The sequence below is a fragment of the Planococcus citri genome, chromosome 4, assembly GCF_950023065.1.
Source record: "Planococcus citri chromosome 4, ihPlaCitr1.1, whole genome shotgun sequence".
Classification (NCBI taxonomy): Eukaryota; Metazoa; Arthropoda; class Insecta; order Hemiptera; family Pseudococcidae; genus Planococcus; species Planococcus citri.
In genome coordinates, this window is record NC_088680.1 from 61055401 (window position 1) to 61632116 (window position 576716).

Sequence of the window (576716 nt, forward strand, 5' to 3'; positions counted from 1 at the left end):
AGTTGATTTTTATTTGAAAATTAGGAATTTGATCAAGATATGAAAGCAAAATACATAATGGAAAAATTACACTTGATACGCCGACGTAATTTTGCTCCTTCAACTTTCCAGATCAACAAGCCAATTCTCATTCATGTATTTTAGGTTGCTGTATCACAGGAGAAACCGTTTCATGTCTTTAAAACTACCTGCCTACGAGATCATTCGTGGAAATGTGGAATTATTGCTCTTATACAGTTTCGCCTGCTCAAACCATCAAGATAATCTTACGAGATCATCTTCCTCGTTTTGAGACGATAAAGATACCAATCTAATCTACTTGGGCATTTGTTTGTTAATAAAAATACCTAATAGAATTTTGATCTTGGAGACCGATCGAGGGAAAGGATGTCGATGAGGAAGGCTTTGAAAGTCCTCTCAAAAAGATAACCAAATCTTATTGTAGGTACTTTGTATACTTTGGTTCAATTTCAAGACTCACAATCAGTAAGAATTTTCATTTTCAATAATTTTTCATTTTTTTGAGCTCAAAGTTTACTGAAAACAACAAGTACCAAGTCCTATTCGTATTACCTTTCAAGTCCTCAGATGATTCTATCTATCGTTAGATTTATTAATATTATTATTTGTTTCGTCAAAACGATTTTTTTTCGCAAATTCCGCAACTTTCACCAAACCCATGAATACCTACGAGTACCACTACCAATCGTGTCAACTTATTCGACTATGATTCACAAATCACAATTAACCTTTTGCAGTAAAAATTGCTCGCAGAGAAAGTCCACGAGTCGTAAACGTAATAAAGACTTGAAAACGACATTTTAATAACTTGTAACCCTCGAATCATTCGTATAAGTACTAACAGTCCTTTTTAACACATACACATACTTACACAATTAGCGATGATTTATTTTACAAACGCGGTTTGTCGAAGAAATCGTGTACGTATTACCCTTTTGTACACCTGACTACCTACTTGCTATTGTTTTGTATCGCATTTACGCGCGTATTGTAATTTATTCCACATCGAAGAAATATATCTCTTTCCAGGAATACATAAAAACAGTAGCTAAATCATTAATACTCTATTATGTCGTGTAAACAAAAGAATCTCATGTTTTACACTCGAAAACAATCCAAAATGCGTCGAATTTTTTTTTATTTTTAAATCATCCTGCCTATACAGATACACGTATCAGCACCAGACCTGAGGTGGATATTTTAGAGAGAAAAGAAAACAAATTGATTTTACTTACAGTGTACCTACTTACCTTGCAAGTTGTAAAGAATGCATGGGCCACGTGCTACCATAAAAATGTTTAAATATTTTACATTTTTATCCGAAGAAGTAATTATACAAAGATGTTGTATAATGTGTGTTGGTTTGTATGACCTTAGTATACCTAAAAATGTACGAATAACTTCGGAAATTCTTTTACAAAAAGAAAGAAAACATGAAAATGGCTGCAAGATAGGTTCCTAATTGTCTAACGACCTGAGCAATGTGAATCATTGAATATTATCTACGACGATACTGAATTAAATTTTATACCTATAAGGTAAGTCCAATTAGATACTTATTATTTCGAATACATTTCCAAACAATTTCACATAGTCATTTTCCGAATTTTAAAATATTTTCAGACGGTCTTGGACGATTTTGTGGGAAAATGTGGATTTTAGATGGATTTTCATGTAGAAAAAATGTTCAAACATTTCGAAAATGATTTTTTAAGATTTTGAAGAGATAAATAAATGTGGGATTGGAAGTACATAACTCAAATAAATTTTTAACCACTGAAAGTTAGGTACCAAAAAGTGATTAAATTTAAATTTCGATAAAAATTAAGAAAAATGCATGACAAAGATTAGAAAATCTTTCAAAAAAAAGTAAGAACTGCTAATTTGAATGTAGTGTTTTTCTCCTTTTTCGCACATTTTATAATCAATTAATTTCACCTTTTACAACACGTAAAAGGTGAAATTAATTGAAGAACTGCTAACATTCTGATGAAAGTTGCCCAATGCCCAAAATGTATAAAAAAGTGTTTAAAATATTTTTATGTGAAGTAAAACCCAGCCAAAAATGCATCAGGATCACTGAAAATTATCCAAAAGTGATGAAATTACAGTGAAATTTCCCAAAAGAAAGGCATTATTTAAAGAAAGAACCTCATAAAGGATGAATTTACAGTGAAAAATGAGTGAAACCCTCCTTTCAAAATCAAAATTCTGTAAAAACACCTGAAATTAAAGTCGCTATAAAAAAATCCCGTAAAACTTAAAAGGGATGATATCTGATCAAAATTTTCAAAAAATGCACGAAAACAAAATATCAAAAACGCATTAAAATGATGACAAAAATACTCAAAAAGAAGCATTAAAATCACCGAAAATTACCACAAACTGCCAAAATTTCAATCACAGTTGACCAAAATGCACCAAAGTGTCAAAAACGCATTAAAAAATTCGAAACATGTCAAAAATTTATTAAAATTATTGAAAATGATACCCATCCATTTCATTGGTGATTTAGGTCCACTATTACAACAGCCGATTAAATTTGAATGGTCCGTCAACGCTCGGTTGCGCATAAATTTTGAATCAAAATTTATGCGCAACCGAGCGTTGACGGACTGTTCAACTTTAATCGACTGTTGTAATAGTGGAGCTTAGCCTTAGGTACAATTACAATTACCTATGAATTAACTTTAACATGTGTTTGCAATGTTCTTAATTGTGCGCTGGAGGGGCTTCAAAGATTGTTTTTTTTTAAAGTTTTACTGAATTTTTTCAAATTTTTGTCACTTATTGGTGATTTTCAGTGATTTTAATTATTTTTTCTGTAAGTAATTTTACATCATTTTCACCAGTTTTCAACATTTTTCCATGTTTTATGACAGTTGTAATAAAATTTCATCAAGTTTTACCAATCTTTGAATAGGTAAGTACATATCTACTGCAATGCTTTTTAAAAGAGTTTTTATGTAATTTTAATTTAACACCCTAGTTTACCCTTTTGAAAATTTCAACGGTTTTTGGAAAATGAAAATGTATAGTAGGAAAGGGTCCAACTTTGAAAAAGAATTTGAGAAGGAACAACAAGTTTCATAAGTAGGTTTTTTCTACGTTTCACGTTTAAATTAGGACGTTCTACTTAATTCAGGTTTCAGAGTTCAGACGATTTCTGATTTCGGAAATTTGCCATTCGGAATTTTGCAAACACAATATTTTCCTCGCCCTTCAAAGTTTTCTAAACGAGTCATGAGCATCATTACATGGATGTGAAATGAAATGATAATGAATGACAAGTAAATTGCTCCTGAGTTTATTTTGTTTATTCATCATTCATTAAGTCACTTATCATAAACAATCATTGTAGATAAGGATAAGGATAAGTCATTTCATTTGCAACTTTTTTACTTTCTTTTTCAATTTATTTTCGATCGCCATCTCATCGTCAATTCGTCATTGTCAAATCTGATTTTCAAATCGAACTTGAATAAAAAAATCGCTAATCAGCAATTTCATTTCTACATTTAAAAATTTTCAAAAAATGATAATTATTTTTTTAATATTTTTTAAAATTATTTAAAAAAAATAAAAAAATATAAAAAAAATTGCTTATCCTTTTCTTATCACTCTTATCAGAAATCAGATTGTTGTATTGATAAGAACACCAATGCTGCCTAAAATTTTGTCAAACTGCGAAAAGCTAACAAAATTTTTTGTTTGGGGAAAGTGAAAGTGTGGTTTTTTTTTATGAAAGTAACTAAAATTTTTGAAAATGAAATGAAAATTTCAATTTATAATTGTAAAATGAAAGTGTTAATCATCTTGAAACGGAATCTGTCCAGCTGCACTTCTCAGTGTCCAGTACCTACAAAACATCACCATGCTGAACGACATCATATGGCGCAAATTCTGATCAGGTAATCACTTTCCATTTTGAATTTCCATTTTTAGCTTGCACAATTCTGCTCAATTACCATAATCACCTATGTAAGATCTCCTGTGCTCTGATTCAACGTAAATAAGTGATGAAAAGTGTTCTTCTTGCAGGTTATTCGGTGGCAGAATTGAGAATACATCGAGTAGATAACGATACTCTTCGTCATTCCATATCAATTCAATGAATATACACGAGTTAAACCATTATGCTACACGTGGATCCGAACTTACATCCAACCTACAAATCTATGGCCTATTGGAATAGGAAAAACAAAGGACACCGAAACCGATGAACGAGTACTACACGAGACATCTCAGTTAGGTAAATATTCGATAAGATTCATGTACAACTTAGTCTTCGTCTACCTCTGCCGGTCGAACCGAATCCAAATAAATTATAAAAAATGATTAAAATAACACCGATAAAAGAGAGAAAAAAATGTAAAACACAAAACGATTCAGAAATCCGAACACCACCACAACAAGATGAGGGTGTTTCTATCTTTTTCCCCCTTACTTAACCATCGCTATCAATAAATCTCATCAAGGAAAAAAATGAAAGAGGTACCTAAGAGACGAACGAACTACCTACCCGATGTCAAAAATTTAAACAATTCTACCTTTTACATGACTTACACCGGTAAACACTGTTGCTTTACTTTTTCTTAAACTGTGGTACTTTTTTTTTTCTTCATGGGTTTAGAAGAGAGAGGAAAAAAAAGAAAGAAATCCCCGCTGATTTTTGTCTTATACGAAGTGGACCGAATGGAGTGCAGAGGGTGACGTAGGATAATAAAAATAAATCAATGTAGAGCAGCTCTCTCGTGGTTCGGAATCTTCGCGTCGCTCTGCGTTGCCCTGTCTTTAGAATGCTCGCTCAAGATGGACGCCTTTTACTCTGAAAAGAACATATATTTTATGTGAGCATATAAATATGACACTCCTTTGCGCCTTTCCATAATATCTCGTCGCTGGAATGACAAATATTCTTCTTAATCGTACGTTCTTAGATAGGATACACATTGAAATTTACGTGGGTTGCAGAATGTAGTAAACTGTGTAAGATGTACGCGAATACCACGTAGGTTGAATTAGAGATTTACCTACGTCGTTCATGATACGAGGATCATATAGCCGAATTTTTCAGGAAATTGTCAATTTAAGACGTGTTGAACTTAATTGATTAACGGTCCAAATTACTCATATTGTTTAATTTCAACGACGATGTAGCAAAGATCGACCATCATCGTAGAATTATCATCTTCGAGCTATCTACCTTTTTTTTTGTCAGTGCAGTTAGTTTCATTATAAAGGTAAGTATTCGACTTGAAACCATCGTGTTACAGCAGCTTAAATAATAAAAATACATTTTCTAATTTTACAGGTGGATGACGTTACATTCGATGTGGATAAAACCGGTGCGAGACGAATGTCTGAAATAGTACACGGTGATCCTGTGACTTTATTGTCACGGGTCCAAGTGTCAAATGAACATCATCCTGTCCTTTATACCTGTTCGTTTTCACGCCAACATTCAAAAGGAACTTTTCATTGCTCGTATCTTTGTTGTAATTCGGCGTAAAACCGTACACATGGACCTAATGCAATTCCCAAGGTTCCAGCTCGAAAGCATCCAAATCAATGCATATCTTTTATTTAGTACCTTGTATATTTGATGCAAATGTCCAACTTCACAGTTTGTCGGCATCCGAGTATGGCCAACAACGTTGACAAAAGATGTGTTTTAAAAACCCAACCTTTCACCGAAGAGCTGGTTCAACTGTACAGAATTTCGACCCAGTTAAGTATACGGTTTTTTTTATCTATCGCGTTTCCATGCAAGATAATTCATCGATGCTGTAGCGTAGCTATAGAAAGAAGAAGAAAAAAAGGTAAAAACAGAACTACTATTACGTTGAATTGTCGTACCTGTTTTGCCAAATGACATGTTAATTTAAACAAAAATGTATGCTAATATTTAATGCGAAATATTTGTCAGATCATTATCTAAATGGTAAGATTAACTCGTTAGAAGTTTTTTTACCTCTTTTTTCAGCAGAGTTACTCGCATGATGCGTTGGTAATTAATATAAATCAAATTTACAGCATTTTTTCCCTCCAGAATATACTTACTCTGGGGTCAAATTTAACTCATTTGATAAGTTTTTCAACCTGAACATGGAAACGTAGTCGAAGAAATTAGATGTGATTTGGAGATGAATTACTACGTCATTATTTTTACCTCGAGTTACTTCGATGCTGGCGCTTACTGGACGAATAATCGGTCTTAATTAATTACCTGAAACAGATAACGTTCGTGATAACAAAGATCAACAATATGGTTGAAAGGAATCATCGTCACGCTTGTTGATGATTCAGACAGTGTGTAAATATATCAGCTTAGGTGAATATACTTACTTATACGTGTTTAAAACTATGTCTTGTTTCAATGCACCGGTGCAGGTAAACTCTATCATTATGTAATTTATGAGTAAATCTGATAAATTATGTGTAAATAATACGCTAGTTTGTTATTCTGTCACTTCTCTGGACCTGTGTTTTTAGGAAATCTTCCTCTCGATGATCAACGCGAATCGGAAAAACTGGTGTTATTGCACTCGCAGTTCAATCGTTGCAACCAAGAAGAAGTCATCTTGGAACGTGAAGAATTTTTTGCCATTTTCTACCTGCTCCTGCGTCCGGTCTGCCTTCGTGTTTCATCTCGCGAGTATAATTTTGATAATTAAAATGAAATTGGTTGAGGAAAAAAATAACCCTGTTGACGGGTATTTGATAAGCATTATTTACTATCGGTCGATGCATTTATGTAAAATCGATAATAAAATCAAGGTGAGCTGGTATTTTTCGAGTCGGTTGCACTTATGGATGTGCATCCTGCTATTGTAGATTATGAGCAGTAAAAAGTATGTTTTATGTTACGTTTTTACTGCGAAGACAGCAATAATGATGGTTTGACATGAGTAAAATTGCATAAACAGCGATGCAAATATTTATATCGCATAACCAGAGCAAATGGTGTTTTGAAAAGCTCTCTCTCTCATCGTGTACCTACTTAGGTAGGTACTTGGAATACGTTTCTTCAATTCGCATTATTATTAGGTAGGTATTTGTGTATTAGTTTTTTAAGATACTTTTGCGCTTTATACGGTACCTCTACTCTGTTCTGAATAATATTATGATGTTTTTCTTTCAACAGTTTTCAACAATGAGACCGAATCGAATTTAGAATGGCAAGTTCGAACACCTGAGACATTTTGTATTCGGCGGTGACTTTGGTTCTATGATGAATAGTTAATGTACGAACGCGAGTAAATCCTTAGGTGGTAAGACGATAAAAAGGAACCAGTTACCGGACTTGATGATTAAACTGATCGCCACTATTGGCGTTTCGCCTGGTTATGATTGGTTAAGTAGGTACTCGAGTGAAGGTAGGTACGTACTATAACTTTGTTGATTGAAATTTCCACCGTGTTTGTAATTTCGTATAATGCGGCGATATTTTCACAATAATGAGTTTTTGCTCGTTAATTTACCATGTTGTGACATGGGTTGGCTTGAATAGTTCCGCGTTGATCTGTTTTTTTTTTCCTGAAACAGGTGATCGTTTTCGAGAGGTACTTTTGGTCGTTGATGATTGACTAGAATCAGCGAATTTTTGGTACCTGGAAGCTTGTGCTGTGAATTTGACAAAACAATAACTTTTATTCGAGTTTCGGATGGTGCACTTCTTATGTAAAAATTGGTAGGTGAATATGCTTTTTTATGTTGTGCTGATTTTTTTTAAATTTTTAATTCAAGATCTGAATGCCCTTTGAAGGCTATTCGAGCTTGATTAAAATTGGTAAGTAATTTAAAGATTCCGAGGTCGAATATCGGCTCAATTTTCGTGTCAATTGTTAGTTTTTCTCAAGAACAGAAATCTAAGTTCGAATCATTTTTCGATCCAGTCTATCTGACACAGTTTTTAATAATATTGATCAAATTATCAAATAATTGGAAATATTTTGTGACGGGTCGTTTAGTAGTGTTTCGGGTTTAGACAGGCCGAATATTGACTTATTTTTTCGATTCTGCCCTCTGACCCCTCCTCCCATTAGTGCTTTTATACCAAAAAATTGGAAATATCGCGTGACGTGTCGTTTGTTTACGTCTCGAGGATGCTGAAATCAAATCTTGAGTTATTTTTTCGATCCAATCCTTCTGAGCCTCCCCATCTCCTTCCTCAAGATTTTGAAACATTGCTCAAAATGATGAAGAATTGAAATTACTTTGTGACGTATCGTTTGTTGGTGTTTCGGGGGTGCTGAGGTCGAATATCGACTTATTTTTTCGATCCAGTCACTCAGTCCCCCCTCCCCCCCCCCCCAATTGGTGCTTTTATACCAAAAAATTGGAAATATCGCGTGACGTGTCGTTTGTTTACGTCTCGAGGATGCTGAAATCAAATCTTGAGTTATTTTTTCGATCCAATCCTTCTGAGCCTCCCCATCTCCTTCCTCAAGATTTTGAAACATTGCTCAAAATGATGAAGAATTGAAATTACTTTGTGACGTATCGTTTGTTGGTGTTTCGGGGGCGCTGAGGTCGAATATCGACTTATTTTTTCGATTCAGCCACTCAGTCCCCTCCTCTCCCCCCCCATCAGTGCTTTTATACCAAAAAATTGGAAATATCGCGTGACGTGTCGTTTGTTCACGTCTCGAGGATGCTGAAATCAAATCTTGAGTTATTTTTTCGATCCAATCCTTCTGAGCCTCCCCATCTCCTTCCTCAAGATATTGAAACATTGCTCAAAATGATGAAGAATTGAAATTACTTTGTGACGTATCGTTTGTTGGTGTTTCGGATGCGCTGAGGTCGAATATTGACTTATTTTTTCGATCCAACCACTCAGTCCCCTCCCCCCCAATCAGTGCGTTTATACCAAAAATTGGAAATATCGCGTGACATGACGTGTCGTTTGTTTACTTCTCAAGGGTGTTGAAATCAAATCTTGAGTTATTTTTTCGATTCAATCCTTCTGAGTCTTCCTATCTCTTTTTTCAAGACTTTGAAACCTCAGTCAAAATGATGATTGATGAAAAATTGAAATTACTTTGTGACGTATTGTTTGTTGGTGTTTCGGGGGTGCTGAAGTCGAATATCGACTTATTTTTTTCGACACAACCACTCAGACCCCTCTCCCTCCCTCCATCGATGCTTCTGTACCAAAAAATTAGGAAATATCGTGTAATACGTCGTTTGTTAGTTGGGGGAGGGGGGAGGAGGTGCAAAAATAAAATTTTGAGTAATTTTTTCAATCATGTCCTTCTGAGTCCTCCTCCCTCCTTTCATCAGTGCTGTCATGCCAAAAATTGGAAACGTCGTGTGACTGCAAGATTGATTGTACATAATTTGAATCATGCTTCGATTTGGATCAAAAATTTCACAATTTAATTCATTATTCGAATCATTTTTTTACAGCTGTGATTTGTGATTCATTCATAACAAATAATTATGAGCAATGAATCACGTTCTCGTTCTCGTTATTTCATATAAGATGATTCGCTTCTAATTTTTACAAAATTTTGCTGTAATTTTGAGGTATGTACTTTAAGTAAATTTAATTTAAATGATGTTTCAAGATTCAAGCAATGTTTCCAAGTTTAGCACAGTTTTTTTTTTTTTAATTTCATCAATTTTTGGTAATTTTTAGGTGTTTTTAGGCTCCTTTCATTTAGCTGTTTTTATTATGCTTGATATTATTTTTAACCAGTTTTATTTCCACTTCGATGATGCTTTGATTTATTTTATGAATAATGTTCTAAATTCTTAGCAACTTTCACAAAATTTCGTTCAAGTTTTGAAATATTTTATCGATTTTTGATCCAGGTTGATTGTTTTTACCTATGTGAATTTTGAAAATTTTCTATCTTGTTTTTTGTGCGATGTTTTGATAATATTTGATCAATTTTTCGTAATTTTCTAGAATTTATTTGATATATTTTGGTCATTTTAGCGATATTTTACTCAACTTTCAAGAGAGTTCATCAAATTTCAATCAATTTTATGCCATTAAACGAGTTTAAAACAAGTTTGCTCAATTTTGCTGATTTAAAAAAAATAATTGATCGTATTTTCAATTACTGTAAATCACTTTTAACAATTTTTTATGCAATTTTATGAATATTGAGTAATTTTCGATATCGTGGGCGACTTTTACATGGTTTTATTCAAATTTTGAGCCATCTCATCAATTTTTATGTCGTTTTTAGATAATTTTTTGTATCATCCAAATAAATTGTAGCGATATTTTGAGCAATTGTTGCAAATTTTTGCACGATTTTTCTGGAATTCCATTAAATTCTGATAACTTTGAAATGATTTCTGTGCCAATTTTACGGTTTTATTGCTTTACAATTTCATTCCATTTCAATTACATTTTATTGTTTTTTCGTAATTTTCAACTATGTTTTCGGATATTTAATCAATTTTTCGTAATTTGTAGCAATTTTTTCCATGTACTTATTTGTGCATTTTTGCAATATTTCATCAATTTTTGACATTTTAAAAAAAAATGTTGATCAATTTTCTTAGAATTTTGCTGAATTTGGCTGATTTTTCATCAGTTTATGGTAATTTTAAATAGCTGTAAAAGGTCGATAAAACAATTTTTATCATTCTTTTTCAATTTTCAGAATATTGAATTCATATTTTGGCCATTTTTATTTTTCAATATTTCGTATAAGTTCGCGATTTATACAAAATTTCGCCCAAACTTGGAGACGTTTTGAATATGAATTTCTTAGTGCTGCAGTGATCAGATATTAGCTTATCATTTTCCATCCAATCTCTCTGGATCCACTCTTCCGATCCCATCAGTGATTTAATGCCAAAAAATGTAAAGTTCTATATTATAAAGTGTCATTTGTTAAAATTTTGGTGCCACAAAGGTCAAATATTGGCTCATTTTTTCCATCCAATCACTCTGGCTCCCTCTCCTCCCTTCATCAGTGATTTTTTGCCAAAAAATTGTAACGTGACATGTCGCTTGTTCGGATTTTGAGGCTGCGGATGTCAGATATTGGTTCATTTTTTCGATTAAATCACTCGGATCCTCTCCTCCCCTCTCCCATTAGTACTTTTGTGTTGAAAATTGGGAATGTTACGTGACTAGTCGTTTGTAGAATTTTTGGTAATGCAGAAGCATTGGTTCATTTTTTCCATTTAACACATCAGACCCTTCTCCCCCCCCCCCCCCACCTCATCAGCGTTTTTATGCCAAAAAATTGAAAATGCTGCATGATTTGTGATTTGTTAGAATTTCAAGGTGCACGGTAAAGTATAGTTTTTTTAAAATCCAACCCCCCAAATCCCCCCCACCTCCTCACGTCTATACTTTTGAACTAAAAAAATAGATGAATTTGCTCTGTTACTTGCTGACATCATTCTGTACCTGCTTTCAGTTTTATCAATTCTGTTCATTTCTTTTTTCAGGAAAGTTGGATCAGAATCAGAACAGGCTATAAACCTGAACCTTTCATTTAATCGTAACTTGATGAGTTCCCAATCACAAGATTCCATCATCAACAACCTTGCTCATACTGGAATGGAAGCAATTCAACAAAGTGAGAAAAAAAAACAAAATGTACCTAAGTAAATCACAATTTACTAACTAGAATCGTACCCCTATAGGTACCTTCTGTCCTGATCAATGTCAGTTCATTCACGATTCATGTACCACCAGAACCACGTGGACGAGTATAAATTAGCGTAAAACGAAGAAGACGACTCAATTTTTGCGTGAAAAAACCAACTCGTCACAGTGTCTGCAACATTATTGCTTATTATCAATGAAAGAAGCACGCGTTTCTCGTTACAGATGATGAGAGGTACATACACAACAAGTACATACAGTATATTTTGGCACAGAGTGTGACTAAGGCTTATCAAAATGATCGAAACGAAACGCGCGGCAGCTCGCGGTAAACACAGAGAGTAAAATTGATCGGCGGCGACAGGCACGTTTCGTGTGGTAAATCGCGACAAAATGTCAATAAAAGAGTGGACGGGATCGGTCGCCTCGGCCGCGTCCGGACGGTTAAACTGCCAATTAAACGGTTAGCGCGCCGCTGAGTAATTAAGTATATAGTATAACGTGGTATACGACGAGGGAGGATGCGCGTTTTATATTGCTCAACGTTGACCTTTACCTGCAGACCTACAGGTCAGAGAAGGATTGAAATTGACACAACATTCTTTTATTACGGTGACGGATAGTTATCCAAGGCGCTGAGGAGGTAAAAGAGACGAAGAAGGAACAACATATAACAGTATATATGGGAAAAAGCGAAACATAGCCTATACCGAGAGCAAAGAAGATGTAAGCTATCATATGTTGCAGAGAGGTAGAAAAAGGTAAAAAAAAATAAGGTAACCCGGCACTGACGACAGGGGGTTCGATGCGGGGAAACTACGACTACGACGACGACTATGATGTCTCGTATAGAGGTATACGTACGTATAAATTCGAGTATTCAATGTAGCCTAGGGTGAGTGTGTGCGTGTGTGTGCGTACGTACGTGTAGTAGTATGTTGGCGAAGTGCATCTGGAAAACGATGAACGGCGGCAGAGATCCAGCAGGTGGGAGTGCGGGGTGAAGAGCGAGGGGCTGGCTTCGAACAATGCGAGGAGACTGTAATGCAAGAAATGGGAGTATTTCTCGCTGCTATGGCTATCGTCGATGTTCTTCCTTCATATGCTCTCTTTTTATCGACGTAAAAATTAAGTTGTGATAGGAATGTCCAAAATCTCGATCAATAATTTTATTTTTTAACAATTTTACCATGTTTCTATAGATAAAAATTTTAATTTTTTTTATTTTTTAACAGCATAGTTGGGTAATGACAGACGATTTAGCGTTGCTCTCGGATTTTGAAACTAACCTGCAGAAGTTATTCTTTGGTCCAAAACTCCAGCGATAGGATTTTAGATCCCTTAATCAACTCTAACCACTTCAAAACGAGTGAAATTGCAATTTCAGTTGAAAATTTCCAACTTTGGCAGTTTCCAATTGATTTTTTCAGACACTTGCAAGTTGCAATCATTGTTGGACACTACCGAGATTTATTTATGATTTTTTTTTTCAATCACCTAGAATCAATTTCACGTATAGAGATCAAGAATGTAGGTAGTTCTACTTCCCAAATTATCAATTTTTCAAGGTTTTTGTCCTCGCTTCAATCGAGCTGATCTAAATCATATTTTGCCGAATTTTTAAAATTTTCCAAGCCCCCCCCCCCCCCCTCAAAAAAAGCATTGGAAAATTCATTGAAAAATTCAACAATAGTTGGCTAAGTCGCAGTTCCCTATACTTTATTTTTCTCTTGTTTGAAAAAAGTCACGAAAGCACCCCCCCCCCCCGGTTAAAAAAAATAATAATTTACTCGAAATTTTTAATTTTTACGTCAAAATTCATTTAAACTATTTTCTTTTCGAGAAAGATCCTCTAACCTATGATGTTAGTCCTGTAGTATGACCCTCCTCCTCCCTCCTTTCCCCACCAAAGTCAAATACATAAATCAAAATCAGGAATTTTTTGGAGATTTCCCATTTTTTTGGTCAGAATGGTACTGAATTATCCCATTTTTTCTCGATCTTTCAAACATATTGGCCCTCTTAATTAGAAAATCCTCAAGTTGAAAAAAAAAATAAAACAAAGATTGAAAATTCAATTTTGTAATTTTTTTAAAACATTTTCATTTATGGTCAAACCCCTCACAAAAGTGCTCCACCCTCCCCCCCTCCCTAGTTAATAAAACAATTCACTCAAAATTTTCAATTTTTAGTTTTTCCGTCGAAATTCATTGAAACTATTCTCTGTTCAAGAAAAATCATCCAACCTATAACGTTAATAGTCCTGTAGTATGACCCCTCCCCCCCTCCTCTCCCCACCAACGTCAAATAAATCAAAATTTGGAATTTTTTGGAGATTTTCCATTTTTTTTATGTCAGAATTGTACTGAATTATCCCATTTTTTTCTCTATCTTTCAAATATATTGATCCTCTTAATTATGTAGAAAGCTCTCAAGTTGAGAAAAAAAAAATAAAACAGAAATTAAAAATTCAATTTTGTAATTTTTAAAAAACATTTTCATTTATGGTCAAAACCCTTGAAAATCACTCCTTTTTCAAAAATACTCTCCGTCGATCTCCTCCCCCAACAATATTGGTTCTTTTCATACAGAGGCTCTTGAAATTGAAATAAATCAAAATGCAGGTATTTTTTAAAAATTAATAAAAATTCAATCTCTGTATCAATCAACTTCAGGACGAGGTAGTGTATAAAAAGCCACCCTAGCCCACAAATTGGTTATATGTGAGAAGGGGGGGGGGTTAAAAGTGGTGTATAACTTGATTTCACTCAAGTAGGGACCAAACTGGGATGTTGGAACTGGAAATTTTTCAATTTTTTCCAATAGGTTCTTCTGCTTATTTTTTTTACATTCTGTAGTCGTGATTTTCTCATCCTAGGTAACAATTTAGAGGTATAGCAAAAAAAAAAAATGTTTCACTAACAAGGAAGGTATCCCAACTCTCACAAATTTTTTTGGACCAATCCGGACAAAGCTAGATTTTAAAAACATGTAAAAATATATCACTGACCAGAATTTCTGGAGTAAAAATAAAATACATTTTTTTGATTTTTGGTGAATTTTTGAAATTTTTTTAATTTGGACCACAAATGAGAAAATATTATCAGAATTTTACCAAGTCAGCTGGTAACAGGTGGTGAAAAAAGTGAAAAAGTAGTAAATTCGGTCAAAAAGACAGTGAAAAAATGAAAAAGTTCATTTTTGATGAAATTGAAATAACTTATACTTACTTTGTAAACAAATTTTCTTCCAATTTCAATTTTTTTTTTTTGAAAACTTCCCTGTGAAAAATTCGATTTTGTTAATTTTTTTGTGTGTGTGAGGGCGAGGGGGTCCAGTGGCGAGCTTTCTGAAGCTAGATCGAGAAAGCATGTAAAAATATATCACTGACCAGAATTTTCGGAGCAAAAATAAAAAATATTTTTTTGATTTTTGGTGAATTTTTGATAATTAAATTTGAACCATAAATGAGAAAATATCAGAATTTTAACAAGTCAGCTGGTAACAGGTAGTGAAAGTAGTGAAAACGTTGTGAATTCAGTCAAAAAGACCGTGAAAAAATGAAAAAGTTCATTTTTGATGAAATTAAGAAATACGTACTTACTTTGTAGACAAATTTTCTTCCAATTTCAATTTTTTTTTTGAAAATTTTCCTTTGAAAAATTCGATTTTGTTAATTTTTTTGTGTGTGTGAGGGCGAGGGGGGAGTCCAGTGGCGAGCTTTCTGAAAATTTGGTTGAAAAAAAAAGAGTGAAAAAAGTATTGAAAAAGTAATGATTTTTTCAACAAAAAAATTCGTTTGATACCGTGCAATTTAACCTGGAAACTTGAAAGCTGACCCTACTTTCGATCCACCAAATCGATTGAAAACCGTTTCGAACCGTTTTGAGCAGTTCTAGAGTCTCCAGCAGATCTTTGAAATTTGTTTTTTTCCACAAAATTTTACCCAGTGAAGTTGGAAAGCTGAAATTCGCTCTGCACCCAATTTCAACATGCTGAGTTGACATGGAGATGGTTTCAAGCCATTTTGGAGCCTCGAGCGATCAATAGACTTATATGAACTCAAAAATCAACTGTCATGTTCAGAAAAATTGAAGATTTTTGATTTTTTTCACCTCTAATGAGCACATTTTTCAGAATTGAAAAAACCCGAGACGAACAAAAATGAGTTCAAATTGAATTGGAAGTTGAGAATTTTTCTGAAATTAAAATATGATATTATGTTTCGAGTTGGCAATACAGACAAAGCTAGATCGAAAAAGCGTACAAAAATATATCACCTGCCTAAATTCCTGGCGTAAAAATACATTTTTTCGATTTTTTGTGAATTTTTGAAAGTCAAATTTGGACCAAAAATGAGAAAATATTTTCAGATTTTTACCAAATTAACCTAGAAACCTGAAATCCGAAATTCTGGAAGTATTTATACCCTATTTTTGATCCACTAAATCGATTGAAAATAGTTTCGAACCGTTTTGAGCAGTTCTAGAGTCTCTATCTGATTCTTGAAATTTCTGAAATTCACTCTGAACAGCTGAGTTGACTGGAGATGGTTTCGGAGACGTCTCACGGAGCTTCCAACCATCTTTAGACTTATTAAGTATATGTACTCGAAAATCAGATGTCATGTTCAGAAAAATTGAAGATCTTCGATTTTTTAAATCTCAAACGAGTGCATTTTTCAAAATTGAAAAAATCTGACTTCGACAAAAATGATTTTGAAATAAATTGGAAGTTTTGAATTTTTTTAAAGTTGAAATATGATGTATTTCGAGTTGGATATTAGTCTATGCATGAATTTTGGCCGTTTGGGTAATCCGAAAAGCGATTCAGAGGTTCCCAAAATGACAGGAATCATTTTTTTTTTTTTTTGCAAAAATCATAAAACATAGAAAAAAATTAGATACTAATTTAGTCCATATTCGGGTTGATGATGTAGTTAAACGTATTTTACAATACAATAGCGAGAAAAAAATTTTCGACTAAAATTTATCAATTTTGGGCGTGAAAAAGCATGAAAAAATTATTTTTTTTACATTTTTGAAGGTCTTTCACCTGTTTAAAAAATTCTGAAAAAATTTGTGTTGTACATCTAGGTGAAATACCTACATGATATATATTTTTTTCAAAATTGCATCCCTGAAAAAAGTGATCAAAAGTGCCATTTAAAAGCTAAAAGTGCGCGTTTTGTCCAGAAAATAATGCTTGAAAAAATTTCTAAAAATTTCCACGAATATCCCTTGGGAGTATCTAACATCCCTGCAAGTTTGGTAAAAATCGGTTGGAAACTGGCAAAGTTGGAAATTTTCAACTGAAATTGCAATTTCACCTCATTTTGAAGAGGTTGGAGGTGATCTGTCGATCTAAAAATTTTGTCACAGGGGGTGTGGGATTTGGGCTGCAGTGGGCGACTTTCACCGGTTAGTTTCAAAATCCGCGAGGATGAGACCAAATCATCCATTTTACCCTGCTATGATCTTTTAGATATTTAATTTTAATCAAAATGATTTTATTTCATTTCGGGTGTTCGAAAACAGGTCGACATCTGAGTAAATATCCGAAAACTGCGTCAAGATTGATCATATGAGTACCTAATGTAGGTACCTACATTGTACAATAATTAATAACTGTTAGAGAAGAGAGGACTAGGAGACCTTCCACAGTTGAAACATTTTATTCGTTATAACATACGAGTATAATAGGTATGTATTTTAATGGCAAACTAACTCAGCTATGCTCTTTTTACATAGATAAAAAAAACAAAAAAAGGAAGGAAGAACATCGCTGATTCCGTACTACCTCGAAATAATATTTTTCTGACGAAAATTACTATACGTAATCCTATTTCTTGCATTACAGTCTCCAGCGTTCTAATACTTTGGAGAAGAAAAAAAAGGATAGAGAATGCGTTGTCCGCCATCTTGAATAGTTGTTCAACTTAGGCCCATCTATTTGCGGGCTGTAAAATCTGCCGCCGGCCGAGCATCAACCGATGGAGTGGTCGCGCATAAGTGAAGTGATTGTACTATGGGTGAAAGGGCGAAAGGGAACTCTGGAAGAATGTTTAGTTAACGTTTTGTGTTAAAACTGGTCTTGGGTAGGTATTCTTCTTGTACACTGGCGTGTCGAGTGGTAGAAAAAGAGTACGGAACCAGTCTCTCTTCTCTATGTACTGCAGCTAAACATATTAGTGCACGTGTGTTGTTCGATGAGTCGCGAACGCGAAGGTTTCTTTCTGTGTGTAAAATCTATACGTATATACGACGGCGACAAACGTGATTTTTTTTCTCTACCTATTATCGTGATGAAATTCGCCGAAATGTTTTACTTTAGTTGCTAAATCGATAATGCGATGATTTTATTTAATTACGATAGCGTAATTTGTTTCGGTTATTCGGCGTTTTACGAGTTTCAATCTAGTTCGGTTGTTCGGTTAACGAATACGAGCATCGAATGTTGTTCTCAGTGCAGTGTCGATCGATGAAGAGTTAATCGTTTGATGTATTTGTTTTAGTTTTTTTTTTTTTTTAGATCATGTCGTATTGAAGATCGTTCGTATTCGCGATGGTGTTCGTGAACAGGTGCGCGTTAATGTGTTTAACGGCCCAGTGCCTGATTTTAATCGCTGCCCAAGGCCCGGGCCCTGGTGCTAAGAAGAGATCCCCGAATTCGGACGGATTCTCCACTCAGATGCAAAGCAGAGCTGTCGACACGCGAGTACAGTTGGAAATATTGGAAGGACAACCTAGAGGTAGTGTCGTCGGCTCGATACCAATCAAATCCGGATTCACGTACAGATTCAACGAATCTCCCAAAGAATTCACGCTGAATGAGACCAGCGGCGAGATTCGAACTACCGTCATACTGGATCGCGAGAGCTTAAAAAACGATAGATTCGATTTGGTCGTTTTATCTAGTCAGCCAACGTATCCGATCGAAGTACGGGTGCTGGTCATAGACGTGAATGATAACGCTCCCGAGTTCCCCGAACCTTCGATTTCGGTACTGTTTTCAGAAAACGCAGCCTCCGGTACGAAGCTTTTACTCGATACAGCTACCGATCGAGATATAGGTATTAATCGAGTTACAGATGATTACCAGATCGTCTCCGGTAACACGAACGATAAGTTTAGGCTCGAAGTGACCCATAATCCGTCCGGTGACACTTCCTATCTGTACTTGAAAACAACCGATAAACTCGATCGAGAAGTAGTCGCGTTCTATCAATTGAATATTTCGGCTCGAGATGGCGGCGTACCTACTCACTTCGGGTATCTACAAGTCAACGTTACCATACTGGATGTGAACGATAATCCGCCGATATTCGCCATCAGCGATTATAGCGCCCCGTTAAACGAAAGCTCACCGGTTGGTACCAAAGTCCTCAGGGTGCTGGCTACCGACGACGATGACGGCGATAACGCCAAGATTAGTTACTATTTGGCCGAATCGGAACGTAGATTTTCAGTAGATGCCGATACAGGAGATATCTACACAGCCGAGGTGCTCGATTGTCCGCATCAAAATTGCCCCCAAATGCAGCACGCTAAACGTGACAAAAGCTGTCCGAAAAGCTGCGTTTTCACCGTCTACGCCAGAGATCACGGATCACCTCAGCAAGACGGACGAGCTTACGTTACGGTCAACTTGCTGGACGCGAATGATCACGATCCTGTGATCAAATTCAGCTATTTTCCATCCACAGCTCCTTACGCAACGGTTGACGAAAACGCTGCAAATGGTTCGGTCGTAGCTGCTGTCTCTGTAGTCGATCCGGACGATGGTCTGAATGGAGAAACCGTGGTGGCGATCAAAGCTGGGAACGAATTGCATCATTTTCGAATGGAATCCGGTCAGAGTTTCGATCTGATTCGAGTCAATGGTGTGCTAGATCGAGAACACATCAATAAATACAATTTAACTGTCGTAGCTTCGGATAAAGGTACGCCGGCCAGGACGGTAACGTCATTTCTGATCATCTACGTAAACGACGTCAACGATCACGAACCGGTGTTCGAAAAAAGCGAATATTCGGCCGTACTCAACGAACTGGCTCCGGTCGGTAGCTACGTAGCTAGTATCGCAGCCACCGACGAAGATAGCGGAGTAAACGCGTTGATTTATTACAGCATCGTCTCCGGTAACGAATTCCGTTGGTTTAACATGGATCCGGAGACCGGACTGATTACCACTAGAGCTGAACTCGATCGAGAGAAATCCGGCACAGTCGAATTGAAGATCTCAGCTCGAGACAGAGGTCCGAATCCAAAATGGGCTTATACCCAACTGAAAGTAAGCATTTTAGACGAAAACGACGAAAAACCTACCTTCGCTCAAGATACAGTTAACATCACAGTCAGCGAAGATATCGCCGAAAGCTCACCCTTAACAACTATCTCAGCTGTAGATCACGATCAAGGTACGAACGGCAGCGTTATCTATTCACTGCACCCGGACACAGCGGCTAAATACCCTTCAACGTTCAGCATGCAATCGCTTAGCGGCCAGCTAATGGTGACTAAAAAGCTAGACAGAGAAACCATAGCCGCGTATCAGATCAAAGTAGTGGCTAAAGATCAAGGCTCTCCGGCGCAATCTTCGACCGCTACTGTTTTTCTAACATTGTCGGATGCCAACGATAACGCACCGGTTTTCTATCCGATCTGGTATTTCGCTCGCGTTAACGATACAACCGCTCCTGGTACGGCCATCTTGACCGTATACGCCATCGACGCCGATCTCAACGATAAAATTTCGTACAAAATTGAAAACGTGGATGAAGCCCCGTTCTACATAAACGAACTAACAGGCACCGTTTACCTGAAATCTCCGCTCAATGGAGGCAAACGAGGCGAAAATTCGTTCAAATTGACCATCAGCGCTGCCGACAAAGAGGGTAAAAAATCCACTGCGAACGCGATAGTCGAAATATTCCGAAATAATAACAATAACGACGACGAGTTGGCTTTCGAGAACGATAATTACGTTTTTCAAACCCGCGAAGATGACGGATTACGAGAAGAGTACGTCGAACGAGAGTTAGGAAAGGTGAAAATCAAATCGAGGAATTTCAATTACGACGATATTCAGTTTTTCATCGTCTCCGGCGATCCCAAGCACATGTTTGAAATCGGCGAACGCAGCGGAGTGATCAGAACGAGCGGTAAAATCGATCGAGAACACCAATCCACCTATAGTTTGACAGTGGTTGCTAAAATGTCGACAGCTTTGACCAAAACTCGAATCAATATCACCGTACTGGACTTGAACGATAATAAACCTCAGTTCGCTAACGAAAAAGATCAAGTTAACGTGGCCGAAAATACAGCTGTAGGACAGGAGGTTTTTCTAGTCCGAGCTAAAGATAAAGATTCTGGATTGAATAGTCGTATTACCTACAGTATGGCTTCGGATTCGGACCAGTTTCGTATCGCTTCCGATTCGGGAGTTATTTATCTAAACAAACCGCTGAAAGTTGTCCCCGGTACGGTTCTCAATGCTGATATCAAAGCCACCGATTCCGGTACGCCGGCGTTATGGGCCAAACACACGGTTTCGGTGACGGTAACCGATGTCAACGATCATACTCCTATATTCGAAAAACAATCCTACGAGATCTCTTTACCGGAATCTGTCACTGTGAACGAACGGTTCATTCCTGTGGTTGCCTACGATGAAGATTCCGGTCTGAATGGAGCCCTGCAGTATAATCTGGTCACCGGTAATAAAGATGGAAAATTCGGTATATTTCCTGACGGATACGTGTACGTGAAAAAGAAGTTGGATCGAGAAGAAAAAGATTACTATTGCTTGACGATCGAAGTGAAAGATTCAGGCACACCGGAGCGTAGCTCGAACGTGCCATTAATCGTACACGTTATCGACGAGAACGACAACAAACCCGAATTTGTCAACACCAGTTTCAACTTCCAAGTGAAAGAAAACGAACCCGTAGATACGTTCGTAGGTAAAATAAACGCTCTAGATAAAGACGTAGGCAGGAATGCCGAATTGACGTTCGCCTTGCTCGGTAAACAGACCGATTTCATCGTGGATCCGAAAAATGGGTTTATTCGTACGGCTCGTACGTTCGATCGCGAACTCCTCGTGCAGTCGACTGGGCAGAATTTCGTCACACTGGAAGCAACTGTCAGCGATAACGGTATCCCTAGACTTCACGATAAAGTCAAGATCAATATTTTCATCACCGATGTGAACGATAACGCTCCTCAGTTCCTCAGATTACCGTATAAAGTCTCTATCTCCGAAAGCTCGCCTCTAGGTACCCAAATCCTCAGGGTATTCACCTCAGACGCCGACGAAGGACTGAATCGAGACGTTTACTACTCCCTGGTAGCAGGCAACGAAGAACGAAAATTCGTCATCGATAAAGCTACCGGCCAAATAACCGTCTCTAAACTTCTAGATCGTGAGAAAACCTCGCATTACGAGCTCACAGTAACCGCTTACGATGCCGGAGCTCGAAGCTTAAGCTCGAATACAACTATCAGCGTTGAAATCACAGACGAAAACGATAACCCTCCCGTATTCCAGAACGTTATAGCTCCAGTATCGATCCTCGAAAACGCACCGATCAACAGTAAATTATACGAATTCTCAGCCACCGATCTCGACTCAGGAGTAAATAGCGAAATATTCTTCTCGATCGGATCCGGCAACAGGAGAGAATCTTTTCAAATCGATCCCCTCACCGGAGTGTTGTATTTACGAAAGAAATTAGATTACGAAGACGTCACCTCGTACGTGTTAAACATTACAGCCTACGATGGAGGTAATCCTCGTCTATCTACAACCCTTCTATTCACCGTCACCGTCGAGGATTGTAACGATAACCCGCCCGCGTTTCCCAGCACCGCTATCGTTAGACAGATCAGAGAAAATATACCCATCAATACTCCTATCGTCACGGTCACCGCAGAAGATCCAGATTCCGGATTAAATGGTAAAATTATATACTCGATCGTGAAACAAGAACCGGCCGAAAACTCGACCACGTTTCATTTTCAAATCAACCCCAAAACCGGAGTCATCCATACGCAGCTGCCAATCGATCGCGAAACAGTCGATACGTTTCGATTAACTGTTCGCGCCACCGATCAAGCTCCTCGCGAGCTCGATCGCCTATTCGCTGAGAAAATGGTCACCGTGATTGTCGAAGATGTTAACGATAACGCTCCCAGCTTCGTATCGATGAACGCCGCTATCCTAAGAGCAAACGCTCCTGATACGTTGATCATGAACGTTCTAGCCAAAGATCCAGATTCCGGTACCAACGGTATGGTTACGTACGATATATCCGGACTGAATACAGACCTATTCCAAATTCAACGCAATACCGGAGCGTTAATACTTAGAAAACACTTACCCGAAATTAAACCTAAATACCAAATATCGATTAAAGCTACCGACGAAGCTGTACAATCCGATAGAAGATCCAGCGATCAGTACGTAACGATTATTACACCGAGTTCGAAAAACGACGAACTCCGTCTAACCCAACACCTCAAAGGCGATGTTTACGAAAACGAGCCCATCGGTACCAATATTCTAACTGTTAATGTCGAACCACCTTCCAACGATATCGAATACTATATCACAAATATCACCGGAACAGGCACAACAACAACAACAGCAACATCAACAAGTACGACGATCGAAAATCGAATTTTCGATATAGATCCCAAGCTCGGAATTTTATCAACAGCTGTGATCTTAGATAGAGAATCTGGATCGAATTCGTACGAAGTTGAAGTCTTCGCCATAGTCACCAATACCCACATACCTATTACTGGAGTAACTAAGGTGAGTTGTTCGTTTTTATTACGCTTGTGGTTTGGTTCTCGTAGACTTATATCTGTATAAGAGTTTCTACTATACCTATACGACGATGTTAATTTAACCAGAAATAAGTTCCCAACTCGAAGATGGGAAAAACTAGGTACCTTGATGTGGAGTTGAGTCGAGTTTAATGTAATCAATCCTTCCACGCCCTCGAATCCGTCAACTTACTTACCCCAAATCTGGAACGAAATTATCAAACCATCTCGACGATTAAAAAATACACCTCTCGGGAATACGCGGTGTATACCTAGATGTACGAATATCGTCGTGGTTCAGTTTTATGTATACGATGAGTAATATACAGCCTAGTCGAGAATTTTTCGTCTTCTATTTTAAATCAGGAATGAAATAAGTATGTATTCGTACGTGAAGAATGATTGGAGGAAGAAGAGAGTGTAAAAAATTTATACGCTCTATTTACGTGTTTTTTAGTCTTGTTGTATTCAGTCATCCCCCCCTCCCCCATCAATTAGGGACCGAAAAACTTGACTTGGTGAAAATTTAATCGTACGTAGGTAATCGAAAACTTCCATTATTTTTGGCTTGGTTTTGCTGTCACAGAGTATTTCTGAATTTTTGAAGTCGTATCGGTTTTTTGAAATTATTTTGACTCCCTTTTCCCGTCCCCTAGCTCTTGTAAAAATCGCGATTTTTTTAAGCTTCTATGCAGGTAGTTACTGTAAATCTGGAAAATATTCAGAAAAAAGTTTTGGCGCTGCCAAGTCACTATTTATCATTTTGGGAACATTTTATCTGAAATTGATGGTTCTTTTTTTCGCTTCAACCTGTTTTTATTTTTTATTTTTTTTTAATATCTCAAGAACAAAAATCATTCCAGAAAATTTTTTTTCATTGTTTTTTTTGAAGAATATTTATTTTCTTGAATGAAGGAATTTGAATTACATTTTAAGGACGAGAAACTTTCAATTCAGCAGTTTTGTTTCTCTTCAATTTTTTTCTGATAAGGAATAGGATTTTTTAGATACCTTTACTTTTTACTTATCGCAAAAAAATATATTTTTTGGAGAAAATTTAGGGTTTAAAAAAAAAATTATGAAAACCAAAATTTTATACAGTAAAATCGAGTTTCCTTTATTTTGTAGAAAATGTCTCAAATTGAACCATCCTAAAAAAAAAATGTATCTTGCCTTCTTAATGATAAGTATAAGTCATATAGTTTTCTTTTTTTGGTATCTTAGATTATGGACCACCCTGTCTCGTTTTTCGGAAATTTCTCAAAATCTTTGAAAAAATGAAGTAAAAAACTCGATGAATTGAGGACGGAATTTTTGTTTTTTTTCTCAATTTTGAAAGTTGAACGAGGCAGTCGAGCTGAGGCTGGAACAATAAATTGAGAAGTTGGTCTTTTTATCACATTCCTGTGGCATTTAACGTAACTAAATTGTACCAAATTTTTAAATAGAAATGCGACTGATTATTGAAAATGAAAAAGTTTATGAAAATGGAATGTGTGTATTGAAAAAAGTTCAAAATTTGAATTTTTCGGTGCTAATAATTATATTTGAAACTTATAATACTTACTTGACAGTAGATTAGAGGTATTTCAAGTATTGCAATTTTCCTCGAATCATTGTACAAATTTAGTGATGTATTAAAATGCATAAAAACTCTAATTTAGAAGATTTTTTGACAAATTTTTTGAAGAAATTGTAGGAGGACGTTTTTAAAATTCAAGGCAATGATTACCTTCAAGTTTTAGGTACCATTGAAATTTTCACCAGTCGATTTGGAAAATTTTTTTCAGCCAATGTTTTCATCCAAAAAAATTGGTGCTGTTCTGAACTGTTTGGCTTTTTTTTCAGTTAATTTTTTCATTCAAAAAAATATCTATTCGTTCTTTTTTTTCGAAAAAAGCTAAATGATATATTTTTCTAAATTGTTGTTTTTCGCTCATTTTTTTAAAATTCGGAATTATATTTGTAATTTTTTTCCAACAGATTTCTCTATCCAAAAAGGGATCGCCTGTAACATTTTTTTTTTTTTTGAAAAATGCAAAATTATTTTTTTTCAAAATTGTCGTTTCTCGTGCTTTTTCAAAAAGAAAAATCGGAATTAAATTCATGAGGAGTTGAAAAGTTCGTTTATGGTTGGAAAAAATCTAGGCAGTTGAATTAGAAAATTTTTCTCCAACAGATTTCTCTATCCAAAAAAAGATCTATTTTGTTTTCGTTTTTTTTTTTTTTTTTTTTTTTTTGCAAAAAAAGCAAAATAGTATTTTTTATTAAATACGTCTTTTTTTAATTTTTTAAAAACATTTGGAATTTTATTCATGTGAATTTATTCATTGTTTTTAATAGTCCTAAAAAAATGTTATTCATCATCAAATTCGTTCAAAATTTTCAAAAAAAAAAAAAAAAAATGAATGAATGAATGAATGAAATTTTGTTTAATCTTACATTATTGAAAAATACATTCTCAATGTCCACATTCAATATTGTTAATTTTTTTTTTTTTTTGAAAGACGAATACCTTGAGAATTGTGTGTTTTTTCAAATCATTTCATGCGAATGTCAGGAAATTTCGAAATATCAACCTCCAAATCAGAGAATTCCGGAAATAAAATCCTCGTAAACTGATTATTTTGCTTAATTTGAAAAAAAAATATCTTGGAAAAAAATTGAGAAGTATCAAATAAATTGAAAATTTTGTTCGAAAAGCTAGCATCGAAAGTTCAAACATTTTTTCAACCTTGGAAATAGTGTGTTTTTTCAAATCATTTTTTGCGAATGTCAGGGAATCATTTCAAAATATCAACGTCCAAATCAGAGAATTCCGGAAATGAAATCCTCATAAACTGATCATTTTGCTTAATTTGAAAAAAAAATGTCTTGGAAAAAAATCGAGAAATATTAAACAAATTGAAAATTTTGTTCAAGAAGCATCAAAAGTTGAAACATTTTTTCAAATTATAACAGTTATCACGTTCGAAAACTTTTTTTAAAAACACCAAGTAAGAAATCTGAAAAATATTCCAAAAAATTTGGTTTTGCTTCACTTGAACTACCGCCCCTTTATTTTTTCGAACTAACTTATCGAAAAATACGAGAAAATATTCTTCACCCTCCCTCCCCCCCACTCAAAAAATCTGCGAAATGTTTTTCGAGAGTGGAAGGTATAGTTTTCACATTTTTTATTGCAAACAAGTTGCTTTTGTGAATTACCGATGATATTATTTGTCGCTCACGAAGTTTGAAAAATCCTCCTTTTCTCCCTTCGTGATAAGTTGATATTTTAAAGACCTGAAAATCTGAAGAAAATCCGTCTAAGAGACCGAGAAAAGTCGCAGAGAATCATTTTTTTTGAAAAAAAGGGCTCTCTGATTTACTCAAATCGAGGAATGATGATGAATTGAATCAAGGTTTTGGAGGGGGAGGTAAATCTGACAGAATCATACTCTCGAGGTATTGTAAAATTGAAAATTCAGTCATCCTCTCCTTCTCCATTGGAAGGCCCCACATGGTTGAAAGAAATGGAAGTCCCTTGGCCAAAGGCAATGAATTTACAATTTGAATCCGAACCTGAACCTGAACCAGAACCAGTACTTATCTCGAATAATAAGGTACAGCTGTAATTCAGCCTCTGTTTAAAATTGATTGTACTCAATTTAAAACCCTCAACTATCTACTTGATGCAACGTTAAGCTATATGAAAAATGTCAATTCGAATAATATTGTTCAGAAAACCGAAGAAGCTTTCAACCAGTGGATTATATATATCCAAAACAAAAATTATCCTGATATTTCTCAACCTAATGCACTTGGTTTAAAACGTGATTCTCAAAATATTATACGTTGTTGTGGACCCTTAGTTGAATCATGTCTCGATGATAATGCAAAGTTTCCAATACTTCTACCTGAGAAAGAATTCTTCATTTGTTTACTAATTGAAAAAATTCATATTGATAACTATCATGTCGGCGTTTTGCATACTCTCTCTGAATTGAAAAAAAATTTCTGGATTCCGAAAGGCAGATCGACTGTGTACTACGTTCTAAAAAAATGTGCTAACTGCAAATACTACGATGGTGGTCCTTATAAATATCCGGCAATTCCTCCGTTACCTGAATTTTATGTAAATCAAAGCAGTCCATTTTCCTGTTGTGGCATTGACACATTTGGTCCTTTATACGTCAGTTTAACTCAGTCCAGAAAAAAGTATTTATTAGTATTTTTGTTTGTATGATAACACGTGCGATTCATTTACAACTTTTAGAGAATATGACAACTCAAGAATTCCTACTCGCTTTTTGTAATTTTATAGCGTTACACACAATTCCAAAATTTGTGATAAGTGATAACTCAACGCAATTTAAAATAACTAAATCAGCTTTTGAAAATCTTTGGAAACAAATAATTTCTGATGATGATGTATTAGATTTTTGTAAAAATAATTCGATAGAATGGAAACTATTGCCTGAATATGCCCTGTGGCATGTCGGTTTTTATGAAAGGTTAATAGGTATAGTGAAAATGTCGCTAAAGAAAACAATTTTTAATTGTATAATAACAGAAAATCAATTAAGAACCGTGTTGTACAAAGTAATTTCTGTAATTAATTTGCGTCCTATCGTTTACGTCTGTGAAAATGATAGTAATGTATTAACACCTAATGATTTGATGAATACTAAATTCGATTTTATTCCGAATAGGTATTGATAATGTTAAAAATATTAAACGCGATGTAATCACAAATTTATGGGAAAGATCTAATGATATTATTAATCAATTTTGGAACGTTTGGAAATTTCAATATTTAACTAGTCTTTGTGAATGTAATATTAGTATAAAACAAAAGAAAAATGTAGTAGATTTAGTTCCTAAAGTAGGAGATATCATATTAATTGAAGGTGATGAAAAATTTTGTCCTAGAGGAGAGTGGAAAGTTGGTAAAGTAATTTAATGTTAATGTTAGCTCGGAAGGTAATATCAGGTTGGCAATTGTTGAAACTAAAAATTCTAAACTTACCCGTCCCATTAACAAATTGTATCCCTTAGAAACATCATAATTTTTCTCGTTTACTTATTATTTTAAATTTAAAATTTCGTTTTTCGTCGGGAGTGTCGCGGATTCGCGATTATAATTATTTGGCTATGTTTTCGTTGTATTTAAAATTTGTTAATTTAGTTATATTTGGCTATGAGGTCCGTTATCTGAAGTAATCCAAAGAATTTGTTATTGTTGTTATTGCAAAATAAATAGAGTTACGAAAAGGTTCGTTTTTGAAGCGATTAGAAATTAATCGCCCTATTTGTTATATCCTTTTTCGTTACCCCTCCCCGGGATCTAATCCATTTATTAATTTATTTAATTTCTACATTAGAAAACTTTTCTTTCGTATACCATCTCTTCGGTAATATTCGCTATACTCTCAAACCTTCGATACGGTTTTCATTCGTAGCAGAAAAAAATAAACAAACTCACTCGTGAAATGTCCGTAAACGAGAACGAAGCTAAAAAGAAACCACCTTCTTCAGCAGCATGAACGATCGAACCACTGATAGACGAAAAAATTACGCACATCTAATTGAAAAAGTGTTGTAAAAATTAGTGCTCGTGTTTGAAGTACCTTATAGACACGTTATCTCGCGAGTAGATTTTTCGCATGTTCTTCAAGTTGCATGTTTTGCAAACACGTCCATAATCCAAAGTATAGAACAGTGGTGCGTGTTTGCAAGAAATACACGCGTATTTTTATATGTATTATACTTCTCTTTTATACATATAATATGCGCGCCACAACAATTCGCTCTTTTTATTCATTCGCTATAGGAAAATTCTTCTCTCAAAGGAATGCGAACTCGAGATGAGACAGAAAGACTGCATGAGTCGACTCTTGAAAAAAAAAAAAAAATGGGGGGCAAGCTGAATAAAAAAAAAGCTAGTAAATCTTCATTCATAATACGAGAGCAGGTGCTGTCGCGTAATTAGCAGCATAATTCGCAATATATTTTGGTACTCATTGGGTATACAGAGCATTGAAAGGGTTAGCTGTACAATTGATGAAGGCGACGTCGTCGGAGGAGTACCTAGGTTTTTTTCATCATCTTTCCTATTCAGATGAAGCAAAGGAAGGATACGTGTGTAATTGGTTGGCTCGTAGTACATGTAGACATTATATAGCAGCGGGAACCGGTGTATAAGGATAGGTTCACTGAAAAAGACAGGCTCCCTAATAATCATTAGATCTACGTATACGCGCGGTGTTAAATTCTTTTTAAAAGATGGGTTTTAATTTGGTTCGGATAGAACGAGATTCTTTTCGTATGATGTGGTCAAATAGTTTTCAGTCGAGATGAAGGCTTCGTATTGCGTAATTTTTATATTCCTAGGTATACGAGTATAAGAAGATGAGAGAAAAAAAAAAGGTATATAAAATAGGGGAAAAGTGTACCTGAGCGAAAGATAATCGCGGAGGTTCGACTGTGGCATTTTTTTAGCGCGAAATTTATATTCTCGGTGTTAGATTTTGGTCTGTGGTACCGTTATCGTAGTAAATATTCCAGCAAATTTCTCATCTTTTGGCTCGCAATATCGTGCTAATTGATACGTAATGTTATTTTTATAAGGGAGAAAGAGAATGCTCGAGTAGGGTAATTAAGCGACTGGAGTCTGGAATTCATCTCACATCACGTGAGTATAGACAGAGATGAAAATCTACAAAATATTAACTCCGATATTGACATAACTGTAGCACGACGACTATGTTATCAGACTGCGAATAAACGGCGGTTATTACGGATCAAAGTTGAAAATTTTATGACTTTGGGTTTAAACCGAGTGGTCGCCGTCGTTTACTTATACCTATATTTTATTACGTTGTAAAACACGGTTTGAAAATTTTACTCTGAGTGATTTGGATTCGGCTACAAGTATAAGGCGGTGTGGCCTGTGGCCTGTGGGAGATACGCGGATACGGTCGGTGGCCGGGACCGGAACGAAGATCGAGTGATAGAAAAAAACCTAAACGGTTCCGGTTTAACTGCAGCTGCGGACTGTGGATAACGGTGTTAGCGATAATCTTTGATCGGTGATTTGCCGACTTTGGCGTTCAAAATACCTACTAATAGTATAGATGCGAATATGGCAATATAGATGGCTTTGGCTATGGCTATGGCTGGGTATTAGAGAGTGATACGTGCGGCATGCTGCGGCAGGACGAGAACGTGTATTGGACGCGGCACGCCGTATTTGACATAGGTCATGTGCGATATGATGCTATTGCTATAAGTTGGTATGCGAGTATGTCAAATTTGCTACACGTAACCCACGCCCAGGAAGCTTTAATGAAAGGTTATTACCAGATGATCGTATGAGTTAACGCGTGGAAAAAATTACTCGATAAATGATTCGTGACCGAGTGACGTAGGAGGGGATTTTGGCGCTGGGCTGGATTCATTGGACTGTGCTAGTAAGCAGAGGATTCTAATGTGCTAATTTTTTGGGTAATTTTTCTTACGAGTATGTAGAATTTTGAAATGAATTGCTGTTATGAAGTTCTACGGTTTGTTAGTGCTGGATTTCGGACGATTGAAGGGTTAGAAGCGATCGATTCCGAATTTATGGATGTGAAGTGGAAAATGATCTGGGGTTGGATTTTTTTCAAGGCTCTTGTTTTTAGCCAAATTTTTGTAAAAAAAGGGCTATTTGCGGTAGGCCAGTCATTTTATATTTTATATAGAAGTTTCACCGAAACTTGAATTTTTACATTTTATGACCTGGAACCGGTTCTAATCGATCAAATAAAGTCAAACTTGGGGAATGGGGTTCTTTCGGGGGCTAAAATTGACCCCTGCAGTTTGGAGGGTCAAAGTTGAAAATTACAGAAAGGTCATTTTTTTGGACAAGCATAACTTGCCCCCAAATTGATGAAAATAGTCCAAATTCATACCATTGGTGAGTAATGCAATTGTGAACAACATATCCAAATTTCAGATTCCTAGGTCATCCCCACCCAATGTAAGGTGGAAAAACGCGATTTTGATTCTATTTTGACCCCTAATCACTATTAAAATTGACCTAGGGAGCCCCAATGTCCAGAATACAATGAAATGGTGCCACTTGAGTGCCTTTTGCAGGGTTCAACCTTCCAACCTCATGTGACCCCTCTCCAGGGTCAAAACAGTGGATTTTTGCGTGTTTTTTGACATTTAGCCAAACCTACAGCCCCTCCAAATTGACCTAGAGGGTCCAAATTTTTACAGTACATTGGGAGGATATACCCGAAGTGCCTTTTGCAGGTTTCAACCTTCCAACCCCATTTTACCCCTCTCCAGGGCCAAAAAAGTAGATTTTTTCGTCCATTTTACATGTTTTTTGAAAATGTCGACTTTTAGCCAAGCCTACAGCCCCTCCAAATTGACCCCGCGCCCCGCGATTTGTCCTCGGAGTCAGTCGTCCTGTGCACATGCTAAAAGAACACTTCAGGTTTTAGGAAGAAAAACCCATACACGAAAGTGGCGTTGCAGCGAAGCTTTAAATACATAGGTAATGTTTAATAACAGTCATTGTGTCACCATTTAATTTGAATAATGTTTTCAATTGAAAAGCATATCCACTCTCTAAATTTGAAACAGTCAATTTCACTGCTTAGCAGTCACGACATTTTGCCTTTTTAAAGCAGTAGTTTTTTTTACTGCCAGTGAAGAAAAACTACTGCTTTAAAAAGGCAAAATGTCGTGACTGCTAAGCAGTGAAATTGACTGTTTCAAATTTAGGGAGCATCGGCTTTGAAAAGCCTACAATGTTTCTGGTACAAAAATTTGGCTCTTACGTAGCGGCAGACTGCTACGACTTTTTCTTTTTGAATCCATTCTTCTCTCTATTGAGAAAATCTTCTACTCTGCATCGGAGAAATGCTGAAAAATATTCGTATTCGCACCTTTTTGGTAAATTTTGTACCATCTTTCTCGTCCCTGAAATTCGCAAATCCTTTGTTGAGATCTTGACGTCGTATTTACCTTATTCATAAATTTTAATGGATATTTTCAAAACAAAGCCTCCTAGAAAAAAATAATTTTAATTCATTTAGTGGGAAATTTTGTTTTCTACAATTTTGTTTCTCCAGTTTTGATGGAATTTTTAACTTCGAATTTTCACGATTTTAGTTTTGCTTTAAATTACGGTTATTTTTTTGCCTTAATTTTGACTGTTTTTTTTAGCAGTTTTTTATCACTGATCTGGTGCTTTAAAAAAACTAGTCGTTTTTTTGTTCATATTTTCGTGGAATTGTGAACTTTTTTCTTTCAAAAGTTATGATTTCCTTTGAATTTTGATTATTTTTCTAGGGAGGGAGGGAAGTTTCTAATGAGTTTGTTTTTTTACTTTCATCTTTTGTGATGGATTTTTTTTTCTTCAGAATCTTGATATCTTTCATTCGTTGATCCCTCTCTGCTTTCTCTTTACCTCTCAGTTATGAGGAAGGTCCTGGGAATTTCCTCTCTCTTTGAACAATTTTTTTTCAAGTTCAAATTATCTTTTTCTTTTGAATCGTCTTGAGTTTTGCTCGAAATTTTTTGATGATTTTTCTCAAAATGTTTTTGCTTTTTTTCTGAATTCATTACTTTTAGTTTTAATTATCGCGAGTTCATCCCTACCATAATTTTATTTTGAGTTTTATCGATTCGTTTTTGTGACTACATTTTTTCCCTAATTTCGGCGAAACCTTTTTTCTTGAATTTTCATGATTTTTATGAAATTTCCTCCTGATTTTGTGCTTGGGGGTCTTTCTTAATTTTTTTCACGTTTCATTTTTCTCTCAATTTCAATAAGTTTGTTGCAATTTTTTTTCAACTTGTGTCAATTTTTGCCAAGTTTTGATGTCTTTTTCTCGCGAAATTTAGGATTTTTTTTCCCTTTCTGAAACACGGTACATTTTTTCACATTCGAATTTTTAAAATGATTTTCACAAATCACTATTTTCCCAAATTTGGACTATAAGCTCCCCTCCCTCGTTCCTTACCTTTGATTTTAATAAGTTTTCTGGTCTAAAATGATTCTTCTTATTTTACGAAATTTTTTACAATTATTGTTCATTCTTTCTCAACACTCGAATAATTTTTTTCATCGATTGCTCTCTCGTGTCAAAATTTTTGCAATTATTTTACAATTGATATTTTTGTGTTTAATTTTCTGAAATAATTTCGGATAAGATTCCTCCCTCTTCTTTCAATTTTGCAATTTTTTTTATTAGTTCGGCACGTTTTTTCGATTATGCTTCCAGAATCCAATATTTTTTCAAGCTTCTTTTTTGCTTTTTTGCGTATCTAGTTTACTTTCGAAATGTTGATAATGATCTGTTTTGAGCTTTTGCTAGTTATTTAATAATGGTTTTTGTTTGGATTTTGATGTTTTTTTTTCTGGTTATTTTTTCTAGATTTTTTGATTACTAAAGTTACTTTTTTTGAGAGAAATTTTACAATTCCTGTTTTTACTATTTTTGCTCCTTGCTTTTGTCCTGTTTTTTGCAAAAATTTCCAAAAAATCCTAAATTTTTGGAAAAATTCAAAAAAAATCTTGATTTTATGTCAAAATTGCAATAATATTCTACTTTTTATCAATATTGCAAAAAATTGTATTTTTTTGACGAAAAATTGTTAGACAAAAGAAAACTTTTTTTTTGACAAAACTGCAAAAAAGTTCTATTTTTAGGCTGAATTGTAAAAAAACCTCGAGTTTTGGTTTTAAAAAAAAACTTTCGTCCAATTTGCAAAAAATCTCGTCAACATTTTGATATTTTCGAAGAAAACTAGACAAAATTTTTCAAAAAATTCAAAATTCCGAAAAACAAAAAAAGTGAAAAAATGTTAAAATTCGACTGAAAAAATCGGATATCTGATTATTTATCAATTATCGTAATTCCAAAAACCGCTGAATAAATCTTAAATTCTTAAAAACTTCTGTTTTTTTATTTTTTGGAAAGATTTTTCTAGTTTTTTTTTTTTTTTTTGAAATGTAAAAATGTAGAATAAATAAATTTTGCCTCCTCTCCCCTTTTCTCCGCTTTCTCAGCCCCATCGAAACATTGATAAAAAATCAAATTTTCGAAGCTTTTGCCCTCTTTTCGTTCGGGCCTATTGGGTTTTCTTTTTCGAAGTTGAAATTAAATTTTAAAACCAAAAAAATCAAACTTCTCGCTTAAAAAAATTACATCAGCCTATAAATTTTCGTTTGCTTTCTCCTCCCCTCCCCCTCAAAACAAAACCTTCAATTTCGTCCATGGGCAACGCGAATGTAAAATTTACGTTGAATGGAAGAATGAGAATATAATCGAGATTAAAATTTAACATGACAGATCCAAATTACCTATGCAAAAACTCCGAATTTTATAAAAATTGAATAAAAAAATGCTTCAAGTCCAACATCAGTATTAATACGCGTTCTGCCCACTCGAACAATTTTTTCAAAGAAGAGCCGAACAACGAGGTGGAAATTTGACGAGAAATCTAATCACCTATAGGTCTTAGGTATTCAAATTGAATAATTTGTTGCATTTGCATCGTTCTATAATACTCTTGCATATTTTTCTAATTGAAAAAGGAAAAAAAAAAATCCGAGCTATAAAACGTATTCACCGTGTAGGAAAAATGACAAACGAGCAATTTTTCATCTCGAAAAATTGGTATCTAGTCGAAGCAAATGATCTTATAAGCTGCACCATACCACCAATATAAGCAAAGCCCTCGGTGTAAAAGCCATTAAAATGATTATACCGCATATGTAAACATTGGTTGGCATTGTCCGCCTCTTTTGACGCCATATATTACATTATATAGATTGACTTATACAATGTAATATATGCTGCAGCCTGCATATCGGTTAGCTTATAACCCACCGAATTCACCGATGTAGGTAGAAAACTGATAGCCGATTCGTCATCCGCTTTGAGGTGATAAATTGCAGACAAATTGTAGCTCTGTGTTTGCCATCCTTCGTATAATAAGACGATAAAATTCGAGATGTGATTAATTTGTAAAAAATGTACATATTTTGTATAATTTTTTCCACTTGGGACCGATCAGATCACAGGGTAATGGGTAAAGGTGCTCGAATGTACCACCTTGGGTGCAGTGAGAGATTCTTGTTCGAGAGGATGACCACTGCTGAGGTTGTGGTAGTACACTCTGCATGGTGTCATGTGCTCGGGACATGATTTTACTGATAAATCATTCGTATATAAAATTTTAGGTAGTTGAACGTATGGTACAGATAGGGTTAGAGAGAGGTATGCAGAGGTACTTATACGAGTAAGAACAACGTGTAGAATTTTAGATACGATAATGGAGTGTAAATATTAATGGCATTTAAAATATTGTAGGTAGTTATGATGGTGGTATGAGTAGTACAAGTGCTGGACAAATAGACTTATTGGTTAATGCGACGACGACCATGTACAATACAATGTACGAGTTACCTACTCGTGGTCCTGGTGGTGGATAATTTCGTGGTCTTCTTCTCGGTAGGTAGGTACAAGATGAAATTAGTAAACAGTTGAAAGCGATCGCGACTCGTGTGAAATTCGAGCTGCCTTAAAAATATTCTACGACGACGAGTCCATCGAGTACTTCTTATATATTTATGGCATCGCATCGGTTCCTATATACTCGTTTTGAGAATAAATACGAGTACGTATGTGTAGGTACCTGGTACTCTAGGAAACGATTTGTTTAATGGTGCAATTAGAAAAACCCCTCACACAGTTGCACAAACTGGTTGAGTAAAATAAAAACGTAGGTACCAGTCGTCATAATAATATTAAACCAAACCAATCAACTCATCGTCGTCGCCGGAACAATCGCAGCTAAAAAGCTCTTCACGATAGGACTAATAATGAACCTGAATAGGGAGCTGATTCAAAAAGACATCGAAGAATTTCATTCTGCTGGCAATTGTGCACTCTTTTCCTTTCTATGTACACCTAGACCTCTTCGATGAGTAATGTTGATTGGCTAGCCCGGGCCCCTGTGTAATTTCTGTATGTGTAGTCTCGTATTTCGCAGCTTTTTGTTCGCGATTCGCCGCTATTGTCTGGCATTCCGGTTAATTATTTCGCGAGTAGGTACGAAATGTTGCGGAAACTCACACACACACACATAGCCATAACTCTTACCCTCCCCCCTAAGGTATTGTGGAATCTAATGCAGACTATACTCCCATTTAGGTATACGTATTTTAATATGGTAATGTTTTGGCGTTTTCTTGAAAAAAAAAAAAAAAAAAAAAAAAAAGGTTTTTGATCTGTTGCTGTGCGCAAAACTCTGTTTTCAATGACAACATCCTATATTAAAAGATATACGTACACCTATTATTATATTGTCAAGAATGAAGTTTTATTGCCAACTAATTAATGATAATTGGGTGTAATTATACTGGCATATACGGGCTATAAGGAACTGCGAACCGAATCGTAAACTTGGGCAGTGTTTTTGTGCGATAATTTATCGATAGATCATGATTTACCTATAATTTTCAAATACGCGGTTAATGTTATTTCTCTGATTCGAATTGTATAGCTCGAAGCTAATTGACATTGTAGAAAAAGGATAGAAAATTGTTGATTTATTTGAAACGTGTCATGTCGCTTTCTATATGTTTTGTAATATTCATGCATCTTAAACGAATACGAAATTTTCAGATCCAATGCATGATAATTTCGGGTGCCCTCTCGTTATACGGAATTTTTTTTTTTTCAGTTGTGAAAATCTTTTCATTCGATTTGAATACCGAATTTTTATGCGAAAACCGAATAAATGAAGCATGCACTTCGGAGGGGGGGGAGTCAATTTGAATGAGAGCTTGAAAGATGACAAATATTTCGATGATTCAAAATATGTATTTCTACCAAATCTAAAAAATGAAAAAAGATGACCTTTTGCTTTTGATGACTTTTGGATTGCCACATTTTCACTTTTGGATGACCCTTTTTTAAAATTACGAATCTTTAAAATTCAACCCTGATGGACAATTTTTACTTGCTGGAAAATTGATGAAAAAATTCCATCGCGTTATAGTCCGGCATATGACAATAGGAGTATATGCACCCCCCCCCCCCCGCCGATCCTCCGGGACAACTTTTTTCTTAAAGGGGACATCCTAAGGAACATTTTAAGGCAAACTTGCCAAAAAAAAAGTTGGCCTTACTTACTACAAAATGGCGACCATTTTGATTGACAGGTCAGCCAAAAAGCAGATTTTGCGTTTTAACATAATAGGACTTGCACGAACTTTTTCAAACTTTACAAAGGTAGAACGAAAGATCATGCAAAAATTTATCACCTGTCAAAATTTCAAGTGCTAAAGTGCGTTTTTCGATTTTTGGTGAATTTTTGAAAATCGAGTTTAGGCCAAAAATGAGGGAAAAAATCAAAATTTTACCAAATTAACCAAGAAAGCTGAAATTTGGGATATACCCTATTTTTGACATGCCAAATCGATTGGAAACGGGTTTAACCCGTTTTGGGCAGTTCTGGAGCCTCCAGCAGATTTTTGAAAATCGAAATTGCCACAAAATTCCATCAAATTGGAATTATAAAGCTAAAATTTATTCTAAAACTAATTTCAATACGCTGCGAAATACTGCAGGTGAATTTCGAGTCATTTTGGATCCTCCAGCGACTTTTTGAAAATTCCTGAAGCCTCCAGCAGATTTTTGAAACTTTAAATTTTCACAAAGTTTCATCAAATAGAGATGGAAAGCTGAAATTTACTCTACAATCCAATTTTAACACCCTCTGAAAACGACTTCTGGTGGATTTCAAGTCATTTTAGAGCCTCCAACGACTTTTTTGAACATTACTGGAGCCGCCAGTAGATTTTTGAAACTTGAAATTTCCCCAAAATTTTATCAAACCAAGATGGAGAGTCGAAATTCATTCTGCAAACTAATTTCAATACCCTACGAAGTTGACTGCTGGTGAATTTCAAGTCGTTTTGGAGCCTCCAGCAACTTTTTGAAAGGTTATATGACGTTTTTTTGGAAAATTGAAAATTTCCTAGAAGTAGCTGGAAGCTTCAAAACCATTTGAAACCACCATGTAGTCTGTGAAGTAAATTTCAGCTTGCCAACTCCATTTGATAAATTAATGTTGGAGAAATTTCAAGTTTCAAAAATGTACTGGAGGCTCCAGTAATTTTCAAAAAAGTCGCTGGAGGCCCTAAAATGACTTGAACCCACCTGAAGTAGTCTTCAGAGAGTGTTAAAATTGAAGTGTAGAGTAAATTTCAGCTTTCCATCTCCATTTGATAAAATTTTGTGAAAATTTAAAGTTTCAAAAATCTGCTGGAGGCTCCAGAACTGCTCAAAACGGGTTGAAACCGTTTCCAATCGATTTGGCATGCCGAAAATGGAGTATATCCCAAATTTCAGCTTTCTTGGTCAATTTGGTAAAATTTTGATTTTTTCCCTCATTTTTGGCCTAAATTCGATTTTCAAAAATTCACCAAAAATCGAAAAACGCACTTAAGCACTTGAAATTTTGACAGGTGATAAATTTTTGCATGATCTTTCGATTTACTTTTGTAAAGTTTGAAAAAGTTCGTGCAAGTCCTATATTAAAACGCAAAATCTGCGATTTCGGCTGACCTGTCAATCAAAATGGCCGCCAATTTGTAAGTAGGGCCAACTTTTTTTTGGCAAGTTTGCTTTAAAATGTTCCTTAGGATGTCCCCTTTAAGAAAAAAGTTGTCCCGGAGGATCGGCGGGGGGGTGCAATTACTCCTATTGTCATATGCCGGACTAATAGGATTTTTCTCAATTTCAGAGTTGATGACACGATTCCGTATCTCTGAAATTTTGTAAATTTTTGGTGACTTTCAAGTGGCGTCTATAATAATTTTACAGTTTTTATTATGCTCCATATGACTTTTTTCACGATTTTATTTCATTTCAGTTCAATATCTGATACATTTTTTTGTAATTTTTTACAATTTTTTTCCAACTGAGCATATTTGCGACATTTTTCTCAATTTTTTTTTGTCAATTTTTAGCCAATACAAATTTTTATACAATTTTCGCAAAATGTTGTCAATTTTTAGTAATTGGGAGATCAATTTAACGATAATTCTTGCCACAGTTCCTGCATTTTTGACAAATTAAAGTAGTAATTTTTTTGATTGCATTTTTCTAATCTAATAAAGAGGAGAAGATTTTTATTTGTAATTTTGGATTTGTGAGTATAGCCTTCCACCCTTGATTGTCCTGTTTTATTCATTTTTGATCTACTTTTTGCTGATGTATCCTGCTTTTGCCCAATTTTTTATAGGTAAAATTGTCATAAACATCCTAAAATTTTAGAAAAATACAATTATTATGTCAAGATTCCAAAAATATTCTGCTTTATGTCAAAACTGCCGAAAATTGTGTTCATTGACAAAACTACAAAAAAGTTCTATTTTGTGGCTGAATTGTAAAAAATTGCTAACCTACTCGTAATTTGTTTGCTAAAATTGCAAATCCAATGGAAACTCCCAACTTTAGGTAAATTTTTTTAAAAAATTGATTTTTTTGTGAAATTTGCAAAAACAAAGTTCAAATTTTTATAAAGCTTCATTTAGAAATCTCTCGTTTTGAAAAAAATTGCAAAAACATTCCAAAAACTGAGCTGATTAAATCTTAAATTCTTTGTTGAAATTGCAGAAAATTCTAATTTATTGACAATGTTGCAAAAATATTCCATTTCGTTAACAATGTTGCCGATAAATTCCTCAAGTTTTCATTGATTTTTTATAAGCTGTGAGGAAGGGACGGAAGGGGGAAAGGTCTTGAAAATTTGTAATTTTAGATTTGTGAACAGCCTTGCTTGGCCTGTTTTATCTATTTTTGTTCCACTTTTTGCTTATGTATCCTGGCTTTGTCAAGTTTTTTTTTGCCAAAATTGCCGAAAGGTCGTAAATTTTTGTGTCAAAATTGCTAAAATATTCTAATTTTTGTAAAAATTGCAAAACATTTTTTTTTTTTGACAACAGTAAAATTGTTGAACAAAAAAAACGTTCATTTGGCAAAACTGCAAAAAAAATTATTTTTTTGACTGAATTGAAAAATATTGCTGACATGATTTTTTTGCTTATATTGCAAGTAAATCCTTCATTTAAAAATCCCTGATTTTGAAAAAATTGCAAAAACTTGGTTTTTTGGTCAAAATGATACATTTTTTTCTTTTTTGGCAAAATTTTGGAGACGTTGCATTTTATGGGGATCTCTTCGTTGAAAAAAATTGCTTTCTCATAAAGCAAACAATTTTCTGAATTTATCCTCATGAATTGGAAGTATTCCATGAAAACGAGACAGTATCGCAATATTCATCTAAATTATCACCTCGATGTCCACTGCAGAGAACTGTTCGAGGCTAAACTCCCAGACGAAAATATAATACCAACTAAAAAACCCACTCACGTTCACGTACTCGCGAAATTGTATCATAGACGCTGGAAGAGCATTCCTGTCGAACAATCACACCATCACAATTCAATCACAACTGCTCGCTAATTACCACACCGCAGACTATAGACTAATTAACATTTTCTTCCACATACAATACAGACGCAAAGTTCACAATCAACGTGGCGCCACATATTAAATAAAATTCGAAAAAAAGGAAGAAAAATGTTCAATCATTCACCCAATATCGTCTCGCTATTAAAACTTGATTAGTGTAAACAATCGTAATATTATGCAGATCAATGTGATCAAAATCAAATCAAACTGAACTCTCATTTGAAGGGGTAACTTTCCACATTAGCAGAACTGATTCCAAATGTATACAGTGAAGGATCGATTGCCTCATCATCTCCAAAGTCGTCTAGAATATCGGAATCCGAGAAAGCTTCAGTTTCCAGCAGTCTCGGGTCTCCACGTACTACAAAATATAGGCTGCGGATCGCGGATGGGATGGGAGACGACCAAGGTACCTATAAACCCGAGCACCGCGAACACCGCGTAGAGAGAAGAGAGCAGACCGAACGTTAACCTAGGTTTAAAAACATTCCTTCTGGTATACATGGACGACATATACGTAACAAACACACACACATAGGCCAGTTTTAAAAACATGTTTTTAGTTAGATTTTACACCCGATTTCTTTTACTTTAGCTTGCCGTTCGCCACGGCGCACCATTAAACAACAGTACACTTTGTTATCTGCTGCATAAAATCGTATCTGTATGGCGTTTGTTTTGCCTGTACCTTTTTTTTCCAATTCAAGGTTCGAATAGGTAAGTAATTTCATACCTGGCAATGTGTGAACTGCAGTAAGAGCTGAATTTACCCGAACACATTGGGCGCAGTTTGGGTCTTAATTTGCATCGGAGAGGTTTTTTTTTTCATAGCTCGATTTTTAGCCAGCGATCATCTTTCTTTTAACGGTCCGACTCTCCGGTCTGCGCGGTACAGGTGGGCTCGGCCATCGAGTACATACTATTAAAATTAATTACGCTCGTTTGAAGAAAATTGAATCGTGAAATTAATTTACATTACAAATCGTGTGGTACGATGCGATACGACGATGGATTTTTGGGGTATTCGATTCGCGTTTTATTCGTCGTGATGAGAGTCGCGAGTCGCACAGATGGTCGATGCGAGATGGTCTTTCACTGTATGGCTAATATGGTCACAAAGAGAAATTCATATTGTGGGAGTATTGGTTTAGGAACAAATTTTGGTATCGAGTTCAGAAGAAAGTTGGATACCTTAACTTAGGGTATGCTTTTTGCAGGGATGTTTTTCTCTTGATGAACTTTTATTTATGTAGAACTGTAAAAATGAAAATATTTTCAGAACTAATATTAAATTCATGGAAAATTAGCTTTGCCATAAAGGAAAGAGCAAGACTCAGAGCTTATTTGGGCACCCCCATCTCCGTTGCAGATGCACTTTGAGAATTGCGGTTGACGCCACTTTTCATATCTCATTGAGAAGTGTCATTCCACGTCAATTCAACCAAGAAATGGTGGGGGGGGGGGTCGGCGATTTTTTTAAAATTTTTCCTGTGGAAAGACATTCTGAAGGGATGACCAATGGCGTAAATCGAAGCTCTCTAGCCCTTTTTTAAAGGCTGCTAGGGGGTGTCAAAGTTTTCAGTGAACTTGAAATATTTGTATCATCCATTTCAGCAAAGGATTAATCGATAACCGCGATACCTACTAAAATGGAACTTTTTCCCATAGTTGGGGGTTTTGAAAGACTTTTCGGTGATATCATAAAAATCAGTGTTGCCACTTTTTTCGTACGAAAAATTAGCTCGAAATGTTTCAAAACGTTGTTTTTATATCGTCCCAACTCTCAAAAATTCTGAAAAAAATATATTATGAACGACTTTTCATGCTTAACAACATATTAAAAAATTGGGATGGCATTATGTTGTAAAGTTGATTTAAAAAAATTTAAAGTTTGCGAAAAAAATGCTATTTTTTGATTTAAAACATGAAAAAAAGTTTTTACTGGTGAAGTTGACTCATTTGACTCCTATTCTTACGTAACCGTTGAAAAAGTTGAAAAAACCCCTTCACTCGATGAAATGAGCTCATCACAAAAAAATCAATATTCAAATAATGAAGGAATTTCAATTTTTTGCTATGAGTGTGATTTTTATCCACCTTTTCATGAAATACGTCAGAAAGAGGTCAAAATAAGACAACTGAATAAATTCAAACTTTTTTTAATGTTTGGAATTGAAGATCGAATTTTTTAGAATTTTGATTTTTTTTGTGATGAGTTCATTTCATTGAGTGAAGAAGTTTTTTCAACTTTTTCAACAGATACGTAAAAATATGGGTCAAATGAGTCAATTTCACCTGTCAAAACTTTATTTCATGTTTTAGATCAAAAAATCACATTTTTTCGCAAACTTTCAATTTTTTTTAATCGACTTTACGACATAATGCCATCCCAATTTTTTAATATGTTGTTCAGCATGAAAAGTTGTCCATATTGTATTTTTTTCAAAATTTTTGGGAGTTAGAACGATATTAAAACTACGTTTTGAAACATTTCGAGCTAATTTTTCGTACGAAAAAAAGTGGCAACACTGATTTTTATGATATCACAAAAAAACTTTTCAAAACCCTCAACTATGGGAAAAAGTTCCATTTTGGTAGGTATTGCGTTTATGGATTAATCCTCTGCTGAAATGGATGATATTTCAAGTTCACTGAAAACTTTGACACCCCCTAGCAGTCTTTAAAAAAGGGCTAGAGAGCTTCGATTTGCGCCATTGGTCATCCCGTTCGGGAGGTCTTTCCAAAGGAAAAATTTCAAAAAAATCGCCGACCCCCTTACCACTTCTTGATTGAATTGACGTGGAATGACTCAGGTTTAACCGTATATAAAAAATATTCAAAAAAATCGGCTGTCTACCACTTTTTAAATTTATTTTAAAATTTTTGAAACGACTGAAAATGTACGATTTTCATCTGCTCTGATTAAAACTACCTTCTGAGCACACTCCAGGTTAAAAAACCAACCCATAATCTCGAATTTAAAAAAACGATTAATTCGTCCATCGTCGTTACAATTCTCAACGTTTAAGCCTTTCAAAAACACACGCTATCTTGGGCAAACACGACCCGAAGATCTTCATACAAAACGCAGAACACGTTGATAGCAGTCTTATTCATCAATATGCCAAAACATACCTCCACCCAGATATACACGAGTTAAAAAGAGTATCGAGAAAAAAAAAATCAACTCGGACCTGGTACAACATACAACCAGAATAGGAGGGAAAAAAATAAAGATAGAATAATTTAGCGGTACATTCGAACGAACGGTATTTAAGAGATAAAATATCATTCATATCTATTGTAAAAATTGCATCTCTCATAATTGCAGGTACGGGCAATTAATTAGAGACATGCACTTATACGGCCATTTTTCTAATCCCCCAATTATAGGTTAAGTTATGAAGACTAGTACCACATCCACAGCATCTCTTTGACTGGTACATTCAGCCATATCCGCAAACTGGTTGTACATAGTACAATATATATACGTACGAACGTACGTACACGCGAACAAATACATATAAAAAGCAGATCATAATCCCCGCAGGATCAAATATTAAGCTTCTATCTGATAATTTCTATAACATTATGCAACGATGGGGCCGCCGCTGCGCCACGCCAAGCCTGTCTTTGTTTTCAGGTCGTTATGTCTCCCACCCTGTATATGCTTTTGTAGGCACTAGGCACTATGCACATATTATCAAAATGAGCCGCGAGGAAATTCCTACATCTAAGAGACTCTCGAGTTGCGCTCTTATACATATAGCGCATGTAGTATGTGTATAAGGGTGCATTGCATTCGTGTGTACACATAAATTTACATGTCCGAAGAAAAATTATATTCGATAGAGCTATCTTATATAAAATATACAGATGGCTATTATTTTATGAACTAGTATCGTTTATATTGAATGAATAAAAAAAAATTATCGAATTTAAAATCGCCTTCGATGTGTATGGTAGGTAGAGCTAGGTATACCTTATCTGTACATAATTAATGAACCAAATGTACCAGCGAGTATGATTTTTTTTCCCTGGTGATTTTTCAACCTATGTGGTATTTCAGGGTTCAGCCTATGAACTGTTCTTTTTTTTTCATTCAGTTGAATTTACATTAGTCATTTTGTGTATCAACTACCTGCACAGTTGTACACGTATACAGTGTGATCCAAAAATCCTCGATGAATGGCTCATGCATTTGGAAGGGAGATAGAGGTGCCCGAATTTTTTGAGGGAAAATTATCCAATTGGTAGGAATATAGTTTCCTGAGAATCGAACGCTGCAGATTTTTTACTATTATGTAGTTGCTTTGTAAGAGAATAGGAGTAAATAATTTTTTGATTGATTTTTTTTTTAAATAACAAAAGGAGGGAAAACGTCATGTGTTTATCTGATTTGGTCAAAAAATCGCCAGAAAATCCTAAATTTTTGGAAAAATTCAAAAAATGTCCTTTTTGCGTCAATTGTAAAAAAAAAATTGCTTTTTGGTAAAAATTTCAAAAAAATCATGTTTTTTGCTAAAATCGCATATCACATAAAAAATCTCAAGTTTTGGGGATTTTTTTTTGAAATTCCGACTTTTTTTGTCTAATTTGCAAAATATTTAAACTTTTTGTAAAACTTTGTTTGAATATCCCTCGTCGTTTCAAAAAAAAAATTGCTAAAACTCAGTTTTTTAGTCAAAATTGAAAATTTTTCCAAAAAAATACAGATTTTTTCGTGAAAATGATAAATTTTTTCATTTTTGATGAAAATTGCAATCTGTATTATTCTTTGTCAAAATTACAAAAAATATGATTTTTGTTAAAATTGCAATAAAATCATACTTCTGTGGTGACTAGGACGTTCCTTGGTACTCAGAGGGAAAGCCCAGGGAACCTAAACTTGCTCGATATCCATACGAAAGATATCAATGTGCACAAGGTGACGAGACACCGCAAAATAGATCATAGACCGCAAATGATGTGACAAGTTTTATTGTAAACATCTCTGATATAAAACCAAATACAATAATTACAAATAAAACGCACAAACATTATTAAAAAAGGCACTTGCAATATTGATTGCAAGTGGAAGCTCTGAAATGCATCCGAATAGGAACACCAGTGAAAATATACTCAACGTTTTGTAACGTCTCTAATGGCGGAGTGGCTCAGCTCGAACTAATCCGACAGAGTGCACTACTTAGTCAGTGCAGCCACTCCGGAGGAACACATCTTCCCTCTAGGTGGAAGCTGTGGGCGCATCCCCTACCGTCACACTTCTTTCTCAAAATTGCAACAAATTAAATCTTTTGTCAATTTTTTTTGCATGTTTGTGGCTTATTTGCAAACTAAAAAAATTGTCAAATTACACCATCTTTTTTTTGTTAACCTTCCTGAAAAACCTTAATTTTATAGTGCAAATTGCAAAAATTATGAAAATTCTTACTCTTCTCGGAAAATTTGCAAAGCTTCTAAAGATCCGTCGTCGTCGTGGTTCCTTGTCCTTTACAGGACATTGGAAAATCACATTTTTGTGGTACCCTAACAGGGTGAGGCGAATGCCTATTGCCACTGCGATTATTCTAGGGAATTGACGTTGTTTTGAGCTTTCACATAGCAGTTTCCCATTGCTTTCTACGCTATCTACAAAGTAGCTCATTCATCACTAACCGGGTTTTTACAACCCTGAGTTCCGTAATCACCACTACTTATAGTCGCTCAACCAGTTACAGCTTTTTGATTCTGGCAACAGATTCCGTGCATTTCTGTTGCCTCTGCTATTCTGGTGCTCGGAGCTTAATGTCATTTGTAAAAACTGTGAGTTTTGTGACTAATTTTCAAAAAAAATAAAAATTTTTTGACCTGTCTCGATGTGAGATAGTTATCAAGGTGTAATCTCAGATATTTGACGAAGTTTGTTCAAAGTATTTCATCATTATTAAACATTAGTGAGCGGGTTGTTTCGACTTTTCTTCTAGTAAAAAGGACATAACTTGATTTTTCACTATTGATTTTGATTCTCCAAGTTTGGCATCATTTGTTTATTGCGTTTAAGTTGTTTTGTAATTCGTCTATTGCAACATTGAGATTTAAATCTTGTGCAGTAATTGCAGTGTCATCAGCAAATGTCGCTATTGCGATGTTGCTTGTCAAAGGGATGTCACCTGTGTAGAGAAGATATAGTATTGGGCTCAGGGCTTCAAACTCATACCCATACCCAAATACCCGAACAAAAATCCATAAATTTCTGTACCTGAACCCATACCCATACCCATACCCAAAAAAATGAAATAAGGAATATCTGTACCTATTGGGAATTGAAGGGGATCTTTGTGTGCTGTAAAATGTACGTATGTGTGTGTAAGTAAACAATCTCATTTGATCCCAACCTGCGGCAGCGTTCCATAAGATTGCATGTAAATTTGCTACTTTTCAGTTTCAATTTTCTCTGAAATGTTGTGTTGAAAAAAGCTGGTTGAATAATATGATGTGTTAGAAAGTCTGAATTTTTGTTTTAATGAAGTTTTTTATCAACAAGTGTCTTATTCATTTGAACAACAAGCATACCATTTTTACATGGTTTCTTATGGGACTACAGTTTTGTTTGGGACCAAATGAGAACGTGAAATCCAGTAAAAATGAGCTGTGATGTAATTGTGATGTCACAATTTGATTCCCAATACCCGTACCCGATAAAACTATTTTGAACCCAAATACCTGGTAGATTGGGTATTTTTCTGCGTATTTCATCAAAAAATGAAGAAAATCTCATACCCATACCCAATACCCGTACCCAATCCTCTGAAAGAATAATTGTACCTATACCCAATACCTGTACCTGAAAACGTTGGGGTATGAAGCCCTGATAGGGCTCAATACACTTCCTTGTGGTACTCCTGCTCAGACTATTCTGAAGTCAGAGAAAGCATCGTCGTATTTGACTCTGAATTTTCTATCACTTCGATAGTGAGCCAGAAGATTGTATAGTATGTCTGGAAGATGGTTTTCAAGTTTCATTAAGAGACCAGCATGCCATACATGATGGAAAGCTTGGCCTACATCAAGGAAAGCTGCAGTGCAAATTTTTTTATCTTCAAGAGAATTGTTAATTTTTTCAACGAGACAATGTACTTGCTGAATAGTATTGTGTTGCAAACTAAATCAGAATTGGTGGTTTGCAATCAGCCTTCTATTTTCCAGAATTGGCCATAGCCTTTGTAAAATTAGTTTTTTGAAGATTTTAGATAGGATTGGCAATAAGCTGATAGGTCTGTACAATGAGGTTTCATGTTCTGGTTTTCCTGGTTTATGTATGAGAATAATTTTGGCTTACTTCCAGTTGTTGGGATAGAATCCAGTCGTAAGCATTATGTTAAAAATTTGTGTGATATACCAAATCAGCCGAAATGGAAATTCCTATTGACAATATTGTAATATCATAAGATTGGCAAATGTAAGCATTGGAGAATGAACAACCAAAAGACTCTCGCATGTGATACATCTTGAGTAAAAAAAAATTATGTGTCACAGTTCTATTTTTTTTTTTTTTTTTTTTTTTTTTTTTACAAATTTGTCCAAGTCAAAAAGTGTCAATGTTTGAAAAAAAATTGTCCAAAAACACCAATTTTTGGTGAAATAGTCAAGAAATGTCCATTTTTGGCACAATAGTCTAAAACTGTGCATTTTTGTCAAAAGTGTCAGAAATTGTCAAAAAGGGCAGATTTTTGCCCCAATTGTCAAATACCCCTGTTTTTGCCAAGATTTCCCAAAAGTGTCCAGAAATTCCGGTTTTTCGTCAAAGTTGTCAAAAAAGGTCAATTTTTAGTTGTACTTAATGCTTTTCTCAAAAAGTAATGTGTTTATGAAATAGTCTTAATGGTTGCAATTTTTGCCAATATTGCTAAGAAATTTGTGCTTTTTTTGCCAAAATGTCCAAAAAACTTTGATTTTTGGTTTGCCTGCCTGAAAATTCTTCTTCTCAGTTTCAAAGTTTGCCGAACAAAAACCTTGTTTTTCACAAAATTGCTTATGAGGTTTTTTTAAATTAAATTTCATGTTTTCCCCAAATTTTTTCATTTTTTCCCCAGTTTTTATGACAATTTTTCGATATTTTTGAAATTTTCTTCGGCTGTAGTTTTTCAATAAAGTTTTCATTTTCTGCAAAAAATGAATGTTTAAATGATCAGGTGTTTGCTGGCAACTAGATTGATGAATCAAAAGGCTATGAATTTATTCTGAAAGTTGTACTCTGTATGCAAATGTATAGATCGCCATCTGAATTAGATTTTGAAAAAGATCGTGTACATTGTAGGCTGGATTATCTTTCTTATTATTCAAATCCATCCAAACCTACGAGCACGTCTCATCCATCTGTACACCTTACCATGGCAGAAAACAGCAAAAACTTATGGAATATGTCACGAAACGACGATATACCTGAACACCATCGACATAAAACTATAGTCTATGATGCCTGTTCAAGACGACGAAGCCGACAACAACGACTCGACGACAGACTGGACGAAAGAAACACTCATTAATTACTAGACTCGGGTTAATTTCCAGCTCGTCTGTCGCGATCATCGATCTGCAGCTCGCATATAGACTGACACAGACACAGTACAATGGTATACTGTAGATTGAAAATTATGAAGATGTTTTATTCATTGTCACTCCAAAGTATATGGTATACTCTTGTAGAGGTAAGGTACATTATCGACCTACCTTTTTAAAAAACGGAAACTGCAGATAAACGAAAAGCTTAAGAAAAGAGAAGACTACATTGAACGCTGCTTATGGCTTATCCTGTCGTTGGTCGAGCTGCTCGCTGGAGGGGTGCGGTATACGACGCTGCTGCATCGTGTACTTACATGACCAATATGGTACTGTGCAACATTAGCCGTATATAATCAGTCTGGAAAACAAAGAACACGCACATTTTGTCACTTAACAATTCCTGAACACGTTGAGCAGATTACTTTGAAATTGTAATTGTTCTGTTGGTCTTGGTCTTGGTACTGGAGGAGCTGGCTACATAGACTTGGAGTATGGTTGTGTGTGTGTTGTGTATGTTTATGACACTTGGATACGCGCGACTTGGACTGTACCAGAGTATACGACTGGTGGAACGTTGTTAATTTATACAGTGCGACGGACATTAACTCTGGCTGGTTGATGGCTTTAAGCTAAAACAGAGAGAAAAATGCCATATAGACGACAAGTTTCAAGTGCAGTCGTCTCATGTGCAATGTACTCGTAGCAGGGTGATTTGGTTTTATAATGACGAATTTCCATTAGGCAGGTCCACCAATATTGGAGAATATGGTGGCCATTTTAGGTTCAGAACTACTAAAACATCTCAAAAACGTAATTTCGGGGTGATGATGTGCATGGAGGAAGGAAAGGAGAGACAGGATTTGCCTTGACATGACGTTAAATCGACACCCCTCCCCCCTGAAAAATCGAACCCTTTTTCACTATAAATAGATCGTTGTTTTCTCACACAAATTGTCATTTTTGAAACCAAAATTATCAATTATCACTGTTTCTACTGAAATGGCCACATTTTGTTCCCCAATAATTGACATGTTTTCACTAAAAATTGATGGTAATTTTTTTGCTGAAAATGTCACACTGTTCTCACTAAAAGTAGTCATTTTCCAAATTTTGAGCTCTATAATTTTTGTGGTAGGTGTGTATTTTTTCCCTAATAAAACGCTTACTTAGTTTTACTACGATTAGCTTTCTGTCAAAAATAGCAAAAGATATCGCATTTTGTCAAAATTGCAACATAATCTCATTTCTTGCTAAAAATTGTAAATTCCCGAAAAAATCTTGCCCTTTTACTTAAAAATTGAAAAAAATTGTTTTTTTGATAAAAATGGTGAAAAATATAATTTTTTGCCAATAATTGTCAAAATGTCTCGCTTTTTACATAAATTTTCGAAGAAATCTCGCTTTTTAGTAAAACTGCTAAAAAATCTCACTCTTGTTTGGAAAGATTTCTCAAAAATCTTTTTTTTTATTGCTAAAATTTTCCAATAATCACTGAAAAAGGATCGTCTTTTTTTACCAAAAAGTTACAAAAAGTCTCGATACTTCGATAAAAATTGCAAAAAGATGTAAAAAAAAGTGTTTTTTTTTTCTCCAACAAATTCCCAACAGTACATCGTTTTTTTTGCCCTAAAGTCCGAAAAAGTGTCTTGCTTTTTGCAAAAAATTCTCACTTTTTCAAAAATTTTGTGGTTTTTTGCGGAAAAAAATCCGAAAAGTCTTTATGTTTTTCCAAAAATTATTTCAAGTGTTGCATTGTTGCCAAAAAATGCCAAAAGTCTCACTTTTTTTCAGCAATTTTTAATACAATCATATGTTTGCGTTCTCGACAAAAATTGTGAAAAAAGTGTCATTCTTCTGCCTATATGGAAAAGGGGCCTTAATAGTCAATTTTTTTCACTGATTTTTACATGTTCAAAGATATAAAATATTTTTTTCAAGCAAACATCTTCCAATTTGTTTTTTTTTTCATGGGAGAACACATCAATATCACTGAATATGATGAAATTAATATGTACAAAATTTTTTTTTAATGCATTTAAGATTGTAAAAAAAAATGACCAAGGCCACTCTTTTCATGGAACCCCTCAAGTCATTCTGCAAAAAAGTACTTTTTTTTTGGCCAATAATTCCAAAAATTGCTACTTTTTGCAAAAATTGTCACACTTGTTTTTTTTTTAAACAAAAATTCTCACTTTTTAGCAAAATTTCTGGAGATTTTTTTACTCTTTCCAAAAATTAAAAGTTCTGTTTTTTACCAACGTTTCCAGCAAAATCTTGCTTTTTTCCAAAAATTGGCAAAAACTTGTTTTTTTTCAAAAAATTACCAAATTTTTGGTTCTTAACAAAATTGAAAAGTTTTGTTTTTCAAAAAACTGCAAAAAAATTGCATGTTTCATTTTTTTAACCATATAAAATTGCAAGAAAACACCTCATTTTTTTAAAGAAAAAATTGCGAAAAAAATGTAATTTTTTTAGCCAATTCTTACAAAAATTGCTTCTTATTGATAAAATGTCAAACTCTTGTTTTGAAAAAATTTTTTGTTTTTCAATATCATTGCTAAAAATTTTTACTTTTTCTTCCAAAAATAATAAGATTTTCGATTTTTTCCAGAAATTGCCAAAAAGTTGGTATCACTTTTTGGCCAATCATTTTCCAAAAAAAAGTCCTGATTTTTTGGTAATATTGTCAAAGTCCTAATTTCTACCAAAAATTGACAAAAGTTCTCAATTTCTTCAAAAATTTGCAAAAATTTTTGTTTTTTAGAAAATTGCTAAAAATTGTCATTTTTACAAAAAATTTCAACAAGTTCTTTTTTCCAAAAATTGTCCAGAAGTCTGGCTCGCTTTTCTGCAAGAAATTTCCAAATAGCTGTTTCTTTCAATAAAGTTTTCAAAGCCTCGTTTTTTGTCATGAATTCAATTTTTTGGCAAAAACTAAAAAAATTCTCACTTGTTTGTCGAAAATGGCCAAAAAATTTCGTTTTTTGATTAGAAAGTTGCAAAATAGTTTAACGTTTTCTATGTAATGATCTGGTTCTTTTTTGTGATTCTTCATGCATCATTATGTTTTGTTCTCTCTTTATCACTTTTGGTTACTTTTTCAAGTTTTTTCGGTCATTATAGGTTTGGTACTTTTTTTTTGAAAAAAATTTTGTTTGAGTCCTTCAAAAATATTATTTAATTGAAAATTATCAACACATTTATCTTAGAAATGGCACAAAATTCAGCCTCATTTGTCCAAAATCAAAAACATGTTACATACTTAATTGAAGAAATTTTTGATGTTTTTTTTTGGGGGGGGGGGGGGTGTTATGTTAATTATTTGAAAACAAAAATCAATTTTGCAAGTCAATTTTCAATTTTTTTTTTTTTTTTTGAAAATCGATCATCAAAAAACGTGCCTTCAAAAAATAAATTCCACCTGCCATTTCTACATTATTTTCTTGAATACAAATAATTTATCGCTCATGTGTATCAAATTTGCTGGTTTTTTGAAATAGTCAATTTTTTGGCATCAATTTCATTAATTTTTTAATTTTCGAGAAGTTTTTGTCAGTTTTTTTTTCATAATTTTATGTCATTTTGATGCTTTACTCCCGATTTTTTAAATATTTTTCGCAAAAAAAAAATCAAAATAATCGATTATGAAAAAAACTATCAATAAAAATCAAAAACTTGGGAAAAACATTTCTTATGATGATTTTTTGATTTTTGATCGTGAAGCACTCAGAATACAAAAAAAATCAAAAATCAAAAATACGAGTAATAAAATGATCAAAACAGACTGGTTCTTCAATTTAGTGAATTAAATGATGATCTGATCGCAGAATTTGCCATTTATTTGTACGTAGGATCACCCAAATCAGGCAGAGCTGCCCCAGGTGATGGCATTTTGGACTCAGAAGTTGTATCACCCTATTCTGATACTTGAGTGATCCATTTAATCCTGTCAAATAAGAACATCTGAAGTTTGGTTACCAAACCATACCGTCCCATTGACACTCCACCTCATCGTACCCTTTGACGAGTCATCCAGATGTCGAAGAACCTCGGAATTTGCCAACTTTGTCGGCATCTCGGTCCGAGGACACTTGGCAACAAACTTACCTACGGATGCGGTCACGATATTACAAGTAGATATTTTTTTCATCTCCGAAGCAGCACACGCTGCACATATAAGTATACGGATGATTAACCAAAAATCCCTCTCGATATTGTCGGAATGACCTTGATAAATTTGAAACTTGTCTTATATGTATACTGAGTATGGTACCTCGTCCCTTGTTGAGCAGCATCGTGGTGCGCGCTGCTCGTCCGTCCACAGTTCTCGTATATTTACTCTCACGCTGGGTTCAAACTACTTGGTTCATTTCCTTAGCCATAAAAATACCATTTCTTAATTTACATTTGGTTGGCTTAAAGTTTCGTGTTGTGTATCCTTGATATGATGTATGTTTAAGCGGGGTCAGATAGCACCGCGGGACGCTGGCCACGCAGCAGGAGATCTACCAACACACATCCCCTTGTCTCCGCGCTGCTAAATGTCGTGCTGTTTGGTTGTTCTTTCTTTGAAAATAGGGTTCATTTATATAACGATGATTTAAACTTTAAGTAATATTCGTAATTAGCGAGCTACTCTTGTCCAACGTGTTCGCGTAAAGAAGTTGCGCTTGCGCGAGAACATGCAGGATGTTCAGCGAGGAATTTCCACAGAGAGAGATTCCGAGTCTCCAGAGTCCGCAGAACGGGGGCCACTAATTTCAGCAGCGCGTACAACTCGCCATATCAAAGCTGGCAAAGAACACAGAGAGATAGAGAAAAAAAATCTCCTGTATATGTATTAAATTATTGTGAATCTATCGTCGTAATGGTTATTGTGTATGTGTGTGCTGAGCATAGAGATATAGTTAGATACCTACCTAGAGAGTTTTAAACGAGTTTAAAACACGTTTCCCAACGTTCAATGGTCGGTTTAGTTAGGTTTTGATAAACGTTACTACTCAACTTTTCCATTACCGTTTTGCTTTTCCAACCGTATTTACAATGTATCGCGCTAAACTGTCGGAAATTTATGGCATCTATGGTACAATTCACGAAAAAAAAAAAAAGAAAAAAAAATACCTAGCAAATACATTTATGTATAAAGAGTCAAGGAAAATCATTTCGATAAACTGTGTGTGTTTGTGATCATTATAATACTCGTATGCGAGAATTAAAAAATGAAATGCGAGAAAAAAACCAAAAGCAAAGGGAAAGGCAACGCTTTAAGTACTAAATTGACGCTGATACTGGCCGCTCAATTATCTCCGTTCTCCTACTGTGAATCGATCCTCAGACCGTCGGAATTGTTGTATTTCTCCTCCATACAACTGCAATACGATAAAACATTAAAGAATACCAGCAGCAGCGATGAATATAATGAAATATTTGTGGACACAATTCAAAACAAATATCGTAAACGATTATATAAAGATTGCCAAGAAATTATTGTTAGTCAGTTGAAAACCATACAGATGCAATATAATAAGTTTTTGTATCGCGACTCCGACTCGTATATTTGCTAATGGATCTTCTTCTTGGTATGTATAAGATGGTCATATTTTTCGAAATCCTCATCCTAATAATGTAGATAATAACGCGCTTGGATTATATTTTTTCGAATAAATTTTTCATTATTCGATATAGGTATGTTGTTGTAGGTAAAGGTATGATTGTACGTATGTATACGGAGGATGGATATTTTATGGGTGGTTTTGTTCTTGTACGAGTACGTTCATTGCCTAGTAGCACGCTTCTCTTTCTTATTATGTTTTTATGAGGTCTTGCCAGTGTGCTTGAGGACGTTGCACTTTTAGTATTTACACTGTGTAGATGAATGGAATGAAGAATCTGCGACTGTAGGCATAGCTATACGATTGGGTTGCGAGGATCGCGAAGGTTCTTTTTTAGAGGAATATTAATTTCATTTACTTCATTTGAGAAAGTGGAGAAAGATGCAGTTTGAAGCTCTATCTCACATGTTGAGCCTAGATTACAATTTTTTCCCATTTGGAATTTGATTCCTCAAAAAGAAAGTCTTCCAGAAAAGAATTAATCAATCTGTACACTCTACTGGTGGTAAATCTTACGTTCGATGATTTTCTCTCTTCTCATGTTCATCATAGGACCCTCATTGTAGTTTTTTCGTCAGAAGTTGATCTTAGAACTGATGAAAATACGAATTTCTATCACCAATAATCAACTTCCAGGGATGAAAAGCTAGCCGGAAGCTAGATAGGCAAATATTTGCACCTAGTCAAAATCTAAACGTAAGTTTAATTTTTTCCAAGCTAAATGCTAGCCAGAAGTTTCAATTTTTAGGGCTTTTTCAAAAGCTTTTTTGCAAATTTGAATTCTCATTTCTCTGAATTCAGAAGAAACAAAAAAAAAGGAAAAAAATTCATTCAATGTAATCTTAATGTGATCTAGAATGTTATCTAATCAAGCAATCAAGTTCTCTGGCAGTAATCCCAAAAAATGAGGCTTTTTTCAGAAGTTGATGGTCGTCGTCGTCGTCGTTTCCTTATAAGCGGTAGGCCTATTGGCCTGTCTGCTGTGGTGTGGAACCTGCCGAGGATGAGCCTGAGGTATCAGTGAGTTTCCTCCTTGGTCTCCCTCTGCTTCTTTTCCCCGTTGGTGTATATTGGAGGACCTGTTTTGGTGATCTTGTTTCCTCCATCCTTTTTACATGATTTCTCCAATCTTTCCTATACTTTTTTATCTTCCAGTTTCCGAGTTTGTATTTTCTTTCGTTTGCGGGTGTTTTTATTTTAACCAGGGGTTCACCTCCGCCTGGGATCCCATAGTTCCATCCGTTTCTTGTTGTTTGTGTATTTTGAGTAAGGTTAATTTTCGTCTGACTTGGTTACCAGCCATGCCAGATATATCACGGTGATAGGGCTGCTATCTAGGCCTCCGTGCTTGCCTGGTCCTCTTTTAGTCGCCTTTTACGACAGGCAGAGGGTACCATAAGGATATTCTTAACCCGTCCCTACACGGGGGAGTTGATGGTGAATCAGGTAAAAGTTTAAAACTCAAAGCTCAATGAAATATAGCTGAAAGCTGTTAAATAGAAAATATAAGAGTGAGCCATTGGAAGCCAAAAGTTTTAATTTTGAAATTTCCAGCTGAAAGCCAAAGTTTCATTTCAAGGCTTTTCATCCCTGGGAATTTCTACCTACTTACTCTCTAAAAAAAAACTTGCTAAAACTGCCAAAAAAAACTCCTGCTTCTTGCTAAATTTGTTATAATCTTGCTTTTTGTCACAAATTGTCGAAAATAACTGCCATAAAAAAAACTTACAATTTTGTTTCTCATTTTAGTTTTACTACACAAAAAGTCTATTTTTTAAATGAAAAAAATTGGGGAAAAAAATTCCTCCGAAGTTGAAATCAAGGTTACCAACTTTTGCTCAAAATATCTTGAAAATGAAATCTATCGTGGAAAGAATTCAATCTCGCTCTAATGATTGTAATTTTTATTCTCTTTGAGTTGATTCTTGAAAAAAGTGCTGGGTTGGTGAGGGGAGGGAAGAGGTCGAAAAATCACTCAAATTTTTTAAAATTTTTCACCGCCCCAAAGGCTTTTTTTTACTGATTCAAAATCGAGAGAGAGGACTGCAGAACTGTAGAAGTGAGCTTTATTGATGGAAAAAGGGCAAGAAAATTGAATTTATGTTTTTTTTTTTTTACAAAAATTTACTTCTAGAAGTTTAACAGTAGGTAGGTATTCAATACAATGATTTTACAATATTTTAATGCATAGATTTTTTGTGAAATAAAATTTGAAATTTTTCCAATTTTTTCATTAAAAAAAACAGCAAATTAAAATTGAGGCAAACGTGAAGGATTCAAAAAAAAACAAAAAAAAATTCAGAGGAGCGAAATTGTAGACCATAAAATTGTTCATTATGTTCTTCATGTTTTTTTGTGGGGAAGGAGGGTGGATATTTTGTGCGCAGATCTGAAAATTCAATTCATATCAATCAATCGTTTGTGATGAAGAATTTCAATTCTTTTCAATTTCTTCGTCTCTTGAGGTCGTATTTTGAAAGAAATTTTCAGGAAGTTCAATTCAAATTAATTTATTGTAATGAAACTAATTTAAATTTTTTCAAATTTTCTGTTGTATTTTGGAAGAATACTTGAAAAATGTCACTTCAAATTGATGGTTTGTTGAGATAAAAAAAAAATCGTCACAAAAATAAATTTTTAGAAGTATGTAACTTGAGATGTTGTAAAAAAAAATTAAGAGAGGCATAATTTTATGGTATAAAATTTCTCAGGAGTAAAATTTCACTAATTTTTTCTAGAAGGGCTGTGTTTTTGAGATAATTTGAGCAAAAATCTGGAAGTTTGATTCCAAGAAAAATTGTAATTTTCTTATTCAATTTTTTCCAATAAAACATCACTTTTTAAAAAAAAAAGACAGATCTTACAAAAAAAAAGGTGGAAGAGAACCAAAATTTTATAGCATAGAATAAAATTTTTCATTTGTAGAAAGTGACTTATGTTTTTGAGATATGCGAGGTATGAATCTGAAAGTTTAATACAAATTTAATAGTTTACGATGCAAAATTTGAAATATTTGATTTTCTTTATGGGAAAAAAATTGTATTGTCGAAGAAAAGTCCGAAACTTCAATTCAAATTGATTATATGATTAACATTTGAAAAAAATCGTCACGAAAACTCATTTTGTTGAAAAAAAGAAAACAAGGATTTTACCAAAAGAGAAAAGATGAGAGAAGCAAACTCGTATATAGAACATTAGACTTCCCATCAGTAGGAGAGTTAGGTATTCACTTTTTGTAGGAGTAGAAGGCTTTGTTCTTGAGATATTATTTGAGCAAAATTTATGTTGATAAATTGAAAATTTTCCAAGTTCATCACAAAAAATCATAAGTATTTTTAAAAAAATAAAATTTCTATTTAAAAAAATTGGAGAGAAGCAAAATTGCAGAACATAATAAAACTTCCCATGGATCTCAGAGAGTGATTTATTTTTTTCTAGGAGGCTTTGTTTTTGAGATATTTCAGCAGAAGCCTGGAAATTCAGTAATTTTTGAAAAACTCTTAAGGGTTCTACCAAAAAAGGTGAAGAAAAACGAAAGTTGTTCAACATAAAATTTTCCATTTGCAGATCTTGATTCTAAAAGTTTAAGTTTTTGTAATACTTTTTGAGCAAGAGTCAGGAGGTCATTTGTGGTAAAAAATTTAATTTTCTAAAAATTTTTCATCAAAAACTTTAGGGCTGGATTAACCATTAGGCGAGACTAGGCGATGGCAAAATCAAAGGGTTGTAACATTGGAGGAAAAAAATAATAAAGAATTTTTTTCTCGATTTTTTTTTGTCCAATTGTCAAAATTTTAAATTGTTCCTTGATTATATAAGTCAAACAGTACCTGACGGAGGGGAGGGGGAAAATTTGTCGACTTCTGTGCTAAAAAATATTGTTTTTTTGTTTTTATAAGAGAGAACAGCACTTCATTAGAAATGGCGTAAGTAAAAATTTGTTTGTAATGACGAGTATTCCTCTCTACCATAATATTTCTCATTTTTTGAGATGAAACTGCCAAAAATGTAAATTCTCTATTACATCGATGGCTATAAAATTAGAAATAAAACATCAAAATTTTCACATTTTCACTCGTTCAACAATACCCAAAAAAAATTCAAAATGGCGAAAAATTCGCTACCTTTATTTAGCACATTAACTGTTACAAATTGTTTATTTTCCCACACTGCAGGTATACCTATTTTCTAGTGGGTGCCAAGCAGTCTCCCAGCACTTATTTGTACAGTTTGATCTCGGCTTTAATTTTTTTCTATATAATACGCTCAAATAATATTTTAAAAGTTCCCATCGTAGAAATAATATAATGCAGTAGTGCGGTGATCGGGGTAATATGTGATGTTGAAAAACTTTCAGACGTCATCCGCCATTTTGTGGTTGTTGCGCCCGAAGGTGAAATAACTAGCAGTGTTCGTTTTACTTGAGAGAACTTCACATAGAAAAGAGATGGTGGGTTGTAACATATTGTTATCCTTCTCCTTCTTCCTCCAAGTTTTTTTTTCTTTTCACCTTATCTTCATCATCGTCGGTTTGCTTCTTATGTTATATTTCACTTGTTGTAATTATATATGCATTCTTATCATAAACCAATGAAAAAGCTTGTACTGGTCACTTTTCTCCACCTCACATTATATGTACAGTATTTTTTCTCGACTTCGATGCACATGGTGATGTGGTCAAGAGTTCTATACGGACACATGTCTTAAAATCAATATTCGCAATTTTTCATTTTAATTCTTCGAATTGGGTTTGGAAAAGGTGTACTATTATGTGATCAATGACAATTTGATTTATCGATATGGGTATTATTTTAATTCGACTGTAGGTAGGATACCATAATCACGATATGGTTTATAATTTTTTTGACCATTCGAGTCGACCCATCAATTGGTTGGTAATTTATTAACGATTCTTCGAGTTTTCTTCGCTTGAAGGATGAACTCCAAAAACTAGTTATATTTAATGGATATATGTATTATTTTTGGTACACATTGTATGGGCATTGTGAGAGCACCTTTCATTAATCTTCTCTTACGTGGTATTTTTAATATTATTATACCGAGAATTTGCGCAAAACACAAAGCCGAAAGTGTGTTACTGATATTCCACACTTTGATTAATTCGGTTGATCTTTTTTTTCTTTTCTCCGGAGATATGATCTTTAGAAGACAGTTTCTATAAGATTCCGTAAATATTTAAGAGCATGTGGGGGTACTGGTTTTTTTTACACGTTTGAGACGAAATAGAGAGAAAAAAAATAACCGAACAAGTTTGATAATTTATTATACTTAATATGGGAGCAGTTAATCGATTAGCATAGTTTCAAATTAGGCCTACTTAACGTTGAGACCGCAGCCAACCACTCGAATCGGTTATATTTTCTATACCTATGTGATTTGAACATATGCGAACTCGAGCTACGAGTAGATATAAGAAGCTGTTTTAAATTCATCAAATGCGTTTTTCGATGTTTGACTGGTTTTTTTGGAAATTGCCATGGATGGAATTGATACGGAAGGAAGCGATTTAGAAGCTGATTAGTGGAAATTATTAACGTTGAACTTTGTTTTTTCAATTTATTCTTAGATTTGGTTGCTCAAATGCAATTTATTTCAATTTAGGTATACAGTTCTGAAATTAGTCCAGTTGATTTTCTTGTAAGAAAATATCAGGTTGTTTCAAATTTTTCTGATCGAATCTTATGAATTGGTAATTTAACAAATTTTAATGCAGTTGAGAGTAGCTATTTCAACTCCAGAGCATTTTTTGCAGAAGCCAAAAGATATTTTTTCTAGGAGGCTTTGTTTTTGAGGTATTTTGAGCCAAAGTCTTGAAAGTTTCATAAAAGCGACTGTTGTGGTAAAGAATTTGAATCATTCAAGTTTTTCCCCAGAAAAATATTTAATTTTGTGAAATGAAAAGACTCTATACCAAATCAAGGCCGTCGAGGGGGGGGGGCAAAGGGAGCAGTTTGCCTCGTCAATGGACCTCTGCAGAAGACAGCTCGAAGGGAAAGCTCAAACCTGATCCCTTAAATTGAATTAAAACCAAATAACCCTTCCTTTCCTGAAATCAATAATATCAATGTCTCTGAACAGACATTGACATTTATTTTTAAAAGTGCTTACAACACAATAATATTTTGGTTTTAAAAGCACTTAATACTGTTTTTTGAAAAATTGAACTAGATGGAGTAATTTATCATTTTTGCTTTTTTCGGACAATTCTGGTGCTTCCAGGGTGATTTTCGATTTCTGCAGAGTATTGAAATTTCTCCAAAAGGCGTAAAAATTAATCGGGGCACGTAAAAATCCAGTTGCAGGTTATTCTCGATCTATTTAACTAGTTTATTCACATTTGGATCGATTTCCAAGCATACCTCTAGTGTGTTTTTTTGACCAGAATATTCTGTACTATGAGAGGGAAAAAATTTAAAAAAATTAAACAATTTTTTTCTCAGGTAAATTTTTGAAAATTTGCACGAATGGCTCTATATTTTCTCTCCCACCCTTCGCTAGTTCGAATTTCTCTATTTCGAGCCATTCAGAAACCACCAGCTCTATTTTCGATTTCTCCGCAATTTCAAGATTTGTCCAGAATAAGGAGCGGAAATTGATTTTGGACACCTAAAAATCGAGTTGTGAATATTTCGTCTTATTTAACTGGTTTATTCACGTTTGGCCAGATTTCCAGACTATCTAAATTAATTTCCATGCCTTCTGGAAACATTTTTAAATTTCTGGCGAAATTGAAAATCGCACTGGAGGCTACATAAAGACCCAAAAAAGTGAAATTCGGTTTACGGAGTTACTTATTTCCATCACTTTTACTGAATAAATACTTTTTTTTTTTTTTTTTTAGACATAAATCACTAAAAATGGTCAAAAAATTTGCCAAAAAATCGAAAAATTAGTTTGAGCTTCTGAAATTTTAGACCATGCTATTTCCAGGCATAAAATTCGGTCACTTAAAAAGTGACTTAGTCATTATTTCACTTGCAAGTCACTTAAGTATGTCACTATTTCGGCGAAATTGGTCAAAAAAAAGTGACTGTGGTCACCTTTTTAAAGATTTGTCGTGTAAAAAAGAAAATGTGCAAAATTTTAGGAAATGATCAATATTTTTCATGAAAATCTTTCAGAATCATCATTAAAAAAAAAATTACAAATCAACTGTTCAACATTAAAAGACGATGTGATTAGATAGAGCCGATATTTTCTAAACCATACAAAGGTAAATCGAAAAATCAGGCAACAATTTATCATCTGTCAGAATTTCAAGTGCTTAAGTGTCTTTTTCGATTTTTGGTGAATTTTTGAAAATCAAATTTATCAGGCCAAAAATGAGGAAAAAAATCAAAATTTTACCAAATTGACCAAGAAAGCTGAAATTTGAGATATACCCTATTTTCGACTCGCCAAATCGATTGGAAACTGTTTCAACCCGTTTTGAGCAGTTCTGGAGCCTCCAGCAGATTTTTGAAACTCGAAATTTCCCAAAATTTCATCAAATGAAGATGAAACACCGAAATTCATTCTGCGAACTAATTTTAATGCGCTACGAAGTCGACTGCAGGTGGATTTCAAGTCGTTTTGGAGCCTCCAGCGACTTCTTAAAAATTACTGGAGTCACCAGATTTTTGAAACTTGAAATTCCCACAACATTTTATCAAATGGAGTTGGCAAGATGAAATAATTTACTTCTCAAATTAATTTCAATACGATATGAAGTCGACTGCATGGTGGTTTCAAATGGTTTTGCAGCTTCCAGCTACTGTTTGGAGATATCAATTTTCCAAAAAACGCCATACAACCTTTCAAAGAGTCGCTGCAGGCTCCAAAACGACTTTAAACCCACCAGCAGTCAACTTCGTAGCGTATTGAAATTAGTTCGCAGAATGAATTTCGGCTTTCTATCTCCATTTGATGAAATTTTGGGAAATTTCAAGTTTCAAAAATTCACTGGAGGCTCCAGTAATTTTCAAAAAGTAGCTGGAGGCTCCAAAACGACTTGAAATCCATCTGCAGTCGACTTCGTGGCGTATCAAAATTAGTTTGCGGAATGAATTTCGGCTTTACAACTCCATTTGATGCAATTCTGTGGGAATTTCGAGTTTCAAAAATCTGCTGGAGGCTCCAGAACTGCTCAAAACGGGTTGAAACAGTTTCCAATCGATTTGGCGTGTCGAAAATAGAGTATATCCTTAATTTAAGCTATCTTGGTCAATTTGGTAAAATTTTGACTTTTCCCCTCATTTTTGGCCTGAATTTGATTCTCAAAAATTCACCAAAAATCGAAAAAGGCACTTGAGCACTTGAAATTTTGACTGGTGAAATTTTTGCCTGATCTTTCGATCTACCTTTGTACGGTTTAAAAAATTTCGTGCAAGTCTTGTGTTGGAACGAAAAATCTGCGATTTTGGCTGACTTGTCGATCAAAATGGCCGCCATTTGTGAGTATAAGGCCATGTTCTTTTTTGAGGACAAGGGCTAAAAATGTTCTTTAGGAGTCCCCCTTTAAGAAAAAAAGTTGTCCCGGAGGATCAACGGGGTGGGGTGCAATAGATCCTTATGCGGACTCCCCGGCTAACATAATATACTTTGCTCTTATTTCTCAAAATTTTGGTCACTTTTTCTCAAATTTTTGGTCACTTTTTTGCTATTTTTCAGTCATTAAAGTTACCAAAAAAAAAATTAAATAGTCGATTTCATGCCTGTATTTCCAAAAATCGTAGTCCAAATCGGAGACGGACACCTCAGCATGATTCCCTCGTAAGATTAAGAGTTCAAATAAAATTCTCCAATTAACACGACGTAGCCAATTTTTCTTCAACACACCCCTCCCACCTCTTCATCCCCTCAAACATACAATTCCAGCACATAAGTCGGTTCATAGCTGCTATATAATATGGTAGAAATGCATACAGCATGCGCCTCTCGCAAACTGGCATAAATTCACGTCACGTGTCCCGGTGTACATGTCGATGCACGTAGTAGTACACAGTACAATGTACACATGGTAATGACATTGTTCTCTTTAAATACATACGGCATTATTTGAAGTACATACGTAAACGCGGTGTTAATTGCCATCGACGTGAGAGATTCGACTCTTGTCGTACGTGGCTCTCGGAGTCTCGGGCTCGACAATAGCGGCTATTTACCTTTCGACTTTGGCCCAACAACTAAGATGAAAACAGTGGCCATGGAAATTTTCATAAATCAACTTATTATTTTTTTCTTCATCGCGTATATTTGGCCACTGGTCGTTGTAAAATTTCATATAGGTATTCGTATATTATTATGAAATATGCACCTACGACGACGACTTGAAAGAAAAACCAACCCAGCGATATGAAAAGCTACAAATTTGAGGAATTTGATTTTTTTTTTTTTTTTGGTTGCCTTTCTTAAATATAAATATAAAGCAACGTGGGTTTTTATAATGATGAATATTTATGTAAAAAAATTCTTTAAAAAAACTACTGGTAACCGGTTTCTCATTAGATACTCGCGACTTTTTTCGATGATTTAATGGACACATGTGTCGTCTTATGGTATATTTTTTTGCTGCGTTCGGATGGTTGTATTTTTTGGACAAAAGAGAATAAGGATATTTGACCGAACGCGAATGCGAAAATCTCCGGGGCGATGAGGAGCTCTGCCAGGCAGGCCATGGTTGAGTTCAAGGGTCGTTAATCACGTTAAAGGTTAATACGATTAAAAAGATAAAGACATTAATAACGCTATTAAAAAATTGGCAAATTGTGCACCTCGTCGTATCTATCTCTACGCAGCATATATTGTATGTATTAATATGGTACATAGATGTGGCGGTATCAATGACTGACCCGAGTTATTCAGATGGACTCCCCCCTCCCTCCTCCTCCTCTGTCTCTCATTCCGGCTTAATCGTTCTTCGATCCGCATATATGCATCTGTATGGATGGAATCGTGTACACGCGCCCTAATCACCCCGAGAAATTCAGAAAAAAAAAATACTTCATTGATGCAGTTTGGGTTGGTTTTAGATGAAAATTAGTATTCACAAGAGTATGACCTGCGGTATAAAAACGATAAAAACCGCATTCTTATTCATTGTTTAAAAGAAGAATATGTCTTGCAATAGCGATCTTTTTTAAACCCGCTTATTAAGGGCTATTAAAATACTTAGAATTTCTTGTTCAATGTACACCTCTCCTATGTTATTGCTATATACCTATAGGTTCACTATAGCTTTACGTACCTGTACCTACAATCGCGTATGTAGAGCTGCGGTTCTTGTCTAAAGAGAGGAAAAAACAGAGAAATAACGCGAGGGAGGAGGAAGTGTACGAGTATATGCCATAGAGAAAAAGGGAGTTGAAGCGAAGCAAAGCAAAGCGAAGCGAAGCAAAAAAAAATACACGAAAATTGCTAGCAGCGTTTTGGAAATATTATCGCGGTACATTGGCAAAACTTCACTAAGACACAAAGTTCTGATAAGAAAACCAGATTGAACTCGATGGTATTTTTTAATCGCCGCGTGGTCTCGATTATTATTTATTTTATTTTTCTTAATTATTGCCCGCGGACCAACATTCGAGTATTGACAAATGAAACGATAAATTTTACTACTTTTTAAAATAATTATACCGTGTTCGTAATGTACCTGCGTGTGTTTCTGTTTCGCGGACTTGGACTCCTCGTCGTGGTCTAACCCATACATGGTTGTGGTATCGCTCGTCGATATGCGACTCAATTTAGTCCTTTGAAGTTTGAGAAAGAAAAAAAATTTAACCAAAAATATATGTATTAGGTATATAAAGGTGTGTATCGGTATAGCTCGGATGAGTTGTATATTAATTATTTAAACGTAGGTAGGATGAAACTAGCCAACGTATATGCTGACCAAAGGAGTACATGGGATAAATCTCTCTTTTCTTTTTTGTTGCCTATATATGTGTGAATACGTATACATGAAACGAGTAAGAGTACTGTAGGTGATCTTATCACATCGTATGGTGTACTGAAATAAAGGCACTGTACATATAGACACAGCACCGCCATACTATTGCCATGTTAATCAGATACAAATGTCTTCATTAAATGCAACGCAGAACATAGCCAAGTATTTACTACTGTTCCTCGATATTATTAATACATTAAAATTTGTTTTATTGTGGTATTTCGTTTTGTATGGTACAGATGATATTTAAGTTGAAGATACGAGTAGGTAGAGGGTTTGATGATGATGAGGCGATAGATTGAAAAAAAAAGATCCAATAAAAATCGACCAAAACTTCGCTTAGAATTTCTCAAATGCAAAGTTTCGTGTCAACAAAAATATCACTGTCAACGTGTAGGTATATTGGAAAATTTTGTACTTCATAATTTTGTTTCTCTTCATTTTTTGGGTTAGGTTAGACTCTCAGTTTTCCCATGAATCAAATTCCACCCGAAGACAGAATTTCGAAATTCAAATTATTTCCACAAAGAATTGATCTGAATTGAACTTTATAATTTTTTTTTTTACTTATCTCATCAAAATAAAACCCACCTTGAAAAAATCTGAGCTGACAAAGAAATTTAGAAATGGAACTATGAACCTGTTTTTTGAGAGGGGGGAGGGAGGAGGTTCGACTGATGAAATTTCCGACTGATGTGGGGGAAAAATACCAATTTTTATGACTTGGAGATTTTTTTTAGGATGTTGATCTCGGAAAAGAAAAGATAACAGACCCAATTGTGAGGGCAAAATGGGCTTGAAAATTTGTATTTCAAATGGCATAAAAATTATGCTTTTAGGGTGAAGTTCATTTTTCACTTAAAAAATTTAATAGTTGAATGATTTTCATTTTAGAAATTTCAATCTTGATAAAAACACCCTAAAAAAAAAATTAAAAAAAAAAGGAGACAATAAAACAAGCCTGATTGAAGCAAGGGCAAAAGCTTTCGAAAATTTGTGTTTTGAAAAGTGAAAAAACAGTTTTTTTTCCATCACAGACTCAGACTCTTACATTGCCAATCCCTCCAGAAAGCGCAGGCTCGGAACAAACTATCCCCTTCCCCCTCACCTCTCGACAGTGCTATTTTTGGATATGTTGGGTGGCCCTTGAGTGACGTCCAAAGATGAAAAATCGTCCAACAAAATCCAGTTTTCCTATTTTCAACTGGAATTACTCAAAAATAGAGCTTCCAACAGTAAGTTAATCTTACTTTATGGAAGAGAAATTTTATGTTCTAAAATGTACCTCTTCATTTTTTAAAAAATAAAACAAGTACCAGTAGGTACCTATTTTGGTTTTTCTCAATTTTTTTTTCAATGAAAAAATTTTAATTTTTTCTTTATATTTTTGTTCTGGGTTTTGCTTTTGTGCCCTGTTATCCTGCTCAGGCCCTGTATTTTTTTTGCAAATATTGCAATTTTTTCAAAATTACAAAAAAGTCTCATTTTCTAAAATCAAACTTCAAAAATATTTTAAATATTCGTTTTTTCTTTCAGAATTTCAATTTTTTTTCATTTTTTTTGTTCTTATTGAAAGTAAGAAATTCTTATTTGATTTACCCCCCCCCCCTCTTTATTTAAACGTTTGAAAAAATATCCTATTTCGAAGATCTTCATTTTTTGAACCTACTCTTCCATAAAATTATGTGCAACTTCCAATATAAAATAACCTAAATACAAATGTTATATTTGTGTTTACTTATATTGTACTTAGTTATTATATACTTTTTGTATTTTGTAACTTTATCATCAATCGATTAATAAATGAATTTTGTTTCTCTGTTTTAGGTGAGTAATGAATTTCACACAAGATATTTAAGGATAAGAAAAGCTAAAAAAGTATGTACCTTTCGTGTATTTATTATTCGTGAGAATTAATTATGTACTTGTCCCCTGTTGATCCTCGAAAAAGAGATGAAAATCATTTTTCGAACTATAAGACTGGTCACAAACCTTTCTACATTTTCAGGGGTTTCCAAAATATTTGAAATACCTAGTTTGAAAATTGAATTTCACTCTCGTGAAAATTCATTTTACGATTTTTTGGTCTCCACTCCTCCCCATGGTTGTTGATTTTTATGAAAAAAAAAAATCCCTGAAAATTTGAGCTCTTCAATTTGACAATGCAGAAAGCCCCCCCCCTCTTTAAAAAAATGCACATAAAAATTAAAAAAACACCAATTTACAATTAATATTTAAATATTTTTTATGTTTAAAAGATCAGAATTCTTTTAAGTAATGTCTATTTTTAAAAAAATCTACCTCAATCCTCCAAGATAGCCCTCTTCTATGAAGCCCTCAAAAAATGGAAAAAACCAATGAGATGAAATGAGTGAATTTCGGCAATTTTTTTGTGAAAATTTCTCATATCTATCAGAATATTCTTCTAAATAACTCATTTTTCAAGAGGAAATCGTTCACGGCACCCAAAACATTGTTAATTTGTGTGTGGGAGTCCAAAAATTGAAAAAAAAATCATAAATTGAAGTATGTGAATTTTTTAAAAGTTTTTTCAGTTTTGGTTCAAATTTTTCTAAATATTCCATTTTTAAAAAAAAAAATCTCCTTCGGCCCCACACAATGATTTTTTTTTCATTGATTTTTTTAACTTTGGAAAACTCTAAACGAGGAAATGAAAAATTGTTGGGAGACCGAGAAGTTTTTTTATTTGCAGAAGGGTTCTGACCGGAAATGAAAAAACTTACATTTTTGTAATTTTATTTTTGGGGGGTCTTAATGTTTTTTTCGTTTTTTTTTTGAAAATTTCGAATTTTGAAATACTTGTATTTATTTGGGTAATTTTTTAAGAATAATGAGTTTTTTAAAAGAAATGAGGGAGCATTGGCCCATTTGTTATTGTGAGAATGTCCTTCTAAAGGTCCTTGTGAAGTCCTTTCCGATTTTGAGATTTTCGACATCCTATATTACAATTTTTTTTAGCACTAGTTCAATGAATTGAATTTCAGCTTGATTGGTGTTAACAGGCGGAGAAGGTTCTCTTGTGTGAGCTAAAAAGGTGTCAAAGGAAACTGAATTTCAGCTTGATTGGTGTTAACAGGCGGAGAAGGTTCTCTTGTGTGAGCTAAAAAGGTGTCAAAGGAGGAGAGGCAGAAAACTACCTAATTATCGTGAGAATTTTATCTTTGGTCTATGAGAAACTTTGAGCTATAAAAACCTGAAAATTCGCACATTATTTCGTATTCTTAGAACTCAAGTATACTTACGACTTAAGGAGATGAATTTTTTTGCTTTCATTTGAGTTTTATTCAAAGATGAGATGAAACAACTATTTATTAATCTTCATTACATTTCGCCATTCTACCACACCACAATAATATAACACACGTGTATGAAAAGCTAAAAGAATTTCGAGCTGGCGATTTACTCATACATACCTTTCTGTAGAGTGTAGATAGTATACCTGCAGAGCTAAAGTGGACGTGAAGAAGACCACGGTCGAGAGCCTATGCATACAATCGTCAGCAAAAAGAAATATTAATCTAAGGTCCGTACTTGGTACGCGATGTTATTGTATTCGTGACATTTCAATACGGAAGTGATGGATGTACACCAGGACCAAAACTATAGATGTATTCGAGCAAGGCGCTGGCGGTTTCACTGATGTACGCGCAACGCTCTGACTCAAAATTCGTGAATGGAATTAACAACAAAGAAACTAAAGGAGACAAGATTTACAGGCTGTAGAATGTAGCAAGAACCGCTTTTATACCTAGTAAAATTTTTCTCCATTTAGAAGCCAACTGTCTCACAATATTTTGTAGAAAAAAAAAGGAAAAGGAAAAGGAAAGGGAAGATTTTTTAGTGCACACGTTGTCGTTGATGGTGAAAAAAGACAGTAACGATGAGCATTAGCAGAATGGATGATTAAAACACGTCCAAACAATAGTATATTGACGAGTCTATACTGCATGTAGCGTGTAGAGGGATGCGTTATATATTGAGAGTTAGTCTCTTGTAGAGTATTTTTTTCTCCTTTTTGTCTTCTGTATGATTAATGCTTCTTGACGTTTACATCTAAAGCACGAAATGTTCGCTTGAGAAATAACCATCTCTACCTAGATGTGTACGAGTAGGTTTCAGGGTGCTTATATAAAAGTATCTGAGATGGTTTCTCTCTTCTTGACCACGGTGAAAAAAAAAGTCCATGGCGAGCAGAGGCCATATTTCGTGACCCATCAAACATGAGATACTAATAACTTTCTTTTTCAATCGGCTCGACTCTAATTACGTGTGGAATACTTTGCTGATTTACATTTTCATTTCGGCCTGTGTGTATGGTCGAGTCGCCAGTGTATGTACGTAGGTTGTAGGCAGGGTGACTGTGTTGTATCACGAAGTTCGCAAGATCTGTTGTAGTGGAAGATGTTGTAGAATTATGGGATGTGTTCGAGTTCAGATTACAAGAGAAGTTGAGTGTTTGTGCCTCTTGGATTGTTGGATGATTTTGATCAGTTTGAAAGGGTATCGATTTTGTGTTCTAGTTCAAATTTTCTGAAATTAATGTTCTCAATTTTTGCGAAAGTCATTCTAATCTGAACTTCGATAGCTTGTGAATGATTTTTGTGACAAAAATAATGAAGACCAAAGTTGTGAAAAATTTCCATCATCCATCATTTTGTTGAAGATATTTTTTTAATTTTCAATTTTCAAAAATTTGTCAAAAATCGAAAAATCAATTTGGGCAACTGAAATGTTGATTTTAAGGGTTTCAGACTGTGCTTTTTCCAGAGGTCATGACCCAGTTAAAATTGAAGATGGATACCGGGCTCCTATACAGATCCATTAGGGCTGTATTTTGGATTGTTTTTAGGATGTTAGAAGTTCTATTGGAGATATTTGAAAAAACATGGGCTTCTGTACTTAATTTGATTGTGAATTAGAGATTTGTGCAAGTGAAGCAACAGTTGGCGAGTTGAATTGAATCAGTAAGCGCTAAAAGATGTTGAGAGCCAAAATTCAATTTTTCAGGAGAAGCAAAAAACTAATTTATTTGAAAACTGAAAAATTGTCAGAAACGTCACTTAGGCCACTGGTGAGGTTCATTTTAGACAATTTAAATATTCACATGTTCAGGATATATGGCTCATCTAAGTTGGTGGACTTGACAGGTTTTACCTCTAAATGTTTAAAAATAAACGTGATCATAGCTGATGATAGAAAATGACTTGGTGCCTCGTAAAAGTGGGTCATTTGAGCCTCATATCCACTTGTAACCTTTTGGAAATACTGGGATGTACAGTATCCATAAGCAGATGAAAAAAAAAGAGTTTTTTTTTAGAAAAAATTCACATTTTGGAAATGAAAAATTGTTTTAAGGATAAAAAAACAACATTTTTAAATTTTTCGTTCATTTTTAAAGAAAATTAGATACAAAATTTCAAAAAAAAATTCAGTCATAATTTTAAAAAAATTGAAAACATTTTTGTCAAAAATACCACTCTAATTGAAAAATGGATGCCAAATTTGGAATCTGTGACATTAAAAATCCAACAATTGACATGTCACATGTAAAAATTGGCATGTTTGGACTTAACACCTTTCAGCTCTTACCAGAGAAAACGTTGCAAAATACCTGTGTTCCCAGTACTGGACTTAAATTCTGATCATGTCAGTAGATCCGCAATATTTCAATGCATCAATTTCACATAGAAAACTGAAAGTCGACAAAATGGCACTTAGCACCTTTCAGCTCTTACCTGTTCACTTATACAGGAAAAGTCGCTTAGTGTTATAACGTTTGTCCCAGCCCAATTTAATAACATTAAGCAACTTATAACGCGAACCCATTGAAAAAAAGTGATTTTTTTTGTCAGAAATTTTTACATGATCAATTTTATACTAAATATCGCACCTCGGGAGTTATAAGGTCACATCTCAAAAAAAATCAATTTTGATGTTTTTGCATTTTTGGGGTTTGCATGACCCCCTGCAAACAAAAATAACACTTTGAGTCGGGTATGCTGCTTAGATCATGTAAAAAATGCAAAGGGCCTAACTCAAAATTTCTACAACATTGCAAGTTGTTTGGAGTTATAAGGTCACATCTCAAAAAACTCCTCTTTCTTTGAGTAAAATTCGCACATACAAAGTGTCAGAAACCAGTTTCGATAGTGTTGAACGTTTTTAAGATGTAAAATAATCACAAGGAGTGTATTTTTTGTAGGTTTGTTGCAAAACAAAAAATTTTTAAAATAGAACATTTTTCAGAAAAATTAATTTGCATATATATTGAAATTTTAGTTTTTTGAGAAAAACTCAAAAACTAAGCACTCTAGAAAAAAACTAACGACATTATGTCGATTGGAAATTTAATTCTCTACAATTTTGTTATCATGAAAATTTTTTTGGACGCTTTTTTTCGCCTCCAGATCACTTTTTATGAAAGGTTATATGTAACTCAAAATGTTTTCCAAACATTGAAATATTTCCTCTTTAAGATTTTATTTTTCAAAATATTCTTATGCTAAATGAAGGTAGGATACCCAATCTTCAAAATGACATGCTATTCATTCCTCACAATTGATTATAAGTTGATGAAAATAATGAATCAAGTTTTAAAAAAAAAGAAAATCACTCTCCTGTAAAATTTCACTTTTTTGAGATGTGACCTTATAACTCCCGAGGTGCGATATGTAGTCATTGAACTAAAATTTTGCAAAAATTGCAAGAAAAAGTTATGAAAAAAGTATTAAAAAACTATGTCAAATCACAAAAAACGTCTGAAATTTTAGAAAAATTAGGCAAAAACTGGGTGAGAAAGTGTTAAAAACATATAAAAACTCTATCAAAATGTGAAAAAACGCATTAAAATCAGTTACAAGTTATAACATTATCTGATGCTTCAATTATAATAACCGATGGAATTTCAATGTAATGAGATATAAAAGATCGGGACCGAACGATTTTAATAACATAAAGCGATTTATAACATTACCCATTATAATAATAATCGACTTTTACTGTATTTAGACTATTAATCATTTCCAACAGATTTAGGGGTTTCATGAGATCAAATTTTACTTCTAGGAAATGAGAAATCCAATTTAGTTTTCTATAAAAAGTTGAGACAAGAAATTTAGTAGTGGCAGAGTGTCTTCTGGGCCAAAAAACTACAAATTTATGAAAAAATTACAAAATTGGAAAATGATCTAAAAAAGTATAAAAAACTGTTGAAAATGTACAAAATTTTTACACAATTTTTAAAATGAAACAAAAATATACCTATCGTGCGAAAAAAATATTAAAGAAGCATAGAAAAGGTTATGCTAGAAACCGGTTAATATAGATGGAAGTATATGCTATCTCCTGTAAAGGGGTGCGACTACAATGATGACAACAACGATGGAAAAGGTACAAAATTTTTTTTTTTGGATTTTGTAGACACCCACCCTGAGTGGTCTTGAATTCTAAAGAGTGCCCTTTAGAGTTGAGAATAAGGTGTGGGGGAATCGTTTTTTTTGTGAGAATGTTACAGTGGGTTTTTGACTGTGAGAAAGTTAAATCATGAGAATCTTCCTATGGTTTAGTTTGATTGAGGGTTTCTTGGGTTATTTGAAGAGCAAGTTGAATATTACTTGAACGGAAGGAAATCTTTCATGTAATCTGTAAAGATTCTTAGGGAAATGGGTTTTGAAACAACATTGCAAATGTCATCAATCTAAAGTACCTATAAATAAAACTATGCTATGAACTGAACTTTGAGGAACTCTATTTTCAATTTCAAAATAAATTCTGAGTAAGTATTATTAACTCTCTCGGTCTCTCCCTAAAAGTACTGTTTGTTGAGAAATTCTGAATAAAGTAGACCAGATGTCATTTTAAATGGAATGCAATTTTTGGAGAATTTTATAACGCCAAGCTTTATCAAATGCCTTTTCAAGGTCAAAAAAGCTTGAAAGAACATTTTCTCTATTCTGAAAGACTAAATTGTTTTCTTGTTGGAGACTAAAGAGATGGTCTAAGGCGAATCTTTTCTTTCTGAAACCACTTTGATGGAGGTTAAGTGAGTTTGTGGAATTAATATACTAATTTAGACGTTTAATAACCATTTTTCAAGTACATACATATTTTACTAGTAACTAAAGTTCTATGAAGTCGAAATTTTGTTTATATCTGAAGTTGTAAGTCTGCTTTTGGAGTGTCTGAAAGTAACCTTAACATGCGAGGGTGAATTTCATCTGGTGGAGGGGATGAATCTTTAATGTTGTGGCGTAGACAGTGATTTAGCTCTTTATGTGAAAAAAAAGTTCTTATCGTTCCAGATTTTCAGATGAAAAATCCAATGGGATGGATTCTATTGATTCTATTTCTATTTGTGTTTTTAGTGTTAGAAAAGTGGAACTGTGGGAGCTACAGGGGTGCCCAGAAATATCGAGCACTTCAAAGAAAGTTTTTCATTAAAAATATAGGTTGGCAACGTGAAATAGATGCATATGATTAGTGGAATGTTATCTCTCCAGACCAACAACCAATCATGTGCTATCATTATTATCATTCACTGTGACCAACCAAAGTATTTTAGTAGAAAACTTTTTTAGGGGTGCTCGATATTTTTGGGCACCCTGTAGTTGAAGAAACTTTGGCAAAATACCTAGCTAAGGTGTTTATTATATCATCTAAATCTGTGATTTCTACCTCGTGAAACTTTCTGAAGCAACCTTCAACTCGCAATGGAAAATTTTCAAAAGAACCCACACCTCAATAACTGCACTTCGCTTGCATTTCACCATCTCAAAATCATAAACAACCAACCTCCTATCAGTACCTTCAGACTCCAGCAGATCCTACAACAAGTAAATTACATTCAACAACGATGTAATATTTACGAGTGAATTTTGACAAATTTTCAGTTACATTGACGTATTATCCGAACATATCGAGAAGGTGTAGACGGACCATAACATAAATTTTCCTTCATCCCGAATCACCTGTTCACACGAACCTCGAACCGTTTAAAATAAGTGCTCGTAAAAAAAACTAAAAAAAAAAACACACTCACACATCTACTTATAAGAAGCTCTTCTGGCTATGGTAAATTGTATGTAGACGGTTCGAAGATGGTGAACGCGATAGATGAACTGCTTCTTACGGTATTAGTATCGAGGTGGCCTATACAATGTATATGCTCAAGCCCAATTCGTGTTATGAACTATTAGCGGAGCATTGCGCGTCCATGGATGGGGAATCGTGCTTCGGTATACTCGTATATGTACCTACTGACACTAGTCGATGAATTATGTACCACTGAATATAGTGAATATGCGGCACGTATGAGAGAATACCTATATACATACGATGAAAAAAAACCTAGATAAATTTTAAATTGGAAAAGTAACAGAGGATGAAGCACGATTAAAATTAATTGCGATCTGCGTACGCGAATTGCTCGTTTGTAGAAGAAGAATTGATCGAAAGAAAAATGAGTAAAGGGGTACTCGAGGATCATGTCCTATATTGTAGTCCTGCAAAATCACTCTGTTTTCAAACTTGAAGTAGCAGACAGTGAGAGGATTATATCTAGGTGTTAAATGATCGAAGTCGAACCACACACAACATATGCAGAAGATTTGTCAGCGCATACGAGGTGTATATTTTTATGTTTTTGGACGTTTTAATTGGCTAGTCTACGAATGTTGTGCTAAGGTTTAGGCTGTGCAGACAAGCCGATATAAAATTTTATACCAGAACCTCGGCGGGTTCTCGCTCAAGGTGAATACACGTTTGTAGGTTTGTCTGGTGATGTGATTGTATTTAACGGGTACTTTACGTATTATGCGAGAATCTCACCTCAGCACATCGAGTCTGGGTGTGTATTCATGTAAATTAAGATTTCATTTAATACTCGTAACAAATTATTATTTTTTTTTTCAACGTTGCAAATTTTTGTACTCGTTCATTGAAGATTATAGACGAGCGGCGGCGATAAGTTCGTTGACCATATAAATTGCCTAACGCGATCGTCTCGCGTATAGATTTTTATATTTATAAGCATCGTACATCTTTTCACTCGGACACGTTATAAACTCTGTACACATATTTCAACGGCAGAATCCGTCACCACAGAGTATTTCACTCTTAATGGGTCAACCCAACAATAAGCGCAACATATAACCAAGAATATGCACAACACTCAACCCATAGAAAATATATGTGTATCTATCTCTACCTATACTCGCTAGAAAAAGCCAACTCTCGATGAAGCTGCAGTGTGTAGAATGAAAGACAGAGAGAAGGGAAGGCAGGCAATAAGGCAAACAAAAGCAAAAATACACCAACAGCTTTTTCATATTATATACATACTGACTACATGACGTATAGTTACTACATACACTATACAATATGCCGATGTTGTGCATAAGTCGCCCGCGGTCACCTCACTGATTCAAATCGTGCAAATTATAGGTCTGAGATTTTCACATCATCCTCGCCTCGCTTCGTAATATTTACACCTTATCTTAAGGGAAGTACACTATGCAGAGTACTGGTACTTTTTAACCAATTTTAAATATACAGCTCAACGCGAACGTTGTCATAAATTTACTTTTTAAATAAGAACTGGAAAAATTTCCATAATAAAGTATAATTTTAGGACGCTTCGTTCGTTGTTCGTTGTACGAATATTGCATCTTTATACAATGTCTTCGCGATAAATTTAAAAACCGGCGAAAAATTTTCAATATCGAAGCCTCCTCGATGGTTACTTTACATCATCGTCGACCGGTTTACGACCACACGTTTGATTTTAAACTTCGCAACTTTCTCACCTGTAGACTATAGTGCAACGCAGCCCATCTGCGACGTTATATACGCTCATTTTTCACAATTTAGCAACGATACGTCATTTTGGATATTTGAAAATTCATTTCCGCTACTATAGGTATACCTATGCGATGACACACCTCTCGAAATTGGTAGATGTGTTTTTTGAAATGTTTTTCGTCGTGATTGATACTTCCTGGTTGGTGCAGAACGCGATTGGGAGTTTAGCACATGGAAGAGAACGTCGTGTGGGTGGAAATCGCGTGAAAGCGGGTGATCGAGTATTTTGTTTTGTTTGTTTTACTAATAGATGTCAAAAACTTGCCATCTGCAGGGTGTCTACTGAAAAGCCATTTATTACTAATGGGTAATTAGTGTAATCGATGATCGATATTCGGACTGAAATTTGCAACTCGAGCATACGAGTATAGTACAGGCTTGTTGAGTTAGAAAAGGGCAAAATCCAAAAAAGAAATCACAGGATGTACAAAATCGGCTCTAACACCTTTTAGGAGTGATTCTTTCGCACATTACTTCTAACTGATGTGTAAAATGAAAAAAATTGACTCCTACCACATCACAGAGTGGTGGGAGGGGGTTGAGACCGGTTTCGTTGTAAATCATCAAAAGAGGAACATTTTTTACCCTGGAATTTTCCCCCCGAGTGGTCATTAAAGTGGGAGGAGGGATCGCGTATTGAAAAAAAAATGTCATCAGAGAAAATTGCTCATAGTCTTGACGAGTTGAGTAAAATGAACGGTATTCTATGTTTGTGCCAAACCTAATTTGCATTAAATCGAGGAACAGTGCAGAAGTGGAATAATTGGCCCCCAATTTCAAAAAGGGGTGGGGAGGGAATTTGGAGTAGAGCTCAAAATGACAAGTATGCCGTGTGACATATCGTTGGTAGGGTACTCGGGGGAGCTGAGTTCGAATTTCAACTTAGTTTTGTGATCGGATCCTCCCAACCCTTGCCACAGACACCTCCAATGTGACCCAAAGTGTGACATATCGTTTGTTATAGGGTTTCAGGGGTGTCAGGTCCGAATATCAACGTAGTTTCTTCATCTGATCCTTCTAACCCCCTCCCCCTTCCTCCAACCACCCCATACTGGGTCTAAGGAAGGTGAATCGTGAATCGAAGATAACGAGTTGAAAGATATGAGTATTTTTTTGCAAGTTGAGAAATCTCAAATTCAAAAATAAAATCCAAAAAATTGTGAATTTTTTCCATTTTTGAGCCTATCAAATCGAAAGTAACGGGTTAAAGGTGTACATTTTTTTGAAAATTAAAAATCTGAAATTTTGAAAAAATTCTTATTAATGGTCAATTTTTGGAACAAATTACGTTTTTAGTAGTTCTGGAGTCTCCAACAGATTTTCTGAGAGATAAAAGTCACATGAAATTGTACCAATGAAGTTGGAAAGATAAAAGTATTCACTTTCAAGCATAACAATTTCAACATGTTGAATCGATTGAAGGTGATTTTAAAGTCATAGTTTGTAAATTTCACTTTTTCAGATCGATTTCTGGAGGTTCAAAGACCTACAGTATGTCATAAAAGTAGTGCCCATGCAGTGGCTTTTATTTTTAAGTGGAAAGAGCTAGCGAGATGAATGAAGCAGCGTTGAGTAGGAAAAAATAAGGGCTTTCAAAAGTGACCTTGAAAATTTCAGGCCCATGCACAGGGTGTCCATAAATTGAAAAAACCAGTTTGGTCAAAAAATTCAAACTGGTTTTTATTGGAGCAATGCATTTTACACACTAAGGTGACAAAAATGTGATATGAATTTTCTGAAACCGGTTCATTAATTTGCAACCAGTGAACAAAAAATACCCAAAAATTGTAGATAGAGAAAAAAGCTTGAAACAAAAGTTGTAGAGCGTGCAAAATTACACAATTCTGTCTACGTAATCACATTTTGAAACCGGTTCATTGGTTCGCATTTAGAAACCAGTTTTTGGCAATCACCTAAAAATTGGAAATAGAGAAAAAAGCTTAAAACAAAGGTTGTAGAGCGTGAAAAATTACACAATTCTGTTCAATCACATTTTTGAAACCGGTTCATTGATTCGCGTTTAGCAACCAGTTTTTGGCAATCACCTAAAAATTGGAAATAGAGAAAAAAGCTTAAAACAAAAGTTGTGGAGCGTGAAAAATTGAATCATTTTTGCTGATCGGATTTTGAAACCGGTTCATTAATTTGCCACCAGTTATCAAAAATTACCTAAAAATTGGAGATTGAGAAAAACGCTGAAAACAGAACTTGTAGGGCGTGAAAAATTATACATACAATTCTGTTTAATCACGTTTTGAAACCTGTTCATTGGGTGGTTCGCATGTAACAACCAGTTTTTGACAATCACCTAAAAATTGAAGATAGAGAAAAAAGCTTGAAACAAAAGTTGTGGAGCGTGAAAAATTGAACCATTTTCGCTGATCGGATTTTGAAACCGGTTCATTAATTTGCAACCAGTTATCAAAAATTACCTAAAAATTGAAGATCGAGAAAAAAGCCTAAAACAAAAGTTGTAGGGTGTGTGAAATTACAAAATTCTGTCTAATCACATTTTGAAACCGTTTCATTGGGTGGTTCGCATGTAACAACCAGTTTTTGACAATCACCTAAAAGTTGAAGATAGAGAAAAAAGCTTGAAACAAAAGTGGTATTGCGTGAAAAATTGAACCATTTTTGCTGATCGGATTTTGAAACCGGTTCATTAATTTGCAACCGGTTATCAAAAATTACCTAAAAATTGAAGATCGAGAAAAAAGCCTGAAACAAAAGTTGTAGGGTGTGTGAAATTACAAAATTCTGTCTAATCACATTTTGAAACCGGTTCATTGGGTGGTTCGCATGTAGCAACCAGTTTTTGACAATCACCTAAAAATTGAAGATAGAGAAAAAAGCTAGAAACAAAAGTTGTGGAGCGTGAAAAATTGAACCATTTTCGCTGATCGGATTTTGAAACCGGTTCATTAATTTGCAACCGGTTATCAAAAATTACCTAAAAATTGGAGATCGAGGGAAAAGCTTGAAACAAAAGTTGTAGATCGTGAAAAATTACACTATTCTGTCTAATCACATTTTGAAACCGGTTCATTGGGTGGTTCGCATGTAGCAACCAGTTTTTGACAATCACCTAAAAATTGAAGACAGAGAAAAAAGCTAGAAACAGAAGTTGTGGAGCGTGAAAAATTGAACCAATTTCGCTGATCGGATTTTGAAACCGGTTCATTAATTTGCAACCGGTTATCAAAAATTACCTAAAAATTGAAGATCGAGAAAAAAGCCTAAAACAAAAGTTGTAGGGTGTGTGTAATTACAAAATTCTGTCTAAACACATTTTGAAACCGGTTCATTGGGTGGTTCGCATGTAGCAACCAGTTTTTGACAATCACCTAAAAATTGAAGACAGAGAAAAAAGCTTGAAACAAAAGTTGTGGAGCGTGAAAAATTGAACCATTTTCGCTGATTGTATTTTGAAACCGGTTAATTAATTTGCAACCGGTTATCAAAAATTACCTAAAAATTGGAGATCCAGAAAACTGCTTGAAACAAAAGTTGTAGAGCGTAAAACATTACACAATTCTGTTCAATCACATTTTGAAACTGGTTCATTGGTTCGCGTTTAGCAACCAGTTTTTGACAATGAAACCGGTTCATTGGTTCGCGTTTAGCAACAAGTTTTTGACAATCACCTAAAATTTGAAGATAGAGAAAAAAGCTTGAAACAACAGTTCTAGAGCGTGAAAAATAGAACCATTTTCGCTGATCGGATTTTGAAACCGGTTCATTAATTTGCAACCAGTTATCAAAAGTTACCTAAAAACGGTTCATTGGGTGGTTTGCATGTAACAACCAATTTTTGACCATCACCTAAAAATTGAAAATAGAGGGAAAAGCTTTTAAAAAAGTTGTAGAGTGTGAAAAACTGAACCATTTTTGCTAATCGGATTTCGAAACCGGTTCAACCATCTTCCAATCGACTCAACATGTTGAAATTAAGGTATAAAGTAAATTTTAGTTTTCAAAAATTTACTGGCGAGGTTCCAAAAGTGCTCAAAACAGTTCGAAAACTATTTTCAATAGATTCGGAATAGAATAGGGTAGGTACATGTAAAGTTCCAGCTTTCGAAGTCAATTTTGTAAAAATTTTATTTTTTTTTATTTTTGGGCAAAATTTTGGTTTTGAAAAATTCATAGCACTTTGACTCCTAAAATTTGAGCTGGTGATGTAGGTAGGTATTTTTTTCATGATCTTTCGATTTACAATTGTGCGTTTGGAAATTTTTCTGCAAATTGGGATACCTTTCTTGTAAGTGTACTTCCAAAAATAGTTAGATTTGAAATTTGACAGATTTGTCCAAAAAATAAACAAATAAATAAATAACATTTTTGTGGACTAAATTTGAAGCTATCACCCTCCCCTTCCTCCACCTCCATTTATCAATATTCTCGATGCATACCATTTCATAATTTTTTTCACTATTTACAAAAGTCACTCGCTTCAAATTTTCATATTATTTACCTCATGCCACAAACCTAACATTTAATAGACGTGTAAGTAGTACGATGATGGTATCTCATCTTTCAGCGTAGAATTTCCATAGATTAATTCGATTTAATACATAAAATTCCTTCGAGGATTATCGTATTGGCGAGTATTACCTACATACATAAAAAGATACGTTTATTTTCGGTGGAAAAAAAATTCTAGCCCACCCGGGTTATAAACCAGCAAAAGATAACGATACGTGGTCCTCGCACTATCATCTCGATGCATTGTTTAAATTGGATTAAATTTTTATAATCTTTATCGACGCGACGTCCGAATACACTTCTTCTAACGTATGTATCTCTCAATTTGGAAAATATTTATTATTGTTGATTTTTTTATTCCGTTGAACCGCAGCAACCTCTCACTCTTCCCGTACACGTGATTTTTTTTTTCGCATTCGCCAAAAGTATGTAGGTATTACACGCGATATAATCCTCGTCTCGAAGATATTGTTTCCAGTTGACGTATGATAATGAACTAAAACATCCTTCCGAGTTCAATATATCGCCTCATGGCCAATCTGGGTGTATTTGAAAATGGCATAGCATGTTGTTTAGCCAAACCATCGTACATATAGATGCCAAAGTACATACACCTCATCATCGCACTGCACAAGATACCTTATAACTTTATTCGGCTATGTGCCCCCTTCCCCCCCTTCCCTCTGAACCTTGTGTATGCAATTTGGATACGACTGGTACGTAAAAGAAGCAAAGTACAACATCGATATCGATGGTACTAATAATGGGCCGATCAGATTTCTCGTTTTAAATCTTTTATAGCAGATCTAGTACATAGATCGATGCTTCCTTTATTCCTTGTATGGTCGATGTAGAGCGCGGGTTGAAAATGTTAGGCGATCAAGGTATGTGTATGTACTACAAGGAGAGAAGAAAACCGATGGTATATAAAGATTGGAAAACGTATAATTAAAAATAATAACAGATAAATGATATCTATCAACCCTAGGTCTCCGCTCTAGCTGTCGGTATTTACGTTTTTTTTCCTCCCTTCCTGCCTCGATAGGTAAGTATGTATTTTCAATGCTACACAACGATCGATAATTAAATGTTACTAATTCGTTTATCGCCGCGATACCTAAATCGTATATTTGGATTCGATCTTCGCTGGTGGTGTTTTTTTTTTAAACCTAGCTCCGAATAAAATACTTGTGTAATTGTTGTATAAATAGGCTCGTATTTTGCGTATACTCTCGTTAAATTACCTATACGTTTAATTAGTCGCGATAAATGGGCATTTATTTGATGAAAAATAATTTGCTCGATGATTAGCTTACCACTTGTACGAATGTGTGGCTCGACTTTGGAAAGATTTTTTTTCTCTCGGTTTAATTACAATACTATATAAGCGAGCTTGTGGTAATTATCGAGAGAAATATTTTTACTTAGTCTCTCAACTCTCTGCGAGAAGATACCGGTTTATTTTTTTTCTTCCATCTTTTGGTTTTTGTTTGTTAACATTCGTTTCTCTAGTTTATACGTATTTAATTATTATAGCGTTGAAAAGAAGCCGACGTACGAGGTACAAAAATGCGTACGTATATAAAATAAACATATTTCAAATACAACTTATACACATGAAGGTAAAAAGTTTTCGAATATACGAGATCCACATGATCCATGATCGACGATGATGAGACGTGGTTATTAAACCTTTTGGTATTGTTACCATATTGCTCGTCGTTGCTCGATGAGCCCGAGAGATGTTTTAAAATGTGGTAATTTTATGTGAAATTTCATCTTTTGATCGGTAATGTCAATCAAACCAGGCTACAGCACGTAACAATCCTGCATTTGTTTCGTGTTTTACCTTTTTATACATCGATGGTGCGGTGTGTTTTTCACGGGGTAAGCCAACCAACCAACCTACGTACGTATACAGCACAATAGTGCTCATTCGCCTACGGGGGTATTCATTTTTATTTTTTTATTTTTTATTATTATAAAACGTTTTATTAAAGCGGTCAGGTGTCGCTGTGAGCCATACACTAGACGAACTGACGGCTGAATTTTATATTTCCCATAATTCCACGACAAATTAGCCCGTCTAACATATTTGTTAAAGGTTATAAGTTCCAATATGCACTTATTTTCTTTATTCTTTCTTCCTTTCTTTCTGGTTGTTGCTTTTTTTTCTATTTTCAATCTTTTATATACGGTAATTATATGGTATGCAATCTTTATAATATTTTTATGCGAGTACTCCAACTGTCATCCTCTGGCGTGAATTAATGGTACGATATTTGATTAATATAATCGTGAAGCTGGTTTTTATGAAGAAGAAAAAAAAAAGAAGGGAAGTATATTTTGGCGTTAGCGCCAATTAGCGCAGTGATAGCGCGAAATTTAGTACTGTTTATCTTGGGTGATTATTCTGTTGAGGTCGTGGTGTTGGTGTCGTTGAAAGTGAAAACATCTGGTTGGATAAGGTTGGGCTCTTGCAGGATGAGAAGGTGACGATGGGGTGATGGTAAAGCTGGAAAAGATTGCACTATTTCCTACCTGGAATCCTGTCTGTACTGTAATTGAACTCTGATTGAACCGAATCTAAAAGTAAGGTTATTGAAAGAGCATGTCATCTACACCTCTGATCCAAATTTTGAGCTGTCTGGGTAGATTTTTCAATTTTTGACGAATTTTTGAAAATTATGGAAATGGTAATTCTAATTTAAAGGTGAATTTTTGGATTAAAGTCTCCTCAAGATCAATTCCTGTACGAAAACTGAACCACTCTCCTCCCCCTCGAAACGATTGTGGTCAATTTGAGAAGATTTTAGAACCTCTGGACTAGCTAAAGTTTACTCATCTCATGCAAGAGCATGCTCTAATCAATTTTGATGAATTAAGTTCAACTATATCGAAAAGTTGACATGTCAAGTCGATTTGGGAAATGAATCACGAATCAGAGTGTCTAACGGTCCTGTAAGTCCTGCAAGTCCTGCTTTTTTTCAATCAGACTTCAAGTTTTCAAATTCATTTCTCGTTTTTCTGGAATTTAAAAAAAAAATCGTAGATGAGAAAGCGGCTCATTTGTTGACTTTTTTAGAACTATTTGCTCTTCTTTTTCCACATCGAAAATTTATTGTTCCAATTCAAGAAATGTTCAAAGTTTGAATCAGAAAAATAAACTCCTCTCTGCACGAAGAAACTTTCTCAAAACATGCATTTTTTAATGCTTTTGGCCTCGTTTGCTTTTCTTTTTCAAATTTGATTTTTTTTCAAATCATCATTCAAATTTAAAAACCCTAAGTAACTGATCATACAAAAAACATCGTTTTTTATACCTCTCGAAATACTGATTTTCGAAAACTTTTGTCCTCATCGCTTCGCTAGGGCCATAACTTGTTTCTCTTTTCTTGATTGAAAAATTCCATATTTGAAGGAGAAATGAAAATTTTTATACGTTGCATGAATACGCATTTGGCAAAAAAAATTATACCTATCAAAGAATGACCAAATTTTTATTTTATCTCTTACTTAAATCATTATTTCACTTTTTACTCTGAAACTCGTGGTTTTATTTCAAAAAATTTGAGAATAGAATTTAAGACGACTCCTATCTACGAATAACTTTTGTCAACGATTACGATATTCGTCCCAAATAGGTACCTAACTAGACGCTTGGCTCGCAAATGGTCAACTTGATACCTATTTACCCGATGATTCGATCTCAGACACGAAGTAACGGAAATAATGAAAACTCATAACAGACAAACTGTGTATTATTAACAAGATTTACACAAATACAACGCACAACAATTTAACACTACAAATTAACGTGAACTCACAAAGAAAGTTATCGTTGATACAATTCCTACCTATTAACATATATTATAAATTTGACTACCTATTAACGTTCCCAATCTATCTACAACCCTACCTCACTATAAAGCGTACATTGACAGACTAGACAGATTGCATGTTAGACCAGTCCATTGTTGAAAACATCATGTTAACCTGAGATCCCCTCCTAGTAGTAATTTCCCTTCCTCCTTCCTAGGGATGCAGGCCACATTTACAGTTACAAATTGGTATATTTTTTTCTCCAAATGTCGTTCAAATTTTCCATAGAATTTTTTCACATTTTTAAAAAATTAGTTTTGTTGAAAAAAGTTTTTTATTTGCTCAATTTCATTATAATAATTACTTATTGGCAAGAACCTTGAAGACAAAACTAAAATCAAAAATCATTGGCGCCCCACGTTGGGCGCCAATGATGTAATATTATTTAGCCGTAGATATGATACGTTTACGATGAAACAATTTGGCACAATGATAGCTACTTACCCCAGCCTATATCACTTACACACATGACACCAATTCTACCCACAATGAATAATAGATTAACAAAGTTGAACACAATTACGTGTAGTGTACGACAAATGTATTAACACAATAGCACACAGATATAAAAGACACTCGAGAAGTACAATTACTCGATAATTCTATGCCACGTACTCATGCTCAAAGGGGACACATAATACAATGGGGGACAACTTAAACACAACAATTACTAATGAAAAATACTTCTAACTTGGAATCGGAATCCCTCAGATAAAAGGCACATTAACTTGACAATTTGCAGAAACGACCGTTGATGAACTGCGAATTGGTCCAGTTGAGAAAAAGGCTGCTAAACCTATTTTGCGACTGTACCATTTAGTGTTACCCACCTCAAAAGGGTTAAATACTCTTACATAACGAGTTCCCAGATTAGGTATAAGTCACAGTCTAACACAACTCCTTCCACCTCTTAAAAAATCCCAAGTGTTTAAAAAATGTCTTGTCAAAGTCCTGCTTTTTTATTTTGAAATTTCGTTAGACAACCTGATCTTGAAAAATGTATTTTTTTACAAACTAAAAATGTTGTGTATTATAAATATTTGGAAACTTCACAATTCTCTAGAAAATCGCTGGAAGCTTCTTCCACTTCTTGAAGTCAACCTCCTCCCCTAATCCCAGAATCAAATGAGCTGAGTTCTACTTGGATCTCGAACCGGCCAACAAGATGTTTAATTATAATCATGATTGAAAATTTGATAAATGTATAGTTTTGAACATGCAGAAATAGATTTAAAAAAAAATAGCATGTGCTAATTTAAAAATCAAGAATTTCCGAAAGTCTTCAAAACGGCTGGAAACCGCCTTCAATCCACTCAGCACGTTGAAATTAAGAGTTTGAGGTAAACTTCAGTTCTTCAACTTCACAGGGTGAACTTTTTTTTGAAAATTTCAATTTCCAAAAATGAGCTGGAGGCTTCAAAAGTTCTCAAAACGGTTTGAAGGGTCAGAAGTAGGATACCAAACCAAACTTAGTTTTCTAGATCAATTTGATGAAATTTTGATTTTTTTTCATATTTTGAACGAAATTTAATTTTTAGAAATTCACTAAAAATTAAAAAGTGCTCTTCGAAGTCTAAAATTGTCGCTGATAATGTACTTTTGCATGCTCTTTTGATTTAGTTTTGTTCAGTTCTAAAAGTGTTTTGGTTTGGATACCTTACTTGTTAGATACATACTAGAATTCCATTCTTCCTGATCCTAGTTTTAAAATTTGGATTTGAATGCAGTCGTACCCCTGCAACAGACTGGACCAATTTTCAATTTGTATTTGAAAAGTGCTTGAATAGCTGAAAAAGTGAAAATATCATGTCAAAAGAAGGAGCTGCTCGTATCAGGGTTGTGCAAAGAATTTTTTTTTCAACACCAGCTCTGAGTTGAGACTCTTTGATTGATCAACTTCATAACCAGTCGAATCGTAACGTTCAAAGAATGAATTTTAAAAATTTTCAAGCAAGAATTTATGCTAAAAAATTGGATTGTGACATTTGAAAAAAAATTGAATTCAAGTCATTACTGACTTTGGAAATTAAGAATTCCCTCAATTTGCTCAAAACGATTACCTAAGTTGATTTCCATAGCCAAATTTGAAAATGCAGACGAAACCAAAAGACAAAGAAATTTGCTATGAAATTTTATCACCTAAAATTTTTTTCGATCTTTTCCTTCCTACTAATTTTTTTTTTGGGCCTCACTGAGGAAAACTTAAAACGCATTCACTCCTTTGTTCGAGGTCAATGATCTTGGAAATTTATTGCAAAAATATTTATAAAAATAAATATTTCAGCGTCGAAATGTTCGGCAATTTTTTTTCTCTACTTGAAATTTTCTGCAGTAAAATAAATGGCTGTAAAATTTACTCGTAGTTGTACGCTGCAGTGATTTGTTTAAAACGGAGTACCGAGAATTTTTGATACGCGATTCGTAATAATTTGTGATGAATTGGCTTCCCATGGAGTTGTAATAAATACATTTTAACATTAGTGTTGGGCAAGTGGATGGTGTGAAGCGTAATCGTTATCCAGTGTTCCTAAAGTGGTATATTGAAGCTTTGAAAACCTTATAATGGAATTTTCAATACGTCTTGTTGCTGTTGAAATATGACAAAATTTTTGAAAAATCTTCGAAAAAGTAACAATTGGTCAAAATAATGAAAAAACATAAAAATAATAATATCCTGATGACGAAAAATTTTTCATAGTAAAATTTTGCCAAATTTGCCTCAAAATACGTATAATAAAAATTATTTTGAACTCGAGGAAAAATTATTAAAGTTGAGTAAAATATTATAAAAAAATTTCAAATTTTATTGCAAATGGCCACATTTAAAAAAAATTTTGTTTTGCATTTCAACAGTGTCTTAAAACAATTTTCAATTTTTTTTCAGGGTTTGAAAAATTCCTGTCGTTTTGACTTTTGAGAAATTTTTCTTTAATTTCATCAGATTTTTTTTTGCATTTTCAGTTATTTTTAAAACATTGAAAATTTTTTATTAGATGGTTCAAACTTGTATTTCTTCAACTGTTGCAACATTTTAAATGATTTTTTTGCACCTACTTTGAAATATTACCCTTTGCATTGAACTAGTTTATTTAGCAGTTATATTTCATCAATTTCCTGTATTATAAATTTACGTTTCATTTTGTTACAGGTAAGAAGAATGTATACCCATAGCTACGGTAGAATATATGAAATATTTATAGAAATGCGTAGCGTACGCGATAAAATCTTTCTACGTGCATAATATCAACGTCTGGTAAAGTAGAAAATTTTTTTCCTTAACAAAGTATGGGTATTATACTAGAAATCTCGAGCGTTCGTAGTCGTCGTACCTTTGCTACAATACAAGATTTACACGAGGTGTGGAATTAGCGTCTCGAGAACGATATCTCTAAAATAGATTTTGGATTACTCGAAAGCTCTGCAGCAGTCTCTGAGTCTGTGGAATGGCATCAGTAGAACGCATAATTGAAATTCCACGCGAGGCAAAAAGGGGTGAAAGTCATTCAACCTTTGTTCGAGTGTCAGTAAATTCTAGTGCGATAAATTATAGAATGATTTTTTTTCGCTCGAGCGAGCATCGAGTACGTATAACGTCGTTGTATCAGTTTAGAAACAATTTTTACATGGAGCGTTGGCGTTGCTATAAATTTCTTCCCTTTAAATAACAATTATCGTTTTTATTGATAAGTATTTATTCTTTTTCTCATCTGATATGCCAGAGACGCGCTGCGCTCTTCTACTATAGTACGATATGCGCCCGGTATAAACTATTAATAATAAGGTGTACAGTATACACTTATGTAGGTACGTATGTCTATGTATGTAGTATGTTTGTTCACGAATGTGGAGATGTGGTATGTGTGTATACTTCTGCCTTCTGCCAAGCAGCCTGCTGCATTCTTACAGCAAGATAGTATTGGTTTTGTTTGAGAGAAAACTCATCGTTCTGGAAGCATTGATAAAAAAAAAATTTGCCTCGGTGCTGCTGCTGCGAAAAAAAGGTCTTGTTTTGCGGCTTTATCAAGACCGGCGAGAGCTAATTTTTTTCTTCATTCGTGTGAAAAATGCAGTTTTTCGTGTAGATACGAGATGTGTATTTGTAGTGTGAGTAGATGCAACGCTGGCTGGAGGAATGGATACGTACGTATTTCACTTTCGAAGCTGCGAGCAATTTATTAGGCGCTGGTGCTAGATAAAAGTGAGTGGAAAGGTTGTCAATATTTGTTTGCGGAATTGGCGTTCGAATAGTGTGCGAGTACTACGAGTCGATCGTATAAATATTTAAAGTTTGTAAAACTATGCTGATGATTTATTATAACGCTCTGTGTTGGCGAAATGCAGATAGTGGTGGAATTTTTGTACTTGTGTTTGGATACATTGTATGTGAGGTTAAGAAGTGAAGGAGGAGGAGGAAGGGTGTTTTTGAAGGTTGTTGTTAGAATATTTTGGATTTTGGAGAGGGGGGAATGTGATTTTGGCAATTTTTCTAGTTGAAAGGAAAGACGAAGTTGAAAAGACCGAAAATCAAGAATTCTAAATTTGAGAAGGGAAGGAAAGCTCAATTTTATTAATTTTGACCAAATTGAAATACCTAAAAATGAAATAAAATAATACAAAACAGAATAATGATCGATAAAATAAAGGGGAAATATTTTTTGCACGACGAAAAAGGGCGTCATCACGACACGCATTTTTTCGTTCATAAAAGATGAATGAACGACGAAAAATTATGAAGTTCCACGCCAGATGACGCCCGACAATAAAGTATTTATGAACGACTACGATTTAATAACGAGATAAGCAGTATTCACGACAAAATAATTTCATACACGACAGAACATTATCAGTTCAATTACGTTTATATTTTGTACAAATTTTAACAAATAATCAACTGAGGGTTTCTTTCAAAAAAATTTGAGTGAAATTGTGACTCAGTAGAAGAGAACCAAATTGACCTAAGCGAAGCGAGGGCAAAATCTTGGGGGAAAATGAGAATTTTGAGGATAGATCGGCGATTTTGTCGGCAAATAAACGATAATTAAATTCATGATTGTAAAAAATTTGAATTTTTGAAAACTGAAATTAAAATATTGTTGGAATTTTTATATTTTCCTAACTTTTTTGAATTTCTCACAATTTCCCAAGTTTTTCCTACTTTCGCGGAACCGGAGGGGGGCAAACTGTCTCTCCTTAGCCCCCTTTCGCTTCGTACCTGAGGTCAAAAAACAAAGGGGGTCATCCATCAAAGTCCACAAAACATTACTTCTATAAAGAACAATTTTTTACATACCTACTTCGTTTTTTTGGTATCATTTTAATATTTTGAAACGTTTATTTCTGTCGGTGAAATGCCTGTTTTTGATAGAAAAATTTTGTCGTGCATTGCCTTATATAGCAGTGGAAAGTAATTAAATGTCGTGAATTTTTTAATTCGTCGTTTGATACATTATTTTGTCGTTGGAGTACCTTTTACATCGGGGTAAGCTCTTTATTGTCGTGAATTTCCAATTTAGTCGTGGAAATGATTTTTCTGACGTGAAAGTGCCTATGCTTGTCGTGCGGACGCCCTTTTTTGTCGTGGTATTAAATCACACCCTAAAATAAATTGATTTTTGGCCTTCGATCGAACGATTTCTGATCTGAGGTCAGTTTTTGAGGTTAAAATTGATTTTTTGTTTCGAGCATGTTCGATCATATAGGATGAAAATTCGCAAATGAATCAATTCGTTGAGATTCGATTAATCGATTTTCGATCATGATCGATTTTTGATCGAGAGGGAAATTTTTGAGGCTAAAATTGATTGTTCGATTCGAAAAAGATTGATCATACGAGATCAAAAAAATCGATTTTTTGGATTCGATTGATCGATATTTTTGAATGATGATTTTTCTACAGCATGATCTGTTTTTAAAACTAAAATTGATTTTTCATTTTGAAAGTTTTCAACCATATGAGATCGAAAATCGCAAATGAATCGATTTTTTGGAATCGATTGATCGATATTTTTTCGAGTTTGATCATAAGGTCTGTTTTTAAGGCTACAATTCATTTTTCATTTAGAACAAGTTCGACCATATGAGATGAAAAATCGCAAGTAGATCGATTTTTTGAGTTCGATTAATCGATTTTCGATCATGATCGATTTTTGGTCGAAAGGGAAATTTTCGAGGCTGAAATCGGTTATTCGATTCGTAGATGATTGATCATACGAGATCAAAAATCGCAAATAAATCGATTTTTTAGATTCGATTAATCGATTTTCGATCACGATCGATTTTTGGTCGAATGGAAAATTTTTGGGGCTGAAATCGATTATTCGATTCGAAGATGATTGATCATACGAGATCAAAAATCGCAAATAAATCGATATTTTGGATTCGATTGATCGATATTTTCGATGATGATGATTTTTTTTTATTGACAGGTCTGTTTTTAAAACTAAAACTGATTTTTCATTTTGAAAGTTTTCGACCATATGAGATCGGAAATAGCAAATTAATCGATTTTTGGGATCGATTGATCGATATTTTTTCGGTTTTTATCGTGAGGTTTATTTTAAATGCTAAAATCTTATTTTTCATTTCGAACATGTTCGTCCATATAAGATCCAAAATCGCTGAATCGATGTTTTGGGATCGATTGGTCGATATTTTTCAGATTTTGATCTTGAGAGATCTGTTTTCGAGGCGAAAATTTATTTTTTATTTTGAGTATATAAACGACCATATGAGATCAAAAATCACAGTTGAATCGATTTTTTGAGTTCTATTGATCGAATTTGGATCATGCTCGATTTCAGATCGACAGTTCTTGAAAACATACATATTTTTTCAAGTGGAAAAAAGTCGAGGAAACTTTTTTACAATCGAGAAAAAATATATTGAATATCCAGATTTTTTTCCTTTTGAATTGTTCATCAGTCTTGACAATGTCCTTTCCTTCATTCTCTCAATTTCAACTTTTTAGATTTTTTTAGAATCGAAAAAATTACTTCACGACAAAAGTAGGTAATAAAAAGTACTTTTTTTTGAAATCGAGGAATAAAACATTTTTTTCAATAATGCATTGGGTCAGTTGGAACAATTGAAAAATTGAAGAATCTCATTTTCAGCCACTAAACAATTTTTATGATAATATGGGATGGAAAATCGCAAATAAAACGATTAATCGATTTTGTGGTTTTTATTTCAAGGCTAACACTGATTTTATTATTCAATTGTGTTTAATCATACGATCATGAGAACAAAAATTGCAAATAAATCGATTTTTGGGGTTCGAGTGATCGTTTTTTTTTCGATCACGATCGTTTTGAACATGTTCGATTATATGAAATCAAAAATTTCAAATAATTGCCAAGAACTTGGCCATTCTAGAAATTATTGCCGAAGACCTCCTAAATGTGTGAAATGCGCAGAAAACCACCTAACTTCCAACTGTCCTCATGGAAGACTGCCTCAACCAAAATGTGCAAACTGCAATGGTCCACACACAGCAAACTTTCGCGGATGCCCGATGTTTATTAAAAAACAACCATCAAGTTCTGCTCCTCAAGCTCCTGAAAATGTTAACATATCCAGATCCGTGCGCAAAACTCCAACTATCGCAACACCGGCAGTAAGCTATGCAAAGATTACAAAACCTCCTGATGTGAATTCTGATCAGTTATTACATATGGATATATCTGGGATTATGCAGCTCCTCAACTCCCATATTGAAATGGTTAACAACTTGACTGAAGCTCTTCGATTAACACTACCACTCTTACAAGCTGTGGTAAGTAAATTAACCAAATTCATTCAAAATGATAAATAATTCTAACCATTATTCTCTTAAAATCCTCAACTGGAATGCAAATGGTGTTAAAAACCATGATCTTGAATTAAGGAGCTTCCTATCCATACATGATATAGATATAGCATGTATATCAGAAACACACTTAACAACTAATGATAATTTCAAGATTCAAGGCTTCAAAACTTATCTAAAAAATCGTAATAGCATAAAAGCATCTGGAGGGGTTGCTATCTTGATTAAAAATGAAATTAAACACAACGCCATATTAATACCCACTCTACAAAATCTAGAAACTGTAGGTATTCAACTTGAAAATTCCCACTTAAATCTTATAGCAGCTTATAAAGAACCTCGCAAAAAATTACTATTCTCAGATCTTCAAAAAATTAGTGAAGTTGATAAGAAACCTCTAATCATCTGCGGAGACCTAAATTGCAAAAACATCATTTGGGGTTGTAACAAAACAAATGGGAATGGTAAAAAGCTGCTAGATATTTGTAGTAATTTAGCCTTACAAATAGAAAGCCCTAATAACCCTACTTTCTTACCAACTTCAGATATCTTGGACATTGTCCTTTATAAAAATACTAAACCAACTTCTCAAACTGTCTTGAATGAATTAAGTTCTGATCATCTTCCTGTTTTGATAAAACTAGATAATCAACCTATATTAAACCCCCCCTCAAAAATCTTGCAAACAAACTGGTCTTTATTCAAGGAAGAATCTGAAAAAATCTCTTTTAACCATATTAACCTTCAAACCACAAATCTTATTGATGATGCTATTTCTGAAATAACAAATAAAATAAAAACAGTTTATAACTTTAGCACTACAGAAAAAATTCTTCCAAAGTTTAAATGGCAAGTCCCTTTACGTATTTTAAATCTTATAAAAATAAAAAATAAAGTAAGAAAAGAATGGCAGCAATTGAGAAACCTAGAAACTAAAACTAAATTGAATCGCTGCATTCGTGAAATTAAATTTGAACTATTTAAATTTCGTAATGAAAAATTCCAAAGTTTCCTTTCTAATATACCAATCAACAACTCTGATATCTGGAAAGCTACAAAACAAATAATAAAATTGCCTCAAGATATCCCAATCTTGGGAGATATTCCAGCTACTTCAGACCAAGAGAAAGGTATTCTTTTTGCTAACCATTTTCAAAAAATATTTGGTAGGAAAATTTCTACCACACAACAAGAAGAAAATCTAATGCAACAAACTATATCATTCATCACTAAGACTCCCACAAGAAGAATTAAAGAAACCAATGCTGCTGAAGTTAAAACTATTCTTAAAAAACTTAAAAACAAGAAATCTCCAGGCATAGATAGTATCACCAATTTAACTCTAAAAAACCTTTCTGAAAATTTTATAAACCAACTTGTAAATATTTTTAATGCCTGTCTTAAACTATCCTATTTCCCCAAAAATTGGAAAACTGCTGTCTTAATTGTGATACCTAAACCTAATAAACCAAAAAATGATCCATCTAACTACAGGCCTATCAGCCTCCTCTGTTCCCTCTCCAAAATTTTTGAACGTATTCTTCTTAAACGAATCCTTAGTAAAATTTCAAAAAAAGAATCTATTCCTTTTCATCAATTTGGTTTTCGTAAAAAATACTCTTGTGTTTACCAAGCCCAAAGAATTACTAAAATCATTAATGATGGGTTTGAAAACAAATTATATTCAACTGCATGTTTTCTTGATGTCAAACAAGCCTTTGATTCTGTTTGGCACAATGGTTTACTTTATAAATTATGTCAACAAAATCTTCCCTTATACTTGATTAAAATAATAAAATCATTTTTAGAAAACAGGTCGTTTACTGTCCGGATAGGTTCTAGTTTTTCTCCTATTAAAAATATAACAATTGGTGTTCCGCAAGGTGCTGTTTTAAGTCCAATACTTTATAACCTATTCTGCTGTGACTTCACAGCAGGACAAGATTCTGTCATTGCATCCTTTGCTGATGATATCTGCCTTCTCCACCAAAACGCTAACCTCGATATAGCTATTAATTCCCTTCAAAATTCTATAAATACTTGTTCTAACTGGTTTAAATGCTGGAAGCTCGAACTTAACCCAAACAAATGTGAATCTAAAATCTTTTCTCTTCGTAAAATTGATACCAATATGAACATTCAAATTGATAATACCTATTTACCTTGGAAAAGCGAGTCAATCAGATATTTAGGTATTCATCTAGACACAAAATTAAATTTTACTGATCATATTGATATCAAATTAAAAACTGCCTATAATCGTTTAAATCTACTATATCCACTTCTAAACAAGAGATCTAATCTCAGTATATCAAATGGTAAACTACTTTACACATCCTTGATTCGTCCTATCTTGACTTTTGGTTCTATAGTATGGATAGGTAGCTCTAAAACAAATTTTAAAAAGCTCAACACATTTCAAAACAAAATTCTTCGCATCGTAACCCACAGCCCATGGTTTGTCCGCAATTCACAAATACATAGAGAATTAAATGTAACAGATCTGTACACTCATGCTCTAATTTTAAGTATGAATACATATTGTAATATGTCAAAATTGTCAAATTTACGTGATATTCTTTTACCAACAGTAAACAGAAGATTAAAACCTAAACTAATTCAAGACCTATTATAAAATATGACGTAAGTTTGTAGTTTGTGATAGTACTTTGTGTACTGATACAGTAAATAAATATGATGATGATGAAAAATTTCAAATACGTCGATTTTTGGGATCGATTAATCGATTTTCGATTCATGGTCGATTTTTGATGGGGAGTTCTTGTGAAAATAGGTACATTTTTTTCAAGAAGCAAAAAGTCGAAGAAAATGTTTTTACAATCGAAAAAATGTAGTGAACCTTCGGATTTTTTACCTTTTAATTTATTCATCAGACTTAACAATTATTCCCCCCTCCCCAAATCTTTCATCTCTTTAATTCTCACTTTTTAGATTTTTTGAAAATTGAAAAGATTGCTTCAGGACAAAAGGGAGGTATAGGTACTTTTTTTTTGGAAAAATTTCAATTTTAGTCATAAAACATTTCTTTCCCTCAATTTTCCAAAAATTCCTGATAAATTGAAATACGAACTGGAAATTGAAAGATCTAACGATAAATTTTCTATCCGAAGATCTTAAGGAAACCCCCGAAAAAAGTCACATTTTCATCTCATCTTTAAAAAAAAAAAAAAATGCAACATATGAAGAGTGATATTCCAAAACTCGCTTTGTCCATTTTCACAACTTTTCAGGAGAGAGGAAAAACAGTTTCCCTTTAAACGGGTAAATTGGCTTTTTAGACGAGTTTAGCACTTTATTTGGGTGGATTTATGATGTAGGAGTGTAGGTATACATTTCATCCACTAAATACTGCTGAAAAAAATTCAATAAAAATGGACAAAGCGCGTTTTGGAACACTATTTTTTTTTTTAATTTTTAGTGAATTGGCTATTTAGGTGAGTTTAACACCTCATTTTGGTAGGTTGATGATGTAGGAATGTGAGTTAATACTTCATCTACCACTACCAGGTACCACTGAAAACCCAACTTTGATAAAAATGGACAAAGCGAGTTTTGGAATATCACTCTTCATATCTAATTTTATTTTGGGGAAATTTTTTAATGAACGAGTAAAATTCCAAGTTTTCCGCCTGAAATAGAATTTATGCAGGGTTGCCAAAATTTTCAAGTCTCATTCTATCTGAAAAATTCACTTCCCAACAGTGACCTGACTTTTTGAATGAATCAATGCTTGATTTATGTTGATAATTCTGTCGATCCTGCAAATGTTCAGTTGCAGTTGACTGGTTTGACCTTTTTTTCTCGAGAAATTCTATTCTTCAGAAAGAATGTTTTTTTAAATTAGCTGATTTTTTAAAATATTTTCTTATATTTTTTCGAGGTAAAAAATTGAGTCCATCAAATGCAATTTTTTTCGTTTAGAAATCTACTCAAAAAATGACCTTTGCTTTTTCACGAATTTTTTTTTCAGGGAAATTTGAAAGTCACCTATCTTCCCAAACCCCTCTTAATAGAAAAAAATTCCCAGAAATAAATCCTCTTTTTTGAAACACTCGTCTCGAAACACTTTCTAACGTTCCCACCTAGTTTTACGTCAAACTCGCTCTAGAAAAATGATTAAATCCGCAGCTTCCAGGATAGCCTATATTTTTGTACGTACTCTGCTGAGCTATGGCGATGCTGATGGTGGCGCACGTACCAGAATAAATACTTGGCGATATTCTAATTGTTATTTATTCATGACTGGAGCAATATTGATGAAGTGTAACTTCTGGGTGTATATATCGGGAATCGTTGGTAATGTATAAGTTGTTACGTATTATCAATTCCTTTGATCGTATAATAAAAACCCTCTCATATATCACCTGCGTGCCACAGTTTAGCTATTTCTTCTTGAAACTGGTTTACGTATTGTTGGTTTGTAGGCTTCGTGTCTTCATCCTGCATTTTTAAGCGCACAGCGCACAGACCTCGCGGGATAGCGAATATTTTTCGAATTCCTATATTATAATGCGCGGTTTTTTTTTACTCCTCTTTTTCCTCCTGGACTCTTCAACTCTGGCTCTTCGTTGCTCTGGGTTTCATTTTGTATCCACCAGCATTATACAACTCGATACTCTGAATCTGCGTGACTATTGCTGTCGTTGCGCGCTTGTCGCCATAGATGCGAAATGTTGATTGTCGTTTTGGTAACATTTTTTTTTTCAGTACCATCGGCTTTGGCATGGGTTGCTGGTGTTTATGTACGTATTTTTTTTTCAAAATTCATTAGATCGGCGTGGGAACTGGCGATATCGGTTTTTAAAATCGGGTCAATTCATTGATGGCGATTAGCTGCGAGCCGGCTTCGGCTCAGGCTCGGGGTATTGTATGTAAAATGCCTCGCAGACGACGTTTTAGTGTCTCTGTTATCACGCGCTCTTCTCTCGACTCGACTGTGTCGCGCTGCAACAAGTGCCCAACGGTAAAGGGGTACAGGGTACACCTAGACCTACGTACTCTCTTCATTTGTACACAGTTGTGTATGTAATGTACCTTCTTGTGTAAATGATGTTGCCCATTCATTAGCTTTTATAATTCTATTTAATTCTTCGCCGCGCAGATGCATGAAATACGAATATATTGTTGCCCTATTGGCTCCCCTGGATCTTGTGTATCTTCTTTACTTTTTTTTCTTTCTGTATCGTTGTGTGGACTTGGAGGTATAGGTGAGAGGGGTGGAGGTGGTGTTTGTTTAATATGGCATCATCCTACAGGTGATTTTTTTTCATATTGTAATTTCTCTGGCTGATGACTTATTTATGACACGAGTTTTTAAAGTTTTAGGGTGTTTGGATGAGGTGTAGTGTGGGTCTAATCAGAGTTATGCTTTCTACGATGGAACGAATCGACGATGAAATTGTAACGACTGCTGTTCGACTGCGAGTGTTTTGTGTCATTGAGTTGTCTGTTGCTCTGGCATTTTTCCCCTATACTTACAATATGTGTATTGAGATTTCTGAACTTTGATGTCCTTTTTGGATTCATTTTTTTGACCTAAAGAACACGTGAAAAAATTGAGGGTGAAGTGGAGCACGCTCCCTTGATTTGTGAACCATGAAATTCAAATCGACATTTCGGATCTAAATTTCAAAATATTGATCGAAAATTTCACGGATCTAAAAGACTAGAAAATTTTTAAATTTATCTTCCTTCCTGAAAAATTTTTCAAAATGAAATCGTGGTGCAATTTTAAAAATAAAACAAGAATTTTAAATTTCCACCGAAGACGTTTGAAAGATTTGATAAGTAGTAAAACACTTCTTCAAACACACTTGAAAATTTTTTTAAAAACCCATAAAATCGAAAAAAATCAAAAATTTGTTCAAAAAATTGGGAAAAATAAAAAAATCTGAATAGGTGCCTAATTTTTGACTGCAAAAATTGGCAACCCTGATCGATTTCCTCGCAGTTTCAAGTGATTTAATTATTTTTTGGGGGGAGAGGGGGGTATTTTTAAGCGGTAAAAATGTGAAAAAATAGTTCTTGAAAAAGTCATGAAATAGTCATGATTTTTTTGTCTGGGAGTTCTGTTAGACACCCTGAAAACGAAACTGAAAAAATCTGCATTTGACTTTGTCTTGAATTTTTTATTGAAAATTCATTTTAAAATTCATCTCTCCTCCATTCATTGTTCATGTTGAAAGAAATCGTATTTAGTGCTAAGAAAGTTGAAACAGTTACGATGCAAGGAGGGAGAGAGAGAAAGAGAGAATAGAATCAGCAAAACACTCAAACGTTGAGAGCCTATTTTTTAGGAGGTGGTTGGTTACAGGAGGAGTATTTTGAAATATTGAGAGTGCATTTTCTGAGAAGGAGAAATGAGATCTTAGGAATACTTTATAATACCTAAAAGTTGTGTAAAAATTTTGGAAAAAATTCCACAAAAGGTCAGCGAAAGTAACTTGAAGATTTTGTTGAGACTCATACCTTTCAATCCGTTGAAGTAAAATTGTTTCCGTGTTGTTTCCCTCAATTGCGATTTTTTTATCTCATATCGTACATGTTAACTTTGAAAAGAGACCTCACAATTGAAAATCGATTACAATCGATAAAACAGACTTTACGATCAATATTTTAAAAAATATCGAATAATCAAACCCGAAAATCGATCAATGGAATCCTAAAAATCGATTTATTAGCGATTTTTGATCGCATAATGAGCAATCATGTTTGAAATGAAAAATTAATTTCAGCCTCAAGATCAGACCTCATCTATCTAAAATCGATCACAATCGAAAGAAATCGATTAATCAAATCTTGAAAACCAATTCATTTGCGATTTTTGACTATAGTAATGATCAATCAAGTTTAAAATGAAAAATCAATTTCACCCTCAAAAAAAGACCTTATACATATAGTCAAAAATCGATCATAATCGAAAGAAATCGAATAATCGAATCTTGAAAATCAATTCATTTGCAATTTTCGACCACATCATGATCAATCATGTTCAAAATGAAAAATCAATTTCAGCCTCATAAAACAGACCTCAGTATCTGAAATCGATCATAATCGATAAAATCGATTAATCGAATCTTGGAAATCGATTTATTTGCGATTTTCGACCACAAAATGATCAATCGTGTTCAAAATGAAAAATCAATTTCAGCCTCAAAAAAGACCTCGTTATCAAAAATCGAAAAAATATCGATTAATCGAACTCTAAAATCGATTTATTTGCGATTTTCGACCACATAGTGATCAATCGTGATCAAAATGAAAAATCAATTTCAGCCTCAAAAAAAGACCTCATTATCAAAAATCGATCATAATCGATAAAAACGATTAATTGAATCTTGGAAATAGATTTTTTGCGATTTTCGACTACTAACATGATGATTGACCTCATAATCAAAAATCGACCTTAACTGAAAGAAATCAATTAATCGAATCTTGAAAACGATTACTTAATTTGCAATTTTCGACCTCATAGTGATCAATCCTGTTTGAAATGAAAAATCAATTTCAGCCTCAAAAAAGACCTCATTATCTAAAATCGATCACAATCGATAAAATCGATTTATTTGCAATTTTCGACCACATAATGACTCAATCATGTTCGAAATGAAAAATCAATTTCAGCCTCAAAAAAAGACTTCATTATCAAAAATCGAAAAAATATCGATTAATCGAACTCTGAAATCGATTTTTTCGATTTTCGACCACATAATGATCAATCATGTTCAAAATCAAAAATCAATTTCAGCCTCAAAAAAAGACCTCATTATCAAAAATCGAAAAAATATCGATTAATCGAACTCTAACATAGATTTATTTGCGATTTTCGACCACATAATGATCAATCATGTTCAAAATGAAAAATTAATTTCAGCCTCAAAAAAAGACTTCATTATCAAAAATCGAAAAAATATCGATTAATCGAACTCTGAAATCGATTTTTTGCGATTTTCGACCACATAATGATCAATCATGTTCGAAATGAAAAATCAATTTCAACCTTAAAAAAAGGACCTCACTATCAGAAATCGACCATAATCGAAAAAATCGATTTATTTGCGATTTTCGATCACCTAATAATCATGTTCGAAATCAAAAATCAATTGTTGCCTCAAAAACAGACCTCACGATTAAAAATCGATTTTTAATCTACTTACTAATAATATGATCGATCACGTTAAAAATGAACAATCAATTTTGTGTTTTTTTTTCTAAAAAATCGGTTTTTTGGTTTTTGCTATTTTAAAATTTCGTTTTGTTTTTTTCTGAGAAAATTGACCGAAGTTGTATTTTTTTCCCCCAAAAATTTGTAATTTTCTGATCGAAATATATTTTTATTTTCAATTTTGATCTTAAGAAGAGATCGATCTTTTCAAAAGTGATAGGGAGGTCTGATGTCCACTTTATATTTCATTTTATTTCACTTTTCAGAACTTTTGGAGCTCTCTCCCTCCTCCTTCCGTCCTCGATTCATTATATAGGTTTTGTGGTGATTGAAGGGGAAGTAGGGAAAGTATTTGAAAAAAAAGGGCTCACAGGAGGCAATCTATTGAAATTGTATTGTACAGGTCTGTATTTTCTGAGTGGAAATAGGGAATTAAAGAATTAGTCTAAGCAATGGTAAAACCGATGGTTTTTTCCTGTTTCAAAATTTTTTTTGAACATGAAATATTTATGAAAGGAAAATTTAGGGGTCACGAAATTTTTAATAAATGATTTTTCCTTAGTGTTTTATTGGAGATTGAGTTAGGAAAACTGCAAAGATGGTTTTTTCATTCAGTTTCCAAGTCTTGAGGTGAACATTTTATGGAAAGGAGTGCGTAAAGAATTTTTTTCTCAATTTTTACGTTCATAAAGTTTTTTTAAATTTTTTGAGTCACTTGATAATTTTTATCAATTGACCAGCATAATTAAATATATAATTATTTGAGCTCGATAACGATTGCAAAATGAATCGAGAAAAAAAATTAGCTATTTCACTTCAAAGAAAACCCATCGATGCCACCTGCTTTCATATTTTACAATCATAAAAAAAATGTAATTCTCGTACACGTTTTCAGTATATAATCAGCGTAATAAAATACACTCTAAACATTTATTAGTATTAAAAATAAGTATAAATCATAGGCTAAAAGTTGATAATTTTTTCAACAAAATGAAAAATTCTCCACTACATTACCGCCAAAAGCGAAAATACAAGTATTACAAGAATACCACCGAAGACAACTAGAAGAAAAAAAAATCCGTAATACGCGAGATCGTAAACTTGCGTCACATTTTTTTTTCTTCTTCATCCATTACAAAATATCCACAACTTCACGAAATATAGTATAGGTATCATGTGTATATCGAAGTAAAAAATTTAAATTTATGAAAATCCGTCGTCGTTAATATTTTTTCTCCTATATACCCACGTTATTCATTATGACCAAGTTGCTCATCTCTCTCTCTCTCGGCACAGCTTTGAACATGAGAATGCGATATTTGATTACATTGTGAGGTCGGCACGACTATATAGATGCGACAATGGCACAGATGCTATTCGTTTAATGTTGTATAGCTCAATAATTCTTATTATACGATCCAATGGCCATGTTTTATTCGTTTTAAATACCCTACCTACTAACTCGGTGGTGTAAGAATTATAACGACGAATCTGGTTAAACGCCAAGTGCTGCAGTGATCATGGGTCTTCTTACATTAGGTGGGAAAAGAATTGGTAGAAATTTCCTGCATAGTTCACACCCATTTTCAAATTCTGCGGGTTGATTACATACTAAGTATTTTGATGGAGAAAAATGTGTCTAATGAACTCGAATAAATTGAGTTTTTCGGAGTGGGAAGAGAGAGGGGTATAATTAATGGGGAATTTGGTGAAATAAATTATTAAATATGATTCGATGTATCTTTATTAAATTTTCATGGCAAATTTTGAGAAATTATTGCAGATTCGTTTAGAAAATAATCAGTGTCAATCTTTCTCCCCTTCGCTGAATAGATCAGAAGACATCGAATCGATCTCCCTCTCCTTTTTTGAGAATAGTTCAGAGGGCATTAGTCTATCTGAATCGCCAACATGGAGCTCATAATGTACTTCCTGGTTACATTCAGTTGTTCAAAATTGACTATTTTTTCGCAACCATGAACTGCACGCTGCAGACTGGAGACAAATCCGAGGTATTTTTTTCCCTTCGAGATGTACTAGTCTATGTCACGTTCGACTCAATTGAAATACCTAAACGTATGGATTTTTTTGCATCGAAAACATATTCCAGATTCAAATTTTCTTCGGACGGAATATACTGCAGGAGGTAAAAAAATGAGACTTACATTACGCAACGAAGTCGATTACTACGAGAAGAAATTCTTTATCGGATGATTTTTTTTTCTAATTAACGAGTCGCGGCGGCGGTAATTTGTATCTAATCCACGTAATTACGACGCAGACGAAGAAAAAAGGTCCAACCGAGAGCAGAAGCATGAAAGACAGTAAAAAAAAGTATCAAATCGATAGTTCGATCTTCATTACACATAGCGAAGCGGAGAGGAAAAACTAGTCTTTTTTTTCACCATGTAAAGGAATGCGATGGTGTTTTTTTTTCTCCTTCTGTTGATCGAGCTTCATTTCTAATTGTCTGGTAATGCTTGAGAGAATGACTTTTATATACGAACGCGGATTTCCTGGAAATGACGAAAAGAATATTTAAGAATACCGAATTTCGCGTCTCCTCGTCTCGAGTATGCAAAGATTTCGACTAGTTGGAAATTTTCTTATAATGTTGGAATTTTAGCGCACGATGAGGGTTTGGTAGGTTTTTTTTTGCCTTAGAGACTTGATCTCTGGGTAGGTTAAAAATTTGATTGTGAAAGCTCGTTGTGTATAGTAGATTTTTCATGTGGGAATGGTATGGTTTAATATCTGTATTAGGTTTACCTATGTATGAGACCGAACAAGTCTGAAGAGAAAAATAGCAACAGGAGTAGGAGGAGAAGGTACACAAACGCACAAACGTATATGTGTTGATGATTGACCAGAAATGACTTGAATCTGATTGTGTATTTCCTAGAAACTTGTTTTTCTGCATTCCGCCTCTGTGATGAAATTCACGTCGAAGAAGTAAAGAAGCCACATTGTGAGCGCTTTATGTTGAGGGCCAGTGCGCCTATAGAACGTTTGTACAAGCGGCTGTATCATTTAGGTGACGATTTTGGTCGCGTTGAATTTATGAAATATCGTACATCGGTGTGCATTGGCTTATTCAGCTTCAGATTTTAGAGAGGATCCGATGGTATGGTACTTTACAGAGAGAGAGATGCCTTCTTATAGTACGCGGTTATAGGTAGGTATATAGAAGTAAATTGTGTAGAGAAAAGCTGTGTGTTGGAAAGGTTTACATATTTGTACGAGCAGCGGTCGATGGTCGTCGTAGTCGTCGCGGTGATTCCGGAGGCCTAAACTAGTTGACCGGTATATACGAACGGTTAACCGGTTTACCAAACGTATCATTTTCAGATTTGGCTAAATAATGTGCGCGCACAATGTATGAACACGGCGCCTTGCACGTTTTGCTCGGCTAATTGTCCTCCGAATACCGTATTTGGTGATTTGAACGACGTCGACGTATAGGTATACCGAAACTATCGATAGACCAGGACCAGCGAAAAGCTACTGAACCCTGGTCTCAATGGTCAGGTGTGTGGTAAATGATGGCTGAAAACATGGGATGGAATTAAGCATCGAACTGATTGACGAGTAGTCTCAAATGATGCAGGAGGTTGAAATTTTCTGTTGAATGATTGGCATTTGTGCCCTATTTTGATAAAACTCGGAGATTATAGGGGGTTACCGAGGACTAGAATTTGAAAAAATGTTTTGACAAGTCGAGCTCAGCGACCTCGAATCGGTGGAAATCCTCGTGTCACACCGTAGGGTGTGGTGTATTTGCAAATTAGTCTGTTTTTATGCTCAATCATGCTTCATTTGTTAGAGTAATTAATGTACTGAAGTTGAAAATTTATGAAATTGTGAGATTTAGAATTAGAAATCAACCACACAGCGAACGAGTGATCATTTTCATGAGTTTTTTTTTTTATAGATACGAGTTTTGTAAAGGAAATGATAGGAATGAAAAGGGAGAGATAGAGGTGTTATTTTGATATTTACCTATTTTTTCAAGTTTGAAAAATCATAATTTTTTTAAATATAAAAATAACGTTTAGAAAAACCAAATAAAGTTGACGAAATTTATTGATGAAACTGCATAGTCACCAGAATTTCTTGATAGATGGAGGGGGAGGGGGTTGAAAACCCGGAAAACATCATAAATGTTGACAGAGAAATTCTGATGGAAGAAATAAAATCTTGACATATTCTGTAGATAGTGTTTTTGAGGGAAATAGGGAACATCTGGGAAACACAAGTGCTTAAAGTTCTATAAAAATGACAGAAAACACTTGAAAATGGGCGAAAAATCCACTTTTCTCACCATAGAATGGGGTCAGATCGGGTTGGCAGGTCGAAACTTGCAAAAGGCACTTGAGGTACATCCTCCCATTGTACTGTGAAAATTTGAACCCTCCAGGTCAATTTGGAAGGGCTACAGGCTGTTCTAAAAGTCGAAAAACACGAGAAAATAGCCGAAAAATCCACCTTTTTTTACCCTGGAAAAAAGTCAAATGGGGCTGGAAGGTCGAAACCAGCAAAAAGCACTCAAGTGGCACCATCCCATTGTAGGCTGGTCACTGGGGCTCCTTAGGTCAATTTTAGGGGTGGGGTGTGGTCAAAAATAGAGTAAAATAAGGCTAAAATTCCACCTTAAATGGGGGTGGGGATGGCCTAGGAATCTGAAATTTGGATATGTTGATCACAATGGCGGTACTCACCAATGGTATGATTTTGGACCCTTTTCATCAATTTGGGGCGAAATTATGATTCTCCAAAAAAATGACATTTCTGTAATTTTCAACTTTGACCCTCCCAACTCCAGGGGTCAAATTAACCTCGCGAGAAAACCCTGTTTCTCAAGTTTGATTTTATTCGACCAATAAGAACAGGTTCCAGGTCATAAAATGTGGTGCTGAAACTTATAAATATTTAAATGTTTGGTTCACTGCAATAGCCATCATTTTCCACAAAAATTTGGCTAAAAATGTAGCGAAAATAGCACAAATATCGTTGAACCCCTCCCCCCCTCCCCCAACCCAAGAAATGGTCATGAAAAAATGTAATTTACCAAAAAGTGATGAAACTATTTTACGAAATTGAGCAAAAATTGCATAAAACATTCTTAAAATGTTTTGCAATTGCCAGTTTTTTAACTTCACTGAAATTTTATTAATTGTTGATATTGATCACTATCAGTGATTTTTAATGTTGTTTTTTCACGGTTTTTGAATCACTTTTATACGTCTTTTCTTCCAATTTTCCCCAATATTACTTCTGAAATTGATCATTTTTTCATGGTTTCTTGATGTGTCTTGAATGATTCAACTCGTGTTAAGAAAAGGCTTCAACTATTATATTATGCTATTTTGGCCACACTTTGTCAAATTTCCTGAAAATTTCATCATTTTTGGTACCTAACTAAAATTGATTTTAATGATTTTTATTCACATTTTTGCCCCATTTTTAACTTGTTTTTCGACACTTTTTCATGCATTTCTGAAAAGTATTTCATCAACTTTATTAGTTTCTGATGATTTACGGTGACTTTGATTGTTTTTTTCATGTTTTTATTTCATATTTGGACATGTTTTTAATCATTTTTCATGCTCATTTGCCAAATTTTACTGGTACTTCATTTCAGCACGTTTTCAACATTTTTTAAAGAAATTGTTTACTGAAATTTCGCCAATTTTCGACGATTTACGGTGTTTGGTAAAAATTGCCTTTCAACATTTTTTGCGAAATTGGTGAAAGCAGAGTTGAAGGGGTATTGAACCGGTTTGAAAACGGAATGAAAGTGGAGGGGGGGGGGGCTCAGAGAAGTCGAATTGAAAAAACATGCACAATCGAGTATTCGAGGAATTTTGCCAAACAAGCATGAATTCTTGTCAATTTTTTTAAAAACAAAAATTTTTGTCAGTTCTTGGAAAAAAGCAAGACTTTGACTTTTTTAATGATTTAAACAAAACTTTTTGGAAATTTTCGACAAATTACTACAATTTTCAGAAACCTTCTTAAAAAAGCAAGAATTTGGTTCAATTTTTTGAAAAAAAAAACATGACATAGACAATTTTGACAAAAAGCAAGACTTTGGCGATTACTTGAATTACTGGCAAAAAATCATGCTTTTTCGTTATTTTTGTCGAAAAAGACGAGAGTTTTTTTTTTCACAGTTGCCAGCAAATAAGCGAGACTTTTGAACAATTTTTGGAAAAAAGTGAGACTTTTAAGAATGTTTTGCCAAAAAATGATAAATTTTTGTTGATTTTTAAAAGCGAAAATTTTTGTTAAAAAGCAAGACCGACAATTTTAGCAAAAAGTAGGACTTTTTGGGAAATAAGTATTGGCAAAAAGATACTTTCTGACGCTATTTCATGGCAAAAAAAAGAGATTGAATAAACATTTTTTTAAATACATCGATTAATTTGCCTAAAATTTGACCCCATTGGATCCCATTATGTGTATATTTTTATGCAACTGCATAAACATGTTTTTAAAACGATGATCAAGTTGGATCCAATTTCATTTGAAAAATTTTTCCATGCCTCTCTTCAATTTGGAGGAATTTGCTGGTAAAGAAGGACTTTTGAAAATTTCGCAGCAATTAGAAGCATTTGTGATGTTTGACTCTATAATTCCATTTCGGAAATGTGGGCATGGAGTATTATCTTGTAGGAAGTTGAAATTGATCGTCATAAAAATACATTCGAGTCGCCTTACAACAATGGTTATCCAATCTGGATTACAAATCAATCATAAAGATTACTTTTTGCATCATAATCGCACCACTACTCGTCAGTCACCCTCCCCTATCTACAATACCGTTCGCCTTGGATTTTTTTCTCCATTCTGGTCAGCTAAACGCCGCGTCGCGTCGCTCGTATTCGTGCGGGTGATCGGCTGATCGCGCTTCCGCGGTCAATGGTTAAAACAGCAAGGTCAACAAATAACTTTCTTCACAGCGCGCAATCTCTGTAAGTAACTATTCGAGTAAATGGTCATAGAGAAAGCATTCGAGCTGATTCGCATGCCACCTTGTTTTCCATCATAATCGGTCGTTTCTCGTTTTCGCCTTTAAATTATGCATATTACGAGTACAAATTTGCGACGAGCAACGTCGTCTTGGTCGTGTCTTCGTGATCACTTTAAATGATGGTGGTCATCAATTGGTGAAAATTTATTATTTTTGTTCGTCTCTCTACGTATTCTTCTTGCTACGGTTTTATGTGCGCGTTTTGTAAAAGAAATTGCCAATCTTGGCAACGTATTGTAAAATGGGTGTGTTTTACGTTTAAAAAATTATCGACCAATGTCTCTGGTAGTGAAAAATTTTCATGAAGGATCTAAAAATCTCAGAAAAGATCATTTTTGCTCATCTTTGATACTATAGTCCGGCATATGACAATAGGAGTAATTGCACCCCCTCGCCGATCCTCCGGGACAACTTTTTTCTTAAAGGGGACATCCTAAGGAACATTTTAAAGCAAAGTTGCCAAAAAAGAAGTTGGCCTTACTTACAAAATGGTGGCCATTTTGATTGACAGGTCAGCCGAAATCGCAGATTTTGCGTTGTTAACATAGGACTTGCACGAACTTTTTCAAACTTTACAAAGGTAGATCGAAAGATAATGCAAAAATTTATCACCTGTCAAAATGTCAAGTGCTAAAGTGCGTTTTTCGATTTTTGGTGAATTTTTGAAAATCAAATTTAGGACAAAAATAAGGGAAAAAATCAAAATTTCACCAAATTGACCAAGAAAGCTGAAATTTGGGATATACCCTATTTTCGACATGCCAAATCGATTGGAAACGGTTTCTACCCGTTTTGAGCAGTTCTGGAGCCTCCAGTAGACGAAGTACTGCAGGTGAATTTCAAGTCGTTTTGGATCCTCCAGTGACTTTTTGAAAATTTCTGAAGCCTCCAACAGATTTTTGAAATTTTGAATTTTCACAAAATTTCATCAAATAGAGATGTAAAGCTGAAATTTACTGTACACTTCAATTTTAAGACCCTCTGAAAACGACTTCGGGTGGATTTCAAGTCATTTTAGAGCCTCCAACGATTTTTTTGAACATTACTGGAGCCTCCAGTAGATTTTTGAAATTGGAAATTTCCCCAAAATTTTTTCAAACCAAGATGGACAGTCGAAATTCATTCTGCAAACTAATTTCAATACGCTACAAAGTTGACTGCTGGTGAATTTCAAGTCGTTTTGGAGCCTCCAGCAACTTTTTGAAAATTGTATGACGTTTTTTTGGAAAATTTAAATTTCCTAAAAGTAGTTGGAAGCTTTAAAACCATTTGAAACCACCATGTAGTCTGCGAAGTAAATTTCAGCGTGCCAACTCCATTTGATAAATTGATGTTGGGGAAATTTCAAGTTTCAAAAATCTACTGGAGGCTCCAGTAATTTTCAAAAAAGTCGCTGGAGGCCCTAAAATGACTTGAACTCACCTGAAGTCGTCTCCAGAGGGTGTTAAAATTGGAGTGTAGAGTTTTCAGCTTTCCATCTCCATTTGATGAAATTTTGTGAAAATTTAAAGTTTCAAAAATCTGCTGGAGGCTCCAGTAATTTTCAGGAAACGTCGCTGGAGGCTCTAAAATTACTTGAACTCACCTGAAGTCGTCTTCAGAGGGTCTTAAAATTGGAGTGTACAGTAAATTTCAGCTTTCCATCTCCATTTGATGAAATTTTGTGAAAATTCAAAATTTCAAAAATCTGCTGGAGGCTTCAGAAATTTTCAAAAAGTCACTGGAGGATCCAAAACGACTTGAAATTCACCTGCAGTACTTCGTAGCGTATTGAAATTAGTTTTTAGAATAAATTTTAGCTTTACAACTCCAACTTGATGAAATTTTGTGGGAATGTCGAGTTTCAAAAATTTGCTGGAGGCTCCAGAACTGCTCAAAACGGGTAGAAACCGTTTCCAATCGATTTGGCATGTCGAAAATAGGGTATATCCCAAATTTCAGCTTTCTTGGTCAATTTGGTGAAATTTTGATTTTTTCCCTTATTTTTGTCCTAAATTTGATTTTCAAAAATTCACCAAAAATCGAAAAACGCACTTTAGCACTTGACATTTTGACAGGTGATAAATTTTTGCATTATCTTTCGATCTACCTTTGTAAAGTTTGAAAAAGTTCGTGCAAGTCCTATGTTAACAACGCAAAATCTGCGATTTCGGCTGACCTGTCAATCAAAATGGCCGCCATTTTGTAAGTAAGGCCAACTTTTTTTTTGGCAACTTTGCTTCAAAATGTTCCTCAGGATGTCCCCTTTAAGAAAAAAGTTGTCCCGGAGGATCGGCGGGGGGGGGGGTGCAATTACTCCTATTGTCATATGCCGGACTACTATTAATCTTGGTGGATTTCACGACCAGATCCACGAAGTACTCGGTATCTTGGATCTGAATAAACCCCACCAATCCACCATGTTTGTATTTACACTTGACTCGACCTGCCTCTAATTAGAATTCATCCCTCGACCCCTTTTTTTCCAGCAGCTCGAGTCACACGTGTGAAGGGACTCGAACAATGACCCCGAACCTTGGTCGCGTGTTTAGTACCTCGTATGTCCCTGTCTCACTCGAACACCTGATTCATGTGTCATCCTCAAATGATAGGTACATATAGCGGTTTTCATCAAATAACTAAATATTACGTACTCCTATTGTACCTTCACACAAAACTGTCTACGAACCAGCGACTGTAATTAAAATATAAACCATCTAGCTTGCCAGTTAGCCATTTTTTATAAAGCTATGTCCGACTCGATCGGCTATTTCGATCAATTCTCAAGCGCATAGCGTTATAATTAAAATTACGATATTGGCAAATTGTACGACACATTGATGTCGGAGCTCTTGTACGAGATATTTTCGCCTCTACTCCTCATAAAAAATAGTGTATTGTTGGTTGAAAAATGAGTAATGTACGATTGTGAGAACGAACTGTGTTGTATGATCATACACTGCAGCCGAAGGCTATCACTGTGGTATTGCTTTCTTTTAATTTTTTTCAACTTGTATGGTATATTCCTTTGTTTGATAGTGGCATAGAATGAATGTGAATAGTGGATCTGCTTATTTATATTGGCGCGGAGCATGGAGCATGGAGCCCGAGCCCGGTACACAGTATGCTATGTACAAGCCGATATACACGACGATGCTTCAATCGTGTATAGAGACGAGATAATTAAAAAATTTTCAATTATTTTCAAAGCGGAAAGTAAAGTTGCGAAATACTAGATACTTTTATTGTAATCGTATTTCCATGTTTGTTACCGCGTGCGTCTCTGTCTAGCGAGATGTAATTCTAAATCTGACTTGTGTATCATTTACCTCTCTACTCGTATGCCAGGCCAATCACTACCTTACGGTGGACTGGCGTTTCAAGGATTTGTCACGTGTACGTAGCTTGTTTCTATCTACATATCCATTACAGTGAGTTCATTTGTGTTTACTCAAAATGGGTACGTTGCAACTTATGGTACAAGTAATGTCTATCACAATCTCATCATAGCCATTTCAGTACGTATAATAATGACGACTTACGAAAACATCTCAAGTGCTATATCGATCGAATATTAACGAGTTGTTTATTTTTGAGTCGGTGTTAGCTTATACGAAAGCAAGTACTACAGACTCAGATTTTCGGAAGACGTTGGACGTTGGCTGTGGTATTGTAAGGTCGGTGATATTTTCAAAAAAGAAAAAATCCACTCAACGTCCACAGAAACCTTGGTTTTATGATTCTTTCAAGGTTCACTTCGGATAGGCCACCTAGGCACCTATCACTTTTCTGCACAGATATTGATTGGAGTTTATGACTCGTATTTGCATATTGTCACGATTAGACAAGGTGTCATGTCGTGAGATTAAAATAAGACAATACGAAATGAAAAGTACTTTTTGAATTCTATTCTATGTCATTTACTAGACTCACTAATTGTAGAGTCTAGGAGACTCGTATCAAAAAAGTGGGTCAAAATTCGGAATCAGTATTAGGTACGTATGAAAACTTGGAAAACTACGACACGAAATTTTCCAATATATTAAAAATTAGAGGAGCTATTGAGTGGCTCGAAAGCCTTGTATCGAGAAAAAAGGTCAAAATTCGGAATCAGCATAACTGAAAACCTAACAAACCACAGGTCACACGACTTTTTCAATTTTTTGTTTGGAATTTAGGGCTTATTGTGAGGCTCAGAGGTCTTAAATCCAAAAAGTAAGTTGAAATTCGAAATTAGAGCCATCGAAACTGTAACAAACGATATGTCACATGATTTTTTACATTTTTTTCAAAATTTGACCAAAATTAAGGGGGAGGGGCAGAAATATCCCGTCAGAAAACTGAGGGGCTTATTACGAGGCTCAGAGGGTTTATATCGAAAAAGTAAGTTGATATTTGAAATCAGAGCCATCTAAAATGTAACAAACCATATGTCACATGATTTTTGCATTTTTTTAAAAATTTGATAAAAATTGGGTGGGGGGAAGAAGTTTGAATTTTTTCAAAACCATATCTTCAAAATTTATCAAACAAATTTACTCCAAGTTAAACCGACTTTAGTTCTCAGAGCTCTGAAATAGGATGCATGAACTTTGAATACTGCATAATATGTTAACCGGAGACTTGAACGTTAGTATACGATAATTCGGTCTCAAAGATTCACTTTGGCGGTGGTCAACTACCGTCTTTTTTCAAGTTTTTTACGAGGCTCTGGAAGGACTAGGAAAGTAACCACCATAATTTCCGGCGTGTTCGCCAAGTGTTTGAAAGGTGGGGGGAGTGGTCCTGTAAATTTTTAAGAACTTCTAATTTTTTGCGAAACTGGAAAAATTTGAAACTTACATCTTTAAATAGGTTAAACTTACAGCAAATTAATTGTTTACGGAGCTTCAAAAAAAAAAATAAATAGGAATTCTTAAGGTCGTCATTAAAATTTAAGAAGCTGAAATTTTAACTTTCAAAATGAAAGCTCAACTTTCTGTGATAGACATAAATAGTCGAGCATTCTTTGGAGGCACTGGAGCTTCCAATTATGGTCAAAATTTCAGAGAAATAATTCAAAAATGAAGTAAGCATTGCTTGTTGTGTAATCAATTCAAAGACGTGCTACATATAAGCTCGAATACTCAACTACGTATTTTTCGATTCGATCTCTCTGACCCCCCCCCCCTTCCCCTACTCATCTTTCTGAACCCAGAACTTCTGTCAGATCCTTCCGAAATACAATTTTTTTTTTCTGTTTTTATTAAATATCATTCTAAAAGAGTTTCAATAATCTTTTAGTCAATTTTTAACAGTTTTTCTAAAACAGCAGTAGTTTCCAGTAATTTGCATTGGTTTCAGTGGATTTTCAACATAATTTCATATATGTTTAGCACATCATCATGCAATTTTTGCCGAATTTCTTTGAAATTCTACTGTAAATCATCCAAAATTGATGCAATTTTAGTAACATTTTTCAAAAATGCACGAAACAGTGTTAGAAACGTACAAAAATGATGTAAAATCTCAGAATAAAAACAACATTTAAAATCAATGAAAAGTATCAACAAATAATTTCTGCAAGTAAGCACGAAAAAAAGTTAAAAACACGAAAAAAAAACATGAAAATCAATGTAAATCACCAGAAACTAATAAAGTTGATGAAAAAAAATCAAAAATTGATGAAATTTCAAGGGAATTTCTAAAATTTCAGGTACTGAAATTCATACTTCGAATTTTCAAAAATATTATAAATTTCGGCAAAAAATGAGAAAAAATCAAAATTTTACAAAATGGACGTAAAAAGCTGAAATTTGGTTTACACTCTATTTTCGACCTTTCAAGTTTATTGCTGATGGTTTCGAACTGTTCTGGAGCCTCCAGCGGATTTTCGAATTTTTCAGTTTTTGGAAAAAACGCTTAAACCAAATTCAGATTTTGAAAAAAAAGAACACTCAAATGCATCGAATGCATCAAAATTGCGATTTTTTTTCATCAAAATTGTTAAAATAATTTGTTCCTAAATTTTAGGGTACCACTTTGAATCAGCGACCAACATTTTAGATCCCTTGCTCGTCAACCCAGCATAGGGCATAACGATAAAAAAAAGCACATCTATTTCCCAAAGCAGCTGATTTTAAATCGTGAAAACACACAACACACGTAGCACTTACATTGTAATATTATAAACTCTTCCCAGATCTCAAATTCTTCCAAAAAAAAAAGTGCACCGGTGACATTAATTTATGCATTTGGGCGGTTTAATGTCATTTTTTAACGCATTTCGCGTGCTTTTTAATCCTCTTTTTCCTACATACTTGCTCTTACACATACACAACGCAATCCTTATCTAAACAATCCGAGATCCTCAACCAGGCGTATCAACTCGACGATACATTGAAAGAGTCAAATTTCAACGTGAAAATTTCGCGTACATCTAATCCAAAATTAACGACTACCGTATCCGGTTGCACATCAGCAGCGTTTAATTACTCGTATACCTTTAGAGTTTTTTCGGCGTAGGATTATAAAAGCGAGTAATGCGAACTGTTGCCTGTTAGCGTATAGGATGAGACCCATTTGTATATGAAAAAAATCGCCGCTAAACGTAATAAAAAATAGTGAACGTAAAAATCTGGAAAACATTTTTGCATTTCCGCATTTGTGTAGTAATTTGCTTTAAGAGAGCTACCGGGTACCCGCGGTCGCCACATTTATAAGTATTTTTTATCGTCTCGTAATTTCATGAAAGATAGTGCAGATGAGAAGATGCAATCAATTTATAACCATAATACGAGATAAGATTTGCACATTGTCGATGAGCCGCACTCCGTTGGCTTAATTAGCTTTACAAATGGTAGGTAATTTTTTAAATATAATACTTATACAATTAGAAGACGCGTTTCTTTGCCATTGTACAAGTACAAGTATGATAGGCACAAGTACCTATACACGGTAACGTAGAATAGAAGGGTTTGTAGAACATACATTAAAAATTTTTTAAACGCTATTATCCCACAGAACCAGTTCTATGCGTTCGGCAGGAAGCTACATCTTTGATAATAAATAAACTTCGACCCAACTTCACGAAATTATACCCATATATCCGTCGAGGCGCGTATATACGAGTACACGCCGTTCATCTGCGTCTCCTAAACGCATCCAAACCTATAAACAATCGAAAGCCTGGCACTAGCATTCGCATTTTTCCAATATAATCAACGTTTAACCCGAGCCTGACTGGTACAAGAGAAGCATCACGGATCACGCGGATGAATCATTCTTACCTGCACTAACACTGTTGTGCAGTTTCTTCTTCACCATCTCCATCTGTGTGTTGGATGCTGGTTGGTCTATCGTTGCTGGCTGGTGTTGCTATATTATAGAATCCAAATCATGTGTAATTTAAATTTTTCACAAGACTCGATTGGCTCTCTCTCGCATTAAACGGTTAATAATTGGTTGCTAACTAAGTTATGAAACGTGTAATCACTGCGCGCCCAGTCAAGTTCAAGACGCTGTTTCCTATACATAGGTAGAGGTACTATTTCTCCCCTTCATCTTGATATAATTAAGCGCCGCACCGTACATATCTCGCGCCGTATTCCGGGATGCGTAAATACTTTCACTTGGCGCGATCTGCTGACGAATATGAATATCGTATCGTACTTCGATCTAAACACTTCGATCCAGTAGTTGGATCTGCGGATATGCAACCTGAACAGTGAACATCCATGTTTTGAAATTGGTGTACCTGTTTGATTCGAGTTAATTCAGCAAAAGCCCAACTATTCAAATGTGACCTCATACTCGGTGGCTTTTTACGAGGCATCAGGGAAAATTCTGCGTAAAACAGACTCCGACGTAGGCGAAAAATAACTGGAATTTTTATAATTGTATGTTAATGAAAGCAGGTGGCATCAGTCCTCTTTTTTGTATTTCCTTTCTTGGAGGGAGGGGGGGGGATAAATTGAAGTTGCACGTCCCTATTTTCCATCAACCCCCACCACTGCGTTTTTAGAAAAAATTACAAATAGTATCAAAATTATTTTTTTATTGTTTGAAATAAAAATGTTTTTGGAAACATATAAAAGCAACAGACTTTCGTTTTAATTCAAGTACAAGGTAAGTAACTAAGTACTAAGGTACAAACTTGAATGCTAAATTTTAGATTTAGAGCAATTTCCAAATTTTCGTCGTAATTCTGATCTCGTTTTCGCACTTTAAGATATTTATTAACTTACTTCATTTTGAACCTTTTTTAAATAGAAAATTTTGATCACCTTTTTTTTTGCTCTCCTAGTAATAATGTTCCATAGTTCAAAAATTTCAATGTGGCAACCTATAGATTTTGAATTTTGATAATTTTGACCCAAAACAAAATTCAAATTTTTTTGAAAAAGTTACAAAAATTAATTAATTTTTTTCAAATTCTTTCATTTTTTAGTTTTTATTTCAAATTTTTGATATTTTCGAACTTTTCTTTGGGGGAACTGCGTCTCCTCTCGCTCCCTCACAAAAAAAGGCCTGGGTGGCATGAATGGGTTTTCTTTAAAGTAACATTCACCTGGACAATTTTTCGAAAAATCGGAATTTATGGAATTTTTTTTATCATTATTTTAGAACCTTTTTGATTTAAATGGTGACTTGGTGAGCCATTTTGGCAGAAAATCCTCTTTAATTAATTTGCAAAGTTGTACCAGGTTTCATGATTGGAAAATTATTAGCCTGTTTACAGTTTGAGTCAAACAGGATGTAGGAGGATACTGAAGGGTTTTGAGTCCAGAGATGGATTTCGACGAAACTCACCCCAAAGGTGACCCATGATGAGAAAATACGCTGACAAAATGTATATATAGACCCCTAGCCAGCGCAATTTTTCAGGTGGGAGGGGCCAAAATGCGCTTTTCAAAATTTATTTTCTAGTTTTTTGCCAACTGTGGATAAAAATTTTGCTTTTTTTATCGATTATTAAGATTGAGGGGGGGGAAGCCCCTGAAATTTTTTAAAAATTTTTGAATCATTTTTCATTAAATTATGGCGTTTTGAAAATTTTGAGTGGCCATTTTGTAAAAAAGTTTCTGAGGTACAGTCGCCATTTTTAAAATAAAAGTATCATTTAGTCTGAAATATCATAAAAGTTTCAACGAATTTGAGTTGATGCAACGCCGTGAAAAATTTTTTAAAACACTTTCCCATTTACCAATGTATTATTTTTCAATTTTCAAGTTATAGGTATTTGGGGTTTAAATGAATAAAAATCACTTTCCATCCCTTAAAAATATAAAAAAGACTGAAAAAATCCGAAAAATTGCTGTATTTTAGGGTAAGTCATTTGGATATATTTTTTGGAACCACTGAAAGTAGTTTTTTGAAGTATTTCGGTGCTTTTTATTTTTGTGAGGACTGTTGAGCAATTTCTATCAAAAAAAAAATCAAAAAATTAAAACTTGACAACTTTTTGAAAATTTGAAACTCCCTGATCGTATATTTTGAAAGTTTGGATTCATGTAATTTTCTTCATTTTTATTTTAAGTCCATTTAGCCTGCACCATTGAGATCCTATATTTTTTCAAAATTCGAAAAGAAAAATGTAAAACAATCCAATTATGAGTCATATTTTTTGTTCTGATCGACGATGATCATGTCTGACTATTTCTTCGTCAGCTGAAAAAATATCATTATTATTGTAAAAGTTGTACTTTTTCTTGTGGGTGAAGAGGGAGGGGGGAGAGAGAGGGATGAGGGATGTTCTGCGATGATTAAGAGTCTCAACATTTGTCAAAATTAGATCTTTGTGCTCGAACTCGAATGTAACCGTATGAATGAATATTAAAACCACGAATAAACAAGGTACATTATCCGGAGACTTGAACGATGGTGTACGATAATTCGATCCAAGTGTTTCTCGAAATATTTCGAATGAATTTTTTAAAAAGCTTCGCTAATCATTTTCTAGAATATTTTTAATTTTTTTAATTTTAATTGTAAAACAAAATGTTGAAAATGTACAAATTACATATAATGTATAATTTTATGTTTGTTTCAGGTGAGTACCAATTTTCATCGCAATAGTGACTAGGTATACCTATAGTGGTTCTAAACGTAGCAGAAAAGTGAGTAATTTTACGTTTTATCGACGAATTTTGCTGAAAATAATTGCATAAGTTGAACAGTTTGTTCGTTGAGAATGAAATAGAAGAATAGCTGAACATTTTTTGGGGGTTTATATTTTATTATTTTTGTTTTGGGGAGGGAGGGGGAGCAGAGACCATTTTACACTAAGACGATAATTATTTCTGATCCCAAAATTTTTTGATTTTACTCGCAATTTTTTTGTGATATTCTTTTCCTACGAGTAGATACGAGTTGGTTTGAGAATCGTCATCATTTCACTCCATAACTGAATCCTTTTGAAGGTTGAGGAGGAGAGGGGGGAGGTCTCAAATATTTCTGTGAAGTTGAAATTTTTTGTTTCAGTGCTGAAATTTGGAGCCCTGAAAAATAAAATAGCTCAAAATTGGAGAAAAATTGTTCACATTGTTTTTTTTTTGTGTATGGGGGGGGGACCACGCTGGAGCAAATTTTTTCAGCCCCCCTTTTTTGATTTTGGCATGAATTTTCTTGTGGTATTCACTTCCTAAATACTCGAGTTTGGGTTTGAGAATCGCCCATTTCATCCCATGAGTGAATCCTTTCGGGAGTTTGGGGGGGGGGGTGTCAAATATTTTTGTGAAGTTCCAATTTTTCGTTTCAGCATTCAAATTTGGACCCCCTGTAAAATAAAATTGCTCGAAATTGGAGAAAACTTCTTCACAAAGTTTTGAAAAGTTTTGAAACAAGATTCAAAAATCATTTTTTGGAAATTTTGGAGGTCCCAAGTTGTTTGCAAAAGCTCAATTTTTAAATGTTTGCAAAATCCAAACTCTACCATTTGAAATTTGGAAATAATTCAGAGCATAAATGGATCTTTTCACACTCAATGGATCTGAATAGGTATGCTTCATTGTAGGATCTCGGCGCACTTTTGAAGTCTTCCCCTCCCCCCCCATTTTGGTCAACTCTTGAAAAAAAATGAAAATCGTGTGATATATCGCCTGTTATGTTTTCGATAGCGCTGATTTTGAATTTCAACTTAGTTTTTCAATGCAAGTCCCCCCCCTCCCGCCTCCCACCCCATCCCATTTGAAAAAAATTGAAAAATTCGTGTGACCTATGGTTTGTTAGAGTTTTAAAGGCGCTGAGTCCGAATTTTGACTCAATTTTTGGTTATGAGGTCCCTAAACCTCGTGATGAGCTCGAAATTTCAAAAAAATTGAAAAATTCGTATGGCATATTGTTTTTGGGGTTTCTGAGACGCTAATCCCGAGCTTCGGATTTATTTTTCGATCTAATCAGCTCTCTCTCCACCTCTCATGCACACCCACTGTTGAAACATTAAAAAAACATGCCTAAATTGGCTCAATTTTTCGATTCAAGCCCCGCCCCCCTCCATTTGAAATTTTTTTGAAAAATTCGTGTGACCTATGGTTTGTTAGAGTTTTGAAGGCGCTGAGTCCAAATTTTGACTCAATTTTTGGGTATGAGATTCCTAAAGCTTGCAATGAGCTCGAAATTTCAAAAAAATTGAACAAATTCGTATGGAATAGGTTTTTTGGGGTTTTGCAGAGACGCTAATCCCGAGCTTCGGATTTATTTTTCGATCTAATCAGCTCCCTCCACCTCCAATCTCTCCAGCATACCCGCCTCTAAAAATTCAAAAAAACATACATTGTGGCCAGTATCTGATTTTGAAGCAATGAAGAATGAGGAAAGAATAGTTAGAGGTAGGAGGGGGGGGTAGTGCTCGTTCAAAATAAAATCACCATACTACATATCTACTACGTGTAGTGAAAGAATAGGTTACTAATTCGTTGACCAATACCGCCTTAAAATCACAAACTCGATTAATAATTCAAATTTTTGACACATCGAGGAAGCTTTTCGTTCCCCTCTCCCTCTCCTCGCCTTGTTCCCCTCTAGGTGTAGTTGTTTGTGTGAACTATAATACAGTCGTTTCGAAAATAAGGAAATTGAATAATTTTTGAGACGGCCAAAACTCTCACCAGTCGTGATTTCCTTTCGGGGGTAAAAATTATTAGGTAACGAAATATCTACTATAATATATTCAAGAAAAAAAAAACACGACTGTCGTGTGTTATCCTTAATGGAAACTTGGCGTCGACCGCCTCGGATTTTTGGCGCGTGAATTTGAGTATAGGTAGTAGGTACCTTATGTACTATGTTATGAAAGATATCTCGAAGATTTGTTGTGAGGTCATAGGCGTGCATTTAATTGTATAAGCATTCCTTCGGAGAATGAGATTTTTTCGACTCGTGGTCGATCAGGCTGAGTTTTGCATTCGTACGAGTGTGTAATCTTTTCATATGTGTACTCGAGTAGGTATATTAGAGACCCATCGAAACAAGCCTACTGCCAAAATGAAAAAAAAAAAAAAGGTATACGAAAAAAATGAATAATAGGTCTTTGAAAACTGGTTTCGTGCGTATATTTGTACCTATGTACTGTGTGCGCGTACGTACGCTGCACTGGCTTGTAAACTAATTGAAAATGGTTTCAAGAAGGTCGTTCAAATTTAATTTCGCCGCTTTACCCTTTAAGCGTTAATTACTCTTTGGTGTGTGTGTGAAATGTGAATGAAATCAACGTTACAGAAGCGAGAAAAAAAGCTAAATATTACGAAATAAAGGTATACCTTAGATGGTGGAGATGGATGAGTATGGTGTATTTTGTGACATCGAAGCCATTTATGCAGATGTGAGATGATTGTGATGATGGTTGAAAGACAAAGTATAAATAAAAGAGAGTGAGAGAGATGAAGACGATGGCGTTTGTACGTTGGCATTTTGCTTTTTTTTGCTATATAAGGCGCAGATACGTGAATGGAAATATATTGGAAGAAGGTAAATGTTTATTGAAAAAAGGTGTAGAGGAGAGGATGAGGCTGTATATGTTGTGCTGGTGTGTTGTATTTATACATGTAAACCTAGGTTCGGCTCTATTACAACAGGTTGGAATAGATTGCTTTTTATTAACAGCCTAGCTATACAGAGAATAGATAGCCGATGGCGTTCTTCTGCTGTATATACAACAACAAACGGCCAACCATAAGATGAGAAAGAGACGCGACAACACGAGTATGAGAGTCGAGAATGAGAAGAAGAAAAAAAGGGTATCTATTTAAATGTAGTACTGGCGCAAGGCAGCGTTTTAATTCATTGATAACGACTGCCGGTGTTACGCTAATGTAATCTAATTTCGGTGGCATTGCTGGGCATCAAGCTGATTGGAAATTTCTGGTTTCCTGTCTTCGCATCTTCGCTTATAATGTGTATTAGGTAAATTGAAATCGACCAAATTAATCATTTTGGAATTGTCTTATACTATTATAGGCACAAGGCACTGCTAAGAAGAATAGCTATATGTAGAGATAGACGTGTACTTGTTTTTTATTCGGAAAATACATCTGTTTTGTCGAGAAACCTTTAGTAACGCCGAATTAATACGTCTACAATAATGTGCCCAGTAGACCTAACATATTACACGTATATGTAGGTAAGAGATGAGCTATGCTACCCCAAAGCACGGTCTGGGTCTATCTATACTCGTAGCTATACTCTCTCATTGCTAGACATACTGTTTCCAAAGAGTCATCTACATTTTTCCATTTATCTTTGTCTCGCTTCAGTACATTTTACCAGTTTTCAATTTTCCACACTTTATTCTTTTTTCATTGTTTATAATGGTACCTGTCTCTTTGCTCATCGGCGCAGGTTCTCTTCATAGGTTCTCGACTCGACTCTTCTGACATAGGTATACAGAGGTACCGAATTCTTCACACGCATCTGCTTCTTTTACGTACGTACTTACCCTCCGCGCACTGATGTAATCCTTTTTTTTTTTTTTGAACGTGTATTCATTCACAATGGAAATCGTCGTACTTCCTGTAACCGAACATGGTTACAAGTGAGGAAATTTCGAAACGTTTTTTTGTTTTTTGTTTTTCTCTGGTTGGTTTTTTTTTCGTTCAATTCACGTGTACTTGGATATTTGACCGGCCGACGAGGACGAGACCGATAGATATGTTGGTATGTGGGATTATTTTTACAGTGAGATGTTTCAACGGATGATTATGGGGTATTTGGATGCCGATGATGGGTGTGGAGGTTGTGTTTTTTTGTGTTTTTGGAAGTGTTGATTGGGGTCTTAGGTACAATTCTGTGAAGAGTATATTTTTTGAAAAATGAGCAAAAATGGTGTTTGAACTCTTTTTTGCGTTAATCTCAACTTGTTGATCGATTTTTTTTTTTTTTGAAATCTACATTTATATAGTCCAAGTTGAAAACAGGGTTCAAAAATTTAATCCAAGCTGAAAAAAGTCCTATGAAAGTTCCATCAGAAATCGAAAATGACGCTGTAAAATTTTTCAATCAAGATAGTCGAATTTAAATTGGGATCTGGGCCACCTAGAGTACTTCTGGCTTACCGCAAACAATAGCAAGTTTCACGTTTTACAACTTTATTCATGTGGATTTTTTCGTAGAACGTTTTCTTCATATTTTCTTGAAATTAGCAAAAACTTTAAATAGGTACCTGAGCGCTCATTTCTCAAGTTTTTAAATGTTCACAAGTTTTCCAAACTTTTAAAAAAAATTTGAGGTTTTTAATATGCAAAAATGTTGCACATTTTTGTGACCTATTTTGCAGCTACATATTCATAAAAGTTGAACTGAGAAATTTTAGCCAAATTCTAAATTTTGAGTTTAAATCTGATGAAACTCATTTGTGTATAGTTTGGGGGGGGGGGTTCAGAATTTTTTTTGCGAATTTTTATTGAATTGTATTTTTTAGCCTCTCACTGACTAGAAGAAATCTAAAATGTTTATCATTTTCATCTAATCTAATCAATCATAGGAAATCTTGCATTTGGATTCAGATTGTGGATAAGATAGGCAGGGGGAGCAAGGGGGGCAGATTATCTGGGGTCTGACAAAAGAAGGACCTGTGATGAAAGAAACTCCTGTTTTTTTACTTATCAAAATACAAATTTTCGAAAGCTTTTGCACTCGCTTCACTCGGGCTTGTTTACTATTCTTGTTCAAAATTCACATCCTAAAAAAAATCTTTCAAATTCTAAAATTTTAAAAAACAAATAATAAATTCTTTGCATCAAAAAACATCGTTTTATTTAGTCGTCTCAAAATACAAATTTTCAAAAATTTCGCTCTGGCATGTTCTCTTTTTTTTCAAAATCTACTTCCTAAATTTTAAGTCCCCTCGCGAAATCAAATATTCAAAAACTTTCGCCCTTGCTTCGCTCGAGCTAATTTGTTTCTTGTTTTAGGATAAAAAAAATCACATTTGGGCCCTCAAAAATCCAAACCAGAGAATGAAAATTTTTATGAGTCATAAACATGATATCAATAGGCTAAATTTGTACATATTTTCTCTCTATATCAGTCAGCAAACTTACCGTCGAATCCCCTCCTCCCTCCCCCTCTCAAAAAATCTCTATATAGTTTCGTCCCTAAAAATGGGACCAAATGATATCAATACCTTAATGTTGATTTATCAAAAAAAAAAAAAAAGCTCAGTAGGTAAGTACCTACCTGTTTCAAAGTTTTTTTCGGAGTAAAAAAAAATTCCTTGAATTCTTTAATTCTTTTCAATTTATTCTCAGTGTCATCCTTTCTTTGGGGAGATGCCAAATGGATTATTTTTGGATTTCTGGAAAATTTTCCTACGCTCTAGCAAACTCTTCTCCTTCTTTGGAAGAAAATGAAAACGAATTCATGTGAAAAGATAATGCAGACATCCACTAAAAATTATGTTGGGATAGAAACTACTTCATGAAATTATTCGAGTTGAATTTTTTACTCGTCATTTTGGAAATTCGACAAGAATAGCGATAAATTGAATTTTCAATGAATTTTCCTCCCTTCCCCTCTCCCTGTCTTCCTCTTTTCTCCCCAAATGATTAATTTCTAGTTTTTTATATGTAGGTAGGTGACTAGGTATTGATAAAAAATTGAAAACAAATTTTAAAATTCAAAACTTTAAAGTTTTTAGAAATAGAATAGGATTGAATATTGACTTGAGAAGCTCAAAATGTGACACCGGATGAGACCAAGTAGGCTACTTGAACGTCCAAAAATGGATTTGATTGATTTTTAGGTTTTTTGGTAGTATTTCATAGTACCCTACTTTCACCCAGTAATAATAAAAATTGCATTTTCCACAAATTTTTCTAAAATTTCATTGATTTTAGCACTTTTTTTTTAGTGTCTTTACATTCAAAACTTCTCATTTATTTTTGAAAAAATTCAACCGAATTTGACCATTTTTGGCGGATTTAGAGTGATTTCCACTGCTTATTATTTGATTATGTTTTCGAACACCATTTTAGCACATTTCGTAATCAAGTTTCAGGAAAAAACCCAATATTCATCTCTTGTGAATGGAGAGGAAACTTTATCCGCCATTTTTGTTCTAGAAAATTTTTTCATCCGTCATTTCAAATATTGTAAAAAAAATACTATGTAATAGGATACTTGAATAATTTTTATCAACTCCTACCCTCATTTCGCTCCTTTTTGATGAAGTGAAATTAAAATTGTATCAATGATTTTTTTTTTTGTAATAAAGTAATTTCATTTCAAAATCAATATGTTCGAAAATGAAAATTACAAAAAAACATTTTTTTCAAAATTTTGATAACTTGGAGCATCTGAAGAGGAGAAAATTGGATCGAAAAATTTAAAATCTCACCATTTTATACTTAGGAAGAGTGGGAGGGGGAGGGTATTTTAGAACTGGTTTTTAGAAAATGTGAAATAAATAAGAAACATCTGAAAAATTTCGAGGATGTGCTTCAAATTTTTTAAATTAAAGGACACTTTAATAAGGGAAGTATTCTCATCAGGTCAAACATTTCGAATTAGGATTTAAAAAAAAAAAATAATAAAGCATTAAAAAATTGGTCACTGGACCACACAAAATGAAAATTCCAAGTACTGAGGTCAGCAAATTCTTACTAGCCCCTCTTTTTCTAATTGATATATTTAATGAGAAAAAATCGTGGAAAAATTTTGAGAATTAACTACTTACCTTCATTCCAGAAAATGTGAAAGCCTTGAACAGTCGAGTTGGAAAAAATAGGAAAAATTGAATTTCCAATGAAGAAGGTCAAGACGTTTACAATTATTGATAAATTTTTACGTCCAAACTAGGGGGGGGGGGGGGGTGGGAGAGGCAGAAGCAAGTTTTGTAATTTTCTTGCATTCTTAATTAGATCTTTCTCATTTTCTCAAGAAAATCCTAAACATTTAAAGGCTCCTACCTCGACTCCTCGAGCCTGCTTCAACTTTGAGTAAATCTGTTTCCAATGTATTTTTTTGCAAATTGAAAATCTCAAGTTTTGAGAAAAATTCCGGAATGGTGAATTTTTTAGTTGCTTGAGACTGTCTATAACTTTTTCTGAAAGCTCCTAATTGGCTCGAAAGTGGTTGCAATCGTTCAAGAAAAGGTAATTTTAGAGGTTTGAGGAAGTTTTGAATCATTTTCGTTTCTGAAAAATTGAAAGTTAGGGATTTTTTAAAAATTTGATGAGGCTTCAGATCGGCTCAGCGATCGATTAGAGATTTTTGAGGGAGTCGAGTCAGAATTTTTTTTTTTTCTAATATGAACCCTCAGTGCCCCTTTAGTTTCCTAATTTTGAAAAAAAAAATTGTAAAATCGTGCAAATGTGAAAATGTGGTGTGACTCGTTGATTCCCACTGATTCGAGATCACTGAAGGTAAATATAATTCGAATCTGTGAATTTTTTCCAAAATTGAAAATCTAGGAGGGAAACGGGTACGAGCCAGGTGATCGCTGACGAAAAAATACACTCGAATTTTCAGCAATTATTATATCGAAACGAAAGCTCCGAGGACGATTTCTTTCTCCTTGACAGAATAAATTTCAAAGGTCATTTTCACTTTGCCATATACGACTTTGTACGATTGAAAGTATGTAATTTCGTTTACATAGAATACATAGAGCTCGTTGATGCGAGGCGTTATACGGTGACGAAACTCGAATACTTTTCCTCTTTCGTTCATTCATTAGTCACAGTATCGAATACTTACATAGATAGGTAAAGTCTGACCAGGGCAAATGTGAGAAAAAGTGAATGTCCAAGCTAACTACATACTTATAGTTGGCATAAGAATATTTCTCTATTCGAAATTCACAGCGACGATGCTACAGTCACTGCAAAGAATACTAACTTATAGCTATCGATATTCTCGATGTACTCGACTCAAAGTCACTCTTTCTCATGGGCATAGGTAGTGTGGGTGTTGAAAAGCATCGTCGTTTCGTGCACCTGCAATCCTGCACGATGAAAATCATTTTGATGGATTGCATTATGAGGTCAAAGTTGCGAGGAAATTTCCTCCCTAATAAATTAATCCGGCGAATTACGCCCGGATGGAGAAAAATATACGACTCGACTACATCGACGTAGATCTTCGAGTACCTCTTGGTGGAAAATATAGACTCTGGTGCGATTCCCGTATACCTTCCTATGTATTTATTGACGAGATAATCTAAAACGGCGCTGTGGCGCGAGGTTAATTTCTATGAAATTAAAAGATTTATTTGTCAATAATTTTATCATTGAAATGAAGCAAAGTATGGTAGAAAGAGAGACGATCGCACGAGGTGGTTCTGCACCTTGGTAGAAAAGTTTATAAGCGCGCGTAGTGTTGTGTTCAGGTGCTAATTACATATATATGTTATTTCTCGAACCGGTAAGTTTACGACGTTCCGTTTAGGTATTTTATTAATGCTTGTTTTAAGAATGGCCTGCAGAGACTGCGCAAGGAACACAGTTGTAATTTACCCCTCAGTTTTTTTTATACCTCCTCTTCTTTACTTTTTTTTTTATGTAAAAAAGAAAAAAATATGACAGTTACCGGCGGGCACCGAGATATATAGCTCTAGTTTTAAATACGATTTCAATCGTACGTATCTATCTGGACGGTAGATGGTAGATTTTGACTGCGGATTATTGCTACGTTTGCTCGGCTCGGTAATAGCTTAATTATAGGCGTGTACCAATATTTATACTATACGGACTAGGGTACCAATTTCTTCTTTCCAACATTCTTATGACGAGCGCAGAGCGCAGCATCCAAGTCCGATGCACACTGCACAGCGCCACAGCCTTGCTTACTAGAGTAACTTGCAAACAACGAGGATGCAGTTGAAATTGAAACACAAGCGCGTGTGCATACTCAATACACATGCAGAAGAGAGGAAGTGGTACAGATGAGAGAAAAAAATCAGACGCGAGACGAAGAAGGAAAAAAAAAGTAGATACGAGCGGCAGGTCATTTGAAATTGTACTGCAACTAGAGGAAGAGGAATAGGTAGGTAACGTGTGGTGTAAGATGGAGTGTTTCGAATGCTGAGGTAAATTATTTAAAAGGCCTGTTAGCTGACACTAAGATGATACGTTCGGTCGGTCGTGGCGTTATCTTTTTCATTATACGTACACAACGAGTAATTACAAAATAAACCGATTCAGCCTGCAGGCTTCAGCTTCGTTTCTCTTTAGGATTTTTTAGTGTGTACGGTTTTCTCCTCACTACTTATACTCTCTGGCTTCTTTTTGTTTTGGTTGCTTAAAACAAAAGGTTTTTTTTTTTCGAATACGAGAGAGAAAAATAAAAGTCCGGCGAATCGTGAAACAGATACGACCATCAGCAAACTCGCGAGCTCGAGGTGATTTTCATTTTTTTTTTTTGTGAATTGAATGCTGCAGCAGATGAATATCAGTACTCGAGGTACCTTACCTACCAATACCACCGCGATGACGACAAAGAGTTAGAACTTGAAAGGCTAAAGCTTATATGATGGACGAGGGTAAATAAACTTTTCATTTTGTGATTTTCAAGTCGCGAGCAAAGTGGCCAATTTAAGGCGCTCGTAAAGTAAATACTCGTCGTATAGTGTATGGAGACTGGAGAGGTAATAATAGGATGGAAATAAACGATTGATTCTTTTCGAACGCGACCGGTCGCGATCGTGCATTCGAGTTTTACCTTAAGCTAAGACCACGGTTCACGATTATTTTCGGCTTGCCTCGTCCAGTTTTTAGGTGCAGTTTACCTACATTTTGATCTTTGCTGGCGTGTAGGGTGGTATGAAACGAGAAATGTGATTCAAAGTGTGACCAAATTCGCTAAAGCGAGTACTAAACTTGAACTTGGGACCGTCGAATTTTTGGGGGTACTGTTAGAATGGTGGGGGGGGGGGGCAGGGGAGTTGATATAAGCCAGATCCAAAAAATGAATCAATATTGTTCCAATACAAATATACCACTCTAAAAAATTTTGATTGAAATTGTCAGCATTATGCCCTCAAGAATGTTTGGATAAATTGAAAATTAGCTTGTTAAAAACCACAATATAGGTAGTAAAGAAACATTTCTGCCGTTTTTAAATTTTTAAATGACCATTGACAGGTTTCAACTTTTTTACTCATGAAAAATCAGCCTTCTTTAGGAGATTTAAAATCAGAATTTTTTGGGGTCAGAATGTTTCACGAAGAGAATTTTAAAAAATTGAAAAAAATTCAGAATTGTTTGAAAATAGAATAGATGATTTTAATGTACAAAGTTTGCTTAAAGAAATGAAAAAAAAATTCTGCGACAATTTTGCAAAAAAAAAAACCGCAGCTTTTTTGATACAGATACGAAACAGGAGTCTCTCAAGCAGCCAAAGGGAAAATCAACATTTTTTGCCAAAAAAACTGGAATCGAATTTTTTAAGCATTCTGGCAAAAATTAAAACTTGAAAAAAATGAGACTCTAAGAAAGTTACGCCAAAAAATAGGCTTTTCTGACAATTTTGATAAAAAAACAAGACTTTTTCAGCAATTGTTATAAAAAACAGACTTTTGGACTACTTTGACAAAAAATGAGACCTTTTTGGCGATTTCGATAACAAAAAAAAAAAATATAGATTTAGGGCATTTTTTTTTGGCAGAAATGGAAATTTTTGTTCAGGAATTTTGAACGAAAATAAAGCGAAAAAATGGGAATTTCTCAGAAATTTTGATAAAAATTAGAACGTTATTTTTACAAAATTGGCAAAAAACGAATCCTTCTGACATTTTTAACAAAAAAAAGGATTTTCTGTCAATTTTAGGGAAAACACAGGAATTTTTTGACGATTTTGACAAAGTTGAAAGATTTGAACGGTTTTAGTGAAGTGTGATTTTTTCACAATTTAAATAAAAATTCTGGCACTTTTTTTTTGACGATTTTGACAAAAATGAGACTTTTTTACACTTCGAAAAAATAAAAACAGCACCTTTTAACAATTGTGGCCAAAAATTGGATTACCTTCTGAAGCAATTTTGTCAAAAAAAAAAACACACAGAATTTCAATTTGATAATTTTGAAAAAACGCAGGATTTTTCAATGTTTTTCCAAAAATTATCTAGTACTTTTTTACCAACTTTGAAAAAAAGTGAGATTATTTGACATTTTTAGCGAAAATGAGACTATTACACAATGAATTGTGACAAGAAAGCAGGTCCTTTTTCTCGGAAGTTTTAACAAAAAACAGAAATTTTTCTCAAATTTCTTTTTAAAAAAAATGTTTTTTACATTTGCAAAAATGTGTGACTTTCTCGACAATTTTAGCAAAAGTAAAACTTTTTGATATTTTGACAAAAAAAAATTCTCTTGACACATTTGGCAAAAAAATAGGCTTTTTGACATCTTTAGCATAAACAGAACTCACTGACAATTTTGACAAAACACAATAGGTTCTTTTTGGGCAATTTCAACGAAAATTAGAACATTTTGACCGTTTTTGAAAAAAAGGTGACTGCTTTAAACTTCAATTTGGAAAAAAATGGGATCTTTTTGACAATTTTACATTAAAGAAATACGTTTCTATAATTGGGGGGGGGGGATGAGACTCTCTGACTTTTTGACCAAAACGAAAAAAGTTTCAGAAAAACAGAAAATTTTTTATTCTGCAGTCGAAATTTTTAAACAGCTATAAAAGCAGGCATTACTACATTTCATATATTTTGGCAAAAATAAAAACATGGATTTCTCAGCAATTTTGGCAACAATTTTGACTTTTTAAACATTTTTGGCAAACATGGAACTTGAATTACACAATTTTAACAAAACTTTTTTTTGGCAATTTTGACAAAAAGTTGGAACGTTTCAATAATTTTGTCAAAAAGTGTGAGTTTTTTGTAATTCTAGAAAAAATTGGGGCTTTTTGATGATTTTGGTAAAAAATTGGATCATTTTTTGGAAATGTTGGCAATTTTAGCAAATAAAAAGATTTTCTTTTTCGTAATTTGTAAAAAACGTACTTTTTTTTACAGCTAAGGCAAGTATTAATCTCCCAACGCAATTTTCGTGAAAAATATTTCTATTGACAACGTTGACAAAAAATGGAAGTTTTCTGACATTTTTCTAGCAAAAATGAAATTTTACTCAATTTTGACAAGAAAACAGGACTTTTTTTGGCAATGCCAAAAAGTGTGATTTTTTTGTAATTTTAGAAAAAATTGGGGCTTTTTGATAATTTTTGGCAAAAAATTGAAATTTTCTGATATTTCCAACAAAAATGAAATTTTTTGACTGTTTTGTAAAAAAAAAACAAGACTTTTTGGCAATTTTGACAATTTTTGCAAAAAAATATGACTTTTTCATAATTTAAAAAAAAAAATTTGGACTTTTTGAAAATTTTGGAAAAAATGTTGACTTTTTGATATTTTAATACAAAAAACAGAACTTTTTTGGACATTTCTGGCAGAATACAAGACTTTTTTTGGTGGCAAAGGGTTGAACAGGATTGTTGTTAAACACTCTATGATAGAACGAAAAAAAAAAACTCCTAAAATGATAAATATTGCTATTTTTTTCGCATAAATATTTTCCTCGTACCAAACCATCAATGATTCGTAATCCGATGATGATATATGTATTTTTTCTTCATCCTTGTATCCTCAATGAGAATGCACTCTGCATAAGTACATCGACAATTCTACTCGTACGCACATTCATAATACTATAAGATAAGAGGTTTTAGTCATTTTTCAAAATATCTAGTATTTTATAACGGGTTGGTTGTTGGTTTTTTTTTGCGTTTTTCTTTTTCAGTTCATAGTTTACATTCTCGTCTACACGACGTTATACCATAGACGAAGATGGTCTAGGCTGGCGCGCTGAAAACACCGCGTATATAAACTACCTACCGACTGCCATCTTGTCAAAATAACGTGAATCGAATGATTTAGGATGGCGAGCGGCTGCGGGCTCATGGGATTTTATCGACGCTTTGCAACCTCTATAATTTATGAATTGTTTTCGACTAAAGCATTCAATTAAAAGAATAACAGATGGGGTGGTATATACTCGTATACAGTATAAGGTTTTAATTGTAGACCACTATGAAAGGTTTTGAAAAGTTGACTGCATGTGGATACGTATATGTTTCCACCAGAGCCTAGAATAGCTATAAGTATTACGTAGTGTGAAGTATATACGTAGACGTACCCTATACGTTTGTGAGAAGGTCGAAAGGAGAGGAATATCAAATTCGTGAAGTCGGAGTCGTCGTTCTCGAATGAATTTATTTCATAAAATACAATTTTCGAGGTGCCTAAACGATCAAATTCGAAAATATTTCTATTTTCCAAGCACAGTAGGTAGATTTGCCACGAGAAAGGAGAGTGGTGAGAGTGAAGGGAGGGGGGTAGGGCCAGCAAAAAAGTCCATTAATATTATGAAATCCTACCAAACAAAAAAAAAATGAAAATAATGAATTCCACTCTGAATTACTAAATATTAATACGTCCAATTAATTTCAACTTCTGCTGATTTTCCTACCTTAATGACCACGTTTTTGACACTTGTGGCCACAAGTTTTTCCAGCACATCCAGATCTCTCGTACCTCGAACGAAAATAATTTCAAATGCGAGGTCACCAATAGTAGCAGGGCAAACTGAACAGTGAACATGCCTACTCTTCTCGTACTATAATCCTTCAACTTATTTATACGCGAATTCCAACACTCGTCGTGTTATTTGTCGGTTTCTCACCGCCATCCACTATCCAGCAACGGATTAATGATATATATTTTAATTAATACCACCACGCATGCTGTTGAAACGAACAGAATGCGTGAACATATAACTTATATGTATAAGATATATATTCATTACCTCTAGTTCATCAGCCCCTCGTGTACTCGTATTCGTTAACGATAAAGATAAATTAGACCAACTCGCAACGCCAGCAAGCCAGCAAGCAAACACATACAAACTTTCGTGTAATTAGATAACATTACCTAAACATCTTAATTAGTCGAATGGCGCTGAATAAAATAGTATTATTTGCCGCCAAGACCAAGTTTTCGTTCAACTGCGAAACAAATAAGTAAATAATAGATAAAAATCAGCACCAGCGAACCGGCCGCTGCGGCCGAACGCCTCCATTGCTTCCGAAGGAATGTCACGATCGAGAAAAACTTTCGTAATGGTAAATACTCGTACTGTTGCTAACTCGAGTCATCGTACATATGAAAATCGTACCGCACATCGATACATTGTACCGCAAGGACAATGTCTGCGACGTCTAATTTGTAAGAGAAGAAAAAAACGAAGAGATTTTTTTCCTTTGTTTGTAACAATGACCTTGATAGCCAGGGGCTATTTGGACGTTAACAGTTTTTACTTTCGCGGATAATTTATTTATTCGTCTTTTTTTTTTACCTAATTTCATCTTTTATTTGGGGAAGAAAGACGAGTGAAAAAAAAACACATGAAAATGGACCAAGAACTGGGCTATTGATCTTTTTGAAAAGATACCGACGTCGTCGGTTGTACGAGTACGTAGTAATTAGAGTAGAAGTTTATAATTGCTCGTCACCGTTAATGTTGGCAAGTCAGGCATGTCAAAATGACAAAACTGTCAATCGTTTAACATCTTTGGGGTGAAGAATGATGCATAGGTAATAACATTATCGAATATAAACAATCGTGTCAAAATTCGTGCTTTGGAAACGTTCAAACGAAGTTTCATGCAACTTTGCCAAATTTTCTCACAGTTTGCAGAAATTTCATGATTTTTTTTTTCGTTAATTAAGAGTGATTTTCACGCATTTTCTGTGAATTTTTTAAATAAAATTTCATTATTTTTTCTTTCTTTCTGGGTAATTTTGATGCTTTTTTTAAAACAGTTTTTCATGGTTTTTGAGAAGTTTTGCTAAAGTTTTACCTTTTTTCGATAGTGTTTTCAATGCTCTTGATGCAATTTTTGCTGAATTTTGTGCGATTTTGATGAAATTTCAGCATTTTTTGTTGACTTATGGGTGCAATTTTAATGCTTTTCTTTTTTGACGTACTTTTGGAATTTTTTTTTTCAAAGCTTTTAACACTGTTTTTTTTTAATTTTGTCAAATTTTGCTAAAGTTTTATTTTATTTTTGTAAATCTACACTGATTTCAATGCTTGTTTTCAGTTTACTTGCTTCCAAAAAATGATCTTATTTTTTGCCAAAAATAATCAAAAAGCCCTAATTTTTTCTAAAATTGTAAAAAACTCACTTTTTGCCAAAATTGTCGAAATGTTCTAACTTTTGTCAAAATTGCTAAAAAAAAAGACCTGTTTTCTTGTCAAAATTGTGTGAAGTTTCATTTTCCCTAGAAATGTCAGAAAAGTTTCAATTTTTCTCAACGTTGTCAAAAAATGATAATTTTCACTAAAATTGACAAAGTTTCTAAAAATTGATCCAATTTTTTGCCAAAGTAAAATTATCAAAAAAAAAGTTCTGTCAAAATTGTATAAAAATTCCATTTTTGTCAAAAAGTTCCAAAAGTATCAATTATTTGTTTCCAAAATATACAGGCATCTTAACTGGGTCACTTTTTTCACGAAAAGTCACTTTTGGTTACTTTTTTCATCAAAAAGTCACTATTGGTCACCTTTCTTCCAAAAAAGTCACTTTTTTGATTTTTTTTTCGTTTTTTAAACAAAAAAAAACGTTTTTAATCCAAATTATCTTTTTTTTATTCATTTTCGAAGGGTTTTATGCAAATTTTCTTTATTAAACAATTTCAGAATATTAAAAACACAAATTTTTACTTTTCGAAACATCAATTTTCGAAAGCTTTTGCCCTCGCTTCGCTCGGGCTTGTTTTCTTTTCTTTTTCAAAGTAAAGATGAAAATTTATTTTTTTTTTAAATCAAGTACTAAAGCCAAAAAACAAAATTCTCACAAAAAAACATAGTTTTTATGCCTCTCAAAATACAAATTTTCAAGAGCTTCGCCCTTGATTAGGCCTGTCTTTTTTCATTTTCAAAATCAACTTCCTTCAGAAAAACATCATTCAAATTCTAAAATTTTAAAAATAAAAAAATGAGCTAAATACTTGTTCTCACATTAAAAAAAAACCGGATTTTCCGGTGGGGCTAGACTGGAGAATAAAGTAATAGTTCTTAGGTGAGATATTGAACGTTTTTTTGCTTTTGTTTTTCGATTTTTTGCTCTCCTGAACGCTGGAATTTAAAAGAATTTGGTCACTTTTTTGGTCACTTTTTTCACTGATGAAAGTCACTATAGTCACTTTTTTTTAGAAAAATCTGGGTACGATGCCTGAAAATATGCAGTCAGAAAGTCCTAATTTTTGCTTAAATCTCTGAGAATAAATTCCTGCTTTTTGCCAAAATATCTGAAAAGTAGTCCTGTTTTCTTAAAAATAAAAATTGCAGAATAAAAACTCCGTTTCTCTAATACATTTTTGTTTCGGTCAAAAAGTCTCCATTTTTTTTAAAAAACTGAAGCTTAAAGCTGTCACATTTTCTGAAAAAACGGTGAAAATGTTCTAATTTTGATTAAAATTGTTCAAAAGAACTTATCGTGTATTGTCAAAATTGTCTGTGCGATGAATTCCATTTGTGCTAAAGATGTCTGAAACCCTTTATTTTTTGCCAAATTTGTCAAAAGGATCATTTTTTCAAGTGTCTGAAGTTCTATTTTTACCAAAATGGTCACGAAAGTCTAAATTTTTTCCAAAATTGTAAAAATGTGCATTTTTTAAAAAATTGTGGAAATGTTCTGTTTTTTGTTAAAATTGCCAAGAAAAAATTATTTTTTTCTCGTCAAAATTGTATGTAAAAACTTCATTTTTTGCCAAACTTGTCAAAAAGGATTACCTATGTTTTTTTTTCAAAATGTCAAAAAAGTCACATTTTTCCAAAACTGTAAAAAAAGTTATCTACTTTTTTCCAAAATTGTGGAATGTTCTATTGTTGAAACTGCCAACAAAAGATCCGGTTTTCTTGACAAAATTGTGAAAAAGTCCCTCAAAAAGTTATTTTTTTCAAAGTTGTCAGAAAGTCCTGATTTTTGCCAAAATTCTTGAGAAATGCTTGCATTTTTGTTTAAACATCCAAAAAATCTTGCTTCAACTTTCTGAAAAGTCCTGGTTTTTTTGTTTTTTTTTTTACAAAAAAATTACCTCAAAAAGTGGTATAATTTTTTGCCAATATTAAAGATCCTTTTTTTCTAAAAAATACAAAAAAGTCACATTTCACCAAAATTGTGAAAAAATTCCTGTTTTTTTTCCAGAGTTGTCAGAAAATCCCTTCTGTGCTGAAAATTTCAGAAGGTTTAATTTTTTGCCAACGTTGTATTGAATTTTAAACTTTTTAAGTATTTTGAAATCTTCAAAAGTTGAAAGTTGAACTTTCAAATTAAAAGGTTAAGCAACCATTAAAAATTCTGAAAAAATTTTCCATATAAGAACCTTTTGATGCTTTTTCGTTGTATTCAATTTTCGAGATGGGATCTTTCAATTAAAAGAGAGTACCCTCCCCCCCCCCCAAATTAGGGCAAAACTTTCAAAAAAAATGTGGGGCGTGTGATATATCAAATTCTATGTTTTTGGTGACGCTGAACACGAATATGACGTCAGAATTTTGATTTGACCTCATCCATGGCCCCCAGCTCCTCCCCAAATGGGGTAAAAGTTCAAAAAAGTGTTTTTTCGTGTGACACATGAAATAGTATGTTTTTGGTGACGCTGAAAACGAATATGACGTCAGATTTTTGATTGGGTCCCATCCACGACCCCCAAAACAAATTAAACAATTTTTTTTTGGAATTTTACCCATTTGGGGAGGTTCTGGGGCCATGGATGAGGTCAATTTGAAAAATTGAGGCTATATATTCGTGTTCAGCGATATCGAAAACATTCTACTTATTTCATGTGTCACACGAATGAAACCATTTTTTTGACTGTTACCACCTTTGAGGAGGTGCTGGGGGCCGTGGACGACTCAAAAATGTTGATTGAGTTGAGTTGAGGTGAAATGACCCATCAATCATGAACTTCATTATGGTGGATTTTTCAAATGAGTTCTCTCTGTGATTCAAATATTATTCAATTTCAGCGACCTTTTAGCTCTTGAAACGATACAGCATCGGGCCACTTGCGAAATACACACGTCATTCTGAGCCATCTCGTTGTTCGTTCATTGCAATCAATGCTGTTCGCAGTATTCACTGTATTCAGCAGTAGGTACATATGCCTTTGCAAAGATTTATTCAACAACTCGGCGAATATTGGTCATATCGTGGTGTGTAAACCCAATTACGACGAGGTCAAGGTATATATGACGTGGTAGATTAGTGAGACATTGCATAATCATCATGTACGTATACGTTCATTGCAATAAATTGTACGCGAACATGACAACACACAAGTCCATAAGAATAGATGTGTATTGATTGGTATAACGAGGATGGGAAAATACGAGTAGTACTCCATCGGTGTACTATAAGCTCTACACTGGTACTCGTATATAGGTACATTCTAAGTGAGCAAGAATTTCAGCAACATATTGCTTGTACTGTTAGTATAGAGAGATATGTAGGTACATTATGGTCTGGCGTTAATCGCGGTGGCCAGCGAGTAGAATATACCATAGTCGAATAAATCATCTTACACACACAGTTGAAGGGGCGAACTTGGCCGAAGCGGAGGAATTATGTGTACGAGTAAATTATACAAATTCATGCCGGCGCTGGGTATTTTTTTTTAGGATGCTCGGTGAGCTGTATGGTCTCGATAATATAGAAAATAATAATAATTGTCATGTAGGTTTATATGTATTATAATGGGTATAGCTGAGAGTAAAGAGTGTACGAATGTGCGTGGACGCGATGAGGGACCACCTCATGGAGGGCTTTGAAAATTTACAAGTTCGGATATCGGGACAAACGACTCATTGTTTGGAGCTGGACCGGCGACGGCGGCCAACCGGTTGGCGAATGCTGCGTACTACACATATTTTTTTCTAAAAAAAAAACAAAAAACACGCCCAAATGATGCGGCAGCCACCGCCGTCGCTGCTGTGGCTCGATACGCGAGGTTTTTTTCTATTTTTGATTATCGCTGTTACGTTTAAATTAATTTGAAGGATTGTAACACGAAACGAACCAGTAGGGTGTACTCTGGCTGAGATTCTGGTGTAGTAACTGTTGGAGATTGGTATATAGCTTATGGTTCTCGAGCTGCATATCTACATAAGTATACATATAGAGAGAAATATGCACCGTGATCTCTGCTGCTTGTTATAAGGTTGCCCATTTGGTCTCTAGGTACGTTCTCTTGGTCCCTCTGCTCATAGGTACGACGAGGTACGATAAGGTGCATGTGAGCCAGCATGTATGTGGTATATCTATATATGGCGGATTTATTGAGACGAATTTTTTTTCAACGGATGCGGATTGTTTATGAGCACGCGTGCCCGCGCCCCGCACCCCGCCCCCGCCCCGGTCCTCGCATTGGCCCCCAGTGCGGCGTTTTATAGCTCGACTGATTTGCATGATACTGCGGCGACCGACGGCGGCAATGCCAGAGCCCGAATCGTGATTCGTAATTAATATCGTATATATATATTTTAAATACCTATCTATACAATTGGCCGGTTAAAAATTTACCCATTTTTTATTCTTCGGCAACAATGGTACGAGTATAGCGATTTTAATCTAACCCCTGGGCCATAACGGTGGTTTACGCGATTTTTTTCTTCTTCCTTAATACTGGTACATGCTATCTTTATACACATTTTTATGTTTATGAAATATGTACTTAACAATCACGTTATTCCTCCTTATTCTTTTCACATTCTCATTTCTTTTTTTTGGGCCAACTATGTACGAGTACATAATACATTCATATTCCAAAATGACTCCGATTTAAAATTGATTCGCTGGTTTATCGAAGGCGAAATCTCGCATTGATTATAGCATTATGGTGGGTCTGTCTATTGTTTACAAAGTGATAAAGTTTTCTATAAAATATCGAAGGTTAGTACCTCGTACATCGAAAGGTATTTATTAAAGTGCAGCCTACAAATGCAAGGTGCAAGGTTCGCGGTGATGAGCTGAAGCACCTCTATACTATATCCACCACGCATTGACATGAATTATAATTTTTCGCGTTATAAGTCTCGAGCTCGGGCTTGGGCTCGGGCATTAAGGTTTGTTGAACGATTAGTGTAATCAAAACACTGTATGATAATAAGGAATCATTGTGTATCGAAGTTATATATTATTGCGGTGGTATATTTTTATTACATACGTAATAATATAAGCGAAGGCATTTTGATTTATTATAAGGTAATTTTTTTTTTTATTTTTATCAAATCGTAAAGTATATGTTAATTCATTTTTTTCTTCATCCTTTTTACCGTTCTTCAACTGTTGACAATGGCGGAGACTTACATAAAATACAAATAAATAACCGAACCCGAACGTGTTTTAGATGGGGTGAGTTATGTGTAAGCGAATCGCGATGTAAGCGAATGGAAAAACACCTATGAGCGTATGCATATAACTACATAATAACCATGTTGAGCAAAGTATTTATCTATGAGAGGATGTGATTTTTTTCGGATGTTATTTTGAAATTGTTGAATAAGCGATTTTATTGCCTTAATAGGAGGTTTTTACACGTCAGATCTAATTGAGTTGAAATTTGGCCCATATTGAAGTCTGAAAGAGCATGTCATTGTTATACCCGTTCCTCAGAAATCAGAATTAAATTTTGTAGATTTCATTCCATTTTGATGAGATTTGATCAATTTTACAGAAAATACGAGTATTTTATTAGCTACGTAATTTTCACTAAATTTTGCTTAAATTCCAATTCCTGGTGATATTTTTTCGAAAGTTTCAATTTGGAGGAGAGAAGTGTTAAAATCAGACATTTTTGGGGTCAGGGTGCCTCACGAAAAGAATTTTGTTGTTGTTGTTGTTTATTTAAAAAATGAAAAAAAAAATCAGAATTGTGGTAAATAAGTAGGTACCGAGTTTGATTGAAGAAATAAAAAAAAATAAATTCGGCAGAAATGAGAAAAATTCGAGCTTTTTTGACATCAGATACAAAGCAGGACTATTTACGTTAATCTACGCAAAAAAACAGGGCGTTTTTCAGACAGTCGAAGGGAAAAATCGATATTTTTTGGCAAAAAAGCAGGAATCGGATTTTTTAAGAATCTTGGCGAAAATTAGGACTTGAAAAAAATGAGTTTGGCAAAAAATAAATCTTTCTGACAATTTTGACAAAAAAAACAGGGTTTTTTTAAGCAATTGTTACAAAAAACAAACTTTTTGGACAAATTTGACAAAAAATGAGGTCTTTTTGGCGATTTAATGAAAAAAAAACAATGATTTACAGTGTTTTTGCCAAAAAATCTTCTTTTAGTAATCTTTGAAAATTCGGGCAAAAATGGAAATTTTTATTCAAAAATAAGGACTTTAAACAAACATTTTCTGACAATTTTGACAAAAAAACAGGGCGGCAAGTTTGATTTTAAAAAACATGTTTTATGGTGTTTTTATCAAATAAAAGAATTCTTTTTTTTAGCCAACTTCGGAAGTTTTGGCAAAAATTAAAATTTTTATTCAGCAATTTTGAAAATAAAAGGACAGGATTTTTTAGACAGTGCAAAGACAAGAATCAATACTTTTTAGGATGTTTTGGCAAAAAAATGGGGATTTTTCATCAATTTTGGTAAAAATTAGGACGATTTGGCAACAAATGAAACCTTTTCTGACATTTTCAGCACAGAAAGGATTTTCTGACAACTCTGGAGAAAAAACAGGAATTTTTTCGCGATTTTGACACAATTTGGAACATTTGAACGATTTCGGTGTTGTGCAACTTTTTCGTAGTTTTTAGAACTGTTTGACAATTCTGGCACATTCTTAAGATTTGGCAAAAATTAGATTTTCTTACACCTTGACCAAAAAAAAAAAAAATTAGATCATTTTTTGAGGAAATTTTAGCAAATCAAAAAAAACAGGACTTTTTAGAAAGTTGGAGCAAGTACCAATATTTTTTGGATGTTTTAACATAAATGTAAGAATTTCTCAGGAATTTTGGCAAAAATCAGACCTTTTGACAACTTTGGAAAGAATAGGGACTTCTTGACATTTTTGGCAAAAATGAGACTTTCACACAATTTTGACAAGAAGACAGGATCTTTTTCTTGGCAGTTTCCTAAAAAAGTTCTTTTTGGGCAATTTTGACAAAAATTAGAATATTTTGACCATTTTTGTAAAAAGGGCGACTGTTTTAAACTTCAGTTAGATAAAAAATGTGGATTTTTTTGACAATTTTGGGTAAAAATTGGCATAAATGAAACCTTATGACATTTTCAGCAAAAAAGGCACTTTCTGATCATTTTGACGAAAAACAGGAATTTTTTTGAGAATTTTGACACAAGTTGAAACGTTTAAACAATTTTGGTAAAGTGTGATTAATTTTCAGTTTTTTTTTTTTTTTTTTAATAACACTTTTTGACATTTTTGGTACTTTCTGACGGTTTTGGTAAAGATAAGTAACATTTTCTCACATCTTGACAAAAAAAAAGATCTTTTTGACAATTTTGGCAAAAAGTTGAATTATTTTTTGAGTTAATTTTGGCAAAAAACAGGACTTTTCAGACAGTTCGAGCAAGAACCAATATTTTCTGGATGTTTTAACAAATGCGAATGAATCGATTTTTTGAGTTCAATTACATATTTTACTCCAACTCCAAATCCGGACTTTTTAGCTTTAAATTCTGAAATTTTTGGGATCAAGTTCCTTCATATTCATCGGGTCTTCCACCATTCATCTCCTCGTCTCCCCCTTATTTCTGAATTTGTAATGGAAGACACCAACACCCGATGCTAAAATAAGACGATCAACCAATTTGGTAAATTGATGCCAGTCACGACGATTAAAATATTATTTATCAAGAAGTGCGGTAGCTCGTAACCGCGGTAGTTGGAAAAATAAATCATAAATTCGCGGTAATTATAAATAGAGTAGTAATTAGCATGCAGAATTATTCGCACATCAACCCGCGATATCAGAAGATAAAAGACGCCCTAATACACAATTCAGGTATGAGCTACTTGATGATACGAACGACTCAACGTATTAATCATGGCTATTGTTTTTGTTCAAGAGCAGGTATATAATACTATAAAATTAAAATAACTAAATTCTCGAAGAAATCGCGTAACGCTATTGAAAAAAAATGGCCAATTGGGTTTGGGTTCGAGACTCGAGTTCAGGTTATTTTAAAAAGCGAATGTGTACCTATATAACGTAAAGTAAGAAATTTATGATTTTAATATTAATCGAAGGACTGTACCTGGACCATGACCAGTTTTCTAAGCCGCCAAACCCTAATCAGACCGTCTACGATAATTATTACTTTTTTACTGAGAATTCGCACATACCGGAAAGTAAAAATCTTACTCGTTTGAATTTTCTATACTATTTTCACGTATCCGATTCATATAAATGTCATACACGTTGCATATTACGAGTTCTACTACCAGAATCAAACTAAAAAGAAGATAGAGAAAAAAACCACTTTATGACCAAGTTTCAACTTTTTCTTTTAGTCTTTTTTTTTTTCTTTTTAAAGCCTCAATGTGCCGATGTTTCGTAGAAATCGACTAATTAATTCGGTCGTAGTGTATGTGACACTCAGGTGATGGTCGAGTTATTAGTGCGGGTGTGTTTGAAATTGTACAACGTCGAAGATTCGATTTATTAAACGCGCAGGTCGATAGGTGTTTCTATAATTCGTTGGTATTTATCATATTCCATACGTCAGCTTAGTATACGTATGTCGTTTATGTAATATGATTTTTAAGTGGTAAATTCTTCTCAGCTACAATGGAAAGAGAGATGCGGTGGTGTATTGGTTGATGTTTTTCTTGGTACTTAATTTATGTAAAGCGTTTGACGTTCCTAAGTGGCTAACTGGCTATGAACTGAGATTGAAATGTTCTACGGAGCACGAGAATAGGTATACGCGAGCCTTATACGAATAATAATACTAAAAAGCCTCTAGTAATGGCGGAAATGATATTGGAATTTTTTGTTTGAACATGATTTCCTTATTATTTTTCTTCGTCGTTTAACCCGCTGTTTATTGGTTTGACATTAATGATGTTCAATTAGGCAGGATGTTCAACAAAAAAAATCTCAACGAGACAGCAGATAAATATTATTTAGTTTGGGTTGGTCTTTTTCTTTTAACAATGGTTTTTGGGATGCATCAAAGATGGATGGTGAGGTTTGAAAAGGCTGAAAGTATGGCGAAAGTGAACGGATTTGATCAGATTTGAACGTTTCGTGGATCCAATTTGACCTGTCCAGATCTATCCAGATCTAATCAGGTCAAAGTTTTGATTGGATTAGATATGTTTAGGTCTGATTAGATCCCCAAGAGATGGCCTGATTGAACCAGATCTGATTTGATCAAAACAAATCACACTTGATCAGGTCCGGATATTCTTCGGATTGGATCCAAATCTAATTAGATTTGACCAGATCAAAGTTTTGATCATTTGTTTAGACCAGATCAGATCTAATGAGAGAGATCTGATTGGCCCTTATTAGATCTGAAGGGATATGATCAGATGTGATTAGATTTGGTCATTTCCCAGATCAATTTATATTTGACCAAATCTACTCAAATTTGAGCTTTAATCGAATTATAGATATGTTCAGACCTGATTTGATCCAATCATTTTGAAGATTGCCAAGCTGAAGATAGTTTGAACAAGGTTCAAAAAAATGGCCAGGGATCATTTTACATCAAAATGAATCCTTGCAATGAGTTTTTTTTCTTTCTTTTTGAATAAAATTTTTAACTGACATTCAAACATCTCGATTGAAAATCGATCATGATCAAAAATCGATTTATTGTATCCAAAAATCGATTCTTTTGAGATTTTTCATCTCATTTTAATCGAACATGATCGAAATAAATAATCAATTTTAGCCTTAAACACGAACTTTCGACTAATCGATTTAGTGGCAATTTTCGATTTTATGATTTTGACATTTTTGAAAATGAAAAATCCATTTTGTCCTTTACAATAAACGTTTGAATCGAAAATCGATCATGATGGAAGATCGATTGATCGAATGTCACAAAATCGATCTCATTTCGATCGAACATGTTCGAAATAAAAAATCAATTTTCGTTTTGAAAGTGATCTTTCATGGTCGAAAAATTGATCATGATCAAAAATCGAATAATCGAACTCAAAAAATCGATTTATTCGCAATTTTAGATTTCATGATCTGAAATTTTTGAAACTGAAAAATCCATATTAATCTTTGAAATAAACTTGCGGATCAAAATTCGATCATGATAGAAATCGATTGACCGAATGCCAAAAATCGATCTCATTTTGATCGAACATGTTGAAAATAAAAAATCACTTTAAGCCTTAAACATGAATTTTCGGGTAAATAATTGATCATGATCGAAAATCGAGTAGATAATCGAACTCGAAAATCGATTTATTCGCAATTTTCGATTTCATGATCCGATATTTTTGAGGGAAAAAATCCATTTTATTCTTGAAAATGAACTTTTGGATCAAAAGTCGATCTTGATGGAAGATCGATTGATCGAATGCCAAAAATCGATCCCATTTTGATCGAACATGTTCGAAATGAAAAAATAGATTTCAGCCTTGAAAGTCAATCAATCAATAAAATTCAATTTATTGCTTCAGATCGAAAAATTGGCCATGATCGAAAATCGAATTATCTAACTCAAAAATCGATTTATTCGCAATTTTCGATTTCATGATCCGATATTTTTGAAAAGAAAAAACCCATTTTATTCTTGAAAATGAACTTTTGGATCAAAAGTCGATCTTGATGGAAGATCGATTGATCGAATGCCAAACATCGATCCCATTTTGATCGAACATGTTCGAAATGAAAAAATAGGTTTCAGCCTTGAAAGTCAATCAATCAATAAAATTCAATTTATTGCTTCAGATCGAAAAATTGGCCATGATCGAAAATCGAATAATCTAACTCACAAATCGATTTATTCGCAATTTTCGATTTCATGATCCGATATTTTTGAAAAGAAAAAACCCATTTTATTCTTGAAAATGAACTTTTGGATCAAAAGTCGATCTTGATGGAAGATCGATTGATCGAATGCCAAACATCGATCCCATTTTGATCAAAAATGTTCGAAATGAAAAAAAAAGTTTTAGCCTTGAATGTCAATCAATCAATCAAATTCAATTTATTGCTTCAGATCAAAAAATTGGCCATGATCGAAAATCGAATAATCAAATTCAAAAATCGATTTATTCTCAATTTTCGATTTCATGATCTGACATTTTTGAAAATGAAAAATCCATTTGATTTATTTGAAATAAACTTGCGGATCAAAAGTCGATCATGATAGAAAATCGATTGATCGAATACCAAAACTCGATCTCATTTTGATCGAACATGTTCGAAATAAAACAGCAATTTAAGCCTTTAAAGTGGACTTTTGGGGTCGAAAAATCGATCATGATCGAAAATCGAATAATCGAACTCAAAAATCGATTTATTCACAATTTTCGATTTCATGATCTAACATTTTAAGGTCCACTATTACAACAGCCGATTAAATTTGAACAGTCCGTCAACTTTAATCGACTGTTGTAATAGTGGAGCTTAATAATGAAAAATCCATTTTATCCTTTGAAATAATTTTTCAGATCAGAAGTCGATCATGATGAAAAATCGACTGATCGAATGCCAAAAATCGATTTTATTTTGATCGAACACGTTCGAAATAAAAAAGGAATTTCATCTTTGAAAGTGAACTTTTAGATAAAAAAGTTGATCATGATCGAAAATCGAATAATCGAACTCAAAAAATCGATTTATTCACAAATTTTGATTTTATATGATCTAGCTGGCATTTTTGAAAATGAAAAATCCATTTTATCCTTTAAAATAAACTTTCAGATCAGAAGTCGATCATTATGGAAAATCGATTGATCGAATATCAAAAATCGATCTCATTTTGATCAAACATGTTCGAAATAGAAAATCAATTTTCGCCTTGAAAAAGGACTTTTGGGGTTTGAAAATTGGTCATGATCGAAAATCGAGTAATCGAACTCAAAAATCGATTCATTGGTGATTTTTGATCTCATAACATGATCGAACGTATGCCAAGTGAAACATCAAATTTTAGCCTCGAATACAGACCTCACGATCAAAATTCGATCCCAGGTGATCGATCATGTCTGAAATGAAAAATCAATCTTAACCTCCAAAAACAGGCCTCTGGATCCAAAATCAAACAATTTATCCCAAAAAATCGACTCATTTGCGCTGTTTGATCTCATATGGTCGAGCTTAAAATCAAATTTAGCCTCACAAACATATCTCACGATTTAAAATCGATTGATCGAAACCCAAAAGCAGGAAATTCCCACCAAAACCAGTGAAAATTTTCAATTGATACCAAAACGTAAACTTAAACGTTTTGGTCTGGTTGATAGGGGGCAGCAGCGGAAGAGTACGTAGAGAAAAACCGTTCGATTCTTTGTATAGGACGGATTAAAACGCGCAAGAATAAATTATTAGAATATTAATGGTCACGTTGGCATGCCCAGAGGGAGTACAAACGTCAGTAACGAAAAGAAAGATACAAGCCGAGAGAGAGAAGGTTTTGTACAGCATTCCATCGAAACAGCAGTGTGCCTAATATTATGTGTACTGGCATCCAGCGGCAGCGCTTCAACCTGATTCGCTTCATCAGCTGTCAGATATCCTATGTATATTCGGTTTCGAACTTATTTTCCACGCACATATATGCACCAGAAATGTAGGTACACAAGAGGTCCAATATTTTTACATATTGAATACCACACACACGCACAGATGGGGAAATTTGTTCACCTATTCGGAAATCCGAGTTTATTTTTCCAAGTCCTGTCCATTTTATACTCATTTCTTGGAGATATACTCTTGTAGATCAATCACCGAACGATGACGCTGTTAGGAACCAATTTAAAAATTGCTTATGACGAAAAATTGCCATCACTCTGTAACGTGTATGGTACCTTTTCAATCACCCTATAATTATTGACTCGCAGTTGGCTACATCTTTATATAAAAATCACTTAGGCCTATCGGATACATACATATCCTACGAGAGCAGTTGTATCATAGATACCAATAATCATCGTTTATGGAAACTTGTCAAAGTAAATTCTCTTTGTTCATGTTAGTGACAACGAATCGAAATACCGAACAGCGCAGCAGTTGTAAGGAGAGGAGGTTATAACAAGCACCGAGATTTTTTTTCCTGCGATGCTGGTTTCTTTGCTCATGTCCATCTTTCCAAGGAACGCTGTTGGAATATAGATCAACAGCCGGTAGAATTTTTTACATCACAATACCGCAATTCTAAGCCGATTATTTTCCACCATCGCGTACATCGCGCGCTATAACGCCCTCGAAAAAAAAAATCATTACAGCCATCGTCCTTCACTTGGCGTTTGCTTTGCTTTATCGTGTGTATTGGATTTTCAAGTTCAACGAAATGACAAACGATCGAGTACAGAAATTAAATCTCAATATGAAACGACGTTTGAGTAGCCAGATGGGAATCTCGTATGTTGAGGGAACGTGCGTTTCATTACCTATATCGATGAGTTTGAATGAGTATAACGAAGCAGAAGCGAATAAAATTTGCAATGATAGCAGTTTTTATGTTCGTAGTACGTCTCCAAATTGTGGAAAAATTGAAAAAAAATTACAATGCTGCGGATTTGTGCCCATTTTATCCTTCTGCACACCCTCCCCCCTCCTACGTCTGACTCAATCGTGTCTTTTTCCTCTTCTAAAAGCTCAGTTGTCCGGATCTAAATTTTTTGTTCAATTATATGATCAACATTACTCTATGAATTTTTCAGCCCTATTGCTGAAAAATTACAACTTGACGCAAGATATCTGTTAAATACTTCACCTGTTGACTGTTTGGATATTTGGGGGGGGGGTTTAAATGGGGTATAAAATAATCTTCTCTGTCGAACGTTTCGTTTACCTTTGAAAAATAAAACAAACAGTATCTTATTAAACAATAATAATTTTACAAAATAAGTCAATATTACGTATTTTAACAACTCCTGAAAAGGGAACCTTCATAACCCACCAAATTTAGATTGTTTAAAATGTCCCATTTGATACTCGTATTTTCAGCTTAAGTTCTGAAACATGTTTTTCTCAATTTTTGATAATTTTTTAGCTCCTAAAATTCGATTCATCGACTGGTAGCCAATTAGCCATCCCATTTAATGGGTTTTTCTGGCTAGGTATTTTTATTTACTTCGATTTCCAGAGAACAATATTTTGAGCTATGGTTTCTTAATGTTTTTTTATGACTTTTTACGATCGTTCTTGAGAAGATCTTCCACGATCAAAATTGAGAATCGTGAATCGATCGATCAGAAATATCGATTGTTTGCAAAGTTTAAAAATATCAACAATCTTTAAAATCGTTTTTTGAAAAGATAAACAATTTTTGTCAATTTTTGCCAAACAAATAAAAAAATGAAACGAAACGGTAGATATTAAGAAAAAGGATCATTTTTAGCATTATCGATAAAACCAATCGATTTTTGGCGTTCAATTAGTCGATTTTTTCATCGTTAGGTTCGTTTTTGAGACTAAAATTGATTTTTTCATCGTGAAATTTGAAAATCTAAATTTCTTAGGAATCGATATTTGGGATTCGATTGATTGATTTTCGATCGTGATCAATGTTTGAATTTTTGATCTGGAAGTTCGAAATTGATTTTCAATTTCAGGCATATAGGTTGAAGAATCCTAAATGAATCGATTCCTTTGATTAGATCGATCGATTTTTAATTTTTTAGGGGTAGAATTAATTTTTTATTTTGATCATATGTGATCTAAAATCGCTTAAGGGAGTCGAGTTTTTGGGATTCCATCGATTAATTGTCGATCATGATCGTCGATCGATTTTCAATCGCGAGGTATCGCTTTCGCTTTAGAGGTTTAATTGGTTTTTCTTTTCTGATATGGGATTAAAAACCGCGAGTGAATCGATGTTTGGGATTCGCGTAATCGATTTTAGATCAAGATCGATTTTTGATTCGATAGTACTGATTTTGATGCTAGAATTTATTCTTTATTTTGAACATAATTCATCACGTGAAATTGAAAATCGCAAATAAATCGATTTTTGTGATTCGATTAATCGATTTTCATAGTCATGATCGATTTTTGACCCGGAAGTACTCATTTTGATGCTAAAATTAATTCTTCATTTTGAAAATAATTGATCACATGGAATTGAAAATCGCAAATGAATCGATTTTTTGGATTCGATCTATCGATTTTTAATTGTAATCGATTTTTGATCTCGAAGTACTAATTTTGATGCTGAAATTGATTCTTTATTTTGAACATAATTGATCACGTGAAATTAAAAATCGAAAATAAATCGATTTCTTGGATTTGATTAATCGATTTTTCTGATTCAATTAATCGATTTTTGATCCCGAATTTCCGAAGCACCAATTTTGATGCTAAAATTGATTTTTTATATCGAACAAATAATTGATCATGTGAAATTGAAAATCGCAAATGAATCGATTTTTTGGATTCGATCTATCGATTTTTAATTGTAATCGATTTTTGATCTCGAAGTACTAATTTTGATGCTGAAATTGATTCTTTATTTTGAACATAATTGATCACGTGATATTAAAAATCGAAAATAAATCGATTTCTTGGATTTGATTAATCAATTTTTCGGATTCAATTAATCGATTTTTGATCCCGAATTTCCGAAGCACCAATTTTGATGCTAAAATTGATTTTTTATATCGAACAAATAATTGATCATGTGAAATTGAAAATCGCAAATGAATCGATTTTTTGGATTCGATCTATCGATTTTCAATTGTAATCGATTTTTGATCTCGAAGTACTAATTTTGATGCTGAAATTGATTCTTTATTTTGAACATAATTGATCACGTGAAATTAAAAGTTGCGAATAAATCGATTTTTCGGATTCGATTAATCGATTTTTAGTCATGATCGATTTTTGATCTCGAATTTCCGAAGCACCAATTTTGATGCTAAAATTGATTCTTTATTTCGAACATGTAATTGATCACATGAAATTGAAAATCGCAAATGAATCGATTTTTTTGGATTCGATTAATCGATTTTTGATCCCAAAGCTTATTTTGAAATTTGAAATTGATTTTTCACACTTCACATGATACATTGTATGAGATCCAAAATCTCAAAAGAATCGATTTTTGGCATTCAACCAATCGATTTTCTAATCGATCGTGATCGATTTTTGATCCGAAATTCTAGTCAGTTGCGATGGTTGAAAAAAAAAGATTTCAGATCTTCTACTTGAACTCCAATTTCTGCCCTATAAGGTTCAAGCTTTTGTTCAAAATAAGATTAGTGTGAAAAAAAAAATTCCAAAAATTCTAAAATTTCATGATTAGGTACCTACGTGTATTTATACAGAATATCCCTGCAAACTTCCACAAGCTCCCAAAATCACCCCCCCTCCCATGCTCCAAAAAACCTCTATTTTGCTCTTGCTGAAAGCTTCAGATTGACTTGAAAGTGAACGAAGAAAAAATTTTTCAGAAGTTTTTCTCCAGTAATTTCTATGAAATCTCAAAAATTTACCAACAATCAAAGGACCAATTTCATTTTGAACTGAAATTTTCAAAAATTGGTGTATAGTAAGACAGTAAGGGGCATTGAACTTTGGAGTAGGTACAATAAAAACTCTTTCAAGACTTGCAGAACCATCAGCAATTTTTTTTAAGTTTGGATTTTCCTGAAATTCTTTTAAAAATCAGAAAATACAGGCTACTTGCATTATATAGTGATAAATAAAAAAATGAAAATTTTAATTGGTTTTGAGCTGGAATCATTTTTTGTTTTTTTTTTTTGTTGTCAATTTCACGAATCTTTTGTAAAATCCATCTTATAAGGATAGGTACCTAATACTGCTTTTGCCCCTGATGCAAAAGAATTGAATTACTTGCCAAATGTTTAGGTTATAAGTTGGTCTGATTCGAAACCCTTGCGAAAATGTTATAAAAATTTGTCACATTATCGTTGTCATAAAAGTACAATATGCATTTATAACCTAATAATAGAATATTCACCTACCCATCCATTCAATTCTAAACTCTGTTTACTTGAGAAATACATCGTATTCGTCGTATAGGTAAATGTTATTGTAAGCTTATGTTATTACGACGGTGACGATTCCGACACGAAAAACAGCCAACTGTTGGAAAATTCGACAAAGATTGATATCAATCAATGTAGGTAACCTTCAAACCTGCATGAACTACTCGTATAGCTCGTCTTTCTCTAAAGGTTGCGCCTATTGATGAATTTGGGTGCATTGTGTGACAATACTACCGATAATACTATCGATCGATACATTCGAATGAAATGTCCCATTGTGAATATTTCCGTTTTACCCTAATTCATGGTTTGGACGCGGTATCTCGTACACAAAATACATAGAAACCGGTTAAATGAGCATATATGAAAAGAAGGCTTAGGTATCTGGCGAAAAAATTCGCCCTTCAGAGGTTTACCTATAGATTGAAAGAATTTATTATAAATGTGTGTGTGTAAAAGGTATCTAGAGACAGAGATATACAACTAACTTGGAACCCACACGTGGGAGATTTTTATTGTTACGCGTTGATTTTGAGAAGGATTTGCCAGGAATGAGGTTTCTTCCTTTTTGTACTCTTACCATATAGTTTATTCGTCTCTATTTTCGGTATTTCTTTTTCGTAAACGTGTTCTGGGGTTTGGCTGATGCGGGGGTATGATGAAGGGAGATCTTGAAATATCCGAGTACATTTTAAAGAGAGTATAGAAACGATTAATAAAATAAACGTTTAACTAATTTTGTGTTTCTGGTTTCAGGTACATATCAATGTATTGGATAAAAACGACAGTCCGCCATCGTTTAGCGATATGCCTACGGAATTTTCGGTCTCGGAAGATGTACCAATTGGTCATGTCGTGACTACGGTCAAAGTAACCGATCCCGATACACCTACGCGTATTACGTTTTCATTAATTGCCGGCGATCGAGAAAAATTTCACTTGGATGCCGATACCGGAGTGCTCAGCTTGACGGATTTATTAGATCGAGAAACCAAATCCAAACATAAACTCATCGTACAGGCTAATGATGGAATTCAAAAAACTGAGGCAACGTTTACCATTACGGTAAGTTGAATTCTCTATATTGAAAAAAATCTTATATATACCTTATAGTACTATTCATCCACGGTGTGTACTCGTTGCTGGTTGGCATATACTCGTACACAAGACCTTAGAGAGAGAGTGTATCTCTATGTGAAAAGTACCTAAAGAAGAGCGAGAAGAGAGTAATAGAGAGGAAAAAAATACTAAACAGAGATGAGACTATGGAAAATATAAATCACTTATACGTGATCTCCGAGCCGTAACATCTGAACCAGTTTGTATGTATGTGAACGTTGTATGTGTACGTAGAGTACCTATATATACACTCGTATGTGCCACAGCAACCAAGAAGACCTTCCATAGTAATTTATTTTTGGGTAACAAAATATTTCACCAATAGCATTTTCTACAACCACACAGTCATTCTAACCCCCTCAGCACACGCCATCGTTGTAATTAATTTTTACGTACGACTTTTCGATTACTTACCTTACCTACGAGTATATTACCTTTTCACCCATCTTTCTGTCTGACCCTATTGTCGAACTGAAACAAGCCAGCTGTGCAACATCCATGTCGTACGACAATAGGTATTCTGCGAAGGTAAATCTGCACCCTTCACCATCTCCCTCGAAAATTATTCGTATTTGTATGTACGAGTACTTATGTGTGCTTGCTTCGTGAAACACGAGCTTATTAATAAATACATTTACGCGTTTAAAAATCAATATAAAAATGAAAAGGTCGCCGGGAGGGTTTTTTTTTTTGCTAATCTGAGCCAATTGTTATAGGACTGCTCGAGGGGGTTGTTTTATTACAGTACCATACCTGGATCTCTACCTATAGGGTGAGATGTTCCGAGCAGATGGAATGAGGGGTAGTTGTAACTATTTTTTTTCCGCAAAGGAATACCGCGCTTTTTCACCTGCAGTGTGTGTGGTGTCAATGAGCTGGGGTAAAGAGGATTAGGTATAGGTTTGGTGCAGATTTTTCGCATTTTAGAGATATTTTTGTAAGTATATTTCGAGAAGGGATATTGTTTGAATAATAGAAACGTGTAAATTCACGCCAAAGATAACTCTCGGATGCGGATTATGGAATTCGAATGATAATCAAAGGAGATTTATGGTCATTGATCGCGCACTCGTATTCTGCGATATTATCGGATAATATAATTTTGCGAAAATGAAATTATTCGCTTTGGTAGGATTTGAATGGCGTGTAAAATGGTTGATGTATGTGTTAATTTTGGGGGAGATTTATTGCGAAATTTTGTCGATCGTTTATCGTGATGTATTCGAGGATTTTTTGGTTGCTTAATTTCTACCTCATTGTATGGGGTTGTAAGAATTAAAAAAAAATATTTTGGCAGAAGTGCTGGAAAAGGGGAATGCAGAGATATACATTACCTTTGGTGGGGTGAGGAGGAGGGTATGAGGTTGACTTGCAAGGGGATTAGTTAGGTTCAGTACCTAATTAATTAGAAAATATCGAAAGTTGAACTTTGAAATGTTGAAGCCATAAATCGTATGTATTTAGCTGAATAATAAAGTGAAAAATCAAGTTGGCCAACATTTTTTGATTTGAAAATAATGTCATTTTATGAAAATCCTGAAGATGAATTCTAACATAGAATCAGTGTTGTCATCATAAAATTTTGTATTATACCAGAACTGTCTGATAAATGATCATCGGGTTCAAAATAATGCCAAAATAAAGGTTGTTAAATTTAACGAAAAATATCAGCTCCAAATTTATAATGCCATGCAAGTTGAATTTTTTGAATCGGAAACGAATTTTGTGTCTCTAAATTGTTCTTGTTCATAATTTCTTTTTTTTTTTTCAAATAAAATATTGTTTGAAATAATTTTTTTTTGCTTTTGATTTCCTTGATGGTACTTTTATGTAAATATTAATTGTAATCTTTTTCATGTTTTGTTTTTAAATTTTTTCTTAAAAAAGGAATGGTCTAGTTTTTTTTTACATTATCACGGATATATTGAAATATGCTGAACTCTGCCATAAAATTGAATAAAATTGAAACAAGAGGTAGAAAAAACTTATAAAATCGGACTTTGTGTGGAAATTCATGTTTTGAACGAAAAAATGTTGGTGATCTTTATATTTTAAGTAAAAACACCAAAAAAAATTTAATATTTTTCAAAAGATATGAAAAAAATATTTTCAAAAACTCATAGAAAACGTTCGTAAATTAGGCATTTACATTTTTGAAAAAAAAATATAATTTTCACGTTTTTTTTTTATCAGTTTTGCGTCATATTTTTTCTATATCTTATTTTGAAAAATATTTTTTTTTATTGTTGTTCTCTTAAAATTTCAAGATTATCAACCATCTTCGTTTTTTTTAGTTTTTTATTTTAAACATGAATTATTTCCGCCAATTTGATGAGTTTTTTTTCATGTTTTTTCAATATTTATAGCAAGATGCTTTAAATTTTTAAATTCTTATGAAATCCAAAAATAATTTCTGTTTTTTATTCATTTTTTGAAAATTAATTTTGGTTTTTTCAAGTTTTGTTCTTTTTTTTGCCTATTAGTAGATATAAATCATTTTAAAAGTTGACATTTTTAAATGTTTTTTTAAATCTCATTTTGATGCCAACACATTCATTTATTCCATTTTCAACTTGTTTATTGTAAATTTTTGCACAGATTTTCAATTTATACTTTTAGCTCTTTTTGTAGAATTTTGAAAAACATTCAGGTATTACAAAATTCTCCATTTGCCAAGAAACTCGCAACTCAAAATTCAAAATTTGTCAAATTTTAGAACTTTCCGTTTAACGAATGAAAAAGTGCAAGAATTTTCAGAAAATCCCCCCCCCCTCATTTCTTTTTTTTGCTTATAAATATTTTGAAAAATGAATCCTTTGAAAAAAATATGATTGAAGCTCTTGAATTGAATAAATCTTTATATAAGGACGCCTTAGAATCTAGGCCTTTTAGCGTCCACAGTTCATTTACAAAATTTTTTACATATAATAATAATATAGTGACTCAAAAGAGCAAAATGTATAAACCACAGATAGACAATCAGATACCAATTAAATAAGTAGGCGAATAAACATTTTGATGTAAGAATCGAAAAATTTTCCAAAAATGTTCTCTTTCCTTTTTCAAAAATAATTTTCAAAGAATTGAGTAATTTGCATTTTTTTTAAACAGATATTTATGTTGAAAAAAACAACAAAAATTTTATAAAAAAGGCTCAAAAGTTGTAAAAAAATTGAAATGTTAAGGGTATTGTTAACACCCTTCACCCTCCCACCAATCCAAAAAAAAAATTAAAAATGTCCGAAGACGTTGGGAAAGTGATAAATTTCTTTGTAAAAATGTCTTCTCCCTCTTTCCCTTCCCTTCCTGGATCCCTCCCTTTCCCTCTCACTCCTAAAAATGTCGTGAAAAGTTTGCAAATCATCCTGATAATGAAACATTGAAGTAGGAAAGGTATTTTTAACACCTCTTCCCTCCCTTTCTCTTCGAAAAAATATCTTGAAACGTCAAAAGACATTGAGAAAGCGAAAAATTGGCATCTCATAATTTGGCCCCATTTCTAGGGATGAAACTATATAAATGTTTTTTGAGAAGGGAAGGGAGAGGAGGTGCGATTTTGTATAGGGGGAAAATACCAATTTTAATGACTTATAAACATTTTCTGTGTTGAATTTTTGGGGGCCCAAATGTGAATTTTCTTATTTTTTAACAACAGTTTGCGAGCCTTCAAAAACTACTCTGATTTTTTATTATTATGCCTGGTAAAGATGAAATTCACGAAATTGTTAAAAAGAAGAAGGCTGAAATGATGACTGAGCTCAAGGATGTCCTAGCTGGAGGTTTTTGTAAACCTAAGAAAGCTGTTAAAATTTCTAGTTCCATCAAAGAAGACAAAAGCCAATCATTATCAAAAATAAATTTAGTACAATACAAGTTGCTGACATTCTGGACAATAACCCTAATCCAGTTTTATGTAATTGAAGAAGTTAAAGAGAAAATTCCGCCAATATGTATTTCTTACTGAATACTCCGATTATATTCATGAGTTAACTGTGATTAAGCGTATTGTTGTTAATGACTTCGAGATAAAACTGCTGAACAAGCTAATTTGAATCTGCCTCACCAACATAGACGACTTCCGCAATTTAATGCGACAGTATGATCAGCTTTGTAAGAAATATTATGCGTTCAGAAATTCTCAAGAAAACAAATCATCAGTTGTAATAAAAAGACTGCCAACTACAATAGATGAAGCATTGAGGCTGCTATTAAATCAGAGCTGGAGCTCCTTCAAATACCAACAGTCATGGTTACCAGATTACATAAAAATGGAAATGTGATTCCTGTATGTGAAATTGGCCCAATCAAAGCTAGGGCGAAAACTGTTGAAAATTTGTACTTTGAGAATACTAAAAATAATGTTTTGTTATGCAAGGAGTTTTTTTCGGGCTTTAAAAATTGTAGAATTTGAAAGATTTTTTTTAGGATGTTAATTATTTTGAAAAATAAAAAAGAAAACAGGCTCATTTTTTTCATGTATTTTTGATCACCAATTACTGAGAGAAAACACCTTTTACTGCACGAACTTTTTCAAGTGTTGTCAACATTTTTTTATTGAAAAGTTCGTGCAGTAAATGGTGTTTTTTCTCAGCAAAACCGGCTCAAGTGAGGGCGAAAGCTCTTGAAAATTTGTATTTTGAGAGACATAAAAACGATGCTTTTAATGCGAGATGCTTATTTTAACACTTTAAAGCTTTAAAAGTTGAATGCTATTTTTTTTTTTTTAGAAATTTCAATACGGAGAATGAAAAGAAAACAACCCAGTAAGCATTGCAATGTCACTATAACATCATGCAATATCACTGAGGAGATATGTAATATTGCATTGTGATGTTCTGTGACTTCCTGGTGATATAAAATGTACCCATCAAAATGGTCACCAAGACATCACTCACACCAGTGTAGTGACATTTTTGCAATGTCACATAAATATTACACTGAAATATCTGAAAAAAAAATTAAAATCATAAAGTGATAGGGTACCTTTTAGTTCAGCAAATTGAGAGTGATGTAATAAAATAATATCATGTATTTTCTGCAAAAATATTCTCTTCTCTCAACTCCTGAAGTTTGGAGTTGAGATTTGATGCCGATGACTCCACCACATTCGGCAAATCTTCCTTATATACTAATTGTCAACATACTGTATCTGCGAGAAGTAAAAATGGTATAGTTTGAGACAAAAATGTCACTATAACATCTTTTAGTGATGTCTGTGTGATATCATCAAAGTTATGTTTTTGAGACATTGCGGCCAAATATTTCTTTTACCATTCCAAAGCAATGTTGCAAAAATGTCACATATGCACATCACAAAATGACATCACTGTGATATTAATGTCACAGCATGCTTACTGGGAAGCAATTTCAAAAATTTGTTTTTTTGAGAAGGTAAAAAAAAACAGTTTTTTTTCATCACAGTCCCTTTTTTCCGAGACCTCCAGAAAGCGTGGGTTTGGGACAAACTGTCACCTGTGCTTCCCTCTCTTGACTGCCCTGGTTTTGCGTCCTCCCTCCCCCCCACTCACCACGACCTTATTTAAGTTTTTTTTTACCATTTGTTTTTGTTCCTAACCTAAAAATAGAAAGGTTATTTACAAGTGAGAAAATTCATTTTGTATGATTTTTCAATCGATCGATTTGTTAAACTTGTTTAAAATGAACCCCTCTCCCTTCATCCCTTCCTGTCCAAAAACACGAATCATTTCATAAAAAATGTATTTTTTAAAAATTTCCCTAATTCGAAATTCAGAAAATTTTATTCCTTTGAAAATTTGAATTAGAAACAATATTTTTAAAAATTCTGTTGAAATATCACAAATTGAACGATTATTTGGAAATTGATGAAATTGAGACAGTTTCCATTTCAGAAAATGTCACCCATTCCACCTTTGAAATAAACAGTTTTGAAAAAGGGTCCATTTTATTGGATGTGGGAATAGAAGAGAAGAATTATAGTTCTCAGCTCACAGACACATTCGTATGGAAAAAAAATCATCCAAACTCGAACTTATGTTATGTATGTACTTCTTTGTGTAGATATTTTTTTCACGAATTTCATCTCCCTTTCCTTCACTCGTTTCCTAATTAATCACGAAATAGAACGTTATACTATACCTATAAAATATGAATCAAAACGAGAAAACAAATCAAAGCGGTTGAAACGCAGCCATAGCCAGTCTCAGTCTCGATATTTTAGAAATATTTTCGATTCATATTTATAAAAATAAATTCATTCCGGTTACTCTTCATATCCTAATAATTAGTTTTATGTCAGAACTCGGCGCGGTATAGAGACAGGAAATAATGAAAAGAAGGAATCTCATCGAAGTGAGAAAAAAATCCACACTCCACAGTGTTGGTTGGTTAGGTTAGGTAAGGCTGAGGCTACAACTTTGGTGATAGGTGCGCGTTGTCACTCGAATGCTTCATTAATTCGAATACCAAGCTGCAGTTGTATAGATAGATACGTGTTATTCGTCTGTATTTACTGTACATAATACATTTATATAAGTCGTTATAGAAAATTAATTTAAAAAAATAAAAAAATAGTAAAAAAAAAAACAGCAACATTTCGTCGGGTACTTTAAATGGCGATTAACCGTGTAATACGATGTCACTATAGCTCGTATATAGCTAATTCTTATAATACGAGCAATTAATATCTTATCGTATCATTTCACGCTGAATTAAAATGTATATCTGCTAGACGTATTAGTACCTTTTACTACCTATACGAGTCTTTATATAGTCTGAATATACATGCGAATATATCCTACATCTATTAGGAAAGGAAAAGAGTAGAGTGAGATGTGGTGAAATGCGAACGTTTAATATAAATTTATCCGCGGCGCGAGAAAGAAGAGTAGCAGATCGCAACGTCTTCGGTCGTACAATTTATACGAGAAAAATATTTTTAATACATATTTTCCTATCATAAGGTATGTAGTACGAGTATATATGTATAAGTCGTATTAGAACATTTTATTTGAGCGAAACAAGTAGCTGAGATTTTTCTTAATGAGAGATATGCTACTAGTTTGATTTATAAATGCAATTAGCGTGCATTTTGCTGCTATCGCTATCGTTTTTGTGGGCGAGAGCGAGAGGTTGAATAACCTGTGCAGTGCGCGAATAAAAATACGAGGGAGAAAAAAAAACATGGGAAAAATAATCCGCGATGAGAAGAAATTAGATCGACGATTCGCGGTGCAAGTTTATATTAATTTTTTATTCGGTTTGGTTTGTGTATTTGTATATTTTGTACTTCATTAAAACCTACGATAAATCGTGAATCGTTTCGAATGTTTAACGAGTTGGTTATTTTTACAATAACGGATTCTAAAATACGAGTACTCGTATAGAGTGTACATAAGTCCACCTGTTGAGTTGGTTGCGATGGCGCGAGCCAACTCGAATAATGTAAATTGCAGGATGTTGATGGCCCAGGGATGAATTACCTTTCGAAGGAAGAACCCCTTCCCCTACTCGACTCATGGCCTCTCGTGTTGAACGAATTGAATTTATATAAATGTATTTAAACCTGCTTAAGCTCATGTTTTTTTTTCTATTTTTCCAGGTAACCGATACGAACGACAATCCGCCTATATTTTCCGAATCCGTGTACTCGTTCGATGTAGCCGAAAATGACGGCAGAGGTACGAAAATCGGCCAAATTGCGGCGACCGACGAGGACGAAAATGTTAATGGATTGATCTCCTACACTGTAATATCCGATTGGGCTAACGACATATTTTCATTAAATCCTCAAACTGGTATATTCACGTTGACCGCAAAACTCGACTACGAAGAGGTATTTATATACTTATTATAAAGTTACTCGCGTAAAGTGGTATTAATTTATGGACTTTTTTAAGTACGAGTAGGTATGGTATACTTACCTAGCTATAAAAACTACCGTACCGGTAAAAAGCCATGAGTCAGTGGCTGATTCTCTCGGCATCGTTTTGCTAATGAGAAAAGTCGACGAGATGTTGCAAAATGTCAATTTATGCAACTTGGAAGACATACATAGGTGTAGATGGGGCGAAATTTATCTGTTGAGTGATTTTGGAAACCAATGTTTCCGCTTTTAATTTGAATCTTGGTGGTTTGTGTTATTTTTTTCAGTCCCCTTCCCCCTCCTGTCATGAAGTTACTCCGAAGTTTCGTATTTATTTACAAAAACCCTCGAGTAAGCTCATATTTGGATTTCAGTAAATTTTTTTTTGGGGGGGGGAAGAGGGAGAGGATGGAGAGAGAAATTGAAGTAAGTAGGTTCCAAAATAATCCAGACTTGACTGTGGAAATTTCGATCAGCCAAATCTGGCGAAAATGATTGGATCTAATCAGGTTCGTTATGAACAGATTTAATAAATGGTCAAAATTTTGATCTTTGATCCAAAAGTGTCTAACTTTGATAAAATTTGATCCAGAAAATACATATATTCACGCCTGATAATGATCTGATCAGATCTGATCACAGTGAAATGACTTTCTGCTGGAAAGATGAGTATAATTTCATCAGCTCAGATAGGTAAACAGGTAAACACTCATCAAATCAGTGGTCAGTTTCCTGATCTGATCATATCCGATCATTTTCTCAAAAGTCTAGAGATGAAGATTAAAATTTTATAAAAAGTATAAATTTTCATGCGAGAAGAGGCTAAGGGTGATAACTGATTTTGTCTAATAGTCAGGGAGCCCGCATAATTAAGGATCTATTGCATCCCCCCATCGATCCTCTTGCATAATTTTTTATTTGAAGGGGGAGTCCTAAATAACATTTCTAGCCCTTGTCTTCAAAAAGAAAAGTGGCCCTACTTACAAAATGGCGGCCATTTTGATGGACAGGTCAGCCGAAATCGCTAATTTTGCGTTCCAACATAGGACTTGCACGAAATTTTTTAAACCGTACACAGGTAGGTCGAAAGATCAGGCAGAAATTCATCACCTGTCAAAATTTCAAGTGCGAAAGTGCGTTTTTCGATTTTTGGTGAATTCTTGAAAATCAATTTTGAGCCAAAAATGAGGGAAAAAATCAAAATTTTACCAGATTGACCAGGAAAGCTGAAATTTGGGATATAACCTATTTTTGACATACCAAATCGATTGGAAACTGTTTCAAACCGTTTTGAGCAGTTCTGGAGCCTCCAGCAGATTTTTGAAACTCGGTATTCCCACAATATTTTATCAAATGGAGTTGGAAAGCCGAAATTCATTCTACCAACTAATTTCAATACGCTACGAAGTCGACTTCATGTGAATTTTAAGTCGTTTTGGAGCCTCCAGTGACTTTTTGAAAATTACTGGAGCCTCCAGTAGATTTTTAAAACTTGAAATTTCCCAAAATTTTATCAAATGGGGGTGGAAAGCCGAAATTCATTCTGCAAACTAATTTAAATACGCTACGAAGTCGATACTTCAGGTGGATTTTAGGTCGTTTTGGAGCATCCAGCGACTTTTTGAAAACTACTGGAGTTTCCACCAGATTTTTGAATCTTGAAATCCCCACAACATTTCATCAAAAGGGAGTTAGCAAGCTGAAATCTACTTCGCAAACTAATTTCAATAGGTACGATATGAAGTCGACTGCATGATGGTTTCAAATGATTTTGAAGCTTCCAGCTACTTTTTGGAAATTTAGGCCGCCATTTTGTAAGTAGGACCGCTCTTTTTTTTAAGGACAAGGGCTAGAAATGTTCCTTAGGACTCCCCCTGTCAGAAAAAAGTTGTCCCGGAGGATCAAGGGGGGGGGGTGCAATAGATCCTTATGCGCCATGCGGGCTTCTCGACTATAAACAATGTTTCAAATATTTTGAGAGTTCATTTTTCACTTAATTTGCCAAAAATTATATTTTTGAGTTGTATTTTTTTTTTTGTTGAAAAAATTAATAAATTTCCAAAATGAATCTTGAAATTTTGGAAAAATAAAATGCGTCTAAAACAGATGATTTCTATGGTAAATGTATGTACTTGTCAAATAATTTTTTCATGCAATATTAGTAATTAAAAAAAAGGGTACTTACCTCAAAAATGACATCTTGCTCTCCATGTATTGAAAATAAGCCTCAAAAACTGCTAAAATCAAGTACCTACTAATAAATACGATTAGAAAAAACTGTCTATTGGCTGGTGAAGCGTTTTCTATAATTTTTTTTTGCAAATTCTGCATCAAAACGTCAAAAATTTGTAGAATTTTAAATTTGGATTATTGGGTAAGTACCTGAAATATCTAATTGTAGTAGATGCTGGTCAGTGTTGGATGAAATTCCAATTTTAGTTGGTGGAGGGGGAAGGGGAGGGTAAGAGGAAAAGAAAATCCTTGGAATGTTAAAAATGAGCATAGTTTTTTTTTCTATTTTGCTAAATTTATTTCTAAATAAGATTTTAATATTTTTCTCGAGTACCTAATACCTGTGCCATTCAAAATTTAGCGTCTTTGGTTGATTAAGCAGGGGAAGGGGGGAGGGTTCCTAATTTTTTGAGCCACAATGAAAGTGATTTTCTTTATTCGTTTAATGACGATTCATATTTAATCGAATTATGAAATCAAGACTGACTCTTTCCATTCCTTATTTTATTTTTATTATTAATTCTTTTTTGTCACCATTATCAAAATGCACTTGCTTTTTTTGGGCTGAAAATTGGCAAAAATTACTGCTTGAGTTTGATGTGATTTTCTTTTTTTTAATTTTAAAGTTTTTGAGAATTAAAGATTTTGAAAATATCAAGAAAATAAAAATAACTTGTGATTTGTATGTTTTAAAAAAAATGCAGCTTGGGCATTTGTAGATGAGTTAATTGGTTGGTAACTTTGTGATTTACAGGCCTCCTCCTGCCCTCCTTTTCAATGAAATAGCTCTCTTGAACAAAAATAAAATCTAGCAAAAAAAACATAACATTTTTTTTTTTTTCATTTGACAGACAAGTTTTTTTGGGGGGGGAGGGGGGTGTCGTTGACCTAAAAAAAAAAACAGTTTCCTACTTTATTTTTGATGTTTCTTCAAAATATTACATTGGCACATCACCTTTTTGTTCATTTTATTTTGTATTTTTTTTCCATAATGACAATTTAAAGTATTGAAAAATGCCTATTATTTTATCAAAATTTTCGTTTGAATTGATTTTTCTCTTTGATTTTGATTTTTTGTTGAATTATTAGAAAATAGATACCATACTTGCTTAATTGAGATTTTCAAAAAAAAAGTTACTTTGTGGGGTTTTTGCTTTTTTTTTGGCTAGGAAAATAAAATGCTTCAATTTTTTGACACTTCGATTTTTCAGTTCTTAAATGAAGATTTTTTGGTGAAACATCAAAAAACAAGTTTTTAACAGCTTTACTATTAAATTCTCCATTTTTTCATTTTTTTTTTTTGGTGAGAATATCGTACCATTTTATCAATTTTCAACCCATTTTTCTGTGTATTTTTTGAAATTGCATTCTTCTCAATTTATTTTTTATTTCTTTGCATATGAAAAATTTGTTGCTTTTAAGTTTTAAAAAATGAATTCAAGTTTCTTCAAAGTCTTATATTTTTTCAAAATTCCAGTTTTCGCTTATTTTCCCTCCATTTTTATTCAGCTTTGGCTACATTCTCGCCGAGTATAGCCACAACTTTAGGAGGTGGAAGCCAAAAAAAAAGAAAAATTTTTTTCCACCCTAGATAAATGAGGTACTCAAAAAATATTACTTCGTGACCAAACTCGTATACAATTTGGTTAAATCAGATCCCTGCTCTTCGAAACATCTGTATCAAGGTAAAAGTACATATAAATATAAACCCCATAAAACAACAACGTGTTAACCGAAGACTTGAACGCTGGTGTAGGATAATTCGATCCTCTCACCGCACTGACCTTGCTACAGTCACAAACATCATGTTCACTACTCAGTCTAGATACTCGTAGATATATAAATTCTCGAAGAAATTAGAAAGTACACCCATAAACCTATTACTCTAATTAAATTTTACACCACGCGCACTTTTCACGTATTTACGACGCCGTTTAACCACTCGAGTTATGTCATTTGATGAAATAAAAGTATACAGAAAAAAGAAAAAAACCTCGAACGATCGCGTTAATTGCGCTTTATCCTTTCTTAATCCATAAAATTAGTATACCGAGATGAATTTCTTCCCATCAGCACACGATATGTACAGAATTCAAAAAAACCAGACGAATAAGGAAAAGAATTACGTCCGACAAAATTCTGATATGTTAATAAGGGCTGCATTTTATACTTACCTATGTATACTGTATAAAATATTTCTGAAAATTATACGCTTAAAATATCGAACACACCGGTGCGCTTAGAGTTAGATGCTGGTAATAATAAAATGCGTGGCGTGTCAAAGCTATACACACGTTAACATTTCGGACGTTTCACAGACATTGAAATTAACCTACCCGATACCCTCGTCAAAGTGGGAAAAAAAAACTTTGAAATCGAAACATCAAGCTAGAAAAAAAAATTACACGCCAGTCTGAGTTCATACAGGGCCTTCAATTATTATTCTCGGTAATCTGTTAGTGTTTAGACGATACTTGAGAGAAATCAATGATGGTGAATTGGTGATGGAATTACGTATTATAGAATATCGGATACACGATCTTGAGAAACGATCCAAAACGTATCGGATACTTGGAATGCTGTGAGGGGAAAAATCAGGCAATATAGGAGATGTTTTTCCAAACGGATTTTCTTTTTGAGATTTTCTAAAAATTCGAAAAAAATTATAAATTTGAAAAAAACATCCAAATTGATTTGATTTTTAAAAAATATCTCTTAAAATTCAATTCTTCGAAGAAAAAAAAGTACACCAGCGAATTCAAGTCACCATTTCACATTATGCTTTGTATAGTTACTCTAATATTCGAGGGACCCTATCAATTATTCTACATTCTGTGGGGTAAAAGGAAACACCCGGCACCATATACGATAAATTGTGAACATACGTACGTACTTACAAGACGTGTAAACCTTTCAAAATGATCATTTATGTAAATTTATCGACGTTAAAAAATTCATATTCAAGATAGGCACTAGGCAGGTATGAGTATTGAGTACCTAGACTGAAGTGGATGTGGAATAGAAAAGTGTTAGTTAAAATAAGTACCTGGGTACTTGGGGTACCACCAGACGACCAAAGTCGTACGGTATCTTATTTACCTTTTAATGTTTTGTTATACCTACCTTTTCGATATATTGAAGCAATCATTTTTTTTAGGTACCTATATAGCATCTACATAGACAGTGTTTACTTTTTAAAAATTAATTCGAATATACGAGCACGTTTTTTTTTTTTTTTTTTGAAAATGCATTATTGTACAATACTAATGGCGTGTGTGTGTTTGTGTTCGCAGGTTCAACATTACGTATTTACAGTTCAAGCTCAAGATTACGGTAGACCGGTGTTATCATCGACGGTTACTGTTTACTTCAACGTGATTGATTTGAATGATAATCCACCGGTGTTCGAGTTCTCTTCGTATACAGCCGAATTATTGGAAAATGTCACCATCGGTACACCTGTAGTGACAGTGACGGCTAAAGATTTGGATTCCGGTATGTACTTTTACCTTTACCTATGTATCTAGCTACTTATTTATACCTACATATTATGTTCGAGATGTTTTTCAAAATGTGTTTATTCGAACTTTAATTCGTGGATTGAAATTAAAATTTGTGTAAAGGATATGATTGAGTAATTGAAGTATAATTTGCCCCTGCTCTGATTTTATTACTGATGGCCTCAGATAATGTTTCAAGGATGAGAGAAAATTTCACTGACATTTTTGACTCCCCCCCTTTCTTCCTCTTCTGTGCTCAGCCTCCTGTATTTTTAGTCATTTAGTTCAGTTATTTAAAAAATGAAATAATTTTGGTCAAAATGAACAAAAATGTTCATTGAAGTTACATCTTCTAGAAGAGTAAATCTAAAACCTCCACACTCCACACTACGGGTATAATAATTCTGTAACTACCCCCCTCCCCCACACAAAAATACCATATTTTCTTCTTCATTTTTGGTTCACACTTTCATGGGATTTTTCTCATTTCGAAGTTTTCGAACGTAGAGAACCCAGACAAAGTAAAGATCACTTCCTAAAAATGATCAAGAAATTTTTTTGTGTAAAATCTTCCTAATTTTTGTTTTTTTTTATTTTATTGTTTTAAGGGCTGAAAATTGCGAAAAATGTAATGAAACGTATGCTTTTCTACAATGCAGATATGAATTTTTGGAAATTAATTCTCCAAAGTGACAAAATATGTTTTTATATCATCGAATCAACCCCCCCCCCTCTCTCCGCACTCCTGTGCCTTTATATTGATTTTTAAATTTTTCAAAATTATTCTATGATATTGAATTTTTAAGGTGGAATTTTCAAACTAGGATCTATAGACACTTTTGTTGTTTGGAGAAGGGGGGGGGGAGGAGTCACAAAAAGTGCAAATTTTGATTATCAAATTCCAAAAATAATGATAATAAAAAATTAATGTGAAGTGTTGAATATTGGTGTGGTTTTATTTCGATCTGATCACTCTGAACAGTCTCCCCCCCCCCACATGGTCAAATTGGGAGCAAAAACATTAACTATAACGAGTAATGCGTCGTTTGTTAGCTTCACTTAAGCGAGTGTTCCGTTAGAATGCTCATTTGTTTTTTGAATAAAACTCTTTCTGTATCTCTCGAGGGGTATCAAATTTGAACTTTTTGGATTTGAGCCTTTGGCGTTCCTCCGGCCTGATTATTTTTACAGAAGTATTTTTTTTAATTTCTGAGAGTGTGATTTTGGAAAATAAAGTGTTGCATTTTATCCTCACGAGGGAGATGTCCCAATTTTCTAAAGAATTTTCGAGCACAGCAGAGAAAAATTGAATAAGCACATAAAAATTCACCACCGGGCTAAGTGACGTCGATTTTCCCATTTTTGGGGTAATTTTAAATTTAAAATTTTTCCTATTTGAAAAAAAAATCAAAATTTGGTCGAATAGTAATAGAAAGCTGAAATTTTATTTATACCCTATTTTTTCAACTTCTAGAATCGATTTTCGGTAGTTTTGAGACATTTTTGAGCTTCCAGAGGATTCTTGAATTTTTCAGTTTTTAAAAAATCTTTACAAAAAAGCCCATTTCAACACCTATGACCTCCCAGATTGATTTAATCTCAACAAGATACGAGTAATATGCTTTTTTTCTATCTCAAAATGTTATTCTGCGATTAGATATTTTTGAAAAAATAACATAATGAAAAATCGCCGTTCGTGAAGTGTTCATCCCGAAGGGCTAAAGTTCAGTTTAAATCATATTTTCGGTCTTTCTGGTCAATTATGAAATGGTTACGAGCCATTTTAGAGCCTTCGGCGGATCTTTTTGATCCCTTTTTTTTGTTCAAAAAATACTCGCCAGACGAGAGAGTTTTACGAGTTTTTGAAGGGATAAAAATGCATGTTAAAAATTCGCACATTTTGCAAAGTTAAAAAAACGCGTAGTTCCAAAAACTATTTTCAACTTTTCAACTTTGGGTTTACGTTTACCTCTCATTTGTTTAAAATTGAAAAGAAAATTCAATGTAAAACCTAATGAACTAAATACATATGTATAAAAACTTGAAAAAGGGAGATAGGAACGAAAAGTCAAAAAAAACCTAAATATTTAGGGCACGTAAATGATAATTTTCATTTCAGACTACCAAGTCGGAGTTGACTAAAATCCAGTCACGATTCGAATCACGAATCACTGCTCAATAAAAATCTAAAATCAGCCAGCAAAAATTGATGAAATAAATAAGTTTTAGAAAACGACCGAATCTCTCAAAATTTGAGCAAAATTTACCATAAGCGCTAAAAATATTGAAAATTATCAAAAATTGGCCAAAATTCTCACAATTGAATTATGATTTCTCAAAAATGAAAAAAAGTGCGATAAAACGTCTCTAAAATTGTGTAAAATACGTATCTTGAAAATGCTCAAATATAAAAAAAAAGTCATTAAAAATTTGTTTGAATGATATGAAAAAATCTAAAAACTACCACAGCTCGATGAAATATCTCAAAGTACGAGTAAAATCTTACAAAAGTCGCTGTTTTGGAAGAAGGGCCAAACTGCATTTTTCAAGATTTTTTTCTCTCGGTGAAACACTGCTCTAACAACCGGAGATGGAAAGGTAAAAGGGCGAAACTGTCTCACAGCTAAACTGAATGATGCAGCTTGGCTCTGAAACAGTTTGGCCCTTTTTATCTGTCCAACTCCGGCTGTTATAGCACTGTTCCCCTGAGTGAAAAAAATCTTGAAAAATGCAGTTTGGCCCTTCTTCCAAAACACCATCGAATTATGTACTGATATAAATTACATAATTTAATACATATTTTCAAAATCGCACGAAAATTTGTCAAAACTGATTTCTTATATGTTTTTGAAAATTATATGGATGAAAAAACCAGCACAAATGAGCAAATTTTTCAAAAGTTGCTTATTTTGGTAAAAAGTCATTAAAATAGTCGAAAATTAGTAAAATTTGAGTTGTATTCCAAAATTTCCCAAATATCTGACGAATAGTGGAAAGTTGTGAGAAGTTGACGAAAAATATAAGTTAAATTAAATGAAATACAAAAATTAAAAATGTCACAGAAATACTGTAAAAGCGTGAAAATCGTTGAAATTGTCAAAAATTATTATCAAGCCTGATCAGGTCTGATCAGATTTAATCGGATGTTGGGAACCTTCGAATTTGATCAGGTCTAATTTTGTGTGATCATGGGGTTTGATCAGATCTGTTCAGATATAATGAGAATGATCCAATCCGGTCTCCCCTATATTGGATTTAATCAGGTCTGAAATCACCAAAAAAATGGAGTTGTCCCTTCCAATTGTCCTAGGTGATTTTTTCATTTTTATTATGCAACTTTTTGTTCTTTATCCGACTTTTTTGACTTTTTTCATCCCTCTTCATGCCTCTTGATTATTTGGACACACGCAAATTTTGGATCAAGATCATTGGATTATTCAAATTTAAACAGTTGTAACTTTTTTTTTGTAGGTAGGGGGCAAAATAAGGGTCTGGGGTGGGATTTTTGAAATTTTCAGACATTTTTACTCTACTAATCTGAAAAAAAGTGAAAACCGAAATTTTGGTCACCAACACCCTCTCAAAGAGTCAGACAGGGTGGGGATTTTTTCAAGTTATTTGCACAGCTTCAAATTTTTCCTAGAATATGCTCTGGAGCAAAATCGATACCAGAGTGATCAAGACGAGATCTCCTTCGTCAAAATAGAGAAGAAATTTTACCCGTAATACAACCTGCATTGCATGTTGATCCCACGCTCACAATGAGTCTTATACATGTACATAGAAGAGAAGGCGATAAAAGTTCAAACGACCTTATAGCAACGCAACGGTGCTTCGAACTGTCACCAGTGATTTTTATAATTACCTTACGATAATGGTACTCGAGGATTTCTTCATCACCCACATACGGGAAGAGAAATTGAATTTCTCCGCAGCAACTTCAACCTGATGCTATGTAGAGTACTCGTATAAATAGTGCTGTATTTTTTTCTTTTTTTTTTTTGCATATGTATGAGTGCTACAAAATGCGTGTACATATATATCGTTTGACAAATGGCAACCGTCAAGACGGTATAATTATGTAGCTATTTACTGGCAGTACTTTAAAGCTTCCGATTCAGTTAGTGATAAAGCGTAATGACATAAACCGCAACGAGAGGGAAAAAAATATAAGTAGATAAAACACAATTATACTAAACTGAAATAGAGACATTATACGCGATCTTTTCTTACACACACACATAGAAATACATAAAAGCGAGGGGCACTGGGCAGAGGAGAAGCTGAGCCACAGGTTGCAGCAGCTCACACGCTCGCTCGGTATATAGTTTACCATAGCTTAGAGAGGAGGAAAGGAAAAAAAAACGCGCGTAATAAGTGAAATTATCGGATTCTCGGATCTTTAAAATATTGACACGTCGTTCTCAAAAAGGAAAGGCGGAATATGAGAGGAAAAAAGCATAGGTGTCGATAAATTAAACGTGGCGGCGCGGCGCGAATGGCGAATCCAACTCAACGTTTCGCAAATCGCTATTGCAGCGCGAAATTGAATAATAAAATAGCAAAAGTGTGTTGTGTGTTGCTATTTGCTTGAAACTGAAATATTCTAAGTATTTAAAAATCTTTTTTACTCCTCTCTTTCTCACGTCGTCGCCAACGTTTTATCATTGCTACGAGTATTTCTATATTCGTATTCGGCCTGCAACACATTTACTTATACTCATCGAGCAAATAATATAAGGCGTGTTAGAATCTCTATCGTCTTATACCCCCTCGGCCCTCGTCGTCGACCGTCGTGGCAAATACCTATATAGTATTAACGAGGCGCTAAATTATTGTAAAATGTTACGTCTTATAGTAGGTACTAGAGGTACCTATACATATACGCCGAGTGCTCAAATAAAAAATACATACGTAAATACAAATAACAGTATTAATAGGTTTTACTTAATAAAACCCATAAAACGTTACGTATATAGCATTATGCTCATTGTAAAATTATTGTACAATTAGAATGTAAAACTGGAAATTAGAAAAATGTGCTTTTTTTCATTCGTTCTCTCTCTGCTCATGGTCGGCATTCTATTCTACATTCATACTGTTGTGATCTGCGAGTTGGATTAAGCGGTTAAATGTATGTACTTGTTATTAGTAAATTAATGGACCCGCTGCAGTGATGCGGATTTAAGATTTTTTTCTCTTTCTTTCGATATATGTATAGGTACGAGTACGTTTGAGAATTGAGATGCATTATAACATATCGATTTAGCTGTCTGACAGAATGACGTTAAAAAATTTAAATAATTCGCCGAACAATCAATCTGTCAGAGTCACGAAAGCAGAACTGGGATTTCTATACCTACAGGTCAGCGAATTCTCAAATTTCAAGGCGAAATTCTCTCGGTTTCGGTGTGTATTTCAAAAAAGTTGGAAGTTTTTTAAAAATTAAAAAAAATTGGGAAAATATTGTTCGTTGATATTTGATAATCTCAGGGGAAAAGTTTCGGATCCAAATTAATCCTGGTATTAAAAAACAGTCTATCCGAACGGATCAGAATTCATTAATGAGGTCGAATTGACGCAAATTGAATCATATTTGGATCAAGTTATTGGATTCAATTGGAATTATGATTAAAACCGATTGTATTCAATTTGGATCCCATTTCATACATTTTGACCCAATTGGATAAACATTTTTTTTTTAACTTGAATTTTTTAGGTTTCTTGCTCTCTCTCCCTCCTACTTCTCAATCAACCTAAAAAATTTAATTTTTGGTAGCAGAATAAATTTTAAATTTTTTAGTAAAAAATGCATATCTAGATTTGGGTTACCTTATCGCACCCCCCCCCCCCAACAAACACCTAAGTTAATCGTGTGACCAATCAACGCAGATTAAAATTCATGCTGAGATCAAAAACAGATCTAGTTTTTATGTTTTATTTCCTCTTCTTTTTTTTAGCTCTCCCCCTCTGACTTTTCCTTTTTTTTTCAAATTCAGCTGTGTGAATCCTCAGTTCTCAGAAATGGACAATTACAATTCATTCTACGCATCCTTTGTTCAACTCCTCATCCTTTCCATGTAGTCACTCAATCTGAAAGTTCAAACCTCAAGAATTTTTCCATGTTCTCAAAAATCTTGCTAAAAAAATTGAAAATTAAAAAAAAATTGTTTGGTGTACCTAGCCATTCTGCTAATGAAAAATTAAACGAGTATTTTTGTTGCTCAATTTTTTAAAAGAAATGACGTCTCGGTCCCACAAACAATGTTGCAGTTGATCCCCTTATATGACGATGACGCCTGTTTCGATTTGAAAAAAAAATCAAAAACAAATTCAGTGGTTTATAATTATTTTTTTGAAAATTTTCTTTTTCTGGTCAAAATCCTACTAATAATAACCTACTGTTTAAGAAAGAACTACCTACCTCTTCTAAAAGTAGAACAATTATTTTGAAATTGATACAGATAGGTAAATCAAAATCAATAAAAATGTTGATCAAAATTTTTACTGTTTTTTAAAAATTTTGGTTCGCGCAAATCCTCAGAAATGGGCTCTCTGACGTTTACTTTTTTGTATTTTTTGGTTTTTGGCTCGAATAGGTAAGTCAGTATGGTGCTGAAATGATCAAAAATTACTATAACCTTACCTAAGTGCATATTATCAAAATTCCGAAGGAATTCAACTCTCCTACCTCTCAACTCATCTCAAAAGCCCAAGCCTATTCGCAGGATACCTTCCTCCATTTCTTAGGTTTCAGCTTTCCTGTTTGAAATTCGAATTTTCGAAATGAGAGCCATCCCCTTTTCCTTCCCCCTCCTTCTCCTGCTCCCCCTATCATAGATTTATGAACATTCTGTTTGATGAAATTAGTCGCTAATATTTGAAAAAATTTAACATCTTCCTCCTTCCATCCACCTTCTTTTCCTGTACTTACTTGAAATGTTTGGAAAATTGGGAAAATCCGCATAGAAATAAAAAACTGAGAAAAGTCAGGGAAATGATTTTCTTTGCAAGTTTAAACACTTTGGTGCAACCTGCAACATTAAAATTTTTATTTTGGTATTTAATAATTAGATTTTAATAAAAAAAAAAAAGAATTTAAAATAATTGAATAAAATTTTAATTTAAAAAAATAAAATGAGAAAAATGTGTAAATTAATCATTCAAATTAAGTAGGTATTCAAAGTTTTTAAGTAATAATTTTTTGTAGAATTTACACGACGAAGAGCAGAGACGAAACTGAAGGTTCAGTTGGTGGGGGAAGGGGGATTTCAACCGACGATTTATCGACTAGTATGCGAAAACAATTACAATTTTGTCGAATAAAACGAAAGATAAAACAATTCTGCCAGTTGACATTTTAGGTAGATCTTTCTCGTAGCCTATCATAACTTTTAAAACATTTTCATTTTCCCTGTTCAAACGTGGAATTTTTTGTTTTGTTAAAGAGAAAATTTCCAAAAATTCATATTTTGATAGGCGAAAACATAGGATGTTTTTTATGTAAAGAGTTTGATTTTCTCGGTTTCAAAATTTGAATGGTGATTTTTTTAGAAATTCCAAGTTTGAAAAATAATAATAAACAGGGCTTAACGAACTGAGGGTAAGAGCTTTCGAAAATTCGTATTTTGATAGTTGAAAGGGCTTTGTTTTTTTATGCCAGGAGTTCGGTTTTCTTGGTTTCAAAATTTTAGAATTTTAATGGAGAATTTTTAGAAATTCGAACTTTGAAAAAGGAAATCAAACAAGCTGAAAAAGCAATATTTTTTATGTGAGGAGTTTGATTTTTTTGGTTTCACAGGCTGTCTAGCTGTCTAACGGTCATGAAAGCCATGAAAAGAGATGAAAAAAGTCATGAATTTTGCTCGAAACACACTTGAAAATTTTTTTAAAAAGCCCATAAAATAAAATAAAATAAAAAAAAATAAAAAACTGAAATACCTACCTAATTTTTGATTCTGTAAAAAATGGCAACCCTGTTCGATTTCCTCGCAGTTTCGAGTTATTTAATTTTTTTGGGAGGGAGGGAGGGAGGGAGGGAGGGAGGTATTTTCATGTGGTAAAAATGTAAAAAACAGGTAAGTAACGAAAAAGGTCATAATTTTTTGCCTGAAAATTTTGTTGAACACCCTGTTTCGAAATTTTAAAATTTGAATGATGGTTCTTTATGTAGAAATTCCAACCTCGAGAAAGAAAATCAAATAGATTCGAACGAAGTGAGTTTTGAGAGTTGGAAAAAAACGTTTATTTTTTATTTGAACATTTTTTAAGTCTGAATAGGTAATAGATTTTTAGAAAGTTTGATTTAGAAAAAGAAAAATCAACAGGCCTGAGCGAAGCGAGGGCCGAATGTTTTCAAAAATTCATAATTCAAGAACAGCCATTTTCCATGAGCAGAAACTCAGAAACAGTCGCTCGGGCAAAAGGTTTCAAAAATTTGTAATTCAGATTTCAAAGAAGTCGACGAAATAGCTTCTTCAGAGTATCTAACAGGTAATGAAAGTACTCGTAGTGAAAAAGTAGCGATTTCGAAAATTTGGAAAATATAATTTCAACTTTGAATATCTACGTCTGAAACTCTTCCCCCCCCCCTTGCTTCGCTTGGCCATAATTTTTTCCCCTTTCAGGTTACTTTAAATATAATTTGAAAATAACGCTTCTGACTCAAATTTCAATAGCTCAAAAAAAATATTTGTCTCGTGAAAATGACGTCATCGTTGTACTTCTCGAATCCCACATTTTCCAAAGTTTCTACCTCGCTGGGCTCAGGTTTTATTTTTTTTGCTCCTGAATTTAAATTTCTAAAATACTCTTGTTCTAATTTAAAAAATCTGTTTAAATTTATAAAATGCCAAAGAATAGCAAAATCGACTTCCTGCATAAAAAATAATACTTACCTACTATTTTTAAGTTTTCGATTAATTAATTTTTTCAAAAATTCTTTCCTTCGCTTAGCTGAGGCTAATTTTTTTTTCTTGTTCGAAATTGAAATTTATGAAAAAATAATTTTCAAATTCTTGATTGCTTTGAAATTTAAAAAATGCCACATCAGGTGATATTCTCCGAGTGACACCAAAAATGTTGGAAAATGTTGTTGGGGGGCAAAAATTATTTAGGAATGGTTTTTTAAATGGTAGTGAAAAAGTAGTGATTTTTGTCTGAGAAATTTCGTTAGATATCCTGTACTTTTTTTTTGCCAGAATCGCCTGAATTTTGCTTGATTAGATTTTTTGAGACGATCGTCAAAAACTTTCGCTGTTTTGGCAAAATAGCCTAAAATTTGTTCGATTGGATATTTTTGCACAATTGCCAATTTTTTTTATTGCAGAAGTTCCAAGATATCTAACAAGTAATGAAAGTGTCAAAAAAAGTTGTGAAAAAATGAAAAAAAATCATTAATGCGTTCATTTTTTGTATTGTTTAAAAAAAAAATTGATTGAAATTCAAAAAAATAGTAAGTACATAGGTATGTAGTTACCTATCCAAAAAATGTCTTCCAATTTCAATTTTTTTGAAAATTTCCCTGTGAAAAATGATCGACTTCGTTGATTTTTTTGTGTGTTGGGAGGGGGGGGGGGGTCGAGTGAAAAGATTTTTGAAAATTTAGTTGAAAAAAAGGTCGTGAAAAAGTATTGAACACCATGTTCTTGATCAATGATCACGTCTAAAAATGTTTAAAATTTGACAACTTCGTCAAAATTTGCCAGCTTTATTGAAATTTGTCGACTTTTTCGAAATTTGACAACTTTGAGGGGTCAACGCCCCCCCCCGCACCCTGAGTTTCGTCCTTGGCAAAAGAATGATGTCTAGTAGGACTTATGATGCGATACGACAGAGGTAAGAGGAGTATGGATGCAGGTTACGAGTAGTCTTAAGAAGGTTTTCTAACACTGAATTTGACGTAGACCTAAATCATCAAAGCTGGCGAAATTAATCACTTTGAATGATTCTTTATTTTCAAAATGTACGACAAACGCGACCAAATAAAGCATAAAAAGCCACATTCGCTCATTTTAAAAAATATATGAAGCTAGCTTACGTCGTCGATGGGTAATAATCGCGTATTACATTTACACAAGTAGTGTAAGAAAGTAATAAAGCTATGAAAAGTGTACCCAGGTAAAGTGAGTACTAGATACGCGCGTCTAGTTGCGGAAAGCCGGAGTATAATAATAATTATAATATTTATCAAACATCTTTTTAATCAGTACACACAGAGTATATATATACCTATTTCTACTCGTATGTGTAGGTATATATGGTGGAAAGATCAGGACTTGTGAATTGGAATTTAAAAAAGATAATTTTTTTCAACCTTGAAACTAATTAGATGTCTTGTAAAGTAGAAAACCTTTCACAGACGTGATTTTAATTTGTAATGCTTTTTCATCTTTTTTCATATGTTATGAGATTTTAAACTGAATCTCCTGCGGTTCGGCGCTTTATCCCCGACTTATGTTATAGTAGGTACTTGTGTCGTCCGTCCTCTGCGACTGCTATAGGATGTCTCGGCTTTAAAAATAAATACTATTAAGAATGTTAATGTGAAATGTTTCCTTCATTCGCGTCTCACCTAACCTATCTTCCCTCCTCATCTACTTACTATACTCGATTATTCGTTTTTTTTGTATCGAATTGTTATCTTATTTGTTTACACGAGTGTGAGGTACGAAAAGCTATACGGAGATGTGGTGGTGTTGATGTAACAGGTAGGTAAATTTCTTATTAAACAGTGATGACTAATACACCTTAGACGCCGTGTGAGGTGTGAAATTTACGCGTTTTTTTTTCCCAACTCTCCTTTCATCATACTCGAATCAAGTCGGAGTGTAAAATGCACAAAAAAATTTACTTACCACTGTAGAAATAGAATATGTAGTCTATATATATGTGATGATATTTTCGTATAGGAAACCAGTCGGACGAGGACGAGATGGTTCGTATTTATAATCTCTATCGTTTTTATGCGTTCAAAAAATGCCGAATCGTCTTTGGCCATCGTCGTCTTCGTCGTGTCTTTGAATTGTCCAAATCATATATACGATGAGGTGTATACTGTAGTAAGATAATATTCGAACGAAATCAGCAGTAGGTCTGCATTTTGGATGTTGGAAAAAGTTTTAAATAAGTCAAACTACATAATTAGGTAACCAGTCAACGAAACAGTAGGCAATGAAATGGGATTTTTAAACCCTGACAACGACGACGATGAACCCAAAGTAGAGAATTTTTTCCTCACAGGTCGTCTCAATGATGGTTTGACGTGTTTACCTGCAGCATCGTAGTGTCTGAGTTACGAGTGTTTTTTTCTCCACTTTGGTGAAAAATTCACGTGTGTATAATTGAAAGAAATTTTTATTTTTAACCTGTCTGCGGACGATAGTGGCCGAGATGTCGTTCTACGAGATTATATAGCTTTTGTCCGAATGTAATATTGACATAATACCATCTATTCACCCTTTTTTCTCTCCTTTTCTCTACTTTTTTTTGGGTATTCTTATAGAAATGTGGGCGAGCTGTTTTTTTTTCTTACTCGTGTCTCGGACTTTAAAAGTCGTTGTGTGTTGATTATTTACGATGTTTAGAGTGAAAAGAAACCAAAATAAAAGAATTACTCCAACGTTGTATTTTCTATGCATTGTAAAACTGTCGTTTTTTCAAATTGTTGTGATTGTGAATAGGTATTAGGTATACAACATGGTGTTTAATAAATTGTGTTTTTTCTTTTATTTTGTTCAGGTGACAATGGACGTATCGAGTACGAAATGGTGAACGAAGATAAAGAGAATGATTTTATTATCGATCCAAAAAACGGTACCATTTACAGTAACAGAATGCTGGACAGGGAAACGCATTCTGTCTATAGTTTGACCATTCTGGCCAAAGATAAGGCTAAACCACCCCAGCAAAGATTGACAGCTACTGTTCAGGTATGTACGTCGATGTTTAGTTTAGTAGGTCGTTTGGGATGTGTATGGGTTTATTGGGTATATATTGGGTAAAGTGTGTTGGGATGTTTGATCAAAGGCTACGAAAAGGTCGTAAGATGAGGATGTGTGTGAAACTTTTTGGTAACGTGGTTGAGTGAATGTGTTTGGTGATGTGTTGTAATAATGATTTGTTGAAATATTATCGAGAGGTAGAGTGTTTGATTGGGTTGACTTTTTTTATTAATATATATATATTTTTTTTTTTGAAAAGTTGAAAATAGGAGTTGAAAAAAATTGTGATAGACGACAAAAGAATCTGGTAAAAATTCCAGGTCTTTTTATCTGATCATCATTTTGAAAATGAGCTGAACCTCGAAGTTTGAAATATTTAACGAGGAATTCTGGAGAAAAAATAATTTTGGAACGATGGAACGAACTCATTTCTGAATCAAATTTAGAGATGACTTGGTTGATTTTTCGATTTTTGGTAAATTTATGAAATTTCTTGACGAAATTAATTGGTAAATAAAATGAATATCGCGAAATCGATTTTTATCATGAAAGAAGCGAGTCTCTGGATCGATTTTAGTCACTTTCGAAAAAATCTGTAGCCTCTGGCGAAAGTTTTTGTTTCTCCAGTACATTAAAATTGCTGTAAAAGGCGTAATAATTGACCAAGTTGAACACTGGAAGTAGATTAGAGCAGGTGTTCGAGATCCAAGACGATTGATTGGGGAAATTATTTTTTTAGAAGTTAAAATTCATATTATGAAAAATGGAAAATCGCCCATTTCTGCTGAAATGTTCTCATCTCATAATCTTATAAAAAGACGACTCCTCCCCCTCCCCCCCAAAAATCAATTGCAATAATTTTCTAGCCGATTTGCAGCCTTTATCAATTGATTAGACACAGGGCCCTCTGGAAAGATTTCACTGTGCTATAAGAATGATGTTTTTAATTTTTTTTCTAGTTCGAAATTTTAGAATTTTCAACTTCACTGGAGGAAGGAGTTGAGCTCGAGTAAAAATCTGAAATTTTTAATACTTTGTTTTGATGACATGTAGCGGATTTTTTTAAACACCTCCTTTTCCCCTCCTCTCTTAATTTCCCTAAAGAAGCCATCAGAAGACCTAACTTGGTGTTGAACTGATCATGAAAATGGTTTTATGAAAAATCATGGAAAGTCATGAAGAGATGATACAAGATAAAGGACTCTAAATACATCATTTACTCGAATGATTGAAATTTTCATTTATTTTTTTTTTTTGGGAGGGGAGAGGGGAGGTGTAATCAATCAAGCAATAGTCGTGTTTTTTTTTTTTGCTGAAAATTATGAACTATAAAAGTTGAAAAAAGGGTCATGTGATCGAAAAATTTCATTAGATTAAAAAAAAATAGGAAAAGGTTTGAAAATTTCCTCAAAAAAATGAAAAATTGTTTCGAATTAATTAGGTAGGTACCTTTTTTGTGTTTTGATCTCGAAAAATAATTCAATTTACGTAGAACTTCTTTCAGGAATTCCAACAGTCAAAATTTCAGGTGCTGAAATGCATTTTTCTGATTTTTTGGAAATCAAATTAGGGTTAAAAATGTGAAAAAATCAAAATTCTACCAAATTGTTGTAGAAATTCTCTACTTTTGATCTCTCGAACCGATTAGGAACGGTTTTGAACCATTTTGAGAAGTCCTGGAGCCTCCAGAAAATTTTTCAAATTTGAATATTCCTCAAAATTTTACTGAATGAAGTTGCGAAGCAAAATTTACTTACTATTTTATGTAAAGTGGATTTCTATAGTTTTTTTTTTTTTTTTTTTTGAAAATCTGGAATTTTTAACATTGGGTTGGAAGCTTCAGGAGGAGTCCAGATCAGCTTGAAACTATCATCAATCGATCTTTAGGTACAACTTCATTTGGTAAAATGTTCATGAAATTTTCAACTTTCGAAAATTGGTGGGGCTCTAGAACTGCTCTAAATGGTTTGAAATTGTTTCCAATTGATTCGATTGATTAAAAATCGCAAACACACCAAATTTAAGCTTTTTAAGTCAATTTGGTAAAATTTTGATTTTTTTGATTTTTTTTGCTGAAATTTGATTTTTATAATAACTCAACAAAAAATTTCCTGGGATTTTTTAAATGAGAAATTTCAGGGTGTCTAACGGTCATAAAAGTCATAAAAGTCATGAATTTTGCTCGAAACACGTTTGAAAATCTTTTAAAAGCCCATAAAATGAAAAAAAATCAAAAAATCAACAAATTGTTTAAAAAATTAGAAAACGAGAAAACTGAAATACCTACACTCGGACCTTTTTTTGTATTTCTTTCCTAACGAGGATGCTAATTTGAAGTCTAAAGTCTATAATTTTCACCCCCCCCCGCCCCTGTCTTTTGAGAAAAAAATCGAAGCACCCGAATTAATTTTTTATTGTTCAAACAAATTGCAAAAAAGTTACCATTTATTTATTTTTTCATTTTTTTCAAATTCTTTCCTTTTTTAGTTTTTATGGCAATTTTTCGCTATTTTTGAACTTTCCTTTGGCTCCCCCACAAAAAAAGCCCTGCCTATACTTACCTACAAATTTAGAAAAATTTCCTCGTTGTTTCAAGTCATTTGATTTTTTTAAGGGGGGCTGGGGTATTTTTATGGGGTAAAAATGTGAAAAATAGGTCTTGTAAAAGTCATGAAAAAGTCATAGTATTTTGTCTGAGAGGTTTGTTAGACACCCTGAATTTCCATTTTTTTTTTCAAATGATAAAAATATTGTTTTGATAATCAAAATTTTTGTTTCCAAGTGAAATTGAGAATTTTTTAGTTGAGTATTAGTAATTCTAAAATTTCTCCAACTGAGATTTTTACATTCAGATATATTTTTATTATTTTTAATCATTATGAAGAAAAATTTGGGATGCTTTTTTATTCTCAGAAAGTGTTCCAAAAATTGCCAGTTTCCAAATTTTGAGGCACATGATTGATTTTAACTTACGAAACCTGAAAATTTGTAGTCTAAAAATAGGTACAGACTGATAATTTCTTCTCTGCGTCCTTTCGTCCAATAAATCTCACTATTTCTGCAAATGTTGCTCAAGTCTTGCATTTGACAACGTGATAGTAAAACTCGAAAAAGTATTCTTGAAAAATCTTGAATTTTTCTCAAAAATGGTACATTTTTTATGTAAAATTCAGTTTTCTGTTTTATGCTAAAAGAGCAACGAAATGCCCATTTTGATGATTCACTGTCGTTCTTATTTAAAATAATTATGTAATTGCTCAAGCAATTAAGGAAGAGAGGGAGAAACTTCCCCTCCCAAATGTTGAAATCACATTTTCAAAAAAAAAGGGGGCAGGGGGAAGTAAAATTCGAAAAATACTAGTAGGTAATCCAAAATCTGAAAAGTGCATTTTTAAAGGAGGATCATGGACCAGATTTGAAAAATTCTTCAAAATCTTTATAATGCATTTTTGAAGTAGGGAGCAGTTAATTCGAGTCAGAGTGTTGTTTTCATTTTGAGAAATTGCTAGAAAAATAAACTTGGAGGAGGGGGGGGGGTAAAAATCCTAAAAAATACTTTCTGAAAATTGGCTTTAAAGATTCAGGTCCTTCCATGAAAAAAATTTTTTTAAATACCTTCCAAATCATTTTTGAGGGGAAGAGGAGGCTAAAAACCTCAAAAATTTTTGAAATCATGAGGGTGTTTTGGGTAGATGGGATGATAGTGTGAAACTTGAAAATGCTTCTAAATCTTGAGAGTGTATTTTTGGAAGAAAAAGGTATATAAAATCTGAAAAGTTATTAAAAATATTGACAGTGCGTTTTTTGAGGAAGTGGGGAGGGGAGAAGTCTCAGAAACACTGTACTCGAAATCCAGTGTAAATTTTTTAAAAATTCCTGTAAATTTTCTCTCAATTTTTATTTGAAATAAAAACGAATCAATTTCAGGCGTCGTAAAAATCTATTGGAGCTTTTTTTTACATAACCAGGGGCTCGATCCTGACATGAGAATGAATCTGATTTACTTTAAGCAATTACTTTTCTGATTATTAAAGACCGAAAATCAGCTTTTTAAAATCCAATAATTTTTTATTTTTAGGCCATTAAGTTGACGAGACCATTAAAAAAAGTCGTCAAATGTTGTCAAAAAAAAATAATAGTTGAACGTTCATAAAAGCTTTTGCTTTCTGTGTTCACAAACGAAAAAAAAAAAATATTGAAAGACTCATTTTAGATCTATTCACGTTCAAAATAACAAATAAATATTGAAAATATTTTGATATTTGGTAAAAAGCGATTAACGTGAAATTACGTATTCATATTACACGTTACATAAATTACCTCAGTCAGAGAGGACAACTGTGCACATAGCACATAGCAGGGTCACCGAAGACATGAGTTTTAAAAAAAAGACACAATTGTCCCACGACTAAGCCTCCAATCGACAAACGTGTTCGGGCTTTTGTTGATGAATCGTCAGCAATTAGTAAAATCGATTTTTATTATTCGGTGAGCTTATGTGGAAAGAAAGGCGAAAGATAGAGAGAACCAGGCGAGGCGAAGCATTCGAACAAACAGAATAGGTTGAGAGAAGAAGTTGAAAAAAAAATCTGTATAGAATAGAAGATAATTTGAACGGTTATTGTAAAGCTTTGAAATTATTATATAGGAGTAAGATCTATGGCATAACAAGTGACCACTTGAAATTATGTGGAATGTAGTGTATAAAAAGTACATATAAATCACACGCAGGACTTTCTTGTGCTCATGTAAATGAGTTTCTTTTTGTTGGCGATATATACTCGTATAGGTAAAGTAAAGACGCAGCGTTGAAAATTCGAATTGCTGTAGAGTGTGAGTGTGTGTGTGCTGGAGCTGGAGCTGAAGCAAAAGAAACCCCTGATTCATTGCTCTGTTGTTCGCGTACCTACGTATGTGTTAGTGATTCGTAAAAAAAATACACGGTCGAGTGAGAGATTTTTCGCCCTCTGGTTGATTTTTACGAATCACTAACAAAGTGGAAGTTTGTGAAAGAAATTCTGTAACCGTATTTACTTTTCTTTTACACAAATAGTACCAGCAGCGGAGCAACGCTGCTTTATATTAGCTACATTGTAGAGTGTTGCTGAGCTAATATTTACATACTAGTCACACACTGCGTCCGTCGTCGTCGTTGCACTCTTTCAACAATGTAGGTAAACATTTTAAAGCGAAATAGACGGAAAAATATTACGTGTGCGAACCGTTTTTATCAACGAATTATCAAATATTAAATAGGTAGTGACTTGGTGGAAATCTGTTCGAAAATAAACTACCGTTTACCGTCGGTCGTCGCCGTCGCTGACACACCCATTCGATTAATTCTCTCGTGTGTAGATCTCTGCCTCTGCCTGTGCCTGTGCTCAGTGCCTCTGCTTGACTATGGCGAACCATAAGGCTGGCGGCAGGAGGCGAAGCATTCGTTAACAAATTACCAAAACTAGATCCGCGTTGTTGAATTTATTCTGGCGTCGAATTTTCTGCCCGAAGAATTCCATCATTGCAATAGGCTGTGATCTTCTGAACTGAAAATAGGTCGTTGAAGTATTATTTTTATTGGTGCGTTAGGACCCTTGAAATATACTTTTTATTTTATGCTTTTGTTTTAAATTTCGAAAATTGAGATGTGATTTCAAAAATTTTGTACTTTTTTAAAACATCTTGAACAATTTGTACGATATTTTTGGCATTTTAAACAGATTTTTACATTTTTTGGTAAATTTTTTGCTGTTTTTGCTATTTTTATAGGTATTTTCCAATTGTGGAAAATAATATCACCATTTTACCCTGATTCGACAATATTTCATCAACTTTCGAATTTTTATGCATTTTCCTGATTTTTTGAAGGTTTCAGGAATTTTGTTAGATATTTTGTGCAATTTTTTAGAACATTTTTCTGGCATTACCATGATTTTTATTTCGATAATATAGCTAACTTCTTGATCGTTATTCTTAATTTTATCTTATTTGGTCAATTCATTAAATATTTTGTGGTTTTTGGAATCGTTTTTAATAATTTTCGTGTTAATCCAGATAATTTTTTACTAATTTTTTGAACACTTTCGTGGAATATTACTACGTTTGAACAATTTTACTCGTGTGGCCTCTTTTTGAAACTTTCGTATCATTTTCCGTTCGTCAATTTTACAGGAGATAATATAAGACAATTTTCTCAAATTTTGTAAACCTTGTGCATTTTTATACTCATTTTATCATCTCTTATCAACCTTTTCAAAATGAATTTTTTTGATTTCTCTTTCATTTATGTTTATTTTTTTCTCAGACTACTTTAAGCAATTTTCTATTCAGTTCGTGTAATTTTTCAACTTTAATTTTTATAATTTTTCAACGCTTTTTTGCCAATTTTTCACATTTTTTGTTGCTTTTAAATAATGACCTTTTGTCAAAATTGCCAACCAGTCTCGTTTGTTGCTAAAAATTGTGACTTTTTCGCTGAAAATTCCAAAAATTACCCAAAAGTCTCGCTTTTTTTTGCCAAAAAATGGTAAAAAGTCTCCCTTTTTAATGGAAATGAGTATTCAAAAAAGCCTCTCATTTTCAACAAAAATTGCAGAAAAAGTAACACTTTTTTTGCCAATTATTCTCAAAATGTGCTGCTTTTTGCTGAAATTGTCAGTCTTGCTTTTCACCCAAAATGATCAAAAATTCTTGCTTTTTTAAAAATTGACCAAAGTTTTCGTTTTTTTGAAAAAATCTAAAAAAAAATTAACCTACTCTTTTCCAAAAATTCTTCAAAATTTTTTTTCCAAAAATTCTATTTTTTTTTTTTAGCAATTGAAGTCTCCCATTTTTCGCTGAAAATTCCAAAAATTACCCAAAAGTCTCGCTTTTTTTTGCCAAAAAATGGTAAAAAGTCTCCCTTTTCAAATCGAAACAAGTATTCAAAAAAAGCCTCTCATTTTCAACAAAAATTGCAAAAAAGTATCATTTTTTTGCCAATTATTCCCAAAATTCCTTGCTTTTTGCTGAAACTGTCACGTTTTTTGCTTTTCGCCCAAAATTGTCAAAAATTCTCGTTTTTTCAATTTTTTTTTTTTTTTTTTGTTTTTTTGGGTGATTGACAATTCGTTTTTTTGAAAAATTCTAAAAAGTTTTATGTAGGTACTTACTTTTTTCCTAAAAATTTTCCAAAAATCTTGCTTTTTTTCCAAAAATGTAACCTTTTTTTTCAGCAATTCAAGTCTTCTGTTTTCAACGTACTCGTAGATTGCGAAAAAGTCATAATTTTTTTGTCAATGATTTCCTCAAAAAAAATGTTTTTATTTCTAAAACTGTCAGTCTTGCTTTTTGCCCAAAATTGTCAAAAATTCTTGTTTCTTTAATAATTGACGAAATTTTTTATTAATGTAATTATTTTTTTTTTGAAAAAAAATCCAAAAAATATTATTTTTTCAAAAACAGTCCAAAAGTCTTGCTTTTTGCCAAAAATTCTACTTTTTTTTTAGCAATTTATTGATGCACGAAATTGTATAAAAATGCTTGTGTTTTCAACTGACAAAGTTTTTTGTTTTTTTGTTGAAAAAATTCCAAAAGTTGTCTATAAACCTTGCTTTCTGCAAAAAATGCAAGTTTTTTAGCAATTGATGCCCAAAATTGTGTTTCTTCAATTTTCATTTTTTATTTTGAAAAAAGCTTTACTTTTTTTCAAAAATTGTCTAAAAATATTGCTTTTTGTCAAAAAGTTTAGTTTTTTAACAATTGAAAAGTCTTGTTTTTTTGCCTAAAATCCCCCTCCCCTCCCCCTCTTCCCCCTCCTCCTCCTCCTCCTCCTCCTCCTCCTCCTAAAAAAATATACCAGTGTCGGTTTTTTGCATAAGAGTAAAAAAGTCTCGCTTTTTGAAAAAAAAATTGCGAAAAACAGAACTGTAATCCTACATTTTCCAGTGATTCCCAAAATTTTTTGCTTTTTGCTTAAAATTGTCAATTTTTTGCTTTTCCTAAAAAGTTCTTGATTTTTAGGGAAATTGCCAGAAATATTCACTTTTTTTTCAAGAATCATCCAACTTGCCAGAAATTGTCAAACTTCTTCTTTTATCATTTTCGTCGCAAAAGTGCAGCTTTTTGCTAAAATCGTCAAAATTTTACGTATTTTGCAAAAAATTGTGAAAAATTCTCGCTTTTTAACAAAATTGCTAAAAAGCGTTGTTTTTTTTCCTCAAAAATCCAGAAGCTCTCACTTTTTTTCAAAAATTGTTTTTGTCAGAATTGCCAAAAAGTCCTTCCTTTTGTTAAAGTTGTCATAGTCTCGCTTTATTTTGCCAGAAATGGCAAAAATTTTTACTTTTTGAAAGATGTTTTTTTTTAAATGTCACTTGATCTTAGTATGATGATTTTTACTTTTTTGTCGAAAAGTCCGGCTTTTTTATCAAAAAGTTTTGAACAGTTCAACTTTTAAATTTCTGCTCCAAGATGTTTTACTCACGTTTACTTGAATTTTTGGTTAATTTTTGGTTATGATACTTTTTATTTTGGAAAAAATTGAACACGAGCCCTATTTTGTTATATTTTTATCACATTTGTCGAATCTTCAAACGACTTTTCTTTCATTTTTCTTCATGATCATTTTAGGCAATTTCGTCAGGTCAGCATTTTTTCATATCTGTAACATTATTTATTTATTTTCTCAATTTTCGATCGTTTTTAGTGTACTTTTAGGAATTTTTTGAGCACTTTTTAGATTATATTTTTACTAGTGTTTTTGATCGTATTTCATCCATTTTTATGATCAATGGAACACTTGTTTTTATCTATCTTCTGTTCTTTTCTTAAGATCGAAAAGTTCGAATTTCAAATTCAGCTGGTAACGGCGGGGGGGGGAGTAATTGTTTTTCCATCGTGGAAGGAAATCGTTGATGACATCTTTTGAAGGTGGCTTTGCAGAATTCGAATTGGCAAAGTTTTCTCAATAAAAAATTCAGCACTGGAAGAACTGCTTTGTACTCATTCATTTTCCTCTATCTGTTTCTAAACTTCGGACAGCTCGAGGTTTTTTTTTTCGTAGCATCTAAGAGGAAGTTGAATTCTGTAAAAGAGTGGGAAGTGGGAACGGGGAATAACCGAGGGTGCGAAACCAAATCTACTTTAAATTAGTTCTTTGCCTCGTTTAAAGTATAGCTAGATACTGCTCGATGAGCTCGGGCATCTTGAAGATGAGGAATTTGATACAGGTAATTTAAACATTTACGAAGCTGTTACTATTCAGTACACATGAAATATTTGTACGGTAATCAGTGGACCATTAAATCATGTAAAATAAGAGTATAATTTGCATTGTGTACGTATACACATATCTACACCTACACAGGTGTACCTAAACCTATACAAACGTATAGCATTGTTAACTTGTTAGTATAGGCTATGATGTGTATTCGGTAGTACATACATACATAAATAGGTACATACATAACTATAAGGAAAGGATTAATTATCGAGCTAATTTTTACCTTGTTGTTTTATGTTTTGGTTTAAATTACAGGTTGCAATTACGATAAAAGACGTCAATGACATGTCGCCGGAATTTTTGATCTCGAATGAAACATCGGTAGCGGAGAATACCGCCATCAATACGGTGGTAACGGTGATAAAGGCCGTGGATAAAGACGAAGGTCGTAATAGCTATTTGGAATACTCTCTGCCCGATTCGGCCGCCGGTATGTTTACGCTCGGCGGTGCAGACGGTTTGTTACGCGTAAATGGTAAATTAGACCGCGAAGCTAAAGCAAATTATACGTTGAAAGTAAAAGCCAAAGATCGAGGAGAACCGTCCAGATACACCGAGATGGAGCTATTGGTTAAGGTGCTGGATGAGAATGATAATAGCCCGGTATTCAATCCCAAACAATATTCGGCGTTTGTACCGGAAAATGCTAGTATCGGAGTTACCATTTTACAGGTGAGTTTAATTTTATATATACGAGTGTGTAAAGTAATAGATAGATTTATTGGGGAGGTACACATCGCTCCTTTATAGACTCGTAAGTCGTATGAGAGGTTATTTTTTGGTTACCTGTCTGGATTGAGTAGTTGGGTGAATCATTATGGCTGTGTTTTGGTTGAAGAATGAGATCTTACGTAGAGATTTTTTAGTTGGACAAAGATTCGCAGGGATGAGAAAGACATGGAAAAAAATTGTAGGATGTGAAATTTCCTACCAGTAGAAAACCTATAATTAGTTTTTTGCTGGATAACTTGAAGCTTCCCAGAGAAAAATATAAGCAGACTCTGATGATGGAAAATAATTAAGCTCAAAAGTTTCAATTCATTCTCAATTTGGGCTCGAAAAAAAATATCGAATTTCACTGTCAAAAATGACTACAACTGAAAAATTGGTTTCAAGGAATAGCCTTATGTGATTGATAGGGAAACTTTGAGATAAAAAAAATGAAAAAAATTGTACCTATTCGAAAAAACCATGTCCCTAATCCATTAAAATGAGAGAATAGCCTGACCATAGAAATCTGAACTCTTACCTTCATATTCTTGATACGAATTTTATGTCCGTAATACTCGAATGAAATGTGTCCAAAAACCTTTGGAAAATTTAAATTCAGCAAAAGACCTTTTCGATGAAAAAGATTTTTGAGAAATTTCGAGGAATTTGAGTCCATAATTTGGTCATGATTTCTATGAATTTTAGAAAAGTGTCTCGTACCTTGAAAATATTTCAACGAAAATGATTTTTGAGAAATTTTGAAAAATGTTGAGCCCAACAATTGGGTAATGAATTTTTGAATTTTCGAAGAAGTGTTCTGTGACCAATAAAAATTGGTTTGAATTCAATGAGATACTCAAATATTTCAACGAAAATAATTTTAAAGAAATTTCAAGGAGTTTTGAGCCCAAAATTGAGTCACGATTTTCAGGGTTTTTGAAAAAGAGACTTGTGGCGGATCAAAATGAGCTGAAATTTGACAAAAAATTCAATTTACTTCAACGAAAATGATTTTTGGGCAATTTTAAAGAATTTTGAGCCCCAAAACTGGGTCATGATTTTTGGAACTTTTGATTAATGCGTCATGTAACCGCTCAAAATGAATTAAAATTTCTAAAAAAATTCAAATATGAAAATAATTTTCAAGCAATTTAACAAAATTTTGAGCACAAAAATCAGGTAATGAATTTTTTAATTTTTGAAGAAGTGTCTTATGGTCAACAAAAATGGGTTATTTAACGAGATATTCAATTTCAACGAAAATGATTTTGGAGAAATTTTAAGGAATTTTGAGCCCAAAATTTGGTCACGATTTTCATGGTTTTTTTGAAAAAGAGTCTCGTGACGAATCAGAATGGGCTAAAATTTGACAAAAAATTCGATTACTTCGACGAAAATGATTTTTGTCCAATTTTTGAAGTATTTTCACCCCAAAACTGGATCATGATTTTTGGAACTATCGATAAATGCGTCGTGTGACCTATCAAAATGAATTAAAATTTCGTAAGAAATTCAAATATTTCAACGAAAACAATTTTCAATCAATTTTGAAAAATTTTGAGTCCAAAAATTGAAAAATGAGATTTTGAATTTTTGAAGAAGGGTCTTGAGGCCAATAAAAAAGGGTTCAAATTGAATGAGATATTCAAATATTTCAACGAAAATTATATTTGAGAAATTCCATTGAAAATTTAAGCCCATAATTTGGTCACGATTTTCTAGATTTTTGTAAAACAGCCTCGTGATCGATCACAACGAGCTAAAATTTGACAAAAAATTCAATTCATTCAACGAAAGAGGTTATCGGGCAATTTTGAAGAATTTTGAGCAAACAAAACCAGGTCATGATTTTTGGAACTTTTAATTAATTCGTCTGAGTTCAAATAGTTCAACTAAAATAATTTTTGAGAAATTTTGAGTAATTTTGAGTCTCTAATTTGGTCACGATTTTCCGAATTTTTGAACAAGTGGCCTGTCAACAATCAATTTTTGAAAAATTCGAATGTTGCAACAGTAATGTTTTTTGAGCAATTGTTAAAAAATTTCGAGTCCAAAATTCGGTTATTAAGTTTTAAATTTTTGAAAAAAGTGTCTTGTGACCAATCAAAATATTTTAAAATTCTATGAAAAATCCAAATATTTCTACAAAAGTGCTTTTGTGCAGTTTTAAGGAATACATAATTATAGTCCGGCATATGACAATAGGAGTAATTGCACAAACTTTTTCAAACTCTACAAAGGTAGATCGAAAGATCATGCAAAAATTTATCACCTGTCAAAATTTCAAGTCCTAAAGTGCGTTTCTCGATTTTTGGAGAATTTTTGAAAATCGAATTTAGGCCAAAAATGAGGGAAAAAATCAAAATGTTACCAAATTGACCGAGAAAGCTGAAATTTGGGATATACCCTATTTTCGACATGCCAAATCGATTGGAAATGGTTTCAAACCGTTTTGAGCAGTTCTGGAGCCTCCAGTCGATTTTTGAAACTCGAAATTCCCACAAAATTCCATCAAATTGTAGTTGTAAAGCTAAAATTTATTCTAAAAACTAATTTCAATACGCTACGAAGTACTGCAGGTGAATTTCAAGTCGTTTTGGAGCCTCCAGCAACTTATTGAAAATTCCTGAAGCCCCCAGCAGATTTTTGAAACTTTAAATTTTTATAAAATTTCATCAAATGGAGATGGAAAGCTGAAATTTACTCTACACTCCAATTTCAACACCCTCTGAAGACGACTTCAGGTGGGTTCGAGTCATTTTAGAGCCTCCAACGACTTTTTTGAAAATTACTGGAGCCTCCAGTACATTTTTGGAACTTGAAATTTCCCCAAAATTTCATCAAACTAAGATGGAAAGTCGAAATTCATTCTGCAATCTAATTTCAATACGCTACGAAGTTGACTGCTGGTGAATTTCAAGTCGTTTTGGAGCCTCCAGCAACTTTTTGAAAGGTTGTATGATGTTTTTTTGGAAAATTGAAATTTCCTAAAAGTAGCTGGAAACTTCAAACCCATTTTTGAAACCACCATGTAGTCTGCGAAGTAAATTTCAGCTTGCCAACTCCATTTGATAAATTAATGTTGGGGAAATTTCAAGTTTCAAAAATCTACTGGAGACTCCAGTACTTTTCAAAAAAGTCGCTAGAGGCCCTAAAATGACTTGAAACAACCTGAAGTCGTCTTCAGAGGGTGTTGAAATTAGAGTGTAGAGTAAATTTCAGCTTTCCGTCTTCATTTGACGAAATTTTGTGAAAATTTAAAGCTACAAAAATCTGCTGGAGGCTTCAGTAATTTTCAAAAAAGTCGTTGGAGGCTCTAAAATGACTCGAACCCACCTGAAGTCGTCTTCAAAGGGTGTTGAAATTGGAGTGTAGAGTAAATTTCAGCTTTCCGTCTCCATTTGATGAAATTTTGTGAAAATTTAAAGTTTCAAAAATCTGCAGGAGGTTTCAGGAATTTTCAAAAAGTTGCTGGAGGCTCCAAAACGACTTGAAATTCACCTGCAGTACTTCGTAGCGTATTGAAATTAGTTTTTAGAATAAATTTTAGCTTTACAACTCCAATTTGATGGAATTTTGTGGGAATTTCGAGTTTCAAAAATCGACTGGAGACTCCAGAACTGCTCAAAACGGGTTGAAACCATTTCCAATCGATTTGGCATGTCGAAAATAGGGTATATCCCAAATTTCAGCTTTCTCGGTCAATTTGGTAAAATTTTGATTTTTCCCTCATTTTTGGCCTAAATTCGATTTTCAAAAATTCACCAAAAATCGAAAAACGCACTTTAGCACTTGAAATTTTGACAGGTGATAAATTTTTGCATGATCTTTCGATCTACCTTTGTAGAGTTTGAAAAAGTTTGTGCAAGTCCTATGTTAAAACGCAAAATCTGCGATTTCGGCTGACCTGTCAATCAAAATGGCCGCCATTTTGTAAGTAAGGCCAACTTTTTTTTGGCAAGTTTGCTTTAAAATGCTCCTTAGGATGTCCCCTTTGAGAAAAAAGTTGTCCCGGAGGATCGGGGGGGGGGGGGTGCAATTACTCCTATTGTCATATGCCGGACTAATAACAAGTACTTTGTGTCATTATTTTCTGAATTTTTGAAAAGAAAGTCTTGAGACACATGAAAATTGGTTAAATTTTGGCAAGAAATTCAAATTATTTTTACGAAAATGATTTTTGAGCAATTTTGATGATTTTTGAGCCGAAATAAAGTCACGATTTCCTGAATTTTCGGAAAAAGTGTCGTCTATAGACTCGTGAAAAATTGGTTGAATTTTCTTGAGAAATCCAAATATTTATACAAAGATGATTTTTGAGCAACTATAACGAAATTTGAGCCCATGCTGATGCATCAAAATAACTACAAAATGTATTGCAATTTCGCGAAAAGTTCAAATATCTTGACGAAAATGTTTTTTGAGCTATTTTGATGCGTTTTGATCCAAACAATGGATCATAATTTGCGGAGTTTTTGAAAAAGTGTCAAGTGACCTATCAAAATGGATTAAAATTTTGCAAAAAAATGAAACATTTTGACAAAAATTACTTTTTATTGAGCAATTTTGAAAAATGTTCGAAATTGGATTCTGATTTTCGGAAATTGAAAAAAAAAGTATCTTTTTGCCTTTCAAAATGGTTCAAAATTATGAGAGAAATTCGAATGTTTTGACAAAAATGGTTTTTGAGCCATTTCTATGAATTTTGAGTGCTTATATTTTATAAGCTCACTATTATGTAGGTAGTTATTCTGTTATTTATGTATTCCGTGCAAAAAGTGCTCATCTCCGAAAACAAATCATTCTCATTTTTAGACCAAAATTAGGTCATGATTTTCTGAATTTTTGAACAAGTGCCCTGTGACCAATCAGTTTGTGAGAAATTCAAATATTGCTACATAAATGTCTTTTGAGCAATTTTGAAAAAAATTCGAGCCCAAAAGTTGGGTGAATTTTTGAAAAAGTGTCAGGTAATCTATCAAAATTGATTTAAAATCCGCGAAAAATTCAAATATTTTTACGAAAATGATTTTTGAACAGTTAAGACGAATTTTGAGCTCAAAATACGACCAATCCGTATTTATAGGTGGCGAATTTCATTTCGACCACGTTTATGGCAGTTTTTCGAAAACTAAACAATCCAAAAATCTGCTGGAAGCTCCAGATCGGCTTGAAACCACCTCCAATCGACTCGAGAGATCTAAAAGAAAATATGGTAGCTTTTTTTTGAGGACCCTCAACGTACAAAACTTTGAGTAAAAATTTTCATATTCATCTTGAATTCGTACGTTTAAGATTTTTTGTTGACTTTTTCACACCATCTTAGCCCTATTTCATCTGGACATTGACCTTAGTAAAACATTTCATTCCAAAATACCCACATTCTTAAATACCCACTGCCTATAGTGCCTACATTTGGTAATGGTAAAAATAAAGATATCAGGACGAGTATTAACATCATTTTACAAAGTTTTTCTCGCAAGTACCGAAGGATTATACGAATCTGGTTTTCACCTACAATGTGATCGTACTTAAATCGACCACGACCAATCGTCGTGGCCCAACTGCCAAAAAGTTTTATACCAATTTCACGCGACTCAACGTCATCCATAATGCCCACACTACGAATACACGATGTTCAAATGCTCGCAAAATATAACAACTCCATTTAACAACTCGAATCCTTATATACAAGCGTAATCCCTCGTACTGTTTTTTTTCTTCTTCTAATGCCAATGCCTCGACGCAAATAGGTAGCTTAAAATCTGCTCCGGTTGTCAATACCAAACACGCGCGTATAAATGTTAAGCCAGCAGTCGAACGACTACACAATATAAGCTTTGGAAATAATCAAAGGTTCGAATTTTTTTTTTCACGTAAACAATTTAAATTCGAATATTTCCCTTATTAAAAATCCATTATTGGATAACCGGTTACCAAAAATATAAAAAAAACTACGTTCGATACTTTGAAACGTGCAGGGAAGCGCGGATTGTTCACTTCATCCAGCGGTGTTGTTGTTGTGCTCTTCTCGACGAACAAATTAATCCGACATTTTGACACAGTAACGTTAACGTAACATATTTTTCAGGCATTTTTCGTTCGTCATTCGGATTATATAGTCGAAATAGTTTCGTAATACATAAACTAACCGGTTTCGGTTATTTCTTCGTTCTTTTAAATAATAAAAATTCAAAAAAAATCACTCATAATACGGCAAAGGTGAAGCGTATGCATAATTTATTAGAAAAATTACCTACGCGTCTGTAACAAATGGGTACGTTTTTAAATGTGAAATTATTCCTATATGCGGTAAACGATGCTGATGTCCGTTGTACTCATATATATACCGTGTGTTCTGTGCCTCATTCTGACAACCATCCACTTGCAGTCAGCGAGCGTTGGACGGTGATAATGTACACACCACACACACGCGAGTACCACCGCGTAAAAATCGCGTAATAATTCTAAGAAATTTTTTCAAAATAAATTTTCAAACTCTAGTATAGGTACCTTTATCATAAGTCCAAATATTATAAAGGAACGGTGGTCAGTTGCGATGTATAGGTAGGAAGGGAATCGAATGAGGGCGAAGGGAAGGTATACCTAACCGTGTAAACGATGCTTTATATGCAAATGTGATCTCGCAATTCATCAACGTGATTATTATACCCGGTTCCATAAATATTTTTCTTCTTGTTACCACGTCCATTTTATAACAAAGATAACGAGTTCGTAGATGAAAAATATTAATATTTTTTCATTTCCCAAAATTCAAAAGATGGATATTTTTTAGTGGAAATTTCCTCGACTAGTGAAGTTATTGTGATTTATCTTTGGTCTACGTTTGTTCATGAAGTCACAGAAAATATGTTCTTTTAACGTTTTGTGAGACTCGACTTGAAGTTAAAATAATGTTTTCCGAGGAAAGAGAAGTTTTGGTATGTTTGAAAATTGAATGTTTGTTTTTTTGTAGGTAGTTTACTTTTAAAAAATTGTGATTTTCTCAACGTTTTCTTCGCAGTCTAAAATTTTTGAAAATAAACTCGACCCGAATTGAAAGTTTTTGAACCAGGACTGATGAAATTCAGATGGTAATTTTACATGAATAGGAAGTATGTATTAGTATGTTGAGAAACCTTGAAACTGACTCGAAATTGGGTGCATTTTGAAGAAAGGAAGAGGATCATCGGTCGTCTCCCTAAACTGAAGCCCAAAATTCAGAAAAATGACATGATGAAATTTTGAAAAATGTGACGTTAGGGAAAAATTGTCTCCAAAGTAGGTACATATTTAAAAAACTACAACATATTAAAAATACATCTTTACTTTCTCTCTCATCTCATAAGTGACCCCTGAAAACCGACGAAAAAATCATAATTTAAATCTGAGATACGAGCGAGAAATTGGGAAAAAATTAGTGAAAAAAATAATGAAAATATTAGAAAAGAATCGCTAGAAAATTGGTTAGAAAATCATTGCGGAAAATTAATGAAAAATGATCAAAAAAAATCAGTGAAAAAGATGACTAAAAAACTCACATTTGGGGCAAAATCACTAAAAAAATAGACGTAGGAAATTTTCTAGAAATATAGGGATAGAATCACTAGAAATTCAAATCAAAATACGACTCAGCGAAAAAATCTCATACCTTTGCCTCCCCCTTGGTTATGTAAAATTTTTCAACCCTCATTAGAATGACTCAACAAAAAAATCTCAAACCCTAGCCTCCCCCTTGGTTATGTAATATTTTTCAACCCTCATTACAACGACTCAACAAAAAAATCTAAAACCCTTGCCTCCCCCTTGGTTGTGTAAATTTCTCAACCCCCATTAGAACAACTCAGCGAAAAAATCTCATACCTTTGCCTCCCCCTTGGTTATGTAAAATTTTCCAACCCTCATTAGAACAACCCAACGAAAAAAATCTCAAACCCTGGCCTCCCCCTTGGTTATGTAAAATTTTTCAATCCTCGTTAGAACGACTCAACGAAAAAATCTCAAACCCTGGCCTCCCCCTTGGTAATGTAAAATTTTTCAACCCTCATTAGAATGATTCAAATCAGCGAAAGATATTACTAAATAATTAGAGGGAGGTCGCTAAAAAAAAATAGGCTTTAAAATCTCTAAAAATACGTATGTGTATTGATTTTAAACATGACTAAAAAATTATTGAAAGAATAACGAAAAGAATCACCAGAAAATTGATTAGAAAATCACTAGAAAATTGATGCAAAGTAGACGGAAAAAATTGGTGAGAAAAGTCTCTAAAAAGAACTCATAGTTGCTTGGAAAAATTAAAAATCTCTAGAAAACTGGTGAAAGATACTCATTGCTTGAAAAATAGACAAAAAAATCGATAAAAAATTGGTGAAAATTATAATTTTTGTAAAAATAATCGAATTTCTCGAGAAAATTCTACTAATTCTTAATGGGTCTATGAGACACTTTTTCCAAAAATTCAGGAAATCGTGACTTTTTCGGCTCAAAATTCATCAAAATTGCTCAAAAACCATTTTCGTGAAAATATTTGGATTTCTTGCAAAAAATTAATCAATTTCCATAAGTTTTAAAACATTTTTTTTTTTCAAAAATTAAGAAAATAATGACCCAATTTTGTGCTTAATATTTCTTGAAACTGTTCAAATGCACTTCTGTAGAAATATTTGTATTTTTTACAGAATTTTAAAATATTTTGATCGGTTTTAAAAGACCCCTGTTTCAAAAATTCAAATCTTCATACCCAATTTTTGGGCTTGAATTTTTTTTCAAAATTGCTCGAAAAATATTTTTGTTGCGATATACGAATTTCTCACAAATTGATTGGTGACAGGGCACTTGTTCAAAAATTCAGAAAATCGTGACCAAATTAGTGGCTTAAAATTCCTCAAAATTTCTCAAAAATGATTTTCATCGTCGAAATAGTTGAATTTATTACAAAATTTCAATTAGTTTTGATAGGTCACATGACGAATTTCATTAAATTTCAAAAATCACGACCCAGTTTTTTGGCTCAAAATTCTTCAAAAAAATCTTGAAAATCGTGATGGGCTCAACATTTAATAGGATTTCTCAAAAATCATTTTCGTTGAAATATTTGAATATCTCATTAGATTTGAACTCTTTTTTATTAATCTCAAGAAATTTCTTTAAAAATTCAAAATTTCATTCTTCAATTTTTGGGCTTAAAATTTTTCAAAATTGCCCAAAAATCATTTTCGTTGAAGTAATTGACTTTTCGTAAGATTTTTACTCATTTTGATAGGTCACGACACTCTTTGCAAAAATTCTGAAAATCGAAACCAAATTATGGGCTCAACATTCAATAGAATTTCTCAAAAATCATTTTCGTTGAAATATTTGATCATCTCATTGAATTTGAAATCTTTTTTATTGGCTTCAAGACACTGCTTCAAAAATTCAAAATTTCATTTCTCAATTTTTGGGCTCAAAATTTTTTAAAATTGCTTAAAAAATTATTTTCGTTGAATTATTTGAATTTTTGACGAAATTAAAAGTTCCAAAAATACGACCCAGTTTTGATTTCAAAATTTCAAAATTACCCAAAAATCATTTTCGCTGAAGTAATTGAATTTTTCGTCAAATTTTAGCTCATATTTTGATTTGTAACATGACTCTTTTGGTCTTTTTCAAAAACTCCGAAAATCGAAATTTCGTAAAATTTTTCAAAAATTATTTTCGTTGAAATATTATTGAAGATTCCATTAAGTACATTTTAACCTATTTTTATTAAATTTCGAAATAATTCTTCAAAATTTAAAAATTCAGTACCCAATTTTTGGGCTCAAAATTTCTCAAAATTGATTAAAAATCATTTTTGTTGAAATACTTTGAACGTTTTGTAAAATTTTAACTCATTTTCATAAGTCACGAGACACTTTTTCAAAAATCGTGAAATTCATGACCAAATTAAGTATGGGCTGAAATTTCTCAAAATGTCTCAAAAATTATTTCCATTGAAATATTTAAATGCCTCATTAAATTTAAAACCATTTTCATTGGCCATAAGACACTTCTTTAAAAATTCATTTTTGTCAATTTTTGTTCTCAAAATTTTTCAAAATTGCTCAAAAATCATTTTTGTGGAAATATTTTGAACGTTTTGTAAAATTTTAACTCATTTTCATAGGTCACGAGACACTTTTTCAAAAATCATGAAAATCATGGCCAAACTATATGGGCTCGAATTCCTCAAAATTTCTCGGAAACCATTTTAATCGAAAATGTTTGAATTTTTTGGAAAATTTTTAGTCACGAGGCATTATTTGAAAAATGTTGAAAATCGCGACCCAATTTTCTTTAAAATTACTCAAAGCTTTTCTTTTCGTTGAAATCAAAGATCACTTTGGAATAATTCTTCAAAAATTATTTTTCACTCAAAATTGGAACTGTTAATTCAGCTCGCAGAACCTGAACCCGATGATGAAAAAAAGTATCTACCGCAAAAAATTCAATTTGTATCGGTATGTTGGATTGTTGGGGGTCTACTCTCAGTCTCCCAAAACCTTTAAAATGTTGAAACATGCATTTTACGTACTTAAAAAAAATTAGAGAAGTTGAATGTCCCAAAAATGTAGAAAACGAGAGTTGGTACGAGTATTGTCAATTCATCTGATTCCCAAATTGGCCAATATACGAGCCCACAGGCCACAGGATCAAAATTATTCTTCGAGTTTCACTTTTCTAGGGTGTCTAACGGTCATGAAAGTCATGAATTTGGCTCGAAACACACTTGAAAATTTTTTAAGAAGCCCAAAAAATGGGGAAAAAAATTAAAAAATGAAAAATTTGTTCAAAAAAATCAGAAAAATGAAAAAACTGAAATACGTAATTTTTGATCCTGTAAAAAATGGCAACAGTACGAAATTTAAATTTGGTACATCTACTATTTTTGACCTCCTCAGCTGGTTGAAAAAGGTTGGTTTCAAGTCGTATTCAATTTTTTCAAAAATCACAATTCTCATGAAATTTTACCTATTTAATTTAGAGTCGAAAAACTGAAATTTGAGGTGTGCTTTAGGTTCGACCTTTCAATAGGTTGTTTTTCGATATATACGTATTATACATGTTCTAATAAAATGGAATCATAATTTTAGATTTCGATTGTGCTGGATCTCAGTCTGATGAGGATGTACCTCCCTCGCTCCTTTATACTTATCATAAATCTATTTTTTTTTCAAATTACCAGTCAACATCTAAAACTAATTTTCTCATCTTTTTTTTTCCCGCAGATATTCGCAAACGACGACGACGAAGGCCTAAACGGCCGCATACGTTACACGATCGTCGAAGGAGACGAAAATCGCGACTTCAGCATCAGCGAAGACAGCGGAATCCTTCGGGTCGCCAAAAACCTCAACTACGAAAGACGTAACAAATACTTGCTGACTGTAAAAGCCGAAGACAACGAAGGAAACTCGGACTTAATCCTTCGATCAGACGTGGCCACCATTTCCATCACCATCACCGACGTCAACGATAACTTCCCAGTCTTCTTGCATTCGCCTTATTACGCTTACGTAATGGAAAACACAGTACCTCAACCGAACGGCTACGTTCTGAGTGTAAAAGCTGTCGATTTCGATTCGGCGCCGTTCAATTCGCAAATACGGTATTTCTTGAAAGAAGGCGATCTGGATTTGTTTCGGATAAATGCTTCGAGCGGCGAGATTTTTTTACTGGCTCCGTTGGATCGTGAAAAACAAGCCGAATATGTGCTGAGTGTCGTCGCCATGGATGCAGGTACGTCGTTTTTACTCGTATTTTTCGTAGAAGTACAAATGTACAACAAGTTAGCCAGGGTCTGGACGACGAAGCCGAATTTTTTCCAACAAAAAGAAAAACTGGTGCGTTTTTAATTCATCGCAAGTCGATGCCAAAAAAAACCTATTTGGTAGCTGGTATTTTCGAGTAGGTAATCGAACCCGATATCCGAAGAATGCCACTTTTTTTTCCACCAAACTATCGGTATTCAGTTGTTAACCGGGTTCGGAATTCGAATCTGGATGCCGCTTGCATTGTCATTCGATGCTGTGACTGTATTTTGCCCAAATGTATAACTCGATCCGACCCATATGATTCTTAGAAGAATACTCTACTGTGTATTGAGTGAGATGCATCATAACGTGATGCCAATGCATAGGTAGGTACCTATCATGGTCGCCGAACAAGACAAATTTTCTCGAAAAAATACCCAAAGACAATCTCGCTCAGTCTTCTTGAAAAATCTAAAAAAAAAAACTACTTTTAAAAAACAAATAAAAAATACTTAAACTTTCTCGTATGGTGTATATAGTTTCATAAGCCAGTAATACGCGTGGTCATCCAAACTGAAAATGTAAATCAAATACCAAATTATATCCTGTCAAAACACATGTTTTCCCACAGAAAATATCGTCTTTTTTAACCAACACCGAGTACAGAACTGTTTTTTTTTTTTCGGTATTGTTTTTAGAAAAGAATTCCAATTCAAATATTTAACTATTCGTTACATTTCCCTTTCTTTTACTAGTATAGGTAACCATGGAATGGTACATCACGTTCGTAAACAGACTCGTTAATTTTTTCTGCTAACATCAATAACAATTAAACGTGTTTATGGTTTGTGGGGTAATAAAGCGCGGTGAAACAGAGAAGAGTTATCTGTGTGTATTAATTTACTGTGTATTTAATAAGTACTCAACTAGGTGTACTGGTTTGATGATTTAATTAGGTATCTGAGAAATGCTCGTACTGATATGTATGTACTTTTGGTGTACGAGTATTGAAAATTCATTCGATTATTGTCTTGGAATTTTTTCGCGTTTTATGGGAAGAGCAGATTGATGTTCTTATCTGATCCCCCCTCCCTCCCAAAAAAATCAAAATTCTGAACTTTTAGTCAACATTCGAGATCACCAACAAAATCTTTTCAATTCAACTAAATTTTAAATCATTCGTTTGTTTGAAAATCTCCATTTTGAAAATGTTGGCCACCCCTGGGAAAGTTTTCAATTTTGGATAAGATCGTTAAAGATTAGAAATTCGAGTCAAGTCCTCTGATTTCACTCAGATTACCATTTTTTTGGGGCACAGTTTTTCGGATTTTTTGATGAGCTTGTCGGCGTAATCCTATGAGAAGGAGGAGGGGGTTTCGTGATTTTCGCGAATTTATGATTTCTTGCGAAACTGACAATTTTTAAGGTCATGTCAGAAACAAAATGAACCTGAGTCTTATATGCTTGGGAGATGGTCAATAAAATTGGTACCTAGGGAATTGAAAAACTTAAAAATCTCAAATCTGAACTTTGAAGGTGACAGCTGAATTTTTCATGATAACTAAAAAGGATAAAAACTAAACCATTTTGAAATTGAAAAAAAATTATTCAATGCATTATTTTGATCTTTTTTTGTGACGGATCAATTTGTAAAATGAAATTTTTATATTCTTAAATTCTTAATTGGAACACAAAGTGTTAAAATCTTAATCAAAATTTTAAAAAAAATCAAAACTTGGTAATGTGATTTGTAAATCATTAATCAACTCGGAGACACTAAAAATTAAAAATATATTCACTCATTTTTAAAATTCAAGCCCTGAACACCCCTTCTTCCCACCCCCTCCTTCAATACTACTCTGAAATACTAATTGTAGTCAAAATGGGCATTATTTTTTAGGTTTTAGAGAGCATTAGATTCAATTGAAGCATGTGTTTCCAAAACGCATTAACATAAGTCCAAAAAAATATTGATAAAAAATTCATGGTACTTAGTACTATTTGGAAACGTAGAAATGGTCCAAACTGGCTGATTTTTTGATATGTTGCAGCCAAGATCCTTGGGCACAACATATCAAAAAATCAGCCATTTTGGGCCGCAAACTTTATGCTGCATGGCCTTGCAACCTCAGAATCTTTGAAAATGGACTTAGTGCGTTTTGGAAACACATGCTTCAATTGAGTTTTCACTTATTTTTTGTAATTCTCATTTAGACAAAAAGTTTACAATTTGAAGAGAAAAAAAACGTGACATGTCGATTTTTAGTCATTTTGAGACTGTTGAGTTGACGAATAAATCCATTTTTTTAGGTTTAATCCCCTCTGTTTCTAACTTCTCTATTTTGAAAAATAACTGGAAGTGTAAGAGAGGTGAATTATTCCACTCAAATTGGAAAAAATCGACATTTTACATCAAATTTTCAATTTTTTTCGTAATTTTTGGGAGGAGGGGAAGAGGGAGGGTGAGGGTCGAAAACTATGATTTCAAAATTTGAAAAAATTACAATAAATTGCGAATTTAATTTCTTCTCAGAAGCACTAAGACCCCCAATTCGGTTAAAATAATATAAAAATTCCCGATCTTTTCTTTTTTTAAATCCACGGATGATACCACAGATGATTGAGTATCAAATATTCGTCAATTAACTCTCTTCATTACAAAAGAAAATTTGGAGAAATTGAAAGACAAAGTTTGCCTTCAATCTCATATTGACTCTCGCTCATTAGAACAGAGAATAAAGGATTTCCTCACAGATTATCATAATAATATTGAAGATGACGCTGATGAAGAGGAAAACAACTCTATATCTGATTAAGATGATATCACTAGCGAAATCATTGTGAGCAACAAAGATTTCAAACGAGCATCCGTAGCTGTTATGAAAGAAGTCACAAAAGCAGCACGAGAATATTGCGCAAAGGCTCGAGCTGAGAGTGCTGCTCTTACCAAATTAGACTCACGACTCCAAAATGGTGTGACTCTTGCAAATCCACCTCCTTCTTCTTCTGGGGCAGGCGTAAATAATGACTCGCCACCTAAAAAGACAAGAGGAAGACCTAGGAAAAAACCTCCAACTGACTCGCAAGAAACCATTGAAATTGACAGTCAATCTTCTCAAACTGAAGATGACCAACCTTCTAAAGGGGCATCTGAGAATTCACCTCCAATTACAATAAAAAAGCGAGGAAGATCTCCCAAGAAAGAAAAGGAGAGTGATTCTCAAAATGTTACAACCTCGCCAGATTCCCAACAGGCTTCTGATAATAGTTACACCCAAGAGGTATTAGTAGAATCCCTGAATCTTATGCCGACGTCAACCCCAGTCATTATTAAAAGAGTTGAAAAATCACAAAATTCCCCACCTGATTCAGGATTCGTAGAAACACAACAACCTGCAACACAATCCCAAAAGGATCCACAGACAGGGGCAGTTTTGAAAGCAGGGTATCTAACAGGTAGGTAGTGAAAGTGGTGAAAAAGTAGTGAATTTTAGTCATAATGGTAGTAAAAAAAAGAAAAAATTCAAACATGCAACAAAAACCTTCAAATCATGTTTTGAAAAAAAATTTTTTTGATAAAATTGGCAACTTAACCGGTAAATTTTCTTCCAATTTCAATTTTTTCAAAAATTTTCCTGTGAAAATTTTACTTGTTAATTTTCTTGTGTGTGGGCTGTGGGGGAGGGCCGAGGGGGGTCAACGAAGCTTTCTGAAAATTTGGTTGAACAAAAAATAACGAAAAAAGTAGTGAAAAAGTATTGATTTTTTCAAAAAACAAAAAAAATTCCCTTACATGAACGGAAACTCCCCCTCCAAAAAAAGAAAAATTCTCTTGCTTAGGAAAGCACAAATAATTTTTTTGTTTCATATTTTTTGTTGGCATATTTTCTGATCCAATGTTAATGACCCGCCTCCCATTTTCCCTCAACAGAGCTCGTACAACTTTTCCGAAATTTTGGTCAAGGTACTAAAAGTTACTTTTTTAAAAAAAATTGTCATAAATTTCAATTGTCCAACTCTCGCTACCCGCCAAAAATTGCAAAAAGTTTCATCTTTTGTAAAATTTGTTTTGAAGTCCAGTTTTTCACAAAAAATTTTTAAAAAAATTTTATGCTGTTTTTTTGGTGAAAAATTCCAAAAATATTGTCCTGTTTGCTGAAAACTTGCTAAAAAAGACTCGTTTGATTGTAAAAAGTTGTGAGAAAGTCTGTTTTTTTTCGACAAAAATTGTGAAAAAACTATCACTTTCTTGTCAAACAATTGCAAAGTCCTACTCTTTGCCAAAAATTGGAAAAATTGTCGCTCATTTTCATCAGAATTTACTTATATATGTACATAAAAAGTCTCGTTGTTTCACAAGTCGCAAAAAATGTTCATTTTCTATCATATTTTGCTGAAAATTGCCTTAAAAAGCCTTTCCTTTCGCTGAAATTTTTCTTATTCTCACGTTCAGCTAAAAATGTCAAAAAAAGTCTCTTTATTTTATCAAAAGTACCTACAATAATGTTTCGTTTTTGCTGCAAATTCTCACATAAAATTGTTGGCACTTTTCTGTAAAAAGCTTAATCCAAAAAATTTATTCCCCCCCCTCAAAAAAAATTGCGGAATTTTCTGGCTTTTTTTGCCAAAATGTTGCGAAATAATTTCATTTTTTGGACAATAATTTTCAAAAATCCTGTTTTTTGCTAAAAATGGCTAAATTTTCAATCGAGTTTCATTACTTTTTTTCTTATATTTTAATTGTATTGTTTTGCTTCGTAAGTAAATTTTTTGTAAGAGGGTAAATTGACTTAAAGCATGATTGGTAATGTACTTATCGATTGTGGTTGCTATTGTGTTGTTTCCAAGAAATATCCCTTAGAGTATTTCTACTAAATACTCACCGGAATACCTCACATGCTCGGCTAGGGCGTGAGTAGGAAATGGTTGCTTTTACACTCTTAACATATGATCATACACACCATAAATAATAACAAGTTATACACGAGAATAATATTTAATGTGTGCAATATTAACAACACTTTACATGAATAGCACATAAGCAAATGTACTAGTTAACATGACACTTTCTTAAACTAAATATACACACGTTGGTGTTACACACTGTGGTGTAGGTTTGGATAAGTGATCTCCTCTGGCAAGGAGATCTAACTTATTCACACTGATATGTGCAAGTACTTACCCAGAGTGGCGACGAGTAGATCATCACTCCTTCTCGTCTATTCATTGGTTTCACTAATAACTAACTAAAACTAAAGCACTAAATATAACACTTAACACTCGAGAGTAAAACTTATACTTAAATGACTGCATTAACCCATTAACCGTGAATAACATACCCGCGTGCACTCGGATACATTACTGGCGTTCTGTACTCTCGTCGCTTGGCTCGTATGGCTAGCTGACGAGAATACAACGCAGTGTTGCCTTAGTGCAACGCAGTGTTACCATGTGGGCGAGCCCTATACATACCACGTACGGCATAGTAGTATATCACATATGCCCCTCTGAGGTTTGCTCGATGGCGTAACCAGCGGAGAAAAGCACGGATAAAAACATGATATACTATGCATGTACGTGGCAGCGGAGCTGTCCCCCTGCCCCCCTGCGTTTCTTCGATGAGAATGGCAGAGGCATACGGTAAAGAAGCTTAGACAAAAGAATAAATAAATTAATTGACCATCAAGGCCCCGCAACAGATTCATGTGTGGGTGGTACCGCGTAATAATCAAAGAATGGTATTCTATATTTCAATTTTGTGCTTGGTAGTTTCGCTGCTTTGGATATACGATTGTAACATCTTATATGTTACTTCCATTTTTCAAAATCACTCGCTGCGACATCTGCAAGAAATCTGTCATTTTTGAGGTTGATAATGCGAAAAATGGCACGTGCCTGCCGGATCGCGATTATCGATATGCAAAATAATGACACAGCGATTTCTGCAATTCTCGCAGAGGATTCGCAGGCAGGGAAACCTGTGATTATAGTATATCCTTCTTGCAGCGTTGTCCGTCTGAACATATTGTAACACTTTAATTGTGTTAAAATTGGCATTTTTGATAACACGAAAGCTCGAACAACACTAACTACGAAAAGAAACTGGCTTCTTTAATTGAAGCTGTGTCATCGGTTTCGTGTGTGTCATGACTTGCAGAAAGGTAGTCATCGCTACATCTCATGCTGGAACCCGTAACCGGTTCCGTGCAAGTCATGGCATTATCAGGCAGCGTACCTGTCCTTTTCGGTAACGTCATCACCCGCGGAATCCTCCAGGACCATGCCTGATTTCTTCCAGATACGGGGTGCGTACCGTGGCAGAGTACCAATTATTAATATGTTCTTATGCGGCTCTTAAAAATGGTTCGTAAACCTTGCTACCAAGTTCCTCTCAATTCCCTAGGTGTCAGCATCCCATTCGGACATACTTGCAACATCTTCTATGTTACTTTTCGATTCCAATCGCCAAGTCGCTGGGACAAATACAACGATTTATTTTCCAGCGAATGGGCGCGTGGTCATTTTCGGTAACTTCACTACTTCGTCTTCTGCGAAACCGTAAACTGTTACTGTCCGAGTCTGTTTCTTCGAGTAACGTTACAAGTATCCGCTTGCTGACTAGGTAGGTGAGTACCGAGGCAGAGCACCATCTTTTTCGGTGATTTCACCACTTGTGAGTCGTCTGGCCGGGAACCTGACCGACTCCAGATCAAGGTGGGAACCACCGAGGCAGAGAACCGAAATAGTGCATGTCCTTTGGATGGGTTTCAATTGGTTCGACGACCAAGAGTGCTGATCAGCGGTCTTCCTGATTTGAACATGCGTATATAACACCTTGTGTGTTACAGTTCATTTTTTGGATCACATCGCCAATGATCAAGGTAACAATCACCCTGGCAGGCGGTTCTTTCCATTGGCAATGGAGATGGCAATACCGTGCTCTCGAACAAGCTGCATTGTGCAAGGTTGTCGGCAGGGTATGCCTCCATGGCAGAGTACCAATTAATAGCATGTCCTTTTTTCAGGGTGTAAGGGGTTCGTAAACCTTGACCACTAATTTACCAATTTTGAACTTGCTGTAATTGTGAGCCAGTTTGAATAATACCTTGCATCTACTCGACGGTAGTTGCATATACCAATACGGTAAAAATAAACTCTCCGAGCATACCAATATAACACCTAGTGTGTTACGGTCTATTTTCGGTAATATCATCTACACAGCCCAAAGGTGAAGAAGTCTTTGAGCACAAGTCTCCTCAAGATCTCGCGATTTGATGGTGACATGTCTCAATTTTTCAACATCTTGGCGCGTAGATGTACCGTGGCAGAGAACCAATTATTAATATGCTCCTAGTGGAGGTGTTACGAGCGGCTTACAAAATCCGACCTAAGAGTCGATTAAAGCGCCTACTTCAACTGGTTGTCATTACAAGCAAGGTGACAAGGCCGAAATGAGCTTTCAGATACGATTCGACGATCGTTTTCCTATGGCTCGAAAGACTCGATCAGTTTATCGTGTGAGAACTACACCGCGGTAGTTCTAATTACCATCGCGGTAATTGTGCTCCCTGAACATTGTATCACCTCGTGGAGATACTATCTGTCATTTTTTGGTAATAACACCCAGCGTTGAAAAAATAGTGGGTGTTTACCCAGGCAGAGTACCTGTTGTCTTTTTGGTAATGGCCCAAAGTTTCCGAAAAAATCGTGCAGGATTTTAACAGCCACTTCGGTATTACCCAGGCAGAGCACCTGTTGTCGTTTTAGGTATCAACAAAACACGAGGAAAACAACGCGAATCCGTCGCTTCTTTATATCCTGCGATACCAGGGCAGAGTACCTATTAAATTAATGTTCTTCTAGGAGACTTGCGGCTTACATTTCCAACCTGAATGTCGGAGAAGGCGCTTTGCAACTGATCGTTTTATTTGAGAGGAAAGTCAGTTTATCTTTTAAAGGGACTACACCGCGGTAATTCCGAATACCATCGCGGTAATTCATTTAGCTCTCTGAACATTTGTAACGTTCTTGCGTTACGTACGAAATTGGAATTATTCACGGAGCCATCGGAACTCTAACCAGTGGAACTCGCGCCGTCTCGGTTGGACGGGAAGCGTGATAATTCTTCATTTTAGGTCACGTTCGGATAGCGTGAGCTCGCCTCAATCTAAGACTCTAGAAAGAGAGAGGCTCGATAGGTATCGCGTATCCGATTCGTGCCTTGGCAGAGTACCTCTTATTTTAATGTTCTTGTGAGAGCGAGCGACTTACATTTCCAACCTGAATGTCGGATAATGCGCATTCAACTGACCCGTTGTTGCTTGTTGAGGGCTGCGGTCCAATAAATAAATAAATGGTTGCGTTCGATGACGCATCCTATGTCAACCAGGACAAAAAGAGTGCTCTTTAAACTTGCTACACCTGTTGTGTTGCATATATCGTTCAAAGAGACTTTGCGGCTTACAGTATCAACCTGTTTGTCAATTCATGCGCCATCTTATCCTGAGGTGGTAAAATATCAGACTGCGTGACAATCGATTCTAGCAAATCAATTCTTCGAGTTTGCACGGGTATGTAGTACCAATTCGGCGATTGGTGCTGACGTGAGATAACTTCAACGAGTTGTCATCACGCTTAACCGGTTGCAATATACGGCGATATTGCATTAAGGGTTTGCATAATAGAAAAGAGAAAATATAAAGTAAAAAACTCTTCGAAAGTGCAAACAATCAAACAAATAATAATAAAGTCGTTTCTACCTTCGACGAGGTAGTAACGGCTTGTAGGAACTATGTACAAATTAACGAAAATTAATATTAGAACATAAAAAAGTAAAAAATACAAAACAACTAACAAATTAAGGTGACAAACACATCACTGGGTGAAAATTCAAACAAGAAATAATACGAAATGTTACAAAAGAGAATTAATACTAATCAAAGGAACAAAAACGTCATCACCGTGATACATCAATCACAAAAAATTAAGTCTTCTAAAAATTAGTTCAAAACAAAAATACAAGTAACAGAAAATCCATACACGTAGGTATGTAATTTGAAAACAAAAGTAATTTTAACATGATATTTACATAACAGTCATGATGGGAATGATAAAAAATACAAAAAACAAGAAAAACTTTGAAATATCTGCACGCAGGCAGATTTAACAAAGAAAAGAGAAAAAACAAAAAACAAAAAAAAAAAATTATTTACAAAGAAAAAATTTACAATGGTAGTATCGAAGAAACTGGTCATTGCGGTGCAATTCGAATGTCATCGACGTAATTAAGCGGCGCGGTGACTCGTTCCAATAGGATCGTGAACGGATGTGCCGTCGGCGCTTCGTTGAGCGGTAGACGATTGAATTCCGTGTTCGGCTCGGGCTCATACCGCGACTGGAGTATCTCATCGACGATGGAATCATAGCGGTTGAGGGGACGTGCCGTTGATCGCCGATGAACCTGAGTCCAGGTGATTTGTCGCTGATCGGTCGCATGTGCCGGTCCCAGGATTGGTTGAAGTTGCGGCTCGTCGTTGGCATTGCGGGTGATCTCATAATATCGCCGCTCTTCGGCGTTTGGCATTACCGTGATAATGTCGGTTGCTTCCGGAGTTGGCGGTCGGTGAGTGAGAATATTTGGCTGGAACCTTTGACGACGCTCGACGGTGTCATCGTTCGGTGTGAGTAAACGTCTCAACACTGGGTGCCACGGTGGAATAATTGGCCATGATCGGACTGGAACTTCGTTGCCTCGGACTGGCCCGTGTAACACGTCCAACGACGGCTTTCGGAACGAATGCCCTACTGGCATTTTCGATACGCAAACCATTTTTTCGATACTGTTGAAAAAATATAAAGTATTAGAATTGGCAGTAAAAACTCAACAAACTACGACGAGTTTGTAACATAGAGAAAAGACCACCAATTCGACGATTGGGATATAATTCTATTTTTCGATCAACTCCTGTTAGAGAAGTTCGAAAGTTGATGTATTGAAAGTTTCAACAATTCGACGATTGTGAGCTTTCAATGTTGTAAATTTGCCAAATTAAGTCTGCGTAGTGTAACAGCAGTGCGAACCATAAAATGAAATATTCTTTATCGAGTTCGATTGAGCGTGTTGTTGTAGATACATAGAAACAGTCATCTTGATTATGACGTTTAATGCTTATGTGCGCAGTTTTTTCAGATAAGGCATACGTTACTGTGAATGCGTGCACTAATCTGTCAACAAAGCGCAGTATATAATAAATATCATTGAAGGCGCACCAGCGTTCTTGAATATTCATTGCTGTAATCAAAATAGTTTCGCAAAGTAAATGAAAAGAACATTGATTCAAAATCTTGTATTCTGATATCAAAAAAAAATCATACAGTATAGCTTATTACTACTACGACAGTGAGTTTTGGCAAATATAAGAGAACGAGAAATGATAATGATAAAAAATTATTAACTATTTACAAAGAAAACGCGAGTTGGTTTAAAGATCTTCGTCTTCTTCATCCTCCTCGTCGTCTTCACCTTCATCGTCGTTTGAAGGTTCAATTGCTGGTACACCCGTTTGCTGTACTCCTTCGTCGAGGAGCGCTGCTTCGGTGCGTGGTGATACTGGCTGTTGAGATTCTTCGTCGTTGCGAGGACTCTCATTAGTCAGATCATAAGTACCAACGAGATGAGCCGGCTCGGTAGTTTCAATCGCTTCAGTAGTAACTACGGTGGTTACTACTTGTCGGATGGTAGTAAACTCATCATTCTCGACGGAATGTAGAGTTAGAGTCGTATCCTGTACCGCTGTATCAACGTTTGTTAGAGTGCGCTGTTCGATTGACTGCGCTCCTCGAGGTAGTTCCTCCTCGGCGGAAGGATCTACCGTATTGGTGAGATCGATAGTTTTGAGAGGTTTATCGGATTCCGCTGACTCGGTTAAGTCGACCGTTTTAACTGGTTTCTCATGCGGCGTTGATTCTGTTAAATCAAGCTTCGGCACGAGTACCTTTGGCTGAGTGCCGACTGTTCCTTCTGTCGTAGGATGTTCAGCATCAGTTTGTATTTTCGGTTGTGACTGTTTACCGAATACCTTTTTGAGGACTAAGTTGCGCTTAAGCGCTGCGTTTACGCGCTGCTGCTTTGCGCGCTGCTGTCTCGGAATATAGGTAAGTAACGTTTGCGGCGGCGAGAGTTTAACTTTCACCGAGCTGCGTGATTTGCGCGGTTTTGACTTGACGACTTTTGTCGTGTCGCTTTCCGAAGCAGAGGCAGAGGTCGTTGAGTCGGTAGGCTCAGGTACACCATCGGTATTGCCGAATATCTCGTACATTCGTCTCTCCGCTTCGGTGGGAGGTTTGCCCGATGGTGGCGTTTTCACCATATAACCGATGTATTTGTCCTCTTTATTGGTTGGGTTGGGCAATAAGTCGGTGTTGAGTACGTTTGACTCATCTCCCGACTTTACCTTGCGATCTTTTGATCTATTCGACGATCTGTGCTCTGAGCGAGAGCGTTCTCTTGCTTTGGAGGTTGCGTGGGATGGAGTTTTAGACGAGCTTTGTTTAGACTTGTTTCTTGAATCTTCCGACGAGTTCCCGGATTGTTCAGAAACATTGCGAGCTGGTTTCTCCTTCGACGAGGAGATGCCAACTTTCGCATTGTCGGCTTCTTTTTTCCACTCCATCTTTTCCTTTAGCGATTCACGTGATTTGGCATCGGCGGCTAGTCGCTCCTGCTCTTTCGCTTTACTAGCTTTTATATCGGCTTGAATTTTAGTGAGGACTTTGGCGCGTTCGATCACCTCCTTATCGGTAAGCGGTTTCTGTTCGTCGTCAGAAAAACCTACATTTGTTAGGTGCAAGCCACAGTATGGTGAAATCTCAACTTTCGTTGAAGTTGTTGATTTCGCCTTTTGGTTGCGCGGATCTAGCGGATGACATCCAGGTGTCGCTGTACCCACTTTGGGGTATGGCGGCGTACCCACTGCTTTATTTCCCAGGTAATTCGCTGTTGCCTGCTGCAACTGCGGGTTTACGTAGGATGGTGACAGGGTGTCGGTTACGATGTCATTCGGGCTTTGCTGGAACGACGATTTTGGCAGATTGAACTGCGGCATCACTGGTGCGGAAGTTTGTTGCGAATCGACGTTCGTATCAAGCTTCGCTTTTGATGTTGGAGGCGTTGCAGGTGATGATGCGGCGCTATTAGCGTTATTCAACTCGACGGTTGAATCGCTTTTTTCGATAACTGGTTCCGGAATAAATACGGCTGCAATACAGTTTGCTACTTTTTGGTATGTAGCTTTCGTATACTTCGGTCCAAGCTCGTCCACAGATGCCAATTCGAGGTTCAAATCGTTAAGCAAATGGCCCGCTACCATATATTGGAATTTTCCGTTTCCCCAGTTGTACGTAAAGGTTTGGGTAATTTGCCGGAATGTGTTATTGTGCAATCGGCCGCTCGCATTCGGTGGCAGCATGATTACCTGTTCGACTTTTTTATCCCCTAAAACTTCGATGAGTTTCCGGAAATTTAGGTCGAAGGTATTCGGTGGCGTAAATGCGAAGATGTCATATGTTCCAATGGATATCATGAGATTTTTCGGAATTTGTTTTAATTCGACGATTAATTCAATTAATTCCGAAATTTTCATGTCACGCTTATACATGCGTTTATCTATGTTGTCATGATATGGTTTGCCTTCCGTAATCGCATGCATGATACCATGGGCATGGATGTCGCCTACAATCCAATATTTGTATGCGAACAGCGCCATAACCGGTTTCGCTTCTCCGATTTTTAAACCGCACACCGCAAAGTGTTGCGGGTAAGCGTTCGTTGGATAGAACGGCGCTAGCACCTCATGCGTTACCTCGGGGTATCGTGCGTCAAAGGTGTCTCGATTTGATTTCGTGTTTGACTGTTTTCCAGGTTTTGCCCGCTTCTTCTTCTTCGGTACGACCGCCGGAGACTGGTTCGCCGTTGGTTGAGCACTTTCCGCTTGGTTTTCAGCGTGCAAATTCGCGTTCGGATCAACGGAATTCTGCACGTTGGCGGTGTCAGGCATACTGGAGTTCGACTGCTCGCCACTTTGAGCGAGTGATCTTCCCCAGTATTCTGTATCTTTCTTCTGCGGGAAATTCCAGTAAGATGAGATTGGCGAGTGTGAACTTGCATCCGGTACAGTCGGCGCTGTACCCGGTTGCACGAACGGGATTTTGAAACTAATGAGCGCCCCGTCGGCCGCGTCCTCGACGTGAGCGAGTGTCCGTGGGGCGGTTGTCATAGCGGCGTTCGTCGTGATGGTGCTCGTATTCATCGTAGTACCGGTTGTCGTAGCGTTCGTCGTAGCGGTCATCGCGGCGTTCGTCGTAGCGTTCGTCGCGGCGTTCGCTGCGGCGCCTGTTATGGTCGGGAAACCGGGCGGCGGGCGGTAGAGGCCTTGCGTAAGGTTGCTCGCGGTAGCGGCGTTTGTTTGAGGTATCCCTGCGCCCACCGGCGTGGGCGCGGGGATACCTCTTTCCGCGTTTTTTGACGGCTTCGGAACTTTTGGCGTGACCTTTGGTGTACCGTTGTTGACCGGAGGTGGTGGCGGGAACGGTGACGGTACAAACCCCTGGCAGAGCTCGTTTGTCGCCGCGGTAGGTGTAGTGGTCGTCGAAATCGGCGTCGTATTCGTCGGTAAGGTGGCCGTAACCGCCGGCAGCGAAGCTGGCGTCGTCGCATTCGAGCTGGTTGCAGATTGCTGGTTCAAGTGACTGGCTATCGCTGTGGAGCTCGGGAATAGCGATGACATTTTGGCTTTACGAAGTGCCTCGTATTTCGCTGTAGTGGTTTCCAATTGAGCTTTTAAACTCGCGATCATATTATTAGCATCAGTTAATTGTACTTCGAAATCTGACATTTTCTTGTACATGTCTTCGGACAAATCTTGTTGTAGTTCTCTGTCGGTATGCAACTGAGCGATTTCCCTACGTAGAGCTTGCAACTCGCCGGTTGCGGCTCCCGTAGGTTCAGGTGTTGAGATCTGAATACGAGTTACCTCTACCTTGTAGCAGATGTTCTCCTTCACGTCTCGTTCACAACCGATATGTGTACACCGAGTCAACTGCACGCCGGCAGGATCTCGGAGTTCGGAGTCTTTGATCGCTTTCATGATGCAGCTCTTATGGTAAAGATGCTGGCATTTGGTTATGTAGATTGATTCGGGAACCTTTTTATCGCCTCCATATTGTTTGCCGTGTGATGTAATCACCAAACCGCATTTATCGCATGCGAGATGCGTAGATTCTGCCATCACTGTGAACAGAAATGCGACGAGGTGTTAAACGAAGTTGTAAGGCAATACCGATTTAGCGACAAAATAAATTCTGAATATTGATTAGGAAATAAATCGGCATGGTGGGCCTATTGTTTTTTACGTTAACACTGCTTAGTAATGTGAAAGCATAATAATCGTACGAGTTTGTACTTACCACAGGAGTTGATGACAAATATTTAAAATTGAAACGAGAAACGAAAATATTATACTCGAAATAAGTAATAATTACTTACGATAGCAACGCAAAAATAAGACGCGAAAACAGAATACGAAGATTCAAAAACGCATTAGCAAAACATATAGCAAGAGCAAAGGCATGTACTCGGTAGCACGTGAAACGAAATAATGATTTCGATAGTTGGATCAGGTTCGTCGTTGCTTCCAACTGCCGAGTCTTTCCCCCACTTCGCTACTCGGCGGCGGCGAACGGGATTGGTCGAACTCGGTGTTGTGTTGGTAGCGATGCGCTCGAACGGCAGGTTTTGACTATAACCTTCTAGAATGTTCTAAGCAGAAAATATCAGACGGCGCCGATTTTCCTGGAACAGGTTTGTCAAAATGTGCGCCTAAATGCGCAGTTCGGCGGCTTTCTTGTTATGATAAACTACGTCGCAATTAAATCGAATTTTTTAACGGCCTGTCAGCCATTTTGCTATCACTACGAGTCACGTCGCTTTCTTTTCGTTGAAAGAAAACATCTGCCTTTTGCTAACTGCACGTTTTTCTTTGTCTCGAAATTATCGCGTCAGATTTCATCATCGATTCCAATCTTTTATCGGATTCGATGGTTGAAATTTGCGTGCTGGTGGTTTTTGTTGTTATCACCTCGAAATTCTAATTATTCAAATTTTTATTTGTCATCAATTAAATATTACTACTCCTGTGGTTTTTATTTGTGTCTTTTCCAAGTATTCGTTCGAAGAAATTTGCGTCACAGTCTTTTACTGTATTACAAAAATTTCGTGAAAAAATATCCAAAATCTGTTATTTCGGTTATTTTATTCGCGATTTGGAATTTTCAAAATTGTATTTTGAGATTTGAACTAATTTCGAGTCAACAAAATTTAGTTATTTTGGACTCTCAATTAATTTCAAAAATTTCTCATTGCCTCGAAAACGCTGTGCAATGCACGAATCTAATTTTCTCGCAAACATGAGGGCATATGTATGTGAAAAATGAATTTCAAAATCTATTATTTCGAAAGAATTTTGAACTTGTCTGCGTTTGAAAATTGCGTTTTTGTAATTTTATCTCTTCGAATTTCGAGTTGTAGTGTTTAGACAGGGTATATGGATTTGTACATTAATCTCAGTATGCCAACTAAGTTTTACCTGTACGTTTAGCTCCAAAAGCAACTTTCTGAATAGAGTTTGCTATGTTGTCGATTTATTCCGGTTTGAATTCAATTTTTTCTGATTGCTTTTCAACTGCTACTTTCTGTTGTGAAAATCTGCTTATTTTCATCATACTCGTAGTTGTTTCACCGAGAAAAATGAACATTGTATTACTTAACACTGATGCTGGAAATTCTAAACGACTACATAATTAGTCACTGTACCTGTATTTTCTACTTCTAAATGCTACGTCTGGCAACGTTGCTATATTCCATTTGTACCGCTGGCGGTATTTTATACTATGATAAAATTTGCTCGCCCTTCGTATACGATCGGTAAATTGATTGTAGGTATTTTGCTAATGAACGTTCGTTAAAATTATCTTTCATTTGCGTATCTGAATTGGCTAAATTATTCGCTAGTTATGAATGATTTGATTTGGTTCGCTGCTAATTTGTAATTTTGAATTTTACTCACTTTGGAATATTTTTCAAAATACTAAACCGGAGAATTAGCGTTTGAAACCAAATCACCAAGTACCTACTGTTTTACTTACGTTGAAGTACGCAGTTTTTACTCAGCGATCATTATTCTGAAAGATAATTACTGTAACGTTCGGTTTCGTCTACGTAGCTCATTTTATAATTTGGAAATAAACACTATCTGAACAATCTGTACTCTGAGAGATCGTCTGGTACTTATTACTTACTTACATTGAAGTATGTAATTGGTACTTACGTGATATTTTATTTTACCATAAAGAAAATTTTGCATCAACGTTCGGTTTCATCTTCGTAGCTCTTTTACGTTAGAATCATTCCACTCGCCGGTGAATTGATCGTAGATGTAATGCTAACTTTCAAAATCTAATCATAAGTTCGAAACCAACTCTTATTAGAGTAATTTTCAACTCACGTAGCTTGTTGCTAACCATTTTGAAAAGAAAACCGAATGCGATGAATTCATTGTAGAGATTCACTTTACCATTGATGTGTAATATTCACGTTGCTTGCTTTTATCATCGAATAATTTAGTATACAAATAAACTTCGAGTTGTTACCTGAATTTGTATTTGTAGTTATTCGATGTATTTTTCATTTCAGCCTTCGTCATCGTATGTATCAGCTTTTCATTCTTCTTAGGTACTAAAAAATCGATCGAAAATGTTAGTATCGAATCTGATTAAAATACCATCTAGCGTTTGAGTTGTTAATTTTATGAGGCGTGTGTTGAACGTTAGGTTACTTTCTACGAAGTATCCATTTGTTCATGTGCGTGTGATTAAGCTGTGTACAAATGTACATTGTTTACTTTCGGCGAAGTATGCAATGTAAAGCTGTGCAATGAAAGTGTGAATAGCTAATTAAAGCAAGCAGTACGAAATACATTTATATTTAAAGCATAAGAAACAAATACGGAAATGCAAATTAATATGATATGACTAAAATTATCACGACAATGATCACATCTTGTATGTGTTTCATTCGTCGCAATCTGGTGCGCTGATTCACCCGCAAATACGTCGATTCGCTGGAGTTTCTGCGCCGTCGTTATCGTATTAACTAGTTACTCCTTGATTTAACAAACAAATAGCGTGATAGATTAGTATCTATGTTCATTTGTGCAATTAATAACGCCTTACTGGCAAAGCATACTTCGTAATGATCCGTATTTTCAGTCAGCTCGTCCCACCATTGCAGGAACTCTAACTTAATCCATTTCATCGTTTCTGGACCGTTACCATTTTGCACGTAGCATTTCCGATATATTTCGCCATGTCTTTTTGTAATTTTGCAGGTTTGACGGATTCGTTGGTTGGCGATGGTGTGCTCTTGGTTATTATGGTCACCGTTGTTCATTTCCGCTTCCATTTTTCTGTTAAAAAATCGAAGTCAGATTGGTATATTGTTTGATATTAGTTTGGACTAAATGCTACGTAATTGAAGGTTTACTTACTCGTTTCAATACAGCTGGCACTGTAGAAATCGCTAAAGAGTGTATTAACACGTTAGTTAATTTCAACGTAGCCTTTAATTACTCAAAAGTACAACTTTGCTAAGAACAACTTCTAAATTAATCAAACTTTCCTTCGAAGTGATGAAATGGTGATAAGAGCACATTTTCGCCGGTGTTATTCCGTCTGAGTACATGCGGATGCGGTGGCTCACGTTTTTTGCCCGTAACGTAACGCGTAACGCTTTGAATAGCGTTATTTTTCAAAAATCTGAGATTTTGCTCAAATTTTGCGTTTTTAGCTATCTAAACCGAGTATTGGCTGTTACGTGGTTATTCCCTTGTGGAATATTTACGTGTTTAGTGATTCTCGAAGTTAAATTTCAGTTTTTTACCGAATTTCAACTTCGAAAAAATTCAAACTCAGCCAATACTGTAGTTAAATTTCAGTCTTTTACCGAATTTTAACTTGTTGAGACTTGTAATGGGGCATACGTGATTTATGATTATTCAAAAATCTAATTATTTTCGAAATTGATCATTTGAAATGCCCCAGTCCGCGTTTACGTATGTTTGGTTGTGTCTCCTAGTCAAATTATTTGAAATTTAAAACTTTTTCTCGTATTTGTGATTCATTCTGACTGTTTTAATTTCCTGTTTGAGATTTTGCCAATCAAAATGAATTTACATTGTGACTTGGATTTCGGCGAATCCTGGTCTGTGGCGTATTTTGGTCACTATCTGGTTATAGTGTTCAAAATTTCCAGTTACGATTTTACAAAATAAATTGACTAATTTCAGATTTTATTAAGTAACCAGCCATTCATGGCGTTGGTAATTGTACTCTTTAAGAATTGAGCAATTGCATTTTCATTTCTAGGTATTTCACACTGAGGTGGAATTTCAACCTTTATGATTTCCCCTTCCAGTTTATATTCTGGTGGGAGAGAAATGAAAATGTTAATTTCATTTTCCTCAGGATTAATCTCAACTGTGACTTTATTGACCTCTAAGTTTCTTGGTTCCACAGTAAAAACTTCTTGTAAGTCTTCTGTGAGCGAAAATTCTGAGTCTTCAATAAAGTAACTTTTATATAGACTTTTCTCAGAGTAATGATATGGGACAATCTGATGGAAATCGTAGGTTCTAAGTGGGTCTTGACCCATACGCATTAGGCGTGCCTTGATTCTTTCAGATTTTCTCTGAGATTTAGTCAATTTATTCGGATCTTTTGCCGGTTGTGCGCTAACTCCTGTCGTCAAATCTCCTGTTTGAGATTGCGACATTGAAGGTTGCGGCTCCGCGGCGTTTGTCACAATTTTAGGTGTCTTTGGAGGTCGACCTCGCGGCTTCCTAACAGAAGGAGCGAGTTGTGCACTTTGTTTGGGTGTGGCTGCGGATGCCCCAGTCGAAGTTGAGGATTCTAGTTGATCCTCTGTGCTCGTCTGAGTCTCCTCAGTGGCATTGGTATTTTGAGCTGAGTCATTTGGATCAACTTCCTCTCGTAAATCAGTGGATGTTGATTCCGTAGACTGTTGTTCAGTTAGCACTTCACCATTTACTGCAGTTTCAGTAATCGGTGGGTTGTGCACTTCAACTTCTACTTGTAGTTCGGTAGCTGTTGAAGTACTGGCTTGATCGCGTTTTTCAGCTCTTTGTTGTGCTCGAAGGTCGCGTGCTGTATTCTCAAGCTGTCGTAAAATAGCAGGTGATACTTCTGTAATGTCACGCTCATTAATACCGACACCCTGTGGTGCGCGAGTTGGTGGGTCGTCAACGTCTTCCTCACTGTCAGACATTGCTTCGCGAGCTTTGAATAAAAATTCTTTGATTTTTTCTTCAATAGAACGCTGGTCTAGTAGAGATTTGAGACAGTCGCTTTTTTCCATGTCTTCGATATTTTTACTAGTTAGGAATAGCGTTAACTGTCTTATGTTCGAAATTCTATCTACAGTTGTTCCATCTGTAGGTTTCAGAAGGTAACTGTTGAAACCTGACCATTTTATTACTATAAAAGGTCCATGTTTCTTTTGATAGAGTTTCGCAGCTGTTCGTTTTTCGAAACTTGACTGTTTGTGGTTGGTAATCAGAACCATATCGCCAGGTTGCAAATATGTAGGATCAACGTGCATTTTGTTGAAGCAATATTCTTCTTCAATACGCTTTTGACGTCTTTTTTCTCTAATAAATGCTTCAACGGCTTGGCGATCAGTCAAATTCCCGCTTCTGTCTTCTTGCCATTCACTCGTATACACAGCTTTTTTGGCTAACATATCAGCTATAATGTTAGTGTATTCTACTTTGCGTGCGTATACGTGCTGAAATTCTACATCTTCGAGCTCTTGCCTGATAGCAAGAATACGTTGAAATAGTTCAGCATGGTGAACTGGCTTATTTCGGGAGTTTTTCCAATTGTTGGTTTTCCATATCGAGCATGTGTTCGTTAGCGCTTTGATTACGTAGTTCGAATCTGATAACAATTTTATCTTCTTAACGCCGTTATCTCGTAATATTTCGAGCGCAATAATTATTGCCATTAGTTTGGCGTAATTGTTCGTAACCTGGAATTCTGTGCTTACAATCCTGTCAGATATGTTAGCAGTTGAACCCGGTTTGAAACAGATTCCTATTCCAGCAATAGCTTCGGGTGAGCCGTTTTTGGAACAGGCGCCGTCGGCTGTAACTCTGGCATAGCCATTGTTGTCGATAAAGACTTCCTGTTCGTTCGACGGGACGTCAAATATCTTGAGTTCACGGCTTCGACATTCCTCAATGGTTATTGATGGAATTTGGTTGTTTTCATTTTGATCATGTAATCGTGCTAACGCATCTCGGAAGTTGAAAGTTCTAATTTCAGTAGGAAAACCTGGAATTGTCGTGTCTGGTATGAACCAAGCCTCGTTGGGCTTGAAACCAAATGACGTAGGTGTGTTATTTATTTCGTTCTGGATTTCTCCAACGAATTTACTCCAACCAAGATGAGTGCGATATGGATCATAAACTTCGTTGAGTTTGACACGTAACTTATCGCCTATTACTCTCATTGTTCGTTCCACTGAAGAACTTTGAGGGTTGTAAGCTGTCGTGTGTGCAACTTTGATCTCGCATTTTTCCAGCAAATTGTACCAGGAATCGGAAATAAATTGCGTACCGTTGTCAGTGATCACTTTCTTGATCTTGACATCGTGGATTTCAATTTCAAATAAAATTGATTCCATTGCGTTGCAAACTACTTTCTTTTGAATCCTGTGCATGTCTCGAAGCCAGACACGACTGGTAAAGATTTCTTTTGCAACTAGCAAGTATTTCGGATCGTTCTTTAATGCTGGAACTGGTCCATATATGTCTACCGATAGCACGTCGCCAATGGCGTACGCCTCTATTTGAGCGTATTCCAGGACTTTGTGCTTCGCGTAGTTCTTGTTCACTTTGCATATAATGCAGGTGTTTGTAATATCGCGTATATACGCGAGTGAACTAGGATGGTAGTATAGTTGTCTAAAAATCATGTCTAATCGATTTGCCCCAGTATGCCCATAGGCACAGTGTAGGTAGTCGACAGTGTCGTAAAGCAAACGATCAGGTAAATATGGTACTTGCGATTTATCTGGCAAAATTTTCATCAGACGTTTTTTACCATCGCGTGTGTACATTATGTCATAAATTTGTTTTTTACGGAGTGATGTACCCTGTTGCTTCTTATTATTTGCTGGTACATCTTCTTCTAAGACATCCATTATTTTTTTGCAATGTTTGTCTGTAGCTTGTTCGTCTTCTATATTGGATAGTAGGTCGAACAATCTGGGTACGTTTTCGTCCATAAATTTGCAATCCAGAGGTGGTAGAGCGGTCTTTTTACTGGCACCTGTTAGTTCATGATTGTCTTCCTTGTGAAAACCTTTCGTGAACCTGGGTACCACTTGGTTAATCATCAATAGATCGAGCTCTGTTAGCTCTTCTATGACGATATTTCCAACTACCAGTTCTGGTGCTTTAATGTCGTATAAAGCTTTATTGGATAACTTCATGTCATAGATTAGATCGAAATTGCATATAGTTGTAACCCACTTTGCAGCTTTTCGGTGCGTTTTCGCCAGACTTTCAAATTCTTTGTAAATTGGGAGCAAATTGGCGCGCACGTGGACTCTCCTGCTGAAAATCCACATCCAAATCTTTTTAATGACTGAGTAGAGTGTTAGCATTTCTTTGTCATACAGCGTAAAGTTTTTCTGGTGCTCCTTGAAGCCAACGGAAATGAACATAATGATTTGCTTTTGTTCATCTTCCTTGTAGAAGAGAACTGCATTCATTGCATCGTCTGTATAATGCGTATCCAAGAATAAGTCGCCCTCACGTGGAGGTTGTTTCAACGTGAATTCCTTCAAGTACTCCGATTTGAGTATGTCGAAGGCCTTCTGTTGAGCATCCGTCCAGACTATAGGGTCGTCGCCCTTTGTCAGTTCGTATATTGGGCTCAGGATTTGCATGTATCGGGGAATAAACGGCTTGTACAGCACGGTGTTCCCAACAAGAGCTAACACTTCTTTGTTGTTTTTAAGTACGAATTTGCCATGTTTCATATGGTCTTTCTCAAATTTCAGGAATTTTTCCTTTTTAAGGTCCTGTTTATCAATGTTTTCTTTGGATAAGACGAACCCCAAGTGGTCTGTACGCCTCTTGAAAAAGTGGGTTTTGGTCGGATTCAGTTTTAATCCAGCCCGTCTTATTTTTTCGAATACACTGAGTAGTCTATCAAGTGTTTCTTTAAACGTAGTACCAGAGACTTTGACGTCATCCACAAACTTGGAGATGCCTTCTTCGTCCTTTAGCACTTGGTTTATCATATGAACAAACTCACCGCTCGAGATCTTCAATCCGTACGGTAGTCTGTTAAATTCGTATACTTGGCCGTTTATTATGAACGCTGTATACTTTTTCGATTCTTCATCTAGCTCTAATTGCCAGAATCCGGACGTAAAGTCCAGCGTACAAAATAGACCATCAGGTGAACCACTGAATATTACGCTATCGATTGTAGCGGGTTCAGTTAGTACGCATTGTAAAAAGTTGTTCAACTCGTCAGCTGCCAAACACAGTCGTATATCGCCATTCTTTTTAATGACGGGTGCGAGTGTATTTATAAAAACTGAACGAGATGGCCGAATTATTCGCAAATCTAACATCTTTTGAGTCGTCATATCGAGGGCTTGTTTTAACCGAGCTGGAGGTCTATATTTTTCACCTCGTGGCACTGCTAGGTGCCCCTCACCGGGGATAAAGTTGAAATGTACTTTTTCACCTTTGTAACATCCCGGATTCAGACTAAATATGTCTTGATAAGCATTGATCTTGTGCATGGCATCGTCTACCTCCTTTTGAGGTGCAATGCCAAGCTCTCGTATTTCAGCTAAATCTTCGATGAGATTTTTCTGCATAATACGAACTGCTTTGATTCGGTCTTCTTCAGGCTCTCTGAGCTTGTCTCTTGTAGACATGCTTGTGGCCATGAGATCAATAGTTATAGTAGTGTGCTCAGGGATTTGCTCAATCTTAAATAAAGAGAGCGCATCTTTATACACATCTGGGTTTATAAATGCAATTGTAAAATGATCATCATCCTTAGGTTCATGACTTACGCATCTCTGGCGGAAATGTAAGTGTAGATCCAAATGCTCCATGGCTACTCTTCCCAGTATGAAAGTGTTGCCAATGGTGTCCATTATGTAGAATGGTACAACGAATTCCTTTGGACCAAAATTAAATGTGATTTCAGCCAGAATTTGTGACGCTCGTTCAATTGCATTGTTGGCCATACGTAGCTGCACGATGCGATCCATAGCAATTTCGCGTACTGCATGTGGCACTTTCAATTTGAGTTGTTTCAGCACATTCCTTGAGATAACATTGGGAAGTGCTCCCGAGTCCAACTGAATGGCGACGATCTTATCACCTACTGTGATTGGAACGACGCAAGTTGGGTCATCGGTACCTTCGTTTACCACTAATGGTTTAGCTTTTTCTTTCAGCTGAGTTTCATCAAGGTGTGCGTTGTCAATCGCTTCGAGTGCTCGAGCTTCTTTAATTATTCGTTTTCGAAGTGCATGATGTCTCCATTTCTTGTCGGCAGGTAGGCCTCTTATGAATTTCACACGTGTTGTAGTCGTATCACTATTACACGGGAATGTCTTAATGCCATCCCTTGTCAACAATCTGAGCAATCTGTCTTTGGGAGGTTTCTTGATTATTGCATTTTTAACTCCAAAATCTCCGATTGGTCTTCGATCTTTCGCTCTATGGTGAATGTTCAAGACTTCAAAAGGAGTTGGAGAATAATCAAGTTCTGGGATTTCGTCTAATACGAATTCCGGATCTTCCATTATCAAACATTTGACATCCATCTCTCTGATGGATTTCTTCGTCTGATTGTTTTGTACTAGACCGTCGTCGTCATGTTCTGTTAACTGAGCAGGACGGGTGTATTTGTCCGTGAATGTTTCATAGTACTCCTCTGGTAACATGCAACACGTTGGATCTCGTTGGCAATTAGGATTATTGCACGAGGTTCGATATTCCATAAATAAGGTTTTCTTTCTAGGTTCGACGACCTGACTACCTTTTAATGGTTCGTCCTTTATTTCTTCCTCCTCCTTAGGTTGCTGTTCAGGCGGAGCCATGTACGTGTACGGAGGTTGCGGACGTTGTTGGAGTATCTTTTGTACTTCGTCGTATGGAGATTTGAGCGCGTTTCTGCTTAAACGTACTCGTTTCCATTCTTCGAATAGTCTGTATATACCTGTACAAACCATGTCGTAAATCACACGGTACGTAGGTATAGCAGGGTAGTACTTGTTCCTATCCTTTTCGAATTTGAACTTTCGTTCACAAGGAATTACTCGTTGGTTTTTATCTGCCATGACGCCAATCGCTTCGACACCGGAGGCCGTTATCAATTTTTGCGTCTGCAAATAATACATGGGCGGTTCTTTCCAGAATATTACAATTTGGTCATCCGCCGCATTTTGGAATATTTTACGGTATTCGATATATCGATCTAGTTTAACGCCAATGCTTTTGGGGTCACCTGGAATACAGGGTTTTACTATTGGGAAGATTAATATAATCAATTCCGCCCCTTTATCTTTGACTAGTAGATCTAAGAGTTTGTTTAGACTTTTCTTTATTTTGTCATAAGGTTGAGGTGAGTGATTCAATTCGAATTGCAGAGCTGATAGAACGAATTTCTCTCCTTCGGGGAATTCCGTTTTCTCTATACGTCTGTATAATTCTTCAATTGGTAATTGATCACGTAAATATGGTGGCACCGCTACCGGTAATGGCGTGTCTCCTCTTTTTAGGAAGTGCGCTATACCGTCGCCTACCCAAATGAATTCCGTAAAAATCGATTTACCGGGGACTTTGATGTTACTAGACCGTGCCCCTGTAGTGTCTAGTCCTTTTAGTTTTCCGAATTGTCATCGTTTCCTTGGTCTTGACTCTCGTTGGAATCGTGATCTAGGTCGATTTCTTCGATTTCTGCACAGAAATCGGCATTGTCCGGAGTACCTTCTCCTACCGTACCATCCTCGTTTATTACGAAGAAATGTACTGGTAAAGGTATCTGACTAGACACTTTCGGTTGGAAAGTCGAGGGTTTTCTGGCTTCATGCGGTTTTTCACCACGATTGTCGCTGTTCTGGGGTTTAGCATTATCATTACTGTTGTTATTACCACCAGAATTGTTCGAATTAGTATTAGTATGAGTGTTCTGTTTAACGCCATTACTATTACTAGTTTTGTTCGAGTTGGGATAGAAATTAATTTTCTGATTCCCTTTGAAATTGTTACCTAAAGCCTTTTGTAGCTTTTGGTATGCCATTTGTAGTTGTCCTTCGTTTACATTTTTGTTCGTAACAGCTAGATACGATTTCTTCGGAGGTTCCGGCGCATTATGCGGTGAATTCGTGATCATGGGTTGGTTCGTCCAGTTCCCTGTTGGAGTAGGACCTTGCGTAGAATTCCTATTCCTGTCAGAATTAGAATTCTTCGCATTCTTCTGAGAATTCCAACCCCCGTTAGGGTTGGTATTCTGGAAGTTTTGGTTGTTACCCATATTCCAATTCGAGTTGGAGTTTTGATTCCAACTTATTTGTGGACCGAAGTTTTGGTTTGAATTCATCGGAGTCTGATTAGTCCATTGATTCGAATTCCAGTTATTATTCGGGTTACCGGGAATCTGCGTCCACTGTCCATTTGCATTGAGTATCCAATACGTAGACTGCGGTAAACCGTTTCCGTTATTCCAATTGTTGTTAGGCATTCTATTCCATTCGAACGATGGAGTTTGTTGCCATTGAACGGGCGTCATCGCGCTGTTGCGAACTGCAATGCGTACATTATTCTTCGGGTCAGAGTCATAGTTAGCGAATTCGTCAAGTTTTCTTATAAAACCTTCCACTGTAGTTTGTTTCGCTAATTTCTTATCGTATGGGTAAGGCACTTTTTCAGCTGCCACTTCCAGTACTTTGGAAATATTTGGATGTTTGCGTTTGATTAGAGATAGGACCCATCTCTTTATCTCCAAGAACAGACGTTTCTCCGTTTTGGTTTCGCAAAAATATTTCTGGAAATATTCCCATGCATCGTTTTGACACTGACTGTTCCAATAATGTTGAAGGAATCGCTGTTTTAGGTCTTCGTAGTCCGTTATTCCCACCATGTCGCCTTTCCACTCTGTCGCATCTTGAGTCTCAATTACTCCTTGGAATGCGTAAATTTTCTGAGTTTCGGCGGCATTGCTTTTGTTTACGTAGTCTTCGAACTGACGTACAAATTCATGAGGGAAGTAACGTTTCGATTCATCGTAATAAATGCCAGCACTTCTGACCAAGTTGGCATTTATTTTCAAGGTTGGGGTTGAATTAAGACCACTGTTGGGTCTACATCCACCTTCCTTTCTCATATCCGCAACTGCATGAGCTAACTGGCTGCATTCTGCCTTATGTTTTGTCATTTCATTTTTGAATAGGTTGGTCGCTTGGTCAAATTTGGTTTCACATTGCGTTGCCTTTTGCATCGCGCTGTCAGCTTTTTGTAAAGCTGCACCAGTAGTTTGACCTACATATTCTTTCATGCCAGTGGCCCATTGGGTACAGTGTTCACGAACGTCTTTTACGTCGTTTCTGTATCCGTCAATGTTGCGGTTCGTACTACCTGCATGGTCCACAAGATTAATTAGACAGTCTTCTATTCGGATAAGGCTGTGTTCTTGAACTGCTTGACCAATCTGTAGGTTCTCTATGGCACCTTCAGTGAAATCCCATGTTTGCTGAAACAACGATCTCAACGGATCATTTATTTCAGCATCAGTGGCGATTTCAGGTCGTTTCGGTTCAGTTTTGGATCTGCATTCTTCCCTTTTTGAGTCCCTGTAATTTTGCAGGTGACGTGTCCTCGCTGGGGGCGGGTCAGGGAGATCTGATCCATGTACCATGTTGTTTTCTTCGGTAGGTACGTAATCTTCGTCATCCTCATCATCATCCTCGTCATATTCTTCGTCAGAATTGTTTGATGGCGGATGACTGCTGAACAATGATTCCACAAGGTTCTGCGGACTCGATTGTTGTTCAGGTTGTTCTACGTTTAAATCCTGCGTAGGTGGATTTTTTCGATTTTTCCGTTTGGATTTGTTATCCGAATTTTTCAACGTAACGCACGATTCTTCGTGCGTTTCACCAATACATAAGCAATGTACTTGGTGTTGCGTAAGGGCTACCGCTTTACTTCGGGTGCCTGCAGCTGGTCCAGTAAATGCCATTTCGTTCGAATTCAACTACAGCTGGGATAATATTACGGCGAATATTTTCCCGTTTGTGTGAAATTTCTTGTAAATTTCAAACACAAATTCACGTGCAATGCTGGTTTTAATTCGCGAGTTGGTTCTGGTACACAAAAATATTCTATCACGTAAATTGCGCTTCACTAGCACTGAGCTATACAGTCGGTTGACTCAAGTCGCTAGATTACTACGGCGAGTAATCCGGACAAGATAAAAAGCGCTGAGTCAGGACGAACTGTTTCACACGTGCTCGAAACGTGTTTCTTAGCGGGATTCGAGTGCAAAGTCACTTCAGAGGTGACTCGGACAAGATAAAGAGCACTAGATCTCAGCTAAAAAATTAGCTTCGAATGAATCGCGAACACGAACACGAATTGCTGGAGAAAAAATTCAGGTGCCAAAATACCACCTTGGGTATTTCTGAAAAAATACAAGGACACTGAATTATCACTCAGCTTTGAGTGCTGGTTTGAAAAATACGCGAAAAATGCTTGCGATGTGTTTGCTTTGATTAAAAGCCACTCGCGAAATGAATAGTAATATTCAACGATATTACTTACCAATATTGCTGCTAAATAGAGCTTCGAACTTAGAGTTCTACTGCTGCTGATCGCGTGGTTGAAAAACAAACGCGGAGAAATTATGCAAATAAATTGCTTAGTATCAAAATTCACTTTAAAAATAAAACGTGAAAAGATACCGGACAAGACACACACTAAAGACGCAAAAATGCGCGCGAAAAATAACACAATGACAGTCAAGCTGCTTCTCTGGAGGAGCGTGGCTATAACCGTCGTCACACTTGAAAAGAAAAATATATAATGCGAGCCGCGGTAGCTATCAACTCGACGGTTGGTGGCTACACAGCTGCAGCGGCGACATCGCAAAGATGGCGGCTAGTGCGACGTGTGTGTCTGTCCTTGGGTGGTGGTAGGGGTCACGCAACAATGCGGCGGACAAGCTGGAACTCGCTTTTCACGTTTCGACGAACGGATTGAGTTCTGAGAAATTCTCAACGGATTTTTTATCCATCGATGGATTTCATCATCTACCACCACACATACACATGTAAAGATAAACACGTTTTCGTCAAATTCTGGCAAATTTGACTAGGTGTGTGTGTGTATGAGTGAAAGCAACTTAATACTTTCGTGATTATTTACTTTGAAATATTCACAAGTATTCTTTCCTTTCCTATTTTCGGACACTTTGGTCTGAGAATAGTCAAGAAGTGAATCGTAAGTACAATGAAATCATACTGCAAGTATTATTTTCCAAAGTTTGGTCGCGATCTAAACTTTGTACTCATAACGATTTACTTCCTCCAAGCTCAGATTACGACGAATCTGTGCTTTTTGGACACTCGGAAGGGCGCCAATGTAAGAGGGTAAATTGACTTAAAGCATGATTGGTAATGTACTTATCGATTGTGGTTGCTATTGTGTTGTTTCCAAGAAATATCCCTTAGAGTATTTCTACTAAATACTCACCGGAATACCTCACATGCTCGGCTAGGGCGTGAGTAGGAAATGGTTGCTTTTACACTCTTAACATATGATCATACACACCATAAATAATAACAAGTTATACACGAGAATAATATTTAATGTGTGCAATATTAACAACACTTTACATGAATAGCACATAAGCAAATGTACTAGTTAACATGACACTTTCTTAAACTAAATATACACACGTTGGTGTTACACACTGTGGTGTAGGTTTGGATAAGTGATCTCCTCTGGCAAGGAGATCTAACTTATTCACACTGATATGTGCAAGTACTTACCCAGAGTGGCGACGAGTAGATCATCACTCCTTCTCGTCTATTCATTGGTTTCACTAATAACTAACTAAAACTAAAGCACTAAATATAACACTTAACACTCGAGAGTAAAACTTATACTTAAATGACTGCATTAACCCATTAACCGTGAATAACATACCCGCGTGCACTCGGATACATTACTGGCGTTCTGTACTCTCGTCGCTTGGCTCGTATGGCTAGCTGACGAGAATACAACGCAGTGTTGCCTTAGTGCAACGCAGTGTTACCATGTGGGCGAGCCCTATACATACCACGTACGGCATAGTAGTATATCACATTTTTATGATGAAATTCATATTGAATGTTTTTGTTTTGATGATTGTTTTTTTTGTTTAAAAACTTTATTAACGGGTATTAAGCCGGATTACAAAAATAGATTTTGCTAATATTTCGCAAGAATTACATCTAGCTTCTTCAGAGCAGTGTTCACCACTAAGGGTTCCTTCTTGATTGAGATCTAGTTATATGTAGGTCCAAGTTGGGTGTGGTCTCTCTCCTGATTGGTCCCAGCACCAAGGGTGTGGCCTGTCACATGGGTGTGGCTTCTTCCCTCATTGTGTTGGGTATTGTCCTATCTTTGTCCCATTTCCTGGGTGTGTCCTTGATTGAGGTTTTCTTCCCAATTTTCAGCCTGGTGGCTTTTTGAGATTTGTCTTTTTTGGAGTATAGGCTTCCGTGCTCTTGGTAGGGTGAACCCATCTTCTCTGTTGAAATTGTTGCCATGCTTGTAGATTTCGATGCTTTCTCTCACCATTCAGTCAGTCCACCTTGTTTCTCTTGACAATACTTTGGCCTTGGTGAAGTCTACAGTCTTCTGGCATTCTGCTGAATGTTTAGCCACAGCTGACTTCTTCACCCTTGCATGTCTTGTGTCACTTTCATGTTCCTTTATCCTTGTTTTTATCTGTCTTCCAGTTTGCCCAACATAGTGTTTTCCACATCCACAGGTTATCTTGTATACTCCTTCTGTTTCCAAGTGGACTTTGTCCTTTGTTGGGGGGATTGTGTCTTTGATGGTTTTGAGAGGTTTGAACACTATAGTTTTATGTTATGTTTCCTGAGCAGTTTTCCAATCCTGTCTGTGGTGTTTTGGACATATGGCATTATCACAATCTTTTCTTTTTCTTCAGGTTCCTCCTTAGGTACTCTTTCTTCCCCAGTTTGTCTGATTATTGATTTGATCAGCTGTTTGCTGTATCCGTTTTCTTGGAAAATGGTAGTAAGTTTCTCCAGTTCTTGTTCCAGGTTTTCTTCATGGCATACTATTCTGGCACGTTTGGCTAGAGTGTGGATTACTCCTTTCTTCTGTGCAGGATGGTGGTGGGAGTCTGCCCTTATGTATTTGTTGGTGTGTGTGGGCTTCCTGTATACATTGTGCTGCAGTTTCTCTGTGTAGTTTAACATCTAGGAAGGCAAGCTCATTGTTTTTCTCCTCTTCTACAGTGAATTTTATGGCTGGATGAATGCTGTTCAGGTGTTGTATGAATTCTTGCAGTTTGTCTCTTCCATGTTGCCAAACAGCAAAAACATCATCCACATATCTTAGCCAGATCTTTGGTTTCAAGGTTGCTGTCTCCAAGGCTTTTTCCTCAAACTTTTCCATGTAGAAATTTGCCACTTTGGGGGAGAGAGGTGAGCCCATACCTACTCCATCGTTTTGTTCATAGAATTCTCCATTGTATAGGAAATAGCTGGCTTTCAGGCAGCGGTGAAAGAGTTTGGCCAAATCATTAGGAAACAACTCCTTTAGGTATTCCATGGTTTCCTTCAGGGGTACTTTGGTGAACAAGGACTCCACATCAAAGTTGACTAGAATGTCTCCTTCCTTAGTGATGATGTCTTTTGTTTTCTCAACAAAGTCTGCTGTGTTCTTCACAAAGCTACTGGTGTTGCCAACATGAGGGGATAGCTCTTTGGACAGATATTTGGCCAGGTTGTAAGTTGGTCCATTGATACTAGATATAATTGGTCTCAGTGGTACATCTTTTTTGTGGATCTTTGGCAGTCCATAGAGTTTCGGAGCTCTGGAGTCCTGGGGGGTTATCCATTTTTTTCTTTGGCATCAATGGTTTTTTCCTCAAGTTTTGTGATTTAAAAAAAAAAAATTGGATACTTTTTGATCACTTTTTTGGACTTTTTCGATTATTAAATGAGCAGGAATAATATTCATTTTTAGCATCTGAAAAAGAAAAATCTGAGATATTGGAGAAAAATTGGATGAAAATCATTTCAATTTGCGATGTGAATATAACAAAGAGTAGATACGTGAGCTTAATCCTTGATGAACAAAGTCTCTCATGTATAACCCAGAACGATACCTGCCCCATTTCATCGCACCTTTCCACAGTTCACTTTTTCACTGCCATTAACGCGATTCGAGCTGGACACGCGGCAACGACCACATCAGTGGAGAAAAATTGTAATGAGCATGGCAGCATCGAAGAAGGGCTTTGTAGGCATAGATATCTTATTGCTATTCTACGAGATTATCATGTTTACCTCTTACCATGGGCGCGAACGAATCGAACCTGTGTGTCTGCTGCAGTGTACGACTATGCACATTTATATAGTACTCGTATAGTTACCTCGCATCGTAAATATTCATCGACAATACATTTATTAGAGATTTTTAAAATTGTCATTTTTGTGACGCGGTGTGGGTTAATGCGATTTTTATCGCTTTAGTTGGCTATATGCGCGAGCTATAGAGACTAGAGAGCAAAGTGTGAGTTATTTTCTACGTTGTAAAAGCTATTTGTTTAACAAGAAAACGCATTTAAATGAACATATTGATGGCGCGCGCCTTTTAGAGGAGTAAACAGAGAGAGGAGAAAAAAATAATACTCGATGCGAACGAAAGAAAACGAATCAGAAATGGATGATATTTGTTGCCGCATCGGCCGGAAACACGTATAAATTTTTAATGCGAAAATAGTACTGTACTCTACAATATGCCAGCGAAGCGCAGTCACTAGATGCATAATGCATTCTGATCGCCGTTCGTGTATTTTACCTCGATTTAAAATATTTATCTCATTAAAACGATCATCGAGTAAATTGCCGTTCTTCAAATGATGCTCGTAGTATGATGGTTTTATTTTTTTTTTCGCTTTTTTTCCATCATCGTGTCTACTTATAGAGTATAAAAATTACTTCGGCGAAAAAAAAAGTCAAGCTCATTTATTACAGACTCGTTGAAGGAAATTTTTTTTCTTTTCATAAATCGAAGGCTTTACCATTTGCTTAATACGTTTAATTAATTCGTTCGTTTGCCGATCGTCTATGGTACTGGATTTCATTTTTTTCTTCTTCTTTATGTGACATCCCACGGTGGAAAAATGTTAAAATTATATCCATAGGTACTCCTCGTATAGTGGTGAAATTCTTTTCAAATACACTTACGTGTTTGGGATATTTACATAGGTATTAAGGTTAAATTATCTATTGCTATAGGATTAGGTATAGGTACTCCTGTTGTTGTTATTGCTCTTGTCGTGGTCGTCGTCTCGCTATTTTTTCCCTCTCGTTGCGCTTATTAGCGTCGATTTTGCGCTCCGGTAATTTTACCGTCTGCTTATGAAGAAATTATTCGCTCGGTTCATTCATAAGCTGTGATTTTAACGTGTACTTAGGTCCCAGGTGCAGGATTCTATTGTGTGTTGGTTTTAACAATGAACAAAATGATTAGTTTATCACGAAGTGTATCTATCTCGAGATGGGATAAAACATATGGCTTGAAATTTGAAACATATGTGTGCTTTTTTGTGAATAATTCAACTAAAGTATTTTGGGTGATTTAATAACCAAAATTTCATCGATTTGAAAAATCATTATTTTGACAATGTTGCTTATTTATTCTTTATAAAGAATGTGGAAGTCCTTTTTCCCCTGGTTAGTTTTCAAAAAAAAAAAACCAAAAACGTTGGCTGATGTATGTACGATCTTAGGTGAAGAAGATCGGATATCATCAAATTGGAAAATTTATAACAGATATCTGAAAAGATGCGATAAAAGATATTTCTTCACTTCTGATTAGATAGGCTCAGACCTGTTTAATCAGATCTGATCCAAACATACGCTGAACCCAATTCAATCTGACCAGATCTAATCACTAATCAGATTGGAATTTTGACCTGATTGGATCTGTTCAGACATGATCCGATCTTATTATTTTCCCTGTGGGTAGAACTGATAAGATCTGATTAGATCAGATGAATCAGGATCTAGGGGCAGATGAAATCCAGAAGACATTCCATGGATTCGTTTTGAACTGACTAGGTAGATCATGTAATCAAATAGGTTTAAAGAGGTCTGATCAGATCCGATCAGTTTCCCTGAGAATCATTTTTTAAAAGTGATTCTGTTGGTAATTCAAAACCGATCAAACCACTGATCTGATTAGATCTAAAATAATACCCGGATTTAATCAGAGTCAAGTCGATCTGATGAATGTGTGATCAGATCCGATCATGTTTCCCCTATTGGATGTAATCCGATCAAAACTCTGACCTATTCAGGTTTCGTTAGATTTAAATTCTAAATGGGTTTGGAAAACACTCGGATCTGATCAAATATGATCCAACTGGCCTGATCAGATCAGATCTGAATTAACCTTATTAAAATCTGATCACATCCAAACAGGTCTTCCTTATGAGATCTAATCACGTTTAAACAGATCTGATGTGATTATAATTCTGATCTGATCATATTTGGTCAGTTCAAACTATGTAGATCTAGAGAACGTGTGAATCTGATAAAACCGGTTTTATTAGGTCTATGTTTATCTGATATGCTTACTTATCTATTTAGGGTTTCTCTATTGGATCTAATCCGGTCTGAACAGGTCTAATGCGATCAAACCTTTGGTCTGATCTGATTTGGTCAGATGAAATTGGATCCTGAGATTTTGTTTTTCTTTCAATTTTACAGAAGTTTATTTAATTTTAATGACATCCCTTGAAAAAATGATTGCATTTGACTGATCAGATCAGATCAGAGCATTCCATAGATCCAAGTTGGTGTGACCAGGTCTATTATCAGATCTGGTCAGATTATTGTTTTGATCAGATCAGATCTCTTCAGACTTGATCAGATCTTATGAGGTCCGGCTATTCCTTAGATCCAATTTATCAGATCTGATTTGCTCAATACCTGATCGGATCTAATCGTTTTCCCCTGGTCTGATTAGATCTGTTCTGACCTGATCAGATCTTATCATTTTCCCTTGTGATTTGATTAATTTTCGGTTTAGGTATAATTGTTCATAATCTGAAGAATTCTAGATAAATTTTGCTTAAATTTTGAGATGTTCTGGTGCCTGATTTTGCGTTTTGATTAATTTTTGTGGCATTTAGACGCAGTTTCGTTCAATTTTTGCTGAATTTTGGTTCAGTTTTTCTGAAATTGTACTAGTATGAAGTCTCTTAGAAGGTTATTGACCTGCCTGTCTGGCTTCCAGTATGGTCTCTCTCTGAAGGTTATTGACCTATCTGTTCGGCTTCTGAAGGTTGTCTGGCATTCTGTCTGACATTTTAAGGTCATTGACATACCTACCTGTCTGGTTTCTGGAGGATGTCTGACCTTGTAAGGTCATTGATCTGTCTGTCTGTCTGTCTGGCTTCTGGAGGCTGTCTGGCTTCTAGTCTGGTCTCCCAAGGTCATTGATCTTTCTGTATGGTTTCCTGTCTGGCACCTTAAGGTCATTGGCATACCCACCTGTCTGGTTTCCAGAGTCTGTTTGGCCTCATAAAGTCATTGACCTGTCTGTCTGGTTTCTGGAGGCCGTCTGGCGTTCTGTCTGGTATCTCAAGGTCATTGACATATGTACTTATCTGGAGGCCGGCTGGCTTCTAGTCTGGTCTCCCAAGGTTATTGACCTTTCTGTATGGTTTCCTGTCTGGCACCTTAAGGTCATTGGCATACCTGTCTGTCTGGTTTCCGGAGTCTTTTTGGCCTCATAAAGTCATTGACCTGTCTGTCTGGCTTCTGGAGGCCGTCTGGCTTCTAGTATCGTCTTCCAAGGTCATTGATCTTTCTGTATGGCTTCCGGTCTGGTCTCTGAAGGTGGTTGACCTGTCTGTCCAGCTTTTGAAGGTTGTCTGGCGTTCTGTCTGGTATCTCAAGGTCATTGACATATGTACTTATCTGGAGGCCGGCTGGCTTCTAGTCTGGTCTCCCAAGGTTATTGACCTTTCTGTATGGTTTCCTGTCTGGCACCTTAAGGTCATTGGCATACCTGTCTGTCTGGTTTCCGGAGTCTTTTTGGCCTCATAAAGTCATTGACCTGTCTGTCTGGCTTCTGGAGGCCGTCTGGCTTTCAGCCTGGTCACCTAAGGTCATTGACCTTTCTGTCTGACTTCCGTCTCGGCCTCTCAAGGTCACTGACATTTCTGTCTGACTTCCAGTTTGGCTTCTCAAGGTTATTGTCATTTCTGTCTGACCTCCAGTTTGGCTTCTCAAGGTCATTGCCCTCTCTATCTGACTTCCAGTTCGGCTTCTCAAGATCGTTGACCTTTCTGTCTGGCTTCTGAAGGCTTTTTGGCCTCATGAGGTCATTGACCTGTCTTTCTAGATTGTGGAGGCTGTTTGGCCTCCTAAGCTCATTGATGTTGTCTGTCTGCCTTCTGAAGGCCTTATGACATGGCGACTTGGAAGGAGTCAACTTTTCTTACCTCTGTTTTGTGCCCAAAAATTGTCCATTTCTGAGAGAAGGGTACCCTGTAGTGAAAATCTGACACCGGAAATGAATTCGCCGTCTCAAAAACTAACTTTTCTGGCCAGAATTTTGACTCGATTTGCGATAAAAAGTTGTTTTGCCTGAAAAAAGCATTAACCTAACCCCTTTGGATTTTTTTGATTTCCAAAAAAATCGAGTAAAAGGTCGTTTTTGAATAATTTGGGCTCGCCGAGTTCAAATCTGATCGTTTTGGAACAGATGGGAGGGGGAGGGGGGAGTTGAGTGCCCCGAATAAAGCTTTGGAAATTTTTTTCAAATTAATTTATATTTCATTTTTTTCCATGATTTAATATCAATTTTCACAAAATTGGCAATATATGTATCTTTTGAAATTTGTAGTCATTTTTTTTTTTTGTAAAATTTCATTTGAATTTCGCAATGATGCATCAACTTTTGGTGACTTTTATTTCGACTCTTTTCGTGATTATTTTAACAAAAGCAGTTGAAATTTACCGTTCAAAAATTTCATTACAGGCACCTTTTTCTTACTCTTTTTTTGATCAAAATCTGAAAAAAAAAAAATTCAAAAGTGAAGTGACATATCGATTGCTGGTGATTTGAATACGCTGAGTTCAAATATTGGCTTATTTTTTCAATCCGACCACTCTAACCCCCCCACCCCCTTCACTAATGCTCTGAAACATGATAACTACACCAAAGTGGATGATGTGGCGCACCGTTTGTTAGGTTTTCGTAAATACTGAGTTCAAATACTCACTTATTTTGTTTTTCGATTCGGCTCTCATGCACTGCTTTAAACATGGCTAAAATTCGAAAAATTTGTTAAGGACATGTGACCTGTCTTTTATTTGGGTTTCTTTCCAGCGTAATGAAATCGAATGACAATACATATATTGATGATTAATTTACCAATTCGGCTTCGGATCCAAAAGCATTACTTAATTATAATGTAATTCTATACGATAATATTGTGTTATTCAATTATTCATGTAACCTCATCGAATGATTTTTTTTTTGCACAGGGAGTCCACCTTTGACCGGGTCTGGCACAGTTCACGTTTTCGTTCAAGATGTAAACGATCACAGTCCTCAATTCGAGAGAACCGATTATGTGGCATTCGTAGGCGAGAATTTGCCAATTGGTAGCGAAGTAATACATATTCAAGCGGTCGACTCGGATGCCGGATTGAATTCTAAATTGAAGTGAGTTTTTTTTTCTTTCTTTCAATTTTACGTGTTTTTTTGAATACAGTACAACACATGTATTAGCAAAGAGGATGAGGCCGAGGCTAGAGGGAGTGAGTGAGTGAGATAGAGAAGAAAAAAGAACCGTTGATGAGGAAGAATACTTATACCCATACCTATTACTATACGTATAGAGATAGATAGCTGATATTCATGTATAGGCGAATTGACTCTTCATTTAGAATTAACACGGTTGCTTCTTATTTCAGGTACAGCTTGTTGGGAGAGCGCGTCGAAAGATTCCAAGTGAATTCCGAAACCGGTCTAATATCTACTAAAGTACTTCTGGATCGAGAAGATGTTAGCGTATACCGGTTAACGCTTGTCGCCCAGGATAGCAGTGTTACGGAGCCGAAAGCGTCGACCGTAAATTTACTTATCAACGTTTTAGATGAAAATGATAATGCTCCAGTTTTCGCCGATAGCCAGTACATCGTTTACGTAGCCGATCGAATACAAGCTGGTAAATAATTCTCCATTGTTTTAGTATAGGTACCTAATTAGACCCCTTGAGAATTTTTTCTAATTTCTTCGTTGTGGTTTCCTCGCAGGTGAATTTGTTTGCGGAGTGATCGCCTCGGATGCGGATACCGGCGAGAATAGTCGTCTAGAGTACTCGATGAGCGGTACCGATGTCGGCAGGTTTACGCTGAATAGCAAAACAGGCGTTATCAAGGCATCGAAGGAGTTACGCCTGGAGGACGTAAATGGCATGTTTAAAATCAACGTCCAAGCCACCGATAATGGAAAGTCGAAGAAAAGCTCTTCAATCCAGATCATCGTTCGACTACGTCCAGCTCACCTGTTCCCAGTCATCGTCACACCTAAAGAGAGTGTTTTCATGTTACCGGAGAACTGCAGCCCTGGAAAAGTTGTTACTAAATTGAAAGCTTCGTCGCCCAAATCCGGCACTGCTGCAGTTATTAAGTTCGCTATTGCTGGAGGCAATATCGGCGATGCTTTCAAAGTAGACGCGAATACCGGCGAAGTTACCGTCTCCGATGGCGAATTAGATTACGAGTTATCTTCTCAGTACGAGATTTGGGTCGAAGCTCAAGATTCCGACAGTGTTCCGCTGAAATCAGTCGTCTCGTTGTTGGTGAACGTGACCGATGTGAATGATAATGCTCCGGTATTCGAGAACATCACTTATCACGGTTCTGTATTCGAAGAAGAATATCCTCCGCAGAGTGTGCTCAAAGTCAAAGCTCACGATCGAGATTCCGGTATCAATGGCAAAGTCGCTTATAAACTGAAATCAGATAGCAACGGAGCGTTCACTATTAACTCGAAAACTGGCGAAATAAAGACGAAAGTGAAACTAGATCGCGAACAAATCGATAACTATCAGTTGCTGGTCGAAGCCTACGATGAAGGAACTCCATCTCTAAGAACTACGGTCCCAGTTTACGTGAATGTTTTAGATAAAAACGATAATCCGCCCAAATTCACGAGACTATTCAGCGTCAACGTGACTGAAAATGCTGGACCGGGTGATTTCGTCATCCAGATCACCATCTCTGATCAAGATATAGGTGAAAATGCCAACGCCACGTTCAGTTTTGCCGAAAATCCAGGCAATAAGTTCGCCATAGATGCTTCGTCCGGTAACGTGACCGTAGTCGGACCTTTGGATCGTGAAGTCGAAGACGAATACCTGCTCAAGGTTGTTGTGGTCGATGGATCATGGAGAGCTGAGACTCCTTTAACCATCACTGTCCAGGATCAGAACGATAATGCTCCGGAATTCGAGAACTCTTATTATAATTTCTATTTCCCGGAGAGTAATCAGAACGGAGTATTTATCGGTCAAATAATAGCTCAAGATAAAGATAAACAAGGAGCTAACTCGCTAATCACGTATTCGTTGACTCATCCTTCGGATTACTTCTCGATCGATCCTAGCAGCGCTGAAATATTCTCCAAGAAACGATTACGATACAAGAACTCGATGCTGGATTCGAGTCCGGAGAATCAGTACAGCTTCACTGTCGTAGCCACCGATAATGGTAAACCTCCGATGTCGAACGAATGCCACGTCACCGTCAACGTAATCAACGCTAATAACAACGCTCCGAAATTCGAACGTAAAGAGTATTTCTCCGCTGTACCTCAGACTGCTTCGATAGGTCAGAAAATAACCCGAATCAGAGCTGTGGATAGTTTGGATTACGGTATCAACGCAGCCATCGAGTACACCAAGATGGATTCCAACGATTCTGATATATTCGCTGTGAGCAAATCCGACGGCTGGATCGTTCTGCAACGATCTGCGAAGACAATCAAGCACCTGACTCGATTCGTGCTCCAGGTTCGAGCTTCAGATCACGGAATTCCACCGAAACACGATCAAGCTACGGTCACACTGGTCATCTCGGGTGAAAATAACCATTCTCCTGTGTTCTCAGCGTTGAGCTATCAAGTCATCGTGCCCGAAAACGAACCAATCGGGTCGACTATTCTGACCATCGTTGCTACAGACGAAGACGAAGGACCTAACGGTATGATTAGGTACTCGATGAACAAAACTGACTCGGCTGATGACAAATTCCACGTAGATCCGGTCACCGGAGCTGTGAAAATAACCCAGACTTTAGATTACGATCAAACGAACGAGTATAAATTGAACGTACTAGCTCACGATTTAGGGTTCTCGAGCAGAAGCGCGATTGCCACGCTGACTGTGTTACTGGCAGATATCAACGATAATCCTCCAGTCTTTAATCGGTCCATGTTCGAGGTCCGGATCTCGGAAAAGCTCCCAGCTTACTCTGCCGTCACTCAGATGCTCGCTACGGACTTGGATTCGCCCAAATACGCTATTATCAAGTACAGCATTGCTGGAGGAAGTGGCAAAGATCTGTTTCAAATCGATCCGAATAACGGCACGGTTTACTCGTTGATTAAATTCGACTACGAAGAAAAGGATAAATACACGTTGGAGATTATAGCCTCGAATCCGGACTCGACGATGCAAGGATCTACCCTGATCAACATGGTGATCACCGGAGAGAACGAATTCTATCCTAGATTCGTGCAACCAGTTTTCCACTACGATATATCCGAATCGGCTGCGATAGGCAGCTTCGTCGGTACGGTTCAGGCTACAGATCAGGATGCCGGAGACGATGGAATAGTTTACTATTTATTCGTAGGATCGAGTAACGATAAAGGGTTCGCTGTGAATTCCCTGACTGGAAGCATTACCGTATCAAAGCATCTAGATCGAGAAACGCAGAACCGAGTTGTACTCACAGTGATGGCCAAAAACGCCGGATCTATTCGAGGTAACGATACAGACGAAGCTCAAGTAATCATCTCAATTCAAGACGGAAACGATCCACCTGAATTCTATAACTCGATTTACGAAACCGAGATCGCTGAAAATGTCGAAATAGGTACCAAAGTGCTGCACGTAAAAGCCTTCGATAAAGATGTCAAACAACAACATAACCAGTTCAGTTACTCGATTATAAATGGTAACTTCGATAAAGCTTTTAAAATCGATTCGCAAACCGGAGAAATCGAAACGTCCGCTGTGCTCGATCGCGAAACCATGGCTAGCTATAATATCGTGGTAGCCGCAATCGATACCGGATCGCCTCCGGAAACTGGAACTGCTACTGTCAGGATCGCCGTGGCTGATGTCAACGACAACGGACCTGTGTTCGAACCCTCCGCGCCGGTGGGATACGTGATGGAGAACGAAGCCCCGGGTACGACGGTGATGACCTTGAGTGCCAGAGATCCAGATTTACCACCTAATGGAGCTCCGTTCAAGTATATTATTATGAGCGGAGTGTATCAGAATTTGTTCTCGTTGGATAGTCAAAGCGGCGTTATTACCACTACCCAGCCGCTGGATCGGGAAGTTACTCCGCAGATTGATTTGATGGTAAATTTTTGCATTTTTTTACGATGGATATTTAGGTTAGTTTACGAGTATTCTCACCTTCTTACCCCACCCCCTTTCATTCTGTTTCTCTCGATCGATATTAAATGGGGGATTAGATATCCAAATTCCACTCTTCTTGTTCTCATGAAACAAATTTTTCTCGTGGACTTCTTATTTATTTTGAACTGAATTCAAAACCGATTCAAATATGTACAACTGGCAGGGTGAAATTTTGTACACCGGAGTTTGTGATTTTTCAGTACCTAGTTTAATTTTTTTCTGAAAAAATTGAAAAATTTTCAAAAAGTAATTGAAGTTGAGTAAGTACATATTTGAAAATAGGGTTTTATGCATGTAGAGTTTCAATGGATTTTTTTTTACATTTCTTTTTCTGATAAAATTCAATATTTTTTGGAAAAAAGCGTAACGTTAATGTACCAAAATTTGAGCATTGTTTTGAATTTTTGAGGGCCCAATTGTAAATTTTTAAATTTTAAAACAAGAAACAAATTGGCCCGAGCGAAGCAAGGGAGAAAGTTCTTGAAAATTTGGTTTCGAGAGGCCTAAAAATGATGCTTTCTTTTGGAAGTCGATTTTGTGAAGAAGATAAGGAGAGAACTAATCGAAACGAGGGCAAAACTTTTGAAAATTTTGTATTTTGAGAGAACTAAAAACAATGTTTTTTATGCAAGTCAGTTCATCTTTTGGTTTTTATAATTTTATAATTTGAAAGATCTTTTTAGGATTAAAAATTGAAAAAGGAAACAGAACAGACCCAAGTGAGAGTGACAACTCTTGAAAAAAATTATGGAGATATCAGAAATTGAATTTTGACCAAAAATTAGGATTTCTTGACAGTTTTAGCAAAAACCAGGTCTTTTTGACAACTTTGGCTAAAACTGAGGATTTCTTAACAATTTTGGCAAAAATCAGGACTTATTGACAGTTTTAGCTACGAGTAAAAATTGGGATTTGTTTACAATTTTGGCAAAAATCTAAAAATTTTGACAATTTTGGAAAAAGTTGTGTTTATTTGGCAAAAATTTGGACTTTTTGATAATTTTGACAAAAACTGGGACTTTATTTCAATTCTTGACAATTCTGGCAAAAATCAGGACTTTTTTGACAATTTTTGGAAAAGTTGTGTTTATTTGGCAAAAATTTGGACTTTTTGACAATTTTGGCAAGAACTGGGACTTTTTAATTTTGTGAAGAATCAGGTCTTTATGACTATTTTGGCTAAAACTGAGGATTTCTCAACAATTTTGGCAACAATCAGGTCTTTTTTTGACAATTTTGGCTAAAACTGAAGATTTCTTCACAATTTTGGCAAAAATTAGGACTTTTTGACATTTTTGGCTAAAAATTGGGATTTGTTTACAATTTTGGCAAAAATCTAGAAATTTTGACAATATTGGAAAAAGTTGTGTTTATTTGGCAAAAATTTGGACTTTTTGATAATTTTGGCAAGAACTGGGACTTTATTTCAATTGTTGACAATTTTGGCAAAAATCAAGACTGTTTTGACAATTTTGGCAGTTTGGCATTTAGCACTTCCTGACAGGTTTGGCACTTTAGTCAAAATTCAGCACTTTTTGACAATTTTGGATAAAAAGTAAGATTTCATTACAATTTTGACTAAAATCTAGAAATTTTGACAATTTTGGAAAAATTGTGTTTATTTGGTAAAAATTTAGACTTTTTGATAATTTACAATTTTGGCAAAAATCAGGACTTTTCTGACAATTTAGGCAATTTGGTCAAAATTAATAACTTTTTGGACAAATTTGGCTAAAAATTGGAACTTCTTCACAATTTTGGTAAAAAATTTAGAAATTTTGACAATTTTGAAAAAAATGTGTTTATTTGGCAAAAATGTGGACTTTTTCGAAAATTTTGGCAAGAACTGGAACTTGTTTTCAATGTTGGGAAAAAGTAGGTCTTTTTGACGTTTTGGTTAAAAATTAGGATTTCATTAACAATTTTGGCAAAAATCAGGACTTTTGACAATTTTGACAATTTGGCCAAACTTCAGGACTTCTTGACAATTTTGGCTAAAAATTGGGATTTCTTGACAATTTTATCAAAAAACAGGTTTTTTTGAGAATTTAGACTGAAAATTAGAACTTTTTTTACAATTTTGGCAAAAATCAAGAAATTTTGACAATTTTGGGAAAATTTGTGTTTATTTGGCAAAAATTTGGACTTTTTGACAACTTTGGCAAGAATTGGGACTTTCTTTCAATTTTTTGGAAAAAGTAGGTCTTTTTGACATTTTGGTTAAAAATTAGGAATTCTTAACAATTTTGGCAAAAATCTGGATTTTTGACAATTTTGTCAAAATTCAGGACTTTTTGACAATTTTGGCTAAAAATTGGGGTTTCTTTACAATTTTGGCAAAAAATCAAGAAATTTTGATAATTTTGGGAAAGATTCTGTTTATTTGGCAAAAATTTGAATTTTTTTGACAATTTTTGTGAGAACTTGGACTTGTTTTTCAATTTTGGAAAAGGTTAGGTCTTTTTGACTATTTTGACAAAAATCAGGACTTTTTGACAATTTTGGCAATTTGGTCAAAATTCAGGACTTTTTGACAATTTTGGCTAAAAATTAGGACATCTTCATACATTTTTGGCTAAAATTGAGAAATTTTGACAATGTTGGACAAAATTGTGTTTATTTGACAAAAATTTGGACTTTTTGATAATTTTGGCATGAATAGGGACTTTTTTTTTCAATTTTTGGAAAAAGTAGGTCTTTTTGACTGTTTTGGCTAAAAATTAGGATTTCCTTACAATTTTGGCAAAAAGTAGGACTTTTTGACAATTTTGGAAACTTGGTCAAAATTTATTACTTTATGACAATTTTGGCTAAAAATGAGGACTTCTTTACATTTTTGGCAAATGTTGGGAAAAATTGTGTTTATTTGACAAAAATTTGGGCTTTTTGACAATTTTGGAAAGAACTGGGACTTTTTTTCAATTTTTGAAAAAGTTATGTCTTTTTGACAATTTTGATTAAAAATTTGGATTTTTTGACAATTTTGGCTACGTTTTTCCAGAAAGCGTGGACCGGGGTCAAGCTGCCCCCTTTTGCCCCTCCCATTTCGACGGTTTCTGCTATTTATTAGTTTCAGGACAAATTTTTTGAGATTTTTATTGAATAAATTGCGTATCAACTATGCATTTTCAAAAATCATAAATTATGTACATAGGTAGTCAATTGAGTCTTCGAAAATCCGCCAAAATTCGAAAAATCAATTTTAGCCACTAAAATTTAAATTATGGAGGGTTTAGACTGGAGGCAGATACTTCGAGAGATTCCCTTGTGAGAAAAAAATACTGTGAAATCAAAGTCCGGTGCAATTTCTTTATCTTCTTTTTCAATCCGTTTTGAATTTCTGTATATTTTTTCGAACCCTCCCCTCCACCTCCACCACTAGTAATTCACTGTCACTAGTAGCATAATATGCCTTCGTTTCAATTTCAAAAGTGCTTATAATATCTCAAAACTTGAGTGTATTTTTCTTTTACTCTTCATCTTGACTTTTTGAACAACTCTTTCAACTCCCCCCCCCCCCAATTTGATAAATCATTAATTCCGACCAATGACTAACTTCTTCTTTATCTGTTTCAGGTATCAGTCGAAGACAGCGGCGAACCACGAATGAAATCACTACACAACATCAAGATCTTCGTCCAAGACCAAAACGACAGCCCATCTACGCCCAGATCAGTCCACGTGATGGTTCACTCCTTCAACGAGCTCTTCCCGGTGGGAAAAATCGCCAACGTACGTCCCAACGACGCCGATCTAACGGGCGACTATAAATGTCGCCTTTTGAACGATCCGCTCAGCAGAGGCATCCTGAGTATTCCTATTGGCTGCGACTTGCACGCTTCAAAGGTAGCCCTCGGCAGCGGATTCGCGTTCAGTGTGCTGGGAAATGATGGAAAACATTCGGATGTGGTTTCATCGGTTACTGTGGAGTTCCTGTCGTTCAACAACAACACTATCGATAATTCATTGATCGTTCGAGTGGAGAATATGACTTCTGTGAAATTCCTGTCGAGATACTATAAGGAGTTCTTGGATACGTTGAGGAATGTTTCGAATAACGGCGATACTCCGTTCTTGTTCAGCTTGTACGATAACGATGACGGGCTCGAGATAGCTTTGGCGATGAGAGACGGTGGAGATGGGTACAGAAACGGAGAGCAAGTACGTCAGAGGTTGACGAAGAAGCAGCATTTGTTCAAGCAGCTTTTCCAGTCGAACGTTATCATCGGGTATTCGCCTTGTAAAAATAATATTTGCGAGAACGGAGGCGCCTGCCGAGACGAGATTATGGTCATTCCGGAGACAGCTATTGTCGACAGTCAAGCTTTGGTGTTCACTTCTCCTTTGGTACGTCACGATTTCGTGTGCTTCTGCTCGGAAAGCTACATGGGGAAGAAATGCGAAAAAAGGCAAGATCCTTGTACACCGAATCCGTGCCAAGCTGGGGGAATGTGTCGAAAACAGGGTGTGGATTTCCAATGCCAATGCCCTGCTAAACGCAAAGGTCTGCTGTGCGAAGAGGAGAGGATCGATAAATGCGACGAGAACCCTTGCCAGAACGGAGGCTCTTGTCGCGAGAGTCCGGACAGCTCTAGCTACTTCTGCCTGTGCCGACCGGGCTACCGAGGTAATCAATGCGAAGTGGTCGCCGATTCGTGTCGACCTAATCCGTGCCTGAATGGTGGCTTCTGTGTGAGTCTGAAACCCGGTTACAAGTGCAACTGTCCGGAAGGTCTGCACGGAAGACATTGCGAAAAATCAACTTTCGGATTCGGCGACTTATCGTACATGACGTTTCCCGGCTTGGATTTAAATACGAACGATATATCGGTAACATTCGCGACGATGAAATTGGATTCCCTTCTGGTGTACAATTACGGCCTGCAGACCGGCGGCAGATCCGATTTCGTCGCTTTAGAACTGGTCGATGGGAAAGCGGTGTTTTCTTACGGCGGGACCAGGACGGCTATTACTTCCATCGCTGTACCACAAAATTCAGCCGCCAATTCATTGGCCGATGGAAATTGGCATAAAATTACGGCTACACGCAACGGCAGAGTCGTATCTCTAAGCGTGGCTTTATGCACGGAAAACGGAGATAGTTGTCAAGAATGTAAACCTGGAGATATATCATGTTATACCGACGATACCGGTCCTTCGGGGTAAGATTTTACTTTTATCTTTTATTATCATTATTATATTTTTATTTTATTATTTCCACTACTACTAGTACTAGTACTTCTTCTTCTCCTGACGACGTCTGTTTTGTGTACACATGTTTTTGCATCAATGATATCGAGTCCCATGAGGGGCTACAACAAGAAGCAGTTTTGAATTAATCACCATTATTAACATTACAGCAGCGGTACGTTTGTTACCGCTTGTAGGGCGTCATAATTATAAAATGCAATATGGATGCGAATACCGCATTATTTCAACCTTTCTTTATGCTCGAATGAATTAGAAAAATTTCAAAGCGCTTTGACCAGATATTAGTGTTACCGGATTATGTTACTACTTTTATACATACATGATTCTCGTTATTCTACCGCTTGTTGTTCGATTATTTATATTATAGTTTTTTTTTTGCCTATTTGCGAACTGCTTAAGTAATATCGTTTGATTTTAAATTGAAAAATAACTCCGGTAGTGACTATATCGAATTTTTCATCATCGAGTTACTGTAGGTCTAGGTACCTATATAGGTAGATATTATTCATGTAAATTAATTGGTTAATTTCGGTCTACTAGGCCCTGGTCTTGGGTATTTTCATACAACATTATAAAATTTTTACGATTCGGTTTTCTGCCCGGAGGATGGTAAGAGATGGCGGACAGCTTCTGGTTTTTATCGCTTATCAGATGAATATGACGATGAGATGCTTAAATTGGATTTTTCGACGATTTTAATTTCACTAGGAACGATTTCAGTTCGATTATAAGTTTTGTGGCTTGAACCTCGGAATCAAATTTTGAGCTGCTGAAGTTAATTTTTCGATTTTTGATAAATTTTTCTAATTGACTAGGATGTTTAGGCTCTGAAAAAAAAATGGTGCACTTGAAAAAATTGGAAAATCTTTCGCTCATTCGAGAAATATCAGAGAATTTTGCAAGTTTCAATATTCAGCAGGGAGTATGAGGGTAAAGGTCCCAGAATGAACTGTAACTCAACTGTTGAAAGAAAGATGACAAAATGTCACAAATGTTTGGAAAACTAAAAATTCTTAAATATTTTGAATTGTTGTTTTTTTTTTTTTTTTTTTTTTTAAATTTAGATACGTATTTTAGGTACCTACCTGAATGATTTTGTCTGATCTGATTTGATTTGATAGGATAGGATTTGATGTAATTTAATCTGATCTAATTTGACTGATTCAATCTGATGTGGTCTGATCCAATCGGATCTGATCCCTTCTGATCTGATTTGAACTGATCTCTTCTGATCCGATTTGATCTGATTTGATTTTTCATTGATTGGATTTGATGTGATCAGATTTGATCTGATTTGACTGATCCCATCTGATTGATCGGATTTGATGTGATTTGATGTGATTTGACTGATTCAATCTGATGTGGTCTTGTCCAATCTGATCGAATCTTATCTGATCCCTTCTGATCTTATTTGGTCTGATCACTTCTGATCTCTGATCCCATCTGAACTGATCTGACTGATTCTGTCTGATCTGATTTGATTTTACATTGGTTGGATTTGATCTGATCTGATTTGACTGATCCCGTCTGATCTGATCGGATTTTATGTGATTTAATCTGATCTGTTTTGACTGATTCAATCTGATGTAGCCTGATCCAATCTGATCTGATCTGAACTGATTCCTTCTGATCCGATTTGATCTGATTTGATTTTTCATTGATTGGATTTGATGTGATCAGATTTGATCTGATTTGACTGATCCCATCTGATTGATCGGATTTGATGTGATTTGACTGATTCAATCTGATGTGGTCTGATCCAATCTGATCAGATCTTATCTGATCCCTTCTGATCTTATTTGATCTGATCACTTCTGATCTCTGATCTCATCCGAACTGATCTGACTGATTCTGTCTGATCTGATTTGATTTTACATACATTGATTGGATTTGATATGATCAGGTTTAATCTGATTTGACTGATCCCATCTGATCTGATCGGATTTGATGTGATTTAATCTGATCTGATTTGACTGATTCAATCTGATGTGGTCTGATCCAATCTGATCTGATCTGATCCAATCTGATCTGATCTGATCCAATCTGATCTGATCTGATCCCTTCTGATCCGATTTGATCTGATTTGATTTTTTATTGATTGGATTTGATGTGATCAGATTTGATCTGATTTGACTGATCGCATCTGATCGATCAGATTTGATGTGATTTGACTGATTCAATCTGATGTGGTCTGATGCAATCTGATCGGATCTTATCTGATCCCTTCTGATCTTATTTGATCTGATCACTTCTGATCCCATCTGAACGACTGATTCTGTCTGATATGATTATATTTTATATTAATTTGATTTGATGTGATCAGATTTAATCTGATTTGACTGATCTCATCTGATCTGATCGGATTTGATGTGATTTAATATGATCTGATTTGGCTGATTCAATCTAATGTTGTCACTGGTCTGATCCAATCTGATCTGATCTGACAATGAATCCAATCTGATTTGATTTGAACTGATCGCTTCTGATCTGGATTGATCTAATCTAATCTGATCTGATATGATCTGATTCTGTCTGATCTGATCTGATCAAATTGAGTGAAAGGTATAACCAAATCTGAATAATTTCTTTACTTGATCAAAACTAAAAAAGCATTATCAAAATCACTGAACATTTACAAAAAATGAGCAGATATTCTTGAAATTTGTCAAAAATTGCATGAAAAATGGTTGAAATAGAAAACATTGAAACAATGTAGATAGGATAACATAAAAAAATGGAAATTACTAACAATTTACAAAAGAAATAAATTTTGATAGACTTTATTCAAATTGCGTAAAGAAATGAAAATAAAACACGTAGATAACATAAAATAAAATGGAAAATACGTACTAAAAATTTTCAAAAAAATAATTCAATGAACTAAATTCAAATTGCATAAGAAATGAAAAGTTCATTGGAATTATATAAAAACACAATAAAAATGATAAAACCAATTAAAATTGCGAAAAACTAATGAATTTTCATAAAATTTAACAAAAACTGCCCTAGAAAGTGTAAAAAAAAATGTAAAAATTATGTAAAAACCAAAAAAGAAACAAACATTCAAATTGATGAAAATTAACAAAAAGTCTGCAAATTTTTATGAAATTGGTTGCAAATTGCATGTAAAAAGAGTTAAAAACATGTTTAAATTCTGTAAAAACACACACACACACAAAAAATTAAAATTACTGAAAATTGCCAAGGGAAAAAAATGAATTGAGTGGATTTTGCCGAAAATTGCATAAAAAGTACAACAAACATTAATTTATGTCAAATTAATTTAAAAACTCGAACAATGTAATAAAACCATGTAAAAAGGACCGTCAAACTGGACTTCTTTGTAAAATTTTGCAAAAATTGTTTGAAAAATTGTTAAATAAAACATGTAAAAATGATGCGGAATTGCCAAAAAGTCTCGAAATCCTAGTGAAATTTGTTTAAAATTGCACGAAGAAGTTTTTTAACAAACATTTTAAATTGATGCAAAATTATTTAAAAAATCAAGATTATCAAAAAGATTACAAATTTGTCAAAAATTGCATGAAAAAATCTGTAAAGTGCGTTAAAATTGTGTAAAAAGTAAAAACACTAAAAAAAAAATATATCAAAATCAATAAAAATCAACAAAAAGTAATGAAATTTCAGTGAAATGTGGCAAAATGCAGTCAAATTAGGGTGAAATATCATTAGAATAGCTTTCAAACAGAGTCGTCGTCGTCGTCGTGGTTCCTTATCCTTTACAGGGAAACAGTAAAAAAAAATCACCTAAAATCAAAAAAAAAAAAAGATTAAATTGCATGAAAAAGTGTCAATAATATGTTGAAATATTGTGAAAACAGGAAAAAATTGGATAACAAAATTTTTTCGTAGAATTTTGCAATAATTGCATAAAAGTATGTAAAAAAAAAAACATGTGAAATGATTTGGAACCAAAAAATTGAGCTGATCTTTGTGTTCTCCAATATTGTTTACTTTTTTCTCTGAAGATGATCAATTTCTCAATTTGGAGAGTGAAAAATATTTCATTTTTTCAAAACAAAATGTCCAATTTCATTGAAAAGTGTTTTTTTTTAAATTTTATTCTTTTTTGACAAGTTTTTTGCTTTTTTCTTTTTACGATTTTGGGAAAAATCAACATGAAATGGTTCATTTTGGGTGGATTTGATATCAGCTAAAAATTTGAATTGAGCTTTTTGGACGATAAGAATTTTAAAAAATATTTGACAATTAAAAATTTTTTGATGACTTTACTCTTTTTCCTTCCCACTTTTTTTCATCTCCCATTTTCCCCCTTCCCCTGCCTTACGAAAAAATATTCAAGTATAAAACAAAACAGTGAATAAAAGAATTGAGATACAATTTGAAAAATTTCTTCAAATGTTTCGAAAATAAAAAAAAAAATCTGAAACATCTTGAACAAAACTGATTTACACATTTCAAATTTCAGGGAAATCAGAAGGGTAGGAAGGGGAGAGGAATAACAATTAAATTCGTCTATGTCGTCGACAGTTTTTTTGTAAGGTCAAAAAGTACCTAATTTCCTTTTCATTTCTTAAACTTGACGTTCAGCTCTACAAGTCGAAGAAAATTCATTCCAAATATTATCTTACAGAATTTTGTTCCATTCTCTTCCAATTTTCAATATATAACTTTATGGATAAAATTATAGTCTATAGGTATTTATGTTATTCATATTCTGTTTGAAAAGTACTTATGCTGATATGTATTTTCATTTTTCATTACAGAACTTTGAACTTCAACAACAACCCACTCTACATCGGCGGTCTCTCATCAGCAGACGCCATCCTCGAACGACCCGGCCAAGTACATTCGGACGATTTCGTTGGCTGCATACACAGCATATCGATCAACGGACGCCATCTAAACCTGAGCAATCCAATAAAATCATTCGGAGTCGAACCGATCTGCAACAGATCGTCGCAAAGTGGATGTCGCAGCTACGGTAACACAATCGAAAGCAATTCAATCTGTGGCTCGGGTACATGTCACGATCAGTGGAAGAAAGTAAGCTGCGTTTGCGACGATTCCGGCGCAGTAGCTCCTAATTGCAATTCAGCTTTGGAACCGGTCACTTTGATGGATGGTGGATTCATCGAGTTCAAGATTTCGGAAAAGCACAGACGTCTGCAGTTGCTGGAGAATATATATGGGGGATCAACGTTGTGGTATTCGAGATACGTGTCTGTGGATCGATCACGAAGACAGTCGGAGGAGAGAAGTGAGAAGAATTTGAAATACGTTAGTCTGACGTTCAGAACGATTCGATCGAATGGGTTGTTATTGTTTTTCGCTACTGATAAGGATTTCACTTCGATTGAGGTAGGTTGAGTTCTTGTATAAATAGTTTGGTACCCTTGTGGCTTCTGTATGTAGGTAATTAATGTTTATTTTCATGTCAATGTTACAGATGATCAACGGTCAAATCATCTACCGATCAAAATTAGGCAAAGAGACACCGGTCAACATGTCAGTCGACTCGAACGGTATATTATCGGACGGCCAATGGCACCATTTGAAACTAGAAGTGCACCAGCGAATCTTTAGAGTGTACATCGACAGCGAAAAAGTCGGCGAAGAGTTAGACTCGGAGAGTGTTCACAATTTCTTAGACCCTTACCTCACCATCATGTCTGTTGGAGGCGTCAGTAAAGAATACAGCACCTTAAACGATTTTTCAGCCACAGGTGAGTCGAATTCAATGTACAAATAACACGATATTTTGATCAGTGTGGTGATAAAACTCTGTTTAATTCGCAGCATTCTCCGGTTGTCTGGGAAATTTCACGGTTAATGGCGAAATCCAACCATTCAGCGGATCCGGAAGTATTTACCAAGAGGTGGTTCATCATGGCAAAGTATCCTTAGGGTGCACCGGACCTATCGTCAGTGGCGCTGTATCGAATCCAGATCCGTTGAGAATCGGTGTCTCTTTGGTCGTGGTGTTCTTTATGACCCTGCTGGTTGCCATTATTGTCAGCTTTATGGCGTTTCGGTTGAGAAAACAGAAGAAGGAGAAACCCAGTGTCGGTCATCTGAAGCAAAATGGCGTACCGAATGTTAACAACGGAGGTGTGATCTCAGGAGCAGGAGATGTGATCAGAACAGCGTTACATAATGATTCGACCGTGCCTCCTTATATGACCGATAATGGGGATATTATCAGAGGTGTGACGGGACATCATATGGTGGCTCCGGAATTGATATCGAAAAGGTGAGAAATTTGTGAATGTGAATATTATAATTATGCAAAATGTCAAGCTTGTTGGAAACTGGGAAAAGACGAGGAATTTGGCCTTTCTACAAAAATCAAGGAATTCTGTAAGGTGATTTTGTGTCCCAGATCTCAGAAAATTGAAAAAGATTGCCTTTATTGAAGAATTTGTTGGCTGAGAAATTCAAGTGAATACTTCAATCATTTTCTGCTCCCCCCCCCCCCCCCCAATGATTGGATTTGATCAAGTCTGGTTGGATCGGATTGTGAGCTGATAGGGATAAATTTGGGCCAACGGGTAGATCTAAAGATCTGATTTTTAACTGAATAACATCAGATCAGATTCAATCAAATAGGTCTAAATTAGTCTGGCCAGGAGAGTTAGGATCTGATCTGATCTGATCTGATGTGATGTGATTAACCAAACGATCTTATAAGAGCTCTGAACAGATCTTATTTGTATACAATCAGATTTGACCAAACAAGCCTGATCGTGAACACTGAGCAGATCTTATCACAGTTGATCAAATTCAGATCTAATTAAACCTGATCAGATTCAAATTTAATCGAATCTGATCAGATCTGATTAGCTGTCTGACCTGACGACGACGTGACGAGAACTCATTACATCTGGTTAGATGAAAATTATATGTAGATCCTATGTTGAGATCTAATCTGGTCTGATTTTTCAACGAAATCTGATCAAACCTGTTTTAGTAAAGAAGTTTGAGAAGAGCCAATCAAATCTTTTCTATTCTGATCATTCTGATCTGATCATTGTGACATTTGACTAAACAGTCTAAGTAAATCTAATCAAATTTTATCAGTTGTTATCAATTTCCTGGCTTGATTGAAATTAAAACTGCGATCTAAATCTGACCTGAACTAATTGCATCAGATTGGATGGAAATAGATTCACGTGTGTTGTGGCCTAATCGAATTAAATCCGATCAATTTCCTGACCGGATCAAAACTAAAACTTTGGCCCAGAATTCAAGTGAGACAGGATCTAATCAGTGTAAAGAGGTTTGAGCAGATCTAATCGAATCTGATCTTATATGATCTGATCTTGTCAGATTTTACCAAATAATCTGAGTAGGTAGATCTATTCAAATCTAACCAAATCAAATCAGATCAGATCAGTTTCCTGAACTCATCGAAGCGATAACTTGATGTGATCAAAATCAATTTTTCCATCTAGCCAGATAAAACTTTGCTCAAATCTAATCTGAGTTGGTCTGATTGAATTTGATTTGATCAGATCTGATCATTTCTGATCTGATTTGATCTGATCCATCTTATCTGATTTAATCTGATCCCTTCTGATCTGATTTAATCTGATCTCTTCTAATCTGATCTGATTTAATCTGATCCCTTCTGATCTGATTTAATCTGATCCCTTCTGATCTGATTCAATATGATCTCTTCTTTTCTGATTTGATATGATCCTTTTGACCTGATTTGATATGATCCCTTCTGATCTGATTTAATCCGATCCCTACTGATCTGATTTTATCTGATCCCTTCTGATCTGATTTAATCTTATCCTTCTGATTTGATTTGATCTGATACTGCCTGTTCTAATTTCATTTTACATTGATTGGATTTGATGTGATTTAATCTGATCTGATTTGACTGATTCAATCTGATCTGGTCTGATCTGATCAAATCAGTGTGAAAGGTATAACCAAATCTGATTAATTTCTTGACTTGATCAAAACTAAAAGTGGATCCAGAACAAATTGTAACTGGTTGGATGAAGCTTGATCCAAATACTTATCTCCATATCTAATTTATTCTGATGCTGTGATTTGATAAAATCAGCATAAAGAATCTAATTTAACCTGATCTGATTTAGTAAGGTTTGATCAAATCAGTGTGAAGGAGTCTGACCAGGTCCAATTTAAAATCTGATCAGTTTCCTGACCTCATCAAAACTACGAATTATAATTTTGACTAGTCAAAAATTAATTGCCCAAGACCAGGCAAAACTTTCCAATATGTGCAGATCTAATATATAATATGATCTGATCAAACCAAACAAAATCTGATCCAAACCAATCTGATCTGATCTGATCAAAGCTGATCAATTTCCTGCTCTGATAAAGACTAAAACGTTGCCTGATCAGACTTAATTGGATCTGGTGAAATGAGATTTTACTCAGGAATGTTCGGATCTGGTCCGCCTTATAATTTGATCTAATTCAGAACCGATCCAGCAAATCTGATTAGATCAGATAGCATCAGATCAGATCTGATCAGGTTTACAAAAAATCTGGTCTGATCTAAGATGTGATCACTTTTTCCTACAAAGATGCGATTTTCTGATCTGGTAAAGACAGCTCAAATTCCTGATATGATCTTATTGGTTTTGTCTGAACAAGTCTGAGCTAATTTCCACAAATGAACAGATCTACGCAGATGGAATTAGATTTATGTATTTCTGAATCTAATCTGATGTAATCTAGTCAGATCTGATCAGACAGGTTTAAACAAAGATCACATCTCAGATTTGATCTCTTCCCTCTAGGTTTGACGTGTGTTCTGATGAACACATATCAGATCTGATACGGTCAGTTTCCTGATCTGATTAGATTCTACGTATCTTTTTCTCTTGGGCTTAAAAATTTTTCAACATTTTTGGAAAACTACACAATCCTTTTAGAGCCGAATTTGTCAACGTCGTCATTACATTTTGAAAATGAAGTACAGATTTTTCAAATTTTGGGGAATTTTACTCCCCTCCTTTTCCTCGCCTCTCCCTCATTTCCTCTAAATTATCTGTGAATTTTCTGTGGGTGCCAAAATGTTCTAACTGTTTCTATGATTCATTTCAATTTTGTTGCCAAAAAAATGGTCGAATCAGGCAAATTTAATTCATTCAAGTGGGCCTCCTGTGGTCAAAATTATTCTTCGAGGTTCTCTTTTCATGAGTGCGTGTTGTGGGGGGGGGGGGGGGGGGTCGGGAGTGTCCGAGAATGCGGATGCTAAAATGTTCAAAATTTCTGAAATTGTGGATGAAATTCATCTCTGTTGGTTTTGAAAAAATTCCATACGATCCTCCCCTCTTGTGCTATGATTCCTAACAATTAATTGAAAATATATTTCGTTCATTCGCAGATTCAAAGATCAAGAAATGACAGCCATGGAGCAGATCCAACGATCTCAACGGCCAGACATCATCGAACGCGAAGTAGTCGGTAAATCGCCCCCTCCGAGAGAAGAACACCACCCACTACCTCCTAAACCAGCTCATCATCCGCACGATTCGAGTCACTCGCAAGGTGATAATGATCTACCGGAGCATTACGATTTAGAAAATTCCAGTTCAATAGCGCCTTCGGATATAGATATAATTTGTCATTATAAAAGTAAGTGTGGGCTCGAGTTGACTCGCTATATACAGTATAGGTGTTGTTGCTTTCGCGCTGCTTATTTCCTTATATTATTTTTAACATGATTTGTTGAAATTTTGTTTACAGGTTATAGAGACGGCGGTAATATGAGAAAATATAAACTAGTCCCTCCTCACGTGCCTCCTCCGGCGGCTTCGTTATATCATAAGCATAATATTCAGCCGAGACATTCGCCTCTGCATGGTAGCGGTTTCGCGGTACATTCGCGAGAAAATTCACATTCGCATTCGGTGGTTAGACCTCCGATGGTTAACAGAGTCGATTCGCCGAAGCAGTTGAATCTGCAGCATCAAAGTACTCCGCTGGCGAGGCTCAGTCCTAGTAGCGAATTAAGCCAACAGATGCCGAGGATATTGACCTTACAGGTAAAAGATGATGATCGATTTTGAGTACATATTAGAAAATTAAATAGGGCTAGGTACATGTTTGTTTTAATGAGGTGAACTTATCTTTTGAGGAGTGTTCTGGTTTCGATTTCGACAAAAAGATTGGATTTTTGTATTTCTTGTGAACTTTGTGAACTCCTTGAATATAAATTCGAAACACTACTCGGCTCTAGTCAGCCTAGATTTTTGGATGATTCGTCAATTTCACTGAAAAGAGGGGGCTTCTACACGAGAATGATCAGTTTTTCCTAAAAAATAAATATTTTCAATGTTATCAAAAAAAAATTGATAAATGCCTAAAAATTAATTTAAACAGCTAAAATTTTGGTTTCGTGGATTTTTGAACACTTTGTTTCAAAAATTTTGATTTGAATTGTCCGAAACTGCAAAAATGTACTACTTTTTCGATTTTTTAATCAAACTTCAAACTTTTCCATCAATTCTCTCCTTTTTTTTTAGAATTTTGAAATGATTTTTTTAAAAATTGTTCGACCCCAAAAAAATGTAGAATTGTAAAATTATTATTTTTAAAATTTGAAAAAAATTTTCAGGTCTTCTTGAAAATAAACAACAAAATTTGGCTTAAAAAATTTTTCACTTGAAAAAATAGTGATCCCCTCTCAATAAAGAAAAAACGCAATATGAGTACAATTTCGCTTTTTTAATATTTTTTTGTTGCTAAAAATTGCTAAAAAGTTCTGCTTCTCTCCATTTCAAAATTAAACTTTGAAAATGTTTTTTTGTTCTTCTTCTCTCTTGGATTTTTGAAACTACATATCATTTTTCGAAACTCTCCTTAGCTATTCTTTTGATGATAAAAATGGAAAAAATCCTAGTGGCTTTGAAATTTGTCCTTCTAGAAGAATGTCAACTCCCCCCTCCCCATCCTCCTAAAGGATTGAAATATTTGGAAAGTTTTCTGCGGTTTTGTCTTGCTTTTTTTTCCTTCAAAATTCTCAAAAATTTTTAATTTTTCATTTTTTTTTTCATTTTTGAAAATTTGAAATTTCTTATTTCTAAAAATTTCAACTCTCAAAAAAATAGAAAGAAACTTGATTAACAATTATTCGATGTGAAAAATATCAACCCCCTTCTCATCCTTCAAGAAATTCATATTTAAAAAAAAACTTGCTTTTCTCTGTTTTTTTTTTTTTTTTTAAATCAAAATTGTTATAAAGTATTGCTTTTTTAATTTTTTACTCAAATGTTTGAATTTTAAATTTATTTCTGCATTGTTTTGAAATTTTAAAACAGTAACCTACTTTTAAAAAAAAAATCACCTCTTCTTAAAAAATAGAAAAATATTGGTTTTAAAATTATTTGTTGATCTGGAGGAATGTTAAATCTTCTCCTCTCCCCCCTTCTGAATAAATTGAAATATTTGAATGAATGCCCTGCTCCTGCACTGATTTTTTCTTCAAAATTGTTGAAAATCTTTTTTTTTTCATTTTATTGAACTTTGAAATTACTGTTTTTAAAAAATAAGTATTTAGCTCTTTTTAAAGATGAAAAATTTTGTTTTGAAAATATTTCGATCTGAATATCGCAGTTTACCCTTCTCTCTCCCTTTCCCTGTTGAAAAATTGAAAATGTCTTCGAAATTGTTTTGCTTTTATCCTGAGTTTTTCCAAAATTGTTGAAAATCCTGTTTCTATTTTAATGAAGCGTTGAAATTTTCTATTATTTTATTCTCTTCTTGTTTCAGAATCTTAAAATTATTTTTTAAAAATCTTCATCTCGATCGATTTTAGAAAATGAAAAATTTAAATCATCTTAGAAATATTTCGATGTGAAGTATCGACTCCTTTTTTGTAAAAATCCTTACAAAGTCTGATTTTTTCCATTTTTTAAAACCAAATAAGTAAATTTTACATTATTTTGTACCATTTTTTTTTTTTTTGTATAATTTCAAGTGTTATTTTCAAAAAAATAGCTCTGCTTGGAAAACGGTAGAAAATGTGGCTTCAAAATTTGTTGACCTGAAAAATGTCAAATCTTCTCCCCTCCTCTTTTTAAAGAAAAATTTAAAATATTTTGGAAAATTGTACTGTCTCATTTCATTTAGAATTTTGAAATTATTTTTAAAAAATTTTCATCTCTTCTAGAAAATGAATAATAAAATCATTTTAGAAATATTTTGATGTAAAGTATTGATTCCTTTCTCTTCCCCCCTCCCTTTTTGAACCCTTCTTTCGCTTGAGTCTTTTTTGTAAAAATCCCTACAAAGTCTGATTTTTCATTTTTTAAAATCAGATCAATTTTCCATTATTTTGTACCATTTTTTTTTTTTTTAGAATTTCAAACGTTTTTTTTTTTAGAAAAAGCTTTTCTTAAAAATAGTGGAAAATTTTGCTTCAAAATTTGTTGACCTAAAAAATGTCAAATCTTCTCCCCTCCTATTTTTTTAAAAAATATTTGAAAAATTGTAAGGTAAAGTGGGGTAATTCCGATATGGGGTAATTCCGATAGCAAGCCCTAGCTTTGTTGCAAAACACATTTTGGCACAAATGATGAAGAAAGTAGGTAGTTTTAGTGCTAACCTACACCCATTAATGATCAGATGGTTCATCTGCTCTGTTTTGTCAAGTCTGTGCAGTGTTCAAAATCTGAATGCCCAAATCCGTTGCCGCAAAAAACAGTGCACTTTTGAAACTCGTTTTTATGGTTCAAAACTTGTTGAAAAATTCTGTTTAGAAGCTGATATTTGATGAATACGTGTTAAAGTGTCAGTACCTCTTTTGATTTTGCTTTTATTATTATTTGTTTGGTGGCATTGAATTATTAAACATGTCGATCATTTTTCATGCTGCGGGGTAATTCCGATAGCCCCAGCAAAATTGTCCTGCAATGTTTTTTTCTCTGTTTTGATGCATTATAGTTTTAGGGGGTCAAAATTATCAAAGAAAATCCTCAAAACGGGGCATTTTTCTCTAGTTGGTATAGTTTTCAAAAATTATGCCTCAAAAATGCATATTTGTAAAAAAAAATTAATTTTTGTTCTAATGATTCAATTTACATGAAATAAAAACCTAAATATGCAATAAATGGTATATTTCAACATTACTGGCTCGGAATTACCCTGGGAGAATTCCTTTCCTTATAAAACTCATTATCGGAATTACCCCATTTTTAGGGTAATTCTGATAACTGAACCTTCCAAAATGTTTTTTCAATTATATGTATGAAGCCTTCACACAAATCACTCTTCAATATAGTCAATGTGTAGCTGAAGGACGCAGGAATAAAGTTGTTACATCATTTTTGCCCCAAAAAGTACAGGAAATCCAAAAAATGAGAAATTGCTAAAATTTTGAATTTTGCCATCGCGATTACCCCACTTTACCTTACTGTCTCATTTCTTTCAGAATGTTGAAATTACTTTTAAAAATGTTGCATCTTTAAATTTAAAAAAAAGTGTCTTAGAAATATTTTGATTAGAAAAAAATGAATGTTTATCCCTCTTTTTCCCTCCTCTCCTCTCTAAAAGTTGAGATATGTATTTGAAAAAATGTCTTGATTTTTATGTAGTTTTTTTTTGCTAAAGTTGTTAAAGAATTCTGTTTTTTCTCTGTTTTAGTCCAACTTTGAAATTCTTCATTTTATTCTCACATTATCTTGGAATTTTAAAATAGTCATTTTTAACCTTTTTTTGAAAATGAAAAAATCTTGACTTGAATATTTTTTGATTTGAAAATTTTTTTTCGACTTTCTTTGTTTGAAAATTGAAGTATTTGAAAAAGTATCTTGATTTTTAAAAAAAATTCTGAAAATCCTGTACCTTTCATTTTTTTTTTTTTTTTTTTTATCATCAAACTTTGGCATTTTTTTCCTATTTTCTCGTTTTAAGATTTTGAAATGATTTTTAGAACATCTTTTGCTCTTAAAAACAAAAAAAAGTATCTGAGAATCTGAAAAGTGTTGACCGCTCTCTTCTGCTTCCCTCTTGAAAAATTATGAATATTTTTTTCAAAATCTCCTGTTTATGTTCTAATATTTTTTTTTTGCCAAAGTTGTTAAAGAATTCTGTTTTTTTCTTTGTTTTAGTCCAACTTTGAAAATCTCCATTTTATTCTTCCATTATCTTGGAATTTTGAAATGGTCATTTGTTATCCTTTTTTTGCCTTTTTTTGAAAATGAAAAAATCTTGACTTGAATAATCATTTTTTGATTTGAAATTTTTTTTCGACTTTCTGCGTTTGAAAATTGAAGTATTTGAAAAAGTACCTTGCTTTGGTCTTGATTAAAAAAAAAAAATTCTGAAAATCCTGTACCTTTAATTTTTTTTTTTTTTTGTTATCATTAAACTTTAGAATTTCCTATTCTATTTTCTCGTTTTAGGATTTTGAAAGTATTTTTAGAACATCTTTAGCTTTAAAAAAAGATCTTCCCTCTCGAAAAATTATGAATATTTTTTTCAAAATGTCCTGTTTTTGTTTATATATTTTTTTTTTGCCAAAATTGCTAAAAAGTCCTGCTTTGCTTTTTTTTAATTTTTTAGAGGAAATTTGAAATTTTAGTGTCATGTTGAGATTTTTTCTTCAAGTACTCTCTTAGAATTTCAAAATTCATTTTTTTTTTGTTAAATTGTAAAATCTAATTTTTACACAAAAATTTCTATTTTCTTCCTCACCAACTCAAAAATGGAAATTTTTGAAAAAATTTTCCATGAAATTATTGCTTTTTTCATAAAGTTCTGCTTGTTAGACACCTTATGGTGTTGATTCCGCCAGTCTATCTAATTCTAGTTTGCCGAGTTCGAATATTTTTCCAAATTTTAAACTCTCATTTTTTCAAAAAAAAAAAAAAAAAAAAGAAAAAGAAAAAATTTTAGTAAAAAAAATAATAATGTCATTTAATTTTATAAAATTTCTATCTATAGTTTTCAATTTTTTTCGAAATTGGTCAGACTGGAAGGACGCTGAAAGCCTCACCTCAAAAAAAAAATATTTGTCATCATAAACTCGAATTATCAGACATTTAAATCACATTTGTACTAAAACCCTCCTTTTTTCTTCTTCTTCTTCCAGGATATCAGCGGTAAACCTTTACAGTCAGCCTTACTGGCAACCACATCGTCATCCGGAGGCGTCGGCAAAGACGCCCTGCACACCAACAGCGAACGTAGTCTGAACAGTCCAGTCATGAGCCAGCTAAGCGGTCGAAGTTCCTCCGAAAGTCGCAAAACCGCCGGTCCTCCTAGTCACGATAACAGCGCCGACTCGAACGTCGGCCTTAGCATAGGTTCAGGCAGATTATCAGCTCATCCTCGTAATTCCTCATTAGTCAGCACCTTGGACGTGGTCTCTTGCTCGAGTGGCCGCGTAGACAACCCTTCTAATTCGCATCATCATCTGCATCACAATTCCACCAACGTTGTCGACGATAACCATAGCTCAACTTCGACCGACGAAAGTGGCAACGACTCGTTCACGTGCTCGGAGATCGAGTACGACAATAACAGCGTCTCTGGCGAAAAGTTAACCGATGTTATATTAAATAATCTAGCAGACGATGACAGGAACCGAGGAAGGAGCAGTGACCGTAGCGGGTCTAATAATCTGCCCCCTTTACCACCTTATAGTAATTTCGATTCGTCGTTTCGAGGCTCTCTGAGTACATTGGTAGCCTCGGACGATGATATAGCCCACGTACCTATGTTCAGACCACCGAATAGTTCACCTTCTTCGATACCAACATCCTTAGGATGGGAATACCTGCTGAACTGGGGGCCGAATTTTGAAAACTTCGCAGGCGTTTTTAAAGATATCGCCGAGCTACCGGAATCTGTAAATAATCGTATGAACGGCTCTCTCAGGTCGCAGAATAAAAATAAGTCTTCCGAAGAATACGTATAGTTGTGTAAGTTGTATTTTTTTTCTTTCTTTATTTACAATTTTTTTATATTATTTTTTCCTACATAGACTGATACTTACTTTCGATTTTCCTCTCTTTTTCGTATTGTGTATATTATTTTGTAAAGACTGCGTTGTGTATAATCAAACATATGTACGATAAATAAGTTGAAATCGTCCTCGATTGCGCATTTATTATTTTCGTTTTCTTCGTATTATTTTTTTTATTTTATATTATTAATTTTTACGTAAATATTCGAGTCATTTTGTTGAATTTTTTTATAAGGTAGTTTTCTTCTATACGTATCGTAGTAACTTTGGATTTTGGAATAACCTCGTGGTTTTTTTAATTACCATTCGCCTGTGGTAGGTTTTATTTTATATGTATTTTTTTCTTCTTCTAAAAGTATCTTGCTGCAATATAACGTCGTTTTGCCATTTAACTTTTATATCGAAAGTTACCTTTTTATATATTTTTTTTAAATGCAGAATTCCCACATTCCAAAGTACGATTTAAGATTTTTCGCCATTTTTTTTTAAATACGACTTTTTTTTATTTAATTATTATATACGTATAGTTTTCATTGTGATATTATGTACTAAAATTTTTCTTTATTGTTTTTTATTTTTTTTGGGACATTTTTCGTCTTATTTAATTTATTGGATTTTTTTTGAAATGTGTTTTTTTTCATAGTGCATTTCTTCGTGTATTTTTTTTTCTTTTTCGTATCGTAACTTTGCAAAAATTTTTACAAGATTTTTGTTACCATTCTTTCTTTTTTGTGTATAGTGTAAGTGTTCTTTTTTTTTGTGTATTCTTTTTAAAAGCCATAACACTAGTGCCAAGTCAGATTATTTTATAATTTGTATTATATTTAAATTAAAACTGTTTTGTACTTACAATTAAAATTTTATTTTGAAATTTTTTTACGTTTTTTTTTTTTTGGTAGATTTTATAGTAAGTATTTTTAAAAAATGAATCGGTGAAAATTGAGCCTTTTAAAATTGCTTTTTGATTTTTTACGTGTATTTTGATACCTCACACAGTATTTGTGTTCATTTTCAACCTCTCCCTTCTCCCCTCAGGGGTCCCTTTTGAATTTTTTGGAAAAATAATATCAAATTTGGATTCAGGAGGTTCGAAAACATATACTCCAATATGTCACTTGACATCCTCGATTTCGTGCTCATTTTTTCAAAATTACCCCCCCTTCCCCACAGCACCTTTTAACCTTTCCTCCAAAAAATATAAAATTTGAATTCGGGGGGCTCTAAACTTTATATTTTGACATCTCACTTGATATTCTTGATTTCATGCTCATTTGCTCAATTTTCAAAATTTTCCTCCCCCTCCCCCCTCTCGAGAGCCCCTTTTGAATTTTTTTGCCAAAATATTATCAAAATTGAGTTTGGGAGACTCGAAAACATATTATTTCGATACGTAACTTGATATTTGTGATTTTTGAGGTCATTTTCAAAATTGCCCCTCCCCCCTCTTCAAGAGCCCCTATCGACATTTTTGCGAAAAAAATATCAAATTTGAGTTTAGAAGGTTCAAAAACATATATTTGGATATGTCACTTGATATTCTTGATATCATGCTAAATTTTCAAAATTTTCTTTCCCCTTCCCCCTCTCAAGAGGTTCTTTCGAATTTTTTTGCCAAAATATGTATTATCAAAATGGAGTTTGGGAGGCTCAAAAAACATATATTTTGATGTGTAACACGATATTTGCGATTTTGTGGTCATTTTCAAAATTTCCCCTCCCCCCCCCCCTCTTCAAGAGCCCCTATCGAATTTTCTGCAAAAATAATATCAAATCTGGGTTCAGGAGGCCAAGAAACATATATTTGGATATGTCACTTGATATTCTTAATTTCATGCTCAATTTTCAAAATTTTCCCACCCCCTCCCCTCACCCCTCTAGACCCTCTTTTGAATTATGTCGTCAAAATAATATCAAAGTTGCGTTAAGGAGGCTCAAACTTGAGTACTTCGATTTGTAAGTTCGATATTTGTGATTTTGTGACCATTTTCAAAATTCACCCCCCCCCCTCTTCAAGACCCCCTGTCGACTTTCTTGCAGAAATAATTTCAAATTTGGATTCAGGAGAGTTAAAGTTAAAAGTATTCATTTCAATGTGCCATTTTATATTTTCGAATTCGTGCTTATTTTCAAAATTTCCCCTTCCCCCTCTGAAGATTCCCTTTTGAATTTTTTGTCAAAATATTACCGAAATTGAGTTTGATCCCCCCTCCCCCCTCTTCAAGAGCCTCTAGACTTGTTTTTTGCAAAAATAATATCGAATTTGGGTTCGGGGGGCTCGAAAACATATATTTCGATATGTCACTCGACTTTTGTGATTTTGTGCTGATTTTCAAAACTATCCGTCCCCCTCTCCTCCCTCTAAAGGTCTCCTCATAATTTTTTCGCAAAAATAATATCAAATTTGAGTTTGTGAGGTTCTCAAACATGGATTTTGATACGTCACACGATATTTATGCTCATTTGTAAATTTCCGGCTCTTTTTCTGAGAGTTTTGCTTGAGTAATGTGCCAAAAGACCCTCAAAATCGAGTTCGGCGTCTTCAAAAACCCCCCTGGACTGAAATTTTTGAAATTTCACCCTCAATACGACACCTCTAGCTCAAAAAATAACCAATAAAATCAGTGTTGTAATTGAAAAATAATTCTTGCCCCTGATTTTGTTCGGATATGCAACCCATTCGACGAGGCAAAATCCTTGAAAACGCTTCAAAGTGGGTCCGAGAATGGGTTATGTTATTAGGAGCATAGGAGATATTAGCAGGTCTCTGAATTGCCTTGGAATCGGTTCGCCTTGATTTATTTTGAGTATGCAACTCATTTGACACGGTGAAAATCACAGAGATGGTTTCAAAACGTTCAAAAAAGTGGCTATGTTATTAGGAGAATATAGGATATTAGCGGGTCTCGTAGTTCCAAATTTTATTAGGAGTTAGTAGTTCGTGGATATGACGAGAGAGCGCGCTACGCATCCTGATTGTTCGTATTAAATTCGAAATTGCAATTTATGAATTTAATTTAATCGATGATCGATTTATTATTCGTGATTCACTTTATTTTAACGAATATAGAGGTATTGAAGTCGAGTGAAGTATCGTAATATAGGTTTTCGGATCCGTAGAGTTCATTTTTGGATTTCATTTGCTATAAAAATTCATCTATTTTGAGACAGTGGTTTCTTGAATTCCAATAATCGAAATTAATCGATCTTTTTTTACTCCTAATTAATTAGTTTGATAGATATAGAGATATTAGGAGTCCAGTAAAGTGGAGTTGGGTTCGGTCATGTAGAATTAATTTTTGGACTATGGTCTAAAAACTCACCCATTTTGAGATGATTTTTTTTTCAAAAAAAAATTCAATGAGTGAAATTTAATGACTTTATCGTCTCATTTTGGATTGAGTACCAAAATATGTGTTTTTGAACCTCCAAAAGCAGAATTTAACGTATAATTCAAGCTTAAAAATTCAAAACGGACCTCCAATGGGATGGGGGGGGGAGGGTAAGGGAATAAAACCTAGAAAGCTACGTTTAAAAAAATCATCAAAACGATAAATAAAACAAATAATTTAATTAAAGTAATACATTACACTATAATAAATAAAAACTGTCAAAAAAAAGAGAAGGAGAAATACAACACGAATCACGATTAAATAATTTTAACAATAAAAAATTTCGGTACACGGGGTCAGTATATAAATGTACTTACGTAACGGGAAGAATTTTTTAAAAACAGGAAGCTCTATCATAAGCAAAAAATTAATAAATAAACCAGGATACAAAAAAAAAATTATAGCCTCGTGTCCGCGTAGGTAGATAGTAAATTAAATAAATAATAGTTGATATTGAGTTTGATTTTTTTCCAATACGTAGGCTTCTACATTAAATCGTGATAAAAATGAATAAAAAATACAACCAGATTTATCGATCTCCTTTATTGGATCCGGTCTTGAGCGAATGTGTAAAGGAGATGCCTAATAGCTTTTCTAAAATAACTACATTTGGGTACCTATATAAGCGAAAATCAAAATCTGGCAGTTTGGGTAACGTTCGATACGATAATGAAGATTTCACAACGTCGTCGTCGCGTCTTCTGGTCAGAGAAAGTGACGTTTGTAAATACAAGTATTGATGAAAAACATGTAAGTTATAGTATAGGTATGGTATGGTCAATTTGGTCAGCGACGATTAGACTTCGACACGGAACGGTGATCCTGGAATATGGTCTTCGCCCCATTTTACGAAAATAATGTATTCTCCTCGTTCGCGACACATGTAGTTGACGTTGTAGTTATTTCGGCCGGTGTGTTTGATGAAGACTTCTTCGCATGGGCCTTTGGGTCCGTATAATCCGACGAACAAGATGTTGTTTCCTGTGAAAATAATGATAATCGATTAATCGTAGGTACAGTTTTCTGGTTTATGATGATACAGAAGCTTCCAGGAGAAAAAGATACGAGCATGATCAAGAGTTAGATCCAAATGTTGATCTGAACTCATCAGAAACCGATCAAATTGGTTCAGGATTCAGGAGAATGTTCAGATCTGATCTGATCTAATCAGAGCTGATTGAACATGCCTAAACAGGTTTGATGAGATCCAATAAAAGAGGTCTCAACCAGTCTGATCGGATCTAATCAAATCTGATCATTTTTGTTTGCCAAGATATGATTTTTTCCTACTCAGATAAGTGCAGAATTGATCAGATTAATTAGATCTGATCAATCCTGAACTCATCTGATTAGAAAAAAAAAGTTTCATCCTGATCTGATCAGATTGGCAGATTAAATATACCAGATACCTAATCAAACATTATTGAACAGGCCTGCAAAATCCTCATTAAAAAAATTTGTTCAAATAATCTAATCAGATCTGCACAGAAATTGTCACAATTCTGATCTGATAAAACGAGACTGATCCATCAGAAAAGATCACATCAGGCAGATTTGATCGCATCTAATCAGATCTGATCACTTTTTTTTATGCCAAGACATGATTTTTTTGTTTTAAGATATTAGTGCAGGATTAATCAGAACCCATCAGATCTGCTCAGAAGTGATAAAAAGCCTGATTTCATCTGATAAAACATATTAGTATCTGCACAGCCCAAAAAGATTTTAACAGATAGGCTTGATCAGATGTAATAAAATCTGATCATTTTTCTGTGCAAAGTCAGAATTTTATTTGTTCTCAACGAGCGCAGGTTTGATCAGAACTAGTCATATCTGCTCAAAAATGATCGCAATCCTGATCAGATCTGATCAAACATTACTGAGCAGTTCGAGAAAATGTCATCAGATGGGTGTGATCGGATCTAATCAGATCTGATCTTTTTTTTATGCCAGGACTGGATTTTATAACTATCCAGATGAGAGCAGGTTTGATCAGAACTAGTCAGATGTGCTCAGAAATCGTCACAATCCTGATCTGATCAGATCAAACAAGACTGAACGGCCCAAAACGCATGTGTGATCGGATCTAACCAAACCTGATCACTTTTCACTGCCAAGACATGATCATATCTGTTCAGGTGAGCGTACATTTGATCAGAACTAGTCTTATCTGCTCAAAAATGACCGAAGTCATGATCGGATCTGATCAAATATTTCTGAATGGGACTGAAAAGAGTTGAATAAACTTTTTTGATCGGATTTAATTAGATCTGATCACGTTTTTCTGCCAAAACGTGAGTTTGTCTATTCAAATGAATGCAAGTTTGATCCAAAGGCGTGAAATCTGCTCAGAAATGCTCAAAATTCTGATGTGATCTGATCAAAGATAACTGAACAGTCCAAGAAGTTTCTACCAGATAGGTGTGATCGGATCTAATCAGATCTGATCTTTTTCCCATGTAAGGACAAGATTTTATCTGTTCAGATGAGTGTAGGTTTGATCAGGAAAATGGTCAAATTTCTTATCAGAACTCATCAAACATATCTGAATACTAAGTAATTAGTATAAGAAAATCTCACCAGTCAGGTTTTCTCTCATCTAATCAGATCTGATCAATTTTCTATGCCTCAGCATAATTTTTTATATTCAGATAAGTGCAAGATTGATCAGAACTAATCAGATCTGCACAGATATGGTCATAATTCTTATCTGATTATGAACCGATCAGATCTCATCAAATTTCATCTATTCTGATGAGCACATTTTATCAGAGCAACTCAGATTTTCTCAAAAATGGTCACAATGACAATCCTGATCTGATCTGATCAAACATGTCTGAACAGTTTGGAAAGATCTTATCAAACTGATCTGATCGGATTTATTTAGATCTGATCACTTTTCTATGGAACTTATGGTTGAACAAAATTTCATCTGTTCATACAATGAGCACAGATTTGATCAAAAATGGTTTCAATCCTGATTTGATGTTACCAAACATGTCTGAACAATCTGTTTGATCTTATCAGACAGGTTTGATCGAGTTTAATCAGATCTGATTTCTTTTCTAAGCCAAGACAATATGTTTTTTTTTATTATTCAGATAAGTGCAGATTCAGTCACATCTAATCAGATACGGCCATAATTGATTTTATCTGATCAGATCAGGTCAAACACTTCTGAGTGGGTCTGAAAAAGCCTTTTCAAGTGGTTTAATCAGATCTAATCAGACTTGGTCAGATCTCCTTTGCTACGGCATGGATTTAATTTGTTCAGATAAGAGTAGGTATGATCAGAACTAATCAGACCTACTCAGAAATGACCACAATTCTGCTCTCATCTAAAGAAACATGTCTGAACAGTCATAAAAAATTCATCAGACAGGTTTGACTGGGTCTAATCAAATCAGGTGACTTTTCTATGCCATCAGAAGCAATCAGCTAATCAGACTTGGTCAGAGCTCCTTTGCTATGGCATGGATTTAATTTGTTCAGATAAGAGCAGGTATGATCAGAACTAATCAGACCTACTCAGAAATGACCACAATTCTGCTCTTATCTGAAGAAACATGTCTGAACAGTCATAAAAAATTCATCAGACAGGTTTGACTGGGTCTAATCAAATCATGTGACTTTTCTATGCCATCAGAAGCAATCAGATTTCCTCAGAAATGGTAAAAATCCTGTTTTGATCTAATCAGATCAGACAAAAGATTTCTGAACATGTCTGAAAAGACCTTATCAAACAAGTTTGATCGCAACTAATCAGATCTCGTCACTTTTTATTTTGCAATGACAAAGTTTTTATTCATTTAGATGAGCACAGGTTTCATAAAAAAAGGTATTCAGATATGCTCAGCAATGCTCACAAGCTTAATCTGATCAAATCTGATTAGAAATTTCTGAACAGTCTCCAGTCTGAGGAAATTGTATCAAATGGTTGATCAAACTTGATCAGATCTGATCACTTTTCTGTGCAAGGACAACATTTTTTCAATTCAGATAAGTGCTGGGCAGATCTAATCAGGTCTGATCCGATATCATTATGATTTACTGTCCTGATCTGATCAACTATGTCAAAAGAGGGTTTTCCTGATTTAATCAAACAGATCCAAGCAGATTTGATCACTTTCCTTAGCCAATGCGTGGTGTTATCGGATAAGGTAGGCGCCGGATTGATAAGATCTAATCAGATCAGATCAGATATGCTGATTATCCTAGTTTGATCTGATCAAACGCATCTGAACATTTCTGACAATATTTCTTAAAGCAGGTTTTATCAGATCTGATCACTTTTCTTTGCCAAGACTATGATTTTTTTCAGTTCAGATCAGTGCAGATTTGATCAAATAATCAGATCTGCTCTGATGTGGTCATTATCCTAATCAGATTAAGTCAGATCTGATAAAAACATGTCTGAAAATATTTTGTCAAACAAGTTTGATCGAATTTAATCTAATCTGATCACCTTCCAGGGGGTAAGACAAGTTTTAACATATTCACATAAACTCAACTTTGACCAGATCTAATAAAATCAGCTCAGATACGTTCATTATCCTGATCTGATCACTTCCTAGCTTTATCCCCAAAGTTCTTGGCTATTAAAAAAAATAATAAAATAAACAAACGTACCAGCATCTCCAGCTTGAACTGTGAATTGATTTTGTTTCTGGAGGTAAGCTTTCTTGAGACCTACTCCTTTGCAAGTAACTTTACTGGCGTCTGATTTGAAGTGGGGTAATTGTGGTCCGGTAACTTTAGGTTTAGATGTCTTATGAACAGTTTCAACAATTACAGAAGATGTTTCTTGAGCACCGATTTCAGCCAGATTTTCTCCTAAAAACAGTAATACCAAGAAAAGTTGAACACACCGTAAATATTAAAGTAAAAATAATTCAGAATTTGTTTGTTGATTAGCTCACCTAAGCATTTAACTTTGAATGGCGATCCAACGATGTGGTAACCGTTATATTTCAGACTAATGTAGTAATCTCCTGGTACAAGTGGCGTATATCGAACTTTATATCCTTCTTCTACTTCGGTACAATCCATCGATACCTTACTCGGTCCGTCGATTGTTACAGCTAAAGTTCCAGCTCCAGCGTTACAAGTATCGACAATGAAATCGGTTTTGTGTCCTGGAAACCATCAATAATATAGTTTAGAAACTACTTCAAAAATCATATTATTGCTAACAAAAACATAAGATTTGATCGAGGGACAAACCTGTTTTCACGTCCCCTAATCCGTTTCCATGCGCATGCACAGCAGCCGGATCAGCGTCATCTTTACCAACTTTAATTCTCATTGGAGAGCCGGGAATGTGAACGCCGTTAAATTTAATGTGAATATTATGAACACCGTTTTCTCGGGGCATGAATCTGACTGAGAATGTATCTGCGTCGATTGATTGAATGAAACAGTCGTCTTCGGCTCCGGAAGGTGCAATCAACTAAAAATACATCACAATTAGGTATAATATAAATATGTATACAATTATTTTCAAAGTTCAAAAAAATCATCGGTTTGTACCCTTCCATCGAGTTCTCCTTTGGCACCATTTTTATGGACTAAAAAGTGAGACGGAGAATCTGCTTGCACAGCACCGGCTGGAAACTGAGCCACTTCTAATTTATGAGCATCTCCTAAAGCTGGAGAAATGAATAATTTATACGGTGAATCTGGAATGTGTTGTTCGTTGAATTTGATTCCAACTCGGTATTCGCCTATACAAGTAGAAAAGAAAGAAAATATCAATTAATTTGTACACAATGACATCATTTAAAACAAGAACTGACTACACAGGGGTTATTTCAAAGAATTTCTTACCAGGTTCGGATACAACATAGCTGACGTAACAGGACCCATCTTTACGATCTTTGAAGTCAATTTCAGCTTTGCTCGGTCCTTCAACGGAGATGGCCAATGAACCAGCTCCAGCCTCGCGGGTCCAGACGTTGAACTCGCATGGCTGACCTTGTTCGCCTCGTTCTAATCCGGGACCACCGGCGTGTACTCTATGGGCGCCACCATCCCTTAATGGACCGACGGTGAATTGGAATGGTGAACCTGGAAAAATACAAAAATGTTGAAATAAGTGATCAATATGTTGGTTAGCCCGATAAATTTCAGAATAAAGAAAAAGCCTTCCCTAATTTCAAATTTTTTTTCTCAAATTGGTTATTTGGGCTTGGTTTTGTGTAAAATTTGAGGAGTTTGAGTAAGAATGACCTCGACCCAAAATTAGCGGATTTTCTTATTTTTAGAACGAGAAAGAAGGGGAAGGGGTGGTTGAAAATGTCAACCATGGGCATCGATTGAAAGGGGACAAAAAGTTGTAGCACATATCCAGATTTTTAGTTTTTTTTTTTACTCTGAAAAAATTGAAACCTGTAAGAAGTACATCTGGGGGGGGGGCAAGGCCTGCCTTTCCAGGATTTTGATTTTTCACCTCTACCCTGCTCCTATCCATCAGCCAAAAAAAGAATTTTATCAGAACTTTTCTCAACGCAGTGGTCTAATATCTGATCAGATCTAACAAAGGAGACCTGATTGGGTCTGATCTGATCAGATTTGTACATTCCATGAATCTAATTCGACCATATAAGATTTTTTCAGACTTCAGTTCAGAGTTTTGATAGGAGTAGATCTGTTCAGACTTGATTGATGAAAAAAAGTAAATCTGATCTGATCAGATTTGGACATTCCATTGATCCACTTTGATCAGACGGATCTAATCAAATCAAGATTTTTGATTGACTTTTTAACCTCTACTCGGAATCCACCCAAAAATGACCTAACAAGGGAAATATTTGGCCTGGCACAAACAATTTTGAACCAGACAAAGGGAAATGGAAAAAGGGCCTCAAAACACATCACCAGTGCAAATTTCAGGGGTCGAAGTTCATTTTTAGATTTTAGTTGAATTTTTAAAAATTCAAATTTAGCTGATGTTTTATGAAAAAATCAAAATTTGAAGGTTCAAAAAAGTGCATCTGCGAGCTTTTTATTCAAGGTTTTCAATTTCATGTCATCGCAAGAGTCTTTCAGAATTGACTTAGGAGGCTGAAATTATCCATAGAAGGTGCCCCAGATATGCCTGATGGAGAAAAGTCTACTTTCTGACCGCTTTCTGCTCCCTTCAAACTAAAAAAGAATGGATTTTTGTTCTTTTTTTACAATTTTTGATTTATTATCAATGCTGAATCATCCTAAAATTGGCACAGGGAGCTAAAATTTGGCATGTATACCTGAATAATTTCAAGATTTTCAATTTTTTATCGTGCTCCTGCTTTTCCTGTTTCTTTGCTACTTTTGGAAAAATTGTCAAAAAGTCCTGATTCCCAGAATTGTCATTAAATTTTATTTTCCTGCCAAAATTGTCGTTAAAAAAGTGTTTCAACATTTTTTTCCAAAATTGTCAAAAGTCCTGCTTTTTTGCTAAATCTGCCATAAATTTTACTGTATTGCCAAAATTGTGAAAATTTCTCAATTTTTTTTAGTCAAGACTGCCAAGAAAAAAAATTGCAGATATTTTGCAAAAATTGACAAAAATTTGTTTCAAGTTATTCCTTGAATAATTGGTAGAATTCCTAAACCAAATTCTGTCTGCAAAAAGTTCTGACCTCTTGCCAAAATCGTCAAAGAAGTATCGACTTTTTTCTTAAATTTTTGAAAGATCCTAATTTTTTCTATAAATTAGTCAAAAAATCTTGAATTTTCACCAAAATTCTTGGAAAGTTCTAATTCTTTAATAAATATTCAAAAAAGTACCAGCTTTTTTAATTTTGTAAAAATGTTTTAAAAGTCGTCTTTTTTTGCCATTATGAGTGAAAAAGTTGCGATTCTCTACCAAAGTTGTTGAAACAAGCTCAACTTTTAGACAAAATTTTCGAAAGGTTATAACTTTTTGACAAAATTGTCAAAATCTGAGAAATCCTACCTCTTTGTCAAAATTGTCAGAATCCCATTTTTTTTTTTTTGCAAAAATTGTCTAAGAATCTTACGTTGTTGCTAAAATTATCGAAAAGTCTTAGTTTAAGTTTTTTTCCAATTGTCAAATAGTCCCAAATTCATTATCGAAATTGACCAAAAAATTTTCTTATACTTTACAAAAGTCGTAATTTTTTGTCAAGATCTTCAAAAAGCTGCAACTTTTTGACAAAACTGTCAAATTTTGATTTTTCGCTTCAGTTTTCCATATGTCTCTATTCGTTGCCAGAATTGTCAAAAAAAATTCGGTTCTGGAGATATTTTTTGAAAAAATTGTCAGAAATCCTACTGACTATTTTGTCAGGTTTGTCAATAATCCTGCTTTTTATCAAAATTGCCTTCCTAAAACTTTTTACTTTGTTGTCAAAATGGATAAAAGATGCCAATTTTTTGTCGCATAAATTCTAAAGAAATTAATCTCCAAAATTTGTAAAAAAAAAAAAAAAAAAGGTGAATTTATTTAACAAAGTGCCAACGTTCTTAAAAAGTTTTAGTCACACCCTGCCATTTCACCAACATTTGCAAAACGTCTTAATTTTCTGCCAAGATCATCTAAAAGTCCTAAATTTTTGGAAAAATTGTCGAAAAGTCTTGATTTTTCGCATCAGTTTTTGAAAAGTCTCGATCCTTTGCCAAAATTGCCAAAGAAAGCTCCTGTACATATTTTTTTCAAAAATTTTAATTTTTTTCTTTTCTTGTCAAGATTACCAAAAATCCTAATTTTCGTAGATTTGTTAAAAAAAAGCTTCTACAATCGTGAAAAAAAACTTTACTTTGTTTTTCAAAAAGTTTCAAGTTTAGTTCAAAAATTTTATTTTTTTCTTTTCTTGCCATTGAGATTGCCAAAATCCTATTTTTTAGTAGATATGTTGAAAAAAGCTTCTAAAATTGTAAAAAAAAAACTTGTCACATTGGGTTTCAAAAAGTTTCAACTTTTTCAGCAAAATTGTTACAAAAGATCCTGAAATTGTGTCAAAATGCTCAACAGGTTCTTTTTGAGGATTCAAACTTTCCAATAAAAATTCAATATACTCACCAGGAATATGGATATCCTTGTATTTCACCGATACTGTGTGCACTCCGAGTTCTTTAGGAACGAAATGCACACCGTAGAGACCATCTTCGACTTCAAGGATTTCAGCATCTTCTACGACTCCGGCCGGTGACGCAACAGATGCCATCAAATCCAACGTTGTAATTCCTTAAACAAAAAAATAATACGTAAATAGATCAGTATATTTCATCAGACGAAGCATAAGAAATCTCGAGATTCGACAAATAATTTCAGTTTTATTTTAGCTAAAATACATTTTTCCTTATCTCCGGAGATAGAACTCTAAAATCTGGTAAACTTATTTCAATTATCGAAGGAGAAGAAAAGTTTGCAGAATTCCTTTTTCAGTCAATAATTTTTCAAATCAATCGATATTTTTCGAATGGATTACAAAAAAAAAATTCTCAGATGTTGAATAAAAATGGTAAATCGACTCACCTGGCATTTTAAACGAAAGCTTGCATTGACTTCCAACTTCAGTGATGGGTACCGCCTCTCTATGCTTTTCGATCTTCTCTCTCTGTCTATTGCTACCTTCGCCGGTAACCTTGACAGTGAAAGGAGATCCTTCGACATGATGATCGGCGAACTTTAGGTTAACGATGTAGTATCCTGGTTCCGTTGGCTTATACGAGATTTTCAACGTACCGTCTTCGTTATCTTTGCATTGAATTTCAGCTTTACTCGGTCCCTCGATGGAAAGAGATAATCCACCGAAACCTACAAATCAACAAATTCAATCCATCATAAGTATACACAGGTCAATTAGGTATTATTTTCAAAAAATTCTCAGTTCGATCAAAAACAACTACTTACCAGCATTTCTGGTATCAACATTGAAGAAATTTTCAACGTGGGTTTTGCCTTGTTGAAGAGCACCTCCGGATACCTTGACTTTTTTCGCATCGCCGACTTCTTTATCACCGACTTTGATCTTGAACGGCGAATTGGTGATATGTTTACCCATTCTTTTCACCGACACAACGTGTTCGCCGATTTCACGAGGAGTAAATGAGATGCCTAAATATTGAAACGTAATTTTTTTAAACAGTCGTTACAGCAATTAACAATAAATTTATCGTGTGTTTGAACAGCTGCGTTGATGGCATCGGCATCGCCATCGCGTGAAAAGTCACTATACGAGTATGTGTGAGGTTTCATCATCGTACCTAAATTTCCGCTGGGTAATTTTTTCAAAAAACAGGGTTCCTCGAGACCGCTGGGAGCTTGAATCGAAGCATTTAGTAGTCTGGTATCGGCATCGGTTACTTTTCCGGGGAAGGAGACTTCGCTACAGGATCCGACCGAGATTTGATTACGTTTTCTTCCTTCGCCTGCGAAAAGATACATACATATATTGTATTATTAATTAATCCGATACCTCGTAGGTGTCGTAATTTAAAAAATTCCTCGTTCAAGTTGAAGGATGAAGGATACGAGTAAAACTGTATTTTGTCAAGTGTACCTGTTACTTTGGCGTTGTAGGGACTGCCTTTGATATGTTTGTCTCCGAATTTAACGGTAATCTTGTATTCTCCGGGAGCTGTTGGTAGGTAAGATACGGCCACTGTGCCATCTTTATTATCGTGACAGCTGATTTCAGCTTTGCTGGGTCCTTCAACGGCTAGAGAAAGTCCACCTGAAACAATCATCGAGTATGAGAATTGAGATCAATAATATGCAAATAATGTATCTACCCAACAAAAAAACAGAGGGAACAATATTGGATGCCATCAAGTCCGAACCGATCAAATCTGATCAAGACCCAGATCTCATTGGATGAAGCAGATCAAAATAAGATCCAGGGAATGTGGCCAAAACAAATAGAATCCAGGGAAAAAATAATTTTTGAAAAAAGCAGCAGTTTTGAAAAAAGTGGCGCTTTTTAAAACAATTTTTTTAAAAAAAACAGCATTTTTCGCAATTTTTGCAAAAAAAAAAGATTTTTGACAATTTTGAAAAAGAAGAAGTTTTTTTTTGGCAATTTTGAAAAAACGTTGGCTTTTTCACAATTAACATTTTTTTTGGTACCACCTACTTAATTTTGAAAATACGTTGGTTTTTTTATATTTGACAATAAAAGTATTATTTTTCGCAATTTTGGAAAAAATAAGATTTTTTGGTGATTTTGATGGCTTTTTTTGCAATTGTGAGAAATTTTGGCAATATGTAATTTAAAAAAAACAGTTTTTTTTGGCAATTTGGAAAAATTGTTGGCTTTTTTACAGTTTTAACAAAAAAGGGTTATTTTTCGCAACATTAAAAAAAAAGTAAGATTTTTTGGAAATTTTCATGTTTTTTTTTTTATGAAAAGTGAACAGACTTTTTTCACCAACAAAACAAGCAGGTATTTCTGGAAATTTCAATAGAAAAATACATATCAGGAAATTTTGATCCAAAAAAAGGTGTTTTTTGCACTTTTGACAAAAAAAAACAAGACTTTCTGGGAATTTTTGAAAAAAAATCGGTTATTGGCAGTTTTAAAAAAATGTAAGGCTACTTTAGCTTTTTAAAAAAATTGCGTTTTCTGAAATTTTGCTCTGAAGAAGTAAGATTTTTCAGCAATTTTGACAAAATAAGGGTCATTTTTACAGCTTTTTCCAAAAAAAAGTAGTATTTTTCACATTATTTTTTGACAAAAAAAGTAGGTACGATTTTTAGATTATATTTTTACAAAAAAAAAATAATTTTTAGAAGTTGTCTGCACTTTTGAAAAAAAACCAAGGGTTTCTGACAATTATTAAAAAAAACAAACTTTTTTGGCAATTTTGAAAAAACGTTGGCTTTTTTACAGTTTAAACACAAAAAGTATTATTCTTCGCAATTTTGAAAAAAATAAGATTTTTTGGGCATTTCGATGTTTTTTCCTGCAACTTTGAGAATTTCTGACAATTTTGAAAAAAACAGGCTTTTTTGGCAATTAAAAAAAAATGGAGCTTTTCCACAGTTTTTTCAACAAAGTAGAATTTTACACAATTTTGATGAAATTTTTTTGCAATTGTGACAAAAAAGCAAATTTTTGGCAAAAACAAAGGTTCTGGTAATTTTAATAAAAAAAAATAGGTGTATTGTTCGATTTCTGCAAAAAAGGAAATATTTTTGGCAATTTTTGAAACAAAAAGGTTTTTTTTTTAGTAATTTTAAACCTTACTGTTTTTTACACTTTTACCAATAAAAGTAAACAGTATTTTCGATATTTTAGCAAACAAGAAAAGATTGAAGTAATTTTTACATATGAAAATGAGATTTTATTTTTGCAATCATGACAAAAAGGCAGATGTATTTAGCGACAACAAAAGCGACAGTTTCTGAAGATTTTAATCTTTAAGAGGGTTGTTCTGCTTTTTTGGCAAAAAAAACAAACTTTTTGGCAGTTTTTGAAAAAACATGAGAATTTGTTACATTTTTTACAAAATTATGGCAAAAAAAGTAAAATTTTTTAGGTGATTTTGACCTAACAAAGAGATTTTTTCACACTTTTTTGACAAAAAAACAGGATTTTTTGGCAATTTTTTTTAAAACAAGCTTTATAAAAATTTAAATAAAAAACAAAACTTTTTAGAGTTTTTTTTTTATTTTTTTATTAATTCAGTACATTACATACATAGTATTTTTTGCAGTTTTGACCAAAAAAAAAGATAGAAAAGCAAGAATTTCTGAACATTTTGACCAAAAAAAGTTATTTTTTCACTATTTTGACAAAACATGATTTTGCACAATTTTGGACAGAAAAGTACCTAGACTTTTTTGCAATTTTGGCAAAAACAAAACTTTTTGTAAAATTAACCTCTTCTCCTTCCCTCACACCACCAAAAACACGTCTAAAATTTTTTTTTTAATTTTGAAAAAACATGAGACTTTTTTCCATTTTTGACAAAAAACAAGATTTTTTGGCAATTTTGTTTCAAACAGGCTTTTTGAGAATTTTTTGTAGCTTTGCCCAAAAAGAAAAGATGTTTTTATTTCTCCATAATTTCTGAACACTTTTAGACCAAAAAAAGTTACCTATTTTTTTGCAATTCTGACAAAACAAGATTTTGCACAATTTTGGATGGAAAAGTAGCATTTTTTGCAATTTTGGCAAAAAACAAAACTTTTTGTAAAATTAACCCCCTCACCCCTCCTCCCACCACCAAAAAAACACGTCTTTTCTGCAAATTTGGTATTAAACTGAACTTTTGTCCACTTTTGTGCGTTCTGTAAAATGGGGGAAAAGAATTCTGGAAATTTGTCACTTGTAAAAAATAGGAAATGGCGGTGGGGGGGGGTCTAGAACTGTTCAGATGTGGTGAAATTTAATAGAATCGTGGAAAGGTATGAATCTAATCTAATCAGATTTGATCCGATCAGATCAGATCCAAGTAAATCCCAACAGATACTGATACAATAAAATATAATTCGAAAAATATATTTTTGACATAATCACTTGATCAGATCTGATTGGATCTGATCAAATCAAATAATTTGGATACTGGTATTATCCAAATCAATAATCTGATCTAAAGTTTTCTAAACTTTCATCACATCAAATCTGACTGGATCTGGTCAAAATGATCATTGATGAAATCAGGCCAAATCAAATGAAATCTAGGATTTTTAAAAAGTGTGATCTGATTTGCTCTGATTTAGTCGGATAAGAATGAATACATCAAACTTGATCAACATTTTTCTACTCAGACCTGATGAAATCAACCTATAAAATTCGGAAATTATTTGGATCTGGTCGGTTTTGATCAGATCAGATTCAAATAAATTTGAAAAGATTTAATCAGATCAATATTTCACTCCGACCAGATCTGATATTTCCTGAATAGACCGATTCAGAACTTCAATCTTATCAGATCTGGTCAAATTAACCTGAATCCAAACTGTGATCTAATCTCAGATGTGATGAATTCTGGTTGAATAAAATTGGACCCTGGACACATGATCCCATAAGCCAGCCTGAACCAGTCTAACCTGATCAAAACTTCAATCTGAACAGATCTGGTCAAGTTTATTTGGAGCCAGGAATGTTCAGATCTGATATTCAAGACATATCTGATCAGATGAAGTCCAAATAAACGAAAAAAATCTGAGTAATTCGAACGCGATTTTGATCTGATCAGATCAGATTTTCATTTGCTGAAATCAAATTGGCTCCAGACAATTCTCAAATCGGATCTGATCTGATTAAATCTGATCAAATCAAATTGACTCGAAAGAATCCATATTTGGTTGAGTTCCCACAACAATTGAGCAGATACTTTAGCTAAACAACAACTCGTAACTCACCAGCTCCAGCACCTTTGGTCGAAATAGTGAAATTAGCAGGTTCTCCGCTGACTCCATGGGTCAGACCGGGTCCATACGCAGTTACATATCCGCTACTAATCGAATCCACGTGGAATTTGAAAGGAGATCCTACACACAGATGGAAAATGAAATCAAATTAGACGACAAATTCATATCACACCTGGTTTCATGATGTGATGAAAATTAATAGAAATACAACCTTGCACATGTTCGCCGTTGTATTTGACGAGTAATTCGTGAAGTCCTTCTTCTCTGGGTTCGTATTTTAACGATACTGTACCATCTCTGTTATCTTCAATAACGGGCTTATCTACTTTACCGCTTGGCATTTTAACTTCAGCTGAAAGTGAAAATATTCCACCATGTTTATATAATATGTCACCTTTTTTACGATACACTCGACTCGTACGTGGCTAACGTAAGTTACGTATACGACTAATATTATTTTTGGCATCTCGATTATTTCATTTGTAGAAATTAGAAAACTACGCTACAATGTACGAGTATAAGTATACTCGTAAGTATAATTCGGACTTTATAAAAATACAAAGGGTTCGTCGGTCGTCTATAAGGATACCCTTAATTGTGGACTTCTGCCAGCCACAGGCACCATCTTAATATCGTTCGCGAATTAGCCCAGGATAAATACTACGAGTCGTATTAATAAATAATGGTATGATTTGTAATGCGAATATTCGCATTTGCAAACCAGCTAACCCAAGCCCAAGCCCACCATGTACGAATTCCAAATTGCGCGAGTTTTTAAATAGACTTCAGTTCTAAAATTATTCGGCGCAATTAATCTAATTCTTAACCCAGCCCGGGTTTCTTTTTTCTAATTCTAAAGCGAGTTAATAAAAAAAATTATTATTACAGCGACAGCAACGAAAACAATTACAGAATTCAGATATTTACGAGAAGTTTTCAACGCGACGTCATTTATCAACCAAGGATTTGGATTTGTTCTTATTGTTGAACGGATTGGAATTTTTATTAAATCTTGTTTTCAGTTTCGTGAACTTTGTTCCCCCTGTTCAAAATGGTCGTGTTCGAAAATACTAATGAAATGGTCTTCGAATTGTAAACAATGCCTCTATGAGTAATTTTAGAGTTGGAGATCGGCGCCATAGCCACCAAGAGAGTAAATTTTCAACTCCTACATTTGGAATTTCGGCGTTATTTTTAAGCTTGAGGTCGATCATGGTTGAAAGCAAGACCGTGTAACCGGAAGGGACGCTTTGAGATTTGCGAAGCGGAAAAAATACGAGTATAAGAAATTTTCACGCGTTGGTATCGCGTCTTCGTCTTCGGCTCTCTTTATGGTTCGTTAACACGATAACATATCGTTTCCATTGGTGGACCTGGTCCAATTTGCTTGGCCGTGAAAAAATTTTGCATTTTTGGATAACGGTGATTTCTGGTTTTTATGGATGAATTGATTTCTATGACATTGATGTTGTGGAATTCGAGGTTCAGGTGGGTGCATTTTTCATTGCCTTTATTTTTTTCAACTTTTAGAAACACTAAGCTCAAAATTTAGTAATTTTATTTCAATATTTTTGAATTAGATGATTATTAATTAATTTAAAAATAGGGTTAGAAAGACTACGAATATTTCGTTCGATGTTCGAAAAAAAAAAATCAAAATTTCCACTTTTTCAAAAAAAAAAAAAAAAAAAAAAAAAATAGGTAAACTCCCCAAAATTGAAAATTCGTCATTATAAAAACATAAAATACGTTTAGATATACACCTTATACTACCAATACTATCATCATTACCTAGCCTATAAGAAATTCAAAAAGTTTCAAACACATAATATCATTGGCAACATCGCAAAAAATTAATTGCAAAAAATGTTGACGAATATACGTATAATTAACGTAAGTGTGACATGGATTTTAAACTTGCCCTAATATTTTTAATTTATTACATTTTTTAAAATGTTTGACTTTTCGGTGACGTGAAACAAAATTATGATTTAGTTTTTGAGTTACGTTTATTGAGTTATTTTGGATGGAATTTTTTGAGAGACTTTGTTGATGAAAGTCGAATATTCACCAGATGGTTCAATTTCATGCGACGAGAGTTTGTAATTTGAAGCAAAATGTGGTCCAGTTCATTTTTTAGTACCTGTACTACCTGTTCGACTTTATGAGAATATTGATTTGGATAATCAAACATATCTAAGGAGGGGGGCGGGGAATTCGATTTAAACAACATTTCTTCAAGGAGAGGGTCGAAACTAGATTTTTACGAAAGAAAATAAATCGAAATTTGAGGCGATTGTTTAAAAACCGTTCATAACGTATGATTATTTCATTAAAAATGACTGCTCAAGCGAAAAGAAATCGGATAATTTTCGGGGAAAATGTTTCAAAAAAACAAAAAAAAAGACAGTTTTTGTAAATTTTATTTTCAATTTTCAATTTCAACAACATTATGAGATGAAGAATTAGCTTCAGTCACCTCTACCTGTTGGCTGGTACATCTCTGCCTATGGTTACAGTTTGAACAGTAAACTGGGAAAAAGTGAGCATGTAAAAGGACAAAAAAATGTTGAAAAAATATATTTTGAACAAAAAATTTAATAAAATAGTTTAAATGGAAAGAGAGGAGGTGGAGGGGGTAAAGAAGGTCGAAAACCAAAAAAGTGTGAAAATAATTAATCTCCTTGAAGCATGTAAAGATCTGAATTAAATTATTTTGAGAGTACGAGTATACAATTTGGAAAAAAAATTGTGGGGCTAAAATGAACAGCTGATAAAGAAAATGTGCAATATTTTCACTGATTCACAAGAGAGTGGCAAAGGGAGAGAAGAGAGGGGGCAATTGCCTCCCTCACGTATGAAAATTTGTTACTAAACACAAAAATGAACGTTTTTTTTGTGCTTTTTGAACCAGTTTTCTGAAAAATGTTTCACTCGAGTTCAATTTTAACCCTATTTTCATTTATCTGTAGAGAAAATCCTGGCTACGCTACTGACTGATCATAAAGGATAGGATTCTAGTATAGAGGTACAAAAGAAAGAACGTTTTCGACTTGAATGGTTGAAAAATTCAAAGGAATAATCGACGAAAAAAATTCCAAAATTTTATTTTATTTTTCAAATTTTCTTCAATTTTGGTTTTTTAACATTGAAAACCTAAAAGATTTGATGAATTATGCATTTAGGCAATAATATAAGAATGATGAAATTTTTCAAAGTAAGTATTTAGATTTTTTTTTTTTTTTTTGATGATGATGATCGAGTAAAAAAAGTGAAAAATTATATTTATGATTTACTTAATAGAGTTTTACAGGGTAAAGTTGAACAGAAGAATGGGAGCTGTTTTTTTGCCATCTCTCCTCGTTTTGAAAAAATCGATCACCAGACCACGGAAGGCTTCAAAATTGAACTTTATTTTCAAGAAGATATTTTTCAAGTAGGCAACTTTCAACTTTTCCTCAAATATGAAGCTTTGGACTTTGGACTTTGAATTTTAAATTTTCAGTTTCAACTTGGTGAGAATGTCGTGATTTTTACTCTAATAAAATGGTTTCTTCTTTTTTCTTTTTTTTCTGTTTTATTTATTTGTTAGTTTATTTTTGAATAATTTTTTTCTTTGTGATTATATTTTTTGTTCATTATTCTTATTCAATCTTCTTAATTTTCAAATTATAACCACAAAAAAACAAAACATTAAGCTTGGGATTTTGGAACCTTGGAATTTGGTTTTTAAAAAGGAAACAAGTATGAATCTCCAAATGACCATAACGGAACCTAAATAAAATTAAATGAAGTATTTGATGTGAAAAAAATATTAGATTTCAAAAATGTCGCAAAATGTCCAACTTTTAACTATCAGCATTCGATTCTAATCATTTCAAGTTTCCAAAAATAAAATAAGATTATTGCTTCTGATGATGTCAGGAAATTGACCATATCTGAGCAGTTCTAATTTCTGATATCCCAGGGAAAAAATTGGATCTAAATTAGCTTAAGATTTTTGAAAAATGTTCATCCAATTCGATCAGAATGAGACTACAATTGAATCCAATATTGCGGATCTAATCAGATTCAATTGAAGCAGATTTGAGCAGAAAAAGAGCACAATCTGAACAGATCTTTTTCAATTTGTTTGGATTTGATCTTATCCAAACAAGTCAAAATAGATCGGTTTAGATCTGATTAGATCGAAGTTACTTTTGGATCAATTTGATCCGACTGAATCTAGTGATCTAATTGGACTTCAACCGGATTCAATTGGATGGGTATTTTTCTTCTTCAAAAAAACTGGAATCATTTTGATCCAATTTGCTTTGAATGTTATCTTTTTAGATGTGCTGATCTGAAGTCAGAACAGATGAAAATAATTTGTATAACTAGACCAAGCATTCATAATTTGAGCAGACCGTTTGATTAAACCCTGATAAGACCAGTTTAGACCAAGATCTGATTGGATTAGACCAGATCAGCAGATGAGATCCAAACATTCTTTACTAGATCTACTTTGAACTGATGAAACACGATCAAATACAATCAACCCTTAGATTTGAAGAGAAAGGGCTAAACAAATTCAACTTGAATTGAACAAAAATTTTTAAAATGCAATTTTTTAGTTGATTTTTTTTTTAAAAATCCTATACAAATTGAACCAATACAGTTTAATGAAACTTGACCAAGTTTAAGATTTGAAAAATCTGTACAAATTTCCAATTTTTGACTTTCAGTGTGTAATTTTGGCAGTCCCCGATCCTTAATTTAAATTAGGGAAGAAGATGCGAGAAGGGGGGGAAGAAAAGTCGAAAAAAATGAAACGATCTCAGCTTATTATCAACCCTAAATCAAGAGTCACCAATTTTAAACTTGAGAAAAACCGAACAAATTATTCAACTTTCAGCTCTCATTGTCAGTTTTCAATTTTGGTAGTATTTTGATCTTCAATTTCAGAGAAAAAGGGAGACAGGGAAGACTAATGGAAAAATTCTGCTTCGAGTAAGAAGAATTGGAAAAATTACATGTACCTATTTTTATTAACTGGGTCATTCCACGTCAATTGGACCAAGAAGTGGTAGGTGGGTTCGGCGATTTTTTTGAAATTTTTCATGTGGAAAGACCATCCGACGGGATGACCAATGGCGCAAATCGCAGTCCTCTAGCCCATTTTTAACGGTAGCCAGGGGGTGTCAAAGTTTTCAGTGAACCTAAAATATCATCCATTTCAGCAGTGGATTACTCGATAACCGCGATATCTACCAAAATGGAACTTTTTCTCATAGATAGGGGTTTTAAAAAACATTTTGGTGATTTTGTAAAAATCAGTGTTGCCACTTTTTTTTGTACAAAAAATTAGCTCAAAAAGTTTCAACACATAGTTTTCATATCGTTCCGACTCTCAAAAATTCTGAAAAAAATATATTATGGACAACTGTTCATGCTGAACAACATATTAAAAAATTGGAATGGTAACTTGTCGTAAAGCCGATTTAAACAAAAAATAAGTTTGCGAAAAATGCGATTTTTCGATCTGAGACATGAAAAAAAGTTTTGATTGGTGAAGTTGACCCATTTAACCCCTATTTTTACGTATCTGTTGAAAAAGTTGAAAACCCCCTTTCACTCAATAAAATGAACTCATCACAAAAAAATCAAAATTCGAAAAGATTCAATTTTCAATTTCAATTATCAAAAAAAGTTTAAATTTATTCAGTTGTCTGAAAAAGTTGATAAAAATCACACGCACAACAAAAAAAATAAAAATTTGTTTATTTTTTGAATTTTTTCAAATTTTGATTTTTTTGTGATGAGTTAATTTCACCGTGTGAAGGGGGGTTTTCAACTTTTTCAACGGATACGTAAAAATAGGGGTCAAATGGGTCAACTTTACCAATCAAAACTTTTTTTTCATGTCTCAAGTCGAAAAATCGCATTTTTTCGCAAACTTAAAATTTTTTTAAATCGACTTTGCGACAAGTTACCATCCCAATTTTTTAATATGTTGTTCAGCATGAACATGTTGTCCATAATATATTTTTTTCAGAATTTTTGAGAGTCGGAACGATATGAAAACTACGTTTGGAAACTTTTTGAGCTAATTTTTTGTATGAAAAAAAGTGGCAACACTGATTTTTATGAAATCACCAAAAAGCCTTTTAAAACCCCTAACTATGGGGAAAAGTTTCATTTTGGTAGGTATCGCGGTCATCGAGTAATCCACTGCTGAAATGGATGACATTTTAGGTTCAGTAAAAACTTTGACACCCCCTAGCTGCCGTTAAAAATGGGCTGGAGGTCTGCGATTTGCGCCATTGGTCATCTCTTCGGTAGGTCTTTCCACAGAAAAAATTTCAAAAAAATCGCCGAACCCACCTACCACTTCTTGGTCCAATTGACGTGGAATGACCCAACTAAAATCGAAGAAAATAAAACCTCTCAGCATTGTCAATAACTATATCCAAATAAAGTGTCACCAATTTCCAACTGAAAAAAAATCGAACAAATCCTATAACTTGAGGTTTTTCGCACTGACCTTTGATCTCCAATTTCAGTCATGAGAAGGAGCAGGAGGGAAGAGGCGGGGGAGAAGAGAAATTTCATTTTTAGCTGAAAAAAAAATACCTACCGAAAAATTGAAAAATTTTCCAGAAAATCGAACAACTTTTATATTTTTGTGCTCCGTTTTAGCTATAGCTATTTGTACCATATTTCAGCAAACAGACCCGAGCAAAGCGAGGGCAAAAGCTCTCGAAAATTAGTATTTCGAGAGATACTATTAAAACTATGTTTTCTTGAGTAAAGAATTAAAAGTTCATTATTTTGCTTCAAAATTTTAAAATTTGAATGATTAAAAAAAAAATTCAAACCGAAAAATAAAAGGCAAACGAGTCGTCAAGCAAGACCAAAAACTTTCAAAAATTCATGTTTTGAGAAGTAGAAAAAAAGTTTCTTCATGCAGGGATGATGAGTTTATTTTTCTGATTTAAATTTTGAACATTTCTTGAATTTAAAAATAAGTTTTTCATATTTTAGAAAATTGTGTAATTCAAGTTCTAAAAAAGTCGGCAAATGGGCCCTTTTCACCAAAATTTGTTTTCAAATTCCAGAAAAAGGAGAAATGAAGTGAAAATTTGAAGTCTGATTGAAAAAAAAAAACAGGACTTCTTGATGAAAATTGATAAAAACAGGACTTGAGCAGGACTTGCAGGACTTTTAGACATCCTGATCCAATTACCAAGAATTTTAATTTCAGTGGTTCTCATTTTTTAAACATGAAACTTGAAGCGAATTTCATGATGTTAAAACTCATTCATGCAAACATGATAAATTTTATGGAAATATTAAAAATTTTGAAATTGAAAAGTACCTACCAAGTGAAAAAAATACATTTTTTATAAAATTCAAATTCTTTTTCTTTCTTTCTTTTTTTTGTTTTTTTAAAGGAAATTTCTAATGTTGGAAAAATTTGATGACAGCAGCTGTTGAGAAAAAATTGTTTCAAATTTGCCCACGAGTAACAAAGTACGTTTTCGAATTCACTTTTTGAAAAAATGACGACGAAAGCAACGTTTAAAGGAAATTTTTAATTATATCAAAATGAAAAATTGGCAAAAATGATGAAATTTTTTTTTTAGATCATTGCAAAGACTCGCATCTATTTGAGGTTTTGTGATGAATTTTTCGTTCGACTCCTCCCCCCCCCCAATTCACTTTTCTTTGGCCTCTTTAAAATTTTAAAACTGTCTAAATTTTGAGATTATTGAGAATTTAATCCCAAAAAAAAAGAAATCGTACACTTTTTACAACCTGTCTTATTAATTAGTCACATTTTGATTTTTTTTCTTTTTGAAAAGAGCATTTAAATGAGTTCTGATCAAAATTGAAATTTTTTAAAAATTTATTCGAATAAATTTAGACACCCTTCACTTATAAATTCGTTGAAAGTTTACACCCTCAAAATTCCAATCCTCCAAAAAACTCTGTCTAATTTTTTAAAAAAAAATCAAAAACAATCCCAAAACTCGATCCACATCAAGGTAAAAAAAAATTCACTACCTACCCTTTCTCGTATACACGTAATACAAAGTTTTATTATCGGACGAAAGTAACACCGGTTCCTCAGCTTCGGGCAGTTCAGCATCGCCATTAATTCTAATACGATGCTCGTTATTAAAAACAATCGGCTTCTCTTCACGATCGAATTCACTAACGGTAATTTTTTTCAAAAAATCGCGAAACAACGTACAGCAAATATAATCGGCTCGTATCAAATAGAAAACCGGTGAAGTCGGAGGTACCCATAACATGATGGATCACTCTTAATTAACACCACAGTCGAGAGTCGAGTCGAATCGTCGGTGACACAACTTGAATTTCAAAAAGTATAAAAAATAATTAACGATGTGGTCCAATCATGACTCGTAATAGGTCAGTTGACGTATGAATAAAGTTAGCAACGCGATTCGTATAATCTAAACAGCTTCGATGGATGATAGAATAGAAAAAAAAAAAAGGGACGACTTTTCAGTAAGGTCTTTGGCACGTTTTCTTTGCGAATTATAACGTTTCAATGAGTACGATTCTCGTGGATGTCGAGATATACACACATACAAGTACGAGTACGATGCGAAATTTAAATATTTTCAAAAAAAATAGTCGCTTTTTTGCCACCACCGACGACGCCCACGATTTAATAATATATTTTTTTTAATAACTTCGCACCATGTCGACGAATCTTTCCGGTAGCTGTGCTTGTCGTGCTTTTTTACTTTGAGACGATTTTATTTTTATAAATAGGATAGCCTATCTTATATTTAGGCGCCATCACCACTAAACTCGTAGGATGGATCTTTACCTGTGACGTGACCTCCAGTTGTAGGCAAAGGAATGTTATTCAAAGTAAAAGATCTGAATTCTTCTTGCACACTGTTGACGGACGATTGCTCGGAATACTTTTTCACGTGTTGTAAATACTCTTCTTCGTCTTTAACCTGAAATTTTCCCATAAAAAACGATGATAATTTGCGATAATTGTAGAGCAAATTTCGAGATGAGGGTGGGTTCAAAATAATATAATATAGGAATGGATTAGCATGCAATGGCGATTTGAAAACGTGTGCGCAACTTACAACCTTTCCATATTGTTTCATGCAGTCTCGCTGATTTGGATATGTATAAGATTTCATCCTGCAAGCTTTATAATTTCATTACATTTAAATCAACAATTTGTTGAGTAAAAAAAAAAAAAACGAAAGAAAGGAGGAAAGGAAGGAATGACTAGAGGGATGGGGTGGGGGGAGGAGGAAGTAAATGATATGATAGAATACCTTGTACCTAGTTTTTTGTTCGGTACGAGGTGTTTCGTAGCATATACGAGTATTTTTCAACAATTTAATCGACATTTTAGAAAAAATTCTAAACGAGGTTTACTTGGCAGTATTTCCTCCTTCTGGTGATATAAATTTGATGCATGAACTTACGAGCACATACGTGTTGAACATGTGTAAAGCGAATTATTCACGGTGACAGTTTTCCATTAAAAATTTCAATCCCACATAACCGCGCTACATCAAAGAAGCCGAATAAACTACTACATACGAGTAATAGCGTCATGAGAAGCTCGTTGAATTTGAATCAAAATATTAAACGTTTCGAGTAATAAACTAATTCGTTAATTCGTAAATCGTATCGAGTGTGATTGCGAAGCAAACTAATTGAAAGATGCGTTAGCGTGTGTTGTGATAATTGAACGAGAAAATTAGCTCAGTGATTGTGAAGGAGGAAAGGGGGAGGGGTCTTTTTTATCTGGTAACTTCTTTGAATGAAATGCGGAATAATCAACTCCAATAATAATTTCTGATTTCAATTTTTACCAAATGTTTTTCACGTTATTTAATACCTACATATAGAGAATCGCATGTCGAGCCGATAAATTATGTTTTTATCGATTTTTTCTTATCACTTAACACGATTTTCGAATGTCAATTTTGTTGATTATTTGCATCTTTTGGCAAGTTTTTCAAATTTTTAGGATATTTCACCAATTTTTTTCACATTTTATCATGATTTTTGTTTCTGATGGTTTCAAAACTTTTATTCTTCGATCCATGGGTGTGGGGGGGGGGGGTAAATAATTTGCGTACAAGTTGAAGTTGGCAATTTTTCCAAAAATTTAGGCGTTTTCTGTATTTTACACAATTTTTGCAAATCGATTAATTATTTTTTTTCCTCAATTTTATGCAATTCAATGTTTTTGGCAATTTTATCTTCGTTTCGAGAAAAAATGTTCATCATAATTGGTGAATATTGGTCACAGCTTGGTGAATCTGTCACCAAGAAGTCACTTCAAACCATAGAAAATTTATACTTGACCATCTGGTGACTTCTTGGTGACAAATTCATCAAGCTGTGACCATTTTTAAACGATTCTGAACTTTTGATGACTGTTGGTGAATATTGGTGACTTTAGGTGAATCACCAAAAAGTTACCGAAACATAAAATATTCATATTTGACTGTCTGATGACTTCTTGGTGACAGATTCACCGAGCAGTGTAGCCATTTGTGATCGATTTAGAAATTGGTGACTACATTTTCAGCAATTTTTACCCCTTTTTTGCAATTTTTTATACTTTCAGGAATTTTTGTTAGCACAATTTTGAACCATTTTTAGAATAATTATTTTGTTGGTTTTCAAGACACTTGTGTAATAAAATGATTTTTATGCAACTTTGATAGATTTTTTTTTTGATTTCAAATTTTTTTCACAAAACAAAAAAAAATTACTCAAGTTTGGTAATTTTTATTTTTCTGTTTTTTTTCAATTTTTTTTTAAATTTTTAGTGATTTCCGGAAATTTTGTCAAAATTTAGAGCAATGTTTTATTCAAAGAGGATTGTTTCAAAATATTTTATTGATATTTGCATTATTTTGAACGATTTTCGCGAAGTTTCAGCAAATTTTTTGAAAACATGAGCTTTTTTAATTTTTTAAAAATCTGTTTTGAACTATTTTTACGTAATTTTTATGAAAATTAAGCTTTTCTTTTTCAAATTTTGTGAGATTTTTCCAAAATTCTAATGCTGGACTGAAACATGAATTTTTCTTCTTCAATGATTGCTATTTTTTTGCTGTTTGAAGGAAATTAGTCGATTTTCGAAGGAAGATTATTGTATAATCACTTTCACTAGTTTTCACGAAAATTTTACACCTTTTATGTGAAGTTTCCTCCTCGCCCCTCATGTTCAACTTTTTTCATAATAGTTTTAATCGAATGTACACGAAGCTATTTTCAGAAAATTTTTCACGATTTTTTCACAATTTCACTTTAATTTTGTTTTCTTTTTCAATGATTTTTCAAAATATTTTTCCAATTTTTTTCAATTTTTGCATCGTTTTTCTAATACGTTTATGAGTTTTAACATCATTTTCAACAATTTTCGTAAAAATTAGCAAATTTTTTAGGAGTTTTGAATTTTTATGTTCAAATTTTAATTTTTTATGGTATTTTTGCTACGTTTTCAACGCTAATAGGCGATTGTTGCAATACATCATCAATCTTTCGGGTTCTAATATTTATTTTTATACGTACTTTTTCTTTAATTTTTTATAATTTTTCGCAATTTAACATAATTAATTTTGTTTTTTCTTTTTTTGATGATTTTCAAGCATATTTTGTTAAATTTAAGCAAGTTTGTCAATTTCTGTATCATCATTTTCAACTTTTTCAATTTTTTGTTTTTTTTGTCTTATAACTCAATTTAATGCAAATTTCTTTCAAATTAGGCAGATTTTTTGTAAATTTTCCGTTTTTTTTTTTTTTTTTAAACTACACAATTTTAATGACATGACATCTATTTTCTTTATTTTTCTTAAGATTTTCAAATACACGTTGCTAATTTTCTGTTAGTAGTTTTAAGCAATTTTGTCAATTTTAGCATCAATTTTATGGATTTTTATTTTTTATTTTCTTTCAATGCTTTATATATGTATGAAGGAAGATTTGTAAAGCTTTTGGTACACAAAGTTATTCTCTTCAATTTTTGATTATTTTTGTTATTTTTGCCAGATTTTTAAAACATTTTCATGAAATTTTTGCTACATTTAACCCAATCTTTGTAACATTTCAAGAGTTTTCATGCAAATTAAACTACTTTTTCAAAAATTTGAATAATTTTTCACAATTTTAAGAAAATTTTGATGATTATTTTCATCAGTTTTTCGTTATTTAAGAAAAAATCGTTACATTTTTCATTTTATAATTTGTTTTGTCTTTTTCTAAAAATTTATTGCAAGTAAATTTTTCAAATTTTATGTCAATTTTAAACAGTTTTGTCTGTTTTTGTGCAATTTTTTTTCAATTTTTAAGTTAGGTATAGTTTTAAAAGATAATTTGCCACCTTTAACAATTTTGAGCTTTTTTTTCAATTTTTCATCATTTCATTGAAACTTCCGAAATGTTTTTTTCAAGTCTTATACAAGTTTTCGCAAATTTTTGGTGAATTTTGAAAAAGTTTTTGATAATTTAGGTAAGTAAGTTTTTTTTGTTCAATTATTTTGGATTATTGAAATATTTTTACATATTACAACTTTCTTGTACATTCAGTCAACTTCTTCCAATTTTTGGTCTTTTTTGCGAAAATGTACCGAAATTTGATGGCACTTTATTTTGAAATTTTATTTTATTTGTACAACGATTTTTTTAGATTTCGAATCTTGGCAAAAAATTGTCAATTTTTATGCTATTATCAACTTATTTTTTTCACAAATTTTGAGAGCTTTTTTCAATAACTTTACACAATTTAGTGATATGTATTTCATAATTTTTTTTCCAAATTTTTGAAGATTTTCTTGTCTTTATTTCGAATGTATATAGATAATTCTCTGAACCAAATAACAAACATTTTTTGATTCAAAGTGATTCCTTAAGTTCATTGATTTCTATACAAAACCTATTTTCTGATCACCCTATAGTTCAAAATATTCTTGAAAAACTATTTGAGCTACAAAATTCCCACTTTATTATCCAGTTTATGTATGTTCCCAGCTACATTGGAATCACTGGAAACGAAGCTGTTGATACTTATGCAAAATCTGCAACTACTCTTTCCCCCCTTACCATCATCACAGCTGACGACATCAAATCTTTTCTCACTCAAAATATATACATGAATTGGCAAAATTTCTGGTCCCAACAAACAACCAACAAGCTCTTTCAACATAAAAAATCAATTCATCCTTGGAAAAACCTATCCCACTTAAATAGACTTGAAGAAGTTATCTTGACAAGACTGAGAATTGGACACACCAAAATTACACATAACCATCTTTACCTAAAAGCCCCCAAGCCCTCATGTCAATTTTGCTCATCTGAACCTATATCTGTTCAACACCTACTTCTCTATTGTCCACAATTACACCAAGATAGATTAGCTCTCCAAATAGATGAATACTCTCTCTCCATCCCTGACAGCCCCTCCGAAATGGAAAAATTTATTACTCTTGTTGAAAAAACACAACCTGACAAATTTAATATAATCTTACGTAGCGTGTAATAATCTTGTAATTATAAACACCAAAAAAAATAAAAAATAAAAAATTTATCTGACGTTGAGATGATACATATTTCATTACTTACTTTTTTTTCATATTTCAACATTTTTTTTGCAAATTTATTTTCATCAATTTTTTCAACACGATGAGCAATTTTTGTAGTGATTCAACAATTTAATGAATTTTTAGTTATTTTCAGTGGTTTTGAAGCAAAATAACTTGATTTTATACTAATTTTTTTAACTATTTTACCATGACGTTCTTAAAATTTTTTTTCAAAAATTTCGCTCAATTTTACCTACCCTATGTTATGATATTTTTAGACAATTTGTCAATATTTTGAGCAATTTTTGAGATACTTATTCGACAAATTCTTCGATATATTTAATCAATTTTCATGTAAAATTGGCAGGTTTTTTGAAAAATTTTCAGAGAAAGATCAAATTATGTTTGGATGTTACTTAATTAAGTATCATTATTAGGTCCACTCAGACCACCTGTGTGATCAGTTCTGATTTCTGATGGGATTTACAAGGGTTACAGATCAGCTTCCTCGAAATCAAACAGTTTGGATTTTCATTTAAAAAATTTAAAATGTACCTATCTGAACAAAAATTCGTCAGTCAGGCTCAAAAATTTTTGATCGATAGATAAAAATACAGAATGTAAATTTTTGAGATTACTTAAGAGGTCTCTCCAACTTTTTTCAATATATTGTTGAACTTATCTTATTTAATCAACGTTAACGATTAATGTACTATTTCACCTTACCCCCCCAACCTCTCCCCTTTTTCTGATAAAAACCAAAATCATCCACATCACAAACGGGTGAATAGTGAATACACCTAACGTAAAAAAAATTCCAACATTAAAATATCGCATACCAGCCAGCACACTCGATCACATTATAATGCTCACGTTTTGGATGTTTTGCCATAAAATATTCTCGCAGTTACGTAATCATTGTCCAGAGCTTTTTAAACATAGCCTCGAAAACAATTAAGAATGCTAGCATTTTGGCAATATCCCCATCTAATTAAATGTAGCAAAGAATACGTCCTTGTAAAACTCCATGATGCGTGCTCATATCATTAGTTTTGTTGCTGATTCGTTTACTTACTTACGTATACATACGTAGGTAAGTAAGCCTAATTTTTTCAGCCACTAAAAAATGTTCAAAATTAGTACCTCGCTCGCTCGCATGCACGAATCAAACGATACGCACAGCTTTCAATTTTACACGCTCTCAACACGTAATAAATAACAAATCCAAATACACTAAAATGAGAGTAGGCATTTTATTACATAAACAAATAGCGTCGAATGTGTAAGCGCTCTTTCTCTCTGAGATCTAAGTGCGCTATTTGTAGTATCACTTACACATCTTCAAAGCTACTTATATATCTACCTAATCTACTTTATTTAAATGCGAAAATCAAGAGCATAATGTACGTTTAACAGAAATAAACTTAGCACGTTTCACTTAGTTCAGAAAAACTTTTGCCAAAAAACCTTATGCTGTTGTTCGAATATTTTGATTCACGCGCGATTACTTGCACACGGTTGTTTAACTAAAGAAACATTGTACAATTTGTATTTTGTAGGTAGGTATTTTTTTTTCAACGAGGAAGACTTTGAAACAGGATGTTTCTTTTTGTAACCAAAAAAAATAATCGATTCGATTTTTTTTTAAAATTAGAACTATTTTCTATGGTTTGTGGGCAATTTGGAATCTTCACTTATACGAAAAATACCGAAGTAATGATTCAATAGGTACACATGTTGCTTAATTTCGATGCATAATATGCGACACAAATCTTATTTTTATGACTCATACGTACCTATTTACTTGACGTACTTTTTAGTTTATTTTGTTGCGCTTATTCTTTCAATTCCACGAGAGTATGACGTAAAAAAATTAAGTAGTATTTATCTACATATTATTTGTTGCTTATTTTTTTTCCTCCGAATTTTTGGACCAGAATTGAGATTTTGTGATGAAATTGAAGTCGTTAGTGGGATGATAGGTGGTATTATAATTAGGTCAAGTTTTTTATTCGAAGTAAAGTGTTGTGATTTTTTTTTATTATTTTTTACTTTTTATAAAGTCAAGGATAAATAATGTGTTTGGGTTTCAGAGAAGAAAGCTGTTCGATCTACTTTTTTCCCTTTCCTGATGATAAATGCCTAATAAATCTGAAATTAAGTCCTACGATCTTCAAATTACAAAATCCTCAAAATTTTGCAAAGTTGGAATTTCTCACCTTCCATCCCTCAAAGTTGTCTCCTCAGGTGAGAGAAAAATTCAATATTTTTGATATATTTTACCCCCCCCCCCCCGAAAAAAATGAAAACAAATAATTCAATTTATGAAAATTTGTTGTTTCTGCATCAGAATTTTTTAAATACATACATAATTTCCTTTTAAAAAAAGCTTTCCCCGGTCCTCGCCAAACCATATTGGCCCCTTTGTGAAGAGTCCATCAAAGTTGAAAAAAAAAACAGAAAAAAATCAGAATGCTTACTTATTAATCAAAATCAGGGAAATTTTTTTGAAAATATTTCATTTTCACATTAGAATTGTTCTACATAATCCCTTTTTCGAGAAAATATTATTTTGTTGCACCCTCAAATGATTTTAGCTCTTTTGTATGGAGCCCTCCCCCCTCCTGGAGAAAATAAAAAACCATAAAAAATTGATGCCTGCAGAAATTTGATAGGCAGGATTTTTCTAAATGACCTTTTTATCAAGTAAAACTTCTTTTCCTAGTCCACCAAATGACGTTGGTTCCCTATAAAGCCTCTCAAAGTCGAAAAAAAATGAGATATTGATACATGTATCTACTTACAAATTTTTTGAAAATGTTTCATTTCTGGGCAGAGTACTTTTAGATAACCACATTTTCATGGAAAAACCTCCCTTTGTCTTCTAAATGATGTTGGTCCCCTTGTATGAAGCTCCCAAAGTTGAAAAATATGAAAAATTGATGTCTTTAGGTACAAATTATTTGAAAATTTTTCATCTCTAATCAGAATACTTGTAGATATGTAAGTAATTCTTTTTTCAAGAAAAACTTGTCTTTGGTCCCTCAACAATGTTGACCTCCTACATAAAGATTTCCCAAGTTGGAAAAATCAAAAAAACAAAAAAAAAATGGAGGTAAAGTCTCCCCTGCGAGGAAGGTTTCAAAGTCATGGATATTGGATATATTTTTTAAAGTCTGACATGATGTTATCGTTTCATCGAAATTGTCTCCAAGTTCTTGAAAGTCAGACCAAATGTTATGTGAAATTGTAAAAATTTGGATTCTTTCGAGAATTAAAAGTAATTTCAAAAAACAGCAGATAAAATAAATTTAATTTGAGTATGGTCACTCAATTTTTTTCAATCTGTTTATTTTCTATGGGAAGAGGTGTTTTTTGAAAAAATCGGATTCTTGGTTTTTCTTTTCAAATTCTGAAAAATATGATAATATGTATCTCGTGTGCCTTTGTCAAAAAAAAGGAGGACGAAAAAGTTCGTAGAAGAAAATACGTATTAATGCCGGAAACAAACAGTTTGAAATGCCTCAACGAGCCCAGGACAATCAGAGCCACAGTGCCCAGCCCCCCCCCCCCTCACACAATAAAAATTCAACTTATGCACTCACAGTCACTTCATTGTCTAAAAAAAACATTGAATGGATTGGACTTTTTTTATGGGGGAGCGCGAAGGGATGCAGTCCTTCTAAATGAAAAATTGCTATAAAAATTTTAAAAAATAAAAGAATTTGAAAAAATTTTTAAAAAAAATTGATAACTTTTTCAAAAAATTTCAATTTTTTTTTGGTAAAAATTACGCAAATACAAAATTACTTAAATTATGAAAGTTACTTTTTTATACGTAAATATTTCCAAAAATATTTTTTCAACAATAAAAAAATAATTCAAGTACTTCGATTTTTTTTCAAAACACAGGGGGTGGTGGTGTATGAAAATTAGGGTCTTGCAGCCTCAATTTAACACCCCCACCCCCTAGAAAGGAAATACAAAAAAAGGCATATTTTCACTTACAGTCACAAGGTCATGATTTAATTTTATTCCACATCTTTTCGATAAAAGTACTTATTCCTGCATCAAAGTTGAAAAATTTTTAATGAATTTTGAATAATTTAGCACTTCTTAGATCTGGTAGTTCAATTGCTCGATTCTCTAAAAGATCAGAACTGGACTCGGAGGAAATTGCATTCGTTGCCAGTCTCTTTCTACAAGTACACCCCTCGTTGAGTGAAAATATTTTCAAGGTGAATCATGCATTTGAGAAAAGACCAACGCGGGCCTCATAAAAAATGTATAATTACCAGTGAAGAGCTCCCAAAATTGAAAACAAAATTAAAACTATAAAATAAAAGAAAAATCAGTGCAAATTTTTTCCAATTCTTAATCAAAATTCTTCCAAATAACCCCCCCCCCCCCCCCTTCAAAGAAAGGATCTTCCAGGCCCTTTAAGAAACATTTATAGTCTCCTCGTGAAAAATCCTAAGTAGCTACATATAAGTTTGAAAAACAAAAAAAAAAAATTTTCAAGTCCATAAAAATTCCCAAAAATTCTCAATTTTTGAGACACCATTCTTCAAAATCACACTCAAATGTAAAGAAAAAATACAAGAATCGTCTTCTGTACCGTTCCACACGTAAAGTTAATCCAAAAAATCTTTAAAAAATTTCAAAAAATTGAATAAAAATTTTCTACGTATTTCTGCTTTGAAATTTTTCTAAATAATGACCAATCATTTCAAAGGAAGTCCTTTTTCCAGTCTCCCAAAGAAAGTTTGCTTGCCTTGTAGATCTTGAATTTGAAAAATGAAAAATGGACAAATATTTTTCAAGGGGTTAGAAAATGGGTTTCTCTTTAAAAAAAAGGGGGGGGGGAGTCCAATATTTCTGGGATGACCAAATTTAATGTTCTGTTTTTTTTTTCAAGAACTCTGTACCAGGCCATCAAGGTTGTGAAAATTGAAAAAAAAAAACAGAAAAACGTTATAGCGTTTTTATTATCTACATGTTAGGTATAGGTACATACATTTTTTTCCAAACAAAGGAGAAAGAATTTTTATACTTTTTTGTGGGGGGAGGGGGGCTTTCAACACGATTTAATTTATATTTGGTGCTCAAAAATGTTCATGGATTTTTTTTAAACCAACTAGGTACCTACTTTGAAAATGAAAAGTAGGTACGTAAGAGTGAAAAAAATCACAAAAAATTTCACGAGTGCAAATAATAAAGGATCACTTTATCGCATATGCCTTAAAAAATTGACAAACCCCTACCCCTTTCCACTTGGCTAAGCCTTTTTTTTTAATACTTGATGAGATTTTTTCTTCAAAATTTATTGCTCATATATATTCCAGTAATTTTTACACGTTTTAACTTTTTTGATCCTACTACCTGAAAAATAAATTTAAAAAGCCTCGAAGAAAGATTTTGACACCAAAAAGCCCATTTGGGAGAGAGGGTTTATCTGTCGCAAATTTTATGAAAACAGCAAAATTCTACTTTCATGATCAAAAAAGTCCATTCGACTACAAAACCTGCAAAAAGGAAAAAAACACATTGATTTTCAAAATTTTTGAACATTTTAACCCCCCCTCCCTTCTTTCCAACTCTGCCGCCAGTTTTTCATATTTCAAACCAACAATACTTTAACGTACGTATTTACATCAATTTTTCAGTCAAAAAGATTTTGAATTACATAACCCCCCCCCCCCTTCTTCTTCTAACGGAGTCTATGTCCATGAGGTCAAAATTATTCTTCGATTTTCAGGATCTAATTTTTTTCCAGCAAAAATGAATCGATTCAACTAAGTATTATGAGCGATAAAATTCCAATCATCGAAATTCCCCCCCTTCAATTGAAAAATTTGAACGGTTTAGATCATGACGATAATTCTGTGCAAATGCAAACCCAAAATACAATGGGGCCATTCCATCAGGTTGCTTGAAGATTCAAGTGAAATTTGGATAGGTAATTTTTTTCAACTGGATCAATTTTCAGATTTTCATCGGAGGTTTTTTCTTTTCAGCTATCACTCATCAAATTGGGTCTCACGCCCTCCTCTCCCCTCTTCACTCCTACTACCTTGTAATATTGGCCTACTCTGACGTTATTCAAAATTTATGATCGCTCATCATCTGCCCACAGAAGTGAGAAAACATTCAGATGTTTTAAGCCAAGAATAATTCTGTCCACTTTATGCCCCGTTTTACAAAACGAACCCCTATTAAATTTTTTTTTTTATTACCTAACAACAGTATAAAAAAACCAAATAGGTAAGTAAAACAACAATAGATATTTTTTTAATGCAACAGATCTTGAAAAAATTGTTCAACAAAATAGCCGGAAGAACTGAGCAATGGAATGACTCACAATCAACGAAATCGAAATGAAAACTAATGAAAGCTTGGCCAATCTTCAATCAAAGATTCTTAAAAATGAAAAATTTTCCAAGTCCAGGGACCAATTTAACAAAAAATAGCTTCAGGTTTTCAAAATTCTTCATTAAAGAAAAAAAAACAACAATAATTTGATTGGTAAATCATTGATCAAATTTTTCATTCAATTTTCCAAATTCCCGATCACAAAAGCCAATAAAGTGTTACTCGTCACATCGATCAGAATATAAGCAATTGAGCATCGAAAAGCTCTCATCGTCACGTTAGGTAATAACGCGACATGACACAGACATGTGGACCTTACAACCCCCCTCGAAAAACATGAAACGTGACAAAATAATTGGAAAACCAAGTACATAAGTAACTAAGCAGTCGTGATTTGAAATGAAGCGTGGATAGCAAATGTTTACCGTAATGCGGCGTAAGTACACGTATATATAAATTTGAAGATAAATCAGAGTGCTTACTGAGCGGAGCTAGGTCGCGGTGCAATGTACCGGAAACCGAGATCGAGAGAGCCTTCAGTGGAGCCGAAAATGCGTTATACAGTATTAAAATTTGAAGGAAACGAAAATCGCAAATCGCACTCGACTCGAACCAGAATATACAAATTTTACTCGTTAATATCGCACACTGCAGCATTCAAAACAGAACTAAAAAACAAGCGGTATTGGGCGGTTGTACATGGGTTTGTATTAAAAGAAGTTTATTGCCATGTCCGTCTAACGCTATCCAACATATTATAAATATAATAACTACCGTGCTTCTCTCGCTCTGTCCTCGTCGTCCCCTAGAAATAAGAAAGTGATACGTGTAACCGCAAGATGCGAGTGTTTATCAGAGAATACACCAGTGTTTTATTTATATATCCTTACAAAATAGTAAACGGCGGACAAATAAAATAAAAGCAGAGAGAGTAGAAAAAATTGGGGAAGATGGCTGACGACTGCAGCTGCTGCGAGAGAGGCAGCAGCAGCGACAGCAGCAGCAGCAGCAGCGGCGGGAGTTTAGATTGCACGATGGCGTGGGTGTTAATTACGTGGTTGACGTGGCAGATTCTTAAAACGTTTCGTTTCGAATTTGGCAAATATGCCCCTCGAATATTCAACGTATACTAGCTTGCCTATCGTATCGATGAAAAGTCTGAGATCCTTCATTCAGATTGAATAGTCGATTTTATTATACTTTAATCGCTGCTATCGAGCTGGCAGAGGGGTGAAAAGGGGAAGAAATTAAGAGTTATTTGACTGGCCATTTATATAAAATCTGAGACATTTACAATTGGAAAGTAAAAGTGCCCATTAAAAATTTAACGTACGATACGACATACCAGATGAGTTGCAATTGCATTTTAAAACATGTCTGAATGGCTCATTAAGTTAACTAATGAACATCGAGTTGAATTTGTTTACTTATACGAATATTTTTCTATAATAAACCGAGTTTGTTTTGATGTTTACTGACAGAATTTTGAAAAATGACGATCAACAACGATGTCTTTATCAAGATGTATCCAGAATTTTCGTAACAAACTTTCAGAACAAAATAAAATTATAAAAAAAAATACATTGGTAGGTAAATTTTTGTTCTAAGAAATCTCGCAGGTAAATTATGCATCAAATCGTCTGCCAAATAGAAGAATGAACTGAACCCAGGCCCCACTCAGGCAATCATATTTACCTGAAATTATTCGAACTGCATTTTGATTTGCATTGAAATCGATCCCTTTACCGGAATTATAGGCTAAGCTGAAAATTAATGTACTCAAGGTAAGATTACGTAGGTATATAAATAACACACGAGCTGTATAAATAACTTAAAAAAAGATTTAAAATATGACTCGTTTCAATTGAATGCGGTAACGTGCTTCTTTTAATTAGAGACTAAATTTTACGGAAGAGCTTTTGCCGCATGTTCCAAGGTACCTACCAACTCGTCGCCGAGAATTTTAATTCGACGTTAATTTTATTAATGGTCAAGTTGCAATTCTGCTCTTTTGAAAAAAAATTTTTCGCATCGCGAAACTTAATTAACAAGAGTATAGTGTTTTATTTCTCGCATAGAAAAATTTATTCATCTTTGTACATAATTTAGCTATACTTAATTGTTTTTAAAAAAATCTACCTGTACATAAATTTATCCAACGATACCAACAAAAATATTACAAGAACAACGAGAATTCACACTGAAAAAAAAACCTATCTAAAAATATGCGACATTAAATAGGTACTTTATACCTAATGGAGAGGTAAACGCTAAAAAAATGTTCAAAAAAATTTGATTTTATTTTTCCAAAAAAAAAAAAAAAAAAAAAAAAAACGTTTTCATTTATTTTGTCATTTGCTAATAAATAAAATATAGTCGTAGACGAATTTGCTGATATTTTTTTTGCGATTCATCAAGGTCTAAAATATGTTACTACAAGCGGTCAACTTTCAAAATATTCGAAGTCAGTTCAACATGACGTTAAGTTTTTCGGATGTAAGCCATTTTATATTATCTGTGCAAGCAAAACGATTCACAAATCAAATTCCATAAGCAAATGCACATTTTTTAACAGTAAATCTACCTATATTTTAGAACTACATACAATAGAACTATCGACATTGGTGCAAGAAAAGCTAAAAATGATAAATCTGCCATGGCGAAAATGATTGGATCTGATCAGGTCTGATTAGTTTTAGTCAGATTCAGTCAAATCTGCCCTATTGGGTCTCTGATCACATTGTTTACCATTCATTAAGAACTAAGTTAGATCAGTTGAAATGATCTGACTAGGTCTGATGAGGTAAAATCGGATCCAGGAAATGAGTGATTAGACATTCCATGGATTCTATTATTTGATCTGGTCAAATAAACATTTTCATCGAATTTAATCTAATAATTCAGAATTGATTGGATCCAACAGAGGGGATCTAATTGGATCTGGCCAGTTCTGATCAGACCAGATCAGACATGATCAGATCTGGACATTCTCTGATCTAATTAGATCTGACTAGTTCCAAACAGAGCAGAGTTTTGATCGGAATAGGTCTGGTCAGCTCAAATCAGATCTAGGAAATCTCCTGATCTGGTCAGATCCGATCAAGTCTCTTTAATTGGGTCTGATCATGACTAAATCTAATATAGGGAACGACCGGATCTGATCGGATCTGGTTAGATCAAAACAAAATCCATATTTGATCAGATCTAATTATTTTCTGCTGGCTCATCACACTGATCTAAAAAGAAGCTGATCAAATAAAATCAGGTTTGATCACTCATCACTTTTCCCTGAGTAGATATATATCAAAGCTGATTTTCTAGTTAGATGAGGTCCATTTTCTGATGTAATCACTAATCAGATCAGATCCAATCTTTCATCCTTTGGGATTTGTCAAAGAATTGAAATGAATAATTGATCCTCAAGTTTTGACTAGAATACCTACACATATTTCCTCCCCTTAGACCTCACGTGGAATAATATTAAATCTTTCAAAACATAAATTCTATGGAAGAGAAGAGGAAAAACAACATTTAAATTAGAAATAATGTGTAAATAATTTTCAAGAATTGCTTGGAAACCTTATTTTTTTATATACCTAATTGATTCACTATCTAATTCTTCTACTTTATATAGGTCAGAAAGTCTGACGAAAGTATCAGGGGAAACTGATCAGATCTGATCAAAATTTTCAAGACTGGTTTAATCGGATCTGATCTGACATATCAAAATCGACCTAAAAAAAACGTCAGGTTCTGATCTTATCAAGTCTGATGAACCGAGCAAAAAGGTCTAAATGGATTTCATCAGATCTGCACAGAGGAAAAAATATTGGATGCAATCAGGTTCGAACAGTTCAAATCTCACCAAAATTCTGATCTCATTACATGAATTAAGTTCAGGAAATGTTCAGATCTAATGCAGATTAAAGAGATCTGATCAGACCTAATCATTCTAGTTTTACCTACTAGATTTTTAATCAGGTGTAATCCATTCAAAATTTTGATCTCTGGTATGATATAATCAAGTAAAAATAATTTTTCCCCTGGGTGATTACAACTGATCATTTTTCTCTGAATGTCTGCTGTCTGAGTAGATGGCGGATATTAAATCACATCCGCTCAAATAATACTAATTTCCTTATGTAATTAGAATAAATCTTTTCTCCTTGGGATTTGGCGAAGAAATACGACTCAAATTGATCCACAAGTTTTGACTAAAAATATGCATATTTCCTCTTCCCAACCCCTCGTGTAACAAACTATGTACATATTTTAAATCACAAATTTTTGTGAAAAAACAAAATTTCAATCACTCTGACAAAGACATTATTTTTATTCCAGCATTGTAGGAAGACAGAGAAGCCTACCTGAACAGATGTTGTGAAGAAATTCAAGAATATGCTGACCACAACGAATCAAGCATACTATTCAAGAAGATAAAACAGATCACCAGAGATTTTAAACCACAGGCCTGGACCCACCCACCGAGTTACTGAGAAAATCTCGGTGGGCTGGGACATATTTAGGCTGATGAGGTAAAAACTGGACCGCTTAAAAAATTTCTGAATGAATTTTTATGCTCAGTGTCCTGCACTTTAAAAATGAGAGAAAAAAATTTGGCCAATTAATTGAGGAGCCCAAAATCAGGGCCGCTAAAATGGGATATCTCGATGGGCCGCTAGTTCTTGGATTCAGCCCTGTTAAACCACAATCACATGAAATCACAGCTAAGGATGGTACAGTCGCACAGTCGCAAGGGACTCGAATAAGATTCTTAGAGAACTTGAGATTGTATTGCAGCAAGCTATATGGGAGTGAACCTCACAACCCAAACAACAATGAAGTACCAGAAACTGAACAGTGTAGAAAAGCCAGAAATCTTACTTGACAAAGAGATGCCATCAAGGTGTTGAGAAAATGTGAAGCACCTGGATGTGACGGTATTGAGAATGAGATACTACAGTCCATGGGTAAGAAAGCAGAGAAGGTGATCTGGAAGATATGCAACAACATATGGTGCAAAAGAAAATGGCTAGAAGATTGGTGCAAATTAGTGTTGATTCTGCTACACAAGAAAGGTGATATGAAAAATTGCGCCAACTATCTCACAATAGCCCTGATTCCACATGCCAGTAAAGCAATGCTCCGAGCTCAAGACATAGAGGAGTAGCGGTCATTACTATCACAACACGCTGATGATGATGATGATTTCTGAAGATACAACAGGGAGGGAAGTGGGATGAAAATGGCTCGACATACCTAATAAAATTATCAATCATTTCACACAAAAAAAAGAATAGATCTGATCATGTCTGATTAGGACCAAATTAAATTAAATCCAAAAAAAAAACGTCGAGTTCTGATTCCATCAAATCAACTCTAATCAGAATTTACAAACAAGTCTGAAAAGATGTAATCAGGTCTGATCAATAATTGCCTAATGATTTCATTTGTTTGTATAAGTTTATAATAGTAAATGAGGTCCAGATCAATTTCCTGATCAAATCAGATCTAATCTTTTCCTTTCAAGTTTCATGCCATCATTTAAAAATTTAAACAAATTTTGTAGAGACTTTTTTCTTTTCTTTGGATCCAAACTGATTTTTAAAATAAGATATCGGTCAACATTCCACTTCCAGAGAGGTACACCATATGATCAATTTTCAAAAAAAAAAAAAAAAAAATCCAATGATAGTCAATCTCCTGTTCAGATTAGATGCAATCTTCTCACTGTGGGCTAACTTTAGGAAATTTGAAAAATGTACATAAATTATTAATTACTAATTAAATTTGAAGGCATTTAAATCAAATATCTACTAATTTTTTGATTTGACCCTTCTGAACTCCTCACCAGTGCCGTCCTTTTATTGACTTAGAATAAATTATTATTGAAAAATAATTGGAAATTCGGAATGACATCGATTCCTACTGGGGGGGGGGGGGGCTGGCTCGACTTGATACAGTTTTATCAGCCTTCAATTTGGAAAAAATGGTAGACTGATAAACACCAAGAGACGGAATTCAAAAATTAAATTTTCAAAACTTTTACGTTTTTTTTCTTCAGTTTTTCAGTTGAGCAGCTTGGAAAGAATCAAACCTGATCCGAGCATTCCCTGAATTAAATTCAATTTGATCTGACAAGATCTGATCAACAAATCCAATCGCTTTCTACTCGATTTTAATTTTTTATCAATACTGGCCGGCTATGAGAGCATTGCGAGGCTGAATCCAAAAAATAAAATTGGTACTTTTAAAACAGCAGGTAGGTATTCCTATAATTAAAACTCCCAGGGTGCAAAATTATTCACGATTCAAATTACAAGATACCTTTTGAAAAAAAAATTATCGTTAGTTTCATTTTACGATAATTTCTATCTAACTGATTCATGAATCGTACAGAATCTAGATTTTCAATTCGATCGAATGCCGAATCCATCATCGTATTTTAGACGAATAATACCTACTAAAAAGCATCACAGAAGAATAATAATTTTATGGAGAAGCATATTCTCAACTATTCGATGATACGACTACAAGCAATAGCATTACGTCGTAGTACTAGTATTCCTGCAGGATATCATTAATAAGCTAGGTTTGTGTTTCACATTACGTTGGTCATCTGTTAAAGTGATTGCGGTGAAGGGATACAAACCAAAGCGGGACACATGTATTTAATACATAAAACAAAATAAAATTCGATCAATTAGGCAGGTATTCAATTGTCTTTTCTCAACTCTTTTCAGCGAATTAAAACTTCAATATTCAAATAATTAATTTTTTTTCCAATTTGCGATTCTATTTGTTCATGTTTGTGCAGAAATTTCTGGATACAACTCGATACATATTCTCACTAAGGCAAGAGTTTTGCAAACGAAGAATGATACTACGTATTCGAATTTCGAAACATATCTATACAAGTAACTCAAAATAACATCTCCGTTCATACAATTCGGTTTTAAACGAACGAATGATTATTTACGAATCATTCTGTTCGGTAACGAACAACAAACTGTGTTATAAATTCAAATCGCCATTACATCATGTTATTGGGGAGTACAAACGAAATATCATTATCATTAGTTATATAGGCACATGCAACATGCAGTTAGTAGATCTGAATCTATCACTATATTTTTTAAAGATGTTGATTGATGAAGCACAAAATATAATCGATAGGTAGGTACGAAAATGTTTTGAGAATAATCTGTAAGTAGTAATGATGAAACAATTTTCGTTACGGGATTAAGGATAATGGTTTGATTTTTTAGATACGAGTACGAATCGTTCAATAATCCATTCCCAATCGAGTATTATAATAGTGATATTCGACAAAAGATCGAAAAATCATCTCTGTTTAGCGTATTACCCCGGCACCAAGGCAAAAAATACCAATAACAATATCTTAAAACGAAATACTAGATGCCAATTTTTCCTCGATCGAAGCCCAGTCACATGCATATGGTTCGAAGTGGTAATTCATTCGATAAAAATGAAATAAATTGGCATCTATTTTACATGAAATATTAAAAATGATAAAATAATCGATAAATAATACAAGATGTCGAAACAGCCACCACCTTTGTTAATAGCATTCAATGGCCCGATGTGATAATTAATCATGCGTTTACCGTGAATGCGCATAATCCACCGGGGACAGGTTGACCGCCGAATTTAACGTTCAATGTGTATTCGCCGGGTTCTTGAAGTTTATAATAAATGGTGAATGTTCCATCGCCGTTGTCTATGACTTTAACGTCGGCGTCTCTGCAAATCAATAGATTTAGTTAGTCAACTCGTAACTATATTATTTACAATAATCAAAGCTTGAAAGATAAGATGGATGTTATGGTAGATACGTACTTCCCACTGATTGATTTTATTCTACAGGTAGCTTTTCCGTGACCGGCTTTTTTAGCATCGATGATCAACTTATGTTCTTCGTTGCTTCTAAGTACTTCATTATGAATCGGTGGTAGTTTACATTCGTTTGCCTGCCAATGATAAAAAAACACCTTAGCTCAATATCGGATTACGTAGTCGAGTTGAATTCCTTTACTTACGTTGCCGGTAGCGTAAGCTTGCACATGTAATGGCGACGAAGGCACATTTTGTCCATTGAATTTAACTGGTATCGAGTACAAACCACAATCGTCAGGAGTAAATTGAACTTGGTAAGTTCCGTTTTCGTTATCGATCACTTTAGCTTTTCTAGGTTGGCTATCAGGGCCCTGAAATCACGATACAAGAATTACTTTACGATATAGCTTTTGTGGATGCAGATTTACTATATAGTCAACGTTGTTTACTCACAATTACTTGGACGTCTAAGTTACCAACTCCAGCTTGAGAGGTATCGATACCGAATTCTGTAGGAATCGATGCGAATACTCCTCCTTTAATAGTAGCTACTGGTCCGGTAACTTTAACTCGTTCTGGTTCTGAACTTGGACGGACTTTTAGTTTAAATGGACTGAACAGAACAGATATATTTCGAGTTACGGATAGTCTAATAACGAGTATTCGATGAAATTAATTGATGAATTAATTACCTGTTGGGAATATGTTCTCCATTGTAGAGGATTTTGGCTGTTAATGTGGATCCTTCGGCTCCTGCCACGTAGACAACGTCGTAAGTACCATCTCCATTATCGTACACTTCGGGTTTGGTTTCCAGAAGACCTAGAAGATACAGTTGTGGTCAATTAATGTGTTTTAATTGATTAAATTGATGAATAGATGGATAAATTCGTGCATGAAAATGCGAAGAAAAAAATGAACGAGATCGAGATGAGACTGATAATAGTGATAATACTGGGTGTTCAAGAATTACCATTACCAAAAATAAGGGAAAAAATTTCCCCAAGTCAAAATCGAAAAATTGAACAAAAAATATGCTTTTGAGACTTAAGTTGGGTATTGTTTCAATGCGAAATGAAAGGTTCTCTCGTATTTCATTAAAACAATCACTCAAATGCCCATTTCAAAACGATTATTCAATTTTCTAATTTTCAAACAGGGAATTTTTTCTCCCTTTTGATAACACATCAGAAATCAGAAATCAGAATCCGTATTTTTTGGACACCCAGTAGCATCGAAAACAATAGCAAAAAAAACACTGATAAAAATGTCTGATTCGTGGCATAAAATTTCAAAATTTTACAATTTTCCAGATGAATTTTTACCTCGATCAGTCTGAAGTGAAACATCCAACGGAGCTTTATCGACTTTAGAAGCATCTATTTTAAACGAAGAAGGAATCTGAGCTCGACAATGATCTATTCCTGGACCATAAACTTTGATTTTTTTCACATCTATATCCGGTGCAACTTCAACCTGAAAATGAAAACCAATTTCACTGATTAAATATCCATCGAACACTCAACGACGTCATGAGTTCGAGTCAATGGCTTCGAATTACTTTGTACGGTGATCCTGGAATATGCTGATCTGCGAATTTAATGGTAATATCGTAATCTCCTGGTTCAGTTGGTTTGTATTCTACGGTACAAGATCCATCTCTGTTATCTTTGCAGGTCATCAGAGCTTCAGATGGTCCTTCAATTGCTAATCCAAGGCCACCGGTTCCAGCTCCTGAAAATAGAATTCGTAGAGTTGATTTTTATTCGTTCTTGAAGGAAGCATAAGGATAATGCAGCTAAGATGATGTGAGATCAAACCTCTGGTCTCGACGGTGAATTTATTCTGTTCATTGACGACACCTTTCACCAATCCTGGACCGTAAGCTTTGCATTTAGTCGGATCAGTACCTTTTTTAACATTTACAACGAAAGGTGATCCTGGGATGGGTAATCCATCGTACAATATTTCGATTGTATGAGGACCTGAAAATTCAATAGGTTATTTTTAGTATGTTTTCTCTGCGTTGTACTTGTTTGAGTTGAAATTTTAGATGTTCACCTTCTTCAAATGGAGTATAACTTATTTTGTAGGTTCCATCGGATAAAGGTGTAATGAAGTTTTCAGTCTTGGTGCCGGATGGATTCGTTATCGTACATGTGACTTTTTTGCCATCGTCTCGTATTCCCAAGTCTCGAGAATCGACTAAAATATCAGCTTTTGAATGAAGGCAGACACCTGGAAAAAATACGACAGAAATATTTTCATCATTGGAGCAAATACTAAAACTTGGAAGCACAACGTTGAGTAAGTTTTAAGCCACTTTTACATTTATATATATACTCGAGGAATTCACTTAAACATTAGAATTACTAAAATCAATCGCGTAAAAAGCTTAATTATTATGTAAATCAAGGTACAACGTAGCATCAGTTCACTATAAAGATCAGATTTAAAATCGTCAACTCATCAACGAAGCAGTTTTTACTCGTCTAAAGCAAATCATCGTCGATATTATCCATGCTAACACTCGGTTTTAAGCACACATCTACTCAAACTTCAAACACTGGAATTAGTCAAGAAGAAAAATACACATCAGGCGTACTTTTGGTTAATATTAGCTACTGAGATGAAGGCTTTGAACTCGGATCACGACCACACAATCCACACGTTTCCTTTACCATGAGGTTGAATTCCATGTCCCACAGCTCTTATTTTTCTCCAGTTCACATCCGGTACAATGGTAGCCTGATATGGAGATCCTGGAATCGCTTCGTCGTTAAAAGCGATATTTATAATATATTCTCCAGGTTCCATTGGCAAATAAGCCACCGAACAAGTGCCATCGCCGTTATCTCTGCAGTTAATTGCTGCTTCACAGGGGCCTTCTACGGTCACTCCTAGACCCCCTCTTCCGGCACGTTTCGTATCGATTACAAATTCAGCGGGGTGTTTGACTACACCTCTTTCTAGACCTGGACCGAAAGCTGTCACTTTGCTAGGATCGCTTCCATAAGTGCAAGTTAATTTGTGAGGTATCGAGAGCACTGGTTGACCGCCGAATGTAATGTTTAGCCAGTATTCGCCGAGTTCAGTGGGCGTAAAGTTGATCAGATAGCCGTCGTGAGTAGGAACAATGTGCGCTTTTACCATGTTTCCGGATGGACTTCGGATAACTAGGGTGAAATCTGCTTTTCCGGCTTCTTCGGTGATCACGTGGAATTGTTGTAAGCTGTTGATCGGTGCCACTAGGTTATTGTACACATGTTTTCGCGTTAATATGGTAATTGCTAACGAATGGAATGGACGAGAGGTGATTGGATGCGGATACGAGAAATGTTTGGGTTAGGATCGATATGATTTAGGGAGTGAGTTGGTGAATTAATTACCTTATAATATTAATTTGAGTATTCATTCGTGATGAAATGAAAGAAATTTGTAGTGTGAATATTTATATTGATCAGAATTGTATCTTCGATTATGAAGCAGGCAGTTGCAATATTTTTGAACAAATAAGTCTTGACTTGAGTAGATTTAAAAAAAATATATATCAAATATTTTCTATTATTTTAAATTTGAAAAATAGTCCATTCAATAAAAAAAAAAAACAAAAAAAAGTATTTTTATGGATAAAAGTATCTAATTATGTGTGTGATAGTTCGATAGACCGAAAACCAATACCCAATTACACCAGGAATTATTGGTACTTAGTTTGAACTTTGAATTACTTACTCGTTTCTAATCCATCGACTTTGATCTTCGACACATCTACATTAGCTGGTACTTTTATCTTGAGAGGAGATTGAGGCACTTGTACACCTTCGTATCGGCAATTCAGAGTGTAATCTCCAGGAGCAGGTACAGAGTAATCGATTAAATACGTTCCGTCTTCGTTATCGGTAATGTCTAAAGGAATCTCTGATCCGAGATCGGATTTCAATTTCAGATCTAGTTTTCCTGTATAAATACGAATTATTGATCGTTAGAAAAAATCAAAGAGCAGGAATGCAGGATTAGCTTGTTAGTTTATTTGGTGAAAAATGTAGGTACCTGGTCCTGCATCTCGACAGTCAGCAGTGAAATGCGTTGGTCGGTTTGGTTTCACTCCTGATTCGATTCCGGGGCCGAATATTTGCACTTTTTCGGGTCTTAAGGGTTGAGCAACGTGAACTTTGAATGGACTGCCTGGAACTGCTACTCCTCCATAATTGACCTACGAGTAAAAAATATGAAATAATTATGCAATGAATTACCATATCAATGTACATAACTCTGTCCCTTCAATTTTCAAGATATGCAAATTAACTTTCATGCGTGTAAATGGAGTTTGTCACGTTGTTGAGCGAATTTTTGATCCCATTAAATGTTCAAAACTTACTTGAATTGTATGCTTTTTGCCAGTTTTTGGAGTATATTGACTAGTATATGTTCCATTATGGTTATCCTTTGTATTAACGGGGACTGGTTTGCTATTAGCATCTAAAACCTGCACAAAAGAAAAAAAATTGGAAAACGTTCAACAATAATATTAATCAACAATGAGGAACAAATAATCGAGGGAAATTTGATTGGATTCGATCAGATCTGAACAGATCAATAAATTCTGATCTGATAAGATTTGCTCAATTCAAATCGGATCCAAAAGAATGTCCTAATCTTGTCTCCAGGATTGGATCTGACCGTATCTAAACATTCTCCTGAACTGATCCATTCTGATCTGATCAGATAAAATATGTTCAAACAAGACTACACTGGTCTGATCAGATTCAGATCTAATCAAACAGGTAGAAAGTTGTGATCGGATATTCCTAATGTAATATGGTCACTTTTTTTCTGGGTATTAAGCTTGAATTTATCTGTTCAGCCGTCAGGTTTAATCATATATGCTGAGAAATGATAATTTTCCTGAGCCGATCAGACCCCATCTTTCTACCTGTCTGATCAATTCAATTCGTTCAGATCTGATCAGATGTGATAAGAAATTGTGATTTTCCTGATCTGATCAGACTTAATTTTGATCAGATTTCTCCAGGTCGGCTTAGAAATTGTAACTCTCCTAATCTGATCAGATCTGCTAAGAAGTGGTAATTTTTCTTATCTGATCACTGATCAGACGACCTGGTATTTTCTTCTGGTCTAATTTGATCTGATTCAATGGGTTTTATGAGAACTAATCAGATGTGCTTGGAAATAATTGTAATGATCCTGGTCTGATCTGATCAAATATTTTCCCTTTTGACTGATTAGATCTGATATTTTCCTGGTGTAATCAGACCCAACTTCTTTCCAGCCTGATTTACCTAATCTAATCAAATTACAAGTTTGTTCTGTTTTTTTCTGATCTGATCTGCTCAGAAATTGTGATTTTCCTGATCTGATCATACCGAATCCCCCCCCCCTCCCAAGCCAATTTAACTAATTAAATAAGTTTGATCAGATTTCTCCAGGTCTGCTCAGAATTCTCCAGGTCTGCTCAGAAATTCTAATTTATCTGATCGGATCTGCTAAGAAGTGGTGATTTTTCTTATCTGATCACTGATCAGAAGACCTGGTATTTTCTTCTGGTCTAATTTGATCTGATTCAATGTGTTGTATGAGATCTGATCAGATCTGCTCAGAGATGATTGTAATGCTCCTGGTCTGATCTGATCTGATCAAATATTTTCCCTTTTGACTGATTAGATCTGATATTTTCCTGATGTAATCAGACATAACTTCTTTCCAGCCTGATTTAATTTAATCAAATTAGTTTGTTCAGTTCTGATCTGATCTGATCAGACCAAATATTTTCTCCTGAACTGATTACTAGATCTGATCAAATGATATCTGCTCAGAAATGATGATTTTTCTGATCTGATCAGACCTGATATTTTCCCTGTACTGATTTGATCTGATTAAATAGGGTTCATTATATTTGATCAGACCCAATATTTTCCCGCGTTGTTTTAATCTGATTGAATAGATTTGTTTAGATCATCAGATCTGCTCAAAAATTGCGATTTTCCCTATCTGATCAGATACAATTTTTCCCTCGTGCCGATTAGATCTGATTGAATGGGTTTGATCAAATCTCATCAGATCTGTTTGAAAATGGTAATTTTCCTGATGTGATCAGACCTGCTATTTTTCCTATTGTGATTAGATCTGCTCAGAGCCTCCTGAGTATTTTTTTCTCCGTCTCAGTGTGATCTAATGAAGTGGGTTTGTGGTTAGATCAGATCTCATCAGATCTACTCAGGAGCGGTAATTTTTCTTCTCTGATCAGATCTACTCAGAAATGGCAATTTTCCTGACCTGTTCAAATTTGCTCAGAAATTGTGATTTTTCTGATTTGATCAGAATTGATGTTTTCTCCTGACCTGATTTTATCTGATTCAATAGGTTTAATCAGATATAATCAGATTTGTAATTTGTAGAGTAATTCTCTCAATCTGATCAGACCTAAATGAATGACCTAATATGTATTTTCCCCCTGAACTGATTAAATGGATTTGATCAGATCTTTTTAGACATTCTCAGAAATAATAATTTCCCTGACCTGATTAGACCTACTCTTCCTCCTCTTGTCAGCCTGATTTAATCTGATAAAATGGATGTAATCAGATGCAATTATATATACCAAAGCTACCGCATTGAATGTGAATAAATTAATCTAGATTAAATTGAATTCCAATTCGACAACAAATAACGAGTGGTAAGTAACAAAACCCTCAGGGGAATACATGGTATCAGATCAGGTTTAAACAGAACAGTTTTAATCAAAATTCTGATCTGATCAGATTTGGTCTTCTCAAATTACATCTATGAGAAAATGGTCGAATCAAGCCCCTAATGGAAATTATGATCAGATCTGCTCAGAAATAGCAATTTTCCTAATCTGATCTAATTCAACTTATCTTTTTTCCTTGGGCGATTTGATCTGGTTAAAGGGGTTCGATTAAAATAAATCAGAATTCTGCATATGAAATTAAAATTTTCAAGATCTGATCTGATCCATCCATCCCCCCTCTACTAGGCTGAATTGATCTCTAAGATATTAAATTTTATTTATTTATTGATAGTCGTTAGATCTGATCATATTCAATCAGATTTGATCACGTCCATCAGGTTCTCCTTATATTGGATCTGATCATGTCTGATCAAATCTGATCTGATCAAATTGAATCCTATGAATTTCCAGCAACTTATTCGATCAAATCAGATCAGATCCAAACATAAAAGCGATTAAATAGCCAATAATTTTACCTTAATGTCTAAAGGAGCATTTCCAGCTTTTCTGGTATCGACTGTGAAATCAACTGGGACACCAAGGGGTAAGTTTCCTTTACCGATTCCGGGCCCTGAACATTCCACCTAGAAATAGAAAACAACCCATTTACATAATAAGAAATTTATTAAATCATCAACTGTGCAGATTATTTCGTAAAATGATTGAAAAGAAAATTACCTTATCCGGATAGTAATCCGTACTAGGTAATACTTGAGCCATGAAAGGTGAATTTGGAATATCTTCGTTATCACATAAAATATGGACAGCATATTCGCCCGGAGCTGTTGGATAATATCGGATATCCGCAGATCCATCTCCATTATCATCACATTCGATTTTAGCTTGAGATGGGCCTTCTATACTGAAACCTAAAAAGAGATTCATTCAATCGATGAGAATTTCCCACTTTTAAAAATTTTTACCCAATGGAGATATTAATGAATTCAAAACCTACCTAAAGCTCCAGTTTCGCCATTACTTTCGACGGTAAATTGAGCTGGTTGGTTGACGATACCTCCTACTAGTCCGGGACCATAGGCTTGGATTTTAGTTTCTTTATATGGACCAACGTTCACTTCGAATGGAGATCTGGGCACTTCTTGTCCGGCAAATGTGACCATAATTACGTGTCTGCCTTGACGTTTGGGATGGTATGTGACATCGTATAAACCATTATCTACTTTTTTAATCGTCGCTGGTTCGTTTACACCACCTGAAATGGAGTTTTGTTAGAAGAGTTGCCTATCTAGAGATGCAGATTATTTCAAGAAAATGATTAAATCTGATAAGATCCAGCATTGATTTGATCATGGTCAGACCAAATCGAATCTGGAGAATGTTGAGATATGATGAAGCAATTTTTTCTGTTCAGATTTGGTCATTTTCTTGATCAGATCAGACCAAATTCATGCATACCTGGTCCAATGATTTGTACTTCGGGTTTTCCTTCACCAGCTTTCTCAGTATTAATGTGGAAAAGAGCTGAGTCGCTTACGCGGATACCATTCGTTTGTACACCTCTGCCAGTGACCTTGACTTTCTTGGCGTCTGAAACTAATGATGGAAATTCTTCGTTTACATCGCGTGAAATATGCAGAAAAAATCAATTATTGGAAAATTTGTTGCACCGATTAACTAACCAACTCATAGATTAAGCATGCATTTTCCCCTTCCTCGACCTTCATTCGACTTAAAATTCATTAAAAATCTAATACCTAAAATGGGAAAATTTCGAACACTATCGATTTCATTTAAACATATCGATACATCGATATTTCATCCTCTAAATCTACCCACGAATTACTCTCCATTTCACCAGTCATCGTTAAAATTATCTTCGTACATAATTCCCTTTCTATAATGTCATCGATTAAGAATAATCTCAATGAAAAATGATTTCCATCCCACCAAAGTAGGTACTGTGAGACGAGAAGGGTGTAAACGAACACACGTAAAATAGGTGAAAGAAGAAACGTTCGCTGGCCCAACTCCACGAATTAGTTTACCAAAGCAATAAATATTTGCTCGAAAGGTTTTGATTTAAAGCCAATAAATTCGTCGCTCAGATAATCGTAAACGTTCGCCGTCAGACGAACTAGAACAATTAATCGACGCTGTTGAAGATTTAACCCACCTGGTTGTACTCGAACGGTGAACGGACTGTTTGGGATGACTTGATTCTCGAAGAAGATATTCACATTTATGGGACCTGCAGCCGTAGGAATGTATTCGCAACGCCAAACTCCAGGCGAAGTTTGGTAAAGTTTCATCGATAGAGCGTTTTGTTGACCAGCCGTGTCCACGATGATGACCTCAGGAGTGCCTTGGCCAGCATCTGAAACGGATTAAGAAAATTATTCGTATTTTTCTGCAGTTCTGAAGCATTTTCATCTGCAAATCAATGATAGATAGGCTTACCTTTAGTGAAGATATCAAAATATGTGCCTCGACTGACCATAACTCCATCAGGTTGAAGTCCAGGCCCTGATGCGGTTACTTTAGTAACATCTCCAGCAGTTCCTTCGACTGATACGGTATATGGCGATTTTGGTATCTCTTTTCCGGCAAAATAAACGTTTACTTTATGTTTACCCTCCATTTTCGGAGTATAACTCACCGAGTAGGTTTTACTTCGGTCGTTATTGTAACGAATGTCGACCTGTGAATAAATAATTAGGGTAATGATCGTGTATAAAAAGATGGATTTATTTGCGACGAAACATCGCACGACCATGTATAAATGTATATTAAAGCGTATCATCGTTATAAACGTGTTGAAAGATTTATGCAGTCGACTACTGATGTAGTTTATGTGTTCGTATTTTTTTTTTTTTTTTTTTAGTCTTTGCGATGACACATAGCCTAGTCGTACTTTCAAATTCTACAATTAAAATACTGACCGGCTCAATTTGTCCTTTTGGATTTTCCACTTTAACGTCAACTTCTCCACTACCAGCTGAGAATGTTTCGACGGTAAATTTAGCAGGTGCTTTGACTAATGGCCCTTTCGGTTCGATGCCCGGACCGTAAGCTCTGACTCTATTGAACATGAAATAAAATACATGAGAATGAGATTGATCTTTACCTATAGCTGAACTGAAATTAAATTTGAGAAAATGTACAATATGCTGGTACCTGTTAGCGTTGGTTTTTGGTCTCAGTGGAGCTCCGTGTTTCAATTTAGCGTTTGGATATTGAGAGAGATACGTCATCATCGAAAGTTCATCCATATTCGGATTAACCAATTCTTCTGGTTTTATGAGCTATAAAACAAAGAAATCAGATGTTTTTTTTCAAAATGGGAAATTAGTTAATTCGACGTGATTTTCTATTTTTAACAATGATTCCAGTGGTTCGTAAATTTTTATGTGGGTACATTGGTGAATTCATTTCTATAATTGGAATTCGTATTTCATATTATTAGATATCAAACATCGACAATTTTAATTTTTTGGTGATTGAATCTATTAGGTTCTGTAGACAGGAAAGTAGAAAATGAGGGAAGCAAAGGCGAGGAAAGAAAGGGCCCAGGTACGAAAGCCAGAGCTGGATATCTATTTAAAAATTATCAGACGATTTACAAAAAAAAATATCAACGAAAAAATCTCAATTCATAATTTCAAAAATCAACACAAAGTAGGTTAATAGTTGAAAAAAAAGCAATCTGAAATAAAATCTTTCGTCATCAAATGCAAATTTTTGTTGAACAAAAGTATGCTTATCGTATCAAAACTTCAGAAATTTTCTAATTCAAAATTTATTCGATCATAGATAAATAGGTACATAGTTTTAAAAATTTCGAGTTTGAGTTGAAAGAAATCAAAATTTCAAATTTGATCTCATTCATCAAAATATTGACAAAATATTTTCAAAATTTTTTGCTTAAAAAGGAGCAAAAATCACCTAAATTTTACGACAAAAATAAAAATTAGGTATTTTGTGAATCATTGAATTTATTTTTAAAATTTTCAATTGGGCACTGTGATAATTTTTTTTACATTTCGAGTCAATTTTTCAAATTTTTATGGGAGACAAAATACGTAACTATTAATTACCATCAGAACAATATTTATAAAATTTTAATTTTGCGTTTACCAACTCTCCTTTTTTTGACCCAGGTCAGTGTTTCTGATACCCATTCCTGACCAAAAACTACAGAAGCATGAGTCCTGTAGGGAGGGGGGGAGAGAACAATCGCTGTTCAAAAAAAATATAAACAAATGGAACTCTGTAACTTTTTGTGTGTCTTTTTGTTCGACTTTGAAATTGAAAAAGCGACGATTACATTTTGAAAAAAGTTCCAAAAATGAATGTCAATTTACGGGTCAAAATTTGAGGATTTCAAGTTCATTTCTTGATTTTTGATAAAGTTTTAAAAATTAAATTGCGGCCAAAAATTCAAAAAAAATATCGATATTTCACAAAATTTACTTAGAAACCTAAAATTTGATATGTTATCCTATTTTTGACCCTACGAATGGATTGGAAATCTTTTTGAGCAGTTCTGAAAGCCTCCAAAAGATTTTTGAAAGTTGAAATGTCCAAAAAAATTTTGCCTAATGGAGTTGGATTTACGAAGTATACTTCTACACCTTGATTTCAACATGTTGGGTTAATTTGAGATGGTTTCAAGCCATTCTAGAGCCTCCAGCCTCCATTTTGGAAATTCCCGATTGTCAAAAAAGTCATAAAACTGTAAAAATGAACGAATCTCAGAACCGGTTGAAATCGATTTTTGAAAAATGTGGTGTGCTGAAGTCAATTTTGACCATTTTTATGGTCCTTTTTGAAAATCTGGAATTTCCAAAATGTCGCTCGAGGCTCCAGAACTGCTTGAAACTATCCTCAATCGACTCAGAATATTGAGATTAGGGTACTTATAAAGTAAATTTTACACTTCCAACTTCATTGGGTTGAATTTTTTTGGAAATTTTACATTTCAAAAACCAGCTGGAGGCTCCAGAACTGTTCAAAACGGATTGAAACCGTTTCCAATCGATTCGGGGGGGGGGGGTCTGAAATAGAATACATATCAAATTTCGGTTTCCTAGGTCAATTAGGCAAAATTTTAGTTTTTTTGTTGTAAGTACATATTTTTATTTTTTGTACTAAAATTTCTCAAAAATTTACCAAAAAACGAAAAATAAATTTTGGAACCTTTAATTTTGTCTTGTGATGTATTTTTGCACATTGTTTTAATTTGTCTGGGCCCAGTTCAAAAATTTTTCTGCTAATTAAGATGCTTTTCTTGTTGAAAAAAAAATGTAAAAGTGTATTTTATCAAAAAAATGAAGTTTTTCGATGGATTTTTACCAATTTTAAGTGGAGTAAAAAAAGACGAGAAATTTTTTTTTTGGAAATTTTTTTTTAAAAAATGAAGGCTTAGATTTTTGATAAGTTTATTGGCCCTTTCTCTTCTCCCGAATGACCCAAAAAGAGTTAATCACGTGCCTAAAATCAAAATTGTTCAAAGAATAATTATCATGATTTTGAATTTATGATAAGGAAGGTGAAGTAAGTTGAGAGGGAAAGGATTTTCGAGGATGTGATTGGTGGAACCAAAAGGCATGAAAAAATGTTCGTTTTTCAAGTACACGTTGGAAAATAAAATTGTTACCATTTTTTAGGCATTTTTAACGAGTTGGGATGGGGAAAGACCTGTAGATAATTTGCCTAAAAATTTGAACTTTTTCAAAAACTTCAAGAAAATTGTGAAATCTGAAAGATTTAGATCTGACGAGGGAACGACTTCAGGTGTCTGCCTTCGATTTTAACAGGAATATGATTTTTGAAAAGAGCTGCTCGAGATAGTTTTTTCAATTTTTCGTAAATTTTTGAAAAATTCAAAAAATTGCGATTTTTAACAAATAATTTTTTTTTTGGTACCTATCTATGTACTTTTTTCAGTCAGTTGAATTAAAACTATAGTTGGTGACTCTGAATTGACGAACTTTTCGGACACTTCGGAGCTATCAGTGTAATTTTTGATTTTCCTGGAATTTTAATATTTTTCCAGAAGTGAGGAAAATTGGTTTGGTTGGCTAAAAATCGAGTTCTGGCTTATTTTCAAATTGTTCAACGAGTTTATCCTCCATTAAATCAATCTCCAGGCGAACATCTCGAGTTTGTTTTTTCGACCAGCACATTCTGGTGGAATTCAAAAATACTGGAAAAATGAAAAATCGAGCCAAAGGCTCCAGAATGGTCGGAAATTATGAAAATTTGGTTTGAAGGAGTCGATAATGTACTTTCAGGGTTCATTTTACCATTTTTACCGAATTAAAGAAAAAAAATGATGTACCTACCTATAAATTGTAAAAAATTATAATTTGTGGATTTTCAAAAATTTTTCAAAAATCAAAAAATTTATTTGAATAGTTGAAATTTTGGTTATCAAAAATTCAGACTATGCTCTTTTTAAACATCGTATTCTCGTTCAAATCGAAAGCTGGCACCTCGACTTGCCCTAGATTCATTTTGAAAATGCTGTGGGCTGTTTCGATTAATTCCTATTCTATATTTCCAGGCCCATTGCAATGGCAACACTGACGATGAGGCATTAAAACATATAAAAATATTTTCTCTATGTAATGTAAACCTACCTACCTATCTACTAAAAATATGAAAATATCCAACGTATATAAAAACGTGCGAGTGTATCGCGCTAATTCAACAAATAAGACTGCAAATTAATTGCAATTATAAACGGTAATGATACATTTCTGCTCGTTTGATTATAACGCGTTGCGAGCGATGAATTCTACGAATTCATTAACACGATGTAGGTAATAGGTATATCTAAGTAAACGTTAAAAAAAATAAAAATAAAAATGAAGTAGCAGCAGAAGGAGAGACGATAGAAAAATACGTTAAAAAATGACTTTACACCTTATACGGGTGTCTAATGCCAATAAGCACACATCGTCGACATCATCGTTTTAAAAAGAACAAAAAAAAATCATAAAACGTAATGTAGGCTCCAGGCACGTTTTCCCTGTACATATTCGCTTATGGAACTGACTAAATTGACTAAACAACAACAACAGCAACGTCTATACAAGATGAACTTGGGTAAGCTCCGAAAGTGTTTACGCTACTTCGGCTTCTATTTTAGAGAGATGTTAAGTTGATAATGATTTATGACAATAGTACGTATATTTTTGCCTACGTCGGAGTATAGGTTGAAAGTGAAAATGTAAAAATATTTATGGTAATTCGATTTCGTAAAAATGTTCGAGTATGTACGTTACCTGTTTCACATCTAACCAATCGTCGGCTAAGCCCATCGCTTCTTTGGCGTTTTGAAGGGCATTTTGAGATTTCCAGTCTTGCCAGTCGGGGCATAAACCTATAAAACAGAATAGGAAAATTTGCCTTATTGTAATTCGGTATCGGTGGTATATGGAGATGAAATGAGAGAGAAAGACTATACACTTTACCTGGTGCGACTGCATCAACTAAAGCGCCGACAGCTTTACCGTCGTTCCAGTCAGTGGTGAAGTTGGTAATTGGAAGATCTGGTATTTTACATTGAATCCAGTTCAACAGTCTGAAAATAAATTGGTCGTGTTAAGGCGTTCGATTCGACAATCGACAATGTAAATATCTACGAGTATGGTACGGATCAGTTGCTCGATTAAATAGTGACGATGAGGAAGGTATGTACCTTTGTTTTGGCGTCGGTCCTTTGTCTGTATGGTTCTGATCGTTGTCTCCTTCGTATTCCCACATCGGCATAGATATCGAGTAATGTAAAATTAGAGTCCATATTAAACCGAGGATTAGTTTCAGTTTGCAGTCAACTATATCTGTAGAATCTGTGAACAGTTCAGAAAACGATCGAATGAGATGCAAATTTTTTCCAAATGGTGATATCGTACAGAAGATGAACGTCAAGGTCGTATGAAATAAATCATATCAAAAGTGTTGTGTAGGGTATTAGAATGTCTAGATGACAGTGGTTGATTGGATAAAGATGATAGGACACAGGGAGTTCAAAAATTCACGAATTTAAAATTCGTTGAAATTATGAAAAACCAGAAACTAATCCAAAATTTGAAAAAATTTAGCTGAATCTTCGTAAGAAAAAAATTCTCAAATTCATAGAAAATTAGCCAAATTGAGATAAAAATAGGTAAAAATAGTGAAAAAGTTGATAAAATAATATGTAAAAATATCATAAAAACGTCAAAAACTATTTTTATAAAAACAATTAAAAATTTACAAAAGAAAAATTTAGCCTGCAAAAGTTGTTGAAAATGGGGGGAAAAAGTGAGTTAGGTTAGATTAAATTTTTGAGGATCGTTATAAAAATTACACAAAATATCGAAAAAATTGTTCAGAAAATTCGGTAAAAATTAACAAAATTGAAAAAGCTTGAGTATTAAGTATTTTATGATTTTGAAAAATTATAAAATGTTATCCAAATTATGGTACCAGATGAAATTGGACAAAATGGGAGGAGGGGGGAAGGGCAAAAATTGGAGTTCGTATTAAATTTTGTAGGGATTCTGCAGCACAGAGTTAGGTTGGAACCATGTTATACGTTTATTTTCTTCTGTATTCAGATTCCTTGTCAATTTGATCAAAAATTCGACATTGAGTCTTTTCCTAACCCAAAAAACATCAATTGACTTATCCCAGCCTCCTCGTAGTAGTGGGGGGGGAGGAGGGAGGCGAGCTGTAATTCAAAATTATGTAAAAATTACGATCGATTTATCTTCTGGTGCTAAAAAATGTTTAGAGAATAATCTCAAATTTCAATTTTTTCATACCTAAAACTCTTGTTTGCTCTCCTCTTAGAATAATCTTGGCTATGAACCCGAATAAACTGGAGCAAAAACTATCCAAATTTCGTGGAAAAATCAGCAAAAGTTTATAAAAATTATCGGTAAAATGCTTTCTGTGACTTTCTGTCCCAAAATCGATCCTCTGACTTGATTACGATCACCTTTAAGCCAATTCAAAACCTCCAGTAAAAATTGTCTCTTCTTTAGAATTCTGGAATTTCCCAGGGGGTGTTTTGCTGTCTTATTACTCAATTTTTTTGAAGGCTCAAAATAGTTTCAAAATTGGTCACCGTTGTTAAAGGCGCCGAGAGGGGGAGAGATCAATTTTGACAATGAAAAAGGTTTTAAATTATTTTCTGAAGAAATGATCAAATTGGATTAAAAAAAAAAAAAAACAATTTATTCGTACAAGTCTAAACTAGAATAATGACAAGATTAAATTTTCAGCTTCCAAAACTGATGACAGCGTTCTCTCGAGGAATTCCAACCCCCTGGGGAAATGTCTACTTTTGTTGGAGGCTTGGTGCTTCCAAAATTATTTTAAGGAGGCCGCAATTGATTTGAAAGAAGGATTTTTGAACATCAACGGACTTGTAAATCTCTATTTCAAATACTTTTTGTAGGAAAAACATACGTCAATGGTTGGCTATTTACCTATTTTCAAAATTCAAAAAAACCAACTTTGGACGCCCAAAATTTGGTCCTGAAATGTGGAGAGCATGATTAGGTGGTGGAGAGCATGATCAGGTTTTGAAGAGCATTTCTAGATTTTTGGTAAATTTTTAAATAATCGCAAAGGGTCAAAAATTGAAAAATTTAAAATTTTACAACATTGACCTAGAAAATTGAAATTTTATATCCAGGTATTCTATTTTTGATCACCTCTCCTGAATCGATTGTTAACGGTTTCGAACCGTTTTGGGCAGTTGTAAAGGCCTCCAGAAAATTCTTGTTATTTTTGGCAAATTTTAACAAATCTCTGGGCCAAAAATGTGCAAAAACCAAAATTTTACCAAATTGACCTTGAAAGCTGAAATTTGGTGTGTACCCTATTTTCAAGCCCCCAAATTGATTGGATAAAATTTCGATGCGTTTTGAAGCCTCCAGGAGATTTTTTTATTTTCAGCGAATTTTTCAAAATTTTGTGTCAAAAATGTGCAAAAACCAAAATTTTACCAAATTGACCCAGAAAGTTGAAATTTGGTGTGTACCTTATTTTCAAGTTCCCAAATTGATTGGAAACAATTTCAATGCGTTTTGGAGCCTCCAGAATATTTTTTTATTTTCGGTGAATTTTTAAAAATCTTTTGCCCAAAAATGTCCAAAATCCAAAATTTTACCAAATTGACCTAGAAAGCTGAAATTTGGCGTGTAGCCTATTTTCAAGCCTCCAAATTGATTGGAAACAATTTCAATGCGTTTCGAAGCCTCCAGAAATTTTTTTTATTTTTGCCGAATTTTAAAAGATCTCTGGGCCAAAAATGTGCGAAAACCAAAATTTTACCAAATTGACCTAGAAAGCTGAAATTTGGTGTGTAGCCTATTTTCAAGCCTCCAAATTGATTGGAAACAATTTCAATGCGTTTTGAAGCCTCCAGAAATTTTTGTTATTTTCGGTGAATTTTTTAAAAACTTTTGGGTCAAAAATGTACAAAAACCAACATTTTACCAAATTGGCCCAGAAAGCTGAAATTTGTGTGTATCCTATTTTCAAGCCGCCAAATTGAATGGGAAACTATTTCAATGCGTTTTGAAGCCTCCAGAAATTTTTGTTATTTTCGGTGAATTTTTCAAGAACTTTTGGGTCAAAAATGTACAAAAACCAAAATTTTACCAAATTAACCCAGAAAGCTGAAATTTGGTGTGTATCCTATTTTCAAGCCCCCAAATTGATTGGAAACAGTTTCAATGCGTTTTGGAGCGTCTAGAAGATTTTTTTATTTTCGGCGAATTTTTTAAAATCTTTGAGCCAAAAAAATCCAAAACTTTACCAAATTGACCAAGGAAGCTGAAATTTGGTGTGTAGCCTATTTTCAAGCCCCCAAATCGATTAGAAACAGTTTCAATGCGTTTTGAGCAGTTTTGAAGCTTCCAGAAGATTTTTCAAAGTTTGAATTTCCACAAAATCTTACCCAATGAAGTTGAAAAGCAAAAATTTGACTTTATGCCCTAATTCGAATATGTCGAGTTGATAGGGAAAGGGGGAGGGTGGTTTCAAGCCGTTTTTGAGCTTCAAGTGATTTTTTTTTGTAATTTTTGGTGATTTTTTGTTTAGAGTTGAATAATGATTTTTTTTCAGTGATGATGAATGAACATTTTTTGGAACGATTCCATATGAATTTTTTTAGTGTTGAATTCTTATGAATCTATTTCAAGTAGTTAACGAGACAAATGAATTTTTTTGAAGTGATTTCAGGTGAATTTTTCGTGGTAGCTTAGAATAAATTTTTCAACGTTTTTTGTGGCAATTTTAGGATGAATTTTTTTGGAATGATTTCATACACATTTTGTTAATGTTGAGTTCTTGTGAATTTTTCGAGTAACCACAAATGAATTTGTTTGGAATGATTTCAAGTGAATTTTTTGTGGTGGTTTAGAATAAATTTTTCACATTTTCAGCATTTTTTGTGGTAATTTCAAACTGATTTTTCAGTGTTGATGAATTTTTAGGAATGATTTTTATTGAATTTTTCGTGCTTTAGTGATTAGCTGACGAGAAATGAAGTTTTTTTGGAATGAAATTTCTAGCGATTTTTTCGTGTTTTTTTTCTAGTGTCGAATTCTAATCAATTTTTTTCAAGTGATGACATGAATTTTTTTGGAATGATTTCAAGTGACTTATTTGTGATGTGGCAATTTAGACTAAATTGTTCAATGATGATTTGTAGCTTGGATCTAGTTTTGAATATTTCGAATGATTTTTAAAATAAATTTTCACCTAGAATGTCATTTTTTAAAATTAAGCTTGGAATTTTTCGCGAGGATTTCAAATTCATTTTTGTGTGTTGAATTCCAATGAATTTTTTTCGAGGCGTGACAAATTAATTTTTCCTTTTGAGGTCATATAGAATAAATTGTTCGATGATGATTTAGTTTGGAACCACTTTTTTCATACATAATTATTTCAAATGAATTTTTTTGTTGCAATTTTTAATAAATTTTTTGTCTTTTTTGGCGACTGCAAATTAATTTTTTTAACTAGTGTTGATTTTTAGTGATTTTTTTTCTAAGTATGGCAAATTGGCAAATTAATTTTTTCGGAATTATTTCAAGGGCCATTCCACGTCAATTGGACCAAGAAGTGGTAGGTGGGTTCGGCGATTTTTTTGAAATTTTTCCTGTGGAAAGACCTTCCGAAGGGATGACCAATGGCGCAAATCGCAGCCCTCTAGCTCATTTTTAACGGCAGCCAGGGGGTGTCAAAGTTTTCAGTGAACCTAAAATATCATCCATTTCAGCAGTGGATTGCTCAATAACCGCGATACCTACAAAAATGGAACTTTTCCCCATAGTTAGAGGTTTTGAAAGGCATTTTGGTGATATCATAAAAATCAGTGTTGCCACTTTTTTTCGTACAAAAAATTAGCTCAAAAAGTTTCAAAACGTAATTTTTATATCGTTCCGACTCTCAAAAATTTTCAATAAAATATATTATGGACAACTGTTCATGCTGAACAACATATTAAAAAATTGGGATGGTAACTTGTAACAAAGTCGATTTAAAAAAATATTAACTTTGCGAAAAAATGCGATTTTTTGATTTTAAACATGAAAAAAAGTTTTGATTGGTAAAGTTCGCCCATTTGACCCCTATTTTTACGTATCTGTTGAAAAAGTTGAAAAACCCCTTCAATCGGTGAAATTAACTCATTTCAAAAAAATCAAAATTCAAAAAAATTCAAAAAAAAAAACAAATTTCATTTTTTTTGCTGTGAGTGAGAGTTTTATCAACTTTTTCATGGAATACGTCAGAAAGTGGTCAAAATAAGACAACTGAATAAATTTAAACTTTTTTTGATGTTTGAAATCGAAAATTGAATTTTTTCAAATTTTGATTTTTTTGTGATGAGTTCATTTTATTGACTGAAAGGGGTTTTTTCAATTTTTTCAACAGATACGTGAAAATAGGGGTCAAATGGGTCAACTTTACCAATGAAAACTTTTTTTCATGTTTTGAATCAAAAAATCGCATTTTTTCGCAAAGTTAATATTTTTTTAAATCGACTTTGTTACAAGTTACCATCCCAATTTTTTAATATGTTGTTCAGCATGAACAGTTGTCCATAATATATTTTTTTCAGAATTTTTTAGAGTCGGAACGATATGAAAATTACGTTTTGAAACTTTTTGAGCTAATTTTTTGTACGAAAAAAAGTGGCAACACTGATTTTTATGATATCACCAAAAAGCCTTTCAAAACCTCTAACTATGGGGAAAAGTTCCATTTTTGTAGGTATCGCGGTTATTTAGCAATCCACTGCTGAAATGGATGATATTTTAGGTTCACTGAAAACTTTGACACCCCCTAGCTGCCGTTAAAAATGAGCTAGAGGGCTGCGATTTGCGCCATTGGTCATCCCTTCGGAAGGTCTTTCCACAGGAAAAATTTCAAAAAAATCGCCGAACCCACCCACCACTTCTTGGTCCAATGACGTGGAATGACCCTCAAGTAAATTTTTTTTTGAATAAATTGTTCAATGATAATTTAGTGTGGAACTTTTTCATGATAACATTTTACTCAGAATTCATCCCATAAAAATCGACGACCGCCCGCAGAGTAGATAAGTACGTAATTTCACTGTCATAAAAATTAATTTCTTTTAACGTCAACTTGGACTGGTTCTGAGCCCCACTGTCATTATGCAAATTTAATTCCTATTATCCTTATCGCCTTCCAGTATCATTTTGATTACATAGTATCGTATCATATCATGTGGTAAAATTTCCGACAAATTGAAACGGTACCAGGCCGGGTAGGTTAGGAGGTTCATACACCTACGTAGGTACTCCTCAATCACCCAGACCCAAGGTATCGATGAACAAATGCAAGTCGAAGTCAACCTTCATCGTCACCGAGAAAATTCTCCCATTTCGAGGCCTGCAAGTGCACCAACCAACTGCGGTATGGCCGCGGAGTAGTGTGTCCTCGAATTGGCCATAAAAAATATCGACAACTTGCTCTTTTTCTTTTTCGGCTCGTGATCTAAGTATACACACAGACACAGTCACAGGCACACATACCTAGGCAAAAATAACCAACACGTAAGAGTCGTCAGAAGCGGCAGAATTAAATATGGTATGGCGATGGCGCTGTCGGATGGTCGGATGGTCTACCTAGCTGTGTAGTAAGTAACACGTTTCAGCACTTCCGATGACGAGAATGTAAATGGCGTAAGAGTGGGTGACATAAAAATACATACAACGAAGCTGTACCATACTCTTCTTATATAGATTTTTGTATGCGCGTATCGTATTATTATATCACTTTATACATTAGTAGTATTAATGAAAAGTGAAAATGTGTACGTAGAGTCGTATGTAAAGTACACGCCGCCACCAGTATACGATGATGTGCGAGAAGAGCGTTAGTCACCAGGTGGGCTTTATTTAAACGCATGACGTACCATGGAACGTGCGATTGTGCGATTGTTTTAACACACTCTGGCGCGTTCATAAGACGCTGACTGCTGAGAGTCGCGGTCGCGAACATCGCAGACACCGACGCCCCCAGACACAAGAAGAAGACGTGCTGCACTAGGGCAATGGTACGCGTATTAACTATTAACCCGAATGTACCTAATCGTTGGCCGGAACAGAGATGATTTTTCTAGTCGACTCAAATACCGAAATTGATAGAAAAAGAGCCAATATTGGTTTTAAATTAGCCAATTGTGTACTTTATTTGTGGAACTCGTTAAAGAAATCTATACTCGTAAGGTACCTATCCCATCTGTGTATACTACATCCGATGGTCAATTGGTCATCTTTAGCCTAGAGCGTGTGGATCGGTCTTTTTTAGTTTGGATTGGAACTCGTTTATCAACTATAATATTTCCATTGTATAATTTTTCTGCCTCTTCGTTTTGTAAACGCCGCACCCATCAGGTCTTCAGGTCGACTTGGAGCATTGTAATTATGTAATCCAGGGGTCTACGAGTACGTCTTCTCGAGATATTTTTCTCTTATATATTTTCATATGTAAGCTTAATAAATACGACGTGTACGAGCTCAGAGCTCTCGATAGAACGATCGAGTAGCTATAGGTGAGGTATTATTGTACAATGTACGAGTATATCGTTGAAAATTGCTGAATGAGCAGATTTTTTTTATCGTACGACTGTGTAATTTGAACAATCGAGCGACTCACGTGTTGTTATACTTAATGCGAATGCAAAATGAGCGAATTCTTGGTAACTAACGTGGGGTGATCTAGGCTTCGTTTCTGTGTATTAATTGTGTTGAAATTAATTCAACTCGAGCCATCTGATTTTTGAAACTTTTCCAAAACAAATAAAGCGTTTCGTCGATTTTGTTTATCTTTATGTTCGATTTCGCGAACACGACGATGATGATACGATGACCGGTGTAAACATTTTTGCAGCGTGAAATCGGATTTTAATGTCTATCGAAAGTATTCTAATTTGAATGAAGTAGACATTTGGGGGGGGGGGGCGATCAACGAGGTTAGGAGGATTGAGGGATTAAATCTGAAAAAGTGAAAAATCAATCGATATTTAAAATTAGTGAGTTCAAATTAGTGAGAATCAACTCGTCACATTCACATTTTTGAGATTTTTCATATTTTTTTTTTACAAAATTATTGGGAGAGATTTGAAAATGTACTGAGAGATCATGTTCAGAAAATATGCGAATATTTGAACTCAGCATGCTTGAAAAACTACCTTAAATATAAAATGACATGTCACACGAATTTTACAAAATTCTTGTTATAGTCTGGAATATGACAATTGGAATAATTGATCCCCTCCTCCGATCCTCTAGGAAAACTTTTTTCTCAGAGGAGGCCTCCCAAAGAACATTTTGAAGCATGCAAAAATTTATCACCAGCCAAAATTTCAAGTGCTAAAGTGCATTTTTTTGATTCTTGGTGAATTTTTGAAAATCAAATTTCAGCCAAAAATGAGGGGAAAAATCAAAATTTTACCCAATTGACCCAGAAAGCTGAAATTTGGGACACATCCTATTTTCGACCTGCCAAATCAATTGGAAACGGTTTCAAACCATTTTGAGCAGTTAGATTTTTGAAACTTGAAATTTTCACAAAATGCCATCTAATGAAGTTGGAATTCCAAAATTGACGCTTCACTACATCTTAAACACGCTATCAAGTCGACTGTTGTTGAATTTTAAGTCATTTTGGAGCCTCCAGCGACTTTTTGAAAATTCTTGGAGCCTCGGGTAGATTTTTGAAATTTGAAATTTCCACAAAATTTTATCAACACTCAACAGGGTGTCTATAGGAATTTGTTGACCGAAAATCACTATTTTTTTCAGTACTTTTTCACTACCTTTCAAAATATTTTCAACCCCCCCCCCCACAAAAAAAACAGTACAATGTGGCAAAAAAAGGAAGATCTTTTTGACGATTTTGACCGGAAAAAAAAGAAGCTTGAGGGCAATTTTGGCAAAAAAACAGAATTTTTTTTTAGTAATTCTGGTAAAAAAAGACATATTTTTTTTTTTTAGTAATTTTGGCAAAAAAGCAAAACGTTTAGAAATTTTGACTTATAATAAGACAGAAATTTTTTGTATATTTTGACAAAAAAGTAAATGTTTTTGGAAATTTTTTCCAAAAAAAAAAACACAAGATTTTCTCGTTCATTGAAGAGAAGGAAGAATCGTCGATTTTTTGAGAATTTTTTCTTAGTAGGTACCTATTCATCATTTGGAAAAATTGCAATTCGAGATTTTTTCATCTGGGAAAGTACATTTGGGGAAATTTTTAGGAACAAAAGTCGACTAGAAATGGTTTTCCGACGTTTTGAAGCCTTCAACAATTTTTTAGGAAATTTCAGTTTTCCACAAAATTACAAAATTCTATTAAGAAATGTTCAAATACTTGAACTTTGGCACTTGGTTTTTCAAATTATCAATCAACTGGATTTTTCACTTTTTTTTCACTACCTTTCAAGCAAAATTTTTGAAAATCACTACATTTTCACTATCACTACTTTCACTACTTATCAACTTTCAAAATCACCACCTTTTCACTACTTTAACTTGTAGACACCCTGATCACTTCAAACTAATTTCAATACGTTAAGAAGTCGACTGCAGGTAGATTTTAAGTCGTTTAAGGGCCTCTAGTGACCTTTTGGAAATTCCTGAAGCTTTCAGTAAATTTTTTAAACTTGAAATTTCCACAACATTTTATTAAATGAAGTTGGAAATCCGAAATTTACGCTGCACTCCAACTTAAACACGCTATTAAGTCAGATTCTGGCGAGTTGAAGTCATTTTGGATCCACCAGCGCCTTTTTTAAAATTCTTGGAGCCTCCAGTAGATTTTTGAAACTTGAAATTTCCACAGAATTTCATCAAATGTGATTGGAAAGCCGACATTAATTTTTTAAACTGATTTCAATACGCTAAGAAGTCCACTGCAGGTAGATTTAAAGTCGTTTTGGAGCCTTCAGAGCCCTTTTTGGAAGTTACTGGAGCCTTCAGCCAATTTTTGTAACTTGAAATTTCCACAAAATGTTACCAAATGAAGTTGGAAATTCGAAATTCACTCTGCACTTCAACTTAAATACGCTATCAAGTCAGCTTTTGGCGAGTTTAAGTAATTTTGGATCCTCCAGCGACTTTTTGAAAATTCTTGGAGCCTCCAATAGATTTTTGAAATTTGAAAATTTCCACAGAATTTCATTAAATGCATATAGAAAGCCTAAACCAATTTCAATACGCTAAGAAGTCGACTGCAGGTAGATTTCAAGTCGTTTTAGAGTCTCCAGCGACTTTTTGGAAATTACTGGAGCCTCCAGTAAATTTTTTAAACTTGAAATATGTGCAAAATTTCATAAAATGGAGCTGAAAAGCCGAAGTACGTGCTAAAATTAATTCGTACAGATTTTGTGTCATTTTTTTGAAGTCCAAGAAGTACCTGGAGGCTCCAAAACGGCTTAAAATCTACCTGCAGTCCATTCATAGCGTATTGAAATTAGTTTACAGAATGAATTTCGGTTTTCCAAATGCATTTGATGAAATGTTAGGGAAATTTCAAGTTTCAAAAATTTGCTGGAGGCTCCAGAACTGCTCAAAATGGTCTGAAACCGTTTCCAATTGATTTGGCTGGCCGAAAATAGAGCGTATCCCAAATTTCAGCTTTCTAACTTTATTTGGTAAAATTTTGAATTTTTTAAAATTCGCTAAAAATCGAAAAATTTGCTTTAGCAGTTGAAATTTTGGCTTGGTGTTAAATTTCACTGTGTCACTTTGTCACGTTTGAATTTTTTTTTGGAAATTTTCATCAAAATTGTGAGTCTTTGTGGCTTCCCCCGTCCCCTCGTGAGATTGATCTGCCATTTTGAAATTTAAATCTGTTAAAAGGATTTATAAAAAAGGATTTTTACTGTGATGTTTTCAAATGTTTAAGTTATACTTCTCAAGTTTTGCGCTTAGAAAGTTCATTTTTGAGGATTTCAAATTCCCTAATTGCTGATTTTGAATCTCGAATACGTTTTTTTTCAAAACTTTGGTTAAAGATTTGTTTTAAATTCAGTCATTTTTCAGATAAATGAGCCTTCCTAAGTTGATTGTTTTGTGTAAAATTCTGAAACGTGTTAAAATTACGAGCCTTCCTAGCCTCATTTAAAGGATTAGAAGGATTGAAAATGATGGTGGCTATTTTACCAAAATATCTAGTGAAAGTTTTACATTTAAGGATACAAACTTCATTTTTTGGTTCGAGTTGATGTGAAATAAGTCTCAATGATTTTTTTAAATCACGTGTGCACCAAAATCGTTGGAATTGGTGATAAAAATCTTATTCGTAAATTCGTAATTTTAAAAACTCGAGTGAATGTAAAAATGATGAATTTTACATGCACCTAGATCGAAATGACACCGGCGCCATCGTCACACCGTCGTGTTGTGATTTTTATGATTTTTAAGATTTTATGGAACTAAATTTTACGTACTTTAATGATCAATTTTGTTTCGTTTTACGAACCTGACGAACTTGAACAGAGAAGCGTAATTATACGTATTTTTTTCACCAGATGAGCATTTTTGGAGAGAGGGGAAGGGGGATGGGTTAATGTGTGAAAAAAGCCAAAATTTCATCTCAACGCAATGACGAATGAAACTACCTAATTATATTGAATTGAATTTTTAAAATACAGCTAGGTGCTAGGTAGTCTATTTTTTACCCCTGGATTTTTTTACTGATAACATGGAAGAAGGTCATATCGTAATCTGTGGTCTCCTATTGGTAGTGAATTTTGGCGTAGAAAAATTGATCAACTCTTCCTCCAGCGGTATTTTGAACAGAGGGAAGCTCGTTTGATTAAAAATCGAATTAAAATCTAGATGAGATCACGGATGGATATGACTAATTATATACCTCAGGTTGGACTGTAGGTAATAGGAGGTATCTGCATGATGTGACACATGACCTATTTGGCTCAAGTTCACATGATGTTAAGGTCATTACACGAAAATTTCCGTTTCACTTTCGTCGAATTTTTGCGTGAAAAAATTCGCAGGAAGTGGTGAATTGGTCATTGCCATGCAACGTTATGCGTTTTGAATTTAATAAGAAGTGTTTGCTGGATGACAGCATGAGAAATTTCTATTTTTGTTTTCAAAAAAGTTTCAATGGAAGCGAGTACCATACAGATAAAAGTAGATGTTATGAGCGATGAATGATTATTGATTATGCATATGTGACCCGCTCTGACAAAACCAACCGTTTCGACAAAAAAAAGTGTCCAAAATAATTATGTTTAAAATGAGTTTTAAGGGTTGAAAGATCAGATTTTTGACAAAAAAACATTTTTTGAAATTTTGTCGAAATGGTCGGTTTTGTCAGAGCGGGTCACATATAGAAATAAGTTTAGGATTAGTATGTGAACAAATTTCAGCATTTTTTCGTCGATTCTGGAGATTAAAAAAAAATGGTCTGGGTAAGAGATTAGGAAATTTAATTTTTCTTCAATCATCATTGACTTTGAAATTAATCAAGTGTTGCTCAGAAATTTTCTAATTTTTAAAAGAAAGAAATGAATTCTAGTTATATGAATGAGTCAACTTTATTAGACGTAATACATACAAATAGGAAATTCGTGATTAGGTATGTTTGAGACTTTTCAAATAAATAGTGACGATTCAGGATGTTTTGTAATATGCTTGTTCATTCATTCTCTTCGCTAAAATGACACATTTTTCTTCGATTCTTCGATAATTTTTCTCTTCATTGAAAACTTCTCGGAAAAACTCATTAACGCATTGATTTTTTAGATATGTATTTAAAAATATGTACATTGTACGTACTACGTATTCATTTCATCAATCTAAGTTGCTGGTATTAGTTTTTTGAATTATTGCAATATTATTCTGAATTGTTTTCTTTTTGCAGAAATTCTGACATAATTTTCTCTTATTAATTTTTCTGTGAATTTTTGTTGCATGTAGTATTGTACGAGTATAATATCGATAAAATGTAACACGTCGTTTTCATTCTACCTAATTCAAACCCAGGGGCAAACGGTTTTAGGTCTGATCATGTCTGAATAAATCTAATTTGATCAGAACTTTGATCATGATCAGATCTGATTATATTATATCTGTTCAGATCTATTCGGATCCGGCCGGGTAAGTAGAAGTGTTTGGAACATCTAATCAGATCCAAACATTTTTCGGCGAGAATGGTCCGAAAAATTGCAATTTTATTTTTCAAACTTCAATAATATAGGTATTTTTTGCTTAAATTTTTCAGGAAAGTACGAAAATTGCATAAAATTTCAAAACATTTGATTGCGTGGTTACACTCTGAGAATTATTTTTTTTTCAAACTTTTTGAAGGTCTCTTTCGACCTGAAAAAAATGTAGGTCTACCTATTTTTCAGTCCAATTTTCAAAAAAAAAAAAAAAAAAGTTCCAAAATTTTGAAATGTGCAATTAGAAAAATCTAACTCGAGGCTATTCTTTCTAGGTCATACTTCAACAATACCACCGTTTTTTAAGAAATTAGGTCGATTTTTAAAAAATACCTGCTTCCATCACATTTACGGGGCAACTTTGAACATTGACGAAAAAATTTAGACTCTCGAAAAATACCATTTCTTCCACATTTGGGATTCTACATACCTACAAGAAGACGTGATGGAAATGAAACTTTCTTGAAATTTTGGAAAACTTGAATCAGAACCTTGTATTAGGATCTTTCAATTTTTCGTTTCGATTGTTGATAATTTTTTGAGAGTTACTCTTCATAGATTCTGATGTTTTTTTATCACTTTGAATTCTTGCCTCATTTTTCAGTTTCCTTTTCATTGAACTTTCAAAAAAAAAAGTGCTAAACAATACTTAATTCTTGTTAACTAGGGCTATGAAATTCGAGATTTTTTTGGTACCAAGTATTCAAACGTATCTGGATCGAAAATTTAATTTTGGTGGGAGGGGGTGAAAGGCTTTAAACGCGGTGAACCAGATTTTGACACAAACCCCCTCCCCTCTAATTTTTTCAATTTAAAAAAAAAAATAAAAAATTCGAATTTTTGGACATGCAGGTTTATTGTTTTTTTGTTCTCAACTTTTAGTATCTATTAAAATAAGCTTTTTGAAGAAATTTTTGCAATTGGAAAAAATGAAAATATGTAATGTGATTATGAAAAAAATTTTACTTTTCTTGAGAAGTCATCAAGAGGTCAAGTACAATCTTTTTGGATCTAAATACACGAGGATTCATAATTTTGACTACCAATAAATTTTTATGAACATTCGTAGGTAATGCTAATTCACAAGTTAAAATTTTACCACGACTCTCATGATTTTATTTTTAAAGCTATGAAAAAAATCATGGTTAGTTTTTCAGAACAAAGACCATAACAAAATCATGATCTTTACGAATTGTGAGGGGAGGGGGTATAGTGAAGTAAAATAAAAAAGATTCAAGATTCTCTCAATAATGTAGACGTACTTTTTTTTGAATAGCTTTTGACTCAAAATCATGACTGTCTATAAGCAAGAATGCTTCTTGTTTCATTTTGATTTGATTCTTTCACGAATTCAAACATCTGTTTTTTTATTTTTCAAAACACAAATTTTCAAAAGCTTTGGTCCTCGGTTAGCTCGGGCTTATTTTCTTTTCTTTTTATAACTAAATTGAGATTTCTAAAAAAAATGTCATTCAAATTTTAAAGTTTAAAGTGAAAAAATAAACTTTTCGTATAAAAAGTATCGTTTTTATGCCTCTCGAAATGAAAATTTTCAGGAATTTTCGCCTTCACAGTGAGGCTTCACTTGGGCCTGTTCTCTTTTACTTTTCAAAATTAAAATCCCCCAAAAAAAGTCTTTCAAATTCTAAAATTTTAAAAGCCAAAAAATAAACTCCTTGTATAAAAAAACATCGTTTTTAGTTCTTTCAAAATACAAATTTTTCAAAAACTTTCGCCATTGTTTCGCTCAGGCCAAATTGTTTCTTGTTTTAAAATTAAAAAATTCACTTTTGGGGCCCCAAAAATCCAAAACAAAAAATGGAAATTTTTAGATTAAGTCATACGAATAATATGATATCGATCGGAAAAATTGGCATCTTTTCCCTACATCGGGCGGAAAATTGTCAGTTGAACAGTTGAACCCCCTCTTTTTTTTTTTTTTTAGGTCGCTGAAGTCGATTTTGGCATTTATATTCCTCCTAAACTCGAAGTGAGTCCTTAAGGGGGGGGGGAGAAAAGGGTCTGCAAAACAAGAAATTTCGAAAAATTCCACATGGGTATCGAAGTAGCGAGTTTTCGGGTCGCTGAAGTCGATTTTAGCATTCATATTTCCCTTAATCTTGAAATGAGCCATCAAAAGGGGGGAGAGGGGGGTGCAAAACATGAAATTTCGAAAAATTACCAATGGGTATCGAAATAGCGAGTTTTCGGGTCGCTGAAGTTGATTTTAGCATTTATATTTCCCTCAATCCTGAAAATGAGCCCTGAACGAAAGGAGGAGAGAGGGGGGTGCAAAATACGAAATTTCGAAAAATTCAATCGTATTGGTTTTTTAACTTTGTAGGGAGACTTTCAAGATTATGAGTATGAGTGCGAACGACTTCTTCGTAATTTTTATTAATTGTTTTTGAAAGTAAAAATTTCATTGAAGAAGAAAAGAGGAGCCAACATTTTTATTTTCAAATCAAGGTACCAAGGACCAAGGACAAAGACAAGAGATATTTTCCTGTTTTCACGCATTCTTCATTGCACCTTTGCATAGCAATTTTTTCAAATGGGGTAAGTTGGGGCAGAACATTTTTGGTTGGTATTTTTCCTGATATTTCAAATGCTCTCGAATGCGTTTTTTTAAAAATTAGAACGTTTACCTCAAAAATACCAATAAAATTGAGTTTTTTTTTTTGTAATGAGCAGAGAAGAACCCAAAATACAATATTTTTGAAAAAAAATAGAATCAACGATTTTTATACTCGAAAATATCCATATTTTGATTTATATAATCCGATAAAGTTTTGAAAAAAATTGAAATTGAAATGTTTTACAGAATTTTGAAATTGTCAGTTTTTTTTACTATTTTGAGGTAGGGTAGGTACCTCGATCCAATCATTCCTGTATGCAAGAAAAATAATGGAAAGTTCAGAATATTGTCTGATGAATTTCGAGTCACTCCATAACTAGATTTGGAAACTTGAATCGAGAACCATTCTCTGAGTCTTGGTCTCCCCCCCCCTTACACCCCCTCTCTTCTCCCATAAAAAGAACTCAACAGAAATCGTATCAAAATTAGGTAGTTAAGTACCTACGACCCTACGTATCTCCAGAGTTGAAAATTTAATGACCATAAATTCAAATTCCTCATTCTTTCCAGCAGTTTCAGTTTGTCTCGAGCCACCGTTTATTATTCTACATTTTGCTATTTAGTAGATATTTTTTTGACCTATCTGAACTCCAAAGTGATCTTTTTTCCGCCAAAAATCCGATACAGTACCTCCATCTAACAATAGACGACGACCATCTTACGTGTATAAGACAAAACAATGACTCGTATGACATCGCGACGTGATTATTGTTTGAAAAACCCCAACGATTCGCGTCCATATATCGCGCATAGTTTTAGTACACATACGAGATATGTATGTGTATGGTACCTAACTAATTTGACCTCTCTGTACATTGTACGAGTACATATAGACCATATACATATTGTTTTATATACATGTATAGCTAGCTAGCTATATGGTTCGAAAGCACGTTGAAAATTCACGCGTGCGTGATTTCCATAGCATGGCATAACGCATTCCCAAACACATGTCATTCGGCGACCAGTAATGTACTTGATCAATACGTATAAGTGGCAGGGAAGGAAGTACGAGCTGTGATCTGACGCAGAATTTTCTGTTTATGGAAATTTCGTCAACCGATATCCGAGTAAAATACCATCTTAGGTATACATCCTCTGGTTCAGTTTAGTAGGTACGTTGATTATAGATGCATTTTACCTCAGTTTTACAACGATCGTGCACCGATTACTGAATTACAATTAAACACACAGAACTAGATTTTTTTTTCATCATCGGTGAGTAATTATAAAAACGCGTTCGAATCGTGATTAGCGATCTGATCGAAATAGGTACCTATGTATAAAATAATGTCCACTTTGAAAAGAATATTTGCGAGCTCTCACTGCAGACGAGCTAAAATATCTATTAATTTTAATTGTTGGCCATAACCCAGACAAGTTGAAATTTCCACAGTTTCGTACCTACAACTACAGAAGACTATAAAGTTTACTCGAACCGGTTTTTTTTGGGCGCATAAAACGACCAACAATGTTGCCAATTGAATTTTAAAAGTGCATATGCGAAACAGACTGAGATAGACTCTTCTCTCATTAACCTATAGACCAGTCTGGTTGAAAAACCGAGTACGAATCTGATACTTGGCTGGTTAGAGAAATAATCTATAGTCTATTGTCTTTGCTTCGGTATAATATATGGATGAATTAGCACCGGGTTTAATTAGCATACGTGTAGGTAATTTTTCAACGTGTGTGTTTGTGTGTGTAATTAATGATTCGTGGGATTAAAACTAAACTGCATTTTACAGAGTTGGAGGAAGTACGTCGAATGTAGAACGAAGTTTTCTTTTTGATGGTCGAATTTATCGCTGGTTTTATTTTTTTTTATCAAATTTTTCGCTAATAATTGTTAAATGGTGGGTACTAATTAGTGAGAAGTATGATTAATGATGATTAAGACAAAGCGTTAGCGATTTTTTTCGGTTTGAAATTGACGAGGTGATGTTTTATGGGTACGATGCCCCCTCAGTGGGTTCAAAATTTTGGATTGTGAAATTTTGGCAACACGAGACGTTTAAAAAGTGATATAAAAAATCTCATAGAAATAAAAAAAATGCATCACTCACCAATATTGACAATTTTGATTCCTTCGTCTTCTAAAAACTTGAGCGCAACTGAGACATTTTCCAACTTCTGCGATCTAAAGGTGGGCCTTTTCGTATGCTTAGGGAGTCGTTTACCGGACAGCACTTCGATCAGAGTGATCAGCCTGAGTCCATCGCTCAAATCGGTCTCCAAGTTGCCGATATTTTTATCGACCGTTTTAAGGTGTTCGTTAGCCCATCTCGTGAAGGTGTTTTGCTGTATACGTTTCCATTGAGCATCCTCGGCCAATTCACGTTCCGTAGCTACCATTTCGTCTTCGGCTTCTTGATCGTAAAGGCTACCGCCTCCGACGCAATTATTATTTATACTGGCGTTGGGCTGCTGATCGGCAATTATACTGGCACATGAGCCGGTACCACTTGAACCCGTACCTGTGCCCAGGCCCAAGCTGTTGCTCCTGGAGCATCGTTCGCCGTTTGATATCCCACTACCATTCATGGCCTTAAATCAGACCCCCACCTCGTTCTTCAACTGCTCGATGATGTCGATCTGTTCGCGGGTTAATTCGAATGGCGATTTTTACGTATTTTATCGCGATTATATTTTGTTTACTATTTATCAATGTATTTGAGTTGCTTTTTTTGGGCGATGTGATAAGAAGAAGACGAACCGTTACATATACGTAAGAATTACGTTATTATTACGATGCTTGAGAGACGAGGCGCAGGCGCGTGATGGTATGAAATTTTATCTCGACAGTGCGATGATTTAATTACAAGATGTTGGGCGACTCTCTCTTTGCTTCTTATCTCGAATCCAACCTGCAAAATTTACCAAAGATATTAGGTATTTTATCATTTAACCTTTTTTTATTTGCGTACATTATACATATCTATTAAATTCGTATATACTTATGTATTAGTATAGTATACTAAGTACTGTGGAATGCAATGTTCATACTCGTAATTGAGATTTGAGAGTGTTTTAGAGTACTCTATAATTAACCAAATTGATAATGTGTATGTAGACTGCGTTTTTAATTCGATTACATCCTTGATCTTATACTTGACGTATTATATATAGGGTCGTGTATGTGTGTAATTGTGTACTTATATACCATACACATACGAGTAAACAATACAACCAGAGTAAACAAATCGTTAATAATTATCGTTATAATACGTGAGATTTTTTCATTCATCATTATGTATACAAATCGTGATCTATTTTTTTTTCTTTTTGCCAGCCGAGTAACGTTGGAAAAATTTCAACCATGTTGTATAAAGTGCTGTCTGAATATGAGATTTTATTTTTCAGTTTTTTTTTATGCTTATCAACGTAGGTATGTATACGATTTTTATGAGCATGAATTTAGCCTATTACTATACGTCGTTGGTCTAAAATGGTGAAATATTTCCCCAAGTAGGTGTTCTGAGAAACTGAGATTTGATTACGAACAAAAAAGGAGAAAGATGAGTGAGTTGCTTGGAAAATATTTATTCGAGTACGTATGAATCAGGTTTATTAGGGAAGGGTCAGAAATACTTCGTTAGTGATTGGAAGGAAGGAAGAGATGTTGTGGGGGGGGGGGTAAGAAAAGGACTACCCTGTGATGTAACCTGGCGATCGCTAGGGACCCCGAGACACCAAGCGGACCTCGGTGCCTCATGTTTAAACCAAAAATGTACTATATTTTCATTTTCTAATTTGAAGGTCTCCACGTCTATTCGACCAAGAAGTGGTAAAGGGGTCGACGATTTTTTAGAAATTTTCCCTGTGGAAAGACCTTTCGAAGGGACGACCAATGGCCCAAATCGCAGCCTTCTAGCCTTTTTTTAAAGGCTGCTAGGGGGTGTCAAAGTTTTCGATGAACTTGAAATATCATCCATTTCAGCCGTGGATAACTCGATAGCCGTGATACTTACTTACCAAAATGGAACTTTTTCCAATAGTTAGAGGTTTTGAAAGGCTTTTTGGTGATATCATTAAAATCAGTGTTGCCACTTTTTTTAGTGCAAAAAATTAGCTCAAAAAGTTTCAAAACGTAATTTTCATATCGTTCCTACTCTCAAAAATTCTGAAAAAAATATATTATGGACAACTTTTCATGCTGAATAATATATCAAAAAATTGGGAAGGTGTTATTTCGTAAAATCGATTTTAAAAAATTGAAAGTTTGCGAAAAAATACGATTTTTTGATTTAAGACATGAAAAAAAGTTTTTAGTGGTGAAGTTGACCCATTTGACCCCTATTTTTACGTACCCGTTGAAAAAGTTGAAAAAACCCCTTCACTCGATGAAATGAAGTATGAACTCATCACACAAAAATCAAAATTCGAAAAAATTTTATTTTCAATTCCAAACATCAAAAAAAGTTTGAATTCATTCTATTGCCTTATTTTGATCTCTTTCTGACGTATTTCATGAAAAAGTTGATGAAAATCACACTCATAACAAAAAAAGTAAAATTCCTTTATTTTTTGAATTTTTTCGATTTTTGATTTTTTTGTGATGAGCTTCATTTCATCGAGTCAAAGGGGGTTTTCAACTTTTTCAACGGATACTTGAAAATATGGGTCAAATGGGTCAACTTCACCATTCAAAACTTTTTTTCATGTTTTAAATCAAAAAATTGATATGAGGAAATATGCCTTCATCGACTAAGCGATGATTAAATTAATCATCACCATAGAGATGATGAATAAAATAACTCCCTTAAACTGCAAGTTCGGTAATGTGTTAACTCCTACTACTGTGCTACTCCTACTATGTAGCTATAACGTAATCGCGCGCAGCAAACGCATAGAACGCATCCGATGCACCCAAAAATAGTATAAATAGAGCAACACGGACGCGAGCCAAACTAGTTGTATTTAAAATGGGCTGAACTTCCAAATAAGTTGAGCTTCCATACGATCTTGGACTCGGCGATCCGGATAGCTGGTTCTTGGTCAAAAGTGTACTTATGTAGATACGAGTAGATGAAGTCCTCTATAGGGGGTTCATCCCTTTTATTCAGTCTTCGCCCACTTTTAGTGGTTAATATGTTTCTCGTTTTCGTGATTTAAATTATCGTATACGTAATTAATCGCGTCCACACCGGATATCATCTGATTATGCTGGCCATCGGAGATAGTCCTAGAAGAATAGGTACCTCGTGTATTACATTGCTGTCGACCGGCCTAGTATTAGTGAGCCACCCTGAAAGAGACAGTAGAAGCGGACATTATGTGAGCCTTGGTGAGTAAATCTCACTACTATTTCCGAAATTGCATGCAATTTCTAGGGTATCTAATTACCCACCTTCAGTAATCCATTAACGCGCGTCGTAAGGTATAAGCTTGTGCATGTACCTATTATAGAACAACCCTATAGTTATTCTATACTTCTTTATCTTTGTACCCGTTTTAATATGCATTTGATTTTATTATGTCTAATTAACAATAAACATATTATCACTTTAGTGTAATTAATATGAGTTTTATTGGTAATTAGAGATTTTACTGTGAAGAATGAGCTGCATGACTGAAACCTCTCCGATATTTTGAGCTAACCAGGCGAGGCAATTATTCACTACCTTAGGGAATATTTCTTGACTTAATCACGTAGGTAGGAATTCTAATAAAAATCATCTATGTCAATCCTGTAATATCTCACTCTATCATATTGGCGCCTAACTTCCGCGTAATTCTCATGAAAATTGCAAAATTTTCATTCCAACTTACTAAAAAACCCACCCTTAAAAATTCAAATTTTTCATAATCTTCAAACTTTTCGATTTTTCCAAATTTTGTCAAACTCGAATTCCAAATGGTTCTCCTAAAGAACACAATTCGAGTGTAAAAACATGATTTTCCAAGATATGTTGCATGTCAAAATTGACTAATCACTTAGTCTGGCGCCTGACGTGGATGAACCTCTCTAGAAAAAATTCATACATGCCACGTATCTTCGAAAACTCATAAATTAAAAATTCTAATCTACCAAAAAATTAATTTTGATCTTTCTTGAATCCAAAAAGCTCGAAAAACGAGCATAATTCAAGCTAAAAATTACGTTTCAATGGTAAGCCTTTGACCTTTGAATCTCAAAGGCCACAGTGTATTAAAAAATAAATTCTTGAACTTTCTTGAATTCAAAAGGCTCGAAAAATGAGCATTATTCAAGCTAAAAATTACGTTCCGGATTAATCTAAATTATTACCTTCCAAAATTTTTGATTTTTTTTTTTGATTTTTTTTTCGTTTTGATTTTTTTTAAATTTTTGTACCCCACTAAAATTGCGTTTTTTGCCTCGAAGTTTCGTAGATAGGTCTTCTAGTAAAAGGATAGCTCATATTTTGGTGAGAAAAATTTCAGTACATAATGCTTACTAACACTATGCTAAAATAATGTAGTATATTTTTATGTACATAAAATGAATTTTTCCAAACACTCTTTCGTGCATAAATTGCAAATAGGGAAAAGGAAAAGATTCTAAAATACTTTTCGATTCATGATTCGTAAAAATACAAATCCGAGTCAAAATAATAAATTCTTTTAAAAAACGAAAGTGGTTATTACTCTGTGACCTACATGGTGGGTAGGTAGCTGCGGCTATATCATACTAATCGAGAAAAAACTCCCTGCTGAGCAAGGTGTAAAACCTGACTAGTCTCGAGGGAGATAATCATCTCGAGGACCATGGTAGAATCGTGATGCCCTGGTCACTGTGTATTTACAGAGAATATCATTCATAAAATAACAACCAAAATTTCATCTACGTAAAACTCTGGCTTCGTAAAAAATTAACCTCTGACTTACATGGTGGATAGGGGATCGCAGCTATATTGTGCCAATTGAGAAAAAACTCCTCATGAGCAAGGTGTAAAACCTGACTAGCCTCAAGGGAGACAATTATCTCAAGAATCACAGTAGAATTGCGGTACCCTGGTTGCTGTGTATTTTCAGAGAACATTAATCTTAAAATAATTACCAAAATTTCATCTAAGCAAAATTTTGACATCATAAAAATTACTAGTCTCTGTCTTACGTAATGAATAAAGGATCGCAGCTATATTGTACCAATCAAGAGGGCTTCTCCCAATGAGCAAGATGTAAAATCTGACTAGCCTCATGGGCGATAGTCATCTTGAGAAGTACAGTAGAATTGTGATACCTCATTCATTATGCACTTTTGAAAATTTTTAAAATTCAAAAAATTCAAAAACATTGCCATTCTCATAAGACTCTCATGAAGGATATTTTACTCACAGAGAATCATGGTACTCCCCATGAGCGATTGGTAAGTTTGTCTCCTAAAGTGAGTACTCTACCATCATGTGAGTCTATCTTTGAGAAAATAGCAACCAAAAATCCACATAAAATAGCATAAAAACTTGAAAAACGTCTATATAATTAAAACAGCAATAGAACAAATTTTTTCAAACACTCTCAAAATGCAAAAATTTAGAATAGGGACTAGGAAAAAATTCTAACCAAGACCATTAGACTCGCGATTCGTAACAGTACAAGTCCGAATCGAAATAGTTGAAATAGTTTTAAAAATCAATTTACTTATTTCTTGACCTAACTAACCCCTTTGTGGTGTATTTTCGGACATTTCTATGAAAGTTACGATGACGAAAATCTGAAAATACAACACAAATAAGGAAAAAATTCTTCCGAGGTTAATTTTGTTCCAAATGGAACAGATTAGCCATCTGACGAATTCGGACCTAAAATTAGGGCAAAATTGCTGTTTTCTGCCAAGTCCGAAGATGAAAATCTGACAATTTGACAGATAAATGCAAAATTACCCACAAAAAGCAAAGCATAAAACTTTGATCTTTTTATGCTCGTAACAAAAGTGTTCAAAATTCCAAAAACGTCTGTATAGTTAGGTTGAGAAAAAATTCACTCAAAATCATTCCTCCCTTATGGAGCACAATGACAACTTGAGTGAGGCCATCCAGTTTTAAAATCATCAAAATGTCATAATTTTGATGAAAATTTCTTGGCCACTCTAATTTAGTTATTTTCTATGTACCTAGTAATACTTTAACAATTTGGTGTATGGGTAAAATAAGCAGTTTAGCTCATTTTATTCAAGTAGGTACCTAGAAACGAATTTATTTCTTGCTTTTTACAGACGAAAATCTGTAGAAAAATGGGATAAATTCAGCCTGTAGATAATTCGTTGATTTTCTTTCTGTAAAAATTTTCTCAAGTTACCAGTGAGAAAATGACCAAATAGCCTGCATGATTGAGGTCATTTGATCGAATTTCACACTGGATACATGTTCTGGAAAAATGTATCTATCTGATCACTCTATTTTGAATCTGTGTAAGCTCAAAATTTCGAAAATCTAGCCCAAAAAGATCGTTGCAAAGACTCGAAATCTCCGAGGAAAATTTTTAAAAATCATAAGACAAAAAATATCTAAGTTCTCAGTAGAAAAGAGTGCGATCTTTTTCCATATAAAATGCATAGGTACAATACCCATAGAGAATTTTCTTTGTATCCAGCTCATATAGCTGTATACACGTGCCATGGCCTTACAGAGCCTTTACTTTTGAATAGGATTCTTTGTTTAAAATCTCCGAGCCGAAATATTCTCACGAAATCATAGCGCCAGTAGATAGTTATAAAAATTAATAAGCAAGAGACTCGAACATCTTTCGTTCGAGGCGTTGACATTTATTGCTTTAGCAATAAAAACTGTCACTATTTGGTCACTTTATTACACCTATTTAACCAAAACATACAGAATCTTCTCGGATACCTGAGAACACCTTTTTGATATAATAAAAATGTCATCATTTGATTACATTTTTTCTTACCTATTTTTTGGATATAATAAAAACGTCATGATTCGACTACTTTATTGCACCTACTTGCTGGAGTATTTAAATGCTCGGCAACGAATACGTAAAGGACTACTGTATACAGCATAGATACACAAAGGCTACCTTTATTTTCGTCGCATGTAAAAACTAACCATACTAATAGCCATATAATTAATTGATTTAACATTTCAATATTTTTTGCTTTTCTGTGGTGGCCACATAGGAAACTGAAGAATATTAACACGCAATATTTTAAATATTCTGCTTGACATTTTGACAGTTTTTTACAATTTATTACCATTCAACATTTTTCTGACATTTTTATTATTCTTATACCTACAAGTATAAGAAAACAAAAACATACATAAATACAGTAGCTAAATACTCCGATTCATTTTTCAAAATTTATCAATTCAAGTCATTAATCTGTCAGCCTGATTGTTCTATGCATATGTACATACTAACAATAGACAAATACTCCGATTAATTTTTTTTTCAAAATTCAATAAATCAAGCCATTAATCTGTCAGCTTCATTGTTCCATGCTTACATACATACTAACAACCCTTAAAATACTCCAATTAATTTCTCAAATTTATTGATTCTGTCAGTTTTTAGTTATTTTCTTTCTCTTTTCTTTCTCTATATTTACAAATAGAACCAAATAGAAATCTATACTAACAATAGCTAAATATTTCATTCATTTTGTGTACTTAATTTCCATTTTTTGATTGTTTTCTGACAGATTTATGTTTCCTACAATTCAGCCAATATACATATTCACAATATTCTTGCAACATAAATTGCAGATATCAGACATTAATTGATACAATTTATGACAAAAATGCTACATCTTGACGGATTTATTAGCCAAAATAGGGATTATTTAGTATAAATCAATGAGTTAAATGATCAAAACCATAAATTTCAAAACCAAAAATGAGAAAAATGAGCTTGAAATAAACTTTTATTATCCAAAGCGGAGAAATTTAACGTGAGAAAGCACATAGAGCTTAATTCTCACGATCTTTTGTGGGAAAAGGACTACAATGAAGTTCCCACCAAACCTCCAGATTTCCACTTCTCTTTTTTGTCAAAATAGGTATCCAAAATCACTATATGAGCTCAACTATCTGATCAGTTCGACTATTCTCTGTGTGACTTTTGCTCAAGTTAGACTTTCGCATTGGACTTTCGTCTGCACTTAGTATTTCGTGATTCTATGAACACTCCTCCAGCTTTGAACACACGCAGTAGGGTGAGTAGAAAACCTTGTAAATTTTTCGAATTTCGTAAACGTGATCGGAAATCGGTGTTAAATAACATCAGTGAAATGGAACAGGAAAATAGCCAAAATTCCACTCACTCCGTCTTTAGTGATCATTCTCAGGCATATGCTAAAGAGCATGTATATGAGGATATGAGTGACTTACAAACCCCAAGTGACGAAGGGATAGGTACCCAACAGTACTCTCGCCCCTTTGAACCAGAACTTTTTAAAGATACTACCAATGAACAAGTATTTGCAATTTTTCAAAAAACTTGGGACTGGAATGAAAAAATTGATACCGAAGTGAAAAAGAATTTTGAGAATCAAAAAGATAAAATTCAAAATGCCACAAAGGTAGCATGCGAGGCAAAGGGAATTGGAATTTATGTCAACTCTAAGCTTGCTGATCTCGCGACGCAAGCTCATAACAAACTAAAAGAAGCAGGAACCTGGGTTGATGAGTTGAAAGAGAAATTAAAATCTACTCGCGTTGCTCTGATCGAAACAAATAATGCCACAAAAGGGAACACTTTGGACTTGCAACGAATTTCTGAAACAATTGACAAAATTTGTCAAGAAACTAAAAAGCGTGACGAAGGTTGTGCTCAAATTGTCGAAGAGATTAATAACATCAAAGAAAAAATCCAATATACTCCCTCGGCAGGTGGCTCAAAAGTTAAATCTCTCGCGATTGATGCAGGATCTATAAAAAGTGCAGGTATTACTTTCACAGACGACCAACTGCATTTTCCGCACGAATTCTTAGAAGAATTTGATGCGTATTTTTCGGAAACAAATGTAGCTATAAAACATAAGATTCTGGCATTTAAAGGGGTGATTGCTACAAAAACTCGTAAATCATTCCTTGAGACGGTACGAAACGTACGAAATTACCGCGAATTGAAAAGTAAATTTCTGGACTTTTACTGGGATCGCAGAGCTCAAAATGAAGCAATGAAAGCTTGCAGATATGAGTTCAACTCTGCGGAAGACCTCAAAGATATGGCGAATAAAATGGCCAGATGGGCTAAATCACTTCGAAATCATTGCCATAGAAGCGAGGATGAAATTATAGACATCCTGATAGGGAAAGCTCCAGAAAATTACCAGACTAGACTAATGCAAGAAGGACAGTCTATGGACGATTTTCTTGAAAAATTGTCCAATTTGGCTAGAATTCAATACGATCCTGAAAATGAAGTACCCGTTAGGTTCCAACGAAATTATAGACGTAAATTTGATGACCCTCCCGTACCCGCGCCTGTAAATAATACGCGATACACGAATAAGGGCACACCATCAAATGAGCAACTACTGGCGATTTATAATCTTATCTCGCAGAAGGGGATTCCAAAAAATTTTAATGAAAACTTCACCAACAATCGCCAGCCTGCTCAAAATGAAAAACCATTTACGTTTTCACCTCCAACTTCGTCGAATCTGCCTGCAACGACTTATCCTCCGAAGGATAAGCCAGAACAGAAAACGATACTTCAAAACCCCAATCAAGTAAAAAACCCAAATACGATTACGTCAAATTCAACACCCAAGCCATTCGGTATTGATAAAAATGGCAATTTGACAATTAACAGATTTAGACCAAAAACTCAATCCAACGCACCTGCGGCTGCCGTACAAGCAGTAGAATTTGATCAAGACCTAGATGAATACGTTGTAGACCAACCACCCCTAGAAGATTTAAATGATCAGGTGGCGACATGCAACATGTTGAACACAATCTTCGCAGATGCGCCGGAAGAGTTAGATTTGCAAACGATTACTGCTGCCTTGCAATTAATGACAACCTCTCCCTCCGACGATGATGAAAGCTCTGCTTTGGGAAACGAAAGCCACTAGGTAGCCGAGGGGCAACTCCTAGTGCCTTCATAGCCCCCTCAGATTCAATTTTGGAAAAATATATTTGGGTTGGTGATGGGTTGAGCCATTACATAGCGCGTGGCGAAGTAACGTTATCAAATCATTTACCTGACTATTTACGCGACCAATTAGCCCTCGAAGAATTACATCGTAGGTTGAGGAGAGCTAATTTCCCTGAAAAATCACACTTTGTAGTCTCTGCAGGTCAGTTAGAATTCAATTTTTCGCGCAAACCATATCACATCATTGAAAAACAGCTACACAACATAACCGACTTATTACTCGACAACGGTGCACAGAGCATAATCCTATTATTCCCTCTGGCAAAACCACGCACACCAGATGAATTTGATATAAAATTGTCTCGTTATGTCGACTTTAAGAACATATATGTACGTGTAGCTAACAATCCTAAGATAAAATTCTTACGTATGCCAGCTATGAGCTTTTTGGAAACAGAAACTATTCATAGTCAGGGTAAACAATACACCAGACCCAGAGTTGGTGCACGCAAAGAATTATTGCCAATGGAACAAAAATTCCACTATGTCTCTGCAATAAAACGATATTTCCCTTCAATCACGGAATACCGTGATGTCCGCAATTTGCTCATCTCAGAGATAGCACGAATCGAATCATTTAAAGAAAGAATGGCGACACTTCCCACTCAAGCAGAAGTAGAATACCTGGGAAGTGACACCAATGAAAACACAACAGAAGCTCCAATTTATCAAATTTTAACGCTCAAAAACTCAGATTTAGGCAATAGACTCAAACCAGAAAGAAAAATTAAGAACGCGATTCGCAATCTCTATAACGACCCTGCAATTCTATCAGATTCACCAACAGCTATGAGTTTGGGTGAAATATTAGTCGCAAAAATCAATGAACAACGATTCCATAAAATGATAAATAAAAAGAAAAAACAAAATATCGAGTTCATTGATGCGATAGACAACACTCCTCTCAAGAATGAGAAGCCTGACCCAGTAACCTCTTCACAACTTGTGACGCAGAAAACTAATGACCCTGCGTGTGTCATACCAGTCACAATCGGTGCCAGAAAGGTTGCGTTACAACTCGATACAGGGGCACTTCCTAATGTGCTCTCTCGTTTAATGGTCAAAACATTCCTTGAAGAGGCTCCGAATTGGGTGAAATTCATAAAACTCAAAAAACAAGTCCAACTTAGATTGGCCAATAATACGCTAATTCCATCTGCGACGCATATCATTGAACTTCAAATGATACTTGGAAATGAAATGATAAAAGTGCCATTTTACATCATTGATGCACCAGGTCAGACATTCATTTTGGGCAGAATCTCTATGGATTACTTAAAAATGAAGTTAAATGTACCCGAACGACTCGTAAAATGTAGACCAGAATTTTGTGAAAAATTCACAATACCATTCATGCACACTGATGAATTTCAAAGTGCATTGACGGTATTCTCGTTGGTTACTAATGAACAAGAACATGAAACATTTTCCGAAGATATGTCTGACACTCATCATACTATCATTGAACAAGAAATCTTTGAAGAGCGTAGATTGGCTCAACGTACTTTTAAAGAGAATTTACGAGCTGATCTAAATATGGCTCTTGAGAATGGATCAATTACATTTCAACAAGCGATCCGAGGGTTTGATAGACTACAACATTTTGCCGATATTTTTGACCTCAACCCTGGTAAATACACCGGAGAGCAGGTTAAATTCACGTTTCAAGAAGGAAACACACACCTGCAACCATGGAGAGGAGAAAAATTCCGACCTAGTAAAAAATTATTGCCGGCTTTACGCAAAGCAATAACGAAAATGCTCGCTCTCGGTATCATCAAATATTCACACTCATGCTACATTAACACCTTAGCACCTGTAGTTAAGAAAAATGGAGATATTCGTTTATGTCTCGATGCTGACGAACTCAATAAATTCCTAATCAATGTCTTAACTGAGCCAAATACAATCGCAAGCATGCTCTATGACAATGCTGGCGATAAGTTCTTTTGCACCCTCGACTTCACCGAGGGCTTTTGGCAACTCGAACTTGATTTGGAATCACGTAAATTTACTGCTTTTCAAGTTGAAGGGCAAGTGTACGAATTCACCAGGCTACCATATGGCCTGAAGATCTCATCAGGTGAGTTCGTACACATGATTAACCAAGTCATTGAAAATGAGGATGGAATTACAAAATACGTCGACGACATAAAAATATCAGGAACAACTTTTGAGGAAACTATCAAAAGACTTGAAAAAGTCTTTCACCTCATAAGAGAGCACGGTCTGAAGCTAAATCCAACAAAAACTCAATTTTTCAAAAATTGCGCTGATCATCTTGGTTTCGTAATTTCAGATAAAGGAATTGGAAAACAAAGTGAAAAAATTAGAAAACTAGAGGAATTTGAAAAGAAACACACTAAACGAGGAAAATTCTCTCTATCCAAAAAGAACGACATTTTGGCTTTAGTTGGCAATACCGGCCTCTACAGGGATTTTATTCCTGAATATTCCCAAATTGTAAACCCTATTTACCATCTTACGAAAGGTGATGTACCTGTCGAATGGACAGAAAAACAACAAAAAGCCTTTGAGACCTTGAAAGCTGAATTCAAGAAGGACTTCAAACTACAACAAGCTCCAAAGGAAGGTGATCTGTTCTTAGACACCCAACTCTCTGATGACTCGATGAACGGAGTACTATTTTATATGGTCGAGAATGACAAACGAATCATCATGTTCATCTCGATAGCATTTAAAGAGCACCAGAAAAAACTTCACCTTATTTGACCGAGAAATTATGTGTTTGGTAAAATGTGTTCAAAAATTACAAATGTGGCTACATGGTCGACGAGTCCATGTCAGATCTAACCTTTTACCAATAATCAACCGATTTCGAGAAATTGCTCAAACCCACCAAAAGGCGGCTCACTGGGTAACCGTTCTAAATTGTTACGATATTATTTATGATATGAATTTTTCGAACAAGGCCCTTTATAAAATAAAGGCACCTGAATTAGAAGTTCACAATGTTGAAATTCTGGATGACTCAGATCCAACAGAGCTGGAACCATTTGAACCTCAAACTGAGCTATCGGAACCTCACTCACAAGAATTTGAGACAGGAATTGCACCCCTGGAAGTCAAATTTCTTGCCGAAAACATTCCTGAACTTCATAAACGTCTCAGAAACATCTCATCATATCAGCAGACAGACACGACGTGTAAGAAACTTATTGAAATTCTTGAGGAAAGTACCCCCCAGCGTAATAAAAAGAGCAAGAGGTCGTCCACGTAAGAATAGGGCAATTGAATCTTCGTCTCAAGAGACTATTTCGACAATCGATGATAGCCAAGACAGTCAGGATAGCCAAGATTCTGACGATGAAATATTTTTGGATGCTCCTATGACACTCCAAAGATTACCCGATAATGACCTCTCCAATGCGCAAAACCCATTGGACACCCCACCTGACTCTGTACTTCCAGAATCGCAACCTAGCGAAACTTCAAACGTTCCTAGGGCAGGGGCAAGTGCTCAAAGGCCTACCTCATTACCAACTAGGACACGATCTGAACGAGTTCTCGCTAGATTACGGACGAAACCAGCAACACACTGGAAAAAACAGCTCGAGACTAAATTCCTAAATTACGTATCTGATAGCGATCAAGAGCCTATCGCTCGTTTTTATGAGATGGTTCCTGATGAAAAATCAGACGATGAAGGAAACCAACTATGGAACACCTAATGCTTTGCAAAAAATTCACCACTTTTATCGTTGTGAACTGAAAGATGTACAAAAATTCCCTTTCCATATGTCCTGTTACATCCTTTGACCGCAACAATCACCACGTATTACAACGGAGAAGTGTACAAAAAACCCAAAATCATATGTCCTGTTACACTTTGCAGTCACCATAAAAATTCAAAAGATAAAAAATAATCTCACCAATAGCTAATTATCGCAATTAAAAATTCGCGAAATCACAAGATCTAGGTCTTGTTACATTTCTTAGTCACCCATATATTTTTTTTTGTTTGTTTTAATCACAACACACACCCAACAAGCAAAGCATTAAGAACAAGTCGGTGTAAATATTTTTTTTTCCTTTTGAGTCTTATAACCCCTTCTACTATCCTATTATGGCACGTATACTTTTACAGATAGAAAATTACAATCTAAAATTGCTTGGAAGTACACCAAAAAACACCTTATCATATGTCCTCGTGCATTTCCAAGTGAAAACATTTTCTTTTCCTCTAAATTCAAAATTATATTCGATCATTAATTCATTTTCGTCCTCAGTACTTTGTCTATAAGTAAGTATTCTAAGACACTTACCAAGAACGATGTTTTTAACTCGTAATTCCGACCCTAAGTAAAATACAATCTTACATCGCTTGGAGATATGCTAAATACTCTACCCTATATCCTTGCATACTTCCAAGTAATAATGCTCCTTTAACGTAAATGTAAAAATCACTCGATTTCATTATCACAAATACACACAATAACCGATTCCTTTTTATGTTAATCGTAGTTCTAGCCCTTGGTAAAATACACCACGGATACATAGCAGGTAGACGAACCTGGAACCCAACTGTGTCATTTACGTACACAAACATCAACAACGCATCTTCACACCCCGAATTCGTTACTCCAAAACAGTAAGCGAGTGTGACATTGACCCTACTACATCTCGTCAACACAGAGCGCATACACCCGCATATGACAGCTGGAGAAGAATACGCAAACGAACCCAAATAAACATGTACACAGATTGGTCTGAGATTTGCTACCCGATGACTTGGGAAAAGAATACGCTTATCAAGTAAATTAAATACGATTCACGAGTATTCCATGAAATAATTATCTTCTCAATAGCCCATATACCTATCTTCTTTTCATAAAATACGAATTCAAATACACGCAAACATACCTAGATCTAGGTCCTGGTATGTTATAGAATACTATTCGTTCTCCTAAACTTATCCATATAGCACACCCTTGTTCAAACACACCTTACAATATACCTACTTCCACTCAACCCAGAAATCATTTTTTTTTCTTTTCCTATTAAAATCTTCGACTCGTAATCGTAGGTATAATATAAGCTGTACATATATGTAACCTTAATTAAAAATCTCTCGAACACAGCATTTACTGCCCAACAACAGTAAAATGCCCTTACGTAATATTCTACACAGTGTGTTTATTGTTTCAGTATACGCCACGATATGTAAATATTATGCCACTATAGGATATTGTACCATGTCCCCTAATAAAATCAAAACGATCTTCTCTAAAAATTGATAACCGCATGGTTCCCAGCGCAGCACAGAAGACAATTTTGGTCAACGGCGCGAGTAAATAGGATTGCTAGCTGCTCATAAAAACGTCAAATAAGTTAGTACCTCGTTAAGATATCAAGTAAGGTACAAAATTCGAACAACACCGGCAGCATTACAGATGAATTAATCGTCTACAGTGCAAGCGATAAGCCTGCATTACTTCGACGATTCATAGCGATCTCTACGAATTCGCTACTTTGAAAAATTGAACTATGTGCAAAATTCCATGCATTTTATTCGTCTGGCGATCTTGATTTTTTTTGTATAGTCAGCTTTTTTCGGAAAATTCAGTTCATAGAAACTTAGAATGAAGTCCAGACGAAGTGCTACCACATCCAGAGAGACCATTCGATAAAATAGTCAAAAGCCATAAAAACTTCAACAGACGGCGATACTTGTCACTCATATTTTTCTCTCTTATATTCGATTATTTTATTTTTCGATAATTACCTCGCCTTCTTATCTATTTCTCACGCACAAGTGTTCTTACGATCATATACGCACCAAAATTTTATGGATTTGGAGGTGGGGACGATTTTTTCACCTATCTGTATCATCCAAAAAGATAGAAAACTGAAATAAAGGTGCTACCTTTTCTCGAATCTCACCTCATTATATGTAGTGCTGGGATCCATACGACACCTCTCGACTTAGCTGTGGTAAGTTTTGACTCTACTTTACCTATTCGATCCGAGTTTGCTTTATATTTCAACTTGATCTAGCTGGCTTATATTTAAGTAAGTTAGTTGGATCTTTTGCATCGAATTCGCGAGTGATTATTTGTACCTTTGCACCAAAATATTCAGTCTTATTATTTTTTCCAATTTTTTCCTCAAAAATCCAGATTTTGAACACAATTTCACCTGATCAACTATTCGATCAATATTGTCAACTCCTTGTTGACAATCTCCCGTTTCAATCGAATCATTCAGCTTGATTATAATTTTGCATCGAACCACTCCAACTAATTTTTGAATTTTTCGACCAATTTTGATCAGATTTTTTTCGACCATTTTTCCAAAAAATTTATTCGATTATTCGAATATTTTCCCGAACAACTTTCAAATCTTTAATCGTCGCAGTTTGATTTCCTAGAAATCATGTCGTATTGCGAGATTATTTGCGACCAGTGCAAGCTATCTTTAGCACTGCCCGGACCATTTGCAAGGGCAATTCATGATGATATTTACATAACAGCATGTAGGCACCTTTTCCATTTTGGATGCCTATATCGCTTGTATATAAATTCCACTACTAGAACAGAACAAGGTGCACAATGTGTCCCCTGTCCTCATCCGTCATGTAAGCAAATGATCTTAGGATCTGATTCTTTCTTTGTGGATCAATCCTTACGAATATTCCAAGTACTCAACACTGACTCTAGAGTCCAGTCTCTCGTAAATCAACTCGCATTACAACGAGATTACATCACACGTATCGAGATGGTGATGATTAACGAGAATATTGAACTAAAAAATCAGCTGGAGGAGTATCGACGAGAACACTTCAATTTAATGACTCGATACAACTTGCTCCTAGATCATCAGATAGGCAATCTATTTTCGAATATACGTCCGAGAATAAATTCCTCAAACAATCCTCAACCTTCTTCTTCTCAAACTGCATCCGTCATGCCACAATCTTCGACTTCAAATTCCGATGTACCGCAGTTTACATCCCCCCCACCACTGTGGCGACAATTTCAAAACTCAGCACAACCTCTCTTCGCAAAACCACAAACTTCTTGTGATTCTGCACTGATTCAAAGACCAGAGCCTGTAGAGACCCCAATTCCAACGATTGTCACCCCTCGACAACAAACTGTCCAAGCTGGTTCATTAACCCAGCCCATAATCTCGCAGCTCAAATATGTAGACGTAGTTGGAACACCCTCCACTTCGTCAGACAGCTCTAGAGCCTCAGGTTCCGGCATTAGTACGACTTCGGATCGTGTAGCTCCTACGACACTACGATCCAAAATTTTCCCCCCAAAGCCAAAAAAGGGCACTTCTGCTGACAAGCGCCTTTTTCATAAAAATTATAGAGCCCGGTTCGGCTCCGATTCAGCTGAAATAGAACCTTTCTATCCCATTAATTCGTACCCGCATGGCTTTACGGCAGCAGGATACGAAATTTTGGACGATGCTTATATCATCGTATTTTTGGCCTATAATATCCTAATTATGGGGGATGGACACGCTGATGGTATCGCAAGATACTTAAGTGTATCTAAACCCTATGAAAACCTGATTGACATAGAAATGTACCGTAGAGACCTTCTAGCTTCTGAATTACTCTTATATCTCGAAACGTTCTTAAAACTCCCAAAACGAATTATGATGTCAATTGGGAATTTTGACGTACAAAGAGGTACGTCATATGGACAATTCTTCAATATATTCCAAGCTATTATTCTATTATTCAAAAAACTAAAAGTGCAAGAACTCATAATCCTTCCACTTATCCCTCACAAGAAAGTCAATCAGGAACAATTTTCAGAAATTAACAGAGCTTTAAATTACGATTGGGAAAGAACTCTTGGAGCTAGAATAACTAGAATTCCACATATTTTCGAAGAATTCCATACAGATAGGGCAGGAATCGACCAATATGGCCCATTCTACCCATCCAACCAATATGCCAACGTGCTTCTAGCCCTCAGAAATGAGCTTATCCCAGACGTACTTCCCAGACACCCTACAAGCCAATCTCCCAGACCCCCTACACCTGATGTTGAAATTCCTCCAAATAATATTCTTCCTTTACTACCACTGGATCTTCGAATTCCCAGAATTTGCTTGACCCCTGTTAAAATAGATCCTCCTCCTACCACGACTTCATCTACTAAATTATCCCAAACTACAACCCTTTCCACCCCCTCTACCTCTTCTTGTTCAAGCAGAACAGATCTAGCGGTGCAAAGTGTACAAATTTCCACTGAAAAGAATGCAAACAATCTCGGAAAGAAAGGTAAACCACGCCGTGTAGAACGTCGTAAACGCGATGAGGAGGAAAGCTTAGTTCGAAATGTACGACGACGCACCGATCCCATCGTGCGTATGGTAGAAGAAGCTATAGAGCAGGTGGAAAAAACCAGCATGCCACCAGTTAATGTGCCACGCGACCGCGCGGCTCGTATGTTTGCTTCTGATTCCAGGTCATCTTTAAATGATCAACGAACGCCATCACGAGATGATGAGACAGAGAAAAAGGAGGCTGAGAAAGACATCAATTCATCAGGCCAAAACCAGTAGAGCTCTGGATCACTGGGATTGGATCGCAGTTGTAAAAATTGAATTTTCCATATACTTATTAACCAATTATATTTAACCCTAGATTTAAATATAAAAGTAGAACATTACTAACGTTTCAGACGCTCATCTATAAACAAGCAACACAAGTGAGTATTTTTCGAAAAACATACTAATAGTTTGCTTCCCCACAGAATTATTATGACTCGAAAACAACACAGTCCAGAGTAATGATCCCATGCTAATTGACGACTTTGAGAGATGTTTAACTCGAAAAAAGCTGAGATTCCTTGATAATGATACTGTTGGTGACCAAACAACTACAACTTCTCATCACACAATACCACTACTTCTTCAACAAATAATTTTCACAAATCAACATTATTCAATAGTTCATATTTTTGCATTCTTTACAATATTTGTCTTTTATATGCATTCATATTCAAATTCTGTATCACGTGTCTACTTTTATACATTTAGTTTTATGCCATGCACATATATTATCCCTTTAGAATTAGACGAATATCTTAGAATTACGCAAAACAATAGAATTAAGCAAAATCCTAGGATTAAGCAAAATTTTTCTTTTCTCCCTGAAACTTTTCGCAATTTTTTCATACAACTTTTTACATTTATTCTCTGTTCTCTACAATGTTAGATTCATGTTTTTACACATCTATTCTCATGCCATGTACATATAGTATGCCTTTAAAATTAATCTTAGAATTACACAAAACGGTAGAATTAAGCAAAATTTTTGAAACTACATGCACTTTCGGAAAGATAGGGCCGCATAATGTACAAATTAGAACACACAGTGACGTTAATCAACTTTTCTTAGCTTTCGAACTTTTTTCAACTTTATACTTTTGGTCGTCACATCTGAACAAAAATTAGGGAACAAAAATTTAAAATCTGCAATATGACAATTGTAAAACTTTCTATAAAAGAAGCTAGCTTTTCGTCTCCGTCATATTTGCAAGAAATAGGAAATCTTCAGAAATTTATAGGTCAAATTACCATAATGACACTTAATGACCAAGAACCACTCACATTAGCAGAGCACATACTTCGCGTATTTATTCTATCCAGTTATAAGGAAAACCTTCAGTTCATACCCATTAAGACATTTAGGATACATTTGGCTACATAACAAAAAAGAGAAGGGCCATTTCGGAACTCAAAAATTTTAGAATTTTCTGTAAAACACATTACCATTTTTCGATCCTGTTGATTGGTTATAAATTTGAGTAAACGATCCCTCATTATTGACTTCAAAAATTATAGACACCTTTAGTAGTCAGAAGCATATTAACGACTTTTCCACTTGAAAAATCCCACCCTCCGACCCATCTCTTGAAAACCTGTCACCTCAAAATAGTCTGCAGATCAACGCAGCAAAGTACGGAGGGGCAGGGTGGTGGAGCCTCCCTTGTCTTGGAAGGGAGGGGAAAGCGGGGTTACGGCATATTTTTCCTCTTATTTTTCGTGATCCGTGCTTCCCCCCGTGACCTGCTGTAGGGGTCAACCCCCGGAAGGGCATATGATATGAGGAAATATGCCTTCATCGACTAAGCGATGATTAAATTAATCATCACCATAGAGATGATGAATAAAATAACTCCCTTAAACTGCAAGTTCGGTAATGTGTTAACTCCTACTACTGTGCTACTCCTACTATGTAGCTATAACGTAATCGCGCGCAGCAAACGCATAGAACGCATCCGATGCACCCAAAAATAGTATAAATAGAGCAACACGGACGCGAGCCAAACTAGTTGTATTTAAAATGGGCTGAACTTCCAAATAAGTTGAGCTTCCATACGATCTTGGACTCGGCGATCCGGATAGCTGGTTCTTGGTCAAAAGTGTACTTATGTAGATACGAGTAGATGAAGTCCTCTATAGGGGGTTCATCCCTTTTATTCAGTCTTCGCCCACTTTTAGTGGTTAATATGTTTCTCGTTTTCGTGATTTAAATTATCGTATACGTAATTAATCGCGTCCACACCGGATATCATCTGATTATGCTGGCCATCGGAGATAGTCCTAGAAGAATAGGTACCTCGTGTATTACATTGCTGTCGACCGGCCTAGTATTAGTGAGCCACCCTGAAAGAGACAGTAGAAGCGGACATTATGTGAGCCTTGGTGAGTAAATCTCACTACTATTTCCGAAATTGCATGCAATTTCTAGGGTATCTAATTACCCACCTTCAGTAATCCATTAACGCGCGTCGTAAGGTATAAGCTTGTGCATGTACCTATTATAGAACAACCCTATAGTTATTCTATACTTCTTTATCTTTGTACCCGTTTTAATATGCATTTGATTTTATTATGTCTAATTAACAATAAACATATTATCACTTTAGTGTAATTAATATGAGTTTTATTGGTAATTAGAGATTTTACTGTGAAGAATGAGCTGCATGACTGAAACCTCTCCGATATTTTGAGCTAACCAGGCGAGGCAATTATTCACTACCTTAGGGAATATTTCTTGACTTAATCACGTAGGTAGGAATTCTAATAAAAATCATCTATGTCAATCCTGTAATATCTCACTCTATCAAAATCGCATTTTTTGCAATCTTTTAATTTTTAAAAATTGATTTTACGAAATAACGCCGTCTCAATTTTTTTAATAATGTTGCTCAGCATAAAAAGTTGTCCATGATATATTTTTTTCAGAATTTTGGAGAGTCGAAACGATACGAAAACTACGTTTTGAAACTTTTCGAGCTAATTTTTCGTACGAAAAAAAGTGGCAACACTGATTTTTATGATATCACCAAAAAGCCTTTCAAAACCCCTACCTATTGGAAAAAGTTCTATTTTGGTAGATATCGCAGTTATCGAGTAATCCACTGCTGAAATGGATGATATTTCAAATTCACTGAAAACTTTGACACCCCCTAGCAGCCTTTAAAAAGAGCTAGAGGGCTGCGATTTGCGCAATTGGTCATCCCTTCGGAAGGTCTTTCCACAGGAAAAATTTCAAAAAAATAGCCGACTCCCCTTATCACTTCTTGGTTGAATTGACGTGGAATGACCTACCAAAAATGTACTACATATTTTCACTTTCTAATTTGAACAAAAAAAGTAAAATTTTCGATTCTTACCAACAAAAAAAAAAAAACGAATTTCATGCAATTTTGGCATAAAACAAAACTTTTTGGAAATTTTGATAAAAAAGTTGGAATTTTTTTTGAAATTTTGGACTTATTTGCTTCTCTTTTATTTCAAAATTGGAATTTTCAATTACCTATTATTCAAAATTCTAAAATTGTGGAGTCAAAAAAATAAACTCTTTACGAAAAAAACTTGTTTTTCAACTCTAAGAAATACGAATTATTGAAAGCTTTCCCTCGTGTATTCAAATTGAACTTTTGAAAAATCTATCATTCGAATTTTAAGAAAATGTTCGAGTCAAAAAACGCGCTAATTTTGTTTGGGAAGTTGATATCAGTTTCAGGACTAATTTCAATCATTTTTATTGGATAAATAATCTGCTATATTTTTCAATGGTCTGTTTTGCCTTTTCCAAAATTCACCAAAAATCAAAAAATTATGAATTTGGGCAGCTGAAATTTTGGTTGTGGGGTTTCAAACCACGCTCTTTTAAAGTATCACGAATTCACGATCCTGTTCGAATCGCTGGATGCAAAAAATCCAGTTTTGAGACCATTCTGAAGTGTCTTTTTCAATTTTCTCTAAAAATTTCAAATTTACAACTTTGGTTTATTCATTCCAGGTAGAGATCAAGAGACCATGTCAGCTGAAAAGTTAATTTTTGTTCAATAAATTCTGAACATTATCTATCAAGTAATGGAATTATTACGCATTCCTCAAGAATTGCAAGAAGTTTAATGTGATCCCTAAATTCATCATGAATGGGTATTCCAGTGTATGTAAAATTCTGCAGCCTGGGCTATCTAAAACACACGATGTAATGAGTTCAATCAGCAGACTATTAAATACTGCACTAAATATGTTGATGATAGTTTTATGATTATTAATGAAAATGAAATCAACTCTGTCTCAGATTTCTTAAATTCTATACATACTCGTGTTAAATTTACTTTAGAAACTGAGCAAAACAATTGTATCAATTTTTTGGATTTCACTGTCCAAAAAAACATGGAAGACAATAAATTTTCAACCAAGTATTACAGAAAACCCACCAAATCACATCGTATGATTAATTATCTGTCATTTCAGCCTAAACACTACAAGCTTAATACTGCTAAAAATCTCCTCAGTCGGATGTTGAGACTCACATCTTCTAAATTTCATACTGATATTAAGGCTCAGTTTCTGAATATTCTTAAGGATAACAATTTCCCTAAAGATATAGCTAAACAGATCTTCGAATATGTGTACCATACCATAATTTTAATCAAAATACTCAGTATGTAGAAAATATCAGTGATAAACCTATTGTTAAATATTTCTCCATACCATATATAGGTAGGTATTTTAATAGAATTAAACACATCGTGAATACTGATACCACCAAAATTGCGGCCAAAAATTGCAATAGTAATAAATTTAAATTCTATTCTAGACTAAAAGATAGTAACGATAAACTCAAATGTAGTAATGTAGTTTACTCTATAAAATGTACTCAATGTGAAAGTGTTTACATTGGTGAGACAGGGACCTACCTATCTAATCGTCTGTATAGGCACAAATACGATGTACGTAATTCAAAAACGTCTACTGCTCTTTGCGAACATTCGAAAATGACAGGGCATAATTTTGACTTCGATAATACTAAAATCCTAGCGTTCGAAAAAAACACTCTCAAAAGACGCATTCTCGAATGTATTTTCATCAATCAGACAAATAATGCGATTAATTTTAGGACGGATTTGGCGAATTTTAACGAAATTTATCGTCTTGTTATAGGTTAAGTTGTTTTGGTGGTTTCCTGTCTATTCTAGTCTCATTCATCTATTTTATCTTGTACTACGTTTCATCTCTGTTCTGTACCTGCATAATTGTGTAATACTTTCAGTCTAGTTACTGCCGCTGAAGAAGGCAACGAGTTTGCCGAAACGTACGGTTATTGATAATATTTTAAATATATAGCGTGAAAAATCGAAATGTTTTCTAGTTTTTTTCAATTATCTATCAAGTAATTTATTTTTCAATTGACACACTTGAAATTTTACGATAATGGGCCAAAAACAGCCCAGAAGGTCCTCAGTAGGCATCCATCTAATCAAATTTATAATTTCCAAACCGGGTTTCTGGCCCTTTCAGAGTTTTTTGAAATTCTTAGATAAAAACAAAACCCTGTTAGAGGCTGCAGAACTGCTCAAAAGTTTTTTTCTTTTAGTCGACAGGGTTGGTATGAAAATACTCGTAAGTATTCGAATTGGTTTGTTTTTTTTTTCAATAAATTTCTTTAAAAAATTACAAATTTGCCATAATAGGTCATAAGTTGATTTTTTATTATTTATTTTTTTGAATTTTTAAAACTTGACCATTTCGATTGATCGGAAATTTGGCTCGCTGAAAAAATTAATCATCCTCATCTCAGAATCAAAATCTTAAGCAGACGAATAAGTTAATTTTTTGATTAGGTTCTCAAAATGAGCCAACAATAATAAATAAATTCATCAATTGCACAACTCGCATCTGAGAAAAAACAAGGAGAAGAAGGATTCTGAAGAGAGAGAGAGGGGGGGGGAGGTAAAATCGAATCGCAAAAAAATGGAAGATTTTGACCACATTTCGTGAAGAACTTTATTTCGAGTTGAAATTCACTCAGAAAAATTTGAGTTCCGGAAGGTGTCCTTGTGGGGAAGACATTTAGGTTCTCAAAGAAGGGATATTTTGAAAAAATGGTGTTTTTTCACTTTAGCCCCCACCTAGCCTAATTTGGGAAAATGGTAAAGTTCCAAAAGATAATACTTGAAATTCTGCATCGATTTAGGCCATTTCCATCAAAATACAGGACTACTTTTAGAATTTGAAAATTTGCAAATCACTCATTTTTGGGTTAATTTGTGTTCTAGAAATTTTTTTTCTCAAATATTTCTGTGCCAAAACATCGAAAAATATTATTTCTGAAAATGTGGAAATGTGTTTTGGAACCCACTTGTGCTAATTTTTGGCCATTATTGCTGATCTCAAAAAATCGAGGAAAATACCTAAACCAAAACCTTAGCAAATTTTTTCGTGTTTTTTTTTCTGAAATTGGCAATAATAGTCCTAGGTACAGATTTTCGAAATTTTGGGACATTTTACCCCTTCATCCCCTCTTTTTTTGATTCCATCTCAAAATGTATGTGCTTCAATTTTTAAAAAAATGGTTTTTTCAATCACGCGAATCCTTCTCCCCCACCTCCATTGTCCAAGTTACCTTTTAGGGTCAAAAAATTACTGAAACCAGAGTTCTTGCACATCGCACACCTACGTAAATAATTTTTTTGAAATGATTTTAGTGCATGCTTATTATATATTTGATTCTTTTGCAGCAAAAATTGATGTTTTAGAAATAAAAATGACCGAAAAGGTGTTCTTTTTTTTAAAAATAAAATATCAAGAATTTCTCCAATAATATCTACATATAAATTACTTTAAAGTAGGGCTAGGTATCAGAAAAACTTACTTATTGAATACCTATCACAAACATATGAAAAAAAACACACAAAAATTATCGACAACTCACGCAGAGGCAGAAGTTTTGAACGTACAATGTACCTGCCAATGTATGTCTAGGTACTTTTGAATGCAATTTAAGTACCTAAATACGAGTGTTTAATTTAGCACATGAGTATGGAAATTACAATGAGTAATACTTCAAATTGAATCGAATAAAAACTCCCAAGTTCCTGTATTATTAGATAGGGTTAATGGTATCGTCTATTGAAGAAATTGATAAGCAAGTGATAATTGCTATCAAATTACGATGCTACATATATTAAAAATAATTAAATTTTGAGAATGGAATAATATTGCAAATTTTATGCATTTCAAGCGAATAAGACGAATATCGATAAGCTTTCTTGAAATTTCGTTTACCTTTATACAGGGTGGATATAGGTGTGTGGGGCATGAAACTCGAGTATTATTGGCAAAATAAGAACTTGATATGTTTTTCCAATAATTAAGTATTACCTATAAATGTAGGTAATATTTTCAGAAAAATCTTTTCTTCGGATTTATTAGTTTACGCAACATGTAATGTAATTTTCAAGAATGAATTCGATCGAATGCTAAGTATTATGGTACATAATTGATCCATTCTTGAAGTTGTTAATGGGTTTTAGTGATTCAGTAGATATGACTCAATTCGAAAAAAAATACAACGCATCACTTGAAATTTCAGACGTTGAAGTGCATTTTTCGATCTTCGATGAATTCTTGAAAATGAAAATTTGGTTTTAAAATGTGAAAAAATCAAAATTTTTCCAAATTGACCTAGAAAGCGGACGATTGGAGGCAATTTCAAGTTGTTCCGAAGCATCCAACTGAATTTTTTCAAATTTTAAATTACGAAATCTGTAGAAATTATACTGTTTTAAATTGATTGAAACCAATTTCTGAAAAATGGTGTTTAATTGGACAAGTGGATCACTTATAAGAGCCCATATCGAGTTGCGATACGTGCTACAGTTAATTTGGACAGTTTTTATGCCCTTTTTTGAAAATCAGAAAATTACAAAATGTTGCTGGTGGTTCTAGAATGCCTTGAAACCACCTTCAGTCGATTCAACATGATGAAATTAGAACACAAAATAAATTGTAGTTTTCCAAATTCATTGGGTAAAATTTTGTAAAAATTCAAACTCCAGAAAAATTTATTGGAGCTGAGGCTTCAGAACTGTGGATGGTCGAAAATAGAGAACATAGTAAATATTTTCAGCTTTCTAGATCAATTTGACGAGATTTTGATTTTTTCACATTTTTGGCTCTTTGATTTTCGAAAATTCGCCAAAAATTGAAAAATGCACTTAAACACCTGAAATTTAGCTTGCGATGTGTTTTGGCATTCTCTTTCGATTTAGCGTTGTACAGGTAACATTTATTTGGGAGTTGGGATGTCTCTCTTGCTACTTCCTCATTCAAGTTATGTAGAGCCCTAGAGGTTTGTAATTTTCAAGTTGAAATACATTTAAAAATATTTAAAAAATCAGTCAGGTTGATTGCTTTATTGAGCTTTGCACACCAATAGATCTATCACAGGATCCTCAATCCTCTCCCTCTCTCATTTGCTTTTTTGGGCTATATTGCCAAAAACTAATCGGATTTTTTCCTTTGTGAGCACCTTGCTTTTCATGAAACAGGGCTCTTTAAATTTTAAATTCGACATGATACGTAATAAGGTAAGGATCACCATTTCTATGTACATTGACCATAAACATCCTCTTACGAACGAATTGATTCATTTTTTTTTGAAACATATTTTGTACAGCAATTGATCGGTTTACAATAGAATCGAATCAATTACGAACGATTGGCGATTAAATGAATTGATTGATTTCTTGGTGAATCATTCGCAAACGGATCAATTAATTTACGATTGATTCGGTTTTTGTGAACCTATTGTAGTATAGAAATTGATCTATTTTCAAGCGAAGTGAATCAAAATCGAATCGAATCATTCATAACCGATTGGCGATCGAACAAACTGATTGATTTCTAGGTGAATCAGTCGCGAACGAATTGAATAATTTTTGGTAAATCATTCGCGAACGAATTGACTCGTTCGCGAACGAACCGATTCGTTTACTCAATTTAATTTATGGTGAATCATTCACGAACAAATTGAATAATTTTTGGTGAATCAATCGCGAACGAATTGATTCTTATTAGTGACTCATTCGCGAACGAATCGATTCATTTACTCAATTTTTGGTGAATCATTTACGAACGAATTAAATAATTCTTGGTGAATCATTCGCGAACGAATCCATTAATTTCCTCAATTTTGGATGAATCGTTCGCGAACGAACCGATTCGTTTACTCAATTTAATTTATGGTGAATCATTCACGAACAAAATTGAATAATTTTTGGTGAATCAATCGCGAACGAATTGATTCTTATTAGTGACCCATTCGAGAACGAATCGATTCATTTACTCAATTTTTGGTGAATCATTCGCGAACGAATCCATTAATTTCCTCAATTTTTGATGAATCGTTCGCGAACGAATTGATTGGTTTAAGTGACTCGTTCACGCAAGAATCGATTACTTACTCATTTTTTGGTGAATCATTCACGAACGAATTGATTTGCTCAAGTGACGAATTGATTCGTATGAGTGACTCATTCACGAATGAATCGATACATTTACTCAATTTTTGGCGAATCATTCACGAACGAATTGACTTGTATAAGTGACCTGTTCGCGAACGAGTCGATTAATTTTATCAATTTTTGGTGAATTATTCGCGAACAAATTGATTCGTTCAAGTGACTCGTTCACGAACGAATCGATTCATTTACTCAATTTATGGTGAATCATTCACGAACAAATTGAATAATTTTTGGTGAATCATTCGCGAATGAATTGAATAATTCTTGGAGAATCATCCGCAAACGAATTGATTCGTATGAGTGACTCATTCACGAATGAATCGATACATTTACTCAATTTTTGGCGAATCATTCGCGAACGAATTGATTCATAAATTAAAGAATTGATTTGAGCGAAGCGCTGGTTATTTTTGGGTAAATTACTGGTAATTTTTGGGTAAATTTCTGGTAATTTTCAAGTAAATTACAGGTAATTTTTGGGTAAATTCCTGGTAATTTTTGGTAAAAATACTGGTAATTTTTGGTAAAAATACTGGTAATTTTTGGTAAAAATACTGGTAAATTTTGGTAAAAATACTGGTAATTTGTTGGTAAATTACCGGTAATTCTCGGTAAATTCTCGGTAAATTATTAGTAATTTTTGGCAAAAAAAACTACTGGTATAACTTTTGGTCAATTATGGCAATTTTTTGCTATTTACTTACTGGTAATTTTTGATAAGTATTTTTCACAAGTAACTAGTCACTGGTCGGCACTACGCTGACCTATGAAAACATTAAAAATTTCAGAATTCTTGACAATTTCCCATGCTTTCAAAAATTTGGAAAGAACTGGATCAATTTGCAATAACTTTTTCAAAATTTTGAAAAAAATGATCAATTTCTGACACTTTGAGAATTTTACTGAAGTAAACTTTGTGCTTTATTAGTATCAAATTTTACTTGTGAAAACTCGAAAAAAACCCGATAAAATTTCTAAAATTCATGTTAATTTTTCAAAAACAACTTTCTGACATTTTTTTCAGGCTTTTGAAATTGAAAAAATCCTATAGAGCTCTTATCAATGATAATGTAGACTGTAATCAAGTCTAAATAAAAATATGTATCATGATTTTCAAATTCAAACTTTCTTTGAAGAAAGGATTTTTTCGTAACTTTTTGTTTCGAATAAATGAGTCTCAAAACACCTTAGAATTGCTTATTGAAGTATGACCATTTCTGATTTTTTTAAATTTTTGGTCAGGAACTTGGAAAACTACCTCAAAGTAGGTACCTATCTACCTACTACAACTCCATGGGTTCTCACACATGCAAAAAGGGCCCTCGAATCCAATTATGAACCCTGTAAGGTTGTTTTAAATCCATCGAGTATACTTTGGTAGACACGTGTATCTTCGGTGAATTAATTATCAAAAAAATCAATCAATTCTATGCAATTCAAAGTACCTAATAGCTCTCAATTTCAAACACAAATTCAATACCTAACCTTATCAACACGATAACCCGATATTAATTTCAAAAACAAGTTAATTCCGAATCTAAATATTTCGATATGTTTTTTTTTTCAGAAACAAAATGCAAGATCTCGATGATGCAACGAATTATTAATAACCATCACAACAACAACGACGAATAAATTGGCTAGAAAATTCTTCCTTAGTCACCAAAGGTGTCACACGATAAAACACATAACAAGATGCGAACAACAACAACAACATCGAAAGCAGACAATGAAAGGCTGAAAATCAAAATACAGCTAAAGTGAAATTAGAAATTGGTAAGTGGCTTTAAATTGTTTCCAAATTAGGCATCGTTCCAGCTCACGATACGGTTACAAAAACTGTCAGACGCCATGAGTTGTCATTTATAAATACTAAAGTGAAACGTAATTTTCAAATTACGCGTATTCGAGTGTGAGAAAGAATGGTGTAAAAATTCTCTGTCGAGATGTTGAAAAATCACACAATATAGCCAATTCTCTCGTGTAGGGTTTTGTACAGTTTCGAACATCACCATTCGTGCCTACTTATTCACGTATATGTAGGTATGATTTCAAGTAGGTAAATCTCGATCAATGAAACGTGCATTTTTCATGGGCTAAAAATGGCCGTGAGTAAAATCTCCAATTTATAAAGCTAGGTAGGTATTCAAAATGGTAATAAACTCGGTACTCACAGTGTAAGGAATATATTCTCGATCGGATTAATCCCAATATCAGCGAAGAATTCGATGAAAATTAAATCACACTCGCGTTTATCACACATTCGATTCACAATAACGAATGAATCGAGAATAGCGGATCAGCATTATCGAAAAACTCGCGACGACGATCGAATCATTACTTATTATCTTACAGCTAATTCGTTTTAAAAAAGAACTACGAGTATAAAAAAAAAATTAACAAAAACGTGAAAAAATTTCGTCGAAAATTGTACGAATGACGCGTCTTCCAGTTATTCAACTTGCGTGTAGAAAAAAGCTTCTCTAGACTGGCGGATTAGCTGATTCACGAAATGTACCACCTCTGCACCGCCAACACAATCAGTTCAATGTAACACACGAGCTTAGAAATTTTCTACACGTACACACCAACACGATAGCGATGTATTTTAAAAATAAACAGAATCTACCTTCTCCCTGTTTTGTCTCCGGAACGACTCAATGTACGAGGACGGGCGTATTTTAAAATATTTATTTTCACTGGCTGCTCGAGCACGAATAACGATACCGAAGTGTCATTTTTATTGATACGAAAATTACCTATACTATCGTATACCTATAGGCTGTGAGGCAGTGAGGCTGCAGGTACATACAATGCTGTATGCTTTTTCCTATCCTATCGTCGAATCGGTTTGCATTGGGCACGAGAGAACTGGCTCAGTCCATATGCAACGTGACCCCGTACGTCTTGTACGTACAGATTAAAATTAAAACTTTACCTTTACCTTATATGGTGTAGATTCAACCAGCTATTACATTATGACCATAAATTGACAGTTTTCACTTTTGTCCGAGCTTGAACAGATGCTGCTTCGGAGACGGTTGGTTGAAATATTTTTAACGTCATGTTAATCATGCATATATTATTGGGAATATTGTGATGCATCGAGTTTGGCAAAGTTGAATGAAAAATTGATAGGTTAAAATGTACGTAGGTCTAGGTACGAAGGAATGAGTAAAGATTGAGGATGGTGATCGGAATGTTCGTGTTGGTCTATCGAGAACTGCGATTATGTTGCTTTGTCAAAATTTTTCTCAGCTGAAATGACAGAATTCTATTTAGTATCTTTATCTACATTCTAACCATGGTATATAAGCTTTTTAGATTGACTCTTGTTTAACTGCGAGAAAAGGTTTGAATTGATGTGATTTTTTTCATGGTAGGATTAAATCATTCAAGTTTTTGTGTTGATAAAAATGTAAAGTTGCCCGATGCTAAAAAGTCACGAATGAGTGAGTCATTTTTTCAAAGTTTCAACTTATCGAAGCTTAATTTTGCGAAAGTTTGGATTCTTTTGAAAAACACCAGTCTGCTTCGGTAACACCTCGCCTTCCCTCCCTCCCTTCCTTCTGATTTTTTTTTTTGAAATCTGTGTATTATCTGGTCACTCTGCAGAGACTAGGAGTGGTGACGGGGAGGAGTTGAAAATGATCACACTGTTGGTTTTTCAGCAATATATTTTCAAAATGCCAAGTTATGAAAAAAATGTCCGAACAAAAGTTGTAAAGCACCAAAAAATGAGCATCTTAAATAATTATAAATTTTTCTCCGGGAGCTTTTAGGGTCATTCCACGTCAATTGGACCAAGAAGTGGTAGGTGGGCTCGGCGATTTTCTTGAAATTTTTTCTGTGGAAAGACCTTCTGAAGGGATGACCAATGGCGCAAATCGCAGCCCTCTAGCCCATTTTTAAAAGCAGCCAGGGGGTGTCAAAGTTTCCAGTGAACTTCAAATATCATCCATTTAAGCAGAGGATTACTCGATAACCGCGATACTTACCAAAATGGAACATTTTCCCATAGTTATGGTTTTGAGAGGCTTTTGATGATATCATTAAAATCAGTGTTGCCACTTATTAGCTCAAAAAGTTTCGAAACGTAGTTTTCATATCGTTCCGATTTTCAAAAATTCTGAAAAAAATATATTATGGACAACTTTTTACGCTGAACAACATATTAAAAAATTGGGTCTTGGGATGGTAACATGTTGCAAAGTTGATTTTAAAAAATTTAATGTTTGCGAAAAAAATGCGATTTTTTGATTTAAAACATGAAAAAAAATTTTGATAGGTGAAGTTGACCCATTTGACCCGTATTTTTACGTATCGGTTGAAAAAGTTGAAAAAGCCCTTTCACTCGATGAAATGAACTCCTCAAAAAAAAATCAAAATTCGAAAAAGATTCAAAAAATGAACAAATTTTTATTTTTTTGTTGTGAGTGTGATTTTCATCAACTTTTTCATGAAATACGTCAGAAAGAGGTCAAAATAAGACAACTGAATAAATTTAAATTTTTTTTGATGTTTGAATTTGAAAATTGAATTTTTTCCAATTTCGATTTTTTTGTGAGGAGTTTATTTTCATTAAGTGAAAGGGGCTTTTCAACTTTTTCAACAGATACGTAAGAATAGGGGTCAAATGGGTCAACTTCACCACCCAAAACTTTTTTCATGTTTTAAATCAAAAAATTGCATTTTTTCGCAAACTTTGAATTTTTAAAAATCAACTTCGCAACATGTTACCATCCCAATTTTTTAATATGTTGTTCAGCATAAAAAGTTGTCCATAATATATTTTTTTCAGAATTTTTGAGAGTCGGAACGATATGAAAACTACGTTTCAAAACTTTTTGAGCTAATTTTTTGTACGAAAAAAAGTGGCAACACTGATTCTTATGATATCATCAAAAAGCGTCTCAAAAACCCTAACTATGGGAAAATGTTCCATTTTGGTAGGTGTCGCGGTTATCGAGTAATCCACTGCTGAAATGGATGATATTTCAGGTTCACTGAAAACTTTGACACCCCCTGGCTGCCTTTAAAAATGGGCTAGAGGGCTGCGATTTGCGCCATTGGTCATCCCTTTGGAAGGTCTTTCCACAGGAAAAATTTCAAAAAAATCGCCGAACCCACCTACCAGTTCTTGGTCCAATTGACGTGTAATAACCCTATAAAAAGAAAGTTGAGCATTTGAAAAAAAATCTAAAATTTCCTCAATTTTTAGGTGAAGTTTTTTAGCACTATAATGATTGGTAGATAGCTTATGTGAAAATCGAAACCACTACAATCCATTTCCCATTATAAAAAAGAGGGATTTAATTTGTTTTAATGTGATTCTTCTCGAGTTTGAACTCAGTTATACTGTTCTGCATTTTTCTAAAGTTTTCAATCTTACTTTTTGCAAGAAATTGACAAAACTTGATCGTTTTTTTTTCCAAAAAATTCCAAAATGCCTGATTTTTTTCAAAAATTACCCAAAAGACTCATATCACGTTGCCAAAAGACTCATTTTTTTACTAAATAATTTTTAAAAACCTCGATCGTTGTTGTTTTGACGAAAATCGCAGAAAAAGGATCATAAAATTCTCGCTTTTGCAAAAAATGGGAAAATTGGGCCGTTTTTTTGCAAAAAATTTCAAAATGTCTCAATTTTTCCCATTCAACCAACACATTAAAAAAAGTCTCGTTTTTTCGACAAAAATCGCACAAAAAGTATCACAAAAGTCTCGTTTTTGCAAAAGTTGACAAAGTTTGGTCTTTATTTTGTAAAAAATTCCGAAATCTTGTTTCTTTTTTCAAAAATTACTCAAAAATCACGTTTTTTCGTTTTTTTAGGAACAAATTTAAAAAAAAAATTGTCATTTCAACAAAAATTGCAGAAAAAGTATCATTTTTTTGCCTATAATTTTCAAAATATTTTACTTGTTGGTAACATGAAATTATCACAAAACTTTCTTTTTGCCAAAAATGCTCAAAAGTTCTTCGTTCTAACAAAACTGCAAGGTGTTGATTTTTTTAGAAAGTTGTCATAAACTATCAAAAATATATCATTTTTTACCATAAAATTGCAAAAAAAACTCGTAATTCCAAAAATTGATATTTTTGATAAAAATTGATATTTTTGATAAAAATTGAAATTTTTGTTTTTTCGACACAAATTCCAAATTTTTTGCTTTTTAGCATTTTTGCTGCAAAATTTTGTTTTGTTTTTATTTTTGCAAAAAAATTCAAAAAGTTTTACTTTTTCCCAAAATTTGTTTAGAAATACTCGGTTTTTATCAAAAATTTGGTTTTTTTGCCACATATTGCAAAAATTCTCTAATAGCCAAAAATAGTCCAGAAGTCTTGCTTTTATATTAAAAAGTTGCAAAATGGTTCAACTTTTTGTTTCAAGGTGTAATGTTCTGATTCTTTTTTAGTTACCTTTTCAAGATTTTTAGATTACTAGAGTAGTTTTTTTTCGGAAAAAATTGTTTATAAGCCCTGAAGTTGTCACTCCTAAAAATAGATGATTTGATAAAACATTACGAGTGATTGTCGCAGAGCATCAAAAGAGGAATATTTTTCTCGTTCAAATATTTTTTATTTCAAAGATTATGGAAGCTGAGGCTGAGGAGGAGAGTGAGAGGGAGAAGTTATCGCGTACTGACAAGGAATGCAAGAAAACGTTTGATTGAAACAAAATCAAACTAGATCGAAAGAGCAAAACTTCCGTAACCAAAATTTTAAATGAAGTTAATTTTTAGATTTCGGCAAATTTTTGAAAATGAAAAAAAAACTGTTTTAAGGGTGATTTTTAAACTTTTTCATGAAATGTGAAATTTTTTGAGCGAAATGAACCAATAATTCCTTCAATTTAACTCTCACGGATCAACAACTACATACTTATTTTGGGCCATTCTGGAGCCTCCAGCGATTTTTCAATTTTCTCCAGAAATTTCAAATCGCTCTGGAAGGGCCTGTACAATGAACTTTAGCACCTATAGTATGACTTTGGTATGTGCTTATTGGACACCCTCTCGACAATTTGTAAATTTTTGACCAATTTGTACATTCCAGAAAAAGTGAAAATATTAATTTTTTCAAAAAAGTTCATTTTTGGCCCATTTAGAGCGATTCAAAACTTATGTGGAGAAATTTTTAAAACTCGCTCGAAGCTCCAAACAGTTTGAATTGTAAATAAAAAAAATTTTGAATTTCATTTTAAAATTTGAAATGTATTTTTTTCAAATTTTCATAGTCCAAGATGTACTTGAGTAATTAAATTTTACTGTTCACTAAAATTTAAAAAAAAATGAAGAAGATATGCAGGTATTAGGTACTAGGTAGAGGTATTGTAATGTATATGCATAATTCATACTTAATTTAAAATATTACCTACATATTTTCAATTGAACTAAAAAACTAAAATTTTCAGATTTTATTTTGAAACAGTTTGAATTAAAAAAAAAATCAACTCTTGTTGAAAACTTGACAGCTACAACCAAAAATCGTTTTAAAAATATTTTCAGTTCAATTTAGCTAAAGAAAAAAATTGAATTGGATTTCAAAAAAATGAAAAAACTCGACGAAAAAAATCTAGGTGCCATATACTCATTTTATTGAAAATTGATGTTTTAAAAAATATAATAAAAACCAGATACCTGTAAGTAGGTACCTACTTTAAAGTTGTATCAAAAAAAGTTTTCATTTCAAGTAGGTACCTGTAAATTAAAACATACTTATTTTATATTTTTCAAATTCTTAAAAAATTGAACATCAATTTCAAAAAAAAATTCTCAATCGTATTCATTATTTAATAATTGAATTTCAAGAAAGAATACCGTGAAAAATACGTTTAAAAAAACATCCTCGTAAATATCAAGTAATATGTACTTATGTAACTTATTTGTAATCTAATTGAAAACCTGGAATTTTGAAATTTAAAAAAAAAAAGAAAATTAATTTCAATTTAAAAAAACCAATGCTCATTGATTTATAAAAAATATAATTTCCAATCAAATTTTTTAAAAAACATCGATGAAAAAAAAATTAGAAACGACTCAGAACAAAACGACGTGTTTTTCTTCTAGTTTTTAGACTTCAATTCAGTTATCCATCGATCATAAAACCCAGTCATAATATCATAGAGCATATCAACAAATGTAATAAATTCACCATTAAATTTTGTATGCGTTTTCAAAGTACTAAGTAGAGTATCTTTCGAAAAATCTTGTTTCATATACCATTGCCCTCTCAAATGAGCAGATTTATCCATCTCAGTTAATAAAATTAGTACATCGGTTTGTTCAGAAAACACTTCGCTATCCCACGTAGTCCCAACTTTATCTTTAATGGGAAGAAATTGTTCATGATGACATTTATCGAAAAAAGATTTCCATCGACGGCTGTGTTTTGCATCATTCACTCTTGTAATCGTAGTTAATGAAGGGAATAATGCTTCATCGTGATCGATCTTGGTTATATTTTTCAGGCAAACTGTTTCTATACTGTAAATAAAATCACGCAGCTCCACAAGAACGCTTCTCACCTTTCTTAAAATTGATTTTTCTATCTAAAAAAAAAAAAAAAAAAATGAAAATTCACAATATTATTATTTTTTAAAAAATTATTGAACTCTCAATTCATATTTTAGTTTAATTGAAATAAAATTCCAAACCAACTCACTGGATTTGTGATATCATTTTTTTCCATCATGTGATCAGATAAATTACCAGCCAAACGACTAATTTCACTTCGTCGGTTTTCATCTCCAGTTTGAATTTTTATCGGTGTGTCAGTTAGTTTAGTACGTGTATCTAATAATGCAGCGAATTCATCTAACGAGTTTTCATAGCGAATTTTTTCTGTCGACTGTTCATAATAATATGAAACGAATAGGACTATTTCAAGCTGTAAAGAATTCAACTTCAAAATTTTATAACCAAGCTATAGGTACCTGAGATCCCACGATGACGTCAAATTTGGTGCTCAAAACATGAACAAAAATAAAACACTGTGCTATTATTGCTAGCATTGTACAATATTGTGGATTTTTTTCGATACAAAAATGACTAAATTATGATTTGATTTTAGTAATGGCGATCGCGATGAATTAGAGCAAATTGTGATGAATTTATTTAAATTTAAATTTTAATTAATCGAGGGTTATCTGGTATTTTTTTTCATGATTATCTCAATTATCATGAAGTTAATGTTCCATTTAAAAGAGTCTATTAATTCTCGATCGTTTCTCGAAAGAGGATTTTCCAAAGTGGTACGTACATAATAGTTTCAAATACATACATTTCCTTCTTTGCAATTAATGATGCGTTGCTTTCAGCACGTAACCTCTCTATTCTTTCCAGACTATCAGGATCATTTTGCTAATAAAATAAAAAATAAATAAAAATAAAAAAAATAAAAAAAAACAGGAAACTGATTACAATTTTATTTACCAAGTATTTATTCCATTCGCCCAGAGAATCGAATCTCTACATTTCATTACCAAGTTCCTGGATGTATTTTCATCAAAATATTTAAAATTTTCCTATAACCCATTTTTCTAGAATTTTTCAATATTTTTTAAATTAAAATCCATCTTAATCTCGTGAATTTAAAGGACATTTATTTTAAAAAAATAAATAAAAGTAAAATATATATTTTTATAATAATTGTTTTTTAATAAAAAAAGATTTTAAATCATCAAATAAAATTTTAATGAAAAAAACATAATATAAAATAATGAAATTTTTATTTTTTATTTACGTTTAATTTCACAGATACTTAAATTCAAAAAAAAAATAATACTTGCGTTACGGATTTAATTGAATTTTGATTTTCGTTTACTATTCTTGGTCGTTTCTCAAAAAAAGGATTTTTTTAAATTATCAGTAAGCAAGTTGATTTTTCGAATAGGTAAGGTTGTTTTGTTCCGATAAATCTTGCTTCGATTTCAGCTAACAACTTTCTATTTTATTAGCAGAACATCATTTTGTGAAAACTTTATCTTAATGAAATATTTTTGAAAAGCTGAAAAAAGTACCTATTTGAAAAACTTTGATATTAGAAATCGGTGTTTCTAAAATCATTAATACGCTTTTTACGTTTCTTTTTATTCTCATTTAGAACAGACGAGGGGCTTGTTAATATTTTAAATCAATTTTTTAAAAGCTAATTTCACGAAGACAACGATGAAATTAAATCCTTAGCCTTTTGTTTGAAGAACAGCCATAATCCAATATATTTTTAAAGGCAAATATGGATTTTTCTTTTTTTTTTTCTTTTAAAATTTAAAGATTTGGGTGCTTAAGAAACTTGGAGAACAAATAACATCAACCGAATCGTAACCCTCGGAATTTTTTGTTATAGTTTTTAATCTTTTACAATTTTTCTCGATCAATTTATTTGCATTCTGAATTTCCTCATCACCATTGACATGTGTGGTTAAAACTTTGAATAGGTATTAATAACACTCAAAGGGTTAAAAACATTTCAGAATGGACGAATAGAATAAAAATAATGATTTCGGGGCGAGCAAATAACCACGTTATCAGTCAACAGACTTCGCATTTCGTTAAATGGACTTTGAAAATCTGGATTACCTACACAATTTTACCATAATAACCAATGCTTTATAACTTTGTATGAAATTATAGAACCTTATAGTATAGTTTAGGTAATCAACGTTAAATTGATAAGAACCTGCAGCAGTCCTATATGTATAGTATATGTAATTGGGTATATCTTTGTCTATGTATATAGTCAAGGGTTATCACTCGTGTTGTACATGACATTGAAACTAAATTATGAAAGATCGAAGAAGAGAAAAACGTAGAATTTAAAATAGTTAGAACTTGGAAGTAGCAGTGAAATGTTCTTTATTGTAAAATTGCTTCGGTTATAATTTTAATTAGGTACCTAGACCTACCTGTTCGCAAAAAAAAAAAAATGTTGATCGAAGTGTCGTGATGTTCGTACAATTTTTTCGGAGTAAAGTCTTCGTATTCGTTTGAAATTTCATATAAGTATTGTTTAAAGTCCCTGTCAATGCTAATTTTACAAGTACTTACAATTCTTCTAATTGACATCTAAAAAAAAAATTAACACAATCGGTTGGTGAGTACAGAATATCCACTGTGATGTTGGTGTAAATATTACAAATTGTACAAATGAAGGCAGGTATTTTTGGGTCTCAAAAATTTTCATTCTCGGTCCACATTTACCTACATAAGAGAACTTTGGCATTTTAATAAACCCCTCATTGAAAACTTTTGGAGGGTTAAGAATGACTAAAAAGTGGTTTCTGTCATGTGGTACATAGTTTTTTGAAATGTCTGATATTGACATAATGTAAGGAACGCTGTAGAATTTTTTACGTTTTAAAGGTCAGTCAATGTCATATACGGATTAGATTAGCAACCTAATGCAAATCAGCGTCAAGTGTTTCAATTTTTTATAAATCAGGCATAATGAAGAATTCCAGATTTTTTTTCTGTATTTTCAAAGATCATCGTCTTACAGATCAACGTCTCTCAAAATTGGCGTCTCATTGATTAGGATCGAACGTACATACGTATTTTAGTGGTAAAAATATTGTAGGTACGGACTCCCAATTCAAAAAACATCCATGTCAAATCAAAATAAAAATTACTTACTTACTATTGATATTGAATTGAACAATAGAAAGTCAGGTACTTCGATGTTAAGTTTTGTGGTGATGTTGAGAAGAAAACATTGCTTGAATGAGTTAGTAGGTACGCATATTATTGAGGATATCCATATGCATAGAAATACCTTACTACATTGATCACCCTTGAGAATGTCTACTTTTCAAGTATCGTTGTTTTTCATAGAGAATCGCGATATAAATTTAGGTTTAAAAATTGTTTTCAACAGTGGAAAAGAAAGGACCTAGTCTGTGGCTTATAATGATAATAAAAAAGAACAATATAATGTAAGATTTCTCAATGATGAATTTTGTGGTGATTTTGAGAAGAAATACTTGCATAAATGAGTCAGTAGGTACTCATATTATTGAGAATATCCATACCTATGCATAGAAATATCGCATTGATCACCCTTAAAATTTCATCTGAAATACCCATGTCTCTTGGCTGCATTGGGAACATGATCCTAAGTTGAAAAAAAAGTTTCCATAATGCTAATATAGGTAAATATGAAAATATACCTACCTAAATCAATAATACGAATAATAATAAAAAAAAAAACAATAAAATGTTAGACATCAAACAATGATTGGAAGGAATAGTGCGTTGATAGAAGTAGGACGTGTTTTGCGTGTATTTCATGTGTTGTTCATGTATTGTGAACTGGTTTAGTGCGTTTATCAAGATACGTACGTGCACGGCGCGTAAGCGTGCGCGTAAGCGTTCGGTGTACAGACTTTCGTATTTTTTCACTGTTTTTTTTCGCGTAATTCCCCGCCATGTCCCTGACAGGAGGGTTGAGTTACTCAGCCTGTGCTCAATCTACTGAAGTGTTCCCTAAAAGAGACCAAGCCATTGTTTTCCCACTCATTGAAGACCTCACGAATGAAGACTATGCTGCTGCTGTTGAACTTGTTGTGCCCTCATCAAAGATAATATTTCAGTCAAGAATGTCCAAGTCTCGTATGTGTTTTTACTTCGATAGTGTTGCAACTCTGAATAAATTTATGGATGAACACAGTCAGATAAAAATTAAAGACCACACTTTGGAGGCTCGCCACCTAGTTAATCCATTGAAACAGTTAACTATATCGAACGTGTGCCCTATCATTCCTCACTCCGTCATAGTCAAAGAATTATCTGATAAAACTGGTATTGCGTTACATCTACCAATGAAGTTTATAAATGCCGGGCATACTAAGCCAACACTGAAACATATACTAAGTTTTCGCCGATCCATACAGTTCGATCCAGATAACACTGATATGAGCCGAGTACCTGATTCAATAACAATAAACTATGATAATGAAGAGTTTCGTGTATTCTTATCAACAGAATCGAATATGAAGTGTTTCTTATGTAAAAACACAGGCCACCCAGCAAAAAAATGCCCAAATAAAGAAGAAATTGAAAACCAACAAAAAGAAATTCAAGAAGCTGCCTTACAAGCTAAAAATAGTGACAGTAACAAAAATACAAAAAGAGGTGCTCCAACTATCACCTCCACTGACGAATCCACAAAACCAGCTAAAAGAAAGAGATCTCGAAAATCCAAGAAGTTGTCAAATTCATCAGCAAACGACTCACCAAAATTGTTATCAGAGCTAGAGTTGGAAGAAATTGGCAATCATCTCGACGTTCATCCTGATTTAAAAAAAGATGACTCATTCATAACAAAAGACAAATTTATCGAATTAGTTGAAAATCTAAGAGTAGTTCCTGATAAACTAGCACATGCCAAATCATATACTCAAGATTTGGCTAGCTTGTCCAGTTTGCTTGAAGAAATTAAACCAATGGTCAGTGCAAGTGCCAAAAGAACCCTTACATGCTTTCAAAAAGTTATAGAAGAAGAAACATCTAATGATGAAGAAAGTATAAGCGAAGATGTAGATGACGACCTAGAAGAATATGAATCTAGTTCAGAAAATCATAAAATGTAACCTGCAAATTTGTCATTGTTTTTTTTGTTTCACATGGAGATGATAACATTATTGAAAGCTTTGTTTGGACAACCTGCAAAAGTTACACAAATCCATCTAAAACACAAAACTGGTTTGGTAAAGTAAGGATCTTCCTCTAGTAAATCTGAGTTTCTAATTTGTTTTCATACAATACCTATACATTTTGAGTTTGCCAACATTATGAAAAACCTTGCATAATAACGTCCTCATCCTTCTCTGCATCAGAGGCCATTAAAAACCTGCAATTAGTAATCTTTTTGAAAGACTGATACTCAGAGGTGAGCTCAATCATAACAATGTATCTGAGGAATGTTCTCAATGGTAAATGGTAAAGCGACTAGCTTTTGAAGTGACTCTCACTTGCCTTTTGAATACATCTTGATGCACTAATGCACACTGCAATCATAATCAAACACAATATCTTCATTATGTATCCATAATAACAGTGCTAAAAACATGATTAAATGATACAATTCGGGTATGGTCAATGGTGGCTCTTGATTAATGATTATTTGAGCTCTTGGAGCTCCAGAGAAAATTCAAAAACACTTCACGAATCATTCATTACGTTCGACTAGTCCCTGTTTGGACGCCATAATGTTTATGCAAATTGTGTATAAAGAAGGGAGAGTGATTTTCCAATAAGGAAACTTGTCAATGGTTTTTTGTCAGGATTTGTTGTGATTCATAAATTAAAAATGGTTACGCTGACACATTATTTTTGTTGTTGGAAACCTATCGTTTCTAAGGATCTAACTTGTCACTAACATATCTTTTATTAAAAAATTGGTAGGCTACTTACCAGTAAATACCTATTTTAGATTGCAGCCTCTTCATTTTCTGGAGAATATGACTTAATCCTGAAAAATTTGAAATAATGGTGTGAAAATGAAAATATGTAATAAGAAAATTAAAAAAATAAAAATTACTTACATCCCTTAATAATTAATTCCTCAATGCTTACGATGGCTGAAAACGCGCCAAGGGTTGTAAGAATGCGTACATGTAGGCCGTATTTTAGACAATACTTAGGTCTTTTATTTTGTTAATGCTGGCCGATCTTATGTTATATACCAAAATACCTCCATAATCAGAGATAAACGCGCAATGCGAGTAATGCTCATGATCCCAAATGGTCCATAATATTTGGACAAAAAATCAACTCGCCCAGTTGGCTTTCTTTTTCTGAAATTGAAATTTCTGAAAAGTTCTTATTTAAATGTAGGGAGTGTTGAATTCAATCCAGAAATGAGAAAAATCAATTTCACAATTTAAAAAAATGCTCATTTTAACCCTTGGATTAAAAATTTTCTCAAGATTTTTGCCCTCACTTCACTCGGACCTATTTGAGTGAAGTATTTAGTATTTTTACTTGAGAAACTCAAATCAATATTCAATTATTTTTTTAAAGTTGTGAATGTTAGTGGTTGATTGAAATTTGATATAAATAGTTCTGAAATGTGCATATACTGCCTAAATGCCTATGCAATCTACTATATGTATGTATGTACATAGGCATAATACCTATGCTATGTACATTTTTTTTAAAATGTAAGAATTTTTTAAATGAGCCCTTTGTGACTTCTATGATTTCTGTCCCCTAGAAATATGTAGTTCTTCACAACCTGACTATGCCTGACTTATAAAAATGAGCCAAGTATAACTTCAGCTTAAACTCAAAAATTCTATTCACCACATTTTTTGAGCACTTTTGAAGAATGTTGAAGACAAACTTGAGTCATTATTCTTTGGATTTCATCAATTGTCTCAATCATATACAGATATAGAGAGGTACATACCTATTTAAATATTGTTCTCATCACAAGAAATTTTAAATAATGGGACGAAAGGGAAATTTATTGGAAAATTGAAAAAATAAAAATTACTTACTTGCAGCCTCTCCATTTTCTGGAGAATATGCATTGCAATTCTCTGATGTTTTGACATTTTTTAATGATTGAAATGGTTACATACCTACTTTATCATAATTTACTATAATAGGCGATACAATTTTTAAAAACTGTATTTGATAATAATAACGAAATGGTTGCTTAACTAGCTTTTTAATTGACCAACTTGTTTTTTTAAATACATATTGATGCATAATGTATCTACGCTGCAATCATAATCAAACACATTGTCTTCATCACTCATATCTAATGAACCAAAAATGGATGCCGCTATAAACAAATTTTCTGAAAAAACTTACAGATCAAAATACTTCAAACTCCTAGGGTTTATAGTCAAAATATCAAGCTTCAATTCAAAACTTATTTGAGCATTCTAGGTTCAAAACTTCGGAAGCAATTATGAAAAAACCTAAAAGTGGTTCAATATGCCCGATCCTACTGAAAATTGAGTACTAAGAATTAAGGAGAGAGATTTTCAATAAAGGAACTCGTTGGTGCTTTTTTGTCAGGAGGAGTTGTTGTGATTCATAATTAAAAATGGTCGAGCTGACGCATACTCTCGACTTTGTATTTCGCTAGCTATTTCGTTGTGTATTCAGTATCGTGTTACCGCTGATGAAGGCAACAAGCTTTGCCGAAACGTACGGGGTTATTACGTATATGTTTTATCAATAAAATTGCGTGTAATGTATTGCCTCAGTGTATTTATTTCATTCTAAGGACCTAACTTGTCTTTAACACACCATTTATTTTGAAAAATCAGTACTTACTTACTAGTAAATATTTTAGGTTGCTACCTCTCCATTTTCTGGAGAATATGACTTTGTCCTGAAATTTTTTTAATAATGGTAAGAAAATGAAAATAATTGGAAAATTGAAAAATTGAAAGTTACTTACATGATATGATACTAGTTATAGTAGACTTTTTCTTCTGTAATCCATGTCCAATTTCCGGCCTTACTACTGATTTGAGTTCTATATATATATAATTACTCAAATTACTGAATTGCAGGTAATATAATGTAGTGTTTCCAATTTTGGGCCTTTCTAAGGATTTAACTTGTCACTATAAACATATATCTTTTATTAAAAAATTGGTACTTCCCAGTAAATATTTTAAATCGCAGCCTCTTCATTTTCTGGAGAATATGACTTAATCTTGAAGAATTTAAAATAATGGTGTGAAAATGAAAATGATAAGAAAATTGAAAAAATAAAAATCACTTACATGATATCTGATGGATGTCCACATCACTTTGCATCCGTTAATAATGAATTCCTCAATGCTTAATGATTGCTGAGAATCCACCAAGCATTGTAAGAATACGTAAACGTAGGCCGTATTTTAGACAATACCTAGGTCTTTTATTTTGTTAATGCTGGCCGATCTTATGTTATATATGTACCAAAATACCCCCATAATCAGAGATAAACGCGCAATGCGAGTAATGCTCATGATCCCAAATGGTCCATAATATTGGGACAAAAATGAACTCGACCAGTTCGCTTTCCTTTTCTGAAATTAACCATTGGATTTAAAATTTTCCCAAGATTTTTGCCTTCACTTCACTCGGACCTATTTGAGTGAAGTAAGTATTTAGTATTTTTACTTGAGAAACTCAAATCAACATTCAACAATTTTTTTCAAGTTGTGAATGTTAGTGGTTGATTGAAATTTCAAATTTGATATAAATAGTTCTGAAATATGCATATACTGCCTAAGTGCCTATACAATCTATGTACTTATGTATGTACATAGGTAATAGGCATATACCTATTACCTATGCTAGGTATGTACATTTTTTTTGAAATGTGAGAATTTTTTTAATGAGCCCGTTGGGACTTCTATGATTTTTGTCCCCTAGAAATACATATGTAGTTCTTCACAACTGGACTATGCCTGACTTATAAAAATGAGCCAAGTATATAACTTCAGCTGAAACTCAAAAATTCTAATCACAACATTTTTTGAGCACTTTTGATTCTTTGGATTTCATCAGTTGTCTCAATCATATACAGATAAGTATAGGTACCTACTTAAATATTGTTCTCATCCCAAGAAATTTTAAATAATGGGGTGAAAGGGAAAAATAATTTGAAAATTGGTAAAATAAAAATTACTTACTCACCCATATCCAATAACATTGCTAAAAGCGTGGTTAAATTATAGATTTGAGTATGGTGGCACTTTATTAACAATTATTTGAGCTAAATAGGAGCTGCAGAGAAGTAAAAACACTTTACTAATCACTCATTATATTCGAGTAGTCTCTGTTTAGGCACCAAAATGTTTATGCAAATTGAGTATGAAGAAGGAAGAGTGATTTTCAATACTTGATGGAACTAGTTGGTGCCTTTTTGTCAGGAGGAGTTGTTGTGATTCATAATTAAAAATAGTCATGCTAACACATTATTTTGTCATTAAAAACCTTTCATTGTAAGGACCCAACTTGTCTTTAACACACCTTTTATTCAAAAAAATCAGTACTTACCAGTAAATATTTTGGGTTGGTACCTCTACATTTTCTGGAGAATATGACTTTGTCCTGAAAATTTTTAATAATGGTGTGAAAATGAAAATACTTAATTGGAAAATTAAAAAAATTGAAAGTTACTTACATGATATGGTACCAGTTATAGTAGACTTACTTACCCTCTGCTATGCATGTGAAGTTCAATGTATTCCCAATTTCCGGCTTTACTACTGATTAGTGATTTGAGTTCTGTATATTATACATATAATCACTGAATTTGCAGGTAATGTACTGGTTCTAGTTCTGCAACAAAAAGTAAAATTGGACAGAATTAGACTGAAAAATTCATATTAACTATATTGTTATATCAATATTGCCTACAATCTTCTTATGAATGTACATTGCCTATGCATACCTATGTAGGCTACATTTTTTTAAAAATGAGCCAGTTGGGACTTTTATGATTTTTGTGCCTTAGAAATAGGTCCTCACTACTTGAATATGCCCCACTTATGACTCATTTATCACTCACCTGGAGGAAATCCTAGATACAGGCCTACCTCCTTCATTAAAAAATGAAGTTCCTTTTAAAAAAAAATTTAAAATTGCATTTTCTTGAATGTTTCCTAATGCGTCTAATTTCAGGATGAACTTGATAAGAAAATCAAAACTTTTCATCAACATTTTATTAGCACACTTAAAAGAATTGTTTGATTGGAAATGGGATTGCAATTTTTGGATTTTTTAAAATGGGATAGGTATAATTTTGGCAGAAATTCATAAAATTCCAATCACATTTTGGATTTCATCAATTGAATCGGTGGGAACGGAAAGGTAACAAGTCACATTTTTGGAAAAACATTTTTTCACGGATATAGGGGTTTCAAAGTACGGCGGATCGACTGGTGATGTCAGATTTCCGCAAAACTGCCGGGAAAGTGGTATTTGGGCGCAAAAAAAGGGTGGATCCGCATTTATGACTTTTTTGTAAATTTTTTTTGATTCCTTGAAAAATAACTAACATTTTTGAGAAGACCATTTTTTGAAATTTAAGTTAATCTCTAAACTGAAAAATGATGAAAAAATTAACAACTTCGGCAAAAAGTCTTAGAACTCAAGGGGTTTTTGGTCAATTTAAACGATATAGCAGTCTAAATGATGTACTTAGATGTAGAATCAAGCCCCATTCGTGCCCGAGCAATTTCAAAAGAAATTTTGTCGATTGGGTGCAGAAAGGGTCTAAGTCGCATTTGTTTAGGCAGCAACAGCGCCGGCGCACGTGAATATTTTTTTTTCTAAACAGAGCTAAAAATTGTGTCTTGGGGTCCTCTTTCAATGACCCTAAGCATGTTTACCAAAAATTTTTGATTTTCAAATAAATCAGTTTTTTGTTATTCCTGAAAAGTGCGAAAATGGACTTAGCCCCTTTCTGTTCCCACCGATTCAATTATTGCCTCAATTCAATCATTTATACAGATAATAGGTGCTTACATATTGTTCTCACCTTGAGAAATTTTAAATTAGAAAATTGAAAAAATAAAAATTAATTACTCGCAGCCTCTCTGTTTTATAGGCGATACAATTCTTAACTATCTGTATTTGACACCTAATTACAACAAAATGGTTGGTTAGTTGACCATAATTTACTATAGGTAGGTGATACAGTTTTTTAAAATCTGTGTTTTATAATTATAACAAAATGGTTGCTTAGTTGACCATAATTTTAAAAAAACATGATCTAAGTAATGTACATGCAGATATCTCTATGATTAAACTGCCAATAATATTATGAAACTCATAAATTTTCTGAATCATCTCCAGGAGAATATCAAATTAATTAAAATTTATAGGTAGGTGTTGAAAATAATGATTTTTCAATGAAAAAAAAATTGATTTCATTAGCATGTCCCATGTCCATGAAGTTTTTTAAACTATACCCGTAGCTTGTCTCTTCTGTTGACTCGATATGATACCTACCTGTTTTAGTAAACTTGAACATTTCTGTTCTGAATGTGAATAGTATGCCAATAATTGCACTTTTGAGAATGTATAACAAATAATACATAAAGTCGTAAGAAAATTAAATTATTTACTGATAGCAAGTAAATTTCCAATTTCTACCCAGCTGATGTTACGAAATTTTGTGTACCTAATCAGTGAATCACAGATAATGTACTGGTTCTGTAACAAAAAGTAAAATTGGACAGAATTAAATTTAAAAAATTCATAATACGAGATTTTCTTGAATGTTTCTTAATGTTTCTGTAATCTCAGGATGAACTTGATAAGAAAATCAAAAATTTTCATTAAAATTTTAATTGCACACTTCAAAGAATTTTTTGACTGGAAATTGGATTGCAATTTTCGGATTTTTAAAAATGGTGTCATGTCGTGTAATTTGTAAAAATGGGCTAAGTTGTATAATATTTCGAGAAACTCAAAAAATTCTAATCACAACATTTATTGAGCACTTTTGAAGAATGTTGAACCCAAACTTGAGTCAGAATTAAATTTAAAAAATTCATATTATCTATACTTATTGTTATATCAATATTGCCTACAATCTACTTATGAATGTACAAGTACATACCTAGGCATATACCTGTGTACATTTATTTTTGAAATGTGAGAATTTCCAAAGAGCCAGTTGGGACTTTTATGATTTTTGTGCCTTAGAAATAGGTCTTTGCTACCTGACTATGCCCAACTAATGACTCATTTATCACCCACCAGGGGGAAATCCTACATACCTACAGGCCTACCTCCTTTCATAAAAAAATGAAGTTTAAAAAAAATTAAAAATTGCCAAAATCGTAACTTTGAAAATGAAGTATCAAACTAACTAAAAATAAAAAAATCTTTGATACAGACTTACAAATGTATTGAGAAAATATTTTTGAACATTTCTGAGTGGTTCTGAGCCCAGAACTACTCAAAACCCCAACAACATTGCAAGTTGTTTGGGGTTATAAGGGTATATCTCAAAAAACTCCACCTTTTTGAGCGAATTTCATACATACAAAGTGTTAACAAACAGTTTTGATTGTTCTGAATGTTTGTCAGTTAGAAATAGTCACAAGGAGTGCATTTTTTATTGGTTTGTAAACTTTGTACCAAATGGAAAAAATTTTTAAATTGATCTTTTTTCAGAAAAATGAATTTGAACATATAGTTTTTTGAAAAAAAAAAACTCAAAAACTAAACACTCTGGAAAAAACTAAGGACATTATGTCGATTGGAAATTTAATTCTCTACAACTTTGTTAACATGAATTTTTTTTGGACGCTTCCTTTCGCCTCCACATCAACTTTAATGAAAGGTTATAACACAAAATGTTTTCCAACATTGAAATATTTCCTCTTTAAGATTTTATTTTTCAAAGTATTCTTATGCTAAATGAAGGTAGGATACCAGATCTGTAAAATGAGGTGCTATTCATTCCTCACAATTAATTTTAAGTTGATAAAAATAATGAATCAAGTTTTTAAAAAAAAGAAAATCATACTCCTGTAAAATTTCACTTTTTTGAGATGTAACCTTATTACTCCCGAGGTGTGATATAAGAAGCACTACCTACAGCAGTGGGGCCAATCTGCCCTATGACAAAATGTTAGACATCAATAAACAATGATTTGCCATTGTTTTTTGTTTCACATGGAGATGATACGTAGCATTATTGAAAGCTTTGTTTGGAGAACCTGCAAAAGCTACACAAATCCATCTAAAACACAAAATTGCTTTGGTAAAGTAAGGATCTCTCTAGTAGGCCTAAATCTGAGTTTCAAATTCGTTTTGGATAGTTTTAGGGCACTTTTTGAAAATCTCAAATTTTCAAAATAAGTATATCTGGAGGATTCAGAAGGGCTGGAAACTACTTCTGGACTTTAAATTGGAGAAACAAAAAACCATCTTACCCCAAACGTTTTGGTAAAATACGATTGATGATAGAAGGGGTTTCTGAAGAAGCAAGAACAATGGGCACATTAGCACGAAAGCCTTTCATTCTAAGGATCTAACTTGTCTTTAACACACCTTTTATTTTTTTCTAATAATGGTGTGAAAATGAAAATAATTGGAAAATTGGAAAATTGAAAGTTACTTACATGTGATACCAGTAGTAGACAATACCTAAATAGAAATTTAAGTTGTAGATGATGAATGGCATTTTCAAACTAACAGCTTTTCAAAATTAGTAGGTCCGCTGTTGACGCCTTGTTGTTACCAAAAATTTGTTTTTCAGTTTTGCTGAAAATTTAGAGTGCTTGAATGAACCTAATATAATGTCTATGTGTAATATAAAAAAGAATCACCAGATCGTCATTTCATTGCTATAAGTATGAAGTAGAACAAACATAATCCAATTCCCAAGCTTACATGAATGTAATTCCCAAATAATTACTTTTGTTTGATCATATGAAAATTAAAAAAGAGAAATTCTTTATCCAAAAATGGGGAACCCTGTTGCCAGGTCCCGAGGACCTCGCTTGTTTAACCCTGGATTGAAAATTTTCCAAGATTTTTGCCCTCACTTCACTCTGGCCTATTTGAGTGAAATATTACTTGCTTGAAACATTCTAAAAACTTAATGGGGTGAAAGTGAGTAGATAATTAATTAGAAAACCAATTTACGGTCTTACTACTGATTCGAGTTTCATATAATCACTCAGTTTTAAATATTTGATGGGTTCTGTAACAAACAGTAAAATTGGACAGAATTAAATTTAAAAAATTCATATCCATTATATTGTTATATCAATATTGCCTACAATCTACTTATGAATGTAAGTACATATCTAGGCATATACCTATGTCAAACAAAAGGACATAGCACGTCTGTGTATTACAGTATTGATGTACATTATTTTGAAATGTGGGAATTTTTAAAATGAGCCAGTTAGGACTTTTATGATTTTGGTGTGTTAGAAATAGGTCTTCACTACCTGAATATGCCCAACTTATAACTTATTCATCACCGAACAGGAGGAAATTCTAGATACAAGCCTGCCTCCTTTTATTAAAAAATGAAGGTTACTCTTTTTAATTTGAAAATAACCAAAATTGTAACTTTAAAAATGATATAGAAAAGTGTAAACTAACTGAAAATAAAAAATTCATAAATATGTACATATTTTGAACAATAATTCTAATTAACAATTGAATGGTGCTTTTCAAGAAGGTCCTATCGACAAAAAACTGGTTTTGAGAAAAACGCATTTTTATATTTCAGTGTTTTGCCATTTTGGTTTAAAATGATATAGCGAGCTCCGGTTTTTTTTGTTGAATAGAAGCATCTTTCCACTATTTATTTCCTGCGTAGTAATTTTTTTCCCACCACCAACATTTCCATGGGAGCGCTTTACAAAAGAGACCTCGATAGGACCTTCTTGAAACGACAGGACCTTCTTGCGGTTATTCACCTAAAAATCGATTTTATTCCTTCTCAAACCCACCAAAAACATGAAATAGTCACTCTTTGAGTAGTAATTTTCAACGCAGAATTCAAATTTTGAGTCAATTTTGCCCCTCGACCCCCAGGGGGGGTGGTACCAAATTAAAATTTAAGGAAAATGTGAAAAAATCGAGTATAGTGTCAAAATCTTGATACTTTGAGTTAAAAACCACGATTTTTGAGTCAATTTCCCTCGTAGCCCCCCAGGGGGGGTGGTACCAAATAAAAATGCGAAAAAATCGAGTATAGTGTCGAAATCTTGGTACATTTGGGCTGAAAACCCGATTTTCGAGTCAATTTTGTCCCTCGGCTTCCGGGGGGAGGGGTGTGGTACCTAATCAAAATTTAGGATAAAAGTGAAAAAATTGAGTACTTTAATGTAATATCTTTAATACTGTAGGGCAGATGTTTCTTCCGCCAGCATTCCCCAAAACGACAAATATGAAAAATTATGCATTTTAGTGTATGTAAAACAACTGCGATCGATTTACCTGCGGAAACCTGCGAAAATCTGTATCATCTCATACTTTAGCCATGCATGTGTGAGTGCGCACTCGATTTTTTCACTGTTTTCCCCAAATTTCGATTTGGTACCACCCCCTTCCTCCCTGGCGTGCGAAGGACAAAATTGGCTCGAAAATCGGGTTTTCAGCCCAAATGTTCCAAGATTTCGACACTATACTCGATTTTTTCACATTTTCCCCAAATTTTCATTTGGTACCACCCCCCCTTGGGGTCGAGGGGCAAAATTGACTCAAAATTTGAATTCTGCGTTGAAAATTACTACTCAAGAGTGCCTTCTGGTATAGTTGTGATCAACCATTTCGGAGAAGAAGGTAATGCGCTCATTTTCCAGTTGCGTTTCCTAGGCAACTTCATATAGCTGCTGTTTGTGAACAACACCACATGGAGCGCTGCGGTTTGCACCATCTTGTGTAGAAAACGTCAGAGATTCAAATTTCATGAACTCCTCAAAAAGGTCCTATCGGTCGATAGGACCTTCTTGAAAAGCACCATTCAATTATCTCACATAATGTGAAGTACCTAACTATCAAAAACAGTCAAAATTTCAACAGAAAATGAATACTTACATACTAGTACTCAATTCCTATCTAAAATTTTTCAAGCACCATTTGAACAATATGTATTTTAAACTTATCCGGATGTTCTTGAATGTTTCCTAATGTTTCCAATTTCAGGATGAACTTGATGAGAAAATCAAAAATTGTCATCAACATTTTATTTGCACATTTCAAAGAATTTTTTGACTGGAAATTGGATAGAAATTTTTGAATTTTTAAAAATTGACCAAGTATAATTATTCCAGCAGAAACTCAAAAAATTCTGATCATAACATCGTTTGAGCACTTTTGAAGAATATTGAAGCTAAACTCGAGTCATGATTCTTAGGATTTCATCAATTATTGCCTGGATCAGATACAGATATAGATAGGTACTTACATATTGTCCTCATCCTGAGAAATTTTAAATAATGAGGTGAAAGTGAAATTAATTAGAAAATTGAAAAAATAAAAGTTACTTACTTGCAGCCTCTCAATTTTATATATCTAACTGCTAAGTGCTACTATCTGTATACTCGACTTATGACTCATTTATCACCCACCAGGAGGAAATCCTAGATACAGGCCTACCTCCTTTCATAAAAAAATGAAGTTTGAAAACACAATTGAAAATTGCCAAAATCGTAACTTAGAGAATGAAATATCAAACTAACTGAAAATAAAAAATTCATTAATACACACTTTTATTGTATTGAAAAAATATTTTTGAACATTTCTGAGTAGTTCTGAGCCCACAACTACCTATCAAAAAACATTTTAAATTTCAACAGAAAATGAATACATGAATTTACTTAATTCCCATCACACGTATTCCAAGCACCATTTGAACAATATGTATCTTTAACGTATCCGGTTTTTCTTAAAGGTTTTGGATGAACTTGATAAGAAAATCAAAAATTTTCATCAAAGTTTTATCTGCACACTTCAAGGAATTTTTTGGCTGGAAATTGGATTGCAATTTTCAGATTTTTAAAAATGGTGTCCTGTAATCTGTAAAAATGGTCCAAGTATAATTTCAGCAGAAACTCAAAAATTCTAATCATCGACAACATATTTTGAGCACTTTTGAAGAATGTTGAACCCTTACTTGAGTCATGATTCTTTGGATTAATACAGATATTATAAAATCATAAAAAAATTAAATTATTTACTGATAGATAATACGCTGGCATCTCTTAAGTATGCATATATACATGCCACAATAATCAGAGATAAACTCGCAATGTGAGTATTGCTCATGATCTCAAATGGTCCATAATATTTTCCTTAAAAATCAACTCACCTGGTTTGCATTTCCTTTTCTGAAATTGAAATTTCTGAAAATTTCTTATTGAAATCTGGGGAGTGTTGAATTTAATCCATAAAAATCAATTTCACAATAAAAAAGATGTTTGTTTTAATCCTTGGATTGAAAAATTTCCAACATTTTTGCCCTTACTTCACTCAGGCCTATTTGAGTGAAGTATTTGCTTGAGAAATTCTGAAAAGTTTACTAGAATCAACATTTAACAATATGTTTTCAAGTTGTATGTAAATATCAGTGGTTGATTGAAATTTGACAAGAAAATTTCTGAAATGTACATTTGAAATTTAGCTACTGCTTACTATCCAATTTTAGGTCTTACTAAGCCGATTCTACTGTTACTGCACCTAGTATAATTAGTGAATCGCAGATAATGTACTGGTTCTATAACAAAAAGTAAAATTGTACTGTATTACATTAAAAAAATTCATTTATTATATTGTTATATCAATATTGCCTACAATCTACTTATGAATGTACATACATACATTACCTACATTTTTTTTGAAATGTGAGAATTTTTAAATGAGCCAGTTGGGACTTTTATAATTTTTGTGCCTTAGAAATATGCAGGTCATCACTACCTGAATATGCCCGACTTATGACTCATTTATCACCCACCAGGAGGAAATTCTAGATACAAGCCTGCCTCCTTTTATTAAATGAAGTTTTTTTTTTCTAATTTAAAAATGGCCAAAATTGTAACTTTGAAAATGATATAGTAGGTAAGGTGAAAACTAACCGAAAATAAAAAATTCATAAAAATACATACTTATTTTGAACAATAATTTTAATTAACAATTATCTTATAAAAGGTGAAGTAAGTAACTATCAAAAACAGTCAAAATTTCAACAGAAAATTAATACATGTACTTACTTAATTCCTATCAAAAAATTTTCGAGCACCATTTGAACAATATGTATTTTTAACATACCAAATTTCCTTGAATGTTTCCTAATGTTTCTAATTTCAGGACGAACTTGATAAGAAAACCAAAAATTTTCATCAAAATTTTATTTGCACACTTCAAAGAATTTTTTGATTGGAAATTGGATTGCAATTTTTGGATTTTAATAAATGGTGTCCTGTAATTTGTAAAAATGGACCAAGTATAATTCCAGCAGAAACTCAGAAAATTCTAATCACAACATTGTGTGAGCACTTTTGAAGAATGTTGAACCCAAACTTGAGTCATGATTCTTTGGATTTCATCAATTATTACCTCAATCGTATACAGATATAGGTACTTACATATATTGTTCTCATCCTGAAAAATTTTAAATGATTGAGTGAAAGTGAAATTAATTAGAAAATTGAAAAAATTAAAAGTTACTTACTTATAGCCTCTCCGTTTTCTGGATAATAGATTCATTGATTTGATTTTTGATTTGATTTTTAAATTATTTTAACGATCTTAACATTAGTATTGGGTCATTCCATGCCAAATCGGCGGATTTTTGCACGAGGGGTCTTCGATTTTTTTCAAAATCAGATCATTTGTAGAGGTCATCAAACGATGACGAATGACGCAAACCGGACATTTTTCGATTTTTTTTGACGGAGCTGTGGCGCTTCAAAGTTCTCCAAAATGGCCGAAAATGGAAAATTTCAGTTGCAAATTGCTCCGGTAGTACGTGGTATAGAATTTTGAACTTTTTTTCAAATTGTAGTACTTTGAGAGGGTAATCGACGAGTGATGTCAAAATCAGTGTTGCCACTTTCAAAAACCTAAAAAAATTGATTTTAAAACTTATAATTTAAATATAACCACGATCTCGGCGAGTAAAAATTCTGAAAAAATTCTCAGTTTTAGTCCTTTTTATGTAGAATAACATATCAAAAAATTAGACTGGCATCTTTTTTCATTTTCGAGAAAAAAAAATTACAAGTTTTACAATTGCTGCAAAAGTACCATCCGAAACCTAAAAAATGAAAATTTTTGCATTTTTGAAATATTTTACCAATGTGTAGACGATAATGTGAAAAAAATCCCCCTCCCCCCAATTTGTCGACAAATTGACGAAAAATGCATTAATTTCACTCTTGAAATAAAAATTTATAGCACGAAAAATGTCAATTCGTTGACAAATGGGGGGAGGGGGATTTTTTTCACATTATCGTCTACACATTCGTAAAATATTTCAAAAATGCAAAAATTTTCATTTTTTAGGTTTCGGATGGTACTTTTGCAGCAATTGTAAAACTTGTAATTTTTTTTTCTCGAAAATGAAAAAAGATGCCAGTCCAATTTTTTGATATGTTATTCTACATAAAAAGGACTAAAACTGAGAATTTTTTCAGAATTTTTACTCGCCGAGATCGTGGTTATGTTTAAATCATAAGTTTTAAAATCGATTTTTTTAGGTTTTTGAAAGTGGCAACACTGATTTTGACATCACTCGTCGATTACCCTCTCAAAGTACTACAATTTGAAAAAAAGTTCAAAATTCTATACCACGTACTACCGGAGCAATTCGCAACTGAAATTTTCCATTTTCGGCCATTTTGGAGAACTTTGAAGCGCCACAGCTCCGTCAAAAAAAATCGAAAAAATGTCCGGTTTGCGTCATTCGTCATCGTTTGATGACCTCTACAAATGATCTGATTTTGAAAAAAATCGAAGACCCCTCGTGCAAAAATCCGCCGATTTGGCATGGAATGACCCATTATAATTACGAAGAATAACACTATATGACTTCATTCTAAAAATTTCAAATATTGGGGTGAAAATGAAAATAAATAGAAAATTAAAAAAATAAAAATTACTTACATGATATGGTTCATACATGGACTTGAAGTCGTCATAATTCTGGTTTGTAGGGCATACTTGGACAATTGGTCTTTTTTGTTAATCCTTGCCGACCTTATATACTAGAATCTTATTCAAATCTAAAGGGTGTTGAATTGAATCCAGAAAAATCCATTTCACAATCAAAAAAGACGTTCATTTTTTAACCCTTGAACTGAAAATTTTCCAAGATTTTTGCCCTCACTTCACTCTGGCCCATTTGAGTGAAGTGTTTGCTTTGCTTGAAACATTCTAAAAACTTAATGGGGTGAAAGTGAATAATTAATAATTAGAAAACCAATTTATGGCCTTACTACCGATTCGAGTTCCATATAATCACTTAATTTCTGTAGTACAGAGTGGCGCAGAAGTCAGTATTCCGATTTTCACGTTTAGTTTTTCGTAAATAAATCAAAAACTAAGCATCCTAGAAAAAAACTACTGGCATTATGTCGATTGGAAATTTAATTTTCTACAATTTTCTTCGACTTCATTTTTCCGTAGAGTGCTTTTTTCCGCCTCCAGACCGATTTTTATGAAACGCAGTTTGTGATTTTTTGAAAAATTTGCAAACTGCACTTCATAAAAATCGGTCTGGAAGCGGAAAAAAGCACTCTACGGAAAAATGAGGTCGAAGAAAATTGTAGAGAATTAAATTTCCAATCGACATAATGCCATTAGTTTTTTTCTAGGATGCTTAGTTTTTGATTTATTTACGAAAAACTAAACGTGAAAATCGGAAAACTGACTTCTGCGCCACTCTGTATACTGGTTCTGCAACAAACAGTAAAATTGGACAGAATTAAATTTAAAAAATTCATATTATATTGTTATATCAATATTGCCTACAATCTACTTATTAATGTACATACCTAGGCAGATAGGTACCTATGTACATTATTTTGAAATGTGGGAATTTAAAAAATGAGCCAGTTAGGACTTTTATGATTTTTATGCCTTAGAAATAGGTCCTCACTACCTGAATGTGCCCGAATTATGACTCATTTATCACCCACCAGAAGGAAATCCTAGACACAAGCCTGGGCGGCTATTCCCGAAATTTTTTTGCCTCTGCAATCTCCGCAATCGACGTAATGAGCGTTGCAAATTATTGGCGTTATATCTTGGAAAAAATGGTATTTTACGCTACAAGTTGTATAAAGTGGGCTATTATGAACGAGTGCGTTATTACTGCGCGAGCCGAAGGCGAGCGTTGTAATAACGTACGAGTTCATAATAGTCCACTTCCTACGAGTAGCGTAAATAGCTTTATATACTACATACATATAGAAAGTACACCATTACGTCTAATTGTTGTTAGATGTGAAAAGTGTATCTTTCTGAGTGACTACAACGTTGACAGTTTTTAATTTCGTTCGTTAAAAAACATCAATCACAGTACTTATAGTCGCTCAGAATGATACAGAAGTCGCTGCTGAGTGCTGTAAGTGCCTATTCAATCAGTCAAGTACTGATGAAGAATACCAGAAATCTCATCTTGTCAAGTTGTTATCCAATCAGACAAACACAATCTACACAATACACAATTATAACACAATTTATTCAAAATACATATGATTCGAATGACGGAATCAGCTTAATTTCTATCACTGTTCGGTTTTAGTGTTCACAAGAACATTTAAACGAGTAAGTATCCATATGTAGATGCACTTAGGTACGTCTATAGTACTTACGTATCATTTCAGAGTGATAACAATGGTCAACGATTCCATATTGATTACCTACATAGAATACTCAGATAGCTTAACACAAACTACAGCAGCAACTTCTGTTCTGTATCATTGTGAGTAACTATGTACTCGGCCGGTGATGAAGTTTTTCTCTTTTTCAACGAACAAAATTAAAAAACTTCAATGATGTACTTACTCAGAAAGATACACTTTTCACTTAGCTACGTAGAGATAATACATACGTACACGTAGTATTTATATAGCTACTTATTTTATACGATTCTATGAAGTACCTAGATTAAGTAGTATGAAAACGTTCAACACTAAAAATATAATCATACAAAGAGTTGAACACCGGCCGTAGAAATCGTTGACCATTGTCTTTATGAAATGATGATATGTAAATCACTTGAACTCAACATTTAACAATAAAGTGGAATTTATTTTAAACATTTTCAATAATAAAATAACACCCAAAACAAGTACACTATTGCAATTAAATGAATGTTTGCGAAATAATTAATAATCAAAGCAGAAACCGTACATGAAAATCTCTAATCAACTGATAACTCCACTCCACCGGTCTATTTACATCACAGGTAATAGTGTTACCACTTCTTAAAACCTTACAAATTGATTTGATGAAAGATGAGATAATGTTTACTTTATTTTACTAGTACAAATAAAGTACTTTATTTCTACAGTTTCCTAGTCGCTCATAAAGATGTACTTTTCGCATCTAACAACAATGGTGTAATGGTGTACTTTATATGTATGTAGTATATAAAAATATTTTAATTGTTGATTGGGCTTTTATAAACATACCTAATTGTTACTCAAATAATAAAATAACGCAATTCATTTATTATTTATTGAACATTGGGTAATTCTCAGAAAAAGGTAAAATTCGTGTACATGGCAAATTTCTCAACGGTTTTAGCATGATTTTTTTTTTTTTTTTTTGGTCCATTCAAGAATGACCCCGCACACATTTCACACATGGTATTGAGGTTTTTAGACCCTCCTTTCATTGGTGTACATTTGATTTTATACCCCAAATGTCCTTCGACTTGGCTGTCACACATCATGTTTTTGAAAATGAATGTTATAAAGTGAAATGAACTTCATTTTTTTTTGGAAAAATTGACACATTCTCATTATCATAGAACATGAAGGTCTCTTATTGTGCAAATTGCAATTGCAATAAGTCTATAGGAAGCTCACAATTCACATTTGAAAACTGTCACACACTTTTTGCGCAAATTTTCGAGCAATTTTCAATTATTTTTGGTAGCTTCCCAATCCAACATTTTTTTATGGTGAGTGGCTGCACTGGTTCACTGTTCTCATAGAAATGTTACCCCGCACCGTTCTTTTTAAAAACTACATTACAGCTCGTTCTGATCGTACTTATCTGTGAAGTTTTGATATTTCGCAAAATCTGTGTCCTTCGGCTTGGTGTTTTCATTTACGCCAACGAACCCGCTAAAACCAATAATTGAGCACGGGAAGTTACTCTACATGATAAGTACACATTTATTACGTGTTAAAAATCGAATAATGTCCAGTAGATAAGGCTAGAAACGAAAAAACGTTGAGATTGTCCTTCGGCTTGTCCAGCGCCCATTTGTCCTTCGACTTGGCCAAATTTCAGACAGCTGTACTTTTATCGCGCTAGTCGGCATATTACACGATAATACAAGCAAAATTTTACATTTTCTCCCTCCCCACACTTCACCTCTACCCCTACCAAAAAAATAAGTCCAGATTCGAACTCTGCGGCCTGAAAAACATAAATCGACATATTACACGATAATATAAGCAAAATTTGACATTTTCCCCCTCCCCACGCCTCACCCTCCACCTCTACAAAAAAAATAACTCCAGATTCGAATTCTACGACCTTGAAAACATGTCAATCGACATATTACACATCGATGAGGGTCGAATTCTAATTATCGCCGTTTTAGGGGGGCCGCGGTCCACAGTGGGGGGGATTGAATTGAGACCAACACTAGAAAAGGGATCTGGGACACATATACAAATGATTCCCACTTGAAATTTTCCAAAAAAATGATTTTCGTTTTTCAAAATTATGCATATCAAAATCGACCCTTTTTCTGAGAATTACCCTGTTATATAAATATTGCCTACAATCTACTTATGAATGTACAGGGTGCCCAGAAATATCGAGTACCCCTAAGAAAGTTTTTCATTAAAAATATAGGTTGGCAACGTGAAATAGATGCATATGATTGGTGGAATGTTATCTCTCCAGTCCAACAACCAATCATGTGCTATCATTATTATCATTCACTGTGACCAACCAAAGTATTTTGGTAGAAAACTTTTTTAGGGGTACTCGATATTTCTGGGCACCCTGTATGTATATACCTAGGCTCCTAGGCATATACCTATGTACATTTTTTTTGAAATGTGAGAATTTTTAAATGAGCCAGTTGGGGCTTTTATGATTTTTGTGCCTTAGAAATAGGTCCTCACTACCTGAATGTCCAGACTTATGACTCTTTTATCACCCACCAGGAGGGAATTCTAGATACAAGCCTGCCTCCCTTTATGAAAAAATGAAGGTTCTTATTTTAATTAAAAAATTGCCAAAATTGGAACTTTGAAAATGATATAGAAAAGTTAACACTAACTGAAAATAATAAATTCATGAATACATATTTTGAACAATAATTTTAATTAACGATTATCTCACAAAATGTGAAGTAACTATCAAAAACAGTCAAAATTTCAACAGAAAATGAATACTTACATACAAGTACTCAATTCCTATCTAAAATTTTTCAAGCACCATTTGAACATTGTTTGTATTTTTAATGTACCTATCCGGATTTTCTTGAATGTTTCCAAATGTATCTAATTTCAGGATGAACTTGATAAGAAAATCAAACATTTTTGTAAAAATTTTATTTGATTATCTCAAAGAATTTTTTACTGGAAATTGGATAGCAATTTTCAAATTTTGAAAAATGGTGTCTTGTAATATGTGAAAATATACCGAGTATAATTTCAGCAGAAATTGCAGAAACTCAAAAAATTCTAATCACAATATTTTTTCAGCACATTTGAAGAATATTGAACCCAAACTTAAGTCACGATTCTTTGGATTTCATCAGTTATTGCCTTAATCATGTACAGATATAGGTACTTACATATTGTTCTCATTCCAGCAGAAACTCAAAAAATCTTATCACAACATTTTTTGAGCACTTTTGAAGAATTTTGAACCCAAACTTGAGTCATGATTCTTTGGAATTAATACAGATGTAATATAAAGTCATAAAAAAATTAAATGATTTGCTGATAGATACTTAGTACGCTTACAGCTCTTAAATTACATTAACACCCCCATAATCAGAGATAAACGCGCAATGCGAGTAATGCTCATGATCTCAAATGGTCCTTAATCTTTTCCTTAAAAATCAACTCGCCCAGTTTGCTTTCCTTTTCTGGAATTGAAATTTCTGAAAATTTCTTTTTCAAATCTAGGGAGTGTTGAATTCAATCCATAAAAATCAATTTCACAATAAAAAAGATGTTCGTTTTAATCCTCGGATTGAACATTTTCCAAGATTTTTGCCCTTACTTCACTCAGACATATTTGAGTGAAGTATTTGCTTGAGAAATTCTAAAAACTATACTCAAATCAACATTTAACAATGTTTTCAAGTTGTATGTAAATGCCTGTATAGTTGATTGAAATTTGACAAGAAAATTTCTGAAATGTACATTTGAAATTTAGCTACTGCTTACTACTGCTGCATTTATATGTACCTTCAACCAGGCTTTGTAAAATCAGTGTATTGTATTGTTAGTAGGGGGCTCCGCCCCCTGGCCGCTTCGCGGCCCAACCCCCGTACTCGTTCCTCGGGCTTAAACCCCATCACTCTCCCTTCTTTTCTCAAGGTTGCCCCCAAATTGGATTTTTTGTTTACCATTATTTTGATGATAAATAAAATGCTTAGCAAATTGGGAATATTCGGCTGAGAAAAATATAAGGTTCAAAGTTATGATTGTTCAAAATAATGCTTTTTTGATTTTTAATTTTTCATGCTTAAACTAAAAAATTTTGAATTAAAAATGTTTTATAACATATCTACACGTCATAAGGAAGATTTTAAAACAAAAATGAGCAAAATCGGTCCATTTTTCAAAAATTTAGAGGAGGGGGGCCCAAAAGTTGGTTTTTGGGGCATATCTTCCCCATCCCCTCTATGGGACCAAATCGGTTCAAGTTTTGGAATTCAGTTCAAAATACAATTTGGAAGAAAGTGTATTTCCAAATTTTTTTTACATATAATGATTTTAGCCCCCTTTTTCCCAAATTTGGGGCCCTTAAATTCAAAATTTGGGCTTCGCTATATTTTTTGCATCAAGTAATCGCCGAGCAGGGCTTTCTATTGAAAAAAAATGAGCTTCCTAGGTATAATTGGGGCCAAATGAAAGCCTGTTGGAACTTTTTTTGCTTGTAGCTGTGTACTATAGATATCGTAATTGCCTACGATCTGCTTACAAATGTACATTCCTTTACCTATGTACATTTTTTTTGAAATGTGAGAATTTTTAAATGAGCCAGTTGGGACTTTTATGATTTTTGTGCCTTAGAAATAGGTCCTCACTACCTGAATGTGCCCGACTTATGACTCATTTATCATCCACCAGAAGGAAATTCTAGATACAAGGCTGCCTCCTTTTATTAAATGAAGTTTTTTTTTCTAATTTAAAAATGGTCAAAATTGTAACTTTGAAAATGATATAGTAAAGTGAAAACTACCAAACTGAAAATAATGAAATTCATAAATACATATTTTGAACAATAATTTTAGTCAACAATTATGTGATCAAAGTTACATGAATGCACTTTGATCAAGTAGGGATTTTTCTATTTCACCAATGTAACTTCGATTGGTATTTGAAGATGAGATGGAAAACTAATAAATTGTAAAGGTATAAGAAAATTTGATTACTTATTTATTTAAGAAACACACTATAAAAATTTATTAGTAACTATACATTTTATCAGATATCTTACAGTTTACACTAAAGTAAAGTAAAGTAAAGTGAGAGCACCACTTACTAAAAATGAAATAATGTTAGACGTAACAAACTATATTCGCAACATACTAGGAATATAGATAGGTACATTACACTACCCACATCAAAAAAAAACTTAAAAAATACTTAGTGTTAAACAATAATAAAAATTAAAATATGCATATCAATTATCAAAGATTGTAGAAAACAAAATTAAAACAAGATAAAAGAAACATTGGCCAAAAGTATATCTAGCTACATATAACGTAGCTTTTGTAAGACACATCCTTCAATACTTTTGGCTTTGCCTCAAAATGCTCCACAGCAAGGCAGTACATTTGACTGCTGATGGCATATAGCAATTGCATTATTGAGAGTCAAATTCATCTCATATTAAGTTTGCAAAATATTAATTTCAAGTTCAAACTTTTGAAAATTAAATTTCCAAACATCCTGTTATGGTGAAAATGGCTTAAATTTAAAATTATAGCAACACAATTGAGAGTTGTTTTTAATAAATTACCACCATTGGTTCTTGCTGTACCCAGCATATTGACAAAAAAAGAACAAAAATGTGAGTTTACTATACCATGACAAACCATTGTCGCCAATGTATAATGTATTGTAGTTGTTTGTGAATAGGTATTTTGATTGTTTATATTTAAGAAACACGACGTTAATAATTAATATAGTTACAGTTTAAACTAAAGTGAAGTAAAGAGAGAGCACACCTTACTAAAAATACAATAATGTTGAGAACATTGTTTACATTCATGTCATAATTAATATGTAGCCTATAGTTACAGTTTAAACTAAAGTGAAGTAAAGAGAGAGCACCCTTACTAAAAATACAATAATGTTGAGAACATTGTTTACATTCATGTCATGTCCCTGTATTCGCAACATTGTACTGTAATATAGGTAGGCACTTATATGAGTAGGTACGTTACAAAAACATTTATTAAAAATAAAACTGGTTGAATTTAACTATAATTTGTTGGATTTTTGTCTTTGTTGAACTTTTTCTTTGATAATTGAGAGTTAATTAAGAAAAAAAACTAGTTTTCATTTACTTTGTACTTTGATAAATACTTCAACTCAACACTTGGAAGTGTAAACTGGAAACCAAATTCCATTTTGAAAGCGTTTCAATGTATTTTTATCACTGTACTTTGAAGCTATTTTGTCGATACATATTTTTAAAAAAAAAACAAGTTTTAAAGCTAAAAAATTACTCTTCACGAAGAAGCATCGTGTTATGAAATACATCATTTAGTTTCTGATTTTGTCAGGTGAGCTTTAACAAATATTTATGCATGCTCTTTTAATTTCGTTTTATTATATTATTATAATAAATCTAATTTTATTCAATTTTTTTCAAACAGAATCATGATTAATTGTCCAAGAAGAAAGCTACAACGATGGTAGAAAACGGCGAGAAAAAGTACAAAAAAAGAAAGAAGTTTGATTTCCAAGAAAGATCAGTTCAAAATGCCACCGATGATTTTAAGTTTGAAAACAGTCAACAGAATAATGCTCAATCCTGAACTTATTTTTGTTGTAAGTATGTTTTCTTGTTTCTTATTTTGTAAATTCATTCTTGATCATTTTTTTTTTCATTTGTCAAGTTGGATGTATTTTAATTTTAATTTTTTTTAAAGATGAAGTGGAATGGTTATCCGATGAAGCCTTCAATAAAATAGAACCTCGAATATGCATTATTCAATTATTGCATGCATGCGAGTTTGGATGCTAATTGCTATAAGACAAAAATGAAAGTTCGACTGAATGAAGAGAAACAAGATCGTCAGCTGTTTATTTACCAATGTCAATGTTACTTCATTGGCCAAGTACGTGTGAAAATAATTTTCCCCAATAAACTACGAGTAGGTATGTCGTAGTTTGTGCTAATATTTGATTTTTCTTGCAGATTGCTATTTTTGAGATGCTCGTCACGATACAAAGAAATAGCTGAATTTGATAGACCTTTGGCTATTGCTAGTGTTGAATGTTCACAAATTCTAACTCCAGATAATTCAGATAGTGGGTAGTGTCGCTACGATAGAAGACGACATCGATCCTAGCTCCAAAATGCTGACATGACGTCTGTATTATTAAAATGCTTGTAGTACAGTTGTTGTAATATTATCATTGATAGGAAAAAACCCACATAAATTATGTAGCTTCTTGTTGTCTGCGTGGATGCTTATAATTTTTACATGAAGATTTTGCTGATGCTTGGCCTCGATGACGCCAAGATTTTAATAGGGATCCACTGGAGAGGCGGGGTCAGGGGAACCCTAAAACCTCAGTTATTTTTTTTTCGAAATTAAAAAAAAAATAATAATAAAATTATGCAGTTTTTTATTACTTATTAATTAATTAGGTACCTACTTATTTTTTTTTTTTCAAAAAATATTACATTTCATTTCTTACTTAATTGATCGGTTCTAAATGTATATAACCTATTTTGTTAGAATTTTTCAATACTTTCAATTAGGTACAATCTATTTTTAATCTGATTAGATTACTTAATTTAAAGAATATTTACTTGAATTCATTTATATTGTTGCTGCAAATGCAATTTGTTATATGTAAATGTCTGTGATTCTCACCTTAAGAATTATTTTACCAATGTAGCATTTTTGCTATGTATTCAAGTTTATTTTTTATTTTTATTTTTTACAGATAAAAAAACAAATTATATAATATTAAACTATACCTACATTATGTAACTTATCAATTTCAATTTTTTTCGTACAAAGCTTTCTTGTAATCATACAAATCTTTTAATATTGGCATTATGAATTCCATATGGAACGTTGATTTTCTTTTACTAATTCTTGCTCATTTCTCAAGAAAGGATTTTCTAAAATATGGGTCGATTTTTCAAAAAAGTTTCCATCGTTTCAATAAATGTTTGTAGGTAGCTTCGATTCCAGCTAACAATTTTTTTTTATCAATTTTTAGAAAATCATTTTGTGAAAAATGCATCTTTATAGAAATATTTTTGAAAAGCTTGGAAAAAAGTAATTGAAAAACTTTGATATTAAAAATCAATATTTCTGAAATCATCAATACGCTATACGTTTCTTTTTATTCTCATTTAGAACAGACGAGAGGCATGTTTAAAGAAAAGCCATTGCCATTGTCCAAAATTGAGAGAAAATTTTTTTATTTCAATTTTTAAAAGCTAATTTTACGAGGACATCGATGAAATTATTCATTTTAAAATTAAATTTAGTCTTCATTGCTTTTTTATTTTTTTAATTTCATCATTATTAGGTTTTTGTTTAAAGATAGCCCAGTCAAACAGCAGAAAAAAATAGGTGAACCCAAACATTATTGCGATCAAAGGTTTTTTTGGTGAATATTGTCTAGGGTAGTATGCTGAACAACATACTGAAAGTCCTCGCCCCTACCCCACGAGCTAACCCCCCCCCCCTCCCCACAGAGGATCAAAGCCCCCCAAAATCAGTTTTTTGTCAAAAACTCTTGAAATATTGAATTTTGAGTAAAATAAGCTCAGTGATAATTTTATCTCCTCTCCAATATCTATCAAATGAGCTATCGACCAACTCCCTAGCCTCAAGTGGGGTGGTGTTACGTCCCCTCAAAGTGATGTGATTTTGATAATTTTGCATTTTATGACTTGGGACTTGGAACCTGTTCCAATTGATAAAATTAAGTCAAACTTGGAAAATGGGATTTTTTAGGAGCTGGAGTTGACCTCTGGAATGGGGAGGGTCAAAGTTGAAAATTACAGAAAGGTCATTTTTTGGAGCGGCATAACATGACCCCAAATGGATGAAAATGGTCCAAAATAATACCATTGGACAGTACCCTCATTGTGATCAACATATCCAAATTTCAGCTTCCTAGATCATCTCTACTCCTTTCAAGATGGCAAAAACCGAAAATAGGGGCAAAATAAGGGGATTTTCACCTTAATTCCGCCTTAAATGGGGTGGGGATGATCTAGGAAGTTGAAATTCGGATATGTTGATCACAATGGGAGTACTGTACAATGGTATGATTTTGGACTATTTTCATCCATTTGGGGTCATGTTATGCCCCTCAAAAAAATGACCTTCCTGTAATTTTCAACTTTGACCCTCCCCACTCCAGAGGTCAACTTCAGCTCCTAAAAGAATCCCATTTTCCTAGTTTGACTTCATTTTGTCAATTAGAACAGGTTCCAAGTCCTAAGTCATAAAAATGTAAAATTATCTAAATCACATCACTTTGAGGGGTCGTAGCGCCACTCCCCCTTGAGGCTAGGGAGTTGATCGATAGATCATTTGATAGGTACTTATTGAAGAAGAGATGAAATGATCACTGAGCTCATTTTACTCAAAATTCAATATTTCAGGAGTTTTTGACAAAAAACTGATTTTGGGAAGCTTTTTGATCCTCTGTGTGTGGGGGGGGGGGTTAGCTCGTGGGGTAGGGGCGAGGACTTTTAGTATGTTGTTCAGCATACACCCTCGACAATATTCACCAAAAAAACCTTTGATGATCGAAATAATGTTTGGGTCAAATTGCATTTTGACTGGGCTAAAAACACCTGCAAACATGTATTTTTTGCTTCAAAATTTACAAATTTTTTACCGAGCAATGGGTATTCCCGGGTAAAATAGGTGAAATGTCCCCGTCGTCGAATTTTTTGGCCCTGGGGGGGGGGGGGCGTATTGGCAAAAGAAAACTTGAAACCGCCGTACTTCCGGACCTAATTCAAACACTTCCTCCAGATGGACCATTTTCAAAAACTCAAAAAACACTCAAAATTTTGTTAGGTAACTCCGCAATTTTTCATTCGGACCTCCAAAAACAATAGAAAAGTAACCAACTTCGTAAAACCTCAATTTTGGGTCCATAGGCACCCCCTCCCCCAATTTTAGGGCGAAAGAAGATTGATAATGTGGGTATCGTTATCATATGAATCAAACTCGCTGAACACGAATATGAAGTTGGATTTACAGTTAGACCCTCCCAAAGGCTGTATTGAGGGAGGGGGGGTTGAAAATTTATAATTCGAGAAATAAAAATCCATGGTTTTTGATAATTCTTTTATTTTCTCTGCTTATACAATTTCTTCCCTACTTTTCCAAATTTCCAAACTTTTTCCAACTCAGCCAATCCCCCCCTCCCGAGGAATTCACTACTTTTCGCCTAAATTTTTCTGTCGGAGGGGGGGGGGGGGTTGTCACGCTACCGTTCTGCACGCCTTTGGGTTCGATTTTTTTATCGTTTTATTGACTTTATCTCATGTTATAAAAGTTTCTACCCCCTCCCACTTTAATTTTTTGCTTTCAATTTTCGTGCATGAATACTGATTAAAATATTTGCAAAACTGAAAATTTTTGGTTACTTATTTTTAGGTGAAAAAAAGTTACTGAAGTTACTTTTTTTTGAAAAATATCGTTGGGATGACTATGTATAAAGAAAATCTATTGTTTAAAATCGAGAAAACATTTTCATTTCAATTTTTTAAAAGCCAATTTTACGAGCACAACGATGAAAATTTCCACTTTAAAAACGTGCATTTTTGTCCCTTCAAAATTTAAAGATTTTTTCCTTAGCAAAATTTGGAGAACAAATAAAATCAACCGATCAATTTATTTACAATCTGGATTTCAATTTTATTTATTTTTTTGCGAGTAAAGTACGTAAAACACGATAAAAATGAAAGTTGAGCTTGAATCAGTTTATAAAATATGATGTGAAAGTGGCAACGCTGCATTTGATATTTGTCAGCGTTGAACTAAGGTACCTAGGTACGAGTACTAGGTACTTAGGTAGAGGTACTATACGTAGGTATTGCCACATGTTTGCCATATGTTACCTCATTTATGTCAATTGTCAACGTCAACACTAAATTATGAAGGACCAAAAAATATGAAAAAAACGTTTAATTGTTGGTTGGCCACGGTGCCGTGTACAGCTACGTGGCTTGGGGCATGCACAGGTTATGCTCTTGATTGTAAAATGGCTCCTGGTGTAATGATTTTTGTCACATGTTCGCGAAAAGAAAGAAATTTATTGATCAAAGTTTTGTTTACGTTCGTATACATATTAATTTTTTCGGAGAAAATTTATCCATTGTAAGTATATTTTGTTTGGCATTTTATATCTTTAAGTTTACAGATCCTCTCGGCTCTAATTTTGCACAATTCTTCTAATTGACATTAAAAAAAACAAAAAAACAAAATACAATCATCTGAGGAATACCCATACATTACATGACCCATACAATTTCAAATGAAGTTGTGCATGGATAGTCTAAGTTAGATCGTATTTTTGGGTCACAAAAATTTTCATCGCTGTGAGGGCTCATGCCACATTTTATAAGAGAACTCTGGCATTGAATAAACCATGCTGTCCAATTCTAAATTCAAATGATTTTATTCATTTCGGGAAGGAAAATTGCATAAAAAAAAACCATCTGACTTTTGTGGCTTTTTCATTAAAATGCCTGAATCATCCTTGATTGTGGTAGTATAATATAATCTGACTCTTTTATAGCAGTTATTCATTGAAATTCAATCGATCTTGAGATAGGTATATTCGAAAGGGTCACCATTTAGAACTAACCAAAGCTACAGCGGCTAAGGTTCATTTTTGAATTTACCAGAGTAGGTAATTTGAAATTCTTGGAGAAAATTGGAAACTTGCTGCAGGCTTCAGAATGACTAAAAAAAGTGATGGCTGTCACTATGCATGGCCAATTTTTTGTGATGTCTGACTTAATGTCAGGAACGCTGTATAATTTCTCATGTTTTCAATAGGTTTTGTAAGTCAATGTCGTGAAGATGAGCTTGGGCTAACGCGGTTCAGCGTCATATTCTTAAAAATCAGACATAATGTGACGAATTTGAGAATTTTTTCCCAAGTTTTTGAAATTTCAGCGTTTTAAAATTCCATGTTTTGTAGATCAACGTGTAATGGTACCTCGTATGTATGTACCTAGTACCTATACTCTTATAGTACCTAACATACGTTTTACCTGCTAAAATATTTATCGCTCTATTTTCCCACCGTTTCCCCCTGCCTACATAGGTGAGCGATAACTGTACTCTATTTACCTACTCGCACTTACCGAAATACCGACATAGGTAGGTAGGTACTTGATAATTTGTTAGGATTCGTTTCCTGTAGGTGTGTAGATAATTGAGTAAACAATGGCCATCTTGAGTGTTGCACCTGCTTTCGTGTATGATTGCTTCACTGTAGTTCGAGCGTCGAACAGATTTTGGTCTTAAAAATTTTGAACAGACTACCAACGCAAAAACAAATCCATGTAAAAATGAAAATTTTTGTTGAATTCACCTCTCAGTTATTGAAAATTGCCATAAATTGAAGAAAAATTAGTAATTAAGCGAAACTTTGCGAAAATTGCTTCCAAACATGAAGAAATTCCATGAAAATAGTGTTCAAATTGGCTAGAAATCGATACTGTAAAACATTGAGCAAAATATCGCCAAAATGCTCAGTTATGAAAAAAAATTCTCCAAAATTACGAAAAATAGATCAATGTACTGAAATGAAATCGTGAAAAAAATCACATAAAGAATTACAAAAATCGTACAATTTGTATCAGAGGAATGATTTGAAGGTTCCAAAAAATTGATTATAATATATAGAATTTCAGTAACAATAATATTGGGAGTCCGGGGAGTGGTGGTACAAACTTCAGATTTGGATACAACCAGGTAAGACTAACGTAAGAAGGTCATTCCACGTCAATTCGACCAAGAAGTGGTAAGGGGAGACGGCGATTTTTTTTTGAAATTTTTCCTGTGGAAAAACGTTCCGAAGGGATGACCAATGGCGCAAATCGCAGCCCTCTAGCCCTTTTTTAAAGGCTGCTAGGGGGTATCAAAGTATTCAGTGAACTTTTTTTTTTTTGGGTGTTTATAATTACAAGATTATTACATCCGTAGGGGGGGGGGGTACATTTGGTTTGTGAGGTTGATGTTTTTTATTAGGGAGATGAATTTTTGTATTTCTGAGGGTTCGCGTCAGGGATAGTAGGTGGGTTTTCTTTTATCTGTAGTGTAAGTCTGTTTTGTTTTAGTTGGGGACAGTTGAAAAGTATGTGTTGGATGGATGTGGGTTCGTTTCTGCAAAATTGGCATGAGGGTTTTGGTTCTTTTTGGTATAGGTGGTTATGAGTAATTTTTGTGTGGCCTATTCTTAGTCTGGTAATCAGGATTTCTTCTTTTCTGTTCAGGTGGCCTAGATTTTTCCATGGGAGGGTAGTTTTTTTACGTTGGAAGAGTTTGTTTGAAGTTTGTTGTGACCAAAAGTTCTGCCAGTTAGTAAATGTGTTGTGAGTGATTAGAGATTTAATGGCATCAGGAGTGAGAGTGGTAAGAGGGGAGGGGGTAGCGGCTGTTTTTGCTAGTCTATCAACAGTTTCGTTTCCAGTGATACCTATGTGGCTGGGAACATACATGAAGCTAATTGAGTAATCATAATATTGGAGGTTAAAAAAGGACTTATGTATGTCTTGGACTATGGGATGGTCAGAAAAAATGTGTTGAATGGATAGCAGTGAACTTAGTGAGTCGCTTTGGATTAAGAATTTTTTATTTTCTGATTGAATGGAAATTATATCTATTAGGCAATGTTTTATGGCAGTGAGTACAGCAGTAAAAATTGAGGCACAGTTGTGAATTTTGAAACTGAGAACTTTGTCATTGATTGAGTAAGCATAACCAGTATGAACATTAGAAATTTTTGAACCATCTGTGAAGCATAAGTTATACTCAGTATAGTTTGATAACAGTTCTAAGTAATGACTCTTGATTAATAATGGGGAGTTATCATGTTTTGGGTAGTTTCTTAAGTAAAATTCCATCTGTATAGGTTTGAGAGACCAAGGGGGATAAGATATTGGTTGACGTATTAGGTTTTTTAGGTCAATTTGTAGGTTGTTCATATTTTTGATAAATTCTGGGATTGGACCTGAAGTATGGAGGAAATGCTGAGAGCTGTAGACATTGAGTGACCTTTGAAGAGGGTGAGATGGATTATTTGCAACAGTTGTTAAGAATTTGTTTGTCATGAGAATTTTCCTAAAATCAGAAGGAAGCTCTGCAGCTTCACAATAAATACTATCAATTGGAGACGAATAGAGAGCACCTATGCAGATGCGCAAGGAGGAATTTTGAACAGTTTTGAGAATGTTAGTAGTTTTATTTGACAGGTTTGTAAAGCATGGACTTCCATATTCAATTTTACTAGTATTAGAGCTTTGTACAAGTGAAGTAATAGTTGGCGTGATGGGTTATACTTTGGATTTTTAACAATTTTTAGTAAATTTAGACGTTTGTTAAGTTGAGCTTTTATGTTGAGAAAATGAGGCGTCCAAGTAAGTTTTCTATCAAAAGTAAGTCCAAGGAATTTAGTAGTTGGTTTAAAAACTAAAGGATGTCCTTTGAATTCAATTATAGGTTCTGGGTAGGTTTTATTTCTCTTGGTAAAAAGTATACAGTGAGTTTTAGATTCAGAAAATGTTAGTCCATTTGTTTCAGCCCATTTTTCGATACAATTTAGAGTTTTTTGGATCATTTCTGAGGCTAGTTTGATGTTACTTGAACGTATTGAAATGTTTATATCATCTGCAAAAATTCTTAAGGAAAGAGGTTGAGGAATAATACTACAGATATCATCAATTAGGAGTATAAATAGTATGGTGCTAAGCACAGAGCCTTGAGGGACTCCATTTTCAATATCAAAAAGTTCAGAGTATGTATTTTCAATTCTGACTCTAAAGGTACGATTTGATAAAAAGTTTTGAATAAAGTAAGCTAAATGCCCTCGAATCCCTATAGAATGTATTTTTTGAAGTATCTTGTATCTCCATGCTTTGTCAAAAGCTTTTTCAAGATCAAAGAAGACTGAGAGTACAAATTCTTTATTTTGAAAGACACTTGAAATATCATCTACTTATTTCAGTGGTGGATTACTCGATAACCGCGATGCCTACCAAGATGGAACTTTTTCCAATAGTTAAGGGTTTTGAAAGGCTTTTTGGTGATATCATAAAAATCAGTGTTGCCACTTTTTTTTGTACGAAAAATTAGTTCGAAAAGTTTCAAAACGTAGTTTTCATATCGTTTCGACTCTGAAAAATTTTGAAAAAAATATATTATGGACAACTTTTCATGCTAAACAACACAATAAAAAATTGGGATGGCATTATTTCGTAAAATCGATTTTAAAAAATCGAAAGTCTGCGAAAAAATGCGATTTTTTGATTTAAAAGATGAAAAAAAGTTTTGATTGGTGAAGTTGACCCATTTGACCGTTATTCTTTCGTATCCGTTGAAAAAGTTGAAAACCCCATTTTACCCGATAAAATGAACTCGCATCACAAAAAAATCAAAATTCAAAAAAATTTTTAGAAATCGAATTTTAATTTTTTTGCTATGAGTGTAGTTTTTATCAACTTTTTTATGAAATATGTCAGAAAGAGGTCAAAATACTCGTAAGACAACTGGATAAACTTAAACTTTCTTTGATGTTTGGAATTGAAAATTGAATTTTTTCGAATTTTATTTTTTTTATGATGAGTTCATTTCGTCAAGTGAAAGGGGTTTTTCAGCTTTTTCAACAGATACGTAAAAATAGGGGTCAAATGGGTCATCTTCACCATTCAAAACTTTTTTTCATGTTTTAAATCAAAAAATCGAATTTTTTCGCAGACTTTCGATTTTGTTAAATCGATTTTACAAAATAATGCCACACGCACAGTGGGACCTGAGCAGAATTTAGGAGGAAAAAAGTCCCTTTGAATGTAGTAATTTTGGAATATGTCTGACTAGAAGTATTTTTTAGCGCTGCGGCTGAATCTGAATATGATATCAATTTTTGACTATGGGCATTAGGGGAATGGGGGGAGGGGTTAAAATCATAAAAATAGGCTTAAAAACCAATATGGGTATCCTCATGTATGTTTTTAGAGGCGCTGAATCCGAATTCGATGGTAGTTTTTATCTATGGTCATCAGGGGGGGGCACATTTATTTTTTTTAAATTCAAAGTGACAGCATATAGAGTCCTCTTCACACTTCCCTTCACCCCAACATTTTATGGATATTTATTCATACGAGAAAAATGACATAATGAAGGGTAATTGAGTTATAGACATAAATTTTTTTTCCAGATGGAGATAACAGCATTTTCAAAAGCTTTGTTCGGACAACCTGCAAAAGATACAGAACAAAATGAAAGCAGAATGTACAGCCTACTGCAAGATTTCCTTCCAGCAATTTGCTACCAGATCGTTGATTTATCTACACAACTGGCAGCTAAAACCACAGTATTTAATTTTACCACATTCATTTGAAACATCGAATCAATTACTACCACACTTTTATTGGTCCAAAAGACTTTTTATGAAGAGTGTAAAGTGAAAGAATACTAATTACTTATCAACGACGCAGCAGGTAACAAAAATAAAACTGGGTTTCAAGCATACTCATTAGTCAAACCTGGATATCGCTATAGTAAATTAATACAAGCGATTGTTTCATCAACTATGTATATTGTAATACAATTCAACATCGATCCCCTTCCTCTCAAAGAGCAAAGAAACCAGCTGTTTCCTGTAACATGGTACATATTTTAATGCTTATAAAAGGCTACTGTAGGATATGATGGATAAATCAGCCTAATAAGGGAGGTATCCCAATCGGTACAAATAGTTTTGGAGCAGAAAAAGGAATGGAGAGAGGATCGCGAAATGCACTATCAGCGTAAATCCTCAATTTCTTCTACAGGAAACCGATCGAAGACCAAAAATGAAATCGAATCTGGTGTGATGCGTCGTTCATTTCCCTCCTCTATCATTAAATCAATACTAGTTTTGTGTACAGTGGCGTACAGAAAATTTCAAAAAGATGAAGCAAGCGCACTGACTGACCAACACCACCACCACATCCATCCCCCTCCTCCCAGGAATTATCAAAGATGTTGTTGTTTTTAAAATTTGAAGGGTCTTGGCAGAAGTTTTTATGAACATTGAACAAACATTGCAATCATATTGGTTCTCTCGAAATTTTTTTAATAATAAGGTGAAAATGAAAATAATTAATTAGAAAATTAAAAAAATAAAAATTACTTACACGAATTTTAACAATAAGGTACATATGTATAAAAGTTTATGTCATAAGAAGATAAAAATAGATTTTTAAATAATAATTTAAAAATCAAAATACTTTGAAAAAAGTTTAAAAATCAAAGGTAAGTAGTAAGTACCTGGTGTACTCCTCCCAGGAATTATCAACGACTTTTTTAAAAATAATTTGCAGGGTGTTGGCGGAAAGTTTTTATGAACTTTGAACAAACACATTGCCATAATATTGGTTCTCCATTTTCTGGAGGATAGGTTTCTACGCGAGCAGTTGCAAATTTAAAAATTGCTTATTTTCGGATAAATTACGTTTTGAAAATTCTGTTCTTCTCCATTACTTCGTAATTGATTAAGTCAAATCATCGAAATGTATCATTCCTGAAACCGGGGAAATATTTTGGAACACAAAGGTGCCAATTTTTTAGTCATTTTTGAAAATTACGAAAAATCGAAAAAATTAATATAATTTGGCGCTATTTCTAGGTGCGAAACTATAGAGTTTTTTTGAGAAGGGAGGAGGAGAGGGTTCAACTGAAAATTTTCCAACTGATATAGGGAAAAAATACCAATTTTGCCGTTTCATATCATACCTAAGTACTCATGATATTATTACTCATAATCATAAAAATTTACATTTTCTGTTTTGAAAAAAAAGACTTATCTATGAATAGGTTTTTAGTTCGAGGAAGGCTGATGGTCATTTGTTATCAGGTCTCTATAATATCGACTCTTATGACGTTGAGAATTATTTGTGTGGACTAATGGTGTCAGTTTAATTCTCCAAACGAACATGTACAAGGTGTTTCCCATAAATAAAACCATAAACGATCAAGTACAGTGGACTGTATATTTTATACAAAAAAAAACACGCATAAAATGAAACAACCGCTTCAATGAGAATATACATTAACAATATGTACACAGTACGTAGCTCACCTACAACATTACCTACGCACGAGTCTAAAAGACAAGAAAAGATGCGGAAACGAACAAAAATATATGATTTTCTACAATATACTCGTAGGTACAATTTGTACAATTACCACGTAACACACTCTCCCCCAAAAAGGGGTCACACACCTTTTTACAATAGGTACATACAATATATTATTACGACAATTACTAATTCTAACAACCAAATAAAAAATAGAAAGTTACTAAAAAAAATATATAGCAAAATTTACAATTACAAAAATTTTACAAAATCTGAACTACACAGTAGTAATTCTAATATTAATCTATCGATTAACGAACTATTTTACAATTTCAGTTTCACTGGTATGATTACCCTTATCGATTGGAAGTAATACCAAGTTCTGAACTGATGATCTTTCACCTCTCCACCAGACAACCTAATTGACACATTTTGGACTAGACCCCTATCATCGGGAAATACATTTTCCACAATTCCTAAAGGCCATGAAAAAACACCTTGGTTTTTTGAAATGACTAAAACCACATCTCCAATCTTCAAATTGAGACAATTTTCCTTCCATTTGACATGATTACGAAGTTGATTCACATAATCATGACGCCATGTGACCCAGGCCATTTTTTAAGGTATAGTCGCTTGGGCAAATGCCCACCCAGTGACCAAGTTTTGCCCACCCAGTAAATTCGATTTGCCCAAGAAAATTTTTGATTTTCATTCAGTCACAAAAACACAAATATTCAAATATTTATTCAAAAGTCAAAACATTGAATTCTTATCAATAAAAAAACAACATGTTTTTATAGACCACCATTTTTTCTAAAAAACTTTTGCACGAAGTCTCTGTCAGCATATGTGGAAGGATCAGGTTCTCTGTACCGACGTTCCTTCTTTTTCAAAAAAGCCGCCACCGCTGGCCGTGGGTCGTAATGCGCAGTGCCTACACCATTCAGTGTTACTGCCATCCTCGAGTTCAGCGTTGTTTCCAATGTGGATGTGCGATGAATCGATTTGAATTGATTATAGTGGGAAATTGATTTTTCCACGGTCATCGAATGCGGCGAAATAATCAAAAACGAACAAAGCAATTTTTTTAAAAGTCCAGTTGTAGCAGGAACCATTTTGCGAAGCTTATAAGACATTTTGACTCCATCATCAGGCGAATCCAAGTCACCAATTTCTACAATCCTTGGCCAGCAATCACAAACATTGTTTGTGAATTCAAGGACTTCAGCCTCGCCAAAGATTTCAGAAATTATGAGACGGCCATTATCGATCATTTCTCTTGCAGTTTTACTATTCAAAAATGAAGAAAATTTTTTTATTATACCATTTTCTTCAATATTTAATCTTTCATCAAGAAAATTGATGAAAGATAAAACAATTTCATTACGAATAGCTGCCCAATCTCGCGTACCAGTGGTCACATAACTATTAGTAACTTTTCGACGTTTTCTTGGAATTTCTTCAGTTTGAGAATGTTCACCTGATGAACTTCCATTTTCTTCTGAAGAGCTTTCATTTTCGTCCATCGAACTTTCATTTTCATCCCCCGAACTTTCATTTTCGTCCACGGAACTTTCATTTTCTTCTTCGGTGTTTGATTCGACCTCATTATTAGCGCCTGGATTTACGAGTTGTTCTTCTTTTCCACCTGGATACGGACCACTTTGCATGATTTTAAGCTTACGTAGGGCATTATTTTTCAATGTAATTACATCAGGTAAGATGAGATTCCCTTTCTGTAATTTTTTTTGAAGATCTTGTAATATCAACGTGATATCAGCCATTAAGTAGGTTTGCCGAATTTGCAATGAATCACAAACGTTCCACATTTTTAGCATTCCATTTGCTTTTGCTTTGTCAGCACGAGAGAGAAATGATTTATTTGTTAAGTCGTTAGAAAGTTCTTGCCAATAGCTGATACATCCAGGTAAATTATGTAATACAGTATCAATCAAATTATGAACATGTTCGGCAAATCGTACTTCAAAGTAGACAGGAAAAGAATGATATTGGGGGAAAAGTTGTGTCATTCTTTTCAGTTTTGCTGGAGCAGTTCGAAAATATGTGGATACAGCAGTCGTGTTGGTTAACCAATGTTTCAATTCGGGAACAGTACTTAAAGCAGACTCCATAGCAAGGTCAGATCGGTGGCAAAAGCACCATATGGTCAGCAATTTACGTTGCAAATGGTCTTCCAACAATTTCCAGAGACCAGCTTCACGTCCAGTATTCGCTGCTTCGCCATCAGTAGTAATACCTACCAATAGTTTGGTTGGAATATTGGCATTTTTGCATACTTGTAAAGTTGCTTCCAGTAATCCTTGAGCACCTGTTGATTCTGGTTGGATAACCCCAACAAAACGATTTTGGAGCACAGTAGGTTCATTTTCGGAAACATATTTGGCGATGACAAATTTCATGTCCTTATTACCACGGTCCACGCTTCCATCTATCTGAAGAGACACACAAATTGCTGATTTAAATTCGTCCCCAAGTTTTTGCATTTCTAAATCTCCAATAATATCCAACATTTCAGCATAAATGACAGGATCTCTGTAATGAAGTGCGGAAGCTGGTGGTTGAAATTCATCGAGTTGAATGCCCCAGTCCTTAGAATCGTATAGTTGAGCTTGTATCGATTTCGCACGCATTACAGCTAACGAGCGAGCTGGCCATGAACGAGCAGTTGGTGTTTCCAGCAGAGAATCGTTATAAACATCCATACATAAAGCAATCAAATCATTTACAACACCTTCGCGATGTTTTTTCAATGTATTGATCCATGGATGTTTATCAGACTGTTGTTCCCACAACTCGGCAGCTTTTTTTGCTTCTGAGGCGGCTAGGTGGGGTTTAGAATCCAAATGATCAATCATACGTTCAAGGCCCTGAGAACTATCTACACGAATTCCTTCGGCAAAAGCAACCACACCATTTCTTGACACTTTAGCCGCCTCATCTTTGAATTTTGCACAGATTTCACAAGACACAAAATTTCGATTTCTCTTACCATCAGCTTGAACTGATTTCTTGAAGAATGGGTACGAAGTCAGCAACCAATTCAAATCCAATTTACGTCCATGATAGAAATTTGCGCCTTCATTTTTGGAGTCAGAACTTGTAGAAGGTAAAACTTTGGCGGCCAATTCCAGTTTCTGAGACTCTTCTCGACCAGTTTTACAATTTGTGCTTTCATCATTTGCTAGTAAAAAAAAAAAACGAAAAGAAAAGTTCATAAACGTATTATACATACCTACCTACCTATTTTTTGTTGCTTTAGTTCACTTAGTGGTAGATACTTATCATAACAAAAAATGATGCAATCGTATTTTTTTACTTACCAGAAAGATTTTGTTTTTCAGTTGCACATGTCGAATCACAATTTGGTTTTGATTTTTTAAAAAAGTTCCGAATATCCATTTCATTCACTTTTCTCAATTACAAATAACCAGACACAGACAGTACGTAACATTACTCAGATCTTCAGTTGATCAAATTATACTTAGATATAGAACAGGTACGAACTTGAATATGAGGCGAAGTGTCTCCTAATCTCTTTTACGTCTTATCGCTCACCACTACTGTAGCAGTTACTACTATGCAGAAGCTATTCCTGGAAGTCTGATAAGCGATAATGAGCTCGTTTTTTCAGTTTTTGCATGGTTGCCCAAGACGATGTATAAAATCATCGAATTTGAATTTTACGCTCAGTTTATGAGTGTGACCACCCTGACAGGTCATATCACACATCTCCTGCCCACCCAGTGAAAATGTCTTAAAAAATGGCCTGATGTGACCCAAAATGAGTCTACAATACGCCTCCATAAAAAGTACCTTTGTTTGATCTTTACTCCTGCTGCACTTTCGTCAATAGGCACCTCAAACATTGCACTTCCGATCAAAAAATGAGAAGGAGTTAAAGGCTCAACAAAAGAATTTGACTTCGAATACGCTATAGGCCTAGCATTCAAGATAGCCTCGACCTGCGTTGCAATAGTATGCAACTCTCCTAACGGTAATCTCTGATTACCAATCGCCCTAATCAAACAACTCTTTCCGGATTTCACCGCAGCCTCCCAAATGCCACCTTGGTGAGGGCTGTATGGTGCAATCGTTTTCCACTTAATTCGATTTTCACCAATAGAACGACTAAATTTACTACACTTCAAAACGTTGATCGATCCTATAAAATTTGTACCATTGTCCAAGAATATAGTTCGAGGTAGACCACGGCAGCTAGTGAACCTAACAAGAGCATTTAAAAATTCCTCAGTAGTTAAGTCACTTACAATTTCAATATGAACCGCATGTGTTACCAAGCACACAAAAAACGCTAAATAGACCTTGTAATTCTTGACTGAACGATGATTTGTGCATTTTAACAAGAATGCACCAGTTAAATCGATACCTACATTCGTGAATGGCCTACCTACCATTAACCTCTCAGCAGGTAAATCACCCATCAACTGTCTTCGGCATTCAGCTTTCATTCTAACACAACACATTCGTGAATCATCTTTTTTATCAATCTAAGTAAATTACCAATTACCCAGAACTTCGAACAAATAAAATTCAATAAAAATGATTGATTTGCATAGAAAAATTCCAAGTACAAATTTTCAATCATTAATTGCAACATACGAGAATGAACAGGAATAACAATAGGGAACTTGGTATCGTATGAAAAACTTGAATTCACTAAACGACCTCTCGAACCCATAATACCTTTATCATCTAAAAATACTTCCAGTGTTTTTTTTACTCATTTTTAACACGTTTTTTTAGGGGGTCGATATTTGGGTCACTTTTTTTTTCTTCAAATTTTGTACTTTTTCGGGAAAATGCAAAAAAAAAAGATAGTAGATAAATGAAAATGTTAGGTCTTGAGGCTTTGGGATGTTGTAGTAGACTAGTCAATCTATCTTTTAAGCCATCACCGACATTTCCAGCTCAATTTGGCTCGGAGAAATTCAAAAAATTTACTAGGAGGGTCGATATTTGGTACCTTTACCCTTATTTTATACGATGTAATAGTAGGTACTTTTGGCAGACTTTGAGCCAGGAGCCAAGGAGCCAAGGAGCAAATCCTTGGCTTCCTGGCTTATAAAGTCGAGTATACCCAGCCCAAACAAAAATGAAGATAAACCTCTAAATGATCACGAATGGGTGGTTCCAATTCGAGTTGAATGGGTGGTTCCATGAACCAAACTGTAGTAGGTAGAGGGATTGATTGCCTCGAAGTTCCAAAAATGAGTTACTTTTATAATTTTTATACGTTTTGTAGTCAAGGAATTTGGTACCAAAATACATATGGATACACTTTTGTGTCGTCGAAGGAGTAAAATTTGGATTAAAATCGCGTTTTATCGAATAGAAATTTTACTAAAACACCGTGCGCAACGTGCTTAATAAAATCGAACAGAAATGACATAATATAACCATTTATTACAACGTATAAAAACATATTGAAAAGTCATGTTACATAGTATGTGAGCTTTACAAAAGCTCTAGAGAAAGTTGAAGCAAGTTTTCTAACGATAATGGTAAAGCTACGTACGTAGTAACCTTAAACGGAAACATATTTTTATAATAACGCTATCTACCTACTTAACGAAAACTCACTTCTACCTATTTAAAATATATCGACTTTACAATTAATCGATTAAAATACGACAAAATCTTAACATTTTGGACAGGGAAAAGTTATTAGAAAAGGTTGAGCTAAGCCCCCAAAATTTAGGTCAAAATTGGAAAAAAATTCGAGTATGGATGAATGTTTGTAATTTTTGTACATTTTGTCATTGTAGTGACGTCTTAAGATTCTGTCAATGGAAAACGAGCCTAGAGAATTTTGACCGCCGTCTTAGGTACCCATAAGAGGGAGGTTCATGAGTCCTACCAGGTCAAACGTGTTCTCCAGAGCTCAATTTGCATTCATAGCTTAGTACTATTTGTAGAATCAACGAAGTTGATGCGACTACAAAACGTACAAAAATTGCAAAATTAACTCATTTTCAAAATTTTGGTGTATTGAAACCTTCTTCCTCCACCTACACTCTGATGTCCATTTCGAGTAGGTTTCAAATTCAGTCATAGACATTCTCGAATTCGACAAACTTTCATAATTCAAAAAAAAAAAAAAAAAAGAAAAGAAATTGAGGCACAATGAACCACTGAACCTGACAGTCGCTCGGTTTTAATGTTTGTGTTATTCGATCATTCTCATTTTTACAAGTACCCCATATTACTTGCAACAATGTTTCATCAAACAGTTCTGTCATTTTAAATATTTTTTCCCGCCGAGGAATGGTTGTAAAAACCTGGCTAGTGATGTATGAGCTACTTTGTAGAAGCGTAGAAAGCAACGGGAAACTACTACGTGAAAGCTCAAAACGTCGATTCCTCAGAATAATTGCAGTGGTAATAGGCATGTCCCCTCACCCTGTTAGTGTACCACAAAAAATGCGATTTCCAATGTCCTGTAAAGGACAAGGAACCACGACGACGACGATGATAATAAAAATGAAAACAAATAAAAACAACAATGGCTACCTTACTTTATCCAAGTTTCCTATATTAAGTAGAATTAGCATAAACTGCAATTGTCTATTGTCTGCTAGCTTCTTCTTGATCTTTATCTGTAAAATATATGTGTGATTTGTTACAAACAAATCACAAGCAATTGTCCCATTACAAACTAGTGTGGATATACCTATGTTTGCCATGAATTGGACTTCATGCAGGTAGTTTTTTTATCTTTATACCTATGTGTAAAATACAATATGTGTCATCAGTTACAAAACAAATCACAAATAATTGACACCAATATAAAATAATGAACAACCACCCTACTGGAGGGTTTGTTATGTGCATCGCAGAATATAAAGCAAAGCTGAAAAGGAATTTACATAATTATGTTGATTGCTGCGAATGTATACTGTTGAAAATTACAAAAATTGAGTTTTGAAACTTTGAAAAAAAAATTTCCCAACCCTGGGTGGAAAGTAAGATGAAAATAATCGATTAGGTGCTTTATTAGAGGAGGATCGCTAAAAAAAATTATGAGGATTTTGATTGATCAGTAGGCACTTTCATTTTGAGAAAAGCCTCTCAGAAAATGTTTCATGTTCAGAGGTGCTCCATGGGGGGGGGGGGGTATAACGGTCATTTTCAAAAAACTCTGAGTTTTTCTGTCTACTCTTCAACCTGCTGTTATAAACTAGATGAGAATGATCGGTTAGTGAAAGATGGTATTAAGGAACTCTACGTGAATGCGGGGGAATATTTGCCTTGTTTCCCAGACTAGCTCAATGTGGGAGAGTTTAATCATTCAAACCTGCTATAAGCATATTTCTTGATACCATTTTAAATAAAAACATAGCTCAACACCTTTCAATGATGTTTTTATTACAAAATAGTCCAAGTCTAGAGATATTTACAGACAAATGTTATAACCTAGGCTTACATACGAGTATATGCTCGTAAGTATACAGACAATAGATGGAGATTTCAACGAGTTATTAAACACGCAAAGCGAGTTTCTTAGGGATGAAAAATATTTACACTTCGTAAAAATGCGATAAAGTTACATTTTACACTTATAAAAAATATAATTACGTTAAAAGCGACATTAATCTGGATGGGCTAATGCAGCCCAGGGAATAAATTGTAAATTACTTACATAACAATGCAATATTACTGTCTCTCCTTGCCTCACTAATACTAGAGACGACGACAGAATCGGAATTTAGAGTTATTTAAATGAAAATGATTTTAAGTTTCGTTTAGCAGAGAAATTCAGATGCAGATTATTTATCTAGTGTTATTCATAAAGAAATTCACAAGTAATTTAGCGGATTACCCTCGAAGTGGCCGGAATCGAGAGAATAACCCTTGAAAGATGCCAATATTAGACAATTTAATTATCTATTCTCATGGCTAAGTTTCCACGCCGAGAGTGATACAAACAGAAAAAAGGATGACATGAGCAAGAGCTCATGCGATCATGCGTTTAGGTATAACGAGCAAGCTCGCTATACCACCTGGGTAGTGACTAAGAACCAACTATTGCGAAATCGTAAGAACATTAGCGATTTTATGCACTTGTGTATTCGTATTTATACTAAGGGTTGTAGACAGGGTGTACAGAGGTACTGAGACCACCCTCTTTAGGTGCGAAGCGCAAGCTATCATATCCGATATAATATTCCCCTATGTTTTACATTGTTTTACACAAAATATATGCAGTGATCGTGCATGTGTGTGTACGATCACCTAGCTCATATAGCAGTTCACACATTACCATAACTTCCAGTATATGGGAGTAAAATAAGTGTACTAAGGTACACATTGCTAGTGTACGTATTTCAAGACATCGTCTAAGAAAGACTGATACGAATCACTAGCAGAGTGTGTAGGGCAATCCTTCCCATATCACTGCTTCAGGAAAAAATGGCCCAGTTCCAAATCATAGTAGGTACCTACCTATATACCTACCTAATTGAGACTTTCGAGGTTATACAGGGTAGTTGTAAATGTGTAAATTGCTTGTTATTGGATGAATTCCTGTTTTGTCTAAAATTATCATTTTTTTTTGTCAATTATTTCACATTAATTTATATGCCAAATGTGTGAAACCAGGGAATCATTCTGGAACACTGTGATGCCAATTTTTTGATCATTGTTGCCAAATTCAGAAATTGGTGAAAATTCAATAAGTTTTGGGTAATTTTTTCCACTTTGATTATTTTGATAATGATCCATTTTGAGGACTCATATCTCCCCAGCAGAGGCACCTCCGGAGCTAATATTTTTTCTGAGTTACTTTCAACTTAAAAATATGGAGGTCTCCTCAAAATCCTCCATTTTTTTCACAATCCACCCTATATAATTTCCATTGTTGTCTCTAAACATCTGTAGATACTTACATGAGGCAAAAAATGGTTAGTACCTCTTTTTGGTGAGTGAACTACACTGAACTACTAGATATAGGTTTGAAGGGCACCACACCAGAATCTGTAGAGCAAAACCCTCTACTTCCTTTCTCTATTGGTGGTTATTTCTATTTAAAAAAGGTGTGTATTAATATCATTGGTTTTCAAGTACCTAATGAGAATAGTAATACCTTTGTAAATGAAATTATATTTAAGTACGTACATGCATTTTACCTATAGTTTCACGCAAGGTCAAGTGATAGATCCGCTCACAAAATATAATTTAAGCAATGTTATCGCTTTTCTTGGAATGTTCATCAATGTATTGAAAAAAAATATTAAATAGTCTTATGCCGACTCTCCCTCTATGATCAGCATCTACCACACCATCTACACTTAATTAAAAAAGAAAAAAATTACAGTTGAATTTGTGGTTTTATGAATGAAAAAATTTTTGATTTAAAAAACGAAAAATTGATTCAACTCATTACTCACCTCCAACTCCCAGGAATTTGTTCCTGGTTAGGCCAGATTGTATTGTAGTTTGATCATAACTGGTACCTACCTACTGCTTTAGAAAGAAACACTTACCTTTATGTAGTGGCGGTTGTTCACCAATGTTGAATTGTATTGTATTTTATTCTTGTTCTGTGTTAAAAAGGAACCGGAATCGATTCAGCCACAATAACTGGCTAGTGAGTGAGGATGTAAAGCATCATTCTCAGGCATCTCAATACAATTTTGAAAAAAGAAAAGGAATTTAAGGACCATTTTTCACCAAAAAAAGGGTTAAAAAAAGGACCTCAATATTATCGATTTTTTAGGTGTTTTGCTCGCTCCAATATCAACACAATTATTTTATTTGTTTTATATGTAAAATTGAAAATGAAAAAACTTTGAAATTATTTTGTGATTTTTGAAAATCTTTTACATTTACAACCTTTAAAAAATAATTTTTTTTCAAAAATTGAACAATGGGAAAGTTTTTTAAAACCCATTGTGTTCGCTTATCTTTCTTTTTTAAAAAACGAAACACCACAGTCCACAAATTGATAAATGTGAAAAGGCAGCAAATCACTTTTATTGATTTATTATATCTAATTTTTAGAAAATAAATTTTGAATTTGCATTTTTATAAAAAAAGAGGCAATTAAGAGAACACCATGTTGTAAGAACCTTTCCTATAGTTTAATTTTGAAAATTCAAAATTTATTGTCTAAAATTTGTAAGTCAATAAAACTGAAGTCAGCCTTGTTTTTGATTTGGCCCGTTTCACTTTTCTATCCTTTTTTTGGTACAAATTTTTAGAGTTAGGTAATTATAATTAGGTACTCAAGAAGCTATTTGAGTAATTAGATTTTCATAAAAAAAAATTACTTACCTACATAGATAATGCATCATTCGATACTTGCGGTATCACGATGGTCATATAGACATGTCTAAAAACAAACGTAGGTACCTAGATATATTAGACAAAAATCTTAAGCCTACAATAAACAAAGAAACTTACCTACTCGTAGAAGAAACTAACCAGGGCTGCATTTAGCCAATCGTATTAGCTAAGCTAATGGTTAAAGCTAAAAAAAAAATCATTGGCTTAAAGCTAAAGCTAATGGCTAACAGCTTTTGATTGGATAGGTAACGATTAGCTCATGGCTAATTTTTTAAAAATAAAGATGTACCTCAAAACACGCGTTGAAGTAAGACCAATTACATGGTACTTCCAGAAATTGCTTAATACAGATACAAAATTCACAAATTGAAATATTAGTCAGATGTGAGAACAAAATTTACACATGAAATCCGATTTAAATCACAATGTAGGATGTAATGTACCAATATTACAAATAAAAATGCACCAATAGGAGAATAATTTAAAAAATTTCAGTTTTTATCCAATTATTACGAAATTAAAATTACGTAATGAAAATTTTAAAGTAAAAAAAATAGCCGAAATAGTGTTATTTTTTTTTTGAAAAAAAATTAGCCGTTAGCTATGGAAATCATTGGCTAAAAGCTAGCTATTGGCTAATGCTTTTGGGAGTTAGCCAGCTAATGGCTAAAGCTAAAAAAGCATTGGCTACCCTCGGCTAACGGCTAATGGCTAGCTAAGCAGCCCTGAAACTAACACAAATAGGGATTTTTAACATAATTGTTTGGGTGAAGTAGAATCGGAACTGGGGGTGCAGAGGCGGCGGCGTAGGTGGTGGAGGAGGAGACCTTCGGTCAATTTTCCAAAACGGCTACATTTTCATGAATTCTGATGTGACACGTCAACTTTTTCAATAACTCCACAAATGTGAAAATCATTACCCAATTAGGGTTTAAAATTCTTCAACATTGCATAATTTTTGACTCAGAATTCTTCTGCTTCAAAACTCCAAAAAATCCAAAACTAATGACCCAAATTTTGACTCAGAGTTCTTCAGAATTTGCTTAGAAAATTTTATGAAAATATTTTTATTGTTTGGAAAATTGTTGCAATACAACTTTTTCCAAAAATTCAAAAATTATGACCTAATTTTTTGACTTATAATTTTTTAAAATTCCTCAAAAAATATTTTCGTTGAAGTATTCGAATTTATTGAAAAATTTTAACCCATTTGTATGGGTTGCTATAGCAGTTTCAAAACTTAAGACAATCCTAAAAATCACAACCCAATTTTTGGCTCAAAATTATTTCAAAGTGCTCAAAATACCTTATTTTGTTGAAATAATGAGCAAATTCATTTCAAAATTGTTGGCTACTCATTATCCCAAAAACATAAGTAATCCAGTTCTGCACTTCAAATTTGTCAAAATTGCTGGAAAAAGTTAAGTAATATAGGTGGGTGGGGGAATTACCAATTTTACCAATTGATATCATATTCATAATGACTCGTGTAATTTTATTTCTGTTTTGGATTTTTGGAGGTCAACTGTGAATTTTAAACCATAAGAAACAAATTGGCCTGAGAGAAGGAAGGGAGAAAGTTTTTGAAAATTGTGTTTTGAGAGGCCTAAAAACAATGTTTTTTTTTTAAAAAAAAAAAGAAGTGATGTAGAAAAAAAAGAGGTCAAAACTTTTAAAAATTCGAATTGTGAGAGAAATAAAAACGATGTTTTTTTAATGCAACTACCCTTAAGACTCAAACTCCAGTCAAAGAAAAGGGAAAGAGATAATTTTACTCTCGGCAATCGTTAAAAAAGATAGAGAAAGACCACTTTTTATGCCCTTAGAAGCATTGCCATAAAGTTTTTTGCTACAGTGTTACCAAGTGATAATATTTTGATAATTATTGAGCTTTTTTGAGCTTTAAATTGCTCCAGAAGCTTTCCCAATTGACATTTCAAACTTTTTAGATTTTTCCTGATGACCTGTTACCAAAATCTTTCCACATCTCAAATTTGAGCTTTCTAGCTTTCATAGTTTCCATAATCATTTTTATCACCCAGTAAGTCAGTAACATCCGGCAATATGTATAATAAGTATATATTGTGACCGTCCGCGATAAAACCGACCATCCGTCGCAAAAAATCGAAAATGTTTTTTCGCCTATTTTTGGGCCTTAAATGGTTTAGGGAACAAAAATTCGCGAAAAAAAAAATTCCAATTTTTTGCGACTGATGGTCGGTTTTATCGCGGACGGTCACATATATAGAAGATAGATAGATTGTGAGTTATTCACCATTGTACCACTGAAGTCATTTTTTTTCTTTTAAATACTTGTACCTAGGTATTAGCAAGTTGAATAAATTGAAAATGAACCTTAATGATGCATATTGGTAAATCTGTTGCTTATATTATATGTAGTATATACAGTTTATTATTCATGTGAATATTCCAATCTTGAATTTGATGTGTCTCCACAAATCAATCCTTTGGATGACAGTTTGACTCAAGGTAAATAACGAGTACGCAAATAACTGTACCTGCAGATCATTTTTGATTTTTTTTCGGTATCAATTTCTTTAAGCGTTTTGAATTTATTTTGTTTTTGTGAAAAATTGTTCATTTTTTTGAAGTAGTTTGATAGCGAACATTTGTCAAGTTTCTTTCATTGAAAACAACAGAAAAACTTATACTGAAAAAAGCTCGTAGAATCTGAAGATGACCTTGTTTTTCTTCTCGCAAAACAATACGGATGCCGCTATGAGTTCTTGAAGTGGGACAAAAACGGCCATTTTCGCAACTTTGGCTACCTCACCTGACTTTATAAACAATTCAAATTGAAAAACCTTGCTGTGTTTTTTGTTTGAAAATTAAAAAAAAAAATTACTTACATTATGGCTTGTATATTATTACTATTGTACCGCCATATAGCCAGCATCACTGTGAAAAATACGCATATGAAGCGAAGAGTATTCATCAAACACGACGAACCTAGATAAGTAAATTACTTACTGCACGTGTGTAAGTCCATTTTTGGATACCTGCTTGCAAGTATTGAATGAAGTATATCCATGAATATAGAATGCCTGTTAGTAAGTTCAATAACTAAATCTGCAACAGCCAAATGGGTGAATATAAAATTCGCTGATGAAATCATATTTTTCCTTGAAAACGGTTATGCTATCCACTAACTGGTATCTGGTGAAAATACCGGCTAAACCCGCTAGTGGCTGCACCTGGGTAGGAGGTGTCTACGAGTGTTTGATTCTGTCAGTGAAGAAAAATGTATAAAAAAATCAGTTTCTGGCATGATTAATTTTGAAAACTTGAGAACAACGTTGAAAGAAATCGAAAATGTTCCTGGTAAGCATTGGAATGTCATAGTCTAGTAATGTCATGCAATGTCACATTGAAAGATTCAATATTGCTCTTGTGATGTTGCTGTGACATCCCAGCAATATTGTTTCTATGGGACAAAATGATCACTGGGATATTCCCAGCAATATCACAGCACTATGACTGTGATATTGCAGTGACATTTCTCTATAACATTATCAGACCAAATAAATTGTGACAAAATAACTTTCAAGACAATGACAACTTATCAATAATTCAAAATATTTAAAGGACAAATTCTAATTGTTTATTAAATTTTTTTCCTATAAAGAAACGTGGAAAAAAAATTCATAAAAAATTACCCACCAACCACAACCACTACACCAAGTACTTGTATGTACTTGATCATATTGGAGGGGCTGACACTCTGCCTTCATTGCTTGCTAGCAAAGCAAAAAGCAGTCCTCCCTCTCGCAATTGAGTGATAAATTTGTCTTCCCTATACCCTGTGAGCATGTTTGGCACTCAGAACGCAATGCTGGCGAAAAAAATGCCAAAATGTGAGTGTCACATTTTGGTACTTGAGTGTAAGATTTTGGCACTGGAGTGCCAGGCATTGGCACTCCAGTGTAAAATGTTAGCACTGGAGAAGTTTTCCAATAACACAAGTCTCAATTTTTTAGTTTTAAACAACAAAAACTTTTTTTGTTGTTTAAAACTCTAATTGAACATTAAAAATAAAAAAATTCGCAAAATTTCAGATTTTTTAAAAATTAAATTTTAATTTAAAATTAAGTCAAAAAATTTTTATGCATCAAAAGTTTAAAATCAAGTTTGTTGGTAGGGTGGTTTAATTATAACTATTATAGCCTTACAATGAATGAGTTGGTGAGTGGTTTCAGAGAAAATGAACCAGTTCTCAAAGATAAGTACCTATTCAAGATTTTGCGTCGATGTAGACCATAGCCTTCAAAATCCATTAGCACTTTCGTAGTTCTGTTGAGAGATTGGAATTCTTCAAATATATCTTTGAATAAATTTGTATTTTGAGAATTTGTTCTTCGCAAACGTTTTGCATTTGCAAGTAATTCATTTTTTCTTGAAGGAGGGGGGGGTCAATGGTAGCGTTGGATGGATCGAATCAAGAAAATGAGTTTGAGTTCGTAATTCCATGGATTGTTCAAAGTCGAAAAAAATAAAAATTACTGACCTACATTATTATTGCAACTTACATTTGGTTTTATGAATTTCGACAGTTACATCTGTCTTTGCTGTCGGCAAATACGAGTACATTACTTAATTAGCAATTTAGTTCCATAATTTCTCGAAATTAATTCCGTCTGTGAGGCACTTATTGGTGACAGAATCAAGTGACAAATCAGAATCAGCTACCCCACGAAAATTAGCGCTTCCCGGCTCGTGTTACAATTCTCAATATTTTTAAAGTCGAATCCCTGTCTCTTCTTCTGGTGAGATTTTGGGGTGAGGTAAAATCGACTAAAAAAAATGTGAAATAGCGATGACAAAACTCTAGATTTTCTCGATATGCATAAATGTTCTAATTTTAAAATTGTTTTGAATTGGAACATCCCCTTCACGGGTTTAAATTTGGGATCGTAGAAAAATAGATGATTACTTCCATTTGGGTTATTTTTCTTGTGTTTTATTCCCAACAAAAATCAGTTGGCCAATCGAAAAAATTGAGTTATTCACTTGAAAATAAAAATGCATGAAAAAATACGGAAGGGGGTAGGGGTTCGATTGAAAATTTTCTGATTAAGTAATATAGGTGGGTGGGGGAATTACCAGTTTTACCAATTGATATCATATTCATAATGACTCCTGTAATTTTATTTCTGTTTTGGATTTTTGGAGGTCAACTGTGAATTTTAAACCAAGAAACAAATTGCCCTGAGCCAAGCAAGGGAGAAAGTTTTTGAAAATTGTGTTTTGAGAGGCCTAAAAACAATGTTTTTTTTTTTTTTTTTAAAGAAGTTGACATAGGGCAGATTGGCCCCACTGCCGAAGGTAGTGCATATTTTACTGACCCCTTATATTGAAAACATTGGGAACGTGTGTAAATTATTTAGAAAAGTAGAAATCTTGCATTCTTCTGTACTTTACGTACATGACGTCAGGTCGTTGTCCGAACCCCCTATATCAAGGAGTTCGCGACAAGGACGATAGAATGACAGATTTATGATGTCTTTAGTTAGCGACGTATGTGGCGGCATTCCACCCCCTGTGACAGGTCAATTAATTAATGATCTCGCGGCTCGCGTCGTGATGACATTTACGATCATAGATAGGGTTTAAAATAATTATTTATGAGCTTTGTACTTGTACATAGCAATTTTCACGAATTACGCATATACCACCACCCTTTAGGGGTTGGATCTCGCTACTACGTATTCTTTATATTATCAATTTCTTCAGAGAAACCCTCAGTTTTATATTTCTTTAGGATAGGTGCACGTTGTGCTTTTCACGTGCACCTCTAGAGTCGTATCTATTTCGCAAAAATGTACAAGTTACATGTTTTTTATATTTTATCATACTTGGTTTCGGCAAATTCGCGATTGTTGGTTCCTTGTCGCCTGTTAATTTAATAGATCGTGTAAATGCCTTCCCTAAGGGGAGGCTATCGATCGAGCTATGGTTGTTTGTACCCTCTTCTAGCGAGGTAATCTAATTCGTTTTAATATATTTAATCGATCTTATTATGATCGGAAATAGTACCTATTTTGGTAGTTCGTTATGTTCCGCGGCATATTCGGATTATGCAAAGTGCTACGTGCGGTCTCGTTTAGTTAAGTTCCATCGATGCCTTTATTATTAGGTAAGGCCACCAATAGAGATGGAAAAAGCGTAAAGTGTTCTGTAAGTAGTAATATGTGTATACTATTTAATTATAAGTACTTTTTGTGTCGTTGTACGTCTGACTAAATTGTCTAGTGCATCGATCTTAATTAGATGAATACCTCGTAATATAACCAGGAGCCTCATAGGTATATTTTTCACATGTCCTATTCCACCTGCGAGTGGCATGGGCGAAGTTATGATTCTCGCAAAAATCAGATATCTGGTAGCAGGCTTTCTCACTATAGGTAGAGTTAAGTTATTTACATCTCCAAATATCATTCAGTCAAATGCTATGTGAAAACATAATTGCACACGATGTATGTTTATGACGATTTGTAAATAGTGTAAATACATAGTTTAAATAAAACAGCGTTTTTATTGAAGACTATGAACATTGAATGTGTATGGTTGAAATGATAGGTTACAGCCTTCTGAGCTAGCTGGCAATAGGCAATTATTCCCCACGTAAGGAATAATTCCAAACTTCACTGAGTACGAAATCAAACATTTCCTTCTCTCCCTTAAGTAATCTATCCATTTCCGACTATATCAAAGTGATGTAGAAAAAAAAGAGGTCAAAACTTTTGAAAATTCAAATTGTGAGAGAAATAAAAACGATGTTTTTTTAATGCAACTACCCTTAAGACTCAAACTCCAGTAAAAGAAAAGAAAAGAAATAATTTTACTCTCGGCAATCGTTAAAAAAGATAGAGAAAGGTCACTTTTTATGCTCTTAGAAGTATGACTGACCATACCTATAAGTAGGTAGTTATATCATTAGACCATCTTGAGAACTACAGTTTTTTTTGGCTCGAACTGTCCCAAATATCAGAATTGAATTTTCTCTCCAATGGTCTTAAATTTATGAGCAAATGTTCAGCTTTAAGAATATGCCCAAGCGAAGCGAGGGCGAAACCTTTTTGAAATTATGAATTTTTATGATTATTTTATTCAAACATTCATTTTTCTATACAAAAAAAATGAATTTTTTGGAATATACACTAAACTGCTTACTTACATGATAAATTCCTACCTCACGGTAAAAAAAAGGGGGTTTGAAAAAGAACGCGCGAGGAAGGTTCATCGCCATTGCAAAAAAAAACTTCAAAAAAATCTCCATAATACAACTGGAAAATATCCAAAAAAAATAACCCAAAACAAAAAATTACTGATATCTACATTGCAGGGAGTTGGAGAATGATTGGTGGTACCTACTTACCTGCCTACGTACCTACTTCAGAGTTCGCAAATAAATAATGAACAAAAATTTGCCAACTTCCGCCCACTTCTTTAGACAACAAGGTAGCTTCCATTTCCAGTATCCATGATCAAATTTGATTTGATTAGACTTCGTTAGAAAGTGAGCGGAAGTTGGCAAATTTCTGTTCATTATTTATTTGCGAACTCTGAAGTAGGTACGTAGGCAGGTAAGTAGGTACCACCAATCATTCTCCAACTCCCTGCAATGTAGATATCAGTAATTTTTTGTTTTGGGTTATTTTTTTTTGGATATTTTCCAGTTGTATTATGGAGATTTTTTTGAAGTTTTTTTTTGCAATGGTGATGAACCTTCCTCGCGCGTTCTTTTTCAAACCCCCTTTTTTTACCGTGAGGTACATTTTTGGGGGATATCACCAATTTTTTCTGAAGTCTTTATGAACAAAATATTGGGTTAGATTTGCATTCACTTTTACTCAAACATGGTTTCCTTAAAAAACTTGTGGAGGCGGGGGTTCAATATTCTCTTCTGAAGATTTTTTTTCTAGTGCATGTTATTCATTTATTTATTTGTCAAAATTCCAACATTCAAAAACCTGTTGGAGGCTCCAGAACTACTCAAAATGGTATGAAACTATTTCCAATTGATTTGAATTGTCTGAAATGAATTTACACACAAAATTTCAACTTTCTAACATAACATGGTAAAATTTTAATTTTCTTCATTTTTTAAATTATTTTTTTTTTTAGATTAAAAAAAAAGCAGAACCAATTTTCTAGGTTAAAATTCAAGAATATTAAACGCAATGATAACAATTTTTCAATTAAAAAAAAATAATTACTTGAAAAAAAATTTTCACCTAGGTACAGGCGGGATTCGAACCAAGGACCTCCTGCGTAGTAAGCGGAAGCTTAAGTCACGCAGCCACTGAGGCTGTGTTGATGACCGCGCATTTCAACTCCATACAACGCCGAATGCAACGTATGTTTCGAATATAACGGCCATTCTGATTGATACATATAAGTTGACGTTGGTTTGAGTTAATTGAACGAAGCTACAGACTTTTAAACTCAATCATTTATAATGAAATTCGGCATATAGATTACTAAAGCTATAGAGAAGTGCCTTTTGTACGTTTTAGCTCACTTGCAAAAATACTTTCTGAATAATGAGCGTTTGAAAATTTCAAATTGGGTAAAAAAGTGGTTAGAATTCGTTTTTCAAAAAATCCCTTCGTAGCGACCTGAATTGTGTATAAATACACCATCATGCAAAATTTCATCGAATTTCACCCAGCAGATTTTCTGAAAAGTGTATTGAAGAAACTTGAGAAAAAAAAACGGTGAAAAAACGACATGTTTGAAGATCTCGTGCACTTTTGGTATTAAACGCACAACGTTCAAATTTTGGTATGTTGATAAGCTCGTCAAGATCTTCAAAATGACATATTCAACTTGAAAATTGGTGCGATCGTTTTTGAGATCGAAAGGTACTCATTTTCGCGTTTGTTGGTCTCAGAAGAGTAGGCGTTGCGGTAGCGGCGACGTTCTTTTTCCCAACCCCCTCGCCGTGCTACCGCCCGGCCTGACATGAAAATAAGCAGTAAAGTTACAATTGGTAATTCGTGGGAAAATACGATTGATCACCACATTCGTTCAATTTATTTATGATGCATATGAATGACTGGTAGAAATACTTACAGCACTATAGGTAATATTGGAATAAATGAAATTAAAATTCATTTAGCAAAATAATATCATCATATTTCATAACTTGATTTTTATAAATTAAAATGAGAGGGTTACAGGGTTCATAATCCGTTTTTTTTTTGGACCATCATCATGTACTTACTCCGCAGCATTTAGCTATCCAATATTTCCAACGAAAAATCCGTCATCTATACCTACCTACCTCATGGGGATTCGAACCTGGGACCCTACATATCCTATTCTTACCTACATGCCCTAACCACTCGGCCATGAGTTCACATGGAGGGTTATGGCATTAAAAGAATATACAGGGTGGCCCAAAAGTCCCGCGCCGCTTGCGGAACTAGTGGTTCACATAAACCTCTGTATGTTCCCCTTAAATAAGTATGTATTGTTTGGTAAACGCCTCACCGAACCACTCCCACTTGAAATACACAGCGGGCAGACTGGGGGTATAGCAGGGTACAATGAGCGGCAGGTGTTTTGCAAGTCCCCTTTACCATTTTTTAGGAATTTATGGATTAAAATAATGAACTAAAATTGCAATTACTCAGCAATTACCCATCCGAATTGAATGAAAGTAAATCTATACCCTGCGCCTTAATGATTCTCAAATGGTGTCCAATAGGTACAAAAAACGGTTGGATAGCTTAAGAGAACATTCAGTTACAATGAAATTTCATTTCTCAAAGTGAAACCAATAGTGTGTGTAAAAAAGTTTGTAGAATCTGAAAATGACCTTGCTTTTTATCATAGATATAAATATAAACAGGATCGGAAACTCGTGAAGCAAAAATTCATCACCTCCGGAGAAATTCGACCAATCAGAGTTTTCACCTCCAGGCAACTGACCAATCAGAGCCTTCACCCCCCGGAGAAACACGTGGTCTACGCGATTCGGGATTGGTTGATTTTTTTGCTTCAATTTTTCCTGTACATTTTAAATGTAAGTGTCCGATCCAGTTTAATATCCATATCTATGCTTTTTATCTTGCAAAACAATATGGATGCCGCTATGAGTTCTTGAAGTGGGACAAAAACGGCCATTTTCGCAACTTTGGCCATCTCACCTGACTTTATAAACAATACAAATTGAAAAACCTTACTGTGTTTTTTGTTTGAAAATTAAAAAAAATTACTTACATTATGGCTTGTAGGTATATTATTACGATTAACTGAATTGCGTGTAACTTTCATTGTACACCAATAACGAGCTTTCAATGGGTGTGCTGTAGTGATGTACCTCCATATAGCCAGCATTACTGTGAAAAATACTCATATGAAGCGAAGAGTATTCAACATGTGTAAGTCCGTTTTTGGATATCTGCTTATATGTATTGAATGAAGTATATCCATGAGTACAGAATGCCTGTCAGTAAGTTCAATAACTAAATCTGCAACGGCCAAATAGGTGAATATAAAATTCACTGATGAAATCATATTTTTCCTTGAAAACAGTTACGCTACCTGCTAACCAGTATCTGGTGAAAAAACCAGTATTCGCTTCAACCTCCCAGTTCAAGCTCTGATACATACAAAGGCGAAGTGAACATCTCACCAGTGTTGCCAGATCCATCTCACAATTTCCCGCTAGATGGACTCTGAAAATCCGCTAGAATCCGCTAAATTTTTTAAATTTCGGTTATGCAGAATTTAAAAAAAAACAGCTTGAATAATACTCTAAAAAATGAAAAATGTATTTTTTTATATAAAATAAAATACATAGGTACTTCAGTTCTGAGTTCAACAAATGTTTTCAAGTAATATACCTTATTATTACTAGTAAAATAAATGAAAATCACAATAATCAGGTAAACAAAAAGGAACAGAAGTTGACCAGAAAATTAAATTCTTAAATCACACAAAACTAGACAAAAAAATTATAGCATAAGAATAAAAATGACTATCCAGACATCCCTACAACTGGGTATGCCACACTACCACAAGAACAAATGAATAAAAACTAAAAAGTAAGTAAAGTTAGAGAAACGGATAAAAAATTAGGTACCTACAAATTCAATACTGGGTATTCAATTGCAAACAACTGGGCATGTCAATCTGCCACAGGAACAAATAAATGACTAAAAAGTAAGGTAGAGAAACAAATAAAAAATTACGTAAAAATTCAACACTAGTCAATTATTACAATCAATAACAAAACTATCACCATCATCGTCACGTTCCTTTCCCTTTGGATCATCTTCATCGTGATCTTCAGTTGGCTCGTTTCCACTTTCTTCATATTTTTTATTTTGAGAGATTTCCTTCAAAACATCAAAAGGCAGTTTGTTCACATAGTTGTAGCAACAGTGACTGGTTCTTTTTAACCCAAACCGAATCGTGAGAATAGCGTTCACCTTCAACATTATCAACCAATTTCTCAGTTTTGTTTTTATAATATTCAGTTGGCTAAAAACGCGCTCAATTTCGGCGTTGCTGTGCGGCAAACTTAGCAACATGATGGCAAATTTTGCAAGATCTTTAAACGGTTTGTTTCCAGTGATATCTGTATAATGTAACACTTCGTCCCAAAAGGCCAAAAATGATAAACATTCGTCTTTTCTTCCCACGGAATCAACACTAAATTGATCCATTGTTTTTCAATTAAGGAAATTTGCATGTCATTGTAGTTGAACTGCTGCAGCAAGGGTACAATCGATTGTTTTTGTTGATTCAAACAGTTTGACAAGCTGATTATCTGCATATTTCGAAGATTTTCTGCATTTTCAGGAAGTCAATTTTGGAATTGAGTGATTAGTTTGAGAAGAAACTGGATACATCGTTGCTTAATGTTTACTTGCATTTCATCACACGTCATAATTCCAGTTTCGATCAACTTCTGTGCCGCATTTTCAAAGGCAAACTCAAGATTCGGATTAGGATCTAACATCTGCTGAATGCTTGAAACTGGTGTAGATATCAATATACATTTGAGTAATAAATGCTGGATTATGTAATGTCACAGTAGTAATCCAAGAGGTTAGTAATACAGTCAAGGTTGTGTAGAGATTTATATGATCAGGAAATCTTTCTTGAATCATAACATTAAAGACATTTAATTCGGCAAGAATGGGTTGTAGAAATTTGAAAAACGTTTCGTTTGCCTTATCATTATACAGATTATATAATGTTTCAGCAGTAAAACATTTCTCATTAATTCGACACTGGTTAAAATGCTCCTTTAAACAGTCCCACTGACTTAAGATTCGAGAAAATGAGAAATTGACGTTTCAATACTCAACCATCTAGTATCACTCTGCCTAGGTATTTTAAGCGGAGTTTCTCGATCATCATGGTGTAGAATCATATAGGCCTACAAATTTTTATACTTAATTTGTCTATCAGAAGATCGCGCAAACCATGAGTATGTCTGATCAACAATGTACATTATACTTCTAGGAAGAGTATTTTGGCATGCATGGGTAACTGCAAGCTGCAAACTGTGTGACATACAACATACTAGTATCAAATTCGGTAGCTTTTCTTTTAAAATCGCATATACACCATAATATTGATCAATCATAACATTTGCATTATCAGTTCCAATTGCAATCAGGTTTCTGAGTGGAAAACCAAACTCTTGCAACACTTTTATCACAGCATTACTCAAGGTTTTCGCATCTCTGGCTTCCACTGGCTCCAATTTCAAAAATGTACAAACAGTTTCTCGTTTTTCAGAGCTATAATAAGTATATGATACTCATTCCCAAATATTTAATTGTTGCAATATCAGTTGATTCATCAAGTAACAAACTGTAAAATCCGGGTCCATTTAGTGCATCTTGTTGCAATGTAGTGATAAAATGAGGGCTCAAAATATGCTTAATAATTGCTGAACATTTACTTCGTTTGCATGTGAAGTCAGGATTGTGATGTTGAAAAATTGAAGCCAGGTGATCTGCAGTAATCAACGACGAGTGTTTGGTAATAAACAAAGCCATTTCAGCTTCCTGTTTGACCGTTTTCTCATTACAAAGTTTGTACTTTCGAGAAAGATTTGTCTATTTGTGGAATGGAACGTGATATTTTACAGCTCTCAGTGTGTTTTCTTGATTCGGCATGTTTCTTCAAATCACTAAAATTTGGATTTAAAACACAACTGCAGTACTTGCAATATACCGTAGTTATGTCTTCTGTTCCTCATACTTTTCTTTCTTCCAACCATACGGATAACAGTGGGTCTTTGACCCAAGCTGAGCAAAATTTCTACTAGTAACTATTTTTACCCTAACTGGCAAAAAATACACACTACACAGGAATGAAATACTTAAGCACTGAAATTATTGCCAACATGTGTTGCATAATATTGATACGTTATTTATATACATGTAATTACTCACCGTTCTTGAGAATTTTATATTTAATATTCCATTTTCATATCATGTAAACAGGTAAAAAATTCAAAATTTCGGATTCAATTCATTTTCAAATTTGAAATTTCATCATCAAATTCAGTCACAGATCACAGAGATGAAACTGAACTGATAGAAAGAAAATAAATTGAAAAAACAGTGGATGAATTCTTGGCTTTGCGGGCAGACATTGCTACTGTTTTTCAGTGTTGCTGTTAATAAAAAAGTTTTAACAATAAATTTTCATTTAATATTGAAAAATTCATAATTATTATTGATTTGAACTTTTGCAAAATTTGTGTATAAAAGAGCAAAAAAGAAAGTAGGGAGAAAAAAAAAGAAATCCGCCAGGACATCCGCTAGCCGCTAAAACTGAAAATGTCAGGGGATTCCACTCTGGAAAAACCCTAGGAACGGCGAAAAATTCGCTGAAATGGCAACCCTACATCTCACAAGATCAATTAGGGCAATTTTTAAAGACTGCTGAATCGTTAAAAATCAAAGGATTGACAGACGGTGGATGCGACGTGTACTAATACGATTAAGTATTGCTAACAAAACAATACCGAATATGAAGTCTCCAAAATTGCTGCCCAAGTTTGGAAATGAAGTTTTACCTATGAACACTACGTAATGCAACTCAAAATTATACTGCTGTAAGTAGGTAACTATATTCAAAATTTTTGAAACTAATTCCTTCTGCGAGGCACTTCTATTGGTGACAGAATGAAGTGAAAAATCAAAATCAGCGATCTCAAAAATTGGCGCATTCCTGGCTCGTGTTACAATCTCAATATTTTTATAACCGAACGCCCATTCCCTTTTCCTGTGAGAATTTGAGGTGGTGTAAAATCGATTGAAAAAATCTAAAATAGCGATGGCAAAAATCTAGATTTTCTCAATGTGTATAAATGTTCCAATTTTAAAATTGTTTTTAATTGGTATGGTTTATTGGATGTATCTGGGGATAGGTAGTGAATATGGCTGTACTTACATCAAATTGAAAATTTTATTAAGTTCATATTAAAGAACAACAAAATTTGAAGTAGATAAACGTTACCTATACAAAAGTATCTGCCAAGTCACAGAAAGGAAAATTCTGATTTCTTTTTGATGAAAATTTCAATATTTTGAAAAGAAACAGTTGATATTTCGATCTATGTTTCTGCTTTATCTCCATCTGAAAAATTCAGTTCACAAAGCTAATTTCAAATTCATTTTTCTTCTCAAATAAATGAATTTTTTTGGAACAAACAGTTAACAGCTTACTTACTTGATAAATACATCATCATTATGCATAACTGCTAGCACTAAAATTTGCCCTGCATTCTCTACTGATATTCGTCAGAGCAAAAGTCCTTCACAACTTGAAGAGTGAATTTTTTGGGTTAAAATTCTGGACTATGTGACTTCATCCTGAAAATGTTTTCAATGTAATAAGTTGAAAATCAAAGTAATGTAATTAAAAAATTTAAAAAATTAATATTAATTACGTAACACATATTATCTTATAAACAGTATAGTATTACTTTTACTGCAAAAATTCCTATTACAATTAGTGGTTTTGAGAGCAAAAGTCCTTCACGCGCGTTTTTTACCAATAAACAATAAGTAAACAAATAATGAATATTGTTTGAATGATTACTTACTTAAGGTGCACCGGGGACAAGTCAGAATGATTTTTCGCAATTTCAACTTTGACCAGCTGTTACTCCCCTTCTAATGAACCAATATGGATCAAATTTATTATGTAGGTTCCCATAAGGGTTCTTCACCTATGGTAAAAATTTGAGCGCGATTGACACAGTAACTTTCGCTCAGTGGAATAAAATATAAACTGTCCTGACTTACCCCAATTGGGGGAAGTCAGAACAGGCTAAACTTTGCAGAGGTGTAGATCACAAACCGAGCGTCCTAGAAAAATTGCACAGAGACAAAATTGTAGAGAATTTAATTCTCTTTGAGATCACTCTCATCAGATTTTCACTAGGACGCACGGTTCGTCCGCTATATGCGAAAAACTAAGAAATAGAAAGTCTGTATTTTAGACCAAATTCAAAATAAGTTCAAAACAACAACAAAATACAATTGGACCAAAGACATCTAAAATGAAACTGAATCGCGAAAATTTTTATGCCGTGATGAAGTAGGAGTAGTACCCTCAAGTCACCTTTAGTGGCACTTCGCCAGATATAAACCTCTAGGCACTAGAGCAAGTTTTCTAACTTACCCCGAATTCCAACTTCCCCCGGTGCACCTTACAAAAAATTAGCTTTACAATTTTTGGTTTCTCTTTGATTGTTTTGAAAACACTAACATTTATTTACGCCGTATAACTTATTTTTTTGTTAATATTTTTCATCTGTCGAAAAAATTTCATTTTTACACGAAAAAAAAAAGTATGGATGATTTTTACTATTTCATACAGTAACCGGATCCCATTCAAAAATATTGTGATTTTTACTATAAGAATAGTAAATTTTACTATGAGATTAGTAAATTTTACTATGAGAGTAATAAATTTTTACCTAATTCTAGATAAAATGTATTTTTTGGCTGAGTAAAAATCACTATTATTTTTGAATGGGATCCGGTTACTGTACTGAAATAGTAATTTTTATTAATTTTTTTTCCGTGTAAATTTCACTATTGCCCATTCGGGCGCGCGCCAATGATAAATAACTACACGTTTAATAGGATCCTAAGCTGACTCTTATTATTTGTTTACTATATGTATTGTAACATTACATAACTGAGGAGCTTGGAATCAAAACTCACTTTTGCCACCAAAAATCGATATGCGTTTTTTTGCGGATTCGGATACTTCTTCAATTTCTCTATCACCCTACAGAATCCATTTTTCCGAATTCGGCCCCAGTTTTTCACAATTTCGTGTTAAAAAGTGCCCTTGGAGTCAAAACTCACTTTTGCCACTGGCAAAAGTGAGTTTTGACTCCAAGCTATAAAAAAAAAACTGTATTTTCAAGGTCGCATGGCAGTCTACAAAGCCAAAATGATTCAATTGCAACTTCGGAAGCATTTTCTGATAGTGAAAATAGCGAAAATGGTAGTTTTGAATTTGGAAGTTATGCAACTGAGGAGGTAAAAAATTGGATGTATTGAGCGCTCAAAACTTTTAAAGCTCTCTGGAGGCGGAACAAAATACTCTACAGAAAAATGAAGTCGAGGAAAATTGTAGAGAATTAAATTTCCAATCGACATAATGTCGTTAGTTTTTTTCTAGGGTGCTTAGTTTTCTATATATTTGCAAAAGAAAGTATAATTTTTGGAAAAATTCAGCGCTCAAAACTTTTAAAGCTGTCTGGAGACGGAACGAAGCATTCTACGGAAAAATTAAGTCGAGGAAAATTGTAGAGAATTAAATTTCCAATCGACATAATGTCGTTAGTTTTCTTCTAGGAGGCTTATTTTTCGATATATTTGCAAAAGAAAGTAAAATCACCCCACCTTGGAATCAAAACTCACTTTTGCCAAACTTGAAAGCCATACTGCAACGATATGGCAACTTGAAAAAAAAAATTTCTCATGGAATCCTATTTAGTAGTCTTACTCAAGAGCTCGACACACTTTGCGACGTTTTTTTCATCAACGCACTAGGCGAAATCAGTTATTGTCGATTTTCTCGAAACTTTGTCCGATGGCAAAAGTGAGTTTTGATTCCAAGCTCCTCAACTATCAATTGCAATGTGAATTGACAAGCAACTGACAGATAATGGGTATCCCTATGCAGATTTGGTTTGACTTATACCCCTCCTGCTATATTGGGCTGCTGGAAGGATGACCACAGATAGTTAGTTATCAAAAAATGAAAGAACAATCAACATCAACTCAAAACTGCACTTTCACACACGTACATACAAATGAGGAGCGATATTCCAAAACGCCCTTAGTCCACTTTTTGAAATTTTACAGGAGAAGGAAAAAACGTGGTACGTAAGAGGTTACGTTACATTTGGCATTGGTGATTGTTCTGTTACCTACCCAAACACTTCCCTGGTGCTATGCTTTAAACATTTTTACGCGATATGTTGATTAGTGCCTCTGAGCGTTCATGAAAGTGACCTATGTTGACAAAGGCCGTTTTGGAAAATTTTTTTCAAAATGTAAAGTGATTAATGTTTCAATAGCTATTTCTCAACTGTTCGTCGAGATTATTTTTTTTAAAGTTGTTTTTCATTTCATCGGGTGAAAGGGGTTTTTCAACTTTTCCGACAGATAGGTACGTAAAAATAGGGGTCAAATGGGTCAACTTCACCTATAAAAACTTTTTTTCATGTTTTGAATAAAAAAATCGCGTTTTTTTGCAAACTTTGAATTTTTTAAAATCGACTTTGCAACATGTTACCATGCCACTTTTTTAATATTATGTTATTCAGCATAAAAAGTTGTGCATAATATATTTTTTTCAGAATTTTTGAGAGTCCGAACGATATGAAAACTATGTTTTGAAACTTTTTGAGCTAATTTTTTGTACAGTATAAAGTGGCAACACCAGGCATCGTAGCCGGTCACTTTTATAGTGACTTAAAGTCACTTTTATCGCGAAATGTAACTTTTGGTAACTTTTTTCATCAAAAAATCACTATTGGTCACTTTTCTTCCAAAAAAAAGTCACTTTTTTGTTTTTTTTTTAGTTTTTTAAACAAAATTTTCATCCAAATTATCGTTTTTTTTACTCATTTTCAAAGGATTTTATGACAATTTTCTTTATTAAACAATTTCAGAATTTTAAGAACACAAATTTTTACTTTTCGAAACATCAATTTTCGAAAGCTTTTGCCCTCGCTTCGCTCGGGTTTGTTTTCTTTTATTTTTCAAAATAAAGAGAATTTTTTTTAAAAATCAAGTTCTAAAGCCAAAAAATAAACTTCTTACAAAAAAACATGTTTTTTTGCCTCTCAAAATACAAATTTTCAAGAGCTTTCGCCCTTGATTAGGCCTATCTTTTTTCATTTTCAAAATCAACTTCCTTCAAAAAAACATCATTCGAATTCTAAAATTTTAAAAATAAAAAAATGAACTCCTCGTTCTTACATTTTTGTTTTTAAACGGATTTTCCGGTGGGGCCAGGCGGGAGAATAAAGTAATAATTTTTAGGTGAGATATTGAAAGTTTTTTTGCTTTTGTTTTTCGATTTTTTGCTCTCCTGAACGCTGGAATTTTAAAAAAAATGGTCACTTTTTTGGTCACTTTTTTCACTGATAAAAGTCACTAAAGTCACTTTTTTTAGAAAAATTTGGCTACGATGCCTGGGCAACACTGATTTTTAAGATATCACCAAAAAGCCTTTCAAAACCCTAATTATGAGAAAAAGTTCCATTTCGATAGGTATCGCGGTTATATTGAGTAATCCACTGTTGAAATGGATGATATTTGAGGATCACTGAAACTGGCTACCTTTAAAAATGGGCTAGAGGGATGCGATTTGCACCATTGGTCATCCCTTCGGAAGGTCTTTCCACAGGAAAAATTTCAAAAAAATCGCCGAACCCCCTACCACTTCTTGGTCCAATTGACGTGGAATAGCCCTGCTCTTTAATTAAAACACATTTCCAACAATCACTGGATAAAGGCCGTTTTGGCGGGACTTTCATTTTTTAATTTTTTTAAAAATTGGCTTTTTAGATGGGATTTGCGCTGTATTTGGGTAGATTAGAAGTGTAGGTATGAAAGTCCATACATTATCCACCAGAAGGCGTCAAAAAACGCAATTCGAAAAAAATGGTCTTAAGTGCGTTTTGGAATATCGCTCCTCAAATATATTATAGGTTGCAATAACAAATTGGTAAACAATTGACAATTACAACAAAAACACTTGAATGAAATAAACTTCTTATATTTAGGTATAATTTAACATTAAATATAAACCATTCCGGCGTGCTGGAGAGAAATTCACTTCTGCTGAAGGCTTCAGATTGATTTTAAAATATAATTGCAATCGATTTGGAAGGTCAACTTTTTGGCATTCAAACTAAATTTCAGATTGATATAGGTAACACTCGTGGCCCTAAGATAGGGCAAAAGCCTCCCTCAGCCTGCACCATTCTTTCCTGTCCTGGGCGATCTTTTGAAAATGGTAATGGGTCAGTAGTTTCCTAAAGTCGTCCCTCCACCTAGCTCTTTGTTTCTCTTGCCTTCTTGCCCTGTGTATTGAACCAGAAAGTGACTTTTTGCGTCCATCTGTTGTCCTTTAATCGACTGGAAAATGGTTCTCTTCCGATGGAATATTGCAAAAATTTTATATGTTTGCGGCTCTATTGTTTAAAAAATTTCCGCTGTGATGTCCTTAGATATTGTGATGTAATATGGTACATCCAATAATTATTGGTTTTAACTTGCGTACTCGTAAAATAAATAAATGATTGCTTACTTACTTTAATTAAAAAAATATAAGTATTAGCGCTCGGATACAGATTGCAATTCTGTGCTTATTGTTTGAAAGAGTAAGTACATGAAGTGACTTTGCATGAAATTCTATTACATACCTATTACCTAGGTATTGAATCTCTCAAGAACGGCTGAACCGATTTCAATCAAATTTGAAATTTTGCAACTAGAAGTTCTAAACGCTCAAAGCTTCCAAGCTTATCGATTGACAAATTTTTTTTCAAAATTTTTTAAAACTCATTAGGTAGCGAGAAAACGATGAACGGATTGATTAATTTTTTGAAAGAACCGTTCGCGAACGTGAACAAATTGATTAATTCTTCAATTTGTGAATCAATTCGTTCGCGAATGATTCACCAGAAATTGTATAATTCAGTCGCGAATGATTCACCAAAAATTATTCAATTCGTTCGCGTATGATTCACCAAAAATGAAGTAGATAAATGAATCGATTCATTCGCGAACGAGTCGCTTATACGAATCAATTCGTTCGCGAACGAGTCGCTTATACGAATCAATTCGTTCGCGAACGAGTCGCTTATACGAATCAATTCGTTCGCGAACGAGTCGCTTATACGAATCAATTCGTTCGCGAACGAGTCGCTTATACGAATCAATTCGTTCGCGAACGAGTCGCTTATACGAATCAATTCGTTCGCGAACGAGTCGCTTATACGAATCAATTCGTTCGCGAATGATTCACTAAAAAATTCAATTCGTTTGCGAATGATTCACCAACTATTAATCAATCCTAGAAATCGATCAATTTGTTCAATCGCCAATCGGTTGTGAATGATTCGATTCGATTTACACTTCGCTAGAAAACAGATCAATTCCTATAAGTACAATAGTTTCATAAAAGCCGAATTAATCGTAAAGTAATTGATCCGTTTGCGAATTCACCAAGAAATCAATCAATTGATTTAATCACCAATTGTTCGTAAATGATTCGATTTGATTGTAAACGGATCAATGCTATGTACAAATGTTTCAAAAAAAGTGACTCAATTTGTTAGTAAGAGATTTGTATTTGAAGAAAAATCGGTCTTCTCACGCTGCGTGAGTGTTTTTTGATACTCTAGGAATGGTGGCCGTACTAAGTATGATGTTACATTGCTACATACAATAAGTAGGTTTCAACCTGTTTAGGTAAGGTTGTATAAATAAAGGATTGCTTACGTTGATTAAAAATATATATTAGCGATTATGTGCGTATAATATCGCACCTGCGCGAATGCCCTTCGGATTATTAGCGTTTGCGCATGGCATAATTTTAAAACTAATTTTATGCTACTCAGGCCTTTTTTTGTATTTCTTTTCTGAGGGGGGGGGGACGCTGAATTGAAGTTGCAAGCCCCTAATTTTCATACCACACCTCCCCCCCCGCCATTGTACATAATTTGAATTTTTGAGAGAAAAAAAATCGAAGTTTCAAACTTTAAATTTTTACAAAATTTCATCAAATGGAGATGGAAAGCTGAAATCTAGGTACTCTACACTCCAATTTTAACCCTCTCTGAAGATGACTTCAGGTGGGTTCAAGTCATTTCGGAGCCTCCAGCGACTTTTTGAAAATTGCTGGAGCCTCTAGTATATTTTTGAAACTCGAAATTTCCACAAAATTTCATCAAACGGAGATCGTCGTCGTGGTTCCTTGTCCTTTACAGGACATTGGAAATCGCATTTTTGTGGTACCCTAACAGGGCGAGGCGAATGCCTATTGCCACTGCGATTATTCTGGGGAATCGACGTTGTTTCGAGCTTCCACTAGTAGTTTCCCGTTGCTTTCAGGGCCGTATTTACGTATAGGCAGTATAGGCAGCTGCCTAGGGCGGCAAATTTTAGGGGGCGGCAGATTTTTGCTTTAAAAAAATAATAAATCGTACGGATTTGGCAAAAAGTACCTAGGTACAGAAATGTACGGATCTCCTGATTTTTACCCTATAAAACATGCGAAAATGGACGTTTTTTCGTTTCTTGAACCCATTTTTTAAAAAAATTTTCGCTCTCGCTTCGCTCGAGCAGTAATTTTACCTTCCTTCTTCTAGAATTATCACATGCCACGAAAAGTTCTCAGATAATTACCTCTAATTTCCAGTTTTCATGCCTAAAAATTTGGTTTTGCCCGCAGACAAAATCAAGAAACGCCTTTTTTTAAAAGTTTTTTTAGCGTATGGAAGCGATGCGTATTTCATTTTTCATAAAAAATGCGGATTTACGAGGGTTGTGTCAAATGTCTTGTACAACTCGCTCTAGCGGCCGAACTAATCAACCTAACGGGCTCGTTGTGTGCTCATTTTAATTTATTGACCTTCGATATAATCACAATTGCGCGCAATGCACTTTTCCCATCGTTTTGGTGAAGATTGAATGCCCGTCAATGACATGATCCCGGTTCAACTGGCGAATTCTCGCAACTTTCGCATGTTGAACCAGGATCATGTCATTGACGGGCATTCAATCTTCACCAAAACGATGGGAAAAGTGCATTGCGCGCAATTGTGATTATATCGAAGGTCAATAAATGTTTCCTAATGTATTGTAAACCGAATTATCAATAAATACTTTTTAAAAAAAAATTTTTTCAACTTTTTTCATCAAAAAAATTTCATCCGCGCCGAGGACCCGAGGTGAATGCGTGTTTTACCATTTTTCGTGATGACAAATTTACAAAAATTCAAAGTATGATACATCGTTCGAAAGCTGAAACTTCAGGCTTTAAAATGAGCACACAACGAGCCCGTTAGGTTGATTAGTTCGGCCACTAGAGCGAGTTGTGCATAACATTTGGCACAACCCTCGTAGAATAGATTTTTTGGCTACCAGCACTTTATACAAAATAATAATAAAATGAAGAGTGATATTCCAAAACTCGCTTTGTCCATTTTCATCAAAGTTGGGTTTTCAGTGGTACCTGGTAGATGAAGTATTAACTCACATTCCTACATCATCAACCTACCAAAATGAGGTGTTAAACTCACCTAAATAGCCAATTCAATAAAAATTTAACCCTTTCGGCTACGAGACAAACTGACGGATAAAATTCGAAGTGCTTTAAACTGAGTAAGGCCGGTTGCTGCCTAGAACTCAAATTTGCTGGAAATCGCACATTCAGAAAGTATTCATGTCACAAATGGCAATAAACCTTAAATTGAATATTTTTTGATTTATGACACCGAATATCATTATAAATCAAAATCAAGCCTTCTGAGGCATCTGATATTTCAAGATGAAAATATTGATAACAAGCATTTTTGAAAATAGAAAAAAAGATGAGCTAAAATAAAATAAGTTTGTGTAAAAAAAGAAATTTTTGAAGAAAAACAAGGCATACGACTTCAGATGGTTATTCAAACTGCAAATGTTTGAAGGTGATTGCTTGTGGGAGGATTAAAATTGATGGAAAAATCTTTGTGTTATAGAGAGCATTTTTCAAAATATTGAAAACCCATGTCACAATTCAACGCTAATTTTCAATGAAGTTCTGAAAAATATGTATCATTTTCATCTTCTGACACACAGATCTCTCTTGAGATAATTTGCTTGGGTGAGTAAGTTGCCTCAGGAGATGACTGGGTAAACTTTGGCAAGCATTTGAATTTTATGATGGATACTGTGTCATAAAGACTGCGCTGAATCAATTCATTATCTGTAAGATGACTTCTAAAAAGTAATTCCAGTAATTCCACAACATGACGTACGTATTTTATTTTTATTATCTCCTTATGACAAACAGATTGAGGGCTGTATTATGACACAGTACCTATCATAAAATTCAAATGCTCGCAAAAGTTCACCTAGTCATCTTCTGAGGTAACTTACTCACCCAAGCAAATCACCTCAAGAGAGATGTATGTGTCAGAAAATGAAAATGATGTCATACTTTTCAGGTTGAATTGTGACATGAGTTTTCAAAATTTAAAAAAATGCTCTCTATAACACAAAGATTTTTCCATCAATTTTAATCCTCCCACAAGCAATCACCTTCAAACATTTGCAGTTTGAATAACCATCTGAAGTCGTATGCCTTGTTTTTCTTCAAAAATTTCTTTTTTTACACAAACTTATTTTATTTTAGCTCATCTTTTTTTCTATTTTCAAAAATGCTTGTTATCAATATTTTCATCTTGAAATATCAGATGCCTCAGAAGGCTTGATTTTGATTTATAATGCTATTCGGTGTCATAAATCGAAAAATAGTCAATTTAAGGTTTATTGCCATTTGTGACATGAATACTTTCTGAATGTGTGATTTCCAGCAAATTTTGAGTTCTAAGCAGCAACCGGCCTTACTCAGTTTAAAGCACTTCTAATTTTATCCGTCAGTTTGTCTCGTAGCCGAAAGGGTTAAAAAAAAATAATGTTCCAAAACGCGCTTTGTCCATTTTTATTGACATTTTTTTCAGCAGTATTTAGTGTATGAAATGTATACCTACGCTCCTACATCATAAATCCACCCAAATAAAGTGCTAAACTCGCCTAAAAAGCCAATTTACCCGTTTAAAGGGAAACTGTTTTTCCTCTCTCCTGAAAAGTTGTGAAAATGGACAAAGCGAGTTTTGGAATATCACTCTTCAAATGCATTATTTCTGATGTTTAATTACTTATGTAGATATTGATATTGTGTATATCAGTTACGTTTTTAATATTTTGATTAAAAATTGAATTATGGGTGGGCATAAATTTTCACACAAACCAAAAAATTGAGGGGAGGGAAGGGCGGCGAATTTTTTCCTGCCTAGGGCGGCCTAATGTTAAATCCGGCCCTGGTTGCTTTCTAGTGACATCTACACAAGCACCTTGGAGCTAGCCGGGTAGTTTAGAGACCCTGAGCTCCTCAGTGTTGACCTCTATAGACGCTCGAACCAGTTTCAGCTTTTTGATTCTGCTAACAGATGGCGTGCATTATCTGTTAGCTCGGCTAAACTGGTAGTCCCCCGGTACTTGGCGTGTAATGTTGATAATTGCACGAAAGATTTTTAATTAGAGCACTAGGAACGAATTGAAAATGATTAAACGGAGATGGAAAGTCGAAATTCATTTTACAAACTAATTTCAATACGCTACGAAGTCGACTGCTGGTGGATTTCAAGTCGTTTTGGAGCCTCCAGCGACTTTTTGAAAGGTCGTATGGCGTTTTTTGGAAAATTGAAATTTCCAAAAAGTAGCTGGAAGCTTCAAAACCATTTGAAACCACCATAATGTAGTCGACTTCATATCGCATTGAAATTAGTCTGCGAAATAAATTTCAGCTTTCCATCTCCATTGATGAAATTTTGTAAAAATTCAAAGTTGAAAAAATCTGCTGGAGCCTCCAGTAATTTTCATAAAGTCGCTGGAGGCTCCAAAATGACTTGAACCCACCTGAAGTCGTCTTCAGAGAGTGTTAAAACTGGAGTGTAGAGTAAGTTTCAGCTTTCCATCTCCATTTGATGAAAGGCTATAAGTGGATAAGTATGGTGAATTTGCCCCCGAGAGCTTCAGTTTTTTTTTTTTTTTAAATTGTAATTTCAGAAAAGGGGTGGTTTCTCAAAAACGGGTGGGGTCTGGGGGTCTGAAACTTTCCTGACGGAAGGTGCTCAAGGGTACTCCCCTTCCATGCAAATATCAACCCTGAAGCTCTCGGGGGCAAATTCACCATACTTATCCACCTATAGCCTTTTGTAAAAATTTAAAGTTTGAAAAATCTGCTGGAGGCTCCAGAATTTTCAAAAAATCGCTGGAGGCTCCAAAATGACTTGAAATTTACCTGCAGTACTTCGTAGCGCATTGAAATTAGTTTGCAGAATAAATTTCAGCTTTCTAACTCCATTTTGATGAAATTGTTGATGGGTATGATAATTTTTGTACTCGTTTTAGTTGTAAATTCGATTAGTTTGTGGTATCGAGTGCGCCACTGTTGTAGCAACGCACTCTAGCTTGCTAGTTACGATGTCTAGTTTGAATTGTTGTTGTTATGAACTCGTTATTATGTATTTATGCTCGAATTATATACAGTCCACTGTTCGTGTTGAATTATTTCAAATTTTCTATTCGAATATTGAGTAATTATTTCGCGAATAAATAAACATGGTCCTTCGGGCCGGATATAATTCCGGATAAATTGTGTAGTTCGCGAAGTAAAATTCATAAAATTCGTAAAATTCGTAAATTTCGTTCGTTATGTTCGAAATAAAATTCGTTGTATTTGTGCAATTTCGTTGATTGTGCAAAAAATTCGATTGGTTCGTATTCGTATTCGTAATTGTATTCGTTGATTTTAACGTTCGTTGAAAAATGGGTGAATCTGCTGCCGAAAAACAGCAGAGACTTGCTCGAGAAAAAGCTGCTAAAGACAAGGCTGAATATGAAAGGGCTGTCAACAGCAAACGAAGACTGCTCCATGCCTGCGAACGCGATAAAGCTCATCTACAAGCTCTGGTTGAGCAAACGGTATCGAATGAAATGGTATGTCAACTTGAAGTATTCATTGATTCGTGGAGGAAAAATTTGATTGAACTAGAAGCTGTCGACGAAGTTTTATTCAAAAATGTTGGTACTAGTTTAACTGCCGACGAAATCTTTGAGAAAGAAAAGGAAATCATGAAGGATCGTGATGACCTACTTTATGAACTTAATTTAATCGTTGCTCGAGCTAAAACGTTCGCGGAATCATTGAAGCCTCCAATCGCTAGCAGTACTCCTTCTCGCCGATCTGGTCCAAATACTTCGTTTTCGGATCCAGGTTTTGGTTTTTCTCCAACTATTCGATTGAACGATATTCCTCTACCAAAGTTCGATGGTAATTATGGTGAATTTATCGATTGGTTTAACGAATTTTCGAGTACAATTGACAAAAATGAAGCCTATGACGATTATCAAAAATTGTATTTGTTGAAAAGATGCATGGTTGGTAAAGCAGTCGAATCCATGAAGGACGTTGGTACTGAGGGAAAGCTATATAAACCTACGTTGCAAGGTTTATATAAATCGTTCTTCAATCGCAGGCGAATAATTGCTGAACATTTTGTCAATATCGTTGATCTTCCTGCGATTAAAAACACAAACATTCGAGAAAGTGTCGAGAAATTAAAACGATGTCTACGTGGGTTGAATGCTGCTGGATTAGATACAAATTCGATTTCGCCAATGGTTACATTTTTAACTGCTCGAAAATTGCCAGACAAGCTGAGAATGGATTGGGACACAAGTAATCACGATTATTCAGTGTACCCCTCGTTCGAATCACTCGCATCGTTCCTGATAAACAGAAGCTTTGCCTATGAAACTGCCAATCTAGGCGAGCCAAAGGAGAAAACAAACTCGTCACCTCCTGGTAAACAAAACAAGTTGTCCGAAAAATCGAATCAAGGTGACAAGAAATCATTAGCAGCTGTGAAACAAACTTGTAACATCAAATGCATCGTGTGTGGTGATCCACATTTTCTAAACCAATGTAAAGTGTTTGGTGGAAAAACTGTCAACGAACGCTTTAGTATTGTCAAAGGAAATCGATTGTGCCTGAAGTGCTTCAACCCTTTTCATGGCATAAGCGCTTGTAAAAGACCAAATTGCTCCAAGTGCCAAGGGGCTCACAACATTTTGCTGCATCGTGAATATGTTGTACCTTCGTCACTCAACTCTAGTGCTGAAACCAATTCGAATTCGTCGTCTCAGCAGTCAAATAATTCGACCAACGATCAAACTGGATCAACCTCAACTACTATGTGCGCCACTTCCTCAGCTCGGAAATGCGTATTGTTATCAACTGCGGTGGTTAAGGTAATTTGTGGAAATAAAATCGAATTAGCTCGAGTATTGTTTGATCAGGGGTCTGAAATTAGTTTGGTTAGTAGGGAGTTTTGTATTCGAACGAAATTACCTATGTTTAAAAGTGAAAACGAAACGTCTCTAGTAGGCATAAATAACACTTCGACTAAATTAAATTCGTCTGTTCGTTGCGTTTTGAAATCTCGTTTTTCAGAATTTTCTATTGCTATTGATGCCGAAGTAATTGGTAAAATTCCATGTAATGTTAATCGTAATGATGTAAAGCCTATTATTGATAAGTTTTCACTCGAATTCGCGGAAAATTTCGAATTACCTTACGATAATGTAGACATATTGTTAGGTAGTGAATATGTAGAATTTATTTTAGGTGAACAACGTCGTTTTGTTGAAGGTATTTGCTTGCGTGATTCTCAATTCGGAGTTGTAATTTCTGGTTCCCATTCGAATTCAAAATCTGCCTTTTTTGTTCAGCAGAATACTTTTTGTGGTTTTTCTAATGTAGAGTTGTCTCGTCAGTTTGATCGGTTTATGAAAATTGATGAAGTTTCTGAGGAAAAAACTTTGCATGATGAAAAGATCGCCGAATTCGAGTTAATTAACAAGCATTTCGAAGATACAGTTGAAATTGACCCTGAGTCAAAACGTTTTGTTATTTCGTTGCCTTTGAAACCAACTGTAAATTTATTGAAAGGTTCGTTTTCGAAAGCAAAATCGATATTTCTGAGGTCAGAAAAACGTTTGTCTGATGTTGCCAAAAAGGCATACGACGACATTTTTGATGAATATTCGAAGCTAGGTCACATGCAGGTAATTTCGAATGTACCTAGACCAGATGCGTATTTTATCCCGCATCATTTGGTCACAAAAATATCTCCTGGTTCAGTGAATTATCGTATTGTTTATAACGCATCCTGTAAGGATGAATCTGGTACTTCGTTAAATGACCACCTGTATGCTGGTCCAGTTATTCAAAAAGATCTCTTCTCTCATTGTATTCGTTTTCGCGAATTTATTTGGGCAATTTGTGCTGATATTTTTCTCATGTACCGTTCGATTTTGGTACATAAAGATGATCGTAAATTTCAATCTATTGTTGGTAGGTTTGAAAGAGGAGAGATTAGTATTGCTGAACTGACCACTCTTGTGAATGGTATAGGTCCAGCTGCGTGGATAGCTACGAAATGCTTAGAAAAAACAGCAGAATTTACTCGTTATTTCCGGCCAATAGCGGCTGATTCGATCGCGAAAGAGTTTTACATGGATAATTGGATGTCCGGTGCTCGCAAAATTGAAGAATTGATTGAGTTACAGAAAGCTGTACATTTTTCTCTCGCAAAATATGGGTTTAATTTGACCAAATATCAAAGTAACTCGCCTGAAGTTCTTTTGACACTCGATTCGTCACTTGTAGAACCCTTGAAAACGAAAATAATTGGTGGTACCGATTTTGTGTATGTTTTAGGGCTAATTTGGTCCCCAGAAACTGATTCGTTGAGTATCAATGTAAAAATTGATGAACTCCCTGAAATCATCACAAAACGTGTAATGCTTAGTGATACTTCTAAGCTTTTCGATATTTTGGGTATTTTGGCACCTGTTTCGGTGAGAGCCAAATTAATTTTGAAGGAGCTTTGGTTAGAGGGGAGAACTTGGGACGAACCTGTGTCAGATGAACTGAAAGATGCATTTTTAGCCTACAGGGCTGATTTGAAATTACTTGATCGATTTTCTATACCTCGTTGTTTGTATCTTCGTGTAGAATACCCTGAAAATTGTACTCGTCAGCTTGTTGTTTTTGCTGATGCGTCTACAAAAGCCTATGCTAGTGTCGTTTATTTTCGTTCGATTGATCAAAATGGTCAAATAAAAGTTGCGTTTGTATGTTCAAAGGTGCGAGTTGCGCCAGCAAAGAAAACGCTACATATACATCGTCTTGAACTTATGGCCGCTGAGTTAGCTTCAAATTTGGGGAAGCGTATTGCAGGAGAATTGAAAATTGAAGCAGGGAACGTCTTGTATTTTTCCGATTCTCAGGTAGTACTTTCGTGGCTGAAACTAGATCCGCTTAAACTTAAAATTTTCGTCTGTAATCGTGTGAAAAATATTGGTAAAAATTCGAATTTGAAAAATTGGTACTATGTACCTACCAAAGAAAATCCAGCGGATCTAGGTACTCGAGGTATTTTGGCTAATGAGTTTTTTGAACAAAAATTGTGGGTTTTTGGGCCAATTTGGCTCAACAATTCTGATGAATTTGAAAAAATAACCTCATGTACATTCGAATTGGTACGTGAGATACCTGAATTAACCAAAGTAGGTATGGCTATTTTTATCAAGGATGAAATATTCCTACCTATTTTGAGCCATGGTTTATCTTGGTATAAAATTATTTCGGTTGTTGCTTTTGTTCGTAGATTTATTTTTAGATTACGATCTGAACGGCTAAAAACGATAGCCAATCCAAACCGTAAAGATAGGATATGTGATCGTAAGTTAGTAGGTATCAAGCAGATACTACCACTAGTTATACCATTAGAAACGAGTGAACGCAATGACGCGTTTATTACTCTTGTTAAACATGTTCAACGAGAAAATTTTCAAATAGAAATTGAGTGCTTATCTTCTAGTGAAGATAGTCACGTAGATAAGAAAAGCAAGTTGTTTGAATTAGCTCCGTTTCTCGATCCAAATGGTATTATGCGAGATGCAGGTCGCTTATCAGCTGCTGCATTATCGTATGAAAGTAAGTTTCCAATTCTGGTTGATGCCAGGTCTAAATTTGTCGAACGCTATATTGAACATTTGCATCAAGCAAATTATCATGCCTCTCGTTTATATGTCTTGAACGTTTTTTGTACACGTTTCTATGCAATTGGTAACGTTATTACAGTTATCAAAAAAGTAATTCGTAAGTGTGTTTTATGCACACGTATTCGAGGTGAAACTTTGCGTCAATTTATGGCGGATTTGCCGCGGAGTCGAGTTGAAATAGGTAGACCTTTTGCTAAGATAGGTGTCGATTTAACAGGTGCTATCAATGTAAAATGCACTGCACATCGTGCTGGTAAAATGAACAAGGTTTATCTTGCGTTTTTCGTTTGCTTCGTGACACGTGGTGTTCACATAGAAATTGTCGAAGACCTTACGGCTGATGCGTTTTTAAATACACTCGAACGGTTTATTTATAGGCGCGGATTGCCTAAGGCAATTTACTCGGACAATGCTACGAATTTTATTGGTGTTCGTAGGTTTTTAGAACAGAGCAAACTCGAACGTTTTTTGAGTGAACATTTGGTCGAATGGCATACAATTGCACCTCGCAGTCCTCACCAAGGTGGAATTTGGGAGGCTGCAGTAAAATCTGGTAAGAAAATACTCGAAAAGGCTATTGGTAGCCAAGTTTTGAACATTTTAGAACTCTCAACGATTGCTACAAAAGTAGAGGGTATTTTGAACTCTCGCCCTATTTCATATCGACGTGAAAATAGTCTCATTGAACCTATCACACCTGCCCATTTTTTAATAGGTACGGCGTTGATGGAACTTCCGATTGTTGAGGATTCTAGAACTGTTAATTTACGTAATCGTTATCGCTTATGGACAAGCGTTGTAAATACATTCTGGTCGTTTTGGAGAAAAGATTATCTCAATCACCTTCGTTGTAGATATAAGTGGAAAGTTGAGGAACGTAATGTTGAGATTGATGATGTTGTTCTTTTCCGTTCAAAAACTGAAGGTATTTTTCAATGGCCTATGGCTATAGTCATTGACGTTTTCCCAGACGAGTCAGGTCTTGTTCGAAATGTAGAATTGAGGTTTGCGAATGGAAGTACTCGAAAAACGTCTGTTCAGAATCTTATTTTACTACCTGTTAAGGATGATTTGTAAAATTTTTTGTATTCTCGGATTTGTAATTTTTTTCTCCTGATTTTGTCATGTTTTAACTCGTAATTATGTCGATGTATCATGTAATATGATTAAAATTTTGATTGATTTTTGTCAATTGTTAACTTGTTGATAATTTTTAGTTGTTTAGATTAATTAAAAATAAGGTGTACCTTATTTTTGAGGGGAGGATGTTGATGGGTATGATAATTTTTGTACTCGTTTTAGTTGTAAATTCGATTAGTTTGTGGTATCGAGTGCGCCACTGTTGTAGCAACGCACTCTAGCTTGCTAGTTACGATGTCTAGTTTGAATTGTTGTTGTTATGAACTCGTTATTATGTATTTATGCTCGAATTATATACAGTCCACTGTTCGTGTTGAATTATTTCAAATTTTCTATTCGAATATTGAGTAATTATTTCGCGAATAAATAAACAGAAATTTTGTGGAAATTTCGAGTTTCAAAAATTTTCTGGAGGCTCCAAAACTGCTCAAAACGGTTTGAAACAGTTTCCAATCGATTTGGCATGTCGAAAATAGGGTATATCCCAAATTTCAGCTTTCTTGGTCAATTGGATAAAATTTTGATTTTTCCCCTCATTTTTGGCCTGAATTTGATTTTCAAAAATTCACCAAAAATCGAAAAATGCACTTTAGCACTTGAAATTTTGACAGGTGATAAATTTGTACTTGATCTTTCGATTTACTTTTGCACAGTTTAAAAAATTTTGTGCAAGCCCTATGTTGGAACGCGAAATCTGCGATTTCGGCTGATCTGTCAATCAAAATGGCCGCCATTTTGTGAGTAAGGCCACTTTTTTTTTGAGTACAAGGGCTAGAAATGTTCCTCAGGACTTCCCCTTTAAGAAAAAAGTTGTCCCAAAGGATCGACGGGGGGGGGGGTGCGCAATAATTCTTGAGCGGGCTCCCCGACGTGCAAGATAGGTAAGTACTTGAGCTACAAACTTGAATGCTAAATTTTAGATTTACGAATTTCCATCGTAATTCTGATCTCGTTTTCGCACTTTACTATTCCGATAATTCAACATTTTTTTAAAAAAAGTTACCAAAATTTATTCATTTTTTCATTTTTTTCAAATTCGTTCATTTTTCAAGTTTTTATGGAAATTTTTTGGTAATTTCGAATTTTTCTTGGGGGGGGGGACGGCGTCCCCCTGCGTCCCTCTCCAAAAAAAAGCCCTGTCTATAATTACTTACTTAATTTACGTTTATTTTTCAAAGCAACAAAATTTACCTACATACCAAAGCATAATTTGTTCTGTTAAATAACAGGGTAAGTCCAAATTTCATTCGCAAATAGCTCCGGTTGTACGTAGTATAGAATTTTTAACTTTTTTTCAAATTTATAGTACATTGAGAGAGTAATCGACGAATGATGTAAAAATCAGCGTTGCCACTTTCAAAAACCTAAAAAAATTGATTTAAAAACTTATAATGTAAAATATAAAACCATTTAATTCGTGAACATAGTGTTCGCGAATTAAAATTTTGAAAAAATTCTCAGTTTTAGCCCTCTTTAAGTATGTACAGAATATCAAAAAATTGGACGGATATTTTTTTCCATTTTCGAGAAAAAATTTACAAGTTTGGCACGTATTGCCAAAATACCATCAGAAACCTAGAAAATGAGAATTTTTGCATTTTTGAGGTATTTTACCAATGTGTAGACAAACATGTGAAAAAATCCCCCCTCTCTGCAATTTGTCAACGAATTGATGAGTAATACAATTTTTCGTGCTATAAAATCATATTTTATGAATACCTATGTACAACTGGTACCTATCTACGTACACAATATAGGAATCGAATATATTTGCATCATGCTACAAGTTTGAAGAAGGATAAAAATAATGGAGATTGCGGTTTTAAAATAAAAATTCAGATGCTTACAATTGTTGATAGGTACCTAGGTATGTTTGGTTTGAAATAAAATTGAATGCGTTTACCTACTTCCGCACACTAGGTATGATACTTAACAAGTACCAATACATACTGAAACTGATATTAGGAAAAGAATGAGCATAGAACTACAATGCTTGTACAATCCTTTGCTTCAGGGGTGTGGCCCCGAACGATTTTTTTCGGGTTCTGGGTTTCGGGGCTTTGGCTTTCAACCAAAAATTTATTAGGTCTTGGGCTTGGATTGGGGCTGGGAAATTTTTGGGTTTTGCTTTCAGGGCTCATGCAGTGTCCAGGGCTTGAATGAAGTGTTCGCGGGACTTTCCGAGGCTCGAAATTGCAATTTTGATGAAGAATTAAAGTAAAATCTTATTTGATGTTCTGTTGAAAAAAAAAAAAATTAAGGACAGATTCCGAATTTTTGGATATTTTTTTGCCCAATTTGCAAGCAGACTGGCAGAGAGCTTGAATTTACACTTTGGTCTATGGGGATTTTATCGATTTGCTCAATCCTCTAGTTCTAGCTCTCAGAGTCACAGACTGAAATTGACTAAAATTTGAAATACTTAATACAAGTTCTTTGAGATAGTTTGCACAAACTAGTGTATGCTTTCGCTTTGTTCAAAATAATTATTTGAATTCGACAGTTTTTTTTGTTTTTTAAATCAGAATTAAATTAAAAACTACCTACTTAAAATTTTTCAAAATTTTTAATCACTTACTGTTCAAATTTTTCAAATAGGTATCTTTTTTATATTTTCAACGAACAATGAACTTCCTACAGAATATAAATTTTGAGAAGCACAGACCAACACAGACACAGTGACTACAATACCTAGTTATTTACACAATTAACACAAGCCTCAAAAAGTCCCGAAAAGCCCTGATCCCCTGATCATGCAGTTCAGGTTTCGGGGCTCACGTTTGGGGCTTGGTTTTCAGAGAAAAGGGTCCTGGACTTCGGGCCAGGGCTTTGCAGGTTACAGTTTTCAAGGTTTTGGGGCTTGGATATTCGGGCTTCAAGGAAATTATTCGGGATTTTTCGGGTTTCAGGTCCTGGTCCTGGGCCGGGCCTCATCCCTGACTGAACTGAAATGAGCAAAACTAAAACTGGAAACTGAAAACTGAAACTACTTACTGAAAACTGCAATTGGTTGGTTGAATGATTCAACTTGTATGTCATGTCATTTGATGTGGATCAATTTGGATTGGTTCTTCCGTATCATTTCTTTGAGAAAAATTCAATACCTAGGTACCTAATCAATAAAAATACCTATAGCTAGAGACTATAGTAAGCAATAAACGAAATTAAATTTGTTTTTATTGTTTTTAAATTAATTAGGTGAATTGATAAATTATTAAAATGAGCAAATGCTAATTAATAGCTACTGGTAAATACCAGGCAGTAGCTAGATACTGTTTATTGATTATAATTGCGGAAGCAATCTCGCTATAAGGACGGGACGTATTGTGCAGACGAACATGTGAAAAATTCCCTCCTCTCAGCGATTTGTCAACGATGAACGAATTGATGAGTAATACCATTCTTCGTGATAAAAAGAAAATCATATTTTATTAATACATATGTACAACTTGTATCTACATAATATAGGAATCGAATATATTTGCATCATGACACAAGTTTGAAGAAGGATTAAATAGTGGAGATTTTTTTTAAAAATAAAAGTTCAGATGCTTAGAATTGTTGATACCTATGTTTGTTTTGGAATAAAAATGAATGCATTTACCTACTGGATAAAGAATGAGAACTATAATGCTTGGAGGCTTGGACTGCCGTCATACTCGTATCTTGAATTTGGGTATGATTTATCGTTACAACATACAGAATAGGTGAATCGCATGACAGAAAAAGTGGTCTAAACGACAGGCCCGACAAATAAAAGAAGTGCCCGACCAAAAAAAAAATTGAACGACAATCATATATTTGCACGACAGATGAAAAATGTCCACGACAAATAAAAAATTGAACGGCAGTTGAATAAATTGAACGACAATAGTAAAAAAAAAAAATTACAACAGAAATATTCTGTTAACACGTCTATTTTTTTTAATCCAAAAAAGTTACAAATCGAATAAAATGAAAAAAAAATTAGAAATTTTCATAAAATGATAGGTGGATTTCCAAAAACTGGTAAATTTTGTGTACACAGCAAATTTATATATGGTTTTAGCGTGATTCTTTTTTTGTGGTCCGTGCAAGCATCACCTCTCTCACATTTTACATTAAGTAGGTATTGGTATTGAGATTTTTAGCTCCCCTTTCACTGGTGTACATTCGATTTTATACGCCAAATGTCCTTCGGCTTGTGTATCACACGCCATGTTTTGAAAATGAATGTTATTAAGTGTCATGAACTTCATTTGGGGGGGGGGGGGAATTGACATTTTTATTATTATAGAACACAAAGCTACTACATTATTGTACAAATTGCAATCTCAATAAATCCATAGGAAGCTTACATTTCACATTTGAAAATTGTCACACAGTTTTTGCACTAATTTTAAAGCAATTTTTAATTATTCTTGCTAGCTTCACAATCCAATATTTTATTTATCGCTTTTTCGTGTATTTTCAGATATAAAATTAGTCGTACATTATTCTGTCGTTTAAAATTTTATTCTGTCGCTTAGACATGCTTTTTTGGCGGGAGGAGTTGTCGTGATTCATAATTAAAAAATAGTTGTGCTGACTTATTATTTTGTCGTTGAAAACCTGTCGTTGTAAACCTGTCGTTGTAAAGCCCTAAGTTGTCACTACCACAGCATTTATTGTCGTTTGCTGTTGTCGTTCAAACACCCTTTTCTGTCGTGCAATTATATATTTCCCTTTTAATACCTAATATTTACAACTGGTATTTATATAATATAGGAATCGAATATATTTGCATCATGACACAAGTTTGATGAAGGATTAAAATAGTACCTGGTGGTTGTGTTTTTAAAATGAAAGTTCAGATGCTTAGAATTGTTGATATGTTTGTTTTGGAATAAAAATGAATGCGTTTACCTACTGGATAAAGAATGACCATAGAACTATAATGAGTAGACCATCATTTGCTTGAAGGTGGGTATGATTTATCATTACGACAGAATAGGTGAATCGCATGACAGAAAAGGTGGTCTAAACGACATCCCCGACAAATAAAAGAAGTGCCCGACTAAAAAAGAAATCAAACGACAATCATATATTTGCAGGACAGATGAAAAATTGAACGGCAGTTGAATGAATTGAACGACAATACATACTCGTAGTAAAAAAGAAATCACGACAGAAATATCTATTAACACGTCTATTTTTTTACCGACTTTGCCGTGAAACGGAAAGTCAAGGTATTGTATTTGTCATGATGGTTGAGGATTTGGGTGGGGGTGGGTTTTCTTGACGAATTGAAGTGTGCTGATCATGATAAGACATATGGCGCAAAACGAGATAAGTTTATATAGATATATATTTATTTATTTATATATTTATATATCAATTTATGTATAAATTTGTGCCGGGCTGAACTCAAAAGCTCCGAACTTTAAGTCGAAACTGATGATGGCAAAATATTGCTTTGATACTGAACTAGAGAAATTTTTAATTTGGTCGAAATCGATTCAGCCGTTTACGAGATATGAACGTTTAAGTGTGTTTCAACGTTATGGATAAGCAGAAATTTGTGTAAACCCTTATATCTCGCAAACGGCTCACCCCCAACAAACAGATGGGGTGGTTAGGGTGTGTAGGTTGCAGATTGGTGCGCCGGAGGTCGGGTGTTCGAATCCCGCGCGAGTCAAGAGGAGAAAATTTTTTGTTGATTTTTTTGTTAATTTTATCCGTCCAAAATTTTTTTGCCATAAAAAATCAAAATTTTTCAAAAATTTCTAGTGTAATTTTTGTTTCAACAAAAAACATCAAGTTTTTGGTAAATAGCCAGTAAATTTTGATAATTTTTTTTTTGGTGAATTAATAGTAATTTTTAGTAAATAAAATGATTAGTTATTTTTGGTGAATTACTCGTAATTAAAGTTGGTCGAAAATTTTGGTAAATTGCTTGGGTAATTTTTGGTAAATTGGTAAAGTTTGGTAAATTGGTAAAAACCTTTGGCAGTAAATTACTGGGATAATTAAAATTCGGTAAAAAATTGGTAAATTAGTGAGGAAATGTCTGGTAAATTACTGAGGTGAATGTTGGTAAATTGCTGGGGTAATTTTTGGTAAAATGGAAAAAGTCGGTAAAGTTGGTAAATTAGAGGGTAATGTCTGGTAAATTACTGAGGTAAATGTTAGTAAATTGCTGGGGTAATTTTTGGTAAATTCGTGAATTTTGGTAAATTGGTAAATTTTGGTAAATTGGTAAACTTTGGTAAATCGGTAAATTTGGGTAAATTGGTAAATTTGGGTAAATTGGTAAATTTGGGTAAATTGGTAAATTTTGGTAAATTGGTAAATTTGGGTAAATTGGTAAATTTTGGTAAATTGGTAAATTTTGGTAAATTGGTAAATTTTGGTAAATTGGTAAATTTTGGTGAATTGGTAAATTTCAGTAAATTGCTAAATTTTGGTAAATAGCTAAATTTTGGTAAATAGCTAAATTTTGGTAAATTGGTAAATTTTGGTAAATTGGTAAATTTTGGTAAATCCGTAAATTTCGGTAAATTTGTTTATTTTCCTGTATAACAGAGCAAAGTCGGTTAATCTTGCCTACTGCGCAAGATGTTTTTTTTTTTTTTAATACTTACATCAACACGCCTATTTTTACCAAAAAAGTTATAAATCGAATAAAATGAAAAAAAAAAAAAAAAATTAGAAATTTTCATAAAATGTCAGGTGGGTAGTTCTCATAAAATGGTAAATTTTGTGTACACAGCTTTCTCAATGGTTTTAAGATGATTTTTTTTTGGTCCATGCAGACATCACTTCCCTCACATTTTACATTTGGTATTGAGATTTTTAGCCCCCCTTTCACTGGTGTGCATTCGATTTTATACGCCAAAATGTCCTTCGGCTTGTGTGTCACACGCTATGTTTTTAAAAATGAGTGTTATTAAGTGTCATGAACTTCATTTTTTTTTTTTTTTTTTTGGAAAAATCGACACATTCTCATTATTATAGAACACAAAGTTAATAATATTATTGTGCAAATTGCAATCTCAATGAGTCCATAGGAAGCTCACATTTCACATTTGAAAATTTTCACACAGTTTTTGCACTAATTTTAGAGCAATTTTTAATTATTTTTGCTATCTTCCCAATCCTACATTTTATTTATCGCTTTTTCATGTATTTTCAGATTTGCAATTAGATACATTGTTCTGTTGTTTAAAATTTTATTCTGTCGCTTAGACATGCCATTTTGGTGGGAGGAGTTGTCGTGATTCATAACTAAAAATAGTTGTGCTGACTTATTATTTTGTCGTTGAAAACCTGTCGTTGTAAAGACCTAAGTTGTCGCTACCACAGCTGTTATTGTCGTTTGCTGTTCCCTTTTGTGTCGTGCAATTATATGTTTCGCTTTTAATAATATTTACAACTGGTATTTACATATAGGGATCGAATATATTTGCATCATGACACAAGTTTGTTGAAGGATTAAGATAGTGTAGGTTGTGTTTTTAAAATGAAAGTTCGGATGCCTAGAATTAGTGTTGATATATTTGTTTTGGAATAAAAATGAATGCGCTTACCTACTTTTGTTGACATTAACAAATACAAAACATACTAAATATTGGATAAAGAATGAGCAGAGAACTATGATGCTTAGTGAATAGGAATGGGAAAACTTTAATTGAACGACAGAATAAATGAATTGCACGACAGGACAACCCCACGACAACATAATGGTTTTTGAACGACAGGCGACTTAACGACTGTTTTGGTTGTTAGAACGACAACAACAAATGTTCCTTCCTTAGGACTCCCCCCTTTAAGAAAAAAACTAAAAAGTTGTCCCAGAGGATCGACCAAGGGGGGGGGTGTTGCAATAGATCCTCAAGTGTGCTTCATTCTGACTCAAAAAAAGTGACTCAATTTGTTAGTGAAAGTAAAAGATTTGTAGCTATTTGAAGAAAAATTAGTCTTCTCACGCTTAACATGTGAGTGTTTTTTTATACACTAGGACTGGTGGCCCTAGTAAGTATGATGTTATACCTATGGTACATTCAATAGGTTTCAACTTGTGTACGTACTTGTAAAATAAATAAAAGATTGCTTATATTGATTTAAAAAAATGAGGAGCTCATTGCAATTGTGTTCAAAGTGATTTTTTTCCAACTTGAGTAATGAGTAGTTCCTGTTACTCTCAGAAAAACTTTTGGAGAGCTATATGCTGGATGCATCCGTGCAATGCAGTAGACCCATTTTTTTTTTCAAATGGACAAGGGTTATTTTTGCAATGAGCTCCTCAATTTCAATTTAATGAAGGCTGATTCGCAATTTGAGCTCCAAAAGAATCGCCTGTTTTTAAGGAGCAGTTGGCGCAGCGGATATGTCATTGATGAAGCATTTGGAATAAATTTAGAATAATAAGTAATGAGTCCAGGGTTGGCAAGTAGACTACGAGTAGTCTACTTTACACGCTTTGTCTACATGTAAACAACATTACTGTAGACAACGATAGTTTACATGTAGACATGTAGACTATGTAAACTATGTAAACTACAAAGTAAAACTGTTTTCTGTTTTAGAATAAAGCCTTTTTTACATGGATTTTGGCAGAAGAGTTTGAAAATTTGTGGTTGAAATCCAAAAAGTGTTCAGAAACGAGATTCAAAAAACATCGAAAAACTAGATTTTTGAGAATCGGCGTAAAAAACATACCTCCTTGGGAAGAAAGCAATACTTTTCAGCTTTTGATAATTTTTGGCAGAAAAACGACTTCTGGATAGGTAATTCTCAATATTGTCAAGTTGAAAAGCAAGAATTTGAATCTCTCACAAAGCAAAAGTTGACAATTTTAGCAAAACACAGCATTTTCCTCATTTTTCTCTAAAAACGAGATTTTTTGCATTTCTTGGGTAAAAAAATGAAACTTTTGAACAATTGGTAAAAAAAAGTACTTACTTAAGGTCTTTTTAAAGTTTTTGCAAAAAATGAAAATTTTCAGCAATTTGGCTCAAAAAACAAAAACTTGAAAAAAGGAATACTGACAATTTTTGCAGAAGTAGATATCGTCAATTATTAGTAAGAAAATTATACTTTCTCACAATCATTGTTGAAAATACATACAAGATTTTTTTTCTTCAATTTTTCAGTTAAAAAGTGAGGGTAATTTTTTGCAAAAAAACGACAATTTTTAGCAAGAAAGGAGATTATTTGGGAATATACAACTTCAAAGTTGACATACATTACACATAGTCTACATGAAGTCTACTTTACATGAAGTTTACATAGATTACACGACAAAACGTAGACTATGTAGACAAAGATAGTCTATGCGTAGAGAACCAACTCTGAATGAGTCCTAAGAATTTACAAACTTCATCTACGTTTCTGGGCCTGGGTGAATTGAGGATACTTTCCACTTTTTTCGGACATTTTAAAATCTTGTTGTATTGAATTTCAACATCGACCTTTTAGTTAACCTAGACGGCTACTCATACGCGAAATTATCCCACTGGTTATGTCGCCAACTCTGTGGATTTCAAATTAGAAACAAACGCATCTGCGCATGTCTCAGGAAACGTGTGTGTGTATTTTGTTGTCAGTGGATTAGCGGTGGAAGCCCGATCTCGGAAATTACTGTTTTGATTCTGTTTCATAGAGGAGAAAAGCTACTGTATTGATACCAACAATTTGTTTCGGTTTCAAAACTGTTTTGAAACGGTTTTGAAACGGTTTTGAAACAGTCTTGAAACAGTTTTGAAACGGTTTTGAAACATAATTACCTTGAAGCACAGCGTTTTCCAACCATTTTAATACCAAATGCGTGTTTCAAATACAGTATCAAAACTGTTTCAATACTGTAGTTTTTCTCCTCTGTGAAACGGTTTCATTATAGTTTCATAAAATACTGTTTTGATAATGTTTCATAGAGGAGAAAAACTACTGCATTTATAGCAACAATTTGTATTGGTTTCAAAACTGTTTTGATACGGTCTTGAAACAGTCATGAAACTCAAATACATTAACAAAACTGTTTCAATACTGTAGTTTTTCTCCTCTGTGAAACGGTTTCATTATAGTTTCATTTTCGGAGATCGGGAGTGGGGGCACTGGTGGTGTTTCCGTTTACTGTTCACAAGCATCAATTCCTGAGACATGCGCAGATGCGTTTGTTTCTAATTTGAAATCCACAGAGTTGGCGACATAACCAGTGGCCTTAGTTTGCATTGGAGTAGTCGTCTAGGTTAACTAAAAGGTCGATGAATTTCAAACCCAAATACAAAATTTTTTGGGTGAAAAATGCACACTTCTGTTTGCTTAAGTGGAGATTATTAGTTTGAAGTGCAGTCAGAACAGCAATTAAACGTTCATAACATTCTTGCAAAGTAGTACCATAAACAATGATGTCATCAAAATACCTTGCAACACCTCTGAGACCATGAAGAATGTGATCCAAAATTCTGTGAAAAACATGAGGTGCTGTTTTTATCCCAAATGATAAACGATTCACTCGATAAGCACCTAAGTGTGTTGAAATTACTTGAATGAAGGAGATTTTTTCATTAACCATCATATGTAGGTAAGCTTTACACAAATCTAGTTTGCAATAATAATGAGCATTTCTTAAATTCATGCAGGGTTTCATCAATTCTGGGAATCGGATCATGAGCATCATAGAGATGAGGGTTAACAGTGAGTTTATAATTGGCACATAGACGAAGGGTGTCATCTAGTTTGGGAGTTTATAATTGGCACATAGACAAAGGGTGTCATCTGGTTTGGGCACAACTACGAGTACAAGTGGAGAACCCCACTCGCTTTTATCAATTTTGGTTATGACACCTTCTCAGCTTCCAAACGAATCAGTTCTTTTTCAACTTTATCTCTGAGTGAATAAGAGAGTAAATGAGGTTTTATATAGATAGGTACTGTATTCGGCTTCAGCTGAAGGTCACATTGGAAATTTGGCACACAACCAATTGTTGGAGTGAAAATTGAATGAAACTGGGCCCTGATTTGCTCAATTAGCTTTTTAGGTTCTGAGATTGAGTTAATCTCATTCTAATTTGATGCAGAAGTTAGGTACACATGTATCTAGGCTAATTTTCTAGTGACAAATCCACACACGACCTACTACAGGGGTATATTGATCAGGGACAATGTATATAATCTTTCAATAGATTTTTGATTTTTGAATTCAGTGTTTACATCAACCATACTATGTGGAACATAAACTTGAAGAAGGACACAGAGGTAGATTTAAATTCAATTTTTCGAACATAGAAATAGGTACATAAGAGAGTAGTTACAGTCAGCGCCTGAGGCTGAGTCAATTTCAAAAATTTGTGGTTTACCTTTGATTAGAATTGTGGTTACAAACTTTGCAAAATCAGCAGTTTCTGAGAGGTTGTAGATATTTTGATCTTCGATGCCATTAATACCATAGACTGAATGAATTTACGAGTTGAATGGAGTATCATCTAGGCAGCTTACATTTTCTTTCTTCTTTGATTGTGATCCTATCAACGATGTTATGCATACTTTGGCAATGTGACCATCTTTGTCACAGGAGTCACAATGTAGTTTATTCCAGCTGATTCTGCAGTCCTGAGTTTTATGATTATTTTTGGTGCAATGTAGGCATAACCCATCAATACCTTTTTTAGGGTAATTGTCGAATGATGTAAAAATCAGCGTTGCCACTTTCAAAAACCTAAAAAATTGATGTAAAAACTTATAACTTGAATATAACCAAGATGTCCACGAGTTAAAATTCTGAAAAAATTCTCAGTTTTAGTCCTTCTTATGTACAATAACATGTCAAAAAATTAAACGGATATTTTTTTTTCATTTTTGAGAAAAAAAATTTCAAGTTTGGTAGGTACTTATTGCCAAAATACCATCAGAAACATACAAAATGAAAATTTTTGCATTTTTGAGATAGTATTTTACCTACCAATGTGTACACGAGCACGTGAAAAAACCCTTCTCTCCGAGATTTGTCAACGAATTGATGAGTAATACCATTTTTCGTGCTATAAAATCATATTTTATTAATAATAGGTATGCACAACTGGTATTTACATAATAATAATTATCGGAATCGAATATAATTATTTGCATCATGACACAAGTTTGAAGAAGGATTAAAATAGTGGAGATTACCTATGTTTTTAAAATGAAAGTTCAGATATGTTTAGAATTGTTGATAGGTACCTATGATGTTTTGGAATAAAAATGAATGCGTTTACCTACTGGATAAATAATGAGCATAGAACTACATAATGCTTAGACTATAGTCGTGGGAGGTTTTTCCCTAACTTTTCACAGTATAAACCAGGTGAATATTTCTTCCTAACATTATTACACATTTATATGTGTCCCCCCGTCCCGCCCATTTCTATGGGCCAATAATATCATTGCACCGGTTAATCTTCTTCTACTGAGCTTTGATAGAAAAACAAGACTAGCAGCGTTTTTATGAACTTTCAACGGAGCTTACAACGTTCTAAAGCTCCGAGAGAAGCTTCAGTTGGTCCAAGCTCGTCTTGGCCATCTCATTCAATCTGCGCTACTAACACTTGATCTCTAACGTGCGCAATTCAACAACATATTCAAATATGCATAAAATAACAATATTCAAATATAACACTAAAGTAAAAAAATAAAAATCTACCAATACACATGGGAATTTCAGGGAAATAGGATCGTTACAGGAGTTTAAAAAAGGAACCTTCCTAACCACATAATATTAATTATCAAAAAAAAAATTGTTTCTTCTGGTAAATATGTACAAAGATAGGTATCAACCTATCTAATCGAAAGAATAAAAGGTTTGGGAATATATCCCTTTTTGAGAATTACAAAATAATCAACACGATGTTGATTATTTTTCATCAAAGAAGTCAAATATTCCATTGTGTTGATTATTTTTCATCGGAGAAGTTTGCTGAGCCGATTTGAAATTTCATCGAAAAATTCGAGGTCTCAAGATCAATTTATTTTCCAAAAAGGGTCCAAATACCCCTTACAGTATGTACTTAGTACTTACCTATATCTAAACCCGACATGATTTGAATATATTTTGCCTACATAGAATTTGTTTCGCCTTGATAGGAGGGAGGAGCACAAAAAAAGAGTACTTGCACAAAAGAGCACAAACGACTGCTTTTTATGAAATTTTAGGTTTCTAAAGTCTGTTGGAGGCTATAGGAATTTTCGAAAAGTCGCTGGAGGCTCCAAAATGACTTGAACCAACCTGCAGTCGACTTAATAGCGTATTGAAATCAGAATACGGAGTGAATTTTGTCTTTCCAGCTCTGTTTGGTAAATTTTTATGGAAATTTCGAGTATTGAAATATCTGCTGGAGGCTCCAGTAATTGCCAAAAAGTCGCTAGAGGCTCCAAAGCGACTTGAAATCTACTTGCAGTCGAATCCCTAGCGTATTGAAATTAGTTTACGGAATGAATTTTAGCTTTCCAATTGCTTTTGGTGAAATTTTGTGGACATTTCAAGTTTCAAAAATCTGCTGGAGGCTCCAGAACTGCTCAAATTGGTTTCAAACAGTTTCTAATCAATTTGGCAAGTCGAAAGTGGAATATATCCCAAATTACATCTTTCTAGATCAATTTGGTGAAATTTTGATCTTTTTCTCATTTTTGGAATGACCTCTTGTGGGAGTAGCCGGTAAGTTGCGGGATGCAACTTTTGATGGGTTGTTTCAGAGACCAATCTGAACAAATAATGTGAAATTCAGCTTTCCCCTAATTTTTCCGAGGTTTGACTAAAAATTTTGCTGAAATGACTGGATTACTAGTGTAAATATGTAGTGGATTTTTTTTTTTATTACAATCAGAAGTAAAATAATAAAATTTTATAAAAAGTAACCTTTTTGTTTCTATTAAAATTTCCGTGGAGTACCACGATGAAAAAAAGTATGTCTAGTGGAGTGTTGCCGTTCTAAAAATTTAAATCCCGCCAAATAGGTAGCTAAAAACCGCCAATACGGAATACGGATGTCGCTATGAATTCTTGAAGTGGGAGAAAAACGTCCATTTTTGCAACTTTGGACATTTCTCCTGACTTTATAAACAATTATAAATTGAAAAAGGTCGCTCTGTTTTTTGTTTGAAAATTAAAAAAAAAATTACTTACATGGCTCGTATTATTACGATTATGTGTTGAAATTTTGCGACTTTAATGTTTCTTATTAATACTTATTTATGCTATAGGGGAGAAAGAAACGAAAAATTTTCCAACTGATTATTCTAACAATTTGCTGAATCTTTTTCAAAATTACTGTACACTTGTGGTAGAAAAATAAAAACTTATATATAATGAGTTGAAAATCAAAGTAATTAAAAAATTTAAAAAATAAAAATTACCTACTTACCGTGTGTTTAATTTGTTAATTTTAGTTTGTACTGCACTAGTCAATATGGCTAAGTTTTTTTTTATTTTGTGTAATTAAATGAATTTTTTTGTAATTAAATGATCATACTGAATTTGCTTGAGTTGTTTATTTCGAGTATTACTTGCAATGGTGTACTAGCATTCTGATGAGAGGTTATCTGGTCAATGGCAAATTTAACTCCAGCCAAAGACCAAAGCCGTCCTGACACCGCAGCAGCTACCCAATCATTATTGGTGATAACTGATATATCATTGGAAATGTTCGAGTAATACAGATTATTGGCTACATGGGTTCTGCCTTAGTCAGAGATTGCTCACATCATTTTTAGCGAGATCAACAAATAAACGAACAATCAAGTAGGTATAGGTAGGTAATAATACGTAATCTAAAAAAAAAAAAAAAAAAAAACGAAAACGAATAGAAAAACTCGAAGTAGAACAATTTGAACACTGAAATTCATAAATTCAAAATTGACACTTTATCAATGTGTCTAACAAAAGTTCTAAATAAAATGGCAAGACTTTTGGAAGGCAATTTTTCAGACACGTTGAAACACCAACTTGTTATTTAAATGTTTTTGGACATTCTATGACCCGGAGAGGGGAGTGTAAAAAAACCTATACCATGCCAATTTTTAATAGGCGAAGCAGTCTGCAAATATTCCATTACTTTTTTGGTGGAAAGATGAGAGTGGTTAAAACTTAACATAATTCAAATTTTGGAGGGTAATCCAGTATATTTTTTTAGTGGGGCAGAGTTAACAATATTTTTAGTTTTACCATCGATCAATTGTTTGTTTCTAATTTTTCAACTTGTTTTGAGATACTTTTTCCACGTAGGTAAGTACTTCTAAAAAAATGCGAATTAATTCATTTAAAATTACTTCAAAAAACGAATCAAGGGAGAACATTTTTGGATAATTTTCTGAAAATGTTTGTATTTTTCCATCTGCTAACAAGGGAACCTCTTGAGGTGTCTGCCTCCAATTTGAACAGGACCACGATTTTTGGAAAGAGCATGATCTAAAATCCCTAAAACCAAATTTACAGCTGCCCAACTCCATATCTCGATATTTGGCGAACGTTTGAAAATTCAAAATTGACTGTTTTTGGTGATTTACGCTTTCTTCAAAAACGTACGTATTTGATCAGTAAAAATGATCAAAATAAGTCTTAAAGCTTATATTAATTCCACAAATCCAAATTTAATCATTTCCAGCCATTCTGGAGCCTCCAGCGCGATTTTTCAATTTCTCCAGAATTTTTAATTTACTCCAGAAGACGTGAATACTGAATATGATGTTGGGTAGCTGAAAATCGAGTTGTGTGTCATACTCGACCTGTTTAATGAATTTATCCACATTTCAGCCGATTCTGGAGAGGACACCTCTAGAGTGGTTTTTTGACCAGTTTTTTTTTTCAAAATAAAAACATTCAAAAATTGAAAAATTTCCTGTTTACGAGAAAATTTTCGAAATTTGCGCAAATCGCAGTATTTTGTCATGAACTAACCCCACGAAGGCGAATTTCGCCATTTCCAGCCATCCCGGAGCCTCCAGTGCAATTTTTCAATTTTTCCAGAATTTTTAATTTGCTCCAGAAGACGTGAATAATATGAAGTTCGGCAGCTGAAAATCGAGTTGTGTGCCATACTCGATCTGTTTAACGAATTTTCCACATTTCAGCCGATTCTGGAGGTGACACATCAAGAGTGGTTTTTTGGCCATATAGCCTATAGGTAAGTACATAATTACTTATTATATATATATCTACATTTTCTATCTAATTTTTAACGTAGAGTTCGATCCCGTGAACGCCGAAGCATTATTTCAAAAGGAGACTCAACTAAAATAAACGCCAAAAAAAATGGGAAAAATTTGTCTCAGTATGCCTACTTTTTTTCAGTTTTCGGAAATCAATTTTGAATGCCTGGTTGAAGACAGTGGTGCTAACTCAAAAAAAGCCAAAAATGGACAATCATACCTACTTCACTCTGCTTTCGAGCTCCTCAACTTACAAGAAAATAAACTTCTTGCAAAATAACCATTGTTTTTTTTTTTATTACTTCTCGAAACATGAATTATTTTCTAAAGTTTTTGCTTTCGTTTCACTCGGGCTGGTTCACTTTTCTTTATCAAAATTCAAATGTGAAACTTTTGAAAAAAAAACATTCGAATTCTAAAATTTTAATGCCAAAAAATAATCTTTACAAATGAAACACATCAGTTTTTACTCCCCAAAATACTCAAGTCAATTTTTTACCTTCATTTTCTATTTTATTAAAAAAAAAAATCAATTGTACATAGGTACCTATTTGTTACTTGATTATACAATGCTACGGTTGTTCAATGGAGTATTATTTTATTAGTCCGGCATATGGCAATAGGAATAATTGCACCCCCCCCCACCGATCCTCCGGGACAACATTTTTCTTAAAGGGGACATCCTAAGGAACATTTTAATGCAAAGTTGCCAAAAAAAAAGTTGGCCTTACTTACAAAATGGCGGCCATTTTGATTGACAGGTCAGCCGAAATCGCAGATTTTGCGTTTTAACATATGGCTTGCACAAACTTTTTCAAACTTTACAAAGGTAGATCGAAAGATCATGCAAAAATTCATCACCTGTCCAAATTTCAAGTGCTAAAGTGCGTTTTTCGATTTTTGGTGAATTTTTGAAAATCGAATTTAGGCCAAAAATGAGGGAAAAAATCAAAATTTTACCAAATTGACCAAGAAAGCTGAAATTTGGGATATACCCTATTTTCGACATGCCAAATCGACTGGAAACGGTTTCAACCCGTTTTGAGCAGTTCTGGAGCCTCCAGCAGATTTTTGAAACTCGAAATTCCCACAAAATTCCATCAAATTGGAGTTGTAAAGCTGAAATTCACTCTAAAAACTAATTTCAATACGCTACGAAGTACTGCAGGTGAATTTCAAGTCGTTTTGGAGGCTCCAGCGACTTTTTGAAAATTCCTGAAACCTCCATCAGATTTTTGAATCTTTAAAATTTTTACAAAATTTCACCAAATGGAGATGGAAAGCTGAAATTTACTCTACACTCCAATTTTAACACCCTCGGAAGACGACTTTAGGTGGGTTCAAGTAATTTTAGGGCCACCAGCGACTTTTTTTGAAAATTACTGGAGCCTCTAGCAGTTTTTTGGAACTTTAAAATTTCACAAAATTTCATCAAATGGAGATGGAAAGCTGAAATTTATTCCACACATCAATTTTAACACCCTCAGAAGACGATTTCAGGTGGGTTCAAGTCATTTTAGGGCCTCCAGCGACTTTTTTGAAAATTACTGGAGCCTCCAGTAGATTTTTGAAACTTGAAATTTCCCCAACATTAATTTATCAAATGAAGTTTGCAAGCTGAAATTTACTTCGCAGAATACATGGTGGTTTCAAATGGTTTTGAAGCTTCCAGCTACTTTTAGGAAATTTCAATTTTCCAAAAAAACGTCATACAACCTTTCAAAAAGTTGCTGGAGGCTCCAAAAAGACTTGAAATTCACCAGCAGTCAACTTCGTAGCGTATTGAAATTAGTGTGCAGAATGAATTTCGACTCTCCATCTTGGTTTGATAACATTTTGGGGAAATTTCAAGTTTCAAAAATCTACTGGAGGCTCCAGTAATTTTCAAAAAAGTCGTTGAAGGCTCTAAAATGACTTGAAATCCACCAGAAGTCGTTTTCAGAGGGTGTTAAAATTGGAGTGTAGAGTAAATGTCAGCTTTCCATCTCTATTTGATGAAATTTTGTGAAAATTTAAAGTTTCAAAAATCTGCTGGAGGCTTCAGGAATTTTCAAAAAGTCGTTGGAGGCTCCAAAACAACTTGACATTCACCTGCAGTACTTCGTAGCGTATTGAAACTAGTTTTTAGAATGAATTTTAGCTTTACAACTTCAATTTGATGGAATTTTGTGGGAATTTCGAGTTTCAAAAATCTGCTGGAGGCTCCAGAACTGCTCAAAACGGATTGAAACCGTTTCCAATCGATTTGGCATGTCGAAAATAGGGTATATCCCAAATTTCAGCTTTCGTGGTCAATTTGGTAAAATTTTGATTTTTTCCCTCATTTTTGGCCTAAATTCGATTTTCAAAAATTCACCAAAAATCGAAAAACGCACTTTAGCTCTTGAAATTTTGACAGGTGATAAATTTTTGCATGATCTTTTGATCTACCTTTGTAAAGTTTGAAAAAGTTCGTGCAAGTCATATGTTAAAACTGTTAAAAGTGTAAAACGCAAAATCTGCGATTTCGGCTGACCTGTCAATCAAAATGGCCGCCATTTTGTAAGTAAGGTCAACTTTTTTTTTGGCAAGTTTGCTTCAAAATGTTCCTAAGGACGTCCCCTTTAAGAAAAAAGTTGCCCCGGGGGAACGGGGGGGGGGTGCAATTACTCCTATTGTCATATGCCGGACCATCTAGCTTTCAGCTACTTTCCATCCATGGTCTGGTGGAAAGGTGGAATAAAATTAAAATTATTTAAAATTTAAAATTTGTAATAATTATTATCAGGGATGAAAAGCCTTAAAATGAAACTTCAGCTTTTGGCTTTTAGCTTGAAATTTCAAAATTGAAACTTTTGGCTTTAGCTTTCGGCTATCACGATTTTTAAGGCTTGCTTTAGCCAAACTTTCAGCTTCCAATGGCTTTCCCAGTTCCCTTATATTTTCAATTAAATAGCTTTCAGTTATATTTCATTAAGCTTTTAGCTTTAAACTTTTGGCTTTAAGCTTTTGACTTTAAACTTTTAGCTGATACACCATCAATTCACAAAAAAGGGAATTGAAAATTAGATCAGGTGCATTGATTTCATAATTAGTGATAGTGGAGAATATTTATTGCTAGAATTATTTTCTTCTTTTTTTCATTTCATTAAATCGTATTAAAATAAAATTGAATGACATTTTTTTCATTTTTTTGTTTCTTCTGAATTTAGAGAATTCAATTCTGCAAAAAAGCCTTTGAAAAAGCCAAAAAAATGAAACTTTTGGCTAGCTTTTGGCTTGGAAAAAATGAAACTTGCAAACTTTTAGCTTTTGGCTTAGTACGAAAATCTGCTCGACTTTCAGCTTTTGGCTTTAAGCTTTCGGCTAGCTTTTCATCCCTGATTATTATTGTTTTAAAAATTAAAATTAAAAAAAAAAATAAAAAAAATAAAAATTTTACAAATCAAAAGCGGTAGTTACATGTTTCTCCAGTAGAAGCGCTACTTGACATAGAAAGAATAGAATTTATCGAATCATCCAGCTTATTTTTGAACTCGTTAGCTGTTTATCAATATTTTGATTTTGATAAAATAAAATTTGAAGTTCGTTCAAGGAAAGAAAAATAAATCGTAACGTAATTTCGTACAAATTAATTAATAAAACAATAACTCATACAATCGAAAGATGAGCAACCAAAAATTCAGAGAAGTAGGCCCTTTCATTAAATTCCTGCGCGAGAAGATGTTGGGCGTAAGTACCTTTAATTTGATTCCATATTCAATTCACAACGTAACAAACAGAATGTTCTAATTATAGATGATTTTTTCCAGAGATCACTTCCGAACCCTTTAAGATTTGAACCAGCATACGCAGCTAGAACCCAACCTGATCCTAAGTTACCGGATGGTCCTTCGCATAAATTATCAGGCAATTATTACTACCTTCGTGACGCCCGTAGGAAAGTTGAAACACCTTTGCAACTCGTTGCACCCGAAGAGTTGAAGAAATTGGGCGAATCTACGTTAGTATTTTATATTTACAAATCTAGCTACATATCTACGTCAAGTAGTATGCTTTGATGTTGTATTAATTGATTCGATGTTGATTTGCAGTAATAAAGATAATAGGCTGATCGCTTCTGTTGGAGGAGTCAAACCAGGCACGATTTATAACCCTGAACAAATTGAAAAAGATGTTGTCAACAGGCCTCGTGGTAAATAAATACTTGCCAAAATTCTACTACCGCTGCAAGGTGATGAATTAAAAATTATAGTGCGTTATAATTAGAAGAAAAATCTATTGTTATTCTGTTCTGTTTGTAAAATGATTGTACATTTGTAACTAGTCTATTCGAGTTATTTCATTTTTAATATCAATCGCTATTGAATATATATATTTATTTTGAATTTTATGCTGTATTTTTTCAGATTATTCGTTAAGGTGAGAATTCGTTTATACAGTCTTAATACTATTATTTCCAAGGCGCATACTACGTTATATAGTTTCACTTTGTATTCGTTCTAAACACTTATCGAGCAAACAGAACGAATAAAAAATTCGGTTTCTTCGAAAGGTATTCTATTGAGATTTCTGTCGCATTTTCAGCGATGAAATTTATACACATTTCGTACAGTTTCGGTTTCGGTTTCGTCGAAATTGTACGACGACGACGACGATTAGACGAGGGTATGAAAAATACACACCGAAGCTATCATTAATAATTTTACAAAATACCATCTTCCACGTAACGTTTCCATCATCATCTCACAACACCCAACACGAGATAAAAACGGAGGGAAAAAAATAATCCCAAAATAATTTATCCTGTCTCATTTCGTTTAAAAAACAACAAAAATTTATCAAATCATAGAAGACAATTTTTCATTTCGTTACCGGCTCCAGTCGGATCTTAATACAGCTAAAGCCTACTTAAATTCGGCTACTTAACGAAGAATACTATTTTAATCTCACACGCTCCGCTAACTTCAAACTTTGACGACGCTTCAAGCTTTAAAAGCAAATAAATGTCGGCTTTTTATTAAACCCCTTTATACAGTCTTAATACTATTATTTTCCAAGGCTCACACTACGTTATATTGTTTCACTTTGTATTTGTTCTCAACTTATCGAGCAAACGGAACGAATAAAAAATTTGGTTTCTTCGAAAGGTACCGTAGCCCTATTGGAATTTTTGTCGCAATTTCAGCGATCAAATTTATACACATTGAGTACGGTTTCAGTTTCGGTTTCGTCGAAATCAACTCGAACAGAGGACATATATTAATGGGTTTTTTGTGTGTAGACGAAGCTCATTTACGACTTTTTCCAGCATTTTTGGAAATTTTTCCGCTTGACCGACATTTAAGGAATTAATTCAATTTAACAACGTTATTCTCTGTGTCAGATACAAACGTTGTTTTGTGTACGGAACTCGGGAGTGAGAGGCAAAGGTTCGCTGTAATTATTTAGTACGTGGCGATCCAAATTAAAATTACGCGGTAACTAATTAAAACTTTGTTACGCAGTTGATGAACCATCATTTACTAATAAAGTTTCACCGTTATAATTAAAACTTTATTAAAGCTATGATGGTTCTCTCAACTAATATTCGTACGTCGTCTTGAGAAATACTATATTTTTCCCTAGTCAATATTTTTCATTAAGATGCACCGAGAAATAAAACGTTCATTTATGCTCATCTAGTTCGAGTTTCATATATCTGTATTGTAGATATACGAGTATTGACGTCTAAAATCACATACGTTGAAAATGTAATTTATCGTTGGTGTAGTCCGGAAAATGGAATTCCATCGGTATACACAATGAAAAGCGATATTTTCACCGTACTGGGAATATACCATAGATTGAAACTGAATTCTGTAAACACTAAAATTTAAATTTATTCCCTTTTCTCGTCGTCGCGCGAGTTCGCATAGCCCCAAATGCTATTAATTTTTATCCATTACTGCGGGACGCGTTTGTCGACTAGAAATGTTCGCTTTTCTGATAAACGATGTTCAGACTTGATTTATGTATTTTGTAATTATCTCGATTTGGGTAATGAAAAACTGGACATTCAGCCAGTGAGATGAGTTTAATTGATTTGGTTTTTAAATCGAGAAATAGGTAGAGGTACCTAATTACCTATCTAAGTGTTTCTAGGGGTGTTTTGATTTGGGAATTGGGAGATAAAGAAGAGAAGAGAATTGGAATAATGGAAGTAAGATAACGATGCTGTTTTACGATTTTATTCTTCTTCGTTTTTGTTTTGTTTTTTTTTTTAGTTTGATAAAAACCAAAAATTTTTTAAAAACTGTAAATATTTTCATTCGAATAAAAAATAAATTTAAAAAAAGTTTACAAAAAAATTAAAAGGAACCGAAATGAAGAGCTAGAAAATTAGAAATTCCTCAAGTCGATAGTAAAGGTTGATTTATTCCTGTCTACGAGATTTCGCTTTTCAGATCGATTTGGGAATAGGGAACCAAGGAATGGAAGAGAATTGAAAGTAAGATAACGATTCTACTTTACAATTTTATTCCTTTACATTTTTTTTTATTTTGGTAAAAAAACCGAAAAACGTTAGGTAATAGGTATAAAATGTCAAAATTTCTATTTTTAAATAAAAAATCAATTTGAATAAAAGTTTGAAAAAAAAAATGAAAAGGAACCGAAATGAAGAGCAGTAATAAAGTCCTCAACAGTAAAAGGTGATTTACGTATTTTTTTTCTATAAGGTTTCGTTTTTCAGATCAATATTGTTTTTGACGAAAAAATTGCCATCATTTTTTTTTTCAATTTTCATAGTACATTAAATTAATTTCAGAAAAAAAACGACGCATTTAACAAAAAAAAAAAAAAAGTGAGAGAGACGAGAAAAGAAACAGAACGATAAAGTATAAAATTTCCTATTGTAACGAGTATTTTCTCTCTAAACTGTTTTTTTTCTTTTTTAAATACTTACATAGATATTTTGAGAAAAAAAATTAAATCTAGAAAAATAATCAAAAACTTGTAGCTTACATTTTTTTTCAATTTCTTGAAATTTGTAATGATGAACTGAAAAATGGCACTTATTCTGCATTTCAAAATATTTTAACAGTTTCAGAAATGATATCTTTCGAAAGAAAACATAATTCAAAACACAAATTTACCCAAAAATGTTTTTTTTTTTAAAATAAATATTTTGAGCAAAAATTAAGTCTAGAAATAAAATAATCAAAATGTTTACAATTTTTTTCAGTTTCTTGAAATTTGTAATGATGAACTGAAAAATGGCACCTATTCTGCATTTCAAAATATTTTAACAGTTTCAGAAATGACATCTTTCGATGTTTCGATTTACCTAATTAACGCGAAGCATTTCAGAAAAAAAAATAATTCAAAACACAAATTTACCCAAAAATGATTTTTTAAAAAAAATATAGGTAATTATATTTTAAGCAAAAGTTGAATATGGAAAAATAATCAAAAATTTTACAATATTTTTTCAGTTTTTTCGAAATTTGTAAAATTGTAATAATGAGCTGAAAATCTGACACCACTCTGCATTCTAAAATATTTCCCTAGTTTCAGAAATGATATCTTTCGATATTTTGGCATAATTAATGCGAAATATTCCAAAATAAAAAAAAATCAAAACATAAAATTACCCAAAAATGATTTTTTTAAATGGATATTTTGAGCAAAAATGAAATCCAGAAAAATAATCAAAAACTTCACAATTTTTTTCAGTTTTTTTGAAATTTGCAATGAGCTGAAAATTTGGCACTATTCTGCATTCCAAAATATTTCCCCAGTTTCAGAAATGATATCATTCGATGTTTTGGCTGAATTAATGCGAAATATTCCAAAAGAAAAAAAAATCAAAACACAAAATTACCCAAAAATGATTTTTTTTTTAAAATAGATATTTTGAGCTAAAATTACATCTAGAAAAATAATCAAAAACTTCACAGTTTTTTCGAAATTTGCAATAATGAGCTGAAAATTGGCACCACTCTGCATTCCAAAATATTTCCATAGTTTCAGGAATAATATCTTTCGGTGTTTTGGCTTAATTAATGAGAAATATTTCAAAAGAAAAAAAAAACAAAACACGAATTTATCCACAAATGATTTTCATTTTAAAATAGATATTTTAAGCAAAGGTTAAAACTAGAAAAATAATCAAAAATTTTACAATTTTTTTCAGTTTCTTGAAATTTGTAATAATATTTGAGCTGAAAGTTGGCACCACTGCATTCCAAAATATTCCCCCCGTTTCAAAAATGATATCTTTCGAATATTCCAAAAGAAAAAAAAATCAAAACACAAATTTACTCAAAAATGAGTTTTTTTAAATTTTTTGTTTTTTTTGGAAGTGGATCATTTCTTTGAAAAACAGGTCGGGTGATGGGTGCTAGAGCAAAAAAATTGGATTTTTTCAAAAATTCCTCTTCTTTGAGGACCCTTCTCCCATGTCTCCTCTCCATGGTGACCTCTAAAACTGAAATTTTTACCAAAGTGACTTTTTCAACTCAAAATGAAAATCTTTATCGAGTTTGGTCAAAATCTTACAACTTTTTTTGGGGAGGGGGGGGGCGGAGGAGGAGGATCCATCCAAGTGACGAAAGCAGACATTTTTAAAAATAATTTTACAAAAATTGAGAAAACTAAAACTGAAATAAAAAATGAAAACTGGAACTGAAATTAAAACTAGAAAAATTTGAAACCTGAAATTTTAAAAATCCAAAACGAAAGCCCTTTTTTTCAAATTTTGTATTAACACTTGAAGAAGTTGGAGAGTAAAAAAATTTACCAATACTAATGACTTGAGATTTTTTTGAGAAAAAAAATTGATTTTCTTGAACATTTATTTTTAAGTATGACGAAAAATAACTCTGTATAAAATAATGGAACATTTCATCATAAATCAAAAGAATATTATAGTTTTTATAATTTTTGATGACGTCAAGACGTGGTTTTTTCAATTTGAGGTACGAGAGTTGTCTCAAGTGAGACTTTTTTAAGAACTGAAATTGTAAAGGAGGTGTGAAGAAACAACTTTTGTCTAAAAATTTTGTTCGTAGGATTTATTGAGAAAATGGTATATTCAATTAGAACCTTTTTGAAAAAGGAGAGGGGAAAAAATGTTTATCATGGCCAAATTATCCGATGTATATTGCCTATAGACTAAGAATAAAATCATAAAATTGATTTTACAGCTCTATAGAGCGAAAATATCCGACGATTTTAAATGAAAAATACCTTCATACGACGTATTTTTCGTAAAATTTTCCATTATTCAGATCTAAAAATGATCAAAGTCACGTAAAATAAGAAAATTCAATCAAAAAAGTTGATTCAAAGAAACAAAAATCAAAAAAAAATCGATTCATGGGTGAAAAAAAAGTGAGCCAACGTTACTAGGTTTTCCCAGGCGGTCACCCATCCAAGTACTAACCTAGCCCGATGCTGCTTAACTTCGGTGATCGGACAAGAACCGGTGTATTCAGCATGGTATGAACGTTGGCGAAAGTGAATGCCTTTTTTTAACGTAATAAGTAGTAAAATTTATTCAAATTCGAAGATTTGGGCATTAGGGGTCATTTTATGTGACCAAATGTGCTCCTTTCTCTTCTATCGAGAAAAGTATATTTTTAATTCATCAATTCCTTTGGGTATTATTATATTTATTATCCCAAAATGAATCGTTAACTGGACTGGAGTCTGTGTAAAAAGAAGCTTTACAGTTTACTTTACTAATTCTAATCATGGCTTGGGTAAGATTTTGTAAAAACTCTCAAGGGAATATGTGAAAAATATGTTCAATTGAGGTCGAGCAGGGCTTAAAAAATTTTACCAACAGGTACTAGAAGAGTAACAGTTTGAAAAAAAAAATAATTTGAAATAAATACATTAGTCATGTACAATTTTTATGGAATATTTTTCCAATTTGAGGAACAAGATTTGCCTCAAATGAGATGTATTTTCATGAGAAGTGAAAGTTTAAAACAGAAATTATGAATTAATCACATCTTCGTAAGAAAGATAAAGCATTGATGATTTGATTAAAGAAAATTAAAACCTACTTAAGTATTTAATAATTATGGAAGATTTTATCAACATTTTTTAGTTATTCGTCTCTAAAAATAATTATGGTCTCGTAAAATGAGAAAATTCAAACTAAAAATTCATGTTGAGGAATAAAAATTTAAAAAAAATCGATTCATTGATGAAAAAAAATTGAGCCAACGTTACCAGGTTTTCCCAGGCGGTCACCCATCCAAGTACTAACCTGGCCCGATGCTGCTTAACTTCGGTGATCGGACGAGAACCGGTGTGTTCAGCATGGTATGAACGTTGGCGAGTATAACTACCATTTTCTAACGTTTCAAGTCTATAAAATTAGGGGGAAATATTTTTTGCACGACGAAAAAGGGCGTCATCACGACAAGCATTTTTTCGTTCATAAAAGATGAATGAACGACGAAAAATTATGAAGTTCCACGCCAGATGACGCCCGACAATAAAGTATTTACGAACGACTACGATTTAATAACGAGATAAGCAGTATTCACGACAAAATAATTTCATACACGACAGAACATTATCAGTTCAATTACGTTTATATTTTGTACAAATTTTAACAAATAATCAACTGAGGGTTTCTTTCAAAAAAATTTGAGTGAAATTGTGACTCAGTAGAAGAGAACCAAATTGACCTAAGCGAAGCGAGGGCAAAATCTTAGGGGGAAAATGAGAATTTTGAGGATAGATCGGCGATTTTGTCGGCAAATAAACGATAATTAAATTCATGATTGTAAAAAATTTGAATTTTTGAAAACTGAAACTAAAATATTGTTGGAATTTTTATATTTTCCTAACTTTTTTGAATTTCTCACAATTTCCCAAGTTTTTCCTACTTTCGCGGAACCGGAGGGGGGCAAACTGTCTCTCCTTAGCCCCCTTTCGCTTCGTACCTGAGGTCAAAAAACAAAGGGGGTCATCCATCAAAGTCCACAAAACATTACTTCTATAAAGAACAATTTTTTACATACCTACTTCGTTTTTTTGGTATCATTTTAATATTTTGAAACGTTTATTTCTGTCGGTGAAATGCCTGTTTTTGATAGAAAAATTTTGTCGTGCATTGCCTTATATAGCAGTGGAAAGTAATTAAATGTCGTGAATTTTTTAATTCGTCGTTTGATACATTATTTTGTCGTTGGAGTACCTTTTATGTCGGGGTAAGCTCTTTATTGTCGTGAATTTCCAATTTAGTCGTGGAAATGATTTTTCTGGCGTGAAAGTGCCTATGCTTGTCGTGCTGACGCCCTTTTTTGTCGTGGTATTAAATCACACCCTAAAATTAGTCCAAATATTGAAAAAATGTGAATTTTTGAGAATTAAAATTCCTTAATTCCTTATGTATGTATCCTAAAGGTCCATCTTTCTCTTTTTTTAAAAAAAATGTGTTTAAATTTATTGGTAAATTTTTATAATTGCTCCACCACCTGAAGCATAAAAATACAAAAACTTCATACGCATTTGATCCTTAACTTCAAGGATAGATACTTAACCTAGGTACGATTTTCCATTCACTTCATAAAAAAAAATTCGAACCCAAAATATTTAAAACACCAAAATACTACTCATTTACTTCGACACTGTGAATACCTACCTTTAAGATACCTACTTACATGTTCTGCTGATACTCCAATGTCTAAAAATAAGCTACCTATATTACCTAAGTTCACCATATACCTACCTACCGTAATATAAGATGGAATAAAAGCATCTCACGAGAAGACATAACGTGAATGGAAAATTCACTTGGAAATGGGCTAATAAAACGAGCATCTACTCTACCTACATTATAACAAAATAACTCGAAAATTAGTACGACGTTTAGAGGAAGTTTCGAGCTATAAATTTCCACAAGCTTAAAATTTAGCTTTAAAATGTTCCATTGGAAAGCTCATCGTCGTAATATAAGAAAAAGCTACACTTTCGCTGGAAAATTTCCGTATAGTACACGGCGCGACGTCCCGAGTAGGCAACTTTATTAGCACTTCTTTTTTTCAAAATGTATTTCGTAGAAGAGAAGGCGACTAGGTACTCGTAATTGTACGTTATTGTTGTTTAAATACTTACATAATTATAATGTGTTGAGAAAAGAACTCACGTGTGGTCCTGTCCCCTTGAAGTGAAAAAAATTATCATCACTGAGTTTTAGATTATTGATTTTCATACACGTGAAGTGACTTTGTGTTTGGAATTTTTTCCCTTGCCACGCCTTCCCAGTGATCATAATGAGTTACAAGGTTAGGTACATTATATTTATTATTATAGTAATAAGGAAGAAATGGGGGGGGGGAAGAATGCCAAGATTTTAAATAAATTATCACAGAATCCATAGAATAATTATTACATTTTAGTATCCACAGAAATGCCCTGCCCCCTTCTTCGAGCCCTTATTTTTATGCTGCAGAATCATTTTTTAAAAATGGATTTTATTGTTCTAGATTTCTAAATTGGTCCATTTTGGCTAAAAAAAAAAAGAATGGGATATTTGATGCAGGTATTGTAAAAGTTGAAAATTTGTGCGAGGAGAATAATTGGAGAATAATTTTATTCTCATATGGACCTAATTCGGATAGAAGGATTTGGAAAACAGCGAACATGTCCTTATAGTTTTTATTTTTGAGAATTTCTCTAGATCGAGGAGTTGATTGTTTTAGTTCTAAAACTAGGTTGGGAAAGGGGGGTTGTGTGCTTCAAAATCAAAATTACCTATAGGCAATCACAATAATTTTTGCTCAGATCACAGATACTATTTGATTTATCAGTTGAACAAAATACTACAATCCTTTTTGAGCAAAAAAGTCAGCGAAGCTGTGTAAAATGTTGAAAAATTAACGAAGCACTGATTTTCAAATTCTTGGACAATTCTCAACCCCCTCCCCCTCCCTCCACTGCATGAATCAAAAGTTCCCTTTTTTGTATTGGTTAAACTTCTCACGAAACCTTATTTTTTTGTCAAAATTTAAAAATCCTGGTTTCTTGTTAGAAAAACCAGTGGAAATTGTCAAAAAAAATTTTTGAAATTGGAAAATTTTAATTTTTTGTCACAATTTCAAAAAAAATTTCTGGTTTATATTTCTAGAAATTTTTTGTAGCAAAAAATCAGTATTTGTTTTTCGAAGTTGCAAAACAACGTTTGTTTTTCATTATCTTTAAGTTTTTTTTTTTTTTTTTTTACAAACATTATTAAAAAATTGTACTCTTTTGCTAAAATTGTAAAAATGACTTTTGTGTCAAGATTTTCAAAAAATCATGTTTTTTCGTCAGAATTGCGAAAAAATGTTACTCGGATGTATGTACTTTTTTTGCCAAAATTGCAAAAAATTCTACTCTTTCGTTAAAACTGCAGTAAAAGAGTTTTAATTTTTAAAATCAAAATTTCCAAAAAATCTCGTTCCTTTTGATTCATTTTTGATTGTTTTTTTTGCAACAAAAAAGTACCTAATTGTGAGAAAAAAGTGACGATTTTTTGATAATAAATTTTTTTGTTTGCATCATTTTTTTTTACCAAAAAGCAAGATTTTATAATAGGTACTTTATTGGTAAAAAATCGATTTTTTTTGCAATTTTGACGAAAATAAAACTTGATTTTTTGAGGCAAAAAAGTAGGCCTTCCTGGAAATTTTGATTTTAAAAAAAGTACTTACCTATTTTTCTGCCCAACCCCCAACATTTTGATTATATAGAAGGACCCATTTCTAATTTCATCACAATGTTGAATGATCTTCAAATCAATCCAAAAACTCTCATCCAGAAACCAATATTATACCCCCCTTGGCTTCTAAAACCTCTTCAAGTCAACCTACAGCTTATCAACTACCCAAAAAATAGCCACTCTCCATTAGTAACAAAACAGAACTATCTTGAACTCTTATCAGAATACAAAAAATTCAATCTTTGCTTTACAGATGAATCAAAAATACCAACACTTCACACAGGATATGCATACTCTATAAATGATGGAATTTCAAATTTTAAAATCCATAACTGTTCTTCAATCTACACTGCCGAACTCACAGCTATTTTCCACTGTCTCTGTGACATACTCACTTATGAATCAGAAAATAAGTCCTTCTTAATTCAAAGTGATTCCCTCAGCTCACTAACTGCTATCCAAAATCTTTTTTCCGATCACCTTCTAATTCAAAATATTCATAAAACTCTATTTGATTTACAAAATTCAAACTTCTTCATACAGTTTATGTATGTACCCAGCCACGTTGGAATCTTAGGAAATGAAATTGTAGATATTAATGCAAAATCTGCCACCATCCTTTCTCCCCTTATATTTATCACAGCTGACGACCTCAAATCTATCTTCACCCAAAGCACACTTAAGAAATGGCAAAACTTTTGGTCCCTCCAAACCACAAACAAGCTCTTTCAACATAAAAAATTAGTCCATCCTTGGAAAAACCTCTCCCACTTAAACAGACTTGAAGAAATCATTATAACCAGACTGAGAATTGGCCACACAAAAATCACACATAATCACCTTTATGAAAAGGCCCCAAAACCCACATGTCAGTTCTGCCTGTCAGAACTTATATCTGTCCAACACTTACTATTTCAATGTCCCTCCTTACATCAGCACAGACTGTCCCTACAAATAGATGAAAGATCCCTATTCATACCAGACGACCCTTCCGAAATTAAAAAATTCTTAGACCTAATTAAAAAACTTGACCTTACCAACTCGATTTAAATCTCATAGGACGGGTGTAATAATCAAGTAATTACAAACACCCAAAAAAAAAAAAAAAAAAAAAAAAAATAATTATCAAAAAATCTCTTTTTTTTTAAAATCAAAATTATACGAATAAGTCTTGCATTTTGTCAAAATTCTAGAAAAACCTTTCTTGGTTCAGAATTCCAGAAAGTCTTACTTAAACACAGTTTCAGAATTTGATGCAGAAAAAAAAATTAATCATAATTACTAAAACATTTTGATTTTTTTGCCAAAATCACAAAAAATTATACTTTTTTTTAAAACTGTAAAAAAAGGCCACCAAAAGTGACAAAAAACCTCGTTTTTTTTCAATCAAAATTGACAAATAAATCTTGCCTTTTGTTAAAATTGCAGGAAAAACTTTTTTTTCGGTCAAAACTTCCAAAAAATCTCAACTTTTTTGTCACAAAAAACCCGGTTTTATTTCTTGTTCTAATTTGATGCACACAATAAAAAATGAATCTTATTATCAAAATAAAAAATCTTATTTTTGTTGCCAAAATTACAAAAAATTCTACTCTCTTATTGATCTGTAAAAAAAAGGGCACACTTTTTCATCAAAATTGTCAACAAGTCTCGGTTTTTTATTTTTGTTTTGTATTTAAAATTGCCAAAAAGTCTCGCTTTTTTTCAAAATTACAAAAAACCCTTTTTTATTAAAATTTCCAAAAAGTTCTTGTTTTTTGCCTCAGAAAATAATTTTTTCAGATCAAAATGGTAAAAAAAATCAGTTTTTTTTTACCAAAATAATCATAAAATTTTACTGTTTTGTGAAAAAAAATCTGAAAATGACCATGTTTTGTTAATTTTTAGAAAATACTTTATTGTAAGGCTTTACTTTTTGCCAAAATTACAGAACTTTTTTTGATGGACATTTTTCAGTACCTACGTTTTACTTTTTTTCCACATACTTAAGTAAAACAGTTTTTTTTTTTTTTTTTTTTTTTTTTAAATTAGAAATGATACAAACAAAAAAATGCATCATATAGTATTTTTTGTCTAAAGAATCTGTTTTTTCTCGTCAGAATTGCAAAATTGCAAAAAGAAGTAGATCTTCAGTACCTATTTATTACCTATTAAAAATCCCAGTTGACCACACGCTAGCAAAAAGCTAGCAAATTTTACGCTAGCGCAAATGGTGCCGGAATTTGAGACACTTTTTTAAAAAAATGCTAGCAAATCAGTTGCGATTAGGTCGCATTAGAGTAGCAGAATTGCGCACAAATAGCTAGCACGTAGCTGGCACAAAGCTAGCACAAAGCTAGCATTTTGTTGGCACTTTGCTCTGCATTCTGCTACGTACATGCGACTAAATCGCGACTGATTTGCTAGCAATTTTTGCAAAAAGTGTCTCATATTCCGGCACCATTTACGCTAGCGCAAATTATGCTAGCAAGAAGCTAGCATTTTGCTAGCATAGAAAAACTTTGAACAGTAAAGTAGTTACTTTTAATTAATTTTTAAAAATTCTGGGTGTTTACCTTTAACAGGTGGTAGTTTTCCAGGAAATTCCAAAAATTAGGCGACTGTCCCAGCTCAGAGCTAGCATAACGCTAGCATCTTGGGATAGTACAAGAAGAGTGATGTCACTTTTCTTACTTTTCAACAAGATACCACCTTGAGCTTATATTCAACTTGATGACACACTTTATCTAAGAGTAGCAAACTATACCATGAGAGAGATCGACGCTAGCAATTCGCTAGCATTATGCTAGCGCTTAGGTTGAAAAATCTCTTTATTAAATAAAAAATGAAGTTTTTTTTTTAAATAGAAAAATTGTCAAAATTTAAAATTTGAAAATGAAGTATCAAACAAACCATGAAAATGAAAAATTTCAAAAACATTTGAACAACATTTTAGTCCACGGCAATGGGAGTAATTGCACCCCCTGCCGATCTTCCGGGACAACTTTTTCTTTAATGGTGACATCCTAAGGAACATTTTAAAGCAAACTTGCTGAAAAAAAATTGGCCTTACTTACAAAATGGCGGCAATTTTGATTGAAAGGTCAACCGAAATCGCAGATTTCGCGTTTCAACATAGGACGTGCACAAAATTTTTCAAACCTTACAAACGTAGATCGAAAGATCATGCAAAAATTCATCACCTGTCAAAATTTCAAGTGGTAAAGTACCTTTTTCGATTTTTGGTGAATTTTCAAAAATCAAATTTTGGCCAAAATGTGAGAAAAAATCAAAATTTTACCAAATTGACCAAGAAACCTGAAATTTGGGATATACCCTATTTTCGACATGCCAAATCGATGGGAAACGGTTTCAACTTGTTTTGAGCAGTTCTGGAGCCTCCAGCAGATTTTTGAAACTCAAATTGAAGTTGTAAAGCTCAAATTTATTCTGAAAACTAATTTCAATACGCTACGAAGTACTTCAGGTGAATTTCAAGTCGTTTTGGAGCCTCCAGCGACTCTTTGAAAATTCCTGAAGCCTCCAGCAGATTTTTGAAACTTTAAATTTTCACAAAATTTCGTCAAATTGAGATGGAGAGTCGAAATTCATTCTGCAAACTGATTTTAATACGCTACGAAGTCGACTGCTTGTGGATTTCAAGTCGTTTTGGAGCCTCCAGCGAATTTTCGAAGGTTGTATGGCGTTTTTTGGAAAATTGGAATTTCCTAAAAGTAGCTGGAAGTTTCAAAACCATTTGAAACCTGCGAAGTAAATTTCAGCTTGCCAACTCCAATTGATAAATTAATGTTGTGGGAATTTCAAGTTTCAAAAGCCTACTGGAGGCTCTAAAATGACTTGAACCCACCTGAAGTCGTCTTCAGAGGGTGTTAAAATTGGAGTGTAGAGTAAACTACAGCTTTCCATGTCCATTGGATGAAATTTTGTTGTCCCCTTTAAGAAAAAATTTGCCCCGGAAGATCGGCCGGGGGGGGGGGGTGCAATTACTCCTATTGTCATATGCAGGAATATTTTTAATGATTTTTGTATGCGCGCTGAGGGATGGAAAAGATACTTGCTCGCATTTTGCTACAATAAATAACGCAGAAAAAGGTTTATTGGTGAGAAATGCGTAAGATCTGGTAGCACGTTCCTATCATTTGACTACAAAGAAAACGCCAAGTCACCAGATGCAGAAACTATAAGAGATATGCTTACATTTTTCTAGAGCCAGATGGCTAAGTAAATGCTAGCTCAGAGATGCAAGAATATTACCTGAAGTTTCCTATCATAAAACTGTGAGCAGGTACATATTAGTCAGTGATACGCTGGCATTAAGCGAGCAGGTATAGAGTGAGGCAAAAGCTAGCTGAGATATGCGAGAATATTGCTTGAACTTTCTTGGCATAGAATTGCAAGCAAGTATCCATCAGTGATACGCTAGCATCAGGCGAGCATGTATGAAGTGAAGTAAAAGCTAGCTGAGATATGCGAGAATATTGCTTGAACTGTCCTAGCATAGAATTGCGAGCAAGTATCCGCCAGTAATACGCTAGCATAAGGCGAGCAAGTTAAAGTGAAGTAAAAGCTAGCTGAGAGTCGCTGGAAAACAGCTCAAAAATTGCTAGAATTGAATTTGCTAGCGAAAAACTGCAAGAAAATCGCTTACTTTTAGCAAGATAATTATTGCTGGCCACAAAAAGCGAGTAAATTGCTAGCAACTTATCAAAACGCGAATAAAACGCTAGCTTTTTGCTAGCATGTGGTCAACTGGGATCTTAATTTTTTGCCAAAATTACGAAAAGTTTTACTCTCTTGATAAAACCGTAAAAAGTGATAATTTTTCCATCACAATTGTCAAAAAATTTCGGTTTTTTTAAATAAAAATTGCCAAGTCTTGTTTTTTCCAAAATTGCAGAAATATGTAAACATTTTTTTTTGGTCAAAATTTCCAGAAAGCCTTTCTTTTTTATTTAAAAAAAAAACTTGGTTTTTTTGTCAATATTTTGAAAACTTATAAAAATAAGGTATAATAATAAATGTCGATTCGACTTATTTGAGATCGATGGATTCAAATTTTCATTTTTTTTTTTTTTTTTTTTTTTAGATTTTTCTCTTCAAAGTCTCTGAAACTCTTCATTTCACGAAAAGTGAGCTTTTCTCTACTTGGCCGATCTTCATTTCAATTTTCAAATGTATCAACTCAGTATACTCAAGTAAGTGATGAGGATATCTATGTAATTGTAATGGATGCAAACCCATTATTCAATAAATCATCTCATGCTATCGAGTCAACCCCCCAAAGACTATAAAACCATCCCAGTGTATCGCGATCAAAAAACGTATCTATTTGACTGGAACTCGATTCAAAACACTCAAAAGTCCAGCGTACAAAAATATAAGTTAATTACGCTACAGAAACCGTATTACTTATATACTTACAAGTTATAATACAATCTATTATTTTGGTTTGTGATAAGGTATTATAGAAAGTTTTGGCTGAATAAACAAAAGTACTGCAAGGCGCAAGGCGAACAAAGCCTTCGGGAGGTAACGTACTACTACTCGTAGCATAACAGAGAAGTACACAATCTAGCACGTACTATAGTACCTAAAACGTTATAATATATCAAAAAATATTCAACTTGAACTTTCACCCAAATATAATGTATCAAAGTTAACTCGTTTATTCGTGAAAACTGAAAAGGACGATGAAAAAGCTTACACACTACCATACCATACTACTCGAATTAAGGCGCGAATTAAATGACTGAGTGGATACAAAAGTTGGATTTTTCACACATGAACTTTCCGGATGGCAAATTAAGTTTACGGTGAATTTAACTGCATTCCGAGGCACGGTTTAAAATTTTCTTACAAGAGGGAGAGGAGTGGGTTGAGGGGGGAGGGGGTGAGGTGATTTGCATTTTACGTGGGTATAGGTACGTGTAACAAATTAATTTATCTGCTTACTTGCGATGAAATGTCTTGTTTATTTAAAAGTTTTCAGACTCGGTTGTTGTGTTTTTTTTTTTTTTTTTTTTTTTTTTAATGTAAATTGTGCGAACAACAGACGTGTATGTGGAGAAAAATGCTCGCGTTTATTAATACACGATACCACCTCATTAAAGAATTTTCATCGGTACCTTTTTCGTCTTTTGATCCTGTACATTTTTTTTTTTTTTGGAAGGTGGGATGTTGAAAGTTTTTTTTTATATAAAATGAAACCTTTAGAGCGGTTATACGGTTTGGTTTTTGGTTTTCTTTTTCAAGTACACGCTACCATATAACCATAACGTTAAACGTAGGTAGGTAGGTACCTAGAAAACTGTATACACAATATCTTGGAAAATAATCGCGGATACATTTTTTTCTACATTATTGAATGTCAAACACATTCAACTCGCTGTTCGACGGTTCAATGGATTCATTCGCCAGCTGTAGATTTTGCTTTCGGCGTTTGATAATCATCTTGGGATTTCGTGTTTCGGAAAGATTTCCAATTTTCAAAAAAGCTTTATCGATGATTCGGCGGTATGTTTAATTAGTTTTTAGGTCGTTCGCATCGACGATAAGAGCTGGTCTTGTTTGTATAGTGTACGGTGTACCCTGTGTTTTTATAGCTCGTGCGGTCGCCAGCGCCACGCCACGCCGCAGTTTCGTCGGAATATTTTTAATTAGAATTTTTTAGCGAGCGAAATTACCCAGTCTTGAATACAAAATTAGTGCGGAGCACAATATACTGAAATTAAGCCCGAAAAAAAATTACGCCTCGCTGTTCTGAATAAGTTCAATTTACAACTTTGTAAAAATCTAGCCTATTTTATCTCGGTTTTTAAAAATCAATTTTTCCTTTTCGTATACGAGTAGCAGGAGATACAACTCGCGAGTGTTTTATTAAAAAGCAATATTCTGGGGAGTATTTTGAAAAAATAAAGGGTTGTGTATGAAAGTAGAAACCCAAATAAATTGTATTTTTTTTTTTGGTACTGGGATAGGCGAATTTTCAAGCAGCGTAAGTTAAGAGCTGGAGACATATTGGCTCCGATGGACTTTTTATGTATTGATTTAGTCAGCTGGTTGAAATCACAAGATGCGAGTTATGTTTTGGAATTTGTAACAAAAAAAATTACGTGTTTGGTGTAGTTTAAAAGCAGACCTATTTATTTTAGGCGGACGCGTTGCTCGGGTAGATTTATGCATTTTTTCAAGTCCTGTAGTTCTGTATTTAAGAAAGCCTGTACTATATTTTCATCGATTTACACTCGTTATCTGGGACTCTGGGTATCTTCTACCCTCAAAATTTTAACCCTAGATAGGTTCAAAGCTGATTTCACTCGAACTTCAAAATGGCGCTGTAAGTGGGAGCTACCATTTAAAATTCTGAAAAAATTCCATAGATGTACCTCTTGATGCTTTTTCGAAATATTCAATTTTCGAGATGAGATCTTCCAATGGAAGAGGAGCACCTTCTCCCCCCAATTTGGGCAAAACTTTCAAAAAAATAATCTGGGGTATGTGATATATCGAATTGTATGTTTTCGGTGACGCTGGACACGAATATGACGTCAGATTTTTGATTGGATCCCATCTGCGGCCCCCCTACTTCCCCAAATGAGGTAAAAGTTCATAAAAAAGTGTTTTGTTTGTGTGACACATGAAATAAGATGTTTTTGGTGGTGCTGAACACGAATATGACGTCAGATTATTAATTAGTGGTAAAATACTACCTAAATATTGTATTTCTAGGCAAAATTAAAAATAAGCTTAGCCATGTATAAGATGTAATTTGTAAAGGGTGCAGACACTGAGCGAAAATTTAAAAAACATAATCTTAATGTTAGATGGTTTTGATTAGAATATTTCTGAGCGCTGATGCTCTATGCTACAATTTTGTTTGATATTTGAGCGTTAGCAAGAGCGTCAAACGAGCTATGAAAATTTGAAAATGCTCATACTGACACTCAACACTCATGTCATGTCCGTAGCCTTAGAAATAGCGATATCATAACTTGAGAAACCGAGTCGAGTTCATTTTCTTGTACGATACTTTGGAATGCCGTGAAATTCTGCTGGAAGACTGAGATTAGTTGGTGAAGAGTAGCTTTATGTTCCATCAAAGCTTTGACTATATAATACTGGACTGCTAGCACCCAGTTAAATAACACGTGAATTTGATAACGCCATGAGGCGAACATAGATGGCGTTTATATGGCGTTATAAGGCTCTGTTCGCACCCTGTCTTACCGCACTTCAGCGGAATCACCCGAGTGAGCGTAAGCAACTAGGACGAATTATTCCCCTGAAGTGCGGTGAGAGGATGCAACCAGAGCCTTATAGAACGCGGACATGTTGGGATCGTCAATTTTACTTCGGCTAGCAGTCCAGTATTATATAGTCAAAGCATCAAAGGTGATTATGTAGTATTAACAAGCGAGAAGCGAATTGTTGAAATGGATCGTTATAATGCTTATTGAAGGTGCACCAGGTACTGAGATAGTTGTTTTCAGCAATATTGATATCCTTTAGGTATAAGATATTTTGCATCACCTTCGAGGCAATTGTGTAGCGAAATATTTTTCTCAAGATTGGTTAAGTATATTTTTGTTTTTAAGAACCATTGTTGTGAAGCAGAGCTGTGGGATCAAAATGATCCAGAAACTGGAACTGATTAAATCCCGATTCAAATCTGATCCCAAAACCAATCCCAAAACCAAAATCGTTAATTTTTCATGATCCTGAAACTAAAAAAATCCCAGGCCAAAACTGATATATAATTTTGAACCAGAAACAATCCCAGAACTGAAACAAAATCGATTCAGCTTTGGGATTTCAATTTTTGCCTTTTGTCGGTGATTTTATTTTGAAAAATGGTCTTTTTACATCGTCGTCGTCGTCGTGGTTCTTTGTCCTTTACAGGGCATTGGAAATCACATTTTTTGTGGTACCCTAACAGGGTGAGGTGAATGCCTATTGCCGCTGCGATTATTCTGGGGAATCGATGTTTTGAGCTTTCATGTATGTACTTAGTAGTTTCCCGTTGCATTCTACACTATCTACAAAGTAGCTCACACATCACTAGCCCGGGTTTTTACAACCCTGAGTTCTATAATCACTGCTACCTATAGTTGCTCAACCAGTTACAGCTTTTTGATACCAGCAACAGATTGCGTGCATTTCTGTTGCCTCTGCTGTTCTGGTGCTTGGAGCTTAACGTGTAATAGATGTTAAATGCACTACAATGTATACATTACATGTTAACGCCTGGTTCTCTAGTGGGATTTGAACCCACAACCTCTTGTTTAGATAGCCATGGCTCAACCCACTACTCCACTGAGCGTACCATTTTACATCATTTATTGTAAATCATTCAGATTACAATAAAAATTACTCGACGAAATCAGCAGAATATGCACTTAAAGCTTTAAACTAATCACTCCATTGGATTTTTCACGTCAAAACCTCCCATTTTTTAGACCCCTGCAAGGTTCATTAGTGAATTTGGGCTTGAAATTGGTTAAATTGAAAATCCCAATACCGAAACCGATTCAACCCAGAACCGAAACAAATTTTTCAATCCCAAATCGAATCCCAAAACCGAAATAAAAATTTGAAGAACGAATCCCAAAATGAAAAATTTTAATCTTTAAACTGAAATCCAATCCTGAAATTGTTTTGGTCTCACAGCTCTGTTGTGAAGATGTTTTGGAAGTTAATCCCTGTGCCTTATACACCATTGAACCTTGGCAGATCAGATTGTGGAAGTAGAATAGACAAAGTCTGTTGATTTTGATTCTTTTTTTTAGTGAAGTGGGATGGGCAGTTAGTCGACTATGAAGATATTTGTATATTTGCAGAAATTCATTTCATTCTTCCAGGTCAACGTTGTTATCCAATTCGCAGTCAATTGATTTCGCTTGGTACTTCTCTTTTAAATTCTGCAGTTCTTTAAATTCTTCGTCGATGATTTCAGGTACCTATGTAGTTTAGAGAGCAGCTCATCATCAGTTTTTATCTTCTTCAACCCATTGAATATTATCTTACAGTGGTGCCAAATGCCATCTGAACTCCTTGTCAAACTGGTATTGGTATCATTGTCGCTGTTGTCTCTGATTTCATTTACTTGGGGATGATCTCCATTTTCAGATGGTTGGTGGTTATGATCGAGAGTAATGTATTCCTATTAGACCTATGCACGGCCCCCAACCCAAATAGAACAAATTTTTTGAACTTTTACCCATGTGGGAGGTTCTGAGGGCCATGGATGAGGTAAATTTGAAAAACTACGGCTATATTTGTGTTCAGCGATATCGAAAACATATACCTCCATACTGCCTGGTGCAGATTGGACGAATACCCCCCCCCCTCCGAAAACCCCCGAAAGTCATCATTACACTTGTTATGAAAAAAAATGTTCACATGGTAGGTATGCATTGGACATCACTATTCAATGATTTGGGAAGAGATTTTTTTGAAAAGAACAATAATACATTGGACATCACTATTCAATGATTTGGGAAGAGATTTTTTTGAAAAGAACAATAATACATAGTACCTATCTATCGTTATTGTGTTTCTGTTTTTTTTTGTGTGTAATTTTTCCTCTTTTTTTCTTGCATTTGGCATTGAAACAAAATAGAAAAAAAATATCATAATACAAAAAAACTGTGACAAAGTAATTTTTAACCATTGGACTGTTTTAAACAATGGAAATAACGACTGCAGGGAGAGAAAAATAGTTATGGAATAACGTACTCTTACATTATAGGCTCAGGCTATATCCACGATGACTTCCTTTTTATATTTTTTGCCGATTTGAATTATTTCGCCACCCGATGTTTTCGTCTGTACGATGAAAATCCGATAAAAATTATACTAATGAAGTTTTCAAGTAATAAAAGCGCCAATAAACGCGGCTAACTTTGGGAGAAATTTTTCTCTAATGGAATTCCGGCAAGTTTTCTCAGTGTATCGTTAACGACGATGGGCTGAAGAGAGAGAGATTTATTTCAACATCAATCGATTGGCATTTATCAAATGAGAAACTGGAATTTCGGATTTTTTTATCCATTACACCCCCTCCTCCCTCCCCTCCCCTTAACGAAAAAGGAATTCAACAATAAGGGCGATTGATTTAATCGCTTCAATACGAACCCTTTTCGTACTCTATTTATTTTCGAATAAAAACAATAACAAAAACTTTTGAATCTTCAAGATAACAAACCTAGCAGCCGAATATTATCGAGATCGCGAACTTTAAATATAACAAAAACATAGCCAAATATAATTAATAACCGCGAATCCGCGACACTCCCGACGAAAAAAAAAAAAAAAACGAATTTTTAAATTTAAAATAATAAGTATAAACGAGAAAAATTACGATGTTTCCAAGGGATACAATTTGTTAATGGGACGGGTAAGTTTAGAATTTTTAGTTTCAACGATTGCTGATCTAACATTACTGTCTGAGCTAACATTAACATTAATTACTTTACCAACTTTCCACTCTCCTCTAGGACAAAATTTTTTATCACCTTCAATTAATACGATATCTCCTACTTTAGGAACTAAGTCTACTACATTTTTCTTTTGTTTTATACTAATATTACGTTCACGAAGACTAGTTAAATATTGAAATTTCCAAACGTTCCAAAATTGATTAATAATATCGTTAGATCTTTTCCATAAATTTACGATTACATCACGTTTAATATTTTTAACATTATCAATATCCGGAATAAAATCGAATTTGGTATTCATCAAATCATTAGGTGTTAATACATTACTATCATTTTCACCTACGTAAACAATAGGACGCGAATTAATAACAGAAGTTACTTCATACAACACGGTTCTCAATTGATTTTCTGTTATTATACAATTAAAAATTGTTTTCTTTAGCGACATTTTCACTATACCGATTAATCTTTCGTAAAAACCGCCATGCCACGGGGCATATTCAGGCAACAGTTTCCATTCTATCAAATTATTTTTACAAAAATCTATTACATCATTATCAGAAATTATTTGTTGCCAAAGATTTTCAAAAGCTGATTTGGTTATTTTAAATTGTGGCGCGTTGTCACTTATTACGAATTTTGGAATTGTGCGTAATGCTATAAAATTACGAAAAGCGAGTAGGAATTCTTGAGTGGTCATATTCTCTAAAAGTTCTAAGTGAATCGCACGCGTAATCATACAAACAAAAATACTAACAAATACTTTTTTCTGGACTGAGTTATCACTGACATATAAAGGACCAAATGTGTCGATACCACAACAGGAAAACGGACTGCTTTGATTTACACGAAATTCAGGTAACGGAGGAATTGCAGGATATTTATATGGACCACCATCGTAGTATTTGCAGTTAGCACATTTTTTTAGAACGTAGTACACCGTCGATCTGCCTTTTGGAATCCAGAAATTTTTTCTCAATTCAGAGAGAGTATGCGAAACGCCAACATGATAGTTATCGATATGAATTTTTTCAATTAATAAGTGAGTGAAGTATTCTTTCTCAGGTAGAAGTATTGGAAACTTTGCATCATCGTCGAGACATGATTCAACCAGGCGTCCATGACAACGTATAATATTTTGAGAATCACGTTTTAAACCAAGCGGATTAGGTTGCGAAATATCAGGATAATTTTTGTTTTGGATATACATAATCCACTGGTTGAAAGCTTCTTCGGTTTTCTGAACAATATTATTCGGATTGACATTTTTCATGTAGCTTAACGTTGCATCAAGTAGATAGTTGAGGGTTTTAAATTGAGTACAATCGATTTTAAAAGGAGGCTGAATTACAGCTGTATTATTGGAGATAAGTACTGGTTCTGGTTCAGGTTCAGGTTCGGATTCAAATTGTAAATTCATTGCCTTTGGCCAAGCAACTTCCATCTCTTTCAACCATGTGGGGCCTTCCCACCAGAACGAATTCAAATCTTGCACTTCTGCACCGCGACTGGCTATATCAGCAGGATTTTCAGCAGATGGAACGTAGCGATAATTGAACGATTTATCAATTTTCTTCACAATTCTTTCTACAAATTTGGGCAAAACTTTTTTCGAACATAACCATGATAATACACATTTGGAATCGGACCATACATAAATATTTTTGATATTAACATCAGAAAATTCATTCTTAACGAAATTCACGATTTGACTACCGATATATATAGCTAACAATTCTAACTTTGGAATAGTTAAATTATTGCGAGGAGCGAGACGAGATTTAGCAAAAACGAGACGAGTTAAATTATTTTTCTTAACGTAAACAGTTGCAGCATAAGCTTTTTGAGACGCGTCAACGAAACAATGTAAATCAAAATCATTACAAGCATTAGTGCCACGAAATACGTACCGATCTATTTCTACATTCGAAATACATTTCAAGTTATCTAATAATTCTTTCCACGACTTTTGATCTTTCTCATCTAAAACATCATCCCAATCTAAGTTTTTGCCCCATAAATATCGAATAAATAATTTAGCTGGTAAAACAACAGGACACAAAAAACCTAACGGATCAAAAATCGAGGATACCTTTTTTACAACTTCACGTTTTGTAATAATAATAGTCGAATTAGTGAGTTTATGATTAATCACAAAAGTATCATTTTTAACATTCCATTTTAACCCTAAAATACTAATTTCAGATACATCTAAACGATCTTCTGGTTTTAAAACATTTTTAAGTTCATTACAATTTGTAACCCAATTACGTAAATTCATCGAAGCATCATTAAAACAAGATTTTGAAAAATTATAAAGATCAATAGCTTCATCTACCGAATCGACACTCAAGATAAGATTATCCACATAAAAACTTCTTAGTAATAGCGGAACGAACTTCGAATCATATTGATTTAAATGAAAAATTATTGTTAAAGTTAACAAAAACGGACTAGCAATAACACCGAACGGAATTTTAGTAAAGCGAAATATAATCAAATTATCGAAGTTTAGCGGTTTATTAAAATCTTTTATCCAAATAAATCTAACAAAATCGCGATCACGTAATTTCAAACCGATTTGCAAAAATGCTTTTTCAATATCAGAAGTTAATACAAAACATCTCAACATTAAGCGCAAAATCAAACCGCATAACGTTTCCAAAAGAACACGACCACGAAAAATACAATCGTTTAAGCTTTTATCAATTTTTCGAGATTTTGCAGAACCGTCATAAACAACTCGTAAACTGGTACTTTTACCTGGTGTCAGAACTTCGTGATGCGGAAGATAATGAACTAAATCTTCTTTATCGTTGATAGATTCGTTGACTCGTTCGATAATACCTTGAGACTCTTGGTATTTGATCACTTTGTCATATTCGTCGAATAATTCTTTGTTCTTTTCGAATTTTCTCATCTGAGATTTCAAACGACCGTAGGCGAGCCCTTTGTTCGATTTTAAATCAGGAGGGTACTCTTTCCAGGGCCAAGCTACTTCATAACGATTATCTATCAATTCTATATTATCATAAAAACTTTTTACCGCAAGTTCATCGCCAATATCCTCCACTGAGGTTGAATCATCTATCCCAATCGCATCTAATTTCCATAGGTTTTCTACCATTTCAATCTCGGAGAAGAAAACTGGAGTTTCGTGGTTTTTATCGATTCGACCAACAACCAGCCATCCAAATTTCGAATTGATTAACGAAGTTGAATCATCAATAATTACTTTTTCCATGACCATAAAATCGAACATGTAGTCATTTCCAATCAGGAGTTCAGGTACAAGATTTTTATCAACTTCAGCGAGCTTGAATTTCTTGAATCTGGAATCTAACTTAATATCGTGGTGATTTATTCGATTAATAATTTTAGGTATCGTATTTGCAGTGATTTTTATTTTTTCACCATCATTTGTAAAAATATCTAAACTAACGACCTTGGTTGAAATTTCTCGAGGAGCTTCGGAACAAATCGTAGAAATTCTAATCGTTTCATAATGAAGAGGCTTCAATTTTAATTTATCAGCCAACCTCGTAGTAATGTACGATCTTCTTGAACCGCTATCCAGAATTGAGGTAACTTTCTGAACACGACTTTCATTACCAACGTTGATTGTGGCTGCTAACAGGTTACCTTCTTGATCTTTCATTAGTAAAGATTCAGTTGGTTCAGGATTACTAACTTCTTTTGAAAATAATTTAATACATAAACTACGATGATGACTACGACGTTTCTTACAATGTACACATGGTTTGTTTACCGTACAGTCTTTAGCGAGATGACCAGGATTCAAACAAATGATGCAACGACCATTCAATTTCTTTCTTCGGTCTTCCAATGTCGTTATTTTGCTGCATTCATCGGAATAATGTGACGTTTCACCGCAATAGATACATTTTTTACTCGGTTTTCTATCACCAGTTATCAAGCTCTCTGTAGTACCTTTGAAAAAATCTTTTTTATTAGGATTATTATCGGATGACTCACTCCAATTTGTACCACAATATTGCTCTTGTTTCCATATCAATTCGCCAACTTTCTGCCTCAATTCGGATAAATCGTTACTTGCAACATCCAAATCGGCTTTCATAATTATATCAAATGGAAACTTCTTCATAATCATCGAGTACAGTATGGTGTTGTTTTGAATATTTTCACCTACACCTTCTAAAGCATGTAAATTCGATTCAATATTATCGTAAGTATTTCGCAAATTTTTAGTCCATTTGTTACTTTTTGGAATTTTCGTTAAATTATCGTATAATAAATCAATTAATTTCTTTTTATTACCAAACTTCTTTTTTACCATTTCGTATGCGATTGGATAGTTTGCAGCAGTGGTACCCATACCTTTCAACAATAATTCAGCTTCGCCTACCAGGTTATTTCTCAAGTACGTAAATTTATCAGTTGCTTCTAAATCAGTATTATGTACAGCTGAGTTGAACGAAGACCAAAACGATTCGAATTCAAGTAGATTACCACCATATTTCTTCAACTCCAACTTTGGTAACTTAATCGTAGCTTTTGAAGAAGAACAACAACTACCGCTACCACCAGATTCAGTTGTACACTGTCTTTTAAAACCTGGAACAGCACTGCTATTAGAGAATTTTTCGATACTGCTTTCTAATTTACCTTTAATGGCGATGTAGTCATCTTCGAATTTTTCTATGAAAGGGTCCAGATCCGGAACTTCGAAGTTGTCGAATTCGTCAAGTAAAGCAAGATAATTTTTATATATATCTTCGACCATTGTCAATTTCACTTTAACTTCGTTAAAATCTGCCGTCGCCAGCTTCTCACTTACGTATGACATACTTCTAGTCAGTGAAGAACGAAGTCTGGACTTTCGGGTGGATAACGCTTTTAGCTTTTCGGCATTTTCGCTGGTTTCCGGCATTTTTGGAATTTACCAATGAATTCGGAGGACGAAACGAACGATTATTTAGGATCAGCCTGCTACCATAACGAAAAAGGAATTCAACAATAAGGGCGATTGATTTAATCGCTTCAATACGAACCCTTTTCGTACTCTATTTATTTTCGAATAAAAACAATAACAAAAACTTTTGAATCTTCAAGATAACAAACCTAGCAGCCGAATATTATCGAGATCGCGAACTTTAAATATAACAAAAACATAGCCAAATATAATTAATAACCGCGAATCCGCGACACCCCTCCCCTCCCCTCCCCTCCTATAATGAAAGAGGATGTGAAAAGTTGAAATTTATTAGGTATATAAAATCAAAACGCGCCAAGATACACAAGACAGGATGGAGAGAAAGTCCTCGTGGGAAAAGCATCGCGTCGATTTTGTACGTAATTTTTGTAAAACTTTTGTGCACAATTGTATCATTCTTGTGGGTTGAAAGTTGAAATTGTTCGCGAATCGAGTGCCCTTTCGGAATAGCGCTCTCTAGGTTTATTTGAATGAAGGTTGAAAGTTGAGGTCGTGCCGATAGATGAATCTTCGCTTTCGTTTCGATTCGTAAATGAAAATAAAAATGGGATTTTATTTTCGTATTCGTGTCAAATTTTAGCATAAAGTCGAGATGGGATTCGCGAATTAATATTTTTACTATTGTTTTTGTACGTCATCATCGTCGTTGAATTAATCGAGTATATTTTTATTTCGGGATTTCTTTTGACTACTTATGGCACTGTAGTTGAGTTATTTCATGATATATATATGCATTGCGAGCAAAAAAAATCAACTGAAATTGGCCACATTGGATGGAAAAAATCGTAGTTCCATAAAAAACCCTCTTTTTGCATAAAAAGTTCTGAAGAAATATATTATGTAAGTCTGGAATTTGCCAGAAAATTACCAGTGTTGTACAAGAAATTACCAGTAATTTACTTGAAAACCAGCAGTATTTTCTATTTATTGAAAAAAAAATTACCAGTAATTTACAAGAAAATTACCAGTAATTTACAAGAAAATTACCAGTAATTTACCAGAAAATTACCAGTAATTTACCAGAAAATTACCAGTAATTTACCAGAAAATTACCCAAAATTACCCGTAATTTACCAGAAAGTTACCAGTAATTTACCAGAAAATTACCAGTAATTTACCAGAAAATCACCAGTAATTTACCAGAAAATTACCAGTAATTTACCAGAAAATTACCTGTAATTTACCAGAAAATTACCTGTAATTTACCAGAAAATTACCTGTAATTTACCAGAAAATTACCAGTAATTTACCAGAAAATTACCAGTAATTTACCAGAAAATTACCAGTAATTTACCAGAAAATCACCAGTAATTTACCAGAAAATCACCAGTAATTTACCAGAAAATCACCAGTAATTTACCAGAAAATCAATCTCAGTGTCACGTGACGCTATATTGAAGTTGACACAATATCCAAACATCAGAAATACGTAATTCGTCATTTTTTTCACAAGTTTCTCAAAGTTTGACATAATGTTTAAAAATCCATCATGATTTTTTCCCCAAGTTTTCGAAAATGTGACATCGATTCGTACAAACATGACTGAAATCTATTCATACAATTGATTCATTATCCAATAAAATTAATTTCAGTTTATGACAATAGCGTATTTTTCAGAATACTTCGTAGAGAAACAACTACATAGATATAGGTATCATTGATTCGAATAAAATATACGAGTAATAAAGAAAAAGGAAAGTAAATTTAGGGTAAACTCGGAGCTGAAAAAGTTTTAAAATCCAGGCTAGCACAAGAGTTAAATTGATTATTTCACTATGGGCCAAATTTTCATAGCGCAGGAGGAAGAATAAGCCAATAATACAATGCTCGTGTCGCGCTCAGCTCCGTTCAAGAATTGTCCTAATACAGGTCACCATGAGCTCCTTATATAGTACCACTTGCTCCACTATGCAACGCCATGCCATGCCACGCACACACACACGTGTTAGATATATTGCATAACCATGTGCCAAGTTCGTGCACCATGAGAAGTGAAAGAAAATACGTACGAAAAAAAAGATTAGGCAAATTACGCGACGCCTGTGTAATGCTAATCGATTTCCAGGCCGGGGGGGGGGAGGAACGAGGAAGTTCAATTTCATATTAACACACCGTATGAATATCTAGGTATGTACTTTATGATGAGGATGAGGAAAAACTTGACGAATGTTTTGTAGTATGTTTCCATAATACTGATTTAAAATTCCAATTCACCGATAGGTGTACCTATACCATACGACGACGACGACGACGACTGCGACACCGACAAACAACTGATTCCACCTGGTTGCGAGAGATTATATGTACATGAAAGAAAAATTTTCAAACTTGCAGGAAATACTATCGTGTGAATTGAACCACATGTTGATACCGAACAAAGTAACTATTTACTTTCGTATTTGACGATATATACATAAGAAAATTTACAGAAATCGTGTGAGAAAACATATAGGTAGACAAGTTGGGAATGTATTTTAGATCAAACAAAACGACGATGATATTTTTCCTCATTTCAGAGATGATGTAGGTCTATCGTTGAATTGAAATTAAAATTATGAACCAATGTTTTTCGACGTGAGTCGAATGTAGGTACATTTATAAAGATTCTGACAATTTACATTATTAATTTTCAAAGATACTTCATCAAGGTGGTTTGCCTACCTATTTTTGGTCAATTTCGCGCGTACGTTTCAGATTCTCGTTTATCATCGAGAATTGGTTCGTCTCGACAACTCGCCACCATTATAAATAATACCTACTCGAAATTGCAACATTGAAGTGATCAAACGTTGACAAATGACAGCATATTTAAATGTGTACGAAAGACAACCTTCATTATACCTACTTGCAAAAGAGGAGATCGAGAGTTGAATAGAATTTCATCATTCTCTGGCAATTTTCAAACATTTTTATACCTACATTTTACGGTTTTAATTTTTGACAAATTGAATTCCACTTGAGGATATTTGATTAATTTTTACTGGTAAGTAGGTATTGTCATAGACCTACGAGTATAATCGATTATGGATATTTTCATGAAATGCTGAAATTCTGATATGTCAATTATCAATATCTGATCATTTTGAAATTGTTTTCAAGTCATTTTAATTTGCAAAAATTTCATACATTTAAAAAATAATAATTTTCATGCGTTTTTAATTTAATGTTTTAATAATTTTTCTGTAATATCTCACGAAAGAGCCCTCGGTTGGATCTTGAAACGAAAATGGGAGGAATTTGAGCAAGTTTCTTTTTTCTAAATTATGGATTTTCTTCGAGACCCTACTGTTTGAAATTTTTTTATTCAAAAAATTAATTGGTTATTTTTTTATTATTACTGATTTTTTTCCTTCCTCCATCCGGCTCAATCTTTCAAGGTTATTCTCATATAGTAATTAAGGAGGGGAAGGGGTGGGTTTGAAACAAAGAAAACTGCTCTCGAACGGATATTCAGTCATGGTTCATGGACATCTGAAGAGTTATTTTGAATAATTCCCGTTTAAAATGTGAGCGGGTTCTGCGCCAGGAATTGAAAAAATAAGCATTTTAATACTTGGAAATTCTGGAAAACAATTGGGTATAGAGTATAGTAAGGCAACTGTTTCGAAAATTAACGTTCAAGTCAGGATTTTGAGGTTGGAAATTACTGCTGACATTACTTGACAAGGTTCAGTATTTGTAAAAGATTGAATTTAGGATTATTAGGTTGACCGAAAAAAATGATTAATTACAAAAAAACAAGTTCGCAATATTTTTTCACCCCCCTGCTCATTTTTTACCACAATTTTTTACTGTGTTGGCAATTGTAACAACATATAATTTGAGTTTTTCTAAAAAATTATTAATCAAATACGCCAAAAAGTGCTCCTTGCATTAGCATTGATGTGTTCATTATTTTGCAAAAGATTGAAAAATCGAATTAAGAGTTTATAAAGATTATTTGCTCGAGTTTTCATGGAAAAAATTTGATAAATGTATTTTTGGGCTGCAGAATTCCTGTATCTCCAAATGAACACGTTTGTCACAAAAAATTATTTTTTGGAAATTTTTTCCAAACGAAATTGGTTTTACGATTAATTTCTCATCAGAATTCTAGTTTAATACGAGTAAAAAATGCAGAAATTGATTCATCATTTTGAATTTTTGAATATGATCGATCATAAATATATAATCGAAAATCGCAAATAAATCGATTTCTGGAGTTCGATACATCGAATCTCGATCGCGATTAATTTTTCACCAGAGATCTACGAGTATTTTTATAAATGCTAAAATTGATTCATCATTTTGAACACGATCGACCATACGAAATCGAAGATTGCAAATAAATCGATTTGTGAAGTTCGATTAATCGAATCTCGACCACGATTAATTTTTTATGAGAGATCTATTTTTTTAACGCTGAAATTGACTTATCATTTTGAATATGATCGATCATATAAAATCGAAAATCGCAATTAAATCGATTTCTGGAGTTCGATACATCGAATCTCGATCACGATCAATTTTTCATCAGAGATATGTATGTATATTTTTTTAAATGCTAAAATTTATTCATCATTTTGAACATGATCGACCATATGAAATCGAAAATCTCAAATAAATCGATTTTGATCGAGAATATGATCGATCATATAAAATCGAAAATTGCTAATAAATCGATTTCTGCACCTAAGATCTATCTTTATTAAAATTGATTTATCGTTTTGAACAAAATCGATATTTTGAAATCGAAAATCGCAAATAAATCGATTTTTGGAGTTCGATCAATCAAATCTCGATCACAAATAATTTTTCATCTGGAAATCTATTTTTTGCAAATGCTGAAATTGATTCATCATTTTGAACAAAAACGATCTTTTGAAATCGAAAATCGCGAATAAATCGATTTTTGGAGTTCGAGCAATCGAATCTCGATCACAATTAATTTTTAATCTGGAAATCTATTTTTTGAAAATGCTAAAATTGGTTTCATTTTGAACAAAATCGATCTTTTGAAATCGAAAATCGCAAATAAATCGATCTTTGGAATTCGATTAATCGAATCTTGATCACGATTAATTTTTGATGAGAGATCTATTTTTTTAACGCTGAAATTGACTGAATATGATTGATCATATAAAATCGAAAATCGCAATTAAATCGATTTCTGGAGTTCGATCAATCGAATCTCGATCACTATTAATTTTTCATTAGGAAATCTATTTTTCGCAAACGCTGAAATTGATTCATCATTTTGAACAAAAACGATCTTTTGAAATCGAAAATCACAAATAAATCGATTTTTGGAGTTCGATCAATCGAATCTCGATCACGATTAATTTTCCATCGGGAAATCTATTTTTTGCAAATGCTAAACTTGATTTCATTTTGAACAAAATCGATCTTTTGAAATCGAAAATCGAAAATAAATCGATTTTTGGAATTCGATTAATCGAATCTCGACCACGATCAATTTTTCACCGGGAAATCTATTTTTTGCAAATGCTAAAATTGATTCATCATTTTGAACAAAATCAATCCTTTGAAATCGAAAATCGCAAATAAATCGATCTTTGGAGTTCGATTAATCGAATCTCGATCACGTTTAATTTTTCACCAAGAAATCTATTTTTTTGTAAAATGCTGAAATTGATTCATCATTTTGAACAAAATTGATCTTTTGAAATCGAAAATTGCAAATAAATCGATTTTTGGAGTTCGATCAATCGAGTCTCGATCACGATTAATTTTTCACCAAGAAATCTATTTTTTTGTAAAATGCTGAAATTGATTCATCATTTTGAGCAAAATTGATCTTTTGAAATCGAAAATTGCAAATAAATCGATTTTTGGAATTCGATTAATCGAATCTCGACCACGATCAATTTTTCACCGGGAAATCTATTTTTTGATTTTTGCAAATGCTAAAATTGATGCATCATCTTGAACAAAAATCGATCTTTTGAAATCGAAAATCGCAAATAAATCGATCTTTGGAGTTCGATTAATCGAATCTCGATCACGTTTAATTTTTCACCAAGAAATCTATTTTTTTGTAAAATGCTGAAATTGATTCATCATTTTGAACAAAATTGATCTTTTGAAATCGAAAATTGCAAATAAATCGATTTTTGGAGTTCGATTAATCGAATCTCGATCACGATTGATTTTCCACCAGGGCTACCAGGAGATCTATTTCTTATAGACTAAAATTGAGGAGGAGGAGGAGGAGTTTCATTCCTGGCGCAGAACCCGCCAACGCTTCGAATTAAAATTCATCATCATAACTCTTCAGATACTCGACAATTATGACTAAATATTACCATATTTCGTCGTTATACTTACAGAAATATTGAAGATATGTTCTTAGAAGAGGGGAAGGGGGAAAAATAGAAAATAATTCTCGATCTTGAAACTCAAATTTCAAGAAAAAAAACATAAAGAAGAAAGCAAGAGTTATTTTATCGCCCTGGTGTTCCTTCCATGGTAATTGAAGGCTCGATTTTTTTATTCCTGGCGCAGAACCCGTTAACAATTTTTCTGACCACATTTCTCATTACTAGTTACTCCTCAGACACTTTTAAATGATTCAATATTTTATTTCAGCGTAATTTTCTCAATTTCCAATCGATATCATAGTCATTAAGTATATGGGAATAGAAAAAATAATTATTGTTGGTAATTTCTGTTAAATTTTTGCAAACAGGTTAGACTTTTGCATTTACTCAGATAATATCGAGGCTGCAGATCAATCAGAAATGGTCTAGGGAAAACACACCATTTCTCCTGCAACATTCCCTCATCCAACTAACGTACAAAATGCAATCCCAACGACATCGAGAATAAATTTATAATATTCCATTTTTTTTCAAAATTCGACCAGCGTTATAAAAATTGTAATGTTTTTCCGTTCGATAAAAACTGCTGTGGTATAGAAATGGTCTCTTTAATGGAACACTACGACGAGGAGTAAAGCAAGCACCATCAAAACACGCGTATCCGCCTTTGGCACTGTACCATTAACGGTATACAGCAAGTCGACAAAAAAAGCTCGTATTTTTACAATCGAAAATTTTCAAAATAGTGCCATTTGAAAGGAAAACGTATCCCTGAACTAGGACGCGAGCGGTATTTCTTCGACGAGCAAACTTTATTTTCATTAGTAAAATGCGGAAAAACAAACTTTCTTTTTCAACCCAGTAGCAAGTTTTACTCGGTATTGAACAAATGTTAACGTATGCCAATAAGGAAGATTGCCTGGTCTGATTCTGTGTATCTCGAAGAGAAAACAAAACAACGACACTATCAAGACGACCATGGTATTCGTCAAACACGCGCTCAAATAATCTACGCGGTCTGGAAGGGGAAAAAAAGAAAAGAAAATATACATACCACCAACGCGTACCGAAATAATTAACGTGGTTTATTTAATTAGAAAATTTTCTGCAAAAATTCAAGCCTGCTTATGTGATGAGGCGGCTCGACGAAGAGGGAAATGGCTTTATAACTTTATTCGTGCGCCGTAAGCTCACTATGCTATAATTCCTAACTTTATTACCTTCGAGCTAGCAACTTCCTTTATATCAGAAGAAGTACTTCATTTCATAGTTAAAAATGCGCCGGTTACCGTTAATGTTTTTTCTTCCTTCGAGCCTTAAAGGTCACTCGGCATGAGGATTTATTTTTCAAATTCCCCAAACACGAAAACGTATAATGGATACTTAAGTTTATCTGCCTGTGCCTACCTACCTAGAGCTACTTGAGATGTTTATGTTCGAATAACACTGTAAACTATTAAAGTATTGCAACGAGAGATTATTTATCATTTTAACCGAAAGTAGGTATACGCATTCGATGATGGAAATTAAAATGTTCTAAAGTTCTGCGAGAAAATTACCCTTTAATGTTTTTTTTTGCTTCAGAGTTCGAAAATAGCTGGTCAAGTTTTATTGTACGAGATGAATTTTATGATTAACGTTCGACTGATTTTTTTAAACGAAATTTTCAAAAATATAAAGATTTTTGTTTCAAAATCAGCGAGAATAATCCAATTTATCGATTCAATCAACGTACACAATCGTTTCAAACGAGAATCCTGCATAAATGAAACTTGATATATTATTGTAATTGTAAGGTCATGTACTCTCGATACTCGTATCTGGGGGCATGATAATTTTAAGCAAACACAAACGTAGCAAATTTCATTTTCAATGAGTAAACTTGTGTTATTTATGAAAGCCGAAATTTCTTCATGGTATCTTAATTCGAATACAAGCCTATTCTATCCGTTCGCTAATTCGAAAATCTTGCAACTTTACGACGTCAAATTTACAATTTAGCCCTTCGTAACCCATTAAAGGCTCATAAGGCGAAATATGTATTACCAAATTTGAATTTGCCTTCTTCGTCGCGCTTTCAAATCCTTGAATCGATATCACGTAACGTGTTATCAACCTACGAGTGGAATTAGTTCGAATTTCCTTTGCAATATCTTCTGATTTTCTGTAGTTGATAAATTCATTGAGCAATTAGTAGAGGAAAAGGGATTTGATAAGGGAGAGGGGTGGTTTTAGATTGGATTGGATCTACTAAAATAATGATGGTAGGTGCCTACAGTTTCTTGAAAAATGTTCAAAATTAATTCAGACTTATATATATAAAAAAAAAAAAAAACTATTAGGATTCTATTTATGTTTCAGCGATTTTTTTCAGCTCATTTATCTCACGATTAATTTTTTTTTAGTGTTTCTCCAAATTTTTTCAAAAATCAGTGTAAAAATGATATGATTTTCTTGTTTGAGAAATTCATATTTCTACCAAGTACTCATGAATATTTCCCTTCATCGGGCCCTTCTATATTTAATTCTTTTTCAATGAAAATATTACATTCTTCGTCTTTGCATGCATCTTACTTAATATCAAAGAAAATAAATCTGCCAACATTCATCATAACTGCAGGGTAAAAAAAGAAAAACCTTATATCTTGAAAGATACCTACACTAGTAGGTATATTTACTATATCTATGCACGTATACTTGCCCTACTTTAAATTTTATTTGCTCAGCTTGAAACAAACGTTGCACCGCGACCCTTCACTCGAGTTCGCCGCAAGTATCTACTTATTTTTAAAACTCTTTCTGAAATGTAGCAAATTCTGTGAAAACAACAGTTTTACAAAAACCATGCTATTATTTGACGCTGTGTTGCATGAATTGCCTATTTTTTTTTCTTTACGTATTTTCAAGGCATTAAACGATTCAAAGAAAAAAATTTTCTAGTAAAAATATCGAAATGAAAAAAACCTGGATTTTTTAAATGAAATTGTATGAAGGTTTTCTTCCGGAGAATCCCATTACGTTGGATCTTGAAATGTGAAACTTTTACATCATCGATTAAGGAAATATTTAATTTTCGGTGAAAAATGGGAAAAATTTGAGCAAGTTTTTTTTTTTTTTTTTTTTAAAGAGGATGCTTTTAAAATTATGGATTTCCTTCAAGACCTTACTGATTGAAATTTTTTTATTAAATAAAATTAATTGTCTTTTCATTATTGCTGATTTTTTCCTTCCTCCATCCGAGTCCATCTCACAAGATTAATCTCATATTGAGATTAAGGAGGGGGGAGGGATGAATTAGGAATAGAAAAAAACTGCTTTTAAAATGGATATTTAGTCATGGTTCATGGGCATCTGAAGAATTATTAGGAATAATTTCGATTGAAAATGTGAGCGGGTTCTGCGCCAGGAATAAAAAAAAATCAGCTTTGCAATGCTTGGAAATCCTGAAAATCAATGGGTAGAGTAGGAGGGTAATTGTTTCGAAATCAGAATTTTTACTTTGGCCTTCGACCATCATTATTAGGTATTCATAATCTGTTGATTGATCAATAATTTTATAAATAACTAATCCACCTTAATTTTTCTTTGTTTCAGGTAAGTACAAATGTCCTTCCAAAAATGATAGAATACGAACTCGCGTATGAGAATACTTAAGTACAAAGTAGGTATGTTTATAATCCGTTTATGAGAAAAGTTACGTAAATCACATCTACACCTGTGACCTTTCATTTTCGATGGCGAATCAAAAAAAAAAAAAGAATCTAAAATTACGGAATTTGAAAATTATCTGAATTAATTTTGTCCATCAAGTTAGAATTGAGGTGATCTGATTCTCCGAATACGAATTTGGAAACAGTAGATCAAATTTTCAAGTTCACAAACGATTTTGATTTTTACCCAATGAGAATTTGTGAGAAATCAAACTCTTGGGTCAAAAATGGAGAAAAATTGAAACTTTACGAAATAGACCAAGAGAGATGATTGGAAACGATTTCAAACCATTTCGAGTGGTAGTTCTGGAGTACGTATATCGTAGCAGATTTTCAAAAATTACCCAATTAAATTGTTGAAATGAATTTTACTTAGTACACCATTTTTAATATGCTGAGTTGATTGAAGGTGATTTCAGGCTGTTCTGGAGCCTTCGAGTATATTTTGGAAATTTCAGATTTTCTAAAAAGTGGTCTAAAAACCATCCAAATTAACTTGAGCGTCTTTTTTTTTTAAAACACAGGGTAACTACTTATCTAGTGAAAAAGTGGTGATTTTGAAAATGAACAGTGAGAGTGGCGAAAAAGTAGCAAAATTAGTCAAAAAGGTAGTGAAAAATGAAAAAATTCATAAACTTGCAACAAAAATCTTCAAATTATTGAAAAAATTGATTCAAATTAAGAAAATATACTTTGTGTACAAATTTCCATACAATTTCAATTTTTTTTTGAGAAATTTCTTGTGAAAAATTGTACGCATAGGAATTGATCTGTTCTCAAGTGAAGTGAATCGAATCGAATCGAATCATTCACAACCGATTAGCGATTGAACAAACTGATTCATGTCTAGGCGGATGAATCGATTAATTTACTCAAATTTTGGTGAATAATTCACGAACGAATTGAATAATTCTTGGCGAATCATTCACGAACGAATTGATTCGCATAGGTGACTCATTCGCGAACGAATTGATTTGCATAAGTGACTCGTTCGCGAACGAATCGATTCGCATAAGTGACTCGATCGCGAACGAATTGATTCGCATAAGTGACTCGTTTGCGAACGAATCGATTCGCATAAGTGACTCGTTCGCGAACGAATCGATTCATGACTCAATTTTTGGTAAATCATTCACGATCGAATTGAATATTTTTTAGTGAATCATTCGCGAACGAATTGAATATTTTTTGGTCAATCATTCGTAAACGAATTGATTTGCACAAGTGACTCGTTCGCGAACGAATCAATTTATGTACTCAATTTTTGGTGAATCATTCACGAACAAATTGGTTTGTATAAGTGACTCGTTCGCGAACGAATTGATTCGCATAAGTGACTCGTTCGCGAACGAATTGATTCGCATAAGTGACTCGTTCGCGAACGAATCGATTCATGACTCAATTTTTGGTAAATCATTCACGATCGAATTGAATAATTTTTAGTGAATCATTCGCGAACGAATTGAATATTTTTTGGTCAATCATTCGTAAACGAACTGATTTGCACAAGTGACTCGTTCGCGAACCAATCAATTTATGTACTCAATTTTTGGTGAATCATTCACGAACAAATTGGTTTGTATAAGTGACTCGTTCGCGAACGAATTGATTCGCATAAGTGACTCGTTCGCGAACGAATCGATTCATTCACTCAATTTTTGACGCATCATTCGCGAACAAATCGATTGATTTTCTCAATTTTTTATGAATTATTCGCGAACGAATTGATTCATGACTCAATTTCTGGTGAATCATTCACGATCGAATTGAATATTTTTTAGTGAATCATTCGCGAACGAATTGAATATTTTTTGGTCAATCATTCGTAAACGAATTGATTTGCACAAGTGACTCGTTCGCGAACGAATCAATTTATGTACTCAATTTTTGGTGAATCATTCACGAACAAATTGGTTTGTATAAGTGACTCGTTCGCGAACGAATTGATTCGCATAAGTGACTCGTTCCCGAACAAATTGATTCGCATAAGTGACTCGTTCGCGAACAAATCGATTCGCATAAGTGACTCGTTCGCGAACGAATCGATTCATGACTCAATTTTTGGTAAATCATTCACGATCGAATTGAATAATTTTTAGTGAATCATTCGCGAACGAATTGAATATTTTTTGGTCAATCATTCGTAAATGAATTGATTTGCACAAGTGACCCGTTCGCGAACGAATCAATTCATTTACTCAATTTTTGGTGAATCATTCACGAACAAATTGGTTCGTATAAGTGACTCGTTCGTGAACAAATCGATTCATTTACTCAATTTATAGTGAATCATTCGCGAACGAATTAATTAATTCGTACAAATGACTCGTTCCCGAACGAATCGATTCATTTACTCAATTTTTGACGAATTTTTTGTGAACGAATTGATTCGTATAAGTGACTCTTTCGCGAGCGAATCGATTCATTTACTCAGTTTTTGGTGAATCATTCATGAACAAATTGGTTTGTATAAGTGACTCGTTCGCGAACGAATCAATTCGTTCACTCTATTTTTAGTGAATCATTCGCGAACGAATTGAATATTTTTTGGTCAATCATTCGTAAACAAATCGATTTGTACAAGTGACTCGTTCCCGAACAAATCGATTCATTTACTAAATTTTTAGTGAATCATTCGCGAACGAATTAATTCGTACAATTGACTCGTTGCGGAACGAATCGATTCATTTACGAACAAATTGAATAATTTTTAGTGAATCATTCGCGAACGAATTGAATACTTTTTGGCGAATCATCCGTAAACGAATTGATTTGTATAGGTGACTCGTTCGCGAACGAATTTTTGACGAATCTTTTGTGAACGAATTGATTCGTATAAGTGATTCTTTCGCGATCGAATCGATTCATTTACTCGATTTTTGGTGAATCATTCACGAACGAATAGAATTTTGTTTGTGAATCATTCGCGAACGAATTGATTCCTATTAGTGACTCGTTCGCGAACGAACTGATTCATAAATTAAGCAATTGCTCGATTGGTGGGCGAATGGTTCTTTCAAAAGAATGATTCACCAAAAATTGAGGGTCGGATTAATAGTTTGTAGGAATCGTGCAGCCCTAGTGAGATTTCAAGTTTCATCGAAATCGGTTCAGCCGTTTTCTAGGTCTTAATGAGTTTGAAGAAATGTCGAAAAAAAATGTTGTCGCTCGATAAACTTGGAAGCTTTAAGCTTTCGAACATGATGATGATGATGGTGAAATGTTCGGCTAGTAGCCTAGTTGTGAAATTTCAAATGTGATCAAAATTCGGTTCAACCGTTCCTGAGAAATCCAATTTTTAATGAATTTTTGTGCAAATCCACCTCATGCGGATTTTTCACATACGAATACTCAAGGAATGCCTTGGCACACAAATTCATTAAATGAAATTGAATTTTTTTAAATTTAATTTCTCAGGAACGGTTGGACCGATTTTGATCAAACTTGAAATTTCACAACTAGGCCATTAGACTGACATTTCACCACAATCACCATGTTCCAAAAGTTCGAAGCTTTAAAGTTTATCGAGCGATAAAATTTGAAGAAAAAAAAACGATTAAAAATTATCATTATGTAAGGTGCACCGGGGGAAGTCCGAATTCGGGGTAATTCAGAAAAACTGCTCTAGCTCTTAGAGGCTTATATCTGCCGAAGCGCTACCCAGGATTAACTTGAGGGTACTACCCCTACTTCATCACAGCATAAAAAATTTCGCGACCCAGTTTCATTTTACAGGCTTTTCATTGGTTCATTTTTAGTTGCTGTTTTGAATTTGATTTCAAATTGTAATCAGTGTTTTTCAAACTGCTTTTTACCTCAGAAGAAATGATCAGTAAAAGTGATATTATAAGTGAAAGTATTCCTAAAACAATAATGTAAAACCCCAAGTATTCAATTTTTGTTAATTTTCAATTATTCATTATTTATATCGCTTTTTCTGACTTACCCCCTAAATTAGTGCTATGGGGTAAGTCAGAAAAGTGAACATTGATAATTAGGATTCGACTTCATCGACGTGTAATACGTAGAATAATATGTTTTCGAGGTCGTAGAATCCAAATCTGGAGTTATTTTTTTTGTAGGAGTGGGGGGTGAGGCGTGGGGAGGGGGCAATTCTAAATTTTTCGTACATTATTGTGTAATATGTCGATTGATATGTTTTCGAGGTCGTAGAATCCGAATCTGCAGTTATTTTTTTTGTAGGAGTGGGGGGTGAGGCGTGGGGAGAGGGAAAATTTCGAATTTTTCCTACATTATTGTGTAATATGTCGAATAATATGTTTTAGAAATCGTAGAATCCGAATTTGGAGTAATTTTTTTTGTAGGAGTGGGGGGTGAGGCGTGGGGAAAGGGAAAATTTCAAATTTCTCCTACATTATCGTGTTATATGTCGAATAATATATTTTCGAGGTCGTAGAATTCGAATCCGGAGTCATTTTTTATGGCGAAGGTGGAAGGTGAGTCGTAGGTTCGCATGGGTGGGGCCCTCTCCCCAAACGGTGATACTTGAATAGCACTCGACCCTAAAAACTAGCTCAAGATTCGAATTCTGCGACCTTGAACACATATCAACCAACATGTTACACAATATTACAGGCAAAATTTGAAATTTCTCCTCTTCTCTTGCCTCGCCTCATACCCCTGCGAAAAAATAACCCCAGATTCGAATTATACGACCTCAAAAACATATCAATCGACATATTACACATTAATATAGGCAAAATTTGTAATTTACTCTCTCTCCCCTTGACTCACCTCCCACCCCTACAAAAAAAATATCTCCAGATTCGAATTCTACGACCTCGAGAACATATTATTCAACATATTACACGATAGTGTAGGAAAAATTTGATATATTACCACTCCCCACGCACTATGGGCCAGGAGACCCCCTAAAACGCTCGTAATTCAATATTTTATCCCAGTATAGATATATATAAGAAAAAGTCATTGATCCTTATGTTTTTGAGGCCGTAGAATCCGAATTTCGCAAAAAAAAATTTCGAGGGGTGGGGGGGTGAGGCGTTAGAGGGGGGAGAAATGAAAAATTTGTGCATATCAACGTGCGATACATCGATATGTATGTTTTTGAGGTCGCAGAATCCGAATCTGATGATATTTTTTTCGTTTAGTGGGGGGGGGTGAGGCGTTGGAGGGGGAGAAATGAAAAATTTGAGCATATCAACGTTCGATACATCGATATGTATGTTTTTGAGGTCGTAGAATCCGAATTTGGTAATATTTTTTTGGTGGGGTGGAGGGGTGAGACGTTAGAGGGGAGAGAAATGAAAATTGCTTTTTCCAAAATTAATTTTTCAAAGTGACCATTTTTTACATGACATTGATTTTCGTGTTTCTATGAAAATTATCGAATACCGCCGAATTCCGCGTACTTTTTGACTTGGACAGGTTCAATAGTATGTGCCGAATAGGAATGCATGATTTTTGGGTGCCCCGAGGTGCCCCTAGGTTTTTTATGATATTTTTCGTTTTCAAAAATACATAATTTTGATGAAAATCGCTCCAAACTCACACACGTGAATTTTTCTCTTCCCGCCAAATACATGCTTCATCCCCCTACACCCCCCCCACCCAAAAAAAATCAAATTCGGATTGTACGACCTTAAAAACATGAATTTCGATGTATCGAACATTGATATGTTCAAATTTTTCATTTTGAGGTCGTACAATCCGAATTTGATTTTTTTTGGGTGGGGGATGTAGGGGGATGAAGCATGTATTTGGCGGGAAGAGAAAAATTCACGTGTACACATTAATATAGGCAAAATTTGTAATTTACTCTCTCTCCCCTTGACTCACCCCCCACTCCTACAAAAAAAATAACTCCAGATTTGGATTCTACGACCTCGAAAACATGTTATTCGACATATTGCGCATCGATCAGGGTTGAATCCTAATAATACCAATTAATTTTGTAGATTTTCTGACTAACCCCAAAGTGGGGTAAGTCAGAACAAGTTACATTTTATTCGATTGTGCGAAAGCTACTGCGACAATCGCGCTGAAATTTTTACCATAGGTTAAGAACCCTTATGGGAACCTACATACCAAATTTCAGCCATATTGGTTCATTAGTACGAGAGTAACAGCTGATCAAAGTTGAAATTGTGAAAAAACGTTCTGACTTCCCCCGGTGCACCTTACCTAGAAAACGACTGCACCAGTTTTGATGAAATTTAAAATCTCATAATTTCTCTACCGTTTCTACAATCAACGACCATGACCAGAACCCAAAACGTTACAGTTTTCGAGCTTAAGCTCCGACAAAAGGGGGTGAACTGGCACAAATAACTCATTTAAAAATTTATTTCTCAGGAACCTTTGAACCGATTTTGGTCAAACTCAAAATGTCAGCCTTTGGCTACTAGCCGGACATTTCATCACCATCGTTGTCTTTCAAAAGTTCAAAGCTTCCAAGTTTATCGAGCGACTAAATTTTTTTTCGACATTTTTCACTTGAAAATGATTACCCAGATGAACGACTGAACCATTTTTTTTTTTTTTTTTGAATCTTGAAATCTCATAAGTCCATCACCATTCCTATATAATCCAAAAGTTCGCAGCTTTTGAGCGTAATCGCAAACAAAATCGAGATTTTAGAAATTTTCATGGGGTGACTTTGCACAAAATTCAATAATAATCGAATTTCTCAGCAACGACTGAACCGATAGACCTCGAAATAAATAAAATACACTACTAATCGTACAATTAGCACTTTTTCACCCCAACACACCTCATCGATCAATACACAGACATCACAGCAATAGTATAAAATACTCTAAAATTCGTAAAATTATCCCCAAACATGGGCATTATAGATAAGATACAGTCTACATTTACGTACGACACCCTTTTAGACCTCATCTCGAACCTCGAACCTTTTTCACACGACCGTCCATCACTACAGCATACCAAAAAACCAACCTTAAGAATGCATTATAGTATACTACGTAAAGAAGAAAAATTAATCGAAGCACGGCTCGGCGGCGGTATACGTTCCCGTTTGGCGTCATATACTCGGTATACACGGCGGTGTGGCATGGCACGGCACATGCTTCGGCAGCCGGCACTCGGCAGTCGGTCGCTTGGTTATTCGAAAGTACGACGACGACTACGACGTCGACGTCGAGCTTGCGAACGACCCGACGATGAGGCGGTCTTGGAATATTTTCACCATTCCGTTCCGGATTTAAAAGCTCCGCGGTTTACCGTTGCTTCGCCTCGGTGTAGCGTTGTGGAACAGTGTTGCGTTACAGCTTTTAAAATATAGGCTCGAGTTTGGGCGTTAGCGCAACCATGCTTTTACATACACAAACCCCCTCTAGGAACAGCCGACGGGAATCAATAGACTAAGTTCTATATAACCGGGGAAAGTTCAAACCCTTTGCGGGGGTGTAGAACCGTTTCTCGGGCAGCATTTCGCCTATGTTAATGCACTATATCGTCACGTTTGATAATTTTTATACTCGCGTGTTTTAACATGTACTACATGAACGCTCGTATTAATAATAAAATCGCCTTTGCCGCCGCTCCTTTCATTATAATATGTTTACAAACGTAAACGAAATTTATACATGGAATCCGCGAGCTGTTTGTGGAATCTATCACGAATGGCATAAGCTTGGCCTTTTTTTTCACCCACCCTATGCCCTTTGTTGGTATTATGGCAGATGTTATTGCTCGTCGACTTTGAAAACAACCAGCTTTTTATCAGCGATGCTAAAACAATGACTAAAGGACGACTTTCATTTTCAACTCGACACAATCTTTTGAAAAGATCGCTGTAATTAATTTACCATTATTTTTTTTTTTTTGTAAATATTCCATTAATAAAAAAAAAACAGCCAGGTCGTCATGTTTAAGGGTATCGAATAGCGTACAAATTTACGCCACTCCCTGTTCGACGAGGACGATGAAAATGACATGGAAAACGAAAAACGCTACAATTTCAACGATTTAGTTCACCTGATGACCCGAATGATGCGAAAACAAATTGAAAACCCAGCGAACCTGCCGGCTGCTTTCCTTGGCCCCTTGAAAAATACCGGAAACCGTTCGACCTATCGGGGGTGTTTTATTGCTAAACGTCATTTTTGACGAAATTACAGCAGGTTAAATTGCACGTGACGTCATCGTTGTTGCGAATTACGTTGCGTTTCAATTAATGACTTCACCGTACCGTCTGATTACGTTCATTACGTCAACGTTCAACTAACGATGACGTAAACACATTTCCACTTGGAGTAATGTACGAGTACCAAGCTCAGCATTTAACATAAGCTCGAGCTCTTATTGTATGCATTTACTCGTGTTCGATTCCGGCCTTCTTCTCATTCTCGTCTCAGATTAATTTCACATTTTTTTTGTACTGTATTATTCTTTTTTCTCCTCGGTCTTCAGTGTGTTGTAGATTTTTACAGACTTTTGTTTGGAAAAGTGGAAAAGGAGTACTGTGTATTTGTTGCGATAGTGGAAATGGGGCCGGGAGTATTTTTTGTGAAACTTGCAATCTCACAAATCCATCACCATTTTATAATGTCAGACTTTCATTACGATCCAAAAGTTCGTAGCTTTCGAGCGTAATCGCAAACAAAATTCAGCTCTTGGAAATTCATCATAAATTGAGTAAATGAATCGATTCGTTCGCAAACGAGTCACTTAGACGAGTCAATTCGTTCGTGAATGATTCACCAAAATTAGAGTAAATGAATCAATTCGTTCGCGAATGATTCGCCAAAAGTCATTCAATTTGTTCGTGAATGATTCACCATAAATTGAGTAAATGAATCGATTCATTCTTGAACGAGTCACTTGGACCAATCAATTCGTTCGCGAATGATTCACCACCAAGAATTACTCAATTCGTTCGTGAATGATCTACCATAAATTGAGTAAATGAATCGTTTCGTTCGCGAACGAGTCACTTATACGAACCAATTTGTTCTTGAATGATTCACCAAAAATTATTCAATTCGTTCGTGATTGATTCACCAAAAATTAAGTAAAAAAATCGATTCGTTCATCGTGAACAAGTCACATATACAAATAAATTCGTTCGCGAATGATTCGCCAAAAATTATTCAATTAGTTCGTGATTGATTCATCAAAAATTAAGTGAATAAATCGATTCGTTCGTAAACGAATCACATATATAAATCAATTCTTTCGCGAATGATTCATCAAAAATTAGGGAAGTTAATAACCAAGACGGATAAATTCGTTCGCGAATGATTCACCAAAAATTATTCAATTTGTTCGTGAATGATTCACCAATAATTGAGTAAACGAATCGATTCGTTCAAGAACGAGTCACTTGGACGAGTCAATTCGTTCGTGAATGATTCACCAAAAATTGAGTAAATTAATAGGTTCGTTCGTGAATGATTCGCCAAGAATTGAGTAGATGAATCGATTCGTTCACGAATGATTCACTAATAACTAATAAGAATCAATTCGTTCGCGAATGAATAACTAAACCAAGAATTGTTCAATTCGTTCGGGAATGATTCACCATAAATTGAGTAAATGAATCGATTCGTTCGTGATTGAGTCATTTAGAAGAATCAATTTGTTCGCAATTGATTCACCAAAAATTATTCAATTCGTTCGTCAATGATTCATCAAAAATTGAGTAAATGAATCGATTCGTTCGTGAATGAGTCACCTACACAAATCAATTCGTTCGCGAATTATTCATCAAAAATAGAAGAAATCAATAGATTCGTTCGTGAATGATTCGTCAAGAATTGAGTAGATGAATCGATTCGTTCACGAATTATTCACTAATAAGAATCAATCCGTTCGCGAATGAATAACCAAGAATTGTTCAATTCGTTCGGGAATGATTCACCATAAATTGAGTAATTGAATCGATTCGTTCACGAATGAGTCACTAATAAGAATCAATTTGTTCGCAATTGATTCACCAAAAATTATTCAATTTGTTTGTGAATGATTTTCCAATAATTGAGTGAACGAATTGATTCGTTCGCGAACGAGTCACTTAGACGAGTCAATTCGTTCGTGAATTATTCACCAAAAATTGAGTGAATGAAACAATTCGTTCGTGAATGAGTCACTTATACGAATCAATTTGTTCGCGAATGATTCACCATGAATTATTTTATTCGTTCGTGAATGATTGACCAAAAATTGAGTAAATTAATCGATTCGTTCGTGAATGAGTCACTTATACGAATCAATACGTTCGCGAATGAATAACCAAGAATTGTTCAATTCGTTCGTGAATGATTCATCATTGAGTAAATGAATTGATTAGTTCGTGATCGAGTAATTTAGACGAATCAATTTGTTCGCGAATGATTCACCAAAAATTATTCAATTCGTACTTGAATGATTCACTATAAATTGAGCAAACGAATCAATTTGTTCGCGAATGACTCACCAAAAATTATTCAATTCGTTCGTGAATGATTCACCAAAAATTGAGTAAATAATCGAATCTTGCGTGAACGAGTCACTTGAACAAATCAATCCATTCGCGAATGATTCACAAAAAATTATTCATTTCGTTCGTGATTGATTCACCAAAACTTGAGTAAATAAATCGATTTGTTCGTGAACGAGTCACACAAACAAATCAATTCGTTCGCGAATGATTCATCAAAAATTGAGGATGTGAATAACCAAGAATTATTCAATTCGTTTGCGAATGATTCACCAAAAATTATTCAATTCATTCGGGAGAGATTCATAAAAAGTGAGTAAATAATAGAATCTTGACTCTTGAGTGAACGAGTCACTTACACAAATCAATTCGTTCGCGAATGATTCATCAAAAATTGAAGAAATTAATAGATTCGTTCACGAATGATTCACCGAGAATTATTCAATTCGTTCGTGAATGATTTGCCAAAAATTGAGTAAATGAATCGATTCGTTCACGAATGAGCCACTAATAAGAATCAATTCGTTCGCGATTGATTCGCCAAAAACTATTCAATTTGTTCGTGAATGATTCACTAATAATTCAGTAAACGAATCGATTCGTTCGCGAACGAGTCACTTGGACGAGTCAATTCGTTCGCGAATGATTCACCAAAAATTATTCAATTCGTTCGTGAATGATTCGCCAAAAATTGAGCAAAGGAATCGATTTGTTCGTGAATGAGTCATTTACACAAATCAATTCGTTTGCGAATGATTCATCAAAAATAGAAGAAATCAATAGATTCGTTCGCGAATGATTCGTCAAAAATTGAAGAAATTAATAGATTCGTTCGCGAATGATTCACCAAAAATTATTTAATTCGTTCGTGAATAATTCAGCAAAATTGATAAAATTGATCGATTCGTTCGCGAACGAGTCACTTTCACAAATCAATTCGTTCACGAATGATTCACCAAGAATTATTTAATTCGTTTGTGAATAATTCACCATAAAGTGAGGAAATTAATCGATTCGTTCGCGAATGATTCACTAAAGAATTCAATTTGTTCGCGAATGATTCAATATCTGTTGATCAATTTTTTTCACGAGTGATTCACCTAGAAATCATTCAATGTGTTCAATGGGCAATCGATCGGGAATGATTCGATGCGATTCATTTCGCTTGAAAACAGATCAATTCTTATATGTATTATGTACATACAATGATTTCACAAAAATCGAATCAATCGTAAATTGATTGATCCGTCTGCGAATGATTCACCAAGAAACCAATCAATTTATTCAATCAGTTCGTAAATGATTCCATTCGATTGTAAACAGATCAATTGCTGTACAAATGTTTCAAAAAAAGTGAATCGATTCGTGTGTAAAAGATTTTACTTGAAGAAAAGTCAGCCTTCTCACGCTAAATGCTTGAGTATTTTTAAAATTTCTTTTCAAAATTAGCACATTCGTGTCTAGAAATTGATCCTTACCACAATGTTCGGCGCACCACCGTCACCGTCTCAGTTCGGATGTTTTAATTTCTCTTTTCAAAATGAGCACATTCGCGACTGGAAATTGATCTTTACCACAATGTTCGGCGCACCACCGTCACCGTCTCAGTTCGGATGAGGAAAATCAAGACAATAAAGTGGTACATGCAGACGGTCAGAAAACACCAATCAGACGATGCTGGAAAAGGCTTTCGTTTTGAAAATCTGTTTTAGCATATCTGTAAAATGTAACGACCTAATTCAGCGGTTATTTATGATATACGGACTGTTTTAACGGGGTTATGTTGCTAACATGGAATTATTATTTTTTACTGCGTATTTTATTGTATGGTATAGGCATAGGCTGACCAGCTGAAATGGTTTTCTAAATTACTATCGGCTAGTAAATTACATTAAACGGCTTCGTGGCGCCTTTGAGCCAGAAAATAATTGTTTCTTTTCGCGCAAACGAAACCGAGTTGTCAATGGTAATTTTTTCTACCAAAGGTCATCGAGCTGAAAACCACACTGTGTTTATGCCAAGTTCAACATGCTATGGTAAAAATACACCCCTTCCCCCTCCACTAAATAAAAAACGAATTTCACCATAGGGGTTTTTTCTTTTAATGCGGTACTTATAACGAGAGAGTGGATTTTCCACGTATTAATGTCTTAAGTTTTTCTCAATAGGTCGAGAGTCTGTCTTTTTCTTTTCGTCTGTGTTTTTCTGTATAGTTGGTGTACTCGTGTAATTTACGACCGCGCCTAAGAATGTCATAAAAATGCGCTTCTTTGCTTTACGAATTGTTTGCTCGCTCGAATGCGTCGAAAATTTTATTACTTTTGAAATTTATTTTCAAGCAAATTTCCAGCTCTATACTTGTATGTATAGCTGTAGCGAATACGTTCACCTTTCGTTCCGTCGAGAAAAAATTTTCATTATTGTTGAAACTCTCGACTGAAAAATCGACTCGAGCTATTTAAAACTATTAGTTCGGAAGAATTGCACTTTCATCTTGGGTAAAATTTTCTCAAAAGAAGTTTAGTCTATTATGGATTTCGTATGGCGGCTTAAGTGTTTCCTCTCGTTTCCCTTTTGCGTCATTATTTGGCAGAAAATGTTCGTCGAAGAAATTTTTTTTCTCTTTGAGATAGCCTTCGATTTGTAGATTTTAACGAATGAGGTTGATATTTTTTTCGGGGCCTGGGTCGTTTCGAGCGTGAAATTTCATTGAAATGAGACTAGAAATGAGAGTTGGGTGGTTATGGTGGGGGTTGAGGGGGTAAGAACAAAAAACGAAGTAAAAATTTGGATTTAGTGCACCCTGAAACTCAACAAACGATATGTCACACGATATTATAATCTTTTTCATCATTGGAGATCATGAGGAGGAAGGAAAATGCTTGAAGGAGGAGGGGGATTGGAGGAGCAAGATCAAAAAGCAGAATGGAAATTTGGACTTGGCGTCTCCAAAAACCTATCAAACAAGAGGGGGGGGGGTTCAGGTTAATAAATGAAACGGAAATTTAAACGCAGCACACTAAAAACCTATCAAACGATTTTCCCCACGATATCAAATTTTTTTTCATCGTTTGCGGTGGACCAGATGAGGTGAGGGGGCCGTGCTGGGACCTACAGGATCTAACAGGTGAACAGAGTTCAAATTCGGACTCAGCACTCTCAAAAACCTATCAAATAATAGTTCACACAATATCAATTTTTTTTCATCGTTGGGTTTGACGTTGTTATGGGGGAGGGGGTTTCCTGTACAGGGAGCTAGATGTGTCCAGTCAATAAAGAAAGTTGAAATTCGGACTCAGCACCCTTAAAAAGTTATCAAACAATGTGTCACATAACATTAACATTCTTTGGTTTCGAACCTCAGAATGAAGTGGGGCAGGGGGAAGGGGTCAGATTGAAAAACTGAGTTGAAATTTGGATTCAGCGTCCCCTAAAACCTAATAAACGATATGTCACACGATAATATTATACTTTTTTTCATCATTCGACTAAATGGAGAGGGGGTAAGGATGCTGGTGGTAGGGGTTGGAAGGGTCCAATGAGAAAAGTAAGTCAATATTCGAATTCAGCGCCTTCAAATACCTAACAAACGATATGTCACATGGCATCATTTGTTATTTTCACAGTTTTTGTCAAAAATTCCCTCCCCCTCCCCTTTTTGAAATAAGTGACCAAATTTTACATTTTTTGAAATTTCACGTGTTGCCTTGATCTAACACAGCTCGAAGTTGGTGCAACTTACAAGGTTTAAATAATCTGATTTTATATCCTATGGAGTTTGAGATAATAGGTTGAAGAGTCCTGACCTTGGGTGGAGGGGAAGAGGGGGAGTAGTGAGAAGGAGTCTCGGTATTTTTGTCTGGTTCCCATTTTTGTTATCAGATGGAGAATTAGTGGTTAGTGCTTCTGAAAACATAGAATTTGAGCTTTTTTCAAAATGTTGAGCTACGACTCCCCCTTCCCTTCTCCCTCTCCTTTTTCCCTCCTCTCTCCTCCCTCTCCCCTCCCTTCCCCCTCACTCTTCTCTAACAAGCCCTGTGGGAGGCGTAGTTGATTTTCAGGATCAAACTATTTTAATAATCAGCTACTACGAAAATGTATGAATAATGATGTTTTGACATTTTTTTAACCCTCCCCCCTCCTCCAATCTTGACCAAATTTTGAAAAAAATTCAAAAATCATGTGACATATGGTTTGTTATGTTTTCGATAGCGCTGATTTCGAATTTGAACTTACTTTTTCGTTTTGAGCCCCTCAAGCCTCACAAAGGACCCTCAAATTTCAAAAAAATCAAAAAATTTGTATAACATATGGCTTGTCAGATTTTTAGGTGAGCTGATTTCAAATTTTAATTTAGTTTCCTGATAAATCGTCCCTAATGGCTCATTATGAACCCAAAATTTATACAAATGGGAAAACTCGTGTAATTTTCGGTTTTCTGGGTTTTCACTTTTTCAGTGATCTGATTTCAATTTCTAATTCAGGCTTCATTTTGTTTCAATGTGAAATCTAATGAGCTACCTATCATAAAATGGACGAAAAAATCAGCACAAATGAGCAAAATGCAAATCAATTTTAATGAAATCCAAATCAATTTGGTCTTTTCCCACCAATAAAATAGCCTCAGCTCATCAGTGAGGTATCCTCTGTAAAACTCGTCATAATATTCGTTCAATTTTGAAAAAATATTATTCGAAAATTATTCGTATACGTAACCAAAGTGTTCCCAACTCATATCATCTTGTCTTCTTTGAATAATGTGTTTTTTCATCCGTACCATAAAACACCCCTTTTTTTTGTGTCGAGAAAATTTCTGATATGGTAGATTTTCGACGGTGTTGTCTGCCGATTTTTCCGTTCAGGTGGCACGTAGGCTTTTAATGAAATTTCATCGGAAAGTTTTTATAACTTTGTGTATTTTTGTTTCTTATTGCTCGTAAATTCAAAATTTACGATTTTTTCCCCAATATTTACCGTTATAAAATCCGACGTATAGTTTTGGCGCGTTTCGAATTTAACAAAACGCAACGCGCGTGCAGTTCTTAATAACTCTATTCTTTTCGATGATTTTTTCACAATTAGTGTCATAAATTTATACTTTACTCCGATCAAACTGATTACGCTTCGATGAATTTCATTAAATTTAACGACGAAACGTTGTCGTAGAGGTAGGTTTTTTTTTTTATTCTGCTGGTTTTTTCCGAGCTCTATTTTTCGATAACGTGAAATTCGATTGTGTTATAAATTTTACCGAAATAGCAGATTACTTTCGAGTGCCTGCTTGCAGAAGTGCGCGGAATCAATTTTTTTGTTCTTTTATAGAAACAGGGGAGAAAATATCAAAAAGTTCATTTGTGATTTAAGTTCGGTATTAATAGTAGGTATGCTCTTGTTTCGTACCTTATTCAATTTTAATGATCGTTTACCTACCTAAGTATTTACAAGGGCAATAACGGTTCACATATCCTATATTTTATTTTCTAAGTAAGTAGGTAATAGGTATAGGATCGGTATTAAGTATATAGTTTAAAAACTAGGTTTCAATATGTGATAGTTTCAATGATCGATGATGTGTTTCAAGTATAGAGTGTAGGTGTATTAGAGTAGATTTATCCCTACACATCAATGGGTAAAGTTTGCATTTATGGTTCGCTCGTGGTTATATTACACTTTTGTACGTCTAGAGAGAAGTTTTCATGTAAATTTTATGCATCGACGGAAAGTTTCACAAGTAATCCAGTTAAGGAATTAATACATGGAAAAAGTGTACCGGATTATGAGACTGTAGAGGATCAAAGCGTGGTACAAAAGGAAGCGTATATGAGCGGCCAGGTTCTTCTTGAAATTAAAGCTTTTTGGCAAATTGAATTTTTAATAAATTCTACTTGTCGTTTTGATGTGTCGCTGTCGATGCTTTAAAGTGATTTGTAATTCGGATTCGGTGTATTTAAAAACTTTATAAGTGATGTGTTGCATGGGATTGCCTTTTTTTCCCCCATTTTTATGTTGAATTGGGGTGCCTGTGGTGGGGATTCGTTCGTGAACGATTCACCAAAACTGAATGAAAATATCAAAAGAAACTTGATCAATTCGTTTGTGAATGATTCGCTAAGAAATGAATTAATTCATTCGCGAATGATTCACTAAAAAAGGAATCAATTCGTTCGCGAATGATTCACCAAAAAATGAATCAAAATATCAAAAGAAACTTGATCAAATTCGTTTGTGAATGATTCATTAAATACGAATCAATTCGTTCGCGAATGATTCACTAAAAACTGAATCAAAATATCAAAAGAAACTTGATCAATTGAAGCATAGGTACGTTTCCAAACGGCACTAAGTCCATTTTCAATGTTTTTGAGGTTGCAAGGCCATGTAGCATAAAGTCGCGGCCCAAAATTGCTGATTTTTCGATATGTTGTGCCCAAAGGTCTTGGCTATAACATATCAAAAAATCAGCCAATTTGGGCCATTTCTACGTTTCCAAACTGTACCAAGTAGCATGAATTTCTTATCAATATTCATTGGACTTAGTGCCTTTTGGAAACGTATGCTTCAATTCGTTTGTGAATGATTCATTAAATATGAATCAATTCGTTCGCGAATGTTTCACTAAAAAATGAATCAATTCGTTCGCGAATGATTCACTAAAAAATGAATCGATTCGTTCGCAAATGATTCATCAAACAATAAAACAATTCGTTCTCGAATGATTCACTAAAAATGAATAAATTCGTTCGCGAATAATTCACTAAAAATGAATAAATTTGTTCGCGAGTAATTCACTAAAAATGAATAAATTCGTTCGCGAATGATTCAATAAGAAATCAATAAATTTGTTCGCAAATGACTCACCAAAAAATGAATCAATTCGTTCGAGATTGATTCACCAAAAAAAAATAAATTCGTTCTCGAATGATTCACTAAAAATTGAATAAATTCGTTCTCGAAAGATTCACTAAAAAATGAATAAATTCGTTCGCAAATGATTCACTACAAAATGAATCAGAATGTCAAAAGAAATTTGATCAATTCGTTTGTGAACAATTCATTAAATATGAATCAATTCGTTCGCGAATGACTCACTAAAAATAAATCGATTCGTCCTCGAATGATTCACTAAAAAATGAATAAATTCGTTCGTAAATGATTCACCAAAAAATGAATCACAATATCAAAAGAACTCGATATATTCGTTTGTGAATGATTCATTAAATATGAATCAATTCGTTCGCGAATGATTCACCAAAAAATGAATCAATTCGTTCGCGAATGAATCACTAAAAAATGAATCAATTCGTTCGCGAATGATTCACTAATAAATGAATTAATTCGTTCGCAAATGATTCACCAAAAAATGAATCAATTCGTTCGTAAATGGTTCACCAAAAAATGAATCAATTCGTTCGTAAATGGTTCACCAAAAAATGAATCAATTCGTTCGTAAATGGTTCACCAAAAAAATGAATCAATTCGTTCGCGAATGATTCACTAAAAAATGAATCAATTTGTTCGCGAATGGCTCACTAAAAATGAATCGATTCGTTCGCGAATGATTCAATAAGAAATGCATCACAATATCAAAAGAAACTTGATATATTCGTTTGTGAATGATTCATATATGAATAAATTCGTTCGGGAATGATTCACTAAACATGAATCAATTAGTTCGCGAGTGATTCCCAAGAAATGAATCAATTCGTTCGCGAATGAATCACTAAAAAATGATTCAATTCGTTTGCGAATGATTCACCAAAAAATGAATCAATTCGTTCGCGAATGATTCACTAAAAAATGAATCAATTCGTTCGCGAATGATTCACCAAAAAATGAATCAATTCGTTCGCGAATGATTCACCAAAAAATGAATCAATTTGTTCGCGAATGATTCACCAAAAAATAAATCAATTCGTTCGCGAATGATTCACTAAAAAATGAATCAATTTGTTCGCAATGAATCAAATAAGCTAGGAAATGTAGGTGCCTACGTAAACGTACTCATAATTTAATAAAACATGTAACAGAGTTTGGAATTTCCGCCAAAGTATTGGGTAATTTTTTAGGGCAAAATTTGATCGGGAAAATCTCTAATTCATATTGACAATAAATAAAATAAAGTTTTCTCTAGATACAGAACGTTAAAACGACTGTTTCGTTTCTAAAGTGATTTTAGAATCCTTCAGCCATCAAAACTGTTCCAGCAGTTGTCGGCTGCGACATTTTTTTAAATTCTTAAATAAATTGATCTCGAAAGGTACCACCATCAGAGAACTATTCTCAAAGCTTCTTACAATTTGATAGAAAATTGCAGAATTTTACTCCAACATGCTGATATGTGGCGATGGCGCAAAACAATTTTTAAAAAACATTAAAATCATTTAAAATCAAAAAATTCTCGCTTTTTTGAAAAAATATCGCTTTTTTGTAAAAATAAATTCCAAAAAGTGCCACTTTTTTCTAAAAATTGTGTAATATTTTCGCTTTAAAAATTATTTGCCAAAAACTTACGCTTTTTCCACCAAAATCACTAAAAAATTCATTTTTTCCAAATTCCAAGTTTTTTTTGGAGAATTGTCTAAAAGTCTGCCAAAAATTGCCAAAAAAACTTTCCTTAATTTTTTCAGCTTTGTACCTGGAGATGATGTTCTTCAAACATTTTTCGAATGTTTCAAAACTACTCAAAACAATTAGAACCCCTTCTAAGTTCAAATTGATTGAATCAGCGATGTATCAAAATTCACACATTTATTTCACAGAGACATCGTGACATAAAACTTGCAGCTTTTCACAACTACACAATGATATTTCGCAAAAGCATTTCTCGAAACGATGAAAATGCTTTTTCTAGTTTTTGACGGATTTAAAAAGAAAGTTTTTTTTTTTTCTATTTCGGAAATTTAAAACTTTTTTGAATGAATGAATAAATAAATAACGAAACTGAGTTTAGATTTTAAATTAGACTTTTTTACGTACAGCCAAATTACAATATAAGGGTAACTGCAAACATCTTTTTACACAACGACTCTTCTAATTTATTTTCGGCCAACTTTATAGTACAATTTAAATAATAATGGAAAAGGTTAAACTTCGCTTTGCTGTGTTCTGACTGACTGACGGATCCACTACGACACATGCCTTTACTCGTCGTCCTCATCGTTCTTCGTTCATCCATCAAAAGGAAATTTTCCATTCAAGTTTTTTAAAAGGGAATAAAATCCGTATGCGTGGGATCTTGTGTAATTAACTTTCTAGCGTAAATACGTATACCTACCTAAGTATAACTCGTAACCGAGATAAAATACTCGGTGGATTCGTATAAACTTCAAAAGTAGCTACAAGCCGCCAACTCTCCAGTGTTCGAGATGTTTTTCATTCTCACGAGTTTGGTGGTGGTCGCACATACAGTGAGGGTTTTTTTTTTCATCCTGTGTATGTAGGTAATATGGGTAGGTATAGGTACACACATAGAGTAGGTAGCGTAAAACTGGTGCAAAATGAATTTACCGGCGAGCTTTTTTTAAAAAAGATTATCATGGTTTTGATTTAAAACTTCCTGCCTTTTATTTTACGCGATAAATTATTCCATGTACTTTACACCGTATATATAGGACTACTTCTAGTACCTGTGTAAGTACATACTATATGTAGAGTAAAAAATTCATAAAAACGAATTCCACCTTCGCATTTAATTCTCTACATAAATACGTACTACAGTCGACTTTACACATATAGAATTTCATTACTAGTAATTTCTATACGCACATTGCCATTTTCATCGAGTCTCGTAGCTACGTATTGTTAAAACGTTCGATGAAATTGTAATTTATCGAACAAGTTTGCCAATTGGAAACACGGTTTTTATGATGGAAAAAGCACCTCATCGAACTCGTCTCTGGATTCGGATTTGATGACGCTTCACAACTGTATCAATTTTATTCTTGGAAAGCTTCGATTATATCTATTACCTCTCCTACTACACGTCACGATATTGTATGCTCGAGAGATGGAATCGAATTTGAATTCGGTCTACTCGAGTGTTACATAATCAATACGACGAGAGAGCTACGATTTTTCTTCAACACTTTTCCAAAAAAAAAAATCGTTTCTTTTTTTCAGTTCTCATCGCTCGCCATAGAAGGTGAAGCGAAAGTAGGCCAAATCGTATAACAAGAGAATAGCAGCCAAACCAATATGCTGCGAAGCTATTCACCCAAAGTAGACCGTACCTTACCTATCTACCTATAGTCGTAAATGTGTAAATTTAACTTCATTCCTTTATTCAATTAAGCATAAAGATTGAGCTTAATGAAAGGGAAAATTTATAAGAAAAGGGATGAAAGTTATTCGTGCATTTTCAACCCTTCTTGCCAGTAGGTATTGCTGATATCTACGTGGTGGTGGGAAAGAATATAAAATATTAAATTAGGTAAATCCCCGTATACCTATACTTCCGAACCCCTTTTTATTGCTTTTGGGCTAATCATAAATCGTGTGATGGAGCCTAATGAAATCTGCGGCCGTGAGTAATATAATGAAAATAAACGTAGGGATTTTTTTCGAACAGATGTTTCGTGACCATTTTTTTTGGTTCCTGTACTCTTCGTATGGTTTTTCTTCCTGGGATTTTGAGGCTACTTCCAGGCACTTGAAAAAAAAACCAGTTTCTTCAATGCTTTTTTGGACGTTTTGACATTAAAAGTAGCCTATCTACTACTTTTTTTAGCAGTTTTAGCAAATATTACAACCTTTTGACTATTTTATCAAAAAACAACTTCCTGAGAAATTTGACAAAAAACATTAAGCTTACAATTTTTCTTAAACTTGACAAAAGTTGAAACTTTCTGACAATTTCGACAATTTTGGCAAAAACATAATTTTTTGGACAATCTTGGCAGGAACAAGAGTGTTTGAGAATTTTGGTAAAAGTGATCGTTTCGATAATTTTATCAAAAAATGGACACTTCACTACAAGTTTGACAAAAATTGACATTTATTGACATTTTTTTCCCACTTGCCAAAAATTTACATTCTTAGACAATTTTGACCAAAATGGGAATTTTTTGACAATTTTGGCAAAAACAGAATTTTTGGGCTAAAATCTTGGCAGAAACAAGACTGCTGGATAGTTTTGATAAGAGTGATCTTTTAGACAATTTTATCATGAAATGGACACTTTTTGACAAGTTTGACAAAAATTACACTTTTTGGAATTTTTTTTCAAAAATTGTTTTTTTGGAATTTTTTTCAAAAATTTACACTTTTTGTTTACTTGCCAAAAATTAACATTCTTCAACAATTATCGTAAAAAATAAAATTTTTGAACAATTTTGGCAAATGTAGAATTCTTTGTACCATCTTGGCAGAAACAAGACCGTTTGACCATTTTAGTAAAAGTGATACTTACCTATTTTTGATCATTTATTTATCAATAAATGGACACTTTTCAACAAGTTTACCAAAAATTGACACACTTTGACTTTTTTTTTCAAAAACTGACATTTTTTCCATTTTCCAAAAATGGGAATTTTTTGACAATTTTGGCAGAAAAAGATTTTTTTGAAAAATTTTTACTGTTTGACTGGTAAAAATGACATTTTCATTAATTTATCAACAAATAAACACTTTTTAAAAAGTTTGACTAAAGTTGACACATTTTGACATTTTTGCCAAAAATTGACACATTTTGACATTTTTTTCAAGATTTGATACTTTTTGACATTTCTTCCCCTAAAAATTGACATTTTTTGACATTTTTTTCCAAAAATTGACACTTTGACATTTTTGACATTTATTGTCATACTTGCCAAAAATTGACATTCTCTGAAAATTTTGGCAAAAAATAAAACTTTTGGACAATTTTGGCAAATGCAGAATTTTTTGGACTAGATCTTGGCAGAAACAAGACTGTTTAACAATTATGGTAAAAGTGATATTTTTGATAATTTTATCAAAAAATTGACACTTTTTGACAAGTGTGATAAAAATTGACACTTCGCCTTTTTTTCTTCAAAAACTGATATTTTTTGTCCATTTGCCAAAAATTGGCACTTTCTGGCAATTTTGACAAAAAATGGAAATTTTTTGACAATTTTGGCAAAAAAACGAATTTTTTGAAAAATCTTGACTGTTTGGCAATTTTGCTAGAAGTGACCTTTTTAATAATTTCATCAACAAATGGACACTTTTCAAGAAGTTTGACAAAAGTTGACACATTTTGACATATTTTTTTCAAAAATTGATACTTTCTGACACTCCCCCCCCCAAAATTGACACCATTTGACATTTTTTTTCAAAAATTGACACTTTTTGACTTTTTTTTATTTTCAAAAATGGACCCTGACATTCTTTTTTCAAATTGGACTCTTTTTGACATTTTTTGTCCACTTGGCAAAAATTGACATTCTCTGACAGTTTTGGCAACTGCAGAGTTTTTTGGACTAGATCTTGGCAGAAACAAGACTGTGTAACAATTTTGGTAAAAGTGATATTTTCAATAATTTTATCAAAAAATTGTCACTTTTTAAGGAGTGGGCTAAAAATTGACACTTTGGCTTTTTTTTTTCAATAATTGACATTTTTTGTCCATTTGCCAAAAATTGACACTCTGTGACAATTTTGACAAAAAATGGAAAGTTGTTGACAATGTTGGCAAAAAAATAGTTTTTTGAAAAATCTTGAGTGTTTGGCGATTTTGGTAATAGTGACTGTTTTAATAATTTTATAAACAAATGGACACTGTCCAAAAAGTTTGACAAAAGTTGACACATTTTGACATTTTTGTCAAAAAATGATACTTTCTGGCATATTTTTTTTTTCAAAATTTGACACTATTTGACATTTTTTCAAAAATTAACTCTATTTGAAATTTTTTTCAAAAATTGACACTATTTGGACATTTTTTTCAAAAATAGACAGTTTGACATTTTTTTTAAAATTAGACACTTTATGACATTTTTTTTCTACTTGCCAAAAATTGACATTCTCTCTTTTTGGACTAGATCTTGGCAGAAACAAGACTGTAACAATTTTGGCAAAAGTGATATTTTCGATAATTTTAGATATCAAAAAATTGGCACTTGGTTTTTTTTCTTCAAAAACTGACATTACATGTTTTGTCCATTTGCCAAAAATTGACACTCTCTGACAATTTTGACAAAAATGGGAATTTTTTTTGGCAATTTTGGCAAAAACAGAATTTTTTGGACAATTTTGACAGAAACAAGACTGTTTGATAATTTAGGCAAAAGTGACTTTTTTGATAAGTAATTTTATTAAAAAATGGACAATTTTTGACAAGTGCCCCACAAATAAGTTTTACCTAAAACAGACACTTTCAGACTTTTTTTTTTTCAAAAATTGACATTTTTTATCCATTTGCCAAAAATTGGCACTCTCTGACAATATTGACGAATAATGGAAATTTGTGGACAATTTTGGCAAAAAGAGAAGTAGGTACAAATTTTAGCCAAGAACAGGGGGGGGGGTTGACAATTGACACTTTTTGACTTTTGGGCGAATTTGTGAGAAAAATAACCTTATTAGCAAGCTTGGCTGTAATTGTTTGCCAATTTTGGAACAGAAAAAGGACTTTTTAATCATTTTTATGGCGAATTGTTAGTGAAATAATCACCAGAATGTCTCCTCATGCAGCTGAAAAAACCAAAATAAGCATGTTTGCAGAAAACCCTGATAACCTCAAGTCACACAAGTTCTTCACATTTTAAACATGTTTTCGGAGAAAATAATGTTTATCGAATTTCATAACAGGATATTAAAAACATGAATTTGAACAACTACCACACCAGTCACGCATCATACCTCTATAAGAACTCGAATTGAAATTTTTCACATCGTAAAAATCTGCAGTATTTATTCGGCGAATCGAATAGGTAGTTAGGTACCTACCTTTAAACACTCGAATTTCACAAACAATATAAAACACATTTTGGTAACGTTTAATTCGCCCATCAAATTACGTTTTTTTCCTTCGCACATTTCGATGAAATATTAACGGAAATTTTTTATCGTGGAAAAAAAAGGAAAGCAAATTTGCCGGACGTTGTATTGTAACGAAATTTTAAGACATTGGTTTTTTTTTTTGTTGTACAGAACGTTGAAATATTGTTTCGTCGAGAAAATTGGATTTTTTCCCTTATATTTTATGCTTTATCTACGTTATTAGAATTCCATGTATAACAAAAAGTATGAAACCCTATTAGAAAAAGAAAAATGACAAAGCTCGCAACACGATTACATGTTACCAAAGTAAAACGAATTACGAATTTGATTTCTGTAGTGTCAGATGAATGTTAAAATGAAAACACTGTTAGAGGTAAGAAATTTTTTTTACCATCCGTCAAATATATACGAGTACGTTATACGTATATATCTCGGTATCGTCCTGCGTTAGTCGTGAATATTGTCCTGGTTTGAAAGGTTGATCTCGAATTCTATACAAATCTTATGTATACTTAATGTGCTGGGTGCCGGAGCATTTAAATATTTCAAATATAAACGTGACAGGGCCTTATATACTTCATACTTGCGTAGTAAAAAATATACCTACAGAGTGTTTCGTATAGTGGAAGTGAGGTGAGGCCTTTTATTCGGCGAATATGCAACCCTTCGTTGCTATATAAGCATGTGTGAGTCTGACTACATAGTGAGTGTATTTGCCTATTGGCCCAACCTTTTAAGCGTAAGAATAGAGATGTGTACATCGAAAACATTTTTTATTCAATTTTTAAAATTATTATTATTATTTTGGAATTACGAGTCATACAAAGAAATATACTTTTTCTGGGCTCCCCTTTGTGAGTGATTCAGTCGTTCTCGAATGGATTGTCAATTCTCAGCAAACCATTCGCGAACGAATCGAGTACAGTTTTTCGTAATAGGATTACAACTGTCGAGGGCCGTCGTGACATCTACACGTGATTTGATTTTTTAGTGATTCATTCGTTCGCGAACGATTTTTTCTCTTTGAACAAATCGTTCGCGAAGGAATCATGCACAATTTTTATTTATAGATGAAAAAAAGATACTTTGTCCCTTTTTGGTGGCTTTTATCTGACTCGAGTTCTCCAAGTGATTCAGTCGTTCTCGAATGAGTCTTCGATTCCGAACAAATAGTTTGCGAACGAAGTGAGTCTGAGTATTGATTTATATGATAGGGTTTAAACTGTCAAATTTTTATGTGCCAATGACATCTACACATGATTAAATTTTTGTGATTCGTTCGTTCGCGAACGATTTTTTTCTCTGAGCAAATCGTTTACGAACGAATCATTCACAGTTTTTAATTTTATAAGTTATAGGACGCTCCTTTTGGTCTAGTCATTTATTACGTGATTTGATTTCTATAGGCGATTCGATCGTTCTTGAATGATTTGTTCATACTGCAGAGTGAATCGTTTGCGAACGAATTGAGTTCAATTTTTATGATAGGATTTAAAAAGTCGACTTTTATCATGTCAACTTTGTTCACGAGTAATTTGAGTTTTCAGTGACTCATTCGTTCGCGAACGAGTTTTCTCTTCTGAGCAAATCGTTCGCGAACGAATCGTTCGCAATTTTTATCTATGTGTAGATTGAAGAGTGTTCCATTATGTGTTATCATGTATGTTCTGTTTTGATTTCGAAGTGATTCTGTCGTTCTCGAATGATTCATCGTTTCTGAGCGAATCGTTCATGAACGAATTGAGTTTAGTTTTCAATGATTTTTTTCAGTGATTCTTTCGTTCACGAGTTTTGTCTTGTCAATTCCATCTGCACATTGTAATTTGATATTTCCGCGATTCATTCGTTCGCGAACGAGTTTTCTCCTTTGAGCAAATCGTTCGCGAACGAATCATTCACAATTTTCATTTTCATGTAGACTAAAGAATGTTCTGTTTCGTCTTTCGTGTACCTATTTTCTGATTTCACTTCCAAGTGATTCTGTCGTTCTCAAATGATTCATACTTTATGAAAGAATCGTTCACGAACGAATTTGGTTTCATTTTTTATGATAGGATTGATTATACTCTACCCATAGCATATTCAGTTTTTCAGTGATTCATTCGTTCACGACAGGTTTTTCCCCTATGAGCAAATCGTTCACGAATAATTCGTTCGCAATTTTGTAATTTTTATTTGCAGATAAATACTGTTTCTGTTTTGTTCATCATATAATTATATTAATTTGAAATTCTGAATAATTGATTTTAGAACGATTAGGTTGTTCTTAAATGATTCATTGTCCCTTAATAGTGAATCGTTCGCGAACGAATTAGTTCAATTTTTGTGATACCATTGAAATTGTCAAGTTTTGTCAAAACAGCTTAGATATTTCATTTAGTCATGATTTGATGTTTCAGTGATTCATTCGTTCACGAACGATTTTTTCCATTTGAGCTAATCGTTCACGAATCATCATACATCCTGATTTATCGATTGAAGAATGTTTCGTTTTGTTCTGTCTCCTATTACTTGATTTGATTTCTAACTTTCCAAGTGATTCAATCGTTCTCCAATGATTCATTATTTCTGAGTGAATCGTTCGCGAACGAATTGAGTTCAATTTTTGTGATAGAATTGAAATCGACGAATTTTGTGAAATCAACTTACTTTGTCTAGTCATAATTTGATTTTTCAGTGATTCATTCGTTCGAGAACGATTTTTCCTATTTAGAAAATCGTTCACAAATCATCATCCATTTCAGTTTATCCACTGAAAGCTGTTTTGTTTTGTCTTGTCTTCTATTACTTGATTTAATTTCCAAGCGATTCAGTCATTCTCGAACGATTCATCATTTCTGAGTGAATCGTTCTTGAACTAAGAAAATGAGTTCAGTTTTCGATGATAGAATTAAAGCTGTCGAGTTTTGTTATGTCAACATCATCTACCCATAATTCAATTTTTCAGTGGTTCAATCGTTCGCGAACGATTTCTCCTTTGAACAAATCGTTCACGAATCATTACCAACTTTTATTTACCGATTGAGGAATGCTTCGTTTTGTCTTGTCGTTTATTTACCTGATTTGATTTCCAAGTGATTCAGTCGTTTTCGAACGATTCATTATTTCTGAGTGAATCGTTTGTAAATTAAGAATAAAATTGAGTTCAGTTCAGAATTCACCAGAACATTGAAAAGTCATATCTCATACCCTGGTGACTTTTTGGGGACAGATCCACCAAGAAGTGGCCTTATTTGAGCGATTTTGTAAACCTGGTGACTTCTGGTGAATCTTAGTGACTGATTCTCCAGAATTCACCAGAACATTGAAAAGTCATATCTCATACCCTGGTGGCTTTTTGGAGACAGATCCACCAAGTAGTGGCATTATTTGAGCAATTTTGTAAACCTGGTGATTCAAATAAGAAGAAGTCTCTTTTCTTTTACTGACCTATAATTGACCTGTTTTCTAATGCATCTAACATACGAAAAATTCGTGCCCAGCCTGGGAATCGAACCCAGGCCCTCCGGATTGCCGGTCCAGCGTGCATTCCACTACACCACTGAGGCAACGAGATTAATCGCCGTTTTAGATGCATTATCAAACAAGGTACGTTTCCGAGACCAGTACAAAGACTAGGTACATCGGAGGTTTTTGTATGTGCCGAATACACAAATCCTACTAAGTACAGGTAGGCAACCTGCAAGGAAATTACTTTTAGGCCAGGAGATAATTCAAATAAGAAGAAGTCTCTTTTCTTTTACTGACCTATAATTGACAGAGACTTCTTCTTATTTGAATTATCTCCTGGCCTAAAAGTAATTTCCTTGCAGGTTGCCTACCTGTACTTAGTAGGATTTGTGTATTCGGCACATACAAAAACCTCTGATGTACCTAGTCTTTGTACTGGTCTCGGAAACGTACCTGGTTTGATAATTCATCTAAAACGGCGATTAATCTCGTTGCCTCAGTGGTGTAGTGGAATGCACGCTGGACTGGCAATCTGGAGGGCCTGGGTTCGATTCCCAGGCTGGGCACGAATTTTTCGTATGTTAGATGCATTAGAAAACAGGTCAATTATAGGTCAGTAAAAGAAAAGAGACTTCTTCTTATTTGAATTATCTCCTGGCCTAAAAGTAATTTCCTTGCAGGTTGCCTACCTGTACTTAGTAACCTGGTGACTTCTAGTGAATCTTAGTGACTGATTCATCAGAAGTCACCAGAATTCACCAGAACATTGAAAAGTCATATCTCATTCCCTGGTGGCTTTTTGGGGACAGATCCACCAAGAAGTGGCATTTGAACAATTTTGTAAACCTGGGCCCCTATTCTTGAAATTCTTTATCCCCGTTATTCGTGCAATTTGTGTTATTTTTTTTGTATATGGGTATTCTTGAAATTCTTTATGGTGGGTTATCTGTCGCTATCTGTGCAATAAATAGCGCGGATAGCGAGATCAAAAAGGTGTCCTTATGAGCGTTATGAGTGTTATTTCTTGTAAAGACAGTTGGCTAACAGAAAATTTCTTTGCAGAAAGTGGAGTCGTCCAATGAAAATGTGATAAGCTAAGGAGATCTTGAATTTTAGAAATTTCAGTTCAGCTTAAAATAAATTTTTTTACTCCAGTTTTGAAGTTTTGGCTCTGATCAAAGTGAAATATGTTGTAAGGATTTATAGAGGTGAAAAATAAATGCTTTTATAAACTATTTTGGCATGCAAAATTTTGGGTTAAAATTTTTTTCAAGAATACCATTTTTAGATAACATTGATTACACCGATAACGACAATTTTGGGATAACTCAAATTGCACGAATAACGGGGATAAAGAATTTCAAGAATAGGGGCCCTGGTGACTTCTGGTTCTGAGGAATCTTAGTGACCGATTCACCAGATTGACCAGAATTCACCAGAACATTGAAAAGTCATATCTCATACCCTGGTTGCCTTGTGGGGACAGAACCACCAAGAAGTGGCCTTATTTGAACAATTTTGTAAACCTGGTGACTTCTGGTGAATCTTGGTGACTGATTCACCAGAAGTCACCAAAATTCACCAGAACATTGAAAAGTCATATCTCATACCCTAATGGCTTTTTGCACCAGAATTCACCAGAACATTGAAAAGTCATATCTCATACCCTGGTGGCTTTTTGGGGACAGATCCACCAAGAAGTGGCCTTCCTTGAGAAATTTTGTAAATCTGGTGACTTCTTGTGGATCTTAGTGACTGATTCACCAGAAGTCACCAGAATTCACCAGAACATTGAAAAGTCATATCTCATACCCTTGGTGGCTTTTTGGGGACAGATCCACCAAGAAGTGGCCTTCTTTGAGCAATTTTGTAAATCTGGTGACTTCTTGTGGATCTTAGTGACTGATTCACCAGAAGTCACCAGAATTCACCAGAACATTGAAAAGTCATATCTCATCACCCGGTGGCTTTTTGGGGACAGATCCACCAAGAAGTGGCCTTATTTGAGTGATTTTGTAAACCTGGTGACATCTGGTGAATCTTAGTGACTGATTCACCAGAATTCACCAGAATTCACCAGAATTCACCAGAATGTTGTATAGTCATATCTGATACCCGGGTGACTTTTTGGGGACAGATCCACCAATAAGTGGCCTTCTTTGAGCAATTTTGTAAACCTGGTGACTTCTGGTAGGATTAAAACTGTCGAGTTTTGTCATATCAACTTCACCTACCCATAATTTAATTTTTCAGTGAATCATTCGTGACCGATTTTTCTCCCCTGAGTGAATCGTTCGCGAACGAATCATTCGCAAGTTTTCCTCTCTGTGTAGATTGAGGAATTTTCCGTGTATTCTTACGTTGTGTTTTCTGAATTAATTTTCAAAATATTCAGTCGTTCTTTGATGATTCATCGTTTCTGCGTGAACCGTTCGCGAAAGAATCGAGTTCATTTTTTGATGATACTTACAGGATTAAAACCTCCAAAAATTTATCAATTTCAAAAAATTCATCTTCTAAAGCAAAATCTAATTTCACCCAGCTCAAATTCCCTCTATTTTGCGTTCACGATACACACGATGCAAAATACACCATAAATAAGGAAAACAATTTCTAAAAAAAATTCCGTACTTCAAGTATACAGGCCACTTAGACTGAGCCAAGCCAGGGTATAAAGCTGTTGAAGCATCGTTCGAGTGTTATATCTCGACTCGATAGCTAAGGCAGTAAATAGCTATCTGTTTACATACAAGAACCCCTCACTATGTATAAGGTTTAAATTGCAAAAAATAACGTTTTTGTTTGCTTTTCCGCAACAACTCGAATGAACTCGAAACAAAGGCTAATTAAAAATTTGATGAAATTTACTCGCCGTAATAATTGATGGAAAATTCAAAAAGTTCTTTAGTCGTGTTTTTCCTCTCTCGTGAGCTCGTTGTATTACACAACGCATGCCAACAACCCCCGAACTAAAGAAAAACATGAAAATTTCACTCGTTTCGTTTATAAACATAAAATTACTATGTAAAAATTGCGTGTCTTCACGCACTTAGCACGCATTTACGTACGAAAAAACAAAAGAAAATTCCGGACTAAAGTTTTGCCTGGAATTTCGATTAATTTTCGTTCGTCTTTTTCGATAATACTCGTATATACCTACCGTACACCTAGTACTACATTGTATAACAGGCAGGCTATCAAATAAAGTGTGTACCTATATAGCATGTCAGCCAGGTCATCGATTACGATATACGAGCTGTTTATTGTTTAAATGATGCACGAGTATCAATCACTATGGTCTATGGTATAAATACGTAGGTAAACGAGTACGATGAAAATTAGGGTTGCAGTATCTCCACCTGGTCAATGGGCCATGTACTACAAAAGCAATCGCAAGATTTATCCAGATGTGAAATTTAATTGCAATTATCGCCTAGACAAATGGATAGTTATATTAGGTGCTTTAATCCTACGAGCTCGTTAATCAGCTACAATTACCCACGGTCATACGTTTGTTCAACTGTGAAATATTTTTAAGCGACAAACCTCCGCTCGCTCATTCGTACTTACCCAATGGATTATTATTTTGACGGCTGAATAACCATGTTTGTGTTACACACGTAAGGTTAACAGTTTACCTTTACCATTGACGTAAATAGCGACGAGTATAGATAATGTTGCTGCGAATGATTTATAAGCGTGATAAATTCGTAAGATTTTTAAATACGAGTAAATTTACTGATGAGTGTTTTAATTTGGTGCTAATGAAAAATTTGTACGGTGATGAAAATTCTTCAAAAATCGGGTGAGAAGAATTTCAAACGTTTTTACAAAATTTCAACTGGATTGAATATTTAGAAAACGAGAGAATTAAGGATTGTTCCACGTCTGGTGAATCTGTCACCAGAAGTCACCAGGCGTTCAAAAAATTCTTCAAAGGCTCTGAGGACACCCTCTTGATTTTTTCATCATAGAAACACCTCAAAAATAGTCAAAAACCCACCGAATAATTTATTTTTATGGGCCCTATTTTTCAAAATCTGCTGGAATTCTGGAGATATTAGAATCTGAGTCCGCCCCGAATTCTACAATAATTTTGCGATTGCAAATCAAAATTGTAAAATCGATTGTTTCCAGTTTGGGATGTTGAGATTTCATTAAAATACTTACCTACGTCATTTCATTTCCTTATTGAAAGACTGTTCTGTGGTAAAACGTACTCAGATTCTGTTTCTGTTACATTCCTTCCAAGTTATACCTACTCGAGATGATTATCTACATCATTTTGTTTGAAAATACACAGCGGAGTTTCCAAGTATAACTTTTTCGTCGGCGATGAATTGTTAAGATTTGAAAAGCGACCGACCGAAATACCTCATCGTATATTTTGATTCGACGTTGGCGTTGCAAAAATTAATAACTCGATGGAGTGTAGCCGAGCCGGAGCGTTCATTTTGTCATTTTTTAAAAAAGTATCTTCTTTTATGTAAGTATTCGTTGAACGTTCAACAAAAATATCGTTTAGTGCGAATGAAAATTTACGAATGAAGCTCTCGATCTCGGCGACGACGACGCGACGCACGCCAGAAAACTTTTACAATAACAAATTCTACCTGTTTTTCAAGTTAATGTGAAAACTATTTTCTTAACGTATTTCTAAATGTTGATCAAACGAATGAATTTTAAACTTACCTCATTCCTGTTTGTCCGAGATAAGCGAAGTGTACCCTATATATAGGTACAAAGTACAAGGAAACAGTAAGTGCTTGCGTTAAATGGACATAAGATTGAACGAAAAAAAGAAAAACTTTCACACATCTAGTCGTAAATTTATTCGAAAGTTGGAGGTGTTGTTTTTTCTTTTTCGTTTTACACAAAATCCGTATATAAAATGTCGATTTAACGATGCGCAGAACTTGGATACTTACTTACTGGTGTAGGTATCGTACGGTTCGAGAGTTCTGGAAACATTGGAAAAATTTTGAAAATTGATCAAATTTCATGGGAGATGTGATTTTGAATCCTTTTGGGGTCCTTTAGCACCATTTTAGGAATTCTAGATGGCTAAACCCTTCCAAAATTTTTTCTAATAAAGTTATTTTACTTCAGTTATTATAAAAGGCATTATTTGGTCATCCATACACCAATTTTCCAAAATCAGTTTTTCCAATGATTTCATAACTTTAAAATTAAAACATTTTGAACACATTTTAAGACATTTTTTAGCAAACTAGAATTCCTAAAATGTCGCTTAAGGCCTTAGAACAGATAGGTTTTGAAAAATTTTTGAGAATTTGAAATTCCTGCAATTATGCCGGAGGCTCCAGAACAACTTAAAATTGCTTTCAATCGATTTAAGTGGTTGAAAGTGTAATACATATCAAATTTTAGATACTTAACTCAATTATGTGAATTTTTTGAAAATTGCAGTTTTTGATTTTTTGGGAGCTAGAACTGCTGAGAGGGTCATTCCACGTCAATTCGGCCGAGAAGTGGTAAGGGGGGAGTCGGTGATTTTTTTGACATTTTTCCTGTGGAAAGAAATGCTGAAGGGATGACCAATGGGGTAAATCGCAGCCCTCTAGCCCTTTTTTAAAGGCTGCTAGGGGGTGTCAAAGTATTCACCCATTTCAGCAGTGGATTACTCGATAACCGATATCTACCAAAATGGAATTTTTTCAATAGTAGTTAGGGGTTTTGAAAGGCCTTTTGGTGATGTGTATCATAAAAATCAGCGTTGCCTCTTTTTTTGTACGAAAAATTAGCTGAAAAAGTTTCAAAATGTAGTTTTCATATCGTTCCAACTCTCAAAAATTCTGAAAAAATAGACTAGGACAACTTTTCATGCTGAAGAACATATTGAAAAATTGGGATGGCATTACCTATTTTGTAAAGTCAATTTAAAAAATTGAAAGTTTGTGAAATTTTTTTTTAAATTCATTTATTTAAGGAGCAAAAAGCAATCTGTTGCAAAAAGTAACATTTAGCTTGCACGCAATTAAGATTGAAATGTCACTGGTAGGTCCAATACGTGACATCTACGCAGATGTTAAGTATATTTTCTTCAGAATGATTCAAAAGATTTTAGGTATTTTCAAACTTTGAGAATTGTACTGTTCTTCACATACCATGGCGCATTTATAAGTTTTCTTAGAATTTTATTCTGGAATCGTTCAATAATTAGGATATTGGATTCACTAGCCAAACCCCATAGTTTAATACCATAATTACCAAATTGGTTTGAATAGACCTTTGTATATTAAGATCTTGTTTTGCTAGTTCAGCATATTAGTTCCAAGAAGTCAATAAAGTTAAAGTGATTCAAGTTTTTTGTCGAGTGGAGTTCTCTTCTTCAGAATTTATGATCTTTCCATGTGAGATGGTTATCAAGGTGTAATTCCAGATATTTGACGACGTTAGTTTGAAATATTTCATTGTTATTCAACATTCGGTGAGCGAGTTTTTTGACTTTTTTTTTTTGGTAAAAAGAACGTAGCTCAATTTTCTACTATTAGTGCGGGTACCATGTAGGTCTATCGTTTCAAAATCGCAAAAGAGTGGCATCGGAAAGATATAAAATTTTTGCGATATTCCTTCGAAAGGGGACCATTTCCCGACCCCGAAACCACCATTACATTTTTGAGATCGAATTGCAAAACCGATCCAGGGGTTCCCAAAGTTGTGAAAATTGAGCACCTCCGTTGTCATCTGTTTTGGCCAATTAATCCTAACCAAAAGGGGGTAGAAGGGTGCTTGTGGTCTCAAATAACTCGTATTGGATCACTCTTGAAATATCTACCCATAACCGTTCTCATTTAGTGATACCCAACATTTCAGTGGTTCCCAAAGTTGAATTTTTGTATTCCAAGTTTTTGAAGTCACGCATTCAAACGAATATTGTCAGTAAATGAATTTTGCAATCAAAAAATGTTTCAGATAAAAAATTTGCAAAATTTAATTACGATTTCAAAAATGTGTCATTTTTTTCCTTAGCATTGATAGGGGCCGAGGTGAGGGGGTTGGAACGTCAAAAAACGTGATCTAACAAAGTTGCATCCAAACCTGAATTTGAATTTCTCACGAGGTTTTACCGTTGAACTGTTCTCTTCAGTTGCACTTAAGATTGTTCTCGATACACGCAACCACAATCCACTCCCCCACGCCTCACCCCCCTCGCTAGAGCTTCAATAACTAAGTATACTAAAAGTGCATTCCCTGAAATAGCTTCACTTATGAGGTTTATGTTGCTAAGTGTTGAATCTAATTAATGAAATTTACATATTTTCCGATGCACGTATCCACAATTAACCCCCCACACCCCCACTTAAGCCTCCATAATCACTCGAAGTCCACTTTTGACCCCAAGATTGCATTTCACGCCAGAAATTGATAGAAAACATATACCAATGGCTACTAGTGATTTAAAAGATATGACATTTTCGCGATATTTCTTCGAAAAGGGAGCACTTTCTGACCCCGAAACCACCACCACATTTTTGAGATCGAATTTCAAAACCGATCCAGGGGTTCCCAAAGTTGTGAAAATTGATGTCCAGTGTGATTGTTTTCTGTAAATGTGAATTTCAATTTTCAATTTTGGAGTTGCAGAATAAAGTTTGAAAAAAAAATTGAAATTGATTAAAAATTCTATTTTTGAAGACATCTCATCCATCTTTTATTTTTGAGGTAAATTGAGTGGAATAAATTCTCATCAGTTCTATTGGAGCTTATTTTGTGAGGGAGTGCGGTGGAGGGACGCAATGTGGCAGTTTTCCCAAAAGGAAAGTTCGAAAATATCAAAAAATTACCATACAAAACTAAAAAAATGAAAGATTAAAAAAAAAAAATCTAGTAACTTTTTCAAAAAATTCTGAATTTTTTTTAGGTCAAAATTATCCAAATACAAAATCTATAAAGTTTGCCACATTGAGAATTTCGAATTATGGAATATTATTACCGGAAGAGCAAAAAAAAAGGTGACCAAAATTTTTCATTTCAAAAAGCTTATATGTATGTACTTCCAAAAATATTTTTTGGGTACTTGATTTTTTTCTCAAAACAGTGCCAGCTACCAGGCGGGGTTATGAAAATTGGGGAATTGCAACTTCAATTTACGATTTACTCTCTAAATTTGAAACAGTGAAATTTCACTGCTTAGCAGTCACGACATTTTGGCTTCTTAAAAGCAGTAATTTTTTACTGCAAAACAGTGAAAAATCTACTGAATTGGTCAGTAAAAATCATTTTTACTGATCAATTCAGTAGATTTTTCACTGTTTTGCAGTAAAAAACTACTGCTTTTAAGAAGCCAAAATGTCGTGACTGCTAAGCAGTGAAATTTCACTGTTTCAAATTTAGAGAGTAGCGTCCCCTAAAGAAGGAAATACAAAAAATGCCTCATTGTCTTGTCACTATACAAGTATAGGTAGATACATATTTTATTCAAGTTTTCAACCCCTAATCCTATCCTATAATTATCGTTTTTCTCTTTTAATTTAATTTCATAGAATAATTTTGTTGTAAAAATATTACAACTTTCCAGTTCAAAAATGTACTTTTATTGATAATGGAGCAAAAACAGAAGGAGGGGAGGATATCATGGCCAAATGCATCGAGAGGTATCTTAAGTTCATTTGGAGTCAACACTTTAGCAACATAAACCTCATAAGTGAAGCTATTTCAGGGAATGCACTTTTAGTATACTTAGTTATTGAAGCTCTAGCGAGGGGGGTGAAGCGTGGGGGAGTGGATTGTGGTTGCGTGTATCGAAAACAATCTTGAGTGCAACTGAAGAGAACAGTTCAGCGGTAAAACCTCGTGAGAAATTCAAATTCAGGTTTGGATGCAACTTTGTTAGATCACGTTTTTTGACGTTCCAACCCCCTCACCTCGGCCCCTATCAATGCTAAGGAAAAAAATGACACATTTTTGAAATCGTAATTAAATTTTGCAAATTTTTTATCTGAAACATTTTTTGATTGCAAAATTCATTTACTGACAATATTCGTTTGAATGCGTGACTTCAAAAACTTGGAATACAAAAATTCAACTTTGGGAACCACTGAAATGTTGGGTAGGTATCACTAAATGAGAACGGTTATGGGTAGATATTTCAAGAGTGATCCAATACGAGTTATTTGAGACCACAAGCACCCTTCTACCCCCTTTTGGTTAGGATTAATTGGCCAAAACAGATGACAACGGAGGTGCTCAATTTTCACAACTTTGGGAACCCCTGGATCGGTTTTGCAATTCGATCTCAAAAATGTAATGGTGGTTTCGGGGTCGGGAAATGGCCCCCTTTCGAAGGAATATCGCAAAAATTTTATATCTTTCCGATGCCACTCTTTTGATAATTTTCACTTTGGTACCCGTACTATATGTATTAATTTTGATTCTCCAAGTTTGTCACCATTTTGTTTATTGCATTCAAGTTGTTTTGTAATTTGTCCATTGTAACATCTGGATCAAAATCTTGTGTGGTAATCGCAGTGTCATCAGCAAATGTCGCTATAATGATGTCACTTGTCAAAGGGATGTCACCCATGGAGAGATGATATCGCACCTCGGGAGTAAGTAATACCCTACCGGCCACAAATCTCTAATAGACAGAATATTTATGTCTGCAACAGCTTTTCAGCTATTCAGCCATTCCGCTATTCATTAGCTATCTTTCAGATATTTGGAAAAGTTGTTAAAATATTCTGTTGAATGGAATATCAAGCAACGTCTAATAGTTAGCTATAAGCCCAAATTTACAATATCTATTAGAAAAAAATTATACATAGCTAAAATATATTGTCACCAGATATTAAATAACTAAACAAAAATTTATAGCTACTAGATGTCTAATAGATGTCAGAATTCACTCAGTTACTACCAAAACTTGAACAATAACTTTAGTATTGCTCCAGTTGTCATGATAGAAGGGAGAGTGTGCATCGGAAATAAGTATTCTCGTTATTTTATGCTTGAAAATGGCCGCAATTGCAATAAATTACAATTAATTGAGTTCTTAAATTACATTTAAAGTTGATATTTCTTCAATTTAGCTTTTTGATAAGAAAATATGTATCGTAAAACGTGTTTATTTATGTTAAATGTAAAGAAAACTCAAAGTGTTCAAAAAGTGACAAACTCCGAGTGATTCAGGTTCAATTTGAGAAGAATTCGCGGAAAATAATGGAAAAATTGAGTCAGCAGCATGTTTATCTTACGTAGTAAGTAGGTTTATAACTGACATGAAATTATGAAACTCATGATTGTAGGTAGAAATAGTTTATGAAATCTATATATTAATAGTATGACCGAATTCTTATGACACTGAGATCTCAGCAACGGCTGAACCGATTTTGCTCGGTGACCTCTCAAAAAATAGCTTTTGAACTGTAGATGTGCAGGTTTCTATCAAAAGTTCTAAAAGTTGCACCGTAAAGCTCAAAAAAGCTCAATAATTGATTTTTGCCAATACATGGCGCATTTGATGTATACAGAGAATTACGTACATTATACCTTGAAAGAGCACCAAAAGAAGTCAAATGTCGAAGAAAAGAGTTTACAAAAAAGTTGTGCCATAAAGCTCAAAAAAGCTCAATAATTGATTTTGGCCTATACCTAGCACATTTGATGTATACAGAGAAGTATGTATATTATACCTAGAAAGAGCATCAAAAGAAGTGGAATGTTGAAGAAAAAAGTTGACAAAAATAGTTGCGCTGTAAAGCTCAAAAAAGCTCAATATTCATCAAAAAGCTTATAGCATGACCAAATTCTTTTGAATCTGAGATCTCAGCAACGGCTGAACCGATTTTGCTCAGTGACCTCTCAAAAAATAGCTTTTGAACCGTAGATATGCAGGTTTTTATCAAAAGTTCTAAAAGTTGCGCCATAAAGCTCAAAAAAGCTCAATAATTGATTTTTGCCTATACGTAGCGCATTTGATTTATACAGAGAAGTACGTATATTATACCTTGAAAGAGCACCTAAAGAAGTAAAAAGTTGAAGAAAAAAGTTGACAAAAATAGTTGCGCTGTAAAGCTCAAAAAAGCTCAATATTTGTCAAAAAGCTCAATAATTGATTTTCGCCTAAGTTTTGACGAAAGCTTTGAGCCTAAACATTTGTACCTACACTTCTTCAATCTTTGAAATCAATCGATTGTATGTATGTAGTTTCAATCATCATTGTAAAAAGCTTAAAAAGCTGAAGTTGGTACACTTTTTCAACCTTTGAAATTGATCGATTGTAACTTCATTCGACATGGAACTTCTTTTGTGGGGAGGGGGGGAATTAGGTAACCTTTGAAATCAATTGATTGTAGTTTCATTCGACATGGCCTTTTTTTGGTGGGGGGGAGGGTGAAAAATAAGGTAGGTATAATTATTGTAATTCTAAAAAGTATGTAATTTACAATTGTAGTTTGGAACTCTCTTTTTTTAGGGGGGGGGGGAGTGACAAATAAGGAGGGTATAGTTAAAGTTCGAAAACGATCAATTATATTTATTTTCAATATTCGACATGGAACTTTGGGGGGGGGGGGGTGATCAATCTTCATTGAAAAAAGCTGATGTTGGTACACTTTTTCAACATTTGAAATTGATCGATTGCAGTTTCATTCGACATGGAACTTTTTTGGTGGGGGGGGGTGAAAAATAAGGAGGGTATGGTTAAAGTTTGAAATTGATCAATTATAATTATGTATTTCGATTGTAGTTTCATTCCATATGGAACTCTTTTTTTGGTTGGGGGGAAGGTGAAAAATAAGGTAGGTATAATTAAAGTAATTTTAAAAAGTATGTAATTTACAATTGTAGTTTGGAACTTTATTTTGTGTGAGGGGGGATGAAAAATAAGGAGGATACTGTTAAAGTTTGAAATCGATCAATTATATGTATTTTAAATATTCAACATGGAACTTTGGGGGGGGGGCGAGCGATCAATCTCCATTGTATAAAGCTGATGTTGGTACACTTTTTCAACCTTTGAAATCGATCGATTATAGTTTCATTCGACATAGAACTTTTTTTGGGGAGGGGGGTGAAAAATAAGGAGGGTATACTTAGTTAAAGTTTTAAATTGATCAATTATATGTATTTTCAATCTCCATCGTGAAAAGCTGACGTTGGTACACTTTTTCAACATTTCAACCTTTGAAATCGATTGATTGTAGTTTCATTCGACATGGAACTTTTTTTGTTGGGGGGGGGGGGGGGTGAAAAATACGGTAGGTATGATTAAAGTAATTCTTGAAATAAAATCAACACCTTATCAGTATAGATCAATATTCACAGCAAAACCGCAATAATAAATTCAAATCAGTAAAATGCACACCTAATCACCATAGATCGCTGCAAACCTGGGATAAAAAATGTCACTTCCTCTCCCTTGAGTGTTAATTTTCATTGCACTCCTCAAATTAGTTGAAAACGACATTTTTTGTGAAATTGTTCGATTTTTGTCATGTACCTACTTAGTACTTAATACGTACTCATGTCATTTATTCGCAATCCTTTTAAGGTAAAATATTAACTATCACCAATCATCTCCATACTTATTTTTACACCGTTCCTTCCAATTCTATATTTTTCATAATTCTTATGTACTGTCTTCAATTCTTCATAAAACATTTCAGTAACATTCAACCTTACAAGATAATATCCAATTATTTTTACTTATGAATCCGTTCAAAGGTAGCGCATTTATGCGCGATCTTACCGAGTGTCTAGTATATGATAATATGTAAGTATAGATCTGTATAGTACCTACCTAACCATGAACTTCTTATTTTCATGTTAATTATATTAATATGTAGGTACTAACTTACTGATAAAGTGAATATGCTGCTGACACCATTTTGCTATTATTTTCGCAAATTCTTCTCCAATTATACCTGAATAATGTAAAACTTTGCCACTTATTATAATACATGTAGATGTAGATATTACCTATTACTTTTTGAACACTTTGAGTTTTCTTTAAATTTACTCAAATAAACAAGTTGCAGATTGTTAAAAGCACTTTCATTTTGCAGGGCGAATTTCAGTCGTTTTAATAGCTGAGAAGCATCCAATAGATATCTGTAAAACATTATGGCTACAAGGCATTGGAGAATAGATATCTATTCTTTAGCGCATTGCAGCCATAATGCTTTACAGATATCTATTAGCCTTGTATTTACCATGTAATACTACATAAAAGGTACTTTCCAGTTATTAAAACAAGGTAATTTCAGCTATTCCAGTTATCCATTAGCTGTATCTTTGGCTGAAAAGAATATCTAATAGATGTCTATTAGACGTTTGTGGCCGGTAGGGTAAGGTCACATCTCAAAAAAGTGAAATTTTACAGGAGAGTGATTTTCTTTTTTTTTTTTAAAAACTTGATTCATTATTTTTATCAACTTATAAATTAATTGTGAGGAATGAATAGCTCCTCATTTTAAAGATCTGGTATTCTACCTTCATTTAGCATAAGAACACTTTGAAAAATAAAATCTTAAAGAGGAAATATTTCAATGTTTGGAAAACATTTTGAGTTATAACCTTTCATTAAAGTTGATGTGGAGGTGAAAGGAAGCATCCAAAAAATTTCATGATAACAAAGCTGTAGAGAATCAAATTTCCAATCGACATAATGTCGTTAGTTTTTTTCTAGAGTGCTTAGTTTTTGAGTTTTTCTCAAAAAACTAAAATTTCATGATATGTGCAAATTCATTTTTCTGAAAAGTGAAAAATTTTCCATTTGGTACAAACTGATAAAAAATGCACTCCTTGTGACTATTTCTAACTGACAAACATTCAAAACAATCAAAACTATTTGTTAACACTTTGTATGTACAAAATTTGCTCAAAAAAGGTGGAGTTTTTTAAGATGTACCCTTATAACTCCAAACAACTTGCAATGTTGTTGAGATTTTGAGTTAGGCCATTTGCGTTTTTTACAAGATTTAGATAATGTACCCAACTCAAAGTGTAATTTTTGGTGGAGGGGGGCCATACAAACCCCAAAAATTCAAAAACATCTAAATCAATTTTTTTTGAGATGTGACGTTATTACTCCCAAGGTGCGATATAATATTGGGCTTGATATACGCTTAAATTTTCTATCACTTAGATAGTGAGCTAGAAGATTGTATAGGGAATCAGAGTGTGACGTCACAATTATGTCACTGCTCATTTTTACCGGATTTCACGTTTTCATTCGGTCCCAAACAAAACTGTAGTCCCATAAGAAATCATGTAAAAATGGTATGCTTGTCGTTCAAGTTTCTCAATGAATAAGACACTTGTTGACAGGGATGGAAGAACAAGGAATTTTGTTCTTCATTCTTCGTTCTTTTGTTCCTGAAATGAATTACCACATGTTCGTTCTTTTGTTCGTTCTCAAAACTCATATGAAACTTTGTTCGTTCGTTCGTTCGTTCGTTCTTTCCTTAAACAATTTTTTGGTTCTCAGTTCCCAGTGTTCTTGTTCTCATAATTTTCGATTTCTTTTGCATATTGGCCAAATTTTGGCACTTTTTTCTCAAGTTTTGACCCCAAATATCCCAAAATGGCTGAAAAATAAATAAAAATACTGAAAACAGAGTGAAAAAAAGAAGAATGGGAACAAGATCAAAAATCAGAAGAACGGTTCTTGTTCTTCTGTTTTTCCAAGACATATAAAAATTTCCGTTCTTTGTTCTCAGTGTTTTTCACTGGGATTTTTCCAGCTGTTCGTTCTTTCGTTCGCTCATTCTTTCAAAAATTGATTGTTCTTTTGTTCTTCGTTCCTGTTCGTTCTTCCATCCCTGCAGTTGTTGATAAAAAACTTATTAAAAAAAAATTCAGACTTTCTAATATATCATATTATAAAACGAGCTTTTTTTAACACAACATTTCAGAGAAAATTGAAACCGAAAAGTAGCAAATTTACATGCAATCCTATGGAATGCTTTTACAGGTTGGGACCAAATGAGATTGTTTACTTACACACACACACACACGTACGTTTTACAGCACACAAAGATCCGCTTTGGTTCCCAATAGTACGTTTGGGATGGTTTTCAAGTTTCATTAAGAGACCAGCATGTCATACGCAATCAAAAGCTTGGCTTACATAAAGAAAAGCTTGTAGCTCAATTTTTTTTTTATCTTTCAAGGGTGTTGTTAATTTTTGTATTGTGTTTTGAACAAAATCCAAATTGGTGGTTTCAAATCAGCTTCCCATTTTCTAGAATTGACCATAGCCTTTGTAAAATTAGTTTTTTCAAAGATTTTAGGTGGAATTGGCAATAAGCTAATAGGTCTGTACGATGAAAAAATGTGATTTTTCAATTTAAAACACGAAAAAAAGTTTTGGCTGGTGAAGTTGGCCCATTTGACTCCCATTTTTATATATCCTTTCGAAAAGTTGGAAAAACCGCTACTCTCAATGAAATAAACTCATCACAAAGAATAAAAATTCAAAAAAATTCAATTTTCAATTCCAAACATTGAATGAAATTTAAAATTCAGTTGTCTTATTTTGACCTCTAAAAAAATAATCGACCCCCCTCCCCCTCTTTATCACTTCTTGGTTGAATTGACGTGGAATGACCCCAGAACCTCTTCCAATCGATGACGTTGGAGACTCCGGAACAACTTTTGAAATAGCTTTTAATCGATCTGTAAAATTTCAGATTTTTAATTGAGTGAATTTTCTTGAAAATCCAAGTTCTCTAACTCAATCAAGGCATAGTTTGTGTGAATTTCAATGTCCAAAAATTTTCTGAATGCTGTAGAACTACCTGCATTGTTTTCAATTGATGCGAGGAGGGAGAGAAAAGGCCGTAAAAGATCTTACGTAACGAATTCTAATTTGATTGAGCGACATCTCGTGGCAATTTTAATCTTCAAAAATTTTCTTTCGACTCTATAATTACTCCAAACGATTAAAAAATGCTTTCAGCTGAAGGGAAAAAGTGGGTGGTCAAAAATAGAGTAATTCAAAATTTTTAATATTCCAATTTTTGATTCGAGTGACATAAAATGAGGAAATTGTTATTTTCAACATTTTTTTGGAGGTTTTAGAATTGCTCCAAACGACTTAGAATCGCTTTCAATCGACGAGGTGAGAGAAGAGGAAGGATGGTAAAAAAATAGGGTACATGCCAAGTTTCAATTTTCCAAGTTTTGCATGAAAATTTCAATTTCCTTTAATTTTCTGGTGACTCCAGAATTTCTTCAAACAACTTTAAAGTGAAAAACGTATCATTTTTTTCAAAAATACCTTCTTTTTGAGGGCTCTTGTGTCTGCTGCAGGGATACATGGTCACTTTCGAATCAAAGTGAACGTTTTTATAAAATTTGGCTAAAATATTCTATCTAAGTACATCTACATAATTTTCAGACACATCTCACAGCACATCAAGTATTCCAAATCTCGAACCAATCCTCACAAAAATTCATCCAGCAAATTCTACACAAAGCTTCCTCCAAAAGTTCACATTTCCGGCCAAAAATCGCAACTAATAACCGTGGCGAAGAATACCCTCAATAAATTAGAATACTGTTGCGAATTAAGTAGAAAAAAATGATTCACTACCACGATTAAAACATTTGTCTCTCTATCCTTTTTGCAGATTTGGTGCCAAGTTTTGCTTAATTCGTATCTTGGAACGAGGGTTGTGCCAAGACTGTTACTGTTACACGATGTCGATTGTTGAGTTCCAATAAAGATGCGCTGGAATCGCCGCTGCCGTTTTTATTCGGCGTATAATCCACGAGGCCCAAGGTAAGAATCTAGAATTCGGTTTACGAATTAGGTACGCATAGCGATGAGACATTAATATTCCGGTCATCTCGATGGTTTTTACAAAATTCACCGAAGGGGATTGCGGAGACCGCGGTTGTGTATTTTTTAATAAAAAAAAATAAATAAATCGAAAACAAGGGTATAAGGAAATTTGTAATTAAAAAAATCTTTATAAATATTTCTTTTGATTGAATTCATTAGCTCGGTTGGCGTAGCCTATCTGTGGTTTATAAAAACGCTTTCATAGGATGCGGATATGCAAAAACACGAATAAATTGAATAACAGCCAACCGAGCATACAGCAAAATGGTGTAAAATATAAAGCAACTTTGCATCGTGTGTGTACCATAACTTCTTATAAATATGTACATGTATTATAGTCCTATATTATACATACATTTTTAATCCACGTTTTTGATAAAGCCAAAGCGTACCTCAAAGGGCGCATTTCTCACCGATGACGATGCCGATGTCGATGGATTTCGAGAATAAAATTAAAATAATTGAAAGGTGTGCGTTTATTGCATGTTAAAACGCGTACAGGCGCTGTATACCGTACATATTTTCATGGTGTAGTTTTTTAAACAAGGTGTTATTAGTATTGCACGAACGCCTTCCTATTGAAAGCATCGCTACCGCGGATGACTATGGGGCTTTAATCAACGCAAACAGTTGTGCGTGAAAATACGTTTGGACACAGTTTTATAAAAGTCATTTCAGCGTGAGATTTTAATAAGAATTTATAATGGTTTGTTTCTTGTGTCAGTGAATAATTAATAAAAGATTTGTCGCGTTTTTTTTTTTTTTTTGAGTCGACGAGCTGTCATTATGTATAGGTGTATTGTAAAGCTATTCGGATTGTTAGCATTTTGTCCGAAGACAAGGACGAGTATGACGATGAGAGATGGTGAAATTGTAGGCTGAGGTGTAAATCTTAATCGTTTATGAGTAGGATGGAATGCTGAGTTCGAGTATAGATCTTCGTACGTGGAAATGGAACGATCGTGTTTGTTTAACCTGATTAGTGAATTAAAAAGTGTGGGATGTGAGGTAACTATGTAGTGAAAGGAAGAGCATTGGGCAGAAATTATTATGCGAGAAGTTCAAAACTGATATTTAAAAATGAATAATAACGTTCAATGTACGAGTCAAATTTCATTTTATGTAGATTAAATCAGGTGCATCTATGCTAATATGTAATTGCACGTTGGTTCAAGTATACATATACCATACCTATACTTACCTATACAATTATTTCAATGTGGCAATTCAAGATTGTAATTTTTTCAATGTACCTACTGTACATAGAACTGTTTCAAATTTTTACATCTAAATTTACTTACTTTGAGGAAGAGAGACATTTGAGGTAATTTTTTATTCAAATAAAGTAGGAATTTCTGAGAATTAAAAGGGTTTATTTTCTATAAAAATGATCATAATTTTGATTATTTTCGATCGATATGGTGGTAGTTTTAAGTCATTTTTGAGCTAATAAAAAGATTTTATATTTTATATATTTTTTTTTATCCTTTTTCAAACTTTTAGAAGGTTTTAAGATTTCACATTTTGGATAAATTTCCATTAAAAGGGCCAAAATTAAATTCAACATCACTTCAACACGGGAAAATCCTATAGCTATTTTATTTTTCCTATAAGGATTCAAAAGGTCTCGAAACCATCACAGATCGATTTGCTGGGTTAAAAATGTATAAATTAAATTTCAGATTCCTGATCTCCGGAAAAACTATTTTGAAATTGTTTCACATTGGAGAATTCCTGCCTAATTAATGTTACAAAAAATTGGTTATTGTTTTAAAACTGCTATGAAACGGTTTTTGTTCAGTTTTTGAAGGCGGTTTTTATTCATTATACGTAGTCTCACCTTTTGAGATTAGGTCGGGCCTCTCAAGACCGTTGATCCATCTACTTGGACTCTCAAGGCCATTGACCTACCAGTCCAATTTCCCAAGGTCGTATATTCATCTGCCTGGTCGCCCTTCCGGCCTCTCAAGGTCATTGCGTTAGCTGGCTGACTTCCCAAGGTTATTGACCCAGCTAAGTTGCCCCTCAAGGTCATTGGCCCGTATGATTGGTGTCTTACGTTCATCGACCCAGCTGACGAGTTTCTAGATGTCATTGATCCGTCAATATGACTTTCAAAAAGTCACATGTCCAGTCTCTCTAGGTCATTGCTCATTTTATGGGTTTCTAAAGGACATTGACCCGTCGAGGCGTCGATATGACTTCCCAAAAAGGTCGTCTGCCTGCCTGTCTGGCCTGTCGGGGTTGTCTGAGTGCCTGTCTGACTGTCCAAGGTCATCAGTATGCATGGCTGTTTAGTTTCATAAGGTCATTGACCTGTATATCAAGACTCTCAAGGTCATTGACCTACCGGTCCAATTTCCCAAGGGTCGTCTATCTGCCTTGATGTTCGTCCGACCTCTCAAGGTTATCGACCCGGCTTCGTGGTCCTTCGAGGTCATTAATCTGTCTGATTGGTCTCTCAAGATCATTGGTCCACTTTGCGGGTCTCTAGAGGTCATTGATCCATCAATATGACTTCCAAAAAGTTGAATGTCTGGTATCTCAAGGTCATTGACCCCTTTTACTGGGTTCTAGAGGGCACTGACCCATCGAGGCGTCGATATGACTTCCCAAAAAGGTCGTCTGTCTGCCTGTCTGGTCTCTCGAGGTTGTCTGAGTGCCTGTCTCACTGTCCAAAGTCATCAGTACCTATGCCTGTCTGTCTGGTCGCATAAGGTCACTGACCTGTATGTCCGGACTCTCAAGGTCATTGACCTACCGGTCCAATTTTCCAAGGTCGTATATCTATCTGCTTGGTCGGCCATCCGGCATCTCGAGGTCATTGACCCAGCTTCGTGGTTCAACGAGGTCATTGACCCCGTCTGATTGGTCTCTCACGTTCATTGATCCAGTTGACGGCTTTCTAGAGGTCATTGACCCGTCAATATGACTTCCAAAAGGTCACATGTGTGGTCTCTCAAGATCATTGACCCATTTTACGAGTTTTCAGAGGTCACTGACCCGTCGATATGACTTCCCAAAAAGGTCGTATGTCTGTCTGACTGTCCAAGGTCGTCAGTATGCCGGTCTGTCTGGTCTTATAAGGTCATTGACCTGTCTGTCTGAATTCTCAAGGTCGTCTGGACTTCCGTCTTGCCTCTTGAAGTCATCGACTCGTCTGTCTACGTTCTCAAGGTTGTCCATCTGCTCGAGGTTGTCTGAGTGGACAATTAAGGTCACAGACCTACCTATCTATGTAGTTTCCCCAGATCGACTGTTTGCCTTTCTAGCCTCTTATAACCATTAACTCGTCAGTATGGCTTCCAAAAAGGTCGTTTGTCAGCCTGTCTGAATTCTCAAGGTCATTGACCCGTCTGTCTGGTAGCCCAAGGTGGTCTGTTTGCCCCCCACTGAGGGCATTGAGCCATGTGTCTGTACTCTAGAAATCGTCTGTCTGCCTGCCTGGCTTCTCAAGGTCACTGACCCGTCAATATGTATTGCCAAGGTCGTTTGTCTGTCTGTCTGGCCCTTACGGTCATTGACTCTTCTGGCTGGCCTCTTATGTCCACTGAACCTGCTGTCTAGCCTCTCATGGTCGTCTGTCGGGCCTTTCAAGGTTGTTTGAATTTTCAATAAATCCCTAAAAATCTATAAATCAAACAAAGTATTTAAAATGTGGCCCTTTAGTGTATTTACGTAGTATGCTTTTTCGATTTTTTTTTCAACCCAATTTTCCTTTTTTTTACTCATGAGGTTTTTTGATTGGGGAGGGGGTGAGGGAAGTTGAAAACATTTACCTCGAATTGAAAATACTTGAACGCGTGAGCTTCGAAACATCTTTGCAAGTGAAATGTGTCTATGTAGAATGGACGTTTTCCATAATCTTTATTCATTTTTTTTACTAATTTACTAAAATTTTGCGTTATTCCGGAAAATTTAAACACCTGCTATACCTTCAATTTTTCGATCGAGCAGCTAAAAATTCTGTTAAAGTGCTTCTACATTTCTACAATTTCCATGCTGCAGTGAAAAAATCGACAAAATTGGTGGCTGAGTGATCGATATAGGTTTTCTTACAAGAATTATGGTGGCCTATAAGTATTTTTATTCAACAATTTCTCTCTTTTTTTTATTATTAGATATAGAATTATTTTGTTTGATCTCAAATTTTCAGGATCCTAATGACCCGATTTAGCCATTGAAAATGATAAAACTCAAACTTTTGAAATAATAAATGACCTTAATACTCAAGCATAGTAAGCTTACTCACAATATTAAGACTAAGAGAATGGCAAACTACTCCATTCAAAATACAGCTAAAAATTTCTATTTTGCAATCCGCCGACTCGTTTTTAATACGCTTCATCGAGCTTTCCTTTTGGGTTTCGCTTTCGCGTGTCGTTTAATCGTCTTTTTTCGAAACGTGTTTTCTTTCATCATTCATACTCGTATAGTTACACGTACGAGTATATCAACGCGAACATAACGTATTGTTCGATTAAATCGGGGAGAGAGGAAGCACGAGATATAGCATTTTTTTTGCCTTGCCTTTCCTTGCTGAGCCAGGCCATCGACTTAATTACCTCGCGGCTCGCGTTCGGTGTAATATGTACACTGTGGAGTTACCAAGTATACTATACTCGTATACGAGTGTTGTGCCAAACCATTTGTATTAGATTAAAGGAGTCAACTTACACGATTGTGTATGTGGGAAAAACACGAATACGCAAAACACAAAAAGCTTCGAGCTTCGGTCTGCTCTCATCATTGTTTAAATGAGTAACAGGATCCTCGTCTTTCGTATCGTGTTCGTGTGCGAGTACCATACCAAGCTTTTGCCTTGCCTGTGAGCCCGCAACACCGACGAGCCTTTCGTATAACACATAATGGGAATTTTCGCAAACGTTTTGGATAAAATGCCAATGGTGACGATGCTTGTTGAGCCCGACGACGATGGTAACGATCATATTGTTGTATTTTATGAAGTTTTCGTGTTGAAATATTTTTCTTATTTTTTTGTTGTGGGGGTGAGGGGTGAGGGAGTGGGGGTGGGGAATTACTTTTTGATATTTCGAACGCTGCAGGCCGTGACCTACAAGCGAGTCGAGATGCGGCGAGTGAGAGTATTTTACTAAATGGAAAAATTATGCTCGAGCCTTAAAGGGTGTTTATATGGTGGAAAAATTCTTCAATTTTATTGCCTCTTACGTGTATATTTCTAGAGCGAGCGAAAAGCGATTGTTTATTTTATAGCCGAAACATCGACTCGATTGCTGCGAGTTCGTATTTTCATCGGGTTTGCTCGGGTTTGGCCCTCAATGTGGTTGAGTTCTATCAGGAAACATATTATTCATTCGAGGAACGTGGAATTAAATGGATGAGACTTTTTGGAACACACTCTATCAAAAAATATACTTTTTAAAATATTAACAATTACTACAGAATTTTTCAGCTTCATCGTTCCGAATTTAAATTTAAATTTAATTCTCTTCAAACGAAAATAAAAAGGAGAAATACGAATTTTGTACCAGATTGAATTTCTTAGTCGGAGGGGGGGGGGGGTCGCATAAGGATCACTTGCACCCCCCTGCCGATCCTTCGGGTCAACTTTTTTCTTAAAGGATGAGTCCTAAGGAACATTTCTAGCCCTTGTCCTCGAAAAAAAAAATGGCCCTACATACAAAATGGCGGCCATTTTGATTGACAGATCAACCGAAATCGCTGATTTTGCGTTCCAACATAGGACTAGCATGACATTTTTTAAACCGTACAAAAGTAGATCGGAAGAGCAGGCAAAAATTCATCACCTTTCAAAATTTCAAGTGCTAAAGTGCCTTATTCGATTTTTGGTGAATTTTCAAAAATTCAAATTTTGGCCAAAATGTGAGAAAAAATTAAAATTTTACCAAATTGACCAAGAAAGCTGAAATTTGGGATATACACTATTTTTGACCTGCCAAATCGATTGGAAAGTGTTTCAAACCGTTTTGAGCAGTTCTGGAGCCTCCAGCAAATTTTTGCAACTTGAAATTCTCACAAAATTTCATCAAATGGAGTTGGAAAGCCGAAATGAATTCTGAAAACTAATTTCAATACGCTATGAAGTCGACTGCTGGTGAATTTCAAGTCGTTTTGGAGCCTCCAGCCATTTTTGGAAAATAACTGGAGCCTCCAGTAGATTTTTGAAACTCGAAATTCTCACAAATTTTTTCAAATGGAGTTGGAAAGCCGAAATTAATTCTGCAAACTAATTTCAACACGCTATGAAGTCGACTGCAGGTGAATTTCAAGTCGTTTTGGAGCCTCCAGCCATTTTTTGAAAATAACTGGAGCCTCCAGTAGATTTTGGAAACTTGAATTTCCACAAAATTTCATCAAATGGAGTTGGAAAGTCGAAATTAATTCTGAAAACTAATTTCAATACGCTATGAAGCCGACTGCAGGTGAATTTCAAGTCGTTTTGGAGCCTCCAGCCATTTTTGGAAAATAACTGGAGCCTCCAGTAGATTTTTGAAACTCGAAATTCTCATAAAATTTCATCAAATGGAGTTGGAAAGCCGAAATTAATTCCGAAAACTAATTTCAATACGCTATGAAGTCGACTGCTGGTGAATTTCAAGTCGTTTTGGAGCCTCCAGCCATTTTTGGAAAATAACTGGAGCCTCCAGTAGATTTTTGAAACTCTAAATTCTCACAAAATTTCATCAAATGAAGTTGGAAAGCCGAAATTAATTCTGAAAACTAATTTCAATACGCTATGAAGTCGACTGCTGGTGAATTTCAAGTCGTTTTGGAGCCTCCAGCCATTTTTGGAAAATAACTGGAGCCTCCAGTAGATTTTTGAAACTCGAAATTTCCACAAAATTTCATCAAATGGAGTTGGAAAGCCGAAATTAATTCTGCAAACTAATTTCAATACGCCATGGAGTCAATTGCTGGTGAATTTCAAGTCGTTTTGGAGCCTTCAGCCGTTTTTGGAAAATTACTGGAGACTCCAGTAGATTTTTGAAACTCGAAATTTCCACAAAATTTCATCAAATGGAGTTGGAAAGCCGAAATTAATTCTGAAAACTAATTTAAATACGCTATGAAGTTGACTGCTGGTGAATTTCAAGTCTTTTTGGAGCCTCCAGCCATTTTTGGAAAATAACTGGAGCCTCCAGTAGATTTTTGAAACTCGAAATTCTCACCAAATTTCATCAAATGGAGTTGGAAAGCCGAAATTAATTCTAAAATCTGATTTTAATACAATAATATGAAGTCTAATACTGCATGGTGGTTTCAAGTGGTTTTGAAGCTTCCAGCCATTTTTGGAAAATAACTGGAGCCTCCAGTAGATTTTTGAAACTCGAAATTCTCACAAAATTTCACCAAATGGGGTTAGCTAGCCGAAATTTACTCTTCAAACTAATTTCAATACAATAATATGAAGTCTAATACTGCGTGGTGGTTTCAAGTGGTTTTGAAGCTTCCAGCTACTTTTTCGAAATTTCAATTCTCCTAAAAACCACATAAAACCTTTCAAAAAGTGACTGTAGGCTACAAAGTTACTTGAACCCACCTGAAGTCGTCTTCAGAGGGTGTGGAAATTGGAGTGCATAGTTAATTTCAGCTTTCCATTTCCATTTTGATGAAATTTTAGGGAAATTTCTAGTTTCAAAAATTTACTGGTGGCTCCAGTAATTTTCAAAAATTGCTGGAGGCTCCAAAACGACTCGAAATTTACCACAGTCGACTTCACAGCGTATTGAAATTAGTTTTCAGAATTAATTTCGGCTTTCCAACTCCATTTGATGAAATTTTGTGAGAATTTCGAGTTGCAAAAATCTGCTGGAGGCTCCAGAACTGCTCAAAACGGTTAGAAACAGTTTCCAATCGATTTGGCAGTTCGAAAATAGGGTATATCCCAAATTTCAACTTTCTAGGTCAATTTGGTAAAATTTTGATTTTTTCTGACATTTTTGCAAAAATTTGAATTTTTGAAAATTCACCAAAAATCGAATAAGGCACTTTAGCATTTGAAATTTTGAAAGGTGATGAATTTTTGTCTGCTCTTTCGATCTACTTTTGTATGGTTTAAAAAATTTCATGCTAGCCCGTACGGAAAAATACTATGGTTGACTAAAGTCAACTATAGTTACCATGCAAATTTTTGTAGTCAACTATAGTAAGATGTAGTGAACTATAGTAACTACAAAAATTTTCATAGTGAACTATAGTTACTACGATAAATTTTTGTGGTCAACATAGTGAGTTGTAGTCAACTATAGTACCTATGAAAATTTTCATAGTCAGCTATAGTAACTACAAAAATTTTCATAGTCAACAATACTAACTATGAAAATTTTCGCAGTCAATTATAGTAACTACCTATAAAACAAGAATTTCGCGAAAATTTTATAAAAATTACAGTGAAAATAATTTTTTTTTTTAATTCAAAGAGAAACACGTTTTTTATTTGAAGACTTGAGTATTTATGACACAATTTGTGAGAAAAAAATCGACACACATTTTGTATCCAAATTCAGATCGTTTTTTTTTTAGGTTTTTGAAGGACTTTGCTCCATGAACCTGCAGGTGTAAAAAATTTTAAAGATGAAAATTAAAATTATAAAATATTAAAACATTTTCATCATGTATTTTGGCAATAAAAAAATTATTTTTTTTTCCAATTATCACACTGTACCAAAATTTTAGCTGAGTTTTTTTTTTTTTTAAGTGCCTAATATTCATAGTAGGTAAGTACATATCCAAATAAATCACTTATTCATTTTATCTAAAACTATTCATCATAAATAATTTTTATCAATTTTCAAAAACACCTATATATTGTAACATCATTAAAAAAATAAAAAAAAAAAAAAAAAAAAAGTTGAAAAATTTATAAGTCCAGACCTAATAATATAGAATGTAAATATGTATACGCAAATAAACCCTATTTCCTTATCTAGCGGTGTGGCTGAGTGGGTTAGGTAGGTGGCAAAGACGAATGTAGTATGTACGTTATGTGACGCGTGGGTCGGGGGATCGAGCCCCGCGTGGGCCATAATTTTTTGAAATTTTTTTTTCGTTTTTTGGAAATTTTATTAGCTTACAATGCCTGAAAATACACAATTTATCAATGGACATTCCATTATCAGTGTTTTAACGCAATTTTTTACCTAAAATTTTGGTACTACACTAAACTATACTATACTATGATTTACTATAGTAACTATAGTCGCGAAAATACTATAGTTACTATACTATGATTTTTCCTATAGTCAACCATGGTTTTTTTCCGTACGGGAAGGGCTAGAAATGTTCCTTAGGACTCCCTCTTTAAGAAAAAAGTTGTCCCAGAGGATCGACAGGGGAGTGCAAGTGATCCTTATGCGGCCCCCTGACTATCTATGTATATTTCTGTTTAAAAACATCGAAACGATTATTAAGAAACATCTCATACCTCAGATTGTCGAATCGACGACTCGATTTATTCCAGTGCATAATTTTTTTTCATGCTCGAGGTAATTCGAACCTAATAAATTTCAGTTTTCAGATTCATTTTGACGTACAAAACGAATACATTTTTCAAAACTTTCCACTGTATCGAAGACAACGCCCATAATTTCACGAGAAATTATTCTCCACGCAAAATTCATCTCAACAGTTTGGCAGTTATTAACATTTCACGATATTTCGGAGAAATGTAGAGATATTAAAGAAAAAGAGATATATCATTTTAAACTAGGTCTATCTATACGATCGGAAAATATTCATTTCAATAGTGAGACCTTCGTGCTGATGATAGGAAAATACTTGGTTCTAATTTGAAGAATTTTTTGGGTTCTTTGAATTCGTTGGCTTGACAATTTTTTCACAAATTACAGTTGAGAATATTTTAAAAAATTTCAATCTAATGTTCTGCATCGTATTCGAAGTTATTAGATCAATTTTAATGGAAATTTTCAGGAATGAAGATACCTAAAATACTTGGTGAAAAGTTTTCCAATTTTCGATCCACTCTCTAATTATTTTCAAAATTGCTAGGATATTATTCCAACTCATTGTAATTCGTCAATTTCTCATCAATTAATAATTCAACGTTTATTCGAATTCTCATTCGGTTCCTAATGTACGATTTTGGTCTTCGAAGCGATCAAAAGTCATTAGATAACCCCTTTGAAAAAGTTTCCATAAACCTTAATTTATTATTTTTTTGTTTTTCAATTCAAAGATCATCACGATTTTTTAATTATTTAAAAGCTACACACCTTCGCGAAGAGGTCCCTAATGACGCAATATCGTGCTCAATTCTCGAATTAGGCACCTGCTTTCCTCTACACATAGCAATTACCTACCTACGTAACGTTTTGAATAATTTTCTTGTAAATTGTACCTACCTTCATCTATTCGCTATGCAAACCGGACGTCCAAGTTTTTATTAAAAAAATTGACAACCTGGAAAAACCAATGTTAAGGCTCGATGCTTGTTCGTTGCTGAAACGACGACTACGACGACGACGACGGTCGCCGACGCTGCAAAAATTGTAATCATGTAGGGTACTAGTTGTCACCCTATTTTAAAGGCCGTAAATCCTACTATAAGGTTATTTTTTTTCCAACATGGAGCATCTGACGCTTTGTATACGTGCTCGGCATTGTATTAGTTTGACGAAAAAATTCACCCTGGCGTGCCGTTTAATAGGTGACAAAAATGGTGATACTTGTACAAATATTGTGTATAATATTAAACGATTCGGGGTTATTTCGAGTTCGTTTACGAAGAGGAGAAAAGAAACTTGATGTGGGGGGGGGGAGTTTCAAATGGTTGAGTAAGAGTTGAGAAATTTTGGTGATTTGAGGAAATGCTCCTGAAATTTTTTAAATGGGTGTAAAAAAGTATACGAAATTAATTTTGAAACATGTGGGGCATTTTTAAAAGCTCATTTTTTAAACAGGAATTTTTCCAGAATACAAGTACCTGATTTTTCTGGTGTGGGGGGGGGGGAGGAAGGGGATTCTTATCCTAATGAAAATACACTGCATGGTAGGTAATTCAAGTTGAATGGAAAATTTCACGAGAACGCTCAAATACTGCACTTTATTTCATTTCCTCAAACAGCTTGTTATTTCTTCAACTAGACTTTGGCGTTAAAATGAAAAAAAAAGAAAAATTTTCCATGTTATTTTTTACACGTTATTTTCAAATCGTTTATCGCGATGTTTTTTTTTTTTTTTTTTTTGCTGAAACTTTGCGAATTCCAGAAAAATAAAAAACCATTAATGATTTTCTCTTGTTCCTGGTGTTAAAAAAATGTCTCCGAGTTGAACTTGCGTCATTTAAAAGTGGTAACTTGTGAAGTTTTCAAGTGTGTGTTTCGAAACGAAATGCATGTCGGTTTGAACAATTTTTAGGTAGGTAAAAGTACTGTAAGGAACTTATTCGAAAATACAATGTTGCCAAGCGAAACTGTCGAGCGTTGAAAAGGAGCTATAATAGTGTAAAACTGTAAGGGATCTCTTCGCCCATCTTAATAGAGAAAAAAACTCGAGGTAAATTAGTAACTTGAATTAGATTACTTGTTTTATCTTTTTTTTTTTCGATTGGAATTTTTTCAATCTACTTAACTACTTATTCCAAAAACTGATTTATAGTTTTCGATCAAATTTTCAGTTCCATATTTCATTTTTTGGACTTTGGTCCCATTTTCAAAAGTTTTTATTTCCCTTTCAGTTTTTATTCTGCATTGTACAGTTTTCGAATTTATTTCCAGGTTTTTTTTGTTTCTCATTTCATGTTTATATAGTTTTTAATTTAATTTTACAAGCTTAAAATTTTTGTTTTTGATTTGATTTTGAGGTTTTGATCAGATTTTTAGAATTTTAAATTTCAGTTTCGGTTTTTATTCATTTTTTGAGTTTTTTATTTCAGGTTTTGATTCCATTTTCAGTTCCTGATTTTATGGTCAGTTTTGACCCAATTCTCAAAATTTTCAATTTGCTTTTCTTTTTTTAATTTTATTTTCAGAAGTTGATTTCAGTTTTTGTTTTTCATTTCAATTTTAGTTTCAGTTTACTTTCCAAGTTTTAACCATCATTTTTAATTTAATTTCAGAGTTTTTGATTTCATTTTCAAGTTTTGACCCAATTTTTAGAATTTTTAATTTCATTTCAGTTTTTGATTTTACATTTTTGTTGTGTTTCAATTTTTACGTTTCATTTTGTTTTCAGTTTTGGATTTCACTTTCAAAGTGTTCAATTTCACTTTCAGTTTTTATTCATTACTCAAATTTTTTATTGTTAGTTTCTGATTTTATTTTTAGATTTTATTTTGTTTTTTGAGTTTTTAATTGGGGAGGTAGGGGGATTTTCAATAATTTAATGTTCTGATTTTTAATATATTTTCAAATTTTTTAGAGGGGGGCCGGGGGGGGGTGTTTTTTAATTTTAGTTTTTGTTTTTCATTTCAATTTATTTTTCAAGTCTTTTATCATAATTTTTAATCTAATTTTCAGATTTTGGTTTTATTACTTTCAGAGTTTTTGATTTTATTTTCAGGTTTTGACCCAATTTTTGGAATTTTCAGTTTCATTTTCAGTTCTTGATTTTATATTTTTTGTTGTGTTTCGATTTTTATGATTCATTTTGTTTTCAGTTTTGGATTTCATTTTCAAAGTTTACACTTTCACTTTCAGTTTTTATTCATTTTTCAAATTTTTTATTATTAGTTTCTATTTTATTTTCAGCTTTTGATTTGATTTTTTGATTGAGGGGGGGGGGGGGGAGCGGGGGTTTGCTCCAATTTTCAGAACTTTTAATTTCATTTTTAATTTTTGGTTTTTATGTTTGTTTTAAATTATTTTGTATTCATTTTTTGATTTAATTTCCAGAATTTTCAGTTTCAATTTTTTGTCTTTTTATCCATATTCAAATTTTGTGTTGTACTCTTTGATTCCATTTTCCAGTTTTTAATTTCATTTTCAGGTTTTGATCTGATTTTTAGAATTTTAAATTTAATTTTTAATTTTTGATTTCACTCTCAGATTTCAATTTCAATTTTTGTTTTTCATTTTACTTTCTGTTTTTGAGTTGGATTTCAATTTTTTTATTACATTTTTAGTTTTTATTCATTTTTGAAGTCTTGAATTTATGGTTTTCCATCCAATTTCGAGTTACTCATTTTATTTTCAGGTTTCGGGTCCATTTTCAAAAGCTTCAATTTCATTTTCGGTTTTTGATTTTCGCTTTTTTTACAAATTTTTAATTTTTAGTGTTTAAATCAATTTTCAGTTTCTGATTTCATTTTAAATTTTTGGTCAAATTTTGAGAATTTTTATTTTCATTCTCAGTTCCTGGTCATTTTGCAAGTTTTTCATTTTTAGTTTTTGATATTTTCATGGCCAGTATTACCTTGTTTTCAAAATTTTCAAATTCATTTTTAGTTCTTAATTTAATTTTTAGTTTTGATTTCAATTTGTTTTTATTTTTTCAACTTTCAATTTTAATTTCAATTTAGGTACCTACTTATTTTTCAAGTTTTCTACTTTGGGTTTTGATTTCATTTTCAATTCTTATAATTTTTTTCTGAGTTCCTTTTTGTTTTGATTTTCAGGTTTTGGTGAAATTTTCGGTATATTCAATTTCATTTTCGGTTTTGATTTTATACTCAATTTTTGATTTTCAATTTCATTTTTTTCATTTCTTACCCAGTTTCCAAACTGTCTTTTTAGTTTTTGATTCAATTTCCAGTTTTTGATTTTATTTTCAGGTTTGGATCTCATTTTTAGAATGTTTAATTGCATTTTTTACTTTTGACTTTATTTTCAACTTTGAACTTTCAATTTCAATTTTCGGTTTTATTTATGTTCCAAATTTTTCGTTTTTAATTTTTTTTAACTTGTAGTTTTTATTTTATTTCCAAAGTTTCACGTCTCATTTTTGGAGTTTTTAGAATCAACTCTCAATTTCGATTTTATTTTCAGTTTTTCATCTTGATTTTCGGAATTTTCAATTTCATTTCCAGATTGTGATTTTATTCGCAAAGTTCACGATTCTAATTTTGGATTTTGATTACATTTAGGTAGTTTGCACTGTAATTTTTGATTTTCAGTTTAATTTTTAGAATTTTCAATTTCAGTTTTCAAATTTTAATTTACCTATCCTCAAAGTTACCGGGTTTATTTTCGGTTTTTGAGTTTATTTTGGAAGCTTTTGGATCCTATCATAGATATTTTTTTGTATACTCAAACGTCCAAAATTTTCAATTTCATCATCACTAGAATTTTGGAAAGTCAAATTTTCTTGATTTTTTTATAAGTTTAAACAGTCTGTCCAATTTTTGTGACGAATGTCATCACAGGATCCTCCAGTTTCCTTATTTCATTTCTAAAATTTTCATTGAAATTAGTGAGGATTGGTTGGGATTTTAAAAAGGAATCTGTATTCAAAACGAATTGGTATTGAATGATCCTGTTTGGTTTCCAACATCACTCACCAGATGGGGGGGGGGGTGGTGGTTCAGATTCGTGTGATAGAAATGCCCCAAAATGACAGAACCATCAGCCTTTTTGTGCAAAAGTTGATGAAATCAGCTCATTTTCGAGTTTTCGCATCAACTGACGAATCAATAGGCTATCAAATACCAATCTATCCAATTCAATCCAACTTTAGCATCTGAAGAGAAAAGCCTCACTCCAAAAAGCTTCTCAATTCGGTGACAAAACATTTGAAAATTTTTATCGAAAATAACGGTACAGTACCTATAGTAAAAACGTTTCGATAAGGTATCTTTCCGCATTATGTTCCTTACACACTTGACTTTTTCCCCCCAAACACCTCGAATAACGACCTTGATTTTCCCCTGCCTTTTTAAACGCGTTAACCCTTTCTTTGATATTTTCCACGATAATTCTGTCACATGCCAAGTTCACGTAAGCGAGAAAACCCGCCAGCACCACCCAACTAGCAGCAATTAAAACCGTTTCGTCGTCGAGCTATTATGCGTAATGAAAGCATACATATACTATAGAGAGTCTCATCGTCAGTGAAAGCAGACACTTATGAGTATTCATTCATGTCACACTATGGCAAGGCGTCGGCGGCGTCACTGCGTACTCACTTAAGGTTTTTTTTCTTTTTCTCAGAACACATTTTATACATTATAATCGACCACTGAAACGTGTACATGTGCGGTGAATAGAGAATATTGAGACGTTACTATTATACTACGATTATGACATAATAATGTTAACTGTTCGGCTCATTACATCAACGTTGACCAAAATCTTCCTTTTTCCATGTCCTTGTTCTTTGACCTTGGTCGCCTTTCGTTATTTTTCTGTACTTTACAGTTTACACCCCACCGTTGACGAGGGAGTTGGAATTGGGAGTAGCTGGTGAAAAAAAAAACTGCCTAGCCACCGCTCAATAAATGTCAAACTAGGCAACTTATATGACGTCGTTGTTAAATAATTCAACCGTTTTCGGAAGCTTTCATTCTCTAAAGCTCATACAGACACACATAATGTGAGACGTTCGTCGTAATAATTGTTGTTCTTAGGGTATTGTAGACCATGGGCAAGGGGGTTATGTTGGATGGTATTTAATCGATTCGCTGTTCGACGAGAGATTAATTGTTGTTCGGATGTTTCGAAGGCGAATGGACAAATATCGTGAAAATATCGTTGAAATGAAATGTACGAGTACAACCTTGGAATGGTCAGATTTCGATTGTGCGAAATGAAAATCCGATGGAGAGAAAAAAAATCATAGCTTTTGGATTTTTATATAGAAAGGATGAAAAAATGTAGCATTTTTTTCATTGTTTTTATTTTATTCCAGTTGGTATTTATTTTTACCGAAGTTATATAATGGTGGTAAATGCGACAAAGCTGAAATTTTTTTTAGCCATATTTTCTATTACGGGTGTATAATGAAAATAATACACATGTTTGCATTAAATGAAGAGCTAGGTTTTAGAAACCATTTTTTTTTTTGCAAGTTGTATGCCGAGGTTAGTAAAAAAGGGAAACGATGGTTTTTAATACGGATTGTAGTTTCGATGTTGAGTTTTTGTGTGAAAAGTCTTCTTTTATTTGGACGTACACTATGGAGTTTTTTGTATGTAGTGCAAATGAACCCTTTTGAACTAGTAGGTAATAATCCGACCAAATGAATACCCCAGCTGCGTTCTTGCTCGTTCTTCAATATTCGATGCATGAAGTGCATGCAAGGGTTGAGAAAGGTATAGAATAGCATAGAGAAAATTTATCCAACTCTAATTTTCGAAACCAGAGTGTGAAAACTTGGAGATGCTTGTAAAAATATTAAAGCTGCACAAACAAAAAATTCAAGAGTCCTGCGATGATTTGAAATTTACAAAATGATTCAAAATACCGAATTTTTCCAAATAAATGCCCAAAAATCTCAAAATTCGGGGATCTTTTTTCTGGGTAATTTTTGTACTACCGACATGTTTTGAGGTCCACTTGTGACAGAAGTGGGAAAAAATGTGCCATGGGGTTTGGGCCCAAATTTTCTCGAAAAAATGACCATGAAAGTCTCAAATTGTGAGATTGGACAGCTAGGTACATTATTACTTGTGTTCATTTATTCTGAGTCACATTCTAACGTGTTTGTAGAACCATTTCCAACCAGACTGAGAGAAAGTGTATTTTTTGGGCTCAAAATTACCTCAAAAAATGTCTCAAGATGTTAAAATGTAGAATTGGACAGCAGCAATTTCAGGGATCTATTTTCTCCTTGGGCATATCCTAACTATCGACACGTTTTCGAGTTAATTTTTGGCATAAGTAGGTAAAAAAAAGGTGTGTTTTCGAGCCCAAACTTTTTTCAAAAAAAAAAAAACCTTCCAATGTTCCAAAATATACGGTTGGACAGATAAGTACGAGTACAACTTTAAGAATTCTCTTTTCAGTTCATATTCTTACATTCCCCACATTTTTAAGAGCCACATTCGACATTAGAAAGAAAACGTGTATTTTTAGGAACAATTTTTTTTCATAAAATGAAAATAAAAATGCCCTGAAATCTTGAAATGTTGATTTGGGCTGCTATACATGTTTGAGAATCTCTTTTCATAGGTCATACGTACTTCAATTACGAACTCTGGAACTCATAATATTGAGGTTCACTCGCGACAGTTTTGACACAAGTGAGAAAAATGAGGCGAATTTTTGAACTCAAATTTTTTCAATGCCTCAACATTGCAGAGTGTGCATTTTGGGCGCCATAAGCGAGAAAAAGTGTATTTTTGGGTTAAAATTTTATCCAAATAGAAATGACGGTATAAAGTCTTCTATGCAAGGAAAGTTCTGCGTCCTTCATGGGCATTCTTTTTATTTCAGATATGCTTAGTACGAGTATACCTTATTTTGAACACGAATCTGAAAAAATATTGAGATCCGTCACAATTATTTTCAAGCTCTTTAAACTCCCTCACAAGTTTTCTCAAATTTTTCATTACAAGTAACATATTAAAAATGAGTAATTACCTGTCAGTATTTTCCTAAAAATTGCAAGGCCAGTAATTTACCAAAAATTCCTAAAGATCGCCAATATTTAATCAAAATATAAAAATTACCAATAATTCACCAAAAATTATCAGTAATTTACAAAAAAATTACCCGTAATTTATCAAAAAATCATCAGTAATTTACCAAAAAATTACAGTTTTCCAAAAATTACCGCTCACCAGAAATTTACCAAAAATTACCACTCACATAGTTTTACTAAAAATTTTCAGTTTTCTTCTTCAAAATTACCAGTAATTTACCAAAAAGTTGGCAGTAATTAATAGTGTGTAATCTACCAAAAATTATCGCTCGTCACCAGTAATTTTTAAAAAATTATCACTCACAAATCACAATTCACCAAAAATTACAAGTTTTTTTCTTCAGAATTACCAGTAATTTACCAAAAAATTGAATGTAGGTGATGGTTGGTATTTTACCAAAAATTACCGTTCACCAGTAATTTACCAAAAAAAAATCACGATGTAATTGACCAAAAGTAACCAGTAACTGACCAAAAATAACCAATAATTGACCAAAAATAACCAGTAAGTTACCGAAAATAACCAGTAATTCACCAAAAATTACCAGTAATTCACCAAAAATTACCAGTAATTTACCAAAAATTACCAGTAATTTACCAAAAATTACCAGCAATTTTCCAAAAATTTCCGGTAATTAACCTTTACAAAAAATGTCTAGTAATTTACCA

At 34.1% G+C, this 576716-nt stretch overlaps 5 protein-coding genes, 2 long non-coding RNA genes and 4 other non-coding genes across 14 annotated transcripts; 5 read left to right on the plus strand and 6 right to left on the minus strand.

Annotated features, from left to right (window-relative positions):
- The first annotated feature begins 17529 nt into the window (after nt 1-17529).
- ft (cadherin-related tumor suppressor fat) lies at nt 17530-262570 on the plus strand. The gene is made up of 17 exons (XM_065363479.1): nt 17530-23431; nt 151761-152069; nt 159703-159936; nt 165492-165693; nt 177438-177628; nt 187155-187571; nt 198863-199373; nt 236367-236547; nt 236799-237052; nt 237141-240484; nt 244121-245706; nt 250504-251098; nt 251187-251463; nt 251537-251990; nt 255111-255361; nt 255473-255771; nt 260820-262570. The coding sequence occupies exons 1-17, from the start codon at nt 18173-18175 to the stop codon at nt 261645-261647; spliced, it is 15192 nt and encodes a 5063-aa protein (XP_065219551.1). The 5' UTR covers nt 17530-18172; the 3' UTR covers nt 261648-262570.
- Nucleotides 262571-265246: 2676 nt separating this feature from the next.
- Nucleotides 265247-369904, minus strand: cher (filamin-A). 3 transcript variants are annotated; one of them, XM_065363480.1, is made up of 40 exons: nt 369405-369904; nt 339388-340188; nt 321661-321811; nt 321434-321543; nt 321245-321342; nt 317130-317257; nt 316895-317033; nt 316413-316653; nt 316129-316329; nt 315411-315548; nt 314950-315207; nt 314673-314863; nt 314471-314578; nt 311604-311711; nt 311276-311438; nt 310958-311182; nt 309907-310473; nt 309287-309463; nt 309046-309210; nt 308787-308959; nt 308551-308701; nt 307918-308047; nt 307679-307838; nt 307429-307596; nt 307229-307359; nt 306997-307132; nt 288256-288391; nt 279622-279762; nt 279402-279530; nt 275593-275766; nt 275297-275461; nt 274944-275147; nt 274566-274847; nt 274110-274274; nt 270911-271150; nt 270614-270807; nt 270308-270533; nt 270004-270219; nt 269714-269917; nt 265247-266065 (listed from the first exon to the last, which is right to left on the minus strand). In XM_065363480.1, exons 2-40 carry the CDS (start codon nt 339863-339865, stop codon nt 265881-265883), a joined length of 7356 nt encoding a protein of 2451 aa, XP_065219552.1. In that variant the 5' UTR covers nt 339866-340188; nt 369405-369904; the 3' UTR covers nt 265247-265880. The 3 variants fall into 3 exon arrangements, with proteins under 3 accessions (XP_065219552.1, XP_065219553.1, XP_065219554.1); XM_065363481.1 differs by lacking the exon at nt 309907-310473; XM_065363482.1 differs by lacking the exons at nt 288256-288391; nt 306997-307132; nt 307229-307359; ... (22 more) ...; nt 339388-340188; nt 369405-369904 and adding an exon at nt 287461-287950.
- LOC135845038 (uncharacterized) lies at nt 347415-363064 on the plus strand. The gene is made up of 2 exons (XM_065363483.1): nt 347415-360103; nt 361710-363064. The coding sequence occupies exon 1, from the start codon at nt 349775-349777 to the stop codon at nt 352136-352138; it is 2364 nt and encodes a 787-aa protein (XP_065219555.1). The 5' UTR covers nt 347415-349774; the 3' UTR covers nt 352139-360103; nt 361710-363064.
- Nucleotides 369905-374804: 4900 nt separating the features above from the next.
- On the minus strand, nt 374805-376330 carry LOC135844109 (uncharacterized). Its single transcript, XR_010558451.1, has 3 exons — nt 376166-376330; nt 375895-376080; nt 374805-375781 (listed from the first exon to the last, which is right to left on the minus strand). It is a non-coding gene; the product is annotated as an uncharacterized LOC135844109 (long non-coding RNA).
- Nucleotides 376331-378068: 1738 nt separating this feature from the next.
- Nucleotides 378069-405254, plus strand: LOC135845039 (uncharacterized). Its single transcript, XR_010558693.1, has 4 exons — nt 378069-378324; nt 403984-404158; nt 404260-404448; nt 404529-405254. It is a non-coding gene; the product is annotated as an uncharacterized LOC135845039 (long non-coding RNA).
- Nucleotides 405255-477263: 72009 nt separating this feature from the next.
- Nucleotides 477264-478095, plus strand: LOC135844292 (NADH dehydrogenase [ubiquinone] 1 alpha subcomplex subunit 7-like). Its single transcript, XM_065362449.1, has 3 exons — nt 477264-477439; nt 477520-477710; nt 477802-478095. The coding sequence occupies exons 1-3, from the start codon at nt 477374-477376 to the stop codon at nt 477908-477910; spliced, it is 366 nt and encodes a 121-aa protein (XP_065218521.1). The 5' UTR covers nt 477264-477373; the 3' UTR covers nt 477911-478095.
- Nucleotides 478096-483085: 4990 nt separating this feature from the next.
- On the minus strand, nt 483086-483204 carry LOC135846138 (5S ribosomal RNA). Its single transcript, XR_010558915.1, has one exon. It is a non-coding gene; the product is annotated as a 5S ribosomal RNA (ribosomal RNA).
- A 715-nt stretch (nt 483205-483919) lies between these two features.
- LOC135846126 (5S ribosomal RNA) lies at nt 483920-484038 on the minus strand. The gene has a single exon (XR_010558904.1). It is a non-coding gene; the product is annotated as a 5S ribosomal RNA (ribosomal RNA).
- A 14465-nt stretch (nt 484039-498503) lies between these two features.
- On the minus strand, nt 498504-504038 carry LOC135843288 (uncharacterized). Of its 2 annotated transcripts, XM_065361117.1 has the most exons (3): nt 502859-504038; nt 501614-502801; nt 498504-500437 (listed from the first exon to the last, which is right to left on the minus strand). In XM_065361117.1, exons 1-3 carry the CDS (start codon nt 503760-503762, stop codon nt 498768-498770), a joined length of 3762 nt encoding a protein of 1253 aa, XP_065217189.1. In that variant the 5' UTR covers nt 503763-504038; the 3' UTR covers nt 498504-498767. The 2 variants fall into 2 exon arrangements, with proteins under 2 accessions (XP_065217189.1, XP_065217188.1); XM_065361116.1 differs by having other exon boundaries at nt 498504-502801.
- A 37682-nt stretch (nt 504039-541720) lies between these two features.
- On the minus strand, nt 541721-541795 carry TRNAA-GGC (transfer RNA alanine (anticodon GGC)). The gene has a single exon. It is a non-coding gene; the product is annotated as a tRNA-Ala (tRNA).
- A 393-nt stretch (nt 541796-542188) lies between these two features.
- On the plus strand, nt 542189-542263 carry TRNAA-GGC (transfer RNA alanine (anticodon GGC)). Its single transcript has one exon. It is a non-coding gene; the product is annotated as a tRNA-Ala (tRNA).
- The last annotated feature ends 34453 nt before the right edge of the window (nt 542264-576716 follow it).

What these genes read in the sequence shown, in the direction of transcription:
- ft (XM_065363479.1), top strand. Translation starts at nt 18,173, where the DNA reads ATGGTGTTCGTGAACAGGTGCGCGTTAATGTGTTTAACGGCCCAGTGC. An exon ending in CAAAACTCGACTACGAAGAG is followed by an intron (nt 159,937 to 165,491) that starts GTATTTATATAC and finishes TTGTGTTCGCAG; the next exon opens with GTTCAACATTACGTATTTAC. An exon ending in AGGATTTCACTTCGATTGAG is followed by an intron (nt 251,099 to 251,186) that starts GTAGGTTGAGTT and finishes TCAATGTTACAG; the next exon opens with ATGATCAACGGTCAAATCAT.
- cher (XM_065363480.1), bottom strand. Translation starts at nt 339,865, where the DNA reads ATGAATGGTAGTGGGATATCAAACGGCGAACGATGCTCCAGGAGCAAC. An exon ending in ACTTAGACGTCCAAGTAATT is followed by an intron (nt 307,597 to 307,678) that starts GTGAGTAAACAA and finishes TCGTGATTTCAG; the next exon opens with GGCCCTGATAGCCAACCTAG. An exon ending in ATTCAAAGTTAAATGCTTAG is followed by an intron (nt 269,918 to 270,003) that starts GTGAGCTAATCA and finishes TACTGTTTTTAG; the next exon opens with GAGAAAATCTGGCTGAAATC.
- LOC135845038 (XM_065363483.1), top strand. Translation starts at nt 349,775, where the DNA reads ATGCCAGCTATGAGCTTTTTGGAAACAGAAACTATTCATAGTCAGGGT.
- LOC135844292 (XM_065362449.1), top strand. Translation starts at nt 477,374, where the DNA reads ATGAGCAACCAAAAATTCAGAGAAGTAGGCCCTTTCATTAAATTCCTG. An exon ending in TGCGCGAGAAGATGTTGGGC is followed by an intron (nt 477,440 to 477,519) that starts GTAAGTACCTTT and finishes GATTTTTTCCAG; the next exon opens with AGATCACTTCCGAACCCTTT. An exon ending in AAGAAATTGGGCGAATCTAC is followed by an intron (nt 477,711 to 477,801) that starts GTTAGTATTTTA and finishes GTTGATTTGCAG; the next exon opens with TAATAAAGATAATAGGCTGA.
- LOC135843288 (XM_065361116.1), bottom strand. Translation starts at nt 503,762, where the DNA reads ATGCCGGAAACCAGCGAAAATGCCGAAAAGCTAAAAGCGTTATCCACC. An exon ending in GAAACAAGAGCAATATTGTG is followed by an intron (nt 502,802 to 502,858) that starts GTACAAATTGGA and finishes ATTTTTTCAAAG; the next exon opens with GTACTACAGAGAGCTTGATA.